The sequence below is a fragment of the Acanthopagrus latus genome, chromosome 15 (assembly GCF_904848185.1).
Source record: "Acanthopagrus latus isolate v.2019 chromosome 15, fAcaLat1.1, whole genome shotgun sequence".
Lineage (NCBI taxonomy): Eukaryota > Metazoa > Chordata > Actinopteri > Spariformes > Sparidae > Acanthopagrus > Acanthopagrus latus.
In genome coordinates this window covers 4,006,104-4,571,182 of record NC_051053.1, presented here as the reverse complement: position 1 = coordinate 4,571,182, position 565,079 = coordinate 4,006,104, and the positions used below count along the sequence as shown (strand labels likewise).

Here is a 565,079-nt window from a genome sequence, read left to right as displayed (position 1 = left end):
TGGAGGAGGAATTATGGTATGGGGTTGTTTTTCAGGAGCTGGGCTTGGCCCCTTAGTTCCAGTGAAAGGAACATTGAATGCTTCAGGATACCAAAACATTTTGGACAATTCCATGCTCCCAACCTTGTGGGAACAGTTTGGAGCGGGCCCCTTCCTCTTCCAACATGACTGTGCACCAGTGCACAAAGCAAGGTCCATAAAGACGTGGATGACAGAGTCTGGTGTGGATGAACTTGACTGGCCTGCACAGAGTCCTGACCTGAACCCGATAGAACACCTTTGGGATGAATTAGAGCGGAGACTGAGAGCCAGGCCTTCTCGACCAACATCAGTGTGTGACCTCACCAATGCGCTTTTGGAAGAATGGTCAAAAATTCCTATAAACACTCTCCTCAACCTTGTGGACAGTCTTCCCAGAAGAGTTGAAGCTGTAATAGCTGCAAAAGGTGGACCGACATCATATTGAATTCTATGAGTTAGGAATGGGATGGCACTTCAGTTCATAGAATGAGTAAAGGCAGGTGAGCGAATACTTTTGGTAATATAGTGTATCTCTGTCTCTATGTCTATCTCTATCTCTCTATCTCTATGTCTATCTCTCTCTATCTCTCTATCTCTATCTATCTCTCTATCGCCATCTCTATATCTCTATCTCTATCTCTATCTCTATGTCAATCTCTATCTCTATGTCTATCTCTATCTATCTCTGTATCTGTATCTATCTCTATATCGCTATCTCTATATCGCTATCTCTATATCTCTATCGCTATGTCTATCTCTCTCTATATCACCATCTCTGTATCTCTATCTCTCTCTCTATCTCTCTCTATCTATCTATCTATCTATCTATCTATCTATCTATCTATCTATCTATCTATCTATCTATCTATCTATCTATCTATCTATCTATCTATCTATCTCTATCTAGCTATCTATCTATATCTCTATCTATCTATCTCTCTCTCTCTCTCTCTCTCTCTCTCTCTCTCTCTCTCTATATATCTATCTATATATATATATATATCTCTATATCTATATATATATATATATATATATATATATATATATACATATATAGACAGATAGATAGATAGAGAGAGAGAGAGAGAGAGATATGTAGAGATAGAGATAGATAGAGATACAGAGATAGACAGAGACAGATATATATATATAGACATAGATAGAGATAGAGATATAGAGAAAGATATATATATATATATATATATATATATATATATATATATATATATCTTTCTCTATATCTCTATCTCTATCTATGTCTATGTCTATCTATCTATCTATCTATCTATCTATCTATCTATCTATCTATCTATCTGTCTGTCTGTCTGTCTATCTATCTATCTATCTATCTATCTATCTATCTATCTATCTATCTATCTATCTATATCTCTATATCACTATCTCTCTCTATCTCTCTGTCTCTATATTTCTATCTCTATCTCTATATCTCTATATATCTCAAAATACATTCCCTGATCATTTTGCGTGGTAAACAAATGGCCTGTATGCTGTCCATCCTGACAGCTTTCTTTGAGAAAAGTTGGGAAAAAATAACCATATCTTACCGCTGTGGCTGACGCTGCAGCTTTCGCCTGCTCTAAAAGTGAAAACAGTTACTCTAAATGCACACTAGTCTACATTAGAAAAAAAATATTTGACATGACATTAATTTAACAAGACTTACTGTGCTTTTTCAACGTAAACCAGATGAACATGGTGACAACTGTGATGAAGATCAACAAGCTCAAACGGATGATGAAGTTCTTTAGGTAAATTGATTCACTGCAGCATGAACAGATATGTAAAACACCACAAGCAATGTAAATGAGATAAACAGCATGCCCTTGTTCAAACATTTCACATTGTGCATTGTATCTATATATATATCAATTTCATTAATCATCCTTATTACCAAGTACAACACCAGATCACCTTATAGAACCCGGTTCTTATATTAAACAATATGTATAGATATTACTTTACAACTTTTGTTTAATTTGTCCACAAACTGGCTGCAGTTCTCTTCATGCCTTACCTTTGCTGTTCACTCTGAACTGTGGTAGTTTCTTCGTCTACAGAACCAGTGGGGGGATTCTCAGGCTCAGTGGTGGTTAAGAGTGTTGTTGCTGCAACAGTGGCTTTAATCCAAAACAAGACAATGATGAGTAAGATGACGAATATTTATTCCTAGTGTCTCTTTGATGTTAAATCACATCATTTACCAAAAGATTGCACGTGACTAATACGCATGAACTGATATCTTATACTTTTTTAATTGTATTACTTACTAGTGGTCGGTTTCTCTGTAACAGTTAAATGCACCGGCATCTGGAAACCTCTGTCACACCAATACCAGCCGCCGCTGTCTGTCCTCAATCTACTGATAGTCACAGTAAAAACACTGGGAACTCTCCTATCAATGGTCACTTCTGTTCCATCTATTGATCCAGATGGGTCTGTCACACAGTTTCTGCCCAGCCTGCACCACTTTATTACTCCACGTTTAGAATAATGACACTTGATGGTTATTTCTTCTCCAGTAAATCCTTGAATCTCCTGATGATCCACATTGAGAGCGGGTGTATCTTCAGGGGAAAATGATTGAGCAGATGTGGGTAGCCTAATAATCAGTCTCCAGAGCAAACAATGAACCCTCCTCAGTGTATTTCATCCAAATTGTTTAAATTTAAAAAGTAGTAGTTGAATAAAGATGTCTAAAGGTTTCTTACCTCCAGTGACTGACAGGTAAAAATACTTTCTTTCATCTACCAGTTTTTTAATATCCACAGCACACCAGTAAACACAACGGTCCTGTTCCTTCAGATCTTTTATGGTCACAGTGACGATTCTTTGGATTTTGTCATCAGAGATTGAAAAACTTCCTGAACTTTGTTTGTCTGTTTTAATTGCAGATGAGCAGGAGGTCCAATCATACCCTTTACATAAGTATTTCAAATTGTTTCTGTATCGTGGCTCATAGAGACATGGGATAGAGATTGAGCCTCCAGCCTTCACTGACACTTTACTGACTGTAGTTACACTGCGAATTCCTGCAACAAACAGAGATCGATGATGATGTTTACTGCTTTATAGTAGACAGACTTTTCTATGCTCATCACACTCATCTCATGATATTAAACATTTGTGCACATGAAACAACCCCTGTGACTGACCTGCGAGTCCCATGAGGATGACAAGAATTCTGAGATGAACAGTCATGTTGCAGAGAAAGTGCGGATTCTAACAGTTGAACATCCAACACCAATACATCGTCTTACTAAATACTTCCTGATCTCTAGAACAAGTGATGTCAGCTGTTAGAAATCTTCCGCCACCTATCATGGCAGTTCATAGGCTGTTAAAAGCAGAACAATTATACATTGTAAATCTTTATGAAACAAGTTACAAAGCACTTTACATTATTGAAATAAATTTAAAATCTGTACTTCACTTTTGTTAATTGGTAGATGTTTCAATTTCATCTTTTACTTGCCTAAAGACAGGATGACACTTGTTTTACTTCTAATCATTTACATTGATTTAATGCCTTAACTGGCCTTTGATTATGTTAGATATTATAAAACAACCCTGGATCGTCAATGAGATCTATTGGATAATATTAATAAACAACTGAATGATCAGATATACCATGAATTAAATTGAAGTGCTCTGGAGTCATTAAAGCCTTCAACAGCTATATGTCATCTCTGTGGTTGGAAAAGAGGCAGCAAAGCCACTTCCCTGTCTTTTTTTTGTACCATTGGACACTATCAATGTACACTGCATGCAATGCATACACACTGACAACTTCCTCCCATCAGTTTTAACTGTCTCAACTTAGCACCATAGTGCCACTCCTTAACACCTTAATTCTTGACTTTTCAGCATGTGATTTGGGGGGAATAGAAGAGGATTTTCATCATTTTATTCCAACATTAGATAACCTGTGTGTGTGCAGATTTGTACAAAATAACACAGGGAGTCTCCAAGATAGCACATCTCTGGTGCAGACTGCAGGATACATTGATTTATTCAGAATGACAGAAAGACACTGTGCATGAAGTTGCACATCAGAATGAGTTCAGTCAGTTTTTTTTTTTTTTTACTTTGGAGCTACTGTAGGTTGCTGTATATCACACTACCATCTGCTGGTTCAGTCTGATGAGAGAAAACAAGAACAGAGAGAAGAATGCTGAATCATTATGGGCTGACAACAATTTAATTGACTTGTGATCTGATGATTGAGATGCTGATCTGAGTTCAGATTAATCACATACCATTTGTTGCACACTATCCCTCATGACAGTGGTACTGTATATCACAGTGTCCTCAGGTGTCTGGTGCTGCTGGAATGAGGACAAACAAAGACACATTTGGTCAAATGTGTTTTCAGAAACTGTCTCTCTTTCACAATATCTAGTTCTTGTGTGGTTTACCTTCTTCTGGGCTGCCACATGTTGATTATGACCAATGGTTGAGTAGTAAACATCAGGATCACCCCCAGTTTGAGAGTCCTATGAGTGAATTGGAAATTTGACATTAATCTCATTATGTATTACATTATGTTAAATGTTTTGCTTGTCTAACATCACAACCATTTGAATACAGCTGGACTTTCACTGGCAGGACTGCCATTCAACCCTTCCAAACCAGCTTAAATGAATGCTCACCTACTTACAGGCCCTATTTAGAAAAAGTTGTGACTCAGTGTTAAACACTATACAGAATGTGAAAACTTGACTAGGCTTTTTGACATGTATTCAAGTGAAAACAGTGGGTTCTGGATTGTCTCCAGCTGTTTACATGCTCACTGTCTTATACTGCACTGGGAATCACCTCTCATGGCTACATACAGACAAGCTTGCTTTGGAAAAAATGCTGTTCACTTTACACGCTGTGTGATCAGTCTAAATACGGACACCTTTTAAAATGTTTTGTTATTGATCAAACAAAGATGCCAGTGATGACATGAGTCTTATATTGTTAACCAAACATGATAAAAAAATAGATTACATTGCAGAATACATTGCTATATCTCACCACAGTCATGTCAGAGCCCTCAGGTTTGGTCTTACCTAAAACACACGTTAGATATTTAAACATAATACACACATATTTCACTCATGAATACATTTGTTAAAGCAGAATTTTCTAAAGACTTACCACGTCTTATCATATACCATCCCAGTACGGCAGCAGGAACAAGCAACAGTAGTACGATGAAGGTGTGGATGAGAATCGTCATTAGAGTGGAACTAGAAGACAAATAAGCATTTGATCGAAAACTGGCTTGTGCATGCATTCTCCTTTCATTAGTTTAATCTATAAGACAAAAACTTACTGATATACAGACACATTTAATGTAGAGTTTGACTGAGAGAGAACTGTGTGCATTAACGCAACAAAACAATCTGACTGATTTAAAACATTTTAAAAACTGAACTTCCGTTGTCAAATATGTGCATTAGTGTTAGAAATGTTGCAAATGATACATCTCATCAGTTGTGCTGAATAAAGAGACACAGAGGGTTTAGAGAGAACAATATTCACAGTAAAGTTTAAATCACATACGAGCCCAATGACAAATTGAATCAAAATAAAATAGTACGCACCTCCTGTGTTCATCTTGCAGAGTCTCTTCACCTGAGCCATTTACGGTGGAGGTTGTGGCCTGAGCTGTATGTGGCTCTGCACTGGTAAGCAGGGAGGAATGCTGGATAGTGGCTGGAAGTGAACCTGTACATTTTGAGTAAATACATGTCAACAGTCACATTAATCCATTATACAGATTATATCAAGGTATTTTAAATTTGACATGAACATATCATATGCTGCACTTATCGACTTCATTTTTACAATAGGTTGCTAATTTATTAGTAAATGTTTTGTATCTCACTTGCTGTCCTGGGGATCATTGTAGATGCTGTTGCAGTAGTTGAGGTTGACTCATCAACAATTACTTTCACTGGGACCTGAAAGTCTCCATTGGTGCACCAATACCAGCCGCTGCTCTCTGTCCTCAGCTCACTCATGGTCACATTGAAAACTTTTGGGACACCTGCATCGATGGTCACTGTTGTTCCATCAATTGCTCCAGTCTGATCCGTCACACAGCTGGGGTTACCCAGCCTGCACCACCCTGTTACTTTTGGATCTTCATTATAGCGACAGATGACAGTAACACTTCCGTCTTCAAATGCCTCAACTTCCTGCCTGTCCACATACAGAACTCGCTCACCTTGACGGAGAAAAAAGCACCACACAAATTAAGACATTTAAGGGAAATCTAACATGGATTTCAAATGTGTTTAAACTGTTTAGTGGATTTACCTGTGGTGACCGACAGCTGAAAACGTGTTCTGATATCAGCTTTCAGTTTCAATTCCACAGCACACCAGTAACCAGTGTTCATCTCTGTCAGATCCTTAACAGTCACTGTGAAAATGTTTCGTGTTTTGTCATCGAAAATTAAAAACTTACCTAAATCATGTGGCTTGTTTGTCTTAACTACCTTTTTGCATGAGGGCCAGTGCTTTCCTACACACAAGTATTTCACACGGTCTCTGTAGCGTGGCTCATAGAGACAGGGGATAGAGATGGAGCCTCTGGCCTTGACTGACACTTTACTCACTGTAATAATGTCACAGTGAATTCCTGACAAAACAACAGCAGACATTCAATTCATAGCGGTGCCTTCAGATGCATTGTATATATCACTATCAGTTACAGGTTATTCAATCACATAAATATATTACAAATCTATTACATTACATTAGGAATAATTAATACTGATGGCTGGTTTCATACAGTGCTATTGATATTCTGTCAGTTGTAAGTCTGACTATCATGTATGCATAGTTTTCTGATTAAGGCTTAGCTGACTTACCCACAAGTCCAGCAAGTATTAGGTGAGGAATATATAGAAAAGTCATGCCTGCATCAGTGCTGACATTAAATGAGCACTTCCCTGTACTACAGCTGGTACTATATACTGGCTGGCTTCCTCATTTTGAACACCCTTTGCTGGGTCTGGCAGTAAACTGACTGGTCATGTCTGGCTTTGGAACAATGCATTCCCTATTTGGCCACATTATCAACTGTTCATTTCATGTTATTGAGTTTCATTTACTTTCTTCACATGCACGTTAGTTAAACATTGACCTATCATATAAAGACCGTCACACTGTCAGCTTCTGTTGCACTAATATTTGAGACCTTGTACAAAAAAAAAGTTTTGAGTTTACTCTTGTGCATCGTTTTTACAGTACTGTACATTGTCCCTTACATCAGAAACGCTGGAATGTTCTTCTCTTTTGTGTGGAATTCGAGGATTAGTTCAGGATCTTCAGTACATTTATTATTATTATTATTATTATTATTGTTATTATTATTATTATTTTATAAGAAACATGGTCCCAAACAAATAAATCAAATAAAAGCAATGTAAAACTCAAACCACTTTTTAGAAGATGAGGACAAAGTAACCGCTGAGTTTGAAATATTAGGTGCTAAGCCTATCAGATAAGTGGTTGCGTGAGTGTAAAACTTATCCAGTCCAATAAATTCTTCCTTATCCTTCATTGCGTACAGCATAGCATCCAGGACTGCCTTAACCTTGTTCCAGTCCAACTAAATAATAATGCATTTATCATAAAAAAATATGCTGATTCCTGGCTTCTCGGTTGACAATAAAGTTATTATCTATTCACCCTCAAGCAAATGCAATGTGTATCTCCTCATATTCTCGGTCAGTAAATGTGTAATTTACAATATGCATTTGGAATAAATTACATAAATAAAGGTAGGGGAAAAAAAAAATGTCCGACGTATGCCGATGACGTCCTCGTCGCTTTTTGATGACGTATTTATGTAACGCCAGATGACTGCGCGAAATACAAAGCGCCAGGGACAAGTCGTCGAGGTTGAGTTGACAGCTCCACCGGGTAATTGGCGTATATGTGGTCCGCACTGACCGACTCTCCTGCTCGGTGATGGAGTATGGAAAGGAGAGAGTGGTGGCGCTGGTGGACATGGACTGTTTTTACGTGCAGGTGGAGCAGAGGCTCAATCCGGCCCTGAAGAACACCCCTTGCGTGGTGGCCCAGTACAAGACGTGGAAAGGAGGCAGGTGAGTTTGTCACACAGAGACGCTGTTTTTGTGGTCAACACAGCTGAAACGGACTGCGGGCAGGCGGTCTGTCTCACGGAGCAGGCGGTCTGCCTCACGGAGCAGGCTGTCTGCCTCACGGAGCAGGCGGTCTGCCTCACGGAGCAGGCGGTCTGTCTCACGGAGCAGGCCTGTTGCGCTTTCTGGCTATTCTGCTCTCTGAGACAGCGTCGAAAAGAATCAGACAGCCAGACCGAAATGAAGCTCTTTCTGCCAATGCCCAGTTTATTAAGGCCCCAATGTCATGATCATAGTGACTCCATGTTGACTGTATTGAAAGGTTAGTATGTCAGAGAGTAACGCTTAAAGCAAGAGCTACAGAAAGAGATTGGTGACAGGACATGAAGTATACCAGGCTGAAAAGAGTGAGTTTGAGTTCACTCAAAAATGAATTTTCACTCATGATTTACTCGCTCTACGCCAGTGGAATGTCAGTCATCCACAAAACATTTCTGAAGTTTCACAGCAAAACGGTTTCACAGCATTCTCCTGAACAATGGAAGTAGATGGGGACTCCTTTTAAAAGTAAAACAAAACAAAACAAAAAGCTATGAAATTGCAAAATCCTTTTTTTAAATCTAAAAATCTGCACTTGGTGAAGTTTAAAATATTAGTTGTCTGAAGTGGGTGCACACGCAAGACCCTAGAGACAAGGGTGTAAAAATAGACTTTTCAAATTCAAATTTGGGCTCCTAGGGCTTCTGGAGACTTCCAGTGTGACAGACGAGCTCTTTGGAGACTTTTGATTTTTTTCTTTCCTGTTGTTTGTAAAACTTTTGAAACAAGTCCCCATCTACCTCAGTTGTTGAGGAGAATCTTGCACCGCTGTTTTGTTGTGAGGCTCCAGAAATGTTGTGTGGACTACAAAACTTCACCCGACCTTCCATTGGCATGGGGGTGAGCAGATAATCACAGAACTTTTTGAACATTTCCTTTAAGTGTGAAAGCTCAAACTGATTAGACAGAGTAAACTGAACCAAATGCCTCTCACTCGCTTTTTCACAGCATTCAAATGACCTAATACTGAAACTTTCCGTTGAAGGATGTGAAAGGCCTCCTTGATCTTCCTGCGGTGCCTGACATCTGGCCTGCTCAGTTGTGCTTACCATTTAAATTGCTGTCTCTTTGTTGGAAACTCACCCGCCTTCCCACCCCCGGACTGTACAATTGATATGTTCTTACTGTTTGTTAACTTTGGTTTTTAACTAAATATCATCCTCTGTTAGTATCATAGCTGTGAGCTACGAGGCCAGAGCCCATGGTGTCACCAGGAACATGTGGGTGGACGATGCAAAGGCAAAATGCTCAGATCTCCAGGTGGCACGAGTGCGTGAGTCCCATGGCAAAGCAGACCTGACACAGTAAGGGATGTTCATGTACCTCCACACTTCCTGGGGTCGTGTAATGAAATGTTTCTCTCTTTGGTTGCATAGTAAACGTGCTGTTAGATATCTCCACTCCTCTGACCGGCTGTACGATAACCTGCTCACTGTTGTGTAGTTACAGGGAGGCCAGTGTGGAGGTGATTGAGGTGATGTCTCGCTTTGCTGTGATTGAGAGAGCCAGCATTGATGAGGCCTACATGGATCTGACGGCGGCAGTTCAGCAGCGGCTCAAAAGCGTGGCCGACAAACAAATTGATCCTCGCCTGCTGAGGACAACCTACGTCCAGGGGTACCCACAAAGCTCACCTGAACAGGACCCTGCACAAGATGCTGCGTTGGACAAAGGTATTGTAACCAAACCTAAAGTGACTAATCGATAACTCAAATCATTGGCGGGAAGTGTGTTGCTCAGGAAGTGATGCTTAGGATGTAGGATAGGATGTGTCTTCCTAATAGTGTGATGTTTGTCCTCAGAGGAACAGAGGTCCAGAGGTCTCCAGCAGTGGCTGGAATCGTTACCTGACTCTTTACTAGGGGAGCAGAGCTCTGCTGAACTGCAGCTAACTATGGGTGCACTCATTGTGGAGGAAATGAGGGCAGCTGTGGAGAAACACACAGGCTTCCGCTGTTCAGCCGGAATATCACACAACAAAGTAGATAAACATCTTTCGCTTTGTTCTTTATAAATGTAATGCTCGTGCAAAACTTTATAGAACATTGTTTGTCTTGGCCATGTTGACAGTTTACTGTCTACTTTTTTCAGGTATTGGCCAAACTTGCCTGCGGTCTGAACAAACCCAACCGGCAAACCATTCTTCCTTTGGACTCTGTGACAGAACTTTTCAACTCTCTACCCATCGGCAAGATGTGAGTTCAAAACACTTCTACATAAATAATTCATTACAAATTACACTCATATTCTGGGAATAAAGGTAGAATATGACTAACAATACACTGTACTCTTGTGTGGCTCGTGTATACCTGTGCAGCCGTAACCTGGGGGGTAAGATGGGAGCCTCCATTACAGAAACTCTGGGAGTACAGAACATGGGAGATCTGACTCGTTTCTCTCAGGCCCAACTGGGACAGCACTTTGGAGAAAAGACAGGGTAAGATGAGCAAGGTATTGCTTTTTAAAAGTTTGAAGTGTCATAAGATGACTGGTGAACAGAACTCTTGCGTGGTTTTTGCATTGCCACTGTAATCGTAATGGACTTTTGATTTATAAAACCTTTGAACTAGTCATTACATGGCCATCCTGATTTATTTAACTGTTGTACATCCCCTGATGTCTCTGGTCTAAAACCATACATGAAAGCATTATGAAACTAAACTGGCTCGGGGCAAAGTTTTTCTCCTACTGGACAACTCTGTTTGATAAATTTGCTCCAGAAACGAACAGGACTTCAACACTGATTATGTTATTCATACTTGATTACAAATGTATCTCTCTGCTTTGCAGCCAGTGGCTGTATGACTTATGTCGAGGGATTGAGTTTGAAGCAGTGAAGCCCAGACAGCTTCCTAAGTCCATAGGCTGCAGTAAAAACTTCCCTGGGAAGACATCGCTGGCTACGAAAGAGCAGGTAAAACCCTTCAGCCTCTTTAATTATTGGTCTCGGACTGAAACTGATGAAACTTTGAGACCACAACTACATCGTCTCAAAATTTCATCTTTTTCAGTCCATCTAGATGCATAAGGAAGATGGCATTACACATTTTTGAAGATTGTTTTCATGTGAATTGTAACACACTTTGTGTAGGTACAGTATTGGCTTCATCAGCTGGCCCTCGAGCTAGAGGAGAGGCTGACCAAGGACAGAGAAGCGGTGAGAAAACGTGATGTTAGGTTATGTAATTATTATTTAATTATTGAGTATGTTTTTATTTGTTATTGTTAGCAGTAGCACCTATTCCCTTGACTGGCTTTCACATTGATGTTCTATAAATATGACAGGGTTTCACACCAGTGCCTATCATTTCTAACCATCTGACAGAACGGTCGAGTGGCTAAGTTGTTGACAGTTGGTGTACGTCAGCTCGGGGACAAGAGGCCGAGCAGCTTCTCTCGCTGTTGTGCTTTAGTGCGCTATGAGGCGACCAAACTATCCAGTGACAGCTTCGCCATCATCAAGAGCCTCAACACGGCAGGAAACCAGCAGGCAGCATGGTATTTACAACTAAACAACATGGTAAAATATTTAAAGTCAGCAGTTGGAGTAATCCTGTGTGGGCTATAACACTGTCTTACATCCTTGTCCCCAGGACTCCACCCCTCACGCTGCTACACCTGTCAGCTAGCAAGTTCAGTGACGCTCCATCTGCAGGGGGAATCACTGGCTTTCTTTCCAGTGATGTCACTTCAACGCAGAGTGTTAGCTCCACCACTCAGTCCCCCACCCAGCCACCCACTGAATTGAAAAAAGACTCGACATGCAAACAACCTGGCACCATCCAGTCCTTCTTTCAAAAGGCAGCAGAGAAACAAAGACAGAGGTGTACAAAAGATGAGGAGGATGATGGTGCTGGCTCCACAGGAAGTCTCTTATCTTTCTCCTCTGCTGCTGATACTCAGCTGGAGACAGATACCAATTACCCTGAATCTTCCCTTCCAGTTATTTCCCACTCTAAAAATGCTTCAGCGAGTCCCCATTCTGGCATTTCCTCTTTCTTTCACAAGAAGAGCCTTGAAAGAAGCTTAGAGGCCTCAGTCTCCACATCGAACAAGCCTGGACCTTTAAATGAAGAAGACTCTGAAGACACTGTGGCGGCTGTGTCCGAGCCAACATCACACCAGTCACTGTATGAAAAGTCAGAGAATGAACCGGACACTGATCCAGATCGAAACCACCATCCTCCCAGTGTGGCCAGAGAAGACCTGTTGAACTGTGAACGCTGTGGCCAGGAGGTGGCCGTCTGGGACATGCCTGAACACAATGACTATCACTTTGCCCAGGACCTCCAGAAGTCACTCTCCTCATCAACAGGTTCAGCAAACATCTCTGCCTCTTCATCCACCATGTCCTCTTCATCTCTAACTCCTCTGAGAGTGGGAGCAGATGGCACAGCTCAGTCCTCCAGGGGCAAGACAAAACCAAGAGGCCAGTCAGGACCCCAGTCAAAAAGACCTCGCTCCCAGGGGGGAAACACCGGCACTCTGGATTCTTTTTTTAAGAGGCGCTGAAGAACTGTTTAAGAAACCGCATTTTTTAAACACAAATTTTTAATGATGTCCAAATGATCAATGTTATTGTGCTTTGTTATTATTATTATAAGAATGTGTAAATATTACATAAAGTGTCTTTTTTGTCTTGTTTGCTTTTTAATATGAAGGGAAAGGCAAAAATGTAAAGCCATATCTTTGTAAAGCAGAGTATATTAAACGTACTTTTTACATCACATTTATAACAGTTGACGTGTTGTAGTCTTCTGACATGCCAGCAGATGTCAGCAGTCAGTTGTATAGTCAACAGGAAGCCTTTTTTAAAATCTTAATAGGAAGTGTTCTTGTCAATTCAAGGGCTAAAAAAAGGGTAAATGTTGTTCTCCTTTGTCTTCAGTGGTGAACATATTGTTGTGTGGTGCACCGACAGATCGCTCAATGAGGAAGTTACCCTTGCGCTGTCTTGCATCAGCAGAGGGAGCATACCAGGAGGAGCACTGCCAGGAAAGTGAAACCAAGCCTTTTAAATTGAGTTTTGTGAAGCCAGTCATGGCTCTGCGACATGTGATCCTGTAGATAAAAAGCTGGGTGTATGATGACACGGTGGAAAACACAGCAATATAAAAGATAACAAAATAAGAGGCCCACTATAGAGATTATTAAAGTTTTATTCATGTGCATCATGATACACAAATTGGATCTGTACATAAATATTGCATTTCACCCAAATAATGATCAAAATATTACAATCTTGATTAAAAGAAAAACTTACAGGTGATTTCAGAAAAGTGAAGACGTTTTGGCGTCATAAAGAAGACTGCGAAAACAGTGAAAAAATGTTGAATGAACTGTAAAATCTAAAACTACTAGAAATCTATAAAATACATCTCAGATGCATTAAAACAAACACCTGATAAAACTCTTCATAAAAGCTATAAAATAGTTTGGTTGAAAGGCGTTCTTCGAGTTCACATAAACTGTGCATAAGAACAACATGGGTGCAACAAAACAGGGCACACATGTCAGCTGTGTATCGTTGATGTTACTGGGACAATCTTGTGTATAAGTCACATCAACATGCTATACTAAAACAGATAACAAGGCAAACAGCAGCCTCCAACAGAGTAGCAATTAACACTCATTTTCAAAGTCTTCTTCTAAATATCAAAAGCTGTTTAAAGGAGTAGCACCAACTTTATAAATGTTTTTACTAAGTTTTAAAACTTTGGGGTGCAATGGTAAACTACTCAAACAGTAGTTCCATCAGGCACTGTGTTAAACCCCTTTAAAAGTTAGTGACATCAGTAACTTGAGTGAGGAGACGACATGTACCTCGAACATAATTGCTTTGAAACAAAGCTGCATCTGTAGGCAGCTTCACATACTACAGAATCTTGGGAAGACCCCCCAGAAGACCTCCCTCCCTCCCCCAAAGTAAGCGACAGAAATCTCCAACAAAGTACTTCTGTGAGAGTGGAATGCTGTCTAATACATTATCTACACTGACCTGAGTAACTAAAGCACTTGAAAGATAGGCAGCGAGATCATTACCATCTCACTGCACTAACGTGAGGCATTATTTGTGAATAAAAATAACAATTCTCACAGACATACTCAACAAAACCAGTTAATATGTGATTGCCAGTGCGATTCATCTTGGCAGGCTGACAAATAAACCACGTCAAGTTCAAGCTTTGCATACCTTGCTAATTAATGCTTTGCCTTACCTTCATAAAGTGCAGCAATATAGCTTTAAGATGGTTTAGCTTATGTACGACCTATAAGCTTTGTCTGAGGCCTACAATAGTAGTTCAGTGCTTTCATGATGATCTCACGCGATCCATAAAAGGTCAGATTTTAGGCCTTGTTTTCACATGTAAGCATACTTTTTAAAACACATTTTTCCCCTCCTTTCACCAAAATCCTGTCCACAAAACTTTCATTTTACAAAATATCTGAACGAACATGAGAATGCAAAACCCATTTCAAAATCTCAAACGAGAATACTGTTGAACACCTTTCTGGCACACTGCCTGGATGTGGAAACCAAACGAAACCAACCAGTAGGCAGCCATTGCTGTTGCTGATGTTTAGAAGGGTATGCAGAAAACTGGAATTCTTAAAACTTTGCACTTTCAAGGATGTTTTAAAAAAAAAAAAAAATCTATTTTACTGACCTACCACAGTTACCACAGTTTGCATGTGAATGCGAGGCTGAAACATAAGGAAAGAGTTTTGTTTAGTAAAATATGTTTACATGCAAACAAGGCCTGGAGTATTCAAATACAGTGAGATCAGAGGCTTGTCCTTATCTGTCAGGCACAGTGCTTGTAACACAGATAAGCTGCCGTGGGCCGATGACAACAATGACATGGTTGATAGAGGTTACACCTTCATGTCCACACATCTCATACTTGTAAGTCATGAGCTTGTAAACGATTATCTGCCAAAGGTATATCAAAACTGCCATTATGTTTCAGTGCAAGTGTGTGTCAGGAGTGCATTTAGGTGTAAACTGTGTAAGTAGCACCTCAATGTGGGTGTAGGGAAAGCAATTGCTTAGTTGCCACTTGCTGATCTGTGCATCGCGACAACGTTTTCCTGACATTCTATTACTTTGGTAGCGCTAAGTTGTTAAAGAGGTGTCTCTTCTTAGCAGTGGCGTGAATAGAAACACAACTTTACACATTAACACCGGAAAACAGACAAAAATATCAGCGGTTATGTTAAAGGCTGAAGAAGACAAATGAGGTGACAGCAAGGCTGCAGGAAAAGGTTATAAAACATTCAAATCATGTGAAAGGGAGTTACTGCGCAGTGAACAGGGCTGAGTGGCCTTTGGAGGTTCTTTATGAAGCACCTTGTTTTTGGGTGGGCCGGTGTTTTCTGTTGTGGATCTCAGAGAAAGCTTTAGGCTTCGTCATCCTCGCTTTGGGATGGCAGGTACTGGGCGATGGGTTGCAACTTAGTGACGTGGCCGATTCCTTTGGTCACGCCCTCTCTGAAGAGCACCTTCGCTCCTACCTTCAGGTATTCAGGGTGCTTGATGAACTTAAAGAGGACCACTGCTTTCTCACCTGTCCTCAGCTCTTCCTGTAGTACAGTGATGTATCATAAGAAGAGGATGTATAAAGAGAAAGCATTAAGAATAACCAAATGTAATAATAGTCAGACAAGACCAATTGCTGCTCAGTAATTGGACTCACCTTGCCGTGCACAGCTTCCACAGTGGCGGTCTGTCTCACATTGCCAATGTGCACAGTAACCTGGAAGCCCTTGTGGAAGGTCTTGGCATGGAAAAGCAGTACAATCTCAGCCTCAAACATCCAGCAGATGGTAGGGTCCATCTCCGGACTCACCATCACCATCCCCTGCAATTGGAAAACAGATGATCATCATTGTCATTTATTTTGATAAAAATATGAGAAACACACACTTATACTGGGATGGACAGTATCAGAGCTGCCACGATTAGTCAACTAATCAATTAGCTGATCTAAAAAAAAAAAAATGCTTGTGTTTATCATTTATGATAGTAAATGAAGATTAAATTTAAAGACATCATTTTGGGCTCTGAGAAACTGTGATAAGCATTTTCACAAGTTTTTGACATTGTATAGATTGAACAGTTAATCCATAAATCGTGAATATAATTATCAGATTAATCAATAATGAAAAAACAAAATGCTGCAGCCCTAAACAATACAGAGAAAAGGATTCAAAAGTTTTGTGTCACCTTGCGTAGTAATGAGCGATCAAAGTTACCCAGGGCGAGTGTGGCAGCCTGGCCTGCCCTGAGGACCCTGCATGCCGAACGATTCCTTTGGATGCTCCCGATGGTCAACTTGTGGAACTGGCCAGAGTCTGTGGGCCCTACCACAAGATGATCTCCCTCACGGCAAATACCACTGCACAATCAAAGAATATCGTGGGTCAGACGCGATGTCCATGCTAGACAAAGAAAGCAAGTGGAACGCAGGAACAGGATTCAAGCATTTCAGCACACTGACCTGTACAGAGTGCCTCCCACGACAGTCCCCACCTCTGGCACTGTGTAGATCTCATCAACCTGTGAAGACGTACACTGCTGTCAGTCACATCAAAACCATTTGTAGGTATTTAAACTGCAAATTAAATATTGTGTATATTTCGGCCAGCTGCTATATCTCAGACTAACCTGAAATTCGGTTAGCTGTTGCATAAGCTCCTCCTGTGCCTTGCTGTTGCTAAGAGGGGGGATGATGTTGAAGAAGACCTTCAGCAAGTCTAGACTCTCTCCAGACACACTGGACAAGGTGAAGATGGGCGTGATGCTGCCGGGCAGAGCACAAGAATGTGATCAACACAAACAGATGTTCTACTGTTATGAGTTCTAACTTGAAGAGGAAGCATTCATGTTTCTGCAAAACAAAAGGAAACCTTAAATAGTTCATACTTTGGTGACTGTGCGAACTGTTGTGCTGCTGTGACGGCATCATCGTTACTGGCTATGACCATGGGCACCTTGTTGCAGCCTGGTTGCTTCAGGACACGCTCCAACTGCCGCACGGTGCGCTCCACTGTGGCTCGCGTACAGAGGTCCACCTTGCTGATGACGATGAAGATGGGCACCTTCAGAGCCATGGCAAGCCCAAGATGCTCCCGTGTTGTACCAGCTGGAAAAGAGGCAGTAGGGATTCAGATAAAGCTACTGGGACGGTTACATAAGGGAGTCTACATCCTTACAGGGTAAGGGCTGTTGTGACCTACATTGACATCGCTTATCTGCCGGCTCTTAATTGGAGTCTGAGGGTCAGGAGACCACATGTTCGAACTGATAAGACCAGGTAGAATTTGCCATTTACTATGTTGTCAGAAGAAAGAGATAAGATAGCAGTACAGGATTATTCAAACAGAAATTCATATACGCATTAATGCCTTACACATCCAGGATGCCTTTTCCAAACCCCTCAAAGAGGCAGCAGTGTCCTGCCTGGTAGGTCATGTTCCTCTGTAAACAAGGCTGGCATGTGACAGAAAGTGATATGTATAGTTTGTGTATGTATAATAACCCACTAACCAAAAGGAGTTCAAGGGCACTGACCCCATAACACACATTATAGAGGCAGACAGACAGACAGACAGCCTCAAAATACCCCGGCCTCCTTTATCACCTGATCAACAGATTATTGTTATGTTTGCTGTGTGTATTCTTAGTGCATCCAAGGTAAAGGTGCATGGATTAAACAGAGGTAATGAGTGAAGCGGATGTGCCAAAATCTCTGGTAAAGCATCAAAGGAGGATACAAGATGATTACTCGCTCTTTGGCTTTTTTGGCTCGTCAGAACCTAAGACGAGTCCTATGCATTACACAGATCCATTGCTCTGTTTCATAATTAAGGCTGTCGCTCTAGGGTTGCAGACACCGTGTCCCCTTTCTGTCTGTTGCGTAGCTGAGGTGGTCCTCATTCTTGACCCCATTTCTCCCCCAGCATGCTCTATTTAGAAAATACACCCACACAAATGTCTACAGAAATTCAAGAATATAAATACATATAAACTAAATGATAATAATGTGTAGGCTTTTAAATAGTTAAATGTTATTGTCTTTTGGTTTGGACATATTGCTACCAAGCCAATATAAATAAAATATTGCTCATTCACCAAAAGACACATCTGGGTCAAATGTACATTAACCAAATATTTACAAGTCTGCCTGCCTGTCTTGGCTGAAAACTTCTTAAAACAAGCATACTGGACCTTTAGAAATCATATATTCAAAATGACCTTTAAAAATACCTGAAAACTGCCAGCCATACCTTAACAGCAGCTGAGTATAGTTCACCTAATAACTCCAGCAGACTGTGAGATAATGTGCTAAGTCGTGAGAAATGTCTCTGAGGCTCAGGTTTCATTTAGGACTCCTTACTATGTGCAAAACTTAGAACAGATGTCTTAATAACTCTGTAATTTAAGGCTATTGCTTTCGATAGCACAGAAAGGTACATGTACACGTCAACAGAAGGTCACAAGCAATGACAGGGTGTTCTTATCTGGGTGCACATGCTCTGCCCCCACAGCCCCTCCTCTTCGCTGTCATTTGGCAGAGTAAACAAGACTGAAATAAGTCAGGATGGCCGAGCGGTCTAAGGCGCTGCGTTCAAGCTGGGGAACACTCGTCCGTCAAAGAGGGGGAAGAAGGGGGAGGAAAGGGGGAAGAGGAAAAAGGGAGAAAAAGAGGAAAAAAGGGAGAAAAGGAGGAAAGAAGGAAAACATTGGCCATCTTGCACATTTATAAAGCATTTCTAGCCGCCTGAACGCAATTTGGAAACTTTTGATGCGTTCAAGTGTTTTTGACACACCGCGGCCTGGATTCGAACCGACGAACTGTCGCTCCTTGACGCACATTGCCTTATTTGGACATAACCACCGGCGATAGGGGTATTCCCTAGCTTGGGCGCTGACGGGGCCTCCATTTCCTTCCTTAGGTTGTAAATATTTAGGCAATAATTAATAAATGCTTCCTCACTTAAATGAGGATCATTTGGCATCTTTTTATAAATAGTGACACTGCCCACTGACAAAGGCTCATCACTTGGATGGCAGATCTTTCCATTGCTGACTGTCATTCTGAAATTCCTGCGCATGTTTACAAGAGACCACCTCCATCATTTATCAGTAAAAAAAAAAGCCTTTTCTGAGCATGTTTCTTTCTCTCTGTTTTCATAGAGAAAAATGAACATGCTGTTGATGTGCTGCACAACACTGTAACAAAACTGTAACAACTTAACTGTTGCCTGTAACTTTTAATCTTTTCCTGTATAAATGAAATGAAATAACATGCTGTTTTTTCAAGAGTTGTCAAGTTAATTAAATTGTAAACTGTTACTGTTGTTGAATGTTGTCGTTGTCATCATTAAAAACATCCACTTGTACATTTGGTGTACACCAGCTTTGTTTGTTCATGGAGAGAAGAAACAGAAACTTTGGAAAGATTTAATTACAACAGAATCAAAATATAGAAAATTAGATTTTTTCACACCACAGTAGCCATACTTCAATAAACAACATTTAAGTAACAACCAAACTAAACCAAAGTTTACAATACAACTAAACAACTAATAACAACTAGCTTAGTAACAACTAAACTAAACTTTACATACAATACAATTGTCAATTACCATTATCTATTTACAATGGATATAACTTTTCTTTTCTATCAAATGTAGAAATATTGAGTTATCATACAACTATTCACAGTAAACAGGATAATATATTAATACTTAAACAAAGAATATTTCAAACTATTTACAATTTAACTATTATTTACAAGGATTAATTATTTACAATATATTACAAGTTATTTTGAGAATTTCTTCCTCATTTCCTCCAACCACTGCTGTTTGGTGAGTGTATCAAACGCAGGGCAATACACTCTGCCACGGTACTGGCTGTGTCCAGTCTCAGCAGTGCGGAACTGGCCACACCTTTTACAGGTGTTTGCCTCCACTGTTCTCCTGTAGGGCCTCTTTGGTGGAGGTCCAGACTCCGCTGTGGTGTTGGGCTCAGTTATTTGAGGGTTGGTGCCCTGAACCGGTGCAGGAAGGGCCACTGTGACAAAATGAGGAAGAATTTGTCCTGTTGCCGTGGCGATCTGAGGTGCTGGGGGCATGACAAGCACAAGCCTCTTCACTGGTGCCTTTGGCATGATGGGGTGACTAGAGGCTGTCGGCCTCTGTTGTGCCTGACCCGCTGTGCTCTCCGGCAGGTGGTACTGGTGCTCGTGTCGAGCTGACCTGGGCTCAGCAGGGAGAGCTCTCGCTTCCTGAAGAGGCTCCTCAGACTCAGGAAGGGCTGGAGGCAACACAGTACCCTGAAGCAGCACAGAGAGCTCCTGCCTCTTCTGCCTGCTGTTGTGCCACTGGATGAGGGTGTTCTGATTCACCTCCACCAGCTGAATCTCTGATCCCTGCATCACCAGAGAGTTGCCAACAACAAGCTGCCTGATTTTGTGGTAGTCTCTCAGAATTAAGGACCACCTTGAGTCAGCCCCCTTGCCTTTCCTCACTGGGCCTTGGTGGAGATCACAGAGTCTAATAAAAATGTTCTCCACCAACCGACAACAGTTTGGCCACTGAGCAGGAGCACTACTTGCACCTAACATGCAACGGGTGGTGCTCTCCACACCAGGAGTTTGTGAGGGCTTCTTCGGTGTCCTGAACCGTCCACTCAAAAGTCTCCCCTGGTGTCGTGCTGCATAAATCACCCGCTGCTTGTCACCTTCGTCCAGCTTCTCCCACAGCGCTATAATGGCACTGGTCTGCTGGTTGGTGAGATAGAGAGACGTCTGCTCCCGCAGCTTCACCAGATACTCAGCCAGTCTGTCCACGTGCTGGTATCCAGGAATATTTTGGTCATCAACAGCCTGTGAAAATAATAAAACAACAAACCTTACTACCTTCACAGTTTATTTAAAATAAATATCATCTAGACTGTGTGCATCTATACAATGTTTAAGTGTGTATATGTAAGAGTTGGGCTCATATCTATACACCTAAATAATTAAAAGTGAACACACACACACACACACACACACACACACACTTACCATATCTTCATCTTCAGCCTGCATATCCACTCCAGCCTCAGCAGATGAAGTAGAGGGCATGATGGATGCACCAGAGGCCATGGAAGATGTGCGAATAGCCAGGACTGATGTTCCAGGAGGCAGGGCTGCAGGAAATGTTAAGAAAAATCACAACAAGATTATTTTGTATTGATATTACAGCATCACAGTTTTAATTTTCACTGCAAAAAACTATTGGAATTATGATGATGCAACATTTTTTGGGGTCTGTACCAAATGAACATGTTCTCTTACATCTGTGGAACATGATTTGTAGGCCAGGCATCTCTGCGCTACATCATTTTAGTGCAGTTTTGTCATTGCACTTGCAATTTCACTAGTATTTTGAATAGTTCATCCATACCAGTATCTATGGTGGATGAGCCGAAAACCGCTGAGGATGTGCCCACGCTCAGGGTGGATGTGCCAGGAGCCATGCCAGATGTGGTGATCACCAGGGTGGAGACGGTGGACACCAGACTGGATGAGGGAGCAGGAGTGAGAGACGCTGCAGGGACCTCCAGGTCCGCCACTGTGGGGTCGTCTGGGATGTCAGCGAAGCCCTCATCTGTTTCCACATCATCCTCGTGCTGTTCAATCAACTCAGCAGTCTCCTCTGAGTCAGGGTGCATGTCCTGCAGTGCCTGACCAGTCTGCCGGAACAGATACTGAAGCCCTATGAGCTCTCCTGAAATAATTGAAGTAAAGTGGATATTTTACAGTGTTAATAAAGGATTTTAAAACCGAGTTGAATACCAGTGTTCACAAATGCTTACCAGTGTAACGTGAGGGTGGACAGAACTCTGGTGCCACCTTCTTGCCAAACAGCGTCTCGAAGTTTTTGTTTACGCAGTGAAGCAGGTCACCCGAGTAGCTGCGTAAAGGTGATGGTGTAGTAGATAGCGCAGCACTACCGCGGTCCTGGTTCCACCTATGGAGTCCCTCCAGCAGGTATGCCTGAAAATTCAGGCTGTTGGCACTGGTCCCTAGAAGGACATTATCAAATATTAAATTATGAAATACTCTTGGATTACACAGCACATGAAAGACACATGTCTGAAAGACACAAACCTGGTATGAAGCGGTTCAGATGGAGATGAAAGGACTCCAAAGATGTCGAGCCTCTGGCACATCTGTACGTCGGTAGCCGCAAACCTCCCTTTGTGAGTTCCCCTGTTTTGGTGTACAAAGCAACACCTGGCAGATCCTGGATGCACTTGATGTGCTTTTTCTGGACATGCCAGATGTGCTGCATCCTCTCCCTGTCAAACAGTGGAACTCCAAGGGAGTCGTTCCCGCTATCACCCATCAGCCCCTGCAGCAGCTCCTCCAGCAGCTTAGTGGTGGTCTCTTCACCACGGGTCCTCCTCCGGCAGTGGAGAGCCAGCTCCTCCCTGGACAGGTGTCTGCTGATGTCCCCATCGGTGAGACAAGGCCGGCCCTGAGACTGAAGCTGCTGTTTTTTTGCTTCACGCAACAGAGCTAAATCAGCTGCATCCCACTCAAACAAGCATGATGATAGGCGCGACATGAAAACTGGGTACAGCTGATGAGCATCTGTTGTGCATCCCAGTGCAAGTCGGCGCATGAAGTGCCAGATATCCAGCCTTACTGTCAGGTCTGGCCACCCACTGAATCTGACCTTCAACTTGGTCTCCACCGCCTCAGCACAGCAGCCACAGTCCACATACAGGATGACAGGGGGGTCCACACCTGCCTGCTGGTACCGCTTGACCAGATCCGCCGCCATCATGTCCAGGCCAGTTCCCTCCTGAGCAGTCAGCACACTCATCAGTATCTGACCATACTCATTTCCCACTGAGGTGAGCCAGAGTGCTGTGCCCTTGGCAGTCCCGGCAAGCTTCTTGGTGATCTGAAGCACACAAAATGTATAGGGTCTCTGTCAACATGATTCAGAAATACTGAAAAACAGGCATGTATGTTATATATATATATATATATATATATATAGTATCAATATGTAGCCAATTTTCTGAAGCAAAAAAGATTGTTTAACCTTCTTAGTGGAATCCATCTTTAATATGTTGCCATAGATGGAAGTGATTCTGGCCTTGATGTCCTCCAGCCTCGTCAGAATATCCTGGCTGTAAACGGAGAGGAGCCACTTACAGCTCGGCACCACAGCAGGCTCTGGAGGCTCAGGGAACGCCATGGGCAACAGTCCGGGCCGCTGGAGGAAGTCCACACACTCTGTGGTGTACCGTGCCACACGGTGAAGCCATTCCTCTGTGTGGTTCTCCCTGAGCTGCTTCAAAACCCGTGTAGGGCTGTTCCCCAGGCCTCTCTCCCGCAGAAGTCGGATCACCCGGATATCACAAGCAAACCTTGGCCACAGACAGATGTATCAGTAAAAATGTTTAACATAACTCTGTTTGACAATGCAAGACAGACAGAGGATGTTACTCACTTTTGTGTTAGGATGACCCGAAATTCCGACCTGTGTGCCAAGTCCAGTTGTTTCAGGACAGTCTGACTCCAAGACACGTGGTTGGCTCTACACTTGGTGCAGGTTAGAGTCTCTGTCACCATGTTGTAGATCCTGTCCACATCCAGAACCCGACGTGCCCTCTTGTGCAGTCCTGCTCCTGTGAGTTGGTGGCGTCCACAGGCAGGGTTGGGACAGACCACCCTCACCTTCCACAGTTTGTAGGGCATCCAAACAAGAAGTGGGTGGGCGAAAAACCGGTCTGGAGCAGGAGCCTGGTGGTAGAGGGGACTTGGCTGTGGTGGATAGTACCAGAGCTTCAAGTTGTCTTGAAGCTCTAGTTTTCCCCTGGGCCCCATCTTCAAAACATATTTTTCAATCCATTTGTGGTCTGCAGGTGGCAAACCCTCTGACCACAAACGGGGCAGCTGAAGTGATGTCTCTGTCCTGGGTTGCGCAGCCTTAGTGATAAAAAAAACAAAACAACAAAAAACAAAAACACAATGCATAAACACACTTAGTACTTGTAGAAGACTGATTATGCTCTACACAGAATGATATTAAATGTTATATTACTTACTGTGACGGTGGCACACACTGCTGTGGTGCTGAGGACAGGCACTGGACCTGGAGCATCTGTCACAATGTCTGGAGACTGTAAAGGCAGGGAAAAGATTCAAATTCATATTATTAACAACATAAAAATTGCGTTGTTATTTCATATAGCTGCTCTACATGAAACACTATTATTTAGCTTTCAGGTGTCATTTCTGATTTGAGTGTGTCTTTTTTAATACTCTTAATAATCTTGAGAAAAATATGGACAGAAATACATACACTTTAACTGTCTGAAACTGAGTTATATCGTGACTTACTGAGACAGCAATGCTGGCTGGGGAGCTGGTGCATGATTTAGTGGGGCTGACGACTTGGGTCTGTAAAGAATTCAATCCAAGTAACTTGTACAAACGAACTTAAATTTGAACAGTTCCAATGTGATCTCCATTTACCTCTGTTGCTTTTCTGGCTCTGCTCAGATTTGGCTTTGCAGCAGCAACATGAGCGCCACCAAATCTCGGCTTGGTAAACTGAAAGGAAATAAAGCAAAGGACGGTGTCATGACAGGACTTTGTTGTCTAACTATCATTCACTGAAGAAAATGTCAAATATTCATCGTCAAGTTATGAGTGTCACAAATACCATTGACAAATTTAACAATCTCTGTTTATGGCCGGCTGTCACTTGTCCCACGGCTGCACTCTGCTGGCCTGCTGCTGCACTCTGTGGGCCTACAGAGCCCGGGACGGAACCTGCTGCTGCTGCTGCTGCTGCACTCTGTGGGCCTACAGAGCCCGGGACGGAACCTGCTGCTGCTGCACTCTGTGGGCCTACAGAGCCCGGGACGGAACCTGCTGCTGCTGCACTCTGTGGGCCTACAGAGCCCGGGACGGAACCTGCTGCTGCTGCACTCTGTGGGCCTACAGAGCCCGGGACGGAACCTGCTGCTGCTGCTGCTGCACTCTGTGGCCCCACAGAGCCCTGGACATGTATATAAAAGTATATAAAATCACAAATTAGCTTGTGTACTATTACACACACTAAACTTGAGTATTGAATTGACCAGTGTTACCCTCTGCGTGTGAAAATGACACACACACTGCCTCTCTTGCCCAAACAAAGACCTCTGTCCTGGTCTCTGCATTGGACATCTCTCGATCTAAAAATAACAGTTGTACATTTGATTGAATCAACCACAGATTAAATCACTGATTTTCATTTGTGTAATTACACAGATCTAATACAAACTATGTGTTCATGACATGTTTATTAACTCATAGGAACATGGCCTTTAGTGCATTTTATACAAATTATAATAAGTTAAATGTATTGTGAGAGTAAATAACAATGATTACAAAATACTGTATACAGTGAATATACTGAATATACCCTTACCATCTGATAGAGGGCAAACCATTTCTTCTGCCTGGGAGCTGGCCTGTTTCCCTCACCTGCAGGCCAGACGCCACTGCTGGCAAACTTCCTCAGGCGGGACATCCACTCTGAGTCCGCCATCGCCTTGTGGGACTTGGAAGATGTTGCCTTTGGTGACATAAATGCATGAACATTTTTTTAAATGAATGAAAACAACGTGAATACTGGAACATGACAGCTAGGACATGACAACCAAAGCCAGCTAGGCTTTGATTGCATCTGTGTTTGTAAATCAGCTGTAGAATTAACCTGATTTATATCAAAAAATATGTATTCTTATAGTATGTTGCGGGAAATATCATGAATTAGAAAGTTAATGCCTTTACAGTTTGAATAATCTTATCAAAACAGAATGAAGTTTTAACGAGTCAGCTTCTCAGAAGCGTTATAAATCGCACGACACAGTGAGTTCAGGATTCCACTACCACCCCCATCCTGACAGTGAACTTCCTGTGACAAACAACTTACGACTTTGACTGTGTAAGGGATACATGGAACACTTAATGGACACAATTAAAGTATATCTCCAGCGATGAAAACGAGCGTTTATCATATGAAAAACACTAGAGTGAGTCTTATGAATTGGCTTAAGAGGCAAATTCAAGCTAGCCAAGCTAACATTCATTCATCGTAACATGAGTGTCAGCAAACGCGACAAAAAGCAAACTGTCAGATATATAATTTAACACAGCAGGTGTAATTACTTGTCTATATAAAGTTTTAATGTGTACAGCAGTGTGATAAATGTGTAAATACTCGCCATTTCACTTGCTGTCCAACTTTTCTCGTTAGTCGCCTCAAACTCCGTTTCAAAAACGACGGCCGTTACCGCAAATCTTCTCGGCTTCCCTCGGCTTCGCTCGGATTTCGCTCGGCTCCGTCCAACATTTCTCCGTCGTGATTGGTCAAATGTTGGAGCTGGGCGAAGACGATTGGTGGGGGAATGTTGGAGCCGCGGATTTGATTGGCCGTCATCCTCCAACATTGCGAAATGTTGGACGGCCACGCTGCCGGCTGCTGGCGTTCAGGTCGCAGTCTCCCCTGGAGGCGTGGGTTCGAATCCCACTTCTGACAGTAACCCTTTTGGATCAAATCCCACATAACTAAATAAAAAAAAGTCTTCTATGGTCACATCAACAAAAAGGACATTAAAGACTTTCAAGCAGCAATATGTCCTCAAAGTCGAAAATTAAGAATTGCCAAGTCTGTCACATCAGTTTAAGTAGCTCAGATTTCTAATTACGTTCTTCCTGGACCTGGGTATAGTTCAAGCTTCCTGCACTTAGTCTCATTTGCCGTTGTCATCAAAGGTCTGAGGGTTGGTGAAAGCACATAATGCTCTTCCACAGAATGTTTCTATAAAAGCAGTTTAATGTAACAGTAAAAGACCAATGAAGTTGATGTGATGCAGAGACACATGTAGAATTTCAGACGACACTGAACTAACCAATGAGTCAAACAACTGGAGCAGTCAGTAGCTGAAAGTCTCAACTTTATTCAAATGAGTGTGAGATTCACCTGTCAGGTATGTAGTGTTTCGCGAATGAACGAAATCCAGTGACCGCCCAAAGAAAATATTCTGAGCTGTTGCATGCCATAAGAGGACCTCGTTAACCTTGTAAACTGCAGAAAAACAGTGTCTTCTGCAGCAAGACACACAACAACCGTTTAGCTAATGCCTGCAAGTATTAGGGGAATAACTTGAGAATGTCAAATGTTACGTTCTTTAAGCAAAGTCGACGTACATGACTCAGACAGGAATGGATGGTATCTGAGATATTATGGGACTTGTAGAGCCAGGAGGGACGTGGGGTGGACGTGGCAGTGGTAGAAATGGATGCCTGTTACATAAGCTCAGATACCACATGTTTGCAAAGTGCTAAGGCAGTTGGTCACCGTAAGTCCACTACAGTGTGGAGGAGTGGTGTAAACAAACATAGGCTGTCTATCAGAGTGGGCCTCCACCAGCCTGTGTCCCTGCACATTTTCATTACTATTTTATATTGACAGCAATTAGTGTATACTGTCACTTTATTTATATTACTGTTCATTTAAACTTTGGTAACATCAGGATTGTTTCATTTCAAATATGAAAGTATTTTTATATGAGTGATTGTGTTAATGACAAAACAGATTTTATTGTCAATCAAGCATTTTTGAGGATTATATTTGAATTCAAGTGAATTTCTAACCCTAAAAACACAACAACTAAAATTAAACCTTAACAGGTCAAAATAAAAATATTTCCAAATTTTTGTGACTTTGTATAAAAACATAAATTAATCAACTGATACTCACCAATGCCGGTATTTGCGCTGACGACCAGCATAGCAAAATCTGGACAGTAGCTGGTGAGGCCAAAGATGGTGGTCTTCAGGTACTTGTGGTGACCCGCCAGATCGATGAATGTGATCATTTTGGAGGCACTCTCGCAAATCTCCTCTGCTGTCCGAGACTCGCTGTAATTCACAACCTGGGAAAAGACGACACCATAGTTATAAGTGTCATGATCTTGATATTACCATATAAAGAGAAAAAGAGGAAAAACTACATATTCTTCAGTTACTTATCTAAAAGTATAATTCAAGCAAGTTGTGCCTGCAACTTGTATTACTTGCATATGCATTAGTTTGATAAGAAATACATTGCTCAATCAAAACTTTCCTTCCTCTTTATCACAATTACCAAAACCATAATATCTTGTCTGATCTACTTGAACAACTTCATGAGTAAATCCCATGATAACCATTACATAATGTCTTCAACCTGCACTGCCATTAATGAAAAAACATAAATCATAACTTAGGTACACATTTTTTTTTTTATTTTCTGGTGTTTCCTCACCTCTCCTTTACTGTTGAAGCCAAGGATCTCAAAGCTGATACTCGACGTGCGTCCCGTCTGGATCTCATGCAGATGTCTGAAGAGGTTAAGCCTCGCTCTTCCCCGCCCATTGTCCAGCTCACCCTGTGTCAAAACACCCAACAGAGTGGACTTGCCAGAGTCCACATTACCCAGTACAGCTACCCGCAGGTCCAAGAACTGCAGAAAAAACACAAAGAATGAGCAGTGATTAATACAAATGAAGAACAAAAGAACAACAACCAGAAAGAAAAATGCCTCCATAGTGGCCCTACTAACCTGCTGGTCATCTGGCACCTTGCGAATGAGAACCTCAGCAATCTTACGAGGCACATCGGAGTCATAGTCCACCTCTCGCTCTCTGAGAACAGTGATGTCTGCTCCGACTCTGTCCCAATAAAAAAAGAAAAACAAATAAATAAAGTGTGGTGTTTTTTTCTTTTGTAAATAGAAAATGATCACTTGTTATTAACAGGATGATTATGCATTTGTATTCTTAGTGTTATCATCTGTCAAACAGTGACACTACAGTTTGAATAAAAAGAGAAGTTGATAAAATCTTACTTCTCTGCTAGCTTGTGCAGCGTCTTCAGTGATGCCCTCATATCTTCCTCTGATAGTCCCACCAGCATGCCGTTATCCTCCACACCTATCTGATAGACAGCTTCGCCTCTACCCTCCTGCAGTCGCCATTTCATTTGTGTTGCAAGGTGCTCAAAGCGGTATTGTGTGGGGTTTACCAGCTTCAGCTAAACAAAGATAAAACTGAAGACATCAGTGCTGAACCTAAACACAGATTGAGCAATGCGTAGTTAAATGATTCTAATGCAATAACTAATATCATGAAGGATAACTATGGGGCTAAGGCAATATGAATCTGAAACAAAGTCTATGTTGATGTGGAGAGGGAGCCGGCTGCCCAGATACTAAAAATGCTCTTGCTAATCCACAGTGGTGTTGGTTTTCAATGGAAGACTGTGAGAATGCACTTACAGGTTTGGGTATATCACCAACATATTGCTGACAGCTTATTGTAATAACCAATAACCTCCACAGTCCTGTAATGAAGAGGTCGTCCTCACCATGAGCTAATCATTGCTATATTGTTATATCAAGCAACTAGTTCAATATATGTTTTTTTTTTTTTTTGACACTTGCATGACACTTGCATGACAGCCAATATGCTTACCTTGTACTCTATATTTCCCTCTTCAGCCTAAGAGACAGACAAACAAAGAGAGACAGAACAGGAACAACAGCTGTCAGACTGTAGAGAAGTGAGACAACAGCCTATTGATTTGTTAAAAGACAAAAAGAAAAGCAATCTGACTGAATGAGCAGCCAGTGCACTGCTGTGAATAGGTAATACAAACTGACTAACAGCCTAGTCGGACTTAATACACAGTTACATAATGTGTTATTAGGCAAAACAGAGGAAGGTTTGAAGGTCAGTCTACATATGCAGTCAATATGGTACACACATCTCAAATGTATACTCAAACTTAAGATCAGTACAGGACAGTGGGACTGGTTGCGTGCTGGGGATCAGCTGTAACAACAACTGAGACCATGGAATATGTTGAGACTTTCCCCCATTATGATTACGAGTTAAAGACCGTGGTGACTGGTCACAGTCATCAACTAGCAAACATGAGGTAACTAACGTGGTGAAGAAAATATCAAAGTAATGTTTCGTTAAGTTACTGTGTGGTAACATAGTCCTCGGCTGTGTGAATGTCAGGAATGTAGTAGTAACGTTGGCTAGTTATAGCTCGACCCTCCCCCGTTGGATATTTACAAACACAGCTGTTCCTCTTCTGCTAGCTAGCTAAAAACACCACCCAGCTACAGGAACTGGGTTTTAATGAAGCACAATTCTGTAAAACCAAATACAAGTTCATAACAAATGTTAGCTTGCCATTGTATTGTTAGCCGAATACATCGGTATCCTCTCATTCATTTTCCTGTATGTTACAGACTAGCTACGTGTCACTACTGGTTCAAAAATAAGCCAAACAGGATAGCTAACTCTGACGCTAATGGGCGATGCAATATACCATACCTACCGTCATCAACATGTACACCAACACACACTGAAGCTTATATTGTTATTAGCAGACTTCCTTAAGGTTGGTACATAATATTAGCTCGATAACGCTAGTGGCGGTAGTTGGCAGCCTTACCTCTGGAGGTAGATATGGGGTGTTATTGCTTGGTTTGAAGTTGCGGGAGAAACGCGCTTTGGATTTCTTGTTTTTCCCACAAGCTTTTTTGGAGGCTATCCCGTAGCCATTTCCCTGTTTGACGTTGGCCGCTGCACCTTGAGACCCAGAGCCGTGTCCATTTCCTGAGCAAAATAACTCCGATACCCGCGCATCCATCAGCTACTTCGGGACCTAAGTTAACTTGTCAGCTCGCTACCTGGATAAATATAACGTTGTTACATTAAAATAAATCCTAGTCGTATATGAGTGGGATTAGCCTGCTAGTGGTAGCTTCCAGCCCCCAAAATAAAAACAAAGCACCGACCACCCCCAAACTCTTCAAACCGAACAATAACACCGCCGTCCGAGACTGTCGTTTTGACTTGACAGTGTGCATACGTCACAGTCCGAAATGTCAACGGGGGCACCGGGTCTGTTCGACCGGAGAGCGCGAGCGGACGGTTCTTTATTTTCTGAGAGGCCTGGGAGCGAATTCAGTTTGAACTCCGCCCGCCTAGCTACCTTGGTTTAGATAACAGGCGCACACGGATATACACCGTTTTGCAGAGCTTTGCATCAGACGAATAAGGAAACACCGGTTTACAAAATCATTATAAAGGTTGCAGGATATGATAACACAAGATCAATAAATGTTTCATCAGCTTACACATATTTGAATTTAATTCGACCTATAGGTTGGCATTTACAGGCTGTAAAGGAGAACACTTCTTTACTCCTGTGTTAATATTCAATAACTCAATGTTGAGAAACGAGATCTTACTTACACTAAAAAACAAAACATAGACACTGGCCAAGTAATACAAAACGTGGTTTATTTTCTGAAATGGTTCATCCACTAGTATTACTTCTTGTTGTTTACGATGACCATATTTTCTAACAGACATCGTTACAGCACATTTTGCCCCTGGAAATATTTTTTTGCCAATTTGGCATTTTTCACCTGGCAACAGCATCCAAATAAACAAAGTGAGCGCCCATAGCAAGGGGACAAGAGTGCCATCAGGTGTTGGGTTGAAAAAAATGACTGCTCCATGGACCTCTGGGTGCCCTTGAGAGGATACTGAGGGGTGAAGTGCACACTTATACTAAGTCAGAAGAAGTTAAGATCGACCAACACACTTACAGACATACAACATATTTGTTTTTTGTTTTTTTCAAAAAAACTGTTTTTGCCATAGCACACCATCTGGAAGTGGGTCTGATCAAGTTTAATTAACAACATCATTGTTACGTAGACTATTTGACTATGTTGCTGAGACTGGGTTTGGCTGAATTTGTATAACGCATTTGTTTGTTAAGTGACTAGACTAGACAGATCTGTTGTTGTCTCCATTATATTTCAGTTACTTCTGCTGTTGTGGAAAATACTTATTTCTAGTTTACACCATTATCATGTTCAGTTATTTACACTATATTTTGCAGCTAGCATTTTTCAATTTTTTCGATTTTTTTTTTTTTTTCGTTTCTAGCTTGTAAAGGTGCAGTTTGTAGAAATTGGCCACCTTTCAAATTCATACCTAAGCAGCAGCATATCAATACAGTAACCACTAACTGCTGATAATTGTAGCTAACCGTAGCTAGTTAATGCTATGCAGATAGCAGTGTGGACTGGGAGATCAGGGATCAGGGGAGGGTTAGTGTTCATGCTGCTGGAAGAGGAACTGTGAACACGGGACAGGGCTGGCTGGCTATCATGCTAACTTCAGTAGATGTCTCTGCAACATAATAGGTAGACATCATAAAGTCAGTATTGCTGTTTATTCACATTCAATCTGAGCTTTATTTATGTTTTCAACCAACATTCTTACATCTTGCCCCTTTAAAATCAGATGAAAGGAGCATCGTCAGAGCTGAGTGTTAGTTAGACAAATAACCAAGTATTTTGGGTCAACATTTAATTTCATGGTACAATAACCATGTCAGAATGTTACATTTTCAAGATTTCATGGTAATACATACTTACTGGAATCATTATTTTCAAGTACATTGACCCCTGACAGAATAAAAACAGTGTTTTTTGCTTGAAGAATCTCACAAATATTATGTCCTGACAGATATGAAACCTTATATGCCCTTGTAAAATATATGTTCTTAACACTAATGCGGTAGAATTCAAAACCATACATGAGCAAGTGAACATGATAGGATAATCATCAGTTTTCACACCACATACCTTTAAACTTCTGCAAACTTAGTTTAGATTAGTTGCACTTTGCTCAAGATGATCTCCAGATTTAACATTTAGTCACATAAAATACCCTAAAAGTTACAAGACTGCTTCTCTCATGGGAAATTTTAGTCTGCTCAAATAATGGCACAAAGAACATGATGTATTTCAACACGTAGGTTTGCTTTTTGGAGAGCTCAAAGACACGTTGTTCACATGAACTGTGACTGCTTGAGATCTGAGAAAAGACAGCCAACTCCCCTGTGGGAAATGAATAGTTCTAGAGAGTGTGGCATGTTTGCAACTCAGCACCGATTGGTCAGGCGACCTATGATGCAGGGGCGCCACCCATTCAGTCCTGGCTGAGAGATGTGTTTTTGGATTTTTGTAGCCTTGTTCCTTCAAACGTCCACATTTTACACCCGCATTTGCACATACAACTCTCCCTTGGTTCCGCTCTTTCAGGCAGCATGAGTTATCCACTGGTGATTCTGCTCTGTGTGGGACTACTGCACCCGACTGCGAGGGCCGTCCTCATGGATAAACTAGCAGACAACAAGATTTGTGGAGATGCAGAATGCTCATGTAAGTCAGAGCATGTACAGTTTATCCTGAGAATTATAACACATAATAAAATGCTTGTATTCTATAAATTTTAAAAAACAAAACAAAACATTGTGACTTTTGTCCTCTATATTTCCCTTTCCTCTTTTGTCTTCTGTGCTTCATTAGATGTTCTCTCAATGGCCACAGCCTTGGATGACTTCATTGCTCCCGACTGCAGATTCATCAACATTAAGAAGGGTCAGATGGTTTATGTGTATTCTAAACTCGTGCCAGAGGAGGGCGCCGGAGTCTTCTGGTCTGGAAGTGTATGTGCATATTTGTCACAATCAGTTCAGAAATGCAAAGCTCTGACAAACAGATGCGATCTTTCTGACCTTTTTGAGCACAATGTCAAAAAAGACATTTGGTTAGATATTCAGCATCATTGTATTGTAAATGCGCAAGTATTCAAATGACCTGAAGTCTATTGCGGGCACTTTCACATGCAGCATATGTATTGTTTTGTATGGTAATTTGTGAGAGAGCCCTTGTTACTTCCTCTGGCAGGTTTACAGTGAGCGCTATGTGGACCAGATGGGCATCATTGGATACTTTCCTGCAACTGTGGTGAAGGAGACACATACGTTTGTGCAAGACACAGTTCAGATTCCCACAGCTGTGAGTAAATTTGTCTCTTTCTGAGGACAATGTATTCATTTTTTTTTTTAAAGTGGTTGCCAACATTTATCTCATTTTATTTATTCAGGAGATGGACTTCTACTGTGAATAAGACATGACAGACCAAAGGCTCATCTTTCTTCTCAAGTCTTGCTTTCAGTAACTCTGGAAAGTAGACAGCTTTTCTCTCAAGCTGGCGTGTCTGGCTATGTGACGTTACATCCTGTGTTGTCTCCAGTGGGAATGAAAACCTGGACACTCTCAGTCCTCCTTTGCCCACAGTCTGACACCCCTACTCAGCTAGTCCTTTCTGTCTGAGACACTTTGCTCAATAAACCCATTTTCAAGTCAATCAGTGAGTTATTTGTCGATCAATTATTTAAGAGGGATAAAACAATTCTCTTCCAGGCCACTATTTTGACTTTTCAGGATTGTGAATTGCAATAACTGCAAGTGAGTAACTGCTGTGAAAATCCTCCACTGTTATAAACATATTATCAGATTTAATTTGCAACACTGTTGTAGCCTTTTTTTATCGCAGCATCAGGGTTTCTTGACACTGTCATCATGTTTGATTACAAAGAAAATGACCCGCAATGCATTCATGATTCACTCCAAAGCAGCAGGGAAAGAATCTGCCTCTTTTCTTCTCTTTGTCAGAAGAGATTTAGTACATAAGAGAAATAACTGCACAAAGGAATATCTCAATTTTCATTGCATATTAACACGTTATCAGCTTTTTGTTTTTGTGTTTTTGTAGGTAATATGTATTCCCCATAATTTGCTCTCTTACACACTCATCCAACAAATAATGGAGAACCTAATTGTACTGTGCAAGCCACTGTGAATTAACTCTGGTAAATCTAATGAGGGGCATTAGTTCAGGTGATACTGAATTATGGGGACATAAGTGGGAAGGCTGGAAATACAAATGTACACATGAAGCAACAATCTCACTTTTTCACCTAGACTCAATAATTGCTGCCCTCTTTCTCTTGGTAATACATCTTACTGGCAGTGTAATGAACATCCATTGAACTAAAATGCCACAATCTACAAAACAAATGGCTTATGTAATTTTCATTGTTATCTTTAATTTGTAATTAGGGATATTTCCACTATATAGAAGACAGTGATTAATTAATTGTTTGATCTGACCTCATTACCAGGTAGACAGGGAGGGTTTGTTGGGTGGGCAACAAAAAAACGTGAACGCATCATGTAGGCATGTAAGGTTTTTCTTTACCTTTAAGAGACAACGTGTAAGCATTTTAGTTGGAAACCTGTTAGAAAAATGAACTTAAATTGTCAACAGAATATGGATTAGCTGTTTTTTGTAGACTGATGCATCTGCAGTTTTGCCAGAAGCTCTCCGAGATTTCTCACGTTTCTTTGAAATATATAATCGCGCCAGACCTCCTTAAAAGCTCATGAAGGCTGCTTACTGCTGCTTAGTGTGATATGACCTTTGATTCTTTACTTTCAATTGCAAAGATGTTACCACATGATAAAATTTCCCATTAAAGATTAAATCCACCAGTTTTACATGTTGGGCTGTGTTTACAGGCGTTGGGGAGCACTGGTGCATACTGTATGTAGTATGAAAACCTTTTGTGGCTTCAGAGGAAGCTGCATGTAATCTGATCAGTGGCTCAGATGCATTGTGGGTAATGTAGCTCCAGTATTTTAAAAGCAGTACACTGGTCTATCATGGACAGTTAAAGGACAGTTTTATTCCAGGCAATCTTCTCCTTCACGTGTCTACCATTGGGCTCAAATGTGTGTATCTCACACACACACACACATCTTACAGAGAACTATCATGATTAAACACTGCCTGACATATTGTCAGAGTTAAGACTCTTTCCAAAGGATGATTTGAATCTCTTTTTGATTGGTTTTTGAATCATCAGTGTCTCTGCATCACAGCAGTCACCCAGATGTAGCGCTGAATAAAACATCTCAATCAAATTTTCCCCATTTACATTGGTGGATTATCAGAGCCAAAGATGTTTCATGTTGATAGAGAAAGCCTCATGTGATTTAGTCAGTGTTCTTATGAGCCACCAGTAAATGTCTCTGTCGTCCCAGGAAGTCGCTTACATGACTGCTGCATGCATTGATGTGTGAGGCTACTACTATCAGATCATTTTCATTAGTTTTCTATTTCTGTCTAACCTGAGGCATTCTTAAGAAGGCAGGCTTACGAGTTTAGGGAATAGGGCTGTCACACATTACAATCAATCTCCTGTCCCATAACACCGGCCCAGATCGATTCAAATCTGTTTCAAATGGGGACATCCACTACAAAATGTCACCCAGCAAAATCATACCTGGGGCATCCGAAGAGGACTGTTGAAGCAGGGACATTCTCACAAGAGAAGACCAAGATGTTTCCTGAGCACTTTTGAAAAGAATATCGCGTTCTATATAATGAAAATAATATCAATTTTATTAAAATAATCTAAATATACAGTCACATAGTGAAATTGATGTTATTACACAGTATTTACAAAGGAACTGGATGCTGCATCCACATGTTGTTACTAATGACGGTCGCAAAGAGGTGAAAAGCTCAGCATCTTTTTGGCTAATTTCCATTTGCAGCTGTCTGTGCGAGGGCCTTTGCAAATGACAGCAAGTCACTCCTGTCTAAAGTCAATCTTCCGTCAGACAGCTGTAGTTTTAGGGAGTTACCATGGTGACAGGCAGGCATACTGTGACAGGCGAGATTGATGTGTGTGCATGCTTGTGTGCTTCCTGTGGGTGAGCTTAAAGGAGCAGCTGCCAAGCACAGGCCACAGAAGGTGAGTTTGTTTTCTCCACCCGCTGTCACTCCCACACCTCCACGCCCAGCAGCAGCGCCCCGCAGAGCTGCTTAGCATCTGAGCATGACATTTTACAGCGAGGAGACGTGAGTCTTTCATCTGTGCATTGCAAAAAATTGAGGCACGTCTGGGTGATGCAACAAGTCGTGATACTGTGAAACAAATGTGATGAAGTCGAATGGCTTCTTGACTCAGAATCAGTTGTTTGTTTTAAAAAGATGAAGCAAATATTAAAAAAAAAAAAAAAAGGAAGGAAGGAAAAGAAAAAATATAATCGGCAACAGAAAATGTTATCAACATTTGTTTGCGAGTTCCCAGATACAAACAGCAAAACACTTAATAGAAGAATGAGTTGCCTGGCTCTGAAAAGACAACATAACCTTGGATTGAGCAGAATTGAAATAGAAATGAACAAAAGATTGAGGTTAGCTGGATTTTTTGAATCTCGAACATATTGGCCCTGACTGAGACATGGGATGAGTCAGGGTGAATGCTGGCTGATGAAACAGCTCATTTCTTTCCATGAACAAACACGAAGCTTTGTCCTGCTGAGAGGAGTTTTTTTCTTTTACTTAGGACAATGGCAGACAGAAAACTTGCTTTTTGCTATCCTCTAGAGTGAGGTAAGACAGTGCTTTAGGTATACATTCAGGATGAGAGGACAACTCATTCTCTGTCTGTCGTGATCAACCTCATCGGTCGTGTCTTCAAGGCGTTTGAATCATTCGATTTGTCTGTACATATTTTCCTCAAGAGTGTCAGAAAATGCCAGCTCAGTTCTTATTTGAACTAAATCAATCAATCAGTCAGCAGGAATCAATCAGTGGTAACGCCTGAGGATCAGCGGTGTCGCTCTCACTTGATTAATATCCTCCACATTTGAAATGCATCTGTCAGGCTAGTTTTGTGTCACCACCAGGTGGCCACGCCACGTGTATTCCCACCATATTTCAAAGACAAAGTGACAGTCGTGACAGATTTGAAGGAGAAATTTGTAAGATATGGCCTGAATTAAAATTTAAAACAAAGAAAACTAATCAGTGGGGTATTAAGAAACAACAGTCACCTCTATGTATTGTGTTGCCGAGATTTCTCCTGAAGCCAGCAGGCTAACCAGCGAGCCCCAGCCCATCCCGTCTCATGATAACACTTCGTACTGGCATTGACAGACTGACAGACTGATAGCCCCTTTTTTGTTTTTGCTGGCAGATATTTGCTATGAATTCATATAAATACATACAATATGAATATTACCTTATTTTAAATGTATTTCTTTTACCAAGCTAAGATGAGCTTATTGTAAAAACAACGTCCAGACAAACTACAGTACCACTGGCTCTTGGGCTAGTTGAGACATGACCTAATTAGCTAATGTTAGCTAGCTAAAACCAAGGACAGCTAGCAAAGAGCACAGTTTTTTGGTTACTCTGCTGATGTTTTTTTTGAGGTACCTTTGGCCATATTCTACAAATTATACATTTAGGTGTTTAATCATGAAGATAGCACAGTTTCAACAATATTCTTTTTCTTTCAGTGTTCATCTCTCTTAGTCTTTGTTTTCTCTCCCTCTCTCTGTGTTACATCGCTGACTCATATAATTGCACGAGCTAGCGTAATACCACCCATTTTCTCTGTCACACAACCACATAACGGAACCATTGATTTCATTTCTTGTGTGTTCAACCCTCCAAACAAAGCTAGACTTGTATCTGCTGCTTGAGCGTTACTGCTCTAATGAGGTAAAAGGCAAAAAAAAGGCATTTTAAAAAGGCATTTCAACCTACTTTTGGTGGAGAGTCAAAATTACTTCACTAATGGCCATTTGTTCACCGGCTTTTCAGGCATTGATGATTTTCATGTTGCTCCACTTTTCTGCCTCATTTCAACATTCAACCCGAATAAACCCCTTCTCCTCACCCTCCCCATTCAACGAAATCCCAACTCCCTGCCATCCTTTCTCCTCTCTGTTTTGCCAATCGCTGTGGTTACCGAAAAAGATTCAGGGAAAGGCTACTGTGTGTGTGTGTGTGTGTGTGTGTGTGTGTGTGTGTGTGTGTGTGTGTGTGTGTGTGTGAGATGTGGGACAATTTGGTGTGGGTGTTTGGGTTAGCAGTGTGTCAGAAGACCTTCAATTATGATCCTAGAGATGCTTTATATAAAGCAGCAGACCATCCCTTATTGGCTAATTAAGTTCTATGGGGGTCAAAAGTTCATAAACTCAAAAAGACAGGAAATGACTGATACCATGAAGAAATTAGGTGCAGCTATTAGCCCGTAATATCCAGCATATTTATGCAAATCGAGAAACCTCATTTTTCTCACATTAGTTACAGACATAATAGAAGATAAATACATGATTAAAGGTCTAATATGAAAATGGCAGTGCATGTTGTCTGTTGGGGGAAAGAAATCACCCAGGCATCACTGGATAAATGTTTATCTTGTCAGTCACTTTCACTATTTATTTGCTTTTTTGCTATGTGATTTCATTGAACATATATTTGTTTGATACCATATGTTGTGAGCCAAATGGTATCCTTAAATCACGTGAGACTAAATGTCTGGATTTAAAGTTTAGTACAATATCGTAAATACAAGATAACTAATCCTACGTAACGTCATTAAATAAAGAGAAATCTGTTTCATTTTATCAGATTTTGATCAGGGTGCTTCTGTGCACAGACCAGAGTGAATATTGGTCTTAATCAAATCATTCATCAAACAGGACATTAAATAAATGTTAATCCTGCTCCTCATTGTAAGTCTCCGTTAGGTGTAAATCTAAGTGTGAATGATTGTAGGTTTTTATGCTTCTGGCCTGTGTTTGACTGGTGAGTGTAACCTGGCCCTCTGTTGCTGAAAATATAAATAAGCAGCAGATTGCTAATATCACATAAAAAAGATGATATGACAATGTGGTGTTTAAAACGTGTTTTGCTGCCCCCAAGTGGCCAAAAAACCCCCCCAAAAAAACAAAACAAACAAAATTAATACACTTAGAGCACTTCTAACAGTAAGCTGGATAGCTGACCAGTTTTCAAGATTCAATATTAAAAAAAAAATGTATTGTCCATTCACACAGGCAATAATGGAAATTTGGTTTTCACTGTTGCATGGCACATGAAATACATGACGTACATATAAAAACATCGAATGCACTAAAAGACAACACAATACAAGTCGTTATTTCATATAGTAAACAAGTTGAAACCTTTAGAGATAAGTTAAAAAAGATTAAAGAATGTTAATAAAGAGATATTGATATGAGACATAAAGCGCTATATGTCTTAGCTTTGCCTTAGCTCCGCCAGTCCAGCGAGTTTTTATACATACCTGCTGGCTTAAATTAGTTCGAGTTTGTAAGATGTAGCAAGCTAACAAAGAATCTGATCCCAGAAAACTGAGAGTTTTACAATTGCCACTTTATTATTTTTTTTATTTTTGTCTCACTGCTGACATAACACCAACAAATAACATTTAAAAAGAAGAATGATACTGATGCTGAAACATTCATCAGCATAAAAAAAATCGACAGCTAGATGTCCTGTTTTTCCAGGTAATTTGGAACCACTTTAAATGCATCTGCTGAGCCCAGCTCGAAAGATTCAGGCAATTTTGTAACAATTCCAAGGAAAGGAAGCAGCATACTTAAATGCTCTTTTACCAAGTCTGGTGCGGACTTGGTAAAAGGGGACAATTTGTTATGAATTTTTGGTAAAAAAATATCCTTTTCTGCTGCATTATGCTCTGTAAAAAAACAAACAAAAACACAACAATGTTTTAATTTCACGACTTATGAGACAATACATATGCTAATGCAAGTATATCTCTGACAGGCAAAAATTAGCCTACCAGTATACCTGTCGTGCTCTACTTAAGTTACATGATCATGACTTGGATGTCACAGATACTTCACTGTCTTGTCTATTCACTTCCTTGCAACATAAATAATGCATGTGTTCAACCAGCACATGGCTGGGGGTCTTTGAGAATGCTGTCTGCTAAGGTTAATGCTCACATGTCATGACATTGTCAACAGTCTCAATGAAAAAAAAAACAACTTAACTTTTCAGTGGAGGGATTCTCTTCAGTGTGATCAGCAGCATATCAACAGCATATCAGCATATCGGGGCTCTTAGGAATACTGAATGACTGTTCGCTGGTATGTAACCGAAAGGTGGGGATCATTTTGTTCCAAGGAGTCTGCCTGCATCAGGCAGATTATGTGTGGAGAAGAGAAATAACATGCGATCTTTCCCTTTAGTTCCAGCTTATGTAGACGTAGTGAGCTTTCGTCAGAAGTCCTCTACATCCTGTCTTCAAATGTTTTTGCACAGGCGTTTTTTGCACAAGCCTCTCAGCTATGAATAGACTAAGTGTTTGTCATGACAACCAATTACCCATTACAAAAGCAGTGAGGCTAAGTAAAGCAATTAAGTGGTGAAACAAAATTGTGTGTTGCAGGATCTCTCGGCTAGTTTCCGCTCACATACGTATGTGGATGAACACACAGCAGAATATATGGAGTTCACAAGGAACATTTTGTGCCTCATTTCAATGTCCTGTTTATACTTTCTGTAGTATTTTTTTTCACTTTAGCAGCAATAATCATACAGATATGTTGCTTAATTAAATAACATGCAATACCATTCTAAATTAGGCAGTAACATCTTATACTAAATGAGCACTGTGACGCACACAAAGTGAGGAGATTTGTCTTATTTGGCTCATTATGGTTCCCAACACACTCTATTGTCAGAGACGACACAAAAATTAATTAAATATATTCAAATGAATGGTAAGTGAACTACGATAAACCATATTTCTGCACTTCCAAAAGTGATGACTTTTGATCAATGAATTATTATTTAAAGGGTGCTTTAAGCAAAGCAGTTCTCACGTTAAATGTCAAATCTTGGTGCACTGTGTCAGCACACTGAGCATGACAGTGTGTGGTTCATCTATTAGGTTTCGTCCCGTTTCTTTCAACCTCCGTATCTCATTTTTGCAGCCACCCGAAGCTTGTTGCCAGAGAGTGACATGACTGACAGTGGTGTAAAAAAAAAAAAAAAACTGCTGTAACAGAACTTCTCATTATGGAAATGAATGGTCATGTATTACTCCATTTGCTGGATGTCAAATCGTAGCACAAACAGAGCACATGCATGTGTGTGTATTCGAGATATTCGGCATGTGGTCAGGAGTTTGTCAGTTTGACGCTGACAAAAATGTGTGTCATAATACAATCTGCTGGAACAAAATGACATCCTGCTTAGTGCAAACCACCTGCCTGTGAGCCAGCCCAGGTACACAGACTTTCCAGGAGTCTCCTTTTTTTTTTTTTTTTTTTTTTGCTTTAAAGAGGCTGTGGGCAGTTTATACACAAGCCAGGTTTGTTAAGCCTAATGGTCCTTGTATTGATTGGCTGGGGTATCCTCGCAAATCGCAGGGGTAGAATGAACAATGAGATTCTCATTGAAGATCTCTAAATGCATTTCAGCTTGTAGTTTTATTGACCCTCCTGGAGCGGCCAGCGCGGGGGTTTATTTACACACTCTGCTTCGCTGCCTATTTTTACAATGGCACGGTGGATTCATGGAGAAGGTGTTGAGTGAAGTGTTGCAGCTAACTGCACAGCTGACTGCTTTTAATGAAGGGAACGGCAGCTTTTAATGATGTCCAGTGCGACGTGGCTGTGGTTGGTAAAGTTATAAAGTTAAAAACAATGAAACTATATGCAAATGAATCACCCTTTCCTCGATTAAATAAATGAAGCTACACTGAATAAATTAATCAGCACAGGGCAGGACTGCTAATAAGCTGTTCTGACTCCCTCGTCAGAACAGCACTGCCTAGATGCTGTCAACTCTGTGCAGCTCCTGAGCCATAAAGAAACCGTGGCCATCACTAATCCCAGGCTGGATCGAACATGCAGCTTCTCACACCTGTGTTAAGAGTTTGATGAGAGGCGTCAAACTCCATGTTCTCCGCGAGAGTCCTGGCTGCAGCTTGTGTGCGCGCTGTTAACGAACAAAGGCCATAATCACCGAAGAGCCACATGGAAAAACATGCTCACCCACACGCATGATGCACACATACAAAGATTGCTTTTTCACACAGCATTTCTCTGCATCTATTGTAACCTTTGTTCACAGCAACTGATGCTTAAATGTCAAGTGGTTTCATTAATGACTTTGTGTCTAGAGTCGAGGAAATGTTTACTCCTTATCACGCTTTTCCTTTGAAAATCTCCTCTTTCATTTATTCCTTCCTGGCTGTTTGTTTGGGTTATTAACTTAGAGCGTTGCGGAATCGCTTAAGCACATGATACGTCATTGTTTGTGTCACGGCCATGTTTTCCCTGTGTCCTGTGCCATCTATGAAAAATATCCATTGTTTGCTTTCTAAATGGACTGTGCTCTCTGGCTGCTAGTGTATAGGGTAATACTGGAAAGAGGCTTGGAAACCTCTGAGATACCATTACCATTAGCCCTTAATGTCCTTTTAAAATGGAAAGTGCATCAGAGCCCACACACACAAAGACTGTGTGTGCTGCTTATGCTGATTGCATGTTACATCCCCATTGCCATCACATCCGGCCAAGGTCACATGGGCTGGCCCCTTCCTGTGGCCACAGACACATTAGAAATTAGCCTCTTGGCAAAACATCTGATGAAGTTTTGCATCTCAACCCGATCAACAGAATCAAAGTTGGCATTGTTCATTTCTGTACATTTCAGTTTTCATTTCAATGTTGTAACAACACCGTGCTTGAGATTTAATTAGCCTTACCACATTGACCACTTAGTAAGGATCATTAGAAGATCACGATTTGGCCTATTTATGTTTATTAAGGATATTTACACATTTAAAACAATTTAATTCACACAGCACTGTTTCAAGCATTGCAGTCGAGCATTGTCTTCAGGGTAAAGTTGTCAACTTTATAATTCCATCAAATTTTTGAAAGTATTTTCGTGAAAAAAGATATTTCAGTTAAAAGATGGAGATCATAATTGTTATTCACAGTAACAGATTTTCCAAGTTATTTTACATTAGACATTGGCTGTGCTGCATGAGGTTATGATTTAGATTTTTGACAAAATACGAATCAAGTTCCCACCGGCTCTAATGACTAGAAACAGATGGAAAGGATGACCTTTATTGCTAACACCAGCATTTCCACATACATGTACAGATTAAGGACATGGAGCACGACGGGGTCTGTCACAGTGACCTTAGTAACACGGTGATTATTTCCTGTTGTGCCTCAAAGGTCAGACTGTCTCATCAGACTCCTAAAAAGGCACGCGATGTTAAACACTGCATAGTCAGACCGCGCTGCCCGACTGAAGCTGATAATTGCTCAGACATCAGATTGGAGGTGGCTGACTTTGCTGACGACTTAATGAGTGTATGAAAGGAAATGGGAAAGTTGGCAGTGCCGCGAACAGCGGAGGACTAGGTCCAGCTCAGGAGGCTTGATTAGAAAGATTAACTTTGAGGTACAGTTTGCCACGGTGTCCAATCAAAATCATCAGCAGCAAATGTGTTGGAGGGCGTTTGATTCTGGCGTGTTGGGGTGCACTTGTGATGATACACTAGTAATGGCAATTAGTGCACCACTGCAGTCATGACATCTGCGTGACTTCTGAGCACACGCTGGGTGTAAATGCTTAGCTCAGAGATGCAAACTGCACACACACACACACACAAACTTACAGTAAACCATTAAGCATCCGTTCACATCACTCTGCTGATCACTGTTGTGTTTTTTTTTTTGAAGAATCATCCAATTATGTGACACAGAGCAGTAGCTGCTCGTTAATGGGCTCGGCTCAAAATAAGCGAACGATGTGATACTCTTCTACCTAAAACTCAATCTGATGATATCACAATAAAACAATACAATCCGTGCAGCCTGAGGCACCGCTTGGACACGTTTCATAAGCAGTAAAGCAGAAACCAAGAGACCTTTTGAGAGAAAGTTTTTTATAGTGAGGAAGGCATGAAATGATAAAATCAGGTTTAGATGGCCCAGTAATTGAACTGTCACAGAACAGCACAATCAAGGACACAGTCTTGAAATGTCCTAATATTGATATTTTCTGGCAGCTTAAGAAAGATGCTGTTTCCTTCAAAGTCAGAGTGGAGTTTGATAATTAATCAAATCAGCCTGATTGTTTTTGTTTTTTTTTTCATCCTCTCTCGCTCTCAATGAATGTGATTCATCTCTGACGTTAATTTGCATGTCCTTTTATTCCCTCCTAGGTGGTGCATTCATTAGGCAGCGCAGAATACTCACCTCGAAATAAGTAATACACAGAGGGAAATAATTATTGTGATTATGCATAATCTTTGCTCGCACAGTTGTTTTTCTTTTCCAATTAAACTAAATTTATATTCGGAATATGCTTTGAATAACAAAGCAGGTGGTGCCATCGCTGCTCTGTCTGCAAGGTGGAAGCTGTGCGAGAGCTGCACCGCTACGGGCTGCGATGGCGGATTGATTTTCAAGAGACCATTAACAATATGGGGCATTTTTCTCCATATTGATGCTAAGCCTTGGCAAGAGCCTAGCAGGTTTATGCTTCATTTGTGCAGAAATGTATAGAGGGAGCTGGGTAGAAAAAAGACATGTTTATTTCATTTCTGGAGAGGAAAGTGATTGCATGTTTTTTTTTTTCTTTTTCTTCAGTCATTGAATAAAACATGATGCAGCTGGTGAAATAACAATATCGTGGGCTTTACATTTATCCACTGCTTTCCAGAACATACATTGTAATGGTTAATCTGGGGGTTTTTTGTCTATAAAAAATGTTTTGGTGCCAGCACAATCATTTCACACGGGCTCTTTAAGCTGTAATTGCAACTGAGCACAACACATCTGCCGGCTACCTCCAGTCACCAACCTGTACAACGCAAGCTCCTGCAAACTGCATATCCAACAAAGTCATTACGCAGCTTCAAAAAAAACAAAAAAACAAACCAAAAAAACCCCCCCCACAAATATAAGGGAGTTAGCCCAGGAGTAAGCAACCACTTCAACCCAGGCTCACTTGTGTTTCACAAAAAAAAATGGTCCAAAAACAATGTGTACACAGTTAGCAACTCGTGAACATTAGTAAGCAGTTAGTGACCAGCTAGTGGAGCACCGAGCAGTGAAAATAGCAAGGTTTTTCCGACAGGACCTGAATACGGGACTTACATTTGTCAGGTGTCCAGAAACTGCAAGTGAATGATAATGCGGCTTCATATCTGCTGGATGTGTAAATACGCAACTGCATGCTAATACATGTAGCAGGTCAAGGTAGAGGGTGCTAAAAATGTCAAATCTGTCAGTGTTGTGTTCACAGCTTTTTTTTTTTTTTTTTACACCGCCCCCAAGTGGCAGTCACAGCAGACCAGGCTTTTAGTGAGCTTGGCCTAAAAGAGAATGGCAATAAAACAAAGCATATAAACAGAGGGTGAAGAGAGGCACTGCAACGATAGACACCATGAGAAAAAAAATAAAATAGTTTTTTAACCTTGAAGCATCAAGGCTAAACATTTTTGGATAAGCATAACCTGATGCTTTTAAAATATGAAATATGGCAGTAAACAAGCCTTGACAAACAGGTTGATTACGCAATCAGTGAAACGTATTTTAGAGATTATTGTAATGAACATACACCAGATTACTTTTTTATACTGACTCCCTATAGCAAGTTTGGTAACACCTTTATCACAGTAGAATGTTCATGTTTCGAAGCAGATGCCCAGCATGTGGTGAAAATTGCCCTTTACAACAACAAAAACTTCCTGAGTAGACAACGTGATAGACACTCCAAAGAATACTATCTTACATTTTATATTATGTTAGCTCAAGGTGAAGCAGACGCACAGGCAGGAACATCAATAGTGTCAGTATTAGCTGCTAGCACCCCGTGGAGAGAAAAATCAAAACATCACAGTGTAGCACTGGACCTCATAAATGCAAGCTGCGTGTTGTTGTAGCTGGAATTAGCTGTTTCCCACATGGTAGTCTTGCTGAGACAGCCTCGATTCTGCAGGAGGGGGTATGCAAACAGCCCATACATGGCAACATGATGATTTGGGAGATGGGGGGTGGGGGTGGGGGGGGGCGGCAGGGGTGGAAATGGTTGATAATATACTGATTTGCAGATGGGGAAAAAGAGAGAGAAAGTGACCGAGAGCGATGAGGTCAGTTTAATCTTCCTCTGTGTCGTGTGGTCCACGGCAAACTGAGCTGATGTTTCCACCTGAGTTGGCCTTGCTGTCTGCCACGCCTCGCGGCACATCAAGCCCAACATAAACCGGTGTTGCCCCCCCCCCGCTCCCTGCTATCTGCCGCTCCAGCTGGCCTGATGGAGGTAATAGATCTGCGCAACACAGTGTTACAGCCCAATCTACTTGTAGAATAGCTGCAATTCAATCCGGTGAATTACTCTTGCAACTTCATATATTAGAAACAGGAGACTTTGCACCTCCCAAAACTTCATATGTGTCCATTTGGGCTAAGATCAACTCGTGAACATTAGTAAGCAGTTAGTGACCAGCTAACCCACCCTAACCCACCCTAACCCAGCTAGTGGAGCACCGAGCAGCAAGTTACTCCAAACACGTAATGCATTATCTTTTACTTGTTACTGTCATTTCAAAGTAAGTAGTTACATTATAATATTACTGTCTTTGAATTGTAAGGCATTACACTGCTATTGCATTACTTTTATGCCAGAGGCCCTGATGCAATAAACAATGTACCCTACATTGTAAGGCCCTTCAGCTAATGTTTATTGTTTTTAACCAAGATTTATGTATGTTTTATCTGGATACAGACTGACATGAAACAGACTGACGTTGTGTCGCTGTTCTGGTGGCTATTTATATTATAATCAATAGCCCTGTAGCACTAACCTGTTGAGGCAATGATGGTTACTAGCTTAATGTTAGTGTGGCATCGCTTTAGATGTTTCGTTAAATTACTTGTGCCATTTCGCAAAGTAGACAGATATTTTGGTTTCACACACAAAGTGTACTTAACTGCAGTGTTCTTCACATCCTTGTTTCTGACGAACTGAAAATAATGAGCGTATGTCCGTCTCGCGAATGTAGAGTTCAGCTTGTCTGTTGCTGCAGTCGTCCTCTCCTCAATCAATAGCTCTCTATTATGAACAGGAAGTAAACATTTGCGCAGATTTGTTTCTCCTCTGCTAATCTTGCAGTGTTGGTGAAATTGTATAAAAACAACACACCACTTTAAAATGCATCATTACACGTGTTACTGAGACTTATACGGAGTAAAATATTACCAGTTATTGTTTGTAGTGCCTTACATCACTGCGTTACAGCAAAAAGTGATGCATTACAGTAACTGCATTACTTTTGTGACGTGTTACTCCCAACACTGACGTTGTAATCATAACTGAAGCATGTGACTGAACCAATAAATGTTTAATTGTCTGCTCGTGTGTCTCATGTCTCATACAAAGACAAATGCTGAAGTCAAACTCAATAATCTAAAGCAAGAGACGCTGGGATAATGATATATCATCACTTTTCAACCCTCTGCCATCATGAAAACCAGTGTAGTCTGTGGTTTCTTGATATCTGTCTACCTGTGAAGGCTGGCATCTTATCTCATAGGACCAGCTTCCTATGATCTAGAGAGAGTGGGCCAGAGGAACACAGAGAGTGAGCCATTAGAAGCGTACCTCCTGACATTATCCGCACTGCAATCAATGGGGATATAGTACCCACAATCCCCCACTCGCTCTGAGACATCCCGTCCCACAACACTGGCTGGAACTGGCGGAGCAGTAATGACAGCTTAACTACAGGGAAGGATAAGAGAGGCCTTTTGCTTTTTTCGTCGTCTTATCTCTGCCTTTCTCTGTGCTGCTCTCTAGTACTGTGATGCTAATAGAGAGGGAAACTGTAATTCGGAGTTCACAGTTTCATTTGCAGGTCTTTGCTCGAGGTTTTCCAATAAGTTTGTGCTCACTCGCTCTCTGAGTGAACGTTTGCAAGTTTACAATGCTTTACAATGAGGTACACAAACATATAAATCAATATGAACGTATATGTGGTGTGAATATTATGATTAAAATATTTTTTTTAGAATACCTCTGTCTCTGGTCCGTTATTAAATAACTAATTTTGATAATTAGCAAGTAATTAGTATTTAATGAATCTATTGGGTAACTCAGTATGACATCCCACTTTCCTCGAGGGTACACAAAAAGTCACTAATGATTCAGTCATTTGTGATTTTAATCATCACTAGTTGGTGCCAATCAGTGGGTGGTTGATAATTAATCGGGAACAACTCATGAAGAAAGCGTTCAGTATGTTGATTTTCAGATATTCATGAACTACTGATTACCTTATGATTTAGTACCTTCCATTCTGTTCTCCACTAAGTCATCATTATCCACTATATGGTCCTGGAATCACAATTATTCAGGAATCAATCGTTAGCGATCCACTAACTGTCAAGTCGTTCTTGATCCAGCCCTTACTAGCTCGTTAGTTGCTATTCACATGTTTGTGAACCTTGTTCCAAAGTGTGACCATCACATCAGCATCTAAATGAGAGCAGAGGAATGGGAGCTTGCTTTTTTTTTTTTTTCATAAACTATTAATAAACTGCATGTTGAATTACCCAAAACAGCGTGCGTTGGTGCAAACATATTAGGTGTTTCTGTATTGATTCCACTTAACATTTAAGACACCACAGTGCAGGAGGGAAGATTGACAAAAGATCAATACTCTTGACTGTGAGAGCTAGCGGACAATCTGGTAGAAAGGTTGGTGGCAAAGGTTGCCAAGGCTTGGTCATGGTTTTGTGTTATAGCTTTTCTGCACGCTTGATTATATGCTGAGTCTCAGTTTGCAGCTGCCTGTGTAATTGCTCATGTTCTCACTGAAAGTCGTAGCAGAAACACTGACAGACAGCCTGCATCAACTGCAGCCTCAGGCCAGTATGAAAAATTAAAGATCCATGTTGTTCAGCTCCTCCTTTGACACTGCTGCAGATTCGCATGGATGCATTTGAATAGCTCCATTAATGTTAAGTCATATCTGCACACACACTGTGTAATATAGAGTAAATCTCATTTTTAACACTGTAAAATATTTTCCGAGAAGTCCCCACTGCCTAACAGCGCATTATAATTGAATATCGTTTACTTGGAACAACTGTAAGAGCGACTATGTAAACATAATATGTTATTATTATGGACTGATAAGTTTCCAATGAAGTCAGTAAATTACATGATAAAATATTATAAGTTCAACCAACATCTCAAGCCCTATTTTGTGGTTATATTTCAGCCATTTAGTTAAAAGTATTTCAACCTGAAAATCCCAATTTACATTCTACATTCTCACAATGCAGTTCAATGAAATCAAGTGTACTTTCTGAAAGTCTGCCTTTATCCATCCACTGAAGTGTTCACTTCACCAAACACCTTAGCATCAGGACAGAGTCAGCCGAAATCTGTAATCATTCTGTATCTTAAAGGTTTCTCCATCAATTTTACATAAAGTGTGTGTACAGGTCTTGACGAGAACTACTGCATGTGTGGTCTTGCATTGCACAAAATGGATTCAGTACAACCAGAGATATCACCTCTGTTATTCCGCACAGTTGTCCTCCTTTTCAAAGCAAACCGCTACTTTTTAACATAATGCTGTAATACTCCCCAAATTTATTATTCAACCAAACATCAGCAGAACATGTTTCTTTGTATGTCACGAACCAGTCGTGCTGATGAATGCTATAATAAACAACTTAGATTACAGACTGCTCAACATGATTTCCACCAAGTCAAATTGAATCAGTTTCCTCCTTCGTGAATTACAGGCACACCAGCTGAGAGCAGAGGTGTTGCGGTCTTTGAGTATTACTTCACACTGTGGGAGATGGAACGGTTCTAAAGGCAAACAAACACCCACTACTCTCACAGCGTCACTTGTTGGTGATTTGCCAGAAAACCCCCTGACTGTCTAAAAGCAGGAGATGCCGCGCTATTTCTTTGCAAGGTTTCCCCACACAAACATGGTGAGGCGGTAACCATTACATGTGAATCCGCAGTCAAAACAGGAGTATCGAAGCAGCAGCAGCAGCAGCAAAGAATGGTGTTCTGAAGAAGAAGGGGAAGGATGTTGGTTTGCCCTAGCTAAATAAATAATCTCTGGGCTGCGGAGTTGCAGGAGTGTGGGAGGAGGTCTGCAGGGAGCACAGAAACAATGATTAGTATAGCGGCTCCACTTATAGAGAATCCACCTTCATTATTTTTCCACACTTCTGTGATGGCTTATCCACGTGCTATTGTGCCTGATACCAACACCTTTCAAACAACATTATGCAACAGGGGATGTTGCACGTGACAGCACCTAATAATGATGATAGATTAAGCCAGCGCATACTGACTTAACAGAGATGAGCACCCTGAATGCAAAACACGGTTCATAAAATATGAATGTGAATATTTTCTTCTCTTCGTGTGCATTTTATCTCACTTTTCACAGAACAGGTGAAATCATTGACTGGTAAAACTGCAGAGCATGAATTCTAATCATTCCTCCTCACCGAAGTCACAATTTAAACTGGATTTTTGGTGCTGTCCCTACATATATATTGTCCTTTCAGCTCTTATTCAATAACATTTAGTTGAGCTAACTTGACCCTTAACGAAAAAGTAAACCCAAAAATGAAAAGTTGTTTTTTGTGATCTCTGGGCTTCCAGGTACTTCACATGCCAGGTGAGGTGTATGGAGCAATTTGAGCGGTTTCATTTTTTGCTGTTGAACTCCAGATCTTGATCCGACTTTTCATCGGCAGGGCGGCGAGTCGTTCACAGCTGAAGCTTGATTTTTCGGGTGAACTTTCCCTTGAAAGCATGCAACTACCTCAGAGACTACGTGGGTTTTAGGGGCAGACAGAATGAATTATGACAGGTGACATTTGCAGTCCAGTTTTACTTCAGTTTGAGTGAACGTTGCACGGGGAGTCTCTGCACACTTTACAAGTCAGTCAAAGCAGCAGAACAAAAATACACACACACGTGTACGTGCCCAGAAATAATACAGTAATATGTGGTTGAGGTGAGTAATTTAAAAAAAAAACAATTCAAATTCATGTGTTTTCAGTTTGTATTTGAAATCAGACACACACAAACATAACCCACACACTTGTGCACAAGATCGCACACAGAGTTCTATTAAGCAGAGAACCTGCTGATTTGTAAATGGTCTCGGGGGGCAATGAACTGTACAGACCACAGTGGTAAGAACTGCCAGCTGTGCAGCAGAGCCCATACAGTGCACGAGTCCTTTTGACTGAACCCTGTCGGTGTAAGAGAAATTAGCAGTGTCACATCCTGAGGAACTAATTCGTCCCTCTTGCTCACTACATCCTCACGTGTGCACATCGCTGTAACAGTGCACAGCAGCCTCGTACCACCCTCATTTACAGTAGGCTGTAGCAGCAGGGAAGCAGAGGGAACTGGAGTCCTTTAATGAGCAGCCTTTGTATGAGCAGACCTTCTTTTACAGGGCGAGCTTACAACCAGCTATTCACATCTAAATGACCAATTATAGTCCAATGAAACTGCTCTTACATTCCACTACACAAAGAGGGTCAGGCTAGTCATAAGGGGGCCATATAATATGTCAGATCTAAAAAAAAAAAAAAAAAAAAAAAGACATTTTATTATCACGGAATTCTGCTGTACAAAATGTACCGACAGTAGAGTTTTACCTATAAGAATATACATATTAATGAGGAATTCCTTTAGACAGGTCACGGAGGGCTATAAATGGCACGCTAGTCTGTTGGGATAATATGTGCCAGCTTCGGATCATTTATTTTTGGCCTCAGCGGCTTCTCATAGGTAATCAATAAAATCCCCATCGACTCCAAAGGACGATGGGAGGAATTCTCCAAGGTGCTGAAAAGTGTCCCCGGAGCTCATCCGGGAGAGGAAACGACGGGACACACCCGCCGGAGCCCATTGGTACAACGTCACGCGCAGAAAGTACCCGAGCGAGTAAGGTAAATGAATTACGGATGAGAGGAGGAGGAGGAGGAAGAGGAGGAGGAGGAGGAGGAGGAGGAGAGATAGAGAGCTGAGGATGCAGGTTTGGCTCCAGCACACAGCCATCCCCTCTCGAACCACCGGCAGCACGAGCGGCTGCACCTCGGTGAAATAGGTTACAACTTGACAGCGGTCTCATCAGCTGACGCCGAGGAGATGCGTCCGCAAAAGCTTTGATTCGACCTCTCCCCCCCCCTTTTACGTCCTCCTCCTCCTCTTCTTCTTCCTCCTCCTCCTCTTCCCATCTCGAGCGAGGAGCATCCCGCACACTGATTTTTCTTTTCTTTTTTTTTTTTTTTTTTTCTTCCCACTCGGGCAGGCAGACGGGCGGGATTGACACAACGCCAGACACGATGCGCGGATCTCCCCGACATGGGACAGCCGTGGGATTTACAGTGCTGCTGAACGCGCTGCTGCTGTTTGCGACGCAGGCTGCAGAAGGAGCCCTAACGGACCATCTCCTGGTTCAGTTGCATGAGGACGCACAGGACGAGGCGCACCAACTTGCAGCGCAACATGGGTTCCAGAGTGCCCGAAAGGTATGGATGCTCGGATACAACCGGCGCGCATTGCTGGATTTCAAAGCACATTTTGTGTGTGTGTGTGTGTGTGTGTGTGTGTGTGTGTGTGTGTGTGTGTGTGTGTGTGTGTGTGTGTTTTCTCCCGTAAGAACGAAACTTTAATAAATGATTCGTTATCGCAAAAATAAATGAGTGTTTTAGCTACCCAAACTGTAACGAATGTTCTATCATTCTCGCTGTTATAGATGGCAAAACATGCTGTGTTTGGCCTCAAAAGCAGTCCAGTCGAGGTGATAAAGAGAGGCTACAAAAGGGTTGTTTTTTTTTTTTATTTTGGTTTGACTTCATCACACTTTTGCTTATTTGGATGACGTCATTCCCTCTAAATACCCAGGCCCTGGTTAGTAAATTGGTCACTGGCCTTGTGGCCCCTTGGAAGGCAAATCTGTCCAGGTCGTTGTTTATGGCATCCATTTTCAGTCGCTTGTAAAGCAAGAGACTTTTTGTGTTTTTTTGTGTTTTTTTTTTTTTGTGAAAGACAAAATTAAAAACACAACCAATTACATCATCGGGGGCTTTCTCTCACATCATGAAGTTGTGGTCTCATTCTTGACAACATGACAGATTCCATCTCTGTCGTTTTCAAGAAGATGAAAATATCACATTTTCATGGAGCACCTGATTTATTAGAAGGAATATCCCAGCCTTTCTCCCTACGACAGTTGTGTTCACACTGCATATCGTGACATCCGTGGCCTCCCCCGTAAACGTGGCATTTTACTCACCTGAGACAACACGCCTTACTAAATAGCTGCACAAATGCAGCACACGTCGCAATATGTCAAAAGACCTAACAAGCCATTAATGGCACACTGATGGAAATAATTCCCTGACAGTGTGTGTGCCTTGTCACATGTCAAAATAAATGTGTGGGTGAAATTGGCTGGAGCCATGGCTACTGAGGCGTAGCGGTGAACAGAAAGGTGTCCGCGCTCCTCAGAATGAGGATTTTCCTCTCAGTGATACCCCCCCCCAACACACACACACACACACACTGGTTTCATCTGTAACTCATCATAAAGTGAGATTTGTGTTCACTGGTGTCCCCCCCCCCCCTGCCTTATCTTCTGCCTGCCTGCCTCCAAGGTTATGTAATCGGCAGCTATATTTGTCTTAATGTGATATGCACCATTAAACAAAGTCTGTGTCATTCAAATGATCTCCTATTGTTGCTTAATTAACTAGACCGGGAGAAACATACCGATGTGAGCAACAAAGAGATAAAACAGAGCGAAAGATATCGCTGATCAGCTTAATAACTAAAAGAGCTCTCAACGGAAGTGCAGCGTTTGCTTTTGCTTTTGTTATTTGCATCAAATATACCAGCTTTTGTCTGTTTTGTTTTTGGCCAACAGTGGTAGAATTAAAGAGCAGGGGTAGGAAGATAGGAATAATCCTCGTCCTTCCGTGAGAATTTCATTTCCACATTAGACCTGACAGGCACATCTGAAAGCATTTATTTTGAGGATTGACCTGTACCCCGGCTGTTACCAAAGCATACTGGGGTCTTTAATCTGCGCCGGAGGGAAAGCTCTGTATGATGCATCTCATTTGCCTGCCCTTGTGATTTATTATGGTTGATTCCTGCTCTGTTCTCCACTGCCTTAAAATAGACCCTCAGTGAAAGCCAGGGAATCAGCGCCCTTGTTCCCACCTGCTCCTCCATCTATGATTGATTGTACTTTTTTTTTTTGTATTTGTCACTCGCACACTTTCTGATTGCTGCGTCTGTTTGTCCTCATCTCTGCCTCTTGCTCCTGATCCATTTTCCTCTCCCCCTCCATCAGCTTCCCTTTGGAGAGGGGCTCTTTCACTTCTATCCTCAGGACACTTCAAAGAGGCGTAGCAAACGAAGCGCCCGCAGCAGACAGCAGCTCCAAAAGGACCGCAGGGTAAGCATACATGCGGGGACGAACCCTGAGAAAAGCACACCAAATGTTTCCTGCACGCATGTGCATAGTGTGCATGGCTCACTTTTCACTTTGCATGACAATGGTTATTTTGAGGCTAGAGTACATGTAGAATACAGTGCAAACAAATTGCTTTAACATCACAGATGAGAAAGTTAGATGCACCTAGCTTGCAGGTACACAGAGCGGACAGAGCATTTAAAAGTCAAAATGTAAGATTCCACAAAAGACAAAATATAGCAGAAACAAAGAAATTGTGTGGTCTCTGCAGGCTATTGCTATCAAATATACATACATAAAAAAACATTATTATTAGTTCATAATGCACAATAATGACCTTCTAAGTATAGAATGTGAACTGTGTGAGTTTTTTCAGTCTTTTGGAAGTTGTTCTTGTGCGCAAAGACAATAACAGCAATCTTTGCATTCATTATAACGACTGTTGAGTCAAACAGTGACTGATATACCAGCAGTTATCCACAGGAAATCATTCTCCAGGCTGCACAGTGGTAATAAATGAGTGTTTCCATCCACCAACTGTTTGTGTCAAATGAAATATTTCGAACTTAATTGTACAAGAAAATCTCTAAAACCTGAATAATCATACGTTTGAGCTATAGTGTAGTTACTTGGATAACAATGGCAGCAGCTGCTTTTCAGAGGATGCTGAGATGATGGTATTGTTTGATGTCGTCATAACTAAACTATGATGTTTTCTTCCAAAAAAAAAAAAAAAAAAAAGCCATCAGACTCCTCCAACCCATGTGGAATACCGCTAATTCAATATACAGCCTTAATTACCTTAGGCTACTACAACTCTTGACTTTTGGTGATTTTCCTTCTTTATTTCCCAGTGTTTTACCCAGTGTTTCCTATCAGGAGGTGCTAGTGTAAATGCTAAATCATGGTAACTAAAGGTAACATGAGATGTGTTCCAATATGCCAATGTGCTCTTCCAATATCATCATGATATCAATATTTCAAGTCCGTTGATTTTGAGGATAGAAGCTGTGATTAAATTATATTTAGGCTTCACATCACAATTACTTTACTGACTTATCCATATCTTGATGTTTTTGATGTGATATTTTTGCTGACCGCGATAATGCCTGTACATTATCAAGTCCATTCGATTTATTGTTTGGTTTTGCAGTTTTATTTTTATTAATGTCTTATATATAAGGATATATTAGTACACTAATTCCAGTGTCTTAAAGTTAATATTCTTAACGTCCCCGTAAGTTTTTCTTCTTAATCTTACAGTCGAATGTTTGCGCTTCACTGTGTTGGAAGATGTACATGTAGGTGCAAAGTTTGACACTAAAAGGCTGTTTTCACATTCGTTGCTGAAAGTCTAAATTTTCCCCATTCACACAGACTGAGAATGGACTTTATTGGCCATTTACATATTCATAAATTCTAAAGGGAAAAGTTGCCATTTTGAGGGTTTTATGTGGCATTTACACTTTTTTCCCCCTTGTCAGAGAAACATCAGAGAATTGTTATGTAGACATAAACCATGTGTAGCGGGGATCTGGAAGAGTTAAATGTTCATTGCTCTTTCAAAGGTAGCACTTGCATTATTATGCTATAATATTATTATTATTATTTCACTGGAATACAATGGTCTTAAAATGACAGTGTTGTTTACTGCAATCCTCACATAGAACATATATCATCCAACAAGAACAAGTGTTGTGATAGGCCTAAATATGTCAATATGTCTTTGGACAGAGTGTTGGGTGATAATTAACCATTTTGAATGGGTACCTGCGTACAGTGTGTCACTTTATTTTCGCAATAGTGCTGACCCACCCATTGGTTATTTTCATTAAGAACTAATCTGCTGATTATTTTCTCAATTAACCATCAATCATTTGCTCACGAGCTCGGAAAATATTAGACAAATGTCCATCACAATTTCCCCCGAGCTCAAGGTGACGGAATGTAATTACTTTCTTTCTTTTTGTCCAACAGTCCAAAGTCTTCCCGAGAGCCTTCCTCATAATATAAAACTCAAAGATTTGCTCCGTCTTCAAGCTCTTTTCTAAATAAAACTGTTTGTGTGCGTGCTGAGCTCTGCCTTTTTAACTCTGTCCACTGACGGAGGCGGTGAAAAGTGGAGGTCCTGCTGCAGACAATCAACTAACCTCTCTAATTGCGGTTGTGAGAGGTGCTAATGAAAATAAATGCGAGCCACTCCACCGAGCTAATACAACTAATGGAAGTGAGACAGCAAGGACATGGGCAGGTCCGCGTTCCAGATGCTGGGTTTTAATCAGATGCTGGACATGCTCATACGCGACACTGCAGTTATTGATTTCTGTGCATGTCTGGAATGGACAAGGTCAGCTCGTTGGATTTAATGTTGCCTGTTTATCATTCTGAAGTCTCTTTCTCCCATCTTTCAGGGTAGAGCAGTGGACATATCTTGGTTTTACACCGGCAGATGTGTCAAAAATGAATAGTGAAATACATGCAAAGACAGCCCCAAATATCTATTTAAATACTGAAAAAGATTGTGTGTTTTGTGGCAGCCTGCTAAATGACCTCTTTAGATTTAAATAAGGCATTACATGCTCTTTAAGTCTAACTGAGGAGCAGCACCACTGTTGATTGTGTTGAATGGATTCCTTAGTGTCCCAGGAGCCCTTTTCTTTGTTGGACTCTATTAGTGCAGCATGTTGACCCACTTCTGACTCACCCGCTATCTCTTCCTAGCATTTCTCTACATCTTCCCCTACTGGTTCTTGCCCTGTCTTGTGCTTTTCATGTCTCACATTGATTTCAAATTAAACATCTATTCATGTAGACATCCGTGACTTTACCCTACCTATCCATCCATCCATCCATAGTTCCTTCCTCCCATGTTTTTTTAAGAGTACATTCAAAATCTATTTAAGGCATACCAGGAAGTGAACCCAGGCGGGTAATATAGAGAATTTAATAATATGTTTGTGAATGACCGTGACCCTGAAAGAGACACATGCCTGGGAAAAGCCAAGAAGGAAATGAGGACGGGGAGAAAGGAGAGTGAGTGCAGCACAGTGCTCTTTGATTTGAAGTGAACTGAAGCGTTGTGAGCAGGCAGTGGGCAAAGGCGGAGAGTGATGGCGGTGCATGGGCACTGTTTGATGTTGTGAGTGGGCAGTATGACATGCTGTCTCAAGGGAAATACCAGCTCTCCTGCCAAGTGATGGAATAAATTGATGATGGATGGAAAGGAGGGGGAACTGCAGGGATAATGTAGGTGCTGGTAGTTTCCCCTTCTGAGTGAGAACCAAGAGGTGTTACCACAAACGTCACACGAGGCCTATTCAAAATGAGACAAATAAAGCATTGGTGGAATTATATTTGACCATTTTAAAATCTATCAAATAAAAGAGTAATATGCAAATTGTTTTGATTCAGGACTGACTTGTCAGTCTTACTGACTTACTGACACATTGATTTACTGTGTGTGTGCCTGCTGATTGCTTAGAGTATGCCATAAAAGAAGGATCTGGATGAATACGCTTCGGCCATTTAAAAAGGCCATCTTAAGTGCTGCTCTGCTCCCTTATCTGTGGTGGCAAACACACCGGACAATACCGGTTTCTCACTGTCACACAAGAGTGAATTTGCTAAGGGTAAGCACAAGAGGAACATTTAGTCAAAGGGACCTACTTTCCAACCCAATCACCAGAACAAATGTTGGCAGTGCATGTCTCTGCAAACAACAGACATGATGTTATGTTACAGCCTTACGTTTCTTTAGGTGAAATTTTCAGTTGTGTTTGACAGTACTGTCACTAATGGTCTCTTTAGACACATAAAAACACCTGCTTAGGGTTAGGCAAAGACAATACTTTTGGCTTAATAAGAATAGATTTGTCGTATCAAACACAGCTGAAAAATGTACCACCATCTCATTAAAATTATCCAGTGGTTTAATTATTGTACATGTTAAATGCTTAGCATGCACCATAACCAATTAAACACTAGGTGAAATAGTCAAGTGAAAAGAAAAATAGTCCGCACACCAGAAACGTTAATGGGAGAATTCTGTTTTTGTATTTTTAGTGCTCATAAATGTTTAAACACAGTCTTGAACAGTGGTCTCTGACTTGCGAGCAGGGCAGACATAAGAGTCAGCTCATTACATGTATTATCAAAGTGATCTGACACAAATTGTGGAAATGTAAATATGGTACATATGACAGGCACAAATCTCAGCGTAAGGCCTTTTTGCAAAAAATGCAAAATGCTAACATTTTATGCTGGCGAATGGGCTTAATTTCAATATGTAGCTTTGAAGCTAAAAAGCATTACATTTTTTGTAATGTTTTCATTTTGTGAGTTTGTGTGTGTGTGTGTCATAATCACAAAATGTGTTGCCGGGGGCTTGTATTGTATTGGGAACTACCATTGAAGCGATTTTGCCAGGTGTTATGACAGCCCATGGCATCACAACCATGCAAGATTCTGTCACAAAACTGTACAGGATTTTAGTTGAGTGCAGCATAATGACACAGTAGTTAACAAGAAGTTCCTGGGTTCACAGGGCCTTTCTGTGCAGAGTTTGCAAGTCAATACATTGTTTATTGGACAGATTAATTTGCAGTGTTGACATGTTTGTGAAGAAAATGCTGTTTCCGGAATTTCTTATACGCTTGTACGCGCATAAAGACACAGTGAGAGAGAGATACAAAAGAACCCAGCCTCTTCAAATCTGCGTCCTTGAGACCTTCACGGCAAGTGGGATTGTTGGTGATACATTTCAAATTGAGAGCTTCACCTCAGGTTGAGTTTAGGTAGTGCCCGACTCTAATAGATTAAATGACACGTCCCTCCCTCTCCTTAACCTTCTCCATGTGAAGGTGGCTGTTCGATGAATCCTCACAGGAAACCTTGCCATTGTTCTCTCTACCACTGACAGAGATCAAGGCTGAAATTCTGTTTGCTTTGTGCCTTGATTTCTAAATTCTGCAGAAATGACACGCAATCATTGTGACGACAGCCACCAGCTAATCAAGCATCTGAATTCCGTCTAAGGCATTTATTCCTGCCATTTATGCGCTCTGTCCTATGTTATCTGCCTGATAAAGGGTATTGTGGCAGCACTGAGAATTTGTAATCCAAAATACAGCTGTTCATCCGCTGTTGACGATTCAAAGATACGCTGGCGTATTTGTGAGTGAGTGAAAAAAACCAAAACCTCATAGCTTGTGTGGCAGGTGAGTTTGGACGCCTTGGCTCCAGCTGTAGCCCGTCTGATTAGAAGAAGAATAGCCCTTTTGATTTACGTGTTGTTCTGCCTGCATGCTACAGTAGAGCACAGCTGGGTTTGCTGATTTCCTGCGTGCAGAGCAGCACATGCCTGCATCTCACTATTCATATGAAATCCTTTTCATAACCCCATGCACCTGAATTTCCTTTTGCTCTTTGTGTGATCATTTTATGGAATGTTATGTGAGATCTTTGCAGACGCTAGACTGACCCTGAGCTGGTATTTCTCTTGCTTTCTCCCCGCAGGTTAAGAATGTCTTTGAGCAGGATGGTTTTAGTCGTCAGAAGCGAGGCTACAGAAATATCAATGATATTGAAGTCAACATGAGTGACCCTCTATTCACCAAACAGTGGTATCTGGTGAGTAATCAGCCAAGCAGCTGCCTGCATGCCGCCTGACCTTCAGGACTTAACCACATTCCGCCACCTTAATTACTCAGAGGCTTTTTATATTCCCCACGACTTCCTGAATAAACATTATTCATTCCTTAATCACCCCGGCCAATACCGCCTGTGCCATCTCGTCACTGCATTCATGCCCCCTAGTTTCCTCCCATCTAGTTTACGCTAACTGGAGACCGTGACTTTTAGGCCACGGCGAGCTCGCCGTCATTCGTCTGCTGCGTCAGATGAATGTGCTGTATCGCTGACATTTACTTACCCTTCTTCTCACCTTCACTCTCCCGCCCCCAAGCAGTCCTCATCCATAGCGTACGCTTCCCACACACAAACACAAAGACATCCTCCGTGTTGACTGATTTTCTAATGGAGGCTCACCTGGGTGCCATGAGTCATGGATGTTCTCCATATTGTCTGAGTGATTAGATAAACACAGGCCAGGCAGACGGGACCCCTGGGCTGGATCTTAATGTGGCTGAAGCTTGGCAACTGGGCTACACAGGCACGGGAGTCACCATTGCAATCATGGACGATGGTGAGTGTAAAGTGCCATCTGATTTATCAATTATACCAGCATGTATTAATTATACTGGCTTGATTAAATGTTTTTAACAGTACAGTGATTAGAAATAAACGGCAGCTCTTTAGACTATGTAAGATGGCCACCGATATGTTTGTATGTAACTGGTCATAAACAATTTGAGCCCGCTTGTATTGGCCGGCATTATTGCCTGATATTGTCCCCTGACAGGTATATCGGGATCTGCTCAATCAATGTCCCATATGTGCTCTATAAAAATATTTATTTAACAGAACATAATGAGGTAAAAAGATTGGGAGTTGGGATAATTTATCATTTCTGATGTTCCAGTGAAGTTTGCTGTTTCAGTACACTGATGTCATTTTAGACAACAAAGTTTATTTTTATGCAAAATATCCTGTTTTTGATAACCATATTTGAGAAATCATGGCAAAAAATGTGTATTAATGTAGATATTCTATGAATATCAACCGATATGTCGATATTGTTATTGTTGGGCCCCCAAAATCCAGTTTTGGTTGGGATCTATAAATAGTTTTAAGTGGCTTTAGGATTCGTTTGTCAGTCTTTTTTTCTTTTTGAAGATGATATTACATCAAATATTCATGTCATTTAGTAATCAGATTTTGTTTCCCAAAAGCTAAATGCCAGTGTGCAAAGAAAACTATGCATCTAATCTGTGAATTAATTGTTTTAAGCCCTAGATCTCAGGGAATTTTCTCTGAAATCCACTTAATCCTTCCTGTATAGGTCTAAAGCAACATCAAATATATATACATATATATACATATATATACATATATATATATACATATATATATAATGTCAGAGTGTTACACGTCGTGACCTGTAAAATTTGCACTCAACAGCTTACTTCAGGTTGCGGAAATGTGCACAATTGCAACTAGTAGCAGGAACATTATTTGCAGTATAGCAAGGTGTATAAATAGTAGAAATACAATATAGAGATACTTTCTGTGAAGTTCAATAATCCTAAAATAATTCATAATGAAAAGTTAGACCTCTTTAAGGGGCTCTGAGGAACTTCTGAGGTGTGTTGGAAGCCAGACGCTGGTTTATGTTAGCAGACTCCATTTCTAAACTAACCTTAGCTAGAGACATGGCACTTGAGAACATACATGAAGACATCCTATGGACTGTCACAGAATTTCTGACCTGATTTCTGACCCTTTGATGCCCCCCAATACATCTGCGATATATTGTAGCCTAACCAGACAGAGCCCCTGGTGGCACGTTAGAATCTCCAGTTTAAAATTCAAAGACCTTCATTTTATGATAACCAGAGAAAAGTAGTGAATTATCACTCTTGAGAAGCTGGAAATAACCAATGAACACTAGTTCAAACCTGTTGTCATGTGTTTATTTTTGTCAGAATTACATTATTCATTGATATCAATATCAGTAAAAACAAATCTGAATTATTATAAAACTGTGGCGTCACAGCGAAAAGACAGTTGAGGTCATGCTATCCTCTGCAAAGCACCCCCTCTCCTGCTTAATCACATCACTGAATAATGTCAAAATCACATTTTCAGGCATCGACTACCTGCATCCAGACCTGGCATCGAATTACGTGAGTACCTTGGTATTATTGAATTTCATACTTTCCTTCATTTCTTTGAAGTGCTGTTATTAACTAAAGGAGGGGTTCAGGTGGCGGATTTCACGGGCCTCTGCGTGGCGTGCCATTGGCAGTGACAGGTGCCTTCCAAGTTGCCTTCATGGCTGCCGAGTCTCCTTGTAGTCCTGGAGGACGCGGAGACAGGCAGACGGCCAGCCAAGCTGTTTAATGTTAATGCACACTGCACTGTTGCAGGCACAATGGCAGGCCGATCTGTCACAAGCAGAGATAATGCCAGGATAGTTGGCGCTGCATAATGTGATGCTCTATCTCCAGAATACTGATAAAACCTTAAAGGACAAGAGGGATTGCTAAATGGAACAAGGAAATGCGGAAAGCTTAGTTTGATTTGACTCCGTCAGCGTTGACTGCATTATGCCGTCGTCTCGAATCCAACAGTGCACAAACGCAAATCTTAGGAGAAAGTGAGATGTTGTGAAAGAGTGAGTCATGCTGCATAGTTGGCCTCAAAGCAGCCCCTTTTTACAGTTATGTCTACGCTTTGTTTCAATAAGAATTTTATTTTGCATTCTTATCTCAATATTCTTGTGTCATTGCGGCACAGAGATGTTAAAGGTGCACTATGTAGTTTTGGGGAGGAAAATTAATCAGAAGATCTTCACTGACTGATTATTTATGCCAAATCAAACTCAACAAACAAACTGTTTTTATGAATAAACAAACTGACCTTAAAGGACAACACATACTGTTTTACTTTATTTATGGCAGACCCTGCCACCTTTCAAGCTTAATGTGCTCTGGGGACATCGTTTTCCTCAGAGAACAGCTTGTTTTTTCAGATAAGAAAAACATTTGAGTTAGTATTATTACCTCCCTAATATTGTCAATTTAAAATTCTGAGCTTAAAATTCATTTACAAAACTATATTTTCCACCTTAGCTCACATGCACACATGTTTAAATGTAGCTTACATTAGTATGTGTGTTTTTTTTTTTGTTTGTTTTTTTCCTGTGTGTATTGTGTATGTTGCCAGTATGTTTGCCTTTGCATGTTTGTTGCCCATGAACAGAGATGAGCCTCGGCCCAAAAATAACACTCCCCAGCCTCAGCTGCGGGAGCACACTCCACTGGATTGATGGATCTCGCTGTGCATGGATCTAAAATGTGTGTTTGTGTGAGTGCATGTGTGTGCAAGAGAGAAAGACACTGTGTGTGCATTCTGGTTTTGTAACAGTCGTCACGGTGTTCCACAGACCAAACAAAGACCTCCTACTATCAGCTGAATAAAACATAAAGAATATAATCAAATTGCATTTTGGGTTCACAACATCTCTCAGCTAGATTTAAATGGATTGTGTGGTTGTGGCTCTCTGTCTAACTGCATTGGACAACCAAATGTTAGTTTATGCACGGGAGTTGGTGTGATATGATCGTACTGTAACAGCTCATGAAAAACATTTTGACATGGCGAATTAATTGTGAGATTGTGTGTGTCGGGAGTTGATAAATTTCAAACTTGGCAGGTCAATTTCATGGCACATTTATCTGCAAATGCCAATAATTTTCACATAAATAAATAAATACATTCATACACATCTTAGTATTATTCTAAGTGATACTGTTTTGTTTATTCCCTGCCCTTAGCAGTATTTGATATCAGATGACAGCAAATCGCTGCTGCAAATAAAAGGGAGGAAAGCCTGGTTGGATTCCTTGATAAGAAAATGTCAAAATGCCAGCACCTGATCATTATGGTATTGTGTTTGGCTACTGCAATACTTGGTGGATTTCCGACTGACGGCAGCAGCGATCAGTGGATTTTTGTTTCCTACCCGAAGAGAGAACTGTGTGAAAGGAGTAGAGGTGTGCTTATTTCGTGTGACTCTCCCTCTGTGCACCCTGGGAAGTTACCATGACAACGTGCTATGATGTCACATTACAATGAAGTTCATCTCATATATTGCTTGTGTCTGAATCGGTATGAGAGATGGAAAGAAGAAGTGAAAGCAAGAAAAAGCGAAAACATCTCAAAAATTGCCTCGAAGAGATTGTCGGAGATTGTTGTTTATTGGGTGCTCGTCATAAGCAGCGACGTAAAAGGGCTTCAAATGATGTTTAGAACTGTTCAACTACAATCACACTGCATCTGTCCTAGCTGCACTTTGTGTTTCGTTCATAGTGCTTTAACTTTATGGCATCTTGCAAAGGACTTTCAAGCAAGGTTACATTATACAGCAATCCTGCGTGAGCTCTCCTCGGGTATAGATTAGGTTATCAGCACCAAATGGAATCTTGAAATCGGCCAGGGTAACATGATAAATGGCACAGAGAGAGATGCATGAGGATGCAAAATGACAATGGCTTCACAGATCCTAATAAATTAATGAATTAATAAACGTATAAACTCTTAGCATTTAACTACCATAGCTGCAGAGGACTACTTTCTAACTGATTCACAAACAACTTTGCGTTTCTTTAGGTTCAATATTACAAAAACTGCAGTCACGCCACCAGCATCGCCTCCACCTGCCGACACAGCTCATATACATGTAACGCGGACACAATATGACACGTCTTGTAGAAATGTCAATATGATGCTCATGACACATACAAATTTGGTCATGTCCATGTTTTTCACAAATACAATTTTATTTTGGCGATTAGGCTCTACCAACCCAACACTGAGATGAATAATGGGACAGTAAAGCAGAAACAATTGCCGCAAAAATTATTAGTGTTGTTAGTTTTTTTTTTTTTTCCTCTCCTTTCCTCTCACCTCTAATGTTTCTTTAAATGAACAGTGTGAAAAGTTGGGAAATCAATGTTTTGTGGTACCACTAACAAATGATAGACAACTGGAATTTGACTAGACAATGATTTCATTGAAGGGTCACAAGCCCAAAAACAGTTTGCAGACTCACGTTTTCCTATGAAATGTAGTGAATTAGAAGGAAAAAAAAATTGCACTTTGGTCCCGTAAGAAACAAATGAGGAAATAGGGAAACTTACCTTCCATCAATTTAAAAAGAACATTTTATTTTTACCTTTTATCTGCATCATACTGGCCTCCACAACAGCAGCTTTGAGTCATTGCTCTCTTAAGTACCATCAGCTAAGAGGGCGGTGAACAGATGAGGGTTGCCAGGGAAAGGTGAGGTGGCTGAAACTGGGCACAATCCATTATTCTGACCCTTGTTGCTCGCAGGACATCGCAGGAAGAGTAGATTCTGATTGATAGCAGAAGATATGAGCTTGAGAAGCACAGCAAGTGATTCATGGACATGCTCCTGTGTCATTTGTTACCGGGGCTCAGCCCTTTTCACTCCATTTAATGAAAAAGAAAAAACACACGCTCCCGCTCCTGACGTGGAGCACCAAACCTGTTCAGGAGCGGCATGTTCTCTCGTTACGAATGTTCTGCTGTGAATAATCAACCAGTTCTTTGACTTTGGATTCACTGCTGATGTTGTGCCACCTGATGAAAGTGTTTGAGTTTTTTATTGTTTCATTGACATCTATGTATCTTACAGAGAGAGAGAGAAAACATAGAGAGAAGAAGAAGAAAGGAGGCAATAATAAGAGGAATAGTTTAATAGCATTTAACCCTTTACAAATCTCTATGGCGACTTCAACATGCAACCCAAGTTGCTGTAAGCCTTTCTGCTTTCCTCTGTTCCACATCATGTTAATTATGATGTTTCTCCGACCACCGGGTCAATCCGATTTTTGCCATTTCGTTGCTGACGTAGTTGCCTCCTCTAAATGCCAGCCAGCAGACTTGTCTGTGTGGAAAGAGTCCAAAGATTGATATGATGTGTTTGGCTTCCCCGCACTCACAAATGCACCTGCTACTGGGCACACGGAGCAAAACAGATACTGTTGATAGGAGTGACAGTTAAAGGAGTGAACACACCAGACTGCAATAGCCCCGAATGAGCCTTGGAAGTGTGTTACATAAAGAGCACGTAGCAACAGGCTTCCCGAGGATGTCTGTTAAATCTTACTCTGTGTGTGTCTGTGTGTGCGTCCTTCTATTCTGACAATTATGTTGACTGCATTAATGTGTCTCCTGTGTCTTTTATTCTCCTGCTTTTCCGCTGCTGTCCGTTCTGATCCTATTACTTTTGGCCATGTGGAATTAAATGCTGGCAGTGATTAGGCCATTATTTTCTCAGCTTGAAATCCCTGCTGTGACCACACATTATTACAGTATCGCCACAGACTGAAGATTTGCAGTTAGATTTGGGCAAGAGTTTGTTTCTGTATTTAATACATAGCTTTGTATTTTTGGGAAATACACTCATTCACTCTCAAGCTAAGAGTTATAGTATGAGAGTCCAATCGCATGTCCGTATGGCAAATGTGAAGCTCCAGCTAGCAGCAGGTTAGCTTAGCTGAGCATTAAGACCAGAAACAGCCTGCCATTACCTCTAAAGCTTTCTTATTTTCATTACTATCTGAATTGTTAAATGAAATGAAAAAAATTGTTGTGACGTGTTTTATATATAGATACACAATAATAATAATAATAATAATAATGTTCATTTGTAATCATTAGAGGTGGTGGCAGTGGAGTATTTTGTTTTTAAAAAAAAAAAAAGTGTTTATTAAATGAACTAATTATCAAATGTGTGAAGAAAACCTTCCGTGAAATTTGGTCCTCTGTACCGTGTTGTAGAGAAATTTACTCAAGTTAGCATGCTAACCAGCCGGCCCCGGCCTTTCACTGGCAGCCCCTGTTGACTGTGGTGGCAAGCCAAGTATGCTGGCATACTCCACTCAGCTAGTGGAGCCACTTAACTCCAAGGCTAACTGATCTGATTGCTAGCAAAGAGTAGTAAGTCCAATACTGTGAACAGCCTTTAGTGGTTATTCTTCCTCCTATAGTTTTGGAGCTACTTCAAATTGACCTGTTAGCTAAGCTAAACTGAAGACATGCTATAGTTTCATGTTTGCCATCCAGAAACCAGAGTGGCATTTATCTTCATGTAGAATAGCATAGAGGAACAAAAACAATTAGTATCAGGTTTTCATCACTATATTAGTAGCATTGTGTTGTTGTTACCATAGAATGAGCTTTTTGTATCTGCTGTGGGAGCAGGTGAATGGGGGTCCACCATGTTGCAATGCCCTGTTTTTACAGTAGCCCAAAATGGAAAAACCAAGAACGGAGTATATAGAGTATTCAGTTGGTTGCACTATGCCACTACCTCCTACACAATGGACCTTTAAACTGTGGCATTTATAGCTAGATGTACCCAATAATTGCAAGCATGACTATCAGTATTTCACACAAGCAAAACCCCGTTTGGGAAAAACCTCCAAATCGCTCCCAGCTGGTGCATCCAGATGAGCAGGCAGTGATAAGGTCAGCACTCCACCATGAAACGCTCCTCTCTGCTTTCTCTCCTTTTGTTTTTTTCTGCCTGGATGTCATTGTTGTTGTAAACGCGTCCATTCCATCCTTTCAGAATGCGGATGCCAGCTATGACTTCAGCAGCAATGACCCGTTCCCGTTTCCACGCTACACAGACGACTGGTTCAACAGGTAAAGCTGACCCAACCAGCCCCTGTTTATTTATACAGACACATACTGTTTTTGTGTGTATGTGTGTGTGTGTGTGTGTGTGTGTGTGTGTGCTCTCCCTGGAGTCTGGCCGTTATCCTCTATTGATTTTTTTCTCCACATAGTTCCATTAAGACATAATGGTGCAGTATAAACAGAGCCGCTGTTCAACACAATGCCTATTTTTACCTGCTCACTTGAAGGAGACAAAGCAGATAGCAGTCTAGTCTTCTCTCAGGGTCGCGGTGTGCACAGTGGTGAACTTCTGTCTGATAACGTCTTATCAGCCCCCCGCCCATCTACCCATCACGCTGGGTGATCCACTGCCACCGCGCAACACATGTCGAGGAGGGGAACAAAGAGGGATACATTCTCTCTCCGCCTCTCCTCCTCCACCGTGCCTCCATCTGCTCGGATGTATCAGTGTGTGTACGTGTCTGCGTGTGGGAGTGAGGGGGGAGTGTTTGGGTTTGCCAGTGTAGCAGTTGCTGACTGTCGGGCACAACTCGCTGGCTAATCAGCTGGTTGTTATAAATAGCTGCCTGTCTGTAGCAAAGCATGCTGGGAGAGAGGGGTTGACTCTCTGCAGTGTCCCTGTGGGGAACGGAGGGATGGAGAGATAGACACACATCACGTGGGGCACACAAAACACTGATATGTGCAAACACATTCAGCCGGGCGCGGATGAATGTTGGATACATGGATGGTTGAAGTCCTGCTGCCTCTCCATGCGCTAACGTTCTTCGGCTCACAAAATGACAGTGTTTATGCTAATTTCTAATTGAATCGTGGTTATGGAAAATGCTAAGCCTTTTCTATTCCTAATTCTAAGTCAACAAAAACACCTCGCTGCATCGAATCTTGGAAATCCTATCCCAAACTTAACTAACTATATATCCTTTGTAAATTCATGTTAATTCATGCAAATCCCCTGAAATATATTCTTTCTTTTTTTTTTCTGCTGTCACCAGTCACGGCACACGATGTGCTGGAGAGGTGTCTGCAGCAGCCAACAACAACATCTGCGGTGTGGGAGTCGCCTACAACTCCAAGGTGGCAGGTGTGTGTCATATTAAAGCTGCAGCTAGGACAGTGAAAGGAATAACAATAAGCTGAGTGTGATGTTGGCAAGTGGTAGGGAAAATACTGTATGCAGAGTTCAGTCAGAAGCCGAAAAGCAACGGGACCACGCCATTAATCTAGACAGCCCTGTGTTTCCGTTTCATATTGATTTTTCTTGGTATTTGTTCTGGGAGTAAAAGAGCAGAAAGAAGTACTGACTGCTGGACTAAGAAGCTTACATCACTTTCTTGGAACCGTTAAGGTTTTAGATGCTATAAATAAATTACCTGTTTTCTGACTAAAATATATTAAGCCTAACCAGTTGATGAGGAAGTCTTTTCCTCATTGTGTTCTAGCATCAGTAAGAAATCAGTTGAACAGAAGTAGCTAGAATTTTTATATCAGATTCTCATGAGTCTGTTGCTCTTTCAGGTATCAGGATGTTAGACCAGCCCTTCATGACTGACATCATCGAGGCATCATCCATCAGCCACATGCCTCAGGTTATTGACATCTACAGTGCCAGCTGGGGACCAACCGATGACGGCAAGACGGTGGATGGACCTCGGGAGCTCACGCTGCAGGCTATGGCTGATGGAGTCAACAAGGTAAAGCAGCGTCACATTCGGTGCGCTGAATGTATTAAAATCAGAAATTAGGTTTTGCTTCCCCGTATGTGGCGCTAAGCTATATTGAAGTCTCCTATTCTGTTGGCTTTTTAAAAATGTATATTTTGGCCTGTTGAAATTTGAAAATACGACAAGGCCTCAGAATCCCCTCAGAATACTCACTATGCAGTAGTTTTTAATGTTCCTTTATCCTTCCCTAGCACCGCCATCACATCTGAATTTTAATCCCCAATATGTTTTCAATAGGCTTTAATTCTACCTACTTTACTGCAGTGTTTGTGTGCCAACTAGCAAATGCAAACATCTAGTCATGCCTCAAGCAAGTTGACAATAAGATGGTCAGCATTATATTCTGCTAATATTAGCTTAGCATTTTCTTTTTGAGCAAGTTAGCATGTTTATGCTAGATATCAGCACAGGGCGCTTGAATGGCGGCTCATAGTCAATTGAAATCAGTTAAACTTTATTTCAGATGCAAAGGTCAGTATTTGGTCTAATGTATTATATTAATTTGACTAAAATCTGACCTACAGTAGAGCAACACTGAGTAATTTTGTTTTTAAGAAACTATGATGATACAGTGTCTTGTAGGGTGAATGGTGTCACTTGTTTCCTCGTAAAGTAACTTAAGTGAGAGGCTAAGATCACAGTGTTACATACATTTTTACTTTAAGATAGAAGTTTTCACCAAATAACATTGTTATGACATAATGGCGTTTGCATGTAGTTGGCGCCAAATCGCACGATATGTCAATGTCTAAATAATGTCGTTTAATGCTGCCCTGTGTTTATCTTACGAACAATCAGTTTAGAGGCAAAGAATGTATTCAGGCTGTCAATCCATCAATGTTTCGACTCCACAGCAATATCGTATGATGAGGCATTCTGTTCTTGCTCAAGGGCACCGCAGCATGTTTAAAACCCTCCAAGGCCGAAACTTAGGCCCTCTGGTTGAAGGGCAGTACTCTTGGACACACACACACACACACACACACACACACACACACACACACACACACACAGTTGCCATGCTAACAGCGCCACTGCCAATTACTTGCTTGATTAATCACCATGCAGTGTGCGCAGGTCGGTGTGGGTTCCTCTGAAATGAACCCATCTCAGGCAGGTGAGCTGAGTAGGAGCAAAGCTGACTGCAATCTCTGATCATGTAAACATAACTAATCAAGCAGCCACTCTGCTAGCTGCCTCTTACATTCTAATGATCACTTATATAAGCTGCTGTGTGGCCTGAACATGATGTGCATTATGCAAAATAGGAATCATTTAAAATTGAGATGCACATTATGTTATATTAACAATTGAGTCAGGCAGAGGGGCTTTCGAGCCTGCATCTTAAACATGACTGTGTGTTTTAGCAAATTGCCACCGATAATGGAAATAAAAGGCGCCATGTGCCGCGCCAAATGAAAGCGCTTTGTTTGGATTGTGCCGGAGACAGAAGCTCGTAGGTGAGTTCAACAATGCTCAAGTCGGCGTTTGCAATTCAAATACAGTGCAGCATAAATGAGCATCATGGCGAAGGGAAGGACATGCCACTCCTCCTCCACTTGATCCTTTGTTCTGTCGGGCCTTTTGTAGAAACAGGTGCAGCATTTTGTTAAGAGGATGCTCTCTGCGTGGAGCCACAGTCAGTTTGTTTCATGTTTCAAGGTGCTCGATCAGCAACAAACATGACATTTACTGTGTGTTTGAATTCACAGTAGGTATTATGTTTCATTTGCCGAAAGGAGGTACAGAGAGCACATAAAATGGTTTTGTTTTTTTTAGGCTTTGAGTGCTTTGATACCTTTTTGCCAGAGTTTTTCCTTAAGGCATTACAGTTTTTTTGTATTGTGTTTAAAGATGAAAGATGGTTGATCTTTTTAAAATGTATTTTACTTTGATAAATAATCTTTATAGTTACGTTTTTAGATTGTCAATTGTTGTTAAATCAAACTTTAGAATTATCAAAATCATTATCATCATGGTTTACTTCTAGTTTTATTGCTGCTGTATCTTGGTGGGAATTATGCACTTTGCAGCAAACAGAAGCTGTGTAATGTTATTCATAACAGAATAAGAGGATGTTTGGCATCACAAAGTGTTCATTGAGAGCAGACATTTTATTTGTCTTATCCATTTCGCTCAGAAAAGAGATTCACTTTGAAACCAGTGAGTGAACAGGTGGCTCTGAACAGGATTAGAGCTCAAATAGGAACTGTCAATTTTATATTTTATATATATATATATATATATATATATATATATATATATATATATATATATATATATATATATATATATATACACACACACACACACACACACACACACACACACACACACACACACGTTTGTTTGTGTTGTTTTCTGGGGAATTTCTTTATGGAGGTTGTTGAATAGTTTTTTCTGCTCTTTTTGTTTTAATGTTCAATTGGTAACTCAGTCAACTGTTCCTAGATTTAACTCTACATCACCTGCTGTATATGTACAGATGGATCCCAATGTCCCAATTCTTATTTCCGCCATGTTCCATGCATTAGTAATAAGGAGACCTAATAGCATGCTGACGATGCTGTTTCAGGGGCGCGGAGGAAAAGGCAGCATCTACGTGTGGGCATCGGGAGATGGTGGTAGCTATGACGACTGCAACTGTGATGGTTATGCCTCGAGCATGTGGACAATCTCCATCAACTCAGCCATCAATGACGGACGCACGGCCTTGTATGACGAGAGCTGCTCCTCCACCCTGGCGTCCACCTTCAGCAACGGACGCAAGAGGAACCCAGAGGCAGGCGTTGTAAGCACAAATACTGTTACGAAAGCAGTGTGTTTGTTGTCAAGTTTGTGAAATGTTAAAAGTTGTGTCATTTACCGATGACTCAACACTTGTTGAGTTAATATCTTTCAAAGATACCATTCATAGATTGAACTTTGACTAGCTTCAGTTTGCCCAGCAGGCAATGATCAACTTGCTGTAGTTTCTTAGGGCAGCTGTCATACTCCGTTGATCACAGCATTTTAAGCATTGTATGTGTTCATAAGAGGAATAGAAAAAATGTTTTTCATTGCCTCATTCTCCTCTTTTATTAGTTATATTTTTTGTTTGAAAACGTTTTATAACCACCACAAGGGAACCATTAATGAAGAGTTTATTTTCAAAGTGCATTACTCTAAGTGTTCTTTCTCTCCTGTAGGAGTAGACAGAAAATTAACAAACCAAATAAGTGAGATGCCAAAGTAAATCCAGTGACTAATCTTAGCATACACAAATGGGTTATGATTGTTACTCTGGCTCATTGCTTTTAAAGCATTTAACTGAAGTATTGTGTCACCAGCAGCGGGTGATCCCTGAAAAAAGTAGTTGGGTGATTCACCAGCACCAAACAGACCAAGAGAGCATCTACACCGGCTCTGAAAAAAACAGACAACTGACGCACAACAGATGATGTTTACTTCATATAATTCCAGACAAATACCTGACCTTGATGATTAATGTCAACATTTAAGCGCTCTTACATCTTTCCAATGCACACATGAAGAACATAGACGTACGTTCGATAAAATGCGCCTGTGTAGAATGAATTTCCCAGCGTATAGAGGCAGCAGTGTTTGTGTTTGTGATTATGCAAATCACCTTTGGCTGTTGACAGAGCCACGGCTCTTCCCTAGGGGTTCCCCTCTAATTTCAGTCAATCTGTTATCATTTCTAATTAAGTGCCAAATTAAATAATTAAATGCTTATTCGATGACTATAAACATAACTTGTCTGCTGATGTGTTTATATAGCAGTTCAGCCAGTGTACCCTCTGCACTCTTCGCTCAAAATAATTATATTGATTGATTATGTCCTTAGACTGAAAACGCTTTCCCAGAAAATCATTTTTTGCATGTTTGAAGTAGTGGCTTATGTATTAGACTTTTTACTGAAGATATGGTGCTGTGCAGTTTTTGGGCAAGGGGGTCTGGAGTGATTTAACTAATCTGTGTAATGAGCATGTCATTTGTCATGATCTCCCAACATAACTTTATTTTGCGCTATGGAACCAATCGCACTATTTACAATGACTTTTGACAGAAACTTCACCACTGCATCATCCACTTGCTAACATTATTGCTAACATTCCTGTTTTCCTGTTTCAAAGTGTGTACATCAAAGTCAGCTTAAATGCATGCATGGTATCACTTTACGATAACCACCATTAATAAATGGTAAATATACGGTTAAATAAATTTTAGAGATGTTTGTTCAGTCATTTATTAAACTATTCTAAATGTTTATAAAACCCCGGTTGGAACTTAATAATGACCTTCCAAATTTCATATTTCATAGATGAGGAACACAGTATTTATCAACCATTTACAAAAACATATAATCATCTGTTGCAGTTTTACAATAAACAATTGCTATTTTAACACGTTTCATTGGTTATCAATGGTGAAATAACTATTAACTAAAGTTAAATTTACTACATATGTCCCTTTTTATTAATGACCGTTATGCAAATCCACCGCCCGTCTACCTATTACTGACTTTTGGCATTAGTTAGACGTCATCATGATTCATTCTATTGTAAAGTGACGTTTCTTGGTTCAAAAAACAATATGTGGTCAAGAAGCAGCATCGTTTTGTTAAGTTTGCGATCATTTTGGCAAGCGTTGACTCCACTTCAGTTTTTTGATGTGGTTGCTATTTGTAAATTATTACTCCATTAGTATCTTATATCTAATACATCTAATAGCCAATATCTTATCTTCTAAAGGCAAAATTAACTTTACCACTTTCAGTTTGAGACTTTGTAGGGTGGGTTTTTTGCAACTTCTCTCTTAATGAAAAAGACCCATAAAGATTATTGATAATACCTTGGAGGGCTGTTTATAGAGGCGAAACAAAACATTTAGCCCCCCGCCCCCCCCCAACTAAAACCATTTCCATACGGTGCCTTATAAAAAACATTATTTTTCTGTCTCTCTCGTGTGAATTGGTTATTTCAGGCCACCACAGATCTGTATGGGAACTGCACACTGCGTCACTCTGGCACATCAGCAGCAGCTCCAGAGGCAGCCGGCGTCTTTGCTCTGGCTCTTGAGGCTAAGTATGTACTCTCCTGCTCCTTCAGTTAAATGTATTATTTAATTAGACGGACTCTCTATATAAAACATTATTATATAAAGATATTAAGTTATTGCTGGTGATGATTGTGATAATTTCGATATGCTTCAGCATTAGATTCGGATAATCGTTGACTTGAAGGATTGCTGTTATTGATGAGCTGCTATTTCTTTCCAAGTAAAGCCTTAAGCTTTTACACTGCACAGAAGTCTTTGTACTTTGTCAGTACTTCCCTCTTATTTTCTCTGTGTCTGAACTCCATAAAAGAACAAATCATTTCTCCACTTTGCACAGAATTGCTTATTTGTCCTGAACAAAAAAAGGAAAACATCTCTTATTCTGTCACCCACAAGGCACAGACTCAATGTGCTAGTGCCAATAACACAAATCGTATTACGATCAGAACTCTTTATCTCTCAGTACAAAGCGAAAAACATAAAATGTGTGTTCTGTTTAAACGGGCTCAGTGCTTATGTTTTATTTATGCATGTAGCAGAGACACTGTGCTGAATGGTGAAAAGCACTGCAGTGCTTGGTTATCTGAACCTGCTGAAAATGTTATGTAGGCTATTTGTGAAACCAAAGCTTCTGTTATTGATGATTACCAGTAAACCTGTAATCAGGCCGTATCAACACTGATGGAAGAGTTGCAGTTTGTTTTATAAGCCTGTGAATTCCGAACAGATTGTTCCTTGTGGATCAGAAAATAACTGAGAACATATGCTACTTAAGTAAACCCACCCACATATAATTAAACAAGTATGACAAATCTAAAACCTGGAGAATTACTGCTTCTCAAAATCCCAGAGGAAAGCCGTTCCCTCTCCCTCAGATGCTTCATTTCTCACATTAAAGGCTGACGAGATTCTCCTGCCATTAACTGACACCAGCTAGCAGAGCTGAGTAAAGAAATACTGTTTGCTTTGCACACACAATAATGATGTTGCTGTAGGGCGGAGCAGATACTCACACCGTCCGGCGGCAAATAAGCCACGAGGCTGTTAGTACGAGTGCGCGGCCTTTTTACTGCCCAAACACACTTGAATCATGCGATGGCAGGAGTCGGTGAGTCAGCCAGGGCAAATCTGTCACTACACAGGGCCAAGATAATGGAGGAAGACACAAACAAAGACAACAATCTGCCTCAACACTGACAAACTATGATCTTTAGATATTTGATTTAAACCAAACCATGAATCAGAAATGTTTGACTATGATAACACTTCATCATCACTGAAATTTGTAAATGGTGAGCGGTTGTTTGGTGTAAAGTTGCAACTGATGTTTACACACTTGAATGAATTACTTCATGAATGGTTAATAATGTTTGTTAAAAGGGAAATAACTGTCAAATAGTATATATTTAACATTATTATTATTATTGTTATTGTGACGTAAACCTTGATTATTTGCATTAAACTGTTAAGTAGCTTTGTAGTCCGGTCCTTGAATGAAGTGTTAGTTAATGGATAATAAGTCCTTTGGCATTCTGTTGATGTTAGTTCTTCATTTAATGTTTTGAACTAAAATTCCTAAATATATCACCTTTAAGCTGTTAATAGTAAATAAGTGTCTAATACTGTACAGTCTGACAGTAGACATGTTTTTAAGTTAATATAACACTTACATAGTCTTATTTAACATATGATAAAGTTGATAGGCACTTCATAAGTTACTTACAATACGTATTACAAGGACCTTCACACAAAGTGTTACGGAATGTTCAATCATTTCCTGCCTATTTTATTCCGCTTTCTTACAACCCTTTTTTTTCCCTCCGTCACTTTGTTCTTCCATTATCCTCCTTCCTCTGTCCTCTGTACGCTGCGGACTGTTTTTCTACCCCCAGCCCTAACCTGACATGGAGAGACATGCAGCATCTGTCAGTTCTGACCTCCAAGAGGAACCAGCTCCATGACGAAGTCCACCAGTGGAGGAGAAATGGCGTGGGCCTTGAGTTCAACCACCTGTTTGGCTACGGTGTGCTGGACGCTGGGGGCATGGTGAAAATGGCCAAGGACTGGAAAACGGTGCCTGAACGTTTCCACTGTGTAGCCGGATCCATTCAGGAGACCCAGTGAGTCACATCTCTGCCTTTAGTTTTAGTTTTTTTACACCGGGCATACTGCATGCTACATGTGCTCACTACACATTCGATGGTTACAAAAATGATGTTGGAAGGAAAACACTGCTGAGCACAAGAGACACACTCATCTAATTACTGGGAATCCCAATGACGCCTAATTCAATAAAACATCTGCGATGGGAGTGTCCACTTCATAACTGGGGAGATGAGCTGCTCAGCCTGTCTCATGGTCCTGTAGATTTGTAATGACACAGACTGATATCCTAACGTCTGATTGTTGATTAATGTATTACTCTCCTGACATCTGAATTGGATTTCTCTGTGATACATTATGCCAGACACCTGAAACATTGAGTGCTGTCTTGTTTTGATTGGATGTGTAACTCCAATCTAAGAGACTTTTCAGTCTGATTAAAAAAAAAAAAAAAGATGAATTAATTTAGTGTGCCTCGAACTCAAGAGCTGCACATGGTACTTCATTTGGATGTTTGAAAAATGACGTATGTACAGAGTTTTTCTCCAAACAGAGAATTAAGATATTCTTTTAATTACACATACATATTTGAATAGATAAGAAATAAGAAAAACACTGTTGCTCAGTGTGATACAATCAATGATTTGGCTCCTGCGGCCTTACATGGTCTGATGTTAACATTAGCTTCTGGTGGCAAATCTTAACTAATTTGACCAAACTTAAGGAAACTTATGCTGGATGTATGATGGAAATTACTGAGTCAGGTCACTGACTTGATAACTCCTATAACATAGTTTTACATTGGTTTAGAATTTTAGAGAAATGCTAAGAGATAGTGGCAGAGAGTCTAACAATTTGTAGCGATTTACATGTGTAAGTCATGTTTTTACTGGCCATATGTGAGCAGATTGCTAAATCACACCTTACCCATCTCTCTTAGTTGCCCATACAAGCCTGTGGACGAATTTCTTGAAGTTTGTTAAATGCTGACTGTAGATTTGTTTGTGAAGGACTCAGAATTTCTAATACAGACAAAGGATGTACCTCATCCCTGTGAAAAAATTTGAAAAAAAAAAATCCTCCCCTATTCGAAATTTTGAATAGGGGAGGAGGAAGATGTAATAGAATTTTCAATGAGGTAATTGAACTTGCGAGAAAGCCATATCGGACACAATGATCCTTTATCTCTGCCCTCAATCTTTCAGAATCAGCTGTAGTTAAGGCATCTGTCTTATGATCTTATCCTCCCTGTGTCTACCCACTTTGAGAATCTTCCCTTGCGTCACCTTATCTTCTTCCCTTCATCTCCTTCCATCCTCCATCCTTGTCATCCGTTCCTCTCACTCTCACTCTCACCTCCTCTTCCTCTTTTTCGCCTGTCCCCCTCTGCGCGCCTCACTACTGTTCTGCCATCCATCCATCTATCATACCCTGAGGCTTTGAGCTCCCGTGTGTGATGCCTGCTGGTTTCCTGTGGCAAGCGCTCTTATTTGCTCTGATTAGAGCACAACAAATGGTCCAGCGTGGCGTGTCCTGGAAACCCTGTCAATTAGCCTGACTGACAGCAAGGAAGGGATTCCACATTGGCAGAGACGTTTGTGTTCTAACCCTGAGCTTTCACGTGCATTGGGATGGTGTCCATGTGTAAGTGAAGATAAAAAAAAGCAGACTGAAAACAGTTTTTTTTTTTTGCCACAATCAAAACCTCCAGCTCTTTATTTTATCTCTAATCAGTGCTCCACAGGCAGTGCAGTCACGACAACATGGTGTGTGTGTGTGTGTGTGTGTGTGTGTGTGTGTGTGTGTCTCTCTCTTTGCCAGATAAAAAAAAGGAGCATCCCTTAAGAGTCACGCAGCTTTTGTGGCATCCCTTAGGTCATCATGTGCAAATTGTGAAGAAGGCTGGCCTTCTCATGCAGTGTGATTGTGACTTTTGACATTCCCTGACATGGACACACCTTAAATATCTTGAAGTTTAACTGCTTGTAAAGCTGCTGGTTTCATTGGCAAAACGCTATCTGTCTTTTCCAAGCTGTTTTTGTGATGTGTGTGTTTACTGTTTCCGCAGCAGCACCACAGGGCTTCTGCTCACAGCTATTGTGGTAGAGATACAATTACAACAAGCCCACCTCTGACAATAGCGTATTGCTGTAGAAAAGCAATAAACACCAACATAGCCGTGCTCACAGTCACAAACACACTGCTCAGCATTGATCTGATAGCTGCTCTGGCTGGCTGTGGCTTACTTAGCTGGAGGAGAGCTTCTCATTATCAGATGAGCTGGCACGCAGTGCCCCACTGTGCGATGGGTTTGTTTAAACCTCCACTGGTCCTGCCCTTCAGAGGCTTCCCTGTCCCTGCTCTATGACCGACTGCTGTAATTACTTTTCAACTGCTGCACACAAAATCATTCTGGGGGTCAAAAGTGAGATCTGAACATGGATTTAGATCTAGTCGTATTTGAGGTCGCTGATAGTCTTGCCCATGCCCAAGACAAAGGCTACTCAGCAGATTATTTTCAAGGAGACTTATTCAGATTTTTTTTCCCCTTTCCGTCAGTGTGTTACTTGTGCATGTAAAAGGTCCTGAAAGTTAAAAAGCCCTACGTCAGTTTCTGTGAGAGAAAAGAGTGGTGTTTTCTCCCACAGAAACGTCTATAGTGCTTCGTATGTAGTCCTCCCTTTAATTCCCTGACTTCTTGACATCACACTATTTGTCAGCATGTCACACAGGTGCCTATATTCTTGGTAGAATTGAAGTTAACTGGAGGGTGAAAACATTACGGACCCCCTGGCTCAGGTGCGCCCAAAATGAAATTATGAACCTGAAAATGAGCATAATATGTGTCCTTCAATGGTTGGAGTTTATTTAAAGGCCCCTTCGCACCCTCCCATGGCCAAGAGCTTAAGGGATAACTGACCAAAGACAGCTAGACTTATACATGAAGGAGGTGAGAGACTAAGGGGAAGGCAGGCAGCAAGTGGCAACAGCCTTCAATAGTGCCTGGGCAGCTGCCACACATGTGCCGCATGCCCCACCGGATGAGCCATCAAGGCTCCTCACAGTCAAGCATTCAAACAAAATATTAATAATGATAACACATAATTAGTAATGACACAGTATCACTACTGGAAAAGAAGATTGAATAAAAAGTAAATTGTCAGTGTGAAAGTTGTCTTTTTGCACAGAACAAGAGTCGTGTTGTTAATGTGGAAAAGTGTTTAATATCTGGTTTTGTCAGATTTCTCACCATGCATTTGAGGGTGTAACTCACTGTGAAACTCCCCACTGTGAATTGTTCTGTTTTTTCTGGGAATCGTTATTTGCTTTATCAGCCCTTAGATGCTCACCACTGCCCTCTGTGCTCCTTATTCCATTAATCATTTTTCAAACTGAACGCACTTCCACACGTCTCGCTGGCTGACTCACTCGCTGTGTCTTGTCCGTGTATCCCCCTCACCTACACCCACCCCTACCAGAGTTCCCGCCGCCTGCAGTGCAGCCTCGGCCTCTAATAATGTTATTAAGCCTCCTCATAGCCTTTGGCCACCACCCATGCCCTGCTGCGTTCTCACTCTTTTCTTTCCATCACCTAAAGAGATGGGAACAGCAGTGTGTCTTCCCACCCACAAAGCAGGAACAAAAGCAAGACCAGCCGCCTTATACACTGTGTTCTGAACAAACCCATTGTGACAAAAAGAAGAAGCATCTCTTCATGCACTGAAATGGAGCTCAAATTCAGAGGTGGTCGAATGTATGACATGTCATACATATAGTTTATCATAAAAGGGCCTCAGATGTACAAGTTGGCTGTATAATAAGCACCACAGATGGAGAGGCCTTACTACATATTGCTTATGGCAAAAATACTGTTTGTAATTGACAATTTAATTTTTTAAAAGTGTCAAACATTTGCAGTTTGCTGCCACTCACATTTTGATTTTTTATATCTGCTTTGGCCTGTTCAATGCCTTTCAAACCATCAGTTTTGGAGAAATTGCCATTGTAGTTTTTGACTATTTAGAAATATGTATTTTCTAGCTTGAATGACCTCTATTATTATCTTTTATTGAAAAATGAATTAATAAATTAGCTAATTATGAATATCATCATCGGTTGCAGCCGCTGTATATTGTAATAGCACTCAAGGGAGCAAAGTGGTGGTGAAGAAGGTGCTGCTGTAACAATAATGTTGACAAAATGATCTCTAGTAATGATCTCTATTTTTGGTTTTGTTCTTCAGATTCGTGTGACACCTGTCTGGGTAAATGAATGATTACTAATTCTGGCTGAAACCACGATAAATCACTTTAAAATGGGGGCAACGAGAACATTATGTGAAATGTGTGTGGCACCAAATGTGAAAGGTGGCCAAATAGCAGAGTATTTCATTCCCTCCACTTGAACTAAATTACACGGTAAAGTAAGCAGACACGACAATCATCACTGCTGTGGTGCGATGAGGGTGCGGGTTCAAAAAGAGGGTTGATTCTCTGTCAGGGTTGGATGATTCTGTAGTGAAAGTAGGTCAAGTGCTGCTTTTACTGGGGCGTTCAAAGGAAAGGACTGATAGTGCTGTAGACAGACTGAAAGATTTGACTTCTTTTTACTCGACTTTTGCTAGGATTTTATTCAGTTTTTTCAGTTTTAACTCATTCGACCTGTTTCCCTTTCTCCAGTAAAATCCAGTCTGGCAACAAGCTGGTGCTGGCCATCAACTCTGAAGCCTGCCAGGGGAAGGACAACTTTGTCCGCTACCTGGAGCATGTCCAGGCGGTGGTCACCGTCAACGCCAGCCGCCGCGGCGACCTCAACATCAACATGACCTCCCCCATGGGCACAAAGTCCATCCTGCTGAGCCGAAGGCCCCGCGACGACGACTCCAAGGTGGGCTTCGACAAGTGGCCCTTCATGACAACCCACACCTGGGGTGAAGACCCCCGAGGGACCTGGGTCCTGGAGGTGGGCTTTCAGGGCGAGGAACCACAGCGTGGAGTCCTGAAGGAGTGGACTCTCATGCTGCACGGAACACAAAGTGCCCCTTACATAGACCAGATAGTGCGTGATTATCAGTCCAAACTTGCAATGTCCAAAAAGGAGGAGCTGGAGGAGGAGCTGGATGAGGCTGTAGAGAGAAGTCTGAAGAGCTTGTTGAGTAAAAACAACTAAAATCCCATCTGCATGTTACCAACTCCTCCACTTCCTCTTATCTCTGCAGTCTCGCTCTATCCTTCTCTAAATCCCACAGCATCTCCTCAGTTCTACTCACTTGCTCCCTTTTGTCTACCTCTCTTCCCTCCTCACTCTGCTTTTTGTTATCAAGTGTTTCAATTAGCCCCCAACCTTCAATGAATGTTTCTTGTAATCCAATCATGAATAAAAGTGTAACCTTTAATCATCTGTTCTGCATAAAGAAAGCAAAGTATATCGACAGAATTTTTACACTCAACAGAATTGTACATAGACCAAATATATAGTCCACTCTTTCATGCTCTTCTTGCTTTAACTGTCCTGCACCACCTCCTCTGCCAACTGTTGTACAGTTTGTGACTGTAAATGATTTTCTGTGTCATTCTACTTAAAGTTTAATATCTTGCAAACAGAGCAGTGATACTTCTTTCTGTTTATATTTTTATGTGACATGCAGAGTTTATATAAACATTGAAAGAAATATGTGAGTCATTTTGCAGCCTGTGGTCCTCAGTTCATATTTCATAATCGTTGACATACATCATAATAAATCTACTCAGCTGTTTATTAAAGCACTTGAGTGATTTGCAACACACGACTGAACGTGCCGCGTAAATAACATGCAATTGTTGTTCGATACCCAAAACATGTCAAAGGAAGTACAACGACAGAGAATGTGGAGTGAGATTTTCTCTGTCTAAAAATATGTATTCTGGAAAGTGGAGCACAAGCAGCATCCCGGTGGCCCAGCAATCAGCCCCATCCATATCCAGTTTCAATCCCCCCCCATGTTTCTGTCATTCTGTACTGTGCTGTCCAATAAAGGAAAAAATGCCCCCTGAAAAGTGGAGCCTGAGCTGCTTATGCCAAGGTACTCTTCACTTATGAGACACATACTGTTGTGAGAGGTGCTACAAGTTATACGCAAATCTGTGAAACATGTTAGATATAAATCTGTAAAACATGTACAGAATGCTGACTGAATTCCAAGCAAAGCCTGCTGCTGCCTGGCTGGATTTGTCAGGAAATATACTAGACCTTTTTATTATCAGAGAAGCACAATGATTACTGCTTTTTAGGAAACAGAATGCAACATGTTTTATGCAAATTAGTTTTTCTCAATATCATAAACATGGGAGACTACCGATGATCTAACCCAGATATCACTTGCTCAAAAGCAACTAAAGTGATATTTTAAAATGAAATAAGTGTCAAATAGCTCTATATTCCAACATTAAATACTATGATAGAGTGTTTGGTCAGTTACCTCCTGACATGAAAATGTTCCCTGTATTCGTGCCTACTTTGTCCAATCAGGACAGAGATTTCCATAAAGAGGCGGTGCTTTCCTGTGATTACTGCAACGCATTCATGTGGGACATAGATGATGATGATGACATTCCCTTTAGCTCTTTGGAGGATTCTGGCATCTTCCACCTTGTTTTGGTGCAACAGCCCACGACTTTACCATTACCATCAGTCGCATTGCTCTTATCAGCATTTCCGGAGGTAACAGGCAGCTGTTTTCAGGAACAGCCTCCAAAAACTGACAGAGAAACTAGCTGCTGAACAAAGTGAAACATTTAGCCAGATACTGCTTGCTAGGCAGATGTGGACATAAAAGTAGAGTTAAAGGATAAGTTCAGCTAAAAATGAACATTTCACAGCAAAACAGCATTGCAGCATTCTCCTAAACAACTGAAGTAGTTGGGGATAAAATGGCTCCATGCAGCTCATATTGTGTAATCGGAGTTTCCAGATCCACGAGATCCCAGGTTGTAAGTAACGTATTTTCTAATCAATGATATTTGCTGTAAAGCGTAACAAAAATGTATTTCCATTGGCATGGAGGTGAGGAGATAATGACTGAACATTCACTTTTGGGTAAACGTTTCCTGGATAACACTTCAGCATTCCTAATAATGCTAATGTCACTTTGTATTGCTGGATGTGTCAAAAAGTGACTCACTGCCATATCAACTTAAAAGGATAAAATATACAGTGTAAGTCAATTTTTTACAGCCTGCTTCTGCTGCCCCCAATTAGACAGAAATTAAGTTAATGCAGGATTAACAACAGAGAAGGGAAAAATTAGTAATTGACTGTTTGACAAAAATCTATTTGTCAAACAGTCTTAATGTAACAATAGACCAGAAACTTGCAATGATTATCATTGATTATTATTATTTCCACCAGCCTCTCATTTGTCTAAATATAATGATTCTGTTGTTTCATTCAATATTTTATTCGCTTTAGACTTTCAACATTCAGAAATACTTTGTTGCTTACTGCAAGTCAGGTCCAGTGTCTTATTTTTCCTTACAAATCCCTTTCTGTTGCTCATATCGTTGTCCATATTAGATATCGTCTTTTTTGTTTTTCTGGCTTCACTCATTCTCCTCTTACTATTCTCCCATCTCTTCTGGAGACGGATTGGCTCATACTAAAGTCAATGCAGAGAACACTGTGGTCTACCCAAAACCACATTAAAAAAAAGAACAAGTTGCCTGTGGATGCTGCAGCACTTAGACCGCCTATACCAGAGTGAGGTTGTGAAAGACACTGTGACAACCATCTGTTAACTGTTCTGTAAACCAAAAATATTGATGCCGTTTTGAAAGCTAAGGATTAATTAAACTGTAATATGTGTAGAGTTATTTGTGTGTGTGGTAATGGTCTGACTAAAAGGAAACACAACAAGGTGTCAATGTTTGAATCTTCTTTATTATTCAATATATCAAAGCAAATTAATACACAGCAAATTGTGCTGAGGGCAGGCAATGGCATCTAATTGAACCAATGAGCTCAAAGGGGAAAGATGGAGTTCTAAGACCTGGTTCAGAGGGTGGCACAACTTCTCAGTTTTTATTTCTTTTTTTGTATATTTTTCTGGTGGCACGTAGCTTTGGTTTTCATTGTCCCAAGTTTTCAGACAGTAAAGGACTCGTAGCATGAGCATGGGTGTTAAGTCGAACAACAACAGCAGTACTTATGGTACCAGCACAACGTATTCTGGACGCAAGACCAGAGACTGCAAGCAAATGGAAGAGCATTGAATATCAGAGCAGGAATGTGTAGTTGGTCTTAAAGCATGGTTGGTCTCAGAGACAGAAACATTTTCTTATTACAGCAGTTTGAGAAACAGTGGTATTTATGTAGTCTGTTACCAACATCTGTAGCGTCTTCTTCTTAGTGGACCTGAACCATGTACGACCCTAGTAGAGTTGACAGATTCTTCATGTCAGGTGACGTGGTTTCAATGTTTCTTCTTGCTGGACTTCTCGATCATGGTCTCCACCACCATGGAAGTCTCCTCGTAACCCTTGACCTTGTGGTCATTGGAGAACTTCTCCACAGACTCCACCACCTCCACCTTCTCGTAGCTCATGGCATCTGGGCTGAAGCTGCTGGAGCTGGTGCTGGTGCTGGTGCTGGAGCTGGAGCTGGAGCTGGTGCTGGCACCACGGGGTGCAGGCTTCGGAGTGGGTCCACTTGGACCATTGTCGTTCCTGTTTTTCTTCGGAAGATCTTTGGGGTCGGAGCTTGGGCCAGAGTGAGGAGGGGCTGGGCTTGGATCTTTAGGGTGAGGTTGAGGCTCCCCAGCCTTTTGCTTACCTTTACCTCCATTGCTGTCTTTACCCCTCCCACCCTTATTATCATCATTTCCTCCTCCACCATTAGAAGGCCTGGTGGGACTAAGGGGCCTTGGGCCTACAAAGGGCTGAGGAGGCTGAGGAGGCTGAGGAGGTGGAGGAGTGGGTGTTCTGCGTCCATAAATGTCATAGGGAGGCATCATTCCATCTCTGATAGTGACAAAGATATGGCCAGCCGATGGTGTGGAGGTACAGAAGCAGGGATCCGGATAGCTGCCCTCACCGGTGACAAGGACATAGCGACCCTTGGTGTAGAAGTCAGCGATTGGCTCCGGCTTCTTGTACTTCCTCATTCTGTCTCTGACGATGTTACAGAGAGTGTCGAAGGCCTTGCTGATCTGAGCTCCGTCTGGGACGTCCTGTGGAGACACTCCAGTGAGAACAGGTCTTTGCTCTTTTCTCTTCACGCTCTCCTCCTGCACTTCCTCGGGGGTAACCTTTGTTTCATCATCTGGAGCCTCTCCAGCGGCTCCCCCATTTCTGTCCTCCTGGCTGCTGTCCATCACATCTTTTGGGGTCAGCTCTTTTTTCTTCAGGACCTTCTTGGCCAGAATCTTCTGGCGGGGCTTGATGCTGGTGATATCTTGGATAGCCTGGGTGATATCTGGACACAAACGAGGTCATAAGTCAAATTACTGGTAAACTAAGGAAATAAAAAATTATGGAAGCACTGATGCACTTAAATGGGGTAATGCTATTGCTTTGACAGGTCAGGAGCTTCTTAAGTAGTGAACAGACTGAATCTCTAAGAGAGAGTGTAGGTGTCTTTACAATGGCAGCTAATTGTTATGTGCCCTTCATAGTGATTCTCAATGCAAGCCAGCTGTGATGTGCTTGAGGTGCCCTTACCTCTCCCCCTGCTTGATGCAGTGGGTGTGTGAGTGTAGTGGTAATTAGTTGTGAACAGGGTGATGGGAGTGCCAATTATCGCAGAATTCAACCTGCAAGAGAGAAAGCAGTGAGATGTCACGCATGCATATATGCAAGCCATATGCAGCTCTGCTATGCCATGCAGGGAAATCTGGTGAGAGAATTTATTTTCATTGTTCAAAACAGGAAACCAACGAAAACTAAGCACAAATGTGACCAATCTGACATGGAAAAACTCCCAGTCCACTAGTTGTCATGGCGGCTCAGTAGAGGAAAAGATCTGTTGTCACACAGTGCCATCTGCTGGCTGGATGTACACTCTACATTATTTCAGAACAGAATGAGGCAGACCTTACCTACAGCTAAAGTTACATAACTCGCTGTTCAGTCATTTATTCAATCATTTTTCTTTTCATTCATACATTCATTCATTCAGGTAAAGGTGGTTTCATGAGGTTAGAATGCTAAATTCAGTTGACATGTCTGTAACAGACTTCGTCATCAACACTTATTTCTTTAAACTCTGTTGAGTAATTGAGTTATTGCGTTTGAAACAAAAATTCTTACATAAAGCTGCTAATTGGTACTCATTTAATTAAAAAAATGCTTGTAAAGAGGCACCAAATGATCCTCTTGAACCTCTTGCATGTGTGAAGACAGTCATGAAACAGCGTATAACCCTTCATGTAGGGAGATAGGATTTAAACAAAACACACCTGAACAGTTTGATAAATACCTAAAACATTTTTGGGTGGCTAGTCAAATATTCTTGTGCGGTTTGAATCTGGACTCAAATGTTAATTTCATGATTAAACTCATTTATCTTGGTCAGAATTTGGTCATGTACAAGTATTATGTGTTACTTTTACATCAAAATAGGATTTTCTAAGGTTCTACATGACTGTTTTTCAGCAACTATTTAATCCTTTAGTTTCTCTTTATCTTACACCTAACCTGACTGAAGTAAACAGAGAGTGAATATCTGTCTAAGTGTGTCGGCGCCCAGGGGTAAGCAGTCTACCTGTTGTCTTCGTTCTCGATGATCCTCTTGTACCTCTCCAGCTCATTCTCAAGAGACGTCTGGTACATGGCCAGGTGGCGACATTCACTGGTAAACTTCTCCAGGGACCTCTCAGCTTCCTCAATCTCCTTTCGCAGAGATTCAATTTTCTCGTTGTACATCTGGATCTCGTCATCATAACTCTCCTGTGTGTTTTTGATGCTTTGCTCCAGCCCTGAAGTCTGAACAGGAGAGAGGCACAGATTAAATATCAAGCTCCTTGAGGACGTCATTAATAATAACGCTTATTATGTGACGCCAATGAAAGTGAGAAGTCAAGAGAAAGTATACAAAGAAAGAATGAAGGCTTTTATTTGAGCCCAACACAGGGGTATTGTTCAGTAGTTCATGTAAAGATTATGCAAATTAAAAAAATGTGTTTTCAGACAAAAAACGCAGTAATAAATTGAGGAAAATGAACTGAATTTGATCACAACATATCCCTTTGTAAGTTTCTATAGGGTCCAAATAAATGGCAGATATATGATTCACAACATAAGCAGAGTAAAGAGCATCATTTCTGCACAGAGGATAGGTATGTCTTTCGTCCAAACCTGTGGGTACCAGGTGGAGAAACACTCTGGGAATTAATGCAATTTCTAAATTTGATTGATTGTATTCCCATTAAACTAAAGCAATTCTTTCACTGAACCAACAACCACCCAACTGTCATAAGGTGGTCAAGGCTGACATCTAGTGGCACTTGTGCAGCATCAAGCTATCAGCACAGGCTGCAGGGTGCAGGTCTATTTAATGTCTTGCTCAGTCAGGAAGTGATTAATCTTTAATCAATACCTAAAACCAAAGGAAAATGATACTGCCCCTTAAAGATCATTTGGAAGCATATATAAACCTAGAAACATGATTATCACTTGAAACAGAAACATTAAATGATAATATTATGTAGTTTGTATGTTCACTAATTAACAAGTCAGTCTGAGCAGGTTAGGTATAAAAAAGACTCACCACAGCCAATGTTTTTTCTCAGAATTTTAGCAAAAAAATTTGGCTGATTAATTTTGGGACAATGAATGAATTGCCAATTTTAATAATAATTCAATTGCTTGAGTCATTTTCACGAAAAAGAATCCCCACACTTCACTACAGCTACTAATATGTGAACATTTTTTCTGATGTATAGTCCTAAAAGTGAAATTAAATTAGATAGAGCAATGTGACAATGTCTCCCCCGGACTCTGGGAAAACATGATTATACTCATTTCCTGACATTTTTTAAACTGATTTGTTAATCAATGAATGGTCAGAATAATCTGCAGATTAATGAAGAATGAAAATAGATGTTGGATTAAGCTCTTCAAAATTGAATTGACAGTTTGAGTGATGACACTAGCTGACAACGAAGAACAGGATACTGCACTGGCTTGGTGGTAAAAACACTGCACGTAATGAACATAAAGCCTCCTGTCGTCTTGGCGACGGTGTGACCCACCTCAGCTTGTAGACGTTGCTTCTGAGCCTGCAGCTGACAGAGAGCACTCTTATATTCCTCCAGCTGAGTCTGCAGCCCCGGCACTTTCCTCTGGGCCAGCAGCTTCTCCTGCTCCTTTACACATTGAGGGACAAAATCAGTAGGAACATGCAGATAACATGAAGCTTACACCAAACATAGTTGGAGCTTTAGTTCTTGGAGATCTACGGTGATTAGTCAGAGTTGTAAAAAAGCACCCAAGAATCACACTTAAGTAAGAATAAATGTATGTATATACTATGTACTATGGGTTGACCAATTATAATACTTGGCTATTACTGGATCCAATATCCTTAACGTTACAAATTATGTTTTTGGTTTGTTTCTTTGTTTTGTATTTATTGTTTGTTTTTTTTTCAAACCAGACTGCTGTTAAAATCAGTTAATTCCAAAATCTGCTACTTTGGCTACTCTTACTGATAACTATTTTCCTCCCAAATATGGGATGGAAGTACAAACTACCAGAAAATGGAAATGCCCAAGTGAAGTACAAATACCTTAAAAATTGCACGTAAGCACAATTAGTGATGGGTGGTACTTAAGTAGTGACGGTTTCCAACATTTCAAATATATATATATATATATTTTTTGGCAAGTCTGACAGACTACTTGTCACAATTTCCTAACATCAATAAAGTTAGGCAAGGCTATAAACACATGTTTATCATTCTGGGACTTCACAGTTATAGTTTTCATTCAAATCCACCCCAAAATAAAACACTAGAGGGGTGTGTGAAGCAGTCAGTGTAGGTAAGGGTGATACGAGGGGTGTTCAGTTGGTCGAGATCTGCAAGCACATCGCTAGATCTCACTAAATCCTACATAATACATAATAAATCCTCCTCTCAATTGTATGCATGAGTGACCATAATCATCTACTTAAATGAGGGGCAACAATACAAACATCACTGACCAGATATTCTTCTCATATACCACTGGCCTCAAGAGACGACTGCATCACCGATTCCCTCCCCACTGAACTTTTTAACTTATTTTCACTGAATTTCAGCTTTACACTACAGCAGCCAAGAGCTGTGGCCCTCTGTCACTACCCGCTGAGGTTTAACTCGACCAATTAAACAGTTTCTGCGTCCAGAGCAGCTCTGCTTCTGTTTGTACAAATGAGACCCCAATCTGCAACACAAATGGCACTGTGGTCACAGGATTAGCATGCACAGCCATTCTTCCTGGCACTTGCTTTATTATGTGTCCTGACACTCTCAAACTGCAGGCGTGTCCATGTGTGCCTCGGTCTGTTTTTTGTCTCTGTCTTTTGCACACATAGAAACGCAAACGCAGGCACACACAACCAAATGGACTCAGAAGCCTGTGACCTCATCAACCCCAGACACGTAGCCAGGGCTGACAAACATGCAAACACCATCTTCTCCCCTGGGGACTGCAGCCCCCCCCCCCCCCCACACCTCCACACACACACACACACACACACACACACACACACACACACACACACACACACACACACACACACACACACAAGGTGACAACATTAGTGACCTCACCTCAGAGATGCCCACTGACACATTGGGAACAAGGGGCAGTGTCTGGTTGATTTGCTGCAGTATGTTAACATAGGTCTGAATCTCCGCTAGGTTCTGTGGAGAGTAAATGTAACACAAAACGAAAGTATGAAACACAACAAAAAAAACTAGAAACATCCTTAAGCTTCTCCATGTTGCAAACTTTATAAAACCCTTTATCTAGTCAGCTCACAAATCTCTTTTTCCTGCTGAAAAAAAGCTTACATTTCTCAGAAATACGTTGATAAATGATGTGGTATTTCTTTACAGCAAAGATTTATACAAATGGATTTTTTCTTTTAAAAATCCATTTGTACAACTGTGATCTCAGACCAGTAATAAAGATGATCTATACTGCTCTCTCTTGAGGATTGCTTCAAAGCTCATGACCACAAGTCCAATATTCATGTGAGATGACTCCCTATTCTTTGCCACATAATATAGTAACAGCAGCTCCTTTTGAAAAGCTATATCAGTATTGCAGAGTCACGGATTCATCATAAAACAGCATTGTGTGAATTTCTTTTGAAAAAATAGCATTTCTATGGACATTTTGTGTGATGGATTAAGTCACAGTTTCATATACCTCTGTTTCCGCTTTTATCAGCATTATTTTTTTCAGTTTTTGTCTTTTGTCTGTTCTTTCCTGCCACATGCCAGTACTGGCGAGGAGGAGTGTTACCTTTTCTCCACAATAATTGTATTAGCAGCATTCTAATTGTACACATATCGACTAGATCGGTTGAGGGCTTTGGCAGAAGAGACAAAACTCCTCCTGGGTATTTCTGCTCTAAGAATAACCGTTTTACAGAATATGCTAATAATTACACTCTGACAGTATTTTCAACTCCCCAAGAAATCAGATTAATATACTAATTATGTGCAATTGCAAATTTGTTTCAAGAGAATCTTAACGCCACCAATTTTTTTTTCTTTTTGTCAAAATAGTGAGGAAACTTTTTTACACAATGTATCCGCAAAACACTGGCTGATACCATAGATACCACAGCCACTCAAAGCATGTTAGCAAAAACAAACTTCTTTGAGTCATGAGACAGGACAGTTTTGCTTTGCTAAAAGTTAAGTAAAACCTCAACCAACATACATGTTGTTGCCTACTCTCATGTTGCACTTGGGTGTGAGCCTGTCCTCATCAGAAAAAAAAAAAAAAAATGACGGTAAAAAATGAAAGCAGTTAGTTTTGACCCATATTCACGTGTTGTTAGGTTAGGGTTAGGGTTAGGGCTGTACTTATTATTAAACTTCGAAGGAGGAAGTGAGGAGTAGTAGTATAAAGAGTGGGACGACTTTACATGGAGGAAGTCAGGGATTCAGATTTGGGTTAAACAAGCATGGAGAACGAGAAGTCAGCAGTGAGTTCTTTATTAATATTAACATATTAACGTAACCTAACATAGGTGTGTTTGTATAGGAAGTTCCAGAAGTAACTTGGTCATTTTAACCAACCACAATGCTTTGCTAGACCTAACCAAGTACCTTGAGTGCTGCTGTCGTGTTGTGGGAGACTATCTATCTATTCAGTCGTTTGGATATGAGCATGTGTTGCAAATTTTAGTATCCACTGTCAAAGTCCGGAAGCCACTGAACAATACCTGAGAAGCAATGTTTCCCTAGAATTGTGGGCTTTCATACAGAAAAGCACATACAGTGCAATGAAATCACATATATAGTTAGTAGAAGGCACGGATGATACAGATAAAATGTGAATGCCATGAAAGCAGATAATCCAAAAGACAGAACATGTCCTGGATTTTAAAAGAAACCGTCTTTGCTACAAAGAAATGTCACGTCATTTATCTATATATAGATATTTTTGTGTGTTGTCTGTATTTATGTGTTGCTGAGAAACAAGCCTTTTTTCAGAGAACTCATTGAATTTTAATGGCTTTCTAAATCTTTTTTGTGTGACTATGTTTAAAGCTTGGCTAATGTAGGAGTTATCTGAGAGATTTCCCACGTGCTAATTTAGTTGCCTCTTAAGCTGAATTGAATAATTTAGCGTTAACACCCCCTGACCTTCTTGTGTCTATCTCTGGTGGAGTTGATGTCGTCCTGCAGGAACTGTGATTGGATCTGGTACTCCAGGTTTCTCAGCAGAGCACTGTCAGCCTCCTGTGAGAGGAGAGGAGAGGAGAGGAGAGGAGAGGAGAGGAGAGGAGAGGAGAGGAGAGGAGAGGAGAGGAGAGGAGAGGAGAGGAGAGGAGAGGAGATAGGGGACCCAGGGGTGAATAAATTGGAATGCACAGAGTGAGGTGTATTGAGTTCAGCAAAAGGAACCTTTTTGCTACAAACTGCAGTCAAACTGTTCAATCATGCAGAAGAATCTCCAGTTTTCAATCCACAGTCATATACTGCCGATCTTAAATCATTTCAACTTTCTGTGCTGTGTTCAATCAAAGTCAACTGTGTTAGATTATGAAGCCTGTCTTTGGGTAAAGCTGCTGTACTTCTTCAGTTAAAAAGAAAAATTCATATATTGTATAGTAATCTCATCCTATTTTACGTAGTTGTCATCTGTTATCCATACAGTACCTTGTTTAACTGTTCCAGTGTTCCCCGGAGCTGTTCTTGATAATCACACTCATTTCTGTATCTGGAACAAAAAAATAAATAAAAAAAAATCTCAGTTAAGTATTCAAATAAAGCAGGGAGAGGTACAACACGGCATTATTATAATACATTATATCATTACGTGGTGCAGGAAGACAAACCTCACATTTGAGCCTTATTTCGTATTTTCGAGAGAGAGGACAGATAGTCAAAATTCTCTTTCCTGTGTTTCCTGAAGCACAACACCTCTGTGTTTGGAACATGTCAGAGCTGTAAATGGAAACTACTCATGGTGATATTTCTCTCATCACCCAGCCGTTTCAGCCAGTGTCGATCAATATTTTTCTCAACACCTCAGTAATCTAGTGAGGCTTCCTCGCATGCACACAGCTGATTGCCATATATATTAAAAGGTTGGTTCACTTGAAAAAAAAGAATAAAAAAAACATTAACTGGAGACGATTTAGTTTTATTGCCCGCATTTTGAGAGATTCAGAGATTCCTGTCACCACATCAATATGGAATTTAATTTGTTCTGCTTTACAGCACTGGTTACTTCTGGTAGTTCACAGACCTCAGTGTGTTCTGTGGATCACCCAGAATAGCGTGGAGACTCTCCGGGCAAGAAATGTTGCTTGTGGTGAAATGTGTCATATGCTACCTGGCATTCATGTGAGCGTTACAAATTATAGTTCATTTGTATCCACTGATATTAATTTTGGTTTTGGCTTTTTTTCTTCTTCTGTGTTTTGGGTGAACTGACCCTTTAATTAATTTGGGTGAACTGACCCTTTGTTTCAACTCAATGCCTGTGGTTTCAGGTTTTATGTGCGGAATTACACAAAAATGTCTGAATGGATTTCCACAAAACCTAGATGGATAATGCGTCTCAAACTTCAATAGACCCCTTTGACTTTTGGAGTGGATCTAGGAATTTTATTTCCCTTTTTTTTTAACATCGCGAGGATGGATGTTTTTTGACATTTTTGTTAAATTCTCAGGGAATAACAAATGGATCTTGATGAAAAAATCAGCCGTATTTAGGTGGCTGGTTTCTAGGATTCGGTGCAGATCACAATAAAAAACTGGATTATTTGGATTACAATGACTTAAAGGAGACTGTGTGGCCTTGGCGGAGGTATGCGCTCTACCGAGTTATAAAGTCCAAACATACTTCGGTATCAATGTGCTCCTTTTTTCAGTGCTTTTCATGATTATATGATTGTAAGGTGGTACATTTGACTTTAAATCATTTCATCCATTCAGACAGTGACTATCTATTCATTTTTAGTTTCCAATATTATCTAAGAAGTATCACTTGCTTGCATTTTACATTTTTTGAAAAACAGCTCCTGAAAATTTGACCTTTGACACACAGGTAAGCCCAACCACTGCCCACTCTCTTACTTGCTGGTGAATTCATCCAGCATGCGGCAAGCATCTCTCAGCTCTCGCTCCAGCTTGGAGTGGTCAGAGGACAGCTCTCGAATGCGCTGCCTGTTGACATCAATCTGCTCCGTGAAGGCTTCCTGTAGACCGCTGGCCTCTTCCATCCGCTGCAGTGTCTCCAGCTGCTTGCGGAACACGGCGTTGCGCTGCTCCAGGACTCGTGCCCTGTTGATGTAGCGGGCAAAGCGACTGTTGAGCTCCTGGAGGCTTTCCCAGCCCTGGATGGCTGAGATGCCTGCGGAGGACTCAGAGTCGTCAGGTTCCTCGTCGAAGACATCTGAGCGCTCGTACTTTTCCTTGCGCACCTCGCGCAGGTAGCTGGTCTTGAACATGGTGGTAGGCTTCTCTCCCGTGGGTTGGTGGTATCCCCGGAGTGCTCGGTCCCCTTCCGCACCTTTATTGTGTGAAAACTCGGGTGCTCACCCTTGGCTGTCTCATGCTAGACTAAACGCTGCCCAGGACTGGCCCGTGGCGAAATAGCCCCCAAAACCTCCCCCTGGATGTGGCCACGCATGCTGCGAGCCTGGGGCCTTCCAGAGTGTATTGTTGCCTTTGTGGCAGAGATTAGAAAAGCCATGCAGATGATGACAAAGCAGAACCACAAAAACAAACAATTGGCTGGCCCGGGAAAGCACTGGGCCTGTCATGCACCATTATTTTGGTTCTTAGTCAGCTGCTTTCTAGATCCCTGTTTGATGTGGCAGATTGGATGGCAGCCCACTGCAGGACAGAGGGGAAACTTCGACCAGCGCAGTTTGTGTGGACTGTGGAGAACTACTCTTGCCAGAAGTGACACCACACTGGGGGGAAAGAAAAGGTTGTTTTTTTTGTTTACAACTGGATACTAATTGTGTTTCATTTGACGATCTCTAAAACACCCCACAAAACAACCGTAATTACAATTGCTTTCATGGTTGCTGATAAGCAGCAGGCAGGCCAGCTTTGGAAACTGTGCCGGATGCTCAATAGTTGTTTTTGTCTGAGAATTAGTTATGCACACAACATGCACGACACAAAATAACGCTAAAAACAGGAGCAAAATTTGAGCGAGCAACCTGGGGCATAGCCCTGATCAAATTATTTGATCGGAGTTTCAGTCTTCATTTCTGCACATTATGTTCTTTGTTTTATTGGAAAATGTCAAAGAGAAGATTTTTACATGCGGAGTGTGTGGCGATGTTTGTGTTTTGCTGGGAAGACAGCTCTGAATCAGAAATGTCTCAGCACTGTTGTCTCCCTCAGTTTGGTTTTACCCACCATCTCTACCTTCATACATTTATTTCTCTTTTGTATTACCACTTGCGCACCTCCGAAGACATTTGGTGACGATGACGACAAGAGATGGGAATGGGAAAATGAGGCTTGCTCTCTCCAGGCTTCTGGTACACGGTCAGTGAACGTATCCTTCCAGACGGATCTAGCATGCTGTCCATAACACAGCTGAATGAAACACATGTCAAATGGCTTTACATCAGCATTTCAGCATATTTTAGCATGAGCGCAGTCCATGGCTCAAGGGGAGATGGACAACTGAGCTGCTGCATGGAAATGAGGCCAGTACTCCAAAGAAATCTTGAAGAAAAGTAACACTATATAGGTAATCTCTCATTCCAGCAACAGATCTCTGCTTTTTGTTCATGTTCACAGTTATTTGATCGACGGCCTAAAATCTAATTAATGAGCACGTATATGAAAGATGAAGCCACAGAAGTTCCAGTTTCACAAATGTATGGTTCACAATATCTTCCTGTTGTTTTAAAATTCAGTACTCATCAATTTCCCCGAGTGTTACTGAGATCAGGACGTTCCCTCTAACTAATCAGCGGTTTCTCCAAGGACCAGAACTCTGTGCCTGTGCGCATCTCAAGTATGAATGCAGGTATCTGTTTCAGTTCACAGCATACTGATGATTTTTTTTTTTTTTTTTTTTACAAATCTGTCTCTCATTGTGCCTGTGTTTTACAGGTTGGGAAACCAAAAGCACCAGTATTGAATGAGTTCGCAACGAGACTTGAAAACTGACATTCTTAAAAAATCAAAAAAGCTAAAAATGTTGACTCCCTGTGTGTAAAATTACCTGGATGTTCTGCATAGCTTATGCATTGTGTGGCCCAGACCATGCACCCTGGTGGTGCAGCTCCTCTAGACTTTTCAAACATTATCAGACAGAATAGGTCAAATTCTGAAAGTGAAATGAGTCATTTGGGGTTGTGATGCTCAATAAAATCTATCCACCGCTTAACAGCCACTTCTTTTAAAATATAAGCTTATGTGTGTTGATGTTGCACTCAGAGACTACATGGGGCGCACAATGACACCAAACACCAATTTCAATATAATGTTGCTTTAACTTCCATGAAATTAAAACACAATGCGAAAGGGTCAAAGTGGAAGATAAAAACACGGACTCTAGCCTCTATCCAGAGTGACAGATCACAGTGGAAGCAATTGAAGGGTAGCTGCTGCCAACAGCATGTCTTGTTTTCTCATCTATTTTACTCTAAATGGGGTCATAACTTTCACAATAATCATCACGCTGCACTGAATTGGACTTGAAACTAGTTGAAACAGTTGTTGTGAAACTTTCCTGGGACAATAAATCAAATGGAGGCAGAGTCATTTTCTCATAGGCTTCTGTACAAATGGACTTTATTTTGCAACCAGTGGAGTTGCTCCCTGCCAGGCTTTGGAGTGAATGCAAGTTTAGCTAACTTATGCACTGGTTTCTCTTTTCAGACCTGGACGCTATATCCACTTCCTTCATACAGTCTGTGCGTGTCCTCTTTCAAACATAATGAATTGTATTGTGACGGCCAGAAGGAAATGCGCTGTGACAAGGGCACCTCTATCCTGCGGACAGTCAGGTTCATGAACAATGTGTATTTTCCCTTGGGGCCCACAAGTAGATTCATGCACTCCTGTGTCCCACAGAAACACGTAAATCCAGCTGGATAGTCTAGAGTTGGCTGCCACACAACTGTGTTCACATTAAGAGAGAAATAATGAACAAATGATGAAGAAATACAGAGAAACACAAGTGAGCACCAGTTAGTGTGGCCGGGTGAGTCAGTGTCCCGAGCAGAGGCAACATTTGGCTAAAACAGATCACCTCTGTTCAGATTTAAACCTCACACATATATTTGTATGGATTCTGTTTCGCTGCTGCTTATTCCTCCGTAACATCGTCACCAATAAAGTACCTCACCCTCTCCCCCCATCTGCAGAGACCATAGATAAAACCTCTCGTGTATATTCTTATTCCGTCTGTATTCTTTGGTTACGAGTGGCAGTAAATCAGAGGCCTTGGTGAGATTAGAGAGCTGTCCAGTGTTGGAAATAAAAGCCAAGCCTTCATCCTGCTGGTCATGCCTCCCGGACTACAGTGACAGACAAGCCCGATGAAGTAGCCCCTCAACGGATATAAAAACAAATATGAACATGCAAGTCACTCCTCTAATCTCTATGAGCTTAAGGGGATAGAGAGAGGAAAGCAACTTGTTTCCTCTCCCATTTCCATCGTAGAAGACAAAAGAATATGCCTGCTGCTTCACTTGATGCTATTATCCGTTATTATATTTAAACTGCCCTACATCTGCCAGTCCACTGCGCTCATTGTGAGACAACATAAAAAGACATCTTGCTGCTATTGACAGTTGATTGTCAGAGGCGATACAAGAGCAGTGGTAGCTTTCACAAGCTTCACAATAAGGAATTGATCCTAAAAAGTCATCAGCGCTGCTGTCTGTGCCACCTTATCTGCTGTTCAGGATGGTTGAACAGAGATATAGTGATGACAGCTTTCTGCACGCCAAGAAAGAAATCAGATTAAATCAGTCTTGCCGATTATAATATTGCATTTTCAATACTGCAGTTCATCCTCAACCCACTCAATGCAATGACAGGATTGTTGAAATTTAAAAAGATTTCTGAAACAGAGATGTTTTTTAGCACGGAAAATGAGCTTTGTGTTTATCATGAGAAAAAGCAATTCCTGAACCATTCTGAGATTGATCGCTTTCCCCGGAGCTACTGTGCAATCAGCGCCCGGTGTAAATGATAACACTAAGAGGGATTACAGTCCTACACCAAGTAAATGGAGTAAACACTTACATGACACCCTATTCACAATAGATTGTGATTCTCTGCTGTGCCTGGGAGATGATGATGGATTGGTGATGATGAGCTTTAAGCAACATTAGCATCACATGAGAACTAAAGACATTCAAATTGAGACTCTTAAATCGAGGTTGAAAACCTAACCACTGGGACTGTTAGACTGCATTTGAATTAGCATCACTCTAGATATTGTGGTGGAAATTTCTGTCAATAAAAGAGTAAAGTCAGATCTGTCTTTTCGGTAAGTTTAATCCAACCATCTGCAGATGGACTCACCACACAGTCAAATTTATGAGCTGAGTGAATGAGCCCCGAGTAAAGGAGTGTTCACAATTTATACACAGATATCAACAAGGTCAGGGGAAGAGACAAGCACTCTCAGTGCCAGCAGTGATTAAGCTACACACATACGTACATACAGCTATCCCAAGGCGACTTTCTGAGTTTTGGCTGGTTCGTGACTCTATTACAATCATATAAGGCAGAGGTTAGGTGTTCATACATTTGATTCAACAAAATAGTTCAAAATTCATCAACCCATAATGAAAAGGAATTTTTCCATCACAATATTTAGGTCACCGCCTTACATTAGAGGATCATTACATATACAACAATTGGATATTATTTCCAAAGAATAAGAAGAAAGAAAGGAATTAATGAATAAGAAGAATCATATGAAAGACTAGAAAGCTTCCACCGTGTGTGGTGTGGCATTTTTTGTTTCTCGAGTGTGTGTGTGTGTGTGTGTGTGTGTGTGTGTGTGTGTGTGTGTGTGTGTGTGTGTGTGTGTGTGTGTGTGCGTGTGTGTGTGTGTTCGTGGGTGTGGCTTGCCAGTTCCTGCTGCAGCAGAGAGTCACACCTGTGAGTCATCATCAGCTCATCACCTCCTGCTGATCTCTCCCCCACTCCAGTGCCGGATTGTCCCGACTTGTTCGGTGACACTCCAGCATAATCTCAACTGTAGTAGCTCATGTTTTTGATCTAGAGTTTAGCTCTTTCATGTTTTCGTTTGACACCTGCCTTGCCTTGCCTTGTCAAGCTCACCTGTGAATCCTCCACCTTTCTGGAGACCCAGTTTGACAGCTACCACTGTGTCTTGTCTCAGCCAGCTCTCCTGCCTGAGCTCTTTGTCTTTGTCTCATTCCCTCATTGTGTAGATAAACCTTTTTACTCAACACATACGCTTGTACCTCTGCTTCTGGGTCCAACCGAACCTCACAAAAGCAGAGTATCCTGAAGTCATTTTCATCGCTATGATGCCTTACGCAAAAGTCTGTGGATTAGAGGATAGGTTCACCAGAAAAACAACATTAATCATTATCAACTCAGACATTATTTACACCCTCGATCTCTTGCACCCACTCGAAGTGCATTAGCCTAGCAGCTAAAGTGAAGAATTAAGCTCATAAAAGGGTTTATAACAAGTCCCCATCTACTTCAGTTTAGGAGAATTCGTTAACGTTGTATAGCTGTGAAGCTCCAGAAATATTTCGTGGAGTACAAAACTTCATGTGACTGACCTCTGCTGTGGGGGTGAGTAGATAATGACTGACTTTTCATTTTTGGGTGAACTCATCCTTTAAGTCAGTTATTAGTTGAAAACAAAGTGACAAAGACAACATTTCAGCCGTCGCTCATCACTGCGGAAAGCACTGGGGACATTTTATACTCTCACATATCATTTATGAGATAACACAACCAAATATTTTTGACCGTCTAAAAGCTGAAAAACAATTCAGCAAAACAATTTACCCCAAAATAAAACAAATCATTTGATTGTGGCCTACTAACGACAAAAGCTGACTGAGGTCGGGCCTAATAAATTAGCTGCAGCTGGCTTTACCCTAATAATGTGTTATGTAAAATGTCACTTTATTTTAGATTGCCTTCATGGGACTAAAAGGCTTTTAAAAACATGTTAATTTACCACAGTCTTGTACAGCTGCCATTTAGCCGACAACCTTTTGAACCTTTTGCCGTTTACGGTGTAATATGTGTTACGACAAATGTACGAAAGCTAATTACCAGTGTCTTTGATAAAGTCTCTTTTCACTCTGTCTTACACTTGCATATAATGCAATGACATTGTTGCGTTTCTTCCCTGAGACCCAGAGCGACACTATCCAGGAGATCTGTTTGTGTTTATCCACCCCGAGGTCATCTGGAATAACACTGCTTAATTAAGGTAATGATTGGAGGAAGGGCTTCTAACAGATGCACAATAGTGCCCAATGGTGGAGATGGTAGCCAAACCCTGGTTGAAGAGAAACACAGAGGCTTGAGACTCCCAGGGAGATTTTCCCTCGGATGACTCCAAGACATAAGAGATTTTTGTAATTATCACTGAGCAAATGTGCATGTGTTCAGACCAAATGCAAAGAGAATATTCACATCGCTCACAGAAATAACCGTGAACCACATCAGTATGAGCCCACAACAAACTGACTGAGATAAATGGATCAGAAGGACGCTGAAATAACAACATCATGATATCGTCTTTACATTTTTGCCATTTATTAGACACTTTTGTCCAAAGCAACTTACAGTAATTCATACATACATTTATATACTGATGGCAGTGGCTGTCATGCAAGGTGCCGACCAGGATATGAGGAGCATTGGGTTCAGGACATCGACATGCAGACCAAAGGTTAAATTGCATTTAGTCAATTTGTATGTAATCTAGTCGCAGGAATAATTTGTATCGTGTTAAGTCTGAACACATAATGCTGTTACTTTTCCATCATTGGCTGGCTACTGGTGCGACCCCTGGAAAAAAAAGAGCTTTTTCAACAAATCAAACCATCACAAGTTGACTTGCAATTTCTAGAACCCAATGAAAAACAGGCTCAGTAAGTATCTGACAGAAAACCAGGAGGCAACACAGTACAAAAATCACAAATATCTACTAATAAAATAAAACCACTGAATGTGGTATTGCAGCCAGAGTAATGTACACAAAATAAGCACAATGTAAAAATGATAAATGATGGAGAGATGCAGCATCTTTCATTTGTCTGTATACATGCAGTGACTGTCAACACTTTTACATAGAAAAGTTTCAAAGAAATTCTTCTAAAACCTACAGTCAGAACAACCATAAAGTTTGTGTATACAATTAAAATAAAAAAAGTATATTTTAAAAAAACCTGCTTGTCTCAGTTTTTTTTATGCAGGACCAAATTGTCACAGCGCGGTGAGGTTGTCTTGTCTTGGGGTCTGTCGTGTGAACTTCCTGTTTTATTTTGTAATTAATTCTCCTCTCGTTTCAGGTCACTTGCCCTTCCTCTCGTGTCCCTGGTCTGACGTCATCCCTGATTCCTGATTGTTTCCACCTGTGTTCCCCTCCCTCATGTGTATAAAGTCTTTGTCTTCCCCTGTCTCCGTGCCAAAGTATTTCGTCTCTACGTCGTATGCCTAAGCCCTTCGAAACCACAGTCTTGATCTCCTTTGTGCTAAGTATTTTCATGGTTTATTTATCTGTATTTTTTGTCCTCTCGTGAAGAGTGATTTTTTTGTTGTAATTTTCTGGTTAAGGTTTTTTGTTTGTATTTTGAGATTTCCTAGCCCTTTTGGTTTTCCTCCTCGTGAGCGAATTTTTGTTGGTTATGTTTCATAAGATAGAATAGATAAGTTTCATAGCCTCTGTGCTTCCTCTTCGGAGTGAATTTTTGTTGTAATTTTTATATTCTCAGATTTTGATTCTAGTATAGTGTAGTCATCCTCCTTCGGGAGCGCTTTTCGTTTTCAGTGTTCTATGTTGTTTGTCTTGTGTGAGTCTCAGTATTTTTCATAGCGTTTGGTTTTCATTCTATCCTGAGAGTCAAAAAATCAGATCAATAAAACTTGATTGTACATCTGCCATTCTGCATCTGAGTCCTCTCCTTTTGTCCAAGCCTGACAGTATACTTTGGCCAGTTATGGACTCAGCAGAGGCAGAGCGACTTTCGGAAATGCTGAGGACCCAGGAAGCTCGGTTAAGCCGCCAAGAAGAGTTCCAGACTGCCATGGCGGCCAACATGGGGCAAATCTCCGCCCAGTTCCAAGAGCTACTGGGACAACTCGGTCGACACAACCAAGCCACCCCGAACGCTTCCACTCCAGCCCACCCGGAAGTACTACCACCATCCGGAGGATCCTCCTGCAAGCTGGCGCCTCCTACGCAGTACGCCGGTGAGCCGGGGCTTTGTCGAACCTTCCTAATAGACTGTTCTATTCACTTCGAGTTTATGCCACAAGCTTTTCTAACGGACCGCGCCAAGGTGGCGTTCATGATTTCGCACCTGACAGGACGAGCTAAAGCTTGGGCGTCGGTGGAATGGAGCCGCAACTCCGCCGTGTGTGACACCATTGCCGGATTCCAGGCGGCTCTAACCCGGATTTTCGACCCCGTGTGTACCAACCGAGAGAAGGCTCAGGAACTCAGCTCGCTGAAACAAGGGACAGACTCGGTATGTGACTATGCCATTCAGTTTCGCACGCTAGCAGCCGAAAGTGGATGGAACAACGCAGCTCTCTACGACATATTTCTGAAAGGCTTGTCAGTAGAGATCCAAGAATTGCTGGTGCCGTTGGATTTACCCACCAGCCTGGACGCACTCATCGCTCTCGCTATACGTACAGACAACCGGCGAAATCAACTCAGACGACATCACGAAGGAAGACGACACAGCCGAGAGGAGCATACGACACCGCGAGAACCAAGATGGCCGACTCCGCTACGATCAAATCCAGAAAAACCCCCTTCTCGCCCTGACGAGGAACCTATGCAGCTAGGAAGAGCCCGACTATCCCAGGAGGAGCGCCAGAAGAGACGCCAAGAGGGAAGGTGCTTTTACTGCGGAGAGACCGGACACCTCGTCAGCGTGTGCCCAGCCAAACGGACCCGGGAGGTGAGTTCGAATCAAGTCGCTAAAATCGCTGTGCGAGCACTCACACCGGTTAAGCTAAATTCACAGTTCGAACTGGATGTTTTGATTGACTCAGGGGCTGATGAAAGCTTGATGGATTGGAATCTAGCTAAGAAACTGAACATTGACTGTGAGCCCCTAGCCAGCCCCATCCGGGCGCGCTCTCTTAACGGAGCAGACATTTTCACGATTTCCCATATAAGCAGCCCGGTCAAATTATCTATTGGAAATCATCACGAAGACATCCAGTTCCATTTATTCACTTCTACCTCCCACTCTCTGATCCTGGGGCAACCTTGGCTTTTTCATCACAATCCCCATATCGACTGGAAGAATGGTCAAATCAGAGAATGGGGGAAAGACTGCGCCAAACATTGTCTTATTGAACCGGTCACAGAGATCAATCTGTTCACTACTAACCCTGTCTCTGACGCAGAATACCCGGACCTGACCTCAGTCCCGAATTGCTATCATCATCTCCGAGAGGTTTTTAACAAGACCAAAGCCCTTTCTCTCCCTCCTCATCGGTCCTACGATTGTGCCATTGACCTGATTCCCGGCTCTACGATTCCTAAGGGACGTCTGTACTCCATCTCCGGACCAGAGAAAGCGGCAATGAACGATTACATCTCCGCATCTCTGAAAGCCGGACTAATTCGCCCCTCATCATCGCCTGCGGGAGCCGGGTTTTTCTTCGCCCATGCATTGACTATAGCCCACTGAATGACATAACCATTAAAAATCGCTACCCACTCCCACTGATGACGTCTGTTTTCGATCAACTGCAACAAGCCCAGGTGTTCACGAAATTAGATCTTCGCAACGCCTATCATCTGGTCAGAATCCGCGAGGGAGACGAATGGAAGACCGGCTTCAACACCCCCAGTGGGCACTATGAGTATTGCGTGATGCCTTTTGGACTGACAAATGCTCCTGCTGTATTTCAGGCAATGATAAATGATGTTCTCCGAGACTTCCTGGACCAATTCGTCTATGTGTACCTGGACGATATTTTGATTTATTCCCCAGACCTCGCCACACACCAAGATCATGTAGCCCAAGTTCTCAGTAGACTCCTTGAACATAAATTGTATGTAAAAGCTGAGAAAAGTGTATTTCATGCCGAGACTGTCTCATTCCTGGGCTTCATTGTAGCCCCTGGAAGAGTTCAGATGGATCCGGCTAAAGTTAGCGCTGTAGCAGAATGGCCCACTCCAGACAGCCGCAAAAAGGTTCAGCAATTCCTCGGATTTGCTAACTTTTATAGGCGGTTTGTCAGAGGTTTCAGCGCAATAGCCGCTCCTCTCCATGCTCTTACCTCCACCCAGGTGCCGTTCAAATGGAGTCCGGAAGCAGACGAGGCATTCCAAAAACTCAAGCATCGCTTCACCACGGCACCCATCCTCACCCTGCCAGATCCCCAAAGACAGTTCGTGGTGGAGGTCGATGCCTCTAATGATGGGGTCGGAGCGGTCCTGTCCCAAAGATCTGAAAGAGACGGCAAGATGCACCCGTGTGCATTCCTGTCCCGACGCCTATCATCAGCGGAACGGAACTACGACGTCGGCAACCGGGAACTGTTGGCGGTAAAGTTGGCATTGGAGGAATGGCGACATTGGTTAGAGGGTGCCGAGCAACCTTTCATTGTCTGGACCGACCATAAGAATCTAGAATTTATCCGTAAAGCCAAAAGATTAAACTCTCGCCAGGCCAGGTGGGCGCTGTTCTTTAACCATTTCTCCTTTACTTTGTCTTACAGGCCGGGATCCAGAAACGTAAAACCTGATGTGCTGTCCAGACTCTTTGATCCCGAGCCTAAGACCAAGGAACCCGAACCCATCCTGCCACTGAATTGTGTGGTAGGAGTGGTGACTTGGCCTATAGAAAATGAGGTAAAGCAGGCTAATGGTGGTGTTCCGTCACCTCGTGGCTGCCCCGACGATCGTTTGTATGTACCCGCTGAGCTGCGGCCACAGGTGATCCATTGGGCTCACACCTCACTGCTTTCATGCCATCCGGGGGTCAAACGCACCATGTATGTCATTTCCCGGAGGTTCTGGTGGCCAGCGATGGAGTCGGAGGTCCGGGAGTACGTAGAGGCTTGTTCGGTCTGCGCCCGAAATAAGACATCTTCCAGAGCACGCACTGGCTTACTACAACCACTCCCCATCCCATCCAGGCCATGGTCGGACATCTCTTTGGACTTCGTCACAGGGCTCCCGGTCTCACAGGGAAACACCACGGTTCTCACGGTGGTGGACCGCTTCTCAAAGATGGTGCATTTCATCGCACTGCCGAAACTACCGTCAGCCAAAGAGACAGCCGAAGTCATGATGACACAAGTCTTTCGTATCCATGGATTTCCAAAAGACATTGTTTCAGACCGGGGGCCCCAGTTCGTATCCAAGTTCTGGAGCGAATTCTGCAGCCTGATTGGGGCCACAGCCAGCTTGACCTCAGGTTATCACCCTGAAGCAAACGGCCAGACCGAACGCCTTAACCAACAGTTGGAAACCGGCCTCCGATGTGTGGTACACCAGAACCCCTCAACATGGAGCAAACACCTGGTCTGGGTTGAGTATGCACACAATTCATTGCCCACTTCAGCTACAGGTCTGTCCCCTTTTCATTGTGCTTTTGGTTATCAGCCACCTTTGTTCCCAGACAATGAAAGGGAAGCTTCGGTACCCTCAGCCTACGCCATGGTCCAACGCTGCCGTCGCATCTGGGCAGCCGCCAGACAGGTCTTGATTCGCCAGGGAGATTGGGTGAAAAGATATGCAGACCGGAAGAGACGTCCGGCTCCTAACTACCGTCCAGGACAAAGGGTATGGTTATCAGCTAAAGACCTGAACCTCAAGGTAGCTTCGAAGAAGCTAGCTCCGCGATTTGTTGGTCCTTTCCCAGTCACCAGAAACATTGGTCCAGCAGCGGTTCGTCTGCGTCTGCCTCGGTCCCTTCGAGTTCATCCCACATTCCATGTCAGTCAACTCAAACCAGTGAGAGAAAGCAGGATGGTGCCTACCACCACGCCCCGACCACCACCCGAGGTCATCGAAGGAGGTCCGGTGTATAAGGTCAGACGGCTATTGGCAGTCCGGAACAGGGGCCGAGGCAGGCAATATCTGGTTGACTGGGAAGGGTATGGACCTGAGGAACGTCAATGGGTGCCATCCCGACACATCGTAGACCCACAGTTAATAACTGACTTCCACCGAGACCATCCTGGTCAGCCTGGGCCGTCAGGAGTCGGCCCTAGAGGGGGGGGTACTGTCACAGCGCGGTGAGGTTGTCTTGTCTTGGGGTCTGTCGTGTGAACTTCCTGTTTTATTTTGTAATTAATTCTCCTCTCGTTTCAGGTCACTTGCCCTTCCTCTTGTGTCCCTGGTCTGACGTCATCCCTGATTCCTGATTGTTTCCACCTGTGTTCCCCTCCCTCATGTGTATAAAGTCTTTGTCTTCCCCTGTCTCCGTGCCAAAGTATTTCGTCTCTACGTCGTATGCCTAAGCCCTTCGAAACCACAGTCTTGATCTCCTTTGTGCTAAGTATTTTCATGGTTTATTTATCTGTATTTTTTGTCCTCTCGTGAAGAGTGATTTTTTTGTTGTAATTTTCTGGTTAAGGTTTTTTGTTTGTATTTTGAGATTTCCTAGCCCTTTTGGTTTTCCTCCTCGTGAGCGAATTTTTGTTGGTTATGTTTCATAAGATAGAATAGATAAGTTTCATAGCCTCTGTGCTTCCTCTTCGGAGTGAATTTTTGTTGTAATTTTTATATTCTCAGATTTTGATTCTAGTATAGTGTAGTCATCCTCCTTCGGGAGCGCTTTTCGTTTTCAGTGTTCTATGTTGTTTGTCTTGTGTGAGTCTCAGTATTTTTCATAGCGTTTGGTTTTCATTCTATCCTGAGAGTCAAAAAATCAGATCAATAAAACTTGATTGTACATCTGCCATTCTGCATCTGAGTCCTCTCCTTTTGTCCAAGCCTGACACAAATAACTTCTAGATGTGACAGAACTACATTAATATGACAGAATCAGAATTACTGCACAGAACCAACATTTGGTTGTGAATTTGATTACTGTAACCATTCAGCTACAACTATTCAAACGAATGGCAAGCTTCCCTTTCATCCTCCTCACTGTCGACAAGCTCCTGCACAGGATGCACCGCAATTTGGACCATGATGCAAAATATATATATATTTTTTTCTCTCTTTTACGCCAAGTAATGCACCCACTAATCAGGTCTCTTTGCAAATGCTTTTAGGGGGAACACTGCTGGCTCAAAATTGAGATGATCGTTTTCTTGGCTGAAGAAAATGGGTCCATAATGAATGCTGTCAAATATTGCATCCACCTGTTGAGATATGTCTCAAGGAGGCCTGGATGACATAAATGAAGGAGTGCCTGTGTGTGTGTCTTGGTGTTCTGCACCATCCCTCAGCAACGTGAGAGATGTGAGGAAACGCACGCACGCCACGGACAGTGGCTTCAGACGCATCCATCTAGCCCGTGAACTTTTGATTGTCACAGCCCTGGCGTGTACGCGCAACCGCCTGTCTCCCTCACGCCTCCTGGGAGACGCGCCACGTGTGTTTTTTTTTTTTTTTTTTTTTATGTCTCCACCGCGCGTCATCCTGGTATTTTCTCACTTGAAGCTGAAGAGAAACAGACGCAACTTTTCGTCTTTCTAAGAAGCGAAGGAGGAGGAGGGGGTGGAGGAGAGCGGAGCGGATAGGCTGCAGATACAATTAATTCTGAGGGAGGCTGATGGAGCGACCCCGCTGTCTCCACTATAGAGACGATAACAGATAACAGAGAACTAATACCTGTTATAAGACACTGTTATTTTTATTCTTTTTATTATTATTATTATTATTATTATTATTATTATTATTATTATTCAGTCGAGGAAAGGCGCGGAATCTTTTGTTTGCTGGTAAGTGCCTTTTTGAATTGCCCATGTTTTCATTCATTGTGCTTTTAGAGATGGGAAATACTCGGAAGAAGGAAAACATACCTCAGCGTCAGCCCGAAGTTGCCCTTGAGTGTGCTTTTGATTTATTTTATTTCATATTTAAATTCACAGTCTGTCACAGTCTTCCCCTCAATGGTGCAATTGTGTCTTGGAACTCGTGTGCCCAATACTCCAGCTGAGACCCCCTGCAGTTCAACGGAGCCACTTTTAGTTATAATCTGCCTCAGAGCCCGACTATAATGCAAAGTAAATTTGTTCTAGTTATGCAGATATAAAATATTCGTGCGTGGCATTATGTTAAAAATAAGATAGAAATAACATCTATTTTTTTTTAAATTTATTTTTACCCATTACAAAGTAATCTTTGCAAAACCAAATGACATCATCTTCATTTTTCTCCTAGTGTGTGCTTTTTTAAATATATATATATATATATATATATATATATATATATATATATATATATATATATATATATATATATTATTGTTATCTTTTGCCACTGTAACAACACAGTTATTCTATGCTCTTGTTAAATGTATTCTTTCTTTCCATGAATTGGTTAAAATTCTAGTTTTGCTTCTTCCCCTCATTTGACTCGAGCGAGCCCCCCCTTGCAGCAGAGGAAATGCCCTGTCATCACGTTAAGTCTAGTCTGTGACACTGGCTTGCTGTAAAGTGACAAGCTCCTCATAAATTACATAAAAGCCTTTGCCAGTCATGATGACCTCACCCAAAAACATTTTTTCATCAGAGGATATCATAGAAATGTCACACGTGTCAGCATGATTCCACCCAGAGCCCTGAGATCTTGTAATTTGTTTTGATTGTGTCTTGTTGCCATCCTGACCCCTGCATGACTAAAGCCGAGACGGAAATCTTTCTTTTCTAGGTGAGGATTTGCTGCTGTTCTTGAGAGATGATTCACCTTCTTCAAATTTCCATTTCCACAGAAACAACTTAATTAATAGCTAGGTTTCGAGGATACACTGGCACCATGCACAACAAAGCATAATTGTTCTGTCAATTTGTTGGAGCGAATTGTCAAAAAAAAAAAAAAAAAGTCTTTCTAAACCAAAATAAGAGTGCGTGTGAAGACATGGGGGACTCCAACATCAGCCACATGGATGCCTATAGAGAGATGCAGGAGAGTCTACCAACAGGCAAGATGGATCACTACATGGACAACTATGATATGGACTATGGCATCCCTCCTGGTGATATCCCAGACACCACACAGGGCCAGGCCTTCTTTGTGGCCACCATCGTCATTGGTTTGGTGCTTGTCTGCATCATGCTCGTCTGTGGTTTGGGAAACTTCATATTCATCGCCACGCTGACGCGCTACAAAAAGCTCCGCAACCTCACCAACCTGCTCATCGCCAACCTGGCCATCTCGGACTTCATTGTGGCAGTGGTGTGCTGCCCGTTCCTGGTGGACTACTATGTGGTGAAGCAGCTCTCCTGGGATCATGGTCTAGTGCTGTGCGCCTCTGTCAACTATCTCCGGACAGTGTCACTCTACGTGTCCACGAACGCATTGCTTGCCATTGCAGTTGACAGGTGAGTCTGTTATATCTTTGATATCTCTGGTTGGTCTATGAATGTGTCCCTGTGATCATGTTGGGACTCACACAAGATATCTTCCAAGTATTGTGTGCAGATTCAGATCAATAAATCTCCTATGTTTTTATCGGTCAAAATCTCCCGATCCAGTGAACTTAACATTGCAGTAAACCACCTTTTGTGCTATTTCCAAGAAAAAATAGAGATATTAATACAAATGCCTTTTTTGTCATATTTATTGGAAAATATAGGAAACTGAATTTTAGATTCAGACAACAGCTTTGACTATGATTGCTCTTTTAAATACCAATGACTGTATTGTAAAAGCAATATCTTAAACATGGTGTCTCATTGGATACAATAAAGCTACAACAGACCATTAACCAAATTGAAATATACCTGAATTACCTGAAGTACCTGAATGCTGTTGCTAAATACTATACCTGCACAAGAACCCGCTGGTTCATAGCTGCTGATATATTCAGTCTCATGGGGATGTTTTGCTTTTATCTATGATGCAATTAATTTCATGGCCTTAACTGGCATGAAGTTGAAATTTCGGACCTCAGTATAACATATGAAAGTAAAATATTCATGTATCACTTGTACTTCAAAGGCTATGTAAAGTCCAACATTTTTTTATGGGTATATATCGAAGAGGGAAAACGAAATAACAAATGGCTACGGGAGGTTGTTAATTCAAAATGTACAAAGACAAGCTGCAAGCAGAATTAGGGAAAGGGACGTGAACTGTGACAATAGGGAACTTTAACATGAAATTGAAATTGAATGCTTGGTGTATGAATCTATGAATATCTATGCAAAATCCAACCAAACTGTTTTTAGTACAACCCTGTTTTCAAAATGTGGGATAGTGTGTGTGTATATATATATATATATATATATATATATATATATATATATATATATATATATATATATATATATATATATATATATATATATATATATATATTTTTTTTTTTTTTTCATGAAGCATTGCATAGTAAAAAACTAAAAACTTCTGTATTCTGCATTCTAAACAACCCAACTTTTTGAGAATCAGGGTTGAACATGCGCAGTCCCTTAACTGACCATAAGGTGTATTCTACTGGGATTCAACATTTAAAATAAAAATAAAAATACACACTCATGAACAATACAACAATCAGTATTACCAAATGTGTGGAAGTCTGCAGTCGAAGTTGCTATTTTAAAGTGAAACTCCCACCAAAATGCAACCTAGGCTTTTTTTGTGAATGTACCCGAGTCAAATCTTCGTGTAAAAGCATAGTAATGAAGAAAGCACCACTTTGAAGATTGACCGTATTTTCATTTTTGGGTCAAAATCATTTTAAATGGGAGTGCTAGGGACACTTTTACAATAGCGTCAAAATAGACATTTTTTCTTTAAAGTATTTTTTTGGCCTTTTTCTGGCTTTATTGACAGTATAGCTTGAAGAGTGTGACAGGAAACAGGGTAAGAGAGGGGGAGTGACACGCAGCAAAGGGACCCGAGCTGGGAGTCAAGCCCGGGTCCGCTGCAGAGCCTCGGCACATGGGTCACGCGTGCTACCAAAAACCACTAAACACTAAGAAGGCTATAGTTAACTATGTGGTGAACAATAGACCAATCAAGACTTATATTTTTTGCTGATGCTAGGGTTAATTTCAATCAAGCACCCATCATGTGTAAACGTAGTCACTTGACAAATCTTAATTTTGGGGAATCTTGTTGTTGATCTTGATTTATAGTGGATGTATACTGTCATGCATGACTTATGCTGGGTTCCAGAGGTTGGAATTTCCTAGTTGAAACCTCCAACTTCAACCTCAAAGTGTTCCATGTGCAAGATGCCAGAAGTGAATAAAACAACTTGTCTGGCCATAACAAATTGATATCACTTTGGCAAATACACACAGAACTGACCCCCTCATCAGTGCAGTCTCCTCACATAAATAAGCAAAAAAGACACGGGAAAACAACACATGAGGTAACAGACAGCATTATACATTTTATTTTATGGTACTTTTAGACTTGAGAATGTCTTTATTTAATACATTTAATTCCCACGTCTTATACAAATACTGTGGCCTACAAATACACTTCCAATGGCTGACTTCAGACAACTGCTCGCTCACCCTGAGTTTATAAGTAGAAATTCCTACTCCAAATGGCATTTCATTGTACATTTCTTAGTAAGAGCTCAGAAATGTTCATGTTCCGAGATGTCTAGGATGCAGCATTGGTAACACCTGTGCTTTTCCCATTCCAAAAGGTAGACTGTCATTATTCACATACACTGAAATGGTCCCTGGGAGTAACAAAGCCCAACACGCCAAGCTAAAGGCCGTGACTGCTTTGGGAGAGGCAGAGATCATGAGTTATATTTGGATTATGCTACAAATATAGTAAGCTAGCCTAACATAGCACTTGCTCCTTATAGTTGATTGAGCTGTTTGATAAGAAAGACCAAGTTTGCGATGGATCTCTGAGTGATTTTTTGCTTTTCTTCAGCACTTTCAAAGTGAGCCCCCTTCCAATTTTGTATGCTAAAAGTTCAATATTCAAAAGTTCACAAATTGAAACACTGACTTTAAGTGAACCCTGGTCTCCTGAATGCAACCTCCACCACATCCAGTTGTACACTGTTCCTTGCACTATATTAATGGGTTGGGTAAACACTCTATGTGTTAATATATGCCACATATATCTGTATTATATTTATTTCAAACATTTGATCTACTTCCAGAGGATTCTTTACATTTCTTTCTTTACATTTAGACTTTGTGAAAATTCCTTGGAGTACACACATTAATGTAGGGAGACATAATGTATGTGGGTGCATGAGTGTGCACAACACTGACAGTTTCATAAAAATGCATGATTTAGTTTTACAATGCTGAGGCTGGATGATGACTGTTTAGTCTGCCAAAGTAATTATTAAAAATTACCGCTCAGTCAATACATCCTTCGACATAACTACTGGGTGCAGGAGGTTATGGAGAATGTATAAATGATAATGCTGCTGCAGAATCGGAAAACACAGTCCAAAAATACATATGGAATGTTTGAAATAACATTAAGTTAATCATTTAGATGAGTAATCTATGCAAAATGTCATAGGCCACCTCCCCTGTTCAAAGGCAGTTGTTCCAGTTTGACGTAGATGGATTATTTGACTCTTTTAACCATCTGTCTTCTCAGGTCAAGATGTTCACATTGTTGTCCTCAAAGGGATGATTTTCCCCCTCAGACTTAAGTGGACAGCAGAGCCTTGACCAGACGAATTACCCCTCCTGTGTCGGGCCATTCGTTTATGGAGAGGTTTAATTTGTAACCCCAATGTGCAAATCTGTGCAGCCCTGCCTGCACTGATCAGCATAAACTACATTCTGCTGCTTATACCTGGGTGTCTCATTCTTAGGATGGACAAGTTTCATCCTTAGTGTATTGGCAGGTTTGAAGTGAACTGGGATATGTTAATTGAAGATCCTGTCACATCTGGGTCCAGTGTTATAGTTTTGTCTGATGAATGACAATATTGTTCTTTTCCTGTCTCTTCCCCTCCGTCTGCTCTGAATCTATCAGAGGTTTTGAACAAAGCTCCAGTATGGGGGGATATAAAAGCAAAGGGTTAAAAACAGGGTTTAAAAGGCTGCAACTCTCCTCTGGTTAGTTAGAACTGAAGAAGCGTGAAGGTGAAACGTCATCACAAACTGATGTCCAGTTGCCTGCGGTATAGCATTTTGAATTACCATGACATGGATGACTGGTATCCTTCTTCAGCGTGGTACATTGAAGGGTATCAGGGTGAATGGTATCTGTCTAAGCCACTCCATTACATACATGTTTAGTTCTAGATACATGTTTTCAATACATAACATTGTTATGACATAATGAGATTTGTTTGTAGTTAGAAGCTACAATACGTATTAAAGATTGTTACATGCCTGGGGTTTGTATTTACAACAGCAGTGTTGCACTCAGAAACTGTGGGGGGGAAAAATACAAAATGAAAAATACCCATTTCTACATAATATTGCTGTAAGTGGAGGAGTCTGTGAATGCTTATGACTGGTGTCCTTAAGTGTCATTTTCATCATGTCATTGCAAAGTTGACAACCATGATGTCATTATTATTATTTAATTTTGATAGTTTGATGTCAGCTAATAGGAGCACTAGCTCCAAGTGCTAACCGAGTTAACTAGCTAATGGTTGCTAAAAGTTAGCACCAGTTAGCTTTCTTTAGCAACACATAAAACTCCAGTCACCTTGTAACTTATTCCATGTCATCAAACTAGCTTTATAACATTTAAACATTTTAATGACAAGCCCAAGTTTTACCAATGTAGTTAAGGTCAAGAAACCTAAACACAACACAATTATAATGGTGTCATGACACCCAGTGTCAAAACCAACCACAAATGCTAGTTAAATGTAATATTAACACATGAAGTTAAATAGCATGACACAGTAAGTAGGTGCGCTTTGTCGTGTTCATGACAGAGTCATGTCATATAGTCATATATATAATATGTTATATATAATATAAACTAACTTTTACACCTCTAAAAAACATGAATCACTAAGAATTTTATGTTGGTGAATTTACAAGGCCTGCCAGTGCACAGTGATGCTTTTACATATGGTTCAGAGATTCTTCCTAAAATGCAAAGAGCCTGTGTACTTTTTGAATCCAGAGAAAAGACACTTTTCTGATATAAACATTTTAGTTAACTGAATCATAGACCACTCTATATTGTAGTTTTATCTTCCACGAGTGACTGAGAGCCATTTGATTGCCCAATCAAATTATTTGTTTTGTTATGTACCCACTCCTTGCTTATTTGATGTAACAATAAGTCTCTGTTTTTCCAGGTTCATGGCTATAGTCCATCCTCTGCGGCCTCGTATGAAGTATCAAACCGCCTACTGCCTGATAACAGGGGTATGGATTGTCCCCATTCTGATATCTATTCCCTCTGCTTACTTTGCCTCTGAGACCATGTATCCTCATGGTGGCACCACCCCCACCACTCACAAAGTCTTCTGTGCCCAGATCTGGCCTGTTGACCAGCAGGCCTACTACCGGTCCTACTTCTTGTTTGTTTTTGCTGTGGAGTTTGTTGTGCCTGTAATCATCATGGCTATGTGTTACGCACAAATTTCACGTGAGCTCTGGTTCAAGAATGTCCCAGGTTTTCAGACGGAGCAGATCAGGAAGCGGTTGCGTTGTCGCCGCAAGACAGTGATGGTCCTGATAGCGATCTTGACAGCATACATCCTATGCTGGGCACCGTACTATGGCTTCACCATCCTGCGAGATTTCCATCCGACACTCATCTCCCGTCAGAAGAACTCACTCGTCGCCTTCTACATCATAGAGTGTATTGCAATGAGCAACAGCATGATCAATACCTTTTGTTTTGTCAGTGTCAAGAACAACACAGTTAAGTACCTGAAGAAGATTGTACTGCTGCGGTGGAGGTCAACATATGCCCCCAATAAGACTGTAGACGAGATGGATATTCGGACCTCCTCCATGCCTGTAACGGAAGAAATTGAGTGCATTCACCTGAGGTGTAGAGAAGAAAACCTGTAATACAACACTCGTTTAGATTTGGACTGCTGATATGCAGAAGCCACATGACGTTTGACCGTCATGATTTTAACATGGCACATTTCTCATGTTTAAATCACATTTTGGAAAGATTATAGGCATCCTGAACCACAAGGAAAGGTCAAACCCTCACAATATATTGATTACTGGAGTCACATAGCTCTGATGGATTGTTGAGTCTCATTGCTAAGTTACCATATACCGACACTATGGGTTGGTATAATGTCCCAAATTCTCACCCAGAGTGTTGGTGATTGACTCAACAATCAACTCTTCCTCTCCAGAACTGTCATCCATACTTAGAGCTTACTACACATGGTACTGCTGTTTGGAGTATTATGAGAATGTAATTGTTTTGCATACAGTGACTATAAACTTGTGATATGTGATATGTTGTAGCATGTGGATAAGACGGTAGCTTTGTAAATAACAGCTACTTCTGGTCTCTACTGATCCACGATGATGACTACATAAAGTTAATCAGTGTATCTCTTATATCTGTGTTGCTTGTGTTGCTTTTCATTAAAGTCAAATAAGACTTAATACTAAAATAATTTAACTGACAACCATTTTGTACCTTTATTTGTGTTTTTTTTTTTTTGCTTTTCTTTTTGCCTCTAAGAAATGATTAATGATTTGTCAGTAGAGATGTAATTATGTGGAATGTAGCGTATTGAGAAGGTCTTTCGAATGTCCTAAAGAGAAAATATTTGTTTCTTGTTTATCTGTCTGTGAAAAGAGTTGCATGCTTTCTTTGTACATGAATAAATGTGTGCTTATGTTAATAAACAATGCAATACTGGAAAGAAAACTATAATTAGATTTGTTTTTTTCCTGTATATTGCCATTCCCTGTATAAAATCGATGGACTTTATCATCAGCTGTTGATCTTTAAATGTGTGATACTTTACAGCATACAGCATTGCAATTATCATCATAAACCTTGTCATGTATGGACATGAACATAAATAGTTCTGGGACAAAGATCAGCAATCTCATTTGTTTTTTTTTTGTTTTTTTTCAACTGTCCCAGGTTTCTTGAAGACTTGTTTATGTAATAAATATTAGAATCAGGAGTGGTGGGATTTATCACTCAGTTATGCATAGTCTCACTCAGTACGGTTATTTAAAAAAGTAAATTTACTGCATCTTTAACAGGAAGAATAAAGATCTACCTGGAATGTGTGTCCTTGTTAATAATTTAGATAGGTGTTTATCTTTCTGGTGGATAAATTGGTAATGCAGTGGTTGTTAAGAAGAATAAAAGTATCTCCTTTTTAAACATCAGCCGTGGGTTTTGGATGTCCTTCTTTCAAAATCAGCATGCAAGGGTTTCATCCTCATTTCACTTTATGCACTGCAAAGCAACTGTTTTTTTTTTTTTTTTTTTAATCTGAAATCCTGACACCCGTGGTTAAATGCATTGACAACCTGTCCCACTCATGAATTTTACATTTCCTAATGTTGCTGAATATAGAGGGGGAAATTCATGCAAGCTTTTTTCTGTGATTAGATACTTTGGGACTATCACTGCATTGAACATCCCAAATATTTGATACTGAAATGAGTTAAAGTATCACAAGATGGATCTTTTATTATTTAGAGTGGCATGCCCTTGTCTCAGCTTATAGAGTAAAATCAGAATAAGTTCTTTGTAAAGTTCCTGAGTCATTCAGATGTTGGATAACCAGCCCTGTAGCATCTGTCCATAGAAAGGGCCTGTTTGGTATTCACCAAGAGGTTAAGTCAAGTTGTCAGCCCTAGTATGTACTAGTTTAAGTTTTTGTTGATAGGTCATGTGGCATACCAAGAAGGAAACCTGTCACCAAAAATAACTTAATATTCCTTGCATGATATTAAGTTATAACATTAAGTTAGTCCAAATAGACTATGTTGAAAATTACAGTGTGTAGGATCAGATGAGGGAGAACTGGAATATAATAGTTAGTTAGTCGTTTTAATGTTTTTTTTATCTTTACTCTATAACAAAGTACCTTAAATGAAACCTTTATAGAGGAACTGGTCCAACTTTCACAGATTCCACCTAGTGGCCCGTCAAGGGGAAGATGAGATAAGGTGTATTCAGTTGTTTTCAATCTGCAGCCTTACTGCCAGATGCCACTTTACAGTACATGCTTGACCTGTCATATGGTTAAGGTTGAGACAAAAACATGCCATTGTGCTGCAATGTAGAAGAATTTTACTTGAAAATGTGTTTGAACATGACTAAAATTATCAACAGAGTTTGAAGGAATAACAGAATTGCCATTATGATGTGAATATATTTATTGAAGAGATTTTCACTTAAGTTTGCATGCTAGCCAGCTAGCTCAGGCCCACATCTCCTGTGCTAGTGGCGTAAGAGACCAACACTCCCCAGTGCTCCACGCTCAACATCTCCGGTTAGCGGCGTGGCTAAATGGGCTAACTTAGCTTAGCGGTCACTCTGGCGATACGATGCTCTCTATTTGTTTTGACTGATTGTTTTTCAACTGGTGGCCAATTCTTACATGTGGGACCTTTAAGGTTTCAGTCACACTGCCTACAATTGCATGTATGTGGAAATCTGATTTGCTACCCAGCAATTTGCTGCCTTGCATATTAGCACAGGGGAAAATAATTAATTCATAGGATGCTCGGCAGAAGCAGGAAAGATTTGTTTTGTTAGCCAGAGATGATCAGTTTAACGGCTGGACAGTCTTTCAATCTAACAGGAAGTATAGGGTCAAGCTAGGGCAACATCCCCTGAATGAAGGGGGACGTGGCAACACTACTTATCAGACACTTTCATCACCACTATTATTATCTGGAGGCTGTTTAGTGGCAGTTCACATCTCTCTTAAATGGACACAGATTGTTTTCCCACAACTGACTTATGTCTAATGAGTAATTTGACCACAGCAGCTGTCATCTGGGTTTCTGTCAAGGTGAAAATTACGGATCAAATCACCTGGGACTCACCTGTAAACTAAGGACATTTCTTGCCTAACACATAATTTTAAAAGGACATTCACAAAGTATTTAGAAGAGTTATGCTTTTAATTTGCATGGTTATGTAAGAGCATGTGTACTAATGGACCACCAGGCTTTCAGACCCTGCATCCTCCACAAAGCTGGTTATCTAATGCACAATTTGGCGCATTTCAAGCAGATTCCATGAGACTTGTGCTTTCTTCAAATGCAGTTTATCAGATTTCAGGTCATCCTTACACTTCATGCGTGTTTTTAAAGTGGATGCTGAGATTTGATATGTTACAATTCTTGCTTGTAGTGCCTCCTCTTGAAATGTCATGCCTGACAAACCTTCTCTGAGATGGTGTTACATGCCCTTACAGCAGAGATTTTCTTTTGGTTTAATTTGAACAAACCACACATGCACACTGCACCTGCTGCACTCTTGGGTCATGCAAGGATTGTTTTCAGCCAGCAAATGGCTTCTTCTTTGAATATGAATACAGTAACCATTTGTTCCTCACATTAATATCATCTGTGTGCGTAATCGTCATGAAGTAGCCCCTGCAACCTACTGTCTTGTAGGCACTGGTCCTGCCCCTACCTCTTCCCCAGTCGAGGCTCCATTATGGATAGTAATAAAGATACGTTTTAAATCAAGAGGGCTATGCTGCTCAGCAATTTTGCTGTTTGGTGATGGGTAATTATCCTCAAATGGTGTCTACACCTCAATATGATTAATGCAGTAAGGCTCCAAGTTCATAAATCTAGTCTCTAAGACTAAGGCCTCTTCACACTGTGTGAGAGAGAGAGTGATGCAGACAAAAGCTGACAATTGGGAAAAACATGATGAACAATCATATTGCACTGTCCGGTAGAAGAGTTTATTACTGTAGATCCAAACATATAGAGTCCTGCACAGTCCTAGATGACATGAAATATCCTTTCTTGTAGTAGACAACTTTTTGACATTACTTATTCTTCTGAAGTAAATAATGATGTATGCTACCTGGCCTGCCGACCTGATGGAAACTGAGATTAAACATGATGGACAGACATGTTTAATTTTGATCATTCTGAATGTTGTACTGTGCAGCCTTTACCCGAGCAACACTCCATTGATCCCCATGGTATCATAACAGAGGTCTTCATGGAGTGTACACGATTAAAATTCTGCGAAGGGTTCATCAGGGCAGGAAAATAGCCTGTAAGATTGAAAACCCAGAACCAGAGCTGTGCACAAACATTTAAGCAAAGCAAAGAGCAAAATAAATGGCACCCCTCTCATAATTATTAATGAAAAATAAAGTTACGCACAGTACCATATCCTTCACTTATACTTACTTTGTTCTCCCCACATAATGATTTTCCTCACCCTTCTTTTCGTCTTTTCGTCTTTTTTTTTTTTTTTTAACTTTCTCCTTATTTAGTTCCTCTCTCTTGCCTTTTCTCTCTCCTCTCCTCTCCTCTCCTCTCCTCATTTTGTTCTTTTCACCATTTCTGGCCTACCAATTCCTTTCCTCTCCCCTCTCATCACACATCACAACAGGTCTCCCTGGAACACCTCCCCAGGCTGTTATTTCACAGAACAACCCTGATCCACAGTTGCAACGATTTCTCTCCTTCTCTCTCTCTCTCTCTCTCTCTCTCTCTCTCTCTCTCTCTCTCTCTCTCACACACACACACACACACACACACACACACACACATACACCACATACACACAGACGCACACAATTCAAATATACACAGAGTGAATACCACACATAATGATTCATACTAACAGTAAATAGTCCCCAGAGTACACAGACGCTACACAGGATCATTCTCTTCTCGCTTTAGAGGAGCTTCAGATGTTCACAAGCAAGCATGGACCAGGTTCATCACATAGTGAAACACATGATTGTATCAAGGATATTACCGCACGGGCTTGGGAACACTTTATAAAACCATTAACACAGTAAATAATTGCAAATTGTTCTGTTTTTTTTTATTCTATATTCTGTTTTCTGTTAAAAAATATTGTTGTTTAAAGCATTTTGTGGCTCCAGCGGAAGCTGCAAGGAATCAGATGAATTGCCTCCAGTGATTTTTTTCGTCAGAGTAATGCTTTGTAATTTCCCTTACTTATTTCAGTATGATGGCAGCGACATGATTTTGGTTTGCTATTCTTTAAGCAGTGAAAGAAACGACAGCCTGCAGATGGAAACCGCTGCATTCCAAATTTTCTCCATATGGAGGAAAAAAATACAGATTTAACAACAAAAAGATGGAAGACACCTCAGGAAGAGCCACAGAGGAGGGATCCCTCTACCAGGATGGAGAGACATGTAACAGAACAACAAAATCACAATTTGCAATTTGCAATGACAGAACATCTAAAAAAAATTACATAATATATGTAAAGTGTGCGGATCTAGGATGGCAACTGAGCAGGCAGAGGCCTCGCCAAGTGGTGCCTGAGCCACACAACCTCCTCTCCACCATGGCGACCTGGAGGAGGGCAGAGCACACAAGATAATTAGCAGTAAAAAGGAAAACATCGAATAAAGAGGCATTAAATTTTACAGAAGCACAGATATAAGCAGATAGTAAAACAGAGGGGAGCAATGATCCAGCTAAGCCTGGGGTATGACGATCCAGATCCGTCAATATCTAAGGCAGCGGGAACCAGTAGAGATAGCTTCCCTGAGGCCATGGTCCATCAGAAGGGAGCCTAAATGAAAAGAGAGGAAGAGGATGAGCAGGAGGAGGCTATAGAGATTGGACAGTGAGAGAGCGACACAGCCTGCAGCTTGTGGTAACAGAAAGCACAAAAACTAAAATTAGAAAAATCCAGTGTTAATCAGAATAAACAGTTTTTTTTTTCTCATTGGCAGGACAATGTGAATTCTAATACTATGGGTACGAGACTCACTGAGACTGAGACCGGCACACTGAAGAAGCTAGCAATCAAAGTCAATGACTAATTAAAGGTTAAATCAAATAAATATGCTTTGAGTTTAGATTTAAATGTGTCAGTAGAGCCAGATTGTCTGATGTCAGCTCGAAGGTTATTCCAGGGGAAAGGGGCAGGAAAAAGCCCTGCAGCAAGCTGACTTCCTTTTAACCCTTGGAACCACAGGAAGCCCTGATTTCTGGGAGCGTAATGCAAGAGGTAGAATATATGGTATAATGAGATCAGACATGTCCGATGGGGCAAGGCCGTGTACAGTTCATCAGCAGCACCTTAAATTCTGATCTGACATGAATTGTGAGACAATACAGTGAGGCTAGTATTGGTGTGATATGATACAATGTCCTTGTACTTGTTAACCCTCTAGCTGCAGCATTCTTTTCTAAAGCCCAACGGGGGGCTTAAAGTCCATGTGCACAGAAGTCTATGAGAAATTGACCCTGCTTCCCAACTGATTTATTATCCCAATAAAGTTTCATAGCAACAGTTCTCAATGTTTCCCTAGATTTAAGTCTAATTCAGTGCAGCATGATGGTTATTGTGTAAGTTATGACCCCATTTAGATTAAAATAGAGGATAAAACAAGACATGCTGGAGGCAGCGGCTACCTTTCCATGTGATTTGTCAGTCACGATTGACTAGAGTCTGTGTTTTCATCTTTCACTTTGACCCTCCCACAGTGTTTTCCATTCATGCAAGTTAAAGCAGCATTATGCCGAAATTGGAATTTTGTGTGATTTTGTGCCCGCCACAGTGTCTATTCAGTTTCTATTCAACAATGTAATGTTACCTTGTATCTTGAAGTAAATGTGTATGTAACACTGCGATCCTACCTTCTCACTGAAGTCACATAGTGCAGAAACAAGTGATATTGGTCGGAGTAGCTGAGACAGAGACACCATCCATATTATTCTAAGAAAGTGTACCATCACAATGATTCTGAAGCTGTAAATTTTAAGGAAAACAATGTATATGATGCTGCGTTAAAGCAGGCCTCTCAGCACTGCTGGCATGGTGGCAAAATCAGAGGCCATCCATACATTTACATAATTGAGGTGTGCTGACCTGCTGAGTGCTTATAACAGCGCTTAATGAAGCCACAGCAGTGAGTTAAAAAGGTAATTCATATTCTGATTCACATACAATACACAGTCTAACAAGCTCCAAACAATTTGCCATTTATTTACGTAGGAACAGTAGCAATGACACACTGTCTCTGGAACATATTTACATTAAATAACCTAGACTGACCTTTTTTCTTATCAGTGTCATTCTGCGGTGTGCGTCACCATCATTGTTATGGCATACACTTACTCATGTTTTACCTAATTTTTTCCATTAGGTTCTTGGCTTGTAGGACAGCAGCTTGTAAAGGTTGTCGCCTCCTATGCTAATTTTCTTCGAGGCTGTCCTTTGGTGCTGGGAAATGTTTGTTTTGCCATTATAAGGGGCCTTGGTTATTGTTGTCATTATTCTCTGTGCTCTGGCCCCTGTGGCTGAAGTGTCAGATAGAGCAAGGATGTTTTTTTGTCTCCCTGTACCTTCCTTTCCTGGAGAACCTACCATTAGATCTTACAAATAAACACCCTCTTCAAACACATATCTTGCCGCCAAAAGGCAGCTCAGCTTCCCATTGTTTGTATGCAACGTGCTCTCCAAGACTGAGACCCAAGAGTTTATGCACAATGATTGCATTTCCCACTTGGGCCAAGGGCCACGTACTTTCCCGTATACTCCACAGACATTCACAATGACAATTTAACAGTCTGTTATTATGTTTTGTTTGACGTGAGAAACGTGACAATCATTCCACTTCTCCTATTTTTTCTTATTGGAAACAGGGGAATTACACTAGAGGATAGCACGTCCTATTGAATAAATTCATGTACAGATCTGAGGATACAGGGCACTTATATAAGACCATCTATCTTACAGCTCAATGCAACGCAAAAGGGTGTGTAATTTATCCAGCACCGCCACAGCAAATTTCCTGCATTTAGAGGGTGGCGGCTGCTAACCTCAGACCCTTCAGACCCTTCACCATCGATCACTATCTATGGTCACAATAAAACTCATAAGAGTGTAAGGTAAGATAAGACACAACAAGTTATGTAGACTAAAATACACAGATGTTAAATATTGTACATGCCCTGAGGGGTTAAAAAGAATGTGAATATTAAAAAAAAACAAACAAACAAAAAAAACTAGGTAGTTATCATAACCTAGAAACATAAAATCATGATAAATAATACATAAAACTGAGTGCCTGAGCCTATAAACTACATAATAGTTGACCCGTTTATTCTTTTGTCAAGTGGCGTTATAGACACTGGAAATGAAGGAAAGCTTGCAGTTGGTTTTACATTTGCTGTCTCTGTAGTGTCTGCCTGAAGGTAAATGTTTGTATTCAGGGTGTGGGTGGTGTAACAGGTACTCCATGATTCTTGTGTGCTTGTCTGACAACAGTTTCATTGCAGATGGCATTATTTTACTCCTGTTGAAAGTATGCATTTAAAAGCCTCACCCCCTGCATGGAAAGATGAAAGATCCTTACTATCAGCACCTGAGGGTGAATATCTATTTCTGATTAGATTCTGAGTCAAAGGTTACATAACACGTCATATCCCTGTGTAGTACGGTTAGCATCATGGGGGTCAAATCTCTGAGTGAATAGGGGTGTATGGTGTAGGAAGGAACAGTATTGATATCAGCCAAGGCTTGAAATGAAAAGTGACCCTTTCTCAGCTCAACCTGTGAATGAATGCAGGAAAGATTCAAGGCTGACATTAGATTCACCATAAAGAAAACTTTACAGCAGTGATTTTATGTTTGTCTTGGACATTGTTTCCCTCTTGCAGCAGGAAATATGCGCCTGGCAAAAAACAGTTTGCAAATGCATGCACTCCTGCCATGAATGTACCCACCATAATGGCAAGGGCATCAGGATGTCCTGTGGCATTCAGGCATTGCTCAGTCTTTCATCAGGGGTTCAATTTGACACAAAGAAACTCTTCCTACTATCAGCTCAAACAGAGACTTTTTCATTTCCTTTTTTTTTTTTTTTCCAATTCTTTATTCCTTTCATCAGTATAAACAGCAGGAACCTGGTCAGACCATTAAATGGTTTTCCCACGTCCAACATATTTTTTTTGTAAGAAGTGTCCACATCACACATCACGGGCTAACAACAGAACACTACATCTCTCGTTCATGGCTTTTATAGAACAAATGTTAAAGAGGCAAGATGAAGGAATTCTAGTTGAGATAACATTAAACAACTGAAAATAGTTAACAGAATAGAAATAAGTAGCAGTTTTGACTGAGATTAGCGTGCTAACCAGCTAGCCCCAGCATGGCCTGGTCCAAAGCCTCTCAAAGATTCTGTTCTACAGTGTAAACACTAATACGCCTCTAGTCCCCAGCTCCCAGTCCAAACCACTAGCTCACTGCTTACTGACTTCTTGACTTACAGTCGGCAGCAGTTAGCGTACTCCTGTGATATGCTGCCACATATGTGTTTAAAGTATGAATTTGAAAAGTGACCATTTCTTACATATTGTGTCTTAAAGTCATTTAAAAAATCGACAATAGCAATACAATAACATCTGTTGCTTTTAACAGTTTCAATCACCTATCTATCTTCTACATCTTTTTTGTCAATCACTTAATTTCCACGCTGGAATTAACTTAAATAGTTAACAAACTAACACTTTGTTCCTATAGAGTAAAACTATTACTTACTATGGTTGAGATGTTGAAAAGGACTTGTGCTTGCAAATGTCTAGATTGGTCTAAATTAGAAAATGTACACCATGAAAATGACTGAAATGTTGCTAGGATGATTTATCCAAAAGCAGCATAATTGTATCTTCCTACCAAACTACTCACAGTCTGACCCTCGTCTGTAAGTGATGTTCACCTGTGAGAACAGCGATGTATCTGTCTCTTGACCTGTCTGCCAGCTGACTCTAAGTTTGACCTCCCATTAAGAGCAGATCCAGCAGGCTGAATCTATTCAGAGAACTAAATCTGACATAGATGGAAACTTCTTTCTAGCAGTCCACTCCCCAAATGCACTACACTTGAGTTTCACTAAACCCCACATAGAGATTGGGTTGTTTGTTGTAGAAACAGCTTTCCTTAAATGGCTGACCTGTTTTTGACTGTCACCTGAAGCACATCCAGCAGCATGACTCTGTCCAGGACGCCACGTTTGATATCAACAAGAAGTTGCTTCTTTGTTTTCATCTCATCTCCGTTACACATGCCTGGCTCATACTGTATCAGACTTCAAGTTGCTCCATTCCTCCTAACACATGGATCCTTCTTATCCTTTAATGGGAATAAAAATGTACTTTTTCATGAAAAAATGGAAAAAAAAAAATCTATTTTGAAGAAAACGTCCATATGATGAAACTTATAAGCTTTAAAAGCCTATACCTTGGTCATTCATCAGGATTACAGTCAGCTTGAAATCAGCCCACTGGTGACCCTAACTCAAAAAAACCTGTCAAAGCTTATATGAAAGCAGATTTTTGAAACTACTGCTGCAACATCCAGCTTTTTCACGGCATGATGAAATACAGTTGTTAGGGACACAGTCATGCAGACTGTGCTAACAGTGATCTGCTGCAGCTCGATATCTCTGTCCTTAGTTGAAAGGTGCACCGCTGTGATGAATAACTGACTGTCCTCAACCTCTCAAATAACACTGTCCTTAACTTTGTTCCTCTTTGAACAGGTCATATACAACGAGCATGTGGAATGTATCTGGTGATACACAAACAATAATAAATGTGCTGTTTATGTTATAAGGTTGGGGAACTTTAAAGGTAAGATTCTGCACACATCAACACACTGTAAAATTGGGTAGAATAACTGTGGCATTATCTGGCTCATGTTGTCCTGTTTTTACTAAAACTTTGATACACTCAATGATGAATGCAGAAAAATGCTTATCCGATTAGAATGGCTCTCTGTAGATCACAGTGGCGAACCGAACCGAAAGTGTGTGGAAACAAAAAGCAATTAGTTCAACGAGATGCAAGACCAGCAAAACCAGCAATAAAAAATCGGTTCCACTCACTAAGCCTGCAAGCCAAGTGTATCGTTCCCAGCTGCCTGAGAGTGGCGCACATCGCCTGCTTTTGCAGAGTGATTGAGCACGAGGTGTTCGGGCGTTGGGCGTCTTTTAACAATGTCCATCTTTTCATTAAACGGTCGACTTGAAAAGGGCACTGACAATAAATCTCCGATAATATCATCTCCACCTGCTGTATCAATTTCATCTCCACCCGTCTCCATTTTCGATGTTGGCTATTAATCACAACTCGCTAGTTAAGCTAGGTCTCGCGTGACTGAGCAAGCGGGCCTTCTAGAATACCCTGGAGCCGTAGAAAGTCTTAAAGAATACGCCCATTGGCTACCAATCCAAATATGATTGGTTGATCAAATTGTCAATCCAAATGTACTCTCTCATTACGTTTAATGGTCAGGGCCTTCGATAAGAAGGGAAACAGAATACTCTGGATGGAGGTTATTCTGCCCAGAGACACCGTAGAAAAATACCTGATTGGTTGAATTTTTTTTCAACAGAAAAATGCGCAATGTATGGACAGAAAACTACAGAAACAGGTCGGCATAATTTCATTTTATTTATAAAATTAATAAGATTCGTTTCTTTTTCATCTGAATACCTTGAAGGCCCTGAAGATTCGTCACTGGTAAATTACATACCTCTGCCAAGGCCATACAGTCCCCTTTAATTCAGTCAAGCCTAATCTAATATCAAACTCAATACTCAATACTCAACATTTTTAAAACACCCATTACTGCTTAACCATAATTTAAGCAGATTTCATTGGTCTTGGTTCATCAGCTTCAGAGGTTTTTCCACACACCTGTTGCTCAGAGACTGGGGAATGTGTCATGATTGAGAACAACAATCTGGTGTGAGGTGCAGAAAAGGAATGACTCGACAAAGGGCCGAGACAGCTTCTTGACACAATGGTTTGGTTTGGAGAACAAATCTTCAGTTAAACGTGGACAAGCGCAATACTGGAAGCAAGACCAAGAAAAGGTCAGGGCAATAATGGACATGCTACAACTACCTGATAAATCTCCAGTGGGGAGGCTTTAAGGCATAGTGCAGTACCTCTCAAGGTTACTCCCAAACCAGTCTGATGGAAGTGCGACACTCAGAAATACACACTGAAATGGCAGAATGTGGGGCAAGCACAGGAGTAACAGGCTTTTAAGTCATCACGCTGTCAGTGGATGTAAGTGCTGAAGGACTGGGAGCTCTAATTATGCAATAATTATAACCCTTGCCATTTGGCTCAAGGTCTCTTACTGACACAAAGAAAAGAGTTGGAGGTGGAAGTGGAGCCCATGCATTAACCTATACTGTAAGTGTTCAGTAAAGGACTATACAGGGAGTCTCCTAGATTGCTGAGGATGCTGCTGAAATTGTTGATATGTGACTTGCACGTAGCCTTCAAACAAGGAAAACACTTGCACATTGCATATGCAGTCAGCAGATTGTATCTAAGAACAGACTGAAAGACTACTAAAGGAGGAATTAGAAGTCACTCTTCATTCTAAGTTGGCATAAGTGCAGGTAGGCCATGTCCTGGCTCAAATAAAGCAATACTGGATGTTCAGAGAGGGACAGTTGCCCCAGAAGGACTTGTTTTAAAGAGCTCCAGACCTGCTGTCCCCTTGAGACTGAGTGCACAAATGCCTCAGACAACCGATGAAGCCAAACTTGAGATGAAATGCAAAAAGCTGGCAAGAGATGTGCGGTTTCAGCCCAGCATGTCCAAACAAATTGAGGACATAGTGTTGAAGTATGGCATCTGTAAAAAGAGCAATGTAAAAGAACCACTTATGTGCCATGGCATTCTAAACAGGTCATGGGCAAAACTGGGTGGGGATCTTATCCATTTTGATCAAAGTGAATCTCTACTGTGTGTACCTTACTACTCATAAGTATCCAGAAATTGTCAAACTGCCTTAGACAACAAGCAATCATGGCGTCGCAGCTCTAAAAATGATTGTGAGATGTGGGATTCAAAAGAAGTCAAGCAATACTTTTAACAGTAAATGTTTGACCTAAAGTCTTTTCCCGGTTTATGGATCAAAAGGGGGAAAGCATTGTCACATATTGTCATGCTACATTATTGTTCTATTGTTCTCTGATTTTGAATTTCTGCAAAATTAAAACTCTGTGGAACACTCCTAAATACCCATATTTACCTTAACAATTGAAAGCATAGACAGAATTCTCTGTACTGGTAGATTTTGTCGAACTTACTACACCCATCCATTTCAAGAGGCAGTAATGGTGGGTAAGTCTTGCCAGGAGCTAACATGTTCAGGGGACTAATGACTATTAGGTGTCAACGGTAGGGTGTTAGGGCCATCTCTCCTAGATCACAGTTTAATGCAATGTTTGTACACTTCCCCAGCCTCACATGGCCCACAGCTTTGCAGGCAAGAGACACCCTGTGACAGCAAATCATTGGCTGGTCGTGAATAATGATTCTGATTTCAGGCTTGCACTGAGTGGAGAACAGTTTGATCAATACTGTTCCTTTAACAGCTTAAATGAGGAACTGCCCATGATCTCACTGGCCTTTGTTTCACAGCGTTGGAAGTTTCTCAATGCAAAAAACTAAGAAGAAGTTTTTTTGTTTTTTCTATGCAATGCTTCATGAAATATTTATATATATATATATACCAAAATAATGATTATATACATACCAAAATATACATACCAAAATAATGATTCCCTAAAGGCAAGTATATTACCCTTCAATATGTATATATATATATATATATATATATATATATATATATATATATATATATATATATATATATATATATATATATATATATATATATATATATATACTTAACCAATATAATATAATATATAATTTGCCTCACAATCCTTGCATCATCAACCCCCATAATCAGCTCTGCTGTCACAGGTACTAAGTTTACTTTGACTTTTAATCTCACACGGTACATGAACAATTCTGTCTTAGGTGAAAATCATTTGTTTCATCCATCCATCCATCCATCCATCCATCCAAACCTCCTCCTTAAGTGGGTTTGTTGGTTTTGAGATCTGACTTCCTCCTTTGCTACGTGCATAATTATTACAGCCACTGGAGGTCGGTACAAAATAATGACTGTGAAAAAGCCGCTTGTACCAATTTTGGAGGAGGACACTCTGATTAATTGAGTGCTTTATCTGTTTTCTTGTCTTTCAATCAATCTTTCAGTCTCTCAAAGCTTAGTCTAAAGGGTACAGCAACAGTAAGACCTGCTAGATAAATTCTGCATTCTTGATAACCATTTTCTGTCTTACCTGAGTGATATCTCTTTGGTTGCAATCAGTAACCTCACCACTAGATGCCACTAAATTCTACACATTGGTACTTTAACAACCAGTACGCAAGATTCGCTGTCAATGTGAAAATGTAACATGCATTCTTGACATGTAAGAATTGATCAGTAAAATGTTACAATATATGATAAAAGCAATACCTTTTTTGACTTCATCCCCACCAGGCATATAATCAAACAGGACATCAATCATCCCACTGTGTCATTAGTAGTTAGGGAGGCTCAACCCTTTTATGATGGGGCTGGTGAGGACAGCCTGCCAGACTAGATTTTGAACCACTCCACAACACCAGAGAGCAAAACAAAAGTAAACATTCCCTTGAACACTTTCTATCAATAACAATCTCATCAGACCTTAAGACCTTTGTCAATCACAAATTTCAGTTACCATCATCAAGGGTCAGAAGTCTCATTGTCAAACATAGCAAAGGCACTGATGGATGGATTTGAACATAAGGACAGTTATCAAACCTACTGCAGAGTATTTTTTGCTCTAAGCATTAGGGAAGCAGACAGACACCATTCGGAACCATAGCTAGTCTGCTTATCCTGCCAATAGCACTGAACAATAAAACACCTAATAAGAAACATGACAAACATATAGTCATTATTAATTCAATCACAAACAATAGGTATTTGTACAATTATGAACTACGTAATCTCCCCTGCATAACTCATTTTTCTTGTTACTTGACACTGTGTTGCACTGGTCATTTATTGTTACCTGGACAATTGCGGCACAAATCCAATAACCTTCTCCAGTGTCCCTCAGAATAATTGAAAATTAAGTGTTCTGGTTTGCTGGCTTTGGAAACAGCCTCTGTTTTTACCTCGAGGATAAAAGAAAAGAAAAGAAAAGAAAAGAAAAAGAAGCAGAAAACTCAATACCTGTGTTTCTTGCTACTGCACAGTGCTGTCTGTACTCAGTTAAGAAGGCACACTTGGGTGCTGCCATTAATGGTTTCAATATCAGAATAACTGAAATGAAATAACCCTCATAACTCTTACAAAATAATGCATTTCTGAAAAAGTATTTTCTCACCACTGCTAGTCAGAAACATACACACACAACTGTCTTTGAATATTGACAAAAGCCATATTGCTGAGACATAAAATGACCATAAACTTCTGACATTTCCTTCAGTAGTGGCCTCTGTCAATGCTATAATCTATGCTTTAAATTTGAGTTGTTAGTCTATATTCAGAATAAAAGATTTTATGGCAAACTGAAGTGAAGGGGGGTGATTTCATCCTGTCAGAAGACTCCCAGTATGACTTTTGAAATGACAAATTGTATGAAATATTTCCAGCATCATCTGACCTCTTGTCCTGCTTCTTGTTTATAGTGCAATGAAACACGACAGCTCAAAGTGCAGACTGCACTACCCAGAAAAATGACTGTTCTTTTGTTCCAACTCTAAAATAACTAAGCTATATTTCATTCTTTGTGAACTCCTACAATAATGACCGTCTCCTCTCAAATGAGGAAAGTGAAAATAAATAAATACCATCTCTCTCTCATCTTAAGTATTATACGTACCTAATCCTCACCATTTAGTACTGGCAGAGCATACAACACTGAGTCAATTTTTGTCCTTTTTGTAGGCACAGACAAACATATTATTTTTTGAGATGGCGACTTCAGAGATTGGTACCTCATGTGCGCTTTGTTCAATATGGCTATTTTTCCTACAGTGCCATCAGAAAAATCAGCGGGAAGACCCGTGATGTATTTGTGAATGAATCAATTTTGGTGGAGGTGGACTGGTAAAGGTTTTATCATATAAATATGTTTGGAGAAAGAAGAAGTAAAGAGTACATGCTTCTGTCCTCACCTCTAGTAACTCCTCGACAGCCACCAATATAACTTTTAATACACCTTCAAGTTAGAATATAGTGTAGCCTCTGATTTAATTAGCATTAGTGTTGGTCTTTGGACAAAAGCACAACACATAGTTGAATTCTGTGATCTTTCAAGTACCCAGACAATTCTTGCTGTTTTGTAGACTTTCATCTCCACAAATCTCAGCAAAATCCTTAACTTGTTGATGCATCTAAATTACAGAATAGACAATGTTGATGGTGGTATGATGGAAGTACCCCTTGACTGTTTGGCATGATTGTAAAAATAATTGGTTTGGTCCCTATATTTTTGTCTTATTGTAATTCCACCAACAGATTAGTGTTTGAGTAATGGGTAGACTAAAAGCGTGTCAAAATATAGTCCATTTTTTTCACAAAACTGAGTAAAATACGCCTACTTATAGCTAAGAGTTTTAAGAGAGCAGTCTGAATATCCCTTCCAGCCATGACCTCCAACTCGTCCTCAGCAATCGTGAGGCGTTTTCATGTCCTATGTGTGATCCCAGACACCCTGTAAAGGAAACTTATTTCAGATACCCTGACAACCCATTCTTACGTTGTTATTTGAAGACCATGACTTTAGATGGGGATTGATTGTTAAATCATCGCCAGGGTCGGCTCACTCCTCACCAGGGGGTGGTGCATTCACAAACACTCCTAACAATCAACTTCTAACAAGGAGCTCTAGCTAGTGAGTGATTTAGAACATTTTTAAGAGCACCTCTGAGCAAGGAAGGGACAGAAACACATTCTTTTTAAGGTCCTGTTTGAAAGAAATATTGATTTTTGTGTCTCACTCCAAACCTGTCAAAAATTGACATTTATTGTGATGTCTGACCAGTGCTACAGTCCCAAAGCATATTGTTTGATAAGTTGGGAGAGAGACTCAAAATTTAAGTTTTCTTGCAAATATGACATTGAAAAGCTGTTATTGGCTGATTAAAAAAAAGAAAGAAAAAATCCCTTTCGATGATCAAAGCATTATTGTGTTTTGTTGGAGATTTAAGTGCATCTCTCATGAGTATGTCCACAAACAGCCCTGTACTATCTAAATATTAGCATTTCATGACCACACTCTCATTTAGCGTTTGAATAATATTTTTTCTGCACTCTCTTTGTAATTAAACCATTATCTCCTCTGCATAAGAATGTCTTTAGGCTGTTAAAATTCCTCCCTTCTCCTAATAGAATTTTACCTCAGGAGCACCCTTGAGAGCTAACATCATCTTTGTATAACTTTTTTCTTTACCAAGATCTATTTTTTATTTGAAGGAAAATATTGTCATAATTCAAAGAACTCAGCTGAACATGGCTCCAGGACAGTTTGGTACAGTAAATGTATCCCTGCTGATATTGTACATCAGACCTATTCAAGTGGGTGTGGCCCTTCCAGCTCTTATATAATTTTTATCATTCATATTAGTAGGGTAATTAAGCCAAGCAAAACATTTTAACCCAGACTGTTTAAACAGAGGGAACTTCAGAAGACCCATTAATACATTCTTTATTGAACCAAGATACATGAAAATGTTTTTGTTCCATTCATTCCATCGGAAAAAAAGGAGAGCTGTAGAAATCAATGGAACTCAAGACTCATGATATATATGTTCTTTAAAAGTCTATGTAAACTTTTGACCATGACTGACCTTGATAATCAAGCTGACAACTTATGTCTATGACTAAGAAGTAGATTTTCTTCTGTACTTTTGAACATATAATTTTGTGAAAGGTAAGAATGTCCATTGTTTTAACACATTTAAATAGCACATTTTAAAGGGAAGATATGGGCAGTGTAAAAGGCCCTTGGCACTTTTTTCCAAATCTGGCCCTTCTGTAAAACAAATTGAACATGCCTGTTGTACAGTATCATACATACTCAATTGCTTTCATACCCCTTAACCCTTTAAATGAGCAAGATCCAAAGATAGTTCAAAGATAGTCATAATACTTTCTGAGTCTAATTTTCTGATGAATCCAACAGTAGTAAAAGTAGATCATGGGCAAAAAGAAGTAATGTAACCATGGGGATCTCAGCACTCCTCCACTGTTGCTGAGTTTCTATCCATGGACATCTTAAACAGAATCTGTAAGAAGGTGCCTTTCTGAACCCAAATGCCCAATGGACAGCTCTGACTCTGGTTATTAAAAGACTGGATGAATTTCATATGACCCTGGCCACATAATCCCACAATACCATCACCAAGATATCCTGATGCTGATAAGGTTTCTCCTAGTGAGCAAACCTCATTTTACAGAATAATGTGATGACATCCCAAGAGTTTCTATGTTAAATTTTCTGTGTGAGACTGATATTTGTCAAAGGCATGAAACTGACACCAGATGGACATTATTTATAAGGAGGCATGAATATACATATATTAAAACATTTATATAGGAAAAGGGGGAGCTGAGTGAACAATATCAACTGTCAATCATCCAGAGAGGGAGAGGAACCTTCAATATCTATTCTTTAGGGAAGGGGAGGGAGTAATTCATGTAACATCTAGGAGGGGTGTCAGCCTTTGAATTAATTGTTATTATTTTCATTTTCATCTGAGCAGTTATTATAATTATTATTACTAGTTACTGCTGTTGCAGACAGATATTGCTACGGTGAGATGCCTAATTACTAAATAATATTGATTTGGATGAAATGTGGTGTCAATTAAGTTGCTCATTATTAAAAAGCAGTCAGTAGCTGTTTGTACGTGTGTGCATGAGTGTAATCTTAGCAAATAGAAATAGGGAATAGTTCACAGATTAATTAGAATACAAAAAATATTATAGATAATGAAATACGTAATCAAACATAAGATCATAACAAGCAAAGTCTTCGGAATTTTTTGCCTTCAGTGCTTCCATCTATGCTGATTATCCAACGGAAGAAATGTTGTTTGTGAATCCCAGTGAAGCTTTGATGTATGTTGGGTTTTGTTATTAATGGATTCAATGTTTAAACCAGCGTTCAGCCAAAATCTCACATCTTTGTTTCAAGACAAGGTTGTGTCTCTGTCTTGTGTTGTATTCTTCACTTACCACATTACAAGGTGTGAACATGCTATCCAATGATGGAAGACATAACCCGTGAAAAAATATGAGCATTTACTAGGCACAAATTAAGTGTTCAATATATGTTTGCAATCAAATTTCCAGAATAAATGATTGCAAATTTCATTTCTGCAAACCAAAGACATATGATTGAACTGCACATTTATTTATGTTTATGGCTTTCGGCTTCTTTTTCAATTTATGTTATGACAACTAAGTGTTTATAGTCTTACTAGGTTTAGGCACAAAAAGCTAATTGGATAGAGTGGAAATGTGTTTTGCATTTCCTTGTTCTGTCCCCACAAACAATGCTGCGTATTGTCCCAACAACTTTTCAAAAATATCTGGTTTTGTTGCCACAAAGACTGCTGCAAAAAATGACCCCTGTAAAATGAGCACGGTATGACCAACACATCCTCAAAACTAAAAGACTGAAGAGGTTGATTGTCAGCATCTCCAAAACCACCATATATCACTGTTCCCAAAGCAACAGTGCAGACCTTTGTTCTATGGTAGCAGTTTGGTGAGGCTGTGGCCAAGAGAGGTGCTTGTTTATTATTAGGCAATATACCTTGTACTTTTTTTGTGTCAAATCACTACTGATGTCTGTAATTTCGTGTTGTAAGCATATCTACGTAGCTTCCGTTATATTATGTAAGTGACAGTACTTCACTATGTTATTAGGTTGAATGAACTAACCATTGACGTCATCTCCCTCTGAGTACATATATATTTTACCTTCTAAACAATACTCCACTGAAATAAGGCTTTTCATTGCATTATCCTTTTGACACTGAACAATGATGAAATCGTCTCCATTCTCCTCTTAGCGGCAGTTGGAGAGCACAGTCTTGTCCATGTGGCTTAATGGACTGTAGGGAAAAACATCACTGGTTACTTAGCAGCACACATTTTTCGGAGAGGGACTCTTTACTATACCATCCATTCAGCTGTATCTTTATTTAGTTTCATGGTAATTTCATCGGTTTTTCACATTAAAGTCTTTTGTGGCGCCATAAAAAAACAAAACTGCATGTAATCTGACAAAACACCTCCAGTGAAGTCACTTGATTGTGGGTTATGTCAGCACCAGGTTTTGAAAAATTGTCCAATATTTTAGCATGTACTCCAAAAACGAGTGATTAAAATCATTACAGCAGAACCAGAAACATCTCCTTTTTCCTACACATTCTGTTTCTCCTTTTAAAAATCCTCGTGCCTACACTACCCAGAATGCAACTTAACAACTGAGTGACATCACTGGAGGCAATTTATCGGTTTAAAAGCAGCTTCTTCTGAAGCAACAAAAGGTTTTAAACTACTTAACGACTTAACTTTTTTTTTTTTTATACACACAAACGGCTAATTTTGCTCAATTGTGACAGTCTCAGTGAACTCTTCTCCTTTGCCAAGATAATCCACTCACTTGAGAGGTGTGGAATATCAAGATGCTGATTACACCGCATGATTGCAGAAACACTGCATTGCAAAGACAAAAGTGTTGCGTTTATATTTTTATTCAGGAATCACTACTTTTCTCTTTGTGCTTATATCAATTGTTACACATTGGTGCCAAAACAATGGAATAGAGGCCCAATTTTTTGCTTCTTGCTTCTCACTCTTCTTTCTTGTTTATCTGAGCTGACAGGACATTGTGGTCGTGTCGGATTTGTGGGTTGCTTTTTCCTCTTCCAGGAAGAGCTATTGAAGTGCTGCTGTGGCTTGGGCTTTAATCTGTCACTGCTGCTTGCTTGGAAGGAAAAAAAAAATGACTACGGTAGCTGATAACCATTTGGGTTGATGTCTCTACTGAATGAATTGTTTGTCTCCCCAGTGTGCTGGGATCCCTGTATGTATCCATTTGTGCATTTTTTTTCTCAGATCCATTCAGTGTTCTTCACTGGTTACTGGACACTGAATTACCTCAAGGAAGTGTTGCAACACGCTACAGGTCAATTTACTGTTCAAAGCCTCCATAGTGCAACAGTGTGCATTTAGCCTTAGATTGACCAAATCAGGTTGTGTGTGAGCATGTTTAATAGTATGGATAGTAGTATGCTGAGTTATCTCAACATGTTAATCCCTCTCTATTCTGCTTTACTGAATGCTCACAGTTTCTGTCTTCCATTCACAGAAGCATGACTCTGAGGCGGTATGTGGGCGGTTGACCAATGGGGGTTGACATTTCACCCTTTTACAACGTTTAAGTAAAGAACACTGACCACTATGGACACTGGAGGCAAGATCCCACTGTTCTATGACTCATAGGAACACTCTAAGGTTGATAAATAGTGCCCTCCTGTGTTAAAACTAACACATGCAGGGAGCCATCATGAGGTATGCTTTTTGAATGTGATCATTTCTAAAACAATTCTTACATCATTCAAATAAAAAATATAACAATGTATATTAAAAGCTGACAACAAAACTGTACCCTAGTGCATAAACAACAACCAAATATGACGCATAGAAAACACAGCTATGCCTGTTAAAGAGTGGGAAGAGGGAAAATAAAATAGCTCTGTGACACAAATGGGTGATGTGCATATGGTTATAACCACAGATAAAGGACAATGTTGCCAAAATGATTTCATATTGAAGAAAAAAAGGTTGAAAGTCGATAAAATGGCAGACATTAACAGTAGCATCAGCAAAATAAGGAACATCAGTTTTGGCCATCTTTCCTTTCAGTTATGACAATACTGTACTCATCAAAGTAATCGCGGAAAGAGAGTAACTGAGTAGTCTGACAATCAGAGAGGATGTAAACAAACCAACAGTTTAGTCAAATGATCTAAACCAGTTTATTTAGATGCGCTGCGTGAATCCACCCAAAACACTAAAACAGGACAACAAGTTAAGTGGCTTATGCTGATATGATAAAGGGAAAAGACATGTACAATTATGGAAAGTTGATATAAATGAAATTCACCGCCTATTTTTTTAAAAATCAACTATCCTCACTTCAACTGTTCAACAGTTTCAAGAGCTGCCAAACTTTTTTTATGTAGTCGCGTTGTGGTCAAGTCAAGCACAAGCCAGTCATTTCTGTCACTGATAAGCTGTCTAAAAGATGCAGCAGGCTCGTATGCGACAGAGTGACAATCAAGTGTGAAGGCGTAAAATGATTCTGACTTGTTTCACACTTCTTGCATGTGTGTCCTTGCATGATAGGTCAACCTATCTCGAACTTTTGAACCACACGTTAACAAGAGGAAAGCAGAAAAACCACACTGGGCAGAACAATAAGCCAAAAACAGAGCGCCTCTTTCCCAGTAGTTGCACTTAACTTTTTTTTTTCTTCTTACTGACTTTGACTTATATTCAAACACTCTTCAAGTTTCTGACTTGTCGGAAGCTAAAATTTTCAACAGCTATATCATTTTGCACAGTTGTCTTTAGCTTCATATTTGAATTTGATCACAAACCAGCCTTCTGTTGAAATAGCTGTAATAACATCTTATACAGAAAGAGAGTAGAGCTATCTACAAATATAGACAGTAGCACGCATAAGGTAATAAGTGGTAATATCTTGAGTACAACAGAGCAGTACTGGGTTAATAACTTGGTACATGCATGGGTAATAACATGGTAATGGCTTGTGGTAATGGTAATTAAGTTAAATTAGGTACAAATGTTTCAAGGTAATGATGGAGCAAAACACTATTACACTATTTTTACTATTACTGGAACTATTTAGTGTTATTAGAAGTAACAGAAGTAGTACATTTATTGTTATTGTTCATAAACTTTATTCGTATTCATTCATATAGTATGAGTTACAGATAGTGATACTACCACATTTGTATTCACAAACCTTTGGCCTGACATTATTTACTGTGAAGTTATTGTAAGCAGGTTAACATACTAGACCTTGCTGTAATTATGCCTTAGTGTAGAAAATAAACCCAATATAACAATGATATTCTTGTTGTTATTTTAACTGTGTAATACATTTACAGACAATTCAGTATTGTGACATCATTTGCATACAACAATTTAACGATACACTGGTGAGATGACGTTATACTGTTACATTTAAATCATATAGTTTTTTGTTTGTTTGTTTTTTTTTGCTTCAATAAGTTACCACACAAAATCTTTGATAGTGTATAGAGGAGCAAAACTCAGCAGTTACACTAGTTTGACACAGCACTACATTTAGGTAATAATTTAGTTTTACTTAGCTGACATGAATGTAAATACCTGGATTTCAAATGGGGGATTTGACAATCAAGAGATTCAACCTTGGCTGGCACGCATAACGCAGCTGCTTTGGTGCTCCCAGCTGTTACTTCCCACTTTTTGACACTGCCTGCACTGCTTTGATCCACTCCTTTCTTTCCTCAGCAGTAGCCGCTTGAAGGAAGTAGTGAGTCTCATCTGAGGTGATGATCTCAAAGAGGTTGCCGTCAACGTCGTATTTTTTGGCTGAAACCAAAAAAGGGGTTGAAAGCAACGGCTTGACGAGAAACCACTGATGGTAAACAGCAAGTACATGTATATTTCCTGGTCACAGCTTGTCAGTGAGGAAGCCACATGGGGCATATGTTTCCTATGACAGCAGTCATACTCACCATCAGGAACAAACTCCACAGCTGTAACCACAGACCCACGGAGATGGATGGAGCCCAGCGGGTCATCGCCCTGACACAAAGGAGATAAAAGAAGGCAGGAACTAGGACTGAGAAAGATTATATGAGGAAAATAAATTCCTATTCTATTTTTGCTCAAGTCCATATATTTACCTTTGTAGGGTCATAATAATGCATAAAAGCAGGGTCGTCCCTCAGTATGAACTTTCGCACCTTCCAGTTTTTTCTCCTGTGTCCCTGTGATGAAATAACACAACACATGCCCTGTCTCATTTGCTGAACACTCCGAAACAGCTAACATGGCATTGTGTCAAGAACATGAGTGGCAGAGTTCCTCTTTCGGTCATGTAGCAAACAGCTTCTCCTGATCGCAATACCCCCCCACACACACACAAAAAAAAAAAATGGCTCCGACTTTCAAAAACAGGGTTGCTTTGTGTTATTATTTATCCACTTGGGTGAATGTGAGAGCTTCTTTAGAAAGTGTGGTTTCACACCAGGAAATTCCTGTTATTATTCACAATGTGTTAACACGTTGTAAAAAAAAAAAAAAAAAAGTGACACTTTTGCCCACTTTCTAGTTTCACCTGTTTAAGCAAGCAGCCCTGTTTTATGATATTTCCTCTGAATTCTTCCTTCAGCAAAGTGTCTTCATCACTCGAGTAGCCTTCACAGAAGAACCCACTGTCTGTCTGCAACAAAGCACAGTCACGCACACACATCACACATAGAAACAGAGTACATTTTCATATACTGACTATGAACCAACATTTGTCTTTCTGGAAAACGCAAAGAAATCCACCATTTCCAGATACAATTATTTGTTCAACACTCAGTTTGACTTACAAAATAATAAAGAGCGAGTGTTTCGTCTAAGAAGGCGGTTTGGTCTCCACTCTCTGCTCCCTCTTTTGACAGGTCACCGGCAGGCTGGAGAAAACCCTCATTCAGGAGCCCTGTTGCTAACATGAGAGCCTCATTCCTATTTCTTGCCTTTCCCTTAGAAATCAGCCAGTCTATCACAGTCACCCCTGTGCAAAAGTAGGGAAGGACCATTAGGGGACGTTAAATAATAACTTATAACTGTCATCACTGAAAGCAAGACGATACTACCTGTGAAGCAGTGGTTGAAGACTCGCTTCTCCTGCTCCAGTTTTAACTCTTTCACTCCATCATCTTGGTCCCTCATCAGTATGTACAGCTCGCTGAGAAAACACAATTGAAGACACTCTGTCACTGTCATTCTATCACTAAGCACAAGCAATTGGACATTCACTTACACCCTACCTAGCCATTAGCACCAATTACTAGGCACCACAGTCCTGTCAAGCTACACATTTTCTCCACACACTGAACTGGTGTGCATTTAGCATTTGTGTTCCTAGACCAAAAGCACAAAGGCAAAATTGTTGCGAAATGGATCAAATCAACTCAACTGTAACAGCAAGTCAAGCAAACTAGCTCACTACCAATAGTAGTAAGGCTGGTGTAGTGCTGGTACAAGGCAAGAAAACCTATATTTGGCTAATTACATTACTTAGGGTAGAAACAGGCTAAGTAAAGGTAAACTCTGCCCACGATCCACCGATCTTAGATGCTTCTATATCAGCACTTGTGCACTCTGTACTGACCTGTAAAAGAAATTGGTGTTGGGATAATAATAGGGCCAATTGTTGCAATAAAACGGATCACTTATCAGTCCACTCAAAGTATTGTTTTCGCCACCAAGGGGATTTCACAGCACATACTTTAGGTTGACTGTTTCAGGCAGGCGAATGGAGCGTCTTGTGGACTTCCTGGCAAACTTTCTTCCCCCCTGTATGCAGGTAATGGCTCTCTTGATGTCCTTCACCCAAAACTCTCTCTCCTCCACATGTGAGGCCTGGAAGAAGTGATCCTGCTTCTTGTCCGTGGTGAGCTTGAAAACCAACTAAATGGATACAGGCAAAAACAAATCAACAATTGACGTAAACGTTGATTGTAGCCTAGTCTTGAACTCTGCTGCCAATATCTGCCATTATGTCCATTTTAACATTTTCTTACCGTCCTCTTGCCATAATCTTGGCAAGGACTGCTGAGGGTTGCTCCCTTTAGTGGAATCATTCCTTTCGGAGAACTGTCCGTTTTCTTTTTATAGAATTCGACTGCATCCTCTGACAACACCACCCACACAGCCTTCCAGGAGTTTAGCACCGTACCCTGAGGATCAGACAGCAGGCAGCCTTGAGCAAAAGTGCGAAGGTGTCGATTGAGGAGAGGTTGTGTTGGACATTAACTGGATATTTTGACTGATTTATTAATATTTTAAAAAATGCAATAGGCAGCTGTTGTGGAACCTCATGCATCTGTACTTGATGAGCCACTCAAGAATGGCATATTGGACCTTTAGCATTTCTTTGGCATTACCAGGGGTACTCACCACCATCATCTTTTTTCATGTTCAAATATAACCACCAGGAATCACAACTTTCACTTGCGAAAGTGACCTTTGAGAGTGGTTTTGAAGGTCACTACTCACTTAAAAGTACTTAAAAAACATCAACAACATCTGATTTTGTTACCTGAAAAATATCAAAGTTCTACTGTTACAGGAATTATAAGTAAATATTGATTATGCTTTGTGTTTCACTTTGAGTTCAGAGCTCGTGACAAAAGGTGAGAGATTAATATACAGACTTCTATAGGAATCTGTGTTTCGCGGGAAGAGAGATTACTGACTTTGGCAACCCTTCTATGAAGCAGTTTGGGTTTGTGTTTATATGTGATCCATTTTGTTGAACTTGCTGAGTCTCCGGCTCCTCTCTCTCCCCCACAACATAAGTAGGTTGTTTAACTTAGGGTGACATTTTGAAGCAGGCCATGCTTTTGAGAAAGCATGAAGTATAAAGTAACATATCACGTTTAAAAAAGTCTTCCCAAAATATACAGAATCCATGCATGCTTAAACCTGATATTCAGCTGCTCAAGTATAAACACTGGTCTGGACTTTTTTTCATTTCCTCTGCCGTGGGTATTATGCTTTGGCCCGTAACAGTTTGATGGCTGGTTAGTTTGGTTGCTTTGTCAGCACGATTACAGAAACAACTACGGAACAGACATTCACCAAAGTGGATGGATAATGGGTCTCAACCCAAAATAGACCCCATTAACTTTTGGTAGGGGTTCAGATAAAGGGAGAGATTCAAGAATTCCTTCTCTCTTTCTTTAAGATTGCGAGACTTTTCGCCAGAGTTTTTGTTAACACATTCACAGGAAATAATGCCAGGATCTTGATGAAAACAAACTGGCAGATGTAGATGGCTAGGATCTGTGAATGAGAACAATTTGATATGGATCCAAATACGAATCCAGATGATTTGATTATGTTTAATCTGATATTTAATTAGGCTTGAGTAAATTAAAGGGGGCTTTTGGGCCTTGGTTTGCTGAGTGCCTTTCCAGTTACGTATCTAACAAATAAAAAAAAAGCCGAGCTCTGTTGTTTAGTAAATGGTGCACATGATAGGGATATTTTCAAGTGTGGATTAATACACATATGGTGCATCATGGGTATGGTGGATCAACTCAAAATCAACTACGAATTAAGGAACATGTTAAAAATTGCAACAGTGTGGCAAACTGATGTACTGTTGGACAATAATGTACTTCTCCAGCTACACAAATAAAACGTGTTAGTTGTATAATTGTATACTCAGTACTTTAATATTAATACTTTATATACTTGGTACTTAATATTTTTAAATCTTTTAATTGTCAATTGGTTGTTGGCAATATGGAATGTATTACCATCTTTTGGAATTGTCTATTTGGGTGAGAAATGAATAGTTAATTATGATTTTAATTTTGCTTTGAGCGCAGTGTTTAGACTTTAGACTCTGACGACTTTATTAATCCTTTTGGGAGGTTTCCTCAAGGAAATTGAAGTAAGTGCAAGCGTTTGATTGCATTTATTTAGACACTCCCACTGCAAGCTTTGAATGAACACAGACACACGGTTAATTTGCAACTGTTTGCATAATATCTGTGTCTGTCTGCTGTGCATGGAGGAAAAATGTTCACTGACAGCATCTTAGCCAGTTTTATGACTATAAGGCGTGACCATTACGCACAGCTGCAGCTGATTTTAGCAACCATAGTGTCATCAGATTATTCATCATCATACAAAAACACTTCAGCCATCATCATCAAACAAGAGGGAGGCAATAATTAATGATTTGGTTACTTGCCTGCACACTGAAACAGTTTACCAAGTGTTTCACAGACAGCATGAAAAGAACATATTGGGTAGCAAAATTATGTCTGATGAAAACTATAAATGCGAAAGCACCAAGTTAAAGTGCAGAGGGCACATGTCACACTTTGCTCAATCTAAAAAAGAAATGTGTGTGGGGGCGATGTTGAGGTGTGAAACAAAAGTGTTTTTACGAACTTCCCTAATGACAATAAGCTTATACGCCTGTGTCCTGTTTGAGGTCAGGAATTTGTTTTTAGGGTGTTTTTTGGGTGGCAGAGAGATATTTTGATGCCATTTCCCAAAAAAAAAACGTTTTAGGTCACACCCTACATATATTTGTAAATTATTTGGATGTAGAATGAATTTTGAAACACCAATAAGCACATTTCACCTTTTGCTTTTGGTTCTAGACAGAAGTAGGAACTTGAGTTTTCATTTTTGGAACCGCACTAGAGAAGTGTATAGTTTCTAGTTAAGCAGCAACTTCCGAGCAACACACACATTTTGGTTGGTTCGATATAGTATGTTCCTCTTCACCAGTGGTGTTTGTTTGGTCCAGACATTTTCTGAGAAGTTTATTTTTGTCAGCGTTCGGGTGAACCAAGTCCTCTTGGTTTGAAATAATTGGTCAAACCCCTTATTAATCTGATGTTTTGCAGTTCTGTGCATCTTGTAATACAATACCCAGTTTTTGTAGCAGTACCAGTCATAAGGTTGTCAAAAGTTGCCAATTTGGTTAAAGTGTTTTCATGTTGAACTTGTAGGGATCTGTAAAAACAATCTTCAGTGCACCTGCGAAGAAGTGGATGGTATTTTCTTAAGTTATTCTTACCTTTTTCACCAAGTATCCCTCTCGAATCTCTTGTGGCTCCATTTTGCTGCCCTTTGCTGCTGTCGGCCGTAACGTACGGTGGGTCACTTTTGAAGATACTGTCTAAAACATGTCCTATCCACACCACCTACTCTCTCTCTCTCTCTTTCTCTCTCTCTCTCTCTCTCTCTCTCTCTCTCTCTCTCTGCCTTTCTGCACTCAAAACCACAAACACACACACATGCACACACACCAAACCCACACACACAAGCAGGAAGTTGTGCCTTTGGGTGTGTTACAGCTTCCTCTTCTGTGTCTATTATCAGATAGCAGCTACTGCTGTGCTAATGTCTCTAAACTTGTGTCATAACATTGTGTCATAATATACAAAGGTAGGTTAACAGTTCGGTTGAAACACCTCAGCACGTCCTGGATACTTCACCGCAGTTACAGTAAAACGCACAATAAAATGAATGATTTAAACAAAGTAACTTGAGGAGGATCTTACAGTAAATGTGGCTTAACTTTAACCACATCCAACTCTGAATTAGACTCATATGTTTAAGTAATTTCTTTTATTGAATTGACATTTCATTTTTATTTCTTGTTATCTAAATTTATAGTGCTCTGTTTCTCTTACAGTAATCCTGTTTTTATGCTACTGTTTTAGTAAGTGTTCCTCCCTCTGCACACATGATCTGCCTGTTTTCTCTCTTCTTTACTGCTCATGTGTGGTTGAGTGCTACAGTTTTTTGCACTTTGTCTGACGCATCCTCGCTCTATTTTTAGTTCAAACTTGACTAACTATGAGTAGATGATTTAGCTATGTTTGGGTACATCCTCACAGCTGACTTGACTCATGCTTCAGTTGACCTATGTCTAAAGGTTCCCTATTTCCTAATATGTCTGAAGTGTGCTGCAGTTGAAGTGGAGGGCAGAGTGTGTTTTTTTCCTTTAAAAAACATAGTGTTTACCTACAAAATATATGTAAAAAAAACATAATTTAGAGCATCAGTCATTAGAGCAATACGACTATTATAAATGTACTACATAAAGTGGTATGATACAGGAAGATGGAGATACTGTGAATCTGTCACAGCTTGTAGTTTCACAAACTGTCATCTTCCCAGGGCATGAAAGGAAGTCCTCTAATCTGAGGTGTCAATTCTCACCAACTTGGTGACCTGTCTGTTAGCGTCAACGGAATAAATGAAGCTTCAACCTTGAAATGACGCCATGGATGAAATACTGGGTGCTGTGTGACAGAATGAAAGGGTGTTGTGGGCGATTGTGACTGAAACAATACCTACTGTGCAGATTTGTCTTTGGAATTCAATTCTTAAACTGTACAAACTTCAATACAATATACTACATGGTATTATATTCATACATAGTGTGGTTTCAGTTTCTAATTCTTCTTTTTTTTTTTTCACTTGTTTGAAGCAACTAGGAGGTGAATAGGACAGAATAGCATGAACATCTGTATACTAGACTATAGACATATTTATTAAGGTATTGTTCTTAAAGCAGTAATAGACTAATTTTCAACTTTCCCCAATCCTAGCATACCCATGTGGTATTACTGTTGGTGCCACTGTTCCAAAGACAGCATTAGCAACACTGCTATACAGTCTAGCTACTTTCCAAATCAAAAAAACAACCGCAAGAATCACAATTTGACCTGGGAACCCTATGCTCAGTGCTCTGAAAAAGGCAGAGTAAAACACACAGTTGAATTAAGAAGTGGGCAGGTTTTATTGATATACTAGAAAGAATGCCGGTTTTCAAACTGTCTTGTGTCACACTGGTAAGGGGAAACACATATAAGCAGGGGAACAGTCTTTTACACAACACCAGTGCTCTCCATTGACTGAATACCCGTCCATACAGTTGAGTTTCTGTCACTCTACCTCTCTGCCTCCTCCATCGGGTTAGTTCTTATGTCGCACTATTCCAGTTCTTTCAGTTCTTCCAACATGACTTGGGGACAGTGACCAGGGAAAACAATGTCTAATCTTGGTTTGGTTCCTTCGAGGCTCCCTTTGTGCCATCATTCTTTCTTCGTTTTTGCAGGAAAAATTGAGCTCAGTTGAAGACCAGAGAGCAAAAGCATCCACACGCCGCTAGTGCCATTTTTTTCTAAAGCAATTAAACTGTGCGATTAGTGTTTACTTAAGAATGATAAGTTGAATCAAAAAAGTTGTCTTCTCCCAGTTTAAGTACAAATGTAGTTCTACTGTATTTTTTAAATGTATTACATTTTTAATCTTATATGCTATTTTAATCCCAAATTGGGAAATTCTTTTTTCCACTCACACACAGACATGCACACACACATGCAGTGTAGAGGGCTGCCGCACAGGATGTGAACCAGCATTCTCCAACTGCCAGTCCACATCGTATTTTCCATTAATGCAACTATATACTTCTGTTCCACTACAATTCAGAGGCTAAACTGTACATTTTCCGCACTACATTAGGCAGCTTTATTCACTAGCTACTTTACAGATTACAGTTTCTTATGCGTTCCTGTCCAGTTAAAACCCTGAATCCCATGTATTTTTAATTAGAGTTTTTCCAGAAACTCCAAAATCAACTTTTTCTTACAAAAAGCACCTTTAAGTGTTTTTCTTAATGGGTTTAAGAAAAATCACCTACCTCTTAAGCTAAATAAATGATTTAAAAATAATTCTTAGATCAGCTGTATAATGCATCGTCAGTAAGATGAAAACAGGCTGAACAGATGTATTGTAGTAGTAAAACACATACAGGGACTATTTTACTGCCTGATGAGTTCTTTTAGTTTTGATATATATTAGTACATTTTATTGATAACACTTTGTGCTGATAATTTCAAGAAAGGGTTTGGATGCAGGACTTGAATTATTTTCACAGTTTGATATAATTTAGCAAAGGAAGGAAATTAGGAAATTCTCAACAATGCAGTTTGTGGTTCCATATCAAGGATATCAAATCAACACATTTCTTATTCATAAAGCACTCTGCACAAATGAAACATGTTCTTGTATCACCATCAGTTACAATGCTTTACTTTTGATGTGATGTTGTTAGTATTCCTCTAGAGGGTCTCATAAACACATGTAAGCTGAATCATGCCTGAGATGTGTTGCTCTTCATCAGGGGCTGTAGCGACACTAAAACGAGGAAGATAGAAAGAAAACAAAAAAAGGCTGTAGATTGGAATGCTTGGTTAAAAACTTAAAAGTCATAAAAAACATCTCCCAAAATAATTTGTCATGTGCATCTATGTTGGTGAAACTGCCTTGGCAGACTTTGGAAATCAGTCATTGTTTGGGTAAGCATTGTTTAGTTATGTGGAGCACACAAACAAACAGATGGAATTATCTATAAGCTATCGTCTGTGCTCAGTATTTTCCTCCAATCAATGAGAAGAACAATTACACAGGCTTCCTCATTTTTATCACACCTTTTTCATAAGACCATACCATTAAAAGTCACCTTCTTATGATGATGATCTCATTCCTATAAACATGGACCATGGGGACGTTCTCTATGACCTTGGCATTTATCAAAAGGGACGCTGTCCATACTGTTTGCCTGCCTTGAATCATGGTTTCCTCGTGCGTTATGAATAAACATCATGGAGGGGGTGGTATTCATGATGTCATTAATGAATCTTGGGGCAGTGAGTTTTATTGACTATCATTTCTCTGACTGAAAAGGGGCTTGAGGTGTGGAATTTGAATTTCACTGAGGACAAAAAAGAGACGGTAGCGGGGCGTACACATTTGTAATCTCCTGTTTTTATTAGAACACTCATCAAGGAGAAAACATTCAACGCCGCCCTTCGTTTGGTATGAGACACATAAATGTGCAATTACAGCTGAGAGAAAGGGTTTATTCAAGGGTAATCATGTTTTTCCTCCTCATCCCTTCGTTGTCTTTTCATCTGCTCATAGTGCCTGACGCATAGGATGTACTGTACATCCTGGGAATAGAAAAGAAACTTAGCACTGCGCTTGAAGAGGAGACAAGTGTGCCACTGTAAGTATGATGAAACTGTAGAAACACTTTGTGACATCTTCACCGACTAAATATAAAAAGAAACACTCTCTTTCAATCTCAAATACCCTTTTCAGACCTGACTCGACCAATCAGCAGCCGACACCTACCAAGAGTGCTTATGTGAATAACGTACCGTGACCTTTATTGTTAGGTACCGTTAACACATAATATGCTCTGTTCAGCTTCCTAGAGTCAGAACAGTTTGTATCAGGTGAATATCCTGTGGTGAAGGCTCATCCAGTACTTTTGCTGCATGCCAGCCTTGTTTCTCCTGTACGAGTGTAAAACACCTTGAAGTAAAAAGTGAAACTTCTCTTCAGATCCTGGCTGAAGTCACACTTTTACACATAAAATGGTGTTTAGAACTCTGCACATGTTTTTCATGAAGAGGCTCATACCTACACATCTTTTGAAACAATATTTATTCTGACAAATCCGGTAGATACCAACACCCTCAGTTCAGTTATGATCCTAAACTTGAGCTCCTCTCCCATATACAATGGCTAAGGGGCTATTGCTGCATAACCTACATACAGAATAATTGATAGCTAAATTGTTTCTGGACAACTAAGTTAAACTGGATGTTTTTATTATGTTGCAACTTAACATTTCTTTAGGTAGAATTTTCTTTTTTCTCTCTTGCCACAGCACTGGGCTTTTGTTGCTCTGCTCAGGTTTAGGCACAAAAAACACTTGGTTAGAGTTAGGAAAACATCATGATTTGGATTAAAATACCTGTTTCGTTCACCATGGTCACGGATGGAGATTCCTTCCTGTGAAAAACACTGCTTTGTCATCACCAAAACAGCTAGGAATATGCCCAGGTGTGCTCACAAATACGCACTGGTGTGACTTGAAGTCAGTCATTTGGCTTGTAATAACACCACCTCAGTCCCCTCTACCTACCAATGTGACGGACAGCTAATAAGCATATAATGTGAGTGTAATATGCCACGTTTTCAACAAATGCAAACCTTGGAAGCAACTGTGGTTTGCATAAACATCAAGTGCAACATTATATCCTGGAGACTGGACTTCAAGAACTATAGCTGATATAACAGGTGAATTATGAAATGACCTGGTCAGTTACGATCATGAACCTGAGCTCCCACACAAATTAAATGATGCAAGCATATGGTAGCATACCACACTGAGTTTAAGCTAGCAAACAAAATTATCACTGAGATTTGAAAAACAGACTAATACAGAGAAATGTCTGACAACAATGTCAGTGTCGTGGGTATGATAGCAAAAGGGGGGTGGTATTTATAGAGGGTACCCACGAAAGTGAGCATATGGGCACAAACATTCCTCATACTGACTCTGGGGACCTAACATGTCAGGTTCAAACTGTTCACACAGATGTTGTGCAATTATAATATTGCATAGTACAAATGTATATTTGGCACTGGATGAGGAAAGGGACACATAAAACTACTGTATAATTCATCCTTGTTACAAAAATCTTTCAAGCTTGTTTTTTTTTTTTTTTTTTTTAAACTAGTGCATTGCCCGTAGGAAACATTTGCCCGCAGGAAACATTTTTGACTACTTTTGATTATACCATTATATTTCACCTTTAAAACTATTTACCTCATCTTGTTTGGTGACATTATTTTCACAACCTCACATGTGTGACTGTACAGTTATTTCTTCACTTTGACATACTACATTAACACTATGTACCTAAAATCACAAAATAACATAAAATCAGAGTAGGAAAAAGTTAGATTTTCTACTGTGAAAACCACAAATATGTTTAATGAACCAAGTGTATTAGTTATAATGCAAATATAAATTGTTGTTTGCTAAATTTGTGCATAAGTTTTTGAAATTTACAAAGTTATATGTAACTATTTACACTTAAATGCAGGCAATGCCTCAGGCTCAGGGCTCCTCAGCTCCTTCCCGTCTGTTCTACATTCAGCATCTCCTCCTTGTTTTGACTCACAACACAAAAAAACGACTGCGCTACACACTAAACACACTACACTTAACACTATATAACATACTAACTATACACTCCAAACACGCTATATGTCACAAATCTCTCAACTCTCAAAACTCTCCATCCCTGTCGTTGTCTGTATCACTGCCGGCGTCCCTCACACAACTTCCCCAGTTCCTCGGCAACCAAACTTACTGCTTGCGGACACTTTCGTGACAAAAGCCTGTTTTTACCGTTTCTTCCTGCACCAGACACAAAGCAAACGTGACGACAATGTTAGCAAAAAAGCCTGGCGGACATTATTTATTCTAAGTCCAGTTTTGGACCTGCCAGTACGTCTGTCGACTCGGCTATGTCATGGAAGTGAGCTCTGCAGTGATTGGCTCTGGTGCGCACGTGGCTATGGTGTGCAGTGATTGGCTCTGGTGCTCATGTGGCTATGGTGGCTACCGTTAACAATGCTAGCGGAATTGGTAAAGCATTTATGAAATAATTCATTAATGGTATCATTGTAGTCCAAACAAATGTGACGTTGCACACCCTTGAAACACGCAGCAGCCATGCTGAAACTCTCAGATCAGTCTGATCCTGATCTGCAGAGATATTTGAGGCACACACACAGACAGACAGACACACACAGACAGACAGAGATTCCTTGCTTTTATAGAGAGATGTTAATGAATGATAGTAAGGGCATTTACATGAGTGCTGCAGAAAGCTGCTGATATCTAAATTTCTTTGTCAAAAATAGATCATATTACTTTAAAGGCAGGGGTGAAAATCTGATGTCAACTTTCGAGGAGACGTTTACATGAAATGTACTCATCTGGCAGGTATACCAAAAGTAGTGCTATAAGTCTGCTAACGCACAGTGTCACCTGGCCAGATAAGAGGCACTGTACTGTATTGCAAGCCTCTCTCATCGACTTAGGTTCAAACAGCTTTAGATACTGGTAGATGTTTCTTTGTGAGTGGCCTGTGATTAATGCAGCAAACGTAATGTTTGATGATGATTATAAATGTGTTTAATTGCATTGATTGATAGAGGTAGCGCATTGTCTCACTCATAACTTGTTTGAATCAAATTTTAGACAGATTAGATCCTCTCTTTCTACAGAGGCTGCAAAGATATTTCTCCATGCCCTCATTTTCCCCACACATCTCCTACTGTGTTACCAGTTGGGGGCAGGCCAGTCCAACAGCAATCAGGCCCAGAGAATCTTTGTGTACTCCACTGTGTATGGGATGTATGTTGTATTTGTATTTGCATGTGCTAATGGGACTACAGATTAGCCTAAGGCTAACTGTGGTGCAATGCATTAAATGGTTACATTTATGTCTTAATTGCACATTGTCCCTTACAAATAACATTGAAATTTGAAATTGAATGACTTATAGAGGGTTAGCATAAATGACAAACACATGGGCAGAGAGCAGGGATCAAAAGCTTTTGAGACTTTGAGGTTTTACCCTACGGTCAGCTACAGCCAGAGAAGGTAGTTATTTACAAGTGTTTCCCTCTAGAGATGGTGGAGAGCTACAAAGCAGAGCTATGTAGTGCATTAATATTGGACTATCATCACCAGGTGACACAACAATAAAAAAACTGTTCATTTTACTCTGTATCTGCAGCTTTCACATAATGAGTGGGGTAAAGTGGACACTGCAGAGACAGGTCTTGGTGGTGATTTTGAACTCTCCACAGTAGCTCGTCTTGACAAAATCAATTCACTGTTTCCTTATGTTGTCATCCGAAGGAAACTTAAATAAGCTAACTGAGCCGTTACCCTGCAAACTGTGGCATCCAGGAAAGATGCACGAGCAATGTGGAGACATGACTGGTTAGCTGACTGGTTGACTGGTTAGCTAGCTGCAAACTATTATAAGAGATGTTATCCAAGACTCGAGAGCGAGCTGGAAAACCGCTGAAGCGAATGCGCTGAATGTATTTATACCGCTTCTGCAGCAGGGCGGGGTTTATGCGAATCATGGCTATGTTACGTAACGCGGCCATGATTTCTGACCCGCCCATTAAATCCTGAGCGCAGACATTTGGATACACAGTTTGGAAGCCTAGCTCTCAATGGTTGAATGGCTTTTTACATGTTTTAAGGAAATACATTTATGACTTATTTAATGTGTTTTGAAGAAAATGGCCGAATTAGCTTCACACAAACTTTACTTGAGAACTTTCATTTGTTGCTGAATGGTAAATGGCTTTGCATTTCTACCCTCTATATTTCTACTGACCACCTATAGGGCTTTACAACATTTGTCACAAACACCCATTCACACTGACATTCATTCACTGATGGCAGAGGCTGCCATGCAACGTGCTGACCGCCTCCTCAGGAACTAAACAGCACTTCCTATCCAAAGCACTTCATGATATTTCTATGCTCTGCCACTCTAACATCCACTCACACAATGATTGAGCATTAATGGGTTTCCCACCCAAAGACACTTCAGCATGCAGGCCGCCAGAGTCAGGGATTGAACCACCTTGTTATTTTTTACTTCTAGTCAGCTCCATACTTTTTACACAACTACATTTATTCATATGATATATTACACATTCTGCTGCTTACAATGCATTAGTATTAACAATCCAGTCACATATGTAAAATAATAATAAAATGCTTTGAGAAACTATTCTACACAATTATTTTCTTTTTGGCATTCTATTTCAACAAACTAAAGCAAATGAAACGTCTGCTTCTTCTGGGACTGCTAATACAGTAAACAGCAGTGAGATCTGTGTTGCTCCACTCTGGAGATCACTTCCATTTTTCTTCCCTTCTTTCCTCATATTGAACACAGCAATAAATACTGCATGTGTTGTTGCTCCCGCTGCCCCACCCTTTGCCATAGCTCTTGTTTTGCTGCCCAGGGATTGAGACGTCTTCATCCCAGTCCTCTGTACCTCACAAGCGCCATCAATAATTCTGCTAAAGAGTGCAGCAAGCTGAAAATGGGAGGGGAGGCTGGGAAGGAGGGAGAAGGGAACAGTTGATGGCTTTTCCATGGCACAGTCGATCTCTCCTCTACCTCCTGTGCTCCTACACTTACTGACATGACCTTCTGCAATGTTGTTTATCATTTTGTGCTGAATGGCCAATAGGCACATGCAGCAAGCAAACAGCCTTCAGCCCAGATATAAGAAGGCGCTCTTGACCAGCGGACAAAGGTTTCAAAAGGGCTTTTATTTGCTTATTGTGTATTCATGAGCAATTGGAAATAATAAACAAGAAAAGGTTTTAGTGTTTGAGTGGAAAACATTTTATTTCATCAGTGCTTGAAAATACCTCTATGGTGTTTTTTTTTAAAAGCCTCTGTTCTCAGAATAATATCAGTTTGGTGATAAGATGCAATCTGAAAAGTTCATTTCTCAAATTAACACAAGCCCACCTCATTCACCATGCTTCCATGAATCACGAAAATGTAACTCTTTAGGCTGAGAGTGGCGCTAATAGATGTCGCTGGCCTTCCCTCAGGGAGTTACAACATTCGTCTGTTTCCACACATCCCACTGTGCCAGTCCCTTATTTGAAACTCAAATCTCGTGATACCAGATGAATCAGACAATTATCTCCGTAGAATGTGAAATGCGCTGTCTGTCTGTGAGCATCTAACACAGTCATTTTGAATGTTTTGAAAGTTTCATTAAACATGTTAGCAAATGGAAATGTTGGTCAGCTGGTTCACAACTTTGGGTCCACGGGAAATATATCAACATCTATTGGATAGATGCCATGATAGTTGGTATCCATTTATATTGATTGTTACAGGACATTACAGACTTTTCTTCTATCACCACCATGAGGTCAATCTGACCTCACTGGGCCCCTATTTCAGGCAGCATGGAGCAGCAAAGCCATGCCCCCTTTGGTTGACCGCCATGGCACCTTATTTCAGAAAAAAAATATGTATGGTAGTAAATGGTGAGAGCTAGTTGCACATGTTTGTTTAAACGTGTCATGATGTGCATCTTCTTACTCCAAGCAGAAAATCTCAGGGTTGTTGACGTGTTTCAGTTTATTTCATTTTGTAAATCATGACACAAGTATAAAAAGCCAAATAGGCAGTTATTCACACAATGAAACCCAGTAATGCAACATAAGTCTTACATTATACCCCTGTGACAAAGTAATGTCAGACAAAAATGTATGGTAATTTATATCATACATACTGGTGCCATGTTATCATACACTTTCACATTCTTGCTGGAGTACAATGTTAAGACTGGAAGACGATCTCTGCAAACAGAACAGTGTCTCTCAGATCTATAACATTACATCACTTTTTTTCTTATGGCGAATTTCTCTCTAATTACCTCTTGATTCAATCATCATTTGGAGTGTAAAATAAAACGAGAGATAAAGGGCAAAGACATCAAGTTCACAGCCTGGTTTGGCAACAAAGTGAAATGAATGAGCTGCTGGAGAAGATGGCCCACTGTGGTGGGACTAATAAACCTGCAGGCTAGTTCAGAAGAAGGAGGGGGCTCCTCTATCTGCCAATTAAGCAGAGAGGAAATTAATGGATAAACAGTTTCATTGGGGATCAGAGATGAATGATGGTGCTGTGAGCCCTGCGGGGAGCTACGCTGCTGCCATAACCACCACCACCCTCGTGTTGTTACCGGCCTCGAGGAACAAGCAAGCTTATTTATTCTCTTTTTTTTTTCCTTCTAATCTCTCCATGCCATTGCCAGTAATTCCCTTCAAGAGTTAAGTTTTGAGGCAAAACTATGCTAATGTGATCTTTTTTAAAGTATATTTGCTCTTATGCAGATAAGTCTGCTTATCCGCTGCTTCACACCTGCTCCGCTGCAAGCTATTTCTGGCCATTATTTCGGATTGGACGATCTGGTGCACACACCAGGTTTTGGGTTAAAAAACTTTACCTGGTGAAACAGTCACATGGCAGCAACAGTAAACATTGAAAAAAAAATTGAGTGCCTTTTTGTGCCATGTCTAAACCTTTTAAAAGGTATTGATTTGAGAAACAGCAAAAAAACAAAAACAAAAAAACAAAACACTGAGCTGATTCCCTCTCGTCACTGGAGCGAAGCAGCAATGAGGCCTACACGTATATATGTCGGTCCAGTCTCAGTGCCCTGAAGATTGTTTTTATTGAATCAGCTTAATTCTATTTGATCTTTAGTCCTTTGCCATCACCTGCGGATGGTGTTGCAGTGTTACGCCCCTCTAACTCCTTAACATTGGCTCTGACATTCATGCTTGTGTGACTCCAGGCTGGGCCACTGTGCCCACATCATTAGAGTACAAATATTAAATTGTCTTCTTCAGGATGAATGACTGTTCCAGCTGTGCATGCATTTGCCACAGGCCTCGATCCTACTGTGTTTGATCAATAAAAAACAGATCACAGTCAGCCTCTGTGACAAGTGAGATATGACTTTGACAGCAAAGCAGGTTTTTTTCTTCATCCTCACATTCTTTAATGACAACAAGGCCAGTGTTGTGCATAAACAGAGGGCATGCACGGCGATCTATTTAAATACAGATCACCATTGTTGTTGATGATCTAGTTTAAATCAAAAGTGGATAGCCCGACTGTATGTGGCTGTGTCAGAGCACTGGCATGGAAATGATGTGTTTTGATGGGAAGGGCTGGCTCGCTCCTACTCTGGGGGACAGAGGGTAGCAGGGAGTGAGAAGATGCCAAACAACAGACTGAGGCAGGATATAAATCAAATCTCTCTGGAGACAGTACAGCACACACACACACACACACACACACACACACACACACACACACACACACACACACACACACACACACACACACACACAAACACGCACACACACACACACACACACACACATACACACAGGGTTTTCTGAATTCTGCTGGAGTTTCAGTGCATCAAGCCACCAGGTTAGTAACTTAAATGCTCAGTGTGAATATAAGAATGCAAAAGTGATTACAACAGTAGAATATTAATAAGGAAGGAAAGTATTAGAGGTTTGACTTGATGTGAAGGGATGATAAGGTATTACCAAGTGGTGAAGGAGGTAGTTGAATCAGTACCAATATAAATAAATGCCTAAAAGTCCTGAATTTGCTGTATGGCCCCTGTCAGTGGTGGATCACTACTGATGAATTCATGTGGAAGCAGAACATAAATGTTACTTTGTTGGTCACAGTGGAGCTAATTTTATACACTTCACATAATGGTAGGTAGTTTCATCCATAATGCATCATATTGTAAGATATACTGATCATATAAAATGCGTTAAATCTTAATTTGAAAAGCACAAGTTACTTTAGCATGTAAATGTACACTAAATTTAAATGTGTAAAGCATAAAGTGAATATACACAAGAACAGGCGACCCAAGTCTGTGTGTAGGATTTAGTGGTATTTAGCAGTAAGGGTGCTGACTGCAACCAAATGAGCATCCTTCGCCTCAGCCTCCTCTACTGTGGCCAATTAAAATGTCTAAAAGTACTACTCTACATCATAATAAGTAGCATTACATTCTACGTTTGAATTCATATTTGCTTCGTCTGTTCTGGGGTTCTGTGGAAACATTGTGGTGCACCATGGCCGATCTGCGGAAGAGAACCGGCCCCCTTTTGTAGATATAAAAGGGCCACTCTAAGGAGACCAAAACTACAGTCATTCTTTGTTTAAAGTGATTATGCACACATGAAAACATAATTATGAGCAATCTATAGTAAGTCTGCCAATAGAGCTCCCTAAATTCTACACATCGAACCCCTTTAACTGGTTTAATTTTCAAACTTCACATTTTTTTTTTTCATTCTGTCTCTTCTCACCATGAAGCTGCCCTGAGATAACAGAAAACGTGTGATTACCACAGGGACAAAATGTCGTGCTATTCAACTTTGCAGCTTGACATTGTGGACATCAGTCATCAACATATAGACAACTCTATTGTATGAATGTATTTAACATAGTCAGGCAGATTATGCAAGCCACTGGATTGTGACTTTAGTCCAAAATTTACAGCGTACAGTGTCTTTATGATTCAGATAATATAATTCTGTGACTGATTTAAAAGAAAGAATCTGAATAATCTTCATCTTGGGACAAATGAATGAAGCGCCTCTTTTCTGCAACTGAAATGAGACAAAACTTTTTGGCTTTTTGGGATGTGTTTGTGTTGTAAATATCTCAGTATCCATCCATTTAAGATTAATATTAGTATGTTCCTTTATTGATCCCTCGGGAGATGTTTGCAGGTAACACAGCAGTACAGGGGGAAATAAGTAGCAGCACAAGTGTAAGTCTCAGAAAATACAGACAATAATAGAGAGATATGGGAAAAAAATTAAATAACAATTTGGATAAAAAGAATGTAAAAAATATTAGAATAAAGGTAAACAAACTATATATAGAACTTGTCTGCGTACATGAGGTGTGCAATATATAAAGAAAATATGCCTGTGCAAAAGTGCAATGTGCAAGGTTCCTGAGATAATAAACAAAAAGTACAAAAAACAATCCATCTTTGTGACAATGAAGTGTATAATTTAGTTTCCTTCATCAGTGCAGAAAGGAGGTTCTGGGTGTTGTGGTGGTATTGTGGTGTTGTGTGAAAAAGCCCCCCAAGTGCTTTGAGGCATGTGGTTGGTTCCGTGGTTGAACGTGCTCCTGAGTTGCTTAGTGTAGAGAGGTGCCTCCACACTGTCCACTTTCATCCCCACCACAGAATTGGCTTTCTTCACTAGTTTGTTCAGCTTGATGGCACCAACGTTCCCAGTGCCACCACCCCAGCACACCCCTGCAAACGATGTGATGCTGGCTACTACAGTCTGGTAGAACAATCGTAGCAGCCTAGTGCACACACTGAAAGACCTGAGCCTCCTCAGAAAGAACAGCCCGCTCTGTCCCTTCCTGAAGAGAGCCTCAGTGTCGTCAAAAGCCAGAGGTGTAGAGGTAGCACAGAGGTAGCCTGTAATCTATGCCACAAGGTCCTGATCAGCCTGCATCACTGAGAGCTTCTCAGCCAGCCAGACTGGCTGGACGTGTTGAAAGCACTAGAGAAGTCAAAGAATGTGATCCTCGCCCATTTCATGCCTGTTATGTTTCTCACTGACAGGTTATAGGCCAGGTGAGATATGTGCGTAATCCCTCCAGTGTGTTCTGGGTCTGCTCAGCGTCTCCCATCATTAAACCTGCCCAGAAAACCTCCTTAGCGAAGCTTTAGAGCTATTATTCAGTTCTTAACTGCAGTCTGGTCCCATGGTTGACTACTGGCAAAAGTAAAAGAAAGTAAAAGCTATCAATCTCCTGCAGTCTGTTTTTGAAAACAATAATGTGGTCCATTAATCAGGACTTTCTGGATGGTTACTGCAGCAAACATGTGAAAGATGGCAACATCTTTTGGTGAAATCCCTAGAGAAGCCCACGCATACTGAGCCCTGAGATTGACATCCTGCCTCGAGTGATCCAGCCAGAGCTATTGTAGTTGTGCATAAAACCAGTATTGATCGGCTCTGGATTTCTTTGACCATTAGCTATAAAGACGAGTGCTATTACCAAGATTATAGCAGTATTGAGCATTTTGAACTAAGACGGTGCCCAAGCTGGGCAAATCAAAGTGGGTGTCAACCCACACTGAGCTTGGAATTGAAAAATAAAAACTTCAGGTTATGGACTTACACCTACTTTCAAACTGTTTAGAAGGACATATTGAGTTTCAGTTGCTTAAAAAAAGATAACAGCCAAAAACAGTGAACTGAAAGGAAATGTAACTGTATCGAAAGGGTGTCAGCTGATATTTAAAGACCGTTCTGCATATACACCCAGATTCAAAGAATGAACTTACAGTGTGCATTAGCCCTTAGCAAAAGCCTGCAGTTCTTTACAGGTTTTTCTGTGCATACATGCAAGTGCTGTTTTTATTGGACAGTATACTATGAGTGGATGTTCCAAATGGTATATTCACTCTAATGTCATTCTCATGGATCCCATCCCATGCACATAGTCTCCCTTACTGCCAAACCCTGCCTAGCTGGGAGCAGTAGAAAGAGACATTGTCCTTAGAGCCTTTAATGTGCCACAATATTAGAAATCCAAGTCCCCCGACTCCTTCAGTAGATCCAAAGCCTGCCCTTTCCCTGACAGTCACAGGCCTCTGGATCTGTTGGCACCATGGAGGATTGGTGTAAATGAGTAATGCATCACAGCTGGCATGATCAGCTGAGGTTTCTGTTTAAGGTTGCTCCGCCACGTGCAGTTCCTGAAAAAACTTTTTATAGTTTCAGTGAGTGCATCATATGATTGTAAGTGTTGCTTTATTGGCAGTGCTGAGGGTCTCGTCTCACCACAAGCAGGATTTTGAGATGAGACTGTCCCTATTTTGTCCTGATTTCCAATGAGTGCTTTTCACAATACAGTATCATACCATGCGCAATGACAAGGTTGTCCTTCAGGTTATCATGCTTGAGTTTCTTTGGTTTTGTTTGTTTCTTTGTTTTTAACAATTTAAATTAGATACCAAATTGCATTTACAATTTAACATGTGCTGTTGTCAGGCCTGTCATCCAACAATATACATTTCTTAGATTGCAATAGAATTTGCATTCCATTCATTATTGATAATGCTTAAATTATGGATTGCACGTATTTGACACATCATATGTCATCCACTGCATCATTTATAATCATTACAAAATGAATTACATGAGCCCTGGAATCAAAGACAAGCTCACTTTTCATTACAAGACATTGCACTGGGTTGCAATAATCTCAACCTCACAGAGCTCCAGGAAGTGTCAAGGCCTCTCCACAATAGGGGCTTTTCATACTTTTGTGTGAATAATTTGCACCTTAATATTTTTTTTCAGGCTGTCATTTTTGCCCTGAGTTCTTTCACACAGAAACTAAATATTAGATAGCATAAATGCAACATCTTTTGTGGGTTTTTCTTACCTTAGCATCATGAATAAAGGCATCAACTAATCATGGTGTGCCAAACATACATCGCTTCACCACTCATGACACCGGTGGACTTGCTGATTGTTTTTAATTAGCTTCTATTACAAGAAACAAGGATGCAGTTATAAAGACCATGTGACACGTAGCAACACAAATTTGCAGTAGCTTGCATCAATATGCTTTATGTATTTTTACTGATAATCAAAGCATTTATGCCATATTTTTGCTTGATTAAAGCAACCATTGCTGTTGTATGACATAGTTGTAAATATATTTAATGACAAGTAAAGTAAACACAGTAAACGGTTTTCATACTTGAATATTTTTAAACAAAATAGAAAACACAACAGGACACTATAAACACATTTTGGGCCCAACCTTAACCTAATAATTGTATCTGTGTGTAAAAATTGGCATTATTATACACAATAAGGTAAATTTAGCAATCTTAAATTTGTTGTTGTTGTTATTGTTGTTTTTTAACATTCATGAATGTTCTTTGTTAATAATCTTACTGGTATATAGCCAGCTATATTTGCTGGCTATACACCTGAAATTAATGCATCGTAGGAGAAATTTTAAACAGCTCTTCACAAAGAATTTTAAGCAACATTGTGTAGAAATTGGCATTTTGTTCCATTTGGCGCCCTTCCCACAGTCTCTGAGTGCAACACGACGGTTGTAAATTTGAATCCTAGGTCTGTAACAATTTGTCAGGTGCTAACTACAATCAAAACTCATGACACCATAACAATATCATATGTTGAAAACTGCTATGTGGAGGAAAACAGCAGCATGATCCATGCTCTCACTGAAGTTACATGGAAGAAACATGTAATATGGGGTTATTCTAAGGTTTAAAAAAAAAGTGACATAATGTTGCGTTAATAAACAATCATATCCTCATATCTGTTAACCACTTAATTGCAATGTGTTTTAAACTATTTATTAAATGTTAATGCACTGATTATAAAGGGACTATAAAAGGAAAAGGAAAATTATAAATCTTATTCAGTATTTAATAGTTCTGGCTGACTGGTTCAGTGGGGGGAAAAAATGCAGTTGTTGTTGTATTCATGTGAGTTGTGAACTTCTGAAGTTGGTAAGGGCACTTAAACATATACTTACAAAGTCTGTGTTTACACATCAGAAGCGGCTGCCAAATATTCATTTTCATCTAAAGCCCTTTAACCATCTGTGCAAAATGTAATTTAAACTATTTTTCCTCAGTCCAATTTTCAAATGAAATTTAAAAACAAAAGCTATGTTTCAATTCTTCTGACTGCTTTCAGGATAACCAGGGAATTTTGAGAATGCCTCATTATATGAGCAGTTTAACTGAGTTCATAAAACTGTGTCTCTCTCAGACAGGCTGTCATTTCAGTTTTAATTAAGAAGCGATTTCTTGCCTCCGGTTTTAGTTTATAGATCAGTTCTATCTAGTTGTTTTCCCCTAATTCTCTGACCATTACATCCATATTGCATCTGTTAGTTTCAATTTTCCCGATTAACTCATCTGTTTTATGATAATCATGTTGGGCTGTTCACTTGCAAATGATGGCTGAAAATAATGGCTGCCTCCATGACATATCTGCCATGCTGTTGCTGTCACCCCCCTGTCTCTGGTTGTGACAGTTGCCTTGTAAACAATGTGAAATTGGGCGCCAAATCACTTGGTATGTTCATGACTGACTACCACCTGCCATCAACACACAGTGATTGGCAACCACCTGCCACTGGCCAGGCTCTTGCTTTACTAGATCCTCATTCCATAATCCATCCTAACGTGCGCTGTGCTGCCTCATGCATGCCAAGCTGAGGGCTGCCTGGGAGGGTAAATGGTTAACTGACTGATTATAAAAGAACTTGTGGAATCACCAGCAGTAAGAAGAGTAAGTAAGAAGTTTAAGAAAAGCGTGTGATGTCTAATGGCAAATCAGATTAGGCAATTAGCTCAAAATTGTTGATCAATGGCACAACACAGTGAACGCTCACTTTTGGCATATCAACTGAATGTGTCACACAGTGATTTGTGTCATGTTCCCAGTGTCCAAGATAGTAATAAATCAAGGGAAATTACAGAGAGTGTGTGATCTTGCCACTGAAATTTCATTTAATTCAAATATTGGTGGGCATTTTTAATGGTCCCCGGAATAAGAAGTGTTGTATGTTGTAGTGTTGTAAACTACCTAAAAGTCTTACCTAACAGATATCATGTTAAGTGTTACCCATAAAAATGTTCAAAAATATCAAGAGTCTTGATGAATCTGATACTAAAGGTACTTGTGTATCAATGTTCTGATAAATGTGCATAGGTACAAGTAAAAATGAATTATACATATATTTACATGTAAAGTATGTCCATGCTGTATACTATTAGTTGACCACTTATTGGTCTGTTAGATTATTCAAACTGATAGTCAGCATATTTCTCATTATTAGAACCATTTTTTTTCGTGTGTGTGTTCGTGTTTTTGTTTTGTTTTTTAGTCCTATTGCCACTGCAATTAATTATTTTAAAATGTGCTGCTTTGTCCTGATGCAGCATGTAATCTGCAAAGTTACTGCCTAAAGTTATCCAATACATGTGGTGGACTAAAAAAAGCATATAATCTTTGCACCCAAAATGTTATGGAGTGAAAGTACAAAATAGGACAAAATAGAGTTACTCAAGTATTGTACAAGTACCTCAAAATTGTACTTGAATATGTACTACATATTCTGTCACTGGTAATCAGCTTTAGTTCATAGGTAATATGGCCCTGAAAAGTCCTCATATAGATGCTCTAGATTATATAAACTTAAATAATAGCATTGGAAATATGTTTATTTTTTCAGATAAATGAGAAGTATGTTCATATTCAAAAGTTTGAGAAACTTTAAATAGTGTATATACACTTGTGAATGTTAAAAAAGGCCCATGATTTTCTTATGCGATATTACTAACCTGTTTTGTTAGAGTTAAACCTTAACCAACCTTTTTTTATGGTGTGTTTAAGATTACGACAAATGTTATATACATAATCATATTAGCAGTCGACTTATATTGCACTTTGTTAACAGTTAATAAAAGCAATCCCTTGTTAGGGTTGCTATATCCTTTTTAATGCAGTGATTAGCAGCTACTAAAGCAAGAACAGTGCTTGATTAACCTTAATGTAAAGCGTTACCGAAATATTGATCAAAATCACATTTTCCTTCTTTATTTAAATATGTAACAAAGATTTGAGAAACAGCTAAAAAGGTTTAATCAAAAATAAATGTGTGCGCTACTTCAACAAGGACAGAAGCGACAGTGCACATGTTGGGAAATATGAGGTGTGCAGTATATGGAAACCTTGTGAAAATGCTTCAGATTTTGGGGGAAAAAAAATGTCAGTGAAAGAAATATCCTTTATGCAAAACACAGCAGTCTAAGCTCTGGATTCAAAGTCTGATGGATGTACGGCTCTGGTGGAGTCATATGAATCATTCAAGCTGTCGAGAAATGTTACCGCATAGTAAAAGAGACTCAGATCTGACATCTTTATCTGCATAACAAGGAAGGACAGCGACTTCTTACAGACAAAAACCTCAATGTCTCTTATGTTTAATTCATCGAGAGCTTACTGTGAGATTTGTCGTTTAGCCAAGTACTTCATGCTGAGCCATTTAGTGCTAATTCCCCTTGAAATATCTGTTATTGTTTGTGCCTTAACAACAATACTATATCCTTTAAATCTGCTGGCTAATGGATCTGTCAGACAACCACAAATGGATTTTAATTAGATTAAACATTTCTCTGAAGTCGCTGGCCAAGCTCCTGATTAGTCCAGACGGATTGAGTTATTATGATAAAGCTTAGTGTTTATGGACGAATGATTCCAACCTACTAAAGAATCGATAAAGGACACCTCAAGGACCATTTTCATGAAATGTAGCCTGTGTTGCATAATAAGGTTTCTCCAGCTTCCACCCGGTGATTAATTACATTCAATACTGGTGTTGAGCTTAGTCATTTAGTTTGTGTAGAGAAGCATAAACTGCTTTAATGCCTGTCTCAGATTCAAATGTGGCTTTTAATCCCTAATAACATTCCCACCTGAAATTCCCTAATCTTTCAGACATAGTGAAACTTCAAGCAGGCCTTTTTTGGGACAAATTCAATCATACTGTCACACAGTATATAGTGTCCATCGCTGAAGGGCTCCTCAGTTTCCTCTAACACTAAATTGAGTGAGAATCTCTTGCCACCGCAGGGGTTTACAGATGGTAGGCATCTCACACAGTAGCACACTTGTTGAGATAAAGGTTAATTATTCACCTGGTTCATACAGCAGCTCTTCCTGCTTTTTGTGCTTTTACAACAATGTCACACAAGATAATTTGTATTTTCTTGGCAAATGACAGCTATGTTTGTTGGAGATTGTCGCACAAGTCAAAGTTATCAAGGCCACGTACATAACATTCTCTGTTTTTTGCTGAAAGAAACACTCAAAGTATTCTTGACCCTCTCAGTGCATTTATAAAATTGAGTGACCATGAAAACCTTTTTTTTACAGACACAATAATATTCTATGTATTAGTCCCTTTATATTGCAAACTAAAGTTCATGCTATAGTTATGTCCTATGCTATTCACCATCCTTCATTCTTTAACTTTCGATGTATTCGTTCAGTTCTTGTCCTCGTTTCTAACTGAATGGCTGTTTATATCTAAAACACAGAGCAATGCAAACTGGAATCAATTTCACCTGTACACATTCTTGACCAATAAAGCTGATTATGATTCTGAAACATGGATTAGTTCATCATTTAAGTATTCTGCATTTTTGCCAGACAGATACAATACCCCAATTCTACAGTGGTGTGTTTATGAACTTCTGTAAAGGAATTTGTAATTTATTAAATTCTCAGATGTTTTTTATTCATCAAAATAGTAAATCAAAACTACCTGTTACAACTACGTGATCAGAGAGTGTGGTATCCTTTACAATTTTGCGCTGCTGAGATAAACCAATGTAAAGGAAAAATGCAGACATAAATACACACAGGCTAACGAAATGAAACATCGGTGTACAGAGATAGAAAGGCAGGAAAAACAGACAGGATGACAGGAAGTTGAATGTAAAGTATAACACATGAGGATAAAGTTTCAACATAAAACAAGAAATAAACAGAACGGAAACTAGGGCTATGACATTTTATTGGCTTATTTGTATTTTTTGTTGTTTATTTCATCACGAATTAGAACCTATATTTAAGCATTTTCATTTTCTTTCCACCAAATTCAGAGATCATTTATTCGTCGTAAATTGTTTTTCGTTTGCCTTTGAGTTGTTTTTCAGATATGAGTGATAACAAATGGTCTGCAATACACAGAGGAGAGAACATTACAAACACATCAAGTGACCTATTCAGAGCCCAGTGATGAGGACAAATAGAGTCACGTCTCTTCAGGAATCTGTGAATTCATCCTTGTCAATCAGCCAATTAATCTGCCATCGGATTGTTCCTGCTCCGATCCATCCTTATTATATCGCCACTATTAACCGACCTCTATCACAAATGCCCTGAAAGAATTCAGCAGCATCAACAGAGGAAGCAGCTCCCTGAGCATTTACAAAGACATTAAAGGACACAACTGAAACTTGTATCTTACACCAGTGTTTGATGCAAATTCACCTTCCATTCTTTCGAGAAAAGAAATAGAAATGTACATTTTGGCCACAGGCTGGTAATGCTGACAAAATTAAAATTGCAAGGATGAACTCTCTAAGAAGCCCCCTCAAATAAATTCAAGCTTGTTAACATTGTTCACCGCATACATATTTATAACAAGGTATTTCTGAACTAATGTGGAGAGGACATTTGACCGTTGCCCTCTCCACACTTGTGATGTTATTGGTGTAGATGACACAATTATCAACAGGGTCAGTGCCTATGGATGTAGAATAATTGGATCAGTGTTGCATAACATAATGAGCGCAGCATAACATTAGAATCGCATACATTAGAAGTTTTGAACTGGATGAACATAACTTTAAAATTGTAGGGAAGAAGTAAAGGAGGAAGAGGAGGATCTCTTCCTCTGGTACTTGAGTCTTTTCTTGATTTTTGATCCCTGCTGTGACCCATCTCATTTCAAACTGGATTTAGATTCAGGTTTATGGTTCATCTTCTCCTTTGCAGTAAAACACAGAGCTGAGACTTAAGTAAAAAAAAAAAAAACCTGCTGATGTATTTGCATTCAACCAGGTTGGAAGTTTGGAATTTGCACAACAGAGCCTACATGAGATCAGTGTGGGGATGAAAATGGGACAGACTTCACATGTTGGCAATTTATGCTATACAGCCTCGTGTGCAGATTCAGCACTTACATCTAATGCACTCGACACCGCGAGAGCTTTCACTCTGCTTAGCGAGATTTAAAGTAATGACAGAAACAAATAGGCCGATCACGACTGATCTTTCCAGTCCCGTCTGATGGTTGGATATTATGCAGATTCTCAATACTTGCAAACACAGCACACTAAAAACACATCTACTTCTTATTCAAACGTGAATTCAGTGTAATGGCATTATATTACTGGGTAGATATACATTTTCTTGTGTTCATAGAGTCTGTTTCAACCATCCTGCCAACCACCCTAGAAGAAGAGGAAGAAGAAGAATTAAGCCATACTACTTTGTCATGACAATGTGCCTTGAACTTTGACGCTCTTGCTCCTGTATATGCTGCATCCTAAGCAAGATAATTTGAAGTACGAAGAGTGTAGTAATTACACTTACGCAATTAAATGTGCCTGCATCTGTCAAATGAGCCGTGAAAAGTTTGTGCTATCTCGACTCTGTTTGTACTTGTGAGATACACCCTGACACATGTGAAGTGTCTTCCACTGCACAGAGGATTGTGGGTAAAAACAGCAAGAAAAGCATGCTGACCAAAACCAAGATTTAAAAACACTGACTTTCAGTGTGTCTGTGGTTAAGACCAGACTTGTCCAACTCCCTGTTAGACGTTTAACGGACAAACTATTAAGCATTCCAAGTCAAAAATCAAATAACAGCTATCAAAATAAACGTATTTGGGATTTTGGATGCATACGTCCATGTATAAATCAGTGCAGTCAAAACAAGTTAGAGAGATCAACTAATGATAAAAATACATTCTGTTAAATACTGCTTTAGAGTTTTGAACCCTGAGACCCCAAACAGAAGTGAAATCAGGGCTCGTCAGCTGGGTTAACAGAGAAAAAAGGCAGGCGAATGGTAATAACAGTCAGAGAGACTGATTCACAATAGAGGCTCATATGCAGCGGAGCTCATTAGGGTGCTGAGAACAGGTGAGCCCATGGGTGTGACAGTCCAGTGATGATTAAAGCCTGATTAAAATAATGACACCAGAGGTGTCGATATAAACACCTGTTTTTCAATTGAGTTGCTTCCTTTTGATGCCATAACAATTGTATCCGATTTCATTCTACTTTCTCTATATCTTATATGCTGCATGCAGTTAAAGTAAATGCTTTGCTCTTTGGATCCATAATGACTATTTCAATCCAAAATCTTGGCCATACCACACATTCTGATCTGTTTTGTTTTTTTGTTTTTGTTTTTGCGTTTGGCCCAGGAGCTCCCAGCACTATCCAGCTGTATATTGAGGGCGTTCAGTGGGGCTCCAGAGGGATTTGGATTAGTTCCATCTCAGTGATATTTAATTCATTTGATGCTCTGGGCAGAATAGCAATATGAGAATGAAATCAGATGCCAAATCCGGCACTAAATGATATAACTCAGCGAAATTAATCTCTGAGAGTGTGTCTCTAAATCCAAATCGTATAAATTGGCCTAAATCTGGTTATGACGGGGCTGGACGCGGAGACATTTGGGAACCCCTGCTTGTGGTTACAACTCAAGCGCAACTTTGGGTGGCGCCAGAGCGCAAGAAAAGATGGTGTGTTGGGAGGGGGCAACACCGCTAATGGGTTAAATCTGCCCGGAGGATCGCTTTATGGCTTCGGTCGTCTCCACATCCCGGTGGATGATGTGTGAATCTTTTCAGCGGGTGGTTGGTCGGACTTGCCACCTGTCGGGAATGGCAAACAGGCTTCATCGCTGATTACCGAGCCAACCTCTCCCGCTGTTTTTTGTTTTGTTTTGTTTTTTTGTTTTTTTCGCTGGGAGACGCTCACATTTGTGTGCAGGGTCGCCTGCATCAGTGTAATAAAAAAAAATAATAATAAAAAAAACGGAGAACTTTGTGTGTGACCGGGTCTGCGCAAGAGAAAGTGAGCCACACGCACAAACTGGCAGCGCTGAGATTAAAACCGGAGTCTGTGCGCGCCCGGGAGGCTCCGACCCCTCTCGCTTTGAAGATTAGAGGGTTGACGACGTCTGAAGGACACTAAGAACAGGATTAGGTATTGTGCAGTCTAACCTACTTCTCATCACTCCCGCATCTTGTCCTTTGAATATTTGCGCAATGACCTTTGGTGCACTTGGAATACAGCGGGGGTGCCCGTGAGGTAAGGGAATATTTGTTTTTAATATACATCAATATATATTTTAAAGGCTGTTGGAATTTAATTACATTATGTGAAGTTAGGTCGGACATCGTAATCCACTGTGAGTACACAGCAGATGTTACATGCAAAATAACGCTCTTGTTGGAGCCCGTTACGCGCAGGTGCCATCTCGGTCCTTTTGATAAATATCATCGAAATCTAGATATTTGGCAGACGTTAAGTGCGAGAGAAGTGTTATTCCTCATGGTGAACATTGCACGGCTTCCTCCAGGGACCCTGCACGGTATTTTACACGCTCAACACGTCATCCAAGCGCTCTGGAGAAACAACGGTCCACGCACATCCCGGCTAATGTAATTTGCAGGATGTGCACGATCAATAGTTCAGGGATTCGTGTTTTAGTCCGCGCTGCTGCACGTGTGGGTCAAAGCTGCCATAACATGCCTCGACCTACTCTGATCAGGGCACCGAAAATGATTTTTCGCTTCCCTTCGAAGTGCCACTATTTAAGGAACACATGTGATCCGGATCCTCTAGGACAGTGGCATCTTTTTTAGCTCTCCCCACCGCAGAAGCCAGAGGAGACACGCACCCTGTCAAAAGAGATAGCTATAACGTGGACTTGATGTGAGGCTGATTCCTACTTTCAACAAAATTGATCCTAAATCGCAGAACATGTTTGCTGTGTAAAGAAAACGAGCAGTTCAGAGTGCTCGCTGAAGACTGTCCCTGCATCAAATATTTATCATTTGTAGTTCACCAAAAAATGTCAAAGACTGCTCTGAATGAGCTGGAACCACAGACAGCTCAGTTTATGGCACAGTAAAGTATTGCCAGAAGCCGCTGTGGTAGGTGTCAAAAAAGTTTTAAATATCGTTTCCATAAGCTGATGAACAAGCTGTTCTCAGAGGAAAAAAGGGTCCTCAGGACGTTGTTTGAAGCTGATAAGGTGGCAGGGTCCGCCAAATATAAACAAACTAACAGAAATTGTGTTGTCCTTTAGAGTCACTTTGTTTATTCAGTCATTAAAAAAAAGAGTTTGTTTATTTAGTTTGTTTAGAGGTAACAAACACAGTTGATGCAGCTCTTTCTCTTCTGATTAATATTCTGTCGCTAAAACTACATATTGCACCTTTAAAATGACTGCATTTGTGTGGTTGTAAGTTGCTGCAGCTGAGTGGGATTCAATCAGTAAGATGAATCATAGTGATATTGGAGTATAAGCATAGTGCTGCTAACAGTCAGCAGCAAGGGAAAAAAAAAACATGATCCAGTCATTCTGTTGACAGTGGATTTGCATTCATTTTGAATACTCTCCTTTCTTCTCCCTGCCACAATGTTGTTTTTGTTTCATGTGCACCACTGTTCTCAAAAGCCACAGGTTTGGGTAGAGTCCAAGAAGTGTGCAGGGAATACTTACAAAGCATTGCCACGGGATGTCTTCGTCAGTCGAGGGTTGGGCACGCTCTTTCTCAGAGGCTCACATTTGGGAAATGAGAGATGAAGAGTAGCGTGGCTCAGGCCAGCCAGACTCCATTTATATTCCGCCTGTGTCCTGCTCCATAGGCAGCCCATTGTCAGGGCACGCTCAGTGGGATAGCATCTGATGATTGAGGGGTATGGAAGGAGGTTGAAAGCCAGTTTGGATAGAAACTAAAGGTTCATTTATTGAAGGTTAAAGATATGTCATCACAGAGTCTGTGTGTGCATATAGAGTGAGAGTTTGTGGAGATGAATTTAATCCAAAATATACAAAAACATAACACGTAGTGTAGTAGTTAGCCTGTGTTGCATGATGTGCACCTTACCACAAAGCCACATTAATGTGGTCAGTGAAGTTTCTTCTGCTGATTAAATTCTAACCCTTTTTTGATTTACTTACAATTAAATGTATATTTAACCCCTGACTTTTTCCTCCATGGCCCGTCTTCTTTCTCAAATGTTTTCCCAAGATAGCTGGCAAATAAAAAGGGATTTCCAAGCAACACAGGTGCATCCCAAGTTTCAAAGGGTGCAGCCTCTCCAACGTCAGGTGCAACAGCCACACTGTGTGGCCACTCAGCCCTGGAAGATTCATGGCCAGCCAAGCAGAAAGATTTATCTGTTGTGAGGGCGTGAAATTGCAATGCTCTGCAGTATTCTGTCCAGGGCCGGTGAGAGAGACAGATCCTCCATTGCTCTGGGAAATAAAGAGGTAACAGAGAGGAGTCACGCACAGAAAAGGAACAAGCACTAATGGCTGCCTGTGCTCTGTCAGGTAGAAGTGATCAAGGCTTTATTTTTATATTTTTTTATTTATTTATTTTTTTTTGGAAAGGGAAAAGGAGATAAGCAGACTAGAGCAACGCAGAGGGAATAACAGAGGTATTCATCTGAGGAGTCAAACAAATGAGGCGAACTTTTGAAGACTGAGAAGTTGACACTGAAGTGCAGAAGTAGCAGGATAAGTAGTAGGACTGCACTCTCCGCGCAGCACTGATTATTCTTTTTTTTCGCACATTTAAGGTAATGCAGGTTTTCCAAATTTGCTCCCACTTGTTACAAAAGAAGTCACCAAAGTAAACCAAAGCAGAGCATAAGCACTGAGTTGTGACAAGAGAGAAATAGAAATTTCAAACTTAACAAATGTAAAGTTGCAATATGAAGAAACATCCAGTTTTAACTTATCTGTGGTTTTCCAGAAACGCACTAAGCTAATATTTATTGTGGTGATTGGGTTGGGTATACACAACTTAACTCAATGTTAACTCAATGAGGTGATGTGTTAAGTTCCGCAGCAGAAACAAGAGAAAACATTCACCAACAAGACCACACCACATTTTAAGGTTACGGTAGTTTATTTAAATTGGTAGAAGATTTTGGAGAAGATAGGAAAGAGGGGTCGGGGTCACTGGGAGATGGGAAAGGGGTCATGGTAGGTGGATGAAGGAAAAGGAGGGGCTGAGGTTGCTCGGTGAAGTGGGGGGCCTGAGTGGGGTGTGGACTGGCTGAACTGTCCAGGAAGCAGGGAGGTTGAGACTGAGAATGGTGGTACGTCTCAATGGCAACCACTTTTTTTTTTTTTTTTTGGCCATCTGTAGGCTACTCGATGGTAAGATTAAATGGATTTAAAACAAAATGTGTCAGTCCACAGTACGCCCAGTTGATATTCCATGATCCAATTACATTATAACCTCGACTAACTTTCTAATTCAATTTTCAGCGAAGTTTTGCCAAAGCAGCACACCTGTTAATTGCAACTTGTTAAAGGCATCATTTCACCCCACACTGACACATGAACCTCTCACGAATTAGATGTGAAGCCCCATTGCCCAGCCATCAGTTAGGTTAAACCGTTCTTTTGCGATTTATTGTCCATTTATAAAACATTTGGTTATTTTGTTTTTGCTGGCAAACATTTCATAAAAAATACAGACTATTTGTAATGAAGACAACCTTTTTACTACCTAAAAGCAATAAAAACCCATTCAAAATAGAGTAGTCCTCTCAGCCTTCCGACACTACTGAATCAAGCTTTTATGGCAGGCAATGTTAAAGTGTTGAGCAGTAGTGTAGCTCTTAAGAAGTATTTCAGTTCTTCAAAATATGGCTCTTGAATAAAACTGGGCTGTCTGTGCAGTAGGGAGACACAAATATTTAGGAAATCTGTGCTACACGAGCAGAGAAAACAGAGAAAAATGGCTGTGGGCAGTGGTGGACTCAGGATATAAAAATAAAAAGGGCACCACCTGTACACGGTGGGGCACCAGCACCCAGAAAGGGTACTGGAAGGGCACCCGAGACAGAACTTCATCATGTGTAAACTCTGTGTGGGAGTGTGCTTAGAAGACATGTGAGTTTTAGAGTTGTTAGAACCACTTCTGGGTCGCTGACTTAACCGGCCTTCACATGTGGTTTTCTTGGGCTAGGTGAACCCAGTTGTGAACGGTTGTTAAGCTGTCTAGAGGGGAGACTACATCGTAGGTGTGTTCCCTTTTGACATAGATGGATTCTTTAACTCCTCTTTCAAACCATCAGTCTTCTCTGGCCAAGACGTTGTCCTCAAAGAAAGGATCTTTCCCCTTCAGATGTAAGTGGACAGCAGGGTCTTGACGTGAGGAGTTGGCCCTCCTGTGTTGTGCCATTTGTTTATGGAGACATTTTGTCTGTGCAGTTTTGGCTGCGTTGAACAGCATGAACTACATTACTCTGCCTGTGCCTGGGTGTTTTGTCCTTAGGGTGGACAAGTTTCTGCCTCAGTCTGGCAACCGGATAATGTTTTTTGAAGATCCTGATGTTTTTTTTTTTTTTTTTTTTTTTTTTATGATGTCGCCCCTCTTTGTACATGTATTCCTACTCAAGAAGTGGAAAAGATGGTGAGGAAATTCTGGCTACAGGAAATCACTCTGTCCAGCAGAATCAACTTCGATCCAGACCACATTTGTGCCTTACTTGACCTCTGTCTAATGGCCAGTTCAGTCAAAGTGTCTACAGACAGAAGCACAGCTGTGCCATGGGCTCACTGGTGTTCCCATTATTGGCCAGCATCTGGAAGAAGTTGAGAGCAGAGCCTTGATTACCTTCATAGGACCTGCTCCTAGCCACTGGTTCAGGTATGTGGACCTCAGCCTGCCATACAAAGTCTGAGACATCCTAAAATCACAGTACATCCATGACACCTGGGTCAAGATCCGAACAAGGGAAGTGGAAGCCTACACAGATCCTATAAATGCTGTGGAGACAGTTTTCCCTTCTTGGACTGTGCAGTACACATTGAAGAAGTCAGAAGCCTCAACACTGAGCTGTACAGAACACACACAGATCAATACTTGCTGTTTGACTCTCATCGCCCAGTGGAGCACAAGCTGGGGTTCCTCAGAACCCTGAACCACCAGAAGGAACAGAAGCCTATCACGGTAGCGCTTAAAACCTGTGGCGACCCAAGCTGGACCTTTATCAAAACTTCCAAAAGATCTGGAGCCGACAGAGACGAGAAGAAAGAAAAATGCAACAACATTGTCATTCCTTACATCACGGGGATATTTAAGAAACTCAGGAGGATCTTTAATAAACATCATATTCCAGTTCACTTCAAACCCAGCATCACACTGAGGCAGAAACTTGTCCACACAGCCGTAGACAGAGTAGTGTTGTTCATGCTGTTCAGTGCAGCCAGGACTGCACAGGTTTGTAAACTGAGGAGACAAAACAACCTCCACAAGTGGTCCTAATGACTCTGAAACCCAGAGCTCACACATGTCCTTAACGACTCTGTAAGTGAGTTAGAATGTGAAGAAGCCTCTTGGATGAGAGGTGAAAGAAACACCTTCAAGAAACTAAAACAAGTCCAGTTGCCTACGAGTCAAAGTCAAAACGGCAAGTAGAGATTGAGGTTCGAAGACTTTTTTGTCCATTTTCGAAGGACCTATATGGTGCTGTGACCTACAACATTTCCTCAACCCGGTCTTGAGGTGTTGCAAATGTACAGCCCACAGCTTGTAGCTGCAGTAGGTCTTAGTAGAGCTCGACTAACCGTCATGGCGAGCAGCTGCAGCAGAAATATGTGTCCAGGCCCCCCACTGAAGCATGAAGGGAGAAGATGATTTCATATAAGTTATCTCAGTGTGGCAACACCAATAGTCTCAAAATTAATGGAAAGGGAGCTTGATATGAATATGAAAAACCATGCATGGTGACGCACTGCAGTTCTGTTCTGTGCTTTCCCTCTGCATAATCTCTCTTTTCTTGTCACTCTCAAATACAGTGGCTAGTTCTGTCCATTCTCCTGCTGCTCTCAGATAAGAGCTGTTTATACTTGATATAGCAGGTTTCTGATACAGCTTGCTTACAGGTATGTTGGATCCCATTTTTTAACAGAAAGACACCATGTACAAGCTCCTCCATATAAAACTCTCATCAAATGTGGCTGTGAGCAACAAACAGGCTGCATATTTGTTTCCACTGAATTGAATTTTGATAACGGTGTCAAACTACACAGCCAAAAGCTCAAAAATTGAGCTGTTGATTTTTTTTTTTTTTTTGCCATCCTCTTTTCAATCAATAATAGAGGCTGAACGCTTTTGTTGCTGACTTACCCCTCCTATTAAGTCCATCTAATGAGCAGGATCATACTGGTGCATGAGTAATTTAGCGTCAAACATGATCTCCCGTTGATAGCATGGAGGAATATATATATATATATATATATATATATATATATATATATATATATATATATATATATATATATATATATATATATATATATATATATATATATATATATATATATATATACATATATTTATAATTTTTGCTGAAGGAACCACTGACAGCTCCAGTTTTAAGTGGAAACTGGAGAAATGCAGATTATTTTCATCTGTAATTTCTGAGGGAGTTTTGCCAGCGTCCATATGTTTGCTGATTGAAATACTATTAGCATAACTGCATTAACATTTGCCCAAGCTCCAAATAAATATTGCTGTACAAAAAGCAAATAGAGAAGAAGGAAGTGAATTACCATACCATGATGATAGCCTGACTAAACATTGGCTGCACCATTTGTAAGTGTGGACAGATAACATTGTGGCCATGTTTTTAATTTCACACTTCAGCAAGAGTATTTATCCGGCTGGTGCGGCAGGTCATGGTATATGTACTCTACCGAGTAGACTGTTGACACCGCGAGCTTGCATCTACGTGTACTTTGATTATAGAATTATGAGAATATTGTGAATTATATTTCACAAACAACAGTGTATATCTCTGGATGTTTCATGTTGGAGAAATTGACATTTGAAAATGTACATCTTTTTAGGATGGTTTAAAACTATGGCAAAACACATTTTGTCATGTTTTTTTTTTTTTTTTCCATAAGTATTTATACCAAACAACCCTGGTCCAAGGAGGCTAATTGAATGTTAAATACATATGCTATAACCAGCAGCTCATGTGAGTTTTTTTGTTTATTCATTTGGAGTCGTGTTGCTGGTCACCTGACAACAATTCTAACACACAATCGTTATTCCTATTCCTATTCTCCTCTTATTTAGTCTGCACCATCTAGCTGCTCTTTAGCTGCTAAACGCTCCACTATGTTTACCAGCTGGTTGCTAACTTTTTCTTTGTGCAGTTTGGTCCTAGGCAGGCAGCTTACAGTGGGTTTTGTAGAGATTTTTTTGTTGAATACAGCTTCCTGCTGCTGAAAACGATGCTGATGAGAGTGTTTCAAAAGATAGTGTGGGCCATAAAGCCAAAAGGCTGAAAGACACTATAAAACTCTTAAGAGCTGATAGGAACTGCAAGCTCATTTAATCATCTAATCAACTGAATAGATGGAAATTACTGCAATTTTTAACTAAAGCAATCACGCAGAGGTTTAAACAATCCTACCAAGGCACTTCCAGCTGCAGTATTAGTATAGTGCATAGTGTAGTTGTCTGACACTGTGGCAGACAAACACTGCACTACTACAGCTGCTACAGTTGTTTTCGACTGGTCAGACAGAAAGGATTCTAATAAGCTCAAGGATGCACTCAGTGAAAGCACATGTTTCAGAAGCCAGCAGTACCAGAAGCACCATCAGTAAAATGATGCTCCAGCTGAAATCTATCTTTTTTTTTTTTTTTTTTTTTTTTTACTTTCAGTATTTCAAACAACTCCAAACATATAGGTTACAGTGTTTAATATAAGATATATATATATATATATATATATATACCAAGACCTAAGGCAGCCGTCTAAAGCCTGTGAAGGATTTTAGTCTCAGTAGGATGAATTTTGAAGCATTTGAGATCCACATCCAAATTTTCATGCTCCCTCGCTCACTCTCTTGAATACACACACACAAACACACACACACACGCACGCACACACACACGCACACGCACACACACACACACACACACACACACACACACACACACACACACACACACACACACACACACACATGCACATACACATGCACACACAGCTCCTCTTGAATATCTATTCAATGCCTAAATATAGTGAGAAGCACACAATACTGTGGAGCTCTCTGAGGCAATCACAGGTTGTGGGAGCAGCGTATGTGATTCCAGGGTGACATCTCACTAATTATGCTTTAAGTCATAGATAACCTAAGGCTGTGGGATATTTTGCTCACATATGGCATGAGCCTTAAGGATCCATGTTGTGTCAAAAGTAGCTGAGGAGCAATCTTTGGCCTTTGGCCTTAGACTTGGCCACCTAATTTAGATGAAGAAGAAGTTAAACATGTACAAATTGTTAAAAGTCAGTCATTTGACAGCTCTAACTGATTGACTGACAGCTAATCAGAGTTATTCATGTTCAAAAATTAGCAGGCTGTAATTATTTTATAGACTCTGAGATGCCATTTAGGCTCTAATCATTACTTTCTCACACACACTCTATTATAATTTCATACAGACTCATCTATATCCTCTGTCACATACTAATATACCCTCTTGCATGTACAATCATACTTTTATACACATACTCCTACACATAAACCATAATACTCTTCATAGTAGTGTATGCAAGTGGTTGTGTGTTTGAGAGACAGTGGTTCAGTGGTGAATTATACCGTATCTGAAGGTATACTTGTGTTCTTGAGAGTGTGTATCAATGTTTGTGAGAGAGTGTGTTAGTGTATGTGTGAGAGTGTAGTAGTGTATGTGAGAGTGCACTAGTGTATGTGAGAGAGTGTACGAGGGAAATGTAGCATGCGTAAGAGAGTATGATTCAATAATGGAGGTTATTTTAAAAAATTTAAATAAATCAACAGCAGCATGTCTCTTTTCTGAAATATATCTATTTTTCTGTACAAAAATCAGAGCTTGATGTCAATAGTGTCATTGTAACATCTTTCTAAAGGAACTGTCCCGCTGACATCGGTTCTGTAGATTTGCTGCAGTAGTAGAAGTACATTGTCTGTTAAGAGATGCAACTGCTGAATTTCAAAATCAGTGGAACTACAATGGATTTTTTCCTTCCTCTGCAACTGGCAGAGAGGGGTTCTTAACACTGCTGGAACTGACAACTTGGCATTTTTGCAGGAAATGAGACATTCGGAATCAATGAAGCCACTCCTCTCCAGCTAGAGACTAAAAAACATTGTTGTGCCAGGGACAGAATTCATGAAACCTTAGACCCACTGTGTGATGACGGCAACAATGGCATACAATTATTTACAAGTCTGGTACATTTTCTTAGTAAAAAGTAGAACAAAGCTAATCACTGAATATCAAGCAGCCACTGTTAAAGGTGCTATCGGTAAGAAAAGTTGATCTTTTAGTCTCATTCCCAACAGCACCTTTATTGTCCAAGCAGACTCTGGGCTACTTTGTAATAGGCTAAACAATTTAACAGGAACATATGATTGTAACATTTGGAGCTCTTTTGCACCACAGGGCCTTTCACGCTTAAATAAGTCAGCACAAGTAAACACTAGTGGAAAAATTTGATAATTATTTGATCAAAAAAGCAATCTGTAAGAGAAGTTAATTTTATACAGTTGGCTGTACTGTACCAAAACTAGTCTCATCACTGAAAAACATTACATGTTTTTATCAAAACACTGGAACAGTTTGCATCAGTGTGTAACCCTATCGTGCACCTTGCTAGACTAAATTCTAAACTTGCCTTACTGAAACACCTCCAACACAGTGCTTGCAAATAAAATGAAAATAAAACTTTCAGCATTTGATAGCAAAACCCTGTGTGTTCCCTACTGCAAAGTCCATGCTCTCCCTGAAATCATCATATGTGTCAAACAATGGCAGCATGAGGCAGTTGACGCAGGTGTTGGCCAGAGGCAAATACCATTCTGGGCTGAAGGAATGATCATGCAGGAGCTCAACTGATGGTTGAAGGGTGAAACCAACTTGAGATATCACACTGGCGCCGGCGGCAAAAGATTTCTGATTTCAGCCAATTTTGACAGTTCGTCTTGCTCTAACACACAGAAACACAATCAATAAATCAAGGAAAACTATTTAAATTTACATTCCAACATTCCAGCCAGTTAAAAGGACCATATGGAAAACTCCAAAAGGAAGTGAGTGATGTAAAGAAAGATTGCATGAAAGGAAGGCAGGAAGATGTAAATGAAATATAAAGATGGCATAGAAACAATTTCAAGTATAGAATGAATAAAAAATGTAAAATAGTGAAATACATTTAGCAAAGAGTAAAGATGATAGGAGGTAAGAAGAGAAAATAAAATGAAAGAGTTGAATGTGAAATAAAGAAAAAAACTAGAAAAGGAAACAGAGACAAAGTACAGAAGCAGAATAGACAAATCTGTCCTTTGCAGTCGTGATGCAAATGTGACAACAGTCCAAATATTTTCTCCTGGACCAATACTGTGTGCACTTGGAGTGATCAACTAAATGAGAAATGCTATACTTCAACACCCAGCAGGTAATCCCTCCAAAATGGTACCGCATGTTCCTCTACCCTCCTCTCTTTCCTTCCCAATTCAGACAGTCGTATGTGGAAAAACTTAACTAACTAAACTACTGGACGCATTTGGATTGAATCCACAACACCAAAGGTCTTCAGGCCCTCCCTAGATCTATACAAATGTGACAAAATATTCATAATTTCAAATGGAATTCACTACTGCAGTATGAGCTAGATAATCCAAGATGCCATCAGAAATATAAACAATATTATGCAGCAGAAATATGATATTTGATGTGCTTGAGAAATTTTAACATATGTTTCGTAAATTTCAAACGCAGTTCAGTTCCAGATTTGTTAGCTTTGAATCAATTCGAGAAGAACCGGGTTAAAATAATTCATTCATATTTAATTCAAACAAACCCCTCAAGATTCTGTGGACCAACTCAAACATGAAGACGTCTTGAACCAGTAGGTTTCTGTTTTCTATAGGTACACTTTAATGGCCTGAGACACCCTGCATTTGCCAAGTAATCTTGCAGTGGCTCTGTGGCACGTAAGAGGTTGTCCAGAGACGTACATTCTGACACCTAAAAACAACAAATAAGAAGAAAGATTGAAACACTACATTTGTAAGAAGCCAGTTTGAAGCATGCAGGCAAGCAAGAATGCAAACAGTGTGTCATCAATCTACAGCCTCCCTTTTGACAAGTGCTTTGCTGTGCTTTTAAAAAAGTAATGCTGCACATTTCTGAATAGGTTAGACCTGACTGCCTGTTCATGAGGGACAGCTGATATTACTGAGGCTTGGCAAATTTGAACATTGTGACATCTTTTGCAACTTTTTTAAAGCGATGTTTCAATATTTTATTTTCAAAATCCACTGCGATGCAAACATTGTAGCATCACATCAAATGTGATATGCAATCATCATGCAAGAGTAAGAAATAGAGGCACTGGAGAGATTACTTAAATGGCTGTGGTCGAACAGGGTCATAAGAATTGCGAGCTGACAAATACAGTTTTTATTACTAATTGAATGGTGTCAATGTATCTCCTATTTGCTGCAGATTCATGGTTCTTCTCTACGTTGACATTGTGCCACTCTGCTTCACCCAGACAACATCACGGTTACCTGTAGAAGCGTGCCTCCATTTGTTGAGCTACTATTGTCTTGCTTTACTGTGATTGGCTCAGCTATTATTTGCGATACATTTGCCTTTTTAACCTTCTCATACCAGTCAGCATCAGCAATGTATTCCAAGACGAGCATAAAATGTCCATTCCTTCAAACACTGGTGACAGCATCATCCCTCCATAAGCAATGGTAACATTTTATCCCTGGGGCCACCGAGGTCTACAGCCCCTTCATCCAAACCTAAGTCATCTGAAAACTTGATGCACATCAGTTACATGAGACTGTAGGACGGTCGTTTAAAGCCACACATGGCACCATCCAGTACTGAAGTCCTATTGATGCTGAAACTTGCATCTTAGTTTACTTTCAATTTGTGTGATGCAAGGTGCTGTTTTAGTGTTTGTGTCTTTTGATGCCATGTTAAAGGAAAAATACATCTCTTATTTAATACCATTTCTGTTATATAACTTTGAAACTTTTTTATGCATTCCCTGCTCCTTTGAGCGATGCAATTATTGCACTTATCTAACAAGGTCATGCCACCCAGTCACTTATGCATGGCTCTAAAGCCTGGCCATTTTAGCCTGGTTTAATTTCTGAATGGTATCACTGACTCACTGGTCTGCATGGCAGTGGTTGTTCTGAGGTCACTGGATGTTGACTGTCATTTGAATCCGAGCCTCCGAACTTTACTTAGTTAATAATTGAAAGTAAGACGACAAAAACATATGAAAAAAAAGAAAAATCATTTATTAAACCCCTTGCCAGATCATAAAACTGTATGCTTCATATCAAGTACAAAGTACTGCTTCACTTTTTAAAATAGCTACTGCAACTGGGAGAATACTTGATGTCTTAATGCACACTTCCTTTTGAAATTTGAATACTTTGTGAATCATAAAGTCATTCAGTTCTTGTTCCTCACACAACTTCTTTATGGACCTTGCTTTGTACACTGGTGCACAGTCATGTTGGAGCAGAAAGGAGTCATCCCCAAGCTCTTCCGACAACGTTTGAAGCATGGAATTGTCCAACATCTCTTGGTATGCTGAGCCATTCAGAGTTCCTTTCACTGGAACTAAGGGGCCAAGCCCAGCTCCTGAAAAACAACCCCACACCATAATCCCCCCATCCACCAAACTTTACACTTGGCACAGTGCAGTCAGACAAGTACCGTTCTCCTGGCAGCCACCAAACCCAGACTCGTCTATCAGATTGCCAGTGGAGAAGCACGATTCGTCACTCCAGAGAACTCGTCACCACTGCTCTAGAGTCCAGTGGCGGCGTGCTTTACACCACTGCATCCGACGCTTTGCATTGCACTTGCTGATGTATGGCTATGTTGGATGCAGCTGCTCGGCCATGGAAACCCATGGATGTCTGTAGCGATTGACTCTGCAGAAAGTTGGCGACCTCTGTGCACTATGCGCCTCAGCATCCACTGACCCTGCTCCGTCACTTTACGTGGCCTACCACTTCATGGCTGAGTTGCTGTCATTCCCAGTTGCTTCCACTTTGTTATAATACCGCTGACAGTTAGGAGCAAGGGAATTTCACGACTGGACTTGTTGCACAGGTGGCAGCCTATCACAGGACCACGCTAGAATTCACTGAGCTCATGAGAGCGACCCATTCTTTCACAAATGTTTGTAGGAACAGTCTGCATGCCTGGGTGCTTGCTTTATACACCTGTGGCCATGGAAGTGATTGCAGCACCTGACTGCAATTATGGATGGGTGAGTTAATACTTTTGGCAATATAGTGTACATCTGACATGATCTTTGGTCAGATATAGCCTTGTTCTTTGCAGGCGTGGCTGCAATCACTACATTGTCATGATGTTAGACAATTGTGTTAGTCGGACTTAAACCAGACTTTTATAGTCCATGTAAACATGTTAGTCCAGTGACACACCCAGATAACGCCAGATAATGGGGTAAGTCTTATTCTTTCATGAATTCCCTTTGTCAGATCTGAACTGGCCTTGGTCACAGAGCATTGACCCGGAAGTCGTCCATGGCATAAACCCTTAGCACAAATTTTAGTGTTTTTCACCCTTGGCTGTGGCGAGAAGTGACTCCAGGACACCCACGTAACCCAGCGGACTCTTGCACCACATCCAGCCCTTTTCCCTCTCCCAGAGTGAGCAGAGAAGGCCTGATAGCATGCAGATAGTTCGACACCACACAGTTGGAGATTAAGTTCAAGTGCTCAATAAAGACATGAAATAGTAATACTACTATAAATAGCAGAAAATAGCCTCTACTGATTTTTCTAAAATTTCAGTCCACAACCGATAGCTTTAAACATTGGAGTCATTTGTGTCTGAAGCACACATCAAGATAATAATGTCACAAATAACTTAACCAGCCCACGAATGTCAGTTATTATGAACAAGGCAGGTCCTGCTTGACATAAATAATATTAAGATCAATGTCACCACGTGTAGCACATCAGCATCCTAATGCTAATGTTAAAACGCAATTAGTTAGATAGCACTGGCCACAGCAGGGACACTTTTAGCTAGCTAGTTGTTACATTAGTTAAGAAAATGTTAAATGTTAAAATGTTGTTAATGAGGCCAGTGGCTTCAGTAAGTCAACAATCTTCTTATGTCTCCATTATGATTAGGAAGGTGGGCCGTGTCCGTGAGATCCCTCTTTCATGTGGGGTAAAAAAGTTAAGCCAATCAGGACCTGATAATTTAGCACTGCTTCCTTTTCAATCAAATTCCTTTCCGTTTTAATCAAACTTTCTCACGAAAACAACCATTCTCAATCACATACTCTATCATTCTGTCTTATGTTTACTGTCATTCTGTTTCCTAAACATGACCGCCCTCATTAAAATTTACAATTAATCTCTCTTACATATTATATTATTCTATTTCATATGTGATGATATCCTATATTTACATACACTACACTTCTGTTTCACATATACTATTGTTCTCACTGACATATACTAACATGTGTCAGAGTATAGTTGTCTGTGTGAGAGAGAAAAGTATAAGACGAGGTTGTTGTGTGTATCAGACACAATAGTAATCTGTGTATGCAAGTATGATAGCAAATAAATGAAATAATGATTGCACATGACATAGGGTATTGCAGTCTGTGTGGAAGAGTATTGTGGTGTACATATGAGATTATAATGTTGTTTGTGAGACCAAGTATCATTTATCACTGGTGGGGCCTCTCATACTAGACAGTATGTCTTACAATGACCTGACCTGCATACAAATCATCAATTGAAGGTTAAAACAGAGCATGACTAAAATTCATTCTGATGAATTGCCTAAAAAGGATGTGGAAAGGAGAAATGCACAGAGAAAGATGGCAGTATTTGAAGCTACTACAAGTTAGTCCTTCTAATTTGTACATTTGATTGGATATAGACTAGATTGAGAAACCACATCCACAATGAGGGTCTTGAAAGTGAACATATTGTTGGCAGCAAGTCAACAATCATCAGCACATGCTGTTCTAATCTTTAGTTCAATGAATACTAAACGCAAACTCCATAGAGGTTTAGATCCAACAAAGCAACCCATTAGGAAGTTTAGGGGATTTATGTGATCTGAGGATAGTGAAATGAGACATTGTGCATCGTGGCAACTAATGCTTATAGGAAACATATTATGCTCATTTTCAGCTGGATAATTTTATTTTGGGTCACTACTAGCATAGTTTTACATTCTTCGATGTTGAAAAAACACATCAGTTTCCACATAATGTCCAGTGCTCTCTTGGTCAGTTCACAAACACCTGAGCCAGCAGACAGAGCAGCTGTGCTAAAGCAATTCTTATATGCCCCAAATAGCCACTAGGTATAATTTATGCAAATGTATGTCATGATGTGTGATGTGACACAGTCATGGGATTGAAGGCGAGAGTACTGAAGAGAGGGGTTTCGGGCACTTCAGGAACAGTGTTTTCTGTGAGAGAGAGGAGTTTGTGCAGACCTTTTTTTACTTCCATGGTCTTTTAAATCCATTAGAACATACTGTATATAAAACACTGAGGGAAAGGAAACATAAATGCATAACAAAAGTAAAGCATAGGAAGTTTTTCAAAGGAGGACTGAAGTCACCAAATGTGATAATGCCTGAAAGATTTTACCAGTTTTTCATCGAGGCGACCAAGATCCCATACAGATATCGAATGTGAGTAGAGACTGGTGGTAAGCAAGACTCCATCCTTGCTTGGCCAAGTTAAACTATAGTCTTTAATATTCAGTGTGTCATATTCTCACCTGAAGCTGAGACATCCCCCTCCTTTGCATTTTCATAAGTATTTCTTCTTCTTCTTGTTTTGTTGTTGCTCGTTGAGAAACAAACATAAATGCCATAATTCCATCATGGTATTTACATTGTTATCCACCATTTAAGGCTTGACTGTTGCTGTTGTAATAATGTCATCTCACTGCACCCTCTTCCTCTGCTGTGATTTAATGGAACCCAAAACAGTGAGTGAATATTCATACAGTAGTTTTAGAATATGGAGATCCCCTGTGGCCCAACTGGTAAAGCGTGTGGCTAATGTGCAGAGGCTGTGTCATCCCTGCAGTGGCCAAAGGTTCATTTCCGACATGTGGCCCTTTGCTGCATGTCATCCCCTCTCTCTTACCCCGTTTCCCATCCTACTGCAGCTGTCCTATCTAATTAAAAGCCACGAAAAGCACCAAAACATTATTAAGAAAAAAAAAAGTTTGGTACATGTACCATGCTAAAACCTATTAGATGAATATTTGATGTCAGGCCTGTCAATGCAGCAAGAACACTTCCTCTTCACCTCTTTGGCACTCAGTCTAAATATTGTTTTAAGCTGTTTGAGCAAACAAACACTGCCTGTGTTTTTTTTTTTTTTCTGGAGAGATGGAGATGAGAAATCTCAAAAGATCATAGCTGGAGGGGCTTAGTCAATTTCTCTGCATGGCAGCTATATCCAACTGTTAGCTGCATGCAGGGAAGGACTTTTTAGCACTTACTTTGGTAAGGTTTATCTTCATTAGTCATTTGAAGGGAAACATCAAACAGTCTTTATCACTTTGATTGTAGGTACACAAAAATAAAACTCAATCCTTTGTAGAAAGCTGTAAAAAAATATTTTTTAGCCATGTATTATTTACCTCCAACACACTGAACATCACACTTTTGTCTGCATGAGTATTACTTACGATGAGACAAGAAGAATAGCAGTTCGTTGTTGTAGTTACATGGAAAGTATTTCTTCAATACCATCTTACCCAATCCTTCTGATTAGAGATTCCACCCTAAATCTTCACATGGACACAAAAGAAAAGTAATCTGATAAGAAGCTTTAAATCAAAGTATTACTTTTTGGACATGCACAAAATAGTTCTGGGTACTGTGAAGTGTCTGATCTATCAGAAATATAAGATAAGAAGCAATATAAGTTAATATAATTTCATGATATTTTATGATTGTTTATAAGGCATACCCACATTTTGTCCTGGGAACAATATCTGCATTTCTGGTTTGTTATATTCCTGCTTTGTTCATCTTTTCAAACCCTTGTGTGAGAAACTCATTTCCAAGCCTTTTCAAACACTCAAGCGCTCAACAATCCTTAAATCTTCAAATATCACCAACAAGTTGCATCAGCAACAGATTTGTTGGGCATGGGCATTTCAAGCATAAAATGAAATTTGGTAGTCAACAGAAACCATTCGCACCACAGGCTTATACTGACCGTGTGTGGAAAAGACTGGGTTCCAGCCTGATGATAATAACGTGATTTGGCCAAGGCCTGTAATAACTTGGTACCTGGTAGTATAATTTCCAGGTGCCGTAAAAATAGGGGAAAAAAACAATGTAACTCAGATGAGAATAAATTAAACCTCCCAATTCCAGGAGGCACAATCCACTTGGAGGCCCATTCACTGTCACCCTGTTGGATCCTCAGGATGATTCATAGACTTAGAAGGAATTCTGCTGTGTGAGGTCATCCTTTACAAAACTTTTCTTGTGTGGCATTCTTTTTTTTCACCAAGGCCTTCTCACAGCCTTGTAGCAAAGTCTTATTATATTGAATTTTAATTAAAGTACACTCGACTGAAGTGGCCTAATAAAATAAACCTTTCACAAGAAGGAGGCTTGACTTGATCAAAAGCACTGTAGAGTCTTATGTGCAACACACACTCCCTTAAAGGGATATTCCGGTGTAAGGTCTAATCTATGTTCAGACATACCTTGACACAAACCTGCCAACCAGCACTGTAAAGTCTAGAAAAGCTGTACCCGCTGTACCCGCTCTACCTGTCAAAATTTAAAATACTTTTACTTTATGTCCAGGTCTGGGTCTGGACTTGGACCGCGGTCCACCTGTTGGTGACCTATGTCCTACAGCATCAAGCTTAATGCTGTCATTTTGAGTCATAGTTCAAGCTTGTGAATGCACGGTTGATACTGTATATGTTTTGCTTGATAAAAACTGGATCTCTGCGATACTTTGGAGTAGAAATATTTTTGGTGCAGGCAATTCATAATCAGGTTTCAAGCTACGAACAGAGAGACCTCTGTTTCATTCATAAATACTGACAAACGTATGTGTTAAGCAATGTGCATGTGCCCATGTCAGCGTGTGACAAGCTGGTGACATCCTAACATCAGTGAAGACGATGAAGTAGATGAAGAAATTATATTTTGGCCTTTAAATGTCAACAAAACCAAGGCCAGAATGTTTGTAAGGAACTGGTTCTTTCTTCACTCTGTTCTGTACTTACTCTGGCTGTGAGTCACTTCTATTCATTGCCTTCAACCACATAACTCTGCTGTCTTGTTTGAGGTTTGCACTGGATGTTTCTATCCAGACATACTGTAAATAACATTGATTTTTTTTTTTTTTTTTTTATGCCTCTTGGTAGTAATGATTTGGGTTATTCTTCTGTCCATCCTATTCCTCTGATCAGAGTATCTCAGGATCACCTGGAGTAAATTACATTACACCTGGTATGAACATCAACCTGCACTCAAGGATGAACTTTTAAGAGTTAATTAAAGATTGATTAAAGATTGAGTCAAAAGTCAACTTTGCTGTGACATTATAATGACAATATAAACACTTTTCTGGCCATTATTCCCTGCCACAAGTCTGTGACCATACTTCACATTATGGCCCAGTTCCATTTCGAAAGTCTTACCCCTACCCCTCATTTTCTAGTGACCCCAGTTGTTCCTCAGAACAAAGTTATAAGGTGTAATGGTTGAAATATCTCCCTATAAAATGGGACAGCCCTTCAAAACACACCATCAGATGACATTGATGGTATTTACGTCACCACCGGACATTTCCAAAGTGGCATCTTTCGCATCAATCCCGGTATTATCACAATGCCATTTGCTATTGATCTGATCGGTAATAGAAAAGCACTGATGCTTGCAATTCCTTCACAACTTCACACTATCAATCGAGTCATCAAATTAATAAGTACACTATATTAACGTGACAGAGAGTTCTCATAGCCCTTGGTTTGAAGGCCCATGTAGCCCAAACACTTCTCCCATCCCCGCTGTCCCAACAAGAACCAGGACAACAACCCCCAGGTGTAATCACGCAAAACGGGGTTAGGGCTAATCATGGATCATGAATTTGAGACACTAATCTTTGGTGGTGATTGAATAGCTCTTCTGTGCTGCTCGCATGAAGATGCTCATTTGTTTGGCTGATATTGAGCTTCAGGCCATATATATATATATATATATATATATATATATATATATATATATATATATATATATATATATATATATATATATATATATATATCTATATATATATAGAGAGAGAGAGAGAGAGAGAGAGAGAGAGAGAGAGAGAGAGAGAGAGAGATACATAATTCCTAAGATTTCTTCAAAAGTTTCCCTCCATGCACTATCTGAGTTTGCACAGACATAGATGTAAGGTGTCTGAAAGCGGAAATCCTGCTTTTTAATTGAACAAGTACAAGACCCAGACTATCTGTAAAGGTGTACGTTGAAAATACCTCAGCTGAAGGAATAACTGTTTCATTAACTCACAACGATTCTTGAACTCCTGTCACTGTGTCCGTGGACCCCCTCGTGGAGTGCTGATTGGGAGTGTCATGAGTGGTTCAGCCAGTCAATTAGAGGCACCTTCACCTTATTAACCTCTATCTCACTAATGGTAGAGCATGCTGAAGAGCTTGAGTAAAGTACCAAAGTACATGCCCTGGCACTGAATAATGAGAGCCCACTACAGGCCTTTGAGCTTGAAAAGGCTGCCGTACATCCAGGCGGCGGCTGAAAGGGGAATGTATAGATTAATTAGATACTTATTCCCAGGAGAGGAAGACTGATGCCTGCAATGGAATGCGTGGACTCATATGTGTGTCTTGTGTTAACGAAATGACAAACAATGTAGTGGTCCACTGTGGTTTTGTGTAGCTGCAGTGTCTGAGCCCTGCAGCACTAACATGGACCCCCACTGTTTTTCTTTAAATCATTCTGCAATGCAGCTGTGTTTGCCTTTGACTTACAATCAATCTTGCATGATTTAAATTCGAATTGCAGTGTTCATTCCACAGTTGTTTTCCTTTTCTCATTCTTGAATAGTAGTAAATGATGTAAACTATGCTATCTCCATCAGGCCCGCGAGCCAATTCACAGCAGGCCAGAATTAATGGTCTGAGCAATGGCCAAATGGGTTTGGCGCATTTAGGCTTTCAAATAATTCTTCATTTAACACTTATTCTGATTGAAATAGATATACTGCATGTCATCATGTAGGACCTTAGCCCTATGTCTTGGTCAATATTTAAAAAAAATATTTATGAATTTATGTAGCTGCTGGACTGAGAAATTAGTTTGTACGACGGTCGGTCTAAGCTTAAGGGGTTTATAGGTGATAAACTCGCACTCAAAGATCAGATTAAAAATAATTGATATGAAATATATTTCAATGTCTTCTCTCCTGGAAGTTCTGGAATTGGTCGCATCACGCACATGAGAAGAAACTTCACAGATATTCCTCTCTAATCTCACATGCACACATTATGTTATATCTTTAAGATTACCATGCCAGAGGGAGTAATCCACTTCCTCACCACATTTCTCTCAAGTGGCCTCATGGGAAACAGATGTAACCAAAATGGAGATGGAGCAAAGATATGGTGCAACAGCTTGCTTTGGTCAGTTTTGAGATCTGTCAACAGTAGCTAGCTAGTGTTAGCTTAAATGTTTGCTGTTGGCAACACCATCAGCAGCTCCGGGGTGTCTCTCTCATTGGTTATTGTGCCCAGAGAGTACTGACGTAATATTCTAGAGTTTAACTCAAACAAATGAGTAAAGTTGCTAATGTTGCATATTTTGATGTTTTTGGCCTGTTGGTTTCAGATGGTTACAGAAATTGTCAGCAACGGAGGTAGTTTCAGTTGGTGTTGACCATTTGATAAGCAGTTCTGGTGAGCAATACTGACAGCTTCCGTTTCTAATAACTATGCTAGCCACTTTACATGCATAGCAAATAAAGAGAACAGAAATGGAACAATAGCTCACTGTTCCAGGTATAATTTTAGATTGGCACTCATGACCAGTGATGTGGTTATGTAACCCAATTGGTATCTTTCAAAGCAAACTTAAATAGACAACGCAAGGAATCTCTCAGGGCACCTGCCCATTTTAATCTCTGGAGAAAATTTGCTTTTTGTTTTTAGGAAGTATGATTTGGAGGCAAGCTGCCAGGTTTCTCCATGGTAAAGATGAACTTCCACTCTTACGCACCACAGGATAGACTGCAGTTCAAGAAAAGGAAGAACATAATGTACCTTTCTTCATTATATTTTTTTCTCTCATAGCGATAATCACCAGGGTTCCTAGTCCATGCTGCTTTTTCCCTTATTTTGACATTTTATATAAAATATTTCATTAATACAGCCTAGCAAGGAGCATAGAACACTGTTTGAACATGACAGGCTCAAGGGGGAGAGGACGAATGGGCTTTTAATGAAGACGACAAGGTTTTAGCTGGGGAAAATGAACACCAGCAAAGAGTGGGATTTACTTCTCTGTCGTTTTGAAGTTAATGTGAGAAGCTCAATTATAATTTATAATTTATAATATTTTTATAATTCATAATTTATCATTTTTTTCCCACACTTTGCTCTGCATTGCAAAAATCCTTAACCTTTTGCATGAGGGGCATCCCCACGTGTCCCTGATGACGGCGCTTTTGCATCTTGTTTCACACGCTGCAAGTGGAGGAATTTGCTGTTTTTGCTCTATGTGGGCTGTGACACTGTTGGTTGACAGCAGCGTGTAAATGCGCATGGTCAAGGCCCATTACCTTACCAGTGAGTGGTAGTACATTCAATACAGAAAATGACATTTTGGTTCAGTGAAGTAAGTGAATTTTTCTCCTTGTGTGTGAGCATAAACACCTTCTTTGCTAAAGGGATTGGAAACGCAGCAGTTTCACTTACTTCACAAATGGAGAAAACATGATTAAAAACATTTACAGGTTGCTTTGAAACACATGTCTTTGTAGAGAGCTGATGTTGCAGAATAAATGAGGTCAAAAAGAACTAAAACTAACAATATGGGCTCAGATTCCACAGAAGTACTGACCAGATTTGCAGATTTCTCTCAAGCTTTACAGTAGTGTTGAATTATAATTAAATAAGAATGGATTTCGTTAAATACAGCTGTATCAGAATTACCGTCAAAATCGTGTAATTTAGTAGTGATTATGTAAACTCTAGAACACATTACTTCTCAAAAAGATTTGACTGCAGAGAGTAAAAGGATATTAGAAAAGAATAGCAAGCACAACAAACAGATCTATTTTAGATCAAGGAATATATGGAATTAGAGACCATCTCTAATAAGTTAGAGTTGACTGAAGTATTTTTCACAATGTTCCATGTTGTAAATATATGTATCTTTGGTCATACTCTTTCATTAAAATCACAAGCATTGGCACATGGAGGACCAGGAAGTGTCATGGAAATAGTAATAAAGTACTTAACTAATTGTACAATACACACAGGACTAAAGACTAAATTACAAAGTAAGTCAATATTTGATACTGTAATGGGCAATAAAAAGATAATTTAAAAATTTAAAAAAAACATTAATTCATAAAGTAATTATATAATAGTCATGAATTAATAATGGAAAATGCAGCTTAAAAAGAATTATGAGACCTTTGAGTTGAAATCCGAAAATGTGAAATAGATGGGAGTCACAGCATATTTTTTCTCTGATAATGTGACATTGTAAATAACAATCTGTGTTGAAATCAGCCAAGGGAGAGCTACTTAGCTGTTAGCATCTGATGGGCAGCAAAGACCTGGGTGTATTTGACTGACAGCAAATGGAGTTAATAGAGCAAACAGAGCTAACAGCTAACTGAGTTAATAGATCAGGCTATAGCAGACACAGCAAAGGGCAAGATCAGGGGTGCAGCTCACAGAGCTTATCAAGCTCATATTGGCATCAGCTAATGGTACTAATCAAGCTATCAGCAAACAGCTGAAAGAGCTACTAGATTAGGCTATGGCTAATAGAGCTAATTGTGCTAACAACAAGCAAAGTAAATACAGCAGGACTGAGTCTGTTTAACAGAGAATTACAGTGTTGTGTCAGCACAAGTTTACAATAAATACATTGTGGCCTCCGTCAGCTAAGTACAGTTTGGAGGCTAAAGTGCCCTAAAAGCTAACTTTTGGCTAACATCTATAGATGATAATGATGATAACTAAGTAACCACAGAAACAACCTTTTTTTTGATGGCATACATTCACTTTGGGAAGGTTACAATTGCTTTACAGGAAGAAAAAAAAATGTTTGTGTGGAGTCCTATACTACAAACAAACTGCATTAGTAGATAAAGCATTTTATTTGTGCTTCTTTTCCATCTGTCCCATTCTGATTTGAGGACGACATCCATTTGAGAGGACACCAAATCAAACCAACTTCCAGAATGTGCTCCCCTTCTTTCTAATCCTTCCCCCTACTTTATCTCCCTTATGAATTCTCCTAATAACTCTGATAACACCAGACGCCGGAGGGCTATTTATACACCAAAACTGTATTTGCATCTGAAAGCCAGTTGGCAAGCACAATCACCTTTCTCATAACGCCCACAACAGGGGCCTCTTACAAACATTTCCTCAAGTTTGACAGTGCATTTATTCAGCTGGCAGGCCGGGGGAGCAAGTGGCTGACTAACCTTGCATTCCTGTTGTGAAGGTTATCACTTTCCGAGCTGTGCTAGAGTGTCTCGCAGGTGCGATGACAATTTCACGACCAATTACGCTCCCTCTCACTCATCAGCGTTTGACAATGTCGCCCAAGATGAAGTTGAGGATTTTACTGCTGTTGGAGCTGAACTTTGCTGCCCTCATCCTTCTTACTAAATACAGCTGTACCCACTGTTTAACAAACTGTCTTTCAACAATTTTATCACAGAATTATTTTGAATATATTGGTCCATATATTCGGAGTGTAACTTCTGGACAGGGCTCATGCTGATGGATGAGCAACTCGAGGTGAATAAGGGGATCTGCAGTCCTTGTGCTCGCAGGCTGTCAACCTGCCAGCACTCAGCCGAAAACTTGATTAAGTGCATGCAGACTAACAGTCACACAAGGACCACATAGACCTCATGACAGTGTACATACAGCGTATGGAATCATTTATAATTGAATGCTGTCAGAAACTTCATTCACTGCAGAAGGCTGTGCGCAAGTGTATTATTGTATGTAAGTCTGAAGTGTTTATGGAATAATCCTACAATTGAGCAAAAAGTAAAAGCAAGAATTTCTTCCACTTTGTTTTTCTTTGACTCCCAGCACAATCAACTTGTTTCTTTTGTCTTCAAACTATTTTACCATATCAAGGGGTCCCCGGGGAGATAAAATGCCGTTATGTTTCCTCTCCTCTGAAGGATGACATTTACCCCCAAAGAACATACAGAGTGAGCATAGCCTTTATCAAAGCAACATATTACAGTGACATTTAACAGTGTGCCACGTTGCACTTGTTTGCACTTGTAAGGCTGGTGATAAAGAGGCTCCCGCTCTGCCAGAGGCTTCATTAATGGTTTTCGGAATGTGAAAAAAAGGGGCCAGCGTTTTTATTGGCACTCAGCAGGATTGTGCAGCAGCCATACACACTCACACCTTGTGATCTAAGTAAATTAGCTGTGAAATGTGGAGTTGTGCTGATGTCAGGTTTTAATTGAAGCCCTCTCTTTCTCACTTTCAAGGTGGGCTACGCAGATTTTTCCTTACAGAACTAAATAGAGCATGACAAACCCTCTAAATTAAAAGGTAAATCATAGATCAAGCTAGTCATTTCTTTTTATCGCAAAAAAAAAATAAATAAATAAAATGGCAGTGCATTCATTCACTTTATCTGCTCATGTCAGCCTTTTTTGGGGTAGCTGTAGGGAGGAGTCCCTCTCAAAATTTATTGCCAGTCCACCACATCACAAATATACAATATAAATGATTTGACACACAGTCCATTCTCTAAGCTCCTGCGCCCTCAAATGTGTTCCCTTTTAGCAGCTTCTGTTTCTTACCTTATTGTTCAGTGTGACAGCTTACCCAGCAAAATTGAATACGTCACACAAGCTTATAGACGTTTTCCTTTGTGACCTTAAGTTCATGCAGTAGGACTCGGTCCAGTGCAAGAGAAATCGCTGTGGTCTATTTATGTTTATAGTTTTCCTGTTATCGATTTTCATTTGCAGAAAAATCCGGGTCACCTTTGGAAAAGCCACCAATACCTCAACGAGCAATCAATAGCCAGCATTCTTTTTTTTACTGCAAAGAGGAAAGAGCCCTAGATCAGTCTTTTTTACATAAACTCCTGCATGTTAAATGTTATACAATGCAGTGCTCAAACACATCAAGCACAGGTTTTATTGTGGACTTTACCAGAATAGGGCAGAGCACTACATGAACACCTCACGGCTGTGTCTGTTTTATTTAGTAGCAGGTCAGACTGAGGTCCTGTTTTGGCTAGAACCTACAGGGTGTAGTCAGAAAATGGGGACAACAGCATACGGACGGCTCTCGTTGCTGTAGGCTTTGTAATGATGTATTAAGCTTTTTCAGCACAGATGTGATCTTTAATATTGGTGCAAAGTAAGGTCAACGATAATTACAGCTAACATAATCACCATCCAGTAAGTGATAATCTTGGTCATCTGGTTATTGAAATCTCCTTATTAAGGATTTCAAATAGGCCCACATGAAATTCAAATGACTATTCATCTGTTCATGAAAGAGACATTCAATGCTCTCTAATAATTAAATTATACCCATTGTAAGGCTATGCTTACACTGATTATTGCCATCTGCCTCCAGGTGATTTTAAATGAACTGTGGACATACAACTTTACATACAATCCATATAATATATCATAATAATTTAGAAGTGGCAGAAAATAGGTTAAAGTTTTGTATATTTTTGTGTACATGGTAAAGCTGAACAAACTAATCAAATATTATCGAACTATGCAATACCCAGATGGCAGGTGCTGCAATTTTTTGACACGACATACCATTATAAATTAAGCATTGTGGTGCTTGAGAGATGCCCCAACATATAAATTGTCTCCAGATGTACAGACCCTGATGCAAATCATATCATATTTATTAGAATTTTTCTCAAATGAAATGCAAAACTTACCATTCCCAGCAAAATCATCACTTACATCAGTCTTAACAGAAATGCTAAAACCTGGAAATGAGCTTGCATATATGCTTTTTCCGGTGTCTCAAAGTCAGTGGGTTTTTTGGACTTTAACATTTTGTTCCACATCACAAAATACATAAGCAAATACCCAGTCTTTGAATTTAGAGCAATTACATGTCTGTAAGATAGACTGCAACAAGTAGTTAAACAAAACTACAGAGGTTGAGTCCATGTTTCCAGTGTTAGTTACTAAACATTAACTTTACAACTCTTAGAGCAATTTATAGTAATTTAATCATTTACGATTCAAAAATCGTACACAAAAGTGCTGATAATCTGTGAAGGTTTTCTTGGTAGTCAAAATGTGTTAGTATCACAAATATGTCCAAAATCCAATTAAAACATCCCGAAAATAGTAGTGTAGCTAAAAAGAAGAGGAGGCCCCGGACCAGTCATTCATTGGGCTGTTGGGCACTTAAAGATACAGGTGCTGCAGTGCAGGGAGGGAGACAGCAGACTGCCCTTGGCCTCTTCAGCAATCAGAAATGACCAGGTGCACTTGAGGGGAAAGGAACACCACAATGTACCAACAGGACCACATAACACTCATTAATCTTTCAAATCACTCTTGGTTTACAACTTGGGCTCAATTCTCTCAGTGTTTTGTGTCTGTGCACGTGCTACAAAGGTTGTCTGTGCACTCAATGCAGCAAAGCAAAAGAGCAAGCATTCGGTTAAAGAGCTAATATTTCCAGTGGACAACAATGGCTACCAATGTAGTCCCTCCTGTTTCCTACTCATCTTTTGCCTTTAGCCTTTGGGCCACTCCACATCCCTGTGGACTTTGACTTGTGAATTGTCAAGCAACATAGAGAAACTTTGTCAGGGGTGAACCATAGAAATCCCTTAACTGAAGAGTTATTCAAATAAGGATGTTTTTGTTCTATAGTGTGTTGCAACATAACACATAGCACAATGTTGCTACAGTTATATTGATTGTAAAACTGTATTATACAGTGTCATGCAGTTGCTTCCTTTACCCTTTGTAGATAGTCTTGAAAACAGCCTTCATCAATAATAGCAGTGCTGAGAAAGATAAGATAAAACAATAATTTGCATTAATCCTTGTCCATTTAACGTGGATTCTAATGGCATTTGTCGTGATATCCTGGATTCAATGGAAGGATCTGTCCGTCTCTTTCTATCTCTGTCTTGCAGTCTCTCATTTACACACTTTCCACACTTCTTCTACAAAGTGGCAGTTTGAGTGTGGCTGTTTTCACACTAGAGATTGTCTCAATGGCTTTTACTTTCCATTGAGGCACGTCAGCCGTGACACATGTTAATAATAAGGAACATCTCAGCTTAATGGCTACCACCACGGGTCCAGGGCTGTCAGACTGTGAGTGTCACATGGTAAATTAATTCATAACAGCGGAGCTGCTTTTAGCACCCTGCGCTGATGATGCTGATGAATGATCCCATGAAGTCAGGTGTTACTACATGCACGGTGACTGCATTAGTGTACAAGGGGAAAGGATCGTTTAAAAAAACATGTTTCAACGTACTAGCTGCTCTGACACAGTAGGCAAACTCTCAATGACTGTATGAACTAACTCATTTGTTTACAGCTGCACAACAAAGTAGGGCATGTTTTAAGAACTGTATAGAAACTGGCAGCACTTTATGGTAAAATTTGATTGACAGATGTGCTTTGAAGTCATGCAATATCAAATGTACACTACTGACATTAGTCCCACCGTTTTATGGTGATTAAGACAAACACATACAATCAAGCTGTAGGAATTCTAGTATTAATGATGAATAAAAAGAAAAGGACCTTTTCCTCCCCACTATGGTATGGGTACTTCCATTCTTCTACAGTCCTTTACAGTGCCAGAATGCCAGACATGCAGGACTGTTCCTGCTATACCCCACCAATCCTACCCTCCTCCACGAAGGTGCTACAACAAACCAGGGTTTCAAGTCTACTGTCATATTCAAGTGATAATTTTCTATAAATTAGTATGGCAAATTAGTATGGCACCCAAAGTTCATTATTCTGTCTTTGAGAACAGACCATGTGCTGGGTGGCTGGTGACTTCCATGACACTTCGATATTAACAGGTTAGGCCATTCACACTGGATGCCTGAGACGTGCTTCTCAGACATGTGTCAAGTGTGGCTGCGTCCCGCCATCTAAAAATTTGGTGACTCGCCTATTTCTATGGAGACACGTGCATGGTTTGTCATATAGACATCATACCAGGATTTCATTACAGTTTAAACGTCTGTATCTGTAGAATATGTCACAGACATGAAGATAACACACACAACAGGTGAGGGTCAGTTTCTTTCCTGTGCATCCTCTGTCTTTCACTTTCATTTTCTCCCCCTCGCTCCCCCTCCGGCTTTGCTTTTTCAGTGGGGTGAAGGAAAGTAACATCATCAGATTATATTGATATTGATAATTATTATTATTAACATCATAGCAAACTCAATATAAACAGATAGGGCAGACATGAGCTGCACGCATTGCTGCTGCCACGCAGCCTATGTGAGCACAAGCATGCGAGTGAGCAGCAGCAGCTTGGTAAAGCAGCTGCCATGCAGTGCACAGGCATCTGGTGTGCCCCACCTCTAAGTGCCATGAGGGTTCCCTTTTCTTCCGTATTGGTTGGTTGGATGGATGGATGGATGGATGGATGGATGGATGGATGGATGGATGGATGGATGGACCCTTTCAACCCTTTCTTTTCTGTTTTTTCTACTTTGTTACCTGGGTTTATTACAGGTGCATGAGTACATGCAGTCCAGATGTTGTTTAGTCCCAGTGCAAAACATGGCATGCAGCATCAGCTGGTTTTGTAATTGAGGTTGCTGTAGTCCTAGCAAGGTTCAACTCAGTGGTGTATTGTCATGAAGAACAGATGCACACTAATGAATTGCTATGTGCAGCTACTTTGGCTGACTTGATAAATCCTTTTTTATACCTGCTAGCACAGCCTCATCAAAAATGTTTTTGAAGCTTAAGAAAAGGTTCTCTCAAGGCAACGCTTTCACAGTCCCTCACAAGATGTCAGACCGCAAACGGAAATTGGTGATGTTTGAGTTATCAATGTTTGACACTTAGATTTGAACTAGGGATGTCACGATCAGGATTTTTTGTCCTCGAGTCCGAGTCATTTGATATATAGAGTCCGATATAGAGTCTGATCCCATACTTCTATAATACAGTTAAAAAAATGAAGAAGAGTGAAGAAACAGATCCAGGATCTACCTTTTTTTTTTTCATTCACTTTATTTTATCACTTAAGACTTATCATGGGTGTGATTGGCAAAGGACAAAAAAGCAGGAAAATATACGGCTCAACTATGTCTCTCTTTACATTAATTTTGTCTCGTTGTTGACTTCAGTTAAGAAAGAAATATCTCGCTCCACACGCCCAAAATTCTTAGAACACAGTGTTTCCCCTAGATTGTTTTGTAGCAGTGGTGCTCTGAGTTGGTAACCTAGCAACACGAAGGATGCATAGCCCATGCCCTGGAAGAAAATGGTGACTACTGGTGAGATTTCTGAAGAAAGAAAAACTCATTTTCATAATTTCAGAATCAGAATCTAAGACATGAGACAAAATAGTGTAGAAGTTGACATTGCCACTTTTTTACCATTATTTTCTTTATTATCATAGGTTTTTTATGAAAACAGAATCTGTTTCAGAAGTCAGTGGGCCACATGACATGGAAGCTATTGAGAAAAAATCTACAGCTTAATTTCTGCATATTAATATTCATATGAAATAGAGGAAGCACTAAAATACACTACAAAGAGCTGTGTCACATTCGTCCAGTTTACTAATACAATATGTTGCTAGTTTGGAGTCACATGACATGGAAGATATTGAAAAAAACTCCAATTATTTTGTATTAATATATTCATACTTACAAGCAATTTAACGACAGTCCCTAAATCAGTCTCCAGCTCTGGGAGGTGAGCTAACCGTTCTCCTGCTGCTAACACTGGGCGAACCTCTGTAAAGTCGCAGCTGGACCCGAGTCCGTTGAATATCCAACCTGAAACTAACTTCACCCTGGTTCGATGAGTCGCCTGTTGCAGCCTTTAAATAGGATGATGAGGATTTCAGTCACTCAACTTAAATGGTGATTTGTAGAAATTATACAAATAGCATTAATGACAAGAATAATCGATTTCAAGATTTCAAGATTCATCTTCGGGTGTAGCACTTTCACTTTGTGCAACTTAAATTTGCCATTCGCCCGTGATATTAAATCTACAAAAATCATGTTTTTTTGTTGTTTTTTCTTTTTGTTTTCTTCTTTGCGGCGGCAGCGCTGAAAATCCAGCAGCATAATGCATATAGGAGAAATACTGACACTTCAGATAACCTTGAATGAAGTTCCATCGTGACAAATGAATGGAGTTCTTGCGGAGTGACATGGAGACATGAATCAGAGGCACAAAAAACATTGACAGCAGTGGCAATTCATTATGTTTACCAAACCCAACCGGTGCCTTGCACACACACATTTTCCTATTTATTTTGAAATATTATATATCTGATAATAATAGATAATAAGAGTAAATACACAAATATTTATATCCGATCCCTAGTTGGCATGTAACGTCCGATTCCGATCGAGTCTGAAACCACGTGACTGGCCTTGATTTCGAATCATGTAATCTGATCGGGACATCCCTAGTTTGAACCACAATGGGAGTTTTGCGGTCTTCAAGTCGTTGCCTTGGTAGAAGGATATGCAAGGTTGGACAGGATGAATTGTGTACTGGTAGCACAGTGTTGTATCACTAAAGAGAATGTATGAAACCAAATATATAATTCATGCATTGACTTAGCTACTACATTTAGAAAATTGCTTCCCCATTACTTGGTGTTTTTTTTTTGCTTTGTATCTGTCCTTGTGCAGTTTTAACGTCATACAGTTTTTGCTGTATTTATAATCAACAGCTTAACAAAGTTACACTATGACCTGTAGTGATGCTCTTCTTGCTCACCACTAGGTTACACACAAACGTACCTCATTCTTACAGCTGTTCATTTTCTAAGCTGCTTTTTAAATCTAATTTTCTATAGACACTGAATGTTTCATTGTTGTGCACAGCTTCTTTATCCCTCCCTCTCAAGCATGCAGATGGAGCAGCTCTTCAACTGAGTACAGCTGTGGGTAGAGTAATGCAACAATTAATATGAATAGCATACTTAATAAGCATTCTGCTGTCATATAGGGATTGACCATTAAGCTGTTTGAGGTGGCACCTCTGTATAAACATGGAAAAAGCTTTGACACACACAAGGAGGATCAACAAAGGATCACACACTCATTCCTTACTGTATATGTGCTTTTTTTTATGTCAATAGCTTTCGCTGTGTGACTGGAAACATTAAGGGTCTGGCTGTCCTGTTTACAAGACCTTATTTAAGAGGACCACAGGTTTTAGTCTTAGCTTTAAAAGATATTTAATTGATTCACTTTGCAGAACATCTCTTAAGTGATACAGGATCATACTGCTAATATTAGATTACTGGTAGTAATTGGTGGTCTTAATATAAAAAGCACTGTATTGTCTTTCAAAATAAACAACTTCACTTTTGCCAGCTGATAGGTTGGCAAAGTATGTTCCTGCAAACTGACAGATAAGTTAAAACATTATTTCTTTTGGTTCAATTGTAATTGTTCTTCTTGTCACAGTGCTTTGCTTCTTATCAGGTTAGGTTTAGGCACAAAAACCATTTGGTTAAGATTAGGAGAACATGTTTTGGCTTAAAATATGTTTTGGTCACCATAGACACAGTTTTACAGGTCATGTTAAAAACACCTTGTGTTGTCCCTACAAACATGAATCCAGATGGCTTAACTTCCTATCAAAAATATATATCATTGCTACATACATAGCTGGACCTTGCCACAAGGTCACCTTAACAAAGTCTTGAGGTACCGTATTTAGAAATCATGGAACACCCTGGTCCCTTGTCAAATATATCCAGTAATTTCACACTTACAAAGGTTGAGACGCTGTCTTGAACAGCAGTCACTGGCTTTGCAGCATTGTTGCCTACAACTCCACCACCATCTCCCCCACCTCCCAAAATGAAAGTCAGATGATAAACCTATAATATGAAGACTGAATGACACATTCTGTGTGTCAATACAGTACATTGTCCATGACATCGACAAACACTTTATGCTGGTGATTGGGCTGTCAGAATGTGAAAGACCTTATTGAATTGTGACTCTAGACACATGTGCTGTTCTGTCTTGAAGCAACATGAATGAACTACTGCCTTCTCCTTGTCATAACAGCCAGACTCTGAGCCAGATAATTACGAGGGTGGTGGAGCAGTGGGGGGTGAGGTTCACGCACCTTATAATTCTTCATTAGCTCCTAAAAACTAAAAAAAAAACCAACTGTGCTTAAAGGAGTACGCCACCCCTAGGTGAAATTGAGTCACTCCCCGCAGTCCCTAGAGTTGGATGAGTGAGCCAAAGCGTTTTTTAGCCGACCAAGCCATTGTCCTAATCTAGAAACGCCGCGGTTAGCTTTAGCTTAGCGTAGTCGCTGTAATCCGGAGTGTCCAGCTAGCATGTCGTTGCAAAAGTGAATCAAATAACTCAAGATTTTTTGTAATTATCTCTCGTGACCTATACATTCCGGATTACAGCGACTACGCTAAGCTAAAGCTAACCTCGGCGTTTCTAGATTAGGACAATGGCTGGGTCGGCTAAAAAACGCTTTGGCTCACTCATCCAACTCTAGGGACTGCGGGGAGTGACTCAATTTCACCTGGGGGTGGCGTACTCCTTTAAGTTCAACTTGCACACAGTTAAGTTTAGTGTTATGACAGCACATCAAAGACTCAAGACAATGATGACCATGATCTTTCCATGACCTTAATCATGGCAACACTATTATAATTACAGTGTTTTAGTTATCTAACCTTAACCACACAGTGTGTCAAAGACATAGTTTGACACCTTGTACATTATACAATGTAAGAAGGTGGTCAAATACATATTTTAGCAAGGAAAGCATTAATTTAGCATAAGGACTGAAGGCTGGGGGAAAGAGCTAATCTGGTTCAGAAGGTTACAAAATCTTACCTGCGCTCCAAAACCTCACAAATTAATTCCATTACATTTTGTGTAGACAAAATTGTGCAGCGTGTAGATAAAAAATAGTCCATAGAAAAGTTCTGTACAGGGATATCTCTTGGACGGGTGCAGTTACCTCCAGTAGTCACGTCTCCTCTTTAAGAGTGACATTGTGACATTTTCTAGTATTTATGTTAAGATAAGCCAACAGTTGCCAGGCTACAGTTTCATATTGAATAGGCAGATATGAGAGTGGGATCTATATTCTTATCTAACTCTCGACCAGCAGGTGAGTAAGCCTACCATCCTAAATTGTCCAACAATTTCATAACAATAACCCTAACCTACTCAGTCTTTCCTTAATCTTAACCATATGGGTTTTAGCTGTCTGAAACTAGTCTCACACTACCTTTTTTACCTTTTGTTTACCAAAGCCTCATGTGTTGTTTTTGGAATTGGCTGACAAACCGCCAATTTTGTTATTTAGGTATGAGGACTTGTTGGCCCTTGAACAAAATTGCTAAATGTCAAAAGCAGTTGCAGTGGTCGATAAACTACTGCATTAGGGAGAAACCATTTAGAAGGCGGACAGAAAAAAAAGCACCATATGGCCTCAACAGCAGTGTTGTGCTCTTTAGATATTGCCAGTTTATGTGCAAGATGGCCAAAAACAAAACACCAACTGGGATTTCTATGCTCTTTGGCAAAATGTTAAAAATATAATTGGTCTTTATAAACTTGAGCTTTGACTTTAATCTTTCTAAATCAATCATACCTGTGAAGTATCTGGAGTATAACCTTTATAAAGTATGTCCTGCTCAAATCATTTATTTTTGGGGCAGACTTACTGGATGTAGCACTTGGCAGTGTAGCATTTATAAAAGCAACTACTTGCTTCTAAACTCTGTCTATTTTCCCATGTTGTGTATCTCCCATATTTTCCCCTCCCACTCCCTCATTCGGTTCCTTTGCTGCTTCCCCTCTGCCTCTCCTGTTTTTATGTTCTCTTCTTCACACAGTGTCTATCATTTCCTTTTCTCTCCCTCTCGCTCTTGCTACTCTCTCTTTTCTCTTGCTTCCTTTGAAGTGCTAAACAATGAGAGGGCTACACTCCCTGTTAAGCTCGTAGGGTAATCCAGGCTGAAACTGCATGGCACAGTGCAGCACAGCAGAATCTTGTCCTAGGGACCCCAGGGGATGGGAGCGGGGAGGAGGCAGCATCAGAAATATGGTCAGCATGCGGTGACAATGACAATGGCTGCACACACGGTGCCTTGATCCTCCGGGCCGTCACCAGACTACATCAGCACAGCATGGCTGATGAATGCTATGACTAATTTCATGAGAGCCTGCCTATCTCTGTGTGTCGCTCTGATTGTTGAACCTTGACAACTGTCAGTTTCTTGACAGGATCTCTATGAGACTATCAGGTTGTAATTACGGAGACCAGACGATTACCATGTCAAGACCCTATTGGCTGTAATGATTGAGTTAAAGCAAGTCACTGGTCCAGCATGTGAGTGTTGAGGAGAAAGACAATCACTCGTCCTTCCATTGTCTCCCCTCTTTGCTTGCATGAGGTGACAGATACATCCATGCATTAATGAATGCTATTCATTTCTAAAGCATGGAACCGGAAATGAAGCAGAATGAGTGCTTTGGGAAGCAATCTGTGACTAAAACATATATTATCGTATGCTGAAGCATCTGAGACGCGTTTATCCACTCCCACGTTTCCTTGGAGCTATATCTTACAGGTTGTCACATTATGCCATATGCACGTCCGTTTGAAATCTGATACGGCCTCTCTCCTCTGCAATTTCCTTTTTTTTCAGTCTTGCGTCTGGCTCTTTCTCTCATATTTATAAATGCTAATGCCGATGCTGGATGATATTCTTTTATGTGGCCCTTGATGCATTTCTTGAGTCAATCTGTCTCAAAGAGCAAGCTCTACATGTATAATTCACCCTCCCATCAACTCCTTTTAATGAAAGCAAATGCCTTTCTCGTCTTCATAGAGACATGACTGATTCCACACAGGGATTTGTGATGACAACTTGACGTTCCTTATTTGTTTTTCAAGAATCCAGAATTTTGATGAATTCGTTTGTGTAGAAAAAGCATATGGAACGCGTCTGCTCTCCTCAGCCTATACATACCAGTGCTGGGGAGAGGATTTCTTCATTCTCAGTGGTGCTGTGCAGTTTCATCGAAGGCTGTTTCATTTCTTTGATTACTCTGACGAGGTCAGCAACTCTTAGGGTCATTTTAAACAACAGATAATGTAATCATTTTGAAAACTTGCTGTCAGTCAGATGAGAAGGCTTATATTATGTCCTTCCCTGTTGCTAATTTTGTACTGAAAGTGTTCATTATTGAACTGATAAAGGATCATATATTATTGTATTATGAGATTATGAGATGAAATAATTTCTTCATCACAATTTTACAAAATAATTGTTTGGGAAAAATAGTAATAAAACAAACTCTTTCCACTAAAGGCAATTCTCCTAATGACAAATGCAGGAAAAACAAAGTCAGGCAGGTGTGAAGTAACCAACAGGAATCAAATCCATGGTGGCAGCTCTGTGAGGCTGTTCTCATACCCAGCTGTATTTTGAGCTAAATGATCATGTGTTTACCATGTTCAGCATTTAGCTTAGCATGTTAGCACACCAACATTTGCTAATTGCGCTGCGACAAAGTTAGGCATTATGTGCAATATGCAATCTCCGGTTAGACTTTCCGAATAAAGCTTACTTACAAGCTGTTAACATGTTATAACATAAAATGGCTTTGGCAAACATGTCAAACTGTCACGGTCTGGTATGGGGTATGGGTTATGTTTAGGCACTGAAACAACTTGATTAGGTTTAGGAAAATATCAAACTTTATCTACATTCAGTCTCTCGGATGTTTTGTCAAATCGTGTAACGTAGATTATTTCATTCACATATGTCAACTTACTTTCAAAAGACAACTTCAACAAGTCACTCTTCATTTGGGCACAAACAGGATGCAAACCCTCGTCTTCGGAGGGAAAATTCATAGCATGACCTAACCACCCAGCCCAGCCACCCTCCGACTGGATTTTGCTTGCTCTATATATTACTGCAGGGCGCCTACAGCGTCGAACTGGAGCCCCTGACCAGGCTGCTGTATTTGATACAGCCTTGGACAAAATACATTTTGACCAGACCATGTTGCTCGCCGAAAAAATCTAAGGTGACATTATTTACCTGTAGTCACACCAAGGAGCAGTTTTTTATTCTATAATGGCACTCTGTTTTGTTTATTTCATATGCACACAACGAGGACACACATGCTCGCTCATATATGCAGATGACAAATAGTCTTGCCAATGGTTTCACACTATCACAGTAATTAACAGTTGGCAGTAACACGCCAAGATATGCATGCCAACAAAAACGGGAAGTAAAAGGTTGCTAGAAAGTTGATATGTAAATATTTCTGAATTTAGACTGCAAAAAAAACAATAACTGCAATGTTTTCTGTGATAGGAAATATATTAAACAAATCTGTTAAAGCTCAGTGAGACACACATGAGGTTTTAGTGTGTAACACTGAATCTTGTTTGTTTAAATAAGGGTTGTGTTAAATCAACTCTATAATAACTATCACTATAACTATCTTAGTTACTGTTAGTTGGATGAAGTAGGTAGTCTCTAAAAAAAATTGGCCATCCAAAAATATCCCGCGCCGTCTTCTTCATTATATCATGCTAGCCAGCAGGCACATTGACTGTTGCTGGCATAAGCTCGAAGAGGAAAAGAAGTCTGACATGCTGCTTGTAGTCACTCTGCCCAGAGGTCGTTGAGCAACAAGTAGCTCCATTATGTAGGCCAACTGCCCCGACATGCAATATTTTCTACTGCAGATTCTTTCTTTAATTCTATTGTGTTTATTGTGTTTCACTGCAGATGTGGATGTTTACAACTAGCATGGTAACAAGAGCATGAAGTGTCACAGTGTCTAGTGTTCTGTGTCTAAAAGAGTTTAGTGTTGGAGAAGTAAATAAGACTTGAATAGACACATGTATCAGACTGATTATGCCACATTTCCAGCCAATCGTATAATAATCATTAATAATGTCAGAAATACACACCCAGGAATCACCCGATTTGAAACCTTGTGCTGGAGAAGGCTGCTCTCCATCTTTGCACGAGGAGTTTGTAGGGCAGTTACTGCATGCATGACTGAACAGTTTTATGGAGACTGACAGGAATTGTGAGAGAATTCAGGGATATTACCTGGGAAAGAATTCATGGAGAAAATGTTCACATTCACAAAAAAGTTACTCAATGGTTGTCGCACAGTTGTTGATGGTATTCGTCTGTATTTGTTTCCATGCATATGCTATGATTTTTCTCACACTTTCCTCTTTTTGCTTCGTAGGTGTTTGTGAATTCGACCAAAGGGCGAGATGGAGTGTGATCACAGTAAAACGAATAAGGTATTTCTCTCTCAGATTTTGGAACCTATAAAAGATTCAATCTGTTTTTTTTTGTTTTTTTTTTGCTCGCACGCATGTGCACATTAGTGTCCTTTCCAAGCTCTACTCAGCTAGTCAACGCCGTGATTTTGCTCTGGTGGACCAGAGTGGGACATGCTGAAACAGACAGGATGGACCTTTGAGGTTTTGAAAGCATTGCTTAGCTATGATTTATTGATGTCCCTAAGATGATTTGCCTTGACATTTGCTGATGCTCTCTATCTCAAGCAAGCCCCCTGCCATCATAAAAGTGCTTGTCCGTGGACCACTTAGTAAATATTTAAGGGGTCCCCACATCTGTGTTGACCATTCCCTTGATAGCCAGTGAGTGTCAGCTGAGTTGTCCTTAAATTAAGACATTCTAATAATATTAGGGATTACTGAGATCTACCCTTACTTTTTAAAGCTAGAGAAGAAAGTAGACTTCAAAACACACAAGAACAAGTATAATTTTTTTCACAGTTGGAATGGCAGTTCTAGCAACTGTTCATTGTCAAAAAATAACATAGAACTCTACAATATTGCATGATAAATAAGAATCTTTCTTTATTGGAGCTAAACACTATCCCACAATATGTTTGCCTAGTTTGCTGCCTAGACCGTTCAGCCTTTGGTGAATAAAATCTCACTTGATACGAGAGATCACAGATTGTTGTTCAGCATACAAAATGCATAAGACAGTCAGGACTGTTTTGGAAACGATGGATGGAACAATTTATTTCATTTTTAGAGACTAATTACTCTATCCAACTAACAATAATTAGAATGAGTTGACAAAAAAGTCAGCGTTACGCACTAAAACCTAATGTGTGTATCACTGAGCTCTAACAGATTTGTTAAATATATGTACTATCACATAATACATTGCAGAGTTATTTTTCAGGTAGTTTAAATTGAGAAATGCTTACATATTAACTTTTATAGCAACCTCTTCCTTTCCATTTTTTGTCAGTGCATTGATGCATATCTTGGCGTGTTACAACTTACCAACTGTAAATTACTGGAATAGTGTGAAACCATTGGCAAGATTAAAATGAGGAGAGGTTTACCATTGTTCAGTTGCACATACTACCAATAGTGTAGTGACATAAAGTTGGTTGAGAATCAGCAAAGATCCTGTTTAAGGACCCCTCACCTTTTGCTGTTAAAGGGTTTATAAGACACCTTGAACTGGTGAAGCCAGAATTGTGATTTATTCTCCATATTCATCATTGTCTCAACATAATCTCTGTTCAGCACAATGATTCCGTGTAAGCGGTTTGCTTTTTTGTTGCTCAAAGGGCGAAACCAGCAGCACATCTTGATAGTCGATATCTGTATCTTGATAGAGCGATGGATGCATTTAGAAAACAAAGGCGCTAATTCAGCGGGAAATGCAGCTGTCTGTACGGAACTCATGAGGAAACATTGTCTTTTGACGTGATTAATTAAACAGAGACGTCAGGCCGTATTAAACATTTACATTAATGATCAAGCAGAGTGATGTAACTGACAGACAAGTCAATCTCACCCAACGCAGACAGAAACAGAGGCAACACGGCAAAAATCAATTGATTTGGGAGTGTTTAGCTCAGTAACAGCAGCTCAGTGAAAGCACACATTTACACTATGTCTGTGCTTGAGGGTGCCACGCTCAAACTGAGATTTATGTTATTATTGATATTGACAGAATAATTATAAAAATGGCTTTTCACAACAGGATGCAAAGAGTTTTAGCTGATATTAATGCCGGGTTGAAACCTTGTACGACTGTAATTAATGCAAGTCTTTTCAAAAATGCCAGATGCAAGTACTCAGATTTTATGCAAATGCTAAATAGTACTCATATGTTGATAATTGGAATGTGTGTGTGTAAGTGTGTGTGTGTGTGTGTGTGTGTGCGCACGTGTGTGTGTGTGTGTGAAAGGCCATACACATAGATTTGCAATCCACACACTGAGTGACAGGTTCAGAGTTTGTGTGTGAACTGAAGAACAAGGAGGAGAGAGACGAGAGGCAGGAGCAATAAAGAGGCAGTGGTGCAGGAAGAGAGGCATGTACCACAGTGCATGGGATACACACTGAGCAGGTGGTTGGAGCGTAAAGGGGAGTGGAGCTGATATGGTTCAGATACCCATAGGTAGTGTGTTCGGTCAAGCACAGGCTCACAAGTTGCTTCGACAGAGGTTTAGGATCAGAGAGTAGACATATACATACAAGTCAGCCTTACATGTATACATACGTGAGATCAAAGCGGAAGTGGCTTTAGCCGCTACCAGGCCACCGGGCTACCAGGCCACAGCAGAACTAGAGACGCTCGCTTCATTGTCTCATGATTAATCACATTTGTCACTGTTGTCTTTCAGAAAAGTCCCTGCCTCATCATGGGGCGGGAGAACCGTGCCTCTGAGACAATCCGATGCCCTGCTCTACGCTAACCCTAAAATAATCTCCCTTCTCACTCAGGCCCCCCGATGCATCTCCCTGACAAAACAGTAATCAGTGCACAGTTTCCCCTGCCTCCCATCCCTTAATGGGATGTTAAAAACTGCGGCATGTTCAGTGCTGTTGTTTCAACTCATCTCCAATTTCATTTAAATGTTTCCAGTAGGCAGAACACAAACAGCACTTCAGGCAGGCTGACTGTGCTGTTTGACAACCAGGCCCTTTTTCTTATGTGTGGATCTGTGTGTGTGTGTGTGTGTGTGTGTGTGTGTGTGTGTGTGTGTGTGTGTGTGTGTGTGTGTGTGTGTGTTTTGACATCCTGCAACATGCACCACTGTACTACAGTATATTGAACTACATTTCCCCTGGCAGTCAGTTGTAATGGGTTTAGGAAACATACAACACAAGTCATGTGTGGGTGCAGATCACACAGCAGGATGAAGCAATCCAGAATAATGTCTTTTGTGTTTGCTGTTTTACAGTGAAGGTCGCCCAGTTATTCCTCTGTATTCAGCCTGATTCTTGAGCATCTCTCTTCTTCTGACTTTGTTTATTTTGTATTCCTTGTACATGTCTGTTCTGATGAACAGCACTGTACCGTAGATTTGAATTGTTCTTCAGGTGAAACGTGGAGGCGAATTGAGGATCTGTGAAGGCCAGGAAGAGGCTAGTAACTCTTTCTGATGTGCACAGCAAAAAACTCATTGTCTCCTTGTCAGTTGTTTTGTGTTGATTTTTCTCTTGTATCTTGTCATAAAAAGTTTGCGAGTTTTAAAATAGAAATGTAGGGGGTGCTCAGTTGGTAGAGTGAGCTCCCTCTTCAGCTGCACTATCAAAATAAACCACAAAGGCCAAAAAAACACTTTAAGAAATATAGAAAGTATTTTGTTTTTGAAGAAACCCTCACATCTGCCTGTCAGCCCACCAGACATTGTATTTAATGAATCATCTTTGTCATCATGACAGTGCCATAACAGCCGAAGCTGTGAGATACAGAAGACTGCGAGGAGAAAAAAGATTTAGCATCTATATAAGCAGATAAAAACAATATGATCCTTATTCACAAAGCCATTTGGTAAAATTCCAATTTTTGGCACGGTCTCACCAAAGGAGAAGAATCTGTTTTTTCTTTTGCTAGAAGCATAGAAAGTACACCCTCGCTGCTGCTAAATCTTAGACTATTGCTGAACAGATGCACAAAAACAAAATGGATAGAACACAAAGAGAGTTTCTGTTGGCTTTGGTGTCCAGTGTTCATGTGTAAAACACGCTAATGCAGTACCTTATTCATCAGTTCAAGTGTAATATAGTTTTTATTCATATGGCTGTACTCATAGTTATTTTTCGAAATATTAAAATGTTCTGGTAAAGGATAAGTTAACAGACAAATTGAAATTCAGCAATTATATGCCCATGCTCATGCTGATGAAAAGTCGGATTAAGTTTTGTGGTCCAAAAAACTTTTCTGGAGCTTCACATTGCAGCATTCTCCTAAACAACTGGAAAAGATGGGGACTTGTTTTCAAAACAAGAATTAGAATGGCTCTATACAGCTTGTGTAATACAAGTCCTCATGAGCCTGAGATCCCAGTCTGATTTGAAAAGAAGATATTTCTAATTTTAATACTAAGCTAAAAGCATCTGATGTGGGTGTATTAGCTTGACCGTGCATCATGGGTGGAAATAACCTCTTTTCAAATCAGGTCGGGATCTCTGGGCTTCCGTAAACTTGGATTAATGCCGGTCAAGCAACAGGGAGCCATTTTATCATATATTTCTATATTTTTCCAGTTTCTTTTTTTTATCTTTTAAAACAAGTCCTCGTCAACTTCAGTTATGTAGGACAATGCTGCAATGCTGTGGAGCTCGGGAAATATTGTGTGGATAAATTGTTGACAAATCAGCCGAAATGTTTAGTTTTTTCTTCACCAAAAACTGATATTGTTCTTGGTCTGAAGAATCTTGTATCTGTCAGACTCTCTAATATCATATTCACCTGTTTAGCGAGTGCCTTTTTTTTTTTCTGCATGCGAACAAGGTGGAAGGTGGAAGGTGGTGGAAGCGCCTCACAGCAGGGGGGACTGGATCTTTTGTCATATATCCATCAGTGTGAACGTGCAGTCAAGCACTGGAAGTTAACCAGTACACAAAGGAACTCAAAGGAGATCAAATGGTTTAAATAAAAGGAAAATATATCCTGTCAAGTCATGCAGAAAAGAAAATCAAAAACTGTGTCCGCGTTTACGTGTTTCGTCATCAATAAGCCAGAGTGTCTATGGTGAAAGGGCATATTAAGGAGACAGTGTTTGACAAGTACTAAAATGGAGTCCTTGTTGCTAAGCCCGAAGCTATGATTAGGGCCAAATTCTAATGCGCTTCATTTGCTATTCGTCTGACAGCTGTCTCTGCTCCCGCTCGGTCTCCAGTGTATTCTAGACGTTGCGACGGTGGACTTCTTGAAAATCAGCCCACTCCCACTCCCCCGCCACCACCTTCAAATCCAATCTCTGTCATGTCACCTCTGTTTGATCGCCCATGTGAAAGACGTTTTATAAATGTCTGAAAGTACATATTATTCATCACACACGCACAGACATGAGCGCGGAAATGAAGTTGCTGCTGCCACTCGGGCTGTTTGCAGGTGGAAAGGATAGAATTATTTTATAGATGAGGTGTGTGTTTTTGAGTGGCACAGCTATTATGCGCGGGGAAATAAAATGGTCCAACTAAAGTCGAGATGGAGAAGGATATAGGTTAAGCAGTCTTATCTGAATTTGGTTTCCTGTATTTTTTCTGGCGCTGTTTGACTCAACAGTCTTTTTGTCTCTTATGGACATTATTGAGGCAGATTTATCTGCATACAGACCACACAGGTCAAGGGCTTTTTTTGTTGTTTTTTTTTTCCAGCATAGGGAAGTTGTAAAGCTTTTGTTTCCCTCCTCTCCGCATCTGCAGTCACTTCTTTATCTTACCTCCATCTCAGTATTATCTCCTGATAGCATCGATGTCCTATATCCCCTGCATCTTATCTTGAGTGCCAGACACAGGGAAATGCAATCCAAAAGAGAGAGAGCAAGAATAACATATATAAAGGGAGCATGGGTCTTAGGGAGAGCGGGGCAACGATGGAGAATAAATGGTGTGACAGAGTGAGAAAAAGAGAGATTCAAAGGGTTTCTCGAGGTGCCATTAAGCTCTGTACTCACAAAGTGAGCAAAAAAAAAAAAGGGAAGGATTTGTCAGCATCAGTCATCGTTCCCACAATGGAACAGCATGAAAGTGTAACTTGTAAAATTATAATTTCAATTTAAGACTTTTATCTTTTATTCTTCTGTCAACAAAACACAATGCATCGTAACTGTCTTGTTTTGGGTATGTATTGATTTTCACTGAGTGATAAAAGATACTTCCTTTGCTCTGTGCACCAACTCCAATCATTGCAACCCCAAAGCACTCACTTTAGCATATAATTGATCCTAGTTTGCACACTTTAGTTTGGATGGATTGTAGCACTTGACTCAATTCCATCCGGTTTTATAGTTGAAAGTCTCTGCTACCCAGTTGAAGAAGTCAACTGCTCGTCTAGGTGCTAATGGACTCTCCAGAGGTTGCCCCTGGTTATAAAAGTAATAACCTGTGGTAGCTGTCAAAAGAGCTCTCTCTCCCTTAGGTTGCCAAGGTGCACTGTGAAGAGGAGAAGAATAGGCAGGGAGGGGGTGGAAAGAAAAAAAACAGTAACAGGGAACATTTTCATTACAGCCCTCAGTGTTGGTTTCAATAGCCTCTGGGATTCTAGTAACAGATCTGCTGCTCGTGCTCTGGTCCCGATGTGTTCCAATTACCAATCGCCTTTAGCTTCTATGCCCACATGAGCAGCCCAAAGAAATCATGTCTCATGAGGTTGTCTGTCACACAGCTGAAGGGCAAGAAAGAAAAAAATTCCAAAAATGATTACAGAAACTGGAGACCATCTTGCGATGGGATCATACCAGTCGCGACGCAAGTGACCTTGTTCACATTCTGACCATGACTCCTCAGTAACGATGGCCACATTATTACATGAGACCACGCTCATAAAGACTGGCAATTAATAACCTGCCGCAATATTCAAAACTTATTCTGTGGTAGTTCCCTCTCTAGTAGGTGTATGCAAAACACTGTAATCTTGACAAAATCTGGCCACGGCCTGTAAGACGAGTTGAAAACAACACCAACTGTAACAGAGTGGACAGGGATGGCTGCAACTTGGTCCCAGGTGATGTTGCTGACAATAATCTGTCCACAGACATACAGACATATAAACACACTGCAAACTAAATCTGTTGAGGCTGATAATAATCACGCAATTATTTATATTGCAGTCACAACCAGCTGATTGAAATGCATATTATATTGCTATAACCAGTATTCTTGGGTTAACAATGAATCACATGATTATGTCTGTAAAATGTCCTGAGATTTAAGGGGGGGATGAGGAGGAATGCCAGCCCTCTTGTTACCCTGCCATCTCACCTCTCCATCTCCTAGTAGCAGAGTGTTTAGTTGAATACTTTGGCGTAGCCTGACCGACTCGTTGATCCTTTTTCTGAGCAAGGTTTGTACATGTTAGAACATGTGGCCCCTTACATGAAATATCAGTACCTCACTGTGCAGTTATTGATAAATCCATGGTGCTGTCTGTGGTGCTGAATTAGAAGAAGCATTTGCTCAGTCTGGTCATCTCTCTGTTTCATCTTGGATCTCTAATATTCTATGAACTTTGTATTATCAATACTCAAGTCTACTATGTGTATGTACAGTACCCTATAGAGTATGTCCACCTCCATGGGCAAAATGATGAAAGCAACGTTTAGTCAGAGAAGAGCGAGAGGATTAAAAAACCCCAGACCCTCCGACCTCTGTAACAACATAATCCAAGGTACGTGGTAGTTTATTTGTTGTTATATAACATAGGGTTGCATAACAAGACAGAAGTTCATAAACTCTGCCATGCTACATATATTACAGAACATATATACATACGAACATGCCACTTTCAGCTTTGGCTGTTTGTGAGCACCAAGCATCAATATCAGAAGCAGAGTCCACCTTTCCTCGTCTGGCTGTAGTCCTGCACTCTGATGTACAGGAGCGCGGTCTACCAGTCCAGATGTTGCAGGAGAAAACAAAAAGTGGAGACGTGACTACCATTATGGTTTTTAATATAGGGTGGGGTTTAGAATTAGGGCCATCCCATTGTAAAAAATTAACAAATCCCTGATTGCCTGTGTCAAATTCAGTTCAATCTTTTTGTTAATTAACAATCTTTTTTTCTTTATTTTCTTTGTTTTTATCTTTAGGTTCAGTCTCATTACTCCTTTACTGTATTAAAAAAGTGCTTATATGCTTTTTTATGTGGCCTTTTAAGAAACCCACTAAAGCTCCCTGTCCAGGTAGTGATCAGCTGGTGAACACAGTAGAGCATTTCACAGGCACAGAGCCAGGTATTTTCCTCAAGAGCTACACCAAAATGTAGCTAAAAGAGCACAAGACATGACTCCAGATGCATTTTATTGTTGCTCCACAACTGCTGGATGTGTAAATCTGATCTGATCTGATCAATGATGTCTTCCTTGTATGCTGAATATGTCAAGACATACAGCTTCTAAGGAAACTGCAAGCTACTGCGTGTGACCAGCATTTTCTCTCATGTTGATTTTGTTGGATTGTGATGAATGACCTGATGTACCTGCGCAGTCACGGCGCTCACAGATTTACCACACTAAAAGCCTTTTCACACCAAGAATGATTTCTCATGCAGAAAACTCAGACAGCAATAAAATATAAATCGACTCCAGGTCTGTACTATAAATACTTGTGTGGTGGCTAAAATCTGGGAGCAGTTAAACGTTGTGCATAATCGTGCACTTTCAACTCAAATGAATAGGACGTTGTCAGATTAGCATTCGGGTTTAAATTCACAATCCTCGCTTAGCGTATTTCCCAGCTCAGTAAAGAACAGGGGAAACACTACAGCACAGTGTTTTGGACAAACTAGTCACAGTTATTTTTAAATCCACCCCCTGTGCAGATTTAAGCCCATGGATATTCTATGATAGTGAGTCAGCGGCGTTGCTCAAACCTCAACCCTCAAATTCATTTTAGTTAGAATAAAATAAGATTAACTCAAGATCTGTTTGACAGATCTGCAGCCTCTTCGCTGTTGTAAATGTTTCGATTATTGTCACTGGTTTATTTACTACTTTGACTTAACTTAAAATAGGACAGAAATGTCTGTATTGACATCCATTGTCTGTGGAAATGGTAAGTGTATTTGCAAGTCTCACCTGCTCTGTATTTATTTCTCACTCTCCATCTCTTGTTCACTTATTTTCCCTGACTCCTTCCATGCTTTCTCCCTCCTTGCTTGCCCGCTGCCTCAGTTGCTCTGACCTCTCAATATCACACAAGCTGTCAGTGCCAAACTATGAATGTCCCTTGACACTTATTCGACTCAGACTCCCTTTGGCATTTCCATTTGCACAGAGCCAATTTCAATTTTTATAGCCGGTCGGGCGGGGGCTTGGCTAAAGCCTGCAGTGAGAATAAGCAGAAGTTTGAGACACAGAAACAAGCGCCCTAGGCGGAACTATGTGTGTTCTTGTACATGTACCCTCAGTGTGTGTCTTTGTCTGTTTCCCTTGAAAGGCTGGCTCACTCAACCATTGAAGCAATTACAACTAAATTTTGAGCATTACTACCATCTGAACTAACTTTCAGCAATTCTTGGAAATTGCTGGTCAAATGCATTCTGTGGATATTTTTGTTAATACTTAAAGGTGCACTGTGTAGTTTTGGGGAAGAAATGTAAATATATATATATATTTTTTTTACACCTAAACAAACTGACCTTAAAGGACAACTAATTTCTTGAGTGACTGTTTTACTTTCTTTATATGTGGCATACTCTGCCACATATAAACAAAGGGGACCTTTGGGGACCTTGTTTATTCAGTTATGGAACAGATAAATATGTATTTGTTTGTTATCAATATTGTCAATATTAAAATTCGGAGTATGAATTTCTTCTCTAAAACTGCACAGTGGCCCTTTAAGAAATCAGCCTAATGCATTACAATCAACTTTTAATGAGATGATTAGCATGTTAATGAGAGACCTCAGCAGTAGGAGAGCAGGGTGCTCTTGTACGAGAGCCAGCTCTCTTTCAGCACCATGGACAGCACCAAATCCTTCACTCTGTGTGGGAGGCTGCCCGCTGCCCACTACAGCGTAACCATGGATAGCTAATGACACCACACACACAAACTCACTATTCAAGTGTGCAGGAGCATTTAATTTTAATGGAAATGTTGGTTTTTGCTTCGATCACTTGGGCAGGGCAGAGTTCTAAAGTTAGAGCTCTAAAATTGTAAAGAAAAGTGTAAAGTGTGCATACTCTCGGTCTGCTCTCTCCAGGGGTGGTGCTCTTTTGGGGTGGGGGACTGCATTATGAAGTCCAGTTCACATGCCTCCAGCAAATGTACTGGAAGAGGAAAAGAGAGAATGTGTCATTACGCCCCGCTGTGCTCAAAAAGCCAGGCATCCCTATCATACCCTAGCTTCTCTTCACACATCGTGTGGCGCAACAGCACGTCTGGAAGCTGTCGTCTCATCTCCCAACCGGTGGTAGTCGGAGTACTACAAAGAGACAGCAGAGAGGAGAAGATTGTCCCCCTTTTTTTTTTGTTCATCCTTTTGTATCATTGACGTCACCCTTTAAAATCACAGACATGCTTAATCAATTTGATGTTCAATCGCAGGTCTAAGATTTGAGCCTCTTAGCTTTAGATCTCTGTAGCTGTTTATGTAACTGCACGCACAGTTCTATGCGTGTGTGCATGCTCCGATGGGATTGCCTACTGGGAGCTCACAGGAAGGAGGATTTCAGGACTGAACAGCTGAGTGCATACACACAGTCCAGGGAAATGACGCTTCAACAAGAAGAATTGTTCAATTTGTCCCCAGTGAAAAACGATATTCAAGATGAAGCATGCGCTTTTGTAGTGCCAGTATCCTCTTGCTCTCTCCCTCAGTTCTCCTTCCTCGCGAGGCTTGTCAGCATCGCTGGTGTCGCTTTGATGCGTTTGTTGACAATATGAGCTTTAAAAGCTCACCTTAAAGAGGCAAAAGCAATATCGAGAGAAATCTAGAGAGAAGGATTTGTGGTCATTTTCTGCTCAGCCAAGTATGACTTCTCTCTCCTAGAAACAAGCCTCTGAATGATTGATGGTGCCATTGATTCAGAGAGCTCAAAGAAAAAAAGAAGCACTACACCAACATCTGATTCATTCCCAAATAAGGAGGAAGCGCTGGTTCATTTGCACTTCCTTTCCAGATCCATGTTAACTGGAAGGTTTGAATCTCGCATTATAGGAGTACATTGATGGTGCTAAATAATGCTGCAGATGGTGTGCAATCAATTATCCAAACAGAGTCTATCCAAGTCTGAAAACATCCAGTCGCTCTTTAAAAATAGTCATATTCAAACATTTTAATGACCTCAAAACCAGTTTTAATGGGTCGGCAAATTTCAATAGGTAAGCAGAAGCACCTTTCACCCCCGAAAAAAAGAATGAATAAACACTTTCTGCATTCCCCAAATGTGAGAAAAAAACAAATTCATTGAGAATCATTAGACCATTTCTGTCTGCCGCTGCGGGGAGTTTACATCTGCTAGGCAAAATCTGTTTCTTGAGCTTTAAAGAATTGACTGAATGTGTGCTGTATTAATGAAACATCACTAATAGGAATTCTTTTTTTCCCTGAAGAAGACTTTCCTGCTTAGTGATTGAGCCCTCAGCTGAATGCAAATAGGCAGCGTGCAACATTCATACAGGGACCCTGAGGCTTCCCTGGTTGTACAAGAAAAAGGCACAAACATTGATACAACTTGGAGCATTCTCAGAAGAACACATGGCACCTCAAAGTCAACTTAACCGTTCCTTGTTAAAAGTACTTTGTGCCTGTATAATTAGTTTTAAAGAGAGAACGCTTGGAAATGTTAGTCCCTTTATGTAACAATCCCTTTCTAATATGGAAGGTTGTTCCCATGCTTTTTCTTATATAAACATTATTACAGCGGGATGGGCACACACACTGCAGATATTTGAAGAGTGATACCATGAATAATAGAATAATGAAGAGGAAGAGGCTTGTTAATTTCCAGTTACGAAACTTTATTTGACAAGTGCCTGCAGTTATTATTACAATCCATTACTCCTTTCTCAGAACTAGCAGAGACATTCATACATATTGATAAATACAACTCACATGCATGATGACACACACGACCAAGGATAAACACTGTACATGGTGTCTGCTTGGTGATTCCTCACTAAGTAGACTTCATTGGGTCGCTGAGACACGACTTTTTCCCCAAGAGCGACATATCCCTTAATCACCCTCCTCTGTGGAGTGTCTTCTCTCCTGCATGAACCCTGGCCCCTCGCTTTTCTGTGCAGCAACAGAGACAAGATGAGAGGGAGAATTAGCACTGTGGCAGAGGCTGATTATTAGAAAGCTTCTGCTTAAAGCCTTCCTCATACCAAAAACAAGCTGGGCCAAGTGGAGGTAGTGATGACTTAACCCGGATTAGCTCTTAACTTTCATCCAAGGCGTGTGCATGCCAATTAGAAAGCTATTCTTGAACAGTTTTCCTGGATGATTGATATACTAAATATGCAATTATCTTGTCTTGCTTTGCATCCTAACAATAGGTTTGACGTATCATTGAAAAATGTGCTACGTGTCATTTGGAATTACAACTCACCTAATAATAATGACATAAAAAAAAAAAAAAAACAACTTCCAGCTACATCCTTTTGAAAGGTAATTACTGCCTTTGCCAGTCTCAAACACAAACTGACATGATGTGCTCTATGATGAGCCCACGGTCCTGAATTAAACATGGTGGAGATAATCCTCGCACTCACTTGAGTGAATATGGTGAGACATAGTTTAATAATCCAAACGCCAGTAAGTGGACCCTTTGTGTTTAGATCCTGACTGTTCAAAGGTCAGAAATGAACATCCATTTCACTTTGAATTATACATGTAAGCTGTATTATTTACAGTGGTGGTTCTTTGGTCAGAGATGTACAGCCCTCATCGCCCTTGCATTGACACAACTCACTATGTTTTAAACTAAGTTATTTATAACTGGAAATTCTTACAATACCCAGTAACTCTCTCTATGAAGCCCATGTCTGCAATGCATTGTAATACATTATGAAAGTACTTATTATGAGTTCTAATGTGGCTATAGCAATGTTTACTCATAGTAATAAGAACTCATAAATATTCATAAAGATGAATAACTTACTATGGCTCTGATTTGTATAATGCATTATGAATATATTTACGGTCCATTATAATGTGCCTATAGTTGTAACCAAACATAACTATTCAAAATGCCTTCTAACAATAACCATAACACATTATACAGCATGTTATGATGGCCCCATCAATACTCCACTCCACTACAATTGATGGTCACTCACAATTTTTGCAGTGATCATAGAGAATTAAAATGATCCTGATGATTCTATCATGTTATACATTAAACATATTATATTCACCATTATAATGCATCCATCTTTGATTTTAAGTCACTATAAGTGGGTGCATCAAGTAACATAATGAAATCCCTGTGTTACAGATGGACTGGTTACAAGTGCGGTCAATATGCGGTCAATGTTTGCTTCAAGTTGCTGCAAGTGAAAATGCAAGAACAGCTTGCAAAACACTTACACACTTACGTTTACGATACAGGTTTATGATTAATGGATTACTCCTATTCTGTATCACTCTTGTATATCATATTGTTTATAATGCATTATAAACATTATGTAATAATGAGATATTATTTTTGCTTTAAATCATAGTGAAGATTTCTTATGGCTTTGATTATGATTATAATCCATTATTAGTGTATCCATGGTGCTTTATAGGCATCATAAACATGTGCTTCATTCACTTTATTCATACACACAAGAACATGTGGTCCTGGGATTGTCGAGGTTTGGGTTTGCTTTGCTGTTTTTATTTCTTCTTTAGCCATCACTCTCTGTAGGGATGGTTATTTCTGTCACTTGGTTTCACCATTTTGTTCCAGACTGAAATCTCTCATCAACTGTTAGATGGACTGCCATGACCTTTTGTACCATTACATGGTATCCAAAGGACGAATCCTACTATTTTTGGTGACCTGCCATGACCATGGCTGTAGAGTTAGATATGACAAGGTCTTGTTGCAGTCATGCACAGACTATAAGACAATGGGCTACTGGCACAGACATGTAAAACCATCCCTCTTCTCTCTGTGCCTATAATATAGATTTTTGGGTCTGATACCGATAATAGCGATATTGATGTTATGTTCCTGTATTCGTAGAATATATCCATAAACACTTTCTTTACGATGATAACTCAAAACACTTTATCAAACACGTGACAAAGGTACATCTGTAACAGTTAAACAAATAACTGCATTTGAATAGTTAATGTGTTTTTTTCTTTATTTTTGTTCCGTTAAAATAAAGTATCAGCACATGTCGGACAAAATATATGCCAATGCCAATAAATATCAGTAATGGGCCAATTGGTTAGGCTCTACAACCAGCCCCACTGCTTTGTGTGTTTAAATGAACATCTTTTCAGTGACGGGTCGCAGGTTAACTTCCAAAATGCTGCTGTTGACTGCAACACACACCTGAACTTCAGTATTTTTTGTAATAAGTTAAGCTAAACTGCAATCTGTCCACATGTTCCTTGCAGATTTGCTGCCTTGGCTACAAATTGGGGATCATTGCTTTATGGGATCGCATTTAAACAGCGTCATCGTTTTAAGCAAAATCCCGTTCAGCTGTTTCCATAACATCTCTGTTGATTTCAATGATGCATTGATCCAAGGTTGTCAGTATAATTTAAGTGTCTAACAGCTTAACTGTGATCCACTTTTCGTTGTAATTTCAAACTCCCTCTGTGGGTGTTTGCCTTTGTTAGAGTCTAAATAGATACTGACAAGTTGTTCATATCTCACCAAATTACATTTCCTGTTGGAGAAAGGTAAGTTCGTCAGGAGAATTGAGTATTTTACCGCCTTTGACGTGTCTATTGTGAACAAGACCCCTAGCTGTGTCTGTTGTGCTGAAGTTGTTTTATTGAGTATTCCCTGCAACCTTTAGTAGAGACTTATTCAGCACGCCATCTAATTAGAGTATATTGATGGGAGGCTTTTTGTTGTTGGTTAAGCTGAAGGGAAGAAAAGGCTGGTGATTGTTGCAAAGTGACAGGTGAATCATAGCTAACTGCCTCCAGTGGTATTATTTCTACACTCATCTCCAATCGGTGCAGACAGACCCAACTAATGGATTTAACTCTGAAATAACTGACAGCTGACAGCTTTTGATGACCTTCAGTGAAAAACTATATGTTCGGCTTTGTGAGAGTAGCAGTGCTGGCCTCGCACTAGGACAAGTTATGGATCACTTTCACCTTCATGAGTGGGTTTGGTGACTTTTTTCCACCTCTTGTTGAGCACATGAGGAAGACTACGCGTTACTGTAATTCCACTGGTTTTAGTGGTCAGGAGCAAGTAACGAAATATATATTTTACAATTACTGACATTTAAATTAGTTTGTTTCTCGCATTTCGTACTCTCTTTTGTGAAAAATGAACACTTGCAGACAAGAAGACAGGCCTTGCTCAGGAGGGTAGCCCTTCATTGCCAATGTTCTTAAAGGGATAGTTCATGTTTTTTGAAGTGGGGTCATATAAAGTACATATCTATTGTCAGTCTGTTCCCTATCATGATTAATGATCAGCGCAGACTCAGTTTGGAGAAGCAGAGAGCCACTCCAGCCCAGACGCTCAGCCTTGTACTGCAGTGAACGGAGTCCAGATGCAAAGCGAATTTTAACCACCTAAAACAAGGATCACCTAAAAAAAAACAGTTGAAGTTTACATTGTATAGAGAAAATTCACACTGCTTTATAGTGATGTCTTGGTTGCGAACAAATCAGTTTGAAGGAACGACTCTTTAACGCGAATGAACTGACCTAATTCCCCGTTTCAATTGTCTCTCATTAGTTCATTCGTTCTCACAGACCAGTCACTGTGTTGTTAACTATTAAGTTACCAGAGTGGTGAGGAGGACTGAGAGCCAGCCAGTCGTATGCTGAGTCTAGGACACTGTTGTCAAATTTTAGCCAATGAGAAACAGGAAAGCATAGCAACCGTTTCCATGAAAAAACAAAAACAAAAAAACATTTCATTTCATTCGTAGTTCATCGTTCTCGTTGGTTCATTGATTCCTCTCCTGGCATTCTCGTTCTGTCTGTCACTCGTTCTTGGCAAGCAGGCTTTAGCTGTTAGTGTTGTGTCGTGTTGTTTAAAAGTACACATAATCATGAAGTTGCAGCTATGTATTTGCCTTGAACGACAGTGTTATGTTGACCGTTAGCACGATATTTGAGAAAGAGGAGCTGAGAACTGTGCGTTACATGATTCACCACTGAACAACGTTGTACCGGAAGAGCGACTGAACAAACCAACTGCATGAACGAGTCATCCTGCCGAACTGAATGACAGGAACTGAATCGCGACATTGAATGATGAAATCCACCTCTACTGCTTTACATCGCCGTCAGACTGCCCTTTCTTTTGGCACTACATTTTCTCAACCGTAGAACCTCCGTATCCCTACGCATTAGCGCAACTGAGCCCTGCAATGTATTTTGCCACTTGCAGATCACCTGTTTGGGTCAGAGTTTCAGCGTAGGGATACAGAGGTTCTATGATTGAGAAAATGTAGTGCCAAAAGAAAGGGTGGTCTGATGGTGATGTAAAGCGGTGTGAATTTTCTCTATGGGTTTTTTTAATTTCTATTTTCTATCCCTTTAACATACCATCTCTCATCAGACCTCTCACAGTTCACATGCACAGTACTAGTGCCTGTTATCTTGCGCATGGTGTTCACGTGAATGTGCATGGAGCACACAAACAGTTAATGGCGGGATGCGCTGAACCAATCAGAGACCTCTGCTGCACTGTGAGAAGTATCTGGCACAAGTCGATAAAGAGAGTTTTATTCAACCGTTCTGAATTTTATTCATTCATCCCAGCAGTTTGGACTCTGCTTTACCCTGCAGCTGTGTTTTTTCTGGACTCTTGCTTCTCATCTTTTGTTGATTTGCTCCGTCTTGTGCGTCCATGAGAGAGTGAATTACTGTTCTTAATTATATTCTGTTCATATCCACATTTAAAAAGCAGACATGAAAGTAACTTTCCCTAGTAACTCATTACTTTTGATATACAGTAATTGGTAAAGTAATTCAATTACTTTACTAATTACTGTATATAAGAAGTAAAAGAATAAAAGAAGTACAGAAGTAGTATTTTCAGTAGCTTGCCCAACACTGATGTTAGGTAAGTCACAATCAGAATCACAATCAAAAAAAAAAAAAAAATCCTTTGTCAGTGTGTGTGTGCGTGTCACAGCAGCCAATGGACAGTTCAGCATAACACTAAACATTGTACAAAATAGACACTGTCATAAATAGGTAAGAAGGAGAGCTAGAGCAGAAATAGATCGTATATTCAAAATATGTACAAAGATAAAAAAAAAAAAAATGTGTAACTTTCAACCATGTAGCGTTGCCCGCGTGTACGTATGTCTGAGTTGGTCAGGTGCATATCGAGCAGATATGAGGTGGGGGGGAGGGGCAGTGGAGCTTTAGCCCGGCTCACCTTTACTGACCGTTGTAATGAGATTACCTGCTTCGCACGTCATGTCCACAGCGAGAGAGAGAGGGAGGAACGGAGGGAGAGAGGGGAGGGAGAGAGGGAGGGAGATGAACGGGGCTGCTCGGTGCAGTTTGCTCGCATTAGACCCAGGACCCAGCCTCCGGTGAAGTGTTGCCGTGTCGGGGCAGCAGAGTGCTGATGCGCCCGTGTGTGGTGGCTGTAGTTGCCCCGTCAGCCGACATTCGTGGCTCCCTCTCCCGTCCGAAAGGGATTTTTGCGAAGTACTTCTGGAGCCGAAACATGGTAAGACCGTTCTGTTTGATTTCTGGGCGACTGTCGTTGTATTTTAAAGAGCACATGGGCGTCACGTTACGCACAGTTGCGGTGGCCCAATTAACGCTCCTCTCACTGCGTAATTTGTCTCGTTTTGAGCGCGGGGTGCAGGAAGCTCGTCTGGGGCGCCTCGCGCTGCCAATATTTGCACCGTATCATGTCGATTCCCCGCCGTGAAATGAGTAAATCCATTGGCAAGGCGCAGTCGTTCACCTCAACTCTGCCCTGATCAGCGCCGCTAATCTCTGGAGGGTGAAGTTTTCAAACAGTGACTGAGCGCATCAGCGTCCACTTTGGATTATCCAAGGCTGATATTCCATTAATGCATGATAGACTGTATAATGAAGTCATTGGTGTGACAGACCATGCAGAGGCTGACTGTGGATGTTTGTTTTTTCCCCCTAGTATTTAATGACCTTTAATATCAGGGTTTTTTTTTTTTGTTTTTTTTTAAACCTCGATGAGTGTGCCAATTCACCAGCTGCATTTCTTTTCTTGTCACACTTGTGACATCAGTAATGAGCCTCTTTTTTTTTCTTTTGCAATGAAGAACACGATTGGCATGCAATAACCCTCAGCGCAGCAGGAGGTGTTGCGTGCCACTTTAAAACTTCATTCACTCTCTCGCAGCCTTTTCACAGTCTCACGCAGAAAAGGTAAAACAATTATTTTGATCCTGAAGTGACAGGAAAAGAAAACAAGAGCAGGTCTCCTGGTGGTTTAAGGCTACACCACCAATTAACCCGAGCAGCTTGCAGAGTTCTGTTGGTAATGTTGAGGACCCTGCTGGTGTCTGAGATGAATTGGAGATAAATTGGAGGCATGTGGTTATTTATTTTGAATGCTAGAAATAGCAATAATAATAAGAGTCGGCAATTTAATGCTTTTTTTTGGTATTTATTAGCCTCAGCCTTGACCAGTTTTTTGGGTGGGTTTGAGGTCACAGAATACACACTTGAATAGCAGATTTGCCACAAAGAGCAGCAGGGTCCCGGGGAGTCATCATGGACAAAGCAGTCTAACTCTGCATGACTGTTTTTATTGAGACCTCATGCTCTCATCGACAAAACATCTTACTAAAATGAACTGTGATTCTAAAGGCTTGTAAGACTGTTGCTCCACAGCCAATAATATGTTATGAATGTTCAATTGTGGCTGGCGCTGAAGCTAAATATGTGCTGATACGCTATATGGGGTGTAATTAATAACACTGATGACAACTGCGTCTTGTTTAGGTGTGCCAGGTGTAACATGAAAGAGACATATTACGTCCATTTTCAGGCTCATAATTTAAATGTGGGTACTACTAGAATAGGTTTACATGCTCTAATGCTCAAAAAACACATCAGCTTTCTCATACTGTCCAGTGCTGCAGCAGTGTAGCCCCCCTCTGTATGAAATGCTGTGTCTTAACTCATGTCTCTTAACAGTTCCCACCAGCCTCCTCTGATTGGTCATCTCACCCATTACCGTTAATAACATCAGAGCAGCCATGGTAGATCAGATCACATGTGCAAAACTAGCCGTGAGGTATAAATTATGCAAATTCCACTCTGATGTCATGTGATGTCACAAAGTCACAGAGTGAGGCGTTTCAGGAGCAGTGTTTTTAACTTTAAACATCTTTCCATGCAAAAGAACCTGCATAACACACTGAAAGAAAAGAAAAGGAAAAATCCAGAGTAGCACAGTGGGTCTCCTTTAAAGCTAACCTCGGCAGGTTGCATGCATGTTGTTTGTTCTATTCATTACACACATGTAGACCTGAAAAACACACATGCACACATAGGATACTCAGTGGAGAGATATCAGAGTGTCAGGCCTGCCACATAGTCATGACCTTGCTCAAGGAACACCTCTGCTATTTGAGCTGGCGCCTGTGAAGCTACCAGCCCAGACTCCGTGACATGGCCTGAGGTGCACTTGAACTGGCCATGCTCTGGATCTCAGGCCAGTTCTCCGCGGACTGAGCTCCTGTCACCTGGTTCTAGCGGCTTCACCTACTGTGACACATGAATGGAATGGGCCCTGTTAATGTTATAAGTTGCACCCGTGTGTTTCTTACTTTGTCAAGTCAAAATGTTTGCTGTGAGGAGGAGGTGTCACTATGTCCAGGGCCAGACTCTGCTTAAAGGTAAATTAGCTTTTACTGTAATATAACTCTGATTGGCCATTTTAGCTTAAATGTAGAAAAAAAAACATTCAAAGTGATTACTTGCCTGAAAATGGTGGAGCTGATGCTGTTAGGTTTGTAGTTTAATCCACAGGTAGTTATAATGAGGCAGTTTAGATGCTTAACAGACTTCTTAATTAACAGGCAATGCTACAGCGATAGTGAGTGATCAGATATCTGGCCCTGCCTGTTGGACAATCAGCTTAAGATAGCCCTTTGTAACATGTCAACTTAGTTTGTGTGTAAGTGCACGTATGCATCATTGTTTCACCATACACCCTGGCATTTAGTACATCTGTCAAAAGATGGAGGATGGGGGGGGGGGGTGTAATGAGGTCTGGCAGTCTGCCAATAGAAACACTCTGTTAACATTACTTAGGAAGTGGCTGATTGATAACGTTAGCTGTTGTCTAGCGGCATAAAAATCTGTTGTTTTACCTTGAAATATGGTCCACAGATTTGTACTTTGCATTGTCTTTTTTGGAGGACAATGGCTGCCATGTTACTGTGGTTTATCAGAGGAATTGCATGGTAAAGAACGTCTGTGCTTCAGCTTTTGCTGGTTGCTGCTTGATGGATATGAGGTCCTCACCTCTGTAATGAGCCTCAGGACTAGTTAAAAGCGTATACCATTTTTATTGCCATGATTGAAGATGAGAAGCTCAGGGTGGTCTGTTCTTTAAGTATTAATAGGTTGAACTAAAGAGGTTATAACATACTTTAGCAACTCAAGTGAACCAGAGGTGATCAATTAGGCAGTGGTGAATTATCCTTACAAGTAATGGAGCGTCTTGTTCATACCAAAGTAAGAAGAGGAAAGCCCTCAGGGTGTGGCTCCTACAGGTGGAAGTCAAAATGAGACTCATAACTCTGCTGGATGGTCAGCCTCCCCTGGATGTAGCAGGTTATTTCAGACAGAGCAGCTTGGAGAACTGAGAGGCACCTCACTCTCAAATCGCTGCTTGCATTCATTCAGTCTTACATGCACTCGCACAAGGCTGACGAGTGTGTGTGTGTGTGTGTGTGTGTTTGTGATAAAGCAGTAATTAACACAGGCTGCAACACTCCCATGACTGACTAATGATCTAATCTCTCTTTTGCATCAGCGCTTCGCACAAAACCCATTCTGCTGCTGGATCAAATACGACTGCACTAATTTTGCAGCCCTTGAGCAATGGAGGCAGAAAAGGATCTTGGGAATTTGAAAAAATGCTCTAATTTTAGGGTTTTAGTATCATCGTTTACTAAAATGTGTTGTAAAAGCCACTCATAGTTCAAGGTTAAGGCTGACAATATTCTTTATTTTGGTCGCTGTTGAGAGCACAACAGTGTTAGTCTGCCTCTGTAGCCTATCTGTGGCAATTTACACCAAACACATTAGTTCCAACTGAAGATATATAAGATAGATACTTAATATATTTTAGATTAATGCACGTAGGGCAATTTTTGACATTACTCAAAAAGAAAAATGTTTTGTATTTGGAGTATTTAGAGTAGTAACAGCAGTGGAGGATTGACTCTATAAAGAGTGTTTTTGGACAGTGGGGCTTTATGACAGAGGAATAAATTAAAGTTGATCAGGCTTTGGATACACAGACAAAACAAAACAGTAGGGAAGATAACGAATATTGCCTTGCCTGATCCTTTTAAATCAAACAGTATGAGTTTTGTTGTGTTTTCTCACAAAGCTTTTATGTTTTTAAAGACAAGTTCACCTCAGGTTGTTTAAACATGCATTAATGAATTGAATTGTTTTTGCACTTAGGGGCATTGTTACAGGTTATAACCACAGCACTTACATATCATAAAGCTAAAGTTGTTGTGGTGACTGTGTTACTTGTACATCCAGCTGACACATGTACAGAAGCAACACAGACCAGAACATTGAGAGTGAACCAAAACTGTAAAGTTGCACGCCAAACCCATCCATTGATCCAGATCAATATATCGATGATATATTAATGATCAATTATATTATCCAGTGTTATCGATGCAAGGTGAAAATCAATCCAAATCATGGTTTTTTTTTTTTCTTTTAAGATTCACCTTTACTTTGAAACTACCCTGGCACCAGTGTCACCTTGTACATCCAACAAACCTCCTTTTTAAACTCTCAAACGCGTAATGGCAAGCAACCAAGAACAAGACAATAAGGATATTGACTTCTATCTCAGGAAATAAATCAACTGTGTGGAAACGCAGTTCTTTGGGCTTTGGAGAAAAGACAGGTGAACAGGCAAACAGAGCTTCTCACACAGCGGTTGGCTTGCTGTCACTACGGCAATATAAGCTGCTTGTTTCAACAATGTTAGCCTGAAAGAAAATGCATGCAGACTGAAATTCAACACTGCTCTCCTTTTGGGAGATGCTGTGACTTCAACCAACCAGTGAGTAAGACTGTTTTGTGTTCTTGACAGTTAAAATTGAGCTGTATTTCAAACTCTTTTTAGCTGTGTTTGTCTGTTGTTAAGACATGTGTAGTGAGTGGAGTCAGTTTCAAGTACATTTTACTCTACTCTACTCAATAATCACATTGTTGCTGCAAAGAGTTGATGTATTGTAGTATGATATCTTGCTGGAGCTGGTGATTTACACCCCTAGTGATGATAAAGTGTGAGTTTTTCTGAATGAGTAATCCTTTTTCGCTTAGTTCTTTGATCTGTTTTTTTAATGTAGAGTTATTTTTTAGAACAGTTTGAGTTTGACCACATATTGTCTAGAATCCAGAACACTGCAATTTGGCCAAAAGACTTAGATCAAGTCAGTTAATATTAGGTGAATGGTTACAGGTTAGCACCAAAGAGCACAAGCTTGGATTTTGTATTTCATGTACTTCTCAATTCTTTTTTTTCTGTTCTCAAGTTTCACAGACTGGAAGAAAGAGGATGAGTTACAAAAATGGGATTTCATCAGAGTTTAAAGAATATTTTTCCCCACAGTACATTAGTATCATGACTTACTTATCATTCAGCAAATATCACTTTACTCATATGCACAATGGACACCTCAGGGTAACCATTTCAATATTATTTGATAAGAGACTCGTGGGTAGTGATGCCTGAAATGATTTGGGCCCAAGTGCATAGTGGGAGAAAGAGGAAACGGGAGCAGTTGAGAATCGCTCCTTCTACTCTCTCACTGTCCTCCTGGTATTTCAATTTCCAGTGATGTTCTTTCACAGATTCAGAAGATGCTGTGGGTTGCAAGCCCGTTCTATGATTTACCACCTTCTCCCTCCCTGTTTCTGTGTGGGGAAGGGCAGGTACCGCACAGCGAGAACACTATTATCAGATCAGCAGCTCAGCATCAGATATCAGAGGTAGTAAACTCCATTTCATCTCCACCACCTGTAGTGGAATGAAATGTGCGAATGGGAGCCATTAGTACTAAACCAGTGTAATAGGCCGCAATGAGTATGGATATGAGTCAAGACACAGGTGTGTTGCAGGAGATTGACAGATGATCTAATTTGTGCAGTAGGGAAATGGGGTCTGTATAGTTTGAGGACATCTATTTTACAAAAGTCACCGATTTCTTCTGTGGTAAATCTTTTCTTTCTGCCCTATAGTCTCAATATTGACTGCCCTTTTATCTCTCTTGCATATTCATAACTTTTGCCAGTTCAAGCTTTTTAAATGTAGGAGCTACTGCTTGTCTTTGACATTTATGATAGTAAATAAATCGTTGGGTTTCATGATTGTTGTTTGGCAGAAGCATCAATGTTATTGTTATTTATTATCAATTTGAAGTCCTTTTGGACTATGATGACTTGTTTTTCTTTTTCATTTGACATTTGAAAAAGCAATTAATTGATTAATCGTGTAAAACATCTGCACACTTGTCAATAATGAATATAGCTGTTTGTTGCAGCCTCAGTCCTCATTACTGTCAACTGTTCAAGATCAAGTAGAGATGGTGGTAAGGCCTTAAAAGAATATCATAATATTTTTAGGCTGTATTGCGATATACATTTTTGACCAAAAAGGCCTTACTTCAAAATCAATACTGCAACAATATTTTATGGATGACACTTGGTATTTTCACAAAATATAATCACATTGTGATTTCTGGCAAATAATCATCAGTAATGGGGATATAAGGACTTTGTGGGTAAGGGCAAGCATCAGAACAAGTAGAACAGTCTGGTGAGTTAAGAAAATAACATCACCTCTGTAATTTAGCCTTTAAAAAAAATGCAAGGACAGCACTTATACCATATCACAATTTGCCAATTAGTACCAACGTTCTGGGTGGTATTGTCTTATGCGTGCACCGCTCTGCGATATTGTAGATTCCTTCTAAAATGAACTCTCATTGTCGTTTGAAATAGCATTTGTGGGTAGTGTTGTCTGCATACTTGACAATTGAATTCTTTCTGGGTGTGCAGTCATGGGTGTATGGTGGGCTCTGGTGTTGAGGGTTTAAGGAGGGGAGGGTTGACTTCCACATCAAACTGTCTGGGGTCTGCTAATTAGTAAGAGCAGTTCCAGTTCCAGAGGTTAGTACTCAAGAGTGTTGGCAGGGATCATCTCGTGGTTCACTTGATCCAAACCCAACATTTCCTTTTCTGATGTTGATAAGCTTATTTTTGAATATGCTATTTGTATTCCTAATGCATGCTGTCAGTTCTTTCCTTGTTGTTGTCATTTGAAATTCCAGAGTGTGAGCTTAAACAAAGAAAAAAAGCTTGGTGCTGCCATATGCTATAACTGCACATATGGATTTGTTCTCTTCAAAAAAAAAAAGTCACTTTTAATACACTTCTAGGAGGTAGAGGTATCGCACAGAGGTCATGCAGTGAAGTCAATGAAGAGTGGGGTTTCATAGTCTTTCTTAATTAACTGCAATTAATATATGACACATTGTAACTAGCTAGTCGGCATCTGTTTGGAGCTTTTTCCTCCTTTGAAAGGCGTTTAGTGGAAATGCCAGTGAGATGCTGGGGGCTTTTTGCTAAAGTGGAAGAAGAAAATGAAATAATACATCTGTCTTCTTGGCCTTTGAACGACTATTACTTTTAGTAAGTAATTTGTGAAGAGAAGTTTTTTGAAAAAGTAAATGTAATGTATGTGTAATATAACGTAAAGAATGTGTCATTGGCGTTTCAGTCCATGCTGAGCCAAAGCAATAAAACCCCTGTATGAAATTTGAAATCAGGGCATTTGCATTATTTATTTGTTTATTGTGACTTTAGTCAGACTGGTTGTGTTCCAGCTGTGAGCTGTTTACTAGAGGGTGGTTGGCATTACATCTGTGGTGGCTGTCAGCACAGCAGAAATTCCCTTGAGCCACCCTTTAAACCCTGTGGTGTTCTGCCACGAAGACCACCGTGTGTGCTGAACTGTATGAAAGTTTTACTTATCTTTATGGTATGGTACAATATAAGACATCACATTCTTGATTAATCCCATGGGGAACACAATTGCTTATTTTTCTCCTTCATCGCATAATTCTATTGATTTTGTTATTACATATTTTGCTTAAGACAAATACATGCTATATGGAAAAGTATGCATTGTTGTCAGTCTTATTTAACATTGAAGTTAGAAAGTTAGTTAGTCAAAGAAACACTCTGACATTGTTAATGTATACACTGGACATTTGTGGACCAGTATATAAAGTTGTTCTTGAGCCCTGCAGATATAAAGTGCCTAGTTTTATGATGACCCACTGAAAGATGCGATAACAGTGCTCTGCAAATTGTACATGTTCACTGTGCCAAATAAGAAAACTACTTTGTCAACCATTCATGTTATGCGCACGTATTAAAGGCTCATCCTGTCAGCCTGTCAGATCAGCAGGAATACTTCACTCTGTAGCCTTTAACTGCCCATAATGATGACATGCTGATATAATCATGCATCGCTAATGTAGTCTACTCTGTCTGTATCTTGAGTAGATAGAACTGAGGTCAGAGTTGTCCTTCAAATTTAAGCATCCAGGTAGGGCCTTACTGTGCTTCTACTGTATTTTTAAAGAATCCCTGTGACATGTATTTTCCTGAATGTCTCTTTCAGGACTGTGTTGGTCTATAAAAAACCCATCTCAGTACAAATGTGTGCACTCCGTCTTTTATACAAACCATTACAGAATCCTTTGAAGCACTTGAAGCAGTCACTCAGAGGTGAGTGGATAACACTATGCGCTGGCTGACATTCCAGTTAAGCTGGCTTTTAAAAGGAGAGATGTAGGTTTTAATTGACATATCTTGGTTGAGACCATCCTGCTTATGAATGCATTTACAAATGTCAAATGCAGCTGTTACAAATGCATCGACATAATGCAGCTGTTACATAAAGATGTTTGGTAGAGAGATATATTTATTTTATCATAGAGGTCTATATTGCAAGTAAGCATCAGTTGGCAATTCATACTAAAGTCTTGTCTCACCAGGTGTTTGCAACACAGACTGGATACCGAGGACATTTTGCAGTTGAAACATAGTCATTTACACTGATATACTACACATACTAATATCTGGAAATTCATTGGCCTGGCTAATTTATGGGTTGTACAAATGTTAGGGTAGGGTAGGGTTTTAATCTTATTTAAACAATATTGCTCATCTACATAGATAAATGCACAAAAAATAGACCACATGCTTCATAATTCTAAACATTCTCTTCGGACTTTAGTTTTCTATGGATTAGTCATTCCATTATGCGTTGCGGCCCAGAGACAAACCCTGTGACAATCACAGCCAAGCTGCGATTAGCAGGCGTAAAAGTCACCCACTGAGGTGAAAGATTTAGAAAAAGTCAAAACTGTCGTCTGGAATCAGCTGCGTGCGTTTAAGACCATGTGGCTAAGTGGTTTCCATTGTGCAGAGCAGTGTGCCTTGTGACATGGATAGGGCATTGTTGATGCTAAGCAGACAGCTCAGAGTGGTCGTGGCACCCACATGGCCTGAGCTCAGTGAGGGTTTAGAGATTTAAAATGTGGTCATGAGATGACTAAGGCAGAGGGATTAGAACCTCTGAGATCTGTGCCTCACTCGCGCCGCATTAGCGAAAATGAGAGGTTTAGTGGACCACCAGGCTCTGTTGACATTAGATGCAGCTGAATACATTACCTATTTTATTGCATTGCATGTAGGTTTACTTTTCAGCTTCCCATTATTGGTGATTCAACACCAATTTAGAAACAGTTTTCAATTTTAATTTTATTTTGTTTTTGTTTTATGCCGTCTGTTTAACTAATTCAACAAAACAAAAATATACATTTCTCAGCTTTTCTCCACGGCTTATCTTCCATGTCATACTGACATTTTCCTTGTCTGCTGCTTTTTGTCCCGCAGCCGTCCATTTTCTCTAAAAGTGGATAACACAGTGGCATAAAAGCCAAGTGCCCATTACAGCTTATCATATGTTATCCTGCTTTACTTTATGACATCTAATGGCCTGTATCAAAATGTGCATGACTGTTACCCCTTTCTGACCATAGCTTTAACTGCCCCTTTATTTGTTGAAGACAGTAGTGCTCCAACTGGCTTGATCTTTACACACAACTGAGGTCAACCAACCAATGCTATTGCCACAGCATGGCCAATTGGGGCAGTGTTTCCTCTTAAAAAAACAAATTTGCGGTATCGGTTGGCAGATTTCTAGCAGGTGTTGATAACCTGCACTGCTGTAAATCCTACAGCCGGGGAGTTTTAAAACCAAGTAACAGCTGATCACAGCAGTCAGTCCATCACTTCGTCCGTGGATATTAAGATGAGCAACTGGACAGCCGCTGAGATCCAGGTGATGCTAGTGTCTCCTCGGTCTCTGTAACTGTTTGGTTGTGTCAGCTTGTTGTTGTAACAGCAAGCTAGGAACGTTAGCTACTTTCAAATTAAAAGCCCCCCCCTAAGAACCCAGAACTCCAATGGAATGCAATGTAAAGCTCTTATTTTGAGGACAAATTTGTTGTCACTGTTCACTGCCCAACTTCGAGCTTCACGTCACGTCACATGTTTATGCCTACCCCAGAGGCGGCTTTTGGAAAAGGAGGAATATTACGCCTCCGTTTTAGAAAGACAAGGCGGCACATTGCCGCCTTTAACTTGGAGCAAATGTGCCGCCTTTTCTATCTAAGAAGGGCTAAAGTTGCACATGATGACTTTGCAATTAGCAACACTGCATTTACTTGCAGTGCCTAGGATGTCGAAGCAAATGTGCGCAGTTGCGGATTAGCTCACCACAGTAGTTTCTGACTGACAGAAACATTGGCTGGCAGGGAAAGGAAGAATCCTGCCTCAAATTTGACTGTTTTGGGTTCGCCTGACTGAGCTGGTTTGATAAGAAAAAAGAGACAGGACATGGAGACGTTATGTTAGTGCTCTTGCCCTACGGAGGGAACATGTCACTTCATTGTGCTACCTTGTGAATCACAATGTTAGGATGGTCAGGGATTAGTTGAAGGCATCATCCATCGGCCCATCCCTAACTTTGGTTATTATAATCAAGCTTTTTAAACATGCTTCAATGTAGAAGTAACTTCAAAGCAACCTAATTACTCAAATTATAAGGTGACTGAAAAGGGACAATGATATTTTCAGCTCGGCAACCACTTAAGCCATGCTATTGTTTAGCCATACCTTTAATTTGGCTCTTAGCCTCTAACTGAATCTCTGTCCTGTCATTGTCAATCCTACCCTGCTGTGTGCGTCCTATTTGCTAAAGGTTTCCACTGGCAAAGCAGCAGAAGCCTTCCATTGTGAAGAAGCAATAGGAAGTAATGTATTTTTTCACCTAGCTTTGTGAGCAATGCTATCGGTAAATTAAAATGCTCTAAACAACATTGTATGGGCATATCTGTTGCCTGTTTGTCAGCCGGTCAGTGTTAAATATTGCAGGGAGGAGTAGAAGAAGATAAAACACCCAGGCACAATGGTTAGATGATTTGTCCATGAGGCCAATCATTATGCAGAACTGTCGGATAGATTCTTTGATAGTGTTCATCATCATCACATCTTATTAAGTGTGTCATCATTGCCATTAATCTAGGATATCTGCTTATAATGCCTGCAGATAAGCAAAACTCTCTCCAAACACTGGAGCCCTCATTTCCTCTTTCCTCTTCTACCAAGAACAAGTATATTTTTGTCTGGAAAAGTATGTTGCATAAACAGGTGCACAGGGTTTATCATGTTCAAACCATCCCAGCCCATCACAATAATCATGAGAGCACTTGAGGCCTACATTAAATCTTTCATTTGCAGCCAGCAGCACTGCAAAAGCACATAATGGTGTTTATACATTTTCCCATCAGGATCAGTCTTTCCAGCAGGAAATACCCAGGCTACATATCCCAACCTCTTTGTCTGTGTTTAGCACCAGTCAGCTCAGCACACTTCCCCACGGGGAATATGATAAAATACATCTTGGAGCAGAGGTGGGCTGTAAAAAAACAAAAAGTTATGTAATTAGGGAAACCGAATGAACACTAACTGCATAATAGCTTTTCATTTGTGTGTCAAGTGCACATTGAGATCACAGCCACCCCCGTGCATACAATGAGCACTCAGTTAAGAATCACTCATGTCATAATAGCAGTTACATCATCCTACAGAAGGAAGCACCTGCAGTGTTTGTGATTAAAGACAAACAAGTAAATTACATTTTAGAGAAATCAAATGGGGGTTCACCACAGCCCATTACCAAAACCCACGGTGCAAATACTATTGATATTGATGTGGTGTTTCCTGATTATTTCTGGTACTTAAGAATATATTCTTGCGCAAATGGTCGTGTTGTATGATACTGCATTATCACTCAGCTAGAACATGAACTGTAATGCAGCCTTTAACACCAGGATAATATACTATTTGTAGAATCAGGATATTTTGTGTGTTGCACAGGTTGTCTACACAACCAATTAAGCTTGACTGGATTTGATACTTCCAGTTTGCATTTATAGCAAGTGCTCTGGATTCATAGGTCAACCGTCTAACTAGTCTCATATGGTTGTTTTGATCGCAATGCAATTATCTGGTCTCGGCTTTCTCGCAATGCTGCTGCTGCTGCAAGCGTTTTCATTTCACAGCACAAATGTCTGTTGTATCAACTCTTCACTGATTTGGCTCCACGCCGCTGTTTTGACTGATTTATTAAGACAAACTTACTTTTAATGACGGACTAAGGATGTTTGAGGAGCACAGGTGAGAAAATTAAAATGGCACTGGGCTCATGCATGGGGCATCAACGCACAGGAAGTCATGACATATATATAAAGGGAAAAGACGGAACTTCACTGCATTTTATCTACTATAGTGGCATTCAAGAGGGCACTTCTGCAGCATTTATTTCAGCATAGAGGTGAAGTTGATTTTGCCAAAATACATAATTGATTTAGGTTTGACCTTTTTTTGTTCTAAAAGATGAACCATTTAAAATGCACTTGTTCATAGGAAGTAAAACTGAAATTTGGCCTTTACTGTTAAATAGGTGTGTATCGTGGCATGGAAAATGGAAAATCTAATGAGGTAGAAAAGCCATTTTTCATTTCACTGTGACATTAGGAGCAAATTAAAAAGCTGTTTTCCTAAATGAGTGCTCGGTGCTGGATCCCCTGGTTCAAACATCACTGACTAGCTGGATTAACAAACATAAGCATGATTTGTGCAGTCTACTGATGTCAGGTCCAGTTCAAACAATTAATTCTCACAGGCAACTAAGGTTTCCTGGTGCAGCTGAAACTGTGGGGGAGTGTGAAGGGAGTGTCTGGCCCAGCGGTGCAGAGCATGAGTTACAGCGTCCTCTCAAATGTCTCCTTGTCTCACTGATCAAATACCTTACAGTAGTCGCTTAATGAATTGTCTTGCTATCTATGAACTGGTGTATGTGCTGTGTAGATAAACAGAGAGGAGGACAGAGATAACGCTTTAGCACCAGCTGCTTGCCTGGATGTTTAGCCTGATCTCATTTTGTTTGTTATTTGAATGCTATCTCTAGCTGGGTGTGAGCCATGTCCAGGCCAGTCTCTTAGCCGCGGCTAATCACCCCTGTCATTAGAGCCTCTACCACTGATTACATCTCACAGTAGGTAATGAATAACTCTGCAGTGGTCCAATGAACAACACTGACTGAAAAGTTACTTTCATTTTATTTTGTTTTCTGGCTTTTGTGCACGTGCATGCACACATGTGTCCACGTGTGACTTTGCTCAAATTTTCATGTTACATGTGACCTTCCCCAATTTTGAGTTACAAGCTAGAGTTAAGTTGGGGTTACATTTCTATGACAGGTATATTACATGCTTGATTTTGAGGTGGCTTTCATGATGAAATCAACTTAATTGTGATGTAATTAAGGATGAGGAACTAAACCCTAGTAATAAAAAAGGCCCCTTGACAGACAGAGAGTTTTAAGAAGCATATAAAAGACTTAAGTTGGACTTATAATGTGTTTTTGCTACAAAAAGTTCTGGAATCCTGTTTAAGTCATTCAAGTTACACTACCAAACCTATGTTTATGCAAATATGTGCATTGTCAAAATTTTAACAACTTCACAGGAGATGTCTTCGACTACACTGAGTTCATTCTCAGTGTATGTGCGCTGGGTGCTTCATGTTTCCACACCGCACTTGAGTATGCTGAATGTTGGACTGGGATTGGCTCCAATGTGATGTCATGAATCATGCTCGTAGGCCTGCCCCCTACGTCAGATTTTTAATGAGCACAGAGAACAGTTAGCAATGAATGTTAGAACAGCCTTCTGGTGTCAACCTCTGCACTTACATCTTTATACGCAGTGACGCTCAATCAACTGTAGAAAAAAGAAGAAAAACGTGGCATGACTGGAGGGGGTCTTTAAATACTGCGGTGGTGAGAAGCTCCAAGAGTAGCAGAACTGTTATCCGTACTTTTTAACGTTTTAATGTAGTTTATTATCGGGTTGGTACAGCCTCTACTCTGCTGAACAATGCACGTTACTCTAATTGCAATAAAAGCTTTGCGAGCAATATAACAATACTTTCAATGAGCATTAAAATGTGGCCATGTGGGTGCCAGCGATATTTCAATCTGCTCTGTCTGCAGTCTCCCTCCAGCAGCGGTACCTGTAAGCAGTTATTCACATCAGCAGAGGGAGGAGGAGTAAAACTGGCTGATGTCTGTGTTCTTAATTCTTTCTGAACTTCACTCAGTATTTTGATGTCAGGAATATCATTTATCTTACTGACATTTAAGGTTTGTTTTGAGGGAGATACTAAGTTTATATTGAGCTTGCTGTTATAAACCTTACTGTTGCTGCTTTTGAAACAATGAGCATATTATTACTTTCAATTCTATTTCTTTTCTGAATGTATTATTATTTAGAGTAATACAGTTTCAGTGAAGTTAGTCATATCGATAAAATCTTAGCAACACCCATCCCTAGAAGTGCTCACTAGGTGGGGTGGGTTTTTTTCCATTAAGCACAGGGTTGGTGGTTTGATCCCCGGCTCTGCCTATCCCCATGTTGCAATGTCCTTGGGCAGAACACTGGTCAGAGCATAGTTGATCGGTGCATCTCTAGTGAATAGGAGGTAAATTGTAAAGCACTCTATAAAAGCAGCTGTTTACGGAGGCCCTAATCATCACTAGGGGTGGGTAATGTCAAGGACTTAACAATACGATATGCATCATGATGCATTGTGATACAATGCGTATTGCGATATATTGCAATATTCCGCTTAGTTAAGTGAACATGTAAAAACAGAGCTATATTCTATTGATAATTCAGCAGACAAATGGAGTTAAAGCAATGTAATTCAAACTTGCCTTTTCAATTTATGTATATTTGGCAAATTGGTGTGGGGCTAGTAGAGGATTGAGCTGAAAGGAAAATGAAAATGAAGTGCATATGTATGAGGACATCATAGTGCATATTAAATATTTCCATAAACAAAATGAATAGAACAAATAGTCAGTATGATGGAAATAAACCGTAAACACACTGTAGTTCAACTCAAATGTTATTTGCATGTGTCCACTATACTTTGATATATGAACCCTTAGTAAAAATGTGGACACAATGGCAGGCCTACTTTGACTTCAGATTTTTTGTTCAGGAGCAGAATTTGATCAAAATTCAGAATTTGACTGCTTGGGGAAAGGGCACTTCTCTATGCCGTGATAATGTCCCCTGTAGTAGAAAAAACTCTCTCCGAAGACGCTAGTCCCCAGGATACACAGGTATCTCAACATGTGACAAGAGAGGACACTCTCTGCCTCTGACCTCGGGTTCCGAGGTCAGAGGCAACAGGTCGAGGGGTGGGGCGATGGCGTCATCGTTTTGGAAAGTATGCAGATTCGCCGTCCACATGAAAACGGGAGGGCTGCATTTTTGGATTTCTCCACCCTGAGACCTGGTTTCAAAAAAGTGCGTTTTCAGGCGCTGTGTTTTCAGGATCCGTGTGGACGGTCGGCCAAAACGATGCAATATGTGTGCGTTTTCACAAAAGAGCGTTTTCATGTGGACAGCCCCCGATGCGATATCTACAGGAACAGAGGTTGTTGTTCAGAACCTGTTTAAAACACTTCAACAATATCGATTTTTGGAGCTAGAATTATATCACCAAAATAAATATTGCAATATATTGCCATATCAATTTTTTTGCACAGCTCTAATCATAACACTGTAAAATGTTGCTCAGTGCTGGATTTCACCTTAATGCCAAGTGAAAGATTTTTTTTACATGATGGGAGTCATGTGTTGATCAGAAAAGTCACATTGTATATTATTACAGATATGTATATTTTACAGAAAATATAGCACTGTGTGTTTGAGAATCAAACTCCCCCTAAGATGTCTGAAATTATGCATAACATCTCTTCTCTAGTGCTCTGCCAACTCAGTCTGGACAGCTGAGTTTGAATATGTGGTGCAGCTGTGTGGCTGTGGATAGATAAAATGCTATTTTGTGTTTGCTGTTTTCCTGAGCTGTCTGTATTTACTTAATGAATGCATTTGTTAATGGAAGAAGTATGTGAGAAGTGGGACATCGGTAGCCACTGGGAGATGTTAATCCTCCGGGGAACGCCAGGTGTGTTGACAAGCTTGGTGATAAGGGACATGCTGTTACATAAAATGTGGCTGAACATGATGACGTTAATTTTCAGGACATGTTGTTACATAAAATGTGACTGAACATGATGACGTTAATTTTCAAATTGCCAAGTTAGCAGGACCATTACAGGGCTAACTTGGACACATTCACTCATACAATGGGATGTTTTTTTTCCCCACTTAACCTGAGCTGCAGGTGTTTCTTTGACTGTTTGAAGGCATCAAAAATGAAAAACATACAAGCTACACACAGAAAGAATCAGTCTTCTCACTGTGAGCAGCTGCTGCCAATCAAATGGTTTTAATCTCGTGAAATAATTCACAAAGCAGTCAGTCTCTTACCTGCTCTGGCCCCAATCTGTTATTAATTTAACATCCTTTTTCTGTTCCAATCCATTATCCACCCTTCTGTTGCTTTTTTGGGGGTCAGGCTCTAAAGCATTTTTAATTGATCAGTATTGGCTGTATAAAGCACCAGCCAATCCATTTAACTTATTGTTCTCTGTTGCTGTAAAAAAGTGTCGCTTGTGGCTGTTTTAAATATGAATATCACAGGACAGTCTGCTGCTATTATTATTGTAACTGGGATGTAACAAGGTTGTAAACACAGTGATTAAACAAATACTCATTGTGTTGCGGTTTGTGTGAGCACTCTAGCATTATGGGTAAAATAGCATCAGCTGATACTTAATTTACAAACCCATGTGCTGCTGGCATCTCGCAGGTTTTATGACTCAGATCTTTGCATAATTTATGGAGCACTGTTTTTCATCTGGTCGCTTGATCAACCAGATGACATGACTCCATACTGTAAATGAGGATGGGGAGGAACCGCTTAAGATCTGATACAGTGCTTTTGTTACACTGATGAGTCTGCAATTTTCATTAGCTGCACAATGGGGGGGGGGCTGGGAGGAGATTCATTGCCACGTCAAATCTATAGAGGTTGCACATGCGGGACTTTGTTGCTGAATGCCCATGATTCCAAGAAATTCTGTGTCAAGAGCCACTTTACGCAGCCATTGTCCAAACTATTCCACAAAGGGCCAACGTGCCTGCAGGTTTTCTTGTCAACCAAGCAGCAGCACACCAGACCTGACTTATTTAATCAACTGATCTCAGTCTTCAGAAAGTTGATTGGTCAAACTGTGTGCTCTTGACTGGTTGGAACAAAAACCTGCAGCCACACGGCTCTTTGTTGAATAGTTTTGACATGCCTGTACTATAACAATGGCTCTCAATTTTCAAAGTCCAGAACTGTGAATGTAAAAAGCAAGAAAAACAATGTAATGTGTCTAATATGCCCTTTACAGTGTCCAGTTATTGTATTGAATTGTTTGAAAGGCAGGTATTTATATTATTAAATCCCATTTATATCAGTGAGGCTAAGCAAAATGAAAGAAACCTCTCTGTCTCATGCAGTATGGTTGACCACACACTCACACAACACACACAGCTGGGTCACAAATCTCTAATACGCCTTTCACACTGGACAAAAAACCCACTAAACCCACAACCATCTGGCTTTTGTCTTTAATGTAATTGGATACAATCAGCATTTACTCTCATTTCAAATGACTGCAGCAGTCACCAGTGTTTATCGGCCTATAACAAGGCTTGTGTCAAGTGTGTTATACACACACAGCATCTGAGTCAATTTACACGGGTCAGGGCTATATGCAAACAGCAGTGGTGTGTGAGTGTGACACCTCGCCGCTGAAGAGACGAGAGAGCGAGAGAACGCCACTGGTATTGGTATATCAACAATATTTTTGACAACACTAACCAACAGATAGTTGCTTGTTTGAGTAACTTTGATTGACAAGTTTGTCCAATCGTTTGGCTTATGCTTATTTCCAGCATCTGATAACACTGGGAAGTAAGTCATTGTGATCTGTGGTGAAGGCCTTTCAAAATGGTACAAAGGTACAGGGGGCTGAGAAGTAGTTGACTGATCTATCATCTACAAAAGACAAAGGGGTCATCTAAGTCTAAAATAAAGATTTCGATTTGTGATTAAAAATTAGGAGGATAGGCAACAGTGTTGGCCAGAAACCAGTGTTGACGTTAGTCAGCCAAAATAAGTTGGCATATCTGCTGTCAGCTAAAATCAATTATAATTCCCTAAAAAACTGCCTCAATAAGTTACTAAAGATATATTTACACATCTGAAGAGTTTGGGCTCACGTAATGAGTAAAAATGGGACATAGTTATTTACTTTGCGTACAATTTTGAGGATTTTTCCAACATTTACCATATCATGGTGCATAGCTATCAGTAAATAGACTATGACTATGACTATGTGGAGGAAATCATTATCACTGTATTAACATCCTTGTCTGCCACATAGTCCACTGCTAGTATTTGTCTGTAGACAGCAGTGAAAAATGTAACAGTCAAAATAAGAGATTGTTCAAGTGGCACATCAGTTGGATTATGTCAGTGAATCTCAGCTTTGTTCCTTCTAGTCCATTTTATTCTGCTCCAGTGCTTGACTGTGCGACAGTTACATATTTAACAGACACTGGTTTCAGGCAGACCCGCTCAAAAACGCTCCGCTGTCAGCTATCGAAGCGAAGCACAATCCACACCTACACTTAACAGCTGGAAAACAACAGTAAGGTGTCATTAATTCACTGCTTCAGCGGGAAACCAGCTGTTTTGTAGAACTGAATGGACGTATTTTGATGGAAGACAAGACAAAACAACTCATGAGGACAAAGCAGCACTACACAGTTTCATACAGGCTCAGCATGAAAGGAACATTTTGCTCTGATTAAGTGGTGGTCCAGCCTGTGAATGTAGACTTTATAGTCGATTAGCATTGACCTTAGAAAATGTTAAGTAATTGTTGTATTTTTCAGCCCAAACTGGGTTTGAATTAATAATTTTGGTTGGTAAGATTTCAAGAAATTAGTGATGAGACAAGGTTCAATGGCACAAACATGATAATTATCACTTTATTTACCCCCCATGGGGAGTCTTTTCACCTCAGAGACCACTGCAAGCTTTCCTTTGGCTCCAAACACTAAATTATAACAAAGAAGATACTTTGTAAAATTTGTCAACTTTAACAAAACTTGCATGAAAAACAATTTCACTCCTGGTTGGTATATTGGTGCGATTGTGAAGAGATTTTTTTCATTCTTGTTGAGTCTGCTGCAGGGAATAAATGACCTGTATTAAGTAGTTTACTAAGTATTGATTTGTGTATTTATTTGTGCCACCAAGCATCCAGTGATTTTCCAATCTGTCTGTTGATCGTGAAATTAATCAAAACATCAGTCTGAATATTTGAAGTATGGTATTTACTCATTTCCAGGAGCTGCTAGGAGCAGTAAATTCTGAATAAAGTAATGGTCCTGCTGCTGGGGACATGTTTGGCCTTGAAGAGTTCATAAAATGTGGTGATTTCTGTTATGGAGACAATTCTGACAGTCTGTCAACACCAAAGCGCATGAACAGGAAGAGGTGGAAAAAGAACTCGATGCTGGACGAGGGGCAATCGAAGGAACACAGACAGAGGAAGAAAGAGAGAGACGAGCAGTTTTTTTTTTCTTTCTTTCTTTCAGGGAGCGCAAAGCACCTGCACTTAGGGGATAAAGAAGTGCATCTTCACTCTTGGTGTAATCCATAGCTGTGATTGCTTCACTCACTTCTCCCCACCCTAACTTCAACACTGTTTGCTCTTTCTCGACCACCCCCCGGCCATCATCATTATCAACGTTTAATAATTTCACCAAAGAAATAAGATGGCAGAGATATTATACACAGAAAAGAGCAGCAGAAAAAAAAAAAAAAATGGAAGGAGTTGTGGTTCGATTGCGGTTACGTTATATGCATTAAGGTAGAGCAGAGTGTAATTGAACCCTCAGAGTTTCATCAAAGCATTATGTTGTTACTGAAAATAGAGATGAATGAGACTCCTGGACCACAATGAGAGGACCGGAGGAGTATGAGAGATTTTTCCTCAAGCGCTCGGTCTCTCGGTCAGCAATCTCTCTGGTTCCCCCTGTTCATTAAGTTTGAAGGCTCATCGTTGTTAGCCGTTATGTAAATGAGATGCGGCGTTCCCATGTCAACCAAGGGGAGATTTGAAGGGAAGCTATAGAGAGAAATAACTTCCCTCTTCAGGGTGGCTGGTTGTGCAGGTCTGAGTTTTCTCATGTGAAAGGGATCAAAGCAATCTTACTCAGCCCTCTTAAGAAAGATAGATGTACGAATGTGGGAAATCAAATCTGCTTCAAAAGGGAACACCACTGGGAGCTGGAGAGATGAGACGGTGGTGCGAGAATAGGAAACCAGTGTGAAATCACTATTGTTGTTGCACTGTAAGAGAAGAGAACACAGCTGTCTCCTGCTGTCCAGAGAGTGTTTGTGCAACATGTCTGTTGTTTAGGTTCAGTGGTGTAAAATGTGTCTGGATGTGTGTCTGCAAAGAAAGCAAATGGGTAAATACATACTGTACAATGTGTGTGATAGAGATACTGAGAGGAAAAAGAGGGGGGAAATCACCCTTACAAATGAAGAAATGCTTATAGTATGACTCAGAGATATTGTCAGACATGCTTTGATATGATAGTGTTGAAGCTTGTGAGTCCCCTCTGGTCCCTTAAGCATATGCAATGAAAGCTGATTTCACAGCTTATCGCCTGCTCTGAGAGTAAGCCTTGTGAGGAAGGTGTGACATCAAATAGCTGAGACAGATAGAAGCTAAAAAACCTTTTCTGTTCCGAATACTGACATGTTACCTTCCTCCAGCTCAGAGTGGAGGCTGTGTGCTGTGGATTTGTGTGTGCGATGCTCAGCAAGGATCAACACACAATCTGCATGATTTCCACCCAAGCTTGAATAGGCATATTTACTGAAAATCCTTTGGTTCAGGCACCAGCATAATGTATAGAGCTCATAAACTGTCTGTTCTTTTGTGCTGGTGACTGGTGATTTGATGAAGCACGGTCATGACGAGGATGTTTTGTGTAACGGTTGTGCCAAATAAATCTCACTTAAAATCATTTTCTGATGTGTAGAGTTGGGTAGGTATCCAGTTTTCCAGTCTGGTGTATGAGCTCCAACCAGTTTGATTTTGTGCCTACCAACTGAGCTGGCATTTTCAGGTGTAGGTCAAGCGGTGAGCTGTATTTGAAAATAAAAGCCCTTTAGTATGTCAGCAGACAGAAACCCTTCATTTCTTAAAAAAGGCTTTTAAAGATGTCATCGTTGTCATCTTTTCTCCAGTTTAACTCAGGTAAAGTCTTATTCTGTGCATCATTTTGATGTAAAACTTTTGAAAAACAAAAGTAATGCTCAATTGTTGTTGTGAGACATAAAAACACCATGCATTGCAGTTGACCTGATGGACTGTAGTGCTGCTCCATGCTCATTCATGAGCTCTCATTGTTCCTCTGAGGGGCAACTGAACAACATCAAGTAGTGAAATCCAGTATACTTGTCCAGTACTAAGGCTTTTATTAAATCAACTACTTGTGTGAATAAACTATTCACCCACTGTAGACTTAAATAAGACAACAACAGATCTGTTTTAAGTTCAGTTTTAAGATTGATTGTGGTAGAAATGGATGAATGTCTTATGAGGTGGAGGTAAAAAAAAAAAAAGTATCCAAACTTTCAGATGAGCTTCTGAAACATCATATGTAGCAATATCATTTTTCTGAATACATGAAAACATTTTCAGTCATCCTTCTACTTAATTTAAAGCAGCAACAGAAAGCTTTCATTTGTTGTAGATTCTGGCACCCCCTGTGGACAGATGTGGTAGGAGCACTGCTGCCTTGTGTCTAAAGATTTTGATCTGATAGCACACGCATTTGCTTTGGAGGCAATGGAAAGAAAGAAGTTTGGTATTCTTTATTTTTTTTAACAATTTGTATTTATTTATTTATTTTTTACCTTTTCTTAAACTGTTGTTTGCAGGATGTTTGGCGTAGGTAATGGGGTAATGTATTTGTTGTAATGTAAGAGCATTAACTGTAATACCACCATACCACCTGACTACAGAGCCAGCTCCTCAAGTCATCTTAAGCATTTGCAATAAGAATAGTTCTAATTTTATGATTCATCCAATCTGGATAAATTGTAATCCAACCTGGTGACATGCATTAAGAGTAAGTATAGAAAGGGCCAGTGTTCTCTTTAATGGTCTTGTTTGCATATGAAGGTCATATAGTGCTATCAGTGTTAAACTGAGACTGTTTTGTAACCAGTTAAAAGAACAGGACAATGATAGTTTCACTATATTGCTCTTGTTTAAGTACTTGTTAGCGGATGCAAGTTGGTGCTGATTAATTTGACAGCTAGATATCTGAAGCCAAAACCTGCCATGTGGGTAACAAGATTGACAGGACTGATTAGGAAAGGGTTGCCCAGAATTCACTGAGTGCATCACTCAAAACTGGTTATGCTCTCATTGGTGACACGCCAGTGATTCAGGCATTGTTGGTTAGAGAAAGGGAAAACTGAGTGCTGCTTGCTCTGAACCCTTCAAAGAAAAGAAAGGGAAGGGAAGGTTTTACTTTAATAAAATTCACAAGCCAAGCTCTTCAGCAGTTCAAATTAAATAATGGCTTTGATTCCATTTAAATCATCCGCATATATGGCCAGTCAATCTATGACTGCATAATAGTAAATTCATTTTGTTTTGGAGTAATCCAAGAGAAACTACATCCACTCAGATTCATTTGGATAATCCTGTGGATTATTTTATTTACTATATGCAAAATTGGATTGGGAGATGAATGTGTTCTTCAGATATACACCTGATTATAAAGCTGTAGGTAGATGTGTGTATGTGTGTGTGTGTGTGTGTATTTTGGTCACAGCTGTGCATGCTTGTGTGCTGGATGACTCACTATGACTTGAATGAAAAATCCTCTCTCACGTTCTTTTTTTTGTGTGTCCAGGTGGGCAGGCAATAAGGCTTGACAGAAGATGCGACGGGGGTGGTGGCTCGTCAGATGGATGGGGACAGGAATGGCAATCCTCTCTTTGCTAACCCACAGCTGGGGCCAGGACACAGAAGGTAAGAGCAGCCAGCCTTGAGGTGAACCCCCACAGGCCTCCCCTCCTTCACTTAACTGTGGCAGCAGTGCCAAAAGGGAACTAGTAATGTGGAAAAGAGGAGGTGGGATGTTTCTTTGCACTGTCAGAAGACCAGCATGTTGGAAAAGCCTTTGTACAACAGTGTAACACTTTTAAATGATGTTCCAAACGGCAGTGTGAACTGCTTGAATAGTTTTACATACCCTTGCTAAATGGACTGAAAGTCAAACTCACTTTAGAATATTTGAAAAGGATTTTCTAGCTCAGAGGTCTTTATTTGCAAAACATAGTTATACGTTTAGAATCGATTCCCACAACTTATTTCATAGTGTTTGCCTGTAAAGAGTCAATCAATCTGTTGTAACAAATAATCCAATGTTGTTTTGTATTGCTAAGAAAGATTGTTTTTCAGTCTCAGTTCATAGAAATTATAGATTCAATTTAAGTCAGTACATAGTTGTCAAACTTTTTATGAGTTCACAAAAAGTTTGATTTCATCAAATGGAGGGGGACTGTAGAGACGTTATTCCCAGGTGAACACTCAACATTGCGCACTATGTTTCATCTTAAACAACGTTTCTCTTACTATCCTCCCTTTGAAATCTACATCTTACACAGTTAAGTGATCCTTGTAATTTCATGTTCAAGTTCCCTCATTACAGAGGGAATCTGCAAATTTATAGTCTCAATTTACTGACTTTGTAACAGATGTCAGTTAAAAGTGAATGTCAGCCGAATGAGATGGGCAGGTTTTTTAAGATGCACATAGTTCAGATCAATTTTAGGATCCCAAAGCTGTTTCCTTATTAATCTCTAGTATAATCTCTTTTTACTGTAATTCAAATTAAGATTTTAATTTGAGACGTTTGCCTCTTGGGTTTGAATGATATCTTGTTTCATGACTGACTGCTCCTCTGAAGGTTAGTGCCTTGTGGATTACTTTTTCAGATGAAAAAGGTTCTGACCGTGTTGGTAGATAAACGTTATTGCTTGGAGGGAGGAAACCACTGACCCTAAACTTAACAGCTGTGGACATCAAGTATAGCCCTGTGGTGTATGGGCTTGTGGGTAATTTTTTTTAAGACCTAGTCTATTGTTCATACACAGTGGCATTATTCATCTTAAGAGTCTATTTGTCATATAGTGTAGGTTGACAATCAGGACAATGAGCTTTTTCATTAGGTTCACTGATCTTGGAATAAGATTTAACTTTGCTATCTCTGAAAGTAATGTTGGTTTGATTTTATGTAAGCTTAAATGAGGACAAATTCTTGCAATGTATGAAATTGGAGAATTTTGACATGTAATGGTGAGATATTGTCTTTTGGGGTTTCTTTCATCAGTACATCCAAGAGCAGCACCTCACTTATGTATTTATGAGTACAGAACATGAGAGGATTTAAATATAAACACACAATATTCCCTTTAATTTGTAAGAAAGACATTGTTTCTTTGTATGAACATTGTACTTTAAAGGTTTGCAATGTTCGGTTGTATCTGACTAATCATAGCACACATTACATACAGCACATTTCAAGAGACTGATATGTAGCTATGAGGAATATGTTGCCTCTATTCTTCTTCCTCACTGTTTAATCCAAACCCAAGAAATTATGTTTATATGCTTCTAATTTGCTTGGCCATTATGCTCTAAAGGGAAATGTAATTGCTGCCTGTATTATCTTCCTTGGCAACCTTTGTTGTGTAGGAACGGTTACATATCTATTCGGCATACTTTGTTTGGATGAGGACTGTGTGGTTCAAAAGCGCAGGGTTTTGTAAACCACGGACTAGGGGGGCTCCCATGCTCAGTTCAGTGTGTAGATTTGTGCAACAAATGCACTTTAGTTTAAAGTCAACTTTTCAATATTAAGGCAACACAATGAGCTTTCCCAGACATTAAGCTTAAAAGGCTGTGGGCGCCTAAGTAAGACCAAAACAAATCTGAAAGTCTACTTCTGTGAGCGGATACTGTTAAAAGAGCAAATGAAATCTGTAAGTTGTTCAGCTATGCAACTCGGTGAATATGTAAATTAACATTTCCTCATTGTTTTTATCGACGGCATAATCAGGGCAGCTTTGCATTCATTTCAAAACATGTTTTGTTTTGTTTTTTTCACATTTAAGTCATGTTTTAGCACACAAGTGTGACGATTGTAGTGGTTAATAGACTGACCCAAAAGCTGACGCCAAGCAGGGAGCAGATGTATTGAACACAAGAGGAATCGCTGGCAGGTAGAGGTGGTGAGCTCAGATGCAGACAGTTGGTTCCACAGATGGTGCAGTGGGAGACTTGCGGTTACACAGATAGCTGGCTCAGAGGTTGGTCAGGGTTGTGCAGGGTGGCAGAGGTTGGGTTGGGTCAGGGAGAGGAGAGAAGATGGACTAAGGCACTGGTGAGTGATTTTTAAGAATGCTTTTAAACATTTTTACCTTAGAGACACTGAGAGAAAACATGGACCACCGGAGCTAGTGAAAATAGTCTGTCAGCATGCATGTGGACACTCACAGCTCTGGCCAGCAGAGAGCCACGCCCAGCCTCACCAAGCACCCCTGAAAGACAAGCAAATCAGTTTTGTTAAAAACTGGAAAAACAACACATGCAGGATTCTTTTAATTAACCCGAGCCTTCATGCATCTCGGAGTCACTGATGCGATGTCATCCTGTAGTATAGTCAGTACTGTTTCCTGTGCAGTACCACATGAATATGCTCACAAAACATACACAAAGTAAAAAACATCAGGATTTACACTCAACTTAACAAGCAGAACAGCTTTATTGTTTACTTATTTAAAGGGGCAATATACAAGATATTAGTTGACATTTTGACGTCTATTTATTATGCATGGTGAATTGAGCTAACTAGCTAACTATGCTGCTCCTTATTTGCTTTGAGTATGAATTACAAAGGTGGCCAACCCTAGTATATCGCACCTTTAAGCTAAAGGTATAGGTTTACGAAACTGTGGAAGAAAAAGCCTTTAAAATGATGGCATAATTTGACAATGCTTTACAAATAACCCCATCTTTACTATCTGCCCAATGAACTATTATTGATCCATACTCTTAAACGGATATTAAGGTGTAAATTTAGTCCATGGTCTAACACCGCTTTACATTAGTTTAGACCAGAATATCCCTTTAAAAACTGCTCTGACATTGTCTTGTGACCATTTCAAGAGGGGTGGGGTCATTCTGCCAATAATGAACATGGCTGCAGTCTGTAATTTGACCAGTTGCAGGCAGAAATAATTGCAACGGTTGGGGGAGCGACTAGAAAATTAGTGATAGTTATCCTGCGTACAAATGAGCTCTGATTGGATCCGAGTCCGACAGCAAATGACCCATGGTGTCATAGATGTAATGAGGGAGCAGAGGGTGAGAGTGAGTGTATCAGAGTTGTTGTGGTCTGAGGGCTGAGTTCGAATGTGGGTGCTGTCGTTGCCTCTCTTCACCGATCAGGGATGAAGTTGGTTTGAAGAGGGATTTTTGCCTCCAACACCACATCCGTCATCTTCTCACTCATAAGTCTCCCTGCTCTGCTCACCTCGAGGTGCCCTTGGCTGTTTTTTGTTTTTTTTTTGTCATCTGTCAATTTGTTTGTCGTCTGTCTGTCAGATGAAAACGGCACCTGGAATTGTTTGGATGGCATTGAGCTGTGGCGTGATGCACACAGTAATTTTCAGCGGGCGTCTTGGTGTCTTCCAAGTCTTCATTTAATTAGCAGGGATAGATGATAAATCTAAGACTTCAAATTAATGTGAATGTGGACACAATATGAGAAAATGGGGCTGACATTGACAGGCATTGGGATTTCTTCTCTTTAAGCGTCAAATAATTTAATTATTGCCCAGATGATTGCATTCATGCCAGGATCTTTTTAGAAATTGTTTATTGAAGCCAAAGGGGTATTTATAACCATGGTGTGTGTCTGTTTCCAGAAAAGACTGACTCATAGCTCATTCACCAAAGAGAACATGTTATTAAGCTGAGTATCTATGTGGCCGATTATTCTAAATGGCAGTGCCAGCTATTAAGAAAATTCGAGGACTGGTCTCGGTTCCTGTTTGTCTCTTCCCTCAGCATCCTGTCCCTTAATTTCTGTTCCTTTAATGCCTTTGCTGCTATCATTTGTTATTAATACGCCTTTTTTCAATGTGCCATGTTTGTATTCTCCTCTTTAGCTCGCATCATCAGTGTCTCCACTATACTTTAGGCTCTCAAAAAGACATTATCGTGTCTCTTTTATACTGCAAATGTAAACCCCACAGTGTACTTGCATGTGCATTGATCCTCGCGTGAGAGGAGACTAGTACACCCGGCAGTAACAAATGTTAATGAAAGGACAAACTTCAATCTGGAGCAGAGTGGACAGATGCACAAAGTCCATACCTCTAAATCCCTCCCCATGGCTAAACCCAGATGTTGGACAAATGCATGTCTGTGCACACCCACACACAAACATGCCCAGCTGTGTTTGTGTGTTTGTGTGTGGTGAGGTGAGGATTAGTTTATACGCCTGTAGACACTTCTACCATGTGACAGCAGCCTACCTCTCTCACACTATTTCCCTCTCTCTTCCCATCTGCACATCCATTCTGACCCACAATTGTTTGTCTATTTTTGGGATTGTCTGATTAGGGGCCAGATGTGCAGACTGTGTCTGGCTGCAGCAGAAGCCTGTGGAGTGGGGGGAGCAGCGGAGAGACAGAGGGGAAGGGGATTTTTAATCTGCCCTCCAGTAGACTGTAATCAGGCTCCGTGCAGTGCAAGGAGATAGGGGGGCTCTCTCAGTAAGGCTGGGTCCTGCGCTGCCTGGGGTTTGTACCAACAGGTCTTTAGTACATGAGAGTGTGTGTGCTGAACTCTTCACTGTGGGTGTGATTGCAACCTTTGCCCTGCTGCCTGTGTGGTTAACCTCACAGAAAAACAAAGCTAGGCTGCAATGAAGGGGAAGTCTGATGGGGAGTAGGAGGGCGAGCCTCTGCAAGGGATTACACACCAGCAAAGTAATCCCTTTCTCTCTTCCATTATCAGCCACTAATGATTTACATGATGCAGCAAGAATTCAATTCCACATCTGTTGCTTTGACATTCTCTATCACTATTGGCGTCACTACTGCTCCTCCACCCCTGTCTCCCTCACACACGTTTTCTGTCTTCACCTCCTGCCTCCCATTTGTTTTTTTCATTCCGTGCCGACATATTCTATCCCACTTGTGACCCTTAAAAATAAGTACATACACGCAATTACAGCAAGAAGCCCCAGACTTCTAATGATGAGATATTTGGAGAGAAAGAGATAAAGGGAGATAGAGGCAGTGATTGCAATCTTTGTGCCAAACATAGACACGCTGCAAGACGAAGCACACAGCACTGTCTATCTCCACATCGATTTATAGCTGTTTTTTCTTCTCGAGTAAGGCATTGGTAAATGGCTGAACACTACATGTAAAGGTGGAGTGCTGCAATATTTTTGGCTGTTCACAAAACAGGACTGACAGATTCCCAAGAACTGTTTTTTATTTGTGTTTATTTGAGTTGTGTTTGAATTCTTGGATTGTTAGCTGCCGTGATCCTTATTGCTACAGATTTGTTGTCTTGGGGAAGTGCTGTGGCATGAGATCAAAGCTGCAACATCCTCTTCACCATAAAGAAAACAAAAATTCAGATGTTTGGCTTCTCTTGCTCTGCACATTTGGAATGCATATTGCTGTTCAAGCATGTGATGTTTCCCCAAAGCAAGCCATTAGTATGTGAAGTTACTATATTTGAAATGATTTTTGAGATGAATTTTATTGCACATGTATTTTATTCGGGCACATTTTTTGCATTAATGAATTTATTTTTAATTTGCACATGTCAGTTTCATGATGGCATGATTTGCACTGTAGTGTCTCTGCAGTCAAAATGTTGCTTTTTAAAAGACCAGCATCCGTTACTAATTTTAATAATCCCAGTTAACTGTTGCATCCAAGATGTTGAGCATCCCTAAAATGAGTCATTAGGAACATCCCTACTGCAAATACCTGGGTATTTAGTCAGTCAACATGAACAGCCATAAAAAGCAAGCATTCACTCCAGAGGGGCACATTTTTTTTTCTACAATTTACAATTTATTCTGAGAAAATTAATGTCATGAAGCATAAAACTGATGTTGCAGTGTACATAGTGTTTTGTTATTTACCAGAAGGCAGGAAACCAAACTCTAAATTTTTCAGGTGGAGGGCCCCCAGACCCGTGCTTTGGTTTCAAAATCATTCCTATTTTTGAGGTCCAAAGGTTGGCAAGTATGCCTATGAAAATATGAACTGTGAGGCACAGATAAAAACAAACTTTCTTGGGCTGCAGCATCAGTAGCAACATCTTGCAGCAATCACGTGCATTTTCTTCAAAAATGCACAATTGTGTGTTTCTTTTTGTCTCAGTCTGTTACTTCCAACAAGACCAATGGCTGTAACAATTAAGGCAGACAGATCCCCATCATATTTTTAGAAGAGTTAAGCAAGTAGATAACCAGTAGAATGCTTTCTAATGGCAAGTTTGAACAGTGACGGCACTCAGAGTACCTCAGCTAACGTGTACAACACAAAGGATACAAGTGATAGAGGTTCATGAAACATATGATTAGTTTGACTATGATGACTTGAATAACTGTGCTTTTTGTACTGAACAAGTGCTGTGGATTTGTTCATTTGGTACTGCACTGAAGTGTGGATGGCAAGCAGAGCTCTGTGAAAATATGTAAGTGACATATACCTCAAAATACATCATTATATGTGAACAGTTCATAGGCGAGCTTGATTTTGATAGTCTAAGCGGACGCTGGGTATTACCCATGTATTGTTATTTGGCAGAGCCTTTGAAAATTTAACTAAATTTTTCATATCATTAATGCCAGCTTTACTCAGCAGCTCGTCATGTGTAAAAACTGACAGTAGCAGGCTAGGAAGAGCATTAGTTGCCGTATTTGACAAGCTGGCAATGAGAACATGCAAAAAACACACAGGAAAATGCTAGGATTGATAGACACATATTAACTTACAAATACAAAGGAAATGTTATAAGTAAGTTTAAAGTAAAAAACAATCGACAGAATTAGCTACACAAAAAACACTCAAACCAACATTTAATGTCTTTGAGACATGGTAAAGGAAATAGCCAGCGGAGCACACCCAGAATAAGATCAGACCTTGACTGTATGATGTGAGCTGTAATGCACAGCGCTGACAGCTAACCCCAGTAGACAACTGGCCCAGGCCTCCTTACTGTAACACAGAATGCTCATCTGTTTTGACCTGCTGTCTCCCCATGAGCAGCCATTACCTGGCAGTGTGTGACACTGGACAGCTGCCCTTTGTCTGTCTCACTGGCTTTTGCCAATCCCGACTGGACCTGTCTCAGAATGCCTCTCTGCCTAACTGGACATGGATCCATGCAAAATAAACTCCATCAATCCAACTGGGAAATTACGCAGTGCCCTGTTTGCTCTGTCTCCGCTCATCCCTTGTCCTCGGCTGCTCGCCACTCTAGGGATTAGTCATAACTGTAACCTCCAACCTTGAAGTTCTAAGTGGACGCTGGTCAAACCAGAGGTCAGAAGATAACGCTACCCCAGGTGGACCACTCATGTTGTGGCTGAAAGAAGAAATATGATCTCATTGGGAAGCTTTCCATAGGTGTTGTTAATATTATCTTATCATAACACAGGGCCTGTTATTTATATGAAAGGGCAGACGTATTTATGATCGCACATGGACACACAGTATGAGACGTTTTACGACGAGAGGAACCTTGACTTGGCAGGTTGCCATCCATCTAAAGGATGAGAAATTAGATCCTACTGTACTGCTTCTGCCCTTTTCTCAAGAATCTTTCTCCTTCTACCTCATTCTTTGCTACGTCTCCTTTGACGTATTTTAATGAGTGTCTGCCCACCTCCAGAGCGCTCAAGTGTGCTTTCGCTGCAGTTTGCAAACTGATTTGAATTGCTTATTTTTCTGAACAAGACACGTCCGATCCTTATGTAGGTGTGTTGTAAAAGTTGTGCCGGATTGATTTAGGCATTGCAGCCTCCTGGACCATGTTAGTTGTCCTTTAAAGCCCTTTTTTCTCCACCTTTTTAAGTCCTGCACTCTCAGGAAGCAGCCCGTTTGATTTATTGGTTGCTAAAAAGGGGCTTTTGCGGATGAAGCCACAGGAAAGCCAAAGCTGTTGAATCGTGTGGCAGGTAAAGATGCCTTTTGTAACTAAATGTCAGTGAGCAGAATTCATCTTGCCGATGCCTTGTTCCTCCAGTAATATAGGGGTTGATGAGCTGCCTTGTAAAAACTGAAGTTGTAAAGACTCAAGACACTTGCGAAGTACGATGAAAGCTTCTATTCTTTCAATATAGGAGTATATAAAGACCCTTTGCATTTCCCAAACACCCACTAGATGCCTATGATCTTTCGTTTTTTACCACTGCATGTGCAAAAATGAATCTCAATTAGTAAATTAAGTGAATGATCACTTTATATTAAATATATATATATATATATATATATATATATATATATATCAGGAATTAATCTAAGGAAAAGCTGGATGGTTGTATTGACAGCTATGGGAAATGCTTGGAGAATACCCAGCGCATCTATGTCACATGACTGCTGATTAAGAAATTCCTCCAGAAAATTCAGAGAGTAGGATAACATTTTTTTTCTCAAATGTTTGAAGGGGTTAATAATATTGTGTCCAAACACACACTCTCTAAAGTGTGATGTATCATCATGTGGAGGCATTTCTTTGTCAGAAGTCATAGGATGTTGGATGTCTCCATGTATCTCCCATAGACTTAGACATATTACCCATTCATTCCTTTTAGGTTCCTTGATTGTATTTGCATTGTGTGATCATCTCTGCTCAGAATAAAAAAAATGTGTTTCCACAACGTGATTGAAGCTTTCTTCTATCATTTCTATCATTTCCAATGGATTCTCCTGTCAGACAAGCAGTAATTGTGTTTTACAGCCTCAAGTCAAGACTGTTGGGTTGATTCATGAAAAGATTTCTTGGCGAAATGTTAATATTCAAAGATGCTATTGTCGCTGGAAAAGATCACTGAAGTGTACATGAGCTGATTAGCTATTACTGACTGAATGCTGCTCTCGACGATTCCCCCTCTTTTTTTTTAAATCCCTTTCTCACATGGTGCAACATACCAACAAATCAAAGGTAGCCTGCAGTGCTCCTGCAGTGTGAGATAAAAATAAGTTGTTTGGTTTTGTTTTTTCATATATGTTTGTCTCTTTTGAGAACAGGAATATGGATAAAACATGTGGAAAGGAAATAAAAGCCACATTTTGAATTCAATAGACAACATTGTGTCTTTTATATACAAAACTGTAGTTGATGAACAGCAAAGTGATTCACAATGTAGCACATTGATCCTGAGAAGACATTTCAACACAGTCCCAGATCTTCTTAAACACATTTCCTCTATCTTCATTTTCAAATCTCAAATCTCTTCTGATGTCATGTGTTTGACATTTCAACATGTCTTCTCGATTTAACGCACTTGTAGCATAGATTTTTTTTGCAATCATCACTTCAACCAAACCGCCATTTCTGCATACCTATTTGCAAGAGATAACAAACTAGTAACTCCTAGATTAACCCTAACCATGTCAGTTCCCACCGCCTCCTAAAAACTTCTGAGATAGGATGAAGCATATTTTTCCAGTATGTGTTAAATTAACTGCATGACCAAAGATAATGAGTTAGATTGCTGACCACAGAATTTCATGGGTTGCAAATGGGTGAAACGGCAGTAAAAAAATAAAATTGCTCACTTTTCACTGGAGTGAAAGAGTCTGTGAAAGTTTTAAACTGTATAATATTATGTTTGATATATGCAGAACAAATACATATACATTCCAGACATTCATCCCAGCTTTATTTATAAGTTCTACACTGAGCTCCTCCACCCATGTCTGTTTGACTCTTGCTGTGAGGGAAGTAAAACAAAGGAGAACACCCTGCAGAGTAACAGGTTCAAATGTATTTACCACCTCCAGTTACTAGAGATGCTAGATGAAAATAGGTTTAAGCAGATAATTGTCTCTTTTAAGTCATGTTCCCTTGGTAGTGCAACATTTATAGAATTAACATCAAACAATTACATCGAACTGGACTTCATTATTTGGGCTCTACCTTTGTCTCCCTATCTATTATCTGTGGATTTGCCGAACACCTTGTGTAATCTTACAGATGCTTAGATTTTACAAAAGCAAATATCATTTTCTTCTAATTATCAGAGATCCAGTCTCCTGAGAGGAAGCCAGTTAAACCATCCAGACTCAGTTCAGTCTGCTTGTTGGTCAGTATTTCATTCCCTGTCAGTGGTACTTTCTGCTCATTTAACAAATACGCACAATAACATGCATATTGGGGATGCAACTATCAATAGTTTACACTTAACTTGTCTGTGGTCAGCTGTGGGGATGAACATGGAACCAGTGTCATCATGCAGAAACATCACGTGGGGAAACGTTTTTGCAAGGGATTGGGAGAATGGATTTAGATTTATAAGGAACATTACTGGGAAGCAAAAGAATGGCAAAAAAAAATAATAATAATAATTTTTCTTTCGACTAGGCAATTAGTTGGTCATTAGTTGCAGTTTTTGTTGAGTTCTTGTTTTTCTTGGTTTTTGGATAATTTCAGCTTTTTGTTAATGAATATAAATATGTTCAGTTTCTTAGTCCTGCCTGCCCTCCTGTGTGTTTCTGCAACTTTTCATGAAGTGTAACACATATTATGATCAAAACAATCTTCATTCACACATTAAATGTGAGCTACTGTTGATGACTACGAGAGCAGTGGTGAGTAAACAAGGGATCAAGTGTGGCTGGGCTCAGCCTTACAGATGGGATGAGGAGCTCATAGACCCACGGGGAACTCTCAGTAGAGCTGCTGCTCCTTCAAAGGAGCCAGCTGATGTGGTTGGTCATCTGATAAGGATGCCTCCTGATAGCCTCTCTTTGGAGGTTTTTCCGGGCGTGACCAACTGGGAGGAGACCCTGGGGCTGGCCCAGAACTTGCTGGAGGGATTAAATATCTGATCCAGCCTGGGACAACTCAGGATCCTCCAGGAGCACTCTGAATTCAGTATGAGCTGATCTTGCATTCTTTGATCTCATGAACCCTTCTGGTTGTCATCATCTCAAGCTACATTTTCAGTTCCTGGTCAGGCAAAGCACTACCCACTGATTGTCTGTTCAACATTATTATTTTTTATTATGTCAGAGATGCTCACAAGTCATTTTTTGTAAATCCAAGTCGAGTCTCAAGTCTCTTGTGGTTATGAGTGTTCTATCATTTGCTGCGTGTCATCTTGTCTGATTAAAATATAAAATAGTTTTATCTGTCGCTTGCAATTGCAAATACAAACAAATCTGAAATGTAAAAAAGGACTGTACTCATACTTAATTAAGACAGAGCATCAATTATCAGTATTTTACTTATTGGCTGGATAGCACAACCTTCTCATGCTTAACATGTTCAGTGTATTTATTAATGAATGATAATTCTGAACTTAAATTGAACTGACCCCTTGCATGCTGTTGATGTTGAGTTAACATGTTGGCGGACTGTCCATAGGTGACCAAGTTACTGACCAATCCAGGTGTGTTGTCAGGTGCCTGATAAAGTCTGATGTGGTTGACCAATCATCCTTTATATTCATTCCAATGTTGCATTTGCTGATTCCTTTGTTTCTGCCTTGTGTTTAGTTCCTGTATGCAAAGCTTATGACAAACGGGAGAGCAGCAGCAGTTGGTGTGCTTGTCGACGTAATGCTGTTGTCATATGCGGCCACGTGCAGCAGAAGCATAAGGTTAGGCATGAGGGAATGATGTTGAGCTTGTCAGACATTTTCTTTATGTTGAAGTGCCAAAAAAAAAAATAAAATAAGTAAAGATTGTTCACATGTACCAATTCTCAAGGATGGATGGATGGATACAGTACAGTACAAATAGAATCTTTCTTTCATCCAGTAGTACATAATGTTTCACCACTAGTTTCCTGTTTTGTAATGGTATTGATTTATATCAGGACCATGTCCAACAGCTCTCTCTAATAAAGACAAGCTCAAGCATTCACCACTCATTATACAAAACAACTATTCACTTTTATTCAAGTTGATAAGTGGAACATACTGTCTGTGTGTGAATAACAAACCCACAACCCCGAGCTTGTTGTGAACATACTTCAGGTAGTAAGCTTCACACTAAGTGAGTAAGACTTTAAGAGATGTATACCAAACTACATATATTTCCTGTGCGCACATTTCCATAGTATTTTATAATAAAAAAGCTTGCCTCTCAATCTGCTGCACCACATTACTTTTGGTTCTCAGGCTTTTTTTTTTTCTTTCTAAATTGCGAATGAAGCTTTTCCGGATGGGTCATGCTCTTCCAGATAAGTGGATTAAACTATAAGTAGTTTTCCAATCATGTATGTTTACTCTGTGTATGTGTGTGTGTACACAATATTTGTGTGTAAAGGTCTGCTTTGCCCTTTTGAGTGCTGCAGGAGGAGGATTATTGTTTCGGGAGGCTTTTAAATGGAAGGAGAGCTTGTTGTACAATGTCATTAGAAAATATCACCTGCTGCTCTAAGGTGTACATTTGGAAAGAAATGGGGGTCGTTTTAATTTTGTAGTGAACATGACTGAACAGACACAGTTTGTGTGCATGTATTCACGTGCTTGTGTATGTGTGTGTCAAACATTCGCCCTGACCTGGAGGGCAAAACAGTAGACCTAGACAGGGGCTCATGCAGGGTTTTGCTTAGAGACACGGCAAAAGCCAGAAAATTTCCTCTTGCACAGTTATTTAGATCAGCTGTAGAATAGGAAAGATATAGATGTTAACTGCAAGTGTCGGGCACTTGCAAACAGTATACAGCCCCTGCTGCGGTATTTCAGCCATTATAAACAGCCAGGTCCCTGTCAGAGCTCAACTTTGACATTTAGGTGTACCTTTTGGAGAATCTCTCACCTTATACTGCTGCCAGGGTGAACGCTTATAAACGTATGGACCTTTATATGTATTTACGGTCAGGGTGAGTAAATAATGAAGTTCTTCATTGTAAAAGCAAAGGCGAGTACTAATCAACTCACACTAGATGTTGAACTTTATTGTATTAATTGTATTATTGTACTTTAACCCCGAGCATCACCCAAACAAAGCTTGTCAGTCTAAACACAAGCTTAAATGTGTAAAGCGATTTCAAAATCCCTGCATTCTGAGTTTATTTGCAGCTAAAGCAGCTCCTCAGCTAACTAGCTAACTTAAATTCATTAAGGGCAGGTGGTCGCCTCGATACATGACAACAAACCACATCAAAACGATTACAAAGAGATGTGACTCATGGCTAAACATACGATGATTAATAAAAGTATATACTTGTGTTTACGCAAGCTTAACTTTGATGAAGTTCGCTGCAAGTTCATGTGTATATGGAAAGCTGGCAGTGTTCTCCCTCCCCGGGGACAGAGGTTCGTCTTATGGCGCAAATCCACAATTATCTCCTCTCTGGGTTTTCTCTGTCGAAAGGAATTTAGTAGAAGCAGAACCCAGGCTTGTGTCCTCTTCTCTTAGTGCATCCGATACCATAGCAGCTATCTGGCATTTTGGCAAAAGGAAACTGGATCCAAACAAAACGTATCACTTGTTTCCTATGCTGATGTGCAGCGGGGTAGGATCTTTTGCGCCCTGAGGGGGCGTTCCCCTGTGAGCGTGACCTCACGTGAAAACTGTTAATAGGACTGTTTGCGCTGTGAATGGAGGCACAATTCCTTATCTCTGCTTGGTCCTGCCTATTGTCTTCAAAGTAAACTCTTCCCTTCACTTTCTCACCGACTACCATGACTACCGCTTAAAGCTACATGCACACATGCACACACGCAGGTACACTCGTATGCACACATTTGTATCCGAGCACACACATGCAAAACTGACAAAGCAGACTGTCTGCGATCCCCTGAAAAGCTCCTCTAAATGACCGCGAGCAACTTTTATTTCGCACACGCTCACACACGTGCATGCTCTTCTTACCTCACACGGATATTGTTCTGTCAGAGCAGATTTGCATACTTATTTTGATGTTGCTTGTTGTTTATGCCTCAGATTATGTAGTGTGATCCACTCGCCTTGTTCATTTTGTCGCTATTAAAGGAAACCCTCATCCTGCTGTTCTGTCAGCAGAAGGGTACAGATGCATTAATTGCTATAAAATCATAGAACTTTTAAAACAAGCAGTGAATACACCTGAGGAATTAGCAGTACAAGATGAGCATGTGTTGATAATTTATCCTCAAGGAATTTTAGATTAGAAAAAGGTGGTACATTCTTCCCCAACTTATTGGCTTGTACTGACAGAGGAATGTTGACAGCCAGTCACATATGGAGCAAGATGCGGCTGTACGTCAACTCTTTCTAAATGACAGCTTAAATTAGAAGAAAAAATGAAAATGATTCAGAAATCAATGACAGAAAACACAACATACTCTGTACCTTAGCCTCAGGTTTTCATTGCCTTTTAATTGCTAATTATTGTGCATATCTGCACTTGATGATTAAAAATGCAGCGACACAACATCCTGAGGTTTTTTATCTCTGATTAGTATGCACTTCTAAAGCCCCACATTAGCGAAGTCTCAGGGGCATGCATATTTAATGAGAAAAAACTATCAGCTGTTTTGCACCTGGCAACAGGTGCTCATTGCACAACAAAAGTCACGCAACAGAAGCCGTGGCCGGGAAACCTTATAGTGCTGACTATTGATGTGGTGTCACTGACCATGTGTCCTTTTTTTCCTACTCATATCTGATTACATGTAATGTTAGCAGACACCACCTGACAACACGCTGCTTAAGATTCAGTATCTAATGAGATGGAGGCAGAGCGATTTAAGAAGGAGAGATAGGAGGAGATAACTCACATGTGGGTGCACATGCTGGTTTTTTTTTTGTTATTTTGTTTTTTTTCCAGATCACATGATACCACTTAATTTAGCAAGGGATATTGTTTTAGTTTTTTAATTGATTAGTATTTGCAATGCATCCCACCATTTCTCTCATGGAAAAATGTCAGCTGACAGCTAGGGGCAGCAAGAAGACATTCGCTGGCCATATTTGTTAAAACTGTGTGTGGTTCATTAACATACGTTTCTCAAATGGAGGCTTTTATATTCCTGAAACTGCCTGTCTTTCCCCCTGTTTTCTAATACCTGTTCTTTTCCAAAAGGGCATTCTCCTTTTCTAACATCGGAGCTGTTCCTCAACCAACTCTTTCATGCTTTTCTTTTCTTCCATGCTTCTGCTCTGCTTCCCTCTGGCTCCACTAACCCCTGACCTCTGCAGACTGGCAGTATGAGGGTAAGAGGGCAAACATTGGTTGTCTATTCTCCTTTTATTTCATCACGTCCCTATATCCTCTTTCACTGTTTCCCTCCACCTCCCTCTTACTCGCTCCTCTTCTCTGTCTTCCACATTGAAAGACATTTAATCTTGAACTTTTCTCACGTCAGCTGCCGAGCGAGCTGCCTTGCAGCGCCTGTTCCTCCACGCTAGACACCTCCCTTCCTCCTGTCTCCACCACTCCACCTCTCCTGCTGCCCCATCTGGTGCTGTCTGTCAAGCTGCCATTACCTGTGTCCCATGTGCTCGTACCATCTAGCTGCTGCGACCTCCATCTGTGAAGCTGCTCTCGTCAGTGCTCTGCTTATGATGTCGCCACATGCTTTGTCCACCCTGTTTGTCTGGTGTCAGTGTCGTGCAGTCCATTCCTGTTGATGTTTGTGCTGTAGCAGTCATCGATGCTTCCTGCTATAAAAAGATGTGTCAGCGTGACAGCTTATGGCATGGCAGAGAGACACAGAAAGAACGTTTTGAGTTTTATATGCTCAGACCAATGAAATATTTACAGTGCCAGCATGATTTTGCTATGTTGTTCTAGCATTGCTGTCAACTATATTCAGACAATGCTGTGTATCAGTTCAGAAGTATTGGCCGTGAAATGCACCTAACATTTCTACTTACTAATGCCTCAGCGTACACTGTAACTAGCATTTAAAAGCTTGAGCTGATCTCAGTGGAGATAGTTTTACCTACTTTATATATAAAATAAAGTACTCTGGGGTCCAGCGAGGATTAACTGGGAAAAGGATGAGTTCTGCCATCACGCAAATATGAAAATGTGGTCACTGTCTACTCGCACTTATGCCATGGGTCCAAGAAGTTTCAATGTCCACAAATAATTTCTGGAGCTTCAGAGCAGTGTTGCAGCATACACAATTGAAGTAGGTGGGGACTTGTTTAAAAAAAATGAAACAGCTGAAGGAAATACAATTAAATGAAATGTACTCTATACAGCTTGTCCAGCATAATCTCTGGAAAGGTCTCTGGAAACCCCCCAGTCCTAAATTGAAAAGATGTTGCTTATACCCCATTTTTAACCTGTACATTTTCACTGTAGCTAAGCTAAAGAAGTTTTACACTTTCTTTATGCATCTACTTTTATATCTATTTATTTTGTTATTTATCTATTTATTTGTCTATTTATTTATATATCTATCCACTTTATTACCTTAATAGAATGCTGCAATGCTGTTTTGCTGTAAAGCTCCTGAAATGTGGATTGCAAAAGTAACCCTTCAACCTAGTTTCCGTTGGCATGGGTGCGAGTAGATGACTAAATTTGCGTTTTTAGGTAATCATATCCTTTTCCCAGTCATGTCGTTGTTATGGATACAGTAAATGTGTCTCATGAAACTGTTAAAACCTTTTAAGTGACCCTAAGTAGAGCCTGTTTTTGTACTTACAAGCCACTACTAACTAAAATGTAAAATGTAAAATGTAAAAACTTAGATATTTAGAAATTGTAAATAAGTCTTAATAATGTTTCCAATTTAAAGTCCAAAAACCAATGATTCTTAATTTTATGTCATAGATAAGAGAAAAGCACCAAGCCCCTTTTAAAAAGAATACTTGAATAACTAATGTTAACGTAATTGCCAAATAATACCGTCAAAATTCCTTTATTTCAATTTTTGTAGAAGCTGCAGTCTGCAGATTTTCAGAAACAAACTCCTAAATACATGAAGTGAGGTAAAAATAGTGCTGGGCGGTATGACCAAAAAAGTATATTATGGTATTTTTCAAAATTCTAACCGTTTCATGGTATATGACTGTATTTTTATTTTTTTTTCATGCATAATCAGGTGCTCACAGCATCCCCCATTAGATAGATTTAGGTAAAGGCTGCACTCTGCCGCGCTGTCTATCTGAAAGTATACCTGTGACGTAGAACATATGCATCGGAAGAAATGTGGCGACACTTGATAGATTTACTTAATTATAGACCCTTGGCCCATATTCTCGCCTCCTCAGTCAAACACACACTGATGTTAAACCTCCACTATTAAAGGAAGTGTGCATCGGAGCGCCTTGAGGTAGCTGCCTCAAGCAACAGACAGCTGACAGGAAGCAGGTCAAGCTTGTCTTCAAAATAAGAGCTCTTCATTGCACCCCATTGGAGTTTAGAACTGGGTTCCTAGCAGGGGGCTTTTAATTTGAAAGTAGCGACCGTTAGTAGCTTGCAGTTACAACAGCAAACTGACAGCTACAGAGACCCAGGAGATGCTAGCATCTCCCGGATCTCAGCGGCTTTCCAGTTGCTCATCTTGACATCCGTGGATGAAGTCATGAACTGCAATGCCTATCATAGCCATATTCACTGTAATGTAACACTAGGGCACAACTGTTTACCCTCACCACACCTCGCGGTCACACCATGCCTGGTTAGAAATGCAACATTAACGCTGATCGGTGATTACGGTAGGGAACAGATCGACTACAGACACATACTTTATATGACCCCACTTCCAAAAAAACAAACTCTCCCTTTAAGGTAGGGAACAGACCGACTATAGATATGTACTTTATATGACCCCACTTAAAAAAAACTAAAACCAACTATCCCATTTAAAAGGGTCCAGTCTGGAATGTCGCACGGCGCGGTGTAACGTTCCGGACGTTGTGGAATCAAATACAACAGCATGGCGCTATATTAAAAATTCATATCATAACGAAAATATACACCAGTATTTGGTGTGAGCCGGTATACCGCCCAGCACTAGGTAAAAAGTATGCTATCTCCTTCTGAAATGTTGTAGCATAAAAAAATAATTACTCAAATACAGTCCAAGAATTTAACTTGAGAATAGTTCTTCAATAAAAGTATTTAATTACTTTCCAAAACTGACACACATCAACAGTTTAGACTTAATACTTGATCTATAATCCTTAATTTTGTTATTTTCATAAGCTGCCATGAGCCACAGTACACTGTTGGTGTTACATAGAAAACTATTCAAAAACAAAGAGGAATTGAGCTTCTTCTTTGCTAATTTTCTTTTTCTTTGTGCATATGCAGAGTGTAAGCTGTCCAGACCAGGCCCCCCTGCAACCATAGTGACCATCGATGAGGAGAGCCCCAATGGTATGTACCAAATAACTTCCCAGCTTGTGCCCTTCACTTATTGTTGCTCCACTTCATTCTTGCACTTTGCAATGGCAAATGCTTCTGCACTCGAGTGGATTACACTGTTGGATTGTCTCTGTGTACTACGGGGAATTTAGCTTTGGTAATGCAGTACCTATTAATACTTCCCCTGCTGGGATTGCTCAGTGTTGTGATAGGGTACCGTCGCTCAGCTTATGGCTCTTGGGGCAGGCTGGTTGGGAGATGTTTTGTCAGACATGCTGGATTGCCATTTTGGTTGTATATTCAATTAAATATAAATACATTCTACTTGTTCTTGCTTGTGTATATTTGTTCTGCTCTCCCAGGGTAACTGGGAAGTGTGGCGTGTGTTTGTGCATGTCTGGATGAGTGAATACAGATGGTGTTTGGCATGCAGACATGACATGGGGTTCCATTAATGAGTAGTCTGTTCCCTGCACAGGGCTGCCTCTACTGTGCTATACCTGTGCTGCATGAGTCATTGTACCATGACTTGAGCGGGTCAGTTGAAACTATTCTTCCCCCACTTTTCTTTTCTTAAATTCATCTCCTCCTGGCCTCATAATCACCTGCACCCACTTCTCAGCTCTCTCTAGAAACCGCCTCTCTTTTCTTCTTGTGTGTCTTCGCTGAGTTTTGAGCATTTACCATCTGCGCTTTCTTGATGACTACATGTGTTCTTGTGAATGCCTGTGTGTGTGTGTGTGTGTGTGTGTGTGTGTGTGTGTGTGTGTGTGTGTGTGTGTGTGTGTGTGTGAGAGAGAGAGATAGGGAGTGTTTACTGCTGCTCGGGGAGGAGCTACGCGTGTCATACGTTCACTAAGGGAATGAGAAATGCGTTTCCCCTAAATGGAGCAGGTGTGTGTTTGTCTCATTCGGTTCTCCCTGCAGATATTACTATTGCAGGTTAATAGAGTTTAATGAGCAGCTCTCACTGAAGGTAGAATCCAGAGCTTGTTTATACAATCACAACACTGTTTTGCAGATGCTCCACTTGCCTGCTGTATGTGCTCTAGGCACTGCTTTGTGTGTGTCTTGGAGAGAGACACCATGTGTGCGCGCACATATGCATACACCGTATGGGCATATTTGTATCCCAAGAGTACAATTGGGTGACTCTGTGTCAGATGAGGCTGCCATTCGTCATTGCAATAGCCTCCAATCCCGGTTGTCATACTGTCTCACCTACTCCTTCCTCTCTGTGTGCGCAGCTGTGATTTGGGGCTTTGATCGATTGTCGGGGGAATGTGTGAGATGGAGGTAGCCAAGCCTGCATCCGAAGCCTCCCTCGGCCCACATGCGCCGATGCTCTGTGTGTGAGGGATTTGCGCTAATCTTCCCTATAAAGCACCCATTTACCTGGGATATGGGTCTCTTCTGGTTGCACCGTCCTTTTATTTATCTCTCCTTGATGAAACAGCCCAGTAATGGAATGTAAAACAGGCAACCCGCCGTTATTGACCAAAGCAATTATCCTTCTAAATGTGTTTCATCTCTTCTGTTCTGTCACACAGAAACCACACAAATGGCACATAATAAGATTGCGTCTTTTTGAGATGCAATTCGTTCACGTCAGTGAATGGAGGAGCAAACAACATAATCACTCGTCTGTCTGGCCTCGTGTGGTCGAGGTCAGGAAAGATAGACAAACAAATAAATTTGAAATCCTGTTTCACTTTTGTTCCTGAGAAGAACTAATTCAACACCAGTTTGATGGGACAAGGAAATGCATGGTTCCCTGTGGGAGACTCACAGAATATGATGACATTTGCAACTATCAAGGCACTATATTTTGTCAGCAGCTCATATATTTATTGTCTTGGGTGGAATCGTATTTGACTCAGTTAAGAGAATGAACCCTGGCACAGACATTGAGACATAATCCAGTTTTCTTTGTTCTAGCTTGTTTTTCATTTTAAGCGTTCTGTGTTTGGTTTCCGCTTTGGAAACAGAAAGTCATGTGGGGATAGCTACCCAGTTGCTCAAATGAAGCGTTACATGTTTAGTTTATCCAAGCTGCTGCTTCTGCAGACCCACTGACAGGTGCCATACACAGCATATAAAGTCTCCCTTGAATAGTAGATTTCAAATTGGCGTAACAAAGCTTGGTTTCTATAGGCTCCTTTGCTTATTAAGCCTATGAGCTATATCCAAAAGAATTGAATCCGATTAAAGAGATTTCTGTCTTATAGGAAAAGGGGGGGCTGGATATGAGGAGGGTGGGAGGGAGAGAGAGATAGAGAGATAGAGAGAGAGAGAGAGAGAGAGAGAGAATTTTTTCATTGATAGAAAGCTTTCTACAACAGCGGTGGGAAATCAGTGTGTCCATAAATGAGGATGCCGTCTCCTCGCTTTTATCTTGTCTCCGCAAATTCATGATTTCTATCAACCGTTGCCTGAAGCATGTGAGGATCCGCTCACCCCTCTGCATATTGAGCAACAGCTTATAGGAAATCAGAAACGAGTGTTGCTGAAGGGCTTTATAAAAAAGAAGCAGTGTGGCATTCTTTTATGTGGTGTATCTGCCAAGGTAGATTCACTCTCAGTGCTGTTAAATCATTGTGTCTTGAGGAAGGCTGACATCCTCATGAATGAGGCAATCAGAAGAAAAGTCCTCCATGGGCTGATGATGCAAGTTATCGTATCAGTTACTAAAATACAAGATTGACCTCAAACATTACCCCCTGGATACGCTGAATGTTCAAAATACACTGTCTGATGGGTAATCCAACCTATAACCCTAACACATCATTGGAGAGGAATGCAGTCCGGTGTTGGGTTTAGCCATGGGTCAATTTAGTCTCCCCACATCATCATAGTTTTCATTTGCTAGGACTAAGATTGGTATGTAAAACTGTTTAATGCTTAAATTTGTGCTGCAAGAAACGCACTTAACAAGTATTTGCATTGGCCATGGTCCAACTTCAGCCTCTAGCCACTATATGTACCTAGAATTACGGTAAATGTGTTGACAGTCTCTGTTTTTAATTAATTATTAGCTTTCCATTAAAGGTCCCATATTGTAGAATGTGCGATTTCCTGTCTTTTTTATATATATAAAGCAGGTTGATGCTTAATACTGTGAAAATATCAAAATGGTCACTCCCCAGCCAAATGCACAATCCATTTTCAGAAACAGTTTTCAAATGAATGGATGGGTCTTCCGTGAGGCTGTGATGTCACAACTATACAGCCACGCCCCACGAAGAGCATGAGTCGACCATGTACTTATAATCACGTGATGCACCGGGGTCCAGAAGACTTTTTCATGTAATCTTACACTGGGTACGAATCATTGTCATAATTTGAGCCATTTCATCAGATAACAGTTAGAAAATCTAGATGAGCCACTAGATATAATCATTTTATTGCACACGCTCTATGGGCCCCAGAAAGTGGAAGCTCCAGATAATTTCTCGCCTGGCACATATGCCAGAAAGGTTTTCTAGCTTCTCAGTTTGCTGTCTAGTGAAGTGGCCAATTCAGAATATTTGCAGCAGTGTTTTCCCTGTTCCTGTTCTGCCCATTAACTATACATTGTAATTAATTCAAAGATACTTCAATTGCTATTCCCAGCTTGAATAAATCTCTCTATAAAAGCAAAGAATCTCCGTCGGTCTGTGTGTGTGTGTGTGTGTCTGTTCCTCAAATATCTCTGCAGATCAGGATCAGACTGACCTGAGTGTTTCCACATGGCTGCTGTTTGGTTCAAGGGTGTGCAATGTCACATTTATTTGGACTGCAATGACACTGTTAATAATTTATTTCATAAGTGCTTTATCAATTCCGCTAGCATTGCTAACCGTAGCCACCACAGTCACGTGCGCACCAGAGCCAGTCACTGCAGAGCCCACCGCCGGACGCACCGGCACGTCCAAAACCGGACTTAGGGTAAATAATGTCCGCCACGCTTTTTCGCGAACATTGCCATCATGTTTGCTTTGTGTCTGGTGCAGGAAGAAACAGTAAAAACTGGATTTTGTCACGAAAGTGTCCAAGCAGTGAACAGGGAAAGTTGTGGGAGGGACGGAGGAGGATGAATGACAGACAACGACGGTCGGTGTAGAGACAGCGATATTGAGAGTTGAGAAATTTGTGACATTTAGCATGTTTGGAGTGTATAGTCAGTGTGTTATGTAGTGTTTGGTGTAGGGTGTTTAGTGTGCAGTGGAGTCAGTTTTTTGTTTAATGAGTCAAAACAATGAGGAGACTGCTGAATGTGGAGGAGGCAGTGCAGCTCTTCATTCAGCTGGAAGGAGCTCAGGCAGACCTGAGCATTGCCTGCATTTAAATGTAAATAGTTTTTTTTTTTTTTTTTTTTTTTTTTTAAGATTTTTGAGATTTATGCACATATTTAGCAAACAACAATTTATATTTGCATTATAAGTAATAAAACATGGTTTGTAAAACATATTTGTGGTTTTCACTGTAAAAAAAAAATCTAACTTTTTCTACTCGGATGTTTTATTTTTATTTTCGGTCCATTGTGTTAATACAGTATGTCAAAATAAAAATTAAAAAAAATAATTGTATAGTCACAGATGTGAGGTTGTGCTGAAAATAATGACACCAAATATATAGTTTTTAAGGTGAAATATAATGGCAAAATCAAAAATAGTCAAAAACAGCCAACTGTACCCTGGAATATCGGATTTCACAGCAAACATAAATATCCCTGATGTCCCACCTTCAAACACAGCCTCATTTGGCCTCCATGAAAAAGCTACTTAACCTCCCAATTTTCTGTAGGAATACATATTTCCTACGGGCATGGCCCTAGTTTGTATAAACATAAAACCTCCATGGTTCCAAAATGCATAATAAAAAGATTCATAATTGATAATTTAAGTTTTAAAGACATCTCTTTTATAATGGTGCTGTGTGGGTAATAATGCGTTTCTGGAACACAGGGGAACTTTTGGCTGCAAAATCACAAATGACCATGGACGGGCAAAATTGGAAGCAAGGCCGAGCGGTGCCCTTGTATCCAGGGACTGGGTTCCCTTGAAAAGACATAAGCTAAAATATTTAGCTGTGTTTCCACTCGGGATGAAAATACGGTTTGCTGCAGCGGTGTGAGAAAAATAACCTGCTTTTAGAAAGTTTAATCATTTTCCAGACACCCAAAATAAAAGTATGAACTTGGAAATTAGCATAATATTTGATCTCTGGGGCTGCAGTCATTGCCAATATTTTAAACTGTGACAGAGAAACATTATTAAAACTTTATGTAGGCCCCACATGCTGTTAATAATATTATCAAGTAAAAAAACAAGGTGCAGAATGAGGCCTAATACCAGCATGCAGACCTCACTCCACATTGTGGAGATTGTATGATGGTAATTTAAGACCAGTTTCCTTTCCATTTGCATGAGCTTCATATTCACATTGTTATTTGTCTACAATAGATATGTGAAAAAAGGGAATAAAACTCTTTATTTGAATACGATACTGATGAAAATGTTATCTGAGAGCAGCACTCTGACACAAAGCACTCCTAACCCTTCCATCACTTCATGCCCTTAACATTGTTACAAGCACTCAGACCAATCATTGATGTGATGAAAGTACACTCTTCAAGGAGGAAACGGTATCCTTGTCTCGCCTCTGCCTATTCAGTTTTATCTCTGAAGTTGCACCAAAGTCAACCACACAATCTCTGTGAGAAAATGAAGCGACAACTGCGTCGGAGTCTGTGTGAAGAGGAACAAAGCGAGTCGCTTAAAACTTCTGCTGTGTTTCGGCTGCCTTCCCTGTCAACTCCTTGCTTTCCTCATCTTACTTGTAGGTTGTGTTAAGACTTTTTGCTGCTGTTTTTAGACCCGAGACAACTGGCCACAGACACACCATTGAAAGAGAGACAGAGCTGAGATGATTGCACACAGAGAAAATATAGAGCACAGATGCTAAACACCATGAAGTCTGTAAAAAGGTCTCTCATCTCATGCAGGATGACAGCTCAGGATTTCATCCTGTGCATTATACTGTCTCCTGTGTCTGCCGCTTCACTTCCAGGATCCAAAGGGCTTGGAGGCAGGTCTAGAAAGTGTTAAGTGTGTTAGCAGGTTTAAACAATTAATGAGATGAGCCAGCCTACGTGAGTGTTTTTCTCAGCCGCCATGGACTCATTAACTTCTTCCTTAAAGTTAATTCAATTCCTTTACGCTGTTTCTCTCCACCGAGCTTGACATTAGTTCGATCGTGCTCTGTCGCTTCATTCCTTTACATCAACATGGAGCCCTGTCCCCCGCCTCCATGTCTCCCCTCTTTTATATATAGATTCCCACGGCATCTATCCTTTTACAGGAGGTGAAGCTTGGTGTTCACAAGAACTATATGATACATGACTACATTGTATGCACCTGTAGGGACTGCAACCCTTAAAATGTGGAAAGTGATTAATGAGAAATTTTCTTTGAATTTGTAATGCCTCCTATAGAGAGTGGATGTAAATTCAGAATATTAAGTTGTTTGGCACATTTTAAGAATAAAAGCACTGGCTGAAATTAGATATGTGGTTCATATTAAGGGTCAGGTTTTTTTTTATTTTTTTTTATGAAAAGCAAACTGCCTACCTGAGGAGTCTGTCATTTTCCATAAGCTGCAACTGCATGGCGCTGCAGTTGCCCAGCAGTTGGATAACTCTAGTTAGACACAAGCATGTAGCGCTATGCCTCCCTATGATGAATCTTCAAACACCTCTACTCCTGAATTCCAGTGGTGTGAAACAATAGTAGTTGTCAGCAGTGGAGCAAATTGATGTATAGGGCTTTCAGTGTAGCCCTGCACAAATATCAAAGGCATAATTTGTAACTTTATTGCCAAGTGGGTGAAAAAGTCTTGATCCATGGCTGAATAGAAGCATGAGGTGCATTGATTCATTGTTTGTAGTAAGTGAACAGAGTTAACTTACTGTTGGCCATCTAGCTGCCGATGAGTTGATGCAATGCCAGGTTTGAAGATGTGGATCTGAACTGAGAAGTCAATGGTCAGTTTTATCCGAGGTGTGTTTGTAGCAAGATCAATGTGATTTTAACTCAAAACGCAATGTTCTTCATAGTGTTGCTTTCATTTTCATTTTCCACCCTAATGCACGGACACTAGTTCGCTTCTCCTCCCTGTTTCTCTCTCCTTTTGGTTTTCTCTTGACGTTGTCTTATCTGTCGGCAGTGAGTTATATCTAGCAAGAAGCACCAAGGATTTTTTTTCGCCCGCCACAGCATTGTCTTGACAGCAAGTGAGCCGCGTGTAAAGGAGGTTTGTTGGTGTATCTGATCAAAACTAACGTCGAATCACAACAACCAGGCGCACTGACGAGTTTGTACAAAACAAGGGCATACGTATGTCTACATTTACAGGAGGGATGTATTAACAGAGAGCGACTCGGCAGAGCGTGTGTGATTGACAGAAGCTGTGGGTGGAAGAGCAAGGGCAGATTGTCCATGTAGTCAGTCAGGGATGGCATCTGTCTTTTGGATGATTTATAAATTTTAAATATAAAATGTCAAAATCGGCTGCCAAATATAGACTTAACTTGGGAGGGATGGCCAGGTATGAAACACTGCAGTAGCATAATCAAATTGTCCAGTTGACTCTCCATGTGCTGTTTGTCATAACTGACTGTTTGATGTGGAGAAGACACTGCAGCAGGGTTACATGAAGTATAAATGTATGTGCTACCTTTTGTGGAAGTATTGTGATTTGGCAGCAAATGTATGGAGCTGGAGCTATTTTTGTCCCAATCTCAAAATCGGTGGTGGAGTCGTTTACAAAGTCACAGTTTTTTGTACGTTTGTGTTTTGGTGTGTTTGGTGCATTGAGCAGCCTGAATTTGAATAACCATGTGGAAAATATTGGTATATCATAACAACGTTGCTTTTGATTGCAGCTAAAGAGGAGAGGAAACATCTGGACTGATCGGACTGGGGCTACCCTAATGGTCAATTTTAATTTTGTGGAGCTGGGAAACAAAATGGGCGCCGGCATTCTGCTGTTGCTGCATTTACAAAGTGTGTGTGTTCCTGCAGTCACTGTGTGTGTGTGTGTGTGTGTGTGTGTGTGTGTGTGTGTGTGTGTGTGTGTGTGTGTGTGTGTGTGTGTGTGTGTGTGTGTGTTTGTGTGTGAGTAATACAAAAGTAGGGACATGTTAAGCTTTTTGTAAAGTTGTTGTTGTTGTTGTTGTTGTTGTTGTTGTTCAGGCACATACACACACACACATCAGCCTCTGCTCAATTCTATGATCACATCCAGCTCTGATGATTGCTAGGTCATCAATATATAATTGGAGCGTAGCTGAAAGGCGTGGATTAGTGCACAACACCTGCTCCTTGTGGATTAGAGAGCACAAACAGGAAGGCGGGGCACACAGCGAGTTAACATAACGTAATTTATGTTAAACACTGTCTGAAAGTCTTTTTTTTTTTTTTTTTTTCAATCAGTGTTAAAGGCTCGCCCCTAATTGGACAGCTAGTTTTGCTAATGCTTATTTTTGTTTAGTGTTTGATATGCAAATACAAACAGCAATTACAGAATGAATGGTCAGATAAATGGTCAGTCTAATTACTTCCGTTCTTGTCGTGAATTAGTTGTGCTTATCATCATTACACTATAGAACAGGTGTTTCATGCTGCACTGTACCAATGTTTGCATGAAAATACAGTGCTTGGGTTCTTAAAGGTTTTAGATATTAACACAGTCTGCTCAGTCTCAGAGATGAGTCAAATCCAAATAACAGTGTAACAAAAAGTAATGAGTCCGTGCAATGTTCACCCAAACAGTCCTGATTTTGCATGTTAGATTTCTTTAAAGATAAAAAAGAAATCTCTTTTTTTATGATTGCTGGTGCTGTTGAGAGCACACAGTCCTCCCTGCATTATTCAGCTGGTTTTCCCCAGAATATGGTGAGATTGTCAACTTGGATTAATAATGTCATCATAGAATATGTGTTTTTCTTTTATTTTATTCCCATCTCTCCAAGGAAATCCCAGTGTTCTTCCACTGCAGCATCCCCCACCACACACACACACACACACACACACACACACACACACACACACACACGTACGTGAAAGGACTATAGATTATGATAGTTGCTAGAGTTTTCCACTGTACTGTAGCTCAGACGAGTGGGGCAAGACAGCCGCAATATGTAAAAGGGAACTTGTTGGCCTCAAAACAACAACAAAAGCTTTTCCACAAACGCATAAAACAGTGAAAGCATGTTCTTTCAGAGATTATGTAAGAAATTAGAAAATCTACCATTTATTTTGTAACTCAGTTGACATTCCGAGAGCTCTTCCTCCCTCAGAGTTGCAGAGGCTCATTGGCAACATCAGCATAGAAATCCCAGAGCTGTTTCACTGAAGCAGTGATGCCAAGTTTGTGGACACCTCAATAGTACTTGGGGCGATTTTAATGACACTGACATTTTCTGGCTCATAACTGTAAAACCTGCAATGACACTGAGGTTAATCAAAACCTCTGAGTGTGTGGAGTCACACACAGCTCATTGTCAACAGAGAGGAGTTTGAGAGAAGTGTTTTCCTCTGTGATTTGCCCCTAGTTATGAAATATTGCTTATAAATTCTACCTTACACCACTTTTGTAGGAGATATTGGTGCATTTGTGTTACTTGAGTATATTGAAGTGAATGTAGAACTGCATCTTTGTGTGAGTGCTTTTCTTTTTTAACCTTGGTGAAACCTACCCTTAAGGGTTATTTAGAGGCTGTCTGTAATGCTGGATTTACTTTGTGTTTGTGAGCTGGTAATTTACATTCCTCTGTTAATAAGATACAGAGCATTCAACAATTAATTTCCAGCATATTGTAATGAGATTGTGGATTAGTTTAATCCTCACATTAAGCTGCACAGATATTAAAATGATTGGTCATTTGTATTTCATGTTTGGAGATCATTTTCAAGCAATGAAAATATGCAGGCAGAATACAGTATATGCTGTAGAGTTCTTGCTGCAGAGGTTTAACGATCCAGTGAACATGCTGACCACAAGTCTGCTTTTTATTGTGACTGAACACTCATATTGCACTTTTCAACCTTTGAGAGACACCCTGCTTTACAATCAGCTTGAAGCAGTTTGAGTTTCTTTGTGTCCCTTAAGGTTTAACTCAACAAGCTGCTCCACCTTCTGAACTACAGCCACCACCTTTTGAGAGTTGTTCCTTTGTAGTGATGCAATGTTGAAATCTACTCTAGCCACTTGACTCTTCAGGTTAATGTGACTGTAGGATTTGCTGTCAGCTGAGAACTGCCGTTGAAGTCTAAACTGAAATATCTCAACATTCAGCTCAGGCAATAGTAGTCCCAATAGGATGAAGGCCAATTCTGGATCACCTGGCTTTTCATCTAGCACCACCACAACTTTGACATTGATTTGTGGTTTTGAGTGAAGTGTGTTAGCAGCCATTGGATGGATTACCATGTAATTTAGGACAGATTGCCCCTATTTCTTTGTTTGCGATTCCTTAACGTTTTCTGTGCTAGCTTGTCAGGAGTTGTTAGTTGTTCAGCAGCTTCATACATAACTAACTAAAATGTGCTACAAATGTGCTAAAAATCTGCAAAAAAAAAAAGGCAAAGGCCCTGTTTAGAGCCAATGTTTACTTTCACTGTAAAGATAAAAGACTTGTCGTAAGGTGACAAAAACCCAATTATTCAGATTTTCAGGTGATTATGCACAGATGAAAAACAAATGTGATCCTCCTGAATCTTAAACACTAGCCCTCTAAACTAAGAATTGTTTTGCTTAATCCAGGTGTAGCACCAAATAGAAGCAGAGAAAAAAGTCAAGTGTTCACTGACTGCAAAGCATTTAGTCATGCTGAGAAGCTACCGTACCTATGCCTTTTAACAGTTTGAGCTGTATTGGTGAATCATCATCACTCGCTCCCTAAGCTACAGTAGAAACATGAGTGATGAGTTTGCCCCAACTCTGATGTCATTCCGATGTACAGCTGCATAAAGAATTGCTTAAGAATGATGGCAAAGCAGTCGGTTCCAATAATCATATCTTTCGAGCTAAGGTGGTAGATATGCACAAAGTCTGCCCCCATCCATTATCAATGGAGCAGTTCCAGGCTGTGAGTCAGAACGACATCACAGATGAAAAGCTTGGTTCTTGAAATTTCAGCTACAAACAGACTTCATTTATGTGGGATGCAGATACTAAGGGAGCCCTTTACAATGTCTTGCAGTGGAAGTTTGATCGTTTTTAACAATGATGCCCCAATTTTCAGATTGACTGCTGACTCCTGTGCTAATCGTGACATTGTGATTTAAAAGGCAAGTGTGTCTCACATGGATATGTGGCCTGCTGTTGGCCACAGAGCATGAGTTGTTTGATGTCTGTTAGGGCTGCACAGTAAATCGAATTTTCATCGTCATGGCGATATGAACATGTGCGATAAACACATCGCAAAAGACTGCCTGAAACGCGATGAATAACCATGCGCGCTGTAGACTGCGGCAATGGGAGCGGCAGGACGAAGCGAGACAACATGGTGAGAACATACATGGGAGACTCTGCTCAGTGTCTAACGGAGGCCCGCAGCAGGGGGAGGTTCACCCGGGGGTTCAGGACAGAGAAACGGATCATCTCGGTCCTGCTACCAGTTGACCAGTGTTACAGTGTTTCAAAGTAATCAAGTACTTATCTGTCACAGGAGTCTTCAACAACGTAATGTTGAATGGTGATGTATTCCATTTGTTCTCTGATGTAAAGGTGCAGTAACTGTCGGCTCTGTCACACTGGGAAAACGCCGCTAGCATCATTAACGTTAGCAACATGCACACATGCTTCGTCGTAAAGACCATTAATCGCTGCGACGGTGCAACAACTGGTTTAATCAAAAGGTCAGTTTTTATGATCCATTCAGCAGAGCAGGGGATGTCTGCTCACTCATCATTGTCATAGTTTGTGTGTCAGAGGACTCAGGAAGGTAAACAACAAGCCTATCAAGTTATGGGAGGTGATTAAAAAGGGTAAAAAAGGGTAATGTGATTAAATTGCATTAATGTAAATTTTTCTTTTAAGGTTAAGGTTTTCAAATTTATTGCCAGAATTATAACACATTTATATTGACAGCCCTTGAATATTTAATTACTGCACTAGTGATAAAGTGCAGTAAGAATATATATTTTTATTCTTAATTATGTTAAATAGGCCTCGAGGCCCACAGAGGGTTATAGAGTTATAAATAGGCCTACATTTTCCATTTCAGACAAGAAAGTTGGTAAGTTTGGCTAACAGCTTAATATCAAGCTGATATGTACACTTCAATATTTGTTTATTTATCTCAACTTATATCTTCATCGCAATATTTAACAGTGTTATCGCACATTGCAGATTTTCCTCATATCGTGCAGCCCTAATGTCTGTAAAGTGGTAGAAAAAAAAAAATAACAACATGTGTATCTGCTGAATGCACTGCCGTTATGTTATTTATATCATTCAGGTTGGGTAGGTTTCTGGTTTTGTGGTTCAGTGCTTTGTGTTGTCATGTTGGACTAGAATTGAGAGTTCTGCACACAGTGCCACTATGTGTCTCAGACTGAAGTCCACAGGGGAGTGCTGTCATCAGAAAAGAGCTGGTTATGCTGCAGTTCATTAGCATTATGGTTGTTGAAAGGTTGAAAGGTTTATGTGAGAAATGAAAACACAGCATGTTGCAGTTGCCCTGATGGACTGTAGTGCTAAAACACTTCATGGGCTGTCATTGTTTTCCTCTTGGGAGTAAAATCAGCTGAAATGTTTTCAATCAAACCAGGCCTTATTATTTTTGTTGTTTGCACAGTTTGGCAAACACAAGATGCTGAGTTACGCTGGTGACAGGAGTGTTTTCCTGCTGTTGTTAATTCCGTTTCCCTAGCTTAGCTTCCTCAGTATAGCTAGTTAGCTAACTATGTTTCAATCTTCTGAGGCAGAACTGAGCTGAGTTGCAGCTAAGTGGTGCAGAGGTGTGTAACGGACACTTGTTCCGCCTACCTTTGCTGGTGACAGGAGACAGTTCTGCTGGATGGACAGTCAGAGGTTGCCATTAGAGTGACAACTGGAAAAAGTGGTGACTTCATTGCTAAAGAGCAACTCATGCATTGCAGCAAGAGGACACACTATCTCAAATCCCCCCCCCCACACACACACACACACACACACACACACACAGCATCGCTCATCTCTCCTCATCATCTCTTGCCCGCCTCTACTCTTCATGTAGAAAAATGCATCTGACTGGGCATAAACAGCCAAGTGAAAATGCTATGCAATATTCTGAATAATCAGAATGTTATTCAGACCATTTGAGCACCCTGTTTAACCAGGCTATTGAGTACATGGTCCTCTGTTCATTTGGACAAAGTGTGTGTGTAATCACTGATCACCACGATGCTATCCAGTATGTAAGTATTGATAGTCTTGAGTCATACTTCCAGGCTATCTATTTTGCAGTTTTTATCCTAACAACAGCATTTGTGTGCAAAGGTTTTTATCTGTTTGAGAGGCACTGAGGGGGTAAATGGACTGCCTTGACACTTAACAAGTAACCCTTTACAAGTATACAATTCAGTGAAGTCTACACTGTACTGTATGGGATGTCGGTGACCTGATCAAGGATGTATGCTAACTCACAAGTAAAGTGAGCATTGCATTTTTTAAAGTAGTTTACCTTTGTGTATTCATATTCCAGATTTAATACATTTTACCATTTAAATGAAATGTTGACTGAAATGTCTTGGTTTGTGTCCTTGAGGTGGACAAAACAGTACCAAAACGATACACAAAAATGATGCAGAGCAAATATCTAATATAAAAATCAGCATGAGCTTTCTCAAAAATACTAAAGCACAATAAATAAACAGGAGCTTAAGAAAGTGTCTGGTGCATTAATAAACCTGCAAGGGGACACGGTTAAGTTGATTTCATAGACTGACCTGATGATGAGAGGTTAAGGGCCCTCAGTGCCTCAGGATATGTGCTGCATTGAAAACAAGTTCTGCTCTTAATGCTACATTACCCTGTTCTTGAAGGACAGGAGACACAAGTGCTTTGGCTAGATGATGGGGATCCTTGAGTATTTCTCTTGGTATATAGGAATAAACTGAGCAATCTACTGACCACACTCTGATAGCGAATGTCAGAAAACTATCACAGTTTTGTAAAAATCACACATCTCCTTTGATACCTTGAACTTCCTGAGCTGTTGCAGAGAGAGCAACAGGGAAGATCTTAAAGCAAAAGGGGTATGTTCTGCAGTATGGCTTACATATAGCGACATTCAATTTAAGACGAGAAGAATTTAAAGCTTAACTGAACAGAATGATGTCTCTTTGTCAAGCGTAAAGATGAGATCTGAAACTCATCTTCATTTTTGTGCATGGATCACATCCCATGCTCCATACAATAAAATGTCTGCACTGTACATGTGGCAGAACAATCAGACATCGACTATCTTTGTGCTCTGTATACCGGACAGCAGCTTCACTGAGCCCTGTGCACTATTTGAAAGAAAAAGAAAAACGAACTTTGAAAACGGGTTGTATTTGCTTTAGTACTTTGGCTCAATGCACAACAACAGAACAGTCATCTATTGCAATGCTGCCTTTTAGAGACAGTGCTGATGGTTTAATGTAATGTTCAGTACCATCCATCAAGTCTGTGTTGTCCATCTTTTCCTTTAAAGCACTCCTGAAACAAAGCAGCATGCTTTTTACTGATTCCAACAACGTTGTTTTTGTCATGAGATTCAAATAAAGTCTTGAAAATAATTTTTTTTATTTGTAAATGTGTGAATTGTTTAAATCGTGGTTGGTTGAAAACAAACCTGTTATTCTGAGATAACGATTCCAGTTGCATTGTTTGTTGTCCTAGTGGCTGGCTAAGCAGTTACGGGTGGTTTAACTTTTAGAGTGATACAGGGCTATTGAGTTTGATATTGGATTACGCTTGATTTAATCAAAGGAGATTGTTGAGCCTTGGCAGAGGTATGTGTGCTGCCTAGTGCCATTCTATCAATATTTTATCATTATAGCTTTTGGCAGGTGGGTCGAAAAGGAGACTGAAAATACGTGCTTTAATAAACCCAACCAGCCTCAACAACAAGTAAAATGTATCAACACAAGGATAATTTATCACCACAAAGATTGCACCAGTTGTGATGGTAATGATTAGCATCTACTGCAAGAGGCTCCTTGTCCCAAACTTTTGAAACACATTCACAATTTGCATATCAGCCCGCAATTCCACAGAGGTGTGAAGTGCAGCTTTAGAAACTGCACACCAATAATAGGTAAGAATGGGCCGTGATATGAGAGGATGTGGGCCGACAATACAACTTCAAATAAATGAGTGTGGCATGGTGTGTGTTCATCAGTTATTTTGGAATGGTATCTATCATTAAGGCGTGATTATTGTAAACATTTACGACAGCTTGTGTGAATTACACATTTTTTTCCAAGTACAAAATTACAAAACTCACAAAAAGAAAATATTTTCATTTAGTTTTATTTAGTTTTTCTTTGGCATGTCTGCACTTGCCGTCAACAAGAGCTCATTGTCAAGTCCTTCTCCAATTTTACAATGCCCTGAATTGTATGGCTGCATCATATCTCCATCATATCTTTCAGGTGACTGCACAGAGCTCTGCTCTACTCTCAGGTCATATGGTTATCCTCAGAATAAATTGAAGTTTTGTACGTAAGAAAGCATCTGCCATCACTGCTCACTACCTTTGGAATAGATTGTAGAGTGGGTCTGATCCTATGAATATGTTAAAGATTAAAAACCCAATACCTGTGGTGGAATATACTGATTTCTTATAGTTGATATGCTGCAGTGTGTCTTCAGTGTATATGTGTTTGAATAGTGTGAATGCACACAGAAGGCTAGAAGACTTTATTTTTAGTTTTTGTTGTACTATTTACACTGCCGTTGTCAAAAACATCAACTTTTTGTTACAGATTTCAGAATATTTGTAACCACCTCCATACACATTTCCACCATCCTGACGACATTTATTTTTTACTTTAAGTAATTTCTGAATTGCCAATTAGAGCCATGCTAATGATCAGGATGTGGATGATAGTGTTTGTTTGTCAGTCAGGTCACCATCGGATTGATTGCCATGATTTTTTATTTATTTATTTATTTTTTTTACACACCCCAATGTACCAGACCGGCTTCAATTAGCCACGACTGTTGAGTACTGTGTACATGTACTTTATTGTACAAGCTTTTTTTAGTTTAAGCATGTGGTTTTTTTAATGTATTTTGCATGTGAATTGTTTCATGATGTACAAGGGAGCTGCAGCAACATGCTTTCATAATGTTTGTACTTTGGCTTCTTCTTCTTCTTCTTCTTTTTTTTTTTTTTTTGGCAATCAGTACACATAGGCAAAGTACCTGCTTGTCAAAATGATGGGAAGAAGCCAGTAGTTTCACCCAAGCTGAAATTAACCAAATGTCTAAGGGTTATGGCCTGCACCACCAAAATTATGCTCAGGGCCTGAAATGAGCTCTCCATGCACACATATGTATATGACTAACACCTTGTGAAGTGTGTCAAGGAAGTAAAAAGAAATTCTTGAAAGATTAATTTTTCTCTGAATGAAACAGCTGCAGCTTCTTTTCCTGTGTCTGTTTGACTCTAGTTAACCTTGGCAGAAGTGCGAAAACAAACAGACGTTTTTCATGTCAAATCATCAAAAGTAATTAGGAGTTATTCAGCATTTGGAGAGCTGTGATCGCAGTGATATTGCATCCTTCCTCACTTGGTGATGGCTATGTATGCTGCACAGTGGCTCCCCAGTGACAGCTGGTGCACATGTGAGTACTGTATGTCTTAATAAGAGTCAGTGCCTGACTCAGAATGTGGGCACAGCAATTACGCATAACAGGCTGAAAGTAAATTTCACTGCATCTCATCTGATATAAACTTTTAGAAAAAGCTTAACGCTCTTGTGAGGGTTTTCTGAGATGAATACCCTTCGGTCTTTAAATTTGACTGCATTATGGGTAAGCTCTCGCAGTTATGCAGTCCCCACTCACTGTGAGCATGCAAACACATTCAGATATGAAATACCTCTAATGTACATCGTCCTCCTCTTCCTCTTAGTCATGCCAGACAGTATTGCTCAGACACTAATGATGTGTTGCAGAGGCCCCACAGCCATGACTGCATATGACTTGCGACATGTCTTGCTTCTTGATGTGTTTCAGCAGCATCACAGTATATGTTTCATTTTGTTTTTGCTGGAAAATGCTGTTTTGATATTTTAGATTTTGTCTCAAGAGAGGGAAAGATACACTCGTGTTACACATCCGTTTTCTCATACTATCCAGTGCTGCAGCACTGAATTCCCTCTCATTCTGACACACTCTGTTTTAGCTCCTGTCCCTTTAAGGCCCCAACCTGAACACCCAGTGTCCTCTGACTGGTCAGCTCACACATGCCTGACCCAGCACCACTAACAACAACTGTGGTAAATCAGTAGTTATGTGCCAAACTAACTACTGATGAGGCTTTTCAGGAGCATTTCAGGAGTGTATTCTGTGGGAGAGAGAAGCCTCTGTTGGTGCAGATTTTAACCTTAAAACTTCCAAGATCTTTCACATACAAAATCTGCTTTATTAACAAACAAACAAACATAATAGGTTTCCTTTAAAGGGAAAAAACACTATCGACACAAACAGACACCTAACAGTCCTGCATATGGATTTACGTTTAAGTGTTGTTTGAGCTAATGCCTGTGTACATTATAGCAAAAGTCTTGGACTCTAAGATTGCACATCATTGACAAACTAGATCATTATCTTGTTCCGAAGTCTAGTCATCTGGATTACAAAAGATGATCTTGTTTGGTCTCTACACTTTTGAACATCTCAGCAAGCTGGAGCCTAGGCCCCGGTGCTTTGAAAGCAATCTGTAACGTCTAAAAATCACTTGAGTGAGTAAGTAACCACTGAAGTGAGGCCAGGATATGGATAGTCTCATTTTAGTGCCAGAAAGAAGCTTTTTCACCATTTTCAACCAAAGGGGAATTAAGGTAACCCAGAGGGGGCATTACAATGACACTAATAAAAACTTGTTTTGTGGAGGAATGCTTAAACTTTGCACTTCAGTTATTTTCCAGAGTTCAGGGAAGCAAGATTTGACAACTGGGTGTCATTTTATTCATACTGAATGTGTTCTACATGATTTATCCTGCAGTGTGTAATTAACTCAGATAAAGAGCTGCAGGGGTTTGAAGTCAGGGAGTTTGGTTAGCCAAAGGATCTCAAGATTTTTTGGCATTGAACAGCAGCAGTAATGTTCGTCATAGAGACAGCTGTGGCCACAGAGCATTTGTGCTTGGTCATTGCCCAAGTAAATCTGTGTCATTTGAATAGATATTTTGAGGGTGACTTAGATGATGAAGAGGGAATGTGAATATATGAAATGAAAATATAGGGGGGTACCTGCAGAGATGTTCTGAAATGACCCATGTAGTCGCTCAGGCGTACTCGTACTTGAGAGTTTTGACAAATTGAAGGACTTCTCTCAATGACTGATAATAGGAGGTCATTCATTGCCTTTATTGCCTTTTCATTTATGTTATACAGCAGCAGTTTCAGCACTTCTCAGACATAGTCGGGATCATTCAGCACAGATCTGTTGAACAATTTCGTCCAAAACCTTTACCCCCAAAAAATGAACTTTGAGATTGGCACAACATTTTTAGGGAAGAAGTGCAAACCTTTTCAACAGAGCCTCACCTGGGTCAGTTGATAAAGTTATAGAGCTTCCATACTGAGCAATAAATGATATAATTGTTAACCTTTATCCTTCACCTTTTAGAAGAGAGCTATCCATATGTGGGTCAGTTGTTAAAGTTATAGAGCTTCCATACTGAGCAATAAATGATATAATTGTTAACCTTTATCCTTCACCTTTTAGAAGAGAGCTATCCATATGTGGTGGCTGCGTGTAATTCAAGCAAATTTGTCATAAAGTTCATTTTAGCCTGTGTCCTTGATTAACATTTGTACGAGCCTATCATCTCCACTCTTCTGAAGGAAAAGAAAAAGGGGTCATATTTTGTTTTTCGTATTGAACAAATGATGTCAAACTATTTTTCAACAAGTTGTTTTATTGACTGGTTTTTTATGTGCTTGTGTGAGTTAACTGGTTAACCCCCCCATACCCAAATTCCACTTGGTTTGCTTCACTGTGGCCCACAAACCTAGTATTCATTAAGATCATGGACTGAGCTGAAAGCACATTTCAAACAGGCCTCCAAACTAGTAGCAATAAAACTTACCATTTTTTTTTTCTTTTTTCATACTAGACCTGGAGCCCTATCAAAAACGGGCCTCCACACTTATCTGGTGCCATCATCTGTGGATGCCAACATTATTGATATTTTGGATAAAAGTAAGCCCTCTGTGTTGTCTCTTGTGGGTTTAGCACACTGTGAAGCTCAGATCAGAGGCGTCTCTGTCCGGAGATGACCCTGACAGAGTCACAAGCTACTAATGAAAGAGTGATTTTATTTAATTAGAAATAAAATACACATTAAACCTGGCAGAAATCTGGGTAGGAGTTGTTTGTACAGGTCTGAAAGACTCCTTTTTACTGATAAGGACAACAATGTTGCCATGTGTCTAAGATTGAGAGAATAGTGGGAGTCACAGCTGTCACAGCAGAAAAACTGAAGTTCAATTAACTTGAGAATGAGAAGAAAGGCGGCGCTCCGTGCCCTCCCCTGTAATATTGTCAGCATCATAATTTACGACCTGAGAGCTTCAAAAAGATCTAGTCACCACTGAAAGATACTGAGGCTGATATATTTCAGAAAAACTGTGTTTTAGATTAATGAAGCAGCAACAGGGGGGTCTTTTGACTTTTAAATTAAATTCCTGGAAGATCCATTTTTCAGATAGAGTTTAGCCAGAGTGAGACAGATAATTATAGGTCCTTGTGATTACAACACACAAATGCATCAAACCCTGACGGCTGCAAACAGGGAGCACAGTCATTAATACTGGGCTAAAAATGCAGCAGAGGGTATTATAATTAAAAGGCAAAGACTTCCATCACACCTCCATCTGTGCTCCTTCTCGAGTACCTGAGTCTGAGTGACTCTGCAAAATGGATAAACATATTTTATGAAATGATAAAATACACGATGTTATGGTCAGTAATTAAAAAAGCCCATTAAAATACCCTCTTAGGTTTTAGGTAAAGCTGGAGGATTGGCGAGGCATGTCAAGTGCTTTTAGTGTCAACAGTATTTCTATGTGTGGTTGAGTTCACCATCTTGAAACTAAACTCACCTTCTGGAGAAGAAGAGGCACTTTGTATATCCCCTTGTTCCCCCTCTGTTGTGAAAACGTAGTGCACTTTAAAGACTAACCAGCTCATTCAAAGTGCATTTCTTAATCACATGAAATGTGTTGAATGCAAATTGTAACCCTTTATCATTCAGCGCAACAGAGGAACAAAACCTATTTTTAAAACATTAAGAAGGCTCGACACAACATGAAACTTTGCTTGTAGTATCACCAGGGTCTCTATGAACACGAGCATTGAGGAGAACATTGTTTGTGAACAGTTTACTTAAGAGAAAGTTTATGGACAACAGCAGTTGCTTGTTCTGCTCGCTGCCGTCATGGCCGCCAGAAGTATCAATCTTTGAATGCGACTTAACATGGAGGACAGTTAAGTAGACCGCTCCTAAAGCTTAGTTCCATATAAATGCAAGGATAATTCGTTGTTTTGTTGTTAGCGAAAAACAATATTGACCTTGAATTTGAAAAAGAAGCCTCATATAAGAAACAATACTAAAATCAAATGCTGGAAAAGTCATGTGAGATATCATGTGGATTGTTGTTGCCAGAAGACAGTAGCGGTCCACCTCAACTCGTGTCCATGTTACGTCTCATTCGGAGATCGACACTTCTTGGCTGGCAGGACGGCAGCTAGTGGAACAAGCAACTTGTAGCGTGATTTGTTCAAAAACCTTCTTTTTAGTAAATTCTATGTAAACAAACAATGTTCTCAATGCTCGTGTTCATGTGTAGAGACCCCGGTGATACTACAGGCAAAATTTCATGTTGTGTCGAGCCTTCTTAGTGTTGTAAAAATAGCGATTTTGATGCTACTGTAAAAGTGCCCATAGCACCTCCATTGAAAATGAGTTTGACCTGAAAACAAGTGCCTCTTTCATTGTAATTATGCTTTTACACGAAGGTTAGACTCGGGTACATTCACAAAAAAAGCCAAGGTTGAATTTTTGCTTCAGTTTCGCTTTAAGAATTCAGCATAACCCATGTGTTTTTATGCATGGCAGCTGTGACATCCTGGAATGTGTATTGTGTATATGTGTGCTTGAAAAGTGTTGTATTTATTATGCATGTGATCAGCCAATTACATAAATCACAGAGTGAAGTGGTACATTTTCTAGCTGAGGCACAGCAGGTACCAACAAGCATAAACAGAAATTTCAATTATGATTGGGCGTGAACATATTCTGTCCTGCATATTCCTGCATGAGCAGAATATCAGTTATTAAAGCATGTGTATATAATTTATGTATTTTATTCACATACAGTTGTGTATGGATAAATCACGTTATCATCACGTTATTATCACGTTTTTGCCCTTGAATATAATTTAAATATTTTTCTTTTTGGCACAAAAGCACTGGCGGTTTTTGTACAATATATTGAACTTGATCTAGACCATGATCCATATCATAAATCTCAAATAAAACTGTTTTTTGACAGACAGATTTTCAGTGGAATAGATAAAAAGTTGCATAGTGATCATTTTATTTATGTATTTCAAGGGATTTATCCTATCAATTAAATGGAATTATTAACTGATTATTTAATTGTGATAGATAGAATGATTGTCTATTGTCTGATTGTTAACACATGATTATTTGCACATTAACTGCACATTTTTAATCTGTTCTAAATGTACATTTTAAAGGGGTATTTTTCAGGTTTATTACACTCCTATCAACATGGGAGTGGAAAAATAAGCTTGCTTTATGCAAATGTGTGTTTATTATTACGGCAACAATCCAAAACAATGACAAATACTGTCCAGAATATTCTCCAGAATAACCTCGAATGTACTCTCAAAAAATATGCTGGAAGCATAACATGGCAAACTCAAGCCCAACAAGCCACAACAGATGGGAAGACTGACCTGAATTTAACATTCCTCAGTAATACTGACACAACGTAGTGTCCAACTTTACACTTGTGAAGGCAAACTAAACAATGTTAATCAGCCTGTAAGCTGTAGCCAACCATTAGTGGGGTAGGAGGGCTCTCTGCATCAGCTGTGGGCTTTGCTAGCAAGTGGTATTAGAGACTGAACACACACATTTCACATTGACAGTAAATTAAAATAACTGTGTTCTTGTAGAGAGAGCCATCTGGCATTGAAGCTGGATTTTCCATTTGAAAAATGCTTTTCTTTATCCCATCCACCCATCCATTGTCTGTAACCAATTTATGCCTTTTATGGGGTTGCGGTTTCTTTATCCATTTCTGTTCAAGGAAGTTTGTTTCTTCTGTCATACACAACATTACTGCTGCAACACTTCCTGAGATCCCAAACTAGGGGGCAGGCCGAGGGTCATAATGGGCACGTGTGCGTTAATCATCTAATTGTTAACTCATCATCATTGTGTTATTATTAATGTAATTATATAATTATGACAGCCCTAATATTTATTCAGTAGTTTATTTAACTATGCTTCTTTGTTTTAGCATTTCCACATATTTGAAATAATATAACCTTCATTATCCAACAAAACATTTTGTCAAAAGGCAACACAGCTCTATTGAAAATAACATTTAATGCATAATTTATTGTCTACCACCAAGCTGTTTTTACATTCTGTTAGTCTAAAAAGTCCTTCTTTAAGAGAGACATGTATTAAATGGAGACCTCTCTGCCTTCACAGGTACAGTTTTGGTGGAAAACATGCAGATAAATGGCCGTGCCCAAGACCCAGGCAGGACCATCTCACTGACCCTGCTGGACAACTATGATTACTGGGTGATACTGGAACCAACAAGGCAGAGGCTCTACCTCAACAGCACCGGACGAGTTCTGGACAGAGATGTGAGTAAAGGACGAAAGACAGTGACGTCAGAAGTGACTTGTGTCTCCGTGTTTTTAAAGTAAATTACTTGCCATCTCCTTTAAAATATTACGTCTATTGCGTGAGCTCATTTGTGAGTTTAAGAATTTGGTTATGTGGTAGAGAGAATACGGTGATCATATTTCAGTCTCATAGTCATGATCCAGTGTTGTATATACGTGCAGCGTCTGTTTATAATTTGATTGAACCAGACTCACTTCCTACACATTTATTTTTATCAGGGCTGTTAAATTTACTGCTTTGTTATCATTATTATAATTCATAAGGACGAAATTCAGTCAATGAAAAAACAATAAGCACTCCAAATGTCTTTATGCACGTTCGAGTGCCTTGTCTCGGTGACATATCCAGGTCTCTCAAACAGGAATAAGGGCTTTTACAGGTTTCTGAATACAGGATATGGACGCACACACGTGACTATACTTTGATAACCTGATAACCCACTGTTTCTGTTGTATCAAGTCCTTATGATTTGCTCTTTGCTCCCTTTTTTTTAGTACTCTGTCAACTTTCTTGCTCACAAGTAGTGAACATATAATGTGATAAATCAAGGTTCTCATATGAGGCAGCAAGTTTTACTGATAATAGTAATCACGTGGAAATTATCAATACAATGAGGGAATTAACCTAGTTTAATTAATTTAATTAATGGAATCTTAAAGTAACAGTTTTACCTCAACAGGTCTTATCCAGGTCATTTTATTAACACCTGTTTCACTGTTGTATTGCTACCAAGAGCAATGATTCTAAATGTAACGAAGCAGCAGATTTGGTGGTCATTTGTTCCAGTGTAGCGTGAATGCTAAACATTGTAAGTGAATGAATATATGCAGACACTCTGTCTGCATGTAATATGTTCAATTCAGTTCGCCAAGGAAACACGTTATCCTGCAGCGAATACAGATCAGTCTAAGTGGTAAAGTGCATGATATGAGATATGAGGTGCAGGGGGGGGTTGGCACTGTGTGTTAAGTGTTGTGACCGCTATGGAAAGAAATTGCTCATGAAGTGTGTGATTAGATTGTATAGGCTAACGGGAGGAAACTGTATGTGAAACTGCAAGTGGGAATAACTCGTAAATATGGCATATTAACAGGAGACGTAACAACAGTGGGGGAGCACGTGAGAGACAGTCCTTTTGCAAGTGAGAAGGAGAGAGGGGGAAAGTGACGCTGGCCTGGCTGCATTACATCATAGGGGAACATCATTCTTGCTTTTAAATTCAGATTCAGTCTGAGAAGTAGCAGTGGCAAGGACACAAGCCGCTGCTGTCCAGTGTGCACTCTAACAGATAGTGGCACAAGGCCTGAAGCTCTTTGTTTCATCAGAAATTTTAAAAATGTATTACATGTAATATTAAAAAAGCAAAATCAGGCTGCAGATTCCAACTTGAAAAAGAATATCAAAAGCCCTGATTTGTTTACTCCAATGCATTCTATGCTTGCATCTTATTAGTTATTATTAATTAGCAAGAGGACTGGATTATTTTTTTCATTCGGGCTGAAGCAGATTTAGAGCTCAATGTGGGGATACTGCTCTTTAAGAAACACACTAACTATCAAGGTAACTTGGTTCTGATGACAACTCTGGTAGATGCTGGATGCTCTGGATGATGCTTTTACATCTTTGTGTATTGTTGAGCTAGCGACTTAGCATGTTTACTGGGGGTATTTGAACACAGTGAAGGTCGAGTTTTTAGTTAATCATCTCTGACAAAGCTCTCACATTAATCTTTATACTGAACAGAATTTTGTTGAAGTAACTTATTATGACTGCGGTCAACTCTAACACTTCCATACCATAAGCTAATTAGAACATTTTTAACTGTCATTTCAGTGCTTAAATGACATGTATTTCTTTTCTCTCTTCCCTCTCAGCCCCCAAATTACATCACCACCATTGTGGTGCAGGTCCAGTGCACCAATGAGCTGGTTGGTACTGTCATTTTGCACGAGGTACGAATTGTTGTGAGGGACAGGAATGACAACACCCCTCGCTTTCAGCAGCCACGCTACTATGTTGCAGTAAACGAGGTGAGGGAACAGATTATGTCTTTGGTTGTGCAGGATTTTAAATCAAGGCACCGTGTGCTGAATTGCAACGTTGTTACAAGTTTGTGTTTATTCAAACACTCTCACAATGCATCAATCATTGCAGGCTGGTCAGTGGCCCTGTGCTTCTAAGTCTGACACTGTATGTACAACTCTTGTAGCTTCTTGAAGTGCTCCTCTAAGACTAAGAATAAAGAGCAAGCACGGTCCAGTTTTTGTGCTCCACTTAAGAAAATGTTTTTTGTGACTAGGCGTAAACAAATTGCCACTGTGTCACACTGTCCACAACAGTCCAAAAGTCATAATATGTCATGTATGAACTAGCAAGCCTTGTTTGAAAATGTAACTGAACGTTTCTTATATATTATGGTTAATTTGAATTGTGGATCCTAATTCCCACTGACCAAGCTGCCGAATGATAAATTGGGAGTGAGAACATGTTTAAAAAATGAGCAAATCCTGGTGAGAACTGGTGGAACCCTTGTATTGGGTCCAGTCTAAATTTATTGGATCTGCAAAGAAGGGTGTTGTGACATGCATTTCTGCATGCAACAGAAAGTCTATCGATACTATTAGTGGTGTTGCCAGAAGTGTGACATTTTCAAACCCCACAAATAATTGCTTTGCGTCTCTGGTGAAAATTGACTGTCAAAATGGTTCTCAAGGATCAGATTATGTCAACTAGTTTCCAGTTAACAATGTTCTGTTTTAGCTTTGTCCTTAACAGCATCTTTTTCGTCACAGTGTGGATTTAGCGCACTAAGGGGTACTTCCCTGTAGGATTTAGCACGTGTTTGTTGTATTTCCTGAAGTTTGAGTAATGACAAGTATGTGTTCATGCAAGCTATGTTACACATATCTTGCACTAGAGCGGCCCACCTCTTCTAAAACAACCCTGCAATGATTTGAGAGGTTTGAATATCAGCATCATCTGTGTTTTGAGATAAGAAGATAATCCCTACTGAGTTCAAGTCAACCATGACTTTATTCTCCGTTTTTCACACCTCTTGTACATTGCGTGTTGGAAGTTCCTGTCACAATGTGTTATTACAGCCATATGCAGCTGCCCCAACAGTATAGTGAGTCATTCTCCATTGCTGTCAACGTCTCCCCTCAACAAGCTCTCCTGCCCACTGCCTGGTCCTGTGGACTTTGCTGAGGGCTCTGGGGAACAGCAGTGGTTCTCGTACTTACTTTTTGTTATTCTGTCAGCACTGCACGTAAGCCTTCAGCTGCTGACTGCAACATTTTCCCCTTTTGATTTTTTTTTTTTCTTTTTTGTATCCTAATGGGCTGGAGTGGCAACACTAATAGCTGTATGCATGAATTCTCTGCTGTAAGAAGATTTTTTACTCGCAAGGGCCTGTCTGAGCTGTTGAGCTGACTCTCTTTCCACTGTCATATTTCCCTCCAGCTCACACCAGTCGGAACGACTATTTTTACCGGCTTCTCAGGAAATAATGGTGCCACGGACATTGACGACGGGCCCAATGGACACATAGAATACAGCATCCTTTACAACCCCAATGATCCGGTATATGGACAAGTCACGCCATGATAAACACCCTCTGCACTATTGTAAATTTCTTCCACAATCATGACTTATTGCTCACACCCTCTCTCCTTTCTGTCTTAACATATCGACTCTCTCTCTGTTTCAGCAATCTAACAGAACAGCGAGTGTTGCAAACACCCTTTCGGGACACATTATTCTGGCGGAGAGGCTGAACTATGAGGAGAGAACACGCTATCTGGTTTTGGTGCAAGCCAATGTGAGTGAGCTAAACTGCATGAGCACAATGATCGCAAGTGTTAAGACCAGTAAGATTTCAATGTGTTCTGATTATAAATAGAATCTGATTTGTAGATTTTGTTTTAGGTCGTCTGCCTCAGCACAGACACAGTTCATGGTGCCTCGTAAAGGTCCCATATTATACTGTTTTTCATCACTTTCACACAGCAGTCAGAAGTCCTGCACTGCATTCGATATGCATTGCCCCAAACCCATCTGTGTTCCTGAACTTCAGCTGCCTAAAAGTCGCTCGAGTGAGCTCTACTGAGAGCAGGCTGTTTCTGTGCCTGCACCTTTAAATCCTAATGAGCTCCGTCTGTCAACGCCTACTTGCCTGCTGCACGCCCCTCTCAGGGAGACGATGCTGCTTACACTCGCGGTAGCATGCGCTAATATTTACGTTGAATGTATATATATATATATATATATATATATATATATATATATATATATATATATATATATATATATATATATATATATATATATATATATATATATATATATATATATATATATATACGTATGTATCTATGGCTTGCGGAAATGCTTTCGTTCAACCATACCAGTTTGACCCAGAATTGGACCCAGAAGGAGAGGCTCCTGAAGAAATTCAGACTCTTTGGCTTCAGCAGGACGTTTCAGATTGGTTAGTGTGTAATAATATTAGTTTGTTTGTATGTGTTGTTACATTTACTACCATGTAGCTATTGGCTAACAGCTAGCGAAAGCTGTGTTTGTCTTCAACACAGTCTCCATCACCTTCGCATCGTCTCTGTCTCCAGTCTGCATGTTTCCGGACTTTTTACTGTGACAACCAAGCTCCATCGTAATATTATTAACATTAAACTCACTTCAAACGTCATTGCATAGTGGACCGAAGGGGAGCTAACTAGTTAGCCAGTTTCCAGCTGACTTCACCATACACACACCTATGACAAAAAAAAAGCAGAAAATTAGGATATTTAAAAATTAAACACAACCGCTGTTCTGTCGTCCTGTAGCTGGGACAGAATATAGGCACTTACGTTGATTTTTACAGCCAACAACAGAGCAATTTGCGTGTCTGTCTCTGAGCGTCGACATTGCGAAACACTGCTATCTTACTGCTTGACACACCAAACTTCACCTCGGAGATGGACGCCCCCCTCTCGGATACCTCCTATCATCATGCAGAGGAGGTCGGCTCCTTTCATTACGTAAAGAAAGGAGCTGAATCTGAACAGCCAGTAGGAACCCTTTTTTTTTTTTTTTTTTTGTACCAGTGGATGGGCTGCAGAGACCATGCAGGAATCACTTGTTTTCCTCATTCGCGGAGTTGGCAGGCTTTTTTTTTTTTTTTTTATAATATGGGACCTTTAACTAAAGATGTGAAATAAAATCTCAAGATGTGCTCTGTCTTTGGTAGCAGCTGCTGTATTCTTACATTTTTCCTTTGGAGCATGGAATTTGACACACAGAACCAACAAGTTTTTTGTCTTTTTCTAAGTGAGTAAGAGTTTATACCCCATTTTTTAGATATTTCAGGTATTTGTGGGCGCAGATGCTTTAAACATGTAGTCAGTAGTTTCCTGTTAATCCTTAACCTACATTAGTTCTATTCCTGAGTGCCATCTTGATGACATATGCATATTCTTTTCACTCTCAGTTCCACTAATCTTAAGAGGGATGCTAAATGACCTCACTTTTATATTTCTCCATTGGTGTATATACATGTTCTTAAATCACATCTAGCAAATACTAATATACAGAATGCTCACAGTCAGCAATATTAGGCTGAGAGGATTGGAACCTTCAGTTTTCATTTACTATTTACTTTTTTTATTTTTTTTTTATTAAAAAGAGGGATTAAAGCTGTCTTTGAGACATTCTGAGATAACTGTTTATAGTCTGTGTATATCAGAGCAGCTTTGCAGATCAGAGTAGTTTTAATTATGGATGCCCACTCAAGGGAGGGCATTTTCCTCAACACCCTCATGGGGAAACATGAACATATTGTAAAATAAGTAATCCCAATGATGCTGTTATGAATTATAATGAAGGCATTTTATAGTATTTCTTTGGACCTTACCCTTAGCTATTAGGCAGCAAATGTCTATTGACCAAGGGCCACCATCAAGCCGCTGGCCAACTTGCCAAAAGCTGAATTTTCAATTAGAGAAACACCCAGGCTGAAATCTCAGAGTTCCCAATGCTTATATGGGCAGTGCTGAATGATTTAAAGCCATAATGTATGAAAGCTAGGAGTCTCGTTGTCTGATTACATAAATACTTAACCAAAGCTGTAGTCGAATCTTACACTCTATGCTATGAAATGCAAGAGGTGAAATACTGCGGGACAGACAATCATTTAGCATCCAACCCATTTCCTATTCCCTCCATTTCCTGCATGAGGGAGCAAAAGACTCTACCCTTTAGCCTGGCAAGAGGTCCTCCAGGGAGATTTCATTTTCTCCTGCAAGAGGATGTTAGAGTAGGGAGAAAAAGAAGATGTGGTATTTACCAGAACTCTGTGCCGCTTGTGTCAAGAGTTCAATTACACTGACAGCACAAATCTTTGAAGTGCCGGGCTCCTCTCTTCTCAGGGTACCACTTTGGGAGGCAACGGTACCACAAGGGGGAATCTTTGTGGATAACTGCTGTAAAGATGTGTTTTATTGCCAAGAATGACTTTCTTATGAAGGAAAGGTTCAGTGGAATGTAGATGATGAGTGCTGTTCCATCTGGTGTGAAGTGGTCTGATGTACAGGATGATGAAGCCAAGCACAGAGCACATCTTTGAGCAAAGATTAGAATGAATTTATATTGAAATAAACAAAACCATTTAAGTTGTTGCTTTAGTGCTGTTTTATGCTCCAAAATGGGTCTTTCTCACTATTGTGCTGGTTTTCTAGTTTTACAACTTCCCGTCCCCTCTGTTCATTGTTGAAGAGCTGGTTGTTGTCTCTTTTTAATTTCCCAGAACTTTAAAAAAATGAAAAATGATGGTTCAGTTGGTTATTATGTACATTTTGTCATTACGTTATTAAAATTAAGTTCGAAAACTGGGAAGACATTGGAATATTTGAGAGCGAGGATCTTTTAACCCTTTTTACACCCTGGACAGGTTTCATGTAAGACATTATTTCACTGACCGGCAATGGGGGATCAAACATGGAAATAAAATCAAATTATACATTGAGGATAATAACGAACACAAAGTGCATAAACATACCACTCACCAATAATGCAGTTTGCAAGTTTCAACCCTGAACTTGTTTCTCTGCAACTAGACGGTCCCACCTAGGGGTGATGGGAGAAAATGGCACCCGAAGTGCGTTCCTTATGTCCAGCCAACTCAGTAACCTTGTTTCGGTTGCCATCACTGCAGAAAACCACAAAGGAAGGATGTGGGAAATGGAAGCAGTGTTTTCATTGCTTTTATGGCAATCTCTGGATATTCTGCCTTGATTTTAATCCAAAACGCTGGCAGATTTGTAGTTGACTCAAACATAATTTTAAGGCCACCGTCACTTGCAATCTCCTACGGTTGCTCTTCTTCCAGTGGATCCATTCCTTTGCATTTCGAGGGTCATTTCTCATTGGGAAGTATCACTCAAACTCCTCTGAAAGCAGAGAGAGGTGATCTTGCACCTGGTGGGAGAATGAGGGCCCAGGCTCAGTCTCCTCAAAAATCCCTGCTCATGTTTGAAACATGTCAAATGTCCCTCTGTTCACTCGCTGTCCCCACAGCTCCAGTTTGGCTTTAAATGCAGCCACTTTACCAACTAACTTGACAAACCCATACTTTTAGTATGTCTCCTGATTTTAACTGTTAAATGTAGCTTTCTTTTTCTTGGCAGTCACAAACCCTTCTTCTGTGTCATCATTGGGCCTTTCTCACTTAGCAAAGTAGCTCTCCAACGACATTGGTTTTCCACTAATTTTAGCTAGCTTGTGGGCTTAATTTATTTGGGTACAATGTGACTGAATCAGGTACATGTCAAGTGTGTCAAGAGAAACAGATGATTGTTAATAAAGGAGAACCTGTTTCTATCAAAATACAAGGTCTTTGAGAGTGTGACTGTCAATAAAACAGAACTATAATCATTTATTATTTCTGCCCAGTACCAAATGACCCCGCCCACAGCCCGGTGGTTGTGGATTGCTGTTTAAACACACATGCATTCAAGAATCCTTAAAAACTCTGTCATCCACAAAGGGTTATTCAAAAGCAGATGGTTTTACGTAGAACCTCCCTCCTATCAGAAATAACCCTTTTAGAAACCATATTTCTATGTCTGTGGTAGACCTTTTTTTTTCATGCAGTGTCATACAAATAATAGATCTCTTAATTTACCACAGAAAATATCTCAACAATGTAACGAGAGACTCCGTCAGAATGAGGGTAGGAGTGCTCTGTTTATGTCACTAATGCTTGGTTCTCAAATGTAGTCGACGTTGGACAGTATTCTTCACGTTAAACTTTAAATAAAAAGATGCCGACCATACTATCAACATCATATTGTTGCTACTGGTTACATTCAAGAAGAACAGCTTTACAGAGCTGTCATGGTTTTAACATGTTATATTGATTTCAGGTCAAACATTGTGCAGCAAATCATCTGGGTGTTTGAAGGTTGATATTTGTTCATCTTCCAGGACCGCGCTCCGTATCCCCCAAACAGACGGACTGCTACCACGACTCTAACAGTCGACGTTCTGGATGGAGACGACCTGGGTCCCATGTTCCTGCCTTGTGTTTTGGTGAATAACACCCGCGACTGCAACCCCATCACCTACCGCGTTGCCATCCCTGAATTCACTGAACCGGTAAGAACAAGGCAGACAGGCAAGTAAGAACACAGTGCTGTGCTTTTCATGCACACTGGTAGTGTTTTTATCTCTCATGCATGTGTGCTCATGTGGTTTATGCCCTATATTTTAGATTTTTGATAAAGTTTTGCTTTATGTCAACACTTAGCAATGTGAAACCATGTCACACCTGTTAAATATCCTAATTGTCTGCTTGCACTCAGCGTGGTAATTCCAGAGGCATTATTTTCTGGTCTGTTGGACCAGCAATTAGAGCTGAAGGCTGTGTTGACCCAGGATGACAGCTTAACACCACTGGAGTTCATAAAAGCAAGAAAAATACCAAGAGAGAGGGTGTGGAAGCTGTGAAGTTGAACGGGTCTGAAGTGCAGAAAACCAATAGATACAAACACTTAATCTATGTGTTGAAGAAATGAAGATCTACTGTGTATTTTTATGCATGAAAAGATTTTTAGAATTAACTGAACTGAGGTGGAATTGGAATTGACGAGACTGGACCAGACTGGACTAGCCAAAAACCACTTCACCTCAAAATCTTTCTTCTCATTCAAGAGCATTTAAAAGTTGAGCTTGACAGTTTGTTCTTGATCTTGGGAACAGCCGTTGGCAAAAATCTCAACACAAGGTCAACTAATGCACTTGTTCTGGAGGTTTAACCCTTCTAACATTCCTCATCATTGGCAGTCTGGACTAGACTGGGAGTGAACTGTATTGAATTGAATTGGATTGGAGTAGTCTGGATTGGATTTGATTGGATTGACGGGACTGGACTGGATTGGTGTCCTCTGAGCAAAAAGGTTTGAATCTCTGCCCAGCTCCTTTCTGTGTGGAGATTATTTGGCTGGGTTCTGTGTCATTACATGGGTGCTACGGTTCCCTCCTACAGTCTAAAGATGCAGTACACGAGGTGTGAATTAGAAACTCTAACTTGCCCAAAGATGTGAATGTTCTTCTCCTTGTTTTCACTTTTGACAAACTAAAAGTCTAATTAGTTAAAGGCCTGCCATTACAATTATTTTCACACTTCACACTCACTTTCTTGAGGTGTAAGTGTTTGAATTTTTTTCTAATAAGTGGAATTGCTTTAAAGATAAGTGCCAAGCTCTTTAGTTGTTTTTGGTTTAATAGGTAATAAGGATGGCAAACCAGCTTACTCTTTCATTACTGCTGTGACACAGTATTTGAAAAAGACTGCACCAAGTGTGTGTTTTTTAAGCGTACTGGCCAGGAATGTTTGACACATGTGAGTCGAACTAAATTAACTCGGTTTGATCCGTGACAGAGAGAGAGATTAGATAACAAAGAGGCCTGTAATAATGACACGATGGGAGATGCATTGATTGGTAGAAATATCAAACGTTATGGATTGAGGCCTTTGCAGCCTAGCACTGCATGTGGTATGTGTCTGCACCATCGTTTAATATCAGCCACAGTGGCTCATACTTTGTTTGTCCAGACTTTTCATTTTGAGTTTGACCATGCAATGTAAAATTTATGAGAAAAGGTTTGCTGACTGTTAAGTATGCAGGGCTTGGGAGCACCGCCTACACAGACCTAAGCTTTTTCATTAGTGTGAGGAAATGTTGGCCTTTCTCCCTGTCTCAACTCTTTCTCCCCTCTCTAAACACTGAATGGTTTCACCCCCTCAAATTAACAATACTACCAATTAACTTGGTAGTTTTAATAATTCAAATATTTCAACACAGCAATTACAGTGTTTTAAGGGTCTTCGATAACATTTACCTTTTTTCTCTTATTTTTACTTTTCTCAAACAGTGTACAGCTTAGTTCCACAACAGTTTTTGGAGGAAAGGCCCATATTAGCGTTGCCATTTTCAGTTATTTTTTTTGCTGGTGCCTGACTTTTCTGTAACGTAATTATGCAACAGGGAGATTTGTCTTCCTATAATTGATGAGTGTATTGTAATTAATCACAATGGCGCGACAGGCATTATTAAGTTGATCTGTATTTATTTTTTGCCCTGGGGGGATATAATGTGGGCTCTGGAGTCCCCTGGATAATGACTGCTGGAGGAGGGTATTATAGCTAATCATCATTGTGCAGAGCTAGGGGGATTTGATTTAGCGCACCTCCAGACATTGTAAAAGCGAGAGGGCTGGTTAGGGAGGGATGTAAGGATTACTCAAGAGCTGAGGGATATAAATATACCCCCTCAGGGAGGGATTCTTCCTGCCAGGGAGCTGTTAGCCATGTGTCTATCTATGCTAAGGAAGTTTAGCTCAGGCCTTTTTAGCATACTTGCACATACTGTACGAGCCATATGGAGGTCTTTTGCATGAGAAGAGGTTTTCATAAATGTGATGTGCTAAACATATTCCCACTTAGCCATATGCTGGTGCAGGAGTGTGGCGCTAGAGCTGTGTAATTAGTGCTGATGGTGTCTGAGTATGCATGAGCAGAAAGTAGCCTACAGCACCACAAACAGATTATCCTTGATGTGAAACTCTATCATGGCATATTTAGGAGCATGCTCATGAGGAATAGATTTAATAGCACCGGCTTATTAATTAGATTCCCTAATAATTTGACTGCTAAGCAGTAGTGGGGAACATATTCAGACCCATAAAAGTATTCAAGTATGATAATTATAAATTAATCATTATAAATTATGATCATAATAAGTTAATAAAAAACCTTATGAAAAACAATATTATGAAATTGTTTACAAAATTAAAGCAGCATATCATTACTATTGTGAAGCTGGTATCTTAAAAAGGTTTTCACATCAAAAATTACAAAACAATCCACTCAACTGATAAATCAACTACTGATGTGTATAGGAAAAATGCAACTCAAATGCAAACACTCAGAGGTGAAAGAACAAAAGGCAAAACACTCAGAACCAGTGTCCAACCAGCCAAGATCCCAAATGACAACAAAAAAGGCAACAAGTACAGTTCAGAAAAAAAAACAGTTACAAAAATGGAAGACAAACCATGAAGCCATGGGGAACAAATCCAGAAAACTGGGAAGACACGAGGACCAGGAAACAGATGCACAAAAACAAAAGAATTGACCAAGAGTATGGGAAAACACAAAAAGTAAAAAAGTATGGTAGTAGTTAAAAATGGCATTAAAAATGACTTGAGTACAAGTAACTCAGATTTGTACTTACATAAGTATTTCACTTTTGGCAAGATGGCCCTTGCATATAACTAGGCTGCCTATAAAGTAGAAAGACACAACTATTTTTAAGATTGGTGCTACATGGCTGTGATTTTCCCTTTTCTTGATTGTAGAAGACGTAAGCACGCATTGTGAATTGGGCAGTATTGTTTGCTGTCGAAACAGGACACAGTATGGTGGCTGGCTGGAAATAAACCAGACAGTAGAATACACTTCTGAAAACATTTTAGGCGGGTTATAGACAGTAAAGAGGACTGGGGCTTTGAATTGATCAGCACCACCTTGTTTCATGGTCAGATCTGAGTTATTCCATCCTCCGTTTTCCCAATACATAAACAATATGACGGCAGGTTCTGGTTCATGAACTTTTGTTATTTCAACTCAACAGTATGCTAAAATTACACAGTAATAAATTAAATAAAATTAAATAAAACAGTTTAATGAGACGTGAAGTGTCAAGCGCCAGTTCTCTATATTGAATGCTGTTTTCACCTAAAGGAGTTACATATAGTGTACAACACAAGGAACCTACAGCAGTGAAAATATTAAAAATAAAGCACACCAATTATGTTTTCTGGGGCAGATGATGTAACTCTATAAGTGGACACTTTCTGTGTCATAAGACACTGTTTTTCTTGTCACTGCCTAAAGACAAAAACAAAGTTATTTTAGTTGACACAATCTGCAACTGTAGGCTGCAATTACACAGTCAACAGGAAATGAAAAAAAAAATGGATTTGCAACTGATTGTTTTGCTGTGTTATTGACTGACTCTCACTCCCTTTGCTGCAGAGGAAACTGAACCCACTCAATGTGACCCCACCTGTCCGGGCAGTAGACATGGACAGAAACATACAGCCCCCATCAGACAGACCTGGCATTTTGTACTACATCCTGGTTGGTAGGTTCTGCACTCATCTACGTTGATTTTATCCATGTTATTTGCTTCGGCTCGGTCAGTATGCCATGACTTGAGTTCCAAGTTTATTCCGGTGTTTCTTGATGTTACTGCAAAGTTCAAACTTAAATCTGTGAATGTTTTTATATTTTTATCGCAGGTCATCCAGCAACATATCCAGAGTACTTCTCCCTGAACAGAACCACTGCAGAGCTGCGAGTTCTGCAGCCTATCAGCAGGGACTTGTATCAGAGGTTCACGCTCATCATCAAGGTACAAAATGACATCCGATTTGCCTTATCACTCCTTAACTGTTACATCAGCAGAATCAGTGCTTGGTGTCTTTTATTAAAAAAGACATTCTATGAAAACCCACAGATTATTAAATGAGACATCCCAGTCAGTTTTTTGGAGGGACTCAGTGAGCCATTCACTGTTTGGCCTTCTTTTTTTCACAAAGTAGACTCACATTAGTACAATACTTCTTCCTGAAGGAAGATCTGCCATTGTTTTTCTTGTAAGGGTCAGACCATTAGCACTACCATCATGTTGAAGGTGAGCGTAAACTTAGCATTATGCTTGGCTAATGTGGCTATTCCCTGTTTGGGATATTGTTGCATTACTGCTGTAATGTTTAGAGACATTCAGGGGTAACTGTGTGAATGCCAAGCCTTGTTTGAAGCCTACTCAATAAGGAGTAGTAGAATTGATGTCGCTGCTACCACAAGAGCAGATGGCATTTGTCTGTCTGCATGCTGTCATGCAATTGTGAAAATAGGATTTTCAGGCCAGGAAAAAAGGTTTGGGAAAAATAATTTTAATTGAAAAATCAAAAATATGTTTTATTGCAGATGGAGGAGTAGTTATTTTTGTACATCACTTGTGTTTAATTGAAACGACTCAATGTGGAAGTAGGCAATGAGTCCACTTTTAGCCTTCACTCACTACAGTATAGGCTAGCAGTACGCCTGGAGCAGCATCCATTCTGGTGTAGCATTCTGAGCGGATTGACTGGACTTCTGTGTCCGTCATGGATCAGCTGTGAACTGAAAGACCCAGTGAGTCTTCTACTTTCTGCAATGCTTCAACAGACAGATAGTGAGCCATCTGAGTCCCTATTTCTTGAGGCTTCAGATATGCTTTATGAAATGCGTCTTCCTCTCTTGTACCCATGTATGAAATCTTTATTCTTCTGTCTCGCCGATGGCTATTTTACATTCTTGAAAGAGATCACCGTGCAATAAATTATCAGCGCTGTTGAAAATGTTCTTTGGTCCCATTCATATTAAGTTATTTCCAATATCTCCACAGTGTTCTAAACTGCCGATCATAAGAACTATGTCTAGGTGTCACCATTATTATCGCATCAAATGTGAATATATCAGACATTTATATTCATTCTCAAGTGGATTCCACAGGATTTGAGCCGGATTAATTCAGCAAAAGTAGCAGAGAAACACCACGCCTGCTCTGCTCACATGTCCAGTGGATTTGAATATAAAAGTAGACCTCTTGCTGCGAGCTCTGATAGCTCCCACATTGCAAAGCATGGTCACTGGTTGAACAGGCTGCTGTTGTCTTACAAAGCAGCTTCCACTCCTCAGGGCGAGGAGACCTACTACAGGCTGTCACCAACCAAACTACAATGTCATAATATTACAATATACTTCCACTGAGAATCACCAATTTCTCTCATGGCTGTACTGCACAGTACAATATCCTCTGACTATCTTCATCGGGCATCAGTCGGTTGTGAAATATCAACGCTCCTCCTGTTTCTGCATTTTACTACTTTAGTAAAACAACTTAATTCTGTACCCACATTTTTTATGTGCTTCTGCTACATTAAGCTCTACTCTATAACTTAAGCATGCACATTTACCCACTCCACGTAGATAACCCCAGTCCTGAAGGCCATTAACCTTATCTTTAGCTGCTTTGGAGATGGGGATGAAAAAGATGTTATGATTTATGGACTTCGCAGGAGGACAGGCTGCTGTGCTCACATGAATCCTAATTTCGAGCCAAGTCAGGGATTGCCTCTGTGCTGCTGGTGCAGAGCAACAGTGCAGATTGAACCTTCCTCCCATCCACCCATCACTAACCTCTAGACGCCTCTGAGCGCTGCGTGCCCTGCTGTTTACCGGGATGGCTGGGGAGCACATGCGATGAGAGGAAGGGCTGATTTCTACATGAGGAAGGCAGCGAGGGGAGATTGATCATATTAGAGGCATTTTGCATGTCTTCGGGAGGATGGGGCATAGCTAGAGGAAGGGAGACAGTTCAAAGTGGGAGCAGGAAAAGACCAACATAGATAGAGAGATGTGTATGTGGAGGATGGTTGGAGCCTTATCTACCTGAGTCATAGAGAGGGGGAGGAAACCATGGCTTAAGGACTCAGAAGGGTAGGAAAGTGAGAATTAGACTTTGCTATATCTGGAATGCTCTGGTGCAGCACAGTATGTGGTGTACATAGCTAATGCTTTTGGAGGTTTAAAGCATATTTTAGAAAAAACACATTTGTTGCTGTTTAAAAGTCATGATTGTACTTTATAGAACCATATCCACCAAGATGACTAGAATGAAATGAAATGAGGAATTGGATGAAATAAAGACAAGACAAGAAAACAAAGAGATGCAGTATAACGCTTTAAAGATGATGGAGTCGGGACCGGAGGATCAAGACTGACTGATAAACAGTGACTTTTGGTAGCGCCGAATCTCCTACAGGCCTGTGTGTTGTAGCAGTGGACGCAGGTCATTTAGCACTGCCTCCCAGAAATAGGGACCTCGCTAAAGAGCCAAATCACCAGGGAACACTGTAATCCTACACTATGTCTTTTCTCCCTCTTTGTCAAAAAATGCTGTGTTTCCCACACATTGACTAATTTGTGGCGGTGCGCCACAGTGTCAAGACCGACGGCCACATATTGCAATTCTTTTTTTAGCGCAGCATATCCGTTCGGCTGCATTTCCTTTTTCTGCTCTCCCTCTGTCAGTTATGCATCTCACACACGCAGTTCCCCCCTCAGTGCACACTGCGTGTATCATTGAAATAATAGCGTGGAAGCTTGATATTTGGTGCAGACGGCTTGCGAAAGTCACGAGTTCACAAAATTCACCGAGGTCAGTGCTGTGTGGGTGTTCGTTATTATTGCTCAGATAAGGGAAAAGGCTGGATGGAAAGAAAGTCTTGAGCTGTGAAACCTAACTGGATGTAGGGTTACAATTAGTTTCAAGATTGATTAAAGCTGCTAAAAGCAAGTGTTAAAAAGCCCTATAACCACAACAATCATCGCTGTATTAGAGGATAAGTTCAATAACCCATGTCTCTCCTCCCATTGCTCATGCAGTAAAATAGAAAATAAGTTTTCTGGTATCCCTGCTCACTTTATCCAAGCAGGACAGGGAACTCCATAAATAGTTGGTGCTGAGAGCAGGGTCCTCCTGTTTACCAGCAATGGTGGAACAAGATAAACTACCAATACTTGCGCTCCTTGTGACAGCCTTTACAACCAAGAAAATCGCTAGAAGAAAAGAAAGAGGCTCTCTGGACAGGAAGTTGGTTGAAATGATGACAACACTTACACCAGCTTTAATGTGCAGATTATTTCTGGATAAATCAGCCATTTGGTCTGTGAAGTGTCAGAAAATGGTAAAAATAAATAAACAAACAATGAAATAAATGTCTATCAGAGTGTCTCAGATTTCAAGATGATGTCTTAAAGTGTCAGTCCATGCACAAAGATGTTCTGTTTAATATTATATAAAACAGAGGGAGGCAGGACATTTCCATATTTGATGAGCTGAAAACAACATTTTCTGCCATGTTTGCATTTAAAAAAATCAGTTAATTGATTATCCAAATAATTGGTGGTCATTTTTTTTGCCAATTGAATGATTGTTGCAGCTCTAACTGGAAGTGCCAAAACTACAAGTATGTGGTCTGCAACCATAGGGAGATGCACACCAGAATATAAACAAGAATTTCAGAGTTTTGGGCCCCTCCACTCCACAAACAGTAGAACTGCATTCTTTTGTTACAATCAGCCCTCTGCAACACACTGCCCAGTGAAATTGAGCTAATATGCAAAATTAGTTCCAGGTCATGGCTCGAACTGATGTCGTCTCACTCCCCCTCTCCATCTGTATTTTCAAAGCCTTAATGTCTCTGAAGCATCCCAGCGTGGGAGCCAATAGTGACATATGTGCTAAGCAGTTACAGCCTGGCTGGACCACATATATCTGGTTTTGGTCTCGCTGGGCTGGTGTCAGAATCAACTTAGGGTGAAAGTACAGCTTTTTTTGTGTGTTTTTGTACAGTTGAAGTCACTGAAGCAGTCATGTTGGGTACCAACTGTGCTGGAAAATGAAGGGGAGGGAATGTTCATGTTCTTCTGATTGTGCTATACAGTTTGCTACATATTCTGTATGTGCCACAAATATGAATTTCTTGAGGGAAAAAGTGATTGTCTTTGGACAGCATAATGACTGCATTTTATCGGAAAGATGTAGAGCCACCATCATGTTGATTGAGGAAAGGGACGACGTTGACATGTCTAGATGTTGACGGGCTAGAGAGATTGAAGTATATTTTCCTTCTTGGAAGATGAAATGTTTTAATGACTGAAGAGAAAATGTGTTTATTGATAACATACAGATTCTGGGTAATACTGAAAAAAAGCACACCAGTATTCTCATACTGTCTGTATTCCCCCTCTATCTGAAACTCTCTGTTTCAGCTCCTTTCTCCTCCACAAATACTCAGTCTGTTCTGATTGGTCAGCTCACACACATCGGAGCCAGCACTGCTCAGACACATTCAGTTGAGTTGAGGTTGCACAGTCAACAAAGGACCCAAAACAAACTTGTCTGGTTAATTTTAGCACAGGCTTAACCAATGATGTTTTCATTCAGTCTCCCTCTATTATTGGTCACTGATTTGATGGAGGAGCCAGGGCCACTAATTACCGTCTCTCCCCTACAAATGATGGTATTTGCGTTAAGTGCCCCGGTAATTACTAAGGCCTAATCCTAAGTGGACTCTGATTATATTTAGTCAATGTAGGTTTTTGTAATTGAAATGACACTGGGAGAAATGACTCCTTTTTGTGCCTGCATAAGGGTTGGGGCTCCATAACTCTTGTGTGTGTTAATCATCCAGCTTATTATTACAGCTTCTTAATACATTTCCAGCAGGCTGGTTTTCAGTTTTTTTTAAAGTCTTGTCAATAATTGAAGCACAGCAATGACTTCCTCTCTATTGTGTTTTATTTTTTATTTTTTTTAAGGCTGAGCAGGACAATGGTCACCCCCTCCCAGCCTATGCTGACCTTGTTATCGAGATCCTGGACGAGAACAACCAGGCACCGTATTTCCAGTTTGCAACCTATCAGGGCTACGTGAGCGAGTCCTCCCCAGTGGGTACGACCATCTCAGCCAATGCCAACCTTACTGCCCCGCTGGGAATCATCGCACTGGATAATGACATTGAGGAGGTAGAGAGAGAAAGGATACTTTTATCTGCCACTGCCCACTGGTGCCAACACTTTACACATGTCCACCCATGCATGTGTCCATACAAACACATAGCACAGTAGTGTACTGAGTAAATATTGATTAAAGGTCCATGTTTATTCATGTGTTTGTGTTGTGATCTCACAGGAAGTAATTCATTCATGACTCATTGTCCTGCTGTATTTGTTTCCCTGTTGTAGCTGTCTGCTGGTGATACACCTGTAGGTAAAGGGGCTGCTTTTAGATGCAATGACACACACACACACACACACACACACACACACACACAGTGTAATTTAGGGATGTCCCGATCAAGTTTTTGTGCTCTTAATCACTCATTTTGGGTCCTTTTAAAAACAAGTGTCCTCTGCATAATACAGCCGCACTGAACACATTTAATAGCTCAAAGGTGAAATACGTAAGAATTGGCCACCAGAGTCATCGCTAACAGTCGCTAACTGTAAGCTGTTTATACATGCATGACTGTAGCTACTAATAGCTTGTTAGTTCAGTTAGCCTTACAGCTAGCCAGACTACCAGGGGAGTGTTGTTGTTCACACCGTCAGAGCAGGAGCATTAGAGTGTTAGCATTGGGTGTTCAAACCTGAGGCTAGCTTGTTCAGGAGGTATCTTTTCAACACAGCAGTGAGACGTATTTGGCATTGATAATTTTGGTTAATCTGTAATTTTTTAAAATTAAAATTCTTACATGTTGCACCTTTAACGTTGACTTATATTTATATCAGTAAAGCTGATTTAGTTAACTGCTTTGACTGCTTTGCAGCTCTGCATTAAACCTGCATCACAGCTTTACTTGAATTCATACTAAATTTTGAGTTTATGGAGCTGTTGAGGCAGGAAGGTTTAGGCAGGATTACAACAACTTCCATCAAAATGCTGTTTGTTTTGTTTGTTTGGAGCACCTGAAAAGTACTCACTTTGTTTATTTGCCTGTGTTAAAAAGTGACTCCAGTGTTTTGTACAAATGGGGCAGTTTTTAACAACAGCCATACCTGGAGCGCAATTAGTTACAGTAAATAGAGAGTCGGATTTGTTTGGCTTTATGTGGCCAATACTGATCCATTCATCCATCAGCTTTAGCCCTACTCTGCAAACTGACTCGGGACATCCTACTGTTAATTCATACGAAAAGTAAAAACAAAGTGAGAGCACTTATCTCTGCTGGAGACCTCATCAACATGTAAAAAAATTCTGTGAGCAAATTCTGTTATTTTTTGTATCAGAACTTTTGTAAATGGTGACATAAATACTCAGGTCTCCGGTAATGATAGGTGCGCACAGACTTGTTTTTTCTGATGGGAGTGTGTGTTCAGAGTGGTTTGCTGTGATCGCTTTCTTTATAGATGTGTTTTTTTTCTGCAGTTGCTCATGTCAAAGCTTCTGTAGTTATTCTCTATGAATGCCATCTCACAAAATATTTTATTTTATGAACTGAATCTTGTGTGGCATTTGGAAAAAGGGGTGTTTTGACATCTTTGTTTGAATAATAAATTAAATGGGTGAAAACAGTCAAACATACAGTCAAAACAAATGACTACCACCTTGAGCTCATGTTTCAGAGTTCACCTTTGCTAAGTCTTTGGAGTAGATTAACAAAACAAAGTGAAGTGGAAACACAGATAAAAAAAAAATCAATAAACCACCCAGTCCTAATGTTTACCAAACTCTCTTAAGAGGACTCATTGATGGACATGAATCGAAGCAGACTCTCAGCAATGGACCACAATGGACTCCAGGTTTATTTGTTAACACAGTCCAACCACAGCAGTGATGAACCTCTTTACTAAATGGCTCTTTTAATGTCGCTTAATGTGGTTGATATTTTTTCCCTCAAAAAGGAATAGGGCAATGATGGGTTTATATTGTTTAAGCATCAGCCATTTCCTCTCTTCCTTTTTTTTATTGACATCAGCTTCTGTTTCCATCTTCAGCATCTTCTCCACTGTTTTCTGAAGACAGATGAGAGACCGCCAGCTGATTACTTTTTCAAATCTTTGGCAGATCAAACTGTACTGTTTGATAGGATTTCTCAGCCCCACAGCTGTGTCCTTGGAAAAAAAATTGAAACACTCATGTTGCCATGGTAACATGTTTCTTTTTGTATGTCTTTCTGTTGGAAGACGAAAGATCCCATGGTAAAGATTACCCAGGATGACTACACCACAATCTTCGCCCTGACCCCAACTGGTTTAATCCGCTACCTGAGGCTCCTCAAACCTGTGGACCGGGAGGAGAAGATGACCTATATGTTTACGGTAGGCCTCGGACTCCGCAAGACAGCAGTGAAGACCTGTGACCTACATCTCCTATTCTGTGTATATTAATAGAAGTCACAGGTTAGCTGTATACCAAGAGGCACTTGCAGATACAAAGCTGACCTGACACTTTTAGAGCAATATGACCTTTATCACTGGTCAAATAGTAGTGAAGTTAAGCAGTCTGCTCACTTGAATTTACAGATTCACATCCAAATGCAAACTAAAAGCACATCAGATCTCTATAGTGGTATATGTTTTGTTGGAAAAAGACTTTCTTTAAACTATATATACAGTGCTTTCATCCTAAAGTCCCTGCATTTTTTCCCCCCGTCCCTACAGTTGAGTGTTTGAGCGGTGAAGACTGAAGTGTGTGCACAGTTTGACACTAGAGGGGCATTATCACATCAGTTCTTTCTGATGCAGTTTGATTGTTGCATAATATGTTGGATTTTGAAACTCAGCCTAAATAGCAAGTGCTACAAAATGGGACTGCTACATTATTTTCTCAATGAGGGAGAAAATTAGGTGTCATTGAAATATAGTCATTATACTGTTCCGTGAAACATGAGACCTTCCCAGTCTCTCTCGGTTGCCGTAGACAATTCGATGAAGTTTCTTAATGCTTCTGGCCTGGGGATTTCTTTATAGAGGACTGTAGAGGCAGTCTGAAGGATGTGACTTTATAAATAAGCAACCAGCTTCGAACACAACACAGTTTAGTTCACCAGAGTCTGTTCAAAACGAAACCAATGCCTATTTAGGAAACACAGGCAAATGAAGAACACATTTGCATTTTGACAACATAAAGGAAATACTTGCAAAAATCTTGTTAAATCTGTTCAAAAAAAGACATGAGAATGTGGTTTCCCTAAATCTATTGCTAGATAATGCACAGATAATATTCTGTGGGAACTGTCTAATCCCTTCACATGCGAGATGCTTCACTCACTGAACTCCACAGCTACCTTCATGTTCCATTAGGATTCTGATGTGTGTTTTATAATCTCGATGATGTTTTATTAATCCTCTCACTGTACGGTGTGTTTTCGCAGGTTTATTTAACTGTCTGTTTTTGCTGCTGTTAACGTAGACGTCAACAGCCCCTTCTGCCAAAGTGACTTGTCTCTGCCCTGCTCACAGGGATGGCAGTATTATGGGAAATACAGTAGCTCCTTCCATCCCGGGGATTCTCGTGGATTAGTTTGAGCTCTGTGGGAATGTTTCCCTGGAGACAGCAAGCATTTCTGAACAGGGATGATTTGGCTCACTGACGATTCTAAGGTGTAATGCTGGGTTTGCTTGGGTTTCTTTGGACACCAGCATCATCAATTTATGAATAATATGCTGTGTTTATTGTGTTTGTTGACCCTTTTTGTGCTGCATGTACAGTTTTGTTTATCTATTTACATATCCAGTACAGTTGTCTCTGGTTTGGAGAGATGAGGAGTTCATACGCTGGCTTTGTTTCTTCACTAAAAAAGCTTTTAAGCTCAGGCTCCCTTCTGACTTTACGTTACAGTGGAGGCTGAGAGTGTTCCTCCGCTCTGCAGTGGTGACTGCTCAGTACAGTGCTTTTTAGATTTTCATGGCCCCTTCAGCTCTTTAGAATGGTTTCTGCATTCAGTAGCAGATGCAAAGTAGAAATGAACTTTCATCAGAAACATTGTCCTCTCTAAAACATCCTCTGCATCACAGTTTCCAGCCAAAATAGAAAATGATGTTCATTGCCTTGTAAATATTTTAGTGGTCTTTTCCCTGCTGTATGTGAAATAGCTTGAGAGTGGGGCTGTGTGATATATTGTTTTAGCATCGGCATTGCAATGTTCCCATGTGCAATAGTATGGTGGCCCTGAAGTGCAAATCACAACGGCAAATCAGAAAACACAACAGCAAAAACACAACATGAATTGTCCCTGATTGGACTGGTCCGTCCTTTGAACTAGAAGGACATGGTTTACATGTTTTCAGAACATGAGCGCTGCCGGTTCCAATATCATCGAGCTGCAGCGCTGGAGAGCCCCTGCAGTTTTAGACGTAGGCATGCATTGTGCTGTGTACTGTACTGTGTACTGTGCTGCATAGATACGAGAGAGCAATGCAGCGCACGTGCCACGGACGGAGGCTTATTTTTATATTTTTTGTTCATGTATGATAAAATAGTGGCCGTACAACTGGGCGTAGTAAGTTAATGTTTATGTTAGTAATAAACTTTAAGCATTGTGGAAACCCCAGTAAAAGTGTGGTGGTAAAAACTACCTCAACCAAGAAACACAGACCCAAATTGTTACACATTGCCTTGATGGAGTTCAGCAGTATGTCCTATAGCTGGTGTTAAAGTGTTGTGTGGGTTTCCCCGCATGCGTATGTCTAAAACGGTGGCAGTCGCACATGCATACTTCTAAAACGGCTACATCTAGAACTGCGGGGGCGGGGCCTTTGGGGCGCTCCGGACAATCAGTCCAGTTATGTCAACTGTCATTGTGTTTTCTGTTTTGTTGTTGTGTTTTCTGATTTGTTGTTGTGTTTTCTGATTTGCAGTTATGATTTGCTCTTCAGGGCTACCATATCAGGGCCACTGTACAATAGTCTCATAGCAAGTAATTAACTCAGCTCTTTCACATTTTTATGTAATTTTTGAGGGTTTTGTTGGGATTCATATTGAACATCAAGATGGCTGCACTTGATTTGTATTAACAAAACTGCCATTTAGTAGTCTTTGTGCTACTCAGTGGTTGTAACCATGGTGACTTCCTACTGCAATCTCAATTGAGCTATTCAAGTTACCTGTGATATATATATATATATATATATATATATATATATATATATATATATATATATATATATATATATATATATATATATATATATATATATATATATATATATATATATATATATATAGGTGACAGTAGCTCAGCGGGTATAGCAGGTCAGTCAGAAAACCAAATATTGTATTATATCAACCCTTTTTGCTGGTTTGTTGCGATCATTTCATATTGCTTGAGAATGTCAGTCTCGTATGTGCAGTCATGCAGTTTTCAACATTTAATGCAATGAATTCGACTTTCTTCTAACAATTCTGAAATTTATAAAAGAATGTGTCGAATCTGAGAGACATGTAAGCCCTCAAGGGGGACTGACCAAGATTTTTCTGAGGGGGGTCGTAAAAATGTTGAGAGCCAGTGTTTGGTTTGTCTATTCTTAGCCACTATAAAAACATTACTCACTCCCTCTGTACAAGGCTCATTTTAAGGTTATAAAAATGCATTGGTTCTTAGTTTCAGGTGATTATACACTCATGAAAAATAATTATGAATGTTATAATCCATGTCTGCCAAAAGATCCCAATAAATCCCTCATAACCAACACACTGGACCTTTAAATTGATTTCACTCATCTGTCTTAAATGTTTAACAACCAACCAGGTTTGGTTTATAGTATTTTAAATTTATTTGGTGTTATAATTCACTGTTCAATTAACAAAATCCAAGGCAGTCATGGTGTGAAGTGATATTTTGGCCAGCACACTTCTATTCTGGATTGGCTTGTTCTTCATTTACTCTTTACATTGTAACGATGACCTGAAGTATTTTTTTTTAAGCTAATTTTCTTCCATCTGATGCACATAAGGTCAGTGATTTCTGCTGCCAAAATCCTTGTGACCTACACAGCAATACTGTGCCTAAATACATCATATATAGATGGAGGCCTAAAGCTGCTGATGACTCTTCACAGCCTGTGCAGATGTGGTGTAAAAAGCATTTGATAGGAATGAAAATTGCCCATGACAGCGGGTTTGTGTAAAACCTGCCATTTGTCCAAATCTTACATACAACATGTTTAAAACAGTCAATGCACTGATTTTAACTCATGAGCCAGGTGTACAGGTGAATAATCTTAATTGGCTGTATTATCACACATGATGAGGAAATGCAATGCTCTGATTTCTTGCTTAAAAGCTTGTTAACACAATGTTAACCAGATAACAACATTAAGATTTTGAAGGTTGTGCTTTCTGAAGTTATTTCAGGAATTATTATTAGATATTATTAAATACGGTCTTTTTGTAAATGCATTAAATCAACTGTATAATGACTCTGTTTATGCTGGACTGGAAGAAGAGAGAGAACACAGATCCAATTTAGATAAACATCAGCCTTCAGAGATTGTTGTGTGCATGACATCGTTCGCATCTGTTTTTTTGTGGAGGTTTGTGAGTTCGCAGAGACACGTGTCAGCGATTGCACATATGTACAAGAATAGAGTGTCTATACATACAGTTGTGATGACTCAGTAAATCCAAATCTGCTTTTACACTCCTCGCATCTCCCTCCTGGGCCTGGCTCTTGAACAAAAACATGTTTCAGATAGGAGAGAAAATAGCTGCTGCCATATATGCTATCCTATGTTTCTGTACTACACCGTCACTGCAGATGTTCAGCTGCGACTAAAGGCCCCCTCCTGATGTTAAATGTACAGTGTAACCTGAAAGACTGTCGTTTCCATTTCAGCACTGCGTGAGAATTTTTAGGGGAAAGCAGTTTCCCCTGCAGAAACATGTATTTCTCACAGCTGCCACAGTTGTTGTTTAGATCTCTCCTTCACTTCATTTGTTGCTCCTCTCAGTCCATTCTATTTCTCCATTGCCAAGTGATGGAGATCAGAGCTGCCAGGGACAGATAAACATGCAGTGTGCTCACTTTTCAGACTATCCTTTAGGCAAACTCTATGCGAGCTTTCTCCTCTCAACTCTGTAAAAGCTTTTCTAACACTGAAGGAATGAAAAATGAGCGTATGTAAAGGCAGGTGTGACTTCATTATGGTAGTAAAACTAAAGATGTCTGATACCTCGTCTTGTCATAGCAAAGTGTTTCTGAACGCTTAAGCTTGAATGGAAAAAATAAACTTTATGCGATTTATTTCAACAAATGTCCACTCGAGTTTCCAAAGCTACAGCACTTCATTCTCGTATTTGTGTTTACAGATGGTGGCATCGGATGGCGTCCAGCAGAGCAGCCCTGTAACTGTCAACATCCTGGTCATCGATGCCAATGACAACACACCCACATTTGCCGAGGTCTCCTACAGTGTCGAAGTCTTCACAGACATGCAGCCCGGGGAGACTGTACTACAGGTAACCAATCGCAGGCATCCCATCGCTTTCTCTTTTGCTCTCTGTCCCTGGCACTCTGCTTCACGCCTCCGTTTTTGTCCCCTTAACACAAAATCTCCCTCACATAATGCTCAAAGCAAATAACCACAACAATCCGGTATATTGTGTTGACAGGCAAAGTCCTGGAACAGTTCCCTTCGTCTCATCTGCAGTCATGACAGACTAGTCAGGAAGAATGTTTGTCTCTGTCCTCACTGCACAGGCCAGGGAAACCTTTTCCTTAGCAGATCAGCTGCCGTCATGGCAGAAGTTAATTCATTGTGGTAGATGTCAGTGATGACCATTTAGCGGTTTCCCCTTGCAAAGACAGTTTTCAAAAGAGGATTTTATATATATTTTGAAATTTCTTTTGTGCATTATTTTTCAAGGTTGGGTCATATGTAAAGACATACGCTGGCACAAAAACATGTACATATGGTCCTCAGAATGTAAATCCATAACCCCATTCTGCTGCATCTATTAACATTGGGAGTCCCATCATTTCATTGTTTCTTATTTTGTAGTTCAAGCATGATCTCTTCATCTTTCACTTGATCTGTCCTCTCAGCACAGCCACTCCAAAAAAAAAAAAAGTCAGACGCTGAAAAGGTCAGGTTTAATCTGCCTTAAAAACCAGCGGTTTCGCCCTCCTCGAAATGAGGCCAGGGGTCACAGAGTGTCTGGTATGACCGCTTAACCGATTTTTTATAAGCCGTTTATAAGAGCCGCAGGCCCCCAAGGATGCTGCTGCTTATTTGATGCAACAGCTTTTACTCCAGACGTCAGGAGCATGAAAAAGGAGGTCCAGGCCAACATGGATTAAACTTTCAAGGCCCAAAGATAGTAAGCCAACTACACCATGAGGGCTCATAATTACAAGCAGCAGGATGCCTTAAATAATTAGCCTGAGGGAAAGGGTCGCTGCTTTATTTAATTTGATAAAAGTAGTTTTGAGTTGAGTATACAAGAAATTAAATGTTTATATATTTCTTAGTTTTTTTCCTTCTTATTTACCCCATTATTAGTGTCATTAAACAGAAATCACCAGGTGGGAGCAGCCATTTAAAGGTTAAGTAAATTATCAGCAGAATGTGAAGAAATACTAGTTTTGAGGTGATGTCAAGCATTGGGCTCCCAGCGTCCCTAACCTAAATACCTTCTCTCATGCAACCAGAGCATGGATCTCGCAATGTGGACGCTTTCGCAAGAGTGCACTAGACTCTTTTGGTGTAATTACACAGTTTGGTTACTATGAAAGTTGGTATCAAAGCCTGCTGCTCTTTCTTGGTGTTTTTGTTGCTTCAAGCTCACAGTCTACAGGTAGGCAGAGTCAGATAAGGACCGCTAGTTTCACAGCTAACTAAGGTAACCAACTATTAGCAGCTTTTTTGAGTTGGTCAGATTTTGAGTGACTAGTTGATTAATCGTTTGGTGGACTGGTAGAAAATGTGCTAACTATTTTGATAATGGCTTAATCTTTTTAGTCATTTTTCAAGCGAAAAAAAAACATAGCTGGTTTAACTTTAATGATAACAAATGAAGAGTGTTTGGGCTTTGGACTGTTGGCTTGGATGAAAGATGCAGTTTGAAGATGTCACTCTGGGAAATTGTGAGGAGCATTTTTTCTAGATTGGCAGTTTAGTGGATAATTTAAATAGTTGGTAGTTACTGGCCTGGTCTGATTGCAGCCTCAGAAGCATGTATGCTGTCAGTGAAAATGCAAATGCGTTCCTATCTATATATAAAACAAAGGTAATATGTCCAATAGCTGATAGTAGGGCATCAAAATAAGTCTGTTCTAAGTTCAGTCACAAGCTTTACCGAGAATGTTTACTGCTTGATGCTGGGAGCTGTACACAGCGTCTAGAAAAGAATATATTATGTGTTTAATGTGTGTCCATCCCTTTCTGTCTGTCCTCCCAGTTAACAGCACCAGATGCTGACGAGGGACTGAATGGTCTGGTGACCTATGCGATACTGGCTGGTGCCCAGGGAGACTTCATCATCAGTAATCGCACTGGACGCATCACCGTGGCGCCCGGTGTCACTTTAACTGTGGGACGATCTTACGCACTGACTGTCAGGGCTTCTGACAATGCCCCAGAGAGCCAAAGAAGGTGCAGTACAGTAGCCTTGCATGCTAGCTGTTTGATTGGAGGTTTTATTATTTCAATGAAATTGATATGATATGCTTTTCATTACTGCTATACAAAGAAAAGATCTGTTAATGAGTTACATTTTTTCTTGCGTCTCTACGGGGTTGAAGGGGAGCTGCTTGTGTGATTGTGTGAAGTCTTATTTACATCAGTATTTGCTCATAATGATTCAAAAGTTAGCTGCTGAATGAAACAGAAAGTCTTCTCTGGATCATGAATTATCAAGAAAATAACATTTCTGAGTTATAGAGATTCTGGTGCGAGATGTATCTAACATTGTCTCCTGTTTATCTTTTCATTAAAAAGCAATTAGCGGATTCTGTTCCTAATGACTGCTTGAACAAACAATAAATTGCACTGTCACGCCCGAGCAAGTACATTTTTTTTTTACATGTACCGTTACAGCTGTTTTGTCACACAATGAATTGATAAATAATCAAAACATCCATTCACAACACCATTCTGCTTCAGACAAAGATCCCACTTAAGAGAATGGTAACCAAAGTCTGTCTCTTCTGCAATCAAACTTCCACGTGGCTTCATACATTGTGAATATTTTTCACCCTGCTGTGGGCGAGGTACTTCAGCACGGCTCAACAGGTTGTCAAGGAGAAACCGATGCTGTCAGTGGGCTGATGTGTGTCTTATCATTCTGCTGCCAGGAGCTCCATCACCACAGTGTACATTGAGGTTTTGCCGCCCAACAATCAGAGCCCACCACGCTTCCCTCTCTTCACCTACAGCCTGGAAGTGAGCGAGGCTATGAGGATAGGAGCTATTCTGCTCAATCTGCAGGTGAGTCACTAACCCCCAAATATGCACACTCACACAAATCACATGGAAATCATATGTAGAATTGAATGAGGCAATAAACTGGTGAGACTTTTAGTTAAGTATATTGTAGTTTTAGCCAACAAAATAAAAAAATAAAAAATAAAAAAATGTTCTCCCTACTCTCTCCAGCAACCTTTTTTGCCCAGCTGTCATAGCTCATAACCTTCAGTTTAATGGCACTATATGATCTTCAAGAACCTTCTTTTCCTTCTGTCCCCCCAGGCCACAGACAGAGAGAATGACCCGATCACATACCGCATCGTGAGTGGGGATTCCCAGCAGATCTTCAACCTCTCTGAAACGTGAGTCCGAATGCTTTTCATTTTCCAGTTCAGACAGCCACATTAAACTGCACCTACCAAGGCCTGCTTGATTGTGAAATATGGATATATGGTGGGATGATGGAAAGGGCTAGTAAATTATTGATTGACAGCTTTGTGCGCATAAGTTCCCTTGGCGTTTTAAGATTGAATAGGGAATTTTAAAGGGATTGTCTTAGGTATGCAAGGGTTTCTTCCAGGTTCTCAGGGATTCAGCGGCATGACTTTCTTTATAACATGTGCTCTCTTCCAATTAATTTTAAACAGGAGTGGGTATGATACATGCTAAACTGAAGTCCACCTCCTATAACCAGCCCTAGACAAATTATTACAGTTCTGCAGGAGCACTCTTTAGCTTTATTTAAATGTATGGACTAACAGTAATGACATGTTAAAACACAGCGTCATTGACTGCTTTAATGACCCTGGGGGAGGCCCCTCATCTCGGGCTGGGGGTGAGAAGGAATGAAAGAACAAGGAATGTGCAAAAGCAGATGCTGACTTACTGATTATTGACTCTGGTTGATATTTTTTTAGCCAATTCTTGAAATTGTGCTGTGGACACTGGTACTGGCTGTTGGTATCACCAAAGTCCCAAATGAACCAAGTTGAAAAACAAAACACTTATTCACACTCCTTGGCTGCCTCAGGCTCTTATATGTTCGCACTGCACCAATGTTGTAGTCAAGTAAACTTTACATATATTGCCCAAAATCACTATAGAACACACAACCAAATGCTATAACAGTGATATCAAACAGCAAATGGTATTATGTTTCCTCTGAGAAAAGCTTGTTTGTTCGCTTAAGGAAGATATGAATATTTCTGTTAAGCTCATTAATACTGTAAATATTGAAATTCTCCCTTCGAGGAATGTGATAGATGTCACGTGTAGAGGGTAGACAGAAAGAGCCACAGTGAAATAACACACTGGACAAATAAAATACAAATTCTGCATTAAAGAGTGCAAATATTTTTGAAGAATGAATTTGGGAAAATGTCAGCCAACTTCCAGGTGCAGCCAATGATAAGCTAGACTGGTTTTCATGAAAATACGGAACCCAGATCCATTAGTCTTCTTTATTAATGTATTAATTAACTGGTAGCACATGACTAAATGTCTTGGATCAGAGGGCCATTGTGTCACAATTGCTATACTGCTATATTGCATGTGAGGCAATTGAAAGGACAAGTTTGTTTCATATATCATTAGAATACCATTCATATTCTGCTATAAGCTGCGTTTTAAGCTGAAATGAAACAATGACAGAAGTGAATTTTTGCCAGTCTGAGGCATTTAGTTCAAGGCTACCAGAAGGTGATAAGCAGAGGGTATTTGTAAGTCTATGCGGAAATATAGTTTGATAATGGCTGATTGATTTGGTTGCTGTTATTCTCTCCTCGCGCTCTATAGCTTTGCCCCTTCTTCAGTTTCTGCTGTCTTGAGAGAAGACAATATTTCTGGAGATTTGAACCTTACCTCTCATAATCAGCATCAGCATTTGGAAAAGCTTACTTCACACAGCCACTAGTAGGGAGCAAGGAAAAAGGAAAATATTAAAGTGGTCAGTGGTTTTTACCATCCCTCAAATAAGCAGGCAAATATGGGGACAAACGACGTGTGGAGACTGAAAATGTGGGACCCTGCCAGACACGTTTCCCACTTATTGATTAAAGCCTCTTTTGTCTGCATCCTCAGTCTCCCAGCTATGCAAGCTGTACTGTAGCACTCTTAATCTGCTGTATATTGTGAGAATTGTTTGCATGGTTTAGTAGTGGTAACCGCTATCTATTACAATGGCACTTTTATCTCTTAAACCTTATGTGACAGAACTCTCTCTGAAGTAGATTATTACACATTATGCTTTAGTACTTTGTGTCTTTGGCTGAAATATTACAATATAATATCCTCAAGCAGGTGCTGATACAGCACTCAATGAATCAAAGCATGATTAGTCGGTACGCTTGATGAGTGTGCAATTCACACTCTCATTCTTCAACCCTTCAGAACCCCAATATGATTCAGTGAAGAGATTTTTTGCACTGCTGCATGTTCAGATGCACGTATACATATGGGGCTGGTTCAGTCCAGCAATTATGAATAATGAGCTCTCCAGTCTATAACTCCCTGTAAATGGGGCAGGTTCCCCCGGAGGGAGGTGGAAATGCTTCAGATTCACTCATCATTGAAGTAGTGAGCAGGATGCAGCTTTAAATCAGTGGCTCAGAGTCTTTCAGCCGCCAGGTGCTACACAGAGGGCAGCATTCAGTAATGACATGGTAACTGGAGGAGGCAAGAACGCACATATACATCATAAAGAAAACGTTTAGTATTTATTGTGAAATTCCAAGTTCTGCTCAGACAAATGGCACATAAAGTCACATTATTATGGTCACTGTTGATGTGGATCGTAATTATGTTTGGTCAAACAAAATAGATATCCAGACCTTCTCCCCCGATGAGTCACTTAATATGGCAGAGAACCAATATATCAGCTGATCAGTCGCGTTTGCATATGTATTGGTATTGCTATATGTGTTTGAAGTAATTAAGAAACAGCGTCTCCATTTCATCGAGACTCCACAAGCGAGAACTGAAAACTGGTAAAGGGGAAATTTCAACACATTTCAGGTGATGACCAACGGTTTTGATGATGAATGTAGTCAGTTGAAGCAATAAAGGATGCACTGTATGTGAGCGCAAGCTAGTTGCTGCTTGCTAATCAAAGTTAAACAATGTTGCCGTTAAACACATTTTGACCATTTCTTTTTTACACGTATTGTCAGCCTTAAGCCATGTCTATCAAGTAAATGTAAATACATTAGCAACATACACACACAGACAAACACAGACAGCTGCACTTACGGCGCTTCTAAATAAGCACAACACGATTAAGACACAAAGTGGTAGGCTCTTATTTCACTTCGGCTGCCAGGCACAGGCCACCAAAAAACCAGCACTGTCCCTGGAAAATCAGGATATCTGATTACTCTACTATATAACAGCAAAGCTATTAATAGCTGAGCTAGGACTGCAGTATGAAATACAAAAAGCAATATGAACAGTTATAGTTCATAAAGTTTTCACCATTGGAAATGTAGCTAATCTGCAAGTTGAGAAAACAAGTTGTGTGTTTTTGGTGTCAGCAGCCCCCTGGCTACTCAGAGTTGGAGACTAGAAATCCAAGAGGTGTTCAAAATGAATATACCCAGGAGAAGCATCTTGAATTATACAAGCACAAACTTTTGCCATCGATGTGTCTTGAATTTCCTCTTTATCTTGTTTTAAGTGAGAGTTATCCTATCAAAGTTATTGTGTCTGAGGTAAAACATTTATGTTACCTCAAGCTAACATCATGTACATAAAGTCAAGTTTTCTATATGGAGGTATAGAGACATGATCTGAATAGACTGACATACCAACAGACTGTTTGACTTTGGACGGATTGCCTCTAGCCTGCATCATTGTTGCTCTGTAACACACTGTTAGCAACATCTTGTCTGTCTGACAACATCTTTTCATTCGTGGTGGCTGGGGATGGGAGGCAGGACGCTATCACACAGAATCACTGAACCTTTCAGACCCAGCTGCTCAAGTGTAGTTCAGCACTCCAGCTGTAGTAAGGAATAAACTCTGCAGGTGGGCAGAGTGTCTTTAATCATTCTAATCTTTTGTCATCATCACCATCGAGATCATCATCATTAACACCGCAATTATGACAGTCATCACTGTATATCTTCATTATCACATTCGCATCAAAGCTTCCTGCACCTTTAGCTTCATTGAGCACAGAAGGCTATTTGCTACTCTCATGCATATGTATAAATAAACATGAGTGCACAGCAGTCAGTGAAGGATGGTGCTGCATTTCGATGGTGTTTTTAGAAAGCCGTGTTTGCCCTCTTGAACCACAGATCATCAGGTGTTTGGGATTTAAAACGAGTTCGCTGAAACTCGGGGCAAGTGATCAGAGAAATAGACAATGTTAATCGAGGTTTCAGTAATTCGCCTGTCAGATTTTAAGATGAGGCTCTAGGTTCTGCTTGGACTGTTTGACCAAAAGAGCTTTAAATTAGAAATGTGAAGCAGCAAGGGGACAGCGGGGAATTGCGGCGGGCATTAATCTAGCAGTGCGTTAAGATGCATTCATCTTTCTTTCCATTTGCGGTTCCGGCAGAGCCTCTCTTGAGTGTGACGCTGAAATTGTTTTGTGCATGCTGAGCGTGTGTTTGTTTGTTTGTGTGTGTGTGTGTCTTTCCACTTGCTCTCACGTGTCTTATGAGCCTGTGTGTGCAAACAAAGATAATTCAGTGCTCTGCTTGGGAATGCATCCACACTTTGTGTTCAGAATGCCAGAGTGCCAAATTATACCTTGTGAACGAGCAGGAGGGCCGCTGCGTCTGCTGCAGTCATTGGAAAGAAAACATGAATCTTTCTGTCTGTAGTCCGTGTGCTTTGGGAGCAGAGAGGCGGGCTAGAGAGAGAGAAAGACAGAGTGGGAGCATTTAGATAACCACCTGCTCCTCTCCCCAAACTCATCCTCTTCTATCATCGGCCATGTTTTATAAATCCGTCTAATCTTGAAGTAAATAAACTCTGAAATGCAGCCTTCTTCATCACCCTCTACTGCACCAGTCATAAAGTACTGCACAGAGTTACCGCTACCATGACACAGAGAAGCAAAGCCCTTTCTTGTTTTTCTTTGTGATTTCTGACTTAAAGGTGCAATGTGGGAGGAAAAATATTATCAGAAGAGAAAGATCTTCATGGACTGTTTTTTTGTTGTTGTTGTTGTTGTTTTTTCTGCCTAAACAAACTAAACGAAGCAACTCTTTGTCTTCATGACTGAATAAACTGAACAAACTACCTACAATTGATATTGTAAATATTAAATTCTGAGAATGAATTTTTTTGTCCAAAAATAGATAGTGCCCTTTTAATGATTGTACTTGTTCGTGTGTAGTATTACTATGTCTTCCCTGACCCCTCTCTCTGCAGGATTGGCCTCCTCCTGCTTGGAAAGCCTCTGGACAGAGAGACCACCGACCAGTACCGTCTGATTGTCACAGCGTCTGACGGCAACCCTGGAGGGGTGAGGCACAGCCCTTTTTTTTTTTTTAAACCATTGGCTTGATTCCACAGGGTTGACGACCCTTAAACACTTTAAACGCATAAAGCTTAAAAAAGATCATCTCGCACAAGCTCGTATAAGCTCGGAAAATTTGGCTCAAGTGCTTCATTAGCCTGCAAAACCTAATAGTGCTTTTGAACTCACGTTTGAGTCAAATACCCTGTGGTTTTTGTCACACATTCATAAAATCTGCTGTAGCTCTAGGCGTCATTCATTGTGCCAAACCAATGTGACAGCAGAATATTAATGGCTGGCTCCTCCAACAAGTGTAAATACTAGATGTAGTAATTATAACTATGACTTTGGGTTCTTTGGTTTGAGATTTTCACTGATTGATAAAAGCCATTAAAAAATGAAGTCTAAAATCCCACTGAAACAATGTGATTGTGATTTTGAGCTACTTAAATAAAATTGATTTTAATTAATTTGCAAGGCTGTGAATACGATTCTCCAAATTTTAGGGTATTTTTGATGTGTTCATCAGCACGGATGTTCAGGTCTTTCAGTCCAGCAATCTGTTGCTGAATACAGTGTGGTCCAGTATGACTCAGTGCTGCTTCAGGCAAACTTCCAAATGGATATTTGCTGGTAAAATTTGACATCTGACAGAAGTATATTTTGATTGTTGTTTCACCTGAAGCTTTACTGTGAGCCATCAAAGCAATTTTATGTGTCAATATTAATGGACAAAATGTCCTTATATTGCCTCCAACATCATTAAGATAACATGCTTAGTTTGTTTAAGATTAGGTGACAGTTCTTTAGGCAGTGGTGACAGGCAGCATTCACTGCATTTTTTTTTGTTTTGTTTTTGTTTTTGTTTTTTTGTTTTTTTTGTGTGTGTGTTTAGGTTCACCAAGCTGTCTCTTTAACTTGGCCTCGAGAAGCAGCCCACACTATAACTGATAGTGAATGCTGGCTGCTCTATCTCCCACCGAGAGCTGATAATCATATAAACCGTCTTAATTTAATTAGACTTCACCTCAGCTGGCTCAGTTTCTGCAGCTGTCTCTATTCCAGACAGAGGTGAAATGTGCTTTCCTTTTTAAGATGCTGTGTGTGATAGGTAATGAACATTAGCTGATGAGCTGTCACGGGAGTGATGTTGATTGCCCCCTCTCACCTGCGCATGCATAAACACTCAGATCTACAACTCCCTTTCAACTGTTGGCAGCCCGCGTGTGTTGGTCAAGTCGAGCTGTGTAAGAGGCGTATGTCACCGCTATAGTGTCCCAGTATTTGTGAGTGTGCCAGACCTGTAGGAGAGCAAATGTGGAACAGAGTGTAACAGTTTGAGTGGGAGGGTCAGAGGAGATGAACAGTGACAGGACCAGACAGAAAAGAGTGGAAAAGCTAGTGAATGATGGAGCTTTACCTCACAGAGTGAGGTAAACACAAGCTGCTGCTCTTTGTCCCAGCATTGATTGTCAGATTGTTCAAACTGACGCCCTTGTGTGTCCGTCTGTGTGTGCAAAAAAGTCTTGAATACAGATTAGATTACAAGCTGACCGTGAGCTTAATGTCACAGCTCGGACAACATTCTGTCATAATAGTGAGGAAGACAAATCCGAGAGATGTAAAGAGCTGAGGAGGGTGGAGGTGAGGAACTCACTCAACGAGACTGCGAGGAAGACTTGAGACAAGGAAAACGAGCACATGGGGAGGGAAATGTAAAGGAGAACGCGAGAGAGAAATGGAGGGGGGACGCCAGGGATTCGGATGTGTAATTAGCACAGAACTTCAGTAACCATGGGAAACTGACACAAGGAGTGAAGTAAGCCGTAATCCCCCCAGTGCTACTCCTCTTTGAGTATAGTCAAATATGCCCACCCACACAAACTTTCTTCCATAATACTTGTTGAATTTGAACTCTTACATCTAGTGGAGCACAAAAAACAAATTGTGCTAATCCTTGTGACCAATTCCAAATTTGTATTCTCAGCAGCACAGGCTGTAATCACACAGCCAAGCAGACTCCAGTTCCCCCCAATATTCACCCAGGGATGCTGGATAAAGCGGTTCTTCTTGCCCTTGGAGGTGGGAGGACATGACTCCTAACAGCCTGATTATATCATATCTTCAGTACAGCCTGTGGTCAGGACCGTCACTTGAAAGTCAAACCCCCATCAGCCACCTCTGGATATTTCAGACTGTGAGGACAGAAGGCGAGACATGACACAGCTCCATTCATTTCATGTTAAATAAATAATAGCAGCTCATTAATCACACTCATGGCCATAGAGGTGGGATTTCTTGGCTTTGATAACACCCATGCAAGGATGAAGAGGCTAATTGGCTTCAGGTCTTCTGTGAAATGAGAAATAAGTAGATCCCAATCACTGCACTTAAGCTGAACTGTGTCCTCTTAGTTTTAGTTGCAAAAGAGGCATGTAGTGGGACGTCTTTCATCATGTCAATCTGTACATGAAGGGACTGATTATGTACGTCTCAGAAGCGCGAACAAAGGAAACAACAATGGTGAAGCAATCCCCAACAGACTGTGAGATGAAGGTGACACTAACTAGGCCATTTCCTTTGTGGCATGTGCTGCCGAATGTCTCATCTGCCAGGGCAACTTCAAACAGTGGTCTACTGGGAAGAATTTTTTTTCTTGCAGGGGCCAACTCCTCCCACAAACCGCCCATCCCTCCTCCCCCAAAGGAGACCATTTACACCAAAGTTTGCATACAGCTTCGTCCTAGCCCACTGAGAGATCATAGATTGTGTGTATTCAGCCATTTTTTTTGTGTGTTGATTTATAGGAGTGCTGTAGCTGTGTGTACTGTGTCATTGTTTGAAGGTTAACGGCAATGGTACCCAATGGCCCCGCAAATGAGGGAATGCCTCAGATGATCTATGCTTTGCTGAAAGAGCCTTTAGATCGAATAGACTCACAAAATAGAAAAGAAAATAGATATTATACATATAATATATACATATTATATATATATATATATACATACACACACACACACACACACTGGTGATATATATAATATATATAAGAGTGGTAGCCCTGTAAAGTTTGCAGCCAGATCCTACTTCTACTTACGCACCACACACAGCACCATGGATTTATCAATAGCGCTACTGATTTGTCAGAGGCATGGTTAAGGGCAAAGAGTTTGACTTACAAAAAACTCAGTCAGATAAAGAATCAATGAGTCAGGCAGACTAGACTAACATATTCAACAAAACAACCCCGCTGCCCCTACTAGAGATGTTAATAATTTATCATTAATCGATTAATTGCTGTTTAGAATTCAAAGCAACATCTTCCCGGAAAATAACAGCTTCAAAACCATTTTGGTACAGTATCTTGTAAAAGATTGAATGGTGTCTTCACCTCAGCCACTCCGCCCCTCTATCACTTGTGTCTGCACTATGATAGTTCAGTGAGAGTGTAGGATAACACTGTTAAATAAGTTTTCAACACATAATGACATAATGAGACTTTTTTGTAGTCAGTGCCTATGTTATATCCGACAAATTGTTAGACCTGGGATTTAATTGATTATTAGAGATGGGCATAAAAAAAACAGAGTACAAATACTTACTCATCTTGTATACTGTATTATAATAAAAATATAAGATATTGGTATGAGAATATGGACTTACTAAATACAGGTAATTCATAACAACAACAAAAAAAATACAAAAAGACATTCTAAATAAATGGATACTTTTACATTTTAGTCATTAAGTTGCCTAAATGTGGGTTGGATTTGTTTGGCCAGTTGTGAATAACAACAGATGGGAGCTTAGGAATTGAAATGACGTCAATTTATCATTCCAGTACATTCTTACTGTATCTGTTCTCTTTAAGGGGCAATATTTAAGAATTGTAGTTAAGTAAAAAGTAAGATTTACAACCAAATGTGAATTATTAGCAATTTTAATGTCTATGTTTGATGGTGAAAAGATTTATGTTGAAGCTAGCATGCTAATCAGCTAGCATTTAGCCTATTTTAGTTTAAGGTTCATGTGCTAGCATTGTAGTGTAAACACTAATACCCCTGGATACTGATTTCCCAGTCAGAACTGCTAGTTGCACAGCTAACTGAGCTAAATAGCTAAGGGGAACCACAGTTGGCAGCAGCTTGCTTCAACTTTGGTGGTATGATGTTCACTTTTTTTTTCTTTTTTTCTCAGTATGAATGTGATAGGTGGTATGGCAGATAAACAAGCTGGATGCATTTTCGTCATTTTGCTACTAAGAGTTATGGCATCTCCCCTCATTCTCTGTCAGTGTATCTACTGTTGATGATAGTGCTAATTGAAGTCAGAGGACTGCCAAAGTTGTAATAATTCATCCTTTTTGAACTGTGAACATCTGTGCAGTTGCATTGCATACATTAGGAATCCATCCAATAGTTATCTCCAAAGTTCAGTCTGGAACAAATTGTTGGACTGACTGATGTGTCCTCCCTAGAACTGTGCTGCTAGCGTGGTTAAAACATTGACACATTATTGTATAAGTTTTCTGTTTATAGCCTGTGGCTGCTCTTACTCCCATGAGGGGCTAACAAAAGCTTCATCATCTGCAGATTAGTGTGTTGTAGTGATGTTAGCTGGAAAAATCTTCTGCCAAGTGTACACAGTGTTTGCAGTGTCCTTGTATACTTATTGTTGTTTTTGTAGGACTGAGTACTGACATTGTAGGTATCAGTAAACTATGCTTAAACCATGCATGTTAATCTGTCAGCAGAATTAGATATTGACAAGAAATAGTTTTCAGATCTTTTCCCTCTATCTATAACAAACAAAAAACATTACAGTAGTTTGACCAAACATTTAGCATACAGCTATTGTGCTGACAGATTCTACTTTTTGTATAATGGGATGATTTGTTTTTTATAACCCCAAACTAGGAATTATGTATGAGTCTAATCGTGCATGCTGCTGAGTTTGCTGCGGCATATTAAAGCATAAGTCGACCGCCTTGTGCAAAATTAACTGTGGCTTAACACCTCTGTTAACAAATATCCTGGGGAAAACCCTGCTTAGCACCGTCTGTAATGCCTCCTAACTTCCTAATTTAAGTAATCATACATTTACATTCAATTTACCTGGACGGTTTGCTGCTTATCGCCACCACAGTCTGTGTGGTCTTCTGTGAAATATACAGATGTTGTCTTCAAATGCCAGTTCTTTCTTGGACAGGAAGTTTTTAACAGTGTTAATGGGCACGTGTCCTTTTTCTTTTGTTCCCCACTAATAATGTTTTCTCATGCATGACTACTGTTCTACAGTTGCATTTTTAAGTCAGTTACAAAAGAAAAGCTGTATATCTTTCATGCATCATGATAGCTCCTCGCTCACTGATACATAGCTGCCAATCTAGGCTGTTTCTCTACATGGCCGTGTTATCTTTTCAGGCTTAAATATCTATTCATCCTAGTTTTCCTGGGGTTAAATGTACTTCTTACAGTCAGTTTTTGTTTTGTTTAGTCAACCTAAGTTCTCACCAGCTTTTAGCCAAATTGTATAATCCAAATGTATAACTATGTTTCTGTTTTCTTTTTTTTTTGTTTTGTTTTTTTGAAACATGAATACCTATTTTTAAGGAGCAGCGGATAAAAGTGGCATTTGTTATGGTCTTTGTTCTTCCAGACATCCACTACCACTGTGAACATTGTCGTCACTGATGTCAACGATAACGACCCAGAGTTCGACTTCGCCACACCCACTAATTTCACTGTCCAAGAAGAAAAGGCCAACTTGTTTGTAGGACAAGTCACGGTAAGCATGATGTTTCTGTTGGTCTTTTGAAATTAGTCACCCTTACATCCCTTGTTTTACAATAGATCACATTTGTTCTTTACATTGCTGAATGAACTTAGTGACCCTCAGTTCTCAGTTTTGCTGCCCATTGAAAAATGACCTTGCATTTTCCAACACAGTTCCATGTTGTTGGACAGATTTGTCCATCAGCACTGCATTCCCATTGACTTTGTTAAGCACCACTGCGCAGCCAGATTTTTCAAATTACCGTAGATTAATTGACCTGATGTTTGTCAGTGGATTAATCATGGAATAATGAGAAAGCAGACAAAGATGGCAGAAGAGGTGATGAAATCTTTTTTTTATATATATTGCTTCCATTTTTCTTTCAAATATACTTGGTATTTTTAAGTATGATAGCTCCCCCAAATCCCCATATCCTTTAAGCTCAATGTTTTGAAATATGGGTTTGAAACTCAAAACAGAACTCCATCAGAAATACTGGCAGCTACATCATGGTTTAGATGTGACGACAAGCAAAAGAAGTCTGAAGACGATTGTTCGTTTCAAAACAACAATGGTGGCTCCTCAAGAAGTTAGCATAGAGGCTGCTAGCATCAGTTACATCAGAACTGGAGAGTTTATCTCATTGAAAGAATAACAAAAAATGGCACTGAAGGGTTTGATCGATGGAAAAGGGGTGGGGATTTTTGATAGATAGTGATAGTTAGTTCAATCTTCTCTCAAGTATTTTTTAAAGTGCCTTCCCTTTTACAAATCTATTATAGTGGCTCATTTCCAGATGTTTCAAAACAGTGAACAAGGAGAATTTTTTCATTTTTTTGGGGGGTGGGGGTGTTACAGGGGCTTTTGGGCAATATAACTGTATTTGAGGTCAAACTGTGTCTATGTTGTAAAAAGAGTTTGGTCTGAGTTTGTAAGTTGTCTCAGCCACCGCTTTCTGATGCAGGTTCACAAATCTGCAAAGTAAAATGGAACAATTATGGTTCACAGTGAGATAATGGTGAAATAACTTTCATAATAAATGAATGTAATTAGTTTGATGATGAGTTATCCAATCTAATGAACACGCGCAGTAGATTGGGTATTTCTTGTGTTAATGAGTTGCACTGTTGTGCGGTTTGACATATCAATATGTCTTGGGCAAGACATACCTCTACATATTGGCTGTAGTTTAACAATACTCTCTCTGCCTTTATGTAGGTATACTATCTGCATCTCCACTTGGAGACAACCATGTTTGTGGCTTTAAACCTTTGTGATAACTCCAGAAAATCAGCAAGGACACTGTGATAAGAGTATTTGTTCCAGTGCCGTTTCATTTCCTTGTCATGTCCTTTATAATTGCTATTGCAAACAAAAAGATTGCCACGGGTAAACATGCACTCATATCAGTCACATTTGTCACCTTTCAGGATATATAGTTTTAACATTAGGAATCCCATTACGTTTTCAAGGGGTAATAAAAAGGACCACCAGAAGATGTTGTGAGTTTATGGACTGTGAAATAAGACAAAAGGGCATCTGAAAGGAGCTTGGTGTTTGCATGAGGCAGTTTCACCCCCAAGTGTTTTCTCACAAATGCAGGAAGAAGCTAGATTGGGGCTCAGCCCATCCCACCATCTCTCTCTCTCTCTCTCTCTCTCTCTCTCTCTCTCTCTCTCTCTCTCTCTCTCTCTCTCTCTCTCTCTCTCTCTCTCTCTCTCTCTCTCTCTCTCTCTCTCTCTCTCTCTCTCTCTGGCTCCTTGCCAACTTGAGCTGAGGCTCGCCTTTCAGACTGAAAGAGAAGTACATCAGCTCCATACAATCCTGCCCTCCATGCACATCTACATAGAGAGACTACAGCTAAGCCTGTTGTAGCTGATCAAGAAGGGATTGAGGCATTTTTTTTTTGTCTCTTTGCAATGAAGCATTGTTCCATAAAATCTTGGGGTAATCGCCGCAAAATACAGGTCAATATTGTCAGCGATGGATGTGGTAGTATATCAGTTTCACAGTAAACGATGTAAATGGCATTCAGTGGTTATCATACTGTGTACTTTCTCTTATCTTCGGCATTGAAGACCATATTGATGTTATATCAATTTTCATGTCTTCCATGACATTCTGTTTCGTGAATTTATAATGAAATGTTTGTTTTAATTCCTAACTGAAAACAAATAATTCTCTAGTACCCTGTGCCATGGTATTTTCTGTGACACAAATCTCATATCATTACGACCCTATTACAGACCTAGTGATAATCCACTAGATTAGATTATTTGACAATACACGAGTACAACAACAGTCATTTTCACTGTATGTCACATTCGAAATGTTGTCAGTTTTTGACTGGAGTCACCCTTATTCAACTGATTTTATACTGCTCCATTTAGACAAAATCATGCAAGACAGTAAGAATCCTCACAATAGTTAGACATAAGACAATAAGATTTACAGTCAATGCTCAAAACAAGTATTCAAATGGATATGATTTCAGAAACAGAGGGAAAGAAGCATAGCAGATGTAAAACTTGGGTTAAACATTGGGGGAACAATGAGAGCTGTGAAAGCAGCTCTGGACCTCTGTTGAGCGACCTCTGGTTTTGCACTATATGATTTCCTTCAGCCTAGCTCACACCTGTAACTGTGCTCGTAACTAGCATTATACAGTACGCCACAGTAACGCTGTATGAACAGGGTCATTTCATTTGTCTTCTGTGGCAGCAAACAGTGCACAGCACAGCCTTTCAGTCACTATAATGCTGAAACATGAGCTGACTAAAGCAACTTAACTACCCCGAATAATATGCACTTTTCATAAAACCTTCATCCCTCGCTGGGCGGACTGTTGCTGTGTTCTGTCATCAAGTCTTTCCGAGAAACAGAAAACATTCAGCTTTATTAAGAATGCTTCGAAACAACTGAGAACAAAATGCCTGCTATTAAATCATTACACTGGCTTCCAAGAAGTCTTAAATAAGATCTTAAAAAAAGATAAGTGCTGCTTTTATTTGAATCACAAATGTTTATGCCATAAATGCATATCTGACATGCTGAATATACACCCATTATGTGTCATCTGGCAGTGCTATGAGTCCGAGATATACACTGTGAAGCTTTGTTTTGCTTAAAAACACCACACAGATTAAATTTCTCTTAATTGTATTAAACTCTCCACAACTTCGGCCACTTACATCAAAATAAAAACTTTATTTTTCTCTGCTTTTATGAGATTGCTTTATTGAAGCTGTTATCCATCTATAACTGTGCAAATCCTTTTGTCTAGAATTGCGTTCATCTTGATTTCATTTTATTCGATTTTGATTTGATTTTCTTTTAATTGTCATTTTAGATGTTTTGATGGATTTTTATGCCTGCTGTAAAGCACTTAGCCCTCGAAATGTGCAATATGAAAGTACGTCTCCGTTAAACACAGACACTTGAATGTTTGTGAGATTGTGGAAGATGAGCAAAGTTATCACAGGCAAGTGTTAATACAGTAGACACACACACACACACACACACACACACACACACACACAACCAGCCACAATGCTGTTCAATTACAACCCACACACTCTAGTACTGTACAGCTTCTTTCTTGTTTATTTTCTGCGCTTTATCCTTCCATGGTGGAGAGATGTTTTCTGTATTCTTCATGCTACAAATACATGCTTGCATTTTAAGAGATCATGCTCATTGTGCTGTAGTTAGGGAGACCATGCCCCTTAAGGTGGAACCTCAAAGTAAGAAAACACTTGGGAATAACATCATTGTTAAGTGCAGGTATAATAGGTTTTCTGTTGGCTTTGGGCAATGGGGTGCAATGGAAATAGACTACCCAGAATCTGTTCTCAGCTATTAGATTAATAAAATGCAAAATTTAGATGATGACGACTGGAATTTAGATTGTAAGTGCCAATAACTGTGTAAAATAAAAAGTCTAGTACCCATTTCTCACATTTTCATTTCATCAAGAAGGATAGAATATATAAATGAAGAGAAAGAAACATTAGGTCTTATTTGTTTTTAACAGATTCTACAGATGTTGCGGTTCATTAACCAGTGATAGAGTTCATCCAAGGTGAAAACAAAAGGACTGAGATGCTGCTGCTCAGATCCGTCGAGTTCATACACTGGGGGGGGGGACTCACCTGAAATTGACATCCGTCTAAAGAGAAAATAAGAACATCAAAAAATCGTTGAGCCAGGGGACCGTCACTTAACTTACACCCCCAAGTATTTCTCAATGTTTCATCACCCGCCTTGATAGGCTGACAAATGTTCTGTAACTGTGATGTGGATTTTCTGTCAGAGATTAGTGTGCAAGTGCATTACGAGTTGGTTTTGTTGAGCAAATGAACCTTTCAGAGCTGTCACATCATACTGTCACACAACACTCTAAATCAATGTTCAGTGACAGATGAGGGAATGGATGAGATAAAGACAGCTTGAAATAAGATATGTTTTGTGTTTACTCAATAATTTCACATATAAGGGACGTGTTACTATAAGATCAGTTAGTCTTTTTTTTTTTTTTCTTTTTTTCTGTAGCACCATGAATTTACCTGCAGTGGAGTAGTAGTGCAGCTTAGCACAAGGCTTCAGGCAATTGCCAGCGGTGAAGATGACTGCAGTGCATATGCGTAATGCCAATAAGTAGCTTAATACGAGCCCTGATGCGTTTTGGATTATCTTTACAGTAATTGGAACTGGTTCACACCTGTTCTTATTTTACACTCACTTACATAGGCATGAGATGATTTACTAGGTTATCACATTTGACAACATTGCTGGTTGTGCTAATATAATAATTTCTTCTGTGACTGACAAATCTGACACCATACAAGCCCATTTTGTTTGCTCACAGCAGGGAGCCAGAATCAGAGCATGCAGATGACCTCGGGTGAATCGATTAGCGTCCCTGTCAGACTCATCGTGGAAGCATCATCTACAATTGTTGCTAATTGGGGAGGCAGTTGAACACAATGCTGTTCATGTTTTTTTCCAAGCATATTCCATGATAAAGTGAGTTTGGTCCTGCACCCAAGTGAAGACACTTGCTTTTCACAGCAATGTGAAAAATCTTTCATTGTAAATTCAATAAGCAAATACACACTCAACCGAGCACAGCACAAAAAGGAGGCACAAATCTCGGGTGCTATTTGTTAGAGGTCTGCGTGGATTTGTAGTTTTATGACAGCAGCCACCTGCTCAAGCTGCTTTTTGTGTTGTGGCCACCTGCAGGATGTTACATTGCTCCCTCCATTGATGTTACGGGCCCATCCACCAGCTCACAATCTAAAGGCTGTGCCAGTTGTCATCAAAAGAGACCTGAAAAACTCATCCAACCTAATGATTTGGGTGAGGCTTTACAGTCGCCAACAGGGACAGGCTTTACAACATGACCACTCATGTTTATCATGTCTGCCAACATCTGCTGCAGGTCATGTGGGAACCATGGATAAGTCTGCCCTAGAGCCTGACTGATATATCGGCTGGCAGATATTATCAGACATTTTTACCTTAAAGAGATAAGTATCAACTTCGATGTTGCTTGATACAAGAGACCGTTTTTGTTTTTATAATGCAGATAAAGATACATTGAATAGATTAAAATCATTATATTCATAGTGGAATTTACTGTTTCAGGGCAGCGATTAAGACTGGGCATAGAACTTTAATAGTATGTTGCACCCACCAAATTGCTTTGAAAAATGTCACATTTCAATACCTAAGTTGTTAACCTCATCAGCATTAGTCAGTCACTAAGCGTGTGGCATGCTTATTTTGCAAGGATGTTATAGTGCTGTTGATTGGGTGTCTCAAGGCATGCAGGAAAAACACTAGAGACAGTGCTCACCTCGTGTATGTGAGTAAGTATTCTTCTATTAAAATGGATTTCATAAATTTGGTATCGACAAAACATAATTCAGAATGTGGCATGGAAGTCACGGTATCAGTACTGGTATCTAATTTGATAATGGTACTCAGCCTTAAAGGGTTAGTTTGTGTTTTTTGAAGTGGGGTCATATAAAGAACGTATCTATAGTCAGTCTGTTCCCTACCGATCAGTGCAGCCTCAGTTTGGAGAAGTAGAGAGCTGCTCCAGTCCAGACGCTCAGCTTTGTACTGCAATTAATGGGGTCCAGAGAAAAAGCTAAATTTAACCACCTAAAACAAGGCTCACCTAAAAAAAATCTATAACACCACTTCACATCGCCGTCAGACCGCCATTTCTTTTTGCCCTATATTTTCTCAACTGTTGAACCTTTATGTCATTCACAGAAATGAAGCATCTGTCACCTCACACAAGGCAAAGAGTTGCGAGAATGTTTGTTATGCAATCATTGAAAAGAAGTTCTGATCCGTACACACACATAGACATGATGTGCTTCCGTCTGTTTCGCTAAGGCTTAATGCTGAGTCCAATTTTTAGCTGTGGCTTTGAATATTTGTCAGGCATTGTAGAACAAATTGGGGGCAGCTTTTAGCAACTAAATGTGTGCGTGTATCCTCACCCTTCTTCCACAGTTCCTTTATTGAGCCCCTTTTCCCCTCTTTGTGTTGCCTTTTTCATATTTTTATTGAGGTTGAGAAATTATTGACATGAACAGACAGATGAAATGTGGCTCGATCTCCTTATGCCTCTTTTTTCCCTCCCAACTTTCTCTCTCTTTGTCAACTCTCTTTGTCTCTCTCTCTCTCTCTGTTTTAACAAAAGAATATCACCACACAGGAGACTATTGGACTATAAACACATATTCACATATGTACAAAGGGACGAAATGACCTGTTGTATCCACACACAACTCACAAATGATTACTTACGAGTCTTTGACAGAGACTCTTATCTCAAATTGAAGAAGAGGAATCTCAAACACATGACCGTCATTGCTGCCCTGCTGCAGTGCTTGTGTACCTGGAGCCTCTTTAAATATGTGAGGTATGTAGAATGTAGCCAGGCTTTAATGGATCATGTAATGGTCACATCAAACTCACAACAGCTGGTGTTTGCCTAAAGCAAAATACCTCTGCATTTCCGGTCCAACATCTGTGAGTCAGTGAATATTTATTTCTATCTGCTGTTATTGACATATGTAAATGGCTTCTAAGTGGTTCCCATGGTTGTCGGTTTACTTCAGCAGCACCAGGAGTGAGAGGGCGTTAGTTGTTGACTTTATATTGACTTTTCATTCAGCCGGCCCACTGACTGAGTTTTATTTTCTCAGCATACTACATCTCTCTATCCAGTGTAAGATAATGACATTTGTAGCATTAGCCACTTATTATGCTTCCATCTTTTTACCTTGGCACAGATCACTACGCAAACAAGTGCAGATATGATGGTGCAGTGAATTATTGTCATGGTAGTTGCCTTAGGAGCTTGGCAGCATTAAATGGTGATTGTTTTGAATCTTGTATCAGCAGAAAAAAGTGTCAAGTATCTGATCATCCAAACAAAAGACTGTGGGGGGGTGGGGTTAATGAAGAATGGCGGGCTGCCCAGATATTAATGCACATGAAAGAAAGAGAAAGAACGATTCTATTTATATTCCCATGATAGAATTTATTTTCTGTCTCCACAGGCCACAGATCCCGATGCAGGAGTGAACGGCCAGGTCCGCTACCGGATTGTAAATCATCCTGACTTGTTTATAATCAGTGCTAATGGCAGCATCTATACAAGAGTGCCTCTTGACCGTGAGCTAAGGAACCAGTATGACCTGGTGGTAGAGGCATCAGATGGGGCAGTGGATCCACGGCGGACCATGCTGACCCTCTCAGTACGGGTGACGGATATTGATGACAACAGCCCAGTCTTCTCCCAGGAAACGTACTCGGTGAATGTACCTGAAAACAGCCCTGTGGGAACTTTGGTCCTAAAACTAAGCGTAAGTACTTATATGCTATTGGTATAGGCTATCATATACTTATATGTTTATTGGCTGTTTTCCTCCCTCTCTCCATCCCTTTACATGTCCTGTCTCCCTATATAATGCAGCAGTGGTACTTGACACAAGGGTTGTAGCGGCAGGCTTTTAGCATCTTTTAACTTAAAGTGCAGGCAATTTAGTGTTTTTAGTGTCAAATGCTTCAAGACGGAAACATTTATGCAGACAGAAACATACACAGTGTTATATTCATAGCAGAAAAATCTTTTTTTTTTTTTTTCTCTTGACAGCTCTTACAGAATGAGACTTAACGCTAGATGTTTCAAGTTTTAATTGGGCTGTAGTGGTCATGACAAAAATTAATGCAATGAAAACCTTTTTAACTTGGTGGAATCTGTCTTTGGGTCTATTCAGTGCCGTCATACATCCATGCGTGTGTCTGCACTGAAGTGAAGTATAAAGAAACCATGCAGGGCAAACCCCAGAATGGAGGGGCGAGTTATTGCTGGCATATTGTGAGTGACAGTTCCCACAGAGGGGGAAAGCAAGTGGGGAAGTTGAGAAGCAGGAAGGTGACGGGTTGAGGGTGAGGGCTGTGAGTGACAGTAGCACTGTGACACCATTAATCTCCCAGACAACATCAGCTCGACCCTAAACGAGGTGGCTGGCATAACATCAGAAAAAATCACCAGCAAGAGCAAAAGATGAGTGACATAGACTGAGAAAATTAAGTGACTGAGTGGGGTGAATGGAAAACGTGAAGGTCCTTCTGCTAACATCCAGCTTTTGTCTTAAATGTAAATGGCTACAATTTGTATCTAATCGGCTGTCGTGGAAACAAAACACCTAGGTGGACACACTTATTTTCACCCCTTTTCATGTGCGACGTTTATTGACCTAATGTCAATTTAATTGGGCGATTATAGCCTATCTGAGAATAATTGTTGTTGGCCAAAAGTTGGCCTCGCCAATGTTAACACTTTCATTTTTCCGAATAAAATTCCCCCTGCAAACAATAGCAGAGGCATGGGTAATTTCCTGACTGTTTGTGACCATTATACACCAAAAAAAATATGTTTGGGAGGGAAAGAGGAAAAGCCCTCCCCCTGCAATGGGAGATAAGTCATTTCGACAATTTTTTGTGGGCATACTGTGAAAAACTCCCAATACACTACAATTTGCTGTCAAAGTGGTATGTGTGTAATGGAGGTTAAGTGCTTGTGAGGTTTTGTTCATGTAAATGCCTGAACCTGGTTTCAACTATTGTGAAATTGCACTTTTTGGTGAATCAGTTCATGTTCCAGGTGTGTGTGTGTGCACGCGTGTGTGTGTGTGTGTGTGTACCAGCATCCATATGTATCTTATCATATCACGCTGCAAGAACTGTTGAGCAAAAGAGTTGTGCTTTTATGCATTGAGGACCAACTTAAGCTTTCCTTGGTGGTTTAATTTAATCAGAACCTATAAATGATTGATGTCAGTAACCCCTGCAGCATAGGAACGCAGAATTAAAATAGAAACATTAATATTCATTGTCCACAGCCACAATGCTCATATCTCTGCATATGTTTAATTCTGAAAATATAGGTGCCTCTTACACTTTCTGCCTCAGCAAATGTCCTCTGTTGTCTTTATTGTCCTGTTATTATTCTACCTGTGCAACCTTCTCCTTGTCCTTCTCATAGGCAGTGGACTCAGATCTCTTTTCCAATGTCACGTATCGGATCAAGACTGAATCGGCCAGACAGCTGTTTTCTCTGAACCCTCTCACCGGGGAGTTGGCTATGCTGCAGACTCTGGACTTTGAGGACCTGGCAGCTATGGGCATGGGGGCCTCTTACACTTTCCAGGTGGAAGCCGTCGACCAAGGAGGCATCATGCCCCCAGGGCAAGCTACCGTCACAGTCCGCATCACGGTAAGAGCCCCCGGACAGTCTCAACCTCTCAGTGGTCTTTTCTCTTTCTGTCTATCCTCATTGTCCCTCAGGAGCAGCAACACTGGCAGTGAATATGTGGTGAGTCATTAGCAGGGTTTTACAATAATAGAGCGGGGACTTATTGTAGTGCACCTGTGCTTCTTTTATTATATGAAATTCAGTGTTCTTTTGTAAAGCACATTTTGGCCTGTTGACCTGCTTGTCCTCCACACATCAGCAGGACAAAGACACTTTGATGGAAAGGTGTTGCTGTCTGCGTACTGTGCTGTCCTAGATCTGAATGACTCATTAGCTTTGTGACAGCAATTATGTTACAACCTTTCAAGAGATTAACAGCTGAATCCCAACGAAAGGATTAGACGCCTTGTGTTGTGATATTCATGTGCGTGCGTGTTTGTGTGCGTGAATAGCTGTGTGTTTTTGCTCTGTGAGCAATACTGTGCCTCAAAATCTTAGCACCCACAGTGTGAATACAGTCCACCTCTAGTGACTGTCTCAAAGTCGACAGAATTAAGCTGTCTATATATTAAACTGAATGGGAGGAAGCGCAAAAGCTTATTCAAGCAGGCTCGCCACATGCTCAGGCGAGGAATGAGCATAATGGATTCACGCTGGCTTCTCGGGAACTAGATATGGAACTGATTCCACCTCCTTTTTCGTGTTACACCTCCAGAGGGCTATTTTAGGTTGCTCGTGATTGATTTTCCCTTGTATTGTTTTGTTGTTTGTTGTTGTCTCTTTCGTCTGATGTTTGCAGTGATGGATTGACTGTCCTGGATGAGTCTCTCCAACTTGTTTCTTCAATTCTTGTACTCCTTGACACCCTGTGTGTGTTTGTCTGCATGTATAATTGCATGGATGGAGAAGCCGAATTGTATGTGTCTGTGCACACATCACCCATGCATGTTTCAAGCAAAACACTAATGTGTTTTTGCAACTTGCAGCACAAGGATAAGACTTGTTCAAAGTAAGAACTGGATCATAGATTTTCTGCTAGGAAAAACTAACCCATGTATAGATCAAAGTGAGGCTGCCCTCCACCACTGAGTTTATAGAACACATACTGTTGCCCATGGCTCAGTCAAAACAGTGGAAAGTAGAGAGAGAAGTCAAAAGAAAGGAATCTCAGGCTCCAGCAGTTACACTACAGAGTTAAGCTATTCCTGAGAGATATGTGAAGGGCTTACTGAGTTTGCATTCTCACAAAGCAAAGCAGGGGTTGCATGGTTAACACGATTTCATTTCAGGCCCATAAAGTGGTAGAGCTCAGCCGTGCATTATTTACAGGGAGGAGGTGATTAAAGGCAGTGCGAAGCATCAGGAGAATGATATCAGTGAATCCCAACAAAACGGTTTGATCCCCAAAGTGAGAAATTAGGTAGTTACTGTGTAGCTCTGAGCACCAGTGTTAGGATTATTGTTATTTATCTGTCATATACTATATCATTTAATCATAACCTGTCAGCTTTCTAATACAATTTGATGTTGCAGGACGTCATCTTTGTGTTTTTCATGTCTGCCTGGTTATTGTTTAGTTTAAGTAATTAGAAAAATGTACAGCTGGCCACCAATTCCAAGCCAGAAAAGTCAAACTGAAAGCTGTATTTAGGTCCAGAAAAAAAGTGTGATAAGACATTCAACCACTTCCCCCTCATTTAATATTCCAGAATGTATGTATATATATGCAAATGTGTATCAATTTCAAAGCAAATTTACAGGAGACGAACTCATGGACAAATATCTTGACAATTATTACATGTACGGTATACTAATTGTATATTCAAAGCAACTGGCTTTCTATTCCCATCGAATCTTATTTGTAAATGATTATACCCTCACCTACCTCCCTTACTCAGGTGCTGTAGAGTGGAAAAGCTAAGACAAAGAAAAATACATTAATCATATGAAACACTGCATTTCACAGCAGCATCAGCAGTCTCATAATTCCACCACAATGTAATTGAATGTCATCCTTATTACTGATAAGTTAACACATGGCTTGGGAAAAAAAGGAAAATGTCAGTTTACAGAAAGTAATTTGTGTGTTCTTTGTATGTTCAGAATTGTTGTGCGTTATACTTCAAAGTATTGTAATTTAGAATATGAATGGATTATTTTCATCTGTGATGGTGTGATTACAGTAAATATGTGATCACATTCATCTCTGCTGTTCTTCAAGTGCACAGACAAAGCCTGGGGCATGGTTAATTACTGCAGTGGGAACATTTGCCTGAATCCACAGAAAGTTTCTGAAAGTGTTCGCTGAATCAAACAACGCAGCAGCTGCGGAATCTGCACTGCTATTATGAAACAGGACTGTTTCAGCATGCATACAGCATCAGCAGTAGAATACGCTGAAACCAATATATCTCCAATACATAACTGATATGTCTACATTTATGATATCTCTTTGTTTTTAGGACATGAATGACTTCTCCCCTGTGTTTACCCAAGACCTGTATAAGGGCATGGTGGCACCCAATGCAGAGAAAGGAACTGTCATCACAGCTGTTTTTGCTGAGGACCAAGACCCTCCAGTGAGTATAAGAAAAAGATGTTAGTAGTTCAAATATGCAGTGTGTACAACGTTGGTGGATAAACTTAAAAGCACAAGGAGCATGTTGACTTTATCTATCTCTTTAATAAAGGCAGCAGAGATAAAAGCCTCGCTTGATGATTTTTTACCCCCTCGCTAGATGTTGCTCTCAGAACATCAGCCAATTTCAGCTGTAGCATTTGATACAATGCATTTTTAAAGATGTTTTCAAAGCTCAGATGCTCTCATTACAGCTGCAGTGGTGTGTGTGTTTATTGTAAGGGTGTCTTGTTTAGCATCTTCACTTGTGTGAGTCATGCACCAGTTGCCTCAGACGTAGATGTGTTTCCCCTGACTGGGATATGTTTCCTCAGACTCCTTCCTTCCACCTCACCATATCTGCGCAGGTTCTCCTGGGACTGGCACTATGAAGATTTTTCTCTTTTTCTCTCTTTTTTTTTGAAACAAAATTACACAATGCAGGAGAGAAATTGTGACATCCTTTTGAGATGAGAAAATGTATGACTAAGAGGTGGCAACACGGTAGCAATGGAAAAGTTCTTTTTTTGTGGCGAAAGCATCATATGATTTTTTTTTTTTTAGTATTAATTGAGTCTGTCAGTAGCATGTATTTTCAAAGGTGCAACGTATAAAAATTGGCAACCTGTTGAAGGTTGCTCCAAAGAAATAGGGGGCAGCATATCATCAGAGTAACCGCCAACTGCTGCTCCCTCTATTACTTTACTATAAATGCCAGACTAAAGCTACTCGCTGCTATAAGCTTGTTAGCTCAGTAAGTGATGCAGCAGTCACCCTATTATCAGACCGAGTCTGCCCAGACTGAAATCTCGGGTCTACTGGGCTCAGAATTGAACATGACTGGACATCATATTGGGCCCAAACACAGCTTGGGGAGAATGGGGATACATTATGGAAGCGATTTACAGAGGCTCCAACAAGGATTCGTTCTCTCAGAAAAACATAATGAAATTGCTGCTTACATACATTTCAGCAATAGGGCCCTTTGAGATTCAAAATGGTATTATGAGACAGGATGGGCTGGGTCTAGCGGTAAGCATGCTAACATCAGTGCATACCTTCTTTGACATAGCAGCAAACCTGATAGCTTCCACATGCTGTTGATCATTTTAGCACATTTTAAACTAGAATTCTGGCCATATCTTATAAATTGCACCTTTTGAGATAGTCTTGAGAATGTTTGGTTCCACGTCTTTCACCTCAGCTGAACCTCTTTTATTGGCACTTCCACTCACCTTAATATTTTATTGCACTTGGTGAGTGAGTCAGCGCTCTACTTGCTCACATCCTATCTGTATACGGTACCGAGTTTTTTTTTTTTTTTTCCTCTGTTCTTTTTGGAGACTCCACCATGAGTCACACATCAAGCCCTTTATTTTCCATGTGGAAAAAAGAGAATAATATTCCCCCAGTTATTTACCTGCCTTGGATTTACAGCCTGCAGCTTTGAATGTGTTGCACCAAGTCCTGTATGACTGGACTTGATGCTGGTTATTTAGTGTCTCTCCTGCTGGTTGGGGGTTTCACCAGGACTGGGTGAGCTTGTGTACTCTCTGCAGCACATAACCGCTGAGGGATTTGGAGACTCTGCCTCTTCCTGCTTTTCCCACTCCACTTTGCTGCCTTTACAGCTCTAAAACTGAACTTGTGTTTATCCCCCTCATGCAAGATGCACCATTCTTATAGGTAAATCTTGCACAATAGAACATTTTCAGCAGCGCTTGTCTAGGAAGGAAATCAGCATTGTGTTACCATGAGTACAAAGGTAGTGAGTGAGACGGGGGAGTCTGACAGACAGACGGATTAGAGGAGCTGACTAACCCAGTCTCTTATTGACCTTGATTCAGGAGCTCAAAGCACTTTATTGACAGGATGCCTGTCATATACACCTCTGATGGAATAGAGCATAGTCAAGTACTTGCTGAAAAAAAAACCAACACAGAAGTGTGTGCACACACACATTCTTTTTCTCTATTACAGGGGCTCTTGAACACCTGCACACACAAAGAAAGAAAGAGAGGAAGAGAGGCTTTCTTGCTCGTAGTCATGATGCGACAAATATGAGCCATGCCTCTTTTGTCATGTTTCTAATGGTGTAAATAGTATTACTAATGGTGTTTAATAGTATTTGAGGGAGAATTTCACCATGGAGACAGATGTTCCAGTATGAAGCTTTTTTTTTCCTTTTGCACAAAATGTAATAAAATCTTTCATTTGTGACTGAAAAAGAAAGTTCATCACTGTAGCGAAACTGTATTATTCGAGTATGGCATTAATCATTGCACAGGCTCACCAGATCAAGTTGTATTAACTTGTTGGCTCTGCTGTTTTACACTTTCACTTTACACTGCTTGAGCCTTGCTGTTGTGTTGCATGTGTCTGTGAAGCATCACTCAGTGCTTCTGAGCTTGTTCTTCAACTCATGAACTGGCTATTTTATCCTAAGGAGAACTGCATTCGTATAAAAGAACTGCACACTCAACATTAAGTACATTTGAGAGCAATCTTTTTTATATATTTGATTCTAGGTTGATTTTTTGTTTTTGATGCCAAATTACTTTGTGTTTAAAGTAGAATGTCAGACATGGAAAGGTGTTGTGCAACTGAAAATGTACAGAGACAAGCAAAGGTTTCCAAGCTGGTATTCTAGGACTAAGTTAAAAATATTGTATAGGTTTCAAAAGGAAAACTAATGATACAAGTGGGAAGAAGAACTGGAGGCTGGATGCTGTTACTAAGTTGCCGGCACAGTATGTATAGCCTTGAGCAAAGCACTTGCTGTCACTGTGAAGGTCTCACTACTGAAGCTTCAGTATTAGATTCTTCTCTGGCAGGTGTTTTTTTTTTTTAATGATCCCATCCTGGCATCTTTTCCATTACATGTTCGAAAACAATTTGAAGAGCTTTTAAAGATGAGTCCCTTTTTTTTCTGAAATCCCCAAAGTGAATTCACTCCGATAGTTTTGTAACCTCTTAAAGACACATTTGTGTAAGTAAGCCTCCAGAGGGAACTGCTGCTACTACTGGATTTACCTCTCTCTAGCCCCAGGTTTTTAACCAGTCCCTGGGGAGCCAAAATCAGTTCAGGCAAGCGAGCACAGCTTCAAAAAAAGTGTATTAAAAATCAGACTGAATTTGAGGTCCAGAGGGATGAAACTGGAATAAGATAAGCTATAGAGATGATTAGTAATCAGGAAGCGTGATTAATCTTAATCAAAGGGTCATATTAAAGTCCAGGCTCTTGCTAATGAATGGAAGTGTGTTTCCCTGGAGAGCAGAGGGGTGAGTTTAATGGAGAAGTTTTTTATTCAAATGAAAGGGAAGTGGCCTGAATCAATGAATGACAGTGAGTTTATATCAGGCTGTCTGATTAGCAGAGTGAGACACTGGCTACACAGAAAGAACAACAACTGTTTCTTACATAAACCACTTCAGCATGATGGCAGAATGAAAAAGTTATCCTCCTAAGCAAACGCCAATTCTGTTCCTTGACGGCTTGAATGCATTTTACATTACCAAATGACTTTGACACACTGTCTCTTTCCGTATTCTGTTGTCGGATTGACGTTGCTCTTGTCCTTCTCTCTCCTTCCTCCAGGGTACCCCAGCCAGTTTTGTCCGTTACCGAGTGGACCTGGACAGGTCACCGTACAGTGGGAGTATCTTTGATGTTGAGGAGGAAACCGGAAGAGTCATCACTAAGGTCAACCTTAATGAAGAGCCCAGTGTCACCTTTAAGGTGAGTGGCTGTGATTATGGAGGAAGTAGCAGTGATAAGCTGCCACTGTATTGTTAGTGTGCGCCTTTCAAGATATTAACATTACACTTTTGTTGTTGTCACATGATGCACAACCATTTTCATCTCTCTTTTGCATCATTGTATTTCAGTGTATGTTGTTGTCTCTCTAATATAGACAATTTAAGATCCCTTACAACAATGTACAAACTCAAATACACAATATTATACCACATAATCTGAGTTCACATTTGCAAATAATGCCACATATACTGATAACATGCAATCCGGAAATGAACGTAGGTGTCTGCATCATCATTCACAAACACTCCCCATGTCTTCCCATTAGACATAAGCACTCAATATTAAGATTCTGAATAACTTCACCAAAAGGTCCCTTTTTCGGTTAACCTAAAAACATTAAATGTATGAAAGGACAAAATGGATCAAAAAAATACTTGTACACATGGACAGGGCTATATATTTGGCAGCTCAGATTCCCTGAGCATCCTGAAAGAGCTCTCAGGGAATCCAAGCTAATCCCTCCTTAATAAACACATACATGAACATAAGAATAACAGAAATATAGCACATAAGGAGGCAGCTGGGCTGTTGGTTACACCTGCATGGTTATTATTAAAGCAATGGTAGTCATAGTATGTGGTAGAAATATGCCTTTTTTAACTGGCTTGTGTGTTTTTTGATATTGGTTGTTTCTACTGCTTCACAACCAGCTGCCCCACTGGGGACAATTAAAGCTCTACTTGACTTGACTTGATTTTTGTACTCTGGAAGTCATCTGATAGCCAGACAGCTGTGAATGAGTCAGAGAATGTAAAGCATGAATGAAACAACTGATCAGCCAATCAGGTAATTCCAGCATGACTTCACTGCTCTAATAAAACAGGAATTAATTTTGCTAGATTTTATTTTAAAAAGACAAATATTAAACCTCTTTGATAAAAGTGAGAGTGTATTCAGATATTTTTTTTTGACATGTTGAGTTAATAGTGATGATGTGATGATGATGATGATGATGGCATTGGCCAGTATTGGCCAGAGACTGTCAGTGCATTTACATGACACTCAAGAAAACCGAATTACGGGGTTAGTCCGACTATGATCAGATTTTTAAGATGTGTGTATACACCTTAGTCTGACCAAAATCGGACCAGATCGGATTTCTACACACCGATTGATAGTCACGATACTTGTGCATGTATACGTTCTGTCAGATTGGATTCGGATTTTGCGTTCTGCGCAGGCTCGCGATTATTTTCCCGGGGCTGTGAGCTGGACGTAGAAGGATGCCAACGGTGGCGTCTTTCCTTCAAAATAACTGCAAGCAAGAGTGCCATTGTGCATCTAGTTTTTGTAGTTATCATGTACACCGTATACGAAATGTACAAAGATGTAGCTTCGTCTTGCTCTTCGTATGCCGTCTTTCTCGAATGCCGAGGCAGAGTTAGTTGTTGCTGGTGAGGTAAAGAGGTCAGCTGGAGGTGGCTCTATTACCACTAGTTGGGATGGGTACAGCGCAACCTATCATACCGGGATATGACATGCTTCGGCCAGTAATTCGATTTTCTCACCGGCATGTACACTCGGACAATTGCAGTTGTCCAATTGAGTAGCATAGTCGAACTATGGCTGTAATCCAACTAAGCTGTGCATGTAAACGTGCTGATTATCTGCTTGTCATAGGTGTTTACTGCTCTGCCTCGCATATTTTAGTGCAAAGCTGCAGTGAATATCAAGAGGTCATGTTTGTGCATCTTGACTTTTTTAAGCATTATTGCTTCAGAATCAGAATCAGAATCAGAAAAAGCTTTATTGCCAAGTACGATTTTGCACATACGAGGAATTTGTTGTGGTGATGTTGGTGCGTGCATCAAATAACTATTAAGTGAAAATATAACAATATAAACTATTTAAACTATTTAAAGAATAGAAAATATAACAAATTAACAATATAAACTATTTTAAAAAGTAGAAAATATAACTATACAATATAAATATATATACACAATCTGTTTTTTTGGGTAAAAGGATAAAAGGAGCAGACCAGCTGGCAGTGAACAATTACAAGAAATGATGTGCAAATGGAAATGTGCAAATGAATAGGAAGTTCAAGCTGAGCGTTAATGTAACACATAGAGTTATGGTGCTGTCAGTGTGACAGTAGAGTCAGTGGTAGAGGTGGAGTGTGAGGAGTGTCAGGGGGGATTCAGGCCTTGTTGATAAGGCTGACAGCAGACGGGAAGAAACTGTTCTTGTGGCGTGAGGTTTTGGTCCTGATGGACCGCAGCATCCTGCCAGAGGGGAGTGTCTCAAAGAGTTTGTGACCGGGATGGGAGGGATCAGCAACAATCTTTCCTGCACGCCTCAGGGTCCTGGAGGTGTACAGGTCCTGAAGAGACGGGAGGTTGCAGCCAATCACCTTTGTTTCGTGAACAGACTGAGTGATCATGTCATTGCTCCTCTTGTGTCTGCTGCTGGTGATATTGCGTTTTATCATTGAGCTTCACTAAGGGGCTCATATATTTTCTTTTACCAGCTTAAGGTGACCTTATATGTCTATATCTGTAGTTGTGAACAGTGGACCAGGTGTTTTGTGATATTAGCTCCTAATGGGTATGCATTGCATACCCTCCCATGTCATCTGTCTAGCTCTGTCTTTTTGTCTCCTGTGTTTTCCTTTCTCTGTTTCTTTAAACATTTGCCTGTGTTGATTCTCTTTCTGTCTATCCCTCCTCTCTCCTGCCTCCCCACACCCCCCCACCTTCCCCAGGCCCCATTCTCCACAGTGTATGAATGTAGATCAATACATTCATACTCGCTCTGTGGGAGCTTTGCAGGCTGCTCGCCAGACCCTGTTTTGCCAGTCTGTCTTTATTAGGATGCCGAACACGTCTACAAAAAGATGCCTGGCAACCTCAGAAAGGGAATTATTTGTGTAGCAAGTAGTAGTATGGTAAAAAACAAAACAAAACAAAACAAAAAAAAAAACAGAATGTAATACTTTTGTGCCTGCATTTGTGTGTTGCTTATGTGTGTGTTCTCTTGCCCGTTGCAGTTGTATCTGATAGCCTATGATGATGGGGAGCCAGTGAAAACTAACAGCACTTTGGTGGAGATCACTGTCCTCCAGCCTTCGCGTATACCAATCTTCACCCAGGAGGAGTACAGGTACATCTTTCTTTTACACAACTGTTGATGCAACTGCCTCTGCCTTTAAATTCACACATCAAAGCGCAGCCAGACAGGATGAGGCGGTGAAAAAGACTGCAGGAAGTGGACACGGTGTCTTAAGAACACCTCGGCACACTTTTACAACTGTGGTCACATCTTCCATTCAGCCCCTGTAGTACTTGATTCATGTTTAACCACTCAGCAAATATCGCATTCTACCTTGAACTGCTGCAAATAACCATGAAGTCACTACTATCTTGTTATGACGATAGCTATAGCGCATTATTGTGCTCTCAACGCTCAGCAAAATGGCCCCGGTTTTGATTCTGTGTCTCCATCTTTGTCATGCTCTTTATTCCCTGCATGACTGATTAATAAGCTTTGAGTGTAAATATGCATTAGAGCTTCAGAGTAGATGCTGCAGATCATCACTGCCATAAACCACATTTGTTTCTCTCTGAGGGCAAAGTAGGGCTTCCCTCTGAGTTTATTGAGTCTCTCTTTTGACAAGATTAAATGTTTAGATGGTAAACTGGCAGAGAGAGATGCAGGGCGAGCGAACATAATCTATAGTGCCCTGAGATGACTTTCTGCTGTGCAAACACAATATAAGGCTCTGCTGGGTGGAGCCTGTCTGTGACGATGCTACTCCTCCACTCAGGAGGAGACCAAGAAGTCATTTATAATTGAAAATAAACATGGATTATTAACACTCCAGTTGAAGCTGCTTTGAAAAAAGTAGCATTAAGTTCCCTTGTGTTCTGTTGTGCTGCAGTGGGTACCTGTCTGGAGTGGAGATGAGATCCCTGCCAGACTGTGAAGCTTTGAGGTCTGATGGCAAAGTTGCCTGGCACAATGCAGAGTCTGGGAGCTTAAAGTAAAGCTTGTTTTAAGTGGATTGATTCACTAGCTTGTATGTCAGTCAAAGTAGGGAGTCTTGGCAGACTATCTTCTGTAACAGAATTTGATATGCTTTTATGTGTCAGACAAGGAGTGTAAGTCCTGCCCAACCTGTCAAAACATCATTTGAGATTTCTGTGTGTTTTTGTATGTGTGCAGGTATGTTTATCTGCCGGTCTTTCACGGGTTCAATTTGTGCATCTGCGGGTATCTACATCCTTAATCCAGCACTTTGTGTGTGTGCTCACGTTCTTCTGTTGCTCAGCTTTATTCCATGATTGATACATAGGCACAGCAGCACGGCCATAGAAGGGCCATTGATTAACGCTTTGAGTGAGTGCCCCGTCTGACACACGAATGGAAGGTCGGGACCATAGGCACATTCCTCTGTGGGGTAACACACTGACAATGATAACCAAACGCAGTGGCAGGCCTGCTGTAAATTGTGAGCCGTGAAAGTGTTAGCCAGGTGCTCGAGCCTCTCCTGCTGGACAAAGTTCTCTCCAGCGGAGAGCGTCCAATCTGCTCGCTCTGCGATGAACGGTCTACTCATTCCTCGCCTCTCTGTCTCTCCCTGGGGAACCTCCCGAGCACAAATCACTCTCTAAATGTCCGCAGAAGATCTCGTCTGCGTCCGTGAAGGCTGTTAGTTATAGCAGCAATCAGGTAAGCTATGCCTACAGCTCCAGAGCACACAATTAAAACAACTCTATGGGGCTTCGGCTGACTTAATGATTTCTGCTCCTGCTTTATGGTGGGTCCCTTCCATCTGTCAGAGGGAAATGAGGGGCTCCCAGTCATTGTTGGCTAAAATAAATGGCTTGCACAGTAGTTGCTTCTATAGCAGCATGTTGCCACTTTCTTTTCACAAGGTTTAAGCAAAACACCTTATGTTGTTTCTATAGAAATACAAATGTTATGTTTAGAATGTCACAGTTGTTTGGATTAACCATTCTGAAATTATTCTTAAACCTGCATTAAGTAATATTGTAGACATTAATACCAGATGAGTCAGTGAAAAGGGTGCTTGTAGTGCCGAAGCTTTACACAGCTTAAGCTTCTTAGCTCGCTGTTTTAGGTCTCTAGACATAGAGACAAGTATACGAGATAACTCTAACCGCCCTCATCAACCCCTCATGTACTACAGGAAGTCATGCAGAGTATACGCCGCACTGCCTGTCCAGCATGAAGTGAACACTACATGGTCAATAAAGTGCAGTTTGTTCCCCAAACATTATACTATATTAGTTACTTTGGTCAAGTGGCCTGAAATGATCCAAATGGAGAGGTCCTGTTGTTCTCTGTCGGCTGGATTTGTGCAAAAATCAGCTATAACAGCTTGACAGACCAAGGGTGTATTATGGACACCACTGGGGGTTTGTTCCAGTTTGTCTGAATGTCTTTTTGCCCCCTAGTTTTGCTGCACAAATCAGTAAATTGTCCGTAAAAGATTCTTACTTTCTTCTTCTTCTTCTTCTTCTTCTTTCTTCTTCGTTAATTTTCTCTCAAAATTATTAAACAGGAAATACTTGCTTCTATTTTATTCTGTCTAAACAGAAACACAAAGAACTGTGTAAGAAGTCAATTATTTTCCTACCACGGTCTAAACAGCCCCCCCGTTACCTCACTTTCCAAAATGGCAGCCTGCGAATTCACCACAGAGCTGTAGCAACAGCTCAACGCTGATCCGCTCCCATCAAGTCCACTGATCGAAGTTATATCTTTGGCCAGCTGATAAGCGATTGAATCTATAATCCCCATGTGGCTAAATGTTATTGGGAGGGATTTTTCTAGCTGGTAGTTTTCAAGGTCTTGATACTGTAGCTTTATCATCTGCTGCAGTTTGTGTCATCATCTTATTTATTTAGTTAGAGTGATTGTGTTTTGTGTTTTTATTGAAGAAATTCTTTCACGCTGTTTGCATGCATGCCCTAACAGAGGTAAACGTTTACCCCCATAAGGAAAAAAAAAAACAACACTATGAAGAAATGCCGCACTAATAAAAAATATCACTGTCAAAAATGTGATTGGTGGCTGTGGAAAAACATTTTCAGGTAGATTATGACATCTTTCAAGAGAAATAAAAGGCAGACCTTCTTCTCTAAGATCACTGTAACAATAACACATGTGACAAACTCTCCTGTGTCAGGATGCCTTTAACTCTTATTCCCAAAAGCCAATGCAATGAATTTTCCCTGACAAAATCACACAAGCTGAGAATTCCTCCGTATCAGATATAATGTCTGTATTGTTTTCTTAAAACCAATTAAATTAAAATGATGTAGTTTGATTCTATCAACTAAAATACCCAAAAAGGAAATTATGCATATCTTAAATCCCTCTCTGCTGCCTTGATATTCTACATTACCTGCAGGGTTTTTCAAATGTTCTTTGGTAACAGCATGGCATCAGATCTCCAGCAGCCCACTGAAAACTGCACTTATTAAGCCACTCTAAGAGAGAAAAATCTAGACGACTCACTAATGCAGAATTATAGAGGTATCAAAAGACACTGATGGGGCCATTTTTCAACAGCTCAGTTCCCTCTTGGCCTCAAACAAATGTTGCAATGATTTCCACGAAGGATTTCGTGTGACTCGATTGGACCCAAAGAGGAATTATTAAAAATCAGTGCTCCCCTCGGATCACTTACAACCAAATCTTGGTGTGGTCATGGACTCAGATTTAATTGCTGACATCCAACACTTAACCTGCGGAATTTGTGGAATGTGATGTGATTTACAGGCAGCTTTTGGAGAAAGTAGGAGCGTTTGAGATAACGCAAAATTCACGTGGTCACGTATGATTGAAGTCGCATTGATGTATGAATCGCAATAGTGATTTAAATATGATGAATCATGCAGCCCTACCAAAAAAAACTAATGGAGTTTTAACTAACTATAATTATTTAATGTCTTTCATAATGGACTTTTTATTTCATATTAAATATGTGAATATATTATTGCTAATGTGCATGAACAGAGATATCACATTTTGGACTGATTTTGCGAGGGGAAGAGAAAACATCTCTTGGAGCTCTATCACTTAATCAGTATGAAAGGCTATTTTATATGGAACTCACAGGCACAAGCCTTTGGGGAAGTCTTTAGCACTGAGCACATGGGAAGGTAATGAATATTTAGTTTTCCCCAGTGTGTGTGTGTGTGTGTGTGTGTGTGTGTGTGTGTGTGTGAAGATGAGGAGGGGTAAGCTGCTATCTAACATGGTCCCACTCTGTGAATCCCCCTCTTGTGCTGCGGCTACTTCTCCAGCCCTGTGTTGCAAACCTGCGGCCGGAGCAGTTTTCTATCCTGCTTATCTCCCCCACAGCTCTTCCCCTTCTAAATCTACTCTAAATCACATGAGACTTTTGCCTCACCGCCTCTGAGTATGTCATTTTGCTCTTTTCCTCCTTTCACCCCCCCCCCAAGCCCCCCCCCCCCCCCACATCCCCTGAGTTTTTCCTCTCAGCTCGTGTGTCTCTTTCAGTTTCTTTCTGACTGTGTCTTTCCTTGACTTCTGTCCTCACTGTACAATCAGTAGCCATTCATTTTCTCCTCAGCAAGGTGGTTCATTTCCTTTTTTTTTTTTAAGTTTTGTGCTCATTGTGATTAAATGGATATTAGCTGCACACTGTATATGAGTGCATGGCCAAAATAGTTATTTGTTTTATTTTTCTGTCAGGTATGGCCCATTTTAACATATTTGCATCTATCTTTTTGTAATCTACAGTTTTCTATAGTAAATACATTATCAGGATTAGGTAGCAAGTAAGTACATTTTATGTAATAGTGATTTGTCATAGTAAGTATTTACATCAGCCCAGATTACATTGAAAACCTCTTCCAACTTATGAAAAGTGAACCTGACATTTACCATTTTGTAGACAGGTGCTCCGCTTTGTGGCAATCCTGGCAATAAAACAAAGAACATTGTGTTGCATCAAAATGAAACGTTTCGACATTAAAAGTCCCTCTAAATAACCTTCCATTTCAAGCAAAATCGGCATTGCTCCAACTTCTAATATGTGCAACACCAGAACCTCATCCACTGCAATTTGTTAAAGCCCCAAAATAGTCGGCTGCAAAAATGTCAACCTCCAATCTGAAGAAACACCAAAGAGACAAAAATGGCTTTAGCCTTTTTTCTGATAGGACAGCTGGGAAAGTCAGACAGGAAAGGGGGGAAACAGGGGAAGACATGCAGGGAAGGGCCTAAGGCAGGAACTTGACCTGGACCTGGCTGAAGACTGAGCCCCCCTACACGTGGCACGCAGAACTGCCTTTTTTTTAAGTATAATTTTAATTTACTAACTGTAATTGCTGCATATATAGTTTTTTTTTTTTAAATTTGCTTTGAAAATGCTTTGTGATATATTTAAAGCAACATCATGTCACTTTTTTCACTCTTAAAATAACCACTTCAAAATCATTTTAATGGAACATTGTCTTATAAAAGGGTGAATGTTGTCACAGCCAGTCTGGCCCTCTTGGCAATTCACTTTTTTCAAATATGAACCTTAAAAAAGTAGTTTTAAAGGCCTGATATACTGTATAATAAGACATAGTTATTCATGTGTTTGTATATCAAACAAAACTTGACTGACTTCTATAATACATTTTATCATCCGTAAGTTGACCTTTTCATTGATTAGAGAGAAAATCATTTAGGAGCTCTCTGTGGAGCAGCTCACGGTCACACTGAAGTCGCAGACAGCAGATGTTGTGTCGTACCTGTCGCATTAATATGCAGTCAGGGTTCCTTACAAGAGCACTGCAGCCCATTATTGAGCGATGCTCTTAGTTATACTCTTAGCAAAGTTAACAGTGTCAACATTGAGTATTACTACAATCAACAACATGCTGTCACTACTTATGCCACCAATAATACAATTAGTGACAGTGTGCTAAAATGATTGTGTTGATGTTTTGTTTGCTGCTCCCTGATACATGCACACTTGGTTTTGCTCCTCAAGGTGCCTTTTGTGTAGATACAGCTTTTCTCAGCCTTTAGAAACATGTCTTTTTTTCCTGATTCTCCATTAGACATTGTCACTTGGGCCATTTATATGAGCAGCATGTCTCTTTTCTGCAGTTTCTTGATGTTTACAGATCATAGAGTCTACATTTTTTAGTGGATCACAGAGTTGCCATTGATTTAATGTTCTTAGGAGTCTGACTCACTAATGGCTACACAACCGGAAGTAGATAGATATATAGACTTCCACAACCATTAGCCACTAATCAAAAAGTGATAAATGACTAAAGTAAAGAAAGAATTTAGTCCATGGACACATTACTTCTCATTTTAGAAAAAAAATAAAAGGAAGACAAGAACTCAAACCTTTGCCCTCCATTGAATGTTCCTGCCATCTGGAAGAAAAGGGCATTCATCATTTTTAGAGAAAACAAATGTGTCATGACCATGTCACATTTCCAACTGAGACAAGCCTATGATTCATAAGTAGACAGATGTCATGCTTTCAGAGCATGCAGCTCTTTTATTGGCAGCCTTCTAGCGACTGTTGTCCTACCAGACGTGTATACAAGTGATTTAGGTGCTCTAAGTGGACTCATCATTGCCAGGCAGTAAAAGTGTTAGCTGTTGACCACAGCATGCTCTCCCACATACCATCATCATGCCTCAGTGCAAACCTACATTACACCTTCAAAAAATCAACTTCAGCCCTCTCTATTTCCGTCCATCTATTTATCACTCTATTCCGTTATCCTTCCTTCTCTGAATCACAGCTTGGAGGTGCCGAGCGCTTTTCATACTTCTGAAGGGCATGATTGATTTTTCAGCCGCAGGTTTGAATCGGCTGCCCTCAGCCTTGAACTGCTAAGCACCGGGAGCGCACTGACCTTTCACTTGTCTCTGCTAAGTAGGCAGGCATCACTTGGCTGTCTAACAGATGCCCATGTCACACTCACTGCACACATCCCAAATATCAGCTAAAGGTCGATGCTGAAAGCCAGGGAGGAAAAGCAGTGTGACCTATCATTAAACTAACTTTCCAGATAATTATCAGTGACCATACCAAAGCATGGTACCTAACACCATTGAACCACTGAGTAATTATGTTTGTATTTGGATTCCTGAGGTGTTTGTTCAACAACTTGCAGGTAGCGCCATCACCTTAATACTGACAGTAATGGTGAAGCAATATATTATTGCATAGGGTATGGAAGTTTAGGGACAAATGATAGGGCTCCTCTTACATGTCCTCATACATCAGATATGTGGCAGAGAGACTAGAGGGGAATAACTCTGTCTGGCAAGACAATAAAATAAAAGGGGAGACAAGGGAACAAGCCAAACTTACATTAAAGGTGTACCATGCAACTTGTCCAACACACAATTTCTGTTTCTGAAATTCCCTGCAGCAATCTGTGAGTTAGAAAGGTGAGTGAGGCCTCCAGGTGTTGCTGTGCTAGAACAGATCATTCGGACAGGAGGAGTAATTTGACAGTAAAACATGCTGGATGGCATCAGTACCGCCATGGCACTGTGTGATATCACATTGCAAGCCTCAATGGCTGGCCCAGTTTGGACAACACACTCGTCTAAAGGGGTCCAGATATATGCTGGCCACAAGAGGGGACGCTCTTGTGTACTAAATGACCCAGTGGATGATGTGTGAAGTGATGTCCTGTGGGCCGACATGGCTAAGCTGGCACAGAGGGCTACCACTGTCTGGCAGCAGAGTAAATGCTGTTTCTCTAGTTTTGCTAATGTTTTCCATCTTGCCCTCCAGAAGATTTTTGATTGAAGCTTCTTTCTTTTTCTTGTGGAACCCAGAAAAGTAGCTCACTGTGAATACAAAAGAAATTCTGGGTCTGCTGTGGAGAGATAAGTGATCAGAGGAATAGCTCAGGGAGGAAAATGATCAGACGAGGGGTTGTAAACATTTTTTTCTTGTCTTATAGAACATGATAGTTTAATGCGAATCCCTTTTTAAGCTTTACTTTGTGTCAGAGGTGTTGGTTCTATGAAATGTTTGCAAATGTATAAAATGCAGATATTTTTTTTTTGCTAAATCCTCTTAGCAAGTGTGCGTCAGCAGCTCATAAACAGTCCGGGCTAATATCCGCTAGTGTTAAACTAGGTTTAGAGAGCATTTGCTGGAGGAGATGATGAATTGTTCAAATTTGAGTGAGTCTCTATTGATACAGACAAACTGTATAATAATAGCTTTAAAATTAAGTAGCTTGGGATTACACTGTGTTTAGAAGTTGCGGGGCTCTCATATTTAGCATAAACTGTGCAATGCTCAGAGGTTAATTTAAGAGTTATTTACAACACAAGTTTTAATGGTGAAGTGTTGAGGGTGCGTTCAGGAGTCTGAAAATAAGCTGCTTTGTAGTCGAGTGGTATGGCAGCAGATACTTCTGTATCTTTTGACAGACGGCAGATGGGTGATAAGGCTGTGGCTGAGGTGGGCATCATGTTAAGACTGGGCAGTCTCTGAACACGGGCATTTGGTCTTTATACTCAAATGTTCATATTTTCATTTATTCCTTTTCCAATCATGCACAACATTAGCCTTATTTTCCCTATAGATACAGGAGTAAACAGCTGGGTTTGAATACTGAAAAATATAATCAGAGAAGATAAAATATATGCCCAACTACACTTTTGAGCATAATAATCATGTTGCAGTAATTTTGTTTGTTCACCAAATATCAAAATGTGCATTTATGGGGCCCCCCTAAAAATATCCTCAGCCCTGTGGAATCTTTCCATTTAATCCGGCCCTGCTTTTTGCCTCCTTTCAGTATTGGGAGCTTCATGTGGCTCTTCTGAGGAATCTGTGCTCCTGCATCCTTCTTGATGTGTTAATCCAATTTAGTTTTCTCTCTGACAGGCAACATTAATGGTCTAACCTTTGTGCGGCCTAGTTAGATGTCACATCCACAATTGTTTAGTTTTTTTTCCACAGTGTCAGAACTTTATTCTATATTTTAGGTAGTGAAATGGCTCTTGCCAAAAGAATTAGCTTTGTAAAACCCTGCACTGCTTTTCAAAACCTTTGAAATATCTTGAATGATTGTAGGGTCTTATAATAGCAGTTTTTATCTCTGTTTCCTGTTTGCCCTTCTCTGCTTCACCTTGTCATCCTCCGTCCGTGGTTTCGCCAAACATAAGCTAAAATCTTTAAAGTTTGTCCCTCACACAATACAGCTGAAATAGTGGTATATGTAATGAGGGATGCTGCACTCTCTATCCCAGCGTAAAGTTTGCTTTCAACGAACTGCAATGCTTTCATAAAGGAAAATATAAATATGTAAGGACTAAGCACTGAAAGTCATGATGATAATGGCAGTCTTCACAGTTTTATGATATTGAAGATTTTCATTTTTCAGTCTTGTGTAAACACTGTGCTATATTTACAGGTGGTTTAGATCATTACCATACAAAACATCTGAAACTGTGGCCCGATCGTCATTTTTGTATTTATTTTGAATATGCTAATAGCATGTGAAAGTCATAAGATTCAGGTTAAAAGGCTATTTCCTGTGTAAATCCTGCGGTGTGACTGAGCTGACTTTACCCTGGCTGTCAAAATCACTTAGGGTCGTGGTTCTAATAGAGAGCACCAGCTTTGGATTCACAGCAGTGTTCTTCTTTTTCTGTCTGCGTTTGTTCAACAAGGAGCTGAGATGCATTCCTTATGTGTAATTAAGTCAGAGGAGTCTTTGTTTGTCGCTCTCTGAATCTACTTTCAGGCAGGAGCAAACACTTTAACACCAGGGTGACACAAATGCTAACTAACAAACTCAAGCATATATCTACCTCAACAGTCATCAAATTAGGCTGATTCATAATTGCTGAGCAAAATGTGCAGCGTAATACCAGCGGAAAGTGGATGTGTGTTGCGACACATTTGCAAATGCATATTTGTAGGCCTTTGTGCACTGTTTACGAGTGAATTACAGTTGGAAGACTCATGTCTGCTTTTGTTTTTCTTTTTCAAGACCTTTATGCACCACCGCATCAACACATCCGCCAGAAGAACACAGTCTTGCACCCAGCGAGGTTACTCCTTGTATCTCCCAGCGTGTCCTTCACCGCTTGATCACTCGGTGATGCAATGCCTGGGTAGAGAGGGAGAGCGAGAGAAGGCACGGTAACAGTGGCCCCTGTGGCGCACGGCGAGGTGTATACGCCTCTGCCTTGTCTCGTAAGCATCACTCCGCCATTGGCCCTGGGGCAGAGTGCTCGCTGACACCTGTGTGCCGCCCACGCCTCTCAGTGGCATTCCATTCACCCTCTTTCATGTTGACATCAGGACTCTCTGCCGCTGCCTGTAGACATGTCAGCATCTTCCCCTCCTCTTTATCTCTCTCTCTGGATGGGATTTTTTTTTTTCTCATCTTAATAGGAAAGGAAAGAAAAGTGGCTTTGGCCCTGCTCAGTAGTACACGCCGTTATGCCGTTATTATGTCTAATTGACTCTTTGAATCTGCATACTACTTGACGGTTGAATACACAAATTATTTACCTTATCCGGTATCCTCGGGTCACATTATATCTGCTACCCCCACTTAGATCACCATTTAATTATGAAATTATGTCTGTCTACCCTTCTACGTACCTGTCAGCATCTGCTGTATCTAACCTTTCTGTCAGCCGTTCTGTCTACATGCCGATGCACCTGTACACTAATCTGCACACTTCATACACCTTCACACCCCCCTTGGCCTTTCTCAGCAGCTTACAACCCCCAGGCAGAGCCACTTAGTAGGGAAGTGATAACATGTCAGCTCTGCCTCTTCCTGGCAGTCACACCATGCAGCACACAATCACACCATGTGCTAGCTCCACATATACTTTCATACCCAGCTCACAATCATGGGCATACACGAGGAAAACCTAAAAATGGTTGAGCACATGTTTCCAGGCCTACTCCGGAACCAGAGTTTTTACTGAAGCTGCGACCACTAAAGCTGAAGGCTCCAGGAAAATGTATTGTTTTCAGATTAATGTGAACATGCCCAGAATCTCTGAAGGAAGTCATCTCTGAAGGAAACCGCATGTAGAAATTTCAAGTTCACTTTCATTGATAACTTCGGGCTGTTCTATATTTTTTAAGCATGATGCACTGCACCCCAACCTCAGGCGCTCACAGGCGCTTGCTCACAACATAATGCAATGTATTACACCATGACAAACTGCTTCCCCCACCCACCTCAGTTGATATTATTAAATCCATCATCTCAGCTCGACACAATAAAGCCATCAGAACTTCAGAAGCCATCAGAAGAAAAAGACCAAATGTGAACAACAGCTACAGTTTTCTTTTTCGAGTAGAGGGAGTAGGATAGGTGGCGGCACAGATGTAGACTAGCACATTTTAAGTCTCTGACTATAATGTCAAAGATTTTTAATGTCAAATGTTTTTTTTTTTTAAAATCTCAGCCCTTTCTCCTGCAGTGACAGTATGTACAGATCTTTTGAACCTGAGCTCATTGCACATACCATAAAGAGAACTGTTGTATGAAACATGTATAAGACTCAGCCACAAGATAGTTGTCAGCATATGACACAAGTCCAGTATAGCCAATGACACTCCTGGGCTGTTAATCTCCAGAACAGACATTAGATTGCCTAAAAGTGAAGGCACATACATTTCAGTGACAACCATTGTGTCGCCCAAGGTTCCAATGAATTGCTCATTTACATGACTGATACAGAATCACATGCTGGGCTAGGCTGCACCTTCGCTGTGCTCACATCATTCACTGGCTCGCCTCTGTGTTTCCATCAGCCTGTTCCTGAGCCAAACAGGTAATCTACTTATGTGAGGGCCACATTAATGAATTGGTTCCCATCGGAGCATGGTGTGGGCTTCTTACTTCTGGATGCCACAGAGACGGCAATTATTCAGTGACATCCCAACAGTGCATCGAGATGGAAATTGTACAGACGTCATTTAGTATAATCAATAACATGGCTGTTTTTGTCATGAAAAGGCGTTACGAGCACATGTAGCTCTGTCATTTCATCACAGCACACACTCACAAATACTATCTCACAGGATGGCGTGCTATATCATCCTCTGCCCAGGAGAATGGCTCCTATTTTGCAGAATTATTCCCAACCTGGGGTGGCCTTGGGGATTGTTTGTCTCCAGAGATAGTAACTGTCCTCAGGATTGATAAGCAGATCTTTTTTTTTTTTTTTTTTTTTAACTGAATGTCATCGAAGAACATATGGTTTGAACCTTTCTTTGCCTCTGAAGCTTTCGAGAGAGGTGAACATGTATTCTGCAGTGACTGTTATACCTGCCAGCTGCCTCGAAAGTTACTGAGTGTGTTGTTTTACCCTAGTGAGCAAAGAAGACATGGTGTTTTATTGTCCCGACACCTGTGAATCCTCTCAGCAAAGACGCTTCTGTTTCTGTATGATATAAGTTCTCTGCACTCTTCATCTTCACCTTAGCTAACTGGCTATTTGGCAGATCTTCTTTGTGGAAGCTCTCACAGCAGTATAGGGGAGAGTTGCTCTATAAATTAACTCAGAAAGAAAATCTCTGGTGCATTTTATTATTCATGTTGTAAAATGTGTTGGTGCTGAAGGGTCAGCAAGGACTCGAGATTAAAAAGCAATGAAAAATATGTTACGCGCTTGGACTGGAGGCGTCTAATCGCCTCTGGTCCATGTTTTTTGTAACTCTGACTGTCAAGATATTGTCTGCTCCCAGAATACCCTTTAACACTGACATTGACTGTATAATAGAATCTGACTGATTATGGCCCACGACGTTGTCACAGATTTCTTTCCTCAGCTGTGAATAATGTTGAAAGAAAACTGTTTAAAGAAGGCAAAACCACCACGAATGCCTGAACACATATACACTCATACACACACCTCATATGCAGAGGCGAGAGAATAAGTGAGAAAGTAGTCGCAGTATCATAAAAGAGTGTCACAGTGAGATGACATTATCAGCTTAAATCAGCCCTCACCGACACACCACCAATGCAGGGATCCCTGCTATTTATGGCAGCTGTAATTTCTGTGGAGAGCGGTGACAATCATATCTGCTGGATATGATTACCCACTTGTGTGCCTGATAGTCAAGCATAGTCATTAGCTGTTACAAAGTCTCACATATCAGGCGAGAAACACTCAGATCTGTTCACAGAGACAATTCTTGCTGCGTTCGCTTTTCAGTATTTTGTTTGGATATTATTCATATTTTTATTTTTGTCTGAAATAAAACTCTTTTTCTAGCAGTTAGATTTTGGATGACAGGGTCTTTTGTTGAAACTTCCATAAAGGATTTAATGTTGCTAGAATTTAATGAATTAATAAAAAACTGAGCAAGTAAAACTGGGTTGTGGATTTATTCTCTCGGCATTAAATCTTAAAATAATTGCTTCATCGTCATTTCTATAGTACAGTGTCTTGTAACAGGGTGAATGGTGTCTGTCACAGTCACTCTGCCCCCCATCACTGGTTTCTGCACTATGTAACTTCAGTGATCACAGCTTTACATGCATGTTTACGTCAAGGTACAAGTTTTCAACACCTAACACTGTTAGCACCTACAGACCTAGGATTTGCATTTGTGACAGTGATGTTGCACAAAAATTGCACAAAATGCCAAATTATGCGGAATGCTGCTTTAATAACCTAGCCTATTTCTATCATCCTTAAAGACCAGACAAAGCAAAGGTTGAAGCGCAGTATACTGCGTGGGTTATGTCCTTGCACCATTTGGATGTTTTCTTGCGATGGAGCAGATGTGAATGGTCATGATTACCGACATGTTGTCTACTCACACAATGGGTGGAAGTGTCTTCGCCTTTACACACAACACTGTCCTGCTATTTGTCTTATTAAAGAAAAAAAAAAAAAGCCAAATGACACAACGGACTCATTTTCCTTCGCATTGCTCTTTTGTTGTCATCACTTGAGCTACACACCTGTTGATTGGCTCTTTGTATGTAACTCATATCATGCGCAGTTTGTTATGTTCTTTCAAGTTGGTTTGAGTTTGATGCATACACATGAAAGTATCTGACATTTAATCAAACTATTTCCTTATTGCTATAGGTGAAATGCATTTATGCAGTACCAGCTCAGCAGCCCAAACATGTACTACTGCAGCAGTTTCCTCCAGCATGCTCAAAGATCTCATCCATCCATAATATGCAGGGTCTGCCCTGCTGTCTCCTGTCAATCATTTGTTTCCGAACACCCCCCTGAGAAGGAGGGGAGCGGTCAGGAGTCCTGCTCCCTTAGACTCCAAATAAACTCAACTGGTTACCCTCAATATAAAGGAGCAGCAGTTTGATACAGGGTTATTCTTGAGTCATTGAGCTCCACGCTTGACCCAGTATAGAGAGAGCAGCCGCCCTGCAGAGAAACCTCATCTCAGCTGCTTGAATCTTCTCATTCTTGTTGAATGACCATAGTTGAGAGTCAGAGCAAAGGCTGGGTAGAGAGATGAGAGCTTTGCTTCATAGCTGAGCTCTCTCCTTTGCTCTGATACAAAGCCACCATTGCTGCTGCAGATGCACCTAACCCCCTACTCAGTCTTTTGAGTGTCCCCATCCTCTCTACTAAGTTATTGTTGGATATGTGGGAAGATTTGACTTTGGTCCAGGCAGTTGTGGAGTATTTGTTTGTGAGTCATGTTTTTTTTGTTTTGTTTTTTCCCGAAACTAAATTGTGCTCCCTTAGAGGGAAATCATTTACTTGTTCATTTACCAGGGAGGAAAACATACTCTGCTGTATTTCTGTACTAAATCTTTTTCATGTATTGCATCTGGAGACTGGAGAGAAGTCAGACTGAACAGTAAAACTACCAGAGAAAATGACAAAGGAAATCAAGGCAGAACAAAATAATTGGAGCAATAGGTGGCTGTTGTTTCACAGTTTAACAGTGAAATTCTGATAATAATGCTTGACAGCAAGACTCTCAGTCAAACAGTGAATTCTTCTGAGGGAAAATCATGGGGGGGGGCTAATGAATAAACAAATGCATATATATTGAACCACCACTCAACCGTACAGGTTATGCCACTGGCAGTTCTTTCCCAGATATTGTAAATTACTTACTGACTTACAAACATTTATACAATCAGAGTCACTTATGCCTATTCTTTGCTCTGATCCTATGCTGAATCTTTTTGCATTGACTGAGGATTCAGTCAGTAGAATCAGCTGTCTCAATCACTTTTAATTCAGCCCAAACACAGTTTTTTTTTGTTTGTTTTTTTCATAAACTGGAGCTTTTATGACAGCTTCTGTTTTCATCTGAACCTTTTGTTGTACCCTTTTAATGTTGTCTCTGTGTCAGCTTTACTGGGTCCTTACAACTTTTGTGTTATGATTTGTGGTTCTTTTCCAGGTTTCCTCCAGTTAGTGAGCTGGCTCCAGTTGGTACATCAGTGGGGACGATTCTCGCTGCTGCTGTCAATCAAACCATCTTCTACTCCATTGTGGCAGGAAATGAACGAGGTAATAAGGATCATATACAGTACCACAGAGCCAATTAAAGGTCCATTGTTTGCAGACATGGGGGAAAGTATTGGAAGTAAATGGAATATAGTGGTATAAAAATCCCCTGAAACTAAGAATGATTATGCATTTGTTACCTTAGGTTACTTTTTTTGGTTTTGTTTGCGTTTTTGGTTTTTTTTTTTGGTTTTTTCTAAGCAGATGCCACTAAATCTGTGACAGCTGGTAAATGTTTAGCAGGGCCCAAAAGCAGACAACCAGACTGGGAAGGTTTAAAGAGATATATTGACGATGGTAATAGTGCAGGTGTATAGCTGGCAGGAGCTGAGCTGTAGCCTTCTCCGCTGAGGTACAGAGTGGAGTTCGGGTGGCAGGCTCAGAGAGAGAGTGAGGGGGACTGAGATGAGTGGCAGAGGCGTGTAGGCTGGTGGCAGGTGGCTTAAGGAAGATGTCCACACTGGAGAGACAAGGAGAGACAGGGTTAGGCTCACAGGAAGGCAAAAATACAAGCCTACAGAAATTCTCAATAAGCACTGATCTGAATAAGGTCTGATCTACCATGTAGTATAGACGAAACAACCTGGCAACAAATGCAGAGTAGCCCAGAGCATTTAAGCTGGAATTGATGATATTCGCTGCAGGTGTGTGTGAGACAGAAACTCCAGTCCTCCAGGAAAGACACGCCCAGTGTCCGCCTCGCCTCTGTAACACACAGGCAAAAGAAAAAAACACTACGGACCGAAAATCCACCCAAAAAAACTCCAATTTATGACATACTGCAAACTAGACCTTTAAGACAAGAATTCACACTTGCAAGTGGATTTTTTTAGATAACTATTAATTGAATAGATATTTTGTTTTCCAAATCAAGCTCAAATTATGACACATGCTCTGTGTTTGCGGCGGCAAAACCTCCTGGTTTTATACTATAAAGCATTTTCCCACATAAGGCAAAAACACTTTTTCGCCAGTGTGTTTGCCAATTATCTAAAAAGCCTTTCCTCTGAAAACCGCAGATGTAAAAAAATAAATAAGTAAATCACATTAAAGAAAACCAAATAGTGTTTTACAGATATCAGTGTATGCAATCACATTTTAAAATACTTCCGCTTTGAGATAGAAACTCCATTCAAACTCTTAAATATTCCACAATTTGTCTACATTCAAGGTTGAATTCATAATTCAAATCTCATTAAAACTATAGAAAATATTTAACTTATTCTTTGAAGCTTTGTCGCATCACAATTATAATGGTAGTCAATGAGAAATCACTTCATACCCACTCATCTTCCAACTCTTCTCCCTCCTCCATACGTGCTCATGGAAACTCCATGCAAACTGTGAAACGTTCACAGAGGTTAAGAATTTCTCACATGAATTCAAATTTGTCACAGCATGCATACTTTCTGGACAGTTGCAGGTCAAACATTGATTACTTTTCAGCCACTTTGACATGTTTGCTTTGGTGTGTATGGGGTGTTGACAGCCAGAGTGGAGGAGCCAACTGACAGAGTGGGGAGGGGCTCAAAAAATTCTTAAAACCTCGTTGTCAACTCGACCTCGCTTCCACAATTTTCATTCCAGCAGAAAAGCAACATTAGCTTATATGTACACTCGAGCTGGTGGTACAGTGGATCTCTGGAGGCTATTAGACAAAAAACTTTTGCGCATTTAACTGACAGACCAACTGTCGCATTAAGTCCCATTAAACTGAGAAGAAAAATATCTGGAGGCAGGCAAACACATCCACTTCTCTGAACTGCTCCACAAGACACGTTTTTGACCACACATACACAAAGATTTTGCAAAGTGCTCACAAGACTCATAGTTTCTTCCATATCATTATTTGAGTGATAGCAGTTACTGTTTTGGAGAGAGAGGCATCATAATGTGAGGTGAGCCTCAGCTGAAATTACTATTAGATCAACTCTAACAGTCTGTCACCAGGACCAACCTGGTTACCATCACTGCGGCAACCGAGATCAACTGGGCCAACACACAGAGCGACAGATTTATCAATGACTTAGTTTAGCACACATGACCACACATGTACATACACACACATATACAGCCATGCTTAAGCACACAGTCACATGCGCACAAACACACAGTATATTTCCCAACATTTTAACTTTATTTAACTACGGTATTATCTTTTCATTCATTAAAATCAGAACTCCATCTAAATATTTAAATGTTCCCAATTATCGATACAGTGAGATTTATTGAATTTCTCAGTCCAATTCAGAGTATATGACTCTTTCTCAATGTGACATCTCTTCATACTCCATCGACTGTTTTTCAACACAAATTCAAGCCAGCATTGCAGTTTGTCTCAAAGCTTATATTCTATGTTTAATGCTTCATTCTCACCCAACTATTAGGACTTCAAATAAATTAAAGCCACCAATTCAGTTTGGCCTTAGCTTTTCATCAAATCCTACATTATTTCACAGTTTTTAGATGTTGTGAACATTATTCAGAGTTTTCACAGCCAGGAATGTGCATTTGGCTTCAGGAAGCATTCACTAGTTTTTACAGTAACAAAAACTACAGCAGAACTACCAGCAGAACCTGTGAAGGTACTAAGTGTCAAAATAATAGTGAACTGTTTTTATTCATTTTATCCGAGCCATGTATTTGCCCCGAGCATCATAAGGTTAAAAAAGGGGGATTAGGTTTAAAATAAATCAGTCCTTCCATGTATTCTGCTCTCTTTTTTCACATTTTATGTTCTGCTCTGATTATGTTTTGGTTCCAGGGCATTTTCAGGTAAACAACAGGACGGGCGTAATCTCCACAGCTAAACCTCTGGATTATGAAAATGTGACCACCTACGTCCTGCGGGTTCAGGCAGATTCGATGGTGGTTGTCATGTCCAACCTGCGTGTGCCTTCTAAAAGTAAGAATGAGCAGCCGATAAATGTTGCATGTGATTCCAGGTGTTGCATTTATATTTAATCATAATCCGTCACTGTGACAGATTATGACTAAATACAGTAGTAATTCTATCCTATCCTGTTCTAATCCATCATATTTATTTTTCCATCAACTGCTGTTTTTATATGTTTCATATTTATGGGTATTTGTGGATTATTATATCTTCAATACTGCCTAAAAAAGGCAATGCTGAAGAATAAATTACCAATGTCAGCTGTGCTGTTAAAATGATGGCAAAAGTACAGTGTACTACAGATACTACATGGCCCAACGATTATTCAGCTTGTACATATAAATCTATCTGTGCTGTCTACATTGTTAGGGTGCATATTTGGATCAGAACAAGGAAAACATTGTGTTACAGTTTGTAGCTGTCCTGTTATGCTTTATGCACCGTTGCCTTTCTTCACTGCACTGATCCAATTGTCTAATTGGTGGCGGGTTTGCTGCAGCTTCTGGTTGGTTGTTCATTTTCACTCCACTCCACATGAAGCTGAATTTAAATTGATTAAGGATATACTGTATTTGGTGCATTCTTATACAGCTCCAAAATCTGCTTTGTTAGCCTGGCTTAGTTTGTCCACTAAGGCTTTGTCATGAACTAAGATTTGATGTCAGCTAAGTTTCGTATGTTGCAGCACCACCAATTATTTTTCATTAATTTTTGGAATTACTCAATGCTTTCAAGCTGTGGGTAATATTTGACCGCTCTCTGATTCACCCACAGGATGTCTGCTTTCTATATATCTTGCGCTGCTAGACTACAAGTACAATGAAAAACTTTGTAAAACCATGTGTGTGAGTCTTATCTGTCATGGTAATTAATAAAGATAACCTTAGAAATATGATTTATACCTCCCTTCAAGGCAGCTTGTCAGTCCAACAGTGTCATAAATCCTTGCGAAGCGATATGTCCAAGTTAGTCGCAAGGAACAATTAGGAATGAGCTCATTTGTTTTAATTTAGGCTGACCACGCCCAAAACGAGTGCTGATGACAACACATTAATCAAAGCAAATTCTAAATCAGTGCAGCCCCTTTTGTTTTCCCATTGTTAAAAAGCTAACTATACCAATTCTACACAAAAAAGTGGGCTTACAGGTCTAAGGTAATATTACTGCATATGTGAAAAAGGTAGGATAACTGTCACCCGTGAAAAAAATCGCGAGCCTGCACAGAACGGAAAATCCGAATCAAATCTGATGAACGTATACAATCCGATCTGGTCCGATTTTATTCAGACCAAGGTGTATACATGCATCTTAAAAATCCGATCATAGTCGGACTAACCCAGTAATTTGGTTTTCTCGAATGTCATGTAAATGCACTGAGAGTCTCTGTACGTAGACCTTCATCAGGTTATCTTTGTCCAGTCCAGTCAATACGATATATGAACTTAACTCGTTACTATATTTTAAGACAAACAAAGACGTTTCATTCAGTGGCGTACATTTGTTGATCCATTATTGTTTGATGGCATTTTGAGGAATGGCTGTTTCATGCGCTGTGGCCTGATTGGGCCACTTGAGTCCACATCCCTACTTAAGACAGCCTCCCCCATTATGTTGTAAATTAAACTGATGAAGGTCTAAGTACCGTTGTTGTCAATAAACTTAAATGCAAGTGAAGTGGAGTCTTTTTCCTGATTTTGTCTGCCTTCGGTCTTCTCGTACGCACCTGTCGACCCTAAGGTGTGCAAAAGCTGCACTCTGTATATACACTTACCCTAATATGCCTGCCCCAGTCTAGCCCAAAGCAAACTCAAAGCTGATTTTTTTTCCCCTAACACTCAGAAGCTCCGTATGGGTCCACACCATATAGTCAAGTCATATAAGTTCAACTTTAATTACAGTGTCACTGGACAAGGACAGTTACCTCAAATTGACCTCAAAATAACCCTTCCTGAGTAACAGAAGCATAAAACTCATTATATTTCGTAATACAAACAGTCAAAAAAAAGAAGAACTTAGGTGGAAAAACGCTCCAAAGAGCCAAGTGCATAAAATGTGCCTACATTACCCATAATGAAACTGAGATTCCACCAGATACGTGTCTGCTGCGTTATGGTTCCACCAACCCAGCAGAGCTCTAGTCTATGTGTTAACTTCCACCAGGTCCACATCTGCTCCATCCCTGCTCCGGCTGTCCGAAGCCCTCCGAAACAGATACGTATAACTTCTGTTTCTGGCAGATGCCAGAGCACGACGCAGCAATTCAGCTGAATTTTGCCCAGAGCAGACAGGAAGCCACGCCCCGAAACCACAATATGATATCCAGTTACTTTTCAAAATGAAAACGTTTTGACGCCTGCACAAAAATCTCAAAACAGAGAAAATGCAAGTTCTTCTACTAATCCTTTGTTCAGGAACACTTCCTGTTGTTGTTTTTCAGATATACCTATAACTGTGGTTGCGAGTGATTATGTGATTATCGCGGGAGCTCCTTGTTCTCGTGACACCTCAAGTGTCAATTTATCAGATTACTTCCTCTAAAGCCACAAAGTAGTATAATATTTTTTTAATTGTATATGCAGTAGCACCCCAAAGATCTGTAAAAACACTTAAAATGTGTATAGTTGATGAAGTTACCCTTTAAGGCCTCACTGTGTTTGAAACAAACTGCATCCCAGATCTCTCCAAGAATTCAGCATATTTTGCAAGTCTTGGCATAACAAATTGTACAATTAGGCATAATGGTGCCTATTTGATGTTGCGACAGCATTCATAATGTTGCCGTAACAAAAAGATGACGGAAGTACTTGAGGGGCTTGAGAGAGGAGTCCAAACCTGCTTAACTCATACCTTGCTAATTGCTGCTTAAGGCAGATGTTATTGTCTGTTTCAGAAAGTCACATAAATTGTCAGACTCATCAGCATTCTTAATCTGTTTGCCCATCCGAGAAGCAGTTAGTCTGAAGCCTACCGAGACCTTCAGACTGCGGCCTGTGATGCCATTCTTCAGCTGGAATATCATTAGGGTTTGTTTATGGACAGTTTACTGACAAAAGGTTTTTCAAAATGATGAATGAAGTGCTAATAAGTTGGGTTCATACCTCACCCCTGATCCATTTGAGCTACCATGAAAAATCAATGACCTCCTTTACCTGCCTCTGCTTTTCGCACCGTCCGTCTCTCACATACTGATGACAGCAATTACAAGTACACAATGCGCAGGCACATACACACACACTTATCTGATGGATGTAAAGTAGAGGACTCTCGCTCTCACACAGGGGAGAGAGAGCCTCCCTGGCATCTGGCTGACATCTCCTTCTCTTGGCAAAGTGTGGGAGAGCCATTATTTATTTTTTTCTCACTCGTACAATATAGATTCACTGAATTTAAATGATCAGAGCCTTACTTGAGGGCAATGTTGGATATATATACGCGCATGACCAACATGCTTACATACTCCGACATTCCATGTGCATCCAGAGTGAGATTTAATCAAGCATGTTCTCTAAATGATAATGCGCTCTTAAGCACACTCTCTTTTGCAGCAACCCCTCTCCCATGCATGTTTATGAGTGTGTGTGAGCTTGAGATAGGAGGGTGTGCGGAAGTGTTTATGTTTTGTTTTGTTTATGACCTGATACTCTGAGGCTGGAATATTGCCACTTTCTACAAACAGGAGTGTCTGCTTTTGTGCTTTCAATTGTGCTGTGTTTTTGTTTGTCCAAATCCCCCGGCGCATCCTTAGCTCCAGTGCCACATGACTTTACATTTTTGTGTGCCGCCAGAAGAAAAATGGTCCTTGACACTACATATATTTTACCTTAACTGCAGTGTTGGAAGGATTTTGATTTTACGGCACACATATTTATGCTGCACATTGCACGCAGTAGCTGCGACAAATTAGGGGGACAAATTTCTCGTTTCTAGTCAGTATATGTGTGTTTTCCTTTTAAAGGGGAAATATTTCAAAAGCCTAATAAAACAGCCAGTTCTCTAGCAAATTCAGTATTAAAATACCATCTTTTCTCCAGGGAAATTTTATGGATACCCTTCAAACTCCAAAATTCCAAATAATGTGCAAATTATTCGTCCTTGAAACACTCAGTTATTGTGCATCAAGTTTTGCAGGGGAAAAAAAGGTAAAGATCACTCAAGCATAATGGTAACTGGAAGGGTAAATGGAAGATAACACTTCATCATCCATCCATCCATCCATCCATCCACTGCCTGTAATTTCTTATCTTTTGGTCAGCAGTGGGGCGTGCCCTGGATAAAGTCAACAGTTCATCACAGGGCTTACATACAGACGGTTTAGAGTAACAGATTAACCTAACTTTTTTTGCACGTCTTCGTTGAGGAAGCCGGAGTACGTGGAGAGAACCGATGCAGAACATGCAAACTCTACACAGAAACCCGGACCTTCTTGCTGTGGGGCAACAGTACTGACCAATGTGCCACCATGCTGCCCAGATTTATGTCATTACCTTTATTGTTTCATAGAGCTTTTTTTTTTTTTGCCTTGTGTGTTACTAATTGGTTGGTAAACAGAATGCAAACTGCCTTAGTTGTTTTTCCTGATCTAAATATTGGGGTCAGTGAGAGAGGGATCATCGACATACTTACGACACTGTTTATCTTGATTTCAAATGATTTGCTGTAATCAAAACAAAATTAACCTCCGCATTATTCACGCAAAGTCTTCAGCTACACCAAAATAGCTTCCCGCAGTGTTTTAATTAGAAAGGGTTGAGTTAGGACTAAGGTTTCTCAGTCCAGCGGCATGTAATTACAAATCCACTTCAAATAGATATTGCAGCGCGGCTGGAAATTGCTATTAAATGAAGAGGGGTTTTCTTAAACTCACTCAGTCGACTTTTGGTCAAAATGAAACCAAGCAAACAGTCCCTCTGTTGCCAGGGAGTGTTCTCACATGAACTGTTTTTCAGTCAAAAACAAAAAAAAAAACCCAGATGAATCTGATTTCTCAATATCAAAATAAATAAAATGGTTTTCAAATTTAGTCAGACCACCTGTCCTCAGGAGAGAAAAAACAAAAGAAAAACACAGGTACTACTTTATTTTTCAAACTGGAGATCGCTAGCCAAGAGGATATCATTTGAAATCATACTGAGATGTTTTTCATAGATGATTAAACTTCTTCAGAATATTTTGGGAAATGATTTCAAGTTCACGTTTGAAGTTGTTGACCAGACGATGACCATGGGAAAATTACGTTGACGTGTCAGCTTTTAGGCTCAATTATGAAACATTTGATCAATGTCAGATGTGTATTCAGCAGCAAGTGGCCATTATGATAAGAAACTTTTCCGGCTTGTATGTTCCATTTCTTATTTTGTGACAGTTCAACAAACCAGATTATTGACACTCAAGTACAGAGACTGGAGTAAAATTTTCTGTTATTTTTTGTTTCCCCTGAACTACTAGAGACCGACTACATCTGTATTGTTCCATTTCTTTTTTGCAGCTAACACGGCCAAGGTGTACATCGATGTTCAGGATGAGAATGACCACCCTCCTATCTTCTCCAGGATGCTCTACATAGGTGGCGTGACGGAGGACACCAAGATCTTCAGCTCTGTGCTCAAGATAGTGGTAAGAAAACATGAGCTCTGCTCTGCTGTTTTTGATTGTTTTTGTTGTCAACATACGTGGAAACAGGCTGAGACTAAAGTCTCTGGGGCTGATCCCACTTCCTCACACTCACCCTGCAGCCATGGTGGAGGAATTCATCCGATCTGCTCTCTGCAGCACGGTTTCATCTCGTCCTCTATCGCTCGCTACATCTTGTCCTCAATTTCGCTCTCCTCACTGTCTGCCTTGTCCACATGCAGTTGGGATCAGAGTGAGCCGAGTGGTGTAATCCAAGTATGTTCACAGGAGCATGGCTGGACATCCAGTCGTATTATCAGCCTGCTCTGCCAAGGTTTCACTTTGTCATCCTGTGTACTCAGCTGTCATATGGTTTCTATCCATTCGTGGCTGGTAGTGTATACTGTGGCAAGTAATCTTCTACAAAATCCTTGAGACTCAATGGCCACGATTGCCGACCTTGAATTTAAGTACTACAGCTGCCACAGAGTCCTGCATTTATGTGGGAACTTACAATACATTATGAAATGAAAATGACAGTTGTGTTTATTTGTCGAGGCTATGTTGTTTGAATATGTTATGTTTACTTTCATATGGTGTCTCATATGTAATTAAAGTAAACTGTACAGACATACAAGAGTGTGATGTTATTATCCTCACTCCTATAAATATATTGTCCTTTTGTCTCTACATCTGTTACTGTCCAGCCACCAGCTGATAGAAATGTTGATATATCTATCTGAGTCACATTCAGTGATTATCATACATTCATAATAATGAGCTGAATGAGTAGCAGTTGCACAGCTTGCACTTTATTTTTTGGCATTAGGTTTTGCCATTTAGGCTGCATAAATACATATAGCTATACTGTCAGACATTACTTCAGGTTGAAATTAGCATTCTCAATTAAACATGCTAAAAATTAACATCACTCAAAGAGGAGACAGTGAAGGGCAAAGCTCTTATAGTCAGTGGCAGAATTCATTGTTGCTCAAGTACTGTGCTAATGAATCATTTTGAGATACCTGTACTAGACTTGAATATTTCCATTTTCTCTTTATATTTCTATATTTCGAAAGCAAATGTGCTTTTCGACCCACTACATTTAAACGATCAAATTAGTTACTAGTCAATTTGCAGATTGTAAGTTGCATCAGAACCAAAGTAGTCAATATCTACATTTTTAAAAACAAAACACTGATGTCATTGATACCTCCAATAATCAGTCCACTCATAGTATATGTTATATTCATACATGTAAATACATGCATGAAGCATTTATGCTTGTACTTTTGATATTAGGCTATTTAATATCAGATACTTTAAGACTTTTACTCAAATTATATTCATATGGGTGACTTTCACGTTTCCCAATGTAATATTTTGACAAGATTTATTTTTATTTATTTTTAAGTGTGATTTTTGTGTACTCTTTACAAAACTGCTTATAGTGAGCATGCACATTTATATTTATAGCCCACGTCATTCATAACTGTTGCTGATTGTGTTATCTTTCAAAAGTATCAGGAATAAAAAAATAAATAATTTAAGCGGGACTGGGGCATTGACATGTTTAACAATACAGAAGGTTAGAGCAATATGAAATTTCTGTGTTTATTCATATATACCCTACTGTATATATGCAGTATATATTTATACTTCAGCCAAAAATGTTTATTCCATATAGTCCCTGCACAGTAGAATCACCCAGTAATGTATGCGTAAATGATGATGAATGATAAATAGCAAACTATTCAATTTTATTGATTAGAGTGACCATCATAAATGACCTAGAAATATCCTTAACAAGACTGGACTGTACAAAGCGTTCAGATGTGATTACAACAGTCGTTTGCTTTCAGACCTATAACATCTATGGGAAGGTTGTTTCAATGGACGAGGTCCCAACGGCAAATACGTTACCCTTGGCCTTGAGTTTTGATGAAAGACATCTATTTAGCCCAGGTCAGATGACCAGTGTTTGGAATAACGGCGTTACAATAAACGGCGTTACTAGCGGCGTTACTTTTTTCATTAATGGGTAATCTAACTAATTACTATTTCCATCGTTACAACGCCGTTTCCGTTACCGACTATTAATTGCGGCGCGTTACAAATTGAAGCTGCTCATTGAAGCTGTTGTCATCCTACTCGGCTCTCAGTCACTGGAGCAGCAGAGCAGTTTTATTTTTCTCCGGTGAGAGAGGAGGGAGGTGCGGGACAACCGCATAAGTGATGGTTATTGGCTTTGTAAAGGGGGGGTACACACATAAGGATTTTATAAATCTTAAGAGATTTTTTTTTCTGTAGAGCCCCCACACATGAAGATTAAAAAATCAGCTTTGATTGTACTGTGTGAGGTGTGCTCCGATATTCTCAGCACAGGACACCACACACATAAAGATTATCTGTCTCACGGCCGATCTAGAATCTAGCCCTCCAGAAATGTCGCGTGATCAAACGTGATCTACAGTAACCACTGGCAACAACCCCAGCGTCACTGGGCTCTTCATAAACGGACAAGAGCATAGGCTGTATATTAAAAAAGAGTAAATAAACATTTTAAAACATGAAAGAGAAGGAAGATATAGAAGGGGGAATGTGAGCTTTTCTGACAACACATAATACTTGCATTAACCACCAGTATAACGGTTAACGGTAGCGCATAACGGTTAACGTTAGCGCCAACTCTAAACCCATTAAAAACATTAAAATGGCTAATTCATACACCCCCATAGGAAAACTGAGATCTCGCCTCTGTATTTATTTACGTTCGCTTCCATGTTCCTCAGTCAGCTGGTTGGCTACGTTGCATTTCACGTCACATTTCACGGAGTAGTGACTCAGGCGTAGTCAGCTTTCCCCACTCACAAAGATTTTTCGTCATAAATATTGAACAAGTTTAACATTTACGATTGTCAGCCACGACTTGTCGTATAGGATAATCTTATAAGACAGAAGATAATATTCCGTGGTCAGGAAGGGGTCAAAATGAAGCAAAATCAGCCCGATTATCATTATTATCATCGGAGTGCGGAGGGAAAGTTAACGTTTTCAAAGTGGAAGTATAGACACTACTTTAATCTCCACATCTGCTGTAAGCAACTCTAATCTAATGAAGCATCTCTCAGCGCCACACATTTCTACAACACAAGTAGCCAAAAGGACTGTTGTTGACTGCTGATGATGATAGCAGGCCAGGTGTGGCTAGCATGAGCTCTGCTAACAAAGAAGGGCACGGAGCCGTCCAAGCAGCTAAGGCTGGATTTTTCTGCTCCAGCTTCCCAAAAACTTGTGACACAGACTGAACTGAATGCAGTTATAGGCAGGTATGTTGTTGAGAACATGCTCCCATTATCAACACTTGAATCAGACTCCTTCAGAGCACTCACTGGTAAAATACCGGGGAGAGAGGGTGCCAGTCCGCCATGCAGAAAGATGCCGAGTACACTAAAATGAATGCCAAGCTCAAAAGGGGAATAATTAAAAGTAACGCAGTTGTTACTTTTCCTGGTAACTGATTGCTTTTAGAGTGGAGTAATTCCGTTACTAACTCAATTACTTTTTGGAAGAAGTAACGAGTAACTATAACTAATTACTTTTTAAAAGTAATGTGCCCAACACTGCAGATGACCTTTGAGTCCTCTACAATCTGAAGCTTAACTGTAAAAATTATTATATGTGATCATTATTTGTGATCAGAAGTTTAGTCCTTATACTTGTGAGGTAAACGTTTTGCATATGAGATTTGTTACCAAGATGGCTATTTGTCAAAGAAAATAACCAAGTTAGTCAAAACAACTGACTGGCATGAAGGTATGTCAGATAGTCCTGGTTGTAGGCCAATGATAATGAGCTACTATTACCGCTGCAGCGTATAAAGCAGCAAGTTGAGGGGGAAAGAATTGTATTGTCAACCCGTGAGACAACACTGTAATGCATGTAAAGAATACTACTTCTTAACTGCTTTGCCATGAAAAAAATCAAGGAGATCCATCCATATAACATGTTACATGTTGAAAACACACACAGCATACAGTAGCTCGTCCTGGCTGTTCGGCTTCACATACATCTCTTTGCCAAAATGTAACTCAAAGGAGGCACATGATGCTTTTCAGGTTAATAACTTGATTATAGTTGACTACTAGAATAGGGTCACATGCTTTAATGCTCAAAATATGCATCAGATTTCTCAAACTGTTCAGTGCTGCAACACTGGATTTATTGGAGGTGAAAGAAGACCTCAACAAGAGCAACCATGACTATTTTAGATTAAGCTGGGACCTGGCCAGAGACATGGGAGCTATTTACAGTATGATGGACATTGAACACAGTTCAATGGTGTCAAGAGTATGTTTTTATAAAAAAGAAGTAGGTGTAATATCCAAGGGTCATGATGAGTGAAAAAAGTATTTCAGACCTTCCAGCAAATGTGAAAATCAGCTGAAATCCTTGGGTGATACAGAGGAGGGAGCAGTCATTCATCTTATATTCTGTCCTTGATAAAATAGGCAAGAAATGTGCTGCTGTCTAAGTTAACAAACAGGAATACCAGAGGCAGTGTGGGATTATAGCCAGTTTATTGATGATAAATAAAACCGTGGGGCTGCTATTACTGGAGGGACTGGGTTTATCCTTAATCTTAATGTTATAACGTTAAAAAAAGCTCTTGTAAGATGCAGAAACATTCCTCGAGGACTTGGTAAAGTCATGTGAATCATTCTTTAGTACATTTGTCAGCTCTGAACATGGGATTTGCAGTGACATGACAGATGATTGCACAAGAATAGATGCAGATATTATGGGAGATGGCTTTCAATCTAATGAAATGACCTGAACATATAAACAACTGCAGAAATATCAAAAAGGAAGGTATAAGCATTCAACTTTTACTCTATATCTCATCTATAATAGTGAGCCAAAAAAGGGCCAGATGCAAAACACAAAGACAGAAAGGCAAAAGAAAAAGCAGGCAACAAAAAGGCAACAAGGATAATTCAAGTAAACTAAAGAGGAATTAAAAAACAGACAAAATAGAGGCCTATGGTGCGTTCCATTGCAAGTCGGAATTTCCAAGTCAGTATTTTTGGCTTCAAATTCAAAAGTATTCCAGTGCATTTGATTAGAAAAACATGAATTCTCGTTCCAAGTGGGTGTTTGAATGGCAAGCGTGCAAACTTCATAAGCAACTACAGTACAGCAGCTGATTTAAAAGTTAAGCGCACTTAAAAAAAAAACAAAAAAAACAGGCTGAATAGGTTCCTAACTCAATAACTTAGCATAGATTAACTGAATGAATGTGACAATTATCCTATTAACTCCATTTAAGTTAAGTTCCCAACTTGGACAGCTGTTCCATTGCACTTTTCTATGTCAGAGTTTATTGTTTTCTGAGTTCTGAGTACGATGGAATGCACTGTTAAATAGATAGGAATGATTAACTATAGGAAGACTCGTGAGCAGTAAAAAGGTTGGGAAAACAAGTGGAAAGTAAAACATGTCACATGAGGACTGACTTTCAACCTAAAATAGGAAATCAACTAAACTAAAAACTCAAACTATGACACCCTCATCATATGCACATAAATTATTTACATCAAATATACAGACAATTTAAGTTAATTTAAACCATTGTGAGAAAATGCACTGTTACACCCGCAAACGTAATAACTGCCCACAAACGTAATAAACCACAAACGTAATACAAATCTGCAGCTTTGAATGTAATAATCCCGCAAATGTAATAAATTTCCCACAAACGTAATAAAATTTGCCTACTGCAAACGTAATACTGAATTTCCTGCAAATGTAATAACTATTACATTTGCAGGAAATTATTACATATGTGGGAAAGTGAAAATCTGTAAATGTAATAACTTCCCACAAATGTAATATGAGACAAAATAATGATCTTTGTGGTTGTTGTTGTTTATTTGTTTACTTATAAACCTGCCAATAGTGACTGAATGTTGACAAGCAACCCGCAGGTCAGGTGGGGCAGGTCAGAAAGTGACAGAGCAGTGTTCTAAGTTATTAATAACACACACACACACACACACACACACACACACACACACACACACAGGTCATGCTCATAATTTTAAGGGCTATGGCTACAAGCCTATGCTGGTGGCTTATGAGAGCCAATGTTTGAACCATTTAATGTCTGCATATCAAAGGCCGGGGCTGCACAGTGGCCCAGTGGTTAGCACTGCTGCCTCACAGCTAGAAGATCCGCGGTTTGCGTCCCGGTTAGGACGCCTGGGATCTTTCTGTGTGGAGTTTGCATGTTCTCCCTGTGCAGCGTAGGTTTTCACCGGGTACTCCGGCTTCCTCCCACAGTCCAAAAACATACTGAGGTTAATTGATTATTCTAAATTGTCCGTAGGTGTGAATGAGAGTGTGCCTGGTTGTTTGTCTCTATGTGTAGCCCTGTGATAGACTGGCGACCTGTCCAGGGTGTCCCCTGCCTTCGCCCTAAGTCAGCTGGGATAGGCTCCAGCCCCCCCGCGACCCTGCAGAGGATTAAGCGGCGTACATATAATGTACAGATAATGGATGGATGGATGGATATCAAAAGCCAAAAACTTGAATAGATAGTCCATTCTTTGAAGTACGCCTAATGAAAACATTTGTCAAGATTTAAGACTGGTCCATGTTCTTTTTGATAGTAACATGGACCAAGACTGTCTGAACACTGACAATTAAAGACTTGCAAATAAATAATGACTGTAACTTAAATTAATCTACCATTGTGAATGCAGGAAAGTGAGCAGGCTCTAGGGGTGATTGCACTGTTCTTTTAAGGAGAAGTACTTTTGGTCAAGCAACTTTTTCCTATCGAGCGGCAAATTCTTGGAACTCCACACCAAGTGCCTGATCTACCCACTATTGCTTCATTTTCCAAGCATCTTAAACTTTGGAAAATCAAACCTGTTGCCACTAATTGTGATCATTTTTAACTTGTCCACTGCTGCTGATTTGTTGTGTGTTATTATCTATTGTATATTATAATGTTTAAGTTTTACATGTCCACATAGTTGGGTACTCACAAATTATAACTGTTAATGAATTATTGTAGTATGTAATAAGTCTGCAATTCTATCATCTTTTATTCTTAGGCAGTAGAGCAATGTGCAATTCAACAAGCACTTTATATTTCTGTTCTAGTTCTCTCTGTATTATAAAATTACCATTGTTGGTATTTAATTATTGTAAAATGTATTGAGAATTGTGCAATTAAAATAGCACTTTATATCTAGTGTGCAATTGGGCAAGTTGCAATATAATACGCATTAAACACGTAACTTTGCATGAAAAAAATGCTACATCGACACGTTTGACAATCTAGCGGACTCAATTTTTAAGGTAGCGCAAAACCAGCGGTATTATATGAATCTTGAGATTTCAACGAATCCATTGACACCAAATACATCATGCTTGCTGACCGGGTAAGGAGTGAAAAGTTGTTGCTGTTTTACCGCGAAGTGACTATAGACCTTTATTTAAGCTGGCATGTGGTGCAGCTAATTATGTTGGAGTATCATGCTACATAAGAGGAAAAAAATACAAGAGGGACACTTTTGACAATATAGCGGACTGAGCTTTAAAACTACTGCGAAACCATCATATATCTTGAGATTTCAATGAATTCATTGATACAAAATACATCATGCTGACTTACCGGGAAAGGGGTGAAAAGTTCTGCCAAAGTTGTAGCCTGTCAGTGCGTCTTCTTTGTTCTGATTGGCAGAGTGGTGGTGCATACCCATTCATTCATTTATTTGCAGCAACAAATCATCAACAATTACATCACACTTAATTGAAAGGCCGTTTATTTAAAATAATGTAACATAATGTAACATTGGGAATTTTTCTGTTACTTACGGTAGCCTACATGGCAGTTCTCACTTTCCTGCATTCACAATGGTAGATTAATTTAAGTTACAGTCATTATTTATTTGTAAGACTTTAATTGTCAGTGTTCAGACAGTCTTGGTCCATGTTACTATCAAAAAGAACATGGACCAGTCTTAAATCTTGACAAATGTTTTCATTAGGCGTACTTCAAAGAATGGACTATCTATTCAAGTTTTTGGCTTTTGATATCCATCCATCCATCCATTATCTGTACATTATATGTACGCCGCTTAATCCTCTGCAGGGTCGCGGGGGGGCTGGAGCCTATCCCAGCTGACTTAGGGCGAAGGCAGGGGACACCCTGGACAGGTCGCCAGTCTATCACAGGGCTACACATAGAGACAAACAACCAGGCACACTCTCATTCACACCTACGGACAATTTAGAATAATCAATTAACCTCAGTATGTTTTTGGACTGTGGGAGGAAGCCGGAGTACCCGGTGAAAACCTACGCTGCACAGGGAGAACATACAAACTCCACACAGAAAGATCCCAGGCGTCCTAACCGGGACGCAAACCGCGGATCTTCTAGCTTAAATGGTTCAAACATTGGCTCTCATAAGCCACCAGCATAGGCTTGTAGCCATAGCCCTTAAAATTATGAGCATGACCTGTGTGTGTGTGTGTGTGTGTGTGTGTGTTATTAATAACTTAGAACACTGCTCTGTCACTTTCTGACCTGCCCCACCTGACCTGCGGGTTGCTTGTCAACATTCAGTCACTATTGGCAGGTTTATAAGTAAACAAATAAACAACAACAACCACAAAGATCATTATTTTGTCTCATATTACATTTGTGGGAAGTTATTACATTTACAGATTTTCACTTTCCCACATATGTAATAATTTCCTGCAAATGTAATAGTTATTACATTTGCAGGAAATTCAGTATTACGTTTGCAGTAGGCAAATTTTATTACGTTTGTGGGAAATTTATTACATTTGCGGGATTATTACATTCAAAGCTGCAGATTTGTATTACGTTTGTGGTTTATTACGTTTGTGGGCAGTTATTACGTTTGCGGGTGTAACAATGCACTTTCCAATACTTGTGTGCTGTATATGCACTTGGTTTCTTACGCCTCAGTCCAAGAGGTTTGATCAGACACAGTAGAACCTTGGACGTGTGTGTGTGGATGTCTCCATGTGTCATTTATTCACATTGATTAATGTCATTAAACTCCAAAGTTTTGTGATATATGCACAATCCCATTCAGAAAAAAACAGAACTCGACCAGGCCTTTCATCTGTTTAACTGTTGTTTGTGTTTTTATGACAATGTAGTAGTGTGTTTTTTTAGCTATTGTATACGCTGTTTTATTTTTATTAATTTTAGGATGATTAACATCAGACAAAGAGATTGCTGATAAATACTACCTTTTAAGAACTCGGATGCTTACATCTGTTTGAATGTCAATTAGTGCACACTGTCCCTTTTTCAAACGCTAACAAACTTTAAAAGAATTAAAGCTGATGTGCTGGAGGGTATTTGGATAACAGTGGGAATTTAGGGGCTCGAAATTAACATTTCACAATTAATGAAACAGTTATGAGCCTTATTTTCTATGCTTGAGGCACAGAAAAACTCACCTGAGCATAACAAAGGAACAACAAACAAAGTACATTTCACAAAAATCTTGAATGAAGAGTGGGTGGCACACTGTCTTTCAAATGTTTTTTCAATTTTTTTCTGCTGTCATGATCCCACATTGTCTCACGCTTAACAATCTCATAATTGATTTTAAGGCTTTGTTCCTGAGAGATACAATAACATTAGTGTAACTCAGTCTACCATTAGGGGTTCTATAAAACAATTCTCGAACAGATACCCAGGGAACTTTTTCACCGCAGATATTTTGACTTGCCACTGCAGAAATAGCACAGGTGTAACTAATGGCATTAACAACGGCTCAGGGACCAGTGAATTATCATGCATGATGGAATCCAGAGAATATGAATGTTAATATATCTGTGTTCTTTCTTTGTTGTAAAACTGTCTATACTGAAAACAGGTTGTGGTACTTGGCATCGAAGCAATTCAATGTTTTGCTTGTAGTATGTTGTAGTATGTTTTAACCATAAAATATTTGTTGTTTATCCATTAGCAGTATGTAAGTATGTGTGTGAGAGAGTGAAGGAGGGAGAGAGAGAGTATGTAAGCATGCATGATGTTATTATGTACCATCAGAAACCTGTAGTAAGAGTGGAAGTAGAGCAAAATGCCTTCTTCTGACATGAGGAATGATGGTTTTAAGATAATGCCTGTTTAAACATGCTCATTTGCTCAAGTCTTCCAAATATGCAAAACCCGTCCTGTGCTGGCTCAGATGTGGATGTGGCACTGAATAGTGAATCATTCATTGAATGCTGTGCAGTGGCTTCAGTCAGTCGACCAATTGAGGTTCCCATCTCTGCCTTTCCTTTAACTTGAAATAGACTCCAAAGTGTTAAATTGTGGGTCAAGTGCTATCTATAATTTCCCCGGAGCTAAGGCTTCTTTGAGTACTGGTTGGTGCAAAGCGTTTGTACTAGACTTAATTAGCATTGAAGCTGAGCTCCCCTTTCTCTGGAGATAATCATTAGATGTATTGTCAACATGTGGCATACTGTGACACATCTAACCTTCTGCTATGTCACTCTAGCAGAAGGACATTATTTAGACTCAACAAGCAGTAACAGGCAGATATTTTGTGCAAGAAAATTAACTTCTTAGCATCAGACAAATTTCAGTTTCATTTCAGTGGAGAGGATCCTTAAATGAAAAAATATTTCATTAACAAGGTAGAAGTGTGCTGTTAAGAGAAGTCTGATTATGTGATTACACCCTGCTCCTCGTGACACTTACTTGACCCTATTTTTTAATCAGTGAGTAATTGGATTCATGGTTAGCCAAATGACTTCCTTTCTAACTGCTCCCTCTTTGACTCTTTGTTTGAAACAAAAGGAGTCAAAGAAACTAGGGGAAGCTTTGAAGAAAACTTTCACTGCTGGAAAGATGGTCTTTTCATAAAACTGGGCTGTCCACGAAGCCCATATGTTTGAAATTACTGCTTCATAAACAGAGAAAATGAACTGTGGTATTTCCTTTTGTTCAAAGGTAGGAAACACACTGCATTGGAGAGGGACAAGTAAGTCAATGTCATCATTGAAAGCCCTTGCATTTTTGTTACCTCATTCGGCAATAGTGACTTAACAGGTATTTATTTACATGAAAATCTTTGAGATTACTTTACTGTACAGTTTATTTATTTACTTGTTTAATTTACTATTACTTTAAGGTTCAGTTGAAAATCAGCAGTTTCCATTCAAGTTTATTCTTTTGAACCCCATTTCCTTTTTTTCTTTTGTTTACCACCAGTATCCGTACATTTCTCCCTTGCTGTCTTATCCCAGCTTGCAAACAAACCTCACGCTGACCTCGTGTCCAGAACAACTTTTAAAAGTTCTGCCCTACATACAGAAGCTTGTGTATATATTTGGTTGTTTTTACCCAATGAGGATATCTCACTCTTTTGATTTATGCAGTCCTTTCATTGGGACCTTGCTCCCCCTCCCCCTCCACTGCCATTGTCGGAGAAAAAAAAGAGGAGATTGCTCCTATTTGTCAGTGTCACTCGCGACAGACAAGCACTCTGAAAATTGATGCCGGTGCGTGAGCTCAGTGGCCAGTCGGAACTTCTGCCTCAGAAGTCGAAAACTCTGTGGTTATAAATTATGTTTTTTGTTTTTTTTGTTTTTTGTTTTTTTTTTTTCAGGCAGCTTTAGTCTTTTCAGTTTTCTTGTTTTGAATGAATTAAAACTGGTCCCCTAATCCCAATTTAAGGTTGCTATGATTGACATTTTTATAATAACAATGTGTCAAATGACTATGTTGAAAATGTGAAGCAGGGAAAGAAAATCAGCCAACTCTGCACCTCCCCTCAGTTTTAAAGAGCTCAGTGGTGAGTCTCAGCTCATTGTTTAGCTGTGAGGTGACAAATGTAACGTTTCAGTGCGGTCTTGTAGAGGTGCTGGCAGCAGGCAGCTGTTTCTAGCAAAAAAGGCTCTAAAGACCCACTATCTGTTCAACAGATTACGACAGATTAGAAACTAGCTGGTAAACATGATGAAACATTGAGAGGCTAAAGAGCTAGGTATTCTCCAAGAATGGAGAGGAGAGACCAAAAACCAAGGTTATAGGGAAAGAAAATTGGATTCACTTTAACCTTAACTGCTCATTAACTGCATTATGCTTAATTAAAGAGCTATTTGACAACAATTTGGCCCATCAGCTTAGAAAGGTGATGATGTGTCAATGTTCACAACAATCGGCTCAAAACATAAGTTACTGCAGTTGTAAGTGCCTCATTTGCTGTGAGACAGTTATTTCAGGATCAGTGCCATCTGGTCATTTAGACCATATGCATGAAAATGAACATTTAAAGAATCAATGTTCAACGTTCATTAAGAAGAGAAACATTCAGTATAATATAAGTCAGGGATCCTTGCCTCCTCTTTATCCTTTTATCACAGGTAACAATAGTGATGCTCCAGCAGTGTGAGACAAACCACTCGAGGCGGAGAAAACTTATGAGCCTCCTGCTGCAGCTATTTTACCTTTTGCCAGCTACTTGTACAGAACACCTGCATGGAAAAGAATTATGAGCAAATATCTCCACCGGCAGGAGGACATCACTTTAAAAGCTCTTCTCATTCACTGCTTGTTTTAGTTGGCTGTGATCAACAAGTCCTTAATGTTCTTAATTTAAGTAAAGGTTATAATGGTCTACATCATAACTTGACACTATGGCAACACATCATGGATGCATTAAGTGAGAACTGCCTCAAGAAAAAAGTGTTAACCTACGCTTCTACATTCTTATAACTCTGGCGGTCTGTTGTCATGAGAAAATTGAATTGTTTTGATTTGTCACATGGCTGCAGAATAATTCTGTGATAAATAACAGCAAGATTGATGCACCGCAGGGGAGTTTGGGGGGAAAATTGACACTGAATTACGCTTGCAAGATTTCCCGTCTGCTGTGTTTTCTGTTTGGACTCTTAAGCATATTGCTCTTCTGGCCCAATTCACTGATGTCACAGCAGGTGTTTCCCATCGGCTGCCGAAGATAAAGTATCTTCTTTGATGTCATGGATTGGGAAGTGGCCAGAAGTGCAATATGCTTGGAACCAGACAGCTACCGTCATGCTCCACAGCTCGACCAATTGTTGGTGGACGCTGATTCAGGCTGTATTGAAGTCTCTAAACACAAAATCCAATTTTTTTTTCCCATCAGAAAATTGTTCTCTGAGTAAGAATTTTCACTTTTCTTATTGTTTATTGATGATGTGTGTTGCAGGCAACTGATAAGGACACTGGGAATTACAGTAAGATGGCATACCGGCTGATTATACCACCCACACCAGAGGGCCAGGACAGCTTTGTCATCGAGACCTACACGGGAATCATCAAGTCGGCCATCATGTTTCGAAACATGCGCAGGTCCTACTTCACGTTTCAAGTTATTGCCACAGACAACTATGGTAAAGGTCTCAGCAGCAGTGCCGCAGTGGTGGTGAGTAACCATGGTGGTGCATCCTATCGCATGTATCTTATGTATAATAATCAATATATATACTGCACATGTGAACACGCTCTGTTAGTCCTTGACTTATATGTCACCTGCACACCAGTGGCATATTGATGTGATAGCTTCCTCAGCACAGTATCTCTGCAGAGAACAGTGTGGAATTGGTTTGCAGTATTACCTGTCTCTCATTTGGGGAGTGCAGCATAGCCTGTAACAGCAGTGTCTTCTGTGGCTCTTGTGGAGCTTTGTCAAGTGCAAGGAAACTATTACAATTATATCATTTTACTCATCTTTGATTTTCAATATTTTCAAAGCTCAGGGTGGTAAGATTAAAGAAATCAGAAAGATCAAGCTACATTTTGGAAGAAGCCAAAGTCCCACCCCTTCCCTTCATGTTTCCCTCCATAGCCATTCTTCCAAAATACATGAAAGCATACTGACTGCCCCGTAGCTTTCCCTGACACAGCTGGAAGACGTGTGTGAGTGGCCACAGCTAGCTACAATCAACAAGCTCTCTTGCTTTTTTTTATAAGAAGAAGGCATACTGGGTAAATCCAGTGTTTCTGCTCCATTGTTATTTTTTGGTTCAATTGTTATTTTATTAGAGGCTCAAAGGCCCCTAACACACATGCACAAACAGGACCTATACACAGGCATTAATGTATGGATGGTGGCTTGGTAGTTTCTGCTCTTCGCTGTGGTGTCTACTTTGTGCTTATTGGGTTAGCCGCTGAACTTATCTGTTGCTGCAGCAGCTATGTTCTTTGGCTCGGAGGCTCTTTGCCTTGTCCTACTAGGTTAGCCGCTGAACTCAGGGGTTTATGTACTGTGAGCACAGTGTTGCTAACCTTATCCATTTCTCTGCTATTTTGGGTGACTGTCTTGCTTAGCTTTTAGCAATATATCCTCACCTGATGCTAAGCCTTTTGGAAGACTCATGGCACATAGCTTAGCATAAGGGACTGAAAAGTGGGAAGCAGCTAGCCGGGCTCTGTCTAAAGGTAACAAAATCATCATCACCTCTAAAGTTCACTATCAAACCTATTACAACTGAAAACCAAAGCGCAACAGATTTATTTCACCGTTGTTGATCGCCATACTAGTACTACTAGTCTTTGTACCAAGCTAAGCTAAGCTAATATCTCATCTTTGAGATATTAGGGTCCAGAAAGCAGCATTGCATTGCTCCCAAGACTATTATGCTTTTATGGAATAGACTTTGCAACAGGGTACTAAGTATGGTACTAAATCACAGCAGCACCCTTTAATCATGTTACCTGTTTTATAGAGCAATGTTTTATAGAGCAGAATTAGATGGTTTTTAACCAACAATTTTGTCAATATATGAAAAAATGTCCCGCTTGGAAAACAGCCACAGACCGTAAATATTTTAGAGTGAATATGATTTATTTAGACCTCTGCTCTGTATTTCTTTGTAATAATTTGCTCATTATGAGCATAAGTGATGTTTTTTTTACTACTCAGCACTGAATGTTTTGTTCCAGTCTATTGAATTAGTCACAGTAGGCACAGGACACTCAACACGTGGCCTCTGTCACTGGCTGATGATCTAATTAAACTCTCTCTTTCAGGCATGCAATTTAACTCCATATGCGTTATGTTCATCTGTGTGTTTGTTTGTGTATGTGTGAATGTGTGTGTGTGTCTTTATGTTTGTCTAAATGTGTATTTGTGTGTCCCTCACCCCTGTGTGCATTTCTTTTTCCTAATAATTTCTCCATGCACCCTGCTGTGATCGAGCTCAGCTTTGCCCCCAATTCAATGCTTATCTTTCCTGAGTGTGGGCAGGCTTATTTTTCCTTCCAGTGAAATATGTCTGGCTAACAAGCCTCTAACGAGACAGAAGGAGGGTCTGGGACATTGCCTGGATATGAGAGAGAAGCGAGTGCTTAACCATGGTGCTCGTTAATTTTCAAGGGGAAACCTAATTTCACAGGAGCCGCATGGGAGATTTGGCTGCAGAGCACAGAGACTGCTGCCTATGTACTTAACTGCAGCATCAGAATTAGGTCCTGTTAAGTTTGCCGCATGGCACCAATACAAGCAGGCAATTAGAGGGTCTCATTTGGTCCACCGAAAGAAGCATTAGAATGAGCTGACAAAACTCACAGTAGGACACGTGAATAACTTTTTTCTGCTGTCTGTTTCACCTTTTGGTCCCCTCTCTCTTTCCCTTCATCTTACCCTCTCTCAGGTTTCTGTGGTCAATGCGTTGGATATGCAGGTCGTTGTGTCCACTGTCCCACCCACATTAGTAGAAGAGAAGAAGGAGGAACTCATTAAGTAAGACAACGTTTAACATGAAACATGAAACCAAATGATCCTGTTGAATTAAAATAAATAAAAAAAAATATATATATATATATTTTATTTATTTATTTTTTTTTTTAATTCAACACACACACACACACACACACACATATATATATATATATATATATATATATATATATATATATATATATATATATATATATATATACACACACATATATATGTGTTTTAATGCTGGGCAGTATGGACAAAAATCAGATTTTAGTATATTCCATGAAGTGGGCTAAATGCTCAGATGTCAATAAAAGTCACAGCTGATGTCACGAGGACCTTTATTAAAACAGAATATGTTTGCACATAGCACTGGTGCTTCAGAGGTTGAAAGATTGCACTACAGGCACATACATACACACATACAAGTATCAAGTAAAAGGATGTGTCTGTATCCACTGTGCTCAACTCAGACTTTGTCCACATCATATAGGTCTCAAGTATCGCTGTGCTGCATCTTTATCTGCTCCTACGCACTGTCTCACTTTCACATGATAGACTACAACTAGCAAGTGGGAGAGCACCTCACACACAAACAGGCGGCTCTGTTTCACAAACCTGCACAGAAAGCTGTTGGCTTAGCATGTGCAACATGTAGGCCTGTGTTGCACTGTAGATTAAATACAGACTCATTGAAATATAGTAGCAGTGCTGTGTCCTCATCAATGTTGCAGGAGAATTTGTGAGCAATTGAGGCGAAACTGTGCAAAGAGAGAGATAGAAGAGACATAAACTGCCATGGCTTTACAGATGACAAAGTTGCATAGTGCCCAGTCCTCCTGTGTATGCTTAATGCCAGGAGTTGATATTTTTGTTAATATTTTATAAAGCAAGCTTCTGTGATATGAAGGAGATACAGACTAAACAGATGTATCTCACCCCTCGTGTCCGTGGAACCTATTACTTTCTAGTACACACCCCTGCCTCCTGGTTCTCATTTGAGAGAAAGAGCAGGTAGAATTGACACATGCAACACTAATTGAAAATTTATGTGCAGTGCTTTTCCCACTCTGATATGAGGTGAACTTGGTTTGACGTGTCACCTTTATTTGCATATGAAATTGTTTTCGAAAGGCTGGAGTGACATATTTAATTCACCAGTGCCAAACAACTTTTGAAAACAAACACGGGCTAATAAAAATTGAAATTAACTTTTCAATATTGTTTGTTCAATACCCATTGATTATTCAATTAAGATCATGGTCACCAAGGAGACAATTAAGTCCATCCTCTGGAGTCCAGTTTCCTAGTCTAAATTAATTGATAATAGAGATTCATAAAACCTGTTTTGCAGCTCTTGGGGCACAGTGTTAGTCTAATTAGTCAATCTGAAAGGCAAATAGACGTTAATAGTTGTTTTTTAAGAGCTCGCTGTGTCTCTCCCACACAAGCAACACTGCTCTTTAGCCTGAAAAACACACAGATTAGTCATGTTAAGCTCTTTGCAGTAATGTCTTTTGAGGGGGTCTTAGATTTTGCACAGCACTGGTGATGATCCAGAGCCATTTTACCTGAGTGCTCAAACTGTTTATCCACCTTGGCTAAGGCAGACTGCAAGGCTTTCCTTTATTGGCTGTAATTTGAGGTGTGGATTTCTCTCGGCCTGAAAAGGATTATCTGAGCCTTGTTTGCCAAGAGCCCAGTGTGTGGAAGAAAACTGATGCCCGATGGGACAATCACTGCCAGAGTGGAGTACTTAAGATTGGTGACTCTCATATTGCTTTTGTGCACAGAGGTGCCAGAAATGTTTTGAACCAACGTGAACTTGGATTTTGGTTCATAAAGTCTAGTCATTAATTACACCTGCATTGCTTTCTTTGACTTGTGGTTTTCCATTGGTTTCAGTATTCTGGAGCGCCACGTCCAAGACCAAATTCCAGGTGCCAAGGTGATAGTCGAGTCCATTGGGCCACGTCGTCATGGCGATGGCTATGAACTAGAGGACTACAGTAAGTCGGACCTGATGGTGTACGCCATTGACCCGCTCACGAACAGGGCGATTTCGCCGAAGGAGCTCTTCAAGTGAGTGGATGTTTTTTATTACAGAAAGTACAGTCGACCCCATTTGGTTTAAATTGATGTCCTAATGTCCCTGCTGTGCTGCATGTTTTCCCCGCAGTCACTCTTTATCATTACCCATCCGCCTGTACAGTGAGTCAGCAAATGACTCTTTCTCAGACCCCCCTTGGCTGGATTTTTTTTCACACTCTCTTTCTCACTTTCTTCAAGTATTATACTTAGTGATTATCCTGTAGGGACTCCAAATCTTTCACATGTCAAAGAGAAGGGGCAGATACAGGAGAGAAAAAGGAGTAGGTGAGGTTTATTGAGGGACAACGTGAAAGTGAAGCAGGGAGTATTTCAGTCAGTCCATCAACCTGTCACGCAGGTTCTCCTAAGAGCCTGGAGATATGCCAGAAATACATTTATTCCTTTTATTTGGGGACATTGAGATTTTCACAGAGAGAGATTGTCTGTGTCTTTGACCACTGAGAGGCATTGTTGGCAGGCTATTAAATCAGAAAAACAGAAAAAAAGTGCTTATAAGACACTTTTCCATCCCACCAGGAGGAAATAAAGTCCTTAGCTATGGCTGGCGCTTGAGGACAATCTTGTCCCCACCTTTCTCACCTTGCTCACCTTGCTCACCTTTCTCACCCGATCAGGCATCAGTCTGCAAAAGGCGACTTCAGCATGGGAGTTGCCAATCAATGGGAAATCACCCCCATCTGAGTCGTCCCCTTCTCTCCCGACCAATTTGCTCTCCTGCTTATCTCACTTTGAGCCATCTGGCTCAACCTCTGTCTTCATTTCTTTTTATCTATCATTACTGCCAATTCTGTTTTGTGTGTCCTCAGAAATGTCACCCCTTCTCTTTGGAATGAGATTGTGACAATTTGGGTTCATTTGGAAATGCTCCACTGAAATGACATTTAGAGAGTGTGTGCATTATCCCGGTGTCCTTGGCTATCAGATGAGTGCCTCGACTGTTTTGTTAGGCGAGGGATTAAGGCTGGAGCCCTGGAAAAGGTGGCACTTGGATCTAACCAAAAGTAGTGACCACTGCCATTATCACAAATATCTTGTTAAATATGAAGGTGCTCTCTTCAACACTGTCAGAATAATCATTTAGACTAAAAGAGAGAGGCTTTTTATGCATGCAGCACATGTCTGACACTGTTGTAGGGTAATTGCGTGTAATATATCTGCTGTTAGATCACAGAGAGAATGACAAAAGACCACATACTGAGTTGATTCTTTCATGCATCTGTCCTTACACCACCTTGAATGCGGCATTCTGTACCATTTGGGCTCTCTGGAGGATAGATTGCCAGAGATGCCATTTAATACCCTTCATCTCCACTCATTTGTTCACCTATAGAAAAACAAAAATGACAGTAATTGGATGTGGCAGTGCGCTCACTCTTGTGATACATATTTTTTGAAAGCCACTCTGGTTGTTGTTACATAATAAAACTGCAACAGCAGAAGGCACATTGCTTGTATGCATGTTCATTTACTAGAAAATGAATGTAAAATCAGCCGCGGGTTTGTAATTGAAACACTGTAAATGTAAACACATTGAGGTAGAAAGGTTAAATTAACTGTTCAGTGCATTAGTATAATTGTTGACAAATCACTTCCACTTAAAAGATACATTTCTATGAATAGTGTTCAGATCACAGTCACTTTCTATCATTCATAATGTGACGATCTAAATTAGAAGATCCCATTGATGTTGAAAATGTTGTCGCTTAGCAAATGAGATACTTAAACCTGGGGGCAGCTTAAACACAACGTTGTCCTAGCATCACCTTTCAGGTTGTTCACCAGCTAGTCACTAACTGTATCTTCTGCTATTTGATGCTGAATATGTCAGCTGTGTTCGAAATCACTCACTAAATAGTGGACTATATTGTACATTTGTTGTTCTCCTGTGCCATATATACCCTATATAGTTGACTCAAAGCATCCTATAATACATCATTAAGAATAGTGTGCAACCAGTGGTCACTAACAAGGCGTTACGCACCATCATTCATTGCATTGGAGTGGAGAGAAATGACACAATTGGTGTTAAAACATGTTCTTGAATAATGAGCTAATGTAGTCCTCTATATAGGATTTCCCAGGTAGTGAGTAGGGATTAGTCAACAAATGGTTAAAACCATGTTGTACAGTAGATTTTAGGGATTTTAACTGAAAACAATTGCCTACTACAGCTAAAAATGATGCTGTGAGAGCATAGAGAATAAGTTATAAATTGGGACTTATTGTATGGGGATGCTTTTTTTAGAAGTTGCAAAATCAACATAAAATCTACCAAATGGGGTATTGTCATGATTTTTAACATATAATTCTTAAAAATGCTCTAATTAAGCTGAGCTCCTGACAACCCTGGACCAATTTAACCTCTGGTTACAAGTGAACCAAAGCAGTAAATTAACAGACTGGTAAAAATGTTATTTATAGCCTCTTTAGGATGAATATGACATTCAAGAGTTGAATTCCCTGTTGTCATCATGTAACAGATTTCTCGACGGGAATGTGCTGGAAATCAACAAGGAGTTTCAGCCACACCTGGGCGAGGGTGGCCGCATCCTGGAGATCCGGTCTCCTGATGTGGTGGCCAGCGTGAAGAAGGCGGCCCAGGCTGTGGGCTACACAGAGGGAGCTCTCCTGGCCCTGGCCATCATCATCATCCTCTGCTGCATCCCTGCGATCCTCATCGTCATGGTCACCTACAAACAGTGAGTACTACACCTCGCTGCCTTTTCCAGTCAATTAATCATACTTAAGTGGTTGTCAGGAAATTATGAAGGAAATACATTTGAATTAATTACAGCATTATCTGGGGAGATATTGTCTTACAGTCATTTCTAGCTAAAAGGATTCCCTCTAACAGACAAATCAGATATGAATTGTTTGAATGTAAACCATTATTAACATCCTCTACCCTGTTGCCTGCCAGCTAAACCACAAACAGCATTGTTTGAAAATTGTATTTGTCAAGTATTTAAGATAAAGTGAGAGCACTTCTTGCTTGGCTGCTACCTCTGTGTGTGTGTGTGTGTGTGTGTGTGTGTGTGTGTGTGTGTGTGTGTGTGTGTGTGTGTGTGTGTGTGTGTGTGTGTGTGTGTGTGTTTATCTCTCTCTCTATCACCTCCCCTCTCTCTCATCAGACATGCTGACTGCGCACTCTGCTGGGCTAATCTCCCTGCTCATGCTCTGTGAAAGCAGATTAATTAACACTCATTTGTGACAAATATCTACAGCCAATTGTGACCGTCACAGTGTGTCTTCACACTACTTAATCATCACTGCCTGACACACACACAGTAAACAGTGCTCTCTGCCGGGCTTGCTCTGCCGCTCTCATTTATACACACACTGTGCACTTCACAACAATATGGTGGTTTTTGTTAAAAGCATCATTCAGATTGTTGAGACAATTGAACTCTTAGCTGGCAGGAGACAGGTCCTTAGCCCCTCTTATCGTTGGTATGCTGCAAGTGAACCATAAATGGTGATGTTTGGGAAATGTTTATTCACGGCAGATGGGTGTCCTTACGCAAATGCACAGACTAAACACACAGCAGAATCTGTTGATGGTGACATTAGACCTAACACACAAACTGTCAGAGCAGATGGCACTTTGTCGGTGGCGACATTATGTCAGTAAAAATGAAATGATTTAGAACATCATTTCTTCATTTCTGTGTGTGTCAGCATAATTCACCATTGCCTTAATTTGGGAATGAATATAATATTTAAACCATGAATTAGTTTATTCATTTGGGATAATTGAATTTTGTTGTGAATAAGTAATGGTGACATGAAGCAGAGGAGATTCACTTAAGAAAAATGCTTTGACTACTTTTGCATGTAGCCCTGCAGACACTGCTAGAGGCTTGAGTGCTTTGGACTTTGCATAAAACTTGGAGAGAACATACTGAAAGTTTTCTCCAGTTTCTCCTGTTTTGTGGTAAAAAAAAAAAAAGGTATATTATACAAAGGTCTGTAATCTAAGTAAGGAATTCATGAATTATGCTAATCATTTAATCTAACACGCCTCTCTGTTTTGAAAAGCCCTCCCAAGTTATGAAATAACTCATCTCTTTTTGTCCCCTTTGTCTCTATCCATGTCTCCTCTGCTTTCACCAGGTTCAAAGAGTAAGTACAACTTCATATTATAAAAATCCTTGAAGTGTGTTTTTAAAGGAAAGTTTCGCTCATCTTCATCATTTACCAGTTCTTAAAAGATGTTTTGAATGTATGAAGATGATGTGTGAAATACATGCTCTCTGATGCCACCCCGTTTTTAATTGTCTCTAGCATGAGTTTTGAAAAGCAGTTGATTAGGTTACAGAATTAATGTTTAATTTGGAAGTTTCTCTTTAAGTTTAAAATTGGATGTAGTTCATGAGGAAAATCAACCCAAATACATACAAATACATTTATCAACAATAGATAAATCTGGACTAACATCTCAACGTTGCACTCATCGCTCTGCTTAAAACCTTCTGATCTGTGACCCATCAGTTCTCTGGCCTCCTATGCTTGACTGTGTCCCACTAGTTAAGAAAAGCGGACTGCACAGAATGTTACTCTAAAAACACATGGTTCAGAATTTATAAAAGCCTCTATGACAACTTTTCAGTTTTTAGGTCAGTCTCATTTTCTACAAGATTTGCGTATCACAAAATCTTTGTGTCTCCTTAAAGAGACTGTAAAATCTCAGTTACAAGACTGTATTTGCACAACTTCACTGCTGCCTTGAAATCTAAAACATTCTTGTGTTGATCTCATTCATAAAGGTTCAGTAAGCAATATTTTTGGTCATATTATACATACAATATGCCAATTTTCAGAATCATTCTTTTATTTGATGGCCTTAGTAGAACAGGTTTACATACTTTAAAAAAAAAAAAAGAACACATTTCTCTCATATGTTGCATTTCTGCAGCACCTCTTTACACACTGTGTCTTGAATGCTCTGTTTTGGCCATGGAGTGAGACATCTTACCTCTGTTCAATCTTTAATGAGAGTTGCACATGCACATTACTTAACGAGCACGATGTAGCCAATCAGAAGCAAAGTAGGGCTGGTCACTCCAAACAAGGCATGGACTTTGGGCTTTTTCATTTTGCAGACCTTTTACATGCACAAAAATGCATAATATGACCTCTTCAAGAGTGAAACAAGTTCATCGTTTTAAGCAGAAAGGCTTGCTAGTTCTGCTGATCCCACAGAAAAATCAATATTTGCAGCTTTACGCAGCTTTTAAAGAAAACAGTTGGTGTGTAAAGAGAATTGAATAAGCTAAAAAGAGACAGATATTTGGCCAAACAAAGCAGGACTAAACTTGTATTTGTTTATTTCTTTTCTATTTTATATAGTAACTTTTTAAAAACGGAGTTACGGAGTTACCTGCATACAACATATCAAACAATGAAAGAGTCAAGAGAAAAGCCAGTATTGTGGTAGCAATTGCAAATAAAGATATTGGCAGTAGAGAGTTTAACATGCAGACAAAAATAAGTAAAACCAGATAGTAAAACAAAGATAAATTGAAATGACTTTTCTGACCTTTTGGACTGTCGATGCAAAGCTTGATGCATGTTTTACCCCCAGTCACTACATGTGCCTGTCTTTTGCAGAAGTGCCTTGTGAAAACACATGGTTAATTCATGTAAGAGACTTCATGCATAAATGATCTGTCCTTCTACTCACTTTTTAACCACACCATCAAATCTTAACTACATTCATTGTGAAGGAAACACAGACTGGCATTTCGGGTTGTTTGCATTTGTTTTGTTGGTGTATGAGTTGTTTTTGTTGATGTTTTTTGTATGTGAAGTAGAAACACATCTCAAACGCTTCTTTGCGTCTGTTAAATGTTAACACTCTTCTCAGGCGACAGGCAGAGTGTGCCAAAACCGCCAGGATTCAGATGGCTTTACCACCAGGAGGGAAAGCACCTCCAGCGGGTGCCCCCACTGCCAACCTGTACGAAGAGCTGGGCGACAGCAGCATGTGAGTCAGCTCTGACCCTTCATTATCTTACTCCCATCTTACCCGACAAGCAGGTACTGTGTCTTGCTCTTTGAGTTCTTTGCTTTAAATTTCAGATCAAAACTCTGAAGAATTCAATTCATGTTGAATGCTAGTGCTCCTGCTTTTATATCTTCCTGCTTTTGACACCAGCGGTGGTCAGTGATTCAGAATCGTAATGCTCCGCTCTTCTTAGGCAATGTCCACATGTACCAAAACAATCTTTTCTTCCTTGGCATCATTTCAAGAATATTTGCATTCAAATGGATCCATTGTAAATGACTCAACATGCTGTAGTTCATATTCCAGGCCTATAGGTGGTGCTTGAAATTCACCAAAAGACAATGTGGTGTATGTGGTTGTCCATTCTCCTATTTTGCTCAGCGTAGTGGCAGAGGAGGATAATATTTTGCCCCAGTAACCCTAATAGACTCAATACCTTCTGTAGCACGAATGCAAGCATGTACTCCGCCATTGGTGTTCTTGTTGTTGTTGTTGTTATGAGACATAGCGGGGTTAATAGGTTGAAGGCTAGAGGTCGAGGGATGGGGCGATGGCGTCATCGATATGCAAAGTATGCAGATTCGCTGTCCAAGGGCGCAACTTTTTTGAATTTTTTCACTGTGAGACCAGGTTTCAAAAAAGTGCGTTTACGGGATCCATTTGGACGATCAGCCAAAACGATGCAAAACATGTGCATTTCCATGTGGATGGCCCCTTAAACAACCACTGACAGTTGCTTCAGACATATTGTATTAACAGCTGCATCAACGCCTCTCTCTTCTTTGGCTTCCTTACTATGATCCACTTTACATGTCTGCCAACCACACTGTATGTTGCACCACAGCTGCTGATTAGACTTTAGCTTATGTATGTGTTTCTAATTTGATTACATAATCTTTTTTGCACAACCCTCCCTCAAGGTAAGAGTGTGTTTAAGTTCATTAAATCCCACATTCTTTAATGGAAATAGAAACAAACACAGAATCTGGCCTGTACTTAATCATTGATTTTGTCATTAATTACTTAAAACCCTCTGTTGATTAATACCCTGATCGAATGCTTCCTCAGCTTGCCTTTATGTCAAGAGTGTTTTGCCATCAGCACAATTCGATTTCACCTTTCACTTTAAATACTACCCGGAACGTATAATGAAATGTTAATGCTTGCAGATTAAATGGGGCTATAATTGAAACCGCTGTCTTGCTGGGGTTAATAATTTTGAATTACAGCATATTCGAGCAACACTGCTTCTAACATCACAACTATTGTTAAAAAAAATGAAATGCTAATTTAATGGCGAGCTGCAAAGACCTGTTTCGATGTCTACAACAGACGCTGACTAACACTCAGCAACGTGCAGAGGCTTTTGGTGCTGTAGCAGGAGAAAAAGTTCTCATGGGGATAGTATTGTAGCTGAGTGATGCGTTGTTCATTAAGCGTTTTGTTTTTTGTTTTGTTTTTTCCCCATTTTGCACTGGGAGTAAGAGGAGCTGGTCTTATAGACAACTCCAGTAAAACTTTTTGAAACGCCATGTGAAAGACATAAAGTTTTCTGGGCAGAAAGCTATATGTGAGTGTCCTCCTCCTGGAATAATGCTGCATAATCTCAGATGCAAATAGCAAATAAATCAATACAGAATTTACCCTCAAAAAGCAAAAGTTGATGCACTTCAGCTCACACCTCCTCCACAACCTTACAACCTCTGACATTGCAGCATAAGTCATTTTACCATCTTTCTGTTTCTGTCTTCTTCATCATTTTTCATTCTCCTGTCTCTCTGGATTCAGACTGCAGTAAGTAATCCATAAATAAATGACATGAGATCTATGATTATGATCAATATGTGTTAATATAGCACGGAAGCAGCACCCTCATCCCCCCTCTAGCTGATATCCTTGAGTGTACATGCAGTTTTAATCGGCAGAAGTTTGTTTTGTTGAGTGACCTTGGTGAAGTGGTAGCGGCTGGAAAGTTTTTTTGTTCTCAAGTGAAACATTTTTTGCCTCAAGTGACTCTCCATTTGTTTAGAAGTAGTCTACTGCGCTTCAGTAGATATCACCATAGTTGTCTACTCTTCAGTCCCCCTTCATAGCTCTTGGCATTGTGACTGCAGTAATCCATCCAGTATGAATTGATGTTGAATATTTGTCCTACTCCTTATCTTTGGTGCAAAAGCCAGCATATCTGTTGGCATGATAAATGTTGCTATTTTGATTTTTAATTGTTTAAGCTTAAAGCAATTTTAAAAAGACACTTTTTTCATCAGATTTTGCCTAAAATTACAAACACACACCTGCTGGTGTCTGCCATTTACCCAGATGGCAAAATTGTGCCGTGCATCCGGTCCACATACTGTGTGGAATGATGGCTCTATGTGAGCCAGATCAAAGCCACAGAAGTTTTTTTTTTCTTTGTTTTTTTATTATTATTATTATTTTTTAACAGTTGAAAATTGAGTTGAATGAGCCAGGGTCTTTTAAAGGGTGAGACAGTGGGCCTCTCCCAGACAAGGTTGGAGAAGTCACCCCCTCCACCCTCAGTTTACTTGCCTTGTATTTTATTTCAAATCCTGGGGGAGAGGTGTGATTAAGATATTATTATGTTAATTAATCCTAAAGGCACTCAACAAATGAGTCAAGATACTATAATATTGCTGTGGGAGATATCTTTAGACTGTACTGAGTACAATAAAGAAGTTTTCATCAGAGCATGTATTAGTCTGACTCCAAAAAAAACGCAGTATTTCTGTATCTCTTCCCACAGAATCCTACATATTTAGACTATTATATGTGATCTCATTTTGATTACTAATCTTATAATATCTAATGTAATATTTTGTCACTTGAAACCATTTGTAGCGACCCATGTAGAAGCCCCTCCCACTTTAGAAAACCTCTGCATTATCATTTGCAATGACATTTTAGTTCATAATAGTTGACAGTCACAATACTGCGAGTCGTAGTCTGTAAAGACGCAGCGCTGTTGCTTCTGCATAATCCTTTTGCTTCGCTCATTCTTAGATCATCAATCTATACCTGTTTCAAGTCTTTTTTTCTTCTTCTTCACCTCCACCTCTTGCCGTGGCAGGGCTAAAAAGTCTGTCATTGAGGAAGCCCACCACCAGAGGATTCTTAGCACCTTCGCCTGTCGTGCCACTGCTACCCGCGGCAACGGAGCTTTGCGCGTCAACCTGCCCAAGTCAGAGAGCAACGTGACCTTCCTCTCTGACCGCAACCCCCTCACCACTCACAACCCTGTCTATGATGACAACAGCCTCTTTGGCAGTCCTCAGAGTCCGTCTGAAAAGCGATTCTACTTTTCTCCTTCCCACTCAGCTGGGTCGGGGTGCGTCTGGTCGATGCCTGCCCGCATTCACGGGGGGCTGCACAGTTACGAGGTGCCGAGGAGACAAGCCCTCATGGACCCAGATGATTGGAATCGGCAGATTCTCAATGCCACAGTGAGAGGCAGGCAAAGGCCGGACAGTTCGGACAAGCTCGACCTGTGTGGCAGCACGGAGACCAGGTTGTCGGTCCGTGAGCAGGCCAGGCAGTTTGAGCAACAAGCCCTCCAGGAGCAAACCCCCCAGCAGAACAGAGGCTCCCAAGGCTCGCTGTGTTCCATTCTTGTTCGGGATAGAGACAGCGATGATGTGCTCGAGCTGACCTCTGAAACTCTGCTCTCCATCATGGATTACTCCTACAGCCCCACCGTGGGCAGAGAAGTCCCCCCCAGGGTTATCATGAATCAGGGAGAAGAGTCCTGGCCGCTGACTTGCCAGAGACCAACTCCACCTATCCTCAGGAAGTTCAGCTCCAGCATCTCCAACTACATGACAGTTCAGCCTTGTCAGATCACTCTGGAGATCATACCAGATCCTCCAGAAAATCCACCACCTCCTCCTCCTCCCCAGAGGCCAAATCCACCTTCCCCAGCTACATCTCCTCCATGTAGTCCACCTTCTTCTCCTCCTTCGCCCCCTTACCTTCATGAACCTCCACTGACCCCTTCTTCTCCTCCTCCTCCTCCTCCTCCTCCTCTTCCTCCTGTCAAAAAACAGCTTGCTCCCCCACCTCCTCCGCCTCTTCCTCCCCCTCCCTCACCTGCTACTGATCAGTCGCGCCCAGTTGTCCAGTTTGTTCCGGCCTCTTTGCCACCCGCGTCCTCGCTTCGCCCCGTTTCTGAACGGAAACACCCACCTCCCCCTGACCCATCACAAACTGACACCGGGCAGAGGAAGGAACTTAAAGGGATCCTGAAAAACATCCAGAATCTAGCCGATCTAGAGAGGTCTGTTGCCAACCTGTACAGCCAAGTAGACAAAAACTGCAAGGTGCCCAAGTTTAACAAGAAACCTCAAGTGACTGAAGAATCAGAGGGTGCTAACAAACTGCAAAGCTCTGATCCCTGGGATGACCAGAGCATGCCAAAAACTACCAACTCCAGCTCCACAGTCCAAATCAACTCAAGTATGAACTGCGCTGAAAGTGAAGCGAGTCAACAGAACATGTCAGTGGAGATTCAGCAGACGAACAGATTGAACTCAAACAGCCCCGACACTGCTGAGTTTTCCTCTCATTCCACAGAGTTCTGACTTTTACCCTCTGTGTCCATTTTCTCATAATGTCTGTGTACACATATTCATGCCTGTTTCTCTGTTGTGTCTACATTCTTTATATTTCTCTCTTTCTTTTTTCTTTTTTTGCACAGTTGTTAGTAATGTATATAAGCTTTAGCCATGTCAAAGAAGACTGTGTGGGTTTCTCAGAGAAAAAATGCTTTATACTTGATATGTTGTGTGAAAATCTAATTTTAGTGTCACCTACCAAGAAATGTATTCAGCCCTGCCACATTGATTGTACAATATGCTCACGGGCTTTCATTAGAGCATAAAAGAGGCTTGCATATGCAATATTAGTTTGGCTCAGTTAATTTCCACATTTTGATTTTCGGAACTGCCATGAGATCTATAAGAGTCTCAGGAACACCCCAAACTGAGCAGATTAGTCCATTCATCTTGTTATAAATGTTATTTTACTCCATAATCTTAACAGTAACATTTCATAACCAGAGCTACTAACTACTAATTCAATTATCCTAAACAGCAAAATGTATAAATCTCCCAACCCTGGAGTCTGTTTCCCACACATTTCTGGTAACATGTTTCTGATTTTTTTTTTTTTTTTTTTTTTTAAATTTACTCTTTTAATTTCCTTACAAGGATAAGAGCATGGCCACTTTAGGGTGCGGTTGCTTCATGCAAAATCCAAATTATGCGAAAGAAAAAAACAAATGTTGTAAAAACATTTTTTAAAATCAGGAAAATTACCACAACTGACAAGAATTTCCTCAAATAATGCAAATTCTATGAAATAAGCTTTTGTCAATTCAGGGAGGATGATCACATATTTGTTGAAAACTGTAGCTTACATGAAGTATTCCATCATTTTTGTGTGCATTTAACAAGAAATACACACAGTGGTGACCAGAAGATGCATGAGTACACACATTCTTTACTCAAGCTGAAGTACAGATGCTAAATATTTTTTTAAAAACTGTGATGTTGATGATAACTCTGAGTGTTGACTCAACTGCATCACTCAGGTAAAAGTAAGTACAGGCTCTGAAAAATGCTAAAGGTATAAAAGTAATATTTCCCTTCGAAAGGACATTTCTAATGGCCATATCTGTGCAAAGCTAACTGAACCTCTTGTCATATTAATAGATTAATGATATATAATTCAAAGAAACTTAAAGGTAGAATCAGTAGTATTTGTCTGAGCAAACCATAAACACACTAGAATGATAGTTCATTGTTGAGTTTCATTCCCAGGATATGAGATCCCAATATTATGGTTTGGTAAAATGTCTCATCTCAATTCATCTCATTTTATTCCGCTTATCCGTGAGGGTTGGTAAAATGCACAGAAAAATGTTGAGAAAAAAAGACAATTCCAGCAATCCATGTTGTTAAGGTGATGTGTAATGAAATAAATAAAATAAAAAGTAACAAACCGTTTTTGAAAATATAAGACTATAGCACACAAACATCTGCTAAAATGTTGGGAGTAAATGTAAAAGGTTGTAAAATAAATAAATAAATACTCAGATACCTGAAAAATCTACTAAAGTACAGTAACGTGTTTGTACTTTATCACCTCTGATTAAAGTAAAATGTAAGATCATACCCAGCCTCTAAGCATGGGGACAGTGGACAATATACACTCAAAGAAAATGACATCAAGTAGTATATTTACTGAGACCAACATTACTTTAAAATAAATAAACTGGACATTATTCCAAGCCACAGAAAATCATTTCATTTAAATGTAATACATTTGAATGCAGGCATGAGTAGCTGGTCCTTCAAAGCAAAAACATCTTCTGATATCAGTTGACGCAGCGGCTATAACATCGACTGCCCTCCGGCAGGCTCATGTTGAATATAGAGAGCCAGCCTCTGGGGGACCTGTCACATGTCTGCAGAGATGCTCCCAGCATGATAAAGTAGTCACTGTGATGTTTAGCTGCACACTGGAAAAGGCTAATGAGAGAACCAATCAATCCTTTACCAGGGCCACTGCCTGTGGAACTGTCAACTACTGTTACCCTCTCCTTTGCTTTTCCATCTTTCTGACCTTCTGCCTCTCCCATTTGTCTGTGCCTCTCCATCCCGTTTCCTCTCGCTCTGTAGTTAGCTCTAATACTTTCCAATCCTTGGCCTCTTCTTGTTAATCTTTGCTTGTGGTTCTCAGGAGATTCCATTACCTTCTTCACACTCATTGCAATGCAGCCTATGTTCCCCTCTCTCCCTCTCAGGCTTTTCACCTCCTCTCCTCCCTGTCTTTCTCTAAAATACGCTTCATGTGTTGGTTTCACCCTCCATGCCCCCAGGTAAATGGTCTTAGCATACCTCTCTTTTCGGGGCAATTTAATCTTTGATTCATCACACGTTTCCTCAGTGGGTGGATCGAAGGCCTGCTAATTCTGTATTCCATGTTCATTACATGGGGTAATCTCTTATTTAAAAAAAAAAGGCAGCAGCTCACATACGGTTATTTTTCTCAAATCAAAAAGCAGAACGTAATGCTGGATTGTATCGTTATATTCTGTACAGTAAATATGAAGCTATAGCCTACAGCTGGTCAACTCAGCTTAGCTTAGCAAGAGATAGAATATGAACAGATGTGACCATGGGACATTCTTTGATCACGATATTATCATATGTCACTCTACAGTTCTCTGGTTATTCAATCAGGTGTATGAACTACGGCGCACTGCAGACTGGAGTGTCTGAGAACGGTGACAGACAGGCAGAGCCACATTGTAAACGCTCGCCTCCTCTGTGAAACATCTGTATCCTCACTCCGCTGCATTGTAATAAACTCTGAGGCACTTAATCGCAGGTGCTGACATGCATCTTTGCTGATCCAATCACAAGCTGACGGCTCTAATTCCATCAGTTAACACCTGGCTCGACATAAATCTCTGTGATTGGATCTTATGTCACCATAGGTAGAGCCTACATCACTGAGACAAATGGAAATAAAATTTTCATTTTTCAAATGAATAAGATTTTTTAAAGGACTGGGTTTCGTAAAATGGATTAAGTTTCTTCTAACTCAACAATTCACAAATTGACTGATTTTATAATTGAGTCTGGGGAATTTCCATCTGTCTGGTTGTTGTGGCTGCTTTGACCTTTAATACAGTATGTTGTGTTCAAGTTTGCCCTCTGCTGTAGTGCGAAACACTCTGAATTATCATACCAACTACTATGAAGTCATTGCGTAGATTGATTTCTTAGCCCCTCCAACTGTGCCCGACTTCCCCTGTACCTGGTCAAAAGGATCTCTAAAGCTGACTAATTAACACCTACTATCTTGTTAGTTCAATTCCTAGAGAAATTGAAGTAGCTATGCCTGGTTAAGAAATAGTTTGTTTAATTTTTGACAAAGCCTGCCAAGCTGTTTCTCCCATTTTCAGCCTTAATTCTGAAGCTAATCGGTTGCGAATGTAGCTGCATATTTATCGATCACACATGAGAGTGAGGTTATTCTAGAAGTATGCAAAAAAAAAAAAACTACAACACGATTTATTAATGTTACTGTTGTCGATCTGATACACCCAGTTCTTCAGTATTCAAGTCTTGCTTTAATTCTGATCTCACCTCTCTCACTTTGTCTACTACAACATTACCTTATCACCCATCTCCCCCAAAGTCTCCTCTTGTGCAAACTTCCTGTGGCTGCTGTCCACCGGGCCATTTTTCTTGATGTTGTATGAAGCAGCAGTAGCCGGCAGCTGAGCCAACAGGTCATCCATCAGATCCCTGTCCCATCATCAACTCTGCCTGGGAGGTGTGGCCATATGGCTCGGCCCTGTCCCCTGGTCCCTGCCCATAATAACAGATTACGGCTCTCCAGAGGAAGCTCACATCATTGCTTGGCCATATATCTGAGTGTGAAAGTCGTCATTATTTATTGGCCCAGACAGGTTACAGTTGTACGCTTGTGAACCTGGAGGTTTGAGCCGGGCTGTTCCATTACTCGCTGTTTCTCATTGACTTGTGCTGAATGCATGCTGCTGTGTTGTCCCCAGGAGCAGCTCTGAGTTGTTTTTTATGTCTCTGATTGACTGAAATTCCTTCATACTTCATTCAATTTGGCGAAAAACCATTGCCGTCTGTTGAAAGAAAATGGTACTTTCTGAAGTGACAACCAAAGACAATTTTATTAACTTTCTTTGAGTCACTAATCACATTGTCCTTTTTCATATCTGCCTGGAGATACTCCAGATAAGCCTGTAAAAACACTGACTTTTTCAAATTCCAATCTCCCCACCCTTTTTGATATTTGCATTTATTGTATTTTTTTTTTCTCCCTGTTTGGCTGAGATAACAGTGGGGCGAAAAACAGCCCACACCAGCATGATAACATTGTGGCCTTAGGCACCCTTTTTAAAAACTGAAGCAAGATCTGCAACTCTGTAATTTAACACATGAAAATGCACAGTAAGTAAAGCTGCAATTTCTCTCACTGGTCAGCAGAATATAGACGAGCTAGTCCTGTAGACTTAACATTTCATCTATCGGAAAGCACTTGAAATGTCGCTGTCGATCCATATTCATCATTTGTCTTATTTCCTCCCCTCTGCGGCACACAGCAGGCGAGGAGGCTACGGCAGACAGGTAAGCATTCCTGCTGTGATGTGTTTTTATCTTATTGTCGTGCAGAGACATTTTGTCACTCTCAAGGCAGCTTGAGGCAGCTTATATCCTATTATTCTTATCTACAACTCACTTGATGGAAAACACTGAATGAGATTAAGATGAGATCCCGGCGATAGGACTTCTGACACTGACATCATGGTTTAGGTTAGATTCAGAGCATTCCTGGCAAACAGCAGATAAGCGTTTTGATGACTTTTTCCTCCTCTGTTAGCAAAAAAAAAAGATACATAATCAAGGACCAAATAAAGTAATTCTGTTTGACAGTGTTTGACATTTTTTTCTTGCCTTCAAATAATCTGAACTCAACATCTGACATGCACAGGATGTTTAATTTCATACTTTCCCATTTCCTAATCCCTCTTTTTCCTTGCTTTGTTTCCATTGACATATTATAATGCTTCCGTCATAGTTTTAGCAATACGCATACAACAGGCATGCAATTTCTGGATTTAAATTTAAAGAATCTACAGTGAAGTCTTCCTTGTGCCTGTGTCTCTCCTGACCTATCCTGTCCTTGAATATCCTTCTCCTTCTTCTGCACTAATCTTTGGCAGCAACAGCAACTGCTGAGGCCATCTCTGCTGAGACCAGAGGTAGAAACACTCCCGCTTTTCTTAATTCACAGGGATTGTAAATCGTTCTGATCTAAACTCAACCTGTACGCTGCTGTTGCTGCTCTTCTTCTTCCATCTTTCTCCACAAAGTGCTGAGTAATTTCTCTCTCTGCCTCTGAATTGCAGGAACTCTCCATGGAGTCAGGAATCGACCCGGGCCAGGACTACTACGCACAAGACTACTATAATTACGACCAAGGGTGAGCATGCAGCCCACAAGCCATCTCTTTTTTCGTCAGTCTTACTCCAATCCATGAAACTGATCTCCATCGGTTCATTTAAAGTTAAAAAATTACATCGTAAAGGCTTATTTGCCATGCCCGCTATCTCTCAGTGCTTAGGTCCTTGAGGGGGAGGTGAGCATTTTAAGTTCAGAATAAAATAATGAGCATAAGTTACCCTGCCATACCATCCAACCATTTACCCCCCATCAAATGGGATCAATTACACTCCCTTGAGCCGAGCACCTTAGTGTTTTCCCATCGCTTAATGGATAGAGGGAGTTCTGGCTTGCCTGTTATATTGCCCATATGGCCCAAAGAGGGAAAAACATGGAACTGAAAGCCGTAACAGCTGCTGAGAAATTGTTATTCATTAAGTACTTCTGCTCTGTGGCAGGTGACCTGCATCATTCCGGGGAATGCTTCATTTTTATCAAACAGGCCAAAACTTTTGCACCTTACCTGCTTAAATTGTTACAATGAAAATCTGACAAATGTTAAAAACTGGCACTATTGAAATGCAAAGCTGTAATTGCCTCTGTGGTTACTCACTGACCTACCTGTCATCTCTACCAACTCAAATTACCTCAGCTGTTGCTCGCTGCATCTGAAACACCTTGATTCGAAACGAGCTGTAATTATATTGTAATGGCGTGTCACAAAGTTCATTGCCAACGCTGCTATTGCAAATTACTGTATCATCACTGTGACCGGATGCCTTTGATCTGCTTCTATCTGCATTGAGGGGCATTTTAAACAGCAGTCAAGCTTTTAATCCAGCAATCACCAGACCGCATGGTCCGATGAGCCGCCCCCACATGTTAAGAAGGCGATGGCGACACAAATCACCATCGGGCTCTTTCCTTTAGGCGCCTTTCTTATTCAGTATTGTAGTGTGCGAAGAATAATTAACATGTTCAATATCAGTAATGTGCACCAGTTGAGGCCATGTTTCAGACTATATAGCTGAACATTTTATCACGATAAAGTGTTTCATTTGCGTTTACATTGTTAACTATTGATCATTTTTAATGAGCGATTTTTAATAAAGACCAGGAGATAAAGAGCTACCGTACTTTATTTTGAATTCAACAACTTTTTTATTCTTTTAGCGTTTTAGTTTTATGTTTAAAAGTCACTTTTATCATATTAGCCTTATGTGGCTCCAGATGACGCTGCATGTAATCTGATAAATTGCCTCCAGTGATGTGATCGCCAGGTTTTGAAAAGAGAAGAATACATGGAATAAAAAATGTGATGTCTTTGGTTCTGCTGTATTGATTTTGATCATTTGTTTTAAACTGTCCATTTTGAGTCCAACAGTGTTTTAGACTAGTGGACTGCTTTTCCAAACCTGGTGCCTATATTACCCACAATGCAGTTTAGCCACCGATTGACAGCACTGGCAGCAATTTATTAGATCATATGCAGCTTTCCCTGCAGCCACAAAAGTCTTTCTACTACTTTTTTTTTACATATGCAGCAATACTCCCCAAGACCTGTAACCATAATGTGTAAAATCGTTCAAATTGCACTTTATTTGTGCTTTGCTAACTGAGTTTGAAAATATTCATGTTACTATGGCTACTGTAATACAAGAAAATGTCAGTGGATGACTACTACTCATTAATAGATGAATGCAAGCAGTGGCCAGAACATTGCTGAAGGATATAGGGAAGTGGCTTTCATTATATTCACTGTGAATCAGAAACAGCCATACTAGTGAGCTAGTCTCGGACAGCCAGACCTCCACACTTCGTTTTAGGGCTGTGCTGACCTGTCCTTTTTTTTCCGACTGCACACTGTGCGAGTTGTTGCATCACATGACGATGGTGCAACCGAACAACATGCCTGTTAAATGTCCGGCTGTTTGTGTGTCACCTCATAGCATGCTCCATCATCTAGGTATATAATAGGCTGTTTCTGAGCCAAGGCATTTATTACGTGCTTTCTAACACACTTATTATTGCGTCTGATGAAGTGTCTATCCCTGTCGCATATTGCTATAATTTTATTGACCAGGCCTAAGGCTGATAATAATTTTAAATGTGGATCATAGTTTCGATTTTTTTTTTTATCCACACACTCTTCAGGTTATGTTATGATCGTTTTGAAGTCAACACTGAAATAACAAAACAGCAGAAGCTACAATATATTATCCATCCATCCATTACATTATCTGTACATTATCTGTACATTATATGTACGCCGCTTAATCCTCTGCAGGGTTGCGGGGACAATATATTATGTTTTTCAAATTCTATTTCATTTCAGTTTATGAGGCAACTCATAAAACTGCTTTTTTGCTCTCCTTAGTTGGAACTGTGGATAGATATTCTCATTTAGCACTCCCCTGATGAAACCCATGCTGCCAAAAATGCTCCTGACTAAAAAAACAGCCCATTGTTGAAGAGAGTTATGCAACCTGATTTTATCCATTTTAAAGTGCTTTAATGGGCTTTTAGGCTTTACTTGTTACTCCAGATTTTCCCTTCTCAGCCTATTTTTGCCTCCCTCTAATTTATTAAAAATAAATTATATAATCATTTGACAAAGATGGGCAAATATGTACTCATCTATATTTTAAAAGAAAAAAAGCTCTCTGCATGGTTTTCTCTCCATTCCCTCCAAATGCGGGCATTCTAGGAAACACTGCAAAACATCGTAGCTATTACTACCTATCTGATCAAAGATATTACCAAATCTATTTTAAGAAAAAGATGAAAATCTGTAATAACTGAAGCCAGCCTGATAGAATGGAGGAAGATGAAGGAAGAGCGCTAAAAAATAAAAACTGTGTGGAAAAAAAAAATCAATTCTGGCAACTGCATGTTGAAGTCATTTTTAAGTAACACATTTTTGTGTGGCTTTTTATTGTATAGTATGTTGGTGAATACAATTTTTTTTAACTAATTAAGTCATTGTTGCTGATGCTATTTAATTTAAGGAAAGATGAAAACTATTGTATATAGTACTCTTTAATTCTCAAAAATGTATTGTTTGTCTTATTTTTGTCAATCTACTTCTTAGGTATGACATTCCTCAGTACGGCAGTCGGAGGAGGCTGATAACTCCCATGTATGATGAATATGGAGAGGTGATAATGGAGGATGATGGGTATTACTATAGTCCTCATGGCCCTGAGGTAATAACTTGCTTTGTAAACGTAAATTTCATACTCTCGCTGATCAAGATTTTCAATTATTGCTGTACTAGGTTGTTTATCCAATCTGTTATTTAAAACAGCTATAGCAACTCCACGTGTCTGTATGTTCATAGATGGTTGGTAAATTAAATATGACTGTCTTAGGGCGGAGGCAGAGGCCGGGGCCGTGGTGGTGCACGTGGTAGAGGTCCACCCAAGAGGGTTGCATTTAGGGACATGCCACAGGAGGATGAAATCGAACCAGCTGAGCCAGCAGACGAGGGCGAACCTTCTAAGGCTGCCAAGAAGCTGAAGTCTGTCATGAAACTCAGCAAACTCCTAGCGGCCAGCAAGGGAGCAGACCAGCCATCTGATGCTGGTACTGCTGGCCCATCTCCATGGAAGAAAGCCAAGATGTTCAAGATGTTTGGTGCCGGGAAGAAGGACAAGGATTACGCCAAACTGATGTCAGCCCGACGCATTGATAGCCAGGAGAGTTTGACTGACGGACCTGCGCTCACAGGACCAATTGACAGCAAGTCTGTCGCCCGCAGCCGGCTTGGTAAAGTTCTGAAGAAAATCAACTTGGGCAACAAGTTGCAGCTCCGCCGAAAGTCTCAGAGTAGTGTGAGTCGTGGCTCAGTTACAGGCAGCGAGAGAGATGAGGAGGTGTCACAAGCAACTAGTGACGATGAAAAGAAGTCCAAAGTCTCCATTAGTGTCACAGAAAGTGAGCCAGAAGCAGGTGCAAGTGGAAGCAGTAAGGAGAGAGGCTCTGATGAGGAATCTTCGGAGAAGAGCAGTGTTGATAGAGATTATCTGAAAGTAGATTTGGACCGGGATGATGCCCAAGAAAGCACTGTGGACTCAGAGGAAGAGCCAGATGAAGAGCCGGGAGATTCTGACGAAGAGTCTAAATCTGGAGAGAAGGAATCTGTCAGTGAGAAAGAGTCAGACTCAGAGAAGGAGTCAGAGTCAGAGAAAGAGTCAGAGTCAGATAGGTCATCCGCTACAGAGAAAGAGTCAGAAACAGAGAAAGAGTCAGAAACAGATAAAGAGTCTCAGTCAGACAAAGAAACAGAATCAGGAACAGGAACAGGCAAAGAAACAAGCACAGAAAAGAGTTCAGGAACAGAGAAGGACTCTGATGAAGAGTCTGAGGAAGAAGCTTCGGGGAGCACCAGAGAAAGTGGGTCTTCTGCTCGCTCTTCCATGAGATCATCAGCTACTGAGGCCAGCAAGGGGAGCGGTGATTCTAGTGCGAGTGGTAGTGGCAGTGGGAGTGGCAGTGGGAGTGGCAGTGGGAGTGGCAGTGGGACCATGAGTGGTGAAAGTGCAACTGAGAGTGGCAGCGGTGGCGCCAGCAGTGCTGCATCTTTATCAGGCTCAAGCATTAGATCGTCACAGAGAACCAGATCATCAGGAAGTGCAGTAACCTCTGAGAAGTCCAGTGAAGAACTCAGTGAGGCCGAGTCAGGGACAGGGACAGCCAGTGAGTCAGAGTCCGGGTCAGGAAGTGAAGGCTCTCTGTCTGGCACTTCCAGCCAGAGGAAAATGTCAGGGTCGGCCTCTGCTGGAGGGTCTTCATCTCGCAGTCAGATGACAGAACAGAGCTCCCTTGGCAGTGAGGACAGTTCAGCCAGAGCGAGCAGGCGTTCCCGAGAATCCACTGTGAGTCGCGCATCCGAGGATACGATCACAGAGGAAAGTGAAGAAGAGGATGAGGAAGAATCTGAGACTACTGACGAGAAAATTGAGTCATCCAGCGAGATGAGTGATGACGCATCAGCTAAGAGTGTGGCATCTGGAGACCCTGGGCCCTCTTCCTCGTCCCCCTCCACTGGTACTCCATACCGCGCCGAGATCAGAAGTGACACCTCTGTAGAGACATACGGGGGACTGTCGCCTATCACTGAGGTGGACGAGGACGCCATCTCATCTGACAAGTCTTCATCCAGCTCTTCGAAGGACTCAGGAGACACAGAAGCGACATCAGATGCTGATTCAGAGTCTGAAGGAAACTCAACTCCACTCTAGAGAGATATATTGTCCACTGTGAAGTAAGACTGAAAAAAATCAATAACCCTTGCATGGGAGTGAAGAATTATTGCTTTCCTCTATAGAGTGTTTCAAACATCCACTTTTTCCTTACTGACCCTTGGCAAAGGAAAAAAACTGTGGTGGTTTCCAGCTTGAAAATATTTGCTCTCTTTCTTATGTCTTTGACTTATTCGTCCCCTTGAAGTTTTCTGAGTGTGTTTTTATGCCTTTACGTATAGTTTAACACTTGGCTCTTGTTTCTGCTGTGGGATTTTGCATGTTGCAGTGCTGTCTGCTTCGACTAAATGTTTGCCTGTGATTTTAAAATAATTACTTTCTGGAAATATACATTGTTACACTTTTTCATAGAAAACTGAGAATTCTCGCCATGAATTCAGCTTGAACACAGAACCGCAGATACAGGATCATAAAATTGAGTTTGTGTGATTTTTCTTAAGATACTATTTGATCAAGCAACAATTCCTTTTAACAATTTTTTACACAATTGTGTTACTTTAATGACAACATTTTATGGTTTGATATCAGTCATGGGCTTAAATTCAAGTCAAATCTGAGTTTTTCATTAGTATTTTTCCAGGGAGTAAGTTTGAGTAAATTATGGCGAGAATTCCTTATGAATACTGTAATCTCGATACTTTCTAAAGAAAAAGACAACGACTATATATTGACCCTGACCCCGTCTCTCCTCCTCAGCCTGGCAAAATGAAGCGGATTAAGCTGGTGGTGGATCGGGAGAATGAGAGCAGCTCAACAGGAGAGGAATGCACCACAGAGACCCAGCAGCGCAACAGATTACCCAACAACCACAGCAACATCAACGGGAACATCTACCTCGCACAGAACGGCACTATCATCCGAACTAGACGGCCACCTCTCCCGAACAACTTGAAAGTGGGCTCTCCGTGTCGGCTCGCTAAGCATTTTAAAAAACTAGACAAGTTAGGTGTCACTCATGAAGAACCCCCTCCTATTATTAGCATTGAGGGCACGGGAAACAACACAGAAAACGGAACAGGGACATGTGTTTCCTCTAATGTAGACGTCAACCTGAATACTCGGTCGTCCCTGGGACCCGCCATCGCAGATCTCAGAAGTTTTGGGCCTAAAACCAATATTGCCAAGGCCTTGATTGACAGAAACAGCAGTGTCCCGTGTGTCAATGAGGAGCAAGAGACTTCTGTTGACAACCACAGGGACAGTAGGGAGACGCTGGAGTCCCACAGTGACAACACATTATCAGATGAAGAGGAGTTATGGATGGGGCCCTGGAACAGCCTGCACATACCAATGACTAAACTCTGACTGGCCGTGCAGAAAGTAATTTTCCTTTTTGTTATGTTCCTTTCATTATCATGTTTAGAGAATGATCATAAAAGTGATGATTGTGTGCCTCAACAGGATAAGCTCCAATCACTGTCCAAGACAGGTGATTGCGCATATAGTGACATTTTATTTAACCATTATTTTTACCAAGGGTTTATCACCGACAGGGCTATTACGGAGGGAAACCTAGAGCTGCAAGGCAACGAGTGCCTCAAAGAAATTTTCTGCGAACCGTGCTTGATTATAGTTTTATGGGCCTCTTTTTTGAGTGATTCCATTCTTTGCTTTCTTTTCACAGTCTTGGTTTTTTGTTTTATTTGTCTTTTGAATCGTGACACAGCTCACTAAGAGATTGTCATTCGTTTCACAAGGATGTTAAGGTATTTACAGAGAAATCATGGTGAACGTATGGACAAATTGTGATTATATAGTCTATGATGAAGTATAAGAAACGTATTTTGCTAATAGCATTTTACTTGCAGATCATTAAGATTGTCATTGATTATTTTATGTTGTGATCACTTTACAATGTTTTTGAAAAATTTCTGAAAAATATATGAAATTATTTTTGTCTATTTTGTATCTAACAGAGATGGAGAATCTAACATATGACATTAAAGGCGTAATACCCACATGACTGTCATTGCTATATTTCAACAGTGACGGTGATGACGGTGTGATCGTAGTGTTTTTATATGGACATTTGTTACGACAGAGTGTGATATTTTCAACCCTTTTACATCACACAGATTCACTCTGTTGATGATCATTTATTAACTTAAACACACCAGGACCCCATGCAGAGGGGAGAGGAATACCAAATAAATGTACCAGACTCAACAATAAAGTTATGATGTGTATTTTAATGTGTATTGTGAAGCATAATTGCAGGCCTTGACTACTTACTGCCCATTCACCCTCTCCTCAAGGTTCTACAGAGACAGGAATAGTGGTGATAGCCGCTGTTGTGTGAAGATTCAGTCCTTGAATTACATAATAGGAATGGAAGGTGAATGGAAGGCAGTGCACAGCAGCAGAAATCAGCAGCAAACTCATGAAAATACAATGTCTGCAGAGAGAGGTCTGTCAGAATGAGCCTTTTCTGTGCAGTGGGATTTCTCTCTCGAGAAGAGCAATGACAGGTCACCAAACACGGGGATACGGACAGCTACTGTATCTCTGAAAAGCAGTGTGAAGTAAGAGAAACTGACATTCTTCTTGAGCCCACTTTCTCACCTGTCAAGAGAGGCTGCAAAAAAAGAAAAAAAAAACAAACCTTGTTTTCATAAGATGGCAGTGGTTGTAACCAAAAAAAGGCAGAAAGGAATGGAAATCTCAAACACGTTCTCTTCTTTGTTACTTGGTTTATCAGAGATTGACACATCCAACACATCCAGTATGACATTTACAAAAAGCGTCCCGCAGTCAATCAAACTGTGAGTATGCCAATCAAGTTCACAGAGCTCTTTGGAGCCAGAAGTTCAGAAAGGAGCAGGAGCTGAATGCCAGAGTGAAGTTGCTTGAAAAAGCCGCTCAGAAAATAGGTCAGAAGGGAACCTTGTTTCCACCGCAACAGGCCGGGTGTCCTCAAGGATCGCAACAAGCTGCTGCACGATAGAAAAAGCAAAAATGGAAGCATGACGTGCAGTAGATCAGCCTTTTTTTAATCGTCAGTGGTGTCTTTTTCAACCGTTAAACATGTGGATTACTTTTTGGATTTGCATAGAAGCGACAAGGGTTCTCGCTAGTGTTCAACATCTATGAAGAGCCACCCACTTCCCTCTTCATGCACAGCACTGTACAAACCCCGCTCAGTGGAGAGGGGGCTCAGTAAGTTACAGATTTCTAATAGATGAGTAAATTCCCAAAAATCAGCGTTGAATAACTCATTAGCAGCAGATATCGGATGCATCTGTGCCCTCATCTTCTCTCAACAAGACGTAACTCACCCTTCTTTTTTGAGATACTCTCGTGATGTACTGGATTAAAGCTCACCCAACGAAATGTGTTTCTACTGAGCATAGGATTATATCCCAAGCCTTGTTTTTTTTTTTTTTTTTTTTTTTTTTAATTCTCTCTTCACCTTGATCATGTCACTTAGTAGATTAAATTATGGCATTACAATTGACATGTCCCTTTGGTAATGAGTTTTTGGCTCGAGAGAACCCGCAATCCAGCGTCTCCTCAAATGGGATTAACTTGTCATTTGCATTTAATGTTTCTGAAAGAAGACAGTCTAAAGATGATAAAATGCTCCACACCTTCAGAACACTTCTAAGCAGATCTGAAGTTTCATTACTGCTCACTGTCACAACAGCTATGTGTCATACCAGAGACTTGTACAGACAGGAGACAAAATGGGAAAACGTTTTAATTTCCATCGTGCAAAAATCTAATTAGCTGTAATCCACAGAAAACCACAGTCATCACAAAGTCTTGAACAGGTCTACTAAAAGGAAGATGGATCTAATTAAGTACAGCTGAACCTAATAAAAGACACATCATTGGAGACATTAAGTTTATAGGAATAGGAATCCAATCTTTTTCAATCAAGCCAGCACAAACCTGCAGGAGCCACTGAGCGAGACAAGTTTTTAAAATCTGGTCCACTTATACTTGACGTGATAAACATTGTTATGATGCCAAGAACTCCTGTCTTGAAAGAAAAATGTCAGAAATACATTTAGGGAGATTTAGGCGCTTGAATCTGATTGCTTCAGCAAACAACTCTTTGTTGACATACGAGTAATGTATTAACATTTAGTAACATATTTTGTGAGGTTGAGATAACGCCATGTCTGACTTCTTCCATCTCCATCTTTAACCATCCATCTGTCCTCCATTAACTGCCACTGCACCTTCAGTCAGATACTGTACTGTAAACCGTTAAGAAATGCCAAAGATATAGATCACTTTACGGTGAGTGAGTGGTTCCCATAGGACAGAGTTTTCCTCTGGCGCCAACAGCAGGTCAAATTTTTCATTTCCCCCGTGAAATATGTTAACACTTACATAATGGACTGGCAAAAAAAATTTCCCAGGTGACTTATGACACTGACTCCTCCGCCAATGACACCATGAGCTTGACATTTGTGAATTTGAGTGAAATGTCTCAAAAACGATTTCATATGTTGGCCACACATCCATATTCCCCCTTCATGATTAATTGTAAAAAGTGAACCATCACCAGGTCAAAATGTTAACTTGTAAAATAACTAAGGTTATGTCCAAATACCTCCAAAGATAATGACATTCCCATCAGCCTCTGCTGTACTTTGAACTGTATTTAGTGCTAATTAAAAAAATTTAAAAAATTTAAAAAAACTCTCATGCTTAGATGCTAAACAAAGACTGTACAATGCTAACCTTGTTACATCACATATGCTACAAGGTGGCTGACTCTAACTACTCTTCTCATTTTTTATTGTACATCATCACTTACTTTCCTCGCCCTCCCTCCTCATGTCTTGTGGCCCTGACACCAGTGTGGGTGAGCATCTGTGGCCCTAGTTGTTGCGGTGCGTCGCGCACCATTAGCACTAGTCAGCCACAGTCTGCAGCTTTTTGGCCAACCGATCATGTTGAGCCTCCAGCGGGGCCCATCAGTAAGTGAAAACACTCTGATACGGCTGTTCAGTTAAGCGAATCAGTGCGCGAGAGGAGAAACAGAAAAAGAAAGGAAAAGTCTGTCGAGTCTGTTTTTGCAGTAGCCATGATTTCAACCATTTAAGTTTACATTCTCTTTATTTTTTATCGCCAGTGCCATTTACAACTTTTTTGTTTTTACCCAATGTGGTCTTGATACGAAGTGGCTTTATTAGTGAGAGGGGTGTGTAAACTGTTGTGTCATAACAATGAGTCAAAGACAGGATTACACAGGAGGGAGGAGATGAGAAGGCACAAAACAGGGTAATGAGTTCTTTTTTTCAGTCTTGATGGAAAAGGTGGCCTTCCTCAGAAATGTAATCCTTGTTATTCCAAACATGAACAGCTAAGGTTGTGACAGCTTGCATAAATGGTTGATGCACTTGTTAATAAATGTACCATACCCTCAGTTTTTGTGTCTGTGAATAGGTCACAGTGATCTGGGCCTCATAGCAAATCACATGTGTTGAAACTTAGTTGTACAGACTGATCACAGATGTCTGGAGCAGTTTTTCTGTACCACTTCATTGTATAACCTTTACCTCAGGGTAGTTTAGTTTTTTTTAGGTTTGTTTTATGTCCTTCAAAACAGGTTCTACCACAGTGTGTGTTCATGTGAAGTCATTTTTTCTGCAGCAGTCATACTTTAATAGACCTGTGGAAGTAAATCACAACACAGAAATACCGCTGTTTCTCACAGAGATTCATAAATCTTTTAAGCTTTTATAGGAAGTAATTATGCATCTACCGGGGAGTCTGCAAAGTTAGTAGTGCAATATATGTATGCATCAAACAATGTTGCAGGGTCACGCTCTGTCTCTACCAGCTTGTAGCATTTAGCTTATTCTAATTGGCCTATTGAGGCCTTGTTCCTGGCCCTTAGTTTAATCAGTGTAACGAGCATGCATTCAGATATGCCTGACGCCTCTCTAACAAGTGAACCGATTCATTGGCTTGCTGAGGATGTAGTATCACTGCAGCCACATAGCTCCTGATGTGTTAATCTTTAATCTGACAGGAAGAAGCGCGTGACAGAAATGTAACAATGTTGAATCACCTCGTAACCACAATGTGAAATAGCTAAACAAGCTCAAAAGGGTTTCAGATTGTTATGTTTTCAACACAGTGTTGCCAAAGTACTTTTCTGCAAAACCACAGATAAGTTGAAACTTGTTCTTACATTGAGTTTCTGTGGTTCTCTCATCACAGTTCTGCTTATGCTCTGGCTAGGTTTGGTACAAAAACCACTTGGTTAGGGTTAGGAAAACATCATTTTTTGGTATGAAATTTAATGTTTTTGGTGGGCACAAACATGGCTGCAGATGGCCCAACTTTGTATCCAAATTTTTTATTTAGTTATTTTTATTTTTTGGCCATAAACACATTGGAAATCATCCCAAGGTCTATAAAAAATATCCAGAGGTGTCATGTTTACAGACATTGAAATGCAATGGATGCTTGTCAAGATATTCCGGTGGGTTCACACTTGCAAGATGTTGAAACACAGGCTTGAACTGTGGTCACTGTCTTCGCAGCCTTGCTACACCACCACACAGAGGAAACGAAAATTGGAAAAATGATCTCAGTAGTGTCTCATCCATTTCTCCTAGACAACTATGAGGTCTATGTGAGACGAAAGTGAGACTGTGGCTGATTTCTCCTGCTGATTTTCTCCTTTCACCTGTTTCTCCTTAGAAACAGGTGCAGAAAATCTCAACTTGGGCTCGCTGTAAGTTTCGAAGGAGATCTCATCAAGCTCTCAATGAAGTTTCAGAATGTCTCCCAAGTGCTGGAAAGGAGCAAGGTTTACGTGGAAAAAGTCTCAAGTCTCACCTATTGCTCCTAAGGAATTTTAGCACAAACAAATAGGAAATGTTTGAGACCAAAAAAGACTACATCGAGACTGAAATGAGAACTCTCATTGAGCAAGCTTTGAGCAGTAAAATTTTCATCTGGGCATCCCTTCCACCTCCTGACATGAAAATCCAGAAATAAACATTTACAGATCAATTTGGGTGTGTCCCATCTGTGGTTTGCAGAAACATTAATTGCTGAAATTTTACTCTAGTGTCAGTAGTCTGATCACCCTTGTGGACTAATGATTCCCTTTTTGTATCGTTTGAACACATTATTCATGCCACATTTTTTCATTTAATGTTCGAAGAATCATGCCCTGGGGAGCATGCCTAATTTTAGGGACCAAAAAGGTACTATTATGTAGTTAAGATGCTCCTGCAAAAACTGTAACTATATATTATTATCACTAATGTCTAAATTTCAGGGATTCTTGCTCTCAGGGTTGTGAATCACATTCCGTGCTATGTCTGCAAACTGTCCAGAGAGAACAACATGGGCCCATCATTTATTTTTAGGCTGCAATTTCGCAACACTGATGATTTAAACACCATGAAAGCAGCAGCAGCCGACAGTATTAAGACAACTATTTGATTTGTGTGCCCGTGTTTGTTGATCTTTCCACTTGAGCGTGTGTGAAAAAGCCAACATGGCAGCCACGCTTTTATCGCATGTAAATATTGCACATCGTAAAATAGCCGAGATGTTTGATGGCTGAGGCCGTGACATAAGAGGCAGATTTGATTGTCTGGGTGCACAAGAGGAGGGGCTCATGCATTAACACCATTTCCACACGCTCAGGAATGTGATTCCCAGGTACAGGTAAGCACTGCTCTCTTTCCAAGTCCACCGGCGAGCCTCCTGAGTTTCACCTATTAGCATAGCCTATATAGGATATCCTGGCCTAAAGCAGGCAATATGGTAATCTACCCATGACTCATTCTAAAGGAGATTATCACAAATCCCCAACGGAGGCAGAAGAAACTCCTCATAATACCTATCCGTCACCACTGCTGCATGCTCAGACCTGGAGGACAGGGCTCTCTCCATTTCCTCCTGAATCTAGCTCCAATATTAAAATGATCCTTTTTACCTCTTCAGTCTTAAAGCTGGAGGTTGAATATGTATTTCCTGAAACAGATATGAATGAGTCAAGAATCACCATGCATTTTATAATCCTGAGCTCACATACGGAGGCAGGCAGGTATGTGTTTTCCGAGTATCTGGTGAAATTACAGCTCGTGCTGTGCAGCCAGTGAGCCATTATTTTTGTTATTCAGTGAACTCTGGCTTTTTACTCATCAAACAGGATCAGGTCCACCCTGCAACCCGCACAGGGACAGATGGGAATAGTTCAATGCTGCAGGGGAGATGGGGGCCAGTTGCCGATTGGTTGTTACAGAGGAGCCACATTAGAGGGTGCTGTGCAGTGCTGTTTGTGCCAAACATAGCATCTGGTATGCAGGGGTCATTTCTTTGATAAACAGCAAATCAGTGAGGTGAATGTCTTTTTTATTATTAAGACACCTAGGCTTTCATGATTCTCTTTGAAGGTAAACAAGGTGCATGCAGTTAGTTTGACTGATTCTGTGGCTGGGTTGCGCACACACAGACACACGCGCACACACAGAGGCACAGAACATGATGCTGTGGTTACTGTTTTGTTTCTAAAAGCTAGGATGTTAAAAACAATCTTCATTTATTCACTGGTGTAAAGTACTGAGATGATCATGGAATTCAAAGCTGAAATGTGGTAATTGAATCATTCAGCAGAAACCTGTTTGAAATCTGTACGAAAGGATGAAGTATTAGGTGATGTACATTAACATGGAGCAGGGGATGCGCAGGATGTAAAAAACGCCCATCTCAGCAGGTGAATTTGCATGCAAACTTGTGTATTAAGGAAGACAGAGGCGCAGATTTGGCTTGACAGTGTATTGGAATCAGTGGCGTTCTTTGGATTGGATTGTTACAGACAGGTGGTGATGAATAAATGTTTATACAGATTTCGTCTTTCTGGTTAAACAGAGATATCCATTTTCTTTAAACTCTGAGTTTATTTTGTTAAATGCAGAGACTGCGTATGTGACCTGAGCACTAAGATTTATCAGTAACAGTACCGGCGACGAAGAGCGGAGCCCTGGGTGTCTGCCTGCTTTGTCACATTAGTGCCAAGTGAAGTTATAGTCATATCTCACTCCTCTTCTGCCCTTTTCTGTATTGCTTACATAGCTGCAACTTTTATCGAGCTCTGATGTTGCTCCGACTCTTGATAGTTCATTAATCCTGCTGACAAGTGATGGTATTTTAGCAGCTTTGGCCTTTCCTGATCGATGCTAAATTCATCCCAGCTTCCCCATCGGCCATAACATGATTAACCACACTTAAGTCCAATTCATAAACATTCTGCAAATTCTCTTCGGGGCATCCACAAGTCACTAATTTCAGTGGTGATCAATTTGGCTCCCACCTCTTTCAGTTTTGCCCTGCAGCTCAGCTACCTGTTAAGATTACACTTAACCCAGCTTCTCCACCTTTCAGCACACCACTGCCTGCTAATTAGATTTCCTCTGGAGTGTGGTGGAGTCAAACTTATGATCGGAGAGATAACAGGAGAAGCCTACAGGTAGTAACTTTATGAATCCTTGCATGACCCGGTGCAAGCATCCAAAAGAGAGACACCCTGAGAAATGAGAAATGGCCAGCGAATACATCATGAGCTTGGCTTTATTTTTTATCGGAACAAACTATTCGCAGCGTGAACGCATCTTATTCAAGTGAGTCTCATGCAAGCCTTTCATCGTAATATGTGCTGTTTTGCCATCAGTTGCATTTACTTTTGCTTAACTTGTATCATCAAATGCCATTTTTATGAAATGTGAGTTATTTCTCAGTCAGTAGTTTCTCAGTCTGCTGCCGGTCCCTCAGCTTTCATTTGCACAGCACCACATTTTTACATCATAAAAAGCGACGCAGCAGAGAGGTGATAATGAATATTGTCATTCCTTAGAAATGGGCTGGCATTTGCATCCAGACACATTAGTCATTGTTACATAAACCAGAGCCTAGCTGTCATTTTAGCAGCTTTTTACTCTGTGATGCATCCGAGAGAGGAATATTAACTAGCATAGAGATTTATGTATAACTATATCCGGCATTCATTTGCAAATTCTGAATCAGAGTGAAACCAGAAAAGAAGGTAAGACTTTGGAAAATATTCTCTGTTGTGTGCCCTGAGTGCCCTGAGTGCTCATGTGAACACAGATGTTGGACACACATGGCCACAAGATGGCGCCTGAAACTCACAGCTGTGGCTTGATGCAACTTGTTTGTGAAGAGGTGGTGGTGATGGAGTCAAATTAAAGATACTGTATTTGACTTTCACCCTGTTGGGACATTAGAGGCCCTGCAGCATGGCTGCTTGTTTATCATGTGTGGGTTTATTAACCAACTGAGTGAGTTAATGTTGTAGATGGTGGTGCAGATAACTCTATTTGACAAAAAAAAGATAATACTAATGAGGAAAGTAGTTATGAATCAAATTAAGTGTTTTTTTCAGGAGATTTTATGAGCATTTCCTCTTTCTTTTTCACAATGTTGATCTGCTTTTTTCTTACCCAAATGATTATGAAATCAAGTGAGTTTTTATGCCCTCTCTCACTATAAATATGGCCATAATGAAGCTGTTTACTTCCATGACTTGTTGCTGCTCCAGCCTGTCTAATTACCTCACATTTCTTTCAATCTGATTATTTTCTTCTTACTTTTTGGCAAGCACAGGACAACAGATCACTCCTATTTTCAGACAGCGGTGCTTAAGGCAGAGGGTAGATTCAAGTCCATCATCATCTCCTCATTTCCTGCTGCTATTTAGGACTGTGCCTCTCAAAAATAGGCACCCGATGACCGCAGCTGGAGCTATCTGGGGACCTGCTTTCAAACTAATTTGAGGATATTAGGATGTCTCCGAATGTTTTGTTTTGACATTTCTATACCTTCCATCGACCGACGTGTGTGCAAAGCGTGTGCTGTCTGACTTAATGCCATTTCAGAAGTCATCTCAGATGTTTTTGGGTTTCCATAACTATATATTGTACATCTTGAGTGCTTTATAATTTCTATGCTGCACATTGTTATTTTGGAAATGTACTCAAAACCCAAAGTAAGGTTTAACTGACAGACAGGTCACACACACACACACAAACACACACACACACAGTGAGCCCAGGCCTAGTACATCCCGCCCAAAGGTTATATTCTATCCGAAATGTTGGGTGTGTAGTAAAATACATGCTCCACACTGTCTGGCTCTCCTAATGAAGGGGTGTATGACTGGTAGTCCTGTGTTTGTACCATGTATCATGCGCAGCTCTATCACTGGATACAAGGTCAGATCATATCTCATCCTATATCTGCCAACAGTGCAATTCTAAATATCAACAAAATGTGAAGAAATCGCAGTTTTGATGTTATTTCAAAGTTGTGTAAGCGTTTACATGATATTTTTTAAGAGGCATCTACCGAAGTTAGCATGCTAACCAGCTAGCCCCAGCCCACCCTGTCTAGTTCCATTTTTAACTCAAGGGCAGAGAGTTCAATAGAACATTTAAGGCCTCCCTCTTGCTCCTCTCCTGTCCTGAGCTATAGCCACCATGTCCTGATTACTTTGGTAGTGTATTCCCTGTCACTGCCAGGTGATGCTGTTGACATTTCACTGCACATTCCCTGCTGGATCTTTTCCATCCCATACCTGAAACCCACCACCTTCTGGCAGTCCAGAACTCCCGCACTAGTGTTGCAGACAGCACCGACACCACTGCTCCCAGTCCAGGCAGAGTCCTTTTCTGGTCGTCAGATCGCTTTTCTGTTCAAACTACACAACTTTGTGTCTTGTAATCAGGAGTCTTGTGGTCATTGTGGTTTGCACACGTCATGATCAGTGACATGGGATCGCACAATACGTGTTCACAGATGCTAGATAAAGCAATGTGGGAATGACACGGCCCAATAAGTTGTTTGTACGGTAAATTGCAGTAAAATACAAGGAAGAACATTGAAAGAAAATGGGAGAAGGAGACAGCAAGGATGTTTTTTCAAGGATATTTTTGCACTTAAAACTGCTTTCTCGTATCGTGGTACAGCAAGACAACACCATTGGAAACACTGAGCAGCTTGTTTGTAAGGTTTCTGAACTTTTGGCGATGACTTTGCCCGCACCATACAAATACAGGCATGATAAGATTTTAGCAGGCTGTGGAACCAAGTCAGTGAGTTTTCAACCAAATGCCAGCATCTCTGCAACGATTTCCAAATTAGCAAACGCTCCTCATACTAGTCTTTCCGACGTAACTCACTGTGTGTTTGTGTGGTACTGGAGCCCTGTGTCATGTCTTTGAGGAGTTCACACATGGTGGTTGTTGCACACAGGAGCGAGCACCGATTCGCCTCTGATCTGGGGCTTTTTATAGACAAACCATCTGCGAGAGGAAAATCGGGGCTAATATCCTGTGGTTTGAGCTTCGCTTAATAGGATTTTGATCTACATAAACATTTCAGATAACTAACAGTTAAAGTTAGCAGTTATTTTGGTGATATGCCGCCCCCTCCGTTGGAGTATGAATTTGACAGGTGGCCAATTCTGACATATTGCACCTTTAAAAAGAAGAAAAAAAAAAACCTCTTTATAACTCTCAAGGCATGAAAATACAATTTACTGCTTCATGGAGACTTTTTCTGCTGTCATTATTTATGATTTCATTTACAGAACATGATGTAGTTGTATCACAAAAGCGTCTCTCTCGTGTTGATCTGAGTCAGACGCAGCTGTGCGAGGCCAGACTTGTCAGCCTGTGAGCTTTCAGCACCCACAGTGTTAATGTATAATGTCAACGCAGTAGGGAGCCTTGTTAAAAAGCAATTAAGCCAAAATGATTTAAACAGTGTGCGGTTTGGCCATTGGCGAGGCTCGAGGTACACACTGTGTTGTTGTCTTAAAATGAGAATTTCACTGTCTGCTTACACTGAAAACCGCTATTTGTGTGAGTGTAGCTCTAACCACACTTTCCCACACCCGCCAAACCATACCAAACCACAGACTTCAGATGAGTATGCGCACCACACACACACACACACACACACACACACACACACACACACACACACACACTCACACAAGGAGAGAGAGAGAGAGAGACACACACACACACAGAATTCACGATTCATGAAGAGTAATTGAGGGGTTTGACTAGTTTTTGGTGCATTAAAACAGTAGCTGTTTTAAATAACAGGGGCTGAGAAATACTTGCATTGATGTCTGTGAGGCTGGTAAAGATGGCTGATTACTCAAAGAGGACGTGGCATTCAGTAACTCTCATTATATTCCTCTTTATTCACTGGAGTTTGACTGAATCACACCATTTAAGCTGTTCCTGACTGTAATGCATTCCTAATCTGTGGCTTTGTCTCTCGGTAGCATCAATTCTTGAGCGACTTTAGACACAAGCCTTTGTGCAAACACTGTTATACTTGGTCTTATTTTTGACGATCAAAACATTAACGCTGACAGCTGCGAGTTGTCAACAGGCAACCTGGAGCTATTAAGTTGTGTGCCTTGTTTCCAGAGCAACAGCTCATCCCATATTCCATGTGATAATTTGCCATTATTTGTGTGTCTCCCAGTAAGTCTGCTAGAATTACGTAAGCAGTATCAATTTTAGTTCTAGTGGCCCTTGTCTTAGACAAAGATTAGTGCTAGGCCATAGTCAGACACATTTTAGCGGTTGGCAGATTGTTAGCTTACACTCTGTGTGCAAATGTGCTCATCACAGCCAGACTGCTTGGATGTGGTTTGGAACATCTGTGTGGTCCACACTCCAGAAGAAGACAGACAGGGAGAGAGACGCAGAGCGAGGAGCGGGGTGAGGGGAAGGGAGGGGAGGAGAGGGGAGACGCGGTGGGACCCCAGGGCTGCTCAGAAAGAAGCCCTCAGTTTTTCCATCACTGCTGTCGCCCCTGCAGCTGTGGTGGTGTTGCGTCTGAGCAGAGCCAGGGGACAGCGCGAAGCAGACGCAAATTGTGTGTGTGTGTGTGTGTGAGAGAGAGAGAGAGAGAGAGAGAGAGAGAGAAATACGGAGGAGAGAAAGCAAGACGGGGACAAAGCGACTGTGTGGGGAGCCGTCAGTCTGGTCGATGACTGATGGAGCTGAAGGTTAGTTCTGGCAATCCATGGAGCTGGTGGTGGGGGCAGGGAGAGGGGTGTTGAGTGGTCCAAACCTGTGGTCAGCTCCCCCACTAGCAGCAGCAGCAGCAGCACAGCCCAGCTCCCCGTCTGTATGCGTGTGGTGTTTATTTACGAGCCTGTTTAACCACGGCGCGGGCCCTGTGGTGGACTGACACAAGATGACAGCAGCCTAAATGTCTTGCCCTTTAAATCCAGCCTAATGGTCGCTTAGTGCTGTGGAGACAGGCACTGGGATAGGCGCCTGGGGTCTTTTCATAGGGGCCCTCTGAGTAACACATCAGCTAACACATCCATGGGCCACCATCCAGAGCCTTATTACTACCTGCTTCTGTGCCTGTGGCGCCACTGATTTATCCATGGCTGTATGCGGAGGAACGATACGAGCATGGGAATAGACACTATCCACCTATTAAAGTCACTCTAACAATGATTTTAGATGTGAATGTCTTTTTAATATCTGTGTCTGTGGCGTCTGGGAGAGTTTGAATAGCCATCGGAAGGTTGGTTATATGTCGAGTTTAAAAAGCAGCAATTTTACAACATGCGTGGGACGTCTGTGCTCCACTCGAGCTGAATTCTTAATTCCAAATCTGCAGTTTCATTTCTAGAGCAGAAAAGGTGCGGTCTCCTTTCTGCTTTTTGTTGTTGTTGTTTTTCATATTTCAGTGCTGTCCAGACGACAGCACAAAGAGTTAATCCCTTGTGTTTTTGCCTGAAGTAACTCTGTAGTAAGTTAATAGCAGCTGTGAGTGTTATTGGGCAAATTATATGCAATATGAGAGCAAACATACACTTCACATAAAAACGACCTGCGTAAACACACCATTCATAAGTGCATACCATTCTGTGTGGGCTTGCCAGCCAATGCAATTAGACGCTTTCTGAGAGGAAGGAAAGATTATCATCCAAAACCGTGTGCCTTGCTCAATTCGTGTGAAAAAAAAGGGATGTTTATTGTGAGTCAGATTCTGCCTGTCAATGATCCACAACAAATCTCAGCTAAAGTCATTCTGATCACACCTCTGGGATCTATGAGAGGAAACAGGCAAGGGGAAAAAAGTTGGCCACAAATCCCATGGGAATCCATCTCTGCAGAGGAGCCTTCTCCTGAATCACCTGTTGGCCTCGCTCGCTGTTGTTGCCCCAACCTCAACTTGTTGCTCAATGCAGCACGCACACACACACGCACGCACACACACATACACACACACACACACACACACACAAAGGCTTTGAGCTTCAATCTGCATGCTTCGGTCCTGTGCAAACACAGATCAGACCATACTCATTGGGCCGTGTCTCTGGCACTCATCAGGCTGTTTGTACTGCAATTTCCTCCCCGCTCTTATCCATGTTTTGTCCACTGTCATTCCAGCGGGATTATGGGATGCTTTCATCATGCAGAGAACATCAACTGAGGCAGTGGGGGAAATGCAAAGGAGGCATGTTGTTTTTCTCCTCTCATCACACATAGTGTTATCATCACATGCCATAATGAACGCTGCAGTCTGCTGTTATCCTTAGAGTTAATTATTATTTTGTAGCTGCTCTCCTGTCCATCTTAACAAATATATAATTTACAGCAAATTGTATTCATTCGACCTCGTCCAACCACTGGCAAATGCTGTATACAATGGACATATCACACAAATCCAAGGGCAACTTATGTCTTTTGAATAAAAAACTATTGTAGTATGAGTAAGTGATACTGTGCTAATGTTTTCGCAGGACAAAGTTTGATATTGCTGTACCATTCACATGCATTTTAGCGGCATTCACTTTAACATATTGAACCTTATTCGTGAAAAGTTCATACACACAAAAATGACATTTGCTTTTGAACAAATCACTACTTTTTAGGGATTACATTGTAACTCAAAAGTTGTGGAGAAGACTACAAGCCCACAAACTTTGTAAATATGTCTGACCTTACCCAGCAGTGGTAATTACTAAGATAAAGCAGCAGACAGGAGGATCCTGCTCTCTGTGCATCCATGAACAGACAGGACCGCCTCTTTTTGGAGTTCCCTGTCCTGACTGGATAAAGTGGGCAGGGATACCAGAACATGTATTTTCTCTTTTGCTGCATGAGTGGAGGGAGGAGAGAACATGGGATACTAACCAAACACTCTATAACAGTGCTTACTATTTGAATAAAGTGATATTTAACACGTATTTTAATTAAAAAAATATGTCATGCACAGCAGCTTTAACACTGGACAGTTTAACTGTCAGACATTTAGTTTAACAACTACAGCCATGAGTGTAGCCAACAAGCCAACTTGTATATTACAGGCGCCACCATGTGGTATTTAGAGGATGATGCACTGAAGGACTACATTGAGTGTCATAAATAAGAATCTTATTTATGACTTGTGAACAGTTTCAGCAGAACTACGGGAGTAGGTCCTTAGGTGTCCGTATATAAGTATTTAATCGTCACCCTGCAGCCAATCAGAGTCTAGTTTTCCAGACTATGGTATACAGGCAATTTAATGATCAGCTGCTTCAGTTGAAATAATTATCAAAACTCATAGATAAAGTAGATAATTGTTCCAATTTAAAACAAGCTGACTTGAATATCGAGTCACCTTGCGATCAGCTCAGTTTAGAGCTGATACTGATCACCTCTGAGGCTGAAAGCGTTCTGAGACTAAACTTCATCGCAGAGCTTTTTGGCCCTGAAGCACTTCTTTAATAGCCACTCCATAGTCTGAATTAAAAACAAGAAACAATCTCTTTGCTCTGCAAGTCTTTGAAATTAGGTGCCTCAGGGCATTTAAAGCCTTTGTGTGTCACTGTTACACTCATCTTCTTTGTGCAACCGGCCATAAACCTTCAGTTTATGGTGTATATTGGTTTTTACTGTCAGTATAACGTAAATGCAGTATACACGCATTCTTAAATGCACATGTACATTTAACTAGTGCGTTTCTATGTGTAATCCTTCTCCGCAACTACACCAGTGATGTCAATACCCATCTGCAAGTTCTTAGAATAAGTCATCAGGGTAGATTAGGGCATCGTCTAGACACAATCTGTGGTAAGTTTAGTGTTTTCTCTTCATATTAGTCAAGGCTTTGGTGAGGTTAAGATTATCCTAAGTCATTGCTTCGAGGCTTCGGCCACTCGTGGCTCTAATCTGTGGGGGGACAGTTTAGTTGATTTAGTCTTTGATGAGCTGCCCTCCGTCTCCAATACTGATGAGCTGTTAGTCGTCACCGCTGCCCTTTCTTGCTGCTGTGGTCTAGTCCTGCCGCCTCCCTTCTATCCAAGAGCCTCATTCAGCCCAAGACAAACAGACACAGTCATTACAATTAAGCAGTGCTATTAAAGGGACAGGCTACTGGCAGATTAAGAGGAGAAGAAATGAAGCGGTTCTTTGTGTTACTGCGAGCAGTCAGCTCATTAAAGGTTGAGTTAGTGAGGATTTGTTTGTTGTCCACCAGTCTAAATATACTTATTAGCATGCACAAAGTCACGCTCATGGAAAAACAGCTTGGCGACTGAAGTTTTTATACGTTAAAATCACGCTTTTGCTTTTTTCGCCGCTTTGTTTTCTGGAGAGCCAAATGAAAACAGGCTAGGGGAGACACCGAGGGCTCAGACTCCGCTCTTAAGCGGCCTTGAGACTTGAAGGATTAAGATTATGGGGGAGGTTCTTTTAAATGACTGATAGCACAAAGTGAGAGAGGGAGCAAGGCAGGGCAGGGCAGGAGTCTGTGTGGCGGACCAGCAGCAGCTTTACTCTTCAATCAGTGAGATGAAAATTGCCACTCCTGTCAAAGTAGAGGTGTTTACTGAAAGGAGGACAAGGGAGAAAAAAGAAATAAAGAGAGACCTCTTGAGAGGGAGAGTTATGCAACCTGTACGGTCCAGAGTTCCCATGGAGTAGGGCTGCTAAATTTGGCCAATCAGGGCTGGAGTTGGTACCTCTAAAAGTCTGTGGGCAGAAATGGCAGAGATGTTGAGAGGTAGGATTGGATATGATCCTGCCATGATGTATATTGACACAAAACCAAATTGCACATCTCTGAATGCGGCAACAAAATGACAGTTTTCCGGGAATGAAAGTGGGGCATTAGAGTGTTGGACAGCTGCGAGACTCGCACTAGATCTCATATAGAAAGATATCAGGGAAAGTAAACCGAAAAGTAGCATCTGAAACTCCAAAAAAGCAAGGTTCAAGGCTGAGAGAGACTGTCCACATGTAAAATGTCACTCGTGACTTCAGCTCTTAATCATTTACAGGGGTTTAAGTATAAGTGATTCCCATTAGGAGTGGCCTAAATCTAAGGCTGGTGCGGTTAGGTAGCATGGTGGTCTCATGGTGATTTATGATACAGTAGGGCCTTGTGGCCGTGCTACCCGCAGTGTATTTTGTGTCTGTCTAGATTTCATTGATCGGTGATGTGATGGAGAGCTGCAGTCGGGGCTCTTTGTCAGGGCGGGATATCACTGTCAGGGCAGTGTGGCGGTGATGAGAATTACACAAGTTTTATGCCCTCTGTGGTCTTAGTGATTTGTTGTTTGTAAAATGTATTTTTAAAAGTGAGCTTCTTTTAAATGTGAGCTCTCTCACAGACTAAGGAGCACCACGGCCCTCCACAATTTGATGTCACCAAGAAAGGCTGCCAGATTAAATGCTCATCCATTTAGCTTTTTTAGGGAAAGCGGATCATATTTTGGTAGAGTGCATTTTGACATCTTCATAAATCAGCCTAATCATAGGGTTGTGGTACACCCCTGCCTTGTTTGTGTCTGTGATAATGCCATGCACATGTGACCAATGACATGCCTGCATAGATGAGTGAGCGCCAGCACGCTCTCTCAGCTGTAGGGGCGGTTGGATGTGTGCTTGCATTCAGGAACATGTTGCGGGAGGGAACATGCCAGACGTTGTTTGGATGTTTGGCAAAAAGTAGACCACGACACTTTTGAATTGGACCCCTGGGATCTCACCTCTTAATTTTGCATATTTGTGCTTAAAGTTTAGCCTCAACATACCTTTCATCACCTGACACATCGGGTTACTTTATAGATATTCATGATCTATTGTATAGATTTCTCCCTGCAGAGTATATGAGTTTATCCTAGTCAAACACATTAGGAACACCTTTATTGCAACAATATATTGTCCTGGAAAAGACTTGCTTCAGGCTGCGTGCAGCTGGGCACCATATGCCTCATATCCTTTGTAAGTTCCATGAACCATTCATAGACAAGATACTGCTCCCATCTTTGTCTCGCTTCACTGGCTCCTCATCTATTTGTTTCTCATTCTCTTATCCGAAGATTTATATCTCTCACTGTATTTGCAGGCAGCACACGTCATCAGCCACTGACTCATTTAAGTCCAAGTTCTCTTTAAATACATGCAGGCCTCGCTCTGACAGCAGCTGGCCAACGCTGGAATGCTTTTGGTTTTATCATGCTGTCGTCACAATGCAGCCACAGCACACCCAAGCCTGCGACGCACCAGCGAGATGCAGTGTCACCTCGAAGTCGAAGGTTTGCACTACGTAAAGGGTCGGGCTTCAAATCAACACTTTCCCCCCTGATGCTTTTAACTTAAAGCGGCACCATGTCGTTCTGGAGAAGATATTCTTTCCATAATATTGACAAGATTATTGAGGTAATAGACAATAATCAGAAAGTGTTATTTTTTTCCATACCTGAATAAAGAAGCCGCTCCCAGAGGAAGGTCCCAGAAAAATGTGTGAAGCTAGAAAGGTGTCAGGGTCCACCACATAAGTTAAAACAGTATGAGTGTTTGTAGTCAGTTTATTCAGTTCATTCAGTCATAAAAATGAAGAGACTTGTAAAAAGTCAGTCAATAAATTGATTAGAATGTCTTCAGTGAAACAAATTAGTGCACTCACTCAATCACACACAAGCAACTCCTGCGAGAACGAGGAAGTCACTTTTAATTTTTCGATGTAGAAATCCTGCCGGAGAGTTTAATGACTGTGTCTTTGTGTTGATATAAATAGCTCTTTGTTTAGCTCTCATTAAACTGCTGAAAGTGTGCTGCTCACTGTATTTTTCATGTGAGATCAACTCAGAATATTTTTGCTTATCTTATCGGGCTTATTAGCGAGCAGTTTGTCGTACAAAGTGCTCCTCGGCATCCCCAGCCCCATTAATTTAAATGTTCCAGCGTGCTTGTTACATACCTCACTGTTTTCCATAAGTCTTTCAGTTAAAGTATCCATTTACTTATTTTATGATTATTTCTGTGCTGTATTTTATAAGGAATGTTACTATAATCAGTAATTCTCACTGACCACATGATAAAAACAACATATTAAATCCAATGGTACATTGTGGTCGCCATTAGCCCCAGTCAGTAAAACATGTCTAACGTTTCTTTCATACCCAGAGCGCTGGTGACACAGGCGACAACAGTATGTCTGGCTGTCTGTCAAAGTTTCCAGCAGTCTACGGTGAGCACAGATCTGGTTGTGATTACTATAACGGAGACAGTAAATCATGACGCAGCATGAGACTAATTTGTGGTGGGGAGGAAAAAAAAGACCTGCCCTTTCTTTATGGAGTCGCAGTTAACTACAAAAGACACCCGAAATAACGTCTAATGGCAGAAAATCGTAGAAGAGGAGCAGCCAAGAGAACGGGGAGAGATTGGCTTTTTGTGATGTGCTCATGGAATAATGTACAAATTAGTAACAAATTAAGAGGATGCCAGCATTAGGTGTTTTCGTAAAGACGCCATGAACCGCGAGAACAGCTTCAAAGCTCCTTGGCAGACGCTCTGCAAGTCTCTGGACTCTACTGGATGAACTCTCTTTCAGAAAATAACACTGGTAACACTTACCACCATATTAGGGTACACAAATTAACCATCCACTAGTTGCTAATGAGCATGGATAGAATAGCATACTGGTTCTTTATTCGTCATCATAAATCACTTATTTTGCCCTATTCTGCATGAACCATCAGGCCATTAACTAAGGGTTTTGTTAGCATCTTAATTGCTGCTGATTGATCGTGGATAAGGAAGGAAGTTGAACATTAATTATGGCTGTGGGGGGGGCTGTGGCCTTGGGGTAGAGCCAGCATCTTGTTATCGGAAGGTTGCTGGTTCGTTTCCCCTGGTCTGCATGTCAAAGTGTCCTTGGGCAAGAGACTGAACCCCAAACTGCTCCTCATGGGCTTGCATGGCAGTCACCGCATCAGTGGATGAATGTATGTATGAATTACTGTAAGTCGCTTTGGACAAAAAGCATCCACTAAATACCCTAGATGTAATGTAATGTAACTGATCCTTATTTGCTTTGCTCAGTATGGGCTTTGTAAGTTGGTAGTGCCACAAAAGAGTCCCCTTTTTCCATTAAAAAGAAAAAACTACAAGTTGTAAATGTGTCCAAATAACTCTTAATTCAATCTTTCTAACTCTAAAGCGAGGTAACGAACTCACCAGGAGAACCTGTGTTGTTGTGTCAAAGTACAAGTGAATGAGTTAGTAAGTAATTAAGGCATTGTCCGCTCACCCCCAGGCTAACGGAAAGTCCAATGAAATTTTGTATTCCTCAAAATGTTTCTGGAGTTTCACACCAAAGAACGTTGCAGAATTCTCAAGAAACAGCTGAAGCTGATGGGGAGAACAACTGAAAAAAGAAAAAAAAAACATAAATTGGCTCCATAGAGCTTATCCAGTAAAATCCAAGTCTACAGTTTACAGTTTACACCGACACGTGGTGTGCGCTAACACTTTTAGCTTAGCAGATACATGGAAGATTTCAGCTTAAAAACGGGTGTAAATAATGTCTTTTCAAATCACTCTGGGATCTCTGAGCTCACAGTGACTTGGAATATGAGGGACGAGGACCATTTATTGATTTTGCTTCAGTAGTTTGTTTTCTCTTAAAACAAGTTATTTAGCGGCGCTGTTTTGCTGTGAAATTCCAGTTTTGCCTAAAGTTGTCATGTCATGTCATTGTCCGAACCGCTTATCCCTTTCCATGGGGTTTCGGGGTGTTGCTGCTGGAGCCAATCCCAGTCTTGTCTCAGGGCGAGGGCAGGGTACTCCCTGGATAAGTCGCCAGCTCATCGCAGGGCCCTCACTAGTGAGCAACGTGGGGTTCAGTATCTCGCTCAAGGACACTTCGACATGCAGCTCAGCACTGCCCGGAGCCGGGATTTGAACCAGTGACCTTCCGATCACTAGTCAACCTGCTCTACCTGCTGAGCTACAGCCGCCCCTTTGCCTAAAGTTTTGTGGAATCAAACTTAAGTCACATGAAGTGTCCGTTGGGGTGAGAACATCATTTCATTTTTGGTTGAACCAATCATTCAACTGAGTTAGCTGGACACTGTTAAAACATGTAGTTTTGTATTTTATAACGTAAAAATAAGCAAGTACTATCGTACGAAGGTAATGCTCACCAAGGGGTTTGATGAGATGCTGATCCCTGACAGCAGACTAGAAAGTGAAAAAAGTGTAGCTCTCCTACTGTAAAGCAGTTTTCTAGAATTAAATTACATTTCAGTCCTCAGGACACCCTATGAGCTCCATATAAATATCCTAATTTATTTATAACTTTTTCACTTACAATCAATAAGCAGTAAGTTGTAAGTTATTATAATGGGAAAACTCTTAGTTAATGGCCTTGCAGTTTTAAAATATGGTCATCCAGAATAAAGAATTAATAAGTGCTAATATGTGTCTAATATTCATGCTAATAAGCAACCAGTCAATGGTCCATATGTGTGCCCTAATATAAACTGATATTCTCTGATGTTTTGAAGGTGGCAGTGAAGAGCACTGTCTAAAAGTGGACCAATAGGTGTGCCTTAAGGGGCACAATGTCCAGGCTATGGTGGCTGCAGAAAAAAAAATAAGAAATTAAATAAGAAAAATAAAATAAGAAGGTAATAGACGTCTAACAAAGACCCTTGTGCAGCCAATTTGGAAGCATTTGTATTTGTTGTTTCTCCACTAGTTTATGCAGGTTTTTCCTCTTCCTGTGTGTGTGTGTGTGTGTGTGTGTGTGTGTGTGGGTGTGTGTGTATGTGTGTGTGGGGGGGTGTCACTGCAAAAAGCCCTGAATCACTGCTTGACTCAATCCTCTTAATCGCATTACAACTGACGGGAAAAATGTGTTTGTTAGCTCACCTGTGTGGATGTTGTGCTTTTAAAACAAGAGTCTTCTGTCTCAGTGGCAGATCCAACAGCATTTAAGTCAGAATTTTCCACTCTGGTTGGAGGCCTAGTGAGTCAGCATCAATAAAAGTTTTTAGGGGCCATCATGCCCTCTGTGAGCCAAGATCCAGTGCTGCAAACAGCAGGCAGATAAAGTGGGATTGCTTCGCATGTCATCTTTCTAGGACAGCATGAATGGCTTATTAGGACAGTAAATCCCTGTATGTCCTCAATCTTTTTTTTTTTTTTTTTTTTAACAAAAAACCCCCCAAAATGTTCGACATGTGGGGTTCAAAAGTGCACCCCCACTGAGGCTGGAGGGGTATGGGATAACTAACAGGCATTGTAAGACGCTTTAATTTTTCAAGTCTCCCGTACAACACAAACAATGTTTAGAGAAGTTTTCAGTCTGCCCCTTAATCTTTGGCTGTTGAGATGTTTTTTTGTCTCCTCTGCTCTGCTTTTCAGTTTTAACTCCTTTGAATCTACCTCTCCGGGTCAAATGATTCCCTGGCTTCACAAGCAGTTCTGTGGTGGCTCCACTAATGGCGCTGTAATTTTGCATCCCTTTGAAGTTCTCCCCGACCGTTGTGTTACCTGAAGTCTGCGCTTCTCTGAGGTTTTGGGATGGGGCAGGCTAGCTACCCTCTGCAGCCTAATTAAATGTAATTGCTCCATTTTGTAGTGGTGCCCGTGTGGAGAGGGGAAGCCTTGTAATAAGGGAGATTGCGTGAAGGGTCCGAGGATCACAGACGCCAAAGAGGAGCCACGAGGAGACGATCGGAGACGCTTCCCCCTTCTGTCGCCTCCTCTGTCCTGAGCAGACCTAGTCATTACCCCCTCCACTCTTCTCACTCTGGCTCTGTCTCTCCTCTCCATTGCTCCTTCATCCCCTCAGTCATCATCACTCTGTCATGCATGTGCACAGCATGAGTGTTTTTGCACAATATGCTGCGCATGCTTCGTATGCACTTAACTTGTTTTTCACCCTGATCTTAAGTGTTCTTATCCTGAACATGAAACAGGGATTCATGCCGCCGCTGGATAAAAGGTGAATCCAGGAAGTGTCTGGTTTGATCTACGCAGCATTCCCTCAGGTGGCGTCACAGTCGCGGGAGCACAAGCTGGAATTCTTGGAATCCTTCAGGCACCTCTGGGACTCCGTGACTGAGTCAGACACCAAACATGGGCTGTTTAGCCCCTTGACACTGACTGGTAGAGCGACAGGAGACACATTCTTTCAGGGAAAGAGGAGCGGAGAAAAAAAGGAAATTACAGAGCAGGAGAGAGACAACATGACACACAGAGAGAGGGAGCGCCAGCTTGACCATGACCCTGTGGGATGACAGGCTGACAGAGGATGTGTGATGATGTGTGTGCTGCGGGTACAAAGGTGACTTAGATCGAGGGATAAGCATCATTCCCCCACTCTGTTGTCTCTTTTTGGGGCTGAGGAGGTGCCAGAAAACCTTCCAATTGGGATGATGACATTCCTTCCTTCTGCCTCTGCTCCACATACTTTTCCTGTGTCAGGGTGTCCGGTGATTTGCCTCCTTCGTCTTCCTCCTCCTCCTCCTCCTCCTCCGCCACCCGTCTTCTCCGCCCTGTGGTGCCAGTGGGTCTGCCACACTGCCGTTAAGTCTAATGCGACACAGGCTGCGGATCACATTTCAGCCTCACATGAGCACCCCCTCATCCTACACCCACCTCACCCTCCCCTCCCACCCCCATTTCCTCTCTTCCAGGCTGACCAGGCCTGGCCCAGGAAGTATACATTTGATGCAGATCAATAAAAGCACAGGATCCCAAAGCCATCATTTGGTGTTTTATGATCCAGGAAAGTGTCCGCTAAATGATTTCTCTGCTTGTTAAAATAGCTTTGTGAAGCTGGAAATGGGTGGCAGTAGCCAAGCTTCTGCTCAGATGGAGCAGGGTGTGTGTGTGTGTGTGTGCGTGTGTGTGCGTGTGTTTGTGTATGTGTGTATGTTTGTGTATGTGTGTGCGTATCCCTGTCTGTGTGTATGTCTGCTTTCCTGACAGTGAGAGTAGGGGTCTCTCGAGGAGAAATGATAAAAGTTGTGGGGGGAAACATCAAAAAGTGTGGTGTGGAACGAGTGTGGTGAGATCGCACACAGTGCCGGGCCTGCTGTCTCTCTTATGACCTCCCTGTCATGTGGCTTCCATGAGAACCAAACATCCAGCCACAGTTGTTTCCATACAAAACCAAGCTGCTTTGGTGATCTGAATGCTCTTTTTCTTTTTTTCTTTCCTCACTACCACAAAGCTAATCGTTTGGCTGTTTTTTTTTGTTTTTTTTTGCACGGCTGCTTTTTTCATCGCATCACGTGTGAAAGCTTCAGTATCACGTAAATATTGCGATTGGCGGTGTCATTTCTCGAACACGATCCAAACTCTAAGTGCTATGTGGTCCGTCCCACTGTCACATTTTTCTCATACCTATTCTGGTAAACACAGTTGAAAGATACCGAAAAAGAAAAAAAAAAAGTGTGCCTCTGAGTGTTGTGTACGTGTGCAACTGCTCCATAAATCTGCCAGCCTCATCACGCTCCCGTTCTAAACTGGGGGCATAACCAATTAACAAAGCCTACACAGTAATTCGCTGTCTGCGTGTTGAATAACTCCTCACTCCCAGTTCCCATTAGTGGCTTATGACTGCAGAGGTTCATAATTATACCATGAATTGTATATGCGCTTGATTCATAATTATACCATCTATATAATTATAGATTCATGCTTCCTCTGCAACCTGTTTTGACACATATCTCTTGAACTCTTGTGATCAAAGCTATTGGTGTGTAAATGTTATTGAGTCGGGGATTGCAGCAGATCAAATGGCAAAATGTTTCTGTTGTCTCCAAACATTGGGTAAAAACTGTTTTGGTGCAACAAAAAAAAAAAAAGTGGTGTGTGTCCGTCCCTGCGATCGAGCCGAACAGTTTTCACTTCGAAAGAGGATGATTTATTCTATATCTGCAAACACTCATGTTATGGAGTGCTATGAAGCAGTCCAGAAACACGCAACTGCATATTTCCTAACCATGTGTCTACTTTCTGATTAGTGCCTTTTTCACCCCACAGTCATAGTAAAGTAGGGGCCTTGGTGTTGGTGCTGGAATAAATGTCATTGTTTGAAGTGTAAAGTGTAAAATCAGCATCAGATGGCATTCATTCATGAGCTTATCAAATCCAGATGGATCTATTTTTTACTCAGCCTGATTCAAATATCCATCTCTTTGAGTCTGCCTGCAATTAAACCATTCAGTGAGCGTTCGGCAGCCTGAGAAAAATCTGCTCTTTTATGAATCGGTGGGACACAAAGCAGGGTGAGCTGTTAACACCAGGAGAGACCACCCCTGATTTTGACTGTAAATTATATTATACGTCCATCAGGGCTCAGAGTCCTACTTCAAAGCAAAGGAGACAATAGAATTGTGACGGCTTTTTGCCCTGTGTGAGAAAATCAGGAGTGTTTTGAGAGCTGTAGCGCTAATCTCTCCTTTGGATACACAACAGTGACGGCATTCCTCTTGAGGTGCACCATACAAAACACAGCAAATCAGGTGAGAAATGGGGAAAGGGCCAGAGGACCAATAAAAAGCGCATTATGGGAAACTCCAGATGTTCCACACGATCAAGAAAAACAAGAAGAATCCCTGTCAGAAATCGCCCTTGGGCAACACAGGGTTGTAAATTCAACTCTATTAAGACGTATTAGTGTTCATTTGTTTAAAGACAAGGAGCTGTTGTGTTGTGAGAAGAAGGCCCATTGTGCTGAGAGCGGGGTGTGGACAGCGCCAATTAGATTTATCTGCAAATGTTGGCAAATAAAAATGCCAATTCTTAATGAATGGAAAATATTTGTGTGCGCTTGATTAAAAAAAGAAAGAAGAACGCTGTGAGTAAAACCCACAGATACAAATTAATTAAAAATGTTGTGTGTGTTTTGCGGCTGAGGAGAAGAAAGGCGAAGAGAGGTGTAAACATTTTGATAATAAAGTGTTACCAAATGACAGAATGGGGATACAAATACAAATCGTGTTCTAACCACATAATGAGCTGGTATAAACATGTTCCTTTCAGATGACACAGCTAATCCCGAGGACAGCAAATCTGTTGTGTATCTTTCTCATGAAGTTCAAAAGGTAAGACTTCTGATCGGGTGACAGGTAGCTCAGGGGGCTGAAACCTGCATTAAAGTCTCTCTTTTATTTCCTTTCACTTTCAAATATTTACTGTCCCGAAAGTGGTAAATAATAGAAGCTTAACCAGAAACGGAGCAATATTTGCAAACCAATTGCCAGAATGAATGTTGGACATTTCTGTTAATCTTTTGCATGTTGCAATTCTGCACTACTTCATATGGATTTTTTTGATTTTATGTTGTGCGAACATTGTGCTTAAGTTCTGGTTAGGGTTTATGAAAAGAATGATTCTAGTTTTTTTAGTCATAGTTTTTTTTGCGCTTCCAAAAACACTCTCTTTGACCAGTGGTCTCTCACCCGGCAGCTGTCACATTACTTCTCCTGGGCATGAAAGTCATTGACTTGGCCAATGTGTAGCAATAAGGCAGAGGCTGTGCTTAAAGTCTGGTTAGGTTTAGGCAAAAAAAACCCAAAAAATCCACTTGGTTAGAGTTAGTCTAACTACTGTGCATTTCCAAATAATATCCGGGTTGTTTATTTGTTTCAATCACTTAACAGACCAGCCGTTTTTTGGGACAGGACTGAATTGACGCTGGAGGTAGAGCATCATAGTCATATGATTATAGTTTGAAGTTTTAGGGCACTGACAAAGCTGCTGAATTTGACCAGTTGAGAAAGGGAAATACAGATTACATACAATGCCAAACCTTTATCCTGGTAACTGGGCCAGTGTGTGGCAATATGGCAGAGGAAGCTTGCAATTGAGTATTTTCCTCTTATTCTTTGATCAGATTGAAAAAGAATACAAGATATGAAAAAAGGGAGTATTTGGACGTATCAAGTTCCCCACAGGAACATCTGAGCACTGCTTAGGCTTGATAAGGGTCAAAAGGGCAACATCTAAACAAAAGACAACAAAATAAAATATCCACTGGCCTCTCTCATTAGAGTGCAGCACACTGTGGGGACTTCCTTGGTTAATAACTGGGATGGGGTCAGCATGACTTTGTGTCTCAGCAGCAGGAGAGGAGCACAACCCTTTAATACAGCAGCTTCAATTACACCACATCAGGAAACCGATGTCCTCCTACATCCCATTAACAAAAATAATACTCAGAAATGGTGCAGTGTGTGTGTGTGTGTGTGTGTGTGCAAGAATCCTTTGGTGAGTTATATTTGGTTCCTAGCCTCTTAAATGTGGCTCCTCTTCTCATTGGACCGCTCCAGATTTCAGATATTTGTCAGAATTGTCAGCTCTGGCAAAGCTCTGGAAAGACTGCTACGTTTACAGCTTGAACAGTGCACCAACATCTGTTAAATTGCTGCCATTGATAATCATCACAACTACCGGCAAATTGCTGCATCTTATCGTGGGCAATTAACAAAATACGGAACTTCTAAAACAACCTCCGGCTGTCTTCTCTCTTCCTGAAATGCTCTCTCTCGCGCTCTCTCTCTCTCTCTCTCTCCCTCTCTCTCTCTCTCTCTCTCTCTCTCTGAGCTGCTCAGACATATGTGGCCTCATGTCAGGGGATGCCTCTTGTAGTGAATGCCCATTGAAGGAGGCTATTTTGCCAAATGCCAAAGCCATTGAGTTGCTTCATATCCTGTCAGATAAGCAGCCACAAAGAGCTCTCTTTTTTTTCCCCTTCTTCCCGGCTCCCTAACATCTTAACATCCTCCTCTCTTCCTCCCCGTTCCCCTCCTACTCCTCTTGATAGTTGATAAAGAGCGTTGTAATGTCAGGAAGGACACACATTCCTCACGATGTGCTCACAGATCTCTGAGGAGCAGGGGTGAGCTTCCTCGCAATGTGTGCGACAGATCAGAGGGAAGAAAAAAAGAGTGGAAGAGATGAGAGCAGCAGTGATACACAACATTTGAGGGGAAACGAGGGAGTGAATTGAAACATGCATGTGGTGGAGAGACACTTAGAATACAAGCATGAGAACAACAATAATAATAATTCTACACTTTATGGCACCTGCCAGGTAAGCTCAAAGTGCTTAAGACTAAAAAGAAAACAACTTTACCAGCTTTATCATAAATGATCCACTAATTAGTTGGTTTTTTTTTTGTCTTTTTTTTGTTTTTTTACGAATCAGCTATTTTCCTCTGTGGAAAAACATCAGCTCTGAGAGCCAACCTTGGCACTGTCTCACAGCTCCTGCACAACATCCAACGTGCACCAGGTTAAAAAATGTTTTTGTAATTGCGCCACGGGAGTCAACAGAAGGAAGTTTTACTGTGTCAATCAGTTTAATGGTAAATTATACGCACAGCACAAGAGAAAAAGCCTCTGTGTGAGCCTCCAGTGAGCCAGTGTTTGAAAACCTCCCCTGTGGCAACAGTTGGACTTCTGGCAAGTGGAATGCTCAATAAAAAGTAGGCTTGGTACTCGGCCCCGAACCATTAGTAGTGAGTCGAGGCACTCGGCGTGGTACACAGGCGTTAATTGCCTCGTTGCTTCATAACTTTTCTTGGAATCCTTTTTTTTAACATTTTTTTTTGTAAACAAGGTTATTTGGAAGGGATTGCAAACACCTGTGTGCTGGGAAATATTGTATGCGATCAGGACGCTCGGAGAGAGCAGATAAGTGTTGGTTCACAGACCGGTGATCTGTGTTATCTCACAGACGTTTGTGGTTCTTGTTGTCCAATCAAAGACCTTTCAGCCCTTTATTCTCTTTAATCTTTAAGCCATGCTTTAGTTCTTTACTCATCTTCTATTCCCAAACTTGATACTTATCTGAGAAACTGTCTCCAGATGCTCCTTTAAAGCCACTGACTCCATCCATTTAAGCCAGAAAACAAGAAGAAACTGCCCAATAACCATGTCAAAGGGCAATATAATTATGTGGTACACTATTTGTATAAACACTGTTGAGATCATGATAATATCATGTTATTAGATATTAAAGAGTAGCTCCACCAATATTACACAATAAAGTGATTTCACAGGTCCTGGGGAGTGCTACTAGTGTTTCTAAGTGTCATACTGGTCAATGTAGGCCCCAGGCTTTGAATATCAAAACTGATCAAACAAATGAGTGATCAAAATCAATACAACGGAACCAGAGCTATCACATTCTTCTTCCTTTTTAAAACTTGGTGCCTACTTTACCCATAATGCAATGTGGCTACTGATGACAACATGGCAGTGAAGCTACAAAAGTATTCTTATACAATTTGTTTTTGTTTTTTTTTAACAAATGCAGTAGAACTCCTCAAGACCTGTAAGCACACTCTAATTTATAAAACTAGGGGAATTACCCTGTAATATTCCAATTTTTTAAAGTGGATTTAAATTCATCAAGCTGTTTTTTTCTTTCTTTCCAGTCCTGCACAAGTAAATCTAAGCTCTTGCTCATTAGATTTACAATCCGTAACATTTTACAGTCCGTAACGGCCTCCAGTTTACTTTCATTTTAATTGCGCATTTTCAATTTGTCAACATGAACTATCTCAATTCAGTCGCTCCCCGCTGACTCTGCAGAAAAAGTCTGCTTTATGTAGCACCAGCGAAAAACAGTGTTACATATGAAGCCTTCCCAGTTTGGCTCCTATCAAAATGGCTGAGATGCTTGTGGCTTTGTGATTAAGCTGCTGCAAACCACACAGCCCAGGGAGAGTAAACCCAACATTTAAACCAAAACCCAGATACAGACAGCCTGGGCAACAACAGTGGCATATTAGTACTTACCCCAAGACAAAATGTCCGTCATTTGTGTGTAACCCACATTCAGGCAATTTAGCTTCTCAGCACATGGAATTAAGTCTGGGAGACTTGAGGGGGATTGGGGTAGTATAATGCAGCCATTTGACAGCCCTGAATTGTCTGGAGGAATTAAGATGACTTGTTGTAAAAGTGGCTCATGAGATTTTCAGTTTCATTTCACAGTTGTCGTGACTTTTTTCACACTGTGTATTTTTCATCTTGCTTTCTGTCTCACTTCTGGATCACCTGGTAGTTGGACATCAAAGCCTGCAACAATTGGATCTCTACAGCATCAAGTCCATGTGAATCCCTTACTGACCAGTGGGACATTTACTAGAGGAGAAAATAGCCCATCTGTCCAGCAAATGCTTCCATATGGACACAAAGAGTGGGGCACATTCTTGTGGAAATGAAAGCAGCTCCTTTAATCTAAGAGACATAATCAATAAATGATAAGGCCTGTAGCCACAGGGCAAAGCAGTAGTTTGAAGATAACTTAAGACAAGATTATGTGACAACATGGGGGTGACAGGGGGTGATGCTGAATTAAAACATTATGCATGGAGGACTGGAGTAAGTTCCTTGGTAATTACGGGTTCCTATCAGCTCTTCAGATCACTTCCTGCAAGCTTAGCTCAGTCCTATTCAAGTGATCATTGTTTTATGTGGAAGGAATGCTAATGCGAGTTGCAGAGAAGCCAACCCTTGCCGACATCACCAAAATACACTTTGTGGCCAGTTTAAATGAGACAATAGATGCCTTTACTACAACTATTATGCAAAGGAGACATTGGAGCACCGATTCGGAATGCGATCTCTGTCTAGCAAATATTTACTAACGGCCAAAGAAAGAGAGGGAAAAAAGCCTAGGAGGCAACTAGCATGGTTAATGACCGAGTATAGAAGGGCTGAAATGTACATTTCAGTAACAGGGGGTTAGACTGAGGCTTCTGAGCGCAATTCAAGGCCCTGGGGAATGTGCTGAGTTGAACATTTGATGTGCAAGATAACCAAAGAAAGTGGGCATTTTTGATCAATGTGTCAGACCAAATTTCAGCACAGATTCAAAAATAACACCAAGAATGGAGGGAGGTTTTAGGCTTGGCTTTGACTCCGTGGAACTATATATAGATTTAAAGACCACAATTATATTTGAGCACCATGAGAATTTGTTCATCTCTGGAGCTGTTTCTAATGATATGGAGTGACCCACACGGGTGCTACTGCTCTTAAAGCCTAAAAATAGAGATGCTTATTTGCAATCCCACATTTGGGCCACGTACACAGAGAACGGCAAACTGTGACACCAGGCGAGGAGCTTAATTTTCCTTCTTTTATGATTATTGCCGAGAATTCCATCTAAGAGGCCTGGCAGCCTTTGAAATAATAAATATGGAAATATATCCTTTGCCTTCAGTATTACTGGTGAGGAGCAGCAGTGACACTGTAGGTTGAGAGTTCCTGGCATTCATGTTGTGATTACATCTTGAATCACTCAACTGTAAAGAAACATTTGAAGTTGCCCTTCAATCCAAACCATACCCACCTATCCTTTTCTACTTCTCTCTAATGTGAGACTTGTGGCTACAGGATGATGTTAAATGCAACAGCGGTTCCCTCTATGTGTAGTTTGTGGTTTGTACCAGCAGGGGTGTTTGAGAATGGATCCTTTCAATGGCTACAGTTTATCAAATTAGGGGAAAAGATGTCATACACGATAAACTTAAGTCTTTGTCAATGGGCGCTTGAGTGCGTGCGCGTGATTCATACCTTTCTCTGAATGTCAGCTGTGAGAGTGACAGTAATATGATGTTTCCCACCCACAATGGAGGAAGAGTCTGTAACCTCAACACTGGTGTTTCCTGAGGCCATAGGGTGTTCCCAATCATTTCCCTTCCCACAGCATAGACAATGAGCAAGGTTCGGCCCAGTGAGTGGAAGAACCGGGCAGTAGGTAAGGGGGGTAAAAAAGCAGATTTCAGGCAGTAATTTGCGGAATTTCTTGCAATCCAGACTTTTTAACTTGTCGACTGGGGGCAGGTTTAAATGCTGGTAGTAAGGAGGAGCTGTGGAAAGGAGTGAACTTGACCACCAACCGCATTTACATTCACTGGGTGTTTCCTTTTGTCAGCTCATTTAGGGATCCTCAGATGTTGGTGCGAACAAATCAACATTTAGATAGTGTACTAATGTGCCGCTGAGACGACCCTCTGAAGATAACTACCTTTGATATGACCCCCTGGCTCTCACACTGTCCCCAGCTTAGCCCCACCAACAGGGGGCAAAGACAATCCAATCCATTTGCCCCCCAGAGAGATCAAAGCCCTGGCCTCCTCCTTTTCATTCTATTACCAAAGACTCCACCTTTGCAAAGTCCCCACACAAATAAGAATGTGCATCAGCCATTTTCATTGGTGGGGTTAAAGGCAGTGCTTTTGAAAGGACAGAAAACAAGTAGGGACATTAAAGAGTTTGGGGGCATGAAAAAGAAAAAAAAGGGCTCTGATTAAGGGTTGATGACTGTTAATGAGACAATGGTTGAACCACTCGGGCCATTACTGTGCCATTGTCTGATGGGATGCTTCCCTGTTGGGTAAAGGTATGCCATTACACAACAGCCAGGGCTTTTGATGCCCCTCTTAAGCACAGGGATAATCACCCAGGTCTCAGACAGGCAGACTCATCTCCTGTTGAGGATGTTTTATGAAATGAACAGAGGGCTCAGAGACACCTATTTCCTGCCCCTCATAAAAAGTAGTCTGCTGTGAGCGTGCTGGATTAAGCATGGTAACCAGAGTTGCCTACTGGTGGCATGCGCTCTTACTTGGGTTTGTCAGTCATTGGCTAAACCCCTTAGCACCAAAAAAGATTTTCGGAGTATTAAGTTTCTGTGGTCACCTCTATTCAATCAGCTGTGCTAATTGACTGTGACTCCATAAGCCTGCCTTCGTTCGCTCTTATATAACTGTTTATAACTTTATTTTCTACTGAATAACGATCCAGTCAGTGTTAGTTTTCCACCAACTCTCTTACTCTGCAATATATGTTTTCTGACTTCTTCGAGAACTTCATGAATAATGAGTAAATTATATGTGTGAAGCAGCTTTGCGCAATGTGGTTGTGGCTGAGGCAGACTTAACACAGCAGCCAGGAGCTGAGCCAGCTCTGGCCCTGGCCCTTGTCCTAGTCCCAGCCCTGGGATGCCAGCAGCAAACTTCTGGACCAACCATAATGAAGAGTAGGCATTTTTATACCCAGCTGTAACTCTGCCCCCACCTCCTGGTGCATCTGTTCACTCTCTTCTCATCTGGCAGAGCAGGCAGACATTGCATATTGGGATATTATTTGTATAAATAATGGGTAGATTGTTTGTTTGCACTGAATTGGTCACAGCTGTGTAAGCACTGGGATATGTTGCACATGGCGAGACCGCAGTAATCCACCTGAAGGATACAGGTGGTGGAGGACGAACTGAAGTGCCGACATGTCCCTCCAGTCACGACTTTGCCGAAAAAGCCAGGAGCCAAAGGAAAACAAACCACCGGAGCATATCAAAACACAGGGTATTGTGGTCAGGTATCTCTTTACTGGGCTTTCATGCGGTGTTACTGTAACAGGCAGCTTATGCAACATTACATAACCACTTGTTTCTGTTTCAGCCCAACAGATTCACCCACCTTGGACCTTTACAGCTGAAGTCAGAGCAGCCGGGTTTCCTTCATGTGGTGAACTGGGACACAAACATGGTATGACATCATCAGAGAGGGACCTGAGACCACAGAGGAGGTGTCAGCAGCAGATGGAAGGAACACCAGGATGGATCAAACCAGTCATTCATGAGCATCCCCTGGTGAGCGAACCCAGTGTAACGCCTCTGTTCCTGGGATGGCAGTGAGAGACAGGCTGGGCCTCATGGCTGCCACATGGAAAGTCCGACCCAGTGTTTGAAAAAGTGGACATTTTTCACAAGCATCATGTTGGTATTTCAAATAAATAGTTAAACATTATAGAGAGAGGGCTTTTTTCAAATCTTTGGAAAGAAGTGCATTACCGTAAATTTACTTCTTTGTGAGCCAGCGTAGGCTAAAGACAGAAGCCGATTAGCTTAGCTCAGCACAATAAAGGAAAAAAAGGAAAAACAGTAAGCCTGGCCAACAAACAAACAAACAAATTCACCTCCCAATATCTACAAAACACTAAATAACAAGTGCTGCCATGTTTGTTGAGAAATAAGTGTGCTGTCATCTTGAGTTTCCTAGGATGAAATCGTCCAACCGGCCAGTCATTAATTAGTGAGCTTTAGAGGTGACAGAAGGATTTTGTCACCCTAAAAAAGAATCGGGCTAACTCGTTTCAGTCCTCGTGCTCAGCTATGCTAACATGCTGCTAGCCATATGTAGCATTAAGCCTCCAGCTAATTTGCCACAAGAAAATTACACTTTTTAAGCAATTTCACATTTTCCAAAATATCAAAATGCTTAATACACAACTGGAGCCAGGACATGTCAATATCCTAGCCGAGCATCAGAACTGAAGGCAGAGCTGACTCTCTCCACAGTGAAAAATACCAACACATTCTGATGCATTTAAATGTTTTTCATATGTTTTCTCTTTGGGTGCAAAAAAGTTCAGATATGACAGATGACAGATATTAATCTTTAATAATTGAGTTTGAAAAAGTGAGGAGGATTTTGAAAGGACTGTTTTACCCTCAAACAGAACCTGGCTGTCTGAGGCTATGCTAACATTGCCATGCTAACATTCTGCTAGCTGTATGTTGCATTTATTGGCCCAACCAAACCTGAGCAATGTCAATTTCCCAAATTGTCAGATTGATTTAGGTACAGAGCCAGGACATGTTAAGCCTAGCTAAGCATCAAATTGAAGGCAGGGTGTAATGCTGGAAAAATATGTGACTACCAACACACGCTAACCAATCAAAAATGTTGTAATGATAGATTACAGATAATTGTTCATCAGAAAGATTTACAGATGATAGCGGGATTTTGTTACCCTCAAACAGAACCAAGTTAGCTCTTTTCAGGCGTTATGCCAAAATATGCTAACATCTTCTCAGCTAATTCACCACAAGAAAATATGTTCAGCACACTGCACACAAGTGCTGGGCAAACAGACATTTATAACAGTCATATTTAGTTAGAGCCACATTAGTACTGTGTCCAGGCTTCATGCTAAGCTAACTCAAGCTTAGCTAAACATATTCCTCCTCCAGCTTCATTACACAGTCATGAGTGATCTGGGAAAGAAAGCTAATGGCTTTGAGATGGGCCCCATATCAACACAAAGACAGGCAGAGATGGGCAAAGAGATGTGAAATACAATATGCAAATAACTTGGAGGCTGGTTTCAAGAACATGACTGGGGAATTACCTGGAATGCAATTCAATCGATTTCGGTACGATACGTCATCACCCTGCTGTGTGAACACCCTTGTTTCCCCTGTGCTGTTGACATCACCCAGAAAATGAGATAAGTGCAGCAAACCTGTTCTCCACCTGTATTTACACACTCAACGCATTGTGCCGAATGAGTTGTCCTTTGTTTAATTATTATTTCACAAGGACAGAGAGATTTCCCCTTATTGCTCAACCAGGCAGATTGTCATCCCACAAAGATGAATAGTGAGCATTGTGCCTCTGCTGTATGAAGTGATCAGTGCCAGCACCCAAATGTTTGACACCTCCCTGTGAAATTGTGTTTACATAAGAATTTGGTTTTGATCCGAATGCTCATTCCAGAAGTATGCCATCTCTTTCATCTGGCAAAATAACATGCATTGCCTCTGTGTACACTGCCTCGTTTCTTTGCCCTTTCATCTCTGATGGTTCACTCATGGGTTTGTTAACTCAGGGATGTCTGTCAAGGGTGTTTTGGCAGCGACGTTAGAATAACAATGGCACCTATGCCAGGTATTCAAGCAGAGAAAAGCTTTATTGTAACTCTTAGATTGTGGAGGGAGATAGCAGATTCTGAGACAGTGTTATAAACAAACAGGTTCTGGGTTCTATTGCCCATTAAGTGTTATCATAACACACTGCACTTAATGAATTTCAATCCAACTAGCCCATACTCTGGTTTGTTTTTCTGTTTGATAAGTGCATTTTTGCATGTAAAATAGACAGAAAATGCCCAGTTGACCGAAGACCAACTCAATCCATGTCTGCTAATCAGGATTTGTATTAGTAGGTGTTGCTATACGTACATGTTTCCAGTTCTCAAGTGTACAGTAGCATGAGAATGCATGTCAGTGGAAATGCTGATTCATTCTTGTGGTATGACAACATCAAATGTTGTTGGTTCGGATGCCATTGTGTGGGCGAGAACGCTTCTCCAATCCTCTCACACCCCAAGATTAGGTCCTATAAGGGTGTGTGAGTGTGTGTGAGGACATGTGTGGACATGCGGACATGTGTTTGTATATGTGAAGTTACGGCGAGGTGGCATGCAGGGACACGAATGTGTGCGTCTGTTGTTGTGGGTGCTGCTGCTGCTGTTGTTGCTGTTGTTTCTCCGTAGTCCACTAAATGTTCCGTAGCTGACACACACACACACACACACACACACACACACACACACACCCTGGCCTTCCTGGAGTTAGGGCACATGCCTGTGGCCTGCGTTGGTCTGTGGTTGGAGTAATGATGACAAGCTCACACACATACACACGCACAAATTCCAGGACCCCCACAAACATGACTTGGCTGAGCCTGCATGGGATATTGTACTGCTGACAATGCTCTCATTACTCTTAATTACAGTGAAGAATGGACACTAAATTGTTTAAATGGAGTGTGTCTCTCTGTATGTCTGCCTGCCTCCTCGTCAATGCATCTATCCTCAGCAGCGGTGGAAGTATTCAGATTCTTTACTAAAGCAAAGGTAGACGTACCAACAGTGTTGTAAAAAGTACACTGACTACTTCAGAACTACCAAGTAAAGTAGAAACATTAAATGTATGTTGTATGATAAAAATTATTTGCCAACTTGGTTATTTTGAGGTCATTGGTATCCTCAGTGTTTTTTTTTATTCTAAATAAGGTCACTTTGTCAGATTTTATACTGCACCAAAAGGTCATAAATCAAGTAAAAAAGTAATTAAGTAGAAAAAGATGAAGTATTATACTGTTATTATAAATATCATACTCATTATGGGTAGCCGCCTTTAATGGTTTGTTAACTTTATTTACTATTACCCTGTACTAGATCTCAGGACTATTTTGGTCCTTGACGATCATCATGTCAATACTGAACTTGGGAAAACAGCTTTAGAATATAAGACACCATAAAACGGAACAACTTGCAGAAACTTTCAAAACCAGAAGTCTTATTTAATAGATATTGAACAGTGTGAATGTTTAATGTTAGATCAATTTTAATCACTTTAACTCTCATTTAATTGATAGTGAGTGATATAAATGAAGGTCTGCATTGTAAAGAGTGGTTTCCCTGTTTAAAGAACGGTGCAGTGTAATGCAGGGAGAATGGCACCTGGCAGTTTTTTTATTTTCGTAGTCTGTGCTGTGCCATTATGACTGATGCATCAACGTGTAAATGAACATGTTAGCTTTGTAGTTTTGCAGGTAGGGAAGTAGGGAACTTTCTTTGTAGAGTGATCGTTTGTCGTTGAGTCTCATTCCCAGTTCGTCAAACGCCAACGCTTTGGGTCAGTATTCAGCCCAAAATTCAGTCCTAAAGCTTACAGAATTACCTTCCCTAATTTTAATTTTTTCATCTTTATAAAGCTTTTCAAAATCTTTAACTATAAGGTACCTAAAAAAAGAATCGCAGTGGAATAAAATGCTCAGTGTTTCCCTCTTAAATGTAGTGAAGTTCAGGTATTGAGTAGCATAAAATGGATATGTTCGAGAGTATAACTACCGCAGAATTATACAGCACTTGACGAAATGACCCTCTGAAATGATCTTCTGTGTTATACCTCGTGAGTAAACCTCGCCTTGTTTTCCCGCAAATTAACGTCTCTGGACGTGAACAGATGAAGAGGTTATCTGGCTCGGTCAGACTTCAAGAGTGTCTCGCATTCCTTTTGATCTGACGCCAGAATCGAGCAGAAAGTACACTAATTTCCTCGCCATCTTTTAATCTAAACAGGTGTAATTACAGGAACCCAGGTGTATTTGGGAGGATTAATACCCTACACACTAGAGCACAACACCATTGCACAACAGCAAGGAAACGGGGTGTGCTAATGCTATTGGAGAGAATCATGATTCTTTTCTTTTTTCTTTTTTTTTTTGAATTGCATCACACATACACACACACACTCCGAGTGCTGCGGTGCACCTCATTTCATGAATCCTTGTGCAGATTGAGTAAGATGAAGTAATTAGAGGCTTTAGTTTGGATAGCTAGCTATCTGCTCTGCTGCACATGAAGGCAGGGAAGTTGTAATTAGAAACTAGCCAGCAACACCAAAGGGTTAGGTGGCTAACAGTCGGCCAGGACACACACACTTTGTTATTACCTCTTTGCAGTTATCATTTGATATAGCAGCATCCTGTCCTGTTTTCATGTTCGTTTGATGACATAGTGCCGAAGGACCATCCTCTGGCAGGATGTGGCCTGTCGAGGCTCCAGTAATGACTCATTAAAGTTGTATGTTTGTTCTAAGTATGCTTTCTCTAAGTGTGTGTGTGTGCGTGTGTGTGTGTGTGCGCGCGCGCCTGTGCTTATTTTTTGTGTGTGCAATGAGTTTGAGAGGCTTATCTGGGCCAAATATTTAAACCATCCACTGGGTCTCAGCCACTGATTTGTGAGAACAGGGCTACGAGATGATTGTTCAAATGACTCTTGCTTTCCAGAAGAGGATGGCTGACACTTATCCAGAAATGCTTCCCACCCATAACAACTGTTAAGTGAATTTTTTTGGCTAAATGATTTAGACCTGCTGAGCTGCTGCTGGTCATGAAAAAAACCTCACTGACATCATTAGGCAAAGGACATTTCTCCTGGTTTTTTTACACAGTAGGTCAGAATTACCAAAAATGAGCAGCAGAAAGAAGGAGTGAGTTATCACATGACTTTAATAAAACAAATATATCAGATTTTCTATATATAACATTTTCTTATAAAACTATATATGTGTGTGTGTTTATATATATATATATATATATATATATATATATATATATATATATATATATATATATATATATATATATATATATATATATATACATAGACACATTTACATATATATATATACATAGACACATTTACAATGCATGCAGCACCATGTCTTTATAATACTGGTGTTGACAGAATTCAATAGCTCAATTAAGTGCCACCTCCAGGATAATATTTACAATACAGTAATTTACTGCAATAACCGAGGCTTGAAGTTCCATAAAAAGAGAAACAAAACAGCTCTGCCATTACCGACGACATGAATCGATCTTCCCAAGACGTCTGAAATGTCACTTCTTTACTTCCGACTCCTCATCTACTGATGGGGAATCGGATCAGTCCATCTTGCACTGTTGCATCCCTCTGGGCGGATCACTTTTCCAGGAATCATGTCGACCCTTCCGGGTGCTGTCTGTGTCAGCAACTTTGGCAGGAAAGAATGACTTAGGTGTTGGGTGTCTGATGTGTGTGTGTGTGTCAGCATCTCAGGTGTATGCAAGGCTGGTGTTTGTCAGTGTATGTGACTGGTTTGTTGGTTTGCTGAGTGTGTGTCTTGTGTTAATAGTGTGTGAGGGTGTTTATCTGTCTCTGTGTGTGTCCACGCATTTGTGTCAGCGTCTCTGACAGGTGTGTAGGTTCCGGGCTGCTGTCCTGCTGACACTGTGGTCCCGCTCTCCTTTCTCTGGTCGGCAGGCCATGCCTTCACCACAGTCGCAGCGCTGGAACAGCTCCAAGCCGTGAGTGCCTTTTCTGCGGTGGCGAGTGCACACCTGGCCCTCCGTCAGCACGGGCTTACAGATGCGAGACCAGAAGTGTCTGGCGCAGCAAAGACCCTCAGAGCAGTCTGCAGATCTCAGGCATGTGTCCCCTTCCTGGCCTGTAGATAGAGGTGAGAGAGGGATGAGAATGTAGCACACGACACAGACTCATCTGAGCAAATCTTGAACCTAATCAAGCCCGATGATTCTCCACAGGACGCTCACCTTTCGCAGCAGTGGTCTGATGGCCGTTGGGAGGCTTCTTGGCGGGATGCTCGCTGGTGTTGTTGTGTTTATGCACACCAGGGAGGATGGATGCATCTGTACCATCAATGTCATTCGCCTGGCACACACCTGGAAATGTGAAAAGAGATACATCATTTAGGGTTTGTTGTCACCCAAAGCAGAGGCAATGATAAAGCGCTCAGACATGCAAGACAGAACGACCACAAGAGAAGCTATCAAAACATGTTCCAAAGGCCGGTGGACCATGAATGCTCACCATTGCTGCAGCGGTTTCCTGCACAACACATGGAGTCCCGTGCGCACCGCTTCCGGCTCTTACGGCAGGGTATGCAGGCGCCTCGGGCATCGTTGCAAAACTCATCCGCTGCACAGTCTTCATCCTCCGTGCACACACCTGACTGCTATAGTTTGAAAACAAAAGAAGCGTGTCATACAAGTGTCGCGATACAAAATGTCAAACTTACTTAAGCGCAACTTCTTCCATGGCGCAACGGAGCGACTTTTACGCACGGGATTTACCTGCAAGGTATCCACGGGTATTTTGTGTCCCATTCCTCCGGAGGGAGAGGTGCGCGGACTCGGGCTGACAGTGTCGGAGCCTTTGCTCCCCGAAGCACCGGGCAAGTTCTTGATGGCGTTGGAGTTCATGAGGACCGTCCCCGCGTAAACGTCCCCGAGGTATCTTAACAGCGTGAGATACACAGCCAAGAAGCGACGCGCTGACGGAATCTGCATGATTCTCCTGTTTTATCTGCTGCGCTGCAAACACACAGATAAAGGGGGGAAAAAAATCCCTGCAGAAAATGACTAAAATGGAAGTCCAGTAGCGGGCCTTGAATCCTGAAATCCCCAAAAGTTTTCCAGAGAAGTTTCGGCACGATGCTCTCGAAGCTTCTTTGCCTCGCAGTCCCGGGATGATCTCTTTATACATGTGGACCTGTTTGTCTTCCCGCCCCTCGCCGTGCACAACAAAGGCGGAGGGGTGGAATTTCAAAGAGAGCCCCACTGTACGGAAATGGCCATCTAAACTCCGCGCGCAGCACTGCATTTCACAATGTTTGTGTAATGATAATGACCCGCGAGGTCTGACTGCGCATCACTCAAGTGACGCACCGGGTAAATAACGTTTATCCACAGCGCTTAATGAATTAAGTTTATACAAAACACTTTTTTTTTTTTTCATGAAAAACATAGAGCCGGTGCTTTATTTACATTCCTCTGATATACCCCAGTTATGTCAAGGTCTGCAAGCAGCATTTGGAAACTCTTATAATAAAGCTACGGTATGATAAAACAAGGGTTTTCCCATCAAACGGATACGAATATCCTTCGCACAAATATGGATTCTGTCCGTCTCTCATCTGTTCATAGACTTTATTTGAATGAATATCAAAGTGTCACAAAACACCGCCGCACGTTTCCTTTGGTGAATGACTCACTTTGTAACTTCACTAGTTGCGTGAGGCTGCGTTACTGAAAGCTGCTTGGTTATTCCGGCTCCTCTTGACATTCGAGGAGCACAGCTGCCCTTTGGCTGTGTGTGTGAAGACGTGATTGAAGTCACTTGCGTCGATTAACCACTTCATTTGATCCCTCTGATTGCAAAGGGGGTGCAATTATCCTCCAAAGTGTGCTTGATTACACCAGCGGCGGACATCAATGTGTGGGATATGCGGGACCATTAAGGGGTGTGAAAAGTTTACAGAATTAATGGACTTCCGTGGCGAGGCCTTGCAGGGCCGACTGGCACTTTGAGATTAAAGGCGGCTCTGATCTGCGCGCTGCTCTCTGACCTCTCCGGGCTTCTCCAAACAAAAAGTGTCCCGAAACCCCCTCCGATGGACTTCTCTCCTCACGTTCTGTTCCTCAAGTTTGCGAGCGTCCGCTCTGCTGACAGAAGCTCGCAGGTGCACAAGATGCAGACGAGCGTCTCTGCTTGTTCGCCTTGGCGCTCGGACGTCATCTGCTGGTCACGCCGCACGGTGGGGACGCGTGTGTGAGGGAGAGAGCACCTGACGAACACGACGCGGCACTGTGCGCGTTTCAGTTGCAGCGTATCTTTTGAAGTGGAGCTTTTATCTCCACTTAAGTAAATGTCAGTGCTGCTGAGGTGAGCGCCTTTGATGCACTTTGATCCCCTTTGATCTCGCTGAAGTGTCACCCTGTTGTTACGGCTGAAGCCGGTCCCCCTGTCCCCACAAACAGATCTGTTGTGCGGAATAACACCGAGACCAGAGAAGCTGAATCATCTCCACTTAAAACTAAGTGGCTGAGACTAACTCTCAGGCCTGATTATTAGATCTCAGGCAACCTTGAAAAAGACAGTTCATATCAGACCGGGGCCAGTTGGCTCGTGAGAGAGAGTCAGTCTTACCTGCAGCTCCCTCCTGTGGCAGCAAACTGTAAGTAAGTAAGTAAGTAAATAAGTAAATAAACTCTTCACCTCAAGTCAAGCTGAGCTGTTTTTGCAAATAACTAAGAGACAAACACCACCACTCAAAAGTATTGTTTTTACTCTATAATTTTAAAAATCTTACATGTGGCACTCTGCAAAATCAATGTACAGCAGAAGAAACAACAGAACACAAGGCAAACATTGGGTAACATCGCAGAAGGCAAGATCAATATATGACTCAAAGAACAGTGGTTTGTAAAGTTATGGCATACATAAGGCTCTGCGATGAACATAACCTGCCCTTAATACAGCAAAATACTTATGGTATGCCTACGGGAGTAAGATTTCTTCTAAGTCTTAGCTCTCCATCAATGATTTATGTGATATAAATGTAAGCGCGTCAGCCTGTTTGGCTTCCTGGGCACAAAATTAGATTTTAAATGATGGTCAGTGCTATGATACCATCGAAGATTGTCAACAAGAGTTTTGTTTTTGTGTTTGTGAAATGTTCAAAACTGCAAATCATTCGTGCCATCTCTCAATGCTCAGATTTCCAGTGACAGATGGTCCCTCTGAGCTTTGATTTATTGGCCAGCTGTGGTGGACTTAACGAGACCATAATAGATATTTGGAGAAAAGCATGTCATTGCAGTCATATCAGGAATGATAGATTGTATCTTAAATGTTCCTGTGAGATAAATCAACAGGGGGAAAACAGGAAATTCATTTCACATACAGCTTTGTCAGCCATCAAATGACTAGAAATTCTCTTTCCACAGTGATTAATGTGTTTATTAGATATAACAAAGGATGAGAAGCAGCCATCTAAGAGGACACATACGTTTTTTGAGGTGTATATGTGTTCATGCAGCATTGAAAAGGACTTTTTATGTTGATGTTAATTTTGTATGCCATTCATTTAAGGCACTTACATTTCTTCTGATTTTCTGCTCTGACTTTTGGACATGAGAGAGTGATGAGCTGGGTGAAAGACTGTGGTGCTAAGTTGTGAGTTTCTCAAAATGGTATCTCGTTGTTTTTTGTTTGTTTTTTTTATGTTCACCGTGAGGAGACATTTAAAAGTTCATGATAAGACTATGTTAGAGGTCCAATTTGTAAGAATTCATGACTCATCAAATACTGATGCTTCAGGATGGCAGCCGACCTGACCCGACTTCATCAGATATTGGTGCTTTGAAACCCCAAGCGTCAATATTGGACAAGTTGTGAAAATCAAAGCATCAGAATTTGACAAGTTGGGAATGAGACTCAAAAGTCAACATTCTTACGAACTGTATCTTAAAGTCAAGACTGTTTTGAGCTCTGTGAACATGGTACATGTTGCCTCCAAATAAGAGGACTGGATGATCTTAACATGGTTAAACCCGTTTAAAAACCACAAGAATACCACATTGTAACATGTGCTAAGTGTGCTAACATTTAGCACATTGTAACATGTTACAAATGATATCAAACAAATTTTCACTCAAGTTTACAAATTGACACAATTTTCCAATTATCTAAAGAAGGAAGTCAAGTACATTACAAAGAAATCAAGCACAAAAAAAAATCACTATACAAAAACAATAACCAGTACTGTCATCTCACTGACGCTTATTATAATTTATCAATAACAGCACCAAAGACATTGAAACCATGTTCACAGTTGTGTCAGAAGAGCTATACAGGAGCCAACAGCGGACGAGGCATTTGGGCGATTTGAAAATGAAGAGTATGTAGGTAGAGAAGCATTCATATGCGTGATTAAAAGCATTTTAAAGAACAAAAAACAAGTGTGACTTCATTTTACTGTGGACTAAAATGAGCTTTAACTGCGGATTTTCTCAGTTAATGGTCTTAAGTGCATAATGACACATTGCTTCATGGAAATACTAGCTGACATTTCATGTGTGTCGGTGTGTGATCCGTTAGAGTTTAAGCAGGGCACTTACTGTAAAAGAGTCGCGTCTCTTTCCACTGAATGCACAGTGTTTGTGCTTTTCAAGGTTACCGTGTATAAAGTGTACTAAGTATTTGAATTAGCCCAGCTGTGTTCATGTGTGAGCGTGTGACTTGTAAATTCAAATACTCATGTACTGTACATGCTGTATGCCATATGAACGTTAAACAAGAAGAAAAATCATCGACATTCAGGTTAGTCTTGAGCACTTGATACCAGTTTAACTTGCAAACTGTAGTATGTAGATCTCTGGAGAGTTTCAGAGATTGCAGCAAGCAGCCGCATGTCAAAACTCGGGGAGCAACTGCGGTGACATCTTTCAAAGTCCATCAAATATTGCGGAGAAACAAACAAAGATAATCAATCATCAGCCTCCTCTCTTTGAGCGGTCCATCACCACATTTCTCTTATTTGTCCTATTAAACATTCATCCACCCACCAAACATCTCTCCCTGTTACACAGGCAAACCTGGCTCCATTATCAGCCTCTGTTTGTTTGTGTGTGTATGTGTGTATCCCTGCACTTTCTTTCCCTTGCCTTTAGAGCCAAGTGTAAGACAACACTGACGAAGTGCTACAGCAGTCCCACAATAAATGCTTGATCCAGAGCCACAGTGAAATAAAGGCATATCGGTGACCCAGAGGGTTTGCCATCTATCCATTTATCTTCTTTTCCATATGCTCGCTTTCCTTTTTTTTTAGCAGTTTTTTTTTTGTTTTGTTTTGTTTTGTTTTGTTTTGTTTTTACACACAGCCATGTCCTCATGATGGCCTCTAAGCCAGCAAAAGAAGAGTTTCTTTTGGTTTTAAGAGGGAGAGGAGGACTTCAAAAATCAACGTCCCAGCCGGAGTTGTCATCGGGAGGTGGGTCCTCGTTGTCTTCTGGGAAGCTGTCAAAGTTACTTGTATCGACTGCTGATGTGACCTGGTAGAGAGGCAGAAAAATAGGTAACGGTGAATGGGTTTTGAGCATGAGATTGACACAAAATATAATAATAGAGAAAGGAGTAAAGCTTTCAGCAGGGTGCACTTACATTAGGGATAATAGGAGGCGTCAATGTTCCCTTCTTCAAGCCCTCCCAGTTAAAGCCCTCAAACCATCTAAAAGAGAAAGCAGCACCAGTTGGTCAATGCAAAATGACATTTTACAGTGGGAAAATGAACAAATACGCATTATATTCATTCAAAGACATGCTCACTTGTGCTTTTGGATGTCTTTGACACCATTTTTCAAGTTTCCCAGTCGTTCAGAAGGATTATCCCTGCAATTGACACACAAACACACAGACAAAAAAAACAAAAACATGATGAATCAGCATCCAGACCACCTCAATGTGCTTAAACATCAGACAGCACCAACACTCACCTGCATAGCTTTTTGATTAGATTGGCAGCATTTTTGGTAATTTTCTTTGGAAATTCAATCATGTCGATGCCTCTCAGGATGATGTTGTAGGTTTTCATTGGATCAGGCCCAGAGAATGGAGGGCTGCATAATAGAGGCACAGATATTAGTGTGGAAGAACTGAAATAAGTGATTGTGTTAAACTGCATACAAACAGACTAAGACACTTTCAAAAGATTTCTTTGTTGTGTATGGTAGCATATTCCATAAAAACTTAAAGGGGAATCCCAGTATTTTTAAACCTGGGCCATACATTTACATGATTGGATGTATAAATGATTGGATGTATAAAAGTTTTGTAGTCGTTGTCACAGATAGCCTCAGCTGGTAGTCGCGACACAGCTGCATTGGCTATAACATAATCCCTTCAAAGGAACTCTGACCGTCAAAGTTACGTCCATTAAAAGTCTTATTATAATTTTACAGTTAAACAATAAAATCTAATTCGTTATCAGAATAAACAAGTCTTGTTCGTGGAGAACGGAAATACATTCTTGCTGGCAGTTCCTTGAGGTAAACTCAAAACTCCTCTCTCCAGCTCTGACTGTGTTTCCACCATCATCTTCTTGCAATAACTCACATCACACAAGATTTCCATGTGCTTCCCACTGAACAAGATTTGTGTTTTTGGCAACACATCTCATTATTCAACAAAAATGTCTCTCTTTGAAGGAGTGTAATGCTTTCAGACACTTAACAACCTCAGTGGCAAAAACAAGCACTTTTAGTAGACGTAATGTTGACAGTCAGAGTTGCCCTTAAGGATTAAGTTGCAGCCATTGCAGCCGAGGCAATCTGCTGGTCTAATTCCAAAACTTTTGACAAGTATGACTCACTGACACACCCACACATGTAAATTTAGGGCCGTGGTTTAAAAATACCACAATTCACTTTTATGATATTAGTTTTATGGACATGCCCAGGCTTGTGTGTACCTGCCAGTTAAGAGCTCAAACATTAGGATTCCTAGAGACCAGTAGTCAGCTGAGATGTCGTGACCCTTGTTCAGAATGATCTCTGGTGCTACATACTCCGGCGTCCCACAGAAGGTCCACGTCTTCTTGCCAAACCCGATCTTCTTGGCAAAACCAAAGTCGACCTAAAGAAATACCAATATTTTTTTTCCTCAGTCAGATAAATTAAATTAGAATTCTATTTCATCTTTATTGGGGGTACATATTAATTGTTATAGTGAAATCATCTAAATCTTTTCAATATCACAACTCTTCGCTTGATGCTTTGCATAGTGGATAGAGAGAGCTGAGCAGCTGGTTGCTGCTCTGCCAAGAGCTATAAACTGGTTTCTTTTTGAGGAGGGAATGGCAGCACCCCAAGACACACAGAACCTGACTTGACCTCAATTTTTATATAATATAATAATACTTGAATGTACAGCTGACACAGGGCAAGTGTTCACATTTCATTTGATTCCATCAATGTAACACCACAGAAAGAGGAGATCTGACATTTTTTCCATCATTTCTAATCTTCAGCAAAGACACTGTTGTTATGTTTGAGTTTTTTGGGGTGGTAAGCCCTTCCTGGTATCTTACCAGTTTGGCATAGCCCCTGTGGTCCAGTATAAGGTTTTCTGGCTTGAGGTCTCTATAGATGATTCCTTTGGAATGCAGGTAGGCGAAGGCTTCGACCACACAAGCTGTGTAGAACCTGGTGGTTGAGTCCTCAAATGAGCCCCTGGAAACACAGCAGGATGTAGATCTGTGAACTGTGTGGTATCTAACTGTATTCATCTGGCAGAAACCAACCGCCAGGTTTGCTCTGTGTAGGCTTCCAATGAAAAATGTGCCTGAATTATTAAATAAAGAAAACAAACTCTTTCCCAGCAATTATCTCTGAAAATCACCAGATCTGAAGGGCTGTTATATATAATATAACTGAAAAGCTGACATTGTACTGCTCCAAAATTCACTTGGTGATGTAAACTTGTTACTGATGTCAAATAGCCACATATTTTATTGTGATAAATCAAAAACCCTGACAGAAACATAGTTGGAAATCTTGCAAATGTACTTACTCTTAAACTAATACAGTTCAGATACTAACCTGGTGAAATAAAACTTACCGGTCTCGAAGAATGGTCCACAGCTCTCCTCCTAAACAAGCTTCCATCAACATGTAGAGGTACTTGCTGTCCTTGAATGTTCTATAGAGTCTGAACACACAAAAGTGGATTTTATTGCAAATAGCTTTTAATAAACGCAAATATATCTGATGAAAATCTGGCTGGAGAAGTGCAACTGATACCTGTGGGTGTTGATATTACAAAATTCAAAGAAAAGCTGAAAGATACTCATACAAAATGACATCTGACACCTTTATATACTCGCAATCCATCAATATTTTAAACTACATGTTGATGCCTGCTTTGTATGAATGAATTGGTCAACCATCACCTCTTCTGATGAAAATCTGACATGAGTTGTTCATAGGTGAGGTAATATATTAATATAATTCACATTGCATTTAGTCAGATTCACAATCTTCCTTTCTAATTTTCTGACGTATCAAAAATGCAACATTAGCGTGAATAAAAAGACAGGGTTCTTAAACGTTCTTGGAAACATTTAGGATAACGTAATCACACAACTCAACAAAATATATGACATGTGGTTGGGTGTCATTTTTGAACATTTTAATGCGGAAATGTTACATGTTATACCTTTAATATTCAAACTGATATATGTTCTGACTGTGATGCCTGCAAAGTAAGGCCTGCCACAAAGTAATAAGAAGCACAGCATTCAAAGGTTCTTTTGGAATTGGGGCTGTACCTACCACATCCGAATGATTGAGAGAAAAGTTTATTTGCGACTTGAGGCAACAACGTCTACAGCATTTGAGAGGGTGTGTGGACCTCCATATATTTAGACATAGAGAGAGGCTCCATAGAGAAAACTTTGCTGATCATGACCTTCTGGTTCTGCAGTAATGAAGTACTGAACTGTCTGACATGGCATACACAGTATTTGTACTGCGTTTCAGTGAAGCTCTTTAGAAGATGTACCTAACAATGAAGTCAGAGTGGGCCTCCTGCATGATGAGTTTCTCTGAACGAATGTGCTCCTGCTGTCTTGTGTCCACAATGTGCCTCTTCTTCAGTATTTTCATGGCGAAGGTTTTGTTCTCATCACTCTTGAGCTGAACCTGTAATGCAGAGGAATCAAGGTCAGCCTGCGCAATAACCTGCACTGTCTGGGAGCCAACTGTAAAGATGTCAAAAAGAAATCATTCATGTTACAGTCACAGTAGAGTTCTCCCTTACCAACTCGACGCGCCCGAAGCCACCGACACCCAGAGTGTCGATGATGTTGAAGTCAGCCAGGTTGAGATTGAAGAAAAACGCGTTCTCTGCTTCATACCTGTGGTGCCGGGAAAAAGGGAAAAAAAGACAGAATGGGAACAGGATTAGAGATGAGATGAAGGATGAAAGACGAGATAATCCACTTCCAACAGCCTGAGACAAAATTTCCGTCTCTCCTTCAGCTCATTTGTTTGCAAATCTTAGAGGATTTGACTCATAGTAATCTACTGAGGATGTTATTGAGGATGTGGAGTGTATAAATGTGAACCTGTGAACAGGATGTGTTTGAGTTTCGTCCTCTGGTAAACCACTTTGACCTCTCTTTGAATGGAGACTGTTCTGTCCCCATTCTTGATGGGAAAGAACAAAGACGGGACATCCGACACATGAGCTGCTCGCTGCTCAGCTGGCTCTGAAGACATGCTTTGGCTCTGCCACCGAACACCCTGAAATGCCATTGCAGACCAGCACACGCTGGCAGCCAAGATTGTTTCCACGTGTCCATGCCTTATCCCCAGATGCCCCGTGTCTTCTCTGGATATTGTTTGATCCAGACAGAGTTTCATCAGCTCAGTCTCTGGATCACTGGACTTAGGACAGACCTGAGACTGAGGCAGCCCTATCTGGGTCACTATGAACAGACCACCACCTCAGCGTCAGGCCTTTTCTCACACAAAAATAGTACAGCCGTGTGCCAATAGCAGACATTTAACAATATTTTTTTTAGGATAGATGATGTGTTTACATAAGTTATGAATCTCCCTTCATGGAGCAGCAGGGATTAAGTTTATTTACCTAGAGTTCTAGCTTCAAATACAGTAACTAAAAAGAAAGAGACTCTTATTTTTGCTTCATCTTAAGCTTATTGGGCCATCTGACATGTGGAAATCCGTCAGATTGAGACAGCTCAGTTACACTGCAATAAAACAATAAAACCTTTTCCGTGAGCTACATACCAGTGGGCACAGTGTTGGCACAGTGTTGGCACATGTTGGCACGTTACTGAGTACTGTGTTTCTCAGAAACACATGAGGTTACCAGGACAGTCAATGTTTATGTTGATGTTCCTGTGTACAGTCACTGCTATTTGCATAGAAGATTCACAGGTGATCCTATGATCTGAGTCTCCCCGCCCTTCTTCTGGATGCCGGCCCAGGGAACACACCAAATCCCAAAATGCTCTCCGCTTAACAAAAGGACAGAAACTTGTAACTGAGAGCACATGAATTACTGTGAGAGGATTAATGATAATGTCAGTGTGACCTACACGTGCATTGACTTAAACCCCCACTCCAGAAAAAGTTGGGACATTCTAACATGTATGAATAAAAGAGTGTGATAACTTGCTAATCCTTTCTGACACACAGTATACACAATTGAAAACAATACAAAGACAATATATTTAATCTTTTTTCTCACAGTCAATAATTTTTGAAAATATGCGCTTATACTGAATTTGATGCAAGCAACAAAAAACACCTTTTTGGAACATTCCACCAGTAAACAAGTTTTTGTCACCACATAATGCAACTGTAAATTGTCCCAAGATCTCCTACTAAGTATCCAATTGTGTAAAACTTACAAATGCTGAAACAAGGTGTTCCCTTGCCAAAATATCCAGTGGTTTCTCAGTGACAATTGTGGAAATTCATGTCACTTACTGCTTACGTAGCAGTGCTTGAGATCAGTCTTGTCTAGGTCTCACAAGGTATTGAATAATTGTTTGCAACACATTTTACTTAGTGTCTATGGGGAGACAAGAGTCACAGAGAAACCTGGTTTGTCAAGGTTTTATGTGAACATAGATTTTGTAAATTTTGTTTCATTGTAAAGCATTGTGGGATCTTAGTCTTGAATTAACCTCAATGTCTTGGTCTTGTCTTAGTCTCAATACACGCAATACTGACTTGTTCTTGGTTTTGGGGGTGTTGACTACAACACTGGAACATAGACTATGACAAATCCTACTGTGAACCTATCACTGGTTTAAAGAAGTGTTGACTGTCAACATTTCCTTTTTTCATTATTTTTTGGTTTAAGTTCTACAGTAAAGAGTTGTGCTGTGCACATGAAGTGTTATGCTCCCGTTAATGAAGGAGTTTTGATAATGAATCTAGGGATTGAGGAGTTGATTTTACACCATGCAGGGTTTAAAGTTTAAAAGTAATAGTACAATTTGGCCAACAGATGGCATCGTTGCACCATTAGAATTCTCAGTGTAAGGCTGGGACACTGCTAGAAAAACTCTCAGACTTTCAAGGCTGAGCCTAGAAATTAGCTTATTGTGTTAAGCAGGCAATGGAAGAATGAGCGATTACATTCTACTCTGTGCAAATTATATATTCTTCCTCAAGCCATGAAATCAGCTGGTGGAGTACTTCAAGGAATTGTAATCAAAAGATTTGTTTCAGAAATAAACACTTCCTGTCGCTCTGTGCCTCAACCAATGATACACAGACTTTCTGGCAGTCGATAAATAGTGGATACAGAGGACAACTCTTGTGTGTGTCAATGGCTTAAGCACCAGTTGGAATATGATACTGGCGAGCAACCCCAGTGGAACGCAAATCATATATTTACCTTAAATAGAAGCCTGAACCACGATATTGAATGAAAACTAACACGGAGCGCAGCTGCATTTGATGCTGTAATGTAACACTCATTAGTTTCCCAGTACAGTGTATTTTGAGGCCCCTTATATGAGGCTGACATGGCATGTTACTTCTTCCTGTCCAATCCATGACTATCACTGCAAGACAAAGTGTTCCAATGCGGGTCAAGCAGCCCCCCAGTGGGTGATAATCTGTATCAATGAACGGATGAGATCATAGAAAATGATGCAATCCCCATGTGTCTATGTGTGTGAGAGTGTAAATGTAAGAGTGTGTGTGTGAACCATTATCTTAATTTTCTCTGCTCTGCTTCCTCTGGTCAAGCCTGACTCGAGGGAGGGGACAGCATCTCTGACCTTAAAGCTGACTCTCATTAAATTGCACTATCATCCATCAGTAATTCCTGCTGATTGATCTCCGACACCTGCTCAACAGACAGGGGACATGCTGAGTCATACTGGGACATATATTCACATCTCTCTGGCATCATAGAGTGTTTACTTGTAGGATGAATAGCAGCAAGTGGAAAGTCATACTCAACACAATGCATCTCAAGCTTAATAAATGTAGATTGAGATTGATTGAATACAATTTGAATGAAAAATCTAGGGACTTCATGGTGCACTTAAATACACCTCATAAACTCTGAAATCTACATCATTTTGCAAGTTATATGTGGGTGCCAACAGCAACTTCATGGTGTATTCAAGTACAGAACTCTCTACTTGAAACAGGAACATTTCTATTGTTTTTTTGTTTTTTTTATTTCTTTGTTGAAATACGTAGGCCTACATCTGTCATTACTTTTTACTCTTTAACTACAGTATTTTTATAATTAGTTGGCTGGTTGAAGGCCTCTAGAAATAGAACTGCATTTAAGACACCTAAGTATGCTCCTGTTAACAGATTCTCACTTCAACCCACCCCCCCAAAAATGTTCTAATCTAGTTGTATGCATGCGTAACATGTATAATCAAGCTACTTTGTGTAGTGTGAAGCTCCTCCTGTAAAGAAACAAGAAACAGCTTGGTAAAATAAAAACAAAAAAGTACACATATAGCTCACAGCAGGGAGCAGGTGTTTGAGGAAAAGACCTGTCAGCCTCACACAGAGCAGCTGTAGTTTGCTGTACAGTTACAGTAGTGCTGTTAGCAGCTCATCCACTGTGACCAATTAGAGATAGTTTCCATCACCGTGGGATTCCGACTCAGGCTTTCCTCTCTAAGAAACAAATGTGTTCTGCTGGGCAGGGCAGACAACACGCACAGCATGCGGAGATACCTTAATCAGGGTGAAAAGGGCTTTGATGTGACAGATTTCAGTGCGCAGAGGGAGAGAGTGGCTTTATTTAAAGTTCTGGTGAGAAGAGCGCTGGTGATAATGTGACAAATTATGGCCATGCAAAAGTTTGATTTCTTGCTCATTTGCATTAAAACATTTGCCTGGGGATGGGAAAAATGGGACTGTGAATGCACACTGCAGGTCTCTTTCTATCGCACACATCTGTTGGTAGAGCAATTATCAGTGGTGGTGAGCTCTTAGAGGCAGCTGGCCAGGTCGGAATGCCAGAGGCAAGCTGTCGGGCTCCCACCATATCACCCATCTTCCAGTACAGTAACTGGTGTTATGCTCTGCTCTCTGCTGACATCGACTTGCCAAAGATGACTGGCGCTCGTGGCAGTCAGCCAAAGCATCAGGCAGAAGCCTAGTCCACTTCGTCACCAGCCTTGTCCTCCCCCTGTCTCTCCTTTCTCCATCCATCCATCCACATGTCTCTTTTATTTTAAGAGGCATTAAACTGGCCCTCTCTCTCTGTCTGTCTTTCTCTCTCTTACTATTGTCACACTGTCATTACCAGTGTCTTGTTTCTCCTCTCCTTGACTCACAATATAGCACTGAGCGAGCCAGATATCAGATTACACCAGTGCGTGGCTGCCTGAACCCCAAGATGCCCAACTCAGTGCTGTAAGTCTCCTATAGTGCTATTCTCTTGTTTCCATAGCGACGAAAAATAGAGTACATATTAATTCCTCCGGAAATAGGCCAGAAGGCAGAGGCTATGACCTCCGCCTTCTGGCCGGCCACATGGGCATTGTCTTGTGATGTAACAGACAATGCATTAACAGCTGGGCAAGAGCATTTCTTAATGAAATGTCACAGCTGGCGGGCAGTCACGGTGTGGTTTAAGGTCACTGAGATGGAAAAATATATTTGCAAAATTCATTGATGTATTCTAATTAATTAATGCATACTAATACACTTTAAATGTCTTACTTGGCTTTGGCATCAGCATCCTCGTGGCCTTTACTGGACACATCCTCCAGACCTCCAATCAGGTGTTTGAATGAACTGCAAAACAGGGGGAAATGTTAAAACAGCACATGAGGAAACTTTTCTGACGCTTATTTTGTTTAGGATTTCCATAATCAAAGTCATACACATGAGAGAATTGTTAGAGGAGTTAAAGCCGTTTGTACTGTACACTGCAGGCAATCCGTAGAAGAAGCTGGTACAATATATGGCCAGACTGCCATAAAAAACGGTGCCAGTTACTATTAAATATTCATCAGTCTGCTTTTAGAGGCAAAAATAAATAAATAAAAAAAACACTGAGTACAGACGAGAAGACAGATCTACTCCAAAGAGGTGTAAAAAAGTGTGCTATCAGACGGGGGCTGAGTGGGAATTTTCGAGACAAAGGTGAAGGCTGCGCATAAATCTTCTGAAGAATGATCATAGAATTGAAAGCACACTGTGAATACACTCAGTGCACAAAGTGATAATCAAAAACGTAAAATCCAAATGAAAATGTTTTCTGCTCTTTTAGTATAATTTTAGCAGTCTTATTAGTACGTAATAGTATGAGTATTCTAATAGTATGAGTGTGAGTATGGAGGAGATTAACGATAATGATGAGATGCTGGATAATGACAAGCTACATAATACATCTTCTTATTTATTTTGCATCATCATTTGCACTAAATTGTCTCCTGTTTTCATCGTACTGTTTTGTTGTTATGTGGAGTGTCCTTGACTGTTTTGAAAGGTGCCTTTAAACAAAATGCATTATTATCATTTTTATTATTATCAACTCGATGAAATAAAATCCTCATAACACTCCTGGGGAGGTGTGGCACATGAGAAATATAACTATGCTTCGGCTCATTTCTCTGTGAAGTATGGCTGCGAACAACACCAAACATCCTGGAAGAACAACTATGTGAGACAGTTTTCATACAAAGCTCGTCAAGCTGTCAGCTGGAAGAGGTAATAATCCATCTGCGGTTCTCTCCTGTTGAGACCGTAATGCCTGTGAGCTGGGTCTGTTTCCAAGCGGAGCTTTTCCTTAAATGCTTGGCTGCCTACAGTGTCTATTGTACTGAGTCGGTGACTCCCTGCTGCTTGTTTTTATTCCCGTCTCTTTCCAACTGTCTCGATGTCCTCCCTTTCTCCTCCTTTCCACCTCTGTGTGGTTCTGTTTAAATGCATCACACAGGTATGGACACACAGAATAATTGAATATTAACAACCTGGAATCTGCACCAGAACTGGTCTGTCACATGATGTGTTAGTTCTGTGGGCTGTGACAGCATTAGCTTTATGACAAGCAGAGTGAAAGGCAGTGGTAATCACCTTTGATGGGTGACTCACTCACTATCCCCTCTACTAGCTCTGACCATGGCCCATTTGTGCCTCATGTGTACCCCGAGGCAAGAGGGAGGCCCTGGGTAAGCCGATACTAGCATGTACCATCCTCCTCCCCACGCCCTTATCCATCTGCCTCTCTATTCTTACCACATGACTTCATGCCATAGACGAAGATGGAATCAATTCCTTTAGTACAATGTTCCCGTAAAAAATGTTAAAGTGAAACATAGTGATAGTCAGCCATGTTCTTGCAATAAAAGCAAAGCAGCAATTTTTTGAGACAAGCTTGGTTTAAAGGGAAACATGGAGCTAAAAGACGTCTGGATTTGGGCTTAATAATCTCACTGGAAAAAACAGCCATTCCTGCATAAATCAGGCATAAAGTAGAGCATGCACTGAATATATGGAGAGTGAGTCCTCGGGGGGTCCTGGGGTCTTCCCTATCTGAATCTCCAAGCTATTATACCCAAATAAAGGCTAAAAAGCAGCTAAATAGTAACCTTAAGGAAAAAATGTGTGCCATGTTCATCCACGGAAGTTTAGCAGTGGATTCATACGGATGTATGAGTTAAGGAAGCAGTTTGTCCTCGTCACGCCATAATGAGTAAAGAAGAATTTCTGGGCTAGTTTTACTTGGCTGCCCATGACAGACATTCATTCATTAATTCATTGGCTGAATGGGCTGCTTTTTTAATTCTACAGGGGAAAAGAGGATTATTATGTTGGGAATTATTTTCGTTGATACTCACTCTCTATCGATGACTAAGCAGGTGACCGCCTCTGCTGCAATGACACTGGCCGTCCTGATGTCCTCCCTGGATAAAAATATCACACAGCACAATCAGGAACAAAAGCAGAATGAGCACATTTGATCCAATAATCACAAAGTTATATTCATTTTAAATGCTTCATGGGAGCTGTGATGATGGAAACAGTCATAACCTGCACACCAGTTATGTCTTATTCAACTCCATTCACTCCATAAACGGCACTGACGCACAGTGAAATCATCATCCTCAACAGGCACCACACATCACCGCATGAGTGGCATTACTCTTTATTATATTTGACATCACGTTCATCTTCCTCCGACGATGGTGCCTCTTCAGAGGAGTCGCCCCAGTCGCACAAATCCTCAGAGTCTGTATCCCAGGAATCCATCCTTCACTGTGAATAATTTTTGTGTGCACAGAGTCCCACAGCGATAAGCTCTAGCTCTGAACCAGCAGGGTGCCCAGGGCAACCCTTCAACAAAAGACACTCCTGTTGTACTTGGATATAAATCTCCCAACCAGATGTCATGTAATCCACTTTGACACAGACTAAAATATTACAAAAAGACAAAAAAGACTTCTGGGGTTGTCCCATAAGAAGATTATTTTATGTCCAATATTTTTAAGAACGGAAAAAGGATCTGATACTTTGGATGGAAGTCATATCCTGATGTGTAGCAAATAAAGAGCGAAACCAGCCTCTGTCCTGGTGAGTCGATTCAATTTAGCTCAAGTGCAAACAGCAACTGACAATCACCCTCTGTGTCTGATCTGAACTCACACATGCGGCAACCTATTTCAATGAGCTGAGGTGATAATTCCCCCCTCATGCTATGTCAACTCCCTCTGCCTTCCCTCTTCCAAACACACAAATGCAAGCCTCCCTCCACACACACACACACACACACACACACACAGTGCTCGACTCTTTCTGCTGACCCGTTTAATAAAGGTCACAGCTGGTGGGGGAACAACAAATTTTGAAAGGTGAGGACTGGAGAGGAGAGGAGAGCAGAGGAGAGGAAGGCAGTGTTTATCACGAGCATGGGATTTATTAACAGATGACTATTGGGGCCCTCTAGCTAGCATAGCACATACAGCATTTCAGCATTCACCTCCCATAAGCTGCTTTGACCTGCATCCATGCTCTTCACACAATACTCTGGCACTGAACACTGCTCCACCTGTTCTTCTGCTCAGCCACTAAAACATTCAATACCATTTACATAAGAACACTCATATTGATATACCATAGTTTAGCATTAATAACCAGGTTAACGGATGAAAGATGAACCAATGAACACACCAATTGTTACACCTTGTTAGTTAAGGTCAGTAGAAATGAATTCCCTAATGGTACAATCAAGGAGAAAAAGAAGACATTTTTTGGATTTGTGTGATTAATAAAGCATCAAGCATAAAAGACCCTCATCGGTTTAATGTGATGATTATTCAGATATTCAGAAGATGAATAGGGAGACAAGTTTCACTGTCGATGGATGCAGTGCCAGCTGTGAATTTGCCACAATCCACCAGCTGCAGAGTTACATTTCAAAAGCCCCCCCCCCCCCCGACATTTTACCTGCCTCTGTTGAGATCTTGAAGTCATGCATACAAGGAATCAGATAGTAGATATTCATTCAAAATGTTGAGTCATCATTAGTCAATAATTCAAGAATGCCAAAGACTTAACCTAGCAATCTCAATTAACTCATTCTAGGTTGCTTTGGTGCCAGCTATAGTTACTGGTGGTAATATGGAGCGCTGTTTAATACTACAGGTTGTAGAATTCTGGGGACAGCAAATCAAATTTTTGTTGTTTTAATAAAGGAGGAATAGCTGTCTTTTTCCATCATTCTGTGAGCAATTGTGATCTGGCAAGGCACAATGAAAGGAGGTGGCTATGTCTCTAAGAGAGTTCGAGGAGTGCAGCCTGTAGCCTGCAGCTCTTCATCTAAAGCTATGCTCACACTACAAGATTTTAGCACCGAATCTTCCAATCACCAACAATGTTTTTGGAGCTCAACGACAAAAAAACTCCCAATCATTCCGATCAGAATATGTGAACTGTTCAAAGATGCTATCCAGGAGCTAGCATATTACTGCAGACATAAATATCTGAGTCACAAATCAACCCACAAAAAGCTTGGGACTGCTTGGACTGTGTTATTACTGTTTAATGTTTGGCAACATGACTCCCGATTATAGGGCTTATAAAACTTGTATGGTGTGTGTGACCAAGGCATCACAGCTCACTGTGGCTGCTCCTCCTTGTTCATCATGCAGTCGTGTTTTTGATTAATAAAACAGTCACTGCTGATCTCACTGAATACTGCTTTATCATGTATTCATTAGCTTGTTAAGTTTTGGGTTTGTGTGTGTGTGTGTGTGTGTGTGTGTGTGTGTGTGTGTGTGTGTGTGTGTGTGTGTGTGTGTGTGTGTGTGTAGCATAGAGATCTACAACTGGAGTTTCATTATACCATCTTGTGTTGTACAGTGACAATTAATCAGGAATAATCAATCAATCAATCAATCAATGATTGATTGACTGATTGATTGAGGAATCATGAATAATAACACTAATGTCTCACCAGTGCGCTTTAAATATGATGCCGCAGCAGTCGGAAATGTTCGGTTTGACTCCACATGAGACATAAAACAGTATTTTTGTCCAGGAGTGACGCAACATGCTTGCGATAAATCAATCAACAAGTCATGATCTCAATCACATCTTGTTACCTAATTTGCTAAAATAGTGACCCACGAAACAAACTGAAATGACAAATGATAATGACAATTGCCCCAACCTATATTCTAATGTTATTCTAACTTTAGCAGATTATTCCCCACATTTTGTGAATGGTAGATATGTTACCAAAAGCGAATCAGGCGGACACATCACTGATTATGAGTTTAAACTACAGTGACAACCACAATCTGTTATATGAATCAACTTGTCTCACAAGAGAAGGCATACAGTGTCATTTACTAACCATGGTGATATATAAAAAAACAACACAACAGTTTGGGCTTTAATGAAATAGTGGTTACATAAGTATGAATCATCCTTGAGAGACCTGAAGGGTTTCATATGAGAAAGCAGCTTGTTACACTTGTCCCCTGCTGCTCGGCTCTAGCTGAGGAAAACAACTTAGAGTGTCACTGTGTTGATGTATATGTGAAACACAATCGCTAATATCTGTCAGAATGATTCATTTACATGCCGCTGAGCCAAAGATGGTTCTGCACTTGTTAATTGCAGCGCAACAAGAAATGCATTGGAAAACACACACACACACACACACGCTCAAGCACAGATGCACTAAAAGCAGCTGCATGCTGTGTCTGGAATGCCCTTTGAATTTTTGCAGGAGGGAGCCTGTGGTGTTGATTCCCACTAGATAGTTGAAATGAACCTGGTAATTGGACAGTGATCTGCTGTCCTGGGGAGGGGGTTAAGAAAATAACGGACCAGCTTGGCATCTGAGAGCGGGTCAATTGCCATGGACTGCAGTGGGGGAGTAAAGCCGGGGTCAGGCCTGGGGCAAGAACAAGAGGTGGTCATGAAATACACAGCCCATCATGTTTGTGACTGATGCTACTTCCACACCAATGTGTTCACGTTTTACACTGATTACAAACCCTTATAAGACTTTTAGAAATGCTGCTGATCTCATTTTGCTTCAGTATTCAGGTGGATCTGGACAGCTGTAGATGAAACTTCTCAGGCTAGTATGGAAGATTTTTACCATTAACTAGAAATTGTGCATTTTCCACATAACTGCAGGGTACAGCCACTTTCCAGAGCATACCATATATTTTTGAATACTCTCTTCCAGTCAGCCACACACTTTGTTTCATGAAAACTAAGATGGCTTTTAAAATGCTCCCTTACAGGAAATGCTCTTTAAAGTTAGTATTTCTGCAAAGGATAATTTCAATGTCACAAGCTATGTTGTTAGAATGACCAGTGACAGTATGAATATGATAACGTGGAAGGTACACGCCCCAGTCTCAGATGTCTCAGCTCTCCACGAACACATTAGCAAACACACTGGGAAGCAGTGTTTCTCATGTAAAGAATTTATTTTAGTGGCTTGCCCAAAAATAAGCTTTCTGTGATAGTTATTTTTTTTCATTTCTCACTATCAATTTTCTACTTGGACATGCAGTTAACAGATGAATGGTACCAACTGAGCTCTAGCTGCAGTGATTCATACGCTTTTCTTTGACAAAGTGCTTCTTAAAATTTCTCTAAAAAGCTTCAAATCATTCGGGGATTCATGCTGTGATGGTATCAACTGGGAGCAGTATCTGTGTAAAATAATAAATGTCTTCAGTGTGAAAACCTGCGGTATGATTCAGAGGAATGTAAAACATACAGAGGATACAGACAAGAACATACAGCAGCCAAGTAACATAAATAGATTAGAGTTAATGCTTTTACTCATGGGTATGAGCTATTACAGGACTGAGGGTGTGGCTTGGAGTGAAAGGATTGGTTCAGTGTGGATGCTTAGCATGCTTAGGTTGGGAAAAATGCGGGCAGAAATGTTTAATCTAGCTCAACTTTTGCAGCAGTGCAGTGCAGCAACATCCAGCAGCACTATGTTTCTTAGGGTCCATCCACATGGAAACACCTCTGTGTGTAAATGCACATATTTTGCATTGATTTGTCCGATCGTCCACATGGATCCTGTAAACACTGTGCCTGTAAACGCACTTTTTTGAAACTAGGGTGGAAAAAACTGAAAACGCTGCCCTTGCGTTCTTGTGTGGACAGCGAATCTGCATACTTTGCGTTTCGATGACCCCAACACCCCACCCCGCAACCTTTAGCCTTCGACCTCTTAACCCCGCGACGTCTCATAACAACAACAAAAACAATGGCGGACTACATGCTTGTGTTCGTCTTCGCAGAAGATATTGAGCCAATTAGGGTTACTATGGCAAAATATTACGCTCCTCTGCCATTATGCTGAGCAAAAGGATTATGGACGACCGACTAGCCGTTATACAGTGCGCAAGCTCTATGCGCATGCTTTGTCTCCTCATCTCCGTTTTTGGTGAACTTCAAGCGCCTGGAATGTGAACTTCATGGGAGTTGCTATTTCCATTGTTAAACAACCACCGTTACTGTTGAAACTCTATGCAACAACTCGGGAAGAGGTAATGTTTAACGTTTAGACACGTTTGACAACTTCCTTCCTTACTCTGTAATGGATCTTCTCGTGTTAACCTAGAAGTTACAGAGACAGGCGGTCAAATGAAATACAGTCGCGTTTTTTGACATTTGAAGTTTACCATGTTCATCATCTTAATATAGCATGTTGTGTTAGCATGCTAATTAGGGCAAAACACAAAGTACAGCTGAGGCTAATGCAATTGTAACTGTTGCAATTATTCGCTCACTAACCCAAGTATTATACAAGTTAGACCTTATATGGCATCATATGAAGACTGTAGAGATCACCAATGTGATAAAATATTACTGCATATATCTGGTGAAATTTCACATAAAACCACAAATATAGTCTACCTCTAGTGCCAGTAAAAACTCAGGAGGTCGTTGAACCATCAATGTCCGCCAAAATGTTAATGGCCCTCTATCCAAAAGGGACAGGCTTGAGCTTTTGTATTAAATCTCCAATTTTGTAAACCCCAGCCACAAGTAAGTACAAATTTCTGTGCAGCGGTCATACCTGTTGAACATTAGAAGTGGATTTCCTGACACTTCCTAACATGCCCACGCGAACACAGCCTCTAACAGTTATTTACCAGGTGGCTATTTTTGAACTGAGAGTCGTCAGTCTGACACGGCCGCCAATCACATTTCTGTCGGTGACATCTTACTTTTGTCACACAATCTCTTATCTTCTACTCGTGTAACACCCCTACCAGCACACACTCACACAAAGGACACCCAGGAGCAGAGTTCAGGGTGCACATTGTCTGTGCTATTGATGGAACTGCACCTCAACTGAGAGATCACACTTCACTGTGACAGGAAGAATGTGACAGGAGATAGTCTAGTCAAACCGGAAGACTATACCTGGAACGTGCACCTATTGGGACGATATATATACTGCATCTATATATACTATAGCATTCATTAAGGGCTTCCCAACCCTTTAGAGAAAACATGTAAGGCAATATTTCCTCAGTAGATACACACATCACACACCAGCACTCGCACAAGCTCTAACAAACCATTATGGCTGGCAGGAAAACAGACTTTGATTTTATAAATATGTCTTTTGCACTGATCAAAGGCAATGTCTTCAGAAAAACTGAGTAGCCTCAGAGTAGGGGCTATTGAGTTTCATGAGCATGGACACACACAGTTAACTTCTAATTAGAAAAGATGGCCCCACTGAAGAGCCCTCTGATCAAAAGACTGCCTCGAAGATACCCAGCATCTCAATCATTTAAATTTGCCTGCCATGCTTGACCATCAAAGGTGTAGTTGAATAGGCTTGGACATGGCAAGACAAAAGGCGTTCGTGACAACATATGATAATAACAAGCAAGCAGATGCAGCTTTGTTCTGGTGGGATATAGAAAAGATAGGCTCTTCTTGATTAATCAAGGGAGGAGATGCTCTTGAAAGCGCTTTGAAGAGCTTCTCACAACAGCACACTACTTGAATACTTATTCTGGGAAACACTACAAACACATGGATGAGAATATATGGATGCATTATATGTGGGATGTATCACATTAAGTGTGTGGGGACAATTAAGTCACTGAATTCCCTGAAAAAATGAAAAACACTCCAACACCAAAGTAGCACAGCTGCTCAATCCATTATAAATTAGAATTGTGCGCCCTGCTCTCATTCTTGAAACAGCACGTTTCTTTGTCTCATTATTGTAAAAGGATCACATTTCTATTTGGAACAATCTTTCCTCTATTTCTATGAGGAGATCCAGCTTCCTTCATATTTCATGTCCTTTGGTCATTATCTTAACATATGGGGAAAGCCCAACTATCTGTGTAATTCCAGCTGCTGCCTGCACATCACATCAAGCAACTAGTGTTCCTTTGGAGTATTACAAAACAATCATTTACAGTGTTTTGACAACACATAAGACAGCATCCATTTTCCACAGAACACTGCTTTGATTCAACAAGACTCTCTTTGCATTATAAAGTGTTAATGATATGCTCTTAAGGAGCGTCTATTAGAGGTTGCTTTCATAGTCAGTCTCCACATGATGGCGACATATCCACTGTTTTCATGTTAACAGTGTGGGCAATGTACATGCATGCACTCAAATACATGTGCACGAGTGCTTTTTTTTTTGCCTTGAATGTTCCTATCCCAGCCCTCCTTGTGTTTAAATACTACATTATCCATGAGGGTATACAGACATGACAGTCAGATCAAACAGCAGGGTAGAAACATCACTTGCCAGAAGACATATACAATATTTGTATTACACCAAAGTGTTTCTTTTATCACATTTGAGCGCTTAAATGGCAATGAAGGTTAGCAGTGGCCATGAATCATCTGATCTCTACAGTATAATCAACATATTTACTTTGAACTTGCGTCAGTACATCTTCACAGTTATGACATGCGTTCCAAAGACTTATATTGTATACATCTTTTAATGATGGAAACTGTATAAGCTTGGCTTATATCTACTAATTACATGTTTTATATGTTTATAAAAGCAACAGGGCTGTACCAAATGTCATATTGCTGTTGAGGTTTTTGAATTAAGCTCTGAATTTCTGTCATCATATTTTATACTGCCTGCCCGATACATCGGTTAGCTGACATCATCAGCCAGTATTGGCCCATCACAGATATATTGGCAGCCCTTATCCGCTGATATGAAACATTATTTTTCTGAGAGATAATGTTGCGGAAAAAGATGCTTGGGGTAATTTATAATGATCAAATTCCCAGTGAAGTTTGTTGTTGCTCCAAAAATGAAGCTTAGCAAAAGGTCAGTCTGTAATATCATGTTTTTATTATGCATGCCCTCTAAGTCATGAATACAGTCTCCTGCTTTCTCCTAACCTCCTCCTGCTCATTCTCCTCTCTATCCAATTACAACGTGTGACGTCACCCGCTGGCGATTCGTTAGTATCTGTCAAATTTAAAAGTGCCTTTTTCTCTCTGCTATGATTTAGCTGTCATTTCAGCATTGCAAAGACATCATAACCCACCCCCTCCCGTTCACCACCTCAACCGTCCAATCACTGAAATTGTTCCACATCAAGAGTCATTCCTCACTACCACCACCAGTGTCCAAGTCTCCTTCGCGCTGGAAACACCTAATCCCATGGTGACCTACTAAATGCTGGGGTCTAAGAACCAAAGTCTATTCTTTTGGTTCACAAATGAAATGTATCTTCCTCATATCATCTCAATTGTTTTGTTCATATTAAATGTCTCTCCTGATTAACATCAAGTTTCTGTCGGGAAATTATAATCATAAAACAAAACCCTTAAATCGAATAAAGTGATTTATCTGATTAAAAGGGTTAAAAGGGGTCTTTTGTTTAATGAATAACTCCATGAACTTTTTGATATATTCTTGTTTTTCAAAGGCTAAACAATCACAATCATGGACTGACGCAGATTATTCAGTTACATAAAAAGATTTTCTTTTGTTTTATTGAATTTTGACATTTGGACCTCATAATGATCTGGAGGTATTAGAAATGTTCGGATGACGCAAGCTGGAAACAATCCTGTGTAGCCGCAACTGGAATATAATTCTACACACAGTATTGCTATTAATATTAGTGTAGAAATGCACAAATACTTTAATTAAACTGAATGAATACACTTGCAGAAAACGTTTTGCAGCATTTGAATGTGATTTTGAATTTAAATTGACATAGTAAATAAGGCTTTGAACTCTTGGGCAGAGCTCAAACTGAACTTTGCTCACCTGTTCAACACAAATGTTCCTAAAAGACAGAAGGAGTACTATCAAGGACATCTCGATTCTGACTTACTATATTAATGAGTTTTCATCCTCCTTCATAAACATAAAACATTTTTTTCTTTTGATTCAGAGTCAGAGTCAAAAATAGAGCTTGCCACAGTAACTGAATGTGCTCTCATTTCTGCAAAAGGGTAGAGATAAAATGCATCTCTACATATTCACATTGTTTATATAGTCTCAGCTAGGAATACAATTATATCATCAATGCGCTGAATGCTTATACACCAGTGTTTTCATATATTTTCCGTTTTGGACTGTGTCCTTCTGACAGAGTATTTGTGTCACATCTCGGAGATGGAGATGATTTGTCAAGAGAAGAAGTTATGTCATGCCTTTCAAGAAGAGTGAGTGGTGAGAAAAATTGGTGCAGAGAAAATTTGGGCCTGATCAAGAGCAAATTAGAAGGGATCGATGCCTGTCGAGTGTAAGAGGAAAGATAATAAAGACAGGTTACGAGTGAAAATTAGTAGGCAAGTAGGTGATGGTGAAGGAGACAGATGCAGCAGGAGGAAACTAGATTTAAAGTGGAAGAGGCAGTGCTATCACGGACAATCTTACCCTTGAAGTGCTTTCTCTCCAAACCAGTCTCCTTTCCCAAGGCTGCGCAGGTAGACAGGCTCTCCATTGGGCAGGTCTTCCCTGGTAACATTAACCTGGGCAAAGAACAGAAAGACAGCGAGAGGAGGGTTGACGGGAGGAATAGTGTGACAGCAAGGAAGGTGGGACAAGAGTGAAGAGAGAAGGGCTCACAGTGCAGAGATATGTGGGGAGTGTGAGAGGAATAACATTTCATTTACACGTCATTCCAAAAGGAAACTGACAAGCTAATCATCACCCAAGATGGCAGGTTAATCACAGTTTTACAAAACAGGGGAGAAGTGCCTGTGTGACAGCCATCTGTGATCTGGGAGGTTCAGTGCTGACCACTTCATTAGCTAGATGACATGTGAGTGATGGCACTGTGCTGCGCTGGTAGACTTAACAAATCAAAATGAGTTGATGTTCGAGGAAGTGAATGGAGACGGCCGTTTCATCTAATGAAGGATCTCGTCTCCATCCATTAGCTGGTTCAGCACAGGTGAAGTAGCGTATCCAGCACACGGCAATGCACTGGAATGCTTTCTCCAACTGAGTGACAGACGTAATTACTCAGCGATCTAATGCGATCACGTGGGAGCAAAAGAAAAAGCAAAAAGGAGCGGAGGGGCTCGTAGAAGATAAATCTCGACAAAGTGCACCATATGCGGTCTATATAGGGATAAAGTGAGAGATGTGGGAACAACCGATGAGAAAGAATTGATAAGGTCAGGAGTTTATGCGCGCATGCATGTGCCTGTGTTCATGTCTGTGTGCATGAATGTTTGTGACGTAGTTTTGCCAACCTCGCGAGGTTGGTCGCATCGGTATGGGGTCAGAGAGTAAAAGAAAGACATGAAACATAATGTGTCTTTGACAGTGATTGCTAAATCCTGAACATATGAATCTGTCTCTTTCACTGAGACTTGAAGGGGCAGTTTTTGTTATTATACCATTTCCCACTTCGGATACCTTCATTAAGCCTAAACCAGAGTTGTTTCAGTTAGAGCTGCAATAATTCATCGATTAGTTGTAAACTATCAGGTTAATCATTCAATCATTCAAGGATTTTAAGTCATTTTGGAAAGACGAAAAGGCACTGATGCACGATATAGATTTTTTTCAGCTAATACTAATGACCAAAGTGCATAGTAAAAGACCAAACGAAAAGAAAAAAAAAGCTAAACAAAGTACAAACCAAAAAAGCAAAGTACAAACCATGAATGACACCAAGAATCAGGAAGCTAAAAATTGGAAACACACAACAGGAACACAGGACAGGGCGATACAACAACATTAGGGTAAAACAGAACAGACAAACCGTCAGAGACAGAGGAAAAGACAAGGACTGAAATGAGGGTGAAGGAGTGATTAACTGATAAAACACAAGTGAGAAGCAAAACGGTTTAGAGTACAGACAAAAGGAGGAAATGACAAGCAAAACATCAAACATTAGGACAGAATATTGTTTAGTTTCTGTGCTCTTCTATGATACTAAACTGAATTTCTTTTGGATGTGACCAAGATGTTGGAGGTTCTGATCTTCATTTTTTTAGACCAACATGTAAATAATGAATTAAAAAAATCACCATAAGAAAAAAATTGCAGAAAATTTAAATCTTACATTTTATGTATTTAAGCGCCTGCTTAAACTGAAAATTATGTTCTTATGTGCAGGTCAAATCAACTGTCTATATATTGCTCAGGATCACAGCTCACTGTTGTTCCTCAAGAGACTTAACCACTTGGAAAAAAGGCATTCTTGAGTTAGTGAAGCAGCTGGCATGCCTGGGCTGTGACCCCTACAGCAATTTCCGTAGTGAGAAGTACGCCGATCTCACCAAACAACACCTGCTTCCATCAGCTGACAGCCCATTTTCTTTGGATGCTTCTTGGTGGTATTGCCAACTCCTCTCAATCATCGGTTAAATCAGAACATGAGAAATATGTACAAGTGAAGTTTAGAGAAGAAATGGAAGAACAGGTGTGAGGTGTAGCAGATGGCAGTAGGAATGGGACGAGGATGAAGAAGATGATGAGGACAGGCAGTCTACACATCAAAACATGTGGGATAGGAGCATATGAAATCCCTCCAACAGGGCTAAAACCGGACAAGACAGCATGTCATACCTGTTCCGTGTGAAAGTCTGTGTTGATGCTAAAAAAGGTGAAATGAAAATGCCTCCATTCACCTTTCTGGATGCTCCCAATGCTGCCGCAAGGGATGATGAAAGAGGTGGCGCTTCTGTCTCTCCTTTCACCTTAGCCCCAGATGATGAATGGCAGCCAACCTCCAGCCAAAACTACTACCACTTTTCTTCAAAGATAGCTGTCTTTTTTCTATGTGCCCCAATGCCCTGCGTTCACGAATATTTTGGGTGGTAGGCCAGAGGCACTGTGCTCACCTTTCCTTTACTGATGATGAAGAAGGTGTCTCCTCTGGCCCCCTGTCTGATGATGTACTCTCCATCTTCATAATGTGTCTGTCAGAAGAGAAGCAAAGAGGAAAGAAGACAGGAGACGTGTTATTCTGGGACATATGATTCTTTCCTCTCCTTTCTCACATCCTGTCATAAGGCTGAAATTCAGTGTGCAAAATCCCAATTAGATGTTTTTCCCTCGATAATACCACAGACTGGCAAGCTGCAGGGTGTTTCTCCGCCTCCCACCCACCACTTGTTCAGATATGCCCCGCGACCTTGAATATGTCTATGCAGGTAAGGAACATTTGTGAATAAATTAATGTAGCTGCATCAAATCTGAGGCATGCCACACTCCTTACTACAGGTTATCCATCTATCTATTCATGTTCTCGCAATGCCCAGTAATCCTGTTCAGTGGCGACGTTGAGGTTGTCAGTGTAACACAAAGCCAGCCTCAGATACATAAAAAAATACTTAGCCTAACACGTTCGAATGACCTTTTTGGTTCAAGGACACTGTCAGTATATTTTCTATGTGTAAGATGTGACATACCTTTATATGATGTAAGAAAAACCTCTTTCACCACCCCACAAGAAGCACACATCTGGATAATATATGATGAGGACAATGGACTAGAATCACTTTTGGTTTATCATATTACTAGTAGTGGTGGGATTTTCCCTTTCCTGGTAAAACACACAAGATGCTGCACCTCAGCCCACAAGTCTAAACAGAAGACAGAGCTCCATATTTCCTGTTAGGTCCTTAAGATTCCACACTGCATTCCCCAGGTTTTTATTCCGACACCATTTCACAGAGGAAAGATACCTGACGTCTTCCTTCAGACTGAGCAGCGAGTGAGTGACTCATGCTGTGTGTCACTCAAAAGCAGAGCTTCTTCTTTATAGTAGGTTGCATTTATGATGTTTATTTCAGGTTTATTCATTCATCTAACGGAGTCCCTTTTTCTAAAGCTTGTTCTCAAGTAGAGCCAAACAAGAGAAACTAGCTCAGTCTATCTAATCAAAAATCAATCACAGACTTAAATGATCCATTATAGCAGAGGACGAGACATAGGACAGCCTGATGGATTATTTGACCCAACACCTCTGCCCACAGAGAAAACGTATATGAAACAATTATAAATAATAATTAAAAAAAAAATTTAAAAATCCTTGGACACAGTTAGTTATTTGAGTACTACTTTTAAGTTTGCCACTTGCCTTGTCCATGAAGCTGATAGATATAAATTCCATTAACTTGCCATCGTAACATCATTCTCAGCCAACAGTGCAAACAAATTAATCAGAGTACATTTACAGGCATGTCTAGAACATCTAATTTTTACTGGTTTAACATAGTTAGTGCACTCACTCACAAGCCAAATGATTATATAATTTAACTGAATTCCTGGCAAAATACTGTTTCTTAAATATCCCAGGTTAAAGAGGATTTGTTCGAGGGAATGTGAAGGCCGCTAAACATGCACCAAATACTATCACACAGGCATGTTCTACATGCTGACAAAGTATTTAAGATTAGTTATACCAGAGCTGGTCCTCACCAACCTGAAGTTCCTACATTTGTGCCCCACTTAACACTCTCCAATTCAGCGACAGACCCTGTTTTGCTGTGGGCTGCATGGATAACTGCCTCTTTCTGTCAGTCTGCTTTCCCGTGACTTCTCTTTTCTGTGATGAAGTTTTTGTGCCAGCCCAAAGATTTTCTTTGTCTGGTGCTGCTGTCCTTCAGCATTCATGCTGGCTCTGGCTGCTGAACTGAACCGCCTCTCTTCAGTTACATTGTTTCCTTGCTGACCCTTTTCATTGTTTGATTTGAATGCATTTGATTTGACCCTCGCCGAATTACAGAGAAGCTTCACACAGTGGTGGTGTTTTGAGTAATACTTGGTGCATTCCATACTGCAAATGATCCACTTTTCATTAATCATGCTCAATGAATTATGATATTGGCCACTCTACTAGCTAGGGATGGGAATTTCAAGCAAAAATGCTATTTGTCATACTGCCAAATCAGTAGTTGCACAGGCTCTCAAAAACAACACAACACAATGCTCCAAGACTCACCAAACACTAACATTACTCCACAATATTATAATTATAAACCACATAACGTTAACGTTACCTGGATTTATTTATGTAATCTAGGTGAATATGGATGTGGAGAAATGTGACCAAGACAAACTCCAATGATGTTTGTACGAATGTTGCTGCTGGTACATGTAAAACGTTATCATTAAGGTGAGTTTGTGTTAGCTTGAAAACTATCAGTAACATAATCCTAAAATATACAGCATTAGGTCAACTTGCCTCCATTTGCCTTACACTAATGTTAGCCATGAGCTAATCAAGTTAAAAAAATGTTAGCTAACATTAGTCACTAGCAAACAGATGATATTTATTTTGTCTTTCTGTTTAGAAGGAGCGAGCAGCAAATATTGATTTTGATGCTGACAATATTAGGCAAAGTTGCAGAGACATCCATTATGCTTACAAAGGTCTTAGCTAAACGACAACCCACGAGTTAAATATTTGAATATTGACATGTATGCATATACTGTATGTTATGGGTCAACCAATTATTGGCCTGGCCAATTATTAGATCTGATATTCAGCCTTTTCTGATTATTGGAATCATTGTTCTTTTAATCTGATTTCAGATGTTATTTTAAACATGCACTCATTTGCCCCTGATGCAGCATGTATTTTGAATGTTATGACCTATTTGACTTTTATAGCACAAACTCCTCCCTAACCAAGGGGACAGTAGAATTGACTGGACTCCAATGACTGAAACTAATACTGGTTATTTTAGGTGATGGCAGCATTCAATGTGCCAACCTCTTTGTCTGGAAAGTAGGTTCACTAATTGTTGGTTTAAAGTGCATCAGTGTGCACACTCTTATTTGTAACAATGGCCATCAAATTGCATGGGTGCTTGTTTGGTGATTTGCTCAATTTCACATTAAAGAACTAATGTATAATAGTAATGATACCAAATCTTTCATTTGCTGTTATTGCAAGCTACAAAACCAAAAACTCCTAGAAAAAAACAGCATGGTCGACTGATTCTTCAGGGTAAGTTTTACCTTTAGAATAGTCTGCAATAAGTTTGCATAAGCAATGGCCTGCTTTATCTTTTCTTTAATGCAAAGGGATCTGGCACCAGTTTCTCTTAGCTACAATAATGCGAACACATAAACACACATTGACACAAATTGGAGTGCAATTCAGCATATTGAAAGCCTCAATGTTTGCGGCACATATCAAAAGTGTAAATGAGAACGTGTTTGCATAATTAAATTATGCTGGAGAAAACATCAAACGAAGTGATGTGCAGATGGCTGGAAAATGTGATACCGACAAATCTCAAAAAGCACACTGCCACCAGCAGCAGCGTGACATCGTGCAAACCAGTATTAAAAAGAACCGAAGATGTAGCATGTTTTAGTCCATTTGGAACAAACTGCATTTCACAACTGCAACACATTTACAAAAGACACTGTGCTGTTTCAGGTTTTGTGTATATATTATGCCTTTTAGACAGCCATTGATTTACCTTTGTTTACATATGAAGACTAAGGAACCTTGCCTGAGTTTGGTAATTCATCACAGTAAACATCGACTCGAAGTATTATAAATATAAGGAGGTAATGCACTTAAACTGCATTCCAACATTACAACAATGGAACTTACTAAAAATATTTGCTTTGCTTTGCTGGATTACCCAACTCAATCAAATTGTTGCAGTAATTTGCATTTGTCTATATCTAAGTCTGAATCATGCAAAGCAAAAATGTTCAAAAACAAATTTAAATAAATTAAAAGACTAAGTTTCTAAGGCAAGAAAGAACTGTAGGTCATTATGCTGATAATTGGCTCAAAATGGATGCCATCATTCAACAATAGCTAATAGGGATAACAATGTGCTTCAGCTGTTGAGATTGTTTTAGCACACATTAAAGAGCCCAACAAAAATAAATGAATAAATAAAATAAAATAAAGTTCCATTATCATTATTCATCATCTGGAATATGCCTTAATTCTCCATCTGGCTCCCGTCTCTCACTGCAATAAAAGAGCGTTAATGTATGGTGGTGTTTGTGGAGCAGGGCTTTGTGCTGCAGATGCTGCCGGCTGTGAAACAAGGCAGTTACCTCCTCAAGGACATCTGCAAGCTTGCTCAGAATGTCCTCTTGCAGCCCGTGGAATGTGGGGACGCTGCAAGGAAAGAAAAATGGCTTTCAGATAGTAATATAGACAGATTCATACATGTTAAATATATTACTGATGAATTGTTTTTGATAAAAACAGATGTGGATTGCATTGTATCTGGCAGCTTAGTATTGACTTTGAATCAGTTGCCCAGAATCAATGCAGTCCTTTAATCTCCAGTGAACAACAAAAAGCAGGCAACATAACACATCAAAGTCAAAACTATACTAAAGGAGTTAGTATGATACCACGCTTGTATTACAATATGTGTACATACATATTTCATCATAAACCGGGAAGTATGTCCAGATACAGAGCTGGGCATCAGATCATATGGTTGAATACACCAGCATGAGGCTTTCATGTTTGTTCCGTTCGCTTCCCGGCAGCACCAATGAATGCTATCTGCCTGTTATCAAGCTTACTAAATTAAACTGGCCCAATGTTTATCAAGGAGGGGAGAAAATAACCCGTATTGGTGAACAAAGGACTTATCTCCCCATATCATCTCTCCCTCTGTTTCTCCATCTCCTTCTACCCCCTCATTTTCCATGCTTTATTACAGTAATCTGAACCATCTTGTCTCGGCCCCCAACCCAGGCCCAGCCACTGTACTGATCCTTGTGTTGTTGCTTCCTCAACAGAGACTCAAGCTAATCAGCTCAGCAGTGAACGGATGACCTCACTCTACACAAAACATACGGAGTTTCAGTTCCTCAAGCTGTGGAGCTGTTTTTACACAGCCTCTGTTGTTGTAAATCTCTGAACCAATGCTTAATTCTGTTACAGCAAATGTATTAATTCCACAAGGCCAATGGAGATTTAAAAATGTGCCAATGTGGTATTTTTGTTCATTTTAACTTTCTAACATGACAAAACTTGATTTTGAGTCAAATGTAAGATAATCTTTAACAATTTCTGTGGTGATCTTGCAAACGGCTTGAAAAATGGTTGAGTAATAGCCCATCAACCTAATATAATTCACAGCAATATGCGTCTGTGAACCAAGGCGATGTTTGTCAGTTCATTAACACCACCCTTGCTGTTACTCTTCCTGGAGTTCGACTGATTTAGAATAATACTAGAGAGGGGGAGGTTTTCATTTGTGTTCCTCCTCCACAACTTGCGAGAGCAAATATACATTTTCACAGCAGTTAAAGAGTGGGTAGAAGGCTCATCGGGAACTACAGCTCTTTTATTAGAATTGCTTAAGAAAACAAAGCATCAATATCATCAACTACGGACTGTGGATTAACAAATGTTGAGATAAATCTGATTCCCATTTTAGACACTAAACACACAGAGTGAGCCCAAACCAAGCAACACGTACATCTATTAAATATTTACTTCTGTTGGTACGCTATGCAAGAGCAGCTGAGTGGCAAGAGCTGCCACACAGTACATGCTTGCACTCAGTGAAGAGAAGTTTCTTGTTTCCAAAATAGCTTCAGCCTTAGACATGAAAGTAAGACTAATAGGGTTTTTTTTTTGTTTTTTGTTTTTTTTTATCTGGCTGGAAGACTTACTGCACGGGATGTCTCACCGTCTTTCCTTGTGCCGAGTACTGTAGACAGAGCTATGGTTGAAATGGCTTTATTGTGGCTAACCTCACTATTGTGCCATCCAGGGGAGATTGTCCATGCTTAAAAAAAGTATTTGTCATTTTGGTCTATGATTTATGTTTCTCTAACATGCCGTCACATGCATGATTGTTCACTTTCAGTCGTAAAGGCAAAAGTGGAATGATGTTGTTGTACTGCTGCACATGTCTTAGGTGCGAGTCGACCCCGTTACAAGATCCTGTTGAATGGTCCAGTAGCTTCAGCAGCTCTACGACAAAATCACACTCCCACCCACCACTTATAGTGATTAGCCTGCTGTGCAGAGGTGATAAAGGAGTCAGGTTTTGAACTTCTCTCTCAGCTCTCGTTTTTACTGGTTACACAACTTTTTGATGTGAATACCTGAGTGTTTTTCTCCAGATTCCTTCTGGAAGACACTGTCTGAACATGTGCACCATTCTGCCTTTATGAAGCAGTATAGTTGGCTGGGCGCTAGAGTGCAGCTTAGGATGCTTTCTTGTGTCCAAACCTGACTGACCCCAAGCGAGTAGTAACCGAGCCCAACCCCAACTTGACAGACATTCTATTCAGCATCTGCAACGTTTTATTCAGCTCACACATGACTCAGTTAGGCATTGCATTGTCTATTTATAAAGATATGAATTCAATAAAAATGTATATAAGTACTTCATATCTATGACATGACCAAAACCCAACTCAAACTGGACATCATTTCTAAATTTTCCCTTCCAACGCAGCCTGGAAGGCAAATCAAATATCCCAATATTTTGGTCCAAATACCTCAATGCTGATGCGGTGACAATAATGTAGGGATGACTATTGGATTGCATCATGTCTTTTCCGAAACCGTCAACACTGATTAACCATGTTGTGATCTTGACCGAGTAGTTTAACTTCTCTTAACTTCTCACACAAACATAACTATACCTTGACGTAAAAGGTTGGCGTAATCAGAACACCTGCATAGGAGTCATTTCTGTGAGAAAATGTGCCATTTATAAGGTACTGAAATACAATCTATTTTGGAGTTTAGGTATGATTATTTGCTGGAAATGTCTCATGAGTTGGTTTCCTGTGTGTCTATGTGTCTATACAGCAACCTGAAATCTGTCAAACAGTGTCGGAAGTTTTGTTAAATCAGAATGAACCGAGACAGAGTGTGAAAAACACGGTATGATACGGTTCATTAGGAAGTGAGACGACATCGTAGAAACCTCTAGAATCATTCCTGAAACAATGTGAACATGGAGTCGGCACATGTAATAGTGGTGAGATGTAATATCATTTTCATAATTGGCTTGATTTAGACCAAAGTGGATGGCTGAAAAACAGGAAAGTCGAACAGAGATAGGGAGTGACAGAGAAAGTGTGATTGCATCTCATGCATCTTGATCACGACACAGTGCTCTACCTCTGTCTTTTGATGGGTCCTCCTTTTATCGTGTACTGCATGCAGGCCCAAAAAAGACTACAGTCTGCAAGCCTTTTAAATGATAATAGGCTTTTCTATAGAAGTGGTTAGGGCATGGGGCTCTGTGATACAGATATGGCCATAAAAGAAAGATGACACAGGTTATTCTCCAGTAGGATGAATGACACCTTCAGTGACACACTAGACGTTAAGTCTGTGATAAATAATCTGCTGGAAAGATTATGGAATCTTGTGAAAAAATGCTCACAGATTTTCTCCTGAAATTCATTCTGTTAATCAATTCATTGCATTTCAGATCAAAGCCCCATTGGGGCCATTTGTCGGTCATTGTGAGACAAATTACCCCGGATCCTCACCTTTTCAGAAACTCCATGTACTCTGTGTGCTTGATGAGACCTGTCCTCATCATGATCGTCTGAAAACATTGCCGGTCAATGGCCCACAGCTTCACATTTGTTAGAGCTGGAAAGAGACACAGAAGCCATGTCAGCTAATATCCTTATGCAATCTTAATAATATAACAGCACATTTATGCAAAATACATGCCCTGCAGCAGCTTTATACTTTATGCATGCACAACATGAACATAATGAATATCATATGCACTTTAAAGTATTTGATATTGAACTTGAAATGTGAGAAGAATAATAGGGATGTCATGGCATGACGCTTTTGCGAGTACATTTGAATTTTAAAAAATTTAAAACTAAAATTCAGTCTTCATCTACTAACGCTCATGCAGATGGAAAGAAACTTTGTAGTACACAAAACATTTCAGGAGCTTCACAGCAAAACCATGTTGTAGCATTCTCCAGAACAACTATAGTAGAAGGCAACTTGTGGGCAACAAGTCTCTGGAAGCCCTAAGATTTCAAACTGATTAGAAGAGATGTTATTTACACCCTCAAAGCGTAGTCGAGCTTGTTCACTCGCCTCAACATGTTTAGCTTAGCAGCTGCAGAGAAGATTTTGGCTTTAAAAAGGGTGTAAATTACATCTTTTTGAATCAATTTACGATCTTAGGCCTTCTGGAGACGGGGAGACTTAGAAGAATGCTGACAGGCTGTTTTGCACTGAAGCTCCAGAAATGTTTTGTGGACTATGAAACACTTGACTTTCCATCAGCATGAGCGGTGAGTAGATAATGAGCACATTTCCATTTTGGGTGAACTTCAAAATGACTTCTCAGAGAATAGGGTAGAGAATTCTGCTAACCTTCAGTTTTAGTTGCTCTTTCAGTGGCAATAATTCCATGTTTTCTTTTGCTGCTGGCATTCTGGACAAATACTATTTACTCAGCAGCTGCAGTTAAATGTTTTGGGGTTTTTTTCACTTTTTTTTTAATACCTTGCATGGATAGCTTGCCTCAAGTCATGCTACAAGATTTTAATTGGTTTAAGGTCAGGAAACTGACTTGACTATGCCAATGTTTTTGTTTAAATCAGTTAAAGTCCTGAGTCACTGATTGCTCTTTGTGTTAAGGGCAATTATCAAACCGTGTGACAAGTGATGTTACGTTTCAAATCAACAGCCACCCTGATGTTAATCTGCACAACTTCCTGGGACAATCTGGAATTAATTGTTGCTTCCATGATTGCAATCTGCGCTGGCCCCCAGGCACCAACTCCAAACTATTATCTTCTCATGGAGTAGATGGAGGTTAAAGTGTCGGCATGCAGAATTTTCTTTAAATACTATTTAAACATAGCATTCCTGCAATCTTCATACCCAGCCTTTCAAGAGGAGAAAATCAAGCTAAATCGTTCTCATTTTTATGCGTGCCTGTAGATTGATGTTGGCCTGGCTCTTTCCAAATTCCTTCTCTTGCCATTGTGAGTGTTTGGGGTCTCAGCAGCTCTGTCTCTGGGGTCTTGCATAGTTCAATGAGAATAAGTTTTCACATCAACAGATGTCCGTTGTGAAGAACAGACTCTGTTAGAACCTGGCTATGTGGGTTTCAATCAGAGCAATGGACCTCATACCCACACCTGGATGTCATTAAATTCCCCCATTCAACACCGTAGAAGAAATGGGGTTGTTGGGTCAAAATCACGTTACATCTAACTGAGCCACTATGCGGTATGCAGTGATTCATGTTGGTAGCAGTTCAGCATAATTATTTCAAAGCGGCATCTCACAATTGCCAGTGTCATTATCTTCTGCTATCTACTTCAGAGTTTCTGTTGTGGAGTGGCGCTATAGAGACTGTGAGTCTCACTAAGGAAGATGATAGAGCAGTCTGACCCCAAAACAAATCTGGAGACCCCCAGAGAGACTTGTGGCCACAGGGACATGTAAAAAAAAAAAAAAAAAAAAAAGTCATCAGATAACAGTCAGCCTACTTAATGATTTGTCTCAGTGCGAATGTCTGTCACAATCATTATATAACTTCAGGATGATGACTGCTGGGCCTCTTTTTATTAGGCATTCCCTAAAAGTATCTAATCATCTGCACGAGTGCAGTAGATTCAGTTATTAGAAGCCAGCTGGTCAAGGTACCATGTGAACATTTTTAGAATGTAGAGGTAGAGATGATAGCTCATTTCGACAAGCATTGTTTGAATTTCAATGTCCATAACAAATAGCTAATAAATAATCCATATTTAATTTGATAATTGGCTTCATGAGCACATAAAGTAACATAACACACATAAATGCACATGTATGCTCACTCAAAAAAAACATATAATCCTGGTCTTTATGTACACACACGAGTGAGTAAATGTACTCTTAGAGACAGTACAACTCTTTTACTCAAGACCAGTAGATTGGCAGCACTTGAAAATAGTGCCAAACCACAGGAGAAATGCCCTCATTACACAGACTGACACTGTCTTCAGTTAGAGTTAGAGTTAGACTTTCTTGGAGTAGGAGGCCCCCAAACACACAGCATGACATACAAAGGTATAGACATGGATGTGTGGACACACTGATATCCAAACATCCTGTTCCAGCATGCACAGATGTCAGATTCACACATTCGGGGAGCACATACACAGATACACATAAGTCTGAGAGATAAACACATGCACTGCCGTGTGCACATACACATACATACAGGTTAAAATAAATAATTAGGGAATCATCTGACACAGTAGTAAACATACAAAATGATACATTAGTTTTGCAGCAGTGTGAGATTTTGACAGTACATCACAGAAAATATCACGGTTTCAAAGTATCGAGGTCACAACTGTTTTTAATATTGTCAGTTAAAATGACCCTTCCAGTCCACACATACAAGCATTTTTGGAGACAGGGTTCAAACCAAAAATAAGAAAATCTCTGTTGAGCTGAGCTTTTAAAAACCATTTCAGAAGTAATCTGTCCATTCCAGATGGAAACTCAAGTCTGCGATTTGAACTCTAGTGGCACTGAACTCGCACACTCAGTGATTTGAGACTCGCCCTAAAAAGAGTTGAGATTTGGACTTATCACAACAATTACACAATCTTTATTATGTGCTTTTCAGGCTTTCAGCATTAAGTGGACAAGTAGAACATCAATCCCTCATGCATAACGGTGCTGCATGCAGCCACTGGTCATAACAGCACTATGTTGTCGAGCACAGCAACCGGTGCTGCTCTCCAGTTTGTCATAAGCTTTGCCTACAGGAACTAAACTAAGAATCAGCAAATGCCTGGTTAGGTCAGTTACTTGGAAATGTGATAGTTACTGTAACCGCAGCGCCTGTGACACATGTTTAGTACAGTGTGCTACTAAACCTGGAATTGACGGCGAGCGAAAATCTTAGAGTAGAGCATGGTTGTAATGGGTTTCATTACAAAAGGCAGACAGTTCTTCCAGGAATAAGCTATATTGTTAAACAACACAGGGAACTGAATCCACACAAATGTTCTGTTCTTTAAGAGAAAGGCTTAAGACAGCTAATAACTCCAATGATATTACATCACTAGTTTCATATTCATGCATGGAATCATTTTTGTAAAAAATAAAAAAAGAAATGTTCACACAAATGGTAGATCTTTTTGAACAAAACTGTTAACGTTTCAATATCACCAGTTTGTGGACTTGCAGCATACATTTAAGATAATTTGCATTTCAGTAGTCTTTTTAAAGTGATCATATCCCAAACAACTAATGAGTGCTGATAATACAGTATGCTAATAGATAGAGGAGTGATGATAACACAGTGCACGCATTGAATTCCTTAGATATAACTATTTAGTACTTTAATTAGGCCAGATGGCATGCAGCAGATGATTGAAGGCTCATTACAACCACATGAGACTCGAGACTTGCAAAAAATGATTTGTGAGCATCTCTGGTCGGTACCAACACCTGGTCAGTTGCTTAGTTACAGTAAATACTACTGTATGAGTGAGGCAGGGGAATGTGTCTGCACTTTAAAGAATCTACTTGTAAAATGTTTTTTCTACATATAACGTCAAACAATATGACATCTATTATGTCACCGTACAAATTCAAGTTCACATTTTGCAATTGTGCTATAATACTGATGAATGTGTGTCAGTCTTTCCAAAAATCTCAGTTCCTGCCCCTCCAGATGTAAACGCTTCAAACTGAGTGTCTGAATATATTTAAGATGGAAGAGGTTTTCCAACAGATCCATTTTCACTGCTCGTATGTATACATAAGGTTAAAAATAAGTTTCTTTGGAGGGCTGAATAAGTGCTTTATAATATTTCTTAAACGATTATGTGCTGACAGACATGACACTGGATATTATATAAGGGAAATATCAAGATGTTCTATAACAATGATGTAGTAGAATTAAATACTGTAGCTAAAAAATGTATGATCCACAGAGTCAAGCATAGTGAGTTGCCAAACAGGCATGTTCTGCAATATGTTATTTCTCCTCCTTTTTGAGGGAAGAATTACAATCATATCTGGGTCGGGTTACGTCTTACCTCATCAAAAATGGTTGTTTCCATGCGGGGGTTAAGACAAACCTGACTGTAAACTGAACAAAACTGGTATGTGGAGATGTAGAGATAAATTATTAGCCTTCTAATATGACCCCAAGCTACAAGAGTGGGAGGTTAGACGTCATTGCCCACTATGCAGTGAGCAATGTAGTGTTTACTGGGAGTGCCAGGAAGGAGGAGTGTGGGCCGCTGGGAAATAAGATATGTAGGGAGCCTGCAGGACACCACAGCAGGAAAGCATATTATACAGAGGCTTTACTAAATTGCGATGAGACTCAGGGAGCTAGTTATCGTGTAGAGAGGGCGCAGATGAATGTCTTAATGCACGTGGGCTGCAGACCATTAGCTCCACAGCTTTATGGATACTCATCACAACTGCTGGAAAGATGCAGGGATGTTGTCTGTGAAGGTTCCGAGGGAGTGGTTAATGTGTTGTCTAGTGGGATGATCACTGGTCACGCAGTGGAGGACTGTTAATTCAACATGAAACCCACAGGTGTATTCTGTTCACAGGATAAAACAAGAACACCTGTGAAATTGAATGAAAGCACTACCTGGGGGCCAGTTGCTCCAGATCACGTTTTATTGTCATTTTGCAACAAGCCGCCCACTTAACATAACATCATCTGCTGTACATGTCAAGTGCATCAGAAAAGATCTGCGATTCCTCTAGCAACAGTCTTGGCCTGTGAACAAGAATTCCATGCATTAATATAATGGTGAGAAGTTTCAAATGTATGTATTCATTCACTTTGAAAAATGTGGAAAGAAAAGAAATGGGCGCAGAACATCAGATACGGGCGGCGCTGCAGAGTGTCGAGGTTCTTGATATGCACTGATTGACACTTGTAGTACACATGCAAATAGGGGTAATTAAGTTACAGAGCCAGGATATGCTGAACCGAGGGGAGCAAATGTGATAAAATTGCTGCTTTTTACAAAAATTGGCTCTTGTGTATGCTGTGAAAATGCCCTCTTCATGTGAACCAGTCCATTGGTGTGTGGGCTCGCATGGAAAATACTGGCTGCAGGTGTTTTGGTGCTTGTAAACGTGCAATGTGCCAATGTTTATTGCACTTTATTGTTCATTACTTCTCAATTATCATATTCGTTTATATTTCACAGTGGCCGGTTTGCATGTGGCATGTGCTAATTTGTGTTGTTCCTTAATTCAGTGTCAGGATTATCTCATTATCACTGCTGATCAATGTGTTAAACCTACTGCATTTATGCTCTGTACTTTCAGGTTATCCATCCCATTATTTTTAACACAATATCAATGTAACAGCTCAAGGAAACTGCCTCAAATTTTGCACATACACACATCACTAGGACTCAGGGATGAACTGATTAGGATATGGTGGCCAAAGGTCAGTATGATGTCCTGTGTGTGCTGTTGAGAAGGCAGTCTAAGGAACACCTGGAGGAAATTTGATTACATCTGGCCTGCGCTTCCGTCTCTGTGATTTGACGTTGCCATTGTGTCGCACTGCTAGGGGTACAAAGACTCTTTGAAATCCAGTATGAGCGGCCAGAGCACTGTACTAAGACACATGTAGAAATCCATTTGAATCGCATATCAAGCCACCTCCAAATATGATTTGGAGATTTTTTGCAAAAAAAGCATTTCATGTGGGTTTTTTTCAGTGTCTAGACTTCCAAAAATCAATCTAGATATGCAAAAAAAATAATGTGTTGACTTAAGCTGACTTAAGGACGAGCTGATTCACTGTGGACACACAAAACAGTTTTGGTCCTAAATCAAGAATTCATACACTACTTGCAACAACATTTTACACAAATTGCTAACAGGAGAAAATGATGAAGATGGAGTTTTTATATCCAAAAGGTCAAAGGTCATCTTAATTGTGACATAATGTTCTGCAAAAACTTATCTTGGGTGCCCACCTTGAACTGTGTTTGTATAGATCAGGGGTACTCAAATACAAATCTTAAAGGGCCACAAAAAATTTTTCAGTGACTCAAAGGTCCATGTATTGAGGTCGGTCAGGCCGCATGCAATAATACTGTAATAGTCAAAACAAAAGGTCCTTTTCATTCAAACAAACAAAGTGCAAACTAAAATAAAATGTCATTTCCATTTTAACATAAATTGAAATACACAGTTGAATTTCCTCTTTTTTTTTGCCTTCAAACATTGTGTCCATCACTTCAGTCATGCATTTTTTTATTTCATTGTGTATAGATGTGACAAGAATCCTGCCTGCAGCTTGATATGTTGTGCTTACCTCTGAATTTTGAGGAAATGTCTCATAATGCCGTTTCAAATTGGAAATCTTCATCACAGCTTCTCCTGGCATATTGTAACATCCCTTGTGGACTTTGGCGCAAGACTCTCTGGTATTCTGTTGGTGTTGGTGTAATTATGGTTCGTGAATGTGTTTGTGAATAAGATTATATGTAAGATGGTTGTGGGTTAATTCACGTCATTTGTTCTGTGAAATGGTGTTGAGTTTTAACAAGGATGATAAAAAATGTGTGTGAAAGGGTGTTTGCAGGGAGAGACTCCCTGTCTGTTAAACCATGGCCACATACGTAAATATATAATGAATCTGGCTAGAAGTTGTAATTTGAAGAAGTGTACTACCGCTGCATTGTCGGGTAAATAGGTCTTGTCCTGGTCGAAGGGAGAATAAATACAAGTGCAAAGACCCTATTTCTTTGAGTTGCAGATTTTCACTGTCCACTTTGTTATAACGGTTTGCTTGGAACACACCATTTTCAATCCCTTACAATCAGCAAAATGTAAGTACGCAAACTGCTCTGAAAACGAAAGTGAAAGATAAAAGCTGCGCTCGCAGCAGTGAGTGACCCAGCTGTGTGTGTATCGCTGGCATGGAGACAAGTCCCAGTGTACACGTGCTGACCCAACCAAAACACATAGTGAAGGAATAACAGTTCGGGAGCCACAAACAGGAGGCCGGCGGGCCGGATGCAACCCGGGAGCCGCCTATTGAGGACCGCTGGTATAGCTCTTCTCTGCTATCAGGCAGAACCTTTCAAACATTATCAGCCAGGGTGTCCTAGTAGCACAGAGCAAGTGACCAATGTACAGAGGCTTTGTCCTTGCTGGAGCAGCCCAAGATTTGAATCCGACCTGAGGCCCTTTGTAAAACGTCAACCCCTCTCTCTCTCATCCCTTTCCTGTCATCCCTCAAGCCTTCCTGTTCATATGGCCATGAAAAAGGCCAAAAAATAATGTATTTATGTTTTATTTACTTTACACCTGCAAAGAATTTGACAGGGTTTTTTTTTGTTTTTCCTTAATGACGTTCCACGCTAATAGACAGAGTGAAAACAGCAGTACACCATGAGCTCACTGGTCTTTGTTGATTTTGAGCTTGAGGTGATTGTGGTCGATCCATGTGATGAAGCGCTTTATCAGTCCTCTGTGCTCCTCTGTAAAAATAGTCTCTAAGTGTAGACAGCGTGTTTCTCACTTGAAATTACTCACTTGAATCAAATGTATCAATTAAGTCCTAACCTTGTGTAGACACCACAGATATGCGGCATACAACTACAAGACAGTAATTCTAGTTTCTCTTTGCCCCTGAAAGCTCCTCTAAATGAATTGCAATCCCTCCTCCCAATAACGGATGGCTGGTCACAGCCATTCCATCCACAGCTAAGCATGTTATCATAACCATTTGCTCGTGCTCCTCCTGTCTTTCCTCCCCATTGACGCAGTGATCACGATCCCTCACCCATTAATTTTTCCCATTTGTTTGCAACAATAGATCAATAGATCAATAGTATAATAGATTGTGAACTCTGCAACAAGTGGAAAACTAGCTCTGCTGGTCCCAAGAAAGAGGAAGAAGGTTTAAACCTGAGAAAAACACAGAGAGATGACATGTACATGGTTGTTGCCAACAAGACTGAATACAGGACAAGGCCTGTAAGCAGTGGAAGGAGTCACTCATTCATTTGATTCTGTCATATATCATTGTAACTGAATTGCAGCCTCAGGCATTATGCAAATGTTCTGTGTATGTTTGTTCTTGTAATCCAATTTTTGCTCATTAAATTATATAAGAATGGATGAGATTTCTCCCCTGCACTCCAGAGAGCATGGGGTTTGGAAGAACCAGTACCTTGCGCCTCACTGTGACCATGACCTTGATTTCTTTTTGAGTGCCACGAGTTTTAATGAGGTTTTTCAACAACTCAAAATGGTCTGCGTCTGGCCCGTGATGATTCATCTGAAGCATAAAGCATTTGACATTTGCACAAAGTCCACATCTCCAAATGCACCATGAGGTCACATGACAATGGAACTTAAATAAAGATTAGGCCAGAGTTGCAAGCAGTGAGGAGTGGAGGAGCAGTGAATGTGCACACTCTGATGACATGAAAAATATTGAAAAGTAAAGTATAATTCACGACTCTATATATTTTACTGTGTGTACATAAACAGATGGAAAAACTTACTCTCTCACTTGACATTTTTTTGTTGAGTAGACTGTGCAAAGTAATGGAACTTATATTGGTTTAGTTTGTGATGTCTTTTCTAACAAACGTTTTGAGCTGGGTGATTAAATCTAAAAGTCCTTAAAGCATAAATACACTTTGCACTGTTGTATGTTTCTGTGTGGACTACACCTCCCTCGACTTTCCACGGACAGACGTATGAAAACAAAGCGCTCAGAACCGCTTGTGTGGCAGTTCCTGTTAAAATAGGTGTCTCCAAGAACACATTTTCCTGTGATGAGACACACACAGTCTCACAAGGCGAAAACATTACCAGCCGACACTGTTGCAGCTGGTAAATATTGTTGAATTCTTGTCAAACAACATGGCCAGCTGCCTAGACATGGCTGGCTGGTCACAGGCATGGCAGCCTCAGGTTGCCTGGAATAAAGAATGAATAATGAATGAGTCCTAAAACCCAGAAATAAGTTGGCATTTTTCTACTACCAGTTCCCTCAACTCAATGTCATGAGTGGGTTTTGTGGTTAATGCAAACTTGGGAAAACTGTTCTATGACATAAAATATATGAACGGACACCCCAGTTGAGTTAAAAGATGTATATGTGTTTAAGGCTAAATGTCACCTTACACTCAAGTGTGTACAGTATAATATAGCATAGTAGGAATCTTAATGTCGGTGACGTTGAGTGGTATTCATTTACAGCGTTTATTATCATTATGAACATTTACACTTCCGCAGGTTGTAAAAGTGGTGTTCATCTGTCGATTATTTTGTTGAACAAAACGTGTCAGTACCATAAATGTTACCACAGAGCTTATTTTCTGCAATATCCAATAAGAAAAAGCCATACACATTTTGTCAAGAGAACCAGGGCCATGCTGACTTCTGGGTTAGCCTACAATCATATTTCCTCCTGCGGCGCTGAATGAGCATTGATTTGATTGCAGACAAGAGGCAGTGCAAATTCAGATCACACTCAAAATCTGAATGCAGATGTAGCTTAGAGACAGTAACCTATCCGACCCTCGATAGTGTTGCACTCAAGAGATGTCGAAACAGCTTTGCTTAACCATGCTGTCCAGTAATTAGTGAGAACAACCCCATGAAAAATATTCACTCTAGACCACACCACCAGTTTCAGAGCATTTCGATTGGTTTTCAACATCACCCCCTAAAACTTTTACCGCTAATAAAAAATCTGTAACTTGCCTGCTTCTTCACCTGAATTTCTCTCTCAATTTCCCTTTTTCCTTCCCTGCAATGTGTGAGAAAATGAGAAAATGAACTATACACTTCTCACTGACTCTGGGACACACACACACAGTCACATACACACTTAAAATCACATAGCCACGTGAACTTGACTCCTTCGAGGCCCCCTACATATCTTGTTTTGGAAAAGCGGTAAGAGAGCGATGCAGTCAGTGCTGCACGGTGGAAGAGTGTAATCTGCTTTCCCTCTAAGTCATTAATAACATCAGCCAAGTCTGATTACATCTGGATGAGCTCTTCAGAGCGTGAGAAAGCAAGACAGGTCATTTACATCAGACAGGGTGACAGAAAAGGAAAACATTAGAGGGATTCCCTTCACAATTTTGGTTCTAATCATTATTATTGTTGAGGCTTAAAGGAAGAGAAGACAGTGCTTCTAAAATTCTAATTCTGAAGAAGGACAAGCGTTGATTCACATGATTTATTGTGAACTGGAGCATTGCATGTCTGTAGTTAGGGTTGTAGCGTGTGCTCTTATGACAGCCGTCATATTTCAGTGAATCCCAACAGAAAAAACTAGCAGGCTTCATCAGATGCACTCTCCAGCTGCCAGTCCTGCCAATGCTCACCCCATATGGGAGACCATAGACTTGAAGCAGCAGCTGCTTGAGAAATATTGAGCTGAACAACCAGCCATCCACCCACCATTTTCTCCTGTGCTATGTCGTGTAGAGAACAGAGGATACAATTGATGTTGTGTTGGGTGTTTCTATTCATGCAGAAGAGACTTTGATTTCAAAACCATCTAAGTCTAACAATGACCACGCTTGATAGGTGAAAAACAAACCGAGACATAGTCATCATATTTAAATGCATAAGGCTAACCCTGAGCACAGGATACTCTCTCTACAATTTAGCTGAAAACTTCCTGTCTGAGGCTAACTGACTAAAAGTGCACTTTTAGCTCGCTGTGTCTTAGAGTTCCAAGATATAAAGAACAGTCACCCTTCATCTCTAACATCAACAAACCTCACTCCTAACCTCAATCCATCAATTCTAGCTGATCTTGTTTGAAAGTTTATTATAAACACACACACACATTTAGAAGACCGGACTTTAGTCAGTGTAGATAGGTTGTCATTATCCTGAAAGAAGAGTTGTTCATCTGTAGTTAGCTCTGAGATGTTAATGTTACTCATAACTTAAGCAAAGCAGTCGATACTGGACCTCATCATACTCCCCGACAGCACTGAAGTCATTCAAGGTGTACTTTCTGTAAATGGGATGTGCTTGTCACATGAGAGGGTAGATACAGTAGGAGGAAATATGTGATCAGGAAGTCTGTGCTGGCTAGGGCTGCATGATACTGGAAAAAAATGACATTGCATTTTTTTCTGTGATATGAAATAATTTTTCATCAGATGACTTGAAAAGCTCTGTTTTGCCTTTGAGTGTGTGTATTCCTGTCATCAGCATCACCTCATCCTGGTGCTGGTTAAAACTGAAACAATTATGGCACAGTATTTTGAAAAGTTTTTACATTCAGAGGATTATAACTAGGGTCGGAATTGTGTCATTTGGCCTTCTTTTTTTTTTTTTTTTAGGGGCATCAAAGCCATCTGACAATGCAGAAAGGCCATTAATTTATCAGATTTCAGATTGATACCATAATATCCTTATTTATAATAAGATATGGATTATGTATTTTAAAAAAAATTAATACCAATATCAAGTTAATGTTACATTAGAAAAAAGTTTTATTTTTAAGTAGGGTTAGGTTTAGGTGATTTTGGTGACACTGCACTGAAGGTATTGAATATTTCTCCCAATAGAAATTCCCCAAAATTATGGCAAAGCACATTTTTTCCAAACAGACAGTTGTAGAATAACAAGCAGGAGACCAGTAATGCGTGGAATGATTTTGGTGACACTACACTGAATAATAGTGAAGTTATTGAATATTTTTTGTTGTATCTCTTTTCGGTGTTGCACTTTGTAGACGGTCCCTGTGCCCTCATCTCACAGATGGCTGACCATAGACAATGATAATGTCCGGCCTGGAGGACCGCTCATTTTGATGAAAATACGGTCGTAGCGCGTTGTCGACTGTTAACTACTATACTACTGTTAACTACTAAGAGGAATCCAATTTAATGAGTCATATTCAATTAGCGCTGACATGCATCAGGTTTAAGGCCAAGAAGAAAAAATGTATTCCTCTTTGAGGAGGAGTTAATATTTGGTACGATAAAGAGAGAAATGAAAGAATGAAAGAGTGGTGTATTACATTAAAATATTACAATTACATTTAAATTTTTAAAAAACAGAGCAAACTGATGAAACAATATTCTTTTTAAAAAGCCTTTTTTTAGTCCCTTGAACAGGCTCTTGTCTTCAGTTAAAACATTTTTAGTGTAAGCATGTCTCTTCTATTCTCTACAGATTTAATCTCTGCCGGTGATGTAAGTACTGCCACCTGAGCAGTTGACATCAGTGATAAGAATAACTGCGACTATATGGGGTATAACAAGGAAAACATCTCACTCGGCTACTTCCTGCAGCATGAAAAATGACCTTTTTAGCATAAATAGCTTTTGCATTGGTTTGTGGGATAAATCTTAATTGTTTGTTCTTGTCGTTATAGACAATGAACCAGAAACTATTTGCCCCAGAGGAAATCAGTTTGAGTAACCTGATAAATTTCAAATGGTCCAGCTGTAGAAAATCAAATAGAGGAAATTAAGTGTGTTTGCAATTAATCAGCCAGTAGGTTATATTTAGGCTGTGTTCCAGGCTGTATCAGTGTACACATTTTTCTTTATAGCTGCTACTGTGGACTAAACTGTCAAATTATTGATTTGCCAGGCAGTCAAACATCCTGAGAACCATGTAAAAGTATGCATTGCACATTCTCAGCCAGATCTATTAATAATATCTCAATACAACATCCTCCTGAATGAGTCAAACACAGTATCTATGTTAAAATAACTATAAAGAGGAAATAACTTGTTGTGTCATGGTGGCATTTCTGTCAGCCGATCATTTCAATCCTGGTTTGCCAGATTGCAATTAAAACATATGTCTCTGTGTGTGAGTGACTCATTACCTGCCAGCATGTGTGTGCATATTCATCATTGTATATATCTGCATGTCATCTTTTGAAGAAACTGCAATTATTCTGGCAAGAGGCCTCTTCACTCTGCAGGGGTCTCACATTCAGCTCTGCGACCATGAAAACTGTTCATTATATATGAAGAAATATGCAGAATGTATATAATATAATGTATATAATGTATAGCCATACACACATCAATCAAACCAATGACTGTTCGGGGAAAAATATTATATTAGCTCACCTATATATTAAAACTGATGTGGAGGTGAGCATGATAGAGGTAAGCATGATGGAGGTGAGCGTGGTGGAGGTGAGTGACTCCCTTTATATGCAGTAGTGTGCTGGACCTCAGATGGGAGATGCAGACGGAGATGAACAGACGTACGAGACAAGTTCGGTCGGGTCCCCTGAGGCATATTATTGTGTGTTAAGTAATTTGAGTTAAATATAGACTGTCAGGAAACCAGAACTGCATGTGTGGGGCACTAGGAAGGCTACAACTTAGTAACAACTACAGTTCCTATCTGTGTCTGTGCTAACTCCAACCTCCTGATCACCACATCAAACACAGGAAAACGCAGCATCTTTCCAAATCAATTTAGGATCACAACAAACAAGCTATATGGATCTATCTTCCAGTTCTTTTAAAACAAGCGCCCATCTACCTCAGTTGTTTATGAGACTGTTGCAACTCTGTTTTGCTGTGAAGCTCCAGAAATGTTTTGTGGACTACGAAACTTCCCCTGGCTTTCCACATGCATGAACCCACCTTCCGATTCTCACCTATGGTCACGAACTGTGGGTAGTGACAGAAAGAATGAAATTGTGAATACAAGAAGCCTAGATGAGTTTGCTTAATAGGGTGTCAGAGTAGGGCTGCTGCTCCTATGCATCAGTAAGAGCAGGCTGAGGTGGCTCAGTTATCTGGTTAGGATGGATGGATGGGTGGATGGATGGATGGATGGATGGATAGATAGGGGGTGAGCAGATAATGACTGCATTTTCATTTCATCAGTATTTGGGGGCAAAGCTGCCATTGATACATATTCATTCGTAGGCAGCAGGACAGTTTCTTGAAGATGTTTCAGAGGCTTCTTCAGTTCTAACTAACTGGAGGGGAGTCGCAGGCTTTTAAACTCTGTGTGGGAGTGTCATGACAGAGTCATTGAGTACACAAGTGAGCTCTGAGTTTTATAGTCATTAGGTCCACTTGTGAGCCATTGACCTGACTGGACTTCATGTGGGTTGCTAAGGCTAGGTGAGCCCAGGGATGAATGGGGAGAGAACTGGGTACTGCATTGTAGGTGGGTGATAGGTAATGTCAAAGGCCATCTCCTCTGTTCAAAGACGGTCATTCCAGTCAACATAGATGGATTCCTTTACTCTTCTTTCAAACCATCAGTCCTCTCTGGCCAAGATGTTTGTATTATTGTCCTCAAAGAAAGGATCTTTCTCCCTCAGATGTAAGTGGACAGCAGGGTCTTGACCTGAGGAGTTGGCCCTACTGTGTTGTGCTATTTGTTTAAAGAGACGTTGTTTTGTCTCCCCAATGTATAAACCTGAGCAGTCTTGGCTGCACTGAACAGCATAAACTACATTACTCTGCTTATGTCTGGGTGTATCATTCTAACCCTAACCCTATGGACAAGTTTCTGCCTCAGTGTGCTGGTGGGTTTGAAGTAAACCAGGACATGTTGTTTATTAAAGATCCTCCTGAGTTTCTCAGATGTGCCTGCGACATAAGGAATTACAATAATGTTACGTTTTCTCGTCTCCTCATCTCTGTCTGCTCTGGATCTTTAAGCTATTTTGACAAAGGTTCAGTTTGGATAGTCACACATTCGAAGTGCTCCCCTGAAGTGCTTCTGTTCCATCAACTTCCCCTATGACTTAGTGGGCACAGTCTTAGCCCACTGGTTTAGGGTTCGGATGATCCCCAGCTTGGGCTCCAGTGTGTGATGTGAGTGGCATGTGTGTCTGTAGAACCCTTCACTGTGCTGGAAGGCATGAAGGTGCTCTGGGGTGAAGTTGGTTCTGCTGGACAAAGTGTTGTCCTTTAGCTGGCGTTTCTTCACCATCTTAACAGCTTCTTGAGTGGGAATGCATGTAAATTGTGATAAGACACCATTGTTTTGTCTGGGGCAAGTGTTATTTCTCTCACCATGTTGGCGAAATCCTATTATTTTTTTGATGTGGTGTTGAGTGTTGCCAACCAAAAGGAGCTATGATACTGGCTAAGTGCTTGGATACGTTATGACTAATTCAGTTAATGCAGCTGATGGGTCTGAGCAGTACAGTCTGTAATGTAATGGCCTGTCAATGGCTTTGACCTTTTCCAAGTTTTTGCAGATATCACATAGCTTCCATAACCTTCTTTTTGTAGCTACTGACTGGTAGGATCTCGCCTCAGAGTCTCTTAGGTGTTAGTGTTACTAAGTAGATCAGTGACTTTGGTGTGGTAGCCCACTGTCTTTAGCACTACAGTGCATCTACGTTTGTCTGCCGGCAAGATGGTGATGTTCCAGTCTGTTTTGAGTGATACCAGGGCCTTCCTTTCCTCAGTAGTGTGGATGGAAGGGGTGCTTTTGCATTAGCAAGAGCGGCTGATAACTATAAGTTATAATATATTTCTCTTAGGTGACCTCACCCAAGGATCCCCCCACAATTTGACACTGCTCAGCTTTTAATGCACATGCGGCCATTTAGTTTAGTTTAGTTTCGGACACTGTTTGTTTGGCCCTATTATATAGGTTACCTATTCATGACCTATTGGTTTCAAGCATAACATAGGCAGTTTTCTTAGATTGCGTAGTACTAGATCACTAGTACTCCGTCACCCGTACCTGATCCGCTCACCCACGATTTGCAATTTTTGTTACCAGTTTGTTTTCGTAATCATGCTGATTATTTTTTACATCATTCACAGATTATTAATACATAATCAATTCATCAATCAATTTCAATTACTGTTTTCATCGTCTACATCATTGATTGCAAGTGCGTTGAGCTTGCTGCAAAGATCAGCACCTTCACATACAACGAGGGCACAAGAATTATATAAATAAATATAAAAAATGTATAAATGATAGGAAATATCACGGTTTATGAACTGTTTATGCATCGTTCATGTTTCGTGGGGCGTGAAATTAAGCCTGGTTTGGGGGGGTGAAGTCCACAAAATAGAAATTCTATTGCTTATCAGTCAGTTACTGTAAAAACCAAGACGTTTTCTAAGCCATGTTCTCTTGCTGATACCAGCACATTTTTCTCCCAAAATAGTTTTTTTTTTTTAAATAAAAACAAGCAATATTACTGTCCCCTGGGTAATACAAACACAAAAAGCTCTCCACAGTTTCCTCACATTTTCTCCTCACATTCCCCAGGAGAAAAGTCCATGTTCATATTATTAGTCTGTCTATGTCACATGAGACTATTTGTATACAGTACAGTATTCAGTCAGAGAATGACAGCTGTTTAAAGCAACACCCGCAGGGCTGTTTTTTTTTTTTTTTTCACTGACTGACTGACTGTATATTGTTGCAGTCTGAGGTTGCCTCTCTCTGGGTGCTTTAACCTTTCAAGCTTCCTCAAGCCCCAGAAGAGCCTCCTGCTCTGGGCTCACACCTGCGCTCATAACTGAGAATCAGGACAACAACAGCAACAAGGGCCCTCAGTCCAAATACACACATGCCTTCATCCAACTAAAATAAGCCACACTGTCAAGTCATAAGCACAGACATCAGACAGAAATGCACACAGTGAGCTGCACAGAGCAGTGACTCTAACAGCTGGGTGAGGACATCCCTGCCACCATAACCATTTTACCACCACATTTCTTGCCGCACTCTGGTAACCATGGCAGCCATGGAAACGGAGAAGATTTTCCCCGCTCTGTCGTATCAGAATTGTTTCAACCAAAGTCTTTTTTTTTTTTTTGTCATCTCGCTGTCCCTGCATTTCTGCATGTTCATGGCAGTGTAATTCTGTGTAGTTTACAATAACACAGCAATAATACATCAAATAAGAGGCAAATTTCAGAGCTTTGTTTTGTTAGTAATGAATTCGATCATTAGAAATTCCCACTGCTGCAATTGCAGATATTTGTGTTATTCCTTCTGCTTTTCTCTAAGTGCCTGTTGGAGTTGGAATTGGAATGTTGGAGCAGCCTATACAAACTGTACAGTCCATTACCCATACTTTTTCTTTTCTGCATTTGCATGTTTATAGTTTGATGCATTTGTATGGCCACCTCATCAGTCTGGCATTGTCTTGCCCTTGGTTGCACCTCTAATTATGTTGAGTAACCTAAGATAGGAAAAGACACAGTGGATGGTGCCTCTGTGTTCCTTGTTAAGAGAGCACTTTACACTCGCACTGATTCTAAAAGCCCTTGTCTCTGCACTCCAGTCACAACATGAATATAATGTGTTGTTTCTCCTTAGAGCTGCAGTAGATTTAAATCTCCAAGGTCCATTTACAGTACTCAAAGAGAACTATTCATTATTATGTTTTCATGCATACCCCTGAAACTAAGAATTGTTGGTTTCATTACCTCAGAACAATTTTATATCTACAGAGGGAGTGGGAGCTCTTCCAGGGAGCCCACCGTGTTTCTGCAGTAGACCAGAATGGACAAACCAAACACTGTTCTAGATCATTCGTGTTTATCACGATGTAATAGGCCATTGTAAGAGAGGGTGAGGTGAAGGTTGTTCAGCTGGTTGCAATGGTAAGGCACAAGCTAAATACAGATGTGAAATGAAATCTACAAATATTAAATTGGGTAACAATTCCAATAATTATTAATAATTAGTATCAGCTTCATGCATGAAAATATTTTTTTATTTTATTTCTATTTGTGAGCTGGCACCACCACAACTCATCTGTCAAGTATGTCTGTATTTACAGAACAAGAATGCACCCCATGCTAAGAGACTATACACCTCAAAGAAAGGCTGTATTTTTCTGCTCTAAAACTACCCAGCAGACTGAAGAGACCTGAGCAACATGAATCCAGCCCACACATTTAATACATGTTCCAAGAGAGGAGCTAACCACTACTTAGGTATCTGCAACTAAAGCTTATGCTTATATTAAATCATCAGTGAGATGATGTTGTTTGCTTTGATGTTAAATGTGGCTAATGGCTGCTAGTAATTAGAATTGATAGAGGACAAGAGCTTATGCTCCCCTCAGCATATTTTCTATGTTACATTCAGCTGCATTTATAGGAAATGTCTTATTTGGAGTGCAAATTGAAAGTACTCACTCTGGTTTTCAAAAAGCACAGAAGTAATGGCTTTTGTTACGAGAGTGCTTTCAAATCCTGCGCTCACTTGATTTTAATCACACTGAATACTGATTGTATGAAATGCTGTTGTTTTTCTCTGCTCGCAAGGCAAATAGCTGGTGCTTGGTATTCTGCACAAGGTCGAACATTAGAGGAATGCCCAGGAGTTAGAGGGGGCCAAGACAAGGCACTGATGTTTGAGGACTTGTGCTGCTCGGTCAAAGAGAGGCTGGAGGGGATCTCAAAAGGTCATAATCAAGCCATGTGTGGAAAATGTTTAAATGTAGGAGGAAGTCTGCAAGGTAGTCTGCATTTCTTTGGGACACATGAATAACAATCAGGAAAATAATAACGGAGGAGACAAGAGACGTGTGCACACAAAAAGTGGAACCAAGAGTAAGAGAGGAGGAGACTTAGAGAGCACACTAACAGTCTTACAAGCAACTTGTTTTATCATCTATTATATGCAACGAGCTCTGCCTTCTGCATTGGTCATAATGTTTAACTTGGTGCCTGGTTCTCCAAGGAGTCCAACCTGTAACTTATCTCATTTTGCCAAAACAAGAGTCACCCGCTGCGGACGGGGTGATCCCTGAGACTGAGCAGACGCAGTGTACTACACACACACTTGCACATTCACACAAGCTCACATGGACATTTTCCTCCCTCAGACAGATTAGAGAGACAAGTGTTTGCACACTCCAAGCGGAAGGAAGGGTTTTCATACAGCCGAGCTATCACTCTGTTCACAAAGGCCATCCTCAGAAGTCTCCAGAACAATGCCGCTGCTGTGGCTTAATTTTCTTTCCATGATACCATGATATGAAGTGCTGTTTTTTGTCATTCGTGTGTGTGTGTGTGTGTGTGTGTGTGTGTGTGTGTGTGTGTGTGTGTGTGTGTGTGTGTGTGTGTGTGGGTGTGTGTGTGTGTGTGTGGGTGTGTGTGCGAATACTGATGCCCTCTGCGAGCTGTCATGTACTGAACATGAGGCTGCACCTGTCAAAGCTAGTGTGCATACATCACAGAGCATATAGTTATGCAGGTTTGGTTTGAGGGTGAATTCAACCCCACGCTGTAGAAAGACTTAAGGCACAAAGATGAGTTAACCTTCAACGACTGGCTATAAGGCTGGCTGTGTATTTATGAGTCAATGGTGCATGGTGCCCTCACCCTGCTGCTCGACATGCAACCTCATGAAAATGGAGCCCTTCATTTTAAAGGAAAGACTCAGCCGTGGCTCGGATTGCTGCCATCCATAGGAAATGAAAATCTTCCATCATATCAATTAAGGCTTGTGTTTTCATTTTGCATCGAGGTCACATTATCTGGGAGAGGATGAATGCCAAATAATGGGAATCATTAACGGAGAGGAAACGTCAATTTGAGATGAATATCTGGTGCACAGAATATATCATGTACCCATACAGACTGGCTGGCATCAATATGCACCTTATACATTTATGCATTAGATAGTCATCAACAGCCCCAGTCAACAGTCGTGCTCTTTTTAAGTTTATTCTAAACTGGATGTTTAATTTAAAACTAGCATTTCTCCGAGTCAGCATTGTTTGTATAAAAGACAAAGTGATGTTGGAATTGTTTAGGCCAGGTCTCCTTCTCAGCATCTTTGATTAGATTTGATTTGACTGTTTGAATTTTTGCTACTACCACTTTGACTGGCAGAAGCTGGATATTTTAACCATTTAATCATCTATCTATATGATGGGCATTAACTTAATTTAGGTCATTTAATGTATTTAATGTAATGTTTTTGTGTTTGTGGATTTGTGTCTTAAATGTAACGTTGGCATGAACTGTACTTTGGTGATGATCACTGAATTAGTGTACAATAATGTCCATGGTGAAAAACTGAGATGAACGATGATATCATTGTTGAAGTGGGGTTACTTTGTGTTTCTAAACTTTGCAATAGTGTCACCCCTGAGAGTTGCAGTAAGGCAGGATCTGATCTGTTAGCACACCACCAACTATAGTGGCCATTGTTGCTGTCACCCAACTAAGAAAGCTGTCTCCCATCAACAGTGAAAGGAGTCATATCAACTCTAAATTCCTGTCTGTTCAGTCAGTGACTAACATCCTGTATGTTGAGTTTAAAAGTGTGATAGTCTCAGCCCCACATAACTTAACACTGACCAGCAATAAACCTTCTGAAATGTTCTAGTGGGGAGCCTTTTTAAACACGACACTGCGATGGCATAGGGCTCAGTAGCTGATGACTGTTAGCCATCAGTGATGGTTGGCTTAACTCTGGGAGGAATGAGAGATATGGTTAAGTGCTATGAATTTAAGTGCAGACTTCTGTCTGCAATAATTCCAGTGACAGATTGCTCAATACTGCTTCATATTGTTTCATACAAATGATAGTTATTAAATATTACTCATACTACAATCCACAAATCAAGCTTTAACTAAGCACAATTCAGCCTGATCATCTCCTCTTTGATTTGTTTGGTGGGCAAAACACACATTTCCTATGAAGCAGCTTTAAACCCCCCGCTTTCCAGGCAATTTAATGCTTGTTTTTCCCATTAACCTGCAGATCCACGCTCCTTTGAACACCTGAAACCTAATTCTCCAAAATGCAAGAGGGCATGCAAGGTAAGGCATGCCACTGTTGAAAATGGCCAACCCCTGTTGGACAGAAATCATCATGAAAATAAATGCTTGTCACTTTTCTGTGTATGTGAGCGAGTGAGTGACAGAAAGTGAGAAATGTGCGTGTGCGTGTGTGCTTGTAAATGCCTGTCTGCCTGTTGCTGGAAAATACCCAGCGGTATACTTGATGGCTTGACATAGATGGGATTTCCTGTCAAAGGCATGCTATGCCCTGCTTCCTATAAGGCCCAGTACTTTTCAAAATAAGTTGTGGTATCATTATTTGAAAAGTGTTTCAAGACAGTCATATATCTAACTATCCATGTGCATTGGATAGTATCCAAAGTGAGAGCACAGCTGAGTTTCTGCAATTGACGTCTGAGACTGCTGCTTTTTCCAGCACTATCATTAAGATGGAGCACAGAGACAATCAGTCTCACTGATTATGTTATCAGTGACTGGCAGTGACATCACTCTGTCTCAGAGAGGAGTGCTCTCAAACAACTTTAGGATTCCCGATTCTCGTTTAGAGCCGCAAAGGCTGCATAATATGATTTCTGTGTGTTTCGGCTAATTGTCCTGTGTTTATTTGTTAATAATAAAATGGCTCAAATTGCATGAGCTTGGGAAAAGTGGCATAAAAAAAAACACCACTATCAACGTGTACAACGTGAAAGTAAGCATACAATTAGACCTTAAATAAAGGAATTTTTGTCTATCGTAGAATATTTTGTAAGGACCACAAACAGAATCTCCTCGAGATTGGTCCCATTTCCAGGTTCAACCGGTATCCCTCATTTTCCAATTCCCCCATGCCCCTCAGAACAGAATTAGAAAGGAGAAGTGGTTAAAATATCCTCCCATGAAAAGGGAAAACCCTAACACGTCGTTAGATGCTGTTGATGTTGTTTATGTAAACAGATGCAACTGGACATTTCCAATATCCTGCCTTCAGCTGTGGTCATTTCTCTTGTGTTACTGTGGAAATTCATTACAAAACTTATTGCTGTTTATCTGATGGAGAAAAACAGCGGCACTCGCAGTTCTTTACTACTTCACGCTGTCAATCAAGTGAAACATTTGAAAAGATTAAAACAAATTAAAAATTATTGTCCAAAATTATGGGCAAGTTTACTGAAATTAGGCCCTGGTGTCTGCTTGTTGGTCAGTTGGTCAGAACATATGGATCTATGGAGTTGTACAACAGTAGTAATAGTGTTTTTATCATATAGCACTAAAATCAGTTGTCAGTTCATTAAAATGAATTACAACCATAACCCTGAATCAACAGACAATGAATCTGATGTTAATATGCAAATGTATTTATTTGATTAATTAATGTCTCCATGAGGTCTGTTCCTTCTCTCTGTTTTTGTATGACAAGTAAGTGACAGATTCATAGATCATTTACCCTTTTAACTTGATTTTGAGGTGTGCATACTACATGCATGGACTCCGTAGCCTCGTAAGCATTTTCAAGAAATAAGCAGAGCCACCAGTCAGTGATGTTTGAAATGATTTCCTTCCTGCGGTTGTCATGCGGCAGTGCTGTCAATTGCTGCCCAGCTTTGTGTCGCACAATGCTGAATTGCATCCTGTTATGCTGTCCAAGTCTTCTTAAACCAGTGACATTTTGATGCTAGAAAATAATGTTTTGTAGTAGAAGGCCACTCTCCTTCTCCTCTGTCGGCAGACCAAAAAATAGCAATTTTGTCTTGCTTTCCCTGAGGTGGCTGCCTCATTTTGTTGTCGCTGCCGTCGGGCATTTATCACCTATCTCTTTTGTCTCTCACTCCTACCCTTTTCTTCCTCTTCCTTTTATCTTCAGCCAACATCTTTCTTTTTGTTGTCATGCAAAAATGACGTGATATGTATTTCAGGTCGCTTAGGTTTTTTTCTCCAAGGCTGTTTTTCTACTTCCAACTTATTTGCCAAGAGTGGCAGGGTCAAACCCCAAATGTGATCGTAACTCTAGTCGTAAGTTTCTGTATTCTGAAACCTAACATAACGTATTGATTTGTGGAGCTTGTTGAGAGCGCTACACAGCCTGGGAGTAAGTGCTATTTGAAATGCTCAAGTCGGGGCAGACATACTGTATAGGATCAATTTCTCTTGGGAGACTGCAGGCGAGAGCTCACACATGAAACCACCTAAAGGCTGCAAAAGGAGGGCAATCAATGGAAACGACTATCCTTATCAGTCCATTCGAGGAATTTGCAATCATGGGAAAGAAAGATTAACACAAATTCAACCAATTCTCTTATTTTTTGAGAGAGGTTCATTGTGTCTCATCCCTGCAATACATAAACTATATGAAATTTATATATATGAATTTTTCCTTCTTTCCAGGCACTTTCCTATTCATACCAGTCTGGTTTGACAAACAACTCACAGAGAATTGAAAATTAAGTGTGTGAAAGGCCCAAGATTCATCTTAGTGAACACAATGTCTGCTTTCATTGTTGTCAGAGTCATATTATCCCTTTGTCCTAAGACAGCTGTAAGTGTAGATTGATCAGGAAAGCCAGCAGACGCAATGCTCACTGTGATGAATCACCAAAATACAGCCAGTTTTAAGCATTTGATTTTCATAATGTTCAGAAAGTAATAAAAACCACATAAAAGTAAACATAATTTAATATGCTACATCATTGCTGCATAAAGCAGTCAGGTTCAAGATCATTTTCCTCTCACTGAGACTGAAGTTTCTCTCAAAATTCAGGTCAATTTTGAACTTCAGTGCCTGTCTAATTGCGAAAGTAACACAACATGTCAAGCACTGCATGAGGGCTGCAACTAGCAATTACTTTCATTCTTGATAAATTGAGTTTTTAGCCCATAAAATGCCAAAAGAAACTGAGAAAAAAACAAGCTAATCACATTTTCCCAGATCCCAACGTGACATCCTAAATTGCTTCTTTACTCTGACCGAGAGTTTGAGAGCAGAGGCTCTTCATTACTATCATAAATGACAGACAGCAGCAGCACATTAAAGCTAAAAAAACACATTTTTGAAATTTCTGCTTGGATATTGACCAAAATTAATTTTCTTTTGGTCAGTGTATCGACTATTCATCGCAACTCTACACTACACTGACTACAGCTCTTGAAACACAGAAATGCTGGAAATGTAATCATTATGGCAACTCCCTAAAGACTTTGTGGTTGAATTCTGAATTCGTCTGACTGTCTTCAAATCATTGCACTTAATGGCTGTTAATTGTCTCCGTGAGCTTTCTCAGTAGATAACAAACTTGATTAATCTTGCTATTATCACAGTAAGCAAAACTGTCATTAAAATGTGAGTTACCTTTACAGCTAAAGGATGGAGGGCTCAACACATTTTTCCAACAAGTAATTACTGATGAATGTAACTGGAATGCCATCCAGTCCACCAAAACATATGAGTCGAAAGGGTTCCACATACAGACACACAGATTAAATTTAATTGGCTGATTGGTATCTGAACCCCCATCCACGCATGTGGTTGGATGATTTCCAGCCGCAGCCATCACCTCTAGAATCTAATGTTATAGATGAATTCCACTGCACATCCTTGTGTAGAGGCATTCATTAAACTAAGACACCCACCCTCAGAGACAGTGTCAGTGACCCTGTTAAGCTGTAAACACACTTCTGCCAGTATAGACAATTACATCACTTGTTCCATGCAGAGTTTTTATTAAGCGCCAAAGCAATGACGTACACTTGAACAGATCATGACACGAAGTACAGGCAGTCGGGCCGGTGGCAGACGAAAGAATACACAAAAGAAGACAGACACTGTGTCGCCTGTGAGAAGGGGAATATCTTATCCCATAGGACTTGGCTTGTCTCCCTGTGGGCACCTGTTGCCATAGCAACCTGCACTGGGAGTTCAGTTTGGTCTGGTCAGTGGTAGGGGATCATGGGATGTGAAAGGGGCCAGTGAAAGGGCGTGCCACCATCATCAACCCTGTTTCCTCCATACTTCAACTCAGGCCTCCTTGCTCTTGTCTGCGGGCCCAAGAAACCCTCTGCCCTTCATGCATTCATTCATAACTGGAACACATATAGATCTTCATCAGGAACGGCCAAAAAAAAATCAACCAACTCACAGTGAGTGAAACTATTTACCTGGTCATTAGTGATTACCCTGAATTATGATTGAGTATGTTCTTTGGTGTCAAGTGGAGCACTCAATCAGACACTGACCTACAATAATTTATTGTAATTTGAACTGCATTGATGTGCTGACAAACACTCTCCCCCACCAGGCCTTATCTCATCTCACCTTTTGCATATTTATTATTCCACCAGAAGACAGATTCCAAGCTATTTCCTATTTCCTTCCTCACATAAACACACATTTTTCATCCTGACACACTCTCTTCTAACACACTAGGTCTCAAATGTGCATAGTACACCATCTGTCCTGTCCTTTCTCAGCCTTCTATTCTTACTCCATTAGGCTGCCTATTCAAATCACCAGTCTGATAGACCACCTACTCACCCACTGTGCATCCTTCATAGCCGGAGCTTTTGACACATGAAGGAGTCGAGGCAGCAGACCCTGACACTCATCTCACTGGTGGTCTCGCAAGACACTTAACTTGAGTGTTGTGAAAACACTGGAGCAGTGATGTGTAGTGTTTCATCATGACCGCTCATACAGTGGCGATGTGATCCGTCTCTCTGTGTCGATGTAGCTCTGATATCTTACAGGCAGAAAGACCCCTAATCCTCCACAGCAAGGGAGCAGATTTGAGTGTGTGTGTGTGTGTGTGTGTGTGTGTGTGTGTGTGTGTGTGTGTGTGTGTGTGTGTGTGTTCATTCAACACAGAGTGCCTCTGGATGTTTTTCCAGGTGTCTGTGGAGACTCACTCTTGACAGTGGCAGTCCTGGTGCAGTTGTAGAGTATAGCCAACTCTCCAAACACCTTCCCTGGCCCCATGGTGCAGAGCTTCAGGCTCTCCTTCGTCACTTCCACCTTGCCGTCTGAAACATGCACAGAAATACAGGTACACCATTAAGCATAATGTTATTCACGTCGCACATTTACTTGCCCTGCCTGACTAGCCAAGTGTGTGAGTCCTTTGCCGCCCTCAACATGTGCAGCAAACAAAGTTTCAGTGATGAAATGAAGTGGATGATGGGTGTCTGAGTGCTTTTGCTTCATTTTTGGGGGGACCCAGCCAAGGGTGCTGTTGACTCACTGAGCTGGAAAAAAATAAGATTATTTTGCAATGTGGAGTTTCCAAGGGCTGCTGACGAGGCATGTGCATGGCCCTGTCAAATACTGCAGCAGCAATGTGAGGAGAATCTACCTAAAGCGGAGCACTCCACATACAGATGCAGTATGGTATACCTGAAAATGAAAACTGTAAACGCAACACACTGTATGAGAGAATGTGTGTTTGTCATCAGTAATGATGGAATGAATTTCCCAAGTCATCGTCCCAGATCTATTTCTAAAGTCCAAACATACATTTGCATTGAAAAAGTATTTCGTACCACCTCTGGCATTTGAAAAGCAGTAATTAAGGAACAGCTGATGGTTTTTCTCCTCATGAACCTGGTATATTCCAATATTAATTTCAATCTTTAATTTTTTTTAAAAATCAGTTCATCTTGGTGGATGTAATTACTTCAAATACTGCATATCAAATTTTGGCTCTTATGTAATTTATAATGTGGTAGTAGCTGTTAACAGTTGCTGTCTACATAGAGTGACCAGAATCAGTTCGAAAGACGTATTACCATTATCCCTGATGGCAAGAAGGGTTAAGTAACATTTCAGCGGGTTTAGGGAATCTACTGGTGAAGCAACAAGTCTGAACTATAATCACTCGCATAAAAAAACCTTCAACCTTTAAACACATATCCACGTTCTTTAAACGCAATGAAAGCAAATCTTCTTCGTAGCATCCATTTTGTGTCCGCATTATGACGTCAAAGCTCATAAACACATCATGTTGGAACAGCGGCTTCCCAATTACATTGATCAATCCAAATTCATTCATGTTTGTTTCACGTATATATTACATACACTACTTTATGCTTTTCCTTCAACCCGTGAAGGCATCAAAGAAACACAGCTGATGTGTCTGAACAACACCTTTGTACGTTTGCCTAAATGCACAGCTCAGAGGAGTGCCATTTCACCTTATGGTTATTAAATCTATATTTTTCTTTTATAACATTATAAGAGGCTCTTTGGTGGGATGGCTACCACCACTGTGTTTAGACGAACCCGATCAAGCATGTATGTTTTCCTGGAAACTCAGCATTTCAGCAGGATGGTATCTCTGATTCATAGAGACCCAAAAAAACAGCAAAAAAAAAACATTTAAAGTCAGCTCCAGGCTACTGATGGAAAATGGAAAGATGATAAGAGCAGGCGAGTCATCCACAGAGGAAACAGTGTGACACTTTATCGTGTTGGAGAGGGCAGTGAACTCCTCTGACAAAATGCCTCTGACAAACGGACCATGTTCAGGAACTAATTCTTTTCTCCACTTTTTCACCAGGGTGAACAGTACATTATCCATTAACACCCAGCATGAAATTGTACTTGCAGAGAAAATCTTCAGCCCCTGTTAAACCACCTTCTTTTGTGTCTGAGCTAACTCTCTTCTCTTCCTCCACCCATATTAAGAAAAAACTAAGACGCCATTAAATAGTTGCCTTCTGCATCTTGGATCATTATCAGTATTCATGAGAGCTTTCTCAAATTGAAAAAAATAAAAACAAAAAAACAAAAAAAACAATATAAAATCACATAAATATTTCTGATGTTCAAATATGATAAATAAATATGCTTTGGAAATGTGGTTCTCAAAGTACATTGAAAAAAAAATGTATATTTCTCTCAGGAAAGAGGGAACCCCCGAGGCTTGTTTGTAAATGTTTCTGAGTATGTCTGAATTAACATTTATAGTGTCAGTCTGGCCTTGCAGTATCTGAAAAGACTGTAATTAGTGAGCTCAATTTGAGTCTGACGAACAGCCATTGAGAATCGAATGATCCCCAAAAATATGTGTCAGACTAATCCATGAACTGTGAGGGGTTTTCAAACGATCTTTCAAGTCTCCTGAGAGCTTGTCATTAGCTATCAAACTTGCCTGTCACAGGTAGAAAACGGTTGATGGATAGTTTAGACAAGATGTTGCTGATGATTTTACAACGGCTAAAAACCAAGGACAACCCTGTGTGTTTATTGCCTTTATCTAATCTGGAGCTGCATCAGTTGTGCACCCTATTTGAAGACCTGTTGAGCCTTGCTTCATCACCATACTGTTGCTGGGAGGCTTTGATCCATAATCAAAGAAGCAGACTGCAAGCAAAGAAAGCCTCCTCAGCGATGTTTGGACAGAAATCGAAACAATATATGTCTGTATGACTGTCCAAAGGACACATGACACAGAATTTAATTACGTGCAATGCAATGTCTGTGGTTTAGTAACAGCAGTGTCTTGTGGATGGGTTCGTGTAGGGACAGAGACCTTTACACAAGAAAAACCTTTACACATGACTATAGACAGAGCTCATCATTTCCTGCGGTTAGCAATGTAATTAATTCCTGACAAGGGTGAGTAGTCTGAGCTCTTCGCTTGTTTTGGACAACTTGTTCACTACAGGCTGTGAGAGAATTGCAAGGAAATTAAGTAATCCAATTATGCAGTAATTTGAATTCCACGAATGGCCTTTAATACTTGTTATTCAGAGGCTCACATGAATTCATTTACACATGCCAACACCTGCTCATTTCCCTTTCTTTTCTCCAAGTAAGGCCTAGCTTCTTTATCACAGCAGCTCCAAATTCGTTAGAAATTCACCTCTCATATGCAAGGGCTATTCAAATCATATTCAGATAACATCTCAGCAGGAAAATATACACTCTCTTGTGTTGTCCAACTGATATCAAAGTAGAGAACATCTACATATGGCTGAGCCATTTAACAACAGTGAACCGTCTTGTCTAAGACCAAATTAGAAATCTGATGAGAAAAAGAAAGGGAACATTCAAATTGCATAAAATACAGCATGCATGTTGTGAACTGTGTTTTCACTGGAGACATATCAGAGCATGTCATTTGAATGCACATGGTGGCACGCTCATTACAGGCCAAGCATTGTTTTCCTGTGGGTCATGGCATTCGTTTGTGATTCCAGCAGGAATTGACTTTGTGACTAAGACTGGACAGAAGAAAACTTCAGCATGAATGAGCAGGAAGGGAACTGTAATAACAATAGGTTGGTGTTCATATATATACAGTAAATATGCAGTTCTGATATGATATTGCTATTTTCTTAATTTTGAACAAAATCATTCTGCTGTCCTTTTTCAATTCTTTGTCACCCTTATTGTCTGCTCAAAATCATTGCATTCCTTAAGAACTGCCCAAGGTCTGTCTATACAATAATGTCATCATATTTTGTGTGACAAAACATTGTTACACAACATCCTTTTTGTTTTTTGCATTAATTTCACAACAAGTTACAACCATTTGAAAATGTTTTGCTCTACAGCAGACAGCAAACTTGAACCCCAACATTCTCGAAGTCCAAGCAGCCATACCAACTACAGATTCGACAACAGCACCAAACACTGCAGCAGGGCCAGCCCGGGGCATAAATGAACTAAGCAGCTGCTTGGGCCAAAACAAGAAAAAAAAATTTAATTTTTATTTTTTTACATATTAAAAGAATTAAACAAGTGACATAAATGAATAAATGAATGAATTATTCAAGACAAGATGATCAAGGAAATAACCAATCTACCAAATTCAGCATTTTCTGGGGGAGGACCCCCAGACCCCACTTCCCCCAGTTGAACCTACTTTTGTACAAAGTAGGAGGGTGTCTTGTCCAGGGTTTTTTGTCTTGTGAACTTCCTGTTTTATTTTGAAAAGTAACTCTCCTCTCGTTTCAGGTCACTTGCCCTTCCTCATGTGTCACCGGTCTGATCATCTCCCTTGATTCCTGATGTGTCCACCTGTTCCCCATTACCCTAATGTGTCTTATAGTCTGTGTCTCCCTTTGTCCTGTGCCAGAGTATTTCGTTCAGTCATGTACCCCACCTATTGCCACAGTCCTTGCCTTGACCCATGCCAAGAGCTTTCACATTTGTATTTCTGATTCCTTGCTTCCTCTTAAGTAGAGTGATTTTTTTTTGTTGCAAATTTGTCAGCTCAGTTTTGAAGCTCAGTTTAATTTTGTAGCTGTTTTCTTGGTGTGTTTTTTGTTTCATAAATTTTCAGCTCAGTCGTGTAGCATAGATTAAGTTTACAGCCGAATTGTTTTCCTGTGTTGGAGTGTTTTTCATTGTTAATTTTCAGAGCATTATCTCATAGAGTAATTTAGTTCATAACCTTTTTCCTTTGCCCCCTTTGGAGTGATTTTCTCTTGTTTTTTACCTTGAGGTCTTCTGCCTCCGTGTTTTGTTTTGAGTGTATAGGAATAGGAAGGTTTTTTTCATAGCCTGATAGGGAGGTCCTTATGCATCTGTGCCCAGGGAGACAGTAGTTCATAATATTATAGCGTGACATTTGTGTCAATAACTGTCAAGCACAGGTGACTTCAGGATGGAGGGAGGGGGGTCCCCAATTCAGATTCTGCTCAGGGCCCCCAAAAGGGCCCCCAAAAGGCTTGGACCGGCATTGCACTGCCATGTCACTCCATTTTGTGAATTGTTGAGTTGTCCATGTCAAATTCTTATTTATCCGAGCCATCTCATAAATTTTCCATTAAAGGCAAAAATTATTTCTGTTCTTGTAAAAAGTGTCGGTTTGTTGCAGCACCACTGTACCAGCCTGTATAAGGTGTGAAGGAGAGATATCACAGGTCCAGATGTGTGAAGGAGAGGTATCACAGGTCCATGTGTGTGAAGGAGAGGTATCACAGGTCCATGTGTGTGAAGGAGAGGTATCACAGGTCCATGTGTGTGAAGGAGAGGTATCACAGATCCAAGTGTGTGAAGGAGAGGTATCACAGATCCAAGTGTGTGAAGGAGAGGTATCACAGGTCCATGTGTGTGAAGGAGAGGTATCACAGATCCAAGTGTGTGAAGGAGAGCTGTCACAGGTCCAAGTGAGTGAAGGAGAGGTATCACAGGTCCAAGTGAGTGAAGGAGAGGTATCACAGATCCAAGTGTGTGAAGGAGAGGTATCACAGATCCAAGTGTGTGAAGGAGAGGTATCACAGATCCAAGTGTGTGAAGGAGAGGTATCACAGGTCCATGTGTGTGAAGGAGAGGTATCACAGGTCCATGTGTGTGAAGGAGAGGTATCACAGATCCAAGTGTGTGAAGGAGAGGTATCACAGATCCAAGTGTGTGAAGGAGAGGTATCACAGGTCCATGTGTGTGAAGGAGAGGTATCACAGGTCCAAGTGAGTGAAGGAGAGGCGTCACAGGTCCAAGTGAGTGAAGGAGAGGTATCACAGGTCCAAGTGTGTGAAGGAGAGGTATCACAGGTCCAAGTGAGTGAAGGAGAGGTATCACAGGTCCAAGTGAGTGAAGGAGAGGTATCACAGGTCCAAGTGAGTGAAGGACAGGTATCACAGGTCCAAGTGAGTGAAGGAGAGGTATCACAGATCCAAGTGTGTGAAGGAGAAGTATCACAGATCCAAGTGTGTGAAGGAGAGGTATCACAGGTCCAAGTGTGTGAAGGAGAGGTATCACAGGTCCAAGTGTGTGAAGGAGAGGTATCACAGGTCCAAGTGTGTGAAGGAGAGGTATCACAGGTCCAAGTGAGTGAAGGAGAGGTATCACAGGTCCAAGTGTGTGAAGGAGAGGTATCACAGATCCTTACTTCCTGCTGCTGTCAGACTGTACAACCTGCACTGCTCCCTCTCTTTTTTTGCCAAACTGTTTACATTTACACTGTTCATATTGTATACTATTATTTATATACAAGTCTATTGTATTTATAACCTTGTTAGTATATTGTTTATTTTGTACTATTATTATTGTTTATTGTAGTATTACTGTCCTTGGACTGCTGTGACACAATAATGTCCCTGTTTGCGGGACAAATAAAGGAAATCTGATTCTGATTCTTATTTATTTGGGCCTTCATTTAAAATGTCACACAGTAAGCTCTTTCTTTATTCTTTATTCACTGTGTCCTTTTTTTCCAAGTGATGTATGTGGGTATTAGTATGCAGAGCAGGGAAGACAGATCCGATCACAAGCTGCCACAGACACATGTTTTACAGAGAAGAGCAACATACAGTTTAGAACCGAGATCTGCTTTAACACAGACACCAGTCAGCCATACATTCACTCGCACTTTCACTCTATTTCTTTGTCTTTGCTGCAATTCTGCATCACACCTTTTTTTATCAATTTAAGTTTTTGTTTTTTTTTTTATGTGCAGCCCCTCCAGCTCCCCAGCTTCACCATAAATTGGCTGGGACAGAAATGAAAATCCACTCCCAAGTCACTCTCTCCACATAGCAGGGCATCTGGACAGACCTCGGAGCAGACTTGCCTCTGGCTCAAGATCAGATGTGATTCTGGTTGCAGTCCTAATTAGAAACTAGTCTTTTTGGCTGGAGCAACTCACATTGTTGCTGAAGCCTTCACACGTGAAAAGAAATGCTTTTTTTTTTTTTTTTTTTTTTTTTTTTTACAGAGGATAAATGTTCTCCAATGAACCCTCTAACCAGAGAGAATTCTGATCCAATTAGAAGTTATTTTTCATTAAGACATCTATATTCTAGACAAACCCTAGTGGCAGTGATTATCATGACTAGATTAATGATGGAGAAGTTTTTGTGATGAGTCTACTAAGCAGCCTGTAACACAAGGCTCTCTTTAACCCCCAACATACATATATGGAGACAGGACATCTGTTAACCTCCACATGGAGACTTTCACACTGAGCCCATTAAACTGAGCCTATAAATAAAGTTGTGTTTCAGGGGTCAAGAGCAGGATGCAGTTTTAATTCATCTTTGATTAGTTTTTTTTTATGTTTTTTCAAGCAGCACTAACGGACATCAAGAAACAGGATGTGGGGGAGTTGAAACCCCCTCGAGGATAATATACAACCACCCTGAGAGGCCTTGTACTTCCGCCAGTGCTCATGGGCCAATCCTATACCAATCCAATAGAGTAACACTGATATTAGATCAAGCAGAACATTGTCTCATCCCATTGCCTCCTTTTTTCTTTAGCACTGAAAGTTTTAGGTGTTACAACACCCAAACTGACACTTCTGACTTCAGGTCAGCAAGTGATTGTCGTGACTGTTGTCCTTGTCTGTGACTGCAACTGTCTCATCCTGTCTGACAGTTTGAATGCAGTGTGGAGGAAAAGCCACGAGAAAAAAATGACTGAGCATGGGATCTATTCAACTGGGACTGAAATGGGTTCAGAACAATCCAGAGTTTAGAATTCACCATCTGCTCTTTACTTGCTAACAAAAAGAGGCAGTTTGAAAGATCCTGTAAATAGCACTTAATTCAAACGATCTTCTTAGGTAGGCTTGAAATGACAGCCTTTGACGGCTCTGAGCAGTAATTTCTGTTTTCACCTTGTTTTTCAAAGAGCACAATGTGACTTTGAAAAATGAAACACATGAATCAACACAGCGAGCGGAAAATGAAAAAATTTAATGAATAGATCTTAAGGTGAATGCGGCGCTCTACACATTCTTTGGAAAGGTATTCAAATTGCAAGATGCTTGAATCTGAGGCCAATCTATTGCGGCTGTGATGCTTTACATTATATTTAGGGCTTTCACAACATGAAAGACATTTGCCAAATGCTGTGTGGAGGGTCAGGCAGAGCAAGGCCACAGTTGCTCAATGTATGATAAACACCCAGAGGCACATCCGACTCATTGACGGATAGAGAGCTCACAGTTACTTTTTTTTCAACCCTCACATAGTCTTTTTAATGTTAATAAGCATCTGATAAAAGGGCCTTATAACAAGGATTTATGTATAAAGCTTCACCAGTTCCTCTTGATGACAGAACTGTGACCACGTTATGTGGACGATTCATTCTGGAACAGCTCTAAGCACAATTCATGCATTATTTTTCCCTCCAGTTAAATCAAAACAATATAAATGCCAGAGTTTAAGAAAATAAGGATGTGGGGTGAAGCCAACAGCAAGGACGAAGAGAAAGTCAGAGAGGAAGAGGGGAAGATCTCTGTTGTGTTATTAAGCAGGGAGGAAGGCTCTGAAAGGGGATGAGAGGCGCATTAAGTTCAGAGCGAACCCGGCAGTAGAAGTGACAAACACTGAGCGCTGTTGTTGCTTGTATCGCTGCAGCCTCGAAGAATACAAGCAGCGGGATAATAAGCAGGGTCCACATTGGAGCCCACAATAGAGCCTGACTGAAACATGTGTTGGCTTTGACTCGTGGAATGCAAATATGACGACATTTTCAGACAGTCAGTAGTTGCTCTCTGCACCTGCAACCCGGCGATGTTGGTGTCTGTATGTTGAACGGGCAGCAGCAGGGTGAAACCTCTGTCATGGCTTAGAGCTACATCCAGCCCTCCTAACACCATCCTGCACCATGAGCTATAGGCGGCTGCTATCCACCTCATTTAATCACATCATCACGTTAAAAGCTAAATAGAGCATGTTGTAGCCTCACATGTAGAGGATGGTTAGCAGTTTAACACAATTAAATGAGCAATTTTAGCTCACTCATTCAAGATTCAAGATTCAAGAAAACTTTATTTATCCCGAGGGAAATTGTCGTGCAACAGTAGTAAAACAAAGTGAGAAAGGAATACAAAAGTAATAAATAATGGTAAAGTAATAAATAAACAAGTTACTAAGTACACAGAATGCAATCCAACAGTGAGCAGCATAAAACTGAAATAAAAAGTACACAATAAGATTGAATAAAGTGACAAGTGGTATAAAGTGAAAAAAATAGTAAATTTAGCAGCAGCATGAAATAGCAGCAATTTACTAAGTCCAGTGCAGGAGATTTACAAGGTCCAGTACACACTCAATAAGTGATGGAAGTGATAGGGAATGATATTGATTTGATTTGGCTCAGGTGACAGTGTCTCCACTGTCCCTCCCGCAACCAGAGGTGGATGCATTAAACAGTCTGATGGCCTGAGGGAGAAAAGACTTCCTCAGGCGCTCCGTGTTACATCGGGGTGGGATGAGTCTGCTGCTGAAGGTGCTGCTGTGTGAGTTTAGCACCTGGTGGAGAGGGTGAATGTTGTTGTCCAGGATACTATGCAGTTTGCACAGCATCCTCCTCTCAGACACCACCACCAAAGAGTCCAGTTGGACCCCCAGGACGGAGCCAGCCTTCCTGATGATCCTACTGATCTTGTTGGCGTCTGCTGCCCTCAGCCTGCTGCCCCAGCACACAACCCCAAAAAAGATGGCACTGGCTACCACCGACTGGTAGAACATCCTCAGCATGATGTTGCAGACATTGAAGGACCTGAGTCTCCTCAGGAAATAGAGTTGGCTCTGGCCCTTCTTATACACAGCCTCTGTGTTCTTGGCCCAGTCCAGTTTGTTATCCAGGTGGACTCCAAGGTATTTGTAATCCTGGACCACCTCAACAGTCACACCGTTGATGGAGACAGGTGTGTGTGCGGCTTTCCTCCTGCGGAAGTCCACCACCAGCTCCTTTGTCTTAGTGGTGTTAAGATGCAGACGGTTATTCTCACACCAATCGACGAACAAGTCCACAACGCCCCTGTACTCCTCCTCCTTCTCCTCACTGATACAGCCAACAATTGCAGAGTCGTCCGAGAACTTCTGCAGGTGGCAGGTCTCAGAGCGGAACTGAAAGTCCGAGGTGTACAGGGTGAACAGAAATGGTGAGAGAACAGTTCCCTGTGGTGCCCCGGTGCTGCTGACCACAGTGTCAGACACACCGTCCTGCAGTCTGACATACATAACAACATCTATTGGCCCTGACCATTTAATCAACCTTTTAAGTAGTGTTTCTCTCATATGTATTGCAGGACTGTTTTTGTAATGTGCATTAGGCAGTGTATACCCATTAACAAAAACATTTTTAAGTAACGTCAGCTTCATTGTCATATTTTTTTGAGGGCCAATTAGTACAGAGATCCTTATCAGTGGTTTACACAATCTGTATTCCAGAGTCAGCAACAGACACCAAATAAGAGAACAAATTACTCCAGTTTTAATGACCTTGTACACTGCTGTCTTTCTGTTTTAGGACTGATTTCAAGATTATAACTATACATTTTAAAGCTCTTCATGGCCTGGCCACAGATTATACCATATATTGGAACTGCCATCCCCTTACCAACCAGCATACAGCTCAAGATCCTCAGACTGGGACTTGCTGCAACTAGCGGTTGTTTCACAGCAAGAAGGTCGTGGGTTCAAATCCCACTGGGGCAGGCCCTCTCTGTGTGGAAGTTGCATGTTCTCCCCATGCTTGCATAGGATTGCTCCGGGTACTCCCATTTCCCTACCAGGAACACATGTCGACTAGGCAAATTCAAATGCCCTTGACCAAACAAGTGTTGGTCTCTGGGTGCCATATTTTGGCAACCCATTGCTCCCTCGGGAGGCTGAATGCAGTCGATAAAGGAAGTACAATTGTATGTGATTAAATAAAGATTCCTCCTCTGTTCCCAGCTCATGCTTGATGACTCAAGGGGACAACGTGTTTGCTGTCTCAATTCCTCAGCTGTGTAACAACTTGCCTGAGTGTAATTACAGCTGGCTAAATCAGCATCTTCTTTAAAATCAAGTTCAAAGTCTTATTTGTATCTAAAGGCCTTCCAACAAATGTATACATTTTTAGGTTTATTCTTTGATTTACACTGTATTCTTGACATTGCTCTTCAGTCTTGCACTGCTATTTTATAACATAGCTATTGTTTTTACATTTATTAAATCATTGATGTTTTCATGGTTTTAATTCAGTTCATTTCTGTAATATTTATTGTCCTGGCCTGTTCATACATTACTGTGTATTTGTTATGGTTATGGAGTTTTTGGTTTTGTCATTTCCTGTTTTATTTTGAAGATATGTCCTCATGTGTTGCTGGGCGTTGACATTTTCATGCCTAGTTCCCATGTAGTATAAATAGCAAATGTACTTGCGCCCACTCGTGCATCCCTGGGCGTGTTGGTCTTAAAGTGAGGTGTGGTCAGGTGCACTGATGGCAGATTTCTATCTTGAGACAGCAGAGAGTGACAGCGCCATGGACAAACAAAAAGCTGGTCTAAAGTCGAGTGCGCAGTCTGTTTCCTGCTATTTAAAGGATGCATTATATACACCCACACAGGCAGGTTCATACCATTCATACACTGTGATTTTATGATTAGAGAGGCTGCTTTCACTTATTTAAACATTTCCATGAACACACTCTTGTTACTGTCACAAATGTCGTGGCACATTTAATCTGCAAAACTAAAAGTTGTTGTTATAAACTCTCCAAAGGATACACGTCAGGAGTCAGGCATTTTAAATAAACAATCAAGTTTATCAGCCATCCCTTTTGCACAAATGTGCACGTTAATGTAGAGACACAAATATTGTTTCTGCTGCGGGAGGATCGCTGCAGGTGATGTCAGTAACATTTTCTTCATTAAGCATGTATCTCTCACCTCTCATCCCACTGTGATTGATAAGGATGAGGATGGAGCACTTTTATTTCCTGAGTGTGCCTATGTTACAACCCCCTTTGTATCTTGCATGTTAGATTTTTGTGTTATATAGTGTTTTAGTTTAGACTTTGGATTTTGAATCATTGTTAAAGATCACTTTTTGATCCTACTAACTTGTCTTTTCATGTCTTGCGTCCTTTTTTGTCTAAACTATAACAGCATTTTACTGTCGTAAACCACTGGTTTTGATAAGTGCTATAGAAATAAGCTTTCTAATTTCTATGTCAAATGTGTTCTCTATTCACTAAAGGTACCATTCTCCATACTGCAGTTCTCTATTTAGTGATATGATGACACAACAGCAGCAGCCTGTGAGCAGAAAGACAGTTTGATATTTGCCCTGAGACCTTCATCCTTCTTGTTCCGACGTCATGTTTGCATCATCTCCTCAAAAAAATATGCTTGTTAACTGTTATCAACTTTCCAGTAAACAAACTTGCGGAGCAGTCTTCTTCCTCTGCAGTGCTCTGCGGGCTGGTTGTGAGTGAAAACCTAGCTGACATCGAACAGCCTTCCTAAACATGTGCCACTTTTTATTACTGGATCAACAAAAGGTTAAAAAAAATAAAAAAGGCTGAGAGAAGGCAAGAGAAGTGGCACAGAGAAATGTAAGAAGTCAGAGATGAAAAGAGGATAAGTGCTGAAAAGGGACAGCGGGGGAGACAGACGAGGAAGGCCACCTGATGCTGTAGGTGACTACATCATTTGAGATGAGAGCACTTCAGATGTTTCTCAGTTGCACCGACGCACCCTCACAGAGGGCATCCTGCCATCTGCATGGTGCGATATTACACTGCAGTTTTGTACGAGTACTTCATCCGACTTAAGGATTCTAAATAATGTGATGTGAATGGAATATGGTGGGCAGCTGGTTTCATCCCTTTTACATCATTTTGCCTTGGAGACAAGAATTCAGCAAGAACATGCTGTAGTACCATATGCCCACTTTTAGAGGCTCTCAGCTGCACACTGAAGGTTACTTTCATTCAGCGGGGGTAATAGGACATGTGAGGTGAGACACAACGGTTAAACTCCCTGTCTGGCGGCTCTCCTGTCCGTGTTTTCATTAAACAATATAATAGGCCTGCTTCCATCCCTACTACTCTCCCGGTCATCAAACAGAGATTATGGTTCCTGCGCTGACAATGTGATTGATAGCCTGAGCAGGGGGCAGTGACAATGATCATTTTGTATTAACAGACCAAATCACTGCATCGTAATTAGCAGTTAGCATCCATGTCATGTGCACGTACTGTAGCTTTTCTTTCATACAGACCAGACTTAATTAGACAGCTTCAAAATCAGAATAGAGATTAATATGGCATCTGAAGTGCTACAGTAATGGGCCTGTCTTATTTACACAGCCTGCTCTCATTTAAATAGCCAGCTGTTTGACAACAGGCATGAGACAGCATCTACAAGGAGATTTAGATCAGAGACATGTACACAACAATACTGCAGTAATGTTAGTGGCTCTGTGAGGCTGTACACACCACTATGAGAGAAATGTTAATATGCTGATACTGTTTCTGAAGGTATGTGGACATTATTCATTTATTATAGTGAAACAAGTCATTTCACAGGGGTTGTGATGCAGTGTATCACCATTTTATGGAGGCTTCTTTCACAATGCAAGCTAATGACAAAAAGCATTTAAGAGCCTTTAATGAAACTGTGGGACATTTGATGATGTATTTTATGTTGTAGAAAAAAAAACATGTAAACATCTTAAGCCTGTGTTAACCACACGTTATTAAGGCATATAACAAAAACACAATTAACAAAAACTCATAGGCTTTGAGTTGATGAAACCAAACGTGCAAATATGCTCAATAATTTTTACCCAGCCTGGTGTTTCTGCAGAATTTCACTATCCATGTCTTTTCAGCTGCTGATCAATCAAGTTTTCAGATTCCCGATGTTTTATACGGCTTGCCATCTGGAACACAGCAGTACCATAGTGTGATTCAGACGAAACCTGCTGCTGTATTAATGTGGTTGATAGCCGCTCAGAAATGTCAGTATGAACCAAAGTGTTGCACCATAGATTCATGGTCTGTTGCGTTCTGCTCTAAAAACCTTGTATATCTGAATCTACTTTGCAGCAAGCATGCAACATAGTATAGTTTATACCTACCCAAATAAAAGCTATTAATTTGGCTTGTTTGTCTTTGCTTTCTTTGCTTTCTTTCCTTTTCCTCCGTTCCTCACACACACACACACACACACACACACACACACGCACACACACACATACACACACACACACACACACACACACACACACACTCACCCCTCTTTCATTGTCTTTCCACATGAGAAACTCTCAGACGCAAGGTTAACCACAAAGGGGACAAAGGCTCAGGGATCACTCACAAATTACTGATTAATTTCTGCTCAGAGGTACATTCATCTGCCTCTGTGGAGGGAAAATGAGGATCAATTCTTGTTACAGGGTTCAGGGCGAAAAAACAATGCCTCTCTCATGCCAATCAAAGAAGAGACAGCGAACCGGAGGGGGGTGGACAGGATAGAGAAGGCAGTTGATATTAAGAAAAAGGAGCAGAGCAAAATGGACTGATGGGTGGAAAGCAGAGGAAAAAAGAAGTGACAAAGGTGACAAAAGGACAGATTGGGGTCAGAGTCTGGAAAACGTGAAGTGGAGTGAACATGCATGCCTCTGGTTTTGCATATGAGCATTCTGCCTTGATAAATTGTAGATTTGTGCCTGAAGAGAGAGAAATTGATAAAGGGAGCAAGTTAAAGGCAACAAGGGCAACTGAGAGAAGACACTTGCCAGAGAAAGTGCTTTTTTTTAACCTGCATCTTTTAGATTATCTGCAATACACATGTACACACTATTTGCACATAAATGACTGGAGTAAAATTCATCTTGATGGAATCATCTTGGATCATCAGGCTATTTCTATGTTAGCAAATGCGAGCTGGCTGTTTATCCAGTGTATTGAGAATCAATAAGCCACCTCAATATGTGTCGAGAAAATTCCTGCTTCTTTGCCCCCCATGCACTCTGTCTCTTCACTGCTATTCATGAATAACATTTCTGGTATAGCACTGATCTATAAGCCAGGACTCGACAGTGCGAGCATTTCATTCACATCTGAGACTAAGAATAGATGTGTGCGAACTGTAAAATGGAATTAGGAGCATGTGTGCAAACCAAAGATTTAGTACAGGCAGCCACTCTCAAGGTTGACAGCCTCCCGTCGTTTAGGGGTGACAGAACTGAACTGATTACTTCTGTTTACACCTAGGAGGACAGCTAGTCAGCTTTTAGATACATGTAAGCAGCATATACTTACAGTGTTTTAGCTAACAGCTAGCGGAGCTTATAATATACAGCTGATGGAGCTATCAGCTTTACAAGAGAGCTAATAAAAAACGCAGAACAGACAGTTTCTGATTAGAGGAAATTAAATGTTTAACAGTGAACTGACAACTGACAACACAACACAAGTTTACAGTCAGGTTTTATATAGTGTAAACATAATTGTTGAATATGGTTTGACGCAGAAATTTGGTTTCACAAGTATTCAAATAAATCATATAGGTTTGCTTGTAAATGTCGCATCCTATAACTTTATCACAGGAAGAAAAACCTTTATTTGCATTAAAGTTTACAACTTAGAGTAAGCATCAAGCCCTGAGAGATGCTTTGCATCTTGTTAATTCACTGCTCTATCTTCACAGCTCTGAATTAGAAATCAAATCGCTAGATGCCAGAAAGATAATATATATGTATGTATGTGTGTGTGTGTGTGTGCGTGTGTGTGTGTGTGTATATATATATATATATATATATATATATATATATATATATATATATATATATATATATATATATATATATATATATATATATATATATATATATATATATATATATATATATATACGCCCACATCATGATTATAGATTTGTCATGCCCTCTGCATCAACAATGCTACCAGTAAAGTGAATAAAATCTGTTGTTACACACACTCTGAAAGGAGTAAATGAATTAATATGTTGATATATCCCTCCACAACATTTGAGGTAGCAGACATATCTAATTCAATAGCTTGCAGCTTGGTAAATGTAGTGTCTCTGCACCTTCATCATTATAGAGTAGGAAGAGCTCAAGGTGACCACATTTAACACCTGATCCTGACTTACTTTTGATGTGTGTATATGTGTGAGGTAACGGGAGAGTGTTTAAATGTCAATCCAATTACAGACCCCTCACCTTTTCCCCAGATAACACCTTAATAAACCTCCTCCAGGAACCATGGTAGAATTATCATGAGAGCCGATGGCCTTGGAGTGAGCCAGTTATATGCCACACGATCTTGTGGTAGTAATTGTATTGCATGTCATGTTACATAAGAGAGAATACAAAGACACATACAGAGCCGAGGTTACATTCGAATTCAGTCCCTGTATTTGAAATTGAGTTCCCTGAGATGCCTTTTCTGCTGCAGTGGTGAGTCTGAGCCTCAGCGGGAGGTCGTGAGGGTTCATTATTAATGTAAAATCGGAGGCTATACAGTGCTGTCAAGATACAATAAGCAACATTTGTTGTCTCAAATGTTGGCTACATGCTGTATTCTCCAGGGCAAATCAAACCAAAATCTGTGAGCCTCAACATGTTACTTTGCTGTGCCACATTAGTTAAGTTGCCAGGCAACAATGCGGTGCAGTGGGTTTGTGCACTCACGTTTCTGTAACCTGATGCATTCTCTGTTTTCATATCAGCTTATTAATATGCAAACATATCAATTTAATGACAAAGATCAGCTCTAATTTATTAACAACAGTTGCTGCGATAGTTCCAGTAGGAGTACCAATAATAGGAGCAGTAGTTAAGACTAATTTGTTTTATGTATCGTGACTTTTTACACCTCTCACACTGAGTCACACTCAGGTGCCCCAGTTGATTACATCTCTGTGCTCTGCTCAAGATGAGAGAGGAGCCCATCTCCTGCCTCATTGGTCAGTGAGCACAGAGGGACTCCAGCCTCAAGCACAGCAGGGGCATGAGTCCTTTAAACCGTAACTGCTGTCAAACTTCCAGATAGAGACATTCATTCAGATTGGTTCTTATAGATTCTTGAGGAAACTGGCTCGATACTCAGTCAGCCAGTAGACTAGTTGGTTTCTTTTGGACCAGTAGTACGAAGTAATGAGTACTGATTAATCTGAGATTATCACGAATTTCACGATTAATTGATCAAAGAGGGTTTCAACTGTATCTGGCTCGTGCAATCTATTCACTGATTCATATTTTTATGCAGTTAGTTTCTTAAACAAGCAGCCAGCAGCAGTGGTGATTCAGCAGATTATGAGCTCTACTGTCTTCGAAAATTGATTCTATTCTTTCTTTTTGACAACTACAGTGATTTGTTGTGTTTTTTTTTCTTGTGACAGTTGTACTGATTTTAAGTCGCTTTGGACAAAAACATCTGCTAAATGCCCTAATGTAAAAGTAAATGTAAATGGTAAACACACCTATCTATTTGGCTCGCAGCTGTGTCTCTGGGCAAGGTATACATAGTGAATGGGCTTGAGAGTGCAGGCTGGGCTCTCTACACAGACACTCAGCCTGTCCACTCCTCGAGTACAGACACATCTGAAGAGAGGCTCCAAGGATGAAAATTACCCGAGAAGAGCAGGGCAGTCAGGAGGGAGTGCGACGGCCAAAGTGGTGTGTTTACCAGGGAAACTACAGGCATTAGCACTACTGCTGGCTACTTGTTATACACATGCAAGAAAAGCTAAAAATAACATAACAACCAAGGACAGAAAAGCGCCCATGTGGCATGAAGGATTCACAATAACGATATCATCAAACAAATTCATCGTTGACTTTGTTGATCGTGTGTTTTGTTCCTATTTTGACAAATGAATTACAGTCACAATACGAGTGAAACAGGGGAGAGGGACTGTATTCAAGTTTGAAAGCCTTGACAACGCAAAAACATAAAATAAATACATTATGAATATTTCATGTTGAAATATCATATCTAAATGACATTACTAATACTAGCTGGAGTTAATGAAGACAGTCTGGGTTTAAGAGCTGTTAGACACCAAGGGCTCCCTAATAAGTATAAACACAAATAAAATTTCTTTGTAACACCTGTGACAATGATAATAAAGAATTCTGAATGGAGAATGGAGGAAAAACAGTGAAAGCTCAAGCATTATGGAGATCAGTTTTTAGGTCAGGTTTTAATAAGTCCACCTGTAAGGTAGAGAACAAGCTGAGGAGGAGATAAGCTGCTAGTAGATGCTCAAGCGGATTATCACAGGATAAATTATGCCATGAAATTATATGCAAACAAACACCTGTGCCTCCGTTTCCCAGTATTGTTTTAGATTTAATTAGACATATACACAAATCAGTATCTGATGCTTCCACATGCAAATATCTTGAGTTTCATATCAAAAGACTCAAGAAAACATCAGATACTCTGCTTTAAGATAGAAATATTGAGCCACTGTAGGCAAACATTGCTCTTCATTGTTATTCTGTCTCAGTAAAGGAAAATAAATGAAGGAGCCTCCAAACAGCACATTGTTGCTTTCTGTCATTCACACATTAAAGGATGCTATTTAGGCCTCACTTCAGATGTCTAGTCCTCTTGGAGAAATCTCTCAGAATATTATATTTGCCTTACCAAACAGCAGGTCATGTAAAATAATTGGGACTCAAACCAATTTGTTTTGAGAAAACGCCAAATCCTGGGTGTATTCTCGAATCCCCTGAACACCTCCATGTGGATGAAATGGTCCACAGTGCAAAATGGTTACATTTAAGAGTGTAAGCTGTCAAAGAAACTGTCAGTGTAGTGTGAGTGCTGGGGGCTAGGAGCTGACTCACACTGTAACATCACCGCTCTTTCACCTCACTTTTCAGTCTGCACAGCCTGTACATTAAGTCCAACTAATAACACATACAGGGAGGCCAGAAGGGTAGTTCTCCCTAAAAGATAAATGTGGGAAAATATAAATAATTCAGAGACTGCATCACGTATGACCACATCCTCCTGGCGAGGTTTATTTTTTTCTTTTAATGCACCTGTTTCTCATAGCAGGTGCAAGACAACGTAGGAATATTAAGTAAATATAAACAGAAATTTAGCAACAGGGAACCTAGACAGGAGATCCTCCAAATCCATCATGTTATTGCAATAACGTTGTCAAACAGTAGAAGCCTGTTCCCTTAAGCTTTCTCTTCCAACAGCACATACAGAAATACAGCCCAGATGTTTACTCTCATATTAGCAACACCAAACAATTATACCTTGTAACCCAAATGCCCCGAATTCTCCAGTATTCTGTCTTCTATTAATGTAAATTGAATGTTTTTTATGATGTTTTTAATTTTTAGCAAAGGCATGATGATGATCACACGGAACTCCAAAACCATAAGTATGTAAACTCAGTATCTCTTCCTCTTTTTACATGCAATCAGGAGGCATCCTCACACTTTTACAGGGGAGGGTGGCAGGTGATTATGAACTGGGAAGAATGAGCACGTCAGAGTTCTCTTCGTATCTCTTCTGTGTGTATCTGTCCATCTCAAATCATTGAAATAAATTGGTCTGTGAGTTTCCTGGGTCGCCCATGCTTTAAAGGCTAGACAAGCTGCATGTTGACAGAGAAACACTCTCTCAAAATGTAATAATTCAAATTAATTAGTTATAGGTCTGGATCCAGATAGGACGGTGTCCGGGTTCATTCCCAGACAGTGGCAACATAGTCTCTGGGTTCTGGCCTATTGGTGGGAGAAAACATTCAACTTAAATACCTCTGCTTAGGCAGTGGGAAACTGTGATGGAAAGGTTTAACTTTATTATTATTTATCATTATCATTTATTTTTCGTATATTTTGTAGATTAATCAGTAATAATGGGACTCAGGACAACTTACTTGCAGCCCTAAAGATAAACAGTTTTGAGCTTACTTTCAGATTTGATAGGTCAGTCACTTCTCAAGATTTATGTCCAGTCTTTGAATATGAGCTTATCCTGGTGGACAACACAAATGTTTTATGATTCCCCAGCTGACAGCTGACAGGCACAATAATCACCTTATCTAATTAAAAATCAGACTAAACTAATAGTATGCTCCACATAGATTTATATTTTGGCCTAGGCCCAGTATCTAGTTTGTTAATGCCATCCAAACAAATTCTCTATTCTCTGTTCACATCTACTATCAAAGCTGAGGATTAGGCTCTGTTACACCTTTAACAGGCTTACTCATGATTGTCACCAACACTCCTGCGATGTTCCGAGAGGACAGTTAGTACCAAAGCTGCATAGCTGTATTAGCATACATAGCTTCATAAGATTAAGATGAAGAATGACTATGCAAGAAATGACGACGGTTTTACTGACAAGGATGTAACTGATTGTAATTGGATGTGATTAAACTACTCCTCACTCATCTCCATGGAAACGTGAGCATTTTGGCTCGGTTGCAAAATACTTTGAGGAGGGCTGGTGTCAGTTACAGCCCAGTGGATGCGACGATAATACAGCAAACACTCATTAAGGCGGCGACAGCCAAGCAGGCAGCCTCATCATAGCAGCATGCCAGTACCAGGATCCATTCTGTTTTGTGAGATCTTTAATTATCAGGTGCATCTGCATCAGCAGCTTACTACGTTGAAGTTGTTTCTTTAGAGTATAACAGCCTTATCTCTCTGTAGGAGAGAATACGTTATGACTATCAACATATTTTTTGTACTATTGTGGTTTAATTATGCCTCATATGGTTACAATATCCATGATACACACTGCCAACCCCATGGCAAAACGTTAATGATTAGCCTGCAAAGGCTCAATAAAAATGGCTGTATTGCCCGAGCAGTGAACATTTCATTTGCTCAGAAAATGATGTACAGTCTGTGTTTGACACGGCAGGGCAAAGTCAGACCTACTGGCACTGTGGATTAAAAAGACACAGTCTGTGATGGGCTCTCACAGACCTTGGCACAAAGTCGTCACCCCTCAGGCTAACGCTTTTAACATTTGTTTTCTATGCAAAACGAGCCAAGGCCATGGATGGTTAGGGTAAAAAGGGACAAGGGACACACAGGAGGGAGGGACGAGAGGGATGCTAACAACAGGGAGGCAAACAGAAAGTGAAGCCAAAGATGTTACCTGGAGATAAATATGTAAAGCCTTCACTAAGAATTTGAAAATGTGAAATAATAAACCATACATTTGATAATAGTGGCATATGACCACTGTTGAATTGAAAGCACATTTGCAATTACGCTACAGCTCTTTCCTCTATCACTGTCTGAAAGGAAATCACAGAGCCCCTCAACAATTATTTCTCTTACAGATTCCTATCATTCGATCCTCTCTTTCTGTTGAGCTCAAGAGGAACCTATTCATCATCTCAATGACACTTGCTCAATTGTGACCTCACATGACAAGTCGCCTCTGGTATCCAACCCACTTTTCACAGTCTTCTTCACAGGGAGAGATTCAGATCAACATAATACCTACAGAATGAGTAGGCCATCGGTCAACATCTGTTCATGTCCGGGCTTTCTGTGAAACCTGCACCTCTTTCTTTTTACAGAACAGAAGACAATGATGTTATAACTAAGTATGTGGTTTATAATTTCTTTCGTTGGCTCTCACTTAAATAAAAATACACCCACTTTGTAACAGCCTCCAATACTTCCACAAATTCCAAAAGTCCCTGTTGTACAGGCCACGGTGGTAATTTGCATTTAATTTGCATAATGCCAGTTATATGTTAGACTTTTTACATATCTGTCTGCTCACTGCAGTCTACAGATAAGGGCAACAAATGGCATCATTCTTGCAACAGGGATGTAAAGGATGGTGGCCAAGGTGCACAGATCCTGTGCTAAAGTGAAGGTTTCCAACAATACTCAATACAAGTAAAAGTCCTGCTCAACTGGCATTGGATAGCTTGTTTGCTTTGACTTATCATTCTGTAGTAAATACTGATTTGCTGTGTAATGGTCATAGAAAAATGACACAATCCACATATATACTGGTTACCTGTAAGGTTTCCCCGATGCTGTTCAGTCTGCCACCTGAATATAAGGGTTGAATTATGCCACAAAGGAAGTAAGTGTAAGCTCACATTGTGCAACCAAAATGGGGAGAGGCATTGTTTTCCCCGGTAACTATCCTGCAGCGTTGGAGGAACTGGAAGAACTGTGGAAATGCTACACTGCTAAAGAAAAAGAAACCATGCAAATGAAGAAGAAGAGGGAACACGAAGGACAGACATTCACTCACAGTCTGTTCCAACGTTATGTGTTTCCCCTTATCACTGCAACTTGAGAGAGTTCAAACTGGCATTCTTTAGAATAGAATAGAATAGAATAGAATAGAATAGAATAGGTGTTTATTGACATTGTCTCAAAAACAATGAAACATAGATGGCAGCTTTTAGTGTGACAAATAAATATCTAATATAAACAAGTACAGAGAATAGATAAAACTAGTAATTAAAGTGGCAAGCAGCAATAAACTGGCCCTCACTCCATGCACACTGGATTGTGTCACCGTTGGGAGGGTGCGCTCACCTGTTACTTGCATGTCATGTTGTACTGACTGATGTGGAGAAAAGTGTCATGTAAACTGGATGATGTTTGTGTGACTTCCTGTGTCCAGTGGGTGGTGGATATAACAATATTCATATGTAGACGTATTCAGGGCCAAACCCCCTACATGTGTGAGCAATTTGGTGCAGATGGGAAATTGTATGTTAAAGTAATAAGGACTTCCTGCTTTATGGTGGAACATCGAAATGGACTCCACCACCAAAAAGCTTTAGATAACTTTTTAGATAACTGACTGAATGTGAAGTCTGTGGTGTTAAATCTGTAGGAGGAGTTTGTTAAGGCAAAAGGCATGGAAATGGGTAAAAATGGTGTCTAAAATCAAAGGTTTTTTTGATGTGCATGTAGGAGGCAAGGGGCACTATAGAATCCCCTGGCCACACACAAGTGTGTTTTGGGGAATGTTCAGGCCTCCAAAACTGCATTCATATGCGCGGAAGAAAAATAATCCTTACAGATTAAATAGGTCCTCACCCAGGTCAGTGCTCAGGGCCTTAAAATATATACTGCAAGATATAGCAATTATTTCTACTACATCAGTAATAAACAAAACCTGCCAACCTATTAATATTTTACTCCACCTTTTTTAAGGCACTAAGATATGGGATTGTAGGACAAATTGGTAAGTGGCCAGATGGCTAGCGGTACCCATGTTGCTGATGCTGTCCTAGCAACAAAGGTTCATACAGTGATTACACAGTGAACTGTTAGAAGGGCAGAATTGGGAGCAAAATGTAACTACAAGTGCAGAACACTGGGGACTTTTTTCACGCTAAGTAGCTTTTTACTGTAGCACCGCATGAACACACGCAGGTACTGGGACTGAATGCAAGTGTCTACAGCCATCCTAATAGCTCTGTCAGGTGCTACACATTTGTTTATTATCCTGAAATGCAACATGCAGATTTGGCTAATGGGAATGTCATGAGTTTAGCTTGCATTTGGTCATGAGATTAGGACAGGAGTCATGATGTCTTTCCAGCATGTCATACTTGGTGTAGGCTGTGAGCATGAATATGATGCAAACGTTTTCTCTCCTGCCTCTCAACATTCAGTTGAAGCAACTTGGAGGTGGAGGTTAAAGTTTCACACTAAGCTATGCCTGAGTTGATCTGAATCCACCTTCAAGTTCAGTAAGTTTATTAATTAGCTTTTGGCCTTTAACTGTTTGCATCCAGAAAATGAACAAGCTTCCAGTTGTGCTGTCTTGTTATAGTGTAAAGTATGTCAGATTGATGGACCTTTGGACAGCTCTTTCCACGCAACAGAACTAAATCAGCTTTTCTTTAAAAAATAAAACCCAATGTAGGTCGATTAGTAGTAGCATTAAATATTTGTTTCAATATTATTTAAATTGTTTCTTTCCCCAAAATGTGATTATTCAAAGCTTCTAGGACAGTTGTCTGGTGGTCTGGTGTCTAACTGTCAAATACTTTTATTGATCCAAGTAAACAACTAAACTAAAGATTTATTCATATCATACTTTATATAAGTTTACCTTCTCTATGACAGCGGTATTCATTTCAATCATAGTAAAAACACAGTAAAAGACCATAGCTATTGTAGCGATCAGTATGACTGAGTCATCTCCCTAACAGAATAACCTTTAAAGTCACAGATCTTATATGTGCCACAAAAGGCCGTTGAATCCAGACACGGTAACTCACTAAAGAACGAATGAAGACATAAAGCATCCATAACACTTCTCTGAGAATCCAAATAGAGATGCTGCCTCTCTAGAGTCCTTTCAGAAGTGAAATATCTGGCCTTCCCTCTGACTGAAGAGTATCCTCTCATGGAGTTACAGATTTGCAGTAGAAATAAACAAAACAAAAAAAAGTATTGCTTTGTTTAGTAAAATTGCTGTCTTCTTATTTTAGTCCCACAGATCTATTGTTAACAATGTTTAGCCAAATGGGGCCTCCAGGAAATGTCTTGCCCACCCCATAATCAAATGGCGGAAATGAAACAATAGGAGGATTAATCAATATCAGCGGTCGTCTTCCCAGAAAAATTCTAACCTTTAAATGCCACCAACAAAATATATACCAACAAATGATTCCAGCTTTTTTCATCACACTTTCTTTGTTCTCTTTCTCTCTCACTTTGTTCTGCCATGTCGTTTAGCTTTATACATTTAGATTTATACATTTAATATTTCTATATTTCAATCTGTGTTTTGTTTCTGAATGTCAAAGTTCACCTCTACGTAATGCTCAACTGCAGGCAGGCATTGACTAAGTCTATTTTCCCTGAGGTCAGATCCATTGTCAGGGACATTGTCAGGGACAATGGATCTCCGAACATTTTAAGGCATTGTCCCTTGTCACAAATCATGGAGCAAGAATGCCCTTTCCACAAATCCCATCAGCTCCAGGGAGATAGGATCTTGTGCTCCTGTTCCTGTCATCAGAGCTCCCGCACTCTGTATCATCTATGCTCTTATAAAAAAAAATCTAAAAAAAAAACCAAACAAACGAAAAAGGAATCCAAAAACCACATGCTGAAACAATTCAGCTAAAACATAAAGGACACAGCAGGCCCACAGCATCACTCAGAATAAAATCAATGGGATGTGAGTGAATCATAAAGCATCACACAGCTGTAGTTTTGAGTTTAAGCTCATAGCCCTTCAGAAACTCATCAATAATGCTCTTTCATTCATTTTCTTTCATTGTCATGACAGTCCTCTTGAATGTCTCCAGACACTCTAGTTTGTTTCCTTTGCTAAAGTGTTTGGTATGTGTTCTTGTGCATGGAAAATATCTTGAAGTTAAAACACCAACGGAAGCTCCTCTCTCCCACAGGAAACAAAGCTCCTGAAATGCCTCGTCAGTAGCCCCACCAATTCTGTGACATCACACTAGTTTATGCCTCACGGCTAGTAAGAACTGATTAAGCAAAGCTGTTCTGTTGTTAGTGGTGTTGGCTCAGTGGTGCATGTGTGAGCTGACCAATCAGAGGAGACTGAGTATTTGGGAGAGTGGGCCTAAAAACAGGACAGGAGCTAAAACAGAGCGATTCAGACGAAGGGAGTTGTGCAGCTCTGGACAGTAAGAGAAAGCTGATGTGTGTTTTTGTTTAGCATTGAAGCAGGTTAACCTGTTCTAGTAGTACCAAATTAAATTATCAACCTGATAATGAGCCTGATATGTGTCCTTTAGAGCAAACAACTTATCTATTGCCAGTTTAATATACTATATTAACACATACCCTATTTTATCTTCTTTAATGTAATTAAGTGCTTCTTTTTTAGGGGTTCTCCAGTCTTTCTACTGTGTGCTTTTACCTTCCATGACATAGACCAGTGAGCCCACATCGCCCTCCTTAATGATACAGCTGTCCTTTCCATACTCCACAGGGTACATGCAGTCCACGATCTCTTGGATCTGAGACAGCTCCAAGTTCTTCATGAAGTCATTGTCCAAGATGGCCTCCTTGATCAGATCCTTAGACCTGGAGACAAGGTAAAACAAATATGGTGTGACACAAATGCCTGGCAGAGACAATAAAACATTTTTTTTTTTAAATCCGTGCTGACTAGCTCACAGGTTGGCATGTTTCTAATTTCAAAGCAATCAAGGTCTCACTCAAACTGCACAGTAGCTGTTCAAAAACATATCTCAATTTCAAAGATGTCAAGGTGAAACCTTTTTTTAATTTCCTGCAAATGCTCCAACAAGTCAATAAATTGCAAAAATCCATGCCTAATGGAAGCAGATTCTTTCCTCTCACAGGTGCTTTTCTGCAAGCCAAATTGGCCTTCAGACTGCAGAATCATTAGGGCATACCTCGGGTAAGTATTTTTTGCAATGCCATGCAAGGGAAGGAGAAAACATGATTAACTGTAGCGCCAATGTGCCATTGTCAAGGTGCAGCTTTCTGTGCAGGTAAAAGAGCACTTTGTCAGAAAAGCTGAAAAGCTGAAAAGAAAAGCAAGGGCGTATGAAAGTAGGCAACATTATGAAAGGGGACATTATGTAAAATTATCATTTTCAACATTGGCGGACCATTATCCATTAAAAAGTGTCCGTGTGTTGACAGCAACAGGTGAATGAAGGCCAGACGCAGTGAGGGCTGAAAAACGTCAAAGCGAGAGTAGTGCGGATCTATTTGGACACAGGAGAAATGTCAAGAGATGTGAGAGAAATCTGCCCGGACTCTATGTCAAGTGAGTCGAGATCACTCATACACTGAAAGCATGTCATCAGCAGATTTAGAGCCGCTCCTCTGAGTGCTGCGTGGTTTGTCTTGACAGAGTGTCAGCTGGATGAATGAGGTTAATTATATGTATCAAGGTTAATCCCACAAGGAGTCCCCTCCTACTGAGTAGTAGTGGAGCTTTTATACACTAATTCATATAAAAAAAAAATGAAAAAAAGCATAGAGCTCTCTCCATCCCCTGACAGTAGCTACTGGTGAATTGCCTCTTATAGCTAAAAGAGCAAATAACCTGGAGGGCATTTACGTTGCAGGGTTCCCACCACACACAGGCTTGTCTGGCCTGCTCTCAGCCTGCAGCAGCATCCTACACAAGCTGCACAAACACAACCACACAAATAAAACTTCAATGTCTGCCCTGATGCAATATCAGTCATGCCCAGGGTTTTTTAGATTCATTTTCTGAGTTCTATAGGCATATGTGGGTAATCAAACTTTTAAGGACACTTGCATGCTTCTGTGTTAAATCCAAAGACCATCATCAAATCTGACAAAAAAAACTGATGCCACTAAGAAGGCAGCTTTCATTGCTAAATGTACATTTCTGTCTCTACATGGTAAGGGTTTGGGGCTACTTTCTGTTTTATTTTGTAGTTATATTCTCATGTGTCTTGTTGTGACTTTCCACTTCCTGTCTTGGTCTTTTTCCTTCTATTTCTGTACACATCTGTTACTTATTCCTGTGTTCCTGTGCCTGTCCCCCGGTTCTCGTGTGCTGTCTGTGCTTCTGGTTTGTTCTCTTCAGTTTTTTCTCAGACTTTCCTTTTGTTGCCTGCTCTTTTGATCTGGGATTTTGGACCTTTGGATTTATCATTAAATCTCTCCTTTTCTTCTTTTACCTGCCTACCTTGCCTGTGTCTACATTTGGGTCTTCACTACTTTGCTCATCTTTACACGACAGACGATTCAAGTGCATCATTGTTTCATCATTAGCTGAAAATGTTTTGGTGTGGGTCTCAGATAGCATGTTGAGATATTGCTGACACTATGGACTTCATAATGTTGGTGTTTATCATTCAACAGCGTGATGAATTCTCTATCAGGGTTTCGAGGCTTGTGGATGCCGTAACAGCTCTGCTCTTACTGACAGCAGTGAGGTTTGTGGATCAATGTGATGAACTAAATTACTACAGACTAGCTAGCTAGGTGTCACAGTCTATTGGATGACAAAAAACTAATTGCTTACATAAGTACAAACAAGCAGAACACAGTAACTTCCTGCTTGATTCCTCAGGGACGTTTCATCATTTCTGGATTGACATATCAGTCTCGCGATTATAGTTGGACCATTTCCAGGAATTTCTTATGTGAACAAAGCAGGTATTTTAAAGCAAACTGCAATGTTCTCCTGACCCTAACCAAGTGATATTTGTACCTGAGCCTAAGCAGAGCACAATCACAGCATTGTGATAAGTGGGAAACAAAAAAATCAAACATAAGAATTACTTTCGAACCATTTAGTTTTGCAGAACCGCATTTAGCCAACATCGTTCTGGCAATAGGGCTGCTTCGTGTTGCAGCACCATTTTTGAATTTCTCCTCTGTTAGACATTTTACAGATATGAGAAACATGAAAGGGTTTCAAAGTTTCAGAATTTGAACTGATTTAAACCTCCTGTAGCACAGAGAAGCTGCTTCACCAACGGAGCAACCCTGACAATCTTAAGGTGCCTCACTAGATATGTTTTATTCTGCCCATGAGAGTCGGAACAAGCTACTCCTGGGGATAAAAAAGAAATGACTGAGGTGCTGAACCTATTTTTAAATTCCCACCCCTCAATCTATATTAAGATGTGCACTGTGCTTCCCAAACCCCCTTCCCTTTCTTCAGCAGACACCGTTCAAGGAGGAGATTCAGATTTAATGTCGACAGCTCTCACTAGGTATTTGGGAATAAACTTTAATGAAGGTGTGAAGTGATGTTGTTGGTTTTTTTTTTGTTTTGTTTTGTTTTTTTTTTTACTGTAATGATTCTAACTGTGTTACTGATGCTTTACCATTGTCTTAATTGTATTCAGAGACGGCAGGGCTCTGTGTTTTTAACTGAGTAACAGGAACAAATTGTTGATTAGTTTCCACATTGAAAATCTGCCTCCTTGACCCTGTTTCTGTTATATTTACAGCCAAGAGATTTCAGGATCACCCCGACTTGAGCCTCATTGAGTGAGCAACGTGCTCCAACCAGACCCTTAAAAAAACATCTGCCGGCCTCTTCTTTGTGAGGATGATATATTTGCCTTCATCCTCTAGTGAAGTCTGGGGCTGAGCAAGGTCAGCCTTCCTTAAAAGGAGAAAATATGCTCTTTTAGGAGGAAAAAAGAAGCGGGATAGCAGAGAAGTGGGAGAGGCTAACAGAAATAGGAAGCAGAAAGCGGGAGAGCTTATGTATAATAAACGCTCTGTGGGCCTTGTAAAGAAGACAAAGTGGGTGGGAATGAAAGAAAAATATAAACATTTGGCCAAATCCAACAGGCAGTCCTGCTACGCTTCAGTAACCAAAACAAAATGAAAATGTAATGGAGCTATTTTTCATCCCAGGAGGGCACTTGCATTTCTTTTTTTTCTTTTTTTTTTTTTTTTTTTTAAGAAATACTCTCTATGCTCAGTTGAGAAATAACAAGAATTTGAAGAGTCCTAAAAAACTCCAAAATAACTTTGAAAGAAATTGTGGTACATCAAGAGAAAAACATTAAGTTTCGCGAGCGGCCGAAGCACACATCTCCAAACAAATAAGAGAACTGCGCCTGACCTCGAGTCATTTGCATTCAGCAGCCTGTCTGCTTTTCAGTCATAATTCATTGCTTATTAGAAGAGAGATATTGTGCGCAATTATCATCCTATGTCAGACCAAGTGTATGAAAAGGTGCAGCGGATGCTCGGCAGAAGATTAAAGCTGTTGTTAAGAGGCTTTTATGGAAGTTCAGACAGCCCCTTGGTTAGTTTTCAATGCCATCATGTAATTTCCTTTCAGATTCCCTGTGAGGATTATCATCAGGAATCATGCAATCATTCAAAACCTCTGCCACTCATTACTTTCATTGTCGTGTCTCAAATGACCCTTTCACCACTGACAGATGATTAAAGCCAGGGCATCAAATTATTCATGGGGTTAAGAAAAAAAAAAACAAATATCAACATGCAGGACAAATGAATCTTGCTGCAATCTTGTTTTGTCTTGTTTTGTTCACTAAAGCCCTCTTTGGGAATTCTCTTAATGGAAACAGGAACATGGAGTTGAAAGCTTTTGGATGAAAACTCTTGTGTTAACCTCATACGCCAATCCAAATGCGTCCGGGGTCTCGTGTTTATACAGACACACGAGAAAAGCTCTTGGGGTTTTTTCTCTAACACACTTCCAGCTGACCGGTGCAACAGAGACTAACGGTCTTTTCTGCTCGGATGAATAATCCCTTTTTATTTCTGGATCGCTGTGGATGAAATCCTCGGAGCTTTGTTTGTGTCGACAATTCTAATCTCGCCGCAAAGGTCGCAAAAGTCTGAGAATAGAAACATTTCAGGTGATGCTACAATGGATTTAAAGTCAATAATGTGCCAATGATTTTAATTTGAACACTCCAATCTGCTGATGCTGAGTGACTTGACTACACAGTATGCATTTTAATGCTTTACAAATTTTACTGCACGTTGTTTTTGGCAAGTATTCTTACTGTCCACCGAGGGGGAAGATAAGTGTCCCGATTCAGACTAACACAACCTTAAAGTTCAAACTCAACAGGCGGCTGCTTCATTTCACAACACAGGGCTATTTTGGTGCCAGTTGGAGGAGCAGACCGAGTCGAGCAGGAAAGGTGGAAGTGTGTTTGCTCCAGTTTGAAAAGAAGACAGAGAGAGAGAGAGAGAGAGAGAGCAAAAGAGTCAGGCAGTCTCAAGACAGATGATAAGGTAAACATGCACAGAGAGCCTGTCACACAGGCACATCTTGTATAAAATACACACTGGTACATTATGCAGAGCTGCTCTACAGCCTATTATTCCCTGTCACTGGATGGCATTTAATCTCTCTCTCGCTCATGTTGGGCTATAATCAGGATTATTGATATATCGGTGGGCTGCTGATAATCTCATTGATGTCTGTCACTGATGACAGTCTCCTGATAATATTTCTCTCTCTCATCTTCATAATCATCCTACTATCACATTATCTTAAACTCTGTGTGTGTGTGTGTGTGTGTGTGTGTGTGTGTGTGTGTGTGTGTGTGTGTGTGTGTGTGTGTGTGTGTGTGTGTTAAAGAATACCCCCTCATCCATATGTGCTACAGGTGCCATACCTGCTGGGCCGTACGTCAAATTACGCACAGGCATCAGAAAAGGTGACAAAGGGTGAATGAGCCCGCACCGGAGCGCAGCGGCCAACGCAAAATGTGACAGAAAATCGTGAATATAATGCGTTTTTGCATTCTGACACCTACTGTGGGCTTTTGGGGTAGAAAGGTAGGGTGACATGGCTGAGATCCTGGATGTCGAAGGCGGTGGGTTCGGCCGAAATCGCCTGCCTCTTGGTCCGCTGCTGCTCGTGCAGCTCGCTCTGCTTGTGGACCTGCTGGGTTGCCGGTTTGATAACGGAGCGATATTTGTCCAGCTCGTTCTGTAGTCTCTGGATGAGCTCGTCCTTCTGGTCGAGCTCCAGCTCCAGCTCGTCGATGAGCGCGTCCCTCTGGCGCAGCTCCTCGATCTTCTCTTGGAGCGCGTACTGGAGGTCGCGCAAGGTGCCCATTTCCAATCGACTTCCCAAATAAGTTTACCGAAAGGAGCGCAGTTGAGTCTTTATCCTCTCTCCTCTACCACGCTGCGCGTAAACTTTATCAGGCATGAACGGCTTCAGAGGATGTAGCCCCCGTCTCTCTGGAGGGGAGGATTCCTCACTCCTCTTCCTCCTCTCTGGATCCAGCGGATGTTCGGGATTTAAGCGAAGGTATGCTCGGTGAACGCCAAGGTGAAAGCGTCTCAACCACAATTACGCAAAGTTTCACCTCCCTCTCTCTCTCTCTCTCTCTCTCTCCCTCTCTCTCTCTGTCCCTCTCCCTCTCTCTCTATTTCTCTCCCTCTCCCTCGGCTGTGTGACAGCGGATGGTCGTCCTCCCCGAGTGCGTCAGGCTGCGACCCGGAGAGAGCGCGCATGGCGAGAAGGGCGCCTACAGGAATCTGTGGCACGGTGCAGTCTGACTGCCACTCCAGAGGGAGCCGCGCTTGTCTCACATGAATAATGGACTCAGTGAGAGAGCCACTGCTCGGGGAACCATGTCATCATACCTACGCAACTCGCCCTGAGGCGGCTGAGTTACAAATAGACGAGCAGAGGAGCCTTAATGGAAGCTGATGGTGATGGAAACTTAATGAACCCCAATGTAAAAATAAACAAGAGCTACTGGGAGAGGAGGCGCTCTTGCATTTTTGAAATGAAAATATGAACCCATGATGGTATGCTCAATGCTTCAATTAAAGGTACATTATGTAGTTTGGGGGATGAGAACATTTTAATTAGAGGAGAAAGATATTTTGTGCCTACACAAAATAAATAAACAAATGATCTGTTTTCATGACATGATGTCAAACCGATTTACTTTGTAAAGTATGATATTATCATACTTGGCAGACCCTGCATATTTCAGTGTTCTGTCGACCCCTATTTTCCTCTGAGAAGAGCTTCTTTAATCAGTTATCTAAAAGATAAATATTTACCTCATTAATAATGTAAATATTGAAATTCTGACTTTGAATTTATTCTCTTAAAACTACACAGCGTCCCTTTAAACTTTGGTCGGCAACTGATGTGTCTAAAAGTGGAGAGCAATAATTCAGTCCCTGCCCAGTCATCCATTGTTGTGCCAGATTCCAAAGGGAAGCAAGTAAAGGTGCTCGAGGCAAAATGAAAAAATAAAGGGAGAATCATCATACAGACCGTCGAACCAAAGCTGCTGAGGCTCACAGGTCTCCACAGCAGCTCCGCCACATTCCTCATCTAATCTCGTGGACTCTGCTGGTGTCTGTCCATATTATCCCAGTGAGTCATCTGAAGCTCGGCGAGAAGCATTTTTCCTCATGCGCTTTGGACAAATTCAGGAGGATAAACTGCCAAGGACAATCTGATAGGGTGAGGAGCTACTGAGGCTACAGCAGCAATTACTGGGCTGAGAGGATGGGGAGTCAGAGGGCTGACAGCGACAACAAAAAGCAGATTACTTCAGCTGTAAAGATAGATGTGTTTGGTGTGAGGGCATGTTTGTGTGGTTTAAAAAAAAAGCATATTTTTCCTGACTGGAAGCATGTAAACAACCCTAGACAGAGACAGCTGGTCCAATGGAAGATCACAGCTGCCCTCTTGTGGCGGGTGAGTGCATCGACACAGGCAAACAACAACAAGGTGGCAAAAATGGCCAACTCTTCTATGAGTCCTTGAGTGTTGTAGGATGTATGGTTGTCAGTACTAACATGTACAGTGGCCTTGTGTGCAACAAGGGAAAACAAATGCACATCAGTGGCCTTAGCAACCAATGCAAAACCTGTGTTCAGACATCACAGAGAATAAAAAAAGGTGTCAATTTCAGCTTGTTCTGAGAATTTAGCGGATAAAGCGACTGTGTGAACAGACACTTAACAGACACTGTAGTTAAGTGGCTGATAAAATTATTCCAATTAAATGATGATTAAAAATGATGATTAAAAATGATTTTTAAAAAAACAGTTTTGCAAACACTCTTCTAATAAAGCGTCTCCTTTCTCCCCCAGTTAATTAACTGTATTTTCTTTTATCTCCATCAAGAGGAGGGCACAAAGCTGGAGCAGCAGCAAGCTCTCCATCATAGCTTTTATATAGGACATAGCAGAATATGATGGTTAGAGGCGGAGGGTTCAGGCTCTCTCCCCCCCCGGTCCAATGTTGCATCCTCACATCCACCCATCATCAAAAGGCCCACCCACTGTCCTTCAAAGCACCCCTGCGCTTTATATTTCACCTCTCTAACCATCCAGCTCAGCCCTTTTCCTATGCAGATCGATAGAAACAGGATCCGTTGCGCCATGCTGCGGTAATCCGATGAGCCGGGCAGGCCGGCGGCTGGTGCCACGTCCTGACTCTGATGGGGGTCACACGTTCTCCGACCCCTAGGCAGCCCGGTGGTGCAGGTGGAGGCCCTCCTCTTCCTCCAGACACAAATGGATTCACTTCTCACTCGCTTTATATGTAACTTGTCCACTTGTTAACTTGTCCTATCAGCTGATGCTCAATCTGACCATTTTCTGAATGAACCCTGTAGGCCTACCTATAAAAAGGCTGACAAGAGACGATCAGTGAGGATTTCTCTTGAAAGTGCCGTGTTTGTCATTATTTATCAATGAACCTGGCTCATTCATGACCACCATACTCCATTCAAGTCATTATTGTGCCCTCTTTGTGTGGACTTTTTACGGGCACTGAACAGCAGTTAATGTGGATCCTCCCTGTATGCAGTTCACTAAAGCAAGTGAAGGGTGGAAACTGTCTAGCCGTCGTAACACAATTAACCCCAATTGTCTCTTGAATAAATTGAGTAAGCAATTGTGTTTGTGTGCCATTGCAGGTCATCAATCCTGATGGGATTGTGATAATAGAGACTGAGAAATGAAAATATGAAGATGGAGAGTGTTCAACCTTTTCCTAGGAGTAATTACAGCGGGTAGAGACCTCTTAGTAAACACTCAAAGATCAACAAGACTTGAGAATAAAAAATATACAAACATGAGCTATTGGGACAAGAGGCTCTCTTACTATAGAAAAACGAAAATATGAACCCATTATGGTAAGCTCAGTGCTTGAATAAAAGGCACATAATTCAACTTGGGGAAAGAAGTTTAAATCAGAGGACAAAGAGAAAGATCTGCTGTCATGACAAAGGACAACACAATTTCATACTGTTTTACTTTGTTTACATGTGGCGGACCCTGCCATCTTTCTAGCTTCAAACAGTGTTCTGGGACCTTATTTTCCTCTGAGAACACCTTGTTTATTCAGTCATGGGGGGATGTATGTATGACCTCATTACTATTGTAAAGGTTAAATTCTGACTTGGTATTTCTTCTCCAAAAAATGACTGTCAACTTTGGAGGGCAGATCATCTGTGTTAAAGTGGCGCCGAACAATGAAACATATGAAACCCTCAAAAATCAAGAGAAAACATACTGTGGAGCTAAAAACGGGCACCTAAAGGTGATGAAGGAAGCATATGGTCAAACAAAGTGTTTTCTAATGGAGTATTAAATATCCTCAGACATGCACTCCGGGTCCTCAGCGTCCAGCTACTAAAAGCCAATAATGCATCGCACTTCCTCCTGCCTGAGTCCCGGGGGACTGCCATGATGGATCTGATCAATTAGGAGCTCTTTCTGAAGCTCGTCTCGGAGCTGCGTCATTGGCCCCACGAATGAAAGTGCCCGTCCATTCATGGCAAAACGTCTCCATCTCCCATTTACAGAGGAAAGGTGGGGGAAAAAACACAAGCTTTGTGGAGACAGGACACTGCAGTGCACTGGGGTGTGTGTGTGTGTGTGTGTGTGTGTGTGTGTGTGTGTGTGTGTGTGTGTGTGTGTGTGTGTGTGTGTGTGTGAAAGCATGGTTTAAATCTCAGTTGTGCTGAAATGACCAAAAACGGTATTTTTAAGTCGGGGCACACAATGAAGTATCCGGCTGAAAGAGTCTTACCAGTCCGTCTTGGCATATTTCCGAAACGCCTGCCTGGACAGATCCTGGTGCGTCTGCGGCTCCGCGGAGATGCCCTGCGCCCGGCGGGTCCTCGGTCCAATAAGTTCCGCGCTGGGCAGTACGGACTGACATTTGTGTAATTTCCTCTTGAGTTCCTGGATCTCGTCCTCCCTGTCCGCCAGACGCCTCTCCAAGTCCCGTATCCTCTCCTCTTTCAGCAGCAGGATCTTAGCAAAGTCGTCCTCCAGCTCACTCATGTTGAAAAATCTGCGTTCAACTTTTCCGCGATTACGGACGCAGGCGGTGTTAACTCCCAGCCAGCCACTCGCTCAGGTTGTGAAAAAAACACACACAAATATCCCTCCCCCCCCCTCCCCCCCCAAGCCCCCTCTGAAGTACACGCAGGGTGGTGGTGATGATGATGATGATGATGATGATGATGATGATGATGATCCGAGGGTCCCCTCCACAGCCCACTTGTTAGTTTGAGCAGAAGCGAGCAAGGAGCGGTGCTGAGCGGCGGGCAGCGGACGGTGGAGAGAGCAGCGCCACGCTACAGTCCGCCGAGCCCCCGGGGAGCTGCTGATGATCCTTCATTGAGAAACCAATTACAGCAGCTCTTCCTCTCCAAGGACGCAGGCAGGCCGTCAGACTGGCCACTGAAGAGTCGAGACAACTCCTGCGCTCCACCGCCTCTCACGCTGCGAGCGCACCGCCGAGGACGCTCAGGGTTGCTGCTGCTGCTACTGCTGCTGCTCGCAAATATGTATCTTCAATCCATCTGCACAGTCCTCATCACCTCCACGACCCATTGTAAGAACACAAACTCTGAATCAATATGACCGTGGAGCCTGTTTCAAGAGCTCCAACGAGATTGGATTCAATTCCTACAATAATCACCTTGAGAGAAAAAAAAAGGTCTTCATCCTCAAAGACATATGCAAAATACACAAATCCTCATAATCACACTGAGGTCCAGCTGAGGAAGCACCATGACAAGAGATCACTTTTCAATCCACTGATGAGAGCTTACACCATGTTTAACAAGAGAAGGTTGTGGTAGCTCTATATTACATGTGCAATAAGTAAAGATGTTTAGATGAAAACATACAAAAAAATACTGTAATTATCAGCAGAATGTGAAGAAGCAGCAGTTCTCATGATGTGTCTGTGTAAGCCTGTAGACCATTTTCATGGAAAATGCAGGTGGAAGTTATACCCTATATGATGGCTGCTTTCCATGTAGGTGAGTTGGGTCTAGACCTGTGTTATTGAGCATGCTGGCTCACTGGCAGGACCGACAGGGACATTTAATAGAGTGGTGCCATCGTCAATGGTCACACCTGTGCTTTCCTTGCTTTGACATGTCAAACTGTCCACTGTGATAAAGGTCCATTTAAGGCTACTACAGATACGACCACTGAAGCTAGCGTGCTAACCAGCTAGCCCCATCCCGGTCCAGAGCTCCTGTGCTAGCAGTGTAGCCTTGACACTCCCCTGGTGTGCACAAGGCAAGGTTTTCTCAGTGACTCTTTCTGTTAGGAATTTTAGATCCATGGAGGTTTCACATTTGTAAAACTTCTCATAAGCTAAAAAAAAGGCTATCTGAAAATCGGTGAAGACATCACAACATTAAGTCTATGGGCCGAGGCAGAATCTGCAGTGAGGGAAACTCACGCATAAACAGGAAGTAAACTTTGAAGCCAGATTCTCATGTGGCGCATACACCAAGGACTTTTAATTCTATCTGGACACAGCCATGGTGACGCAGCCCAGGTTTATTCCTATGAAAGCTGCAAGGTCTCACATGAAGCCAAAATAGCTTGATAAAAAAAAAACCTGTAGTGCGCCCCATAGAGCATGTAGAGCACTTTTTGTAACCATTACACATGCACACTGGAGACTTCTGTCAGCCAAGTCAGCTAACTTCCAGTTTAGCAGCCAAGTGGGCTTACTTGAATTGGGATAAAATGACTGAAGCTACAGCGTTGTGATGCTCCAAAAAATGTATCCACATTTAACAGACATTTCTGTCACCATGTTAGCTTATGTATTAATATTAAATGTATTTTTGGCCCCTGTGCATCACCTGAAGATGTAGTTACATGGTTTAGCTACAATGAAAACAAGCCTCAAAGCTTGGCACTGGTCCTGGGGGCCTGGTATGCACAAGGTAAGCAATTTTGGTTTCTGTCAACAGCAGCAGTCTATGCTAGGCAACGTTAGCCTCAGTAGATAGAACATTTTGTGTTGCCTGGCAGCTCTGCCAGCTGCTCCAGGATGCCTCTCTGTTAGCTGCATGGCTAACTGAGCTAACTAGCTAACAGCAGCTACAGTTAGCAGCCGTTAGGAGTTACTCTGGTGATATGCAGCACCCTATGAATTTGAGGGGTGGCCAGTTAATTCACCTTTCACCTTTTATGTAAAGCATAATAGAATTTAAAAAACAAACAAAAAAAACTTTGGTAACAAAAAACAACATGATAATCAGGATATGACTCATCATCATCACTTTGAATATTAAATTGTTTGTAAAATAAAGCGTTTGATAAACAAAGTTAATGAAATCAAATTAGAATTCTAGATGTTACTCATAAACAAGGAAAAATGCAAGACTCACAGTTGCTAGAAAATAGAACGCGCTTGTTTTTGAATGCTTCCAGCATAAAGTTATGTTAATTACCCAACACGTTCAGAGTATGTTATCGTACTGATCGGGCTAATCGGTAATTGCACACTTTGGCATCAACAGTGCTGCTCATCATTTAATCCTCAGCAAGCTGTGCGGTCGGTCTGAGGAGAGTTCGGTCATACATCATCTCCTCTCTCTGTAATATTTATGTCCAAACCCAGCCTGTCATTTCAATGCACCATATTTCATTCTACTGCCGAAATCTGTTTTATACTCAATGAATTCAGTGAGGGGGAAAAAAGCGAGCTCATGGTGCTAGGGGGATGTTTCATTTAGATTCAGAGTTAAAAATAGAGTGAACTGATCTTCCCTTTGCTGGTTTAGTTCTACATATCCTCACCCTTGTCTACTGCTTGCAGTCTTATTTCTCTAATTGCCTCTTATTGGGTTAGAGATGAATGCGTGGTGCTGTAAAGCATAGCTATAAAGGTGTTTTTGCAGAGTATTAAGACACATTTTTCTTCCTTTTACCTTAAGGAGAATATTACCGTGATAACTGGTTGTAGTACTTGTGATAACCAAATTAACACTCATCTGGCTTCAGTTATCAAGTGGAGATTGCATCATGAAACACATATGATCCAGTGGCATATGTGTGTTTCTCTGTGAGTGTGTTTCACAGTTATATGTGAGCGGCAGGGTGAATGCAATCACCATGTAAAGATGAGGTAAGGACTGGGTCGTGCTGTTATCAACGTGGAAAACAGTGATGGATTAATTATGCATGCAGAAACTGTGCCCATTATGACAGTGGTAAATTAAGTGTCACCTTCTGTGGCCCCAGTGGAGGATATGGTTGCACTGAAAAAGCACCACTGACATCATGTTCAAGAGAAGGGCATTCATGCATTTGGGCAAAAAGATTGGCACAAAATCATCAATTAGTTTGGCATTAGAAGTGCCGGTGTGTATCTCTCCCAGGCAATTAACGTTTTGTCAAACCCAACCCATCCTCACCAGAAAAAAATGTCGACTATGAAAGCAGCTTATTATGACCCATATTTAAGTGTCTGTTTTATTTGGGAAAGTAAAGCATTGTATGCGAGGGGTTAGGGTTAGGGTTACAGGGTTGCACATTTACTTTGATGATAAGGATTTGTTGTCTGAACCAGTAATAAACATATTCCTTCTGCTTACATGTCAGTTACAGTATCTGCCAAACAGACCCTGTTTTTACCTTTCACAATACGAGTTCATTAAAACAGCATACAACATGTTATTTTTATTATCATTATAAAGTTTAGAAGTTATGTTAATTTATATTTAATTCATTCTTGAGTTAATTTATTTAAAAAATGTGTAATGTTTACACAGGTAACTATTTACTTATTTATGTTTGCAGTTATTATTGACATATTTTCAAGTTTAAATCTTTTCAGTAGTGTAGATAAGACAGCTCCAAAAATGTATAATGAATACACCTTTTGGGTTACCTTATGTTCACCTCAGTCCTAGCTTCTGATTGGTTAGTTCAGTCACATGTGAGTCAGATAAGGAAGTGTTGTTGTTGTTGTGTTGTGTTGTGTTGTTATTGTCCATGTAGACAGTACAGTTAACGCTTACTGATATGTGCCGGGTCCAGGCTACGAAGTTGATATCACTACTGTTTTCCCCTGAGAAAAGCCAGGGCCCCTTGGAGTTTAGGTAGCCTCCTCAATTCCTGTGCTTACAGGTAATAGAAAAATTGTGAATTTGTTGAGAAACAGGAAATGCCAGACTAAATGTGCCAGTCCATTTAATTTAGCTCCCATTCCTCGTCAGCCACTGACTGTTGCAAAAAATTGCACAGTTGGTTTTGATACTGTAACTGTAGCTCTATTAAACATCAGGTCTCTGGCAGGAAAATCTTTTTTAATACATGATTGTATCATCAAACACAATCTTACTTTTATGTTTTTAAATGAAACTTGATTAGACCAGGATGACAGTGCAGCTGTTCACATTGAATCAAGTCCTCCAAATTTCTCTTTCATAAGTAAAACTAGAATGCATAAAAGAGGAGGAGGTGTTAGTATTCTGTTTAATGAGTTACTCAAATGCAAGCAGATGTTTTGTGGAAGTTTCACTTCTTTTGAATATGTTGCTCTTCAGGTGAACTCATCTTCTCGAGCTATATTTCTAAACATCTACAGGCCACCTAAATACTGTACGTGTTTCTTTGATGACCTTGTTGAGTTACTGTCTCTTATCTGCACTGACTTTGATTGTGTGTTAATTGTTGGTGACTTTAACATCCATGTCGACAAGCCTGAGGACAGACGGACTAAAGAACTGTGCTGTGTCCTTGATACCTTTGGACTCAGCATGTGACACAGCCCACACACAACAGGGGCCACATCCTGGGCTTAGTTATCTCAAAGGGTCTGAACATTTCTAAGGTTCTGGTATCTGATGTTGCTCTCTCTGACCATTACTGTGTTGACCATCAGAGTGCTATAACTATGTACACAAATGTTCAAACTGAGGTTGTCTCAAAGCAATACATCACTGAAAATACTGGTGACATATTCATTGAGGCTTTCTCTTCCACACCACCCCTCTCTAGGTTCTCTGTCAATGACCTTGTAAATCATTTCAATTCCAAAATTACAAATGTCATGAATGCCATTGCACCCACTAAAGTGAAGGTGATCTCTGGTAAGAAAACATTTCCTTGGAGAAACACCACGCTAGTCAAGATGGAAAAAAGGGAATGTTGAAAAGCTGACCGCAGGAGGCGAAAAACAAATCTCCAGGTTCATTTTGACATTTATAAAGAGAGACTTTACATTTTTAATTTAGAACTGAAAAAGTCAAGGCAGTCCCTCCTCTCAGACATTATCACCAAGAACAAAATTAATGCTCGTGCCTTCGACAGGCTAACAAACCCTCCTGTGCCAGTAGCCTCTGAACATCTGTCTACCAGGGCCTGTAATGAATTTGCATCATTTTCACTGCCAAAATTCAGAACATTAGACAAGCGGTCAGTGCCACTCAACCAGGTACTGGAGATGTGTTGTCATATTGTCCACCTAAACCCAACTCTAATACCATGACACAATTTGATCCAATCAATGTCAAAAACCTGCAAGACATTATACAGCATTTGAAATCTTTTACCACCAGGGTTCTTCAAAAAAGTTTCAGACTGCATGATTCCAGATCTGCTACAGATTGTTAACACGTCTCTTCTCTCAGGTGTCTTCCCCCAAGCCATTAAGACTGAAGTCATTAAACCACTCCTGAAGAAGAGGAATCTAGACACATCAGTAATGAATAACTATAGGCCCATTTCAAACCTCCCAATTTTAAGTAAAATAATTGAAAAAGCTGTTTCTCAACATCTGAACAATTACTTAATAATAAATGGCTGTTTTGATGTTTTCCAATCAGGATTTCAACCACATCACAGCACTGAGATGGTTTTTGTTAAGGTCCTCATTCATTCAAACACAGACAGCGGAAAAATCTCACTCTTAGTATTACTGGATCTCAGTGCTGCATTTGACACAGTCAACCATAATATACTACTGGACCAACTGGAAAACTGGGTTGGACTCACTGGTACAACACTAAAGTGGTTTAAATCTTATCTAAATTAGAGAGATTACTTTGTGTCTATTGGTCATTACACATCTGAACAGATGAAAATGACAAGCGGAGTACCCCAGGGCTCCATTCTGAGGCCTCTACTATTCAATATTTACATGCTTCCTCTAGCTCAGATAATGGAAAACAATGAAATTTGCTACCATAGTTATGCAGATGACACACTAATTTATATGACCATAACACCAGGGGACTATAATCCCATACATACCCTGAGTAGATGCATTGAACAAATCAACAATTGGATGTGTCAGAGTTTTCTTAAGTTAAACAAAGACAAGACTGAAATAATTGTTTTTGGATTCAAGGAAGAACGACTTACAGTCTCTGCTCAGTTACAGTCTGTAATGTCGAAAACTATAAACCAAGCCGGAAACCTGAATTTCAGCAGCCATGTTAAGACAGTTACAAAGTCAGCCAACTATCACCTTAAGAATATATCCAGGATAAGAGGACTTACATCTGGAGAAACTTGTTGACGCAATTATCTTCAGCAGACTCGACTACTGAAAAACTCCATCAGACACTTGCAGCCGATTCAGAACGCTGCTTCTCGAATCCTAACAAGAACCAAAAAAGTAGATCACATCACTCCAGTTTTTAGATCTTTACACTGGCTTCCTGTCTATCAAAGAATAGATTTCGAAATCCTGTTGCTGGTTTATAAAGCATTGAATGGTTTCGGGCCATAATACATTTCTGATCTGCTGTCGCGTTATGAACCATCTAGACCTTTGAGATCGTCAGGTACCGGTCTGTTTTCAGTCCCCAGAATCAGAACTAAACATGGAGCAGCAGCATTCAGTTACTATGGGCGTCATATTTGGAACAAACTACTTGAAAATTGCAGGTCTGCGCCAACACTCACCTCTTTTAAATCTAGACTTAAAACATTTCTTTTTGCCGCTGCTTTTAACTGAAGCAATTCAATTCTTTGAACTGCATTATGACTCTGACTCTACAGTCCTGTTTCCTTAAAAAGCTTCTCTATTCTAGCCTACTTGTTTTGATGTTTATTTCTTAATGTTTTTATTGGTTTTAAAATGCTATTTTTAATGTTTTTAATGCAATTCTTAATGTCCTTTAAATGAAATTATGTCTTTTAGTGAAATTTGTGTGTGCCTGTAAAGCACTTTGAGTTGCCTTGTGCCTGAATTGTGCTATACAAATAAACTTGCCTTGCCTTCCCTTGTTGTTGTTGATGTTGTTGTTGTGAAGCTGAAGTGCAGGAAAACATAAAGTGCTGCTTAAGGAAATAATCCGTCTCCATCCTGCTCTTCTTTATCCTTAAGAGTGCTCAAACCACCACACACCAAACCCTTCCATTACATCACTATTTTTACAAACAAAAAAAAACACTTTTTTTTTCTATCTAATAAAACGTTACAGTAATGTCTGTGCATGTTGATAGATTTAGTTCTCAAAACATTTTTGGAATCGGCAGTCAGACTTGAAAATAAGTATCAGTTGAGAAAACTGCAACTGCTGCATCTTTACCATAGAGCGACAAATCTGCATAGGAAGCCGGAAGGGAATGGACTGTTAATTTGACCCAGAAGGCTGCTGTTCGTGTTCAGTGTAAAAGCAAAAGTTATTTTAACTCTCTAATTTAGCTAAGTTGCCTAACATACATCAGGTATCTGAAGTTTGGTACGTAACATAGGTACGCCAGGATGTTTTGCTAAACTTAACACAGTACTTTTCTTTCCAAAAGCTAACCAAACTGTAAGCATTAGAGGTGGATTTCATCCTTCGATGTCGAGATTCAATTCTCATCGGTCAGTTCGGCAGGAAGAATCATTCATATCATTCGTTCATTCGTTCGTTCAGTCACGTTACCGCTACAACATTGTTTAGCAGTGAATCATGTAATGCACAGTTCACGGTTCCTGGTTCTCAAACGATCGTGCTAACAGTCAATGTCTTTATGTATTTGCCTTGTAGTTAAAAGCAAATACATAGCTGCAACTTAATGATTGTGTGTACTTTTAGATAACACAGCAGTGGATAATACGGAAGCTGTGAATGGCCATGGATTTTTCTTTTTTTTCATACACTGTTATCTCGTGATAACGACTTATTATCTGATTATCTCAATATAACAAAGGTTGTTTTCTCATCATAACAAATGAATTTATTTTGTTATCTCCATATAACAAAGATTGTTTTCTCGTGATAACAAATTAATTAATGATGTGTTCCATAATATTAAATGAATTAATAAACGTTTGATTAGGTTTCACATTACATTGCTAAGTTAGCGTTAGCCTACATTTACGTCACCTTAACTGAAGTAGCTGGTTAGATGGGAGTGTCAGCCTCTAATCTGCTAACCGGTAGCTCCTAAACAAACTCAGTCAAGTAAACAAACTAACGTAAAGTGAAACTTACCGGTAGGCTACAGCTACAGCCAGTGGCTACGGAAGCCGCTTGAGGCAGCTCTTGTAGGTTGAAATCAAGACGAACACATTTTTAATTAATTATTTTATTAATTTGTTGTCATTTTCAGGCCCGTTGAGAACTCTAGTGGGACCAGCCTTTCAAATGGGGAAGTGGAGGGTTTAGTGGTGGAGTTAGAGGCGAGGAGGATGACAAGCCAGACAACATTTGCAGGGGTGACTCCACTAGATATTTTTAACGAGAGCTTGCGACAACTCCAGCTGTGTCTGTGATGACCAAAAAAGTGATTTTAAGCTGAGACATGATCTGTTGTCATGTCTGTGGTTTGCTGAAACATACATTTCCAACCTTTATTCTGGTGATTGGATAGACCAATACACACTCATTACGCCACTGCCACAGCTATATCAGCATCGTTGGCCTGAAAGGTGTATCTGTGTTGCCCCCCCACTCAACCATCCCCATGTTTACACAGAGTAAGTAATGCTGTACAACCAGTTTCAGCTTGTGTTGTCTGAGCTCTACATGGGTCATCTCCCTTGGATGTTGTGGGTGAGGTAATGGACAAGTTAACCTCGCGGCACCCAAGAGGTGGATGCTCTGAGCGTGGCTGCTCATGGGTGCCGTTGACTTCGTGATTGCTGAGTCTGTCTGTGCTGTAATAAAGGTTTCATGTGCTGTCTTTGCAGTGTTTCAAAAGCGTCTCCGGGCAAGAGAGAAGCCGGTGCCCTCTATTTCGCCTCAGGGACAGATCAGCTTACGGAAGAGAAGAGGGCAGACATTAGTCACTGTTTTCCTGTAATACACTCACACACACACACACACACACACACACACACACACACATACGCACACACACATAGAGAAGAAATAGAGAGAGGTATCTAGGGTATACCCAGACATATGCTTGCACATCATTATCACCCACGCACACACTTGCATATAAAGATTTATGTAACCATTCACAAAGCTAAAATCCCAGCAGACACACAAACACAGTCATGCCAGCATGAACAACCTTAGAGGGGATTAAAGTAAGTGCACTGGTAGGAGAGGTATGTTGCTGTGTCTCTGGAGAAGCTTTTCCCCTTGAGCCGCTGTTGTCTTTGATACAACATCTGACGTCGCCCTCCGTGTCTCTGCTGCCGTCCCAGTGAGGCACCACCAGCTGGCCGCCTGCCTGGGCCTGCCATCCCAGGAGAGTTGAGATGAGCGTTGGGAGTTGGAAGCCCAAAAGAGAGAGAGAGAGAGAGAGAGACATCACCAGGACAGGAGAGAAGCTTCAGCCCAGGGCAATCTATTTCTGAGCCTCTCTGGTCCCATAAAAAAAAGTGCAGCAAATCCTGCACTTTAGCATCAATATCAGTACGCCGACTTCACATCGCATCGATGTAGTCTCACATCGTAACGTGATACCATATCCAGAGCTGCAGATTGATCACTCAGCTCACACTAGAGATGGATAGAAGCAAAGCTCAGGAAATTGACTTAGCGAACGCAGTTATGATACTTCCTTCCTGCCTTCCTACATCACTACTGTCAAAATTTAGATGGTGTTTTCAACTTTGTTGCACCAATGCTAGGGTTGCAGCAATAATTGTTTTCATTATTCATGATACCGTCTGTGAGTCTGTCCATGAGGATTCTTGAAGTAAGGCAACTGGACCTATGATTCTAAGAAGAATTTGAAGAATAAGAAGAATTTTAGCATCTTTTAACATATTGTTTTGGTTTTAGAGTTTAAACTCCCTGTTATGGTTTCCTTCTCAATGCAGTTATTAATGTTGTTTCCAGATGCAGCTGGCAGCTTTTACATAAAAAAACAAGCTCCCCCAAATGCCATGTTACATGCAGTGGCACCGTCACTGCATCCTGGCCTCAGTGCCACCCAAGACAATTGTGATTGGTTAAAAGAAACACAAACACGCCAGAGCATTTTATATATATATATATATATATATATATATATATATATATATATATATATATATATATATATATATATATATATATATATGTATATATATATATATATATATATATATATATATATATATATATATATATATATATATATATATATATATATATATATATATATAATAGAAATTTATTAGAAAGATTATTTTGGGACTTATCCTTTAATAGCAGATTTAAAAAATGTGTTTTTTATCAATTAATCAAGGATTTTTTTTCTGCACTAGACCCAGTCCAAATAGGAAGGTCTATTTAAAAAAAAAAAAAGTACTGTGATCCAAACATGACATGACAGTGGGTGTGAGAACAGATCCTGGGTCTGGTGTTATGAAGGAGAAATGTGTCTGTGAACAGGAGGTCACTGGCTGGAATGCTGCATTCCAGTCATCTTCTAGGTGTGCAGGGTGACAAACATTGTTAATGATTTCAGTCACATATATGAGTGGCTACAAGATGCACAGAACACAGAAAAGGAAAACTGAGAAGACAAAATGAAAATGCCCAGTTTGACCACACGTGCAGCATGGAGTAATATACAGAGAAGAGATACTGAAGTTGCTGGCTCTAGCACAAGCCTTAGTTTTGCAGGATTTCTCTCTATTTGATTGTTTTCTGGATTTGTATTGGTTTTATTATGCTGTATTTATGTTGTTAGGGTTGTCCACCATTCATTGATTTGACTCAGAATGGCATCTATTTTCAACAAAATAACAGTTCATTCAGAAACAGGGGTGAATAAAAAGACCTTGGATGCCCTTTGCTGATGTAAAGTGAAGTGGCCTGCAAACTTGGCCTAGGGACCCTGTCATGAGCTCTGATCCCTCTGCCCATCACTCCACTGAATCCATTCAACATTGCTCCTGTTTCATGTTACTTCGTTGAGGCTGTGGCGCTCCGCGCCCGCTCCCTCAAAACAGGATTATTATCTGCTCCTCCATTAATTCGTAGGTGTAATCGAGGTGTCTCCTTTCGCACTTGTCCCACGCTGTCTGACACTCTGACACTCAAGGAGCAGTAAGGAGCGGCTGTGATGTTGTCATTACAGAAACATTCAACAATTGTTAACCCCAGTGGTATGGTACCCAGTTTAGACACAAAACTGTTCCTAATTTGTGGGATAAAGATAAGAGACCAGAGCCTCTTTACCTTGCTCTCATGTTTCATTAAATCTGGTGCCAAAATCTCTTAAAAAAAACAAAAAAAAACATCAAGTATTGAAATCCCAACACTCATCACCTGATTGATACCCACCTAGATTAACAGACAAAACCCCTAGCCATATTGCATGAAAAGAGACACGTTACATAAGCTGTGGAGAAACCCTCTCATCTCTCCGGCTGTAAGACAACAAACAGCCATCTTCCCTCCCCAGCTGCTGCACTAGAGCAACAAACTAATATCACGGTGGAGGTGGGATGTAATTGATGGTTCTGTGTAAAAATGAAATGACCCTGTTGATGTCTGGAGCTCACCTCGAGCCTCTTGGCCTCACACACACATGAACACCGTCTCGCTCGCTCACTCTCTCCATCCCTCCCCGCATTTGTGCTAGCGAGAGCACAAAAGGTCATCCCCCTGCCACACATTTGCGCTGAATAAACTGCCTGAGAGGACGGGTTGCTTTGACTTTTTCTTGGATGTGCTACAAAGCGTGGTTAGTGCTACCCAGAGAAGCCTCTTTTTCTTGCGTGATAAGCTGTAAACACACCTGAGTGATGAGTCACACCATTTCAGAGCTGGGGCCTGCTAGCATGCCTTTATCGGGCTGTTAACAAGGAATGCGTTTAATGGAAGCCGGTTTGAGAGAGCACGTTCCTCCCCCGGTGTAAAGCACACCATATGGAGGCTGTGTGCCAGGTTCTGTCCTGTGAAGGTCAGGGGATAACATAGTGTTCACACAGCTTTCACATAGTAGATTCTACCAGTGGAAGTTTTCTTGGTCCTCTCTCAAGTGTTTGACGGAACACACTTTGATACCTGGTTGAAAAATGACTCTACGTCCTGACCGATCCTCTCTCACACTCAGCTCAAGCTTGAAGTATGGAAATCATTTAAATTAATTAAATCAAACCTTATTTTAAGGCTGTTTCGTTTCAGGAAGTTCCCTACCACAAAAAAAAACATACTCTGCTGTGGTATGTTTGCAGAAACTGTTTATATTCTTATAGTTTAGTTTAGTTTGGTTTAAGAGGGGTTACCGAACAGGATTCTGCAACTTAGAAAAAACAAAAGTCTGATGACTTCAAAATAACTTGTGTTTTACCCACCACCTGAGTAAAAATCTTTTATTTTTGATTTTTATCTCATTTATGAAGGCAAACAGGTTTTTGCACCAAAGTGCTTCGTAAAGACAGAAATGTGATCAGCGCAATCACTGGAATAAATGTGAGCCAAGTAAGTTTCTGTGCAAAAAGGAAACATTAAAAGTGGATTTGGATTTTCTCTTTGGTGATAAAGCTGTGTTTATACCCTTGGTTAGGGTTAGGATAGCGTCATGGTTTGGCTTGAAATACCTGTTTTGGTCGCTACAAAGTCAACTGGAAATGGTTTTGATGCCTCTTGCCAAATGGCAACCTTACTGAATGCAATAAGCCACCACCTTATATATATCCTATATCCTGCAGGTTCAACCAGGTGAGCATAAAGAAATTTAAGTGCAAAGCAAATGTAAAAGAAATGCGGATAGATAAAAACAATATAAACCACAATTTTAAACCCAATGAATCCATTGAAATGAAGCCAGAGTAAATACAATTAAAAGCCAGTGAATAAGAAGGATGTTGAGGTGCACCTTGTCAGTATCAAGTTGTTCCAGTGTATTTGTTTAAGTTATTCTGTCAGTTTGTTTTTAGAGGCATTATTTTCAGTAGTTTTCAATGAAACTAACCAGGTAAATACAGGGTGATACTGATGATAATGCTGATTATTATTTAACAAAGCTAAATCTATGCACATTGACAGTGGACAAATGGTGTCCAACCCAAACCGCCAACCCAAAGCAGCAGTATTTGATTCTCAACAATCACCTTTTTTTGGTTCCTTGGACAAAAAGTGAATGTAGAATAAAGTGTCTAGGAAACGCTCGGCCTAATCACACTTCACTTGTTCGAGTCTCATCAACAGTTTGATGTGAGGGTAAGATTTCTGTTGTTAAGGTAATGAGAAGGTACT

The 565,079-nt window shown here is 40.5% G+C and overlaps 12 protein-coding genes and 2 long non-coding RNA genes across 37 annotated transcripts in view; 6 read left to right on the top strand and 8 right to left on the bottom strand.

The window, feature by feature from the left end:
• The window catches only part of LOC119033912, a 9,673-nt gene extending 5,788 nt beyond the window's left edge, over positions 1-3,885 (bottom strand). Inside the window, exons 1-6 of the mRNA XM_037124508.1 lie at positions 3,195-3,885; positions 2,751-3,071; positions 2,310-2,606; positions 2,057-2,159; positions 1,706-1,803; positions 1,587-1,618 (exon numbers count right to left, since the gene is read on the bottom strand). Of these exons, the coding sequence (XP_036980403.1) occupies positions 1,587-1,618; positions 1,706-1,803; positions 2,057-2,159; positions 2,310-2,606; positions 2,751-3,071; positions 3,195-3,240 (897 nt within the window). The 5' untranslated portion in view covers positions 3,241-3,885. The remainder of the gene's footprint in view (positions 1-1,586; positions 1,619-1,705; positions 1,804-2,056; positions 2,160-2,309; positions 2,607-2,750; positions 3,072-3,194) is intronic.
• Positions 3,886-4,005: 120 nt separating this feature from the next.
• Positions 4,006-7,698, bottom strand: LOC119033909 (CMRF35-like molecule 3). 8 transcript variants are annotated; one of them, XM_037124502.1, is made up of 10 exons: positions 6,908-7,697; positions 6,533-6,675; positions 6,352-6,445; positions 5,918-6,259; positions 5,634-5,757; positions 5,185-5,276; positions 5,047-5,096; positions 4,458-4,535; positions 4,299-4,367; positions 4,006-4,179 (listed from the first exon to the last, which is right to left on the bottom strand). In XM_037124502.1, the coding sequence occupies exons 1-10, from the start codon at positions 6,951-6,953 to the stop codon at positions 4,135-4,137; spliced, it is 1,083 nt and encodes a 360-aa protein (XP_036980397.1). In that variant the 5' UTR covers positions 6,954-7,697; the 3' UTR covers positions 4,006-4,134. The 8 variants fall into 8 exon arrangements, 6 of the variants coding, with proteins under 6 accessions (XP_036980397.1, XP_036980398.1, XP_036980394.1 ...); XM_037124503.1 differs by having other exon boundaries at positions 6,352-6,456; positions 7,307-7,323; XM_037124499.1 differs by having other exon boundaries at positions 4,299-4,364; positions 6,352-6,675; positions 6,908-7,698.
• Positions 7,699-7,874: 176 nt separating this feature from the next.
• Positions 7,875-13,144, top strand: polh (polymerase (DNA directed), eta). The gene is made up of 10 exons (XM_037124496.1): positions 7,875-8,149; positions 9,415-9,549; positions 9,689-9,918; positions 10,048-10,226; positions 10,337-10,440; positions 10,563-10,682; positions 11,036-11,159; positions 11,337-11,402; positions 11,571-11,743; positions 11,839-13,144. Exons 1-10 carry the CDS (start codon positions 8,013-8,015, stop codon positions 12,755-12,757), a joined length of 2,187 nt encoding a protein of 728 aa, XP_036980391.1. The 5' UTR covers positions 7,875-8,012; the 3' UTR covers positions 12,758-13,144.
• A 242-nt stretch (positions 13,145-13,386) lies between these two features.
• gtpbp2a (GTP binding protein 2a) lies at positions 13,387-31,289 on the bottom strand. 5 transcript variants are annotated; one of them, XM_037124493.1, is made up of 16 exons: positions 28,079-28,216; positions 26,541-26,860; positions 25,742-25,888; positions 25,419-25,505; positions 25,153-25,327; positions 24,989-25,107; positions 24,799-24,876; positions 24,664-24,723; positions 24,369-24,443; positions 23,771-24,249; positions 23,360-23,687; positions 22,414-23,215; positions 22,119-22,328; positions 21,707-22,030; positions 21,325-21,449; positions 18,947-21,141 (listed from the first exon to the last, which is right to left on the bottom strand). In XM_037124493.1, exons 2-16 carry the CDS (start codon positions 26,763-26,765, stop codon positions 20,077-20,079), a joined length of 4,299 nt encoding a protein of 1,432 aa, XP_036980388.1. In that variant the 5' UTR covers positions 26,766-26,860; positions 28,079-28,216; the 3' UTR covers positions 18,947-20,076. The 5 variants fall into 5 exon arrangements, with proteins under 5 accessions (XP_036980390.1, XP_036980388.1, XP_036980389.1 ...); XM_037124494.1 differs by having other exon boundaries at positions 24,989-25,104; XM_037124492.1 differs by having other exon boundaries at positions 24,989-25,242; positions 25,288-25,327.
• Positions 29,982-34,610, top strand: LOC119033917 (otoraplin-like). Of its 5 annotated transcripts, none has more exons than XM_037124518.1 (5): positions 29,982-30,297; positions 33,500-33,619; positions 33,767-33,906; positions 34,148-34,258; positions 34,347-34,610. In XM_037124518.1, the coding sequence occupies exons 2-5, from the start codon at positions 33,505-33,507 to the stop codon at positions 34,368-34,370; spliced, it is 390 nt and encodes a 129-aa protein (XP_036980413.1). In that variant the 5' UTR covers positions 29,982-30,297; positions 33,500-33,504; the 3' UTR covers positions 34,371-34,610. The 5 variants fall into 5 exon arrangements, with proteins under 5 accessions (XP_036980413.1, XP_036980410.1, XP_036980411.1 ...); XM_037124515.1 differs by lacking the exon at positions 29,982-30,297 and adding an exon at positions 31,808-31,934; XM_037124516.1 differs by lacking the exon at positions 29,982-30,297 and adding an exon at positions 31,852-31,967.
• Positions 34,611-53,202: 18,592 nt separating this feature from the next.
• Positions 53,203-83,610, top strand: pcsk2 (proprotein convertase subtilisin/kexin type 2). Of its 2 annotated transcripts, XM_037124663.1 has the most exons (12): positions 53,203-53,728; positions 55,558-55,662; positions 61,195-61,308; positions 61,774-61,882; positions 63,445-63,482; positions 68,963-69,039; positions 70,029-70,117; positions 70,552-70,727; positions 73,333-73,548; positions 75,744-75,844; positions 77,711-77,938; positions 82,601-83,610. In XM_037124663.1, exons 1-12 carry the CDS (start codon positions 53,543-53,545, stop codon positions 83,088-83,090), a joined length of 1,929 nt encoding a protein of 642 aa, XP_036980558.1. In that variant the 5' UTR covers positions 53,203-53,542; the 3' UTR covers positions 83,091-83,610. The 2 variants fall into 2 exon arrangements, with proteins under 2 accessions (XP_036980558.1, XP_036980559.1); XM_037124664.1 differs by lacking the exons at positions 53,203-53,728; positions 55,558-55,662 and adding an exon at positions 60,682-60,896.
• A 2,205-nt stretch (positions 83,611-85,815) lies between these two features.
• Positions 85,816-96,076, bottom strand: LOC119033988 (filensin). Its single transcript, XM_037124662.1, has 8 exons — positions 95,703-96,076; positions 94,278-94,338; positions 93,762-93,857; positions 91,707-91,799; positions 90,145-90,258; positions 88,656-88,876; positions 87,614-87,705; positions 85,816-87,368 (listed from the first exon to the last, which is right to left on the bottom strand). The coding sequence occupies exons 1-8, from the start codon at positions 96,074-96,076 to the stop codon at positions 86,368-86,370; spliced, it is 2,052 nt and encodes a 683-aa protein (XP_036980557.1). The 3' UTR covers positions 85,816-86,367.
• A 14,820-nt stretch (positions 96,077-110,896) lies between these two features.
• prokr1b (prokineticin receptor 1b) lies at positions 110,897-118,083 on the top strand. Its single transcript, XM_037124349.1, has 2 exons — positions 110,897-111,311; positions 116,198-118,083. Exons 1-2 carry the CDS (start codon positions 110,917-110,919, stop codon positions 116,919-116,921), a joined length of 1,119 nt encoding a protein of 372 aa, XP_036980244.1. The 5' UTR covers positions 110,897-110,916; the 3' UTR covers positions 116,922-118,083.
• Positions 118,084-139,911: 21,828 nt separating this feature from the next.
• On the bottom strand, positions 139,912-145,993 carry plek (pleckstrin). The gene is made up of 9 exons (XM_037122636.1): positions 145,838-145,993; positions 142,815-142,970; positions 142,520-142,701; positions 141,885-141,976; positions 141,618-141,802; positions 141,359-141,463; positions 140,925-141,008; positions 140,754-140,823; positions 139,912-140,607 (listed from the first exon to the last, which is right to left on the bottom strand). Exons 1-9 carry the CDS (start codon positions 145,877-145,879, stop codon positions 140,468-140,470), a joined length of 1,056 nt encoding a protein of 351 aa, XP_036978531.1. The 5' UTR covers positions 145,880-145,993; the 3' UTR covers positions 139,912-140,467.
• A 23,815-nt stretch (positions 145,994-169,808) lies between these two features.
• pcdh15a (protocadherin-related 15a) lies at positions 169,809-415,025 on the top strand. 5 transcript variants are annotated; one of them, XM_037124789.1, is made up of 40 exons: positions 169,809-170,253; positions 208,014-208,071; positions 248,781-248,899; positions 264,331-264,345; positions 267,404-267,469; positions 290,464-290,624; positions 292,542-292,697; positions 294,130-294,249; positions 294,377-294,487; positions 299,149-299,319; positions 303,263-303,371; positions 303,529-303,641; positions 308,660-308,866; positions 311,027-311,161; positions 316,152-316,301; positions 318,243-318,436; positions 319,138-319,270; positions 319,532-319,611; positions 324,629-324,722; positions 330,375-330,503; positions 338,078-338,383; positions 340,069-340,299; positions 342,741-342,857; positions 346,494-346,634; positions 349,708-349,820; positions 365,089-365,198; positions 367,960-368,100; positions 373,577-373,704; positions 386,963-387,178; positions 389,409-389,497; positions 391,385-391,561; positions 394,072-394,290; positions 395,705-395,713; positions 397,458-397,577; positions 406,765-406,789; positions 407,386-407,424; positions 407,572-407,645; positions 410,697-410,811; positions 410,977-412,871; positions 413,566-413,704. In XM_037124789.1, exons 3-39 carry the CDS (start codon positions 248,809-248,811, stop codon positions 412,846-412,848), a joined length of 6,477 nt encoding a protein of 2,158 aa, XP_036980684.1. In that variant the 5' UTR covers positions 169,809-170,253; positions 208,014-208,071; positions 248,781-248,808; the 3' UTR covers positions 412,849-412,871; positions 413,566-413,704. The 5 variants fall into 5 exon arrangements, with proteins under 5 accessions (XP_036980684.1, XP_036980680.1, XP_036980681.1 ...); XM_037124785.1 differs by lacking the exon at positions 410,977-412,871 and having other exon boundaries at positions 413,566-415,025; XM_037124786.1 differs by lacking the exons at positions 169,809-170,253; positions 208,014-208,071; positions 410,977-412,871 and adding an exon at positions 225,490-225,622 and having other exon boundaries at positions 413,566-415,025.
• Positions 390,104-394,254, bottom strand: LOC119034079. Its single transcript, XR_005079466.1, has 3 exons — positions 394,121-394,254; positions 392,787-392,915; positions 390,104-390,240 (listed from the first exon to the last, which is right to left on the bottom strand). It is a non-coding gene; the product is annotated as an uncharacterized LOC119034079 (long non-coding RNA).
• Positions 415,026-453,231: 38,206 nt separating the features above from the next.
• On the bottom strand, positions 453,232-459,054 carry LOC119033937 (dickkopf-related protein 1-like). Of its 3 annotated transcripts, none has more exons than XM_037124558.1 (5): positions 455,587-459,054; positions 454,667-454,941; positions 454,404-454,548; positions 454,127-454,255; positions 453,232-454,020 (listed from the first exon to the last, which is right to left on the bottom strand). In XM_037124558.1, the coding sequence occupies exons 2-5, from the start codon at positions 454,880-454,882 to the stop codon at positions 453,755-453,757; spliced, it is 756 nt and encodes a 251-aa protein (XP_036980453.1). In that variant the 5' UTR covers positions 454,883-454,941; positions 455,587-459,054; the 3' UTR covers positions 453,232-453,754. The 3 variants fall into 3 exon arrangements, with proteins under 3 accessions (XP_036980453.1, XP_036980454.1, XP_036980455.1); XM_037124559.1 differs by having other exon boundaries at positions 454,667-454,906; XM_037124560.1 differs by having other exon boundaries at positions 454,667-454,901.
• A 139-nt stretch (positions 459,055-459,193) lies between these two features.
• Positions 459,194-551,578, bottom strand: LOC119033936 (cGMP-dependent protein kinase 1). Of its 2 annotated transcripts, none has more exons than XM_037124556.1 (18): positions 551,252-551,578; positions 541,625-541,791; positions 515,943-516,056; positions 489,837-489,942; positions 486,408-486,471; positions 482,213-482,290; positions 479,790-479,884; positions 470,239-470,304; positions 468,116-468,190; positions 463,191-463,287; positions 462,933-463,072; positions 461,991-462,080; positions 461,461-461,602; positions 460,843-461,006; positions 459,869-459,991; positions 459,702-459,764; positions 459,537-459,603; positions 459,194-459,427 (listed from the first exon to the last, which is right to left on the bottom strand). In XM_037124556.1, the coding sequence occupies exons 1-18, from the start codon at positions 551,506-551,508 to the stop codon at positions 459,329-459,331; spliced, it is 2,007 nt and encodes a 668-aa protein (XP_036980451.1). In that variant the 5' UTR covers positions 551,509-551,578; the 3' UTR covers positions 459,194-459,328. The 2 variants fall into 2 exon arrangements, with proteins under 2 accessions (XP_036980451.1, XP_036980450.1); XM_037124555.1 differs by lacking the exon at positions 551,252-551,578 and adding an exon at positions 546,987-547,649.
• Positions 514,777-520,834, top strand: LOC119033938. The gene is made up of 4 exons (XR_005079432.1): positions 514,777-515,177; positions 515,925-516,079; positions 519,234-519,314; positions 519,994-520,834. It is a non-coding gene; the product is annotated as an uncharacterized LOC119033938 (long non-coding RNA).
• Positions 551,579-565,079: the final 13,501 nt, after the last annotated feature.

What these genes read in the sequence shown, in the direction of transcription:
- polh (XM_037124496.1), top strand. Translation starts at nt 8,013, where the DNA reads ATGGAGTATGGAAAGGAGAGAGTGGTGGCGCTGGTGGACATGGACTGT. An exon ending in CACTTTGGAGAAAAGACAGG is followed by an intron (nt 10,683 to 11,035) that starts GTAAGATGAGCA and finishes TCTGCTTTGCAG; the next exon opens with CCAGTGGCTGTATGACTTAT. An exon ending in CGCTGGCTACGAAAGAGCAG is followed by an intron (nt 11,160 to 11,336) that starts GTAAAACCCTTC and finishes CACTTTGTGTAG; the next exon opens with GTACAGTATTGGCTTCATCA.
- prokr1b (XM_037124349.1), top strand. Translation starts at nt 110,917, where the DNA reads ATGGATCACTACATGGACAACTATGATATGGACTATGGCATCCCTCCT. An exon ending in CTTGCCATTGCAGTTGACAG is followed by an intron (nt 111,312 to 116,197) that starts GTGAGTCTGTTA and finishes CTGTTTTTCCAG; the next exon opens with GTTCATGGCTATAGTCCATC.
- gtpbp2a (XM_037124491.1), bottom strand. Translation starts at nt 26,765, where the DNA reads ATGTTGGAGGATGACGGCCAATCAAATCCGCGGCTCCAACATTCCCCC. An exon ending in CAGCCAGCATTGCTGTCTCA is followed by an intron (nt 24,444 to 24,663) that starts GTAAGTCACGAT and finishes CTGCCTTTACAG; the next exon opens with TCTCCAGACATTGTGACAGA. An exon ending in AGGCTGAAGATGAAGATATG is followed by an intron (nt 21,142 to 21,324) that starts GTAAGTGTGTGT and finishes TTATTTTCACAG; the next exon opens with GCTGTTGATGACCAAAATAT.
- LOC119033917 (XM_037124518.1), top strand. Translation starts at nt 33,505, where the DNA reads ATGAGTTATCCACTGGTGATTCTGCTCTGTGTGGGACTACTGCACCCG. An exon ending in TGGAGATGCAGAATGCTCAT is followed by an intron (nt 33,620 to 33,766) that starts GTAAGTCAGAGC and finishes GTGCTTCATTAG; the next exon opens with ATGTTCTCTCAATGGCCACA. An exon ending in GAGTCTTCTGGTCTGGAAGT is followed by an intron (nt 33,907 to 34,147) that starts GTATGTGCATAT and finishes TTCCTCTGGCAG; the next exon opens with GTTTACAGTGAGCGCTATGT.
- LOC119033937 (XM_037124558.1), bottom strand. Translation starts at nt 454,882, where the DNA reads ATGCAGATTCCGTCAGCGCGTCGCTTCTTGGCTGTGTATCTCACGCTG. An exon ending in AGGAAACCGCTGCAGCAATG is followed by an intron (nt 454,256 to 454,403) that starts GTGAGCATTCAT and finishes TCACATTTCCAG; the next exon opens with GTGTGTGCCAGGCGAATGAC. An exon ending in TCAGACCACTGCTGCGAAAG is followed by an intron (nt 454,021 to 454,126) that starts GTGAGCGTCCTG and finishes CTCTATCTACAG; the next exon opens with GCCAGGAAGGGGACACATGC.
- LOC119033988 (XM_037124662.1), bottom strand. Translation starts at nt 96,076, where the DNA reads ATGTTCAAGACCAGCTACCTGCGCGAGGTGCGCAAGGAAAAGTACGAG. An exon ending in CTGGATGAATTCACCAGCAA is followed by an intron (nt 94,339 to 95,702) that starts GTAAGAGAGTGG and finishes TTTTTGTTCCAG; the next exon opens with ATACAGAAATGAGTGTGATT. An exon ending in ATCGAGAACGAAGACAACAG is followed by an intron (nt 87,706 to 88,655) that starts GTAGACTGCTTA and finishes TCTCTCTTGCAG; the next exon opens with GTTGAATTCTGCGATAATTG.
- pcdh15a (XM_037124789.1), top strand. Translation starts at nt 248,809, where the DNA reads ATGCGACGGGGGTGGTGGCTCGTCAGATGGATGGGGACAGGAATGGCA. An exon ending in TTTGTACTACATCCTGGTTG is followed by an intron (nt 303,372 to 303,528) that starts GTAGGTTCTGCA and finishes TTTTTATCGCAG; the next exon opens with GTCATCCAGCAACATATCCA. An exon ending in GGTTCACGCTCATCATCAAG is followed by an intron (nt 303,642 to 308,659) that starts GTACAAAATGAC and finishes ATTTTTTTTAAG; the next exon opens with GCTGAGCAGGACAATGGTCA.
- pcsk2 (XM_037124663.1), top strand. Translation starts at nt 53,543, where the DNA reads ATGCGCGGATCTCCCCGACATGGGACAGCCGTGGGATTTACAGTGCTG. An exon ending in CATTGCAATCATGGACGATG is followed by an intron (nt 61,883 to 63,444) that starts GTGAGTGTAAAG and finishes TCACATTTTCAG; the next exon opens with GCATCGACTACCTGCATCCA. An exon ending in CTACAACTCCAAGGTGGCAG is followed by an intron (nt 70,118 to 70,551) that starts GTGTGTGTCATA and finishes TTGCTCTTTCAG; the next exon opens with GTATCAGGATGTTAGACCAG.
- LOC119033936 (XM_037124555.1), bottom strand. Translation starts at nt 547,291, where the DNA reads ATGGGCACCTTGCGCGACCTCCAGTACGCGCTCCAAGAGAAGATCGAG. An exon ending in CTAATCAAAAAGCTATGCAG is followed by an intron (nt 459,765 to 459,868) that starts GTGAGTGTTGGT and finishes TGTCAATTGCAG; the next exon opens with GGATAATCCTTCTGAACGAC. An exon ending in CGCCTCCTATTATCCCTAAT is followed by an intron (nt 459,428 to 459,536) that starts GTAAGTGCACCC and finishes CCTCTCTACCAG; the next exon opens with GTCACATCAGCAGTCGATAC.
- LOC119033909 (XM_037124498.1), bottom strand. Translation starts at nt 6,953, where the DNA reads ATGACTTTTCTATATATTCCTCACCTAATACTTGCTGGACTTGTGG. An exon ending in CTGCAAGATGAACACAGGAG is followed by an intron (nt 5,277 to 5,633) that starts GTGCGTACTATT and finishes TTTGTCTTCTAG; the next exon opens with TTCCACTCTAATGACGATTC. An exon ending in CTGTGGTGAGATATAGCAAT is followed by an intron (nt 4,536 to 5,046) that starts GTATTCTGCAAT and finishes ATTCACTCATAG; the next exon opens with GACTCTCAAACTGGGGGTGA.
- plek (XM_037122636.1), bottom strand. Translation starts at nt 145,879, where the DNA reads ATGGAGCCACAAGAGATTCGAGAGGGATACTTGGTGAAAAAG. An exon ending in AAGATTATGGCAAGAGGACG is followed by an intron (nt 142,702 to 142,814) that starts GTAAGAAAATGT and finishes GTATCCATTTAG; the next exon opens with TTGGTTTTCAAGCTCACCAC. An exon ending in ATTATTATGACCCTACAAAG is followed by an intron (nt 140,824 to 140,924) that starts GTAAATATATGG and finishes CCTTTGTGTCAG; the next exon opens with GGCGATGACCCGCTGGGCTC.